The 573,171-nt window shown below is 40.1% G+C and overlaps 3 protein-coding genes, 1 long non-coding RNA gene and 1 pseudogene across 5 annotated transcripts; 3 read left to right on the forward strand and 2 right to left on the reverse strand.

Annotated features, from left to right (window-relative positions):
- Window positions 1-97,249: 97,249 nt before the first annotated feature.
- LOC142050775 (uncharacterized) lies at window positions 97,250-121,529 on the reverse strand. The gene is made up of 3 exons (XM_075079910.1): window positions 120,916-121,529; window positions 101,714-101,807; window positions 97,250-97,362 (listed from the first exon to the last, which is right to left on the reverse strand). The coding sequence occupies exons 1-2, from the start codon at window positions 121,527-121,529 to the stop codon at window positions 101,738-101,740; spliced, it is 684 nt and encodes a 227-aa protein (XP_074936011.1). The 3' UTR covers window positions 97,250-97,362; window positions 101,714-101,737.
- A 50-nt stretch (window positions 121,530-121,579) lies between these two features.
- Window positions 121,580-183,159, forward strand: SLC12A2 (solute carrier family 12 member 2). 2 transcript variants are annotated; one of them, XM_075079721.1, is made up of 27 exons: window positions 122,117-122,829; window positions 141,842-141,961; window positions 143,958-144,033; window positions 144,689-144,784; window positions 146,602-146,741; window positions 148,330-148,440; window positions 151,478-151,586; window positions 152,030-152,157; window positions 152,242-152,326; window positions 156,485-156,633; window positions 160,830-160,937; window positions 161,498-161,621; window positions 163,037-163,138; window positions 164,370-164,525; window positions 165,613-165,712; window positions 168,347-168,458; window positions 170,608-170,748; window positions 170,957-171,063; window positions 173,042-173,121; window positions 174,457-174,597; window positions 175,318-175,365; window positions 176,910-177,032; window positions 177,207-177,318; window positions 177,776-177,862; window positions 178,749-178,884; window positions 180,360-180,427; window positions 181,385-183,159. In XM_075079721.1, the coding sequence occupies exons 1-27, from the start codon at window positions 122,263-122,265 to the stop codon at window positions 181,518-181,520; spliced, it is 3,462 nt and encodes a 1,153-aa protein (XP_074935822.1). In that variant the 5' UTR covers window positions 122,117-122,262; the 3' UTR covers window positions 181,521-183,159. The 2 variants fall into 2 exon arrangements, with proteins under 2 accessions (XP_074935823.1, XP_074935822.1); XM_075079722.1 differs by lacking the exon at window positions 175,318-175,365 and having other exon boundaries at window positions 121,580-122,829.
- LOC142050705 (uncharacterized) lies at window positions 131,903-133,730 on the forward strand. The gene is made up of 3 exons (XR_012658103.1): window positions 131,903-131,970; window positions 133,108-133,154; window positions 133,645-133,730. It is a non-coding gene; the product is annotated as an uncharacterized LOC142050705 (long non-coding RNA).
- A 12,637-nt stretch (window positions 183,160-195,796) lies between the features above and the next one.
- Window positions 195,797-381,439, reverse strand: FBN2 (fibrillin 2). Its single transcript, XM_075078460.1, has 65 exons — window positions 380,627-381,439; window positions 379,656-379,738; window positions 375,914-376,012; window positions 375,252-375,347; window positions 372,772-372,867; window positions 338,454-338,651; window positions 324,666-324,791; window positions 313,645-313,770; window positions 311,480-311,632; window positions 310,472-310,705; window positions 309,495-309,632; window positions 300,357-300,476; window positions 299,675-299,800; window positions 299,055-299,177; window positions 297,866-297,988; window positions 290,709-290,861; window positions 289,736-289,789; window positions 284,816-284,941; window positions 282,551-282,676; window positions 275,808-275,927; window positions 270,616-270,753; window positions 269,325-269,375; window positions 268,711-268,836; window positions 265,454-265,681; window positions 262,910-263,035; window positions 260,408-260,536; window positions 258,127-258,252; window positions 257,297-257,422; window positions 256,362-256,484; window positions 256,119-256,244; window positions 252,169-252,294; window positions 251,004-251,126; window positions 249,423-249,545; window positions 247,762-247,887; window positions 244,922-245,044; window positions 244,413-244,535; window positions 233,156-233,317; window positions 232,016-232,084; window positions 231,257-231,382; window positions 229,983-230,108; window positions 229,315-229,467; window positions 224,612-224,680; window positions 223,952-224,077; window positions 223,010-223,135; window positions 222,461-222,586; window positions 220,491-220,607; window positions 218,408-218,536; window positions 217,975-218,094; window positions 215,012-215,137; window positions 214,621-214,773; window positions 214,017-214,082; window positions 213,607-213,732; window positions 213,381-213,500; window positions 212,083-212,205; window positions 211,521-211,652; window positions 210,014-210,139; window positions 207,443-207,649; window positions 206,634-206,759; window positions 205,899-206,021; window positions 205,635-205,751; window positions 204,834-204,962; window positions 203,081-203,200; window positions 201,039-201,270; window positions 200,192-200,351; window positions 195,797-197,757 (listed from the first exon to the last, which is right to left on the reverse strand). Exons 1-65 carry the CDS (start codon window positions 380,854-380,856, stop codon window positions 197,383-197,385), a joined length of 8,703 nt encoding a protein of 2,900 aa, XP_074934561.1. The 5' UTR covers window positions 380,857-381,439; the 3' UTR covers window positions 195,797-197,382.
- A 154,723-nt stretch (window positions 381,440-536,162) lies between these two features.
- LOC142050776 (long-chain fatty acid transport protein 6-like) lies at window positions 536,163-551,591 on the forward strand (annotated as a pseudogene).
- The last annotated feature ends 21,580 nt before the right edge of the window (window positions 551,592-573,171 follow it).

Genomic DNA, 573,171 nt, shown 5'->3' on the forward strand with positions numbered 1-573,171 from the left:
AGGGAGAGACTTTTCAACCAAGGTCTGTAGTGACAGGACAGGGGGCAATAGTTTTAAACTGAAAGTGATTAGATTTAGACTGAATGTAAGGAAGAAATTTTATATGATGAGAGTGGTAAGACAGTGGAACAAGTTGCCCAGAGAATTTGTGGATGCCCTATCATTGGATGTGCTCAATGTTAGGTTGTAGGGGCCTTTGAGCAACTTGATCTAGTGAAAGACGTCCCTGCCCATGGCAGAGGGGTTGGACTAGAAGATCTCTGAAGGTCCCTTCCAACCCAAACCGTTCTATAATTCTATGATTTTATTATTCTATCCCCTAGCAAGCTATGAAATTCTCATTTCAAATGTCTACTTATTATTATTATATTTTATACATAATCTTTGCATTTGTCTAGATTTAAGAAAATTAACTTTTACAGAATAAAGTTACTAATTAAACAGCAAATAATAGAAAATGATTGCATGTGTTCCTAGAAGATAATTCTGTAATATTTAATGCTGTAACTATTTAAAAAATTTCCATGTTGTCCTTCAGAAATGTGTCCTATGAGTATGATATACTAATTATTTCTGGGAAAAAGCTGTGAGGTCATAGATAGTATTTATATCCAGGCAGAATCCTGAAGCTTTAAAAACCCTAATATCTAAATCTTTAGTCTCACTGAAGAAATAAACTTCAGACACTGGCAACTGGTAAACTGGTAGGTAGGGTTCTTTAGATATGCTTTTAGCCAGATGTGTCTCTCTGCCCATGGGTCTGACATTGGTCTTGACTTGGAAACTGACTCTCTCTAGGACTGATACCCTTAACTGTGAGTCCTTGCTAGTCATGCTGATTTTTTTGCATTTACCAGATGGAGGGGAGTCAACTAAAGCTAGATGTGGCAGTCCTCCCCAGTGGCAATGGAAGAAGACCAGCTCCTGTCTTTCCTGGAAGCTAGAATTCTGTCTGAGCATAGTGAGACTCCCAAGTGCATAACTGGCTGTGAGTTTGCCCAAGAGAACTAGAGAAATATTCTAATTTTTCTATTAAGCTCTTTTAGGTTAGTGGAAGTTCTTGGGAACCTTACTTTCAAGGTACTCTTTTCAACAATAAAGGATAGAAATCTATCATATATCCTTTGAGCTTGCCATTTTCAGCTTTTTATCATATAGTGTTTGGTCATCCTCTTGCATTTGAAAGCAGTATGTTATTAAGATATGAGAAATCCCAATCTACCAAACCAGTGTTAGGATCACAATTTTGATGTTAACTTCAGAGAAGAGATTTGCTGGGTTGGACATGAATGTTTTACAACAGCCTTAGCCAGAACAGCTGACATCAGTTAATTTACACTGACAGGAGATTACGAATTTTAGACTATGAGTGAATTTCATTTTGTTTGCTCCTTAATCAGATTGTAGTAATTGGGGTCAACGGTACTGCTTCTTACAAGCTGTCAGCACAATTACCTAGCATTTGGTATTCTGAAGAGTGGGGTAACAGACATTGTTATGTATTTGTAGTACTGTGTAAGTAAAAAGAAACAGGTCTTAGAAGACTGTGATTGCAAATACATATGTCACACAGCACGTCTTACTCAAATCTGGTCTATTCCTTATGTGCTACTGTTTAGAAAACAAGCCTAACATTTCAAATAAACAATGTCTGCTGAACTAACGTTCCTGCTCTGTCTGTGCTGCAGAACACAGCAGCATTTGGCATGTAAGACAGAAAATGTTACAACAGTTTAACAGTTTAGAAAGGTTTGCTTTCCTTACTAACATGTAATCAAAATAACAAAAGCCACATCTGATGCCATGTTCATATGATTTTGCCAAGAAATCAGGTAAAACTTAGATCTACTAATTTACTACTGGTCTACTCAGTCAACTCAATAGGGTCTGACGATTTTCAGTGAAGGGCCTCTAACAAATAGCAGCTTAACCTCCCCTTCTGAAAATACTGGTAAATTGAAAGATAGTCTTAGCGGTCAATCAACTACAAACCTTCATTCAAAAATAATCAATCAAATCTTTCACAATACTAACTTTATAAAAGAAAAGAAAGAAAAATATGCAGTAGTGTGCTATCCTGTTTCCTGAAGGATGTCTGCCCTCTGAATTCTTGATCATGCAGCTACTTGGACAGCTGTCTGCTCCCCTTCTCCTCTTCTAGTAATGTTCCAGTTACAAAATGTGGGTGTCAAATCCCAGGGCTCCGTTATGTATCTTTCTGGATGGCAAAGGATCAAACAAGCTGCGCCTGACTCAGTGCTATGGACTGTCGTGTGTCCAGCCCAGGCAGCTGCTTCTTCCATGATTTTGGTCTTACAGAATGAATCCCAAGACTGCAATGTACTGGTGAAGCTAACTACTATTCCCCTTCATAGAGCAGTTAGTTTGCCCAAACCTTTACGCACTGTTTCAACAATATAATCTTCTCCATGGTATTACCTCTACTTTCTTTCTAAACAAAGGGCTGCAGCTATAACAGAACATGCAATTAAAATTAAACATTATCTATATTTGCTTCTTGATCCTTTCCATTGCAGCTCTCTCTCTCAACCAAGTGCCAAACAATTTTTTTCTGACTTTCCATCAGCCTAGAGTTTTCTGCTCCAAGATTTCTCATTTCTTTCAGACCTCAGGCCTTGCTTTTATCCTGCAGCCCTGAAAAACATGTTCAAGCATGATAGGACTGCCTTAGACTTCAAAAATCTTGAGGTCTTAATAGCAGTTTTTTAGGGTTGCCACGTTAAAAAATTAAGCAAAGTCTGAGAATTTTCTCAGGCACTAGCTCTGAACTGTCCATTGTGATATATTGCTGCAATGACCTCTGGTATAGTTGTGGCTCAAACCACCTAACTCTTAATAATTCCTGTTTGGGCTTCAGAAACTAGCAAGGGCTATGGATCATTCCAAATGAGTGTTTTGCTTGAATCCTCTGTGTTTTGAAGATGGAAGAATTTAACAGTATTTAGAAGCCTTCCCTTGTCAAATTGTTTTATCATCAGATAACGATCTTGACTACATTTAAGCTAACAGTATAGGTCAGCATTAATGTGATGGCCACAGAACCATAACTAAACAACCCAGTACCTCCTACAGTACACCAGGTAAAAGCAGTAAGAAACTAGGTAACATTCAAGAGAAGTTTGGCTTGGATACAGTAGCTGAGACCAAAAAACAATCTGCATAATTTTCTAAGTGACTAGCAAATAAATACACTTTGGGCTGAATAATTAATAACCTGGAGCATGAATCAGTGCCAAAGAGGATTTTTATGGAACAAGAATTCCACTGTTACAAGAGGCTGCATCCTTTTTTTAAACAACTCTGCAAAACTGTGAAGTCTGGGGGAAAAAGAGGCGGAAGTGTAAGCTGGCATTCTCCTGGAATCAGTGAGAGCATGTTCACCACTTATTTATTGTGATAAGGTAGAAGATAAAGGATAGCTACGTGCACTTAGATATTCAACTTGTATTCATTTTTAACATTTCATTAGGGCAGAATTTCTTCAACTGCTGCAGAAATGGAATTGCCATTAATCAAGCAGAGTCACCCTAAGCACTTTACAAGAAGTGATTTTTTTTTTTAAGTGCAATTAATTTGGTTGTTTATTTTCTTTTAAATCAACATTATAATTACATGATCATTATAAAATTATTCTTTATAATTATAAAAGCCTTTTTATGAATTACAGTGTGTGCATGTATGTGTACTGTTCTATAGTAGATGCATAGATGTCTGTATATTCTTTGTGTAAACTAGGTAATATATTATATAGGGATATCTGCTCAAAAAGGAAAGGAAAAAGTCTTTCAAGAGAACATATTTTTAAAAGAAAAAGCAAATAACCACTGGGTGCCACTGTTCTTCCTTGCCAGTTATCTGGTCTATCACTGCAGAATGATTTTAGCAGCAAAGGCAGGATCCAGAGCCCATTCAGTCAATGGCAAAGCTCACAAAGACTTCAACAGCACGTGATAAGAATCTAGAAGGACATGGCCCTTCAACAGAGATGTACCTGTTGCATAACTATTATAAAATATGGTAGTTGCTTGTGCAACAAAAATCTGTGGAATTTTATTCCACTGCTGTATATGGTTTTGAGAGTAGCAGCTTCTAAAAGATAAATTGGCAGCCATTTGGTATATTTAAAAAAAAGTCATGCACTGATCCTGAATTCCTGAGAAAGCAATATAAATCTTCTGCTCACTTCAGCAGAATGATGGGCAGACTCTTAGAAACCAGTGCTTCATATGTGTAGTGAAGGTATAGCATCTGCTCTCATCCAGAGAGATGTACATTTCAGAGCATCCACAAGAAGCTGTAATTCTGTTTTCTATTCCTTCCAAGCTTCATTATTTGCCATGCAATAACACTACCCTCCCCTACAAGGAGGATACACAGTGGCTGCAGTTTAGCGATGCTGGCATTATTCTTCTCTTGGCTTCATTCTCCAATGGTAATACTGTTGATTTATGAAAGACTCAGCGTACTTAGATAAGTTATTTCCTGGCTCTGTGCCTTCCCTTTCACTGTCTCCATAGAGCCCCAGGTCATGAAAGGGAAAGGGAGAGCATTGTCCTAAGTTTTTAAAATCAGGTTAATGCTAAATGCCTTTGGCATTGAGAGATCTTTTCTGGATCCATATGTTATACAATATTATCTAAGTGGTACAGCAAAGCTAGAGACACAGTGTTCAGAAGTACCTTAAATAACTAAGGAATGTAAGGTCAGACTTGAAAATATTTTTAGATGTCTAAGAATCTAAATAGTAGGATTTTTTAAATGCTTTAAAGTCAATGGGACGTAGATACTTCCAGAACTTCCTGGGTATTGGCATGTTCATCATTTGGGAATCCTGTGTCTAAAGGAATTATCTGTCCCAAGCCAGTTATATAAACATCTGCAACCGATGCAGGAAGGAGTCTTCACCTTAGAATGGGTTTATTGACAGAAGTCAATAAACTGAGAGGAAGATTGCTTAAATTCAGCTTTGGGCAACACTGATAAATATTCTCAGCTCTCAAAAGTGGGTGCCTCAACCCACTCAAGAATATCTGTTTATATAAAGCAAGGTATTATTCTTATAGGACAAGTGCTCTTATTGCTGGGCTACAATTCAGCACCTCACTGAATTTGCTGTAGTTTGCATACAAGGAATATTAATTGAAAAAGAGATCTTCTGTATTCTCGTCTGTCCTGTCGCTCTTGCTTACTGAGGTTTAGAGCCAACAGTCTGATGACATTGGATGTTTGGGAAGTTTTGCACATTCCTGCCAGAAATGCGGGGACACTAGAGTTAAAAGGCATCTGTAAGGTATTTAAAAGGTCTCAGTGGCATCGTAATGTTGGACATAGCTATTCCATTCCATTCCATTTTAAAAATCTAAGATACTCTTTGAACCTACCCTTTGGTATATAAAATATGATTTGGTCTTTCAAGGATTAGAGCCAAAAAATATTTTGGTGTATAACTCCTATTGAAATCTGTGTCTGGGGATTGTTTGGTGATTGGAGTCTATGTGTTTAATAAATTTTTGCAAAATGGTATGCACTTCAGCATTTTGGAAAATGCCTTCTATGTACTTGCTGCTGTCTTTCCCAGGGCAGAATATTTCCTGAGTACTGTCTACATGTCCGTGGTTTAGATAGGTTTGAATACAATTCAGACTTTATTCCTCTGTATTTCATTGCCTCCTTTTTGTTATTCTTCATTTATTCCATCACGAAATGTATAGGAGCCAGGTTAGTCCTTGTACTGTAACAGTAGCCGAAGGCTTAGCCGTATTAATTTCAAGTTAGCCTGGTACCACTTACAAGAGTCTTCATCTCTTCTATTGAATGGAATAATAGATGCAGTTATGTAAAACTGATTCATTTAAAATATGGAGAGAAAGCAGCAATTGTAAGGCAAAAAAGAAAGGATTGTTCTAGGTTTATAGAATGAAAAAACTCATAATAGGGCTCATGTAAATAAGTTTAAACCTTTTTATAGGCTGTTTATTTTGTAAGACTAAACTATACTAGTGAGAAGGGGACAAAAAAGATCAGTCTTTAGAACAGCAGAACAAAACTCCATATAAAAATTATACTTCACTTAAATTTTCCACGTTGCACAGGAACAAAGTGGATATTTTTGTAATTTTATCATGATAAATAACCTGTGATGTAATTTCAGATATTCAGATCATTCAGTTTATTTTTTTAAAATATAGATATTGTGCGTGGATTTTCATAAAACATTCCTTCGTTTAAGTGGGTAAATTTACTTTTAGCTAGCAATAGTTGTTTGGATGGTTTTTAATTAAAAAAAAAAAATCAGTGAATGATTTAATCTGAAGGGATATTTGTTGAGTATTAATGTATGCAAATATACAGCGTTTCCAGTTGGAGCCGGAGAGAACCACTTGTCTTCGCCTTGCAATCCTTGGTGTCACTTGAACTGCTCATGTGACAACATTCTAATATGAAAAGAGACAATAGGCATTGTTGGCCTCGCATATTAATAAATAAGAGCCACAGTGTGTGCAAACAAAGGCTGCTTCCTGGAACATTGTGTCACAAGATTCCCAGGGTCAGTCCTGATGGCTTTATTCTGATGAGAAGCTCTGTTGAAATCAATGAGCTTGATTCTGCCCACATTAATTTTATACCACTGTAGAGATTATTATTACATAGTCCCAAATTCTGATCTTAGTTTTGTTAGTGTAATTCAGATCAGAAATGACCTACTGATCTGAGAGTTATATCCAGCGTTACCCTTGGGCTCCCTGAAAAGGCTCATGTGAGCAGGGAAAATGGGCCCAGCTGCCATTGGGCATCTTTGCAGAGCTGTAATTAGATAGTAAAATCTGTGTGAGTCACTGTAGAAGTGGTGAGAGAAGAGCTCTTGAGGATTTTAAGCAAGTGTCCCATTTTTTCACTGAGCAGGGCATGAATGGAAAGAATAAGTACTACGTGATTTTGTCTGTGGGGCTTATAACCCCTGTGCTTTTTCTCTAAACTCAGACTTAAGTTACACTGAAGAAGAGTATTTTGCTTTCTTGACTGTGTGCTTTTCAGCGCCCTTCTTGCCAGATTTCTTTTTGGATTGCTAAGTAATAAAAGATAAAAGGCTATCGTATAAAAGACAGACAACAGAAGCGGACAATTCTCTTAGAAACAACAGGCGCTCTGAGGTTTGTACCGTGAAATGATACTTGTTACTTTCTAAACAGTTTCAATATTTATTTTCCAGATTGCTTAATACACACACATAAATGTTATTCCCCAAAAAGTATTGTTAAAAGAAAGGTCTTTGGTAGCATGCCTATTGCTGAGGAAAACCTACTATGTTAACCAGTTTTTGTTCATGTTGGGGGGCAGGACTAGACTATCTTTGAAGGTTCCTCCCAACCCAAACCAGTCTGATGTTGGTGTGTGTTTGTACAATGCTATACCAAAAACAGCTTTCTTAACGCCTCTGTACTATTCTCTTATCCATTACTCATTCATACAGCTTGGCTTCCTGTTACAGGGATATACAGACACACGATATACATTGGGGTATATACACCCCATAACTTCCTTACATTATTTGGGTATGAATCTAGTATAGAGTGCAGCATTGTCTCATGAGGTATTTCCCACTTAGAAGCAATTTGGTCAGAAAAGTAGATGGAGCCCTAGTCTTGATGGACAACCTGAGGATTAAAAAAAAGGGAATACCTCTTTGGGAGTACAGGAAGGAGGAAGCCTGGAATAAACCAAGTCATAGCCCTGAAATCCTTCTGGGGTTTTATACTCATAAAACTCTGTCAAATGTATAGTAAAGGTTATAACTAAAATACGTCATGCTGTTGTAGACAGCAGGTACTGAGTGGCCAGTACTTGTTAAATAATAGATATGCAGTCTGTTCACTCTTAATTAACATTAAAATTTGAGAATGTCCAGACAATCAAATTAAAAGTTTGGTTTTTGTTTTTGGTGGGTGGGTTTGTTGTTTGTGTTTTTTTTAAAATACATCACTAATAATTCACCACTAGTTGGTGCAAGAGAATAAAAAGGATAAGAAGAATGAGTTCTTACCAAGATTCTTATCTTCCTTCAGAATGACTAAATACCATGGGTTTTCATCACCTGCTTTGTCTCTGGCTTCTGTCTTTAATGGATCTGAGCAGACTGTTGAAGTTCCAAGAAATTTGGTTGCTCTTGAGAGCCTCAGAAAATACATCCAAGAAGATTTGTTTCCTTTTGGTCTTTGACCAGTGTCAAACAGCCAAGATTAAAGCTAAGAAAAGTAGCAATGGAATCATCCTTAACTCTGATTTAATCATGAATTTGGACCTGCCTGTGTATGCATCAGACTCCTGAAGACTTAACCAAGGCCCTGGTACAGGGTAACAGATACAATGCAGTAATATCTACATGTGCAAATAAATACAATTCGTTAAAGGTTATCAATATGCCCACTTACACATATATTATGAGTCCAATAACCATAGACCATGTTTATCTAGTTCTGCTTGTCTGCTGTGTCTTTTTCAACAAAAGACTATATCCTTGGAAAAGTTTCAGTTTATTGCTAATACAAATTAATACAAGCACAAAGAAAAGGAGGAAATTGCATATTCAGTAGTAACTTGAGAAGTGCCCTATTTATGAGTTGTTCAATTGATTTTTCCTCTGAGTTATGTTGACTTTTCTCTCTGTGTCAGTACAAAGAAGTTCAAGGTCAAGTCCACATTAATGTTTGAGTAGAATCACTCCTCTGTCCTCTTTCACTGATCTGAATTCATGACATAATTTTAGTTTTTAAGAAAATAAACATAACAATGGCAAATTTATCTCCACATTTCCACCAGACTATCTTTCCTGGACACCAGCAACTGTAGCCCTCTATTGCAGATCTCTCCAGATGACTATGGAATCTGTGCAAATATAGACCAACAAGATTTTTAGTTCAATGCTGAAAGCCTAATACATTGTGCCATATTCTTATCCTGCTGAACTAGCCCTGACTAGGGAGATTACTGAAAATACCTTGGAATAAATTGTGAATTGGCTCCAGAATACTTGATACAAACAAAGATTTATGCTTGGCTGTGGTGGTACCCTATTAAGGCCAGTGCCCATTTAGACTGTTTTTCCTCTATTTCTTTGTGAGTTCAGATCTATAAAAGCAATACGGTATTTCAGCTGGTGCATTTCTAAGGGATTATTGTACTTGACGGGTGGTTAAACATCATTTGATGCATGCAATGATTGCCCAAATATGCACTGCCTATTGTGTTTTAGTGTTTAAATAGAACACTGGATCTAATGAGGATAAGTTTGTTTGAAGTAAGGTACTCTTAGCAGCAGTGTTTATATGTGATAGTGCATAAACACTATTATTTCTGCAGAGCCAAAAGTGAAATTCCTTCTCTACAGCTAGTTCTGTCTGAACACGCGCTTAAGTTTTGTGTCATACCCAGCTAATCATAGGATCACACAATCATAATTATTAGTGACAGAGAAACCTATTAGGTAAGTCCCGTGGGGACCAGCACAGCATCACTGACACAGTAATCTCTCATAATAAATGTAGTCATACAGCTAATGTAAGTAATTGGAACTTTCTATCTCTATATCCAGTTAATTCTGCCTGAATGCAGGCTTAAGTTTTGTGTTATACCCAGATGATCAGAGAATTCCAAAATCAGAATTATTAGTGATAGAAAAACCTATTACGTAAGTCTCCCAGGGAGCAGCATGGCATCACTGACACAATAATCTCTCATGATAAATGCAGTTACACAGCTAATTTTAGTAACTGGAACTTTCTTCAAACAAATATGTTACTTCTGAGGCCATTTGTGTCTGATGTCACTGCAAGAGAATTGTTCTGCAGCACGACTTCTGCTTTGTTAGTGAGGAAGGAACACGAACACTGGTACAGCAGTGCTGTATTTGGAGCAGCATATTGGCTTAAAGAGAATGGCAAAGATACAACAAATCAGCTTTTGTTCTTGTTTTTCCAGGCAGGATGTTTGCCTCTGCTAAATAATTACATAACCGATGGCTTTGCTTAGTCTTAAATGTCATGCTTTCAGTGGTGTGAATGGTGCACACAGATACGCTTGTGCCTTCAACACACAATATAGTTTGTGTTTCTTTCTCTTTTCCTATGGATTTTCAGGGTTGGACAAATAAATTATTTCATCTCCCATCTGAATCTTTTCAGAGAGTTGTAAAGGCTGTATCTTCATTGGAAACTAATCATAGGTAAAATGACTGCCAGTTAGTCTGCCTGTAGCAATTCAACGTGCCCCATGTACACATTGGCTTGTCTTTGGGCTCAGTAGAACAAGCAGCTTATCTCAGGATTTCTAAAACAGTAAGTCATTGTATTATTCCACACATTTCTGCAGAAGACGATGGACTAGCCTGCCTGCCAAATCAAGAGATTAAAGAAACAAACGCTCTAGAGCAGAATGGCTCTGATCTCAACAGCCAAAGGTATCTGAACACCCACTGTGGAATGTCAGTTGCCCATGCCCCAGGTCAGTTTAGCTGGGAATCATACGAGCAATGGTGTCTTGCTTCTCTTAGTACAGGGGGTGACAATAGGTAGATACAGGAAGGCATATTACCTACCTAAACAGCTGTTTTCCTTCTCTTCTTGCTGAAACGTGCCTGGCTAGAGACAATCAAACAAAAGGCTAAAGCTGACGCTCAGGTTGTATTTTGACTGACTGAGTCTAGCCCCTGAAAATGTGGTGCGACCATGTTGTGTTAAGTGCTTACCATAGGTACCTGTTCTTCTCTAAACAACTGACAGGTGTTAAAACTTTTAGGCAGCAGTACTCTGTGCCTTTGTCAAAGGGTTATTATTAACAGAGCTGTATCTGCTTGGTCTTTCTGGTACCAAATACGGAAGTGAGCCCTGGATTACAAGGAGAGGCAAGGAAACTCCTTCTCTTCACTGGAGATGTGTGACAAATCTTTGAACGTGTCCATATTGACCAGACTGTCAGGAAAAGGCAGATCGGTATGGTGGCACCTGATCTCTCACTGTTACCCTTGGCCTTTTCATCACCTCTGCGCATTGCCAGCTGTTTTGCTTGATCCTATTACCAGTTCCTGCTACTCTGCCACACCACTTTACAGTTTAGAGTTTCTCTGTGAGAGATTAAAGCCCTTGTATTAGGCCAGTGCTGAACCTAGATTCTGATACACTCCTTTAGATGTGAAAAAACAGATTAATCACTTTTTTATTCAGGCTGAACTATGTGTTTTGTTTTACTTAAAACCAGACAGAAGAGTGCAAGCAGAGAAACCTTTTATTTAATATAATGTAAATAACATATACTGTAATAAAAAAGCCTTTTATTTTAAAATAATCCTGGTGGAGAAAGATATACAGAAGATCTTTTCTTGATTACACGGGTTTCTAGATCCTGATATTTGGGATTCCTGATGTGGACATCCACTTGAAGTGATTAAAAGCTTCATTATGCCTCTCAAAGGTATAACTCTAGGGCTAGAAGCTACTAACATTATTTCCACAATGATTCTCTGGCTTGTTCAGGCCCTAGCCAAAACACAGCCAATATTCAACTATCAAGGAATTAATTGAAACTGTGCCTTGCATGACAGCTTTTCATTAGATTGAAGCATTTTAATCTAAAATCTCTAGGAAATTAAAGCAGCAAGTGGGGAGCAGAAAGTGGGGAGGAAGACAAGAGGGGGAAGGGAAATCAACTATTTCTTGCTGTTTTCCTAAATTAGTCATAACACCTAAACTACATTGACCAACTCTACATTATTCTGTGTCCACAAATACCTGTTCTAACCAGGGGTTCAGCCAGTATTTTAAAATCATTTTATTAGTTACACTGCCAGCAGCATAGGTAGTTATTGGTGTAACTCAACCCTGGATGAGACTTTTGAACTCTGTATGGTTTAGCTGAGTCTTGTATTTGTCTCAAAAGTCATCTGCTCCTCCCCTGTGGTGTAACAACTCCCAGACTTGCCTGGAGCCTTCTCTTTATCTGATTTTGAAGACAGTACATATCACATTTTTATCTGCCAGCAAGTGAAGAAAATTATCCAAATTGGTTTATGACATAAAAGGGAACTTGATGCATAAATATTCTTCTTTGTTCGTTAATGATTTGGTCCTCTTCAGCACCTGAGGACATCTACAGCCTCATACCACTGTGCAGATCACAGGGGCTATAAATAATAAACAGCTTATCACATTAAGCTATAGTAACGTCTCCAAAATTAAAGGAAAGATGCAACTATGAGAAAGTATACTTTGTCTCTCATTTCTGAGCAACTTAATGTTTTATAGGCTAAGAAATGCAATCTTATTTTTTTATTACTTTCCAGGGCAATTTTTCCAATTATTCTTGGTTAAAAAACTTTTTGAACATAGATGACATTGATACGTTTGTCTTATTGTAGAACAAAGATTTATTTTAAGTTTAAGAAAACATGGAAATTTAATTCAAAATGGTGGCTGAGCTTTTGTGAATTAAAGCTTAATTCCAAGAGGCCAATACAATCTTTAAGTAATAAACTTTATTAAGTGTTGATAAAATCCTCTTACAACAAGAGGAGCTTAATTTTCTTAGCTTTTCAATAATGCTAAAACAACTTCTACTTGGTTTGTCTCACTAACAGAAAAGTCAAAATTCCTGTAGAAGTCCCCTCTAAAAGCTGTTTTTCCCAGGAAAATTATTTTGAAAAATAATAGGGGCAATTCAAAAATTAAATGGATTATTTTAACATAATGAGATGACACCAAACTGGGGTCACCAGTCAATATGCTCAAGGGTAGGGCTGCCACCTAGAGAGACCTAAACAAGCTGGAGGAATGGGTTGACAGGAGCCTCATTAAATTCAGCAAGAACAGATGCAGATTCCTGACCAAGGGCTGAATAAGCCCTTACAGTGATACAGGCTGGGGACTGCTAGGCTGGGGAGCTGCTTTGATTAAAAAGTCCCAGGGGTCTGGCCAAACAGCAAGCTGAGCATGAGCCAACAGTGTGCTCTGGCAGGTAAAAGGCCAGTTGTGTCCTGGGCTGCATGAACAAGAACATGGATAGTCAGTTAATGGAGGAGACTCCTTGTCTATTCAGCCCTTATCAGACCACATTGAGACACTGTGTTCCATATTGGGCCCCCAGTATGGGAAAGACATAAACAAACTGCAGCAAGTTTGGCAGAGGACCACTGAGATGGCTGGGGCTGGAGCACTAGTCCTGTGAATGGAGCATGAGGGATCAGGGCTGATTTAGCCTGGAGAAGAGCTGGCTTGGGGGGCACCTAACAGCAGCCTTTGGTGCCTGTGAGGGGCTAATGGGGAGATGGAGCTGGGAATTTCTTAGTGGGGTATGGTGGGAAGGCGAGGAACAAGAAAGGTCAAGACTGGCTGTAAGAATGTCCTTCCACTAGAAAGCCAGGCAAGCAGCGGCACAGGCTGGCCAGGTGGATTGTGCAAGCTCCCTCTCTCTTCAGAAGGTTTTATACCTCAGCTGCATGAAGCCCTGAGCAATGTGGTCTGACCATGGCTGTGAGTGGCACATTGGACCAGAGACCTCTGAAGCTCCCTCCCAACCTGAATTACCACATGGCCCTATGTTTATTTCTTAAACACATAAATATTCCTAAATAAACAAAATGTCTAAATATATTTTATCATTATATCTCTTATTTTTAAACATCTCATAAGCTTTGTACTAGAATATCCTAATTATAAGTCACATATGACCTAGTTTTCCATGTTGATTATGCTTAATATCTCAGTTCACTTATCTTGAATGATATATGAAAGTAGCTTGGCACTGGCAGTGCAGGCTAAGAAACCCAAGGTTGTGCTCTTGTTTCCTCTTCCCATCTCTCCTCTGATGTGAAGGTTTTATTAACTGCCTGACCTTCTGCTGTTAGTTAATATGCACCAAAATGGTTTTGATCGCAAGCCCCATGTAAAAGGAAAATTGCATTCACTGCAGCTCTTTCTGGTCCATCAGTCAAATCTGAGCCAAAGGAGCATGTTGCCTTTTCTGGCCCTGCTATGTTCAGTGACACTGGGCTGCCATTAATCAAACCGGGCTGTCAGAATAAACTTACAAACTTTGGAGAAAACCAGTCTTGCGCTGACAACAGCCTGACCACATGCCTTACTGGGAAGCTGTTAATGGACTATGGGGAACTGTTAATAAAAAGGTGAAGAATTTGAAGCAGGTACTGAGCAGTCGTGCAGGCAGTCACACCATCAGTAGTGAGCTCATCTGCCAAGCCTGAAACTCGCTAGTACAAACCAGTTTTCATTTAGTTTTAAGTTTTCATGAAAACATGACATCTCATTTCTGCATGCTGCTCAGGGGAGGAGGAAATTATTGCAATATCTATCTCACAGCAAAAACAGCGAGCAAAATTAGCTACACATCTCAGGACTAAAACTGCAACCCAAGAAAGATCCCAAAGGAGCAAATAACGCCTTGCAAATAGTGGAAATTTTTTAAAAAGCCGAATAAGCATGTGCAAGACCTCTCTCAAACTCCCGTCTCTGCCAGACAGTGCAGAGGGCTCCTCCCCCTGTCTGAGGGCACAGATGAGGTGTGAGGCCATGCATGGCTGTCCTGTGCAAAAGCTGCAGCTGGTGGCGACATGCTTGGGCCAGCTTACCCATGCCTGGGACACCAGATGAGGACCTGCTTGGTGAGAGGCTAGCAAGCCAGGGAGGTCTTGCAAATCTCAGGAAGATGCTCTGAAGGATTTGCCAGGCAGCTGATGCTGGAGGTGGCTGAAGTCACTGTAGCACTCACAGAGACAGACTTCTTAGTGTCAGATATGCCTTCCTTCCCACAGCTCTTTGCTGATCAGTGTTGTGGAGCCACCACCGCCTGCCATGGCAGTGGGGCCAGCAGGTGAGGCCTGGGGGTATTTGTCCCTGCTTGGTACCTTCCTCACCTCAGCATTGCTACTGCTCCTTTGATGCTGCAATTTCCATGAGAGTTACCAGCTGTGAAAGGCCATATCTGTTTTGTTTATTGCTGTTTATTGCATGCAGCCTGTTGTGTTCGTATCCAAGAGTGCAGCCTGGCAGCAGAGGAGGCCACAGGCTTGCCTCGTCCTTGCTGGGAAGGACAGGAGGATCCTGATGGAGTGGGGGACTGAGCCCTGCCCGGGGAACCTTCTGAAGTGTGGTGGCAGGTGTGGGGAGTAGTAGTGTGAGGAAATGACCAAAGGAGGAGTGACCCCTCAGGGAAAGCAAAGCTTGACAACCCCATGGGAAAGAGGAGGAAGCAGGTATGCAGCCAGGTACCTCAGAAAGGAGAGGAGATGGCCATGGGTGCCTGGCTGTGGTGGCACAGAATGTCCGGCAACCCAGCCAGTCCCTGAGAGCTGCTGGACTGGAGCCAGCTGGGAGAAAAGGACGTGACCTGGAAGGCACATTAAGAAAATCTGTTTACAGTCCCTTTAGTTCTGTTTCCTCTCCATTCAACAGCCTTTGTGGAGGTGGGGCTGCTCAGTCTACAGGTGAGATGGGGCACTCCAGCTTGAGGTCAGTCCCTGGCGCTCTCCTCCTCAGTGTGGCCTTGACTGCAAACAAACTTCCTCCCAGGTTATGAAAGTCTACAGGAAAAGCCCACGTCCTCTAACCAGTACTACATCCACCACCATCAGACACAGAGCAGGAGGTGTATCTCCAGCAGGTAATGTGTACAGCATGTTTTAATGTAAATAAAGAAGCCTGTATTTAGGAATTGTGTGGACAAATGGTGAGAATTTAAATGAATACCTAAGACCAAATTTACAAAGTTTCACACCTTTGTGTGAGGCGTATGAGTGAGGAGAAGCAGCCTGCTGGTTTCCAACAGCAGCATCTCTAGACCATAATCTGTACAGGGATGATACGAATAAAAATTAGCAAACACAAAGCCAAGCATAAGGTTAAACTTAAAAAGCAGCATATGGGAATCCTAAAAAGGGCAAAATTATAGTTGTTTACAGTTGTTTTGTTGAGGAGTGAATCCATAGAGAGCAGAGCACCAGAAATCAATCCTTCTGCAGCTGCACAAACCCTCAACCCTGCAGATGAGCAGAGGGATCTGTGCTTATACCTCAGCTGACAGCATGTTCCAAGAGATAATGGAGATCCACTTTTACAAACCACTAGTTCTACACAAAAACAATTGCTGCCATATTAAACTTCAAATAGATGCCCATTGACAGCCTGCGTAGGTGCAAGCAATTAGCATATTGTCTGCATGGTGTGAATTGCTCCTGCCACCTTCACACAAACTGTGTGTGAAGGAAAGCTTAATTGAAAATCAGGTTTTTATGGGATGCACAATAGAATTAGGGGTGGGGTGGCAGGAGTCAGCTCAAATGTTTAGCAGTTCAAATGAACCTTAATTTTTAATGAAGTTGTATGTGGGGAAAATGGGTGTCTATTTTGTTAGTTCTTTGTACAGAACAGCATCATTGTCAGTTTGGATTAATGGGAAGTTATTTCAATGGATTTTAAGAGATAAGTATCCTGAATGCAGTTCTCAAATTTTTTCGTTCATTTTAAAAATTGCTTTGCAGAGAATTAAAATATCGATTATATTTTTAGTCTGCCAGCTCTAATAAGACAGAGCTGTAAGACCAAGAGTCTCAAACAGTATTTGGAAATAGCTACCATTAAAGCAGAATCTTTGAAACAGTAATATATGCCAGAAACTAGGTACTTTCCAGGGTAGCTTAAAAGAATAAGATCCCAAGTTTTAAAAACCTCAAGAACTGTGAACAAATCTTATCTACGGTAACCAAAGTAAAATAAAGAGATTTGTGCCAAATCCTTTTTGCCTAAGCTACATGTAGTCATTTAAGGACAGTATTGCAAAAACTAAATATTTGCCTTCCTTGAAACTAGCTATGTGATATTTCCTGCAGAATATTTGCACAAAGAATCTAAAGATCCAGTATTAACTGGAAAATGGTCTGACATTAATCCAACCCATGCAGCTTTTTCACTCAGGAAAATTCTTTTAAAACTTTAAAGTAATATTTCATAGCTGCAGATGCAACTATTCACTCAAGTTCCAAGGAAGACTAAATTAAACACTAAAGAAAAAAAAAAGAAACCATGATTTTAAGAAAGGCCCACAACCTGGGAAAGATCAGCAGGCCACATTTGAGAACAGATTAATTTATCCTTAGTTAATTACCCCGTAAGGTTCAGCTGACCTGCCAGCACCACTAACAGTCAAGACATACCACAAGAGATTGTTCTGTCTGTTTGATAAACTCATTCACTGAACATGTTGATTTCTGGCTGTGCGTGTACAATAAAATCTAACCAGTCAATAGTGCTACTACTCATTTCATTCAGATCATTTTCTGCCTTTTTGCTATGTCTTATTATTTCCAACCTACTATTTGCATCATTCTTTCTAGTTTGAGGAGAAGTCTGGCAGTCAAGACCAGTATATTCTAGTTCTTGTTCTGCTGCCTATTATTTGTGTAGTTTTAGCAGCTCTGACTTCAATTTGCCCATCTGTAAAACTGGAATAGTATTTAAAAGTCTCTAAGGATCTTCTAAAATATAAAGTAGTTCTCACAGTGAAAATGGACATAAAACTATACCCATCAAAAATACACTGTGTTCATCTAATTGTAATGTGCCATGGCAAGCATACAGTTTAATTTTGATCTGAAATATGTATGGATATAAAAGTAATCATTCAGCAAGATGTCAGTACCTTTTCTGCCTTTTCCATATGTTAAAAGAACTGAGAATTTCATGGAAAGAATTTGAAGATCATGTAAGTTTCCTTTTTTTAATGAAAAATATTGAAGTCATTAAAGTTACTATAACTAGTGTGTTTTTGACATAACTATGAATAAATCACAGTCTTGCTAAAACTACTGCTTTCTGCCTGTTTTCATTGAAATCAACCAGTCATTACTGCTGACATTAACGAAAACCAAATCAGGCCCTTTATACTGAAAACTTAACAGTATGCTCAATCTTATTTGAAATATGGAGACCGCTTGCTTTGAATCATGGTACACAATTAAGTTTAACTGGGACATTTCCTAAATAAACAGTCCTTAGCTTCAAAGCAGCATAAAGCCTTTCCAGTTTCATTTCTGTTTTTGTTAAACAATAAGGTAAAGTTGAAAAACAATTTCTTTAAAGCCTGAGATAAAACATATCTTGCCACCTGCAGAATAGGAATGGGCAGTATACTTCTTTTTTCAGAAGTGTAATAAAACTAGAAAGCAAACATGCTTCTCACTGTGAGCGAACAATGAAGTACTGTTCATTAGATTACAGCAAAAAGGAAACTTTGGAGAACTGGCTTAATCAAGGCAGTTGGAGAGTCTGAGAAGAGGCATAGGAACATGACTACTATTAACTAATGACATTACTAGGACTAGACATACAAAAACCACATGCACATGAGAGACTGTTAGAGAGAGAGGTATGGTTGTTTACTACAGCAATCTTTGGCTGTAAAGGGGAGATGCAAAAATTTCCTCCACCACTTCCTCCTTTCTTGATTTTCTTTTTTTTTTAACAAAACTTTCTAATAGATAAGAATGTAGTATGACATGCAGTTGGAAGATATCTCAAGAGATATTATGTTATTGTCATTAAGTTTCTGGCCTATCGTCACCCCTTGGTTTTCAACAAATGCAAGTTTAGTATGTCATGAAGACATCTGATATTAAATCTGACAGTGCAAAGTCTTTCGAACATGACCTATTGGAAAACTATAATACCATAGGTTTCATAGATTATATGTTTCTCCAAAACTGGCATAAGAGTTGGGAAAATAACTGTGTATTCAACTGCCTGCATTCCCTGGAAAAAGATATTTAAAGACAACCAGCTAATTACTGTGAGGTGAAGTCTGCTCAGGCTACAGCAGTTTAAGCTTGGACGAATGCCAGAGAAATCAGTCTAATAACTTGAGAGTCATATGGTGTAGAAAAAAGCAGAATTTGGTACATGAAATCCTTTTTTTGCTTTTCTGCAAGGGCAATTATTTATAGTCCCATTTTCATCCAGTGATCCTGTGCACCAATATCACTTAGTAAATATCTTTCCTCCGAGGAACCCAGCATTGTCTCCAGAGCTGAAAACAAGAAGTGTACAGACGGAATAGCTAGGACTTTGTGTAATCTTATTTTCAAATATTCTGAGTTCTATGCATGGGTAGTTGGCAGTTCAGGAAGAAGAAAACCCACAAAAACCCTGGAAAACCAAACCCTGCCTTCCTTGCCTGTAAGTACAGCAAAATGCTCAGGAAGCAATGTGACTCTTCATAACTATGTTGAGTTTAAAAAAGAAATTACAAAAGCCAAGAAAGATACATCATATAGGATATAGAAGGAACTCCTTCCTCACCAGGCAGATCACCTAGAAGTACTGGAAATTTCAGAAAAAGGAGGATGATGTACAATAAAACAGTGACAAGGGTCATGCTAAGTGCTGTTGCTCCTTTTTCAGTCTGAAAACAACCTTAAGTTGCCATCTGAAAGTGCAAGCCCCTGAGTGTTGCAGGTATTTCTGAAACTATAGGCTGAGGCTTTTGGACTTCATGGCATCATAGCAATTTTGCAATGATTTTCATTGCTTGGTCTATGAGTGTTTTGCATATGTACTATTATCTTTGCTTTGTACAAAGAAAATATTACACCCAAACCTCGGTGACAGGAGGGTTTAGGTTGCCAAACTAGCAGGGCCAATGCCACCTTTAGAGGATAATGTCTCTAGTTATGTCCAAGCATATTCTCTCAACAAAAAAACAGTCTTGTGCACTTTCTCTTCCCTGCCAGCATTTCTATTGTTTGTCACTCTTTCCAAGTACAGTTGTTCTATAGTTTACACAGCCACATGACCTGCTTTCTTTTCAGCTTCCCCACTAACAAAATATACACCAGAAAAACACTAGATTTTTAAAATAGTCTTCATACAAATTTACTTCCCTTGAAATATTACTTATTCTCAAAATTTTAAATGCTCTGTAGCTGTTCTAGTGATATGGGCATATGTATACAACGTATTTTCCTGCTTTGGCAGCATTTGGTACATATGTGACTTAAAAGTAGTGAACTGGCCAAATCTTAACAGATGGATCCTCAATCAGACTGTCTTTGTGCTGTTTTTGACTTACTACACTATCTTCACACAATCATTAAGCAGTTTTATATGATAGGTTCCAAAGCACTAGCACTTCTTTCTTTTGTTCCATATCTTGTTGTAGTGGTTCATATGGGGAATAAAGAAAAAAATCTTTACTGTTGTTCGTTCCTGTCTTATCCTTATTTCTGTTTCCTGTCACACTCTTGAATCAGTGATCAAACACTTTCATCAGACAGTATTTAACATGGTGAATACTTGACATGGTCAAGTATTCCATCTCTTATACATAGTAGAATATCTGATTATAAATATATGGTTGTTAAGAATAATGTAGTTTTATGTTTTGACTTTTTAATCTATATAAATGTGAAAAAGTATGTTCTAAATTAAACTCCTTAATGTCAGAAAACTGAAACTGAAAGCAGTACAATTCTTTAACTGTTTATCTCCATGGACTATGGGGAATAAACATGATGAGTTAGAGATCTATATGCAGTTGCAGGGCTATGATCTTGTTGGGATCGTGGAGACATGGTGGCATGGCTCCCATGACTGGAGTATTGCAATGGAGAGATACAGGCTTTTTAGGAATGAGAGGAAGGTAAAAGGAAGGAGATTTGCCCTTTATGTAAGCGTACACCTGGAGTGTATAGAGCTCTGCCTAGGGATGGAAAAGAAGCTCATGGAGAGTTTATAAGTTAGAATTAAAGACATGCAAAGGTGACAGTGTAGTGGATGTCTGCTCTAGGCCACCCAGCTGGAAAGAACAATTGGATGAGGCCCTCTGCAGACAGGTAGAGCTAGCATGTGAATAGCATGTGAAGCTATTCTTCACATTCATGGGCCCTGGTTGTCATGGGGACTTCAACCACCATGATATCTGCTGGAGAGACAATAAATCAGGACATAAGCAAACCAGGAGGTTCCTGTAGCACACTGATGATAATTTTCTTTTCCAAGTGACTGAGGAACCATCAAGGAGAGGTGCTGTGCTGGACTTGATACTCACCAACAAGGAGGGGTTTGGTGGGGATGTGAAGATCAAAGGCAGCCTTGGCTGCAGTGACTGTGAGATGGTGGGCTTCAGGACTCAGAGAGGAGGGAGCGAGCAGGGCAAAAAGCAAGATCACAACTTTTGACTTCAGGAAAGCAGACTTTAGCCTCTTCAGAGATCTGCTTGGAAGAGTCCTGTGGGATAAGGGAAGAAAAACACAGTCCTGGGCAAGCAGCTCTAGGTGACCTTTCTGGAGCTGGGGGGCTGGAGAAGTAGACCTTCAGAGGACCCTTCTAATGTCATCAGTTCTGTGATTCTTAATGAATAAAATTCCTCAACTGTTTTTAACAAGCAGTTAAAAAATTCTCTGTATTACAGACTGTACCCTGACTGCTGCTTAATAGCAAAAGAATGACCATCAGAATTAGTATTTTTGTTTCGGGCCATAGTGCAAAGAGTGAAGCTGTAATAATGAGAATCTTCTCTCTGTACCCACCTACACTACAAATGGGTTTAGGTCACAAATGTCTCTGGTATCCAGAAACCCTGCATTCTTTTCAGAGGGACCTAAACTGCAAGCTGTGCTCAAGATGCACCCCATCCTCTAATTGGGACATAAAGATTCAAAGCAACAACCGTGGAACTTCGTGCAGCTACGGGCTGTATATGCAATTGAATGTTAAGTTCAGAGAGGCAGAGTAAATTTAGTCTAAAGCAAAATCCCCAAACTCCATCATGGATTGATGTTGGGGGCCTCAGCAACAACCCCTTTGAGTTACTGCTTGACTCCATTTGCACCAAATTTCTTGCTAACTTAGACATAGCAGAAATATCATTATGGCTAGTGTCTCTAGTGGTATGGTAATACCAGTCTTAAAAAACATACACCACAATTCTAACTGGGATTAAAAGTTACCGGTTTGGCTCAAATTATGGTAAGACTCTTTTGTGACAATTCAGAATAGATTGTGTGAAGTTCTTGCCTTTATGTTGCCGGAGGCTAGCGTTGGCTGTTTTGATATTTTCTTAAGAGTGAAATAGCATTGTTTCATAGAATTATGGGACAATAATAGCATTTAGTTAGCCTCTGGAACCATCGTCCATCCTGTTGACATTATCTTTTGGCTATCTATAATAGATTAAAAAAATCAAACAACAGGCTTATATAATGTCCACTTTATAATATTACTATCTTATTATTGACGTTCTCATCTGACCTTGTGTATGTAAGCAGCTACTTTATAGCTAGTCTAGACAGAGCTCTCAGATGAAGCTTTTATCAAATTCTCAGGGGCTATGTCTTCATTGTTGCATTAATTCAGCTGATCTGCCACTGAGCTTGGATATTTGTGGTCTGCCACATTGCAAAGCTGTATGGAAGTCACTGTATATTCAATGGTATTGTCATTACTCTGTTAGGAGAAAAAATGGCCACACTCTAATATATCATAGGTTCTTCTAGCCCAGTGTCCTATGTTCAGTAATCACAACTGGAGATATCTGGGAAAAGTATAACAGCATATTGTAGTCATACTTTTCCAATATTTCTCAGCTACCAGTAATAGCCAGTTCAGGTGTCATTCGTTCAGATGCACTATAAAATGTGGTACCTTTTCATTTAAAAGTCCTTGAGAGATATTTCCTGTCACTTTGTCTAATTTATTTCAGGCTAATCTTTTTTGGGGGGATGCACAAAATCCTGTGGCAATGAATTCCACAACTTAATTGCATGCTGTGTAAAAACCCCACCTACTTCTTTTTGACTAGAAGTACTTCATAATTGCATTTAATGCGGATTCACTCTCATATTAGGAAAGAGAGTAAATAATCATCCTCTATTTTCTTATTCTGTTTAATGCACGGCTTTATAGTCCTTAATTGTATCCCTCCTCAGTGATTTGTTTTCCAAGCTGAGGTACCTACACAGGAGAACTATTCCATATCTTTGGTCATTATTTTGCCTGCTTCCCCATAACCTTTGGTTCTACTATATCCTTATTAAATGGGTAACATCTTAAAATCATAAGAAATGCACACAATATTCGAACTGCGGGTATTGTAATACTGCATTAGATATGGTAAAACACTGAGATTTTCTGTTCTCTTCCCTGCTTTGTTTTTCTATTTCATCAAGAACTGACATAATGTTTTCACAGAACTGGATAAACTATCATAAACTTAAAATCCCAGTCCTGATTGCTATTACTCAACTTGCAGTCACACTCTGTACATATACATTTCAGGTTACTTTTCCCCTGTGCCTCACTTTGCTTTTATCTACACTGCATTTCCTCTGGTATTTTATTGCCCAGTCACCCTTTTCCTTCTTTACTTCCTTATAGCTTATTTTTACTCTCGTGGATAACTGTAGTTTAAAGAGAAAACTTTGTCATTTCAGTATTACTGGTTTTCTCAGATAATTTATTAACAATCATTAGGACATATTCCTTTTCTTCTTAGGAGTATGAACTACCTGTAACTCTTTACCAATTTATTTTGGGATATTTCTCTGTTGCCATGAGCCCTCAGCTGGGGAAGGTACTGGAAGCCTCTCAGTGCTGAACAATTTACACAGCAACATCATTGCTAATTGGGCACTACTAAACGTAGTGAAAGTTACACATGGCCCCAAACTGACATTTCTTCTTTGTTTAAATACTTGTAATGCCCCTGAATTCTAAAGGAAGATTTAAAAGAGTTGAAGCCTTATCTAGCCACCATAATCTGTCATACTATCAGTATGATGACTCTGGGAACCAGCTCTGCCTGTAAAAGACTGGCACACTTCAAACAGTCTCAAGCATTAAAGTGTTTGGTACAAAACACACTTTGAAGTTTAATCATGACCATAAACACTTATTGGTTTCCTTATGTCGTGGTTTAACCCCAGCCAGCAACTCAGCACCACGCAGCCGCTCACTCCCTCCCTCCCAGTGTGATGGGGGAGAGAATTAGAAGGGTAAAAGTGAGAAAACTCATGGGTTGAGATAAGGACACTTTCATAGGGAAAACAACAGCCACACACACAAGCAAAGCAGAACAAGGAATTCATTCACCGCTTCCCATGGGCAGGCAGGTGCTTAGCCATCTCCAGGAAAGCAGGGCTCCACCTTTTCTAACTGTTACTTGGGAAGACAAACATCATAACTCCAAATGTCCCCCCTTCCTTCTTCTTCCCCCAGCTTTATATGCCCAGCATATAAATACGCTATGCATATCTCTGGTATATCCCTTTGGTCAGTTGGGGTCAGCTGTCCCAGCCGTGTCCCCTCCCAACTCCTTGTGCACCCCCAGCCCACTCGCTGGTGCGGTGGTGTGAGAAGCAGAAAAGGCCTTCACTCTGTGTACCCACAGCTCAGCAATAATTAAAACATCCCTGTACGTCAAACTGTTTTCAGCACAATCCAAAACATAGCCCCATACTAGCTACTATGAAGAAAATCAGCTCTCTGCCAGCCGAAATCAGCACACCTTACTGTATGTGTGTTCAAAGATCATGTATTGTGTATACAGAGCTATGGCTCTGTATGAAATGACTGAGATGATTTTTTCCCCCTCATTTTTCTCTCATCTATATCCTGCAAAGATTTATTTCCTTAATAGGGTAGGTATACTGATTTATTTTTGACTGCCATCGCCTTTAAAAGGAGAAACCTACTTTGTCATCTACAAACCTTATGATTCTCAAAATGAAAAGCATAACAGGAGACTACAGTAGATGGGGAGGACAGGAAAATCAGGGAAGAAGTGGTCATTTTACAATAATTAGTTAAATACTTTAAAAAATTTTAATATTTTTAAGTAGCCCAAATAAATTTTAATCACATAAATAATAAATGTTTAGACCATTGAATAATTAAAGTTTTCTTTCAAATTCACATTGGACTAACACTGAAAATAATAATTTAAACCCACCACAAGAACTGCAAAAATCTGTTTTGTCTCATACACCCCTATGTAACCTCTTACAAATTAAAAGTCATTTGTGCTGTAGAATTACATTTTCAACTTGAACTAAGTATTCAAATTCTTTTTACAATTTATTCAGCTCTGGTGTGGTAAATGACTGGATAAAATCTAAAACATACAAGCAGAACAAAAATCCAAACTTGGTCAGCTTTTAATACACTTGAAGAGTAGAAAATGGATTACCTATTCACAGTACTATATGCTTGCTTATCTTTACAGGGGAGACCCAGTTCGGGGCTCAGATTTACAAGGTGGGAAGACAGGATGCTTACAGACTGGTAAGGAGTGTATATAGACTAGCACATGGGGCTAGAGAGAGGCTGAAGTTGCTTTGGTTTCAGCAACATACTGGTTTGCCCAGTCATATTATAACATTTACAAGGTAGGTCTTCACTTCTCTTACTTATATCTGGCAATCCCTAGGTAGAAAACTAGAAATACTTCAAACTTAGTCTTCCCTCCATCGAAAAGATGAAAGAATTTTCACACGGAATTTCACAGAATCAAAGTTGACTGAGTCCTGAAATGTTTGTAAGAGCATATCTTTGGAGCTGGTTCTGATCTTGTTAGTAAAAGATAGAGGAAACTCATTAAAATCAAATGTCAACTTCAGATACATGGCATTTAAAATCACAGCATATATTTTGGTGTCAAACAGTAGAATTTAGTTTCTCCATTCAAGGTGCCTAAATATGAAAATCTAGTTATTATTCTCCCCTGTGAATGCCTTATATCTTAGACTCTGCATTTTGATGATAATTTTGGTTTAAGTGTATAATTATGCATATCTGTAGTTATCATATTACCGTAATTGCAATAAAAGTCTAGCTAATAATTTTTTTTTAATATACAGGAAGTTAGAATTGGAAAACTGAATTCTTTTGTGAGTTTGTAATCAACAGTTACAATGTTTTACGTTAGCTAAAATATAAAGACTGAGGGCAAACTGACTGTATGACTGCACACCAGTTCAAAGTAACTAATTTTTGTTTTTGTTATATTCCATATTCTGAAGTTTCTTTTTCCGTACAGTTGTACACACACTCAACTGTTCTGCAATGTGCATCACTACGTGAATGAAATCATCAAACACTATAGGAATTTTAAACTAAACTCATTTGATGATAAGCCCAAGCCATCAAACACACTGGTATAATATGATGGTAGCCCACATTTTTTAAATTCAATCATATAGAAACTCCTAAATGAAAAGCATCAAAGTCTGGATGGCACAGCTTTTTAATATAAACTGTAGAGGTTGTCTCTGTTTTCCTCCTGAAAGGCAAGTAGCTACCTCCTTTCATTTCCATGGGGCATTCATCCAGCAGATAAATGAAAGTATGCCACTCTGAGATATAAAGGTAAGACATTTTTCACAGAATTTCTTACTTCAGAGAGAAAGAGATGTTCTGACTGAGAAGAATGACATTTTGATATGCTTGTAGATTGTACCTGCATGGTCTTCTGTCACATCTAAAATTCCTTTGAGGTCCTGAGGGCAAATTCCTTTTCTGTCTTACAAGGAAATGAACTTCACATTTTTCAGAGTGTTCAGTAAGGAGAACTGTAATAGGACTCCCAGAGTTGTGCAGGTCTGGAGCACAAATGACTGGATTTACATCAGAATGGTATCAAAAGTGTCTTCTGAAAAATCCCCCAAATGGGTTGTCTGTGTGGCTATTGCTGTCATCCTACACTGCAATGCATTTTTGGCTTAACTGCCGTTGTGTGCCACAGTACATTTTAGAAAAGGCAGGTCAAGAATATTACCCATAAAAGAGAAGAAAAGGAAAACACAGAATTTGAACTACTTTTTGCCAGAAGCACTGTAGAAGCTTATGCAGAGACAGAATAATATCAAACTGAAACAAAACATCTTTGTTTCAGCAAACTTCCGTATTAGCAAATACAACTTTTATCAGTGTCAAAAAGCCCCAAACTCCACTATTGCTGCTGCTCCATCTTTTCTACTCTGTCAGGTGGAATGCTTAGACTTCCAGAATCAGCTTTCAGAGAAACAAGTTTTCTTTGCATCCAGAAGTCTTTATCACTTTTCTACGTGACCTCTAGGGACCTGGATACTGTTTCAATGCTCTGTAAATAACAATTTGCTTTGCTTGCATTGAATTTATTAGCAATGCGTGTGAAAATTTATATGCTAGTATGATACAGATCTCAGGTTTTTAGCAACCTGCTTTTCTCCACCCCTCTTCTATGAAGGTTAAGTTTCTCTGCTGTGGTTCCTTACATTTCCTGCGGATTGGTGGGAAGGGAGGGGGCTTTTAGCCACTAATTCAAATACCAGTATGTGAAATCACTGCTATTCGTTTTAGTTTCAAAAATGAAAAAGTGCTTACAAATACATCCTTTTGTTTCCTTTAGCACATATATGTACAATAGATTCTAGATTTGTTTTCATACTGTACTGCTTTGCGTAAACAGTGTTTATGCCATGCCTTTGCTCTTTTTTAAAGGGTGTGGCTAGTACAAGTAACCCACTGCTGATCTTGTAACTTTACAGCGTGGACAAGGTTTTTAATACCAAATTCTGGAAGCCCTGATGGACACAATTGCCTTGCTCATTGATATCCAAAGGGGAAGACCCCAGAGACCCAGGAAACGGCCTGAAATTTTGGGCATTAATTTATAAACAGGATCCAGTGGCAGCCAAAGAAAACCTGCCCAGCAGGAAGTAAAAATTGTGCAGTGGACTACCTGGGAAAAAGGGTAATGTTTAGAACATAGGGCCATTGGAACTGTGCCAGTTAGCAGGATGGGTTTTGTATTATTTTGTGGGCCTTAGTATGAGTAGGGAGGGTGCTGAATACAGGCTTGTATGTAAAGATTGCAAATATAGGCTTTTCTTAGATAAAAACTAATTTAGGTTGGACCAGACACCCTGAAAAAAACTTTTTGTCCATGGATGAAGTCTGTAAATTTTGCTTCTCTAATTTAAGTAGGCAGTAGTAAGTGATCTTGGTTCTACATTTGTGTAGTACCATAGACTATTACTTCAATGTGCCACGATGTTAATAAGAATAAAGACCAATGTGGATATACAAACTGGGTTTTCAAACTGCTTTAGTTAGTGCCTGCTCTGATCAGGCTCATGTAGAAGGCTACAGTCAGAGCTGTTGCTTGAGTCTCAAAAGCTATGATTGATGGAAACAAAACTTGATATCCACTTCATGCTTTTGTTACTTCACTTTAAGCAAGTTTAGAACAAAATGAAAGCAAACAAACTACTCCCAAACACAGATCAGGTAAGGTAGGGAATGAATGCATCCTGCCATTGAATTTATATGTGTGGGATTATCCTTCCATCCCACCATTTTCTGTCATGTATTAAGCATCTATATTGTTACGAAAACCAAGAAAGGTACAAAGAAATATACTGGTATGTTTCTTGGCAAAAGATCCAGATAATTATCTTCCTTACTGAAAAGCTCTTCAATCTTTTTTTGGTCAAATTGCTTCAGCCTACAGTGTAGCTCTGTAGTTTTCTTACCATGTATTTGTTTTTATCATTAGGCCATGCTGGGAGACACCTAGGAATTCATTTTCTCTTAAATCATCTCTGCAAAGGGCTCTCATGCAGAACTAGCATGAACCTTATACTTGCTATTGCTTGATGAGGTTTGTAGGGTGGTCTATTGTGCAATTAACAAATCACTGTTTATTTCTGTTTCTTTGTGTATTTCTCCAGGCAAGTTACTCTTATTTATTTTTTTTTAAATTAATGGAGTCTTCTGATTTAATTAGTAGAGTGTTAATGCCACTGTCTTGCCAAAACAACAGTCATGTAGAAGTGCTCAGGAGATGATTTAATTAAACATGAAGGGCTATACATAATGAATACTTTTCTATTGGCACTGGTTGTTAAGTAAGTTATGAGACAAAGAGACATCTATAGCACACTAGGCCACTTTCTGTCTGGACTGATACTGTATGCAAATACTTTCAAAATGGATTAATCCTTGTTTGAATCCAAAATATACATGCTTCTAGTGGAAGGGAAGCCTATGTAACTGATCAGCATATTTTAAAAGATTTTACATGAATTGCTAAAATCCACTAGGATTTTTCTGGAGGTAAAGCATTGCCACTTTTACCTTGATGTAACTAGGGAATTTCAACATTATATCCAACACAATATCTGCAATAAATGTTGAACTGGCCTACCTATATTGTGTCAAAAGTTACAGCCTTACCTCCACAAGCTTTTTACAGAAGGTCGCTCATGTAGCAGCGTTCCTGGCATAAGAAGTGCCTCTTTGGGAGGAAAAGCAAAGTTTCAGCTTGTGGTAAGTTTATTGAAGAAAAAATTATAGAATATAACTTAGTGCTAGAATTTCTGATTTCAGGTTTTGGATGTGTAGTTGTGTCTCACACAGCCCTTTTTATGCTAGAGTTTGCTTAAGAAATTCTGTTTGTTTTCAGATGTGGAATTGTACCCCATGACTTGGTAAATATAAAGAGCTATGATGCTGTAACAAGGAAATTCCAGAGAGTCTGTTTTGGCTGTCAGGGTGTTGCCAAGCCATTTCTGTGTCCCTTGAAGATAGAGGCATGCTGTTGTAAAACACTCATATTACACATACTTGTAGCACTGCTGACATTTGATTTAAAGCAACACTTCTGTTCAAGTTTGGAGGGGCTGTGTAGCACACAGCTTTCCCCAGCCATCAGCCCTTTATCATTTGACACAGAGGATATTGCAAATGCCACTTAATCACTGCAATAAATATGCACCTGTCTACTAGTGGGTGCTTGAGGCACTGGACTATGAATATTTGAATGATTCAGAGTTACTCCAGGAAGCTACTACTTAGCAAATTTTGCATAGCTGTAAATTACACAAAAACCAAGCCTGAGTTATCAGATTATATAGTTTTCTCTAATGCATGTATGTCATTATGATGTCTGCAGCATATGGTGTAGATGTCCATGCTTTAGTTAGATATTTCTTTTATGATTCTTTTGCAAATACTAGTCAGCGAAGTTTTTTGCTTTGTTGAAGAGAGGGAAACTGTGGGAAGGCACTGACAATCTGTTGATCTGAATGATCTATCTTGCATCTTTACTGCACATTTGGCTGAGTTAAAGCATACAACTGTATTCTACAGCCAGTGAGACAAGTTAGCCCACTTTGCAATGCCACTTCACCTGTATATGAGGTTTTTATTTGTCAGTGAAAAGACAAAAGGGCAGGATCTCTGACAGTATCAACTGAATGAAAACATTATTCCCATAGCCTCTTTTTGGACAACAGATTAGAATGACTATCTTTCATTAACCAGCACCACAGCTGAGCAAACAGTGAATGAAATGAATAGTAGGAAATCTTTATCAAGCAACAGCTTTAATCACTGGTTCTGTCGGTGCAAGGAAGGAAGATGGTGGAAGAAAACAGCTGGCCACCTACAGCTGCCACAAATTTTGAAATAAATTTAATCTCTGTGCAGATATAGTGATGCCTGCACTATTAAGCCCACTTCTCTGGGACTGCATATACAATGTATATTGATTTATGTAAATGTGGGAACTCACCTATGGCAGGGGAAAGCACCACTTTGCAGTGAAAAGCTAGATGGGGAAAGTCTGCAGGATGGTGAAGTACTTGTGACCTTTACAGGTTCTTACTTTCGAAGAGCCCACTTGATCTTTTTTTATAACCAAAACAAAAAAAAAAAAAAAAAGAAAATAAATTAAGCAATGAAGCTAACCACAGTTAATTAGTAACAGTAAGTGTAGCTAAAAATATATTTATATGTATCACTAATCATAAGGGGATTCTGAGTTTTCAAAGCTAACTTTGTGGGTGCAGGTGATTATTCCATACTGTAGTAAGAAAAGTCAGAGTTAACATATCATTTAAGCGAGTTAATATACATAGTATGTGTGTGGGCAACTGCTTCCTGGAGGTAGCAAGGTTGATTTGCCGGATGATCCTATATCTCAGTTAGGTTCTTACAGTGTTGCTACAATATCTGACGTTCACTCTTTCTCCCTAAATCTGACTCCAGCATTGCTTTTTCTGTGAAATTTCTCCTTGGCGAATACTTAGGAGCACTGACAGAACGTCTGGAACAAATTAACAGAGGCCAGCCTAAACTGATCAAGTGGTATAATAGCACATGTGTAAAAAACCTGTCAGATTTCAGGAAAGAGCTTGGTCCAGTTGCCTTTGAAATCATGAATGCTCTTCTGCTGATTCAATGGGAGGTGATTTGCCACCAGGAAGAGACCATTAGCATTTTATTTTTTTTTAAATTTGCCCAATTATTGAATTATGGACGCTAGGACTCTTCTCCCTTTTATCCCCCCATTTTCTCTTAATTCTTCAACTTAGTTCTCCAAGTCCTATTGTATAATTATTACATACTGGATTTTTTTCTATTGTCCTTTTTTAGCATAAAGGACATAACTTTGGGGATTATTTACTTAAAAGTTTTTGGTTTCTATGCCCGTCAAACAAGGATTCAACAGTCTTTGACCATGATTTTGTATCACAGTTAAAAGTGTATGGGAGCCTGCATAGGGATTTTTAATAGTGTTATACTAAATACTACTTGTATTGAAATCTTCTATTGCAAGCAAAAATATGTCTATTTAATTTTTAAATATCTTTTTGTGTGTAGTTTAAGTACAGCACTGCTGTGACTTTTCCATTGTTGACTAAAGTGCGAGGTTAGCATTCTTGCTGTTTGAGACAATCATAACTTTTCCCTTTTTGTCACCATGACAAATAACCAACATCATCTTTACTCCAGCGAAGTGCTTATGCATTTATGTCATCTGAAGAATGCAGGTTCCATCAAATTAAACTATTTACATTCTTAAAGTGCTACACATGCTGAACAGCTTTAGCTGATTGTGCTGTAGTAATTACTTTTGATCTCCGCTAACTTAAAGGAAGAAGGAAAGTCTCTGTCCAAGCCTCTATCCCCCATCCATTCTAGAAAAGTATCCAATAAACTACCAGCACTCTTGCTTTTGAACCTATTTCTGTTTGCTGCTATTCTTCTGTTAAAACAAGTTCTTGTTGGGCTGAAGAAAGCAGGAATAAATCAGATCAAAGCCCTCCTTGTCTTGTGACATTAGACTTAAACTCTGCCACTGCCACAAATTATTACATGTTCTCGTCTGCAGCAGTGCCTACTCTATGCAAAAGGTTGTATTCAAACTTTCAGGAATAGTCACTATTACAGCAATCTGCAATAAAATTGTGACGGAAATGGGTACAATGGTAGTTTCTGTACCCTTCTGCTCAATTCACTGTAACACACCCTGAAAAAGACAGTCTTAAATTCAGAGACAGTAGTGCCTTTATGGAAGGTTTGGGTTAATTATTCTATACTTACATGCTTAAGGGGTTTGTTAAATAAGCTTAATAATGCTTTATGTTTTCCTACCCACCCAAGATGATAAGATGGTTCTTTGCCACAGTAGAACATTGCAATCTTCCCACTACTCTATATCATTCCGTACAGTAAGACCTATCACATCAAAACAAAGCCAAAGGATGTGACGGTTTTTAATTAGCCATGGTCTGGGTGTCACAGACAGGTTACCTTAGACGTGACTTTAGCACAGTAGTTCAGTCTGTATTTATCATTCTGATGAGGGACTAGACTTAAATTCTTTGAGCCTTAACAAATTTTAAAATGTAATGTAGATGGGAAAGGGTTACAAAGACAGTTGATATATAACCCTTCTGGTCCAAAAAATTTAATTGCTGTAAAAGAATTAGGTGAGGCTAGAAGAACTTGTTTGGCTGCAAAGTATCATCAACACTGCCTGACTTGTTACTTTCCATGCTGGACCCAGACAAGCAGAGGTAGATCAAATCTTTCATTAGAGCAGGAATGTACACAATTATGCAATAACCTTTGTCAGTGACCTGACCTTTTTAGGTTAGTTTCTCTCTTCAGCCAAAAAGGCACTAGATACTTTTAACCTATACATTAGTTTAGTTGTGCCATTGTATACTCACATAGGGTCTTCATTTCCTTTACCCTTTGGCTAATGAATGTGGTGTCCTAGCAACAGCCTGGGAGTATGAGGCAGTTTGAGCGAAAAAGGGAAACAGAAAAGCCCAACTCACAGTTTACCACGAACGGAAGACATTAATTTGTAGTAATTTCCTTTACTTCTTACAGCTACAAAAAATATATAAACAAAGCCTGAACCTTAGCAATAATTATAGATTAAAAGATATGTAAATTACTTCTGCCTCCGTGTCGTCCGTGTCGTGTCCCGTCGTCCGTCCCCCCCCCATCCGCCCCCCCGCCCCAACTCTTATCATTCACTGAATTATTCGGTAACACTTTTTTCAGCAAAACAGTTCAACGGTTCTTTGTTGTCTAAGCAAAACAGATTCAGCCCCTGAGTCCTAAACAAGTTGTAGGTACCTCATTCAGACTTGTCTTTCTATCTTAACAATTGGAGTTTTTGATGTGACAGCCCCTCTAACAGGGTTTTGGTTAACTTGTGCTAGATTCATGTCCCTCAAGTAGTACAAAGCATGCTACTCAAGTAATTATGAGGCTACTGATGAGATGCTAAATATTTCTTGGGAAGAAACACTAACCCCCTTATCAGCATGAGAGGATTTAAAAGTGAAACTTGCTCATGGTGCTACAGTCATGACCTGGAAAAAACTGACTTTCATGTTAGATGCTGTAAAATAACATCCAAAAGATTTTTCTAAGGTGGGAAAAGAGTATCCCGTGCTATCGGTAGATTGCTATCTGTAGGCTCTAACTGTGTTTAAATCATAGAAGGAAAGAAGAGCTAACTTGAATGTTAACATTATGGAGGCCTTGACTCTCATTCACTACCTTTTGGTACATGTATAATTCTATACCAAATTCAGTAGGAATTTTCCTATTTGTAAAGAGTTGTAGAAGTGGCCCAAATGTGTTATCATTGCAGCAGAGTAGACAAACTGTCAGAAACAGAAATATTAACTGTTCTAGTATTTGCAAAGCTGCATTGGGTATTTCCACACTAGATACTATCTGCTTTTGTACAGATCTTGCTATCAGTTACATTCCCACCCATTATTATTCTTTATTCCTACAACTTGTTTACATTGTCATTTAATCAGCTATTAGCTTTACTGCTGCTTAATGGCTATTTTGCTAGTGCTTAATGGTTGCACAAACAAATTGTGGTTTCTCCAAAAGTGTGTAGTTTCTCCACAATGAAACCTCCAAAGCTGATGCCAAGTTCAGTATGCTGCATGGTTCAGCCTTTGTTTTTCCTCCTTGTTCGCTCTCTCTCCTTACTCCTGCAGACAAAACAACTGTCCTAAGACTGCATTAAATTAACCTGCAAGGACTTCCTGTGGAAACAGCTTTTTGTATTAAGTCAGTAAAGTGGGAAAATGAGATAAATTTCTTGAGAAAACACATACTTATAAGTGCCACTGGCCAAAGAGACCTCTAACCCTTGCAACACAAATATCTTAGTCCATATTGTGTTCCGGCCTTAAGCAAGATGCCTGCTGAAGGGCCTTCCTGCATTGTTTAGGGAAGACTTTTGGTCTGAGTAGGTGGTCTGGCAAAGTACTCAAAGAATCCTCTAACATAGGCTGTGCTGAACTGGCAATAAGTTCCTGGGAAGGACATTTTGCAGACCAGTCCTTTCCAATTCAAGGTAAATAAGCAATTAGTTCAAGGTGAAGTAGCTCATTTTGCATAACGAGAGATGGTCATGCAGATGTCTTTCAGGTGATCAGAACTAAACCTGTTCTGCTTCATACACCTTGATTCAACCAGGTATGCATGTTGTGCTGGTTTTGGCTGGCATAGAGTTAATTTTCTTCACAGTAGCTAGTATGGGGCTAAGTTTTGGATTTGTGCTAAAAACAGTGTTGAAAATACAGAGGTGTTTTAGTTATTGTTCAACAATGCCAGACCTGACAAAGTCAGGTCATTTTCTGCTTTTCACCCCACCCCACCAGTGAGGAGGCTGGGGATGCACAGGAAGCTGGGAGGGGACACGGCTGGGACAGCTGACCCAAACCAACCAAAGGGATATTCCACACCATATGACATCATGCTCAGCAATAAAACCAGGGGGGAGGCTGGCGAGCGGGCCACTGCTTGGGGACTGGCTGGCCATCAGTTTGTTGGTAGTGAGCAACTGTTTTCATTTTCATCACTTGCCTTTCTTGGGTTTTTTCCTCTCTTTGGTTTTGTGGTTTTTTTTTCCTTCCCTCTTTTCCTTACAATTTATTATTGTTATTGTTCTTGCTTTTTTGATTATTAAACTGTTTTTATCTTAACCCAAGAGTTTTTTCTCATTTACCCTTCCAGTTCTCTCCCCCATCCCCCACCAGGATGGGAGAGTGAGTGAGGAGCTGTGTGGTGCTCTAGTTGGTGGCTGGGGTTAAACCATGATGCATGCTTAAGCATGGTCTCATTCATTTCAGGAGGTTATAAATCTAAAATCATACATGCACTAATCAAGAAAAAGCAATTCAGATTAATAAACTGCCAGTTTCAAGACTTGGCCATATTTAAGAAGTTAAAGGAACACACATATTTGTATAACTAGTCCTCTTTTGACAGTCTTACGCAGACCTGAACACATTGACAGATTTCTGGATTATGTGTCTTCCAAGCATAAGTGAAGATGGCTGTCATAGTGCCCCCAGAGCATGTATCATAGCTGCTGTGTTTTCACCTTATGGGATATCATGTGCTGTTTGGTTTTCATGCTGTAGGGGTGTTTTTGCTTCAGAAATACCATATTTTCCTTGTTTTTACTGATGAGCTGGAAAAGTAGCAATATTATAATGGCCTGAAACTGGAGCTGCGTATTTGCTGAGGATTCTCTCACAGACTTTTCCCCAGTACAGAGGTCTGTCCCAAGGCTAAGTATTGAGTTTTCTATGTGGGTGTGATGACAGAAAGAGGTTTCAAAGCACTGAATATGACTTGTCTAATCTAGGTCTTTCCAGCTAACTGTGCATTCTGCTAGTTCCTACTCCACTTAATAGCTGCTTGCCCTTGTAATGCTGCTACTCTGTTTTGTATTCTAAGGAAAGCTAACTTTTAGGTAGCTCTGAAGGCTCTAAACTGAGTCTTCAGTTCCGTTTACTGTTTCTACTGAAGTGAGGCCTGGCAGCTCCTGTCGTGCTTCAAATCTCAATAGTGCTGTACAGAAATATTTCTAAACAGATAGCTCTTTTGCTGTAATTACTGTAGTGAATGGCAGTTCCTCCAACAAGCTTCCAATTTCATATACACGAAATCAAAGTCATGACTTCATAACATTGTTGTGGAAGAGAAAATGAACAGACTCTTGCGCTTAGAAGGCAGCATGGGAAAGAATCTTTCAGAGTCTTTGTGTATCATCAAAAATTCAACTGTGACATAGGTATACCATTTTATTTTGATGTTTAAGCTGAACAGTGCATGCCTGTGAGAGAGAAAAAATTATCTTGTTTTAGTGAGATGAGCGTTTGCAGGGTGCATGTAAAATTACTGCTCTTTGTGTATTTAGTGTGTTGGGTAGTCAGTGGCCAAGACAGTGTTCCCATATATTTGTTTTCTTTATTGTTTTGTACAGTGTTGTGCCAGTAGTTATTCTGGAGGCTGACTGAGTCAGCAGGTGCCGCAAATACAAAGTAATGGTGGAGAAGAGAAGAAAGGGCTCAACAGTTGCCAGGCATGATGCTATCTTTTTACACTCCTTGGGACAGATTAAAAAGACATGATAACTTTTTTTCTGTTGCTTATGAGAGGATCTTTTGCTTTTGCTAGATATACCTTCAGAAGCCTCAGAAAAGATTTTTTTTTAAGTAGTAGAACATTGACTTTGGAAAGAAGCAAATGGGAGTATCTGTAAAAAATCTTTGAAATTTGGAGATATATTTATGTTTCCTGTTGTGCTGAATTCTCAGCTAATAAAAAATTATGAACATACAGTATACCCAAACATACTTTTGAATGAAATAGTGTAAGTAGTATACTGTGCTGCTCATTGTTATTACTTATTTTTGCTTACTGTAGTTACATTAGAATCTAAGCAAACTTATCAGATAACTTATGAGGACAAGACAAATAGAAAGCAGAGTACATGGTTTAGGTTTTTTGTTTTGTTTTTACCTGAAAACTCTAATAGCATTACTGTTGAGCTAAAATGGTACTATGATGTTATTACCTTTGTCATTTTAGATTAACAGCAGGCATTTTGAATTCAAGTTTATTTGAATAATTTCTTAATTACTCTAAAACACTTAAAAATTAACAAGGAAAAATGGAATCTGAACGGGCTGAAAAATTCCCATACATTTCCCATAAGTTCTACTTAAGATATTTAGCTACAATGTAAAACACAGCTGACTTTTCTAACATGTATTGCAATTCTCAATGACGAGGAAAACGTTTAATAAAGACATTTAATTGTTTTTAATGTGACAATTTTAACACACATGACTTCTCTGTTTGTTATACTGACCCTTTTATATACAGCTGTTATATACAGCTAACTCACCTAAACGCTCCACTAATTAATGCCCTATGTTAATCAGACATTAATTGAAATAGTTATTCTGAGTGATCTTTAGAATGTTAATAGCAACAGCTGTTCTTTCTTCATTTTTTTTTTCACAAAAATCCTGTAAGGACAATATACAAGTCTGGGGCTCTGGAATTCTTTATATTCTACCATCATTTTTCTAGTGCATCAGTAAACAATCCTGCTGTCACAGAAGCTACAATGAGTGAGGTAGAAGAGTAAACAAGACATACTTGGGAAATTTCTTGAATATGACGTGGACAAGTCCTACCAAAAAACTGTGAACCATTCTACAGGAATTGCCCATCATAGCAAACCTCTTTGAGTGTAAAAAGTACAAAAGAAGACAAAAATGACCTCACAGTAATTTTGTAGTTTGGAGAAAGAGGGAGCTCTTAGGTCTTTCGTATGCACACCTTCTATAAGTAGGCTCTTACTAACCCTGATGATCTGTTTTGATTTTGATTCACTACAGAACCCTCAATAAGGATTTGATGCCCCAGTTTCCAGTAAATTGCTTCTTCATTTGGGTGACAGTTTATATTTGGGTGAAACCTTATACAGCTGAAGAGCATCAAGATTTTAAATCAGACTTCAAAAAGAAGTTTTACATAATTTATTCCCATACTTTTTGAAAATGGACCAATCTGACTTTAAAATTTGTAGTACCCTAGACTCACTTTTAACAAATGAGGGGAAGCCTCCTTATTAGCTGTTGGTCATCACGCTAAGAATATAGGGATTGGGTTTTGGCTCATTTTCTTGATTTTCATTTTTGAAATGTCCTGGCCCATTGAGAATACTCCACAAAAACACTTAAGTTGTCAGAATCTGGCTTTGAATATTTGAGTATGTGGTAATTAGTTTTGAGGGTTTAGTCCACAAAGCAGGTAAGAGAAATAATGCTGTTCTTAACTGAGGATTAATTTTTTCAGCATGGTTCATACGATATGACAGGTTTTGATAGCCAAGTGGAAAAAGACTTTATTTTAAAAAAGAAGAAAAAATATATATAAAAAAACAACAACACTGTGTGTTTCTGTGAATGTCATTTAAGCTGATACGGGAAAAGATTCTACTGTACTTGTGTTGTTTGCTTTGGCTACTATTGCAGAAAATATTCCGGTGGTAAAATCAAAGGTTAAATGCAACTGGCAGGAAGTTATAAAGGTGAATTGCGTAAGATGTTGCTGAATAACAGGAGTTTACAACTCCAGCTATTGCTTCTGTTCAGAATGCTTTGATGTGTTGTACAATAGTATTATGTAAAAGATGGATTTTAGGGTTTTCAGATTGAGATGGTACGCATTTGCAGGAGTAAGTTTCATTTAGAAGTATAAATGAAGGTATTTCATCAGTTTGAACAATAGGGTATTGTATGCTGCTTTTTCTGGACTAGTGTTTCTTTTGAGTTCCTCATGTTAAAGCAGTTTGGGAGACAACAGAATGAACCTGTATATGGCTAGTACACCTTGTTGCAAAAGTAAAATAAAATAACTAAGCAAATTTATTGATGCTACTACATCTCTATAAAGTTAAATTTCTTTTTTTCTGACATAAAACATGTCACATTCAGAATTGTGGCCCAATATATGGAAGAGGAAAAGAACAGGGATAATCAGATCACTTGACTTTGGAAGAGGCTAAGGTATCAGACTGTAGCATAGCACTGCCATTTCAGGAATGGATCCTCACTGTATAGGTCACCTTTAACTACAATATAGTGTAGCACTGTTTTGTGACCTGGCTGCTCCATATAACTGCACCCAGAGTTAGTGGATCACTGATCAGGCCACATTGCATGTAGCTCTGTTGAGCTCACTTATTTCTGGAGATGACTGAGCTACCTGATGAGCAGTGGCAAGCTGAAAAACCACCTTTGTGAGTGTCATTCTCAGTGTGTGAGATCTATTAAGCTTGCATGACAAAGTAATTTTGAAAATAAATGACATCCAGAAGTCACACTGTTAGGTGGAATACTTTTCTACGTTATTAAATGCAAAATAATTTGTATTTTGTAATAAACCTTGTGAGATCTATGACAGTTATTTAACAGCTTAGAAGATTAGGGGAAGGTGTTCCACTGAAACTGGTAGAAGGAATTCTAATAAGCAAATTCAGCTAATTTACTAGTCATCTGTAAAAATAAATAAATAAATAATAAATCAATCAATCTCTTTGTACCAGTCACTATTAATAGTATGGATGTCATTTTAACTCTCTAATACTTTTTAGCATTTGGTTTAATTCTGGCTATCACAGGCAGCTTTTCTCTATTGTTTTTAACACCTTTTTAACACTAAGATTTCGCAGATCTTCCAGCAAAAGAGCGAGAGTACACTTCTTAGCATGAGAGATCACACTGAGGTACTATTGAGATTAATTCAATGTAACCATGCAGATATTACAGATATCTGACATTTTTCTTTCAACTTCTAGGCCCAATGGGTTTTCTGCTTAGAACAGAGATTAATATGGAAAATTAAAAAAAGAATTTAAAAGTTACAGAATTAATTGTAAATAGCTACAATAAAAGCTGTCAAGACACGGTTGTCTCACAAATGTTAGTTGATCATAACTTTAAATATCTGATGCACTCCTTTATACAAATTTCATGTGGGCTGAATGAAACTGAGATTCTTGTCAGTTCCAGTGATGATATTAGCATAGCTACACTGACAGGAATTTCAATTTCTTTCAGCAAGCTCATATTCCATAGAGGACTTTTCATTTAGAAATTACATACTGGACACAATTTCATTTAGAATACTGCATTTGTCTCCTGATAGGATTATCTCCTATTCATTTCTTTTAAAAAAATCAAAAACAACAGTTGTGAATTATTGTACAGAATTTCAACACATACATTACTGTATCAAAGCATGACTGGCTGGAGACTGAGTACTGAAAGAAGACCTGTAACACAAAGCACTTAGTAATTAAAGAAACATACAATGAACTAACTCTCAAGACTCAGTCATTGTTCATTTGTTTTCCAGCTTACATATTCTATATGTGTAATTCATTAAGCTAAATATGCTCAGCTTTGTTCAGAACTGGCTTTGTCAACAGTCACTAACTAAAAGAGTTGGTTAATAAGTATTTAGCATAAATAACTTGTCTTATGTAGCAATGTGTGGCATATGAAAATATAATTTAGCTAGTCAAAAAAACCTGGTACTTATCATACTATATATTTGTATACAAATAATACCTAAGCATTTTTATTGTATATTATAATTACAAAGTTTTGTTCTTTATTGTGTTTTATTCCATTATTCACCAAAAACCACCTTTTAGTTTTATGCAAAATAATAGCCCACTTTTTAAAGGTGAAGCTGTGAAACTACCCATTTGCTTCATTCAGCTCTCCAGGCAGTGTCAGGGAGAATAGCTTTCAAGCTGTTCATTAAATACTGTCTGCTTATTGCGAATTCTAATTTAGACCACAGCAACACAGAGAATTAGTTTTAGGCAGCACCTAGCAACATAATATTTAGAACCACTGACTAAATGCCTCCTATGTTTAGAGGAAGAGTGAAAAAAAAAAGAACTGTAAATGAATTTTAACTATGCAGTATTTGCACTACTTTCTACTTGATCCTTTTGATGAGCACAAGAGTTTGTTTTACTTACTATAAAAGGAGGTCTGATAGTCCTTTCATCACATAGCGATTCTGCATGGCTGTGTCCCTGTTTTTTACTACTTTACTTTATGTACTGTTAACCACAGAGAAGTAGTAATCATATTTTTGCATTTCAGATCATCCACCAGCTGGACATTCTGCAATTGAATCTCCTTGAACTTGTTGATTGCCACCAACTTTGGTTTGGTGTCTTTTTTAGTTTCTAGGTTGCTCCAGTGCATTACAAGACCTAAACAGAATTACTTCTTATGCAATCCTTTTCAAATCAGGAAATCTCATTTGTACTTACGTACTAACCCTGTTTCTTTGCAGCTAGGCTGTTATAGAGCAGCTTTCTAACAGAGGTTCTCAAACTTGACAGCATCAGGAGGATTCTCGTAGGAGCCCCACTGTTTCTGGGAGTGAAATAGCAGCTCTTTTCCCTAAAAAATAACATCCACCCCATTCATAGGATGATTTGGGGAAAATGTTGCAGAATTTTATTCTTCAGGCACCTATTTCTGTAAGATAGCCTACCAAAAATATGCACAGGGTTTGAGCTTGTTTTGGTGACTGGTAACAGAAAAGGATAATTCCAAATTATTCTGAATTTCAAAGGCTATAATTTAAATTGGGTGATGGCAGCTGCACAGAGACCTTGGTGTTTGACAAAAGAAAGCAGAATTCATAATTAACGTAGAGGTATTGGCTTGTAGAGAATTATTGCTTGTGTCTTGCTTGCCTGCTATCAGTGAGTCTGTTTGCAGTGACAAAAGATAAGGAATTGCCAGCCATCTAGGTCTGGGGCCTGAATCATCCCAAGTATAATACAAAATAGTTCAAGACAGAGGACCAGCCAGAGGACTCAGGAGCAGGGGAGGAAAAGGTTATGTAAATACAGGCCAAGGATAAAAGCCCCCAAATGAAATTTTAGAGGAAAATTAATCAGTATAAAAAGTAGGCACAGAACTGAAGGAAACAGAAGCAAAATTAAAAAGACCATTGAAGGAATCAGAAGAAGGGAAACCAGGAATTTGAATTTGGTGAGCAAAATGAGACATGTCCGGTCCTTGACTGGAATCCTGCATGCCTTTCCAGGTATAATATTTTCTGATAAATATCACCTGAGGCTGTCATACGTGTGATTTATGAAACAGCTAAGAATTCTATCATACCACCATAGTAAATTCAAATTTAACTGACAGCTAAGAATCACCTGCTTATTGTGTTTCTGCCCTTTATTTAAACTGTCTCAGTTTAAATATTTTAATTTTTACATATTATTTTTTATATACTATATCTAGTCCTGTTGATAGCTGATACAATTTTCCACAGTGGAATTCCCCTTCAATTCAAATGAAAAATATAGGACTTCCTATTTCCACCTATGGATTTCCTGATTATCTGGTGATTCCAGATGTACAAGTAAAACCAGAAACAGGGAGTGTTTTATTCTGGGCACAAATCCAGCGTGCTTTTCCAAATTTAGACTGTAACTTTTTGGCCTCTGCTCTGTTATGAATATAGCTGGGGCAGTAGTGGTAAAAGTCATCTGTGTTGCCTGTGTACATCATAACAGTGAGACTTAGATTCAGTGAGAGAATTCATGAAGGTTTTGCAGAACTTGCTTCTGATTTGTCAGAAGTGATGATGGCTTGAAAATTGTTCTTTGTTCATGAATAATAGTTTGGGTGAGTTGTTGTCAGTTAACTGTTCATTTGGGCAGATATGAAGTAGAGCACAATAGTGAAGAGATCATATATATGTCCATATTAAAACCATAGAATTGTATGCATCTGAATGAAATCCTGTAATTAAAGACTGTCTCAGTACACTTCCAAGCAGCAGGAAACATAACTTCTACATTCGCTAACCTATAGTGTTGAAATGAAATCCTTCTGCGGTAGTATTAATGTTATGAACTTTTTCCTATGAAATCTTATGTTGCTGAGAGCATTAAGGCCATCAAGTTTTTGTTGAATACATTTGTTGTTGATGTTTACTACTAGTCAATGTTATATATATGTCAAAAGTCCTTTCAGAAAGATTTGTATTGTTAGAATGCAGTATTTTGTTTTAAAGAATAAATTTCGTAGCTCAGAAGCCAGTTTTGCATTATTCAGAGCAACCAGTTTGCCTTCATATATGACAAATGCACATCTTTGACAAAAGGTGAAATGTCACTGAAAACTCTGAGTCCTTCTTCCTAAAAAAGAAGGAACAAAGGTCTATGGAATAAAAATTAGTAGTGTTACTCTCATGAATATAGAGGGATGAATGTGAGTTACAAAAAAAAGATTTAATAGCATTGCTCTTCTTACAAGATATTGCATCTGGCAGGCCCTGAAAGAGTACCGATTTTGTCCAAGGTTTTCTTCATTTCTGAAGATAAGTGTTATATCTCACCTGATGCCCTACAAACATGGACGTGCGTGCGTTTCTGCCTTGTCATTTTAGTGTTAATTTCATGTCTTGCTTTCTAAAAAAACTGCAATGTTCAAGAAAAGTGAGAATGTGGTTCCACTGGCACAACTCAAGCAGGAAACTGACCCCACTATTCTGTAGCTAAAGAAGCTAAAGACTCTGTGATGGAAAGCAAGCCCCTAGAGGTCAGTATAATCATAGTAACATTAGCACAGAGAAATCTAAGTTTAAGTAAAGTTAAGAATAAAATAAACCAGTTATAGAAAGGATCTTACACCTAGATTATGATGTAACCTTAAGTTACCCCTCTAAAGCCATGTTAATGTCACTAATTATTCTTGGTAGTACAAGCCATTATTGTACATCAGCACAAAATGTCAAAAGGTTACCAAAGTAGAACTGCAGCTCTGAGAGTTGGCCATCTTTGTAGCCAAGAGACAGGAATAGGATGAATTGATCAACTTGGAGGTGGAGTGCCTCCAAGGATAGGTTAGCTGGTGCAGTGAGCAATGAGGAGCATGCCAGTCCTTGTAAGGTAAGAAGGATGGTGTGAAGGGAGTCAGCAGTTGAGGTGAAAGCAAGCTGGCTATGGAGAAGGAAACTAACCAGAAAATAAGCTAAAAAGAAACTGTTCTTATCACAGTGACTTGTACGAGATGACAAAGTTTGCTAAACATAATGGTTCTGCTATCCATATTAAATAGTTGAAGCCTTCATATTAGTGACGGCTACAGAACAGACACTGTGTCTGTGTGTCTATGTATTGCAAACACTGTCTCAAAAGAAGCTTTCTCATGCACTAAATGGAAAGAGATCTCTTGGAAACTTTCATTCTGAAAGAGTAGAGCTGAATGCACTCCTAATATTCATAACAAATGCTATAGCAAGGGTAAAGTAAGCATTAGATGATCCATCTAGAACAAAAAATATATTTCATAGTATATGCTGAATTGTTCAGAAAATTTCACTAAATTTAAGTTATAAATTTAGTAAACATTCTACACTACATATGGTTGGGAAACTGTTTATGATATGGCTGTGCTCTAATCTTGCACATGTTGATGGAACCAAAGCCTGTAATACCTACATTCACTAATTATATTAAAACCCAGATGAATTCACCACCAACCAATTCACCATGACAGGAAACAGGAGTGACTTGGCAAATGTCACAGGGGCTGTATCTAATTATGCATCAGATGATTTGGACTTCTGGCTTTTACATGGTTCACTAAGGTTCCACAACATGGTTTTATTTGTCCCCATGGGAATGTGCTATAATTTGCCAGCCAAGAGAAGAAAACGTGGCATAAAGGTTCTGGATCTCCTGTTCATGTTTTGCAGACTATGTAAAATTCATGTTGAGCAGATTTTCCAAAATATATTTAAAATATTTAGTAGATGTGTCCTTTATTGACAAAGTGTAAAGCTAATTTTCTGTAGCAATGACTAAGTGACAGAATACACAGACACTTAGGGCTTGCTTCAATTGCCTCAGCAAAACTCTCTCGTGTCTTTTCAGAGAGTTTGTATTGGCCTGTCAGATATGATACCCCAAGAAAATAAGGAAAATTTATGCCTTTTTGGATCTGCATATGAATGCCATATGGGAAATCCTAGGGGCATCTCAAGTGTCACTAGATGCTTGTGTTTAGGCAACTAAATCAAACTTTCACTGTTCATATATTCCCTTAACACTGATGCTCAGTGGCAGGATATTAAATAATTCATTTTTATCCCTTTTGTTGATATGGACACAGTCTTACCTCATTACAGTAGTTCTTTGTGTTAACTGCATTGAGTTTTCAACACTACTTTTGAAAACAAGGAAAATTCCAGAACAAATTGTATAAGAGCTTAGATAACAATGGCTTCAAAAGGGAGCATTAATCAAGACCTAGCCCCTGGTGCCTGAATAACTTTCAAAAGGAGACAAACTGTTTGTTTTGGTTTTTGTTTTTTTTTTTTCTCAGCTCAGACTGTCCAAACTGAACTTAAGCCTGGGGCAAAATGAGCTTAAAAAAACAGTTGACACTGAGCTTAAAAAAAAAAAAGAAAGGAGGAAATAAAAGGGTCTGTGATACTCACAGTCAGAAAGAATAAGAAGACCCACACCAGATCTCATCCTAGCTTTACAGTGGTGTAATGACATCGACTTCTAGAGGATTGTGTTGATGCAGTTGTGAGCAGAACTGGTCTAGTGCATGATACTGGAAAAGCCACTAAATTTGCTTCAAAGATATTTTTTAAATATAGAATTCTAAAATAACCTAATGTCCATTGTTGGAAATATATTTGAAAGGAAATAATAGTATTTAGAAACTTGTTGACCTCTTTCCTATTTTTGTGACTGAACTAAGTAATCTTCTGTTTATGGCACGACAGTTGTTTCGACAGCACCTCAACATGATATCACTAAGAGAAGGTCAACAACTGAACTAAGGAATAAACAGCTAGAAAGGATGGAATAAAAATTTATTAGACTGAAATATTATTTAGTATGGGTAGAGTTACATTTCTGGAGAACATTTGTTATCAGCGAGACTGTAAAAAGGCATTAATGTTTCGATTAATTTCTGAATATCTACTTTTTACTATACAAACAGATGTTTGTTCTGAGTATTATATAAATCATTTGATGGAAAATGTTGTATATTGTTCTTTCTTACAAAAAGAGCTATAGGTGTCAGCAGGATTTCTGTATATTTATGTGGCAAAAAATAATGTGCTGTACCAGCATGCTATACAGAATAACTCAACAACAGACTAATTCACCTTTTTTTGCCACTTTCTGTATACCGACATTTATGCAGGGAATCAGTGATTATTATTTTAGATGCTCTACATGGGTTGCCTGGTAAAATGGAATGAAAGACAGACATAGATTAAAAATTTAAATTCTTCATTCAGTATTTGAGTTATCAAAGAGTCCAGAAAATCATTGTAAATATCTGCCATTAAATTGGTCCTATACATTATTAGGCAATATACTATAGGATACACTCTGAGAATTTATATACACAAAATAAAAATACATATGATATTTTGATAATGTAATACACACATTTAAAAAGAATCTCAAATTTTCCACTGATACTTATAAATCACAGAAAGAACACTCTCTCTACCAGAAACACAATCCCATTTTTTTTTCTGAGACTTAGCATTATATTGGTTTTGCCCTTCTTATTTTTCCTGATAACAATCATTGCATATAATAATTGTTAGATATATTTAATTATTATTGACCCATTCGATTAGGAGACTATTTAAAGGAAAGCATTCTACTACCATGGCAATGGAAAGTTATTCCAATGAACTGCAGATTTCAATTTGTGCATAGATCTACCTGGTAAAAGCAGAAGCCAACCTGCAACACAAGAAACTGTGCCCCAGGCAGCAGAGTCTGTGTCTCCATTATTTGGGTCCTGACTTTTCCCAGGTGATTTGCTCTTTACATAAAGCCCATCTTCTTAGCAAGTCTCTGCTTATAGCAATTTAGGTATGATCTGACTGCACAGATAGGGAGAAAAAGCAGGCAGACAACTTCTCTGTCATATCTGTTCATGGGTAGCCTACAAGGTAACAGCTGAGACACATTTGTAATTGTCTACTTTCACAACTAGCTTCAGAATGCACACTGTGGTTTTTTTTTACATAGTTACGTGAATAGTTTTTTCACATATGTAACCCTTGTAGATCCTTTCTCCTGTGTGTATCTCTCACTTTTTTTTTTTTAATTGTTTGGCAAGAGGTTTCCCCTCAAGAGAAGTAAATTGACTGAAAAGAGATCAACTGAAAACAAATGTATGAAAACTTTGTTTGTTGCTTGCCCCGTGAAGGTCAGTGACAATCATAGTTCCTGGAAGAGTAGATTCCCAGGCAAGCCATTGGGTGACATTTCTTCTGTGTGCTTCTTTCCCACAGTTTTAGGAGCTGATTGAAAGCTCATGGAATCACTGAGCAAATTGCGGTTATCTCCTCTGTGTCTTAGGTCAAGTCCTCCAAGTCTCGAAAGAAAACCACTTCTGGCTGGTACAGGTTATTTCATTAGAACAGTTGCGTCTCTTATGAACTGGGAGAGCGGTTTTATTGATTCATACTGCATGATCTGGCAAATATGCGACAGTGGCAACGCGCCAGGAGGATTTTCAAAAGCACCTGCTGCTCCTGCCACTTTTCATGAGCTCGTGACCTCAGCTGTGATGAGGAGACAGCTGAGTGCCTCCTGCTCTGTTCATCCCTACCATTTCTTCTGCCTTCATCCCAGCTTGTTCTTAGTTAGATAATGTAAAAACTATGAAGTCTTCATCATTTAGAATCTGCATTCATTGTGCCTTTCCTGTAATTTTTGCAGTACTGCTCTACCATCAGTAGAGCATTAGCCATATTGGGCAGGCTGTTATTTTTTTTCACTATTTGTCTGGCTCTACACTGTGGCAAATCTGACAGGAATAGTGTCAGTGATCTGCAGACACTTTTCTCTCCCTCTTCTCAGCACTGATGATGCTGCTTAGACAGAAACAGGAGAATTTCAGACAATCTCTAGTGGGGATTTTTCATGTCACTTTACTGTAGCCAAAGATACTGGAGGGAGAAAAAGGAAGAAATGAAAGCATGAGAATTTTCTGTTTACCCTCAAATACAAATATGTTTAATGCAAGTGCATATTCGTGTTCTTAGTTGGTGTGAACCACTTTTCCTTCTTTAGAGAGGAAAGATAGAACTCTCCCTTCAACACAAATAAAATGATTGGTTTGAATAACATCTATTTATTAATACTGCTATTTTAGCCAAAATGCTCTAAAACTATGAGGCAGGACAAAATTTCTAGGTAAGGTAGCAGCTTTTCTTAGACCAGCTAGACAGTTAGAAAAAGTAGTCAAGCACATAGGCACACAGGCCTTTCTCCAGATTTGAAAGTAGTGTCTTACTTGAGTTCTTTCCTGTATGCAGTATCCAAGAACTGCTTTTTGGCCACACTGATACAGTTCTTAAATTTTAGAATATTTATATTTCCCCTGTCTCTGCTGTTTAATTTCTATTTGATGCCTAGTGCTGGGGAGCTATACAGGTTTCCCCTCTGAAAGACAGACTTTATTATATTATATAGTCAAAATAACACCCAGAAGTGGCTTTATATCCACTTGAAGACGCTCGGTCCCATTTTTGTTTGCTGAATTTCTTCTTGGGACTTCTACAGAGTTGAATGGTGCTAGAAATGGCTTCCTCTTGGGTGCAGGGTGCTCTTTTAATAGGTTCAGGGAGAAAATTCTCAGTTCTTCATTTTTTAATGTATTATGTAGATATTTATCTGGACAGAAAATTCAGGGTTTTGGAGAGGACAGACTGTTTGGCTCAGAATGGTGGAATGTTTAGACAGACTAATAATATAGGCAAGCAGAATGTTTCTCTCAGTCCTGAACTAGACTGCTGGATGGTGCTGTGATTATGCTTTGTTTTATATGTTTTTTAAGGCAGAAGTGTTCTATGCTGGCTCAAAATCTCAAAATTAGTAGTTATGTTGTTACAATGACTGCTATCCACTCAGCTGCAGTTGAACTAGGAGAAAGAATAGGTGAGGGTGCATGACATACAAGATTCTTGACCTTGTTGTTCCTTACATTCTCTTATAGTAGGAGAAAGTTATATCTCAGCTTTTTTTTTTAAAGGAAAATTAATTGCTTGTTCTTGTTTTTCCAGTTTTTGTCGGAACTCTCCCAGAGGAAAAGCGAGGTTTGTATCAAACTCCATCTGCTCCAGCTGTGATAACTGTCCTGCAGACAGTCATGGCACAGAACAAGAGTTAGGGACTATGACCTTAGGGAATACATTTGAAGTGCTGCCAATTTAGCCAGTTGCCTCCTATTCTTGAATTAAGGTGCAATCTTGTCAATCAAGGAGCTGGATAGTATGGCAGCGCAGTAAAATGGGATCCAGAAAAGAAGTGTTACCATGGTAAGAAATTGATGAATCTACATTGGAGTATTTATTTTGCGTAAGGCAGCAATTCTTCTTGCTTACTTTATAGTGATTCTGTTACATAAGAACAGAGGGACTAATGTCAGCTTTTGAGTCATCTGACTTAGTTCTCTGAAACAGTAATTCTCAAGCCCTAAAGAAAGGTGAAAGCACTGAAATACAAGGTTTGGATATTGGTTCCCACCAGAGGGTGGGATGAGTAGTAGCGAAGAGAGCTCTTATCTTGAGTTAGAAAGACAGTTCTGAATGTTGAAGACAGAAGACAAAAGACTACTCCTTTCAAAAATTCATTTTCTTTGGGGGGGGGGGGGACAGGGACGGACGAGGGACACAAACCCAAAACCCCTATTCATATTTACAAGAGAAGTAATCTTTCCAAAATCCAGATGTCCACGTGTCTGTTACTCTAGGGTCTGGGAAAGTAAAGTCAGACTTTAAAATACTCCTTTTCAAGAACTCTAAAATTATTACAAAAGCCTTTTCTGTCTCTATTTTCTGATGCTGAAAAGGAACCAGAAACTAGCTGCTTCACAGAAGTCTGAAGTCTATAATTTGGGTAGGCATTGCAGGGATTTGGAGATTTACTTGACACATATTCAAAAATCTGAAAGCTAAGTTAGAAACTTGACAAAGATAGAAGCCTGTAAGATTTTCAGGATTTCCTACATTTAGCTGAAGCAGGAAAGAATTTTTTTCATGTCTGTTCCCATGTTTCCAAAGATAATAGGAAACAAATTTACCTTTTTCTACTTTGAGTTTTAAATTAGCTTCATCCTTTGAACTAGTTCTTGTTCAGGTTGGCTTTGATTTCAAAATAACTGTTATTCCTTTGCAAATTCAATTCAAATCTAGAAAATATTCTGATCAAAGTAGATATTTAATCAGAAAAAGGTTAATCTTCACTAGGTAGATTATACCAGCACCTAAAATGAGTTCTCTTTCATTGGGAAAAAGAAAGGAAAATAAAAATAAAAATAAATAAAATAAATAAATATATAAATAAATAAAAGAATAACAATTATGATTATGATGATGATGCCTATTTTTATTTGGTCTGTAATAAATTGTAATTGGAAAGAAAGAGGAAAGGGAGGAAAGGAGATAATGTGAGTATAAAATTGGCACAAAATGAAATTGATAGAAATTCTCAGTTCTTTATATCATCTAAGCAGGGAATAATGAATTTTTCTGCTAGGACATTCTAGATCTAGAATTGCCATGTGAAAATCTGAACATTTTCACTGATTTTAATGGAAGAACTGTATGGCTTTGGATGAAACTTAGGTGTCTGGGTATCTTCCCACTCACTTTGGTGAAGAAAAAATATACAGACGAACGTAGTTCCTTTAGGATAAACTAGATTGTAATTGAAGTAGGTGAAGTAGCACCTGTTTAAAATAATGTGGTTCTTGGCCTGTGAAGACCATACCAGATAATAAGGGGAAAGCTGATAGAATCATGCATATTTACCTTTGGTATCTGGTAAATGCCAAGAACAATTCACAAAAAAAAAAAAAACAAACAAAAAACCAACAACAAAACACCAAAAAACCCTATAAGATTAATAGAGTTAGTCAAGCCAAACAATTTTCTTTATTCCACAGAAAAATCCTGTTTCTTTTATAAAAGAAATAAGGTGATTATGAGAAAAATTATGTCCTAAATAGGTTGAAAGAACTGTATATTTAAGTTTCAGTGTCTCAGCACTAAGCCAGACAATGAAATAAACACGTGAATTCTGATGGGTTTTTTTTCAATGAAACAGGCATTTAACTAAAGAAGCCTCAGCATAAGCAATGGCCTAGAAAGAATTACAGCATGACTGCATAAGCAGTGTGAGTTTTAAACTTGTATTTGAGGATGGTAATTAAAAAACATGAACTCAGAAATCTTATATCCCAAGTCCTGGGCTCACTATAGGATACAGGACCAACTTAAAGGAAGCTGTGAAATGCAAACACTAGAGGTGGTTGTATTACCCATATTATAAGTTTTCACTTCGTATCTGAAATTCAGTACTTATTTTGAGTTGGCAAAAGCTATCAGTGATTAGCTGAACCAGTCACCAATTTTGAGACATCGACCATGGTGAGAAAGAGTTAAATGTGTTCTCCTGTCTGACAAAGACTGATGATGACTCACCCAATCCAAATATATGGGGGATATGAGTAAAGAGGTGAGAAGAAGAAACTCAGTATGGTTTGAGCAGGCCTGAGACAAGAACCCTAGGGGCATTTAGGTCTGGCAAATGTTAATTGGCTTTTTGAACAAAGACAAGCCCCAGGAAAGGCCAAAGTGTTGACTGTAAGACAGTCACTATGGACGTGACTTATGAAGACATGTACCTACTTGACATTAATTTTAGTTTCATTTAAACAGGTGCTTAAATATTTTCTTTAATAGTGGTAATTTCCTAAAGCAGGCACTTTGGTTCCTACACTTTAGGAACAGATGGGAAAGAAGGTAACAAGTACATTTTTGATGGATAACATTAGCTTATAAGAAAACAAATAGAAGACTTCCTCCTGAGACTGAGTGAAGGGCTTAAATAGCTATTTTATTAATATTTTCTCCAGGAGGCCTGGCTTGCATTTTTTTAAGGTTACCTTGGCCTTGAGAAACAATAACATTTGCTGGAGTTCTGACTGGGTTTGTGATGGAGCTCAGAAGCACTGAGGAAATCCGAGTTCTGACTAACTTGTCTCTACCCAACAGGCACAATGGTAATCAATGGAAAAATTTATAGAGCAAGGTGGAGTCTGGGTGAGTAGATGGCATGGGGACAGTCTGCCTATATCAAACAACATAACCAAACCATTGAAACAGCTCTTCAACCAAGCTTATGCATTAACATGCAAAAAGACTTTTCTTAAGAAAAACATCTTTCTGTTGAATACTTCTTTTAATTAGCTGGGCAAGCCTGATTAGTGATGCATGTGATAAAGAAATACTGCTTGCTGGTGTGAAACTAAACAGTTAATAAGGCCTTAGAAAATTTCTGTCTCCTGGACCTGTTGAATGAACTTGAAGGTACTGCAGATATATTGTACCTGAGGTGTGCAGCTCAAGGCTGGACATAGGAAAAATAACAGTCTTATTAGCAAAAATACTTATTCTTAGGGTAAATGTTCTCAAACCAGCAAAGATTTTTGTTTGTCTAAACACTCCTGGGAGCTGCTTTTTATATGAGAATGAAAAAAACAGATGGCAGCAGATGATAGTAAACAAACACAAATGCTCTCAAAACATAGCTGGAAATTATATTTTTCCATATTACGACTGAAAGTGTCCAAACAGCATTACTGCTGATACTAAAATGATGCCCTTGATAAAGGTGATAAGGTATTATTCTTTTTCTATCAAGCTTCATATTACCAAATTAAATTTTTAAACTAGTATGTTTATACACAATTATTCAGGAAAACAACATAAAAAGAAAATATTTACACTGATCAAAACAGCTAGACTATAAGTGGATATCACAGACAAACTCTAATTGTGGTTACAGACAAAGAGTTCAGGAAAAGCTCAGTTACAAAAGATGGTGATTGTACACTTTTTTCCTCCTTCTGAATTGTTGGAAATGGAGGAGTAGGGACCACTGACCTATCATTAAGGTCACTAAATAGCACTTACTTTCTTTCAGGAGGGTAGAGAAGGCTGCAAAAAAGCCAAACAGAAGTAGTTAAAATTAAATTTAAAAAATGTAAGGGAAACCTATTTCTTTATATACATAAAAAAATATTCTGTACCATGGTAATTAATAACGCATGAATCACTGATTCATAAAGCTTTGATATTTGAAAAAAAAAAGAATTATCTTATTTTGAAAAGTCAGATCCTGAAGTCTTTACTCAGTTTTCCCTAGAAATGAATATGCATTGATGCCTTGGCATGCCAAAGGCGTAAAAAGTGGTGGGAGGAAGGGGAACACGGAGAGGGAGAGGAGGGGAGAGAGGAGAGGAGAGGAGAGGAGAGGAGAGGAGAGGAGAGGAGAGGAGAGGAGAGGAGAGGAGAGGAGAGGAGAGGAGAGGAGAGGAGAGATGAGATTTGGGTGAAATTGCATAGGTCTGTAGCTGACCTGTCATAGAACAGCAAACCTCAATCACTTTGTGTGGCCCATAAAATTATCAAGTATAACGAAGAACAATTAAGTGAAACTACTTGTTAAGTGCTTTAAAATAACAGACAGAAGTCATTAGTCTTTGCTTTATTTTGGTGTGATTCCCCAAATTGGCACAAGAGGCTGAATGGAAAAACAATTGGTAATTTCTAAAAAATACTACCTTTCCCTAAAAAAAAAAAAAAAAAAAAAAAAAAGAAAGCAAGATAGGGAGGAAGTTTTAATCTCCAGTGATTTACAGAAAACATAATAGAGAGAAACACAAAAGCCTATGCCCTTGGATCTGGCTCTTGGTAAGTATGATATGAAGATTTTTTAAAAAAACAAACAAACACAAAAGCCACAACAATTTTTTTCCACTTCCTTAAACAGTGTTTATGAAGTCCTTTCATCTGTTACATGGACGCACCCTATTAGACTCCAACCTCCAACAACTCACCCTGTGAATTTATGAAATTTTATACTCTCAAAACACTCATCATATTTGGCCATGAGAGCTGCAAATGTTGTACCAGGTGCATGACACATGGTTAAGCTATCACATTTCATAGCTTAACTTTTGTATATATGAAAACCCTTTATCTTAGAAAGGAGAAGGTGATAAGATTAAATGTCCTTTGCAGAGGTCTAGGAAAGGAGTTTTTTCTAAGCTTATGTAGTATTCCAGGGCTTGGTCCTTATGGCCTTAGGTATTCAGAGAGTAATCCTTTCTCTTTGGTTTAACTATTTAACATAAAAGTTCTAGACAATAATTGAACAAAAGTACTTCATTCTTGTATTCCCTAGCAGTTATGCAAGGAACCATCAATTTCAGTGTTCACAGAAAAGATCTAAGGACATTATCACTAACATAGATCATTGACTGATCAATGACATGGTAGATACTGATGTAATTCGTAGCACACAATACTTGTTCACTAAATTACAGTAGTTCCTGGGGTATGTTGATGCAGATTTTTAGTGAAGTTACCTCAAGATATATTGTTTCAAAAGGTATTGACTTTAAAAGGAAAAGAGTATCTTGTTTCAGAGTAAAACAGTGTTATTGTTTCGGTTGTTCTTCCAGATGCCTGAAGCTTATTGTGGCATAGTTACTCTTGCCACAGGGATAGGCTGTCTATTCTGTGGACTACAGGCCTCTAGATTTTAATCTTTAAAGCAATGGAAACTATGTCTAGAATTTTACATTAGGAATGATTGTTCACATCAGTCAAACTCTTTCATTACAATGAACACTGTGTGACTGTGATTGCAAAAGGTACTTTTAAGGGCTTATTTCTAATTTGCTAAGCCATATGCCACCAAATATATGGTACATATATATATTTTAAATATACATATAAGTATATATATACCTAAACATACATATACATGCAAAGAATGCACTCACACAAGTATATAATTAATATATTGTATGTTGTATTTATATTATATATGATATATATATTCTAAAATTATACACACACACATATATAATATTTTCAAATGGAAGGGCCTAATCCTGTTGTCTTTATTTAAATAAAACTTGTTTTATTCTAAGTGCAAAAGGTTTTTTTCCCTGAGTGAAGACTGAAAAATTTCTGAGTTGCATGGATAAGTATTTGTTAAATAAGAATTGTTAAGAGCAAGATGCAACGCCTACAGCATCTATAATTCTAATATTCAATGGGTTTTTGAATCACTAAATGCAGCACATACAGGACCACCAATACAAACTGGCAGACTGGATTTTTGGAGGGTGTTTATTTCAGAAATTCTTATATAGTAAAAAAGTTTATAAATGGAACAGAAAGACTTTATGGAATAGATTGTTCAAAGTTGCGAAAATTAATGTTTCTTTGTCATTACTTCAACTTTACCCCCTTTCTGCAGAACCTTGACTAAGACTGACATGGATGAAGATTCAGTCTGCATGAAAATGCAGTCACTGTGCCACCTGAGAAACTTCCATAAAAATTTTAAGTGCTCTCCCCTCCTGGTACCTTGCTGGTAGCCTCTTAAGAATTGAACCCATTCACGAGCACAATCTCTCTCAATCCCAAGAAACGGCAGTCCTTTGTTTATTGTGGAGAATGATGCAACTGAATGAAGATTTTCCTATTCCAGGTTTATACAGGCTGAATACCTTATTCACTTTGTTCTTTAAAAATAATGCATTATTCATAACGATGGTTTCAAATCTGCTTTAATCTGCATTTACGTGATGAAGTATATGCAGCTGTGAACAGTCTTTCATACAGCTTCAAAATAATCCGGCATTGGGCAATAATTTACAGGGGTTTATTAACACAAGTTACAGGTGATTTTGAGCAACATAATCTCTGTTAAGAACTAGTCTGTTTATTACACAGTATTTTTTCCTTCTGTTGTTTTCTTCTTTCTTTGCACCAGGTGCAGTAAATTGAATAGAGAGTACTTGCATGTGCTATAAATAAAAAAAAAAAAACCCAACCACCCAACCCGCTTGTTTTTTCTATGATTGCCTTCTTCCCTAGCCAGTACAGCCATATTTAAACACATGTATGATCTAGTTACAATCTTCCACTTTGAGCTTTGCAGCATGGATTGTCTATGTTGCTTCTTCATGTCATGTTAGTGCAATGTGAGTAATCCATGACTGAACATTCTTGGTGTAACTATATGTTAGAATTCCAGGGGGTTTTGTTTGTTCTGTTTTTAAGCAGTGGTGGGAAGACTAAGCCAACATCCCATTAATTTAAAATATTCTTTGGTTCTGAAGAAATGAAAAAAACATCTGAGCTCCAGGGAGAATGCTATTAGATTTTTATTTAAAAAATACATGAATATATGCGGAAGACTACTAGTGATGAGTATATTATGGTATAATCAAAGGTTTTAATCTGAAGGAAGGGAAATCTTTTAAAAGCTAAAATCACTTAATAAGATAATGCTCTACCCTATTGAACATTATATTACTTGATAACTATCTAATTATAATAGTCTTTCCTCAGTTCTGAGTGCATATTAGAAATGATTAATTTTATGGCTTTATCCATGCATGAATGCATGGATATGCATGAAAAACACTTTAACCATTCATGATGTTCAGAAGACATTTTGAGGAAATATCTTAATTTCCCCTCTCTCCTCCTAACCTCTTGCCGAGACTGAACTTTTTGTGCTATGTTTCTAGTAAAAATAATGCTGTAAGATTTCCCTTGCCAAAAATGTAGAATAACACCCTTGTCTTCAGCATTTTAACTTCATCTCTATTGCTACTTTGAAAAGTGAACATTCTCATTTAATTGGACCAATACTTGCATGTATTGTATGCTCACTTTTTACCAGTAATGCTTTTTTTTCTTATGACTGGATGAAAATCTATAAATTTTCCATGGTTTCTCAGCAGAAAATTATTCAGGATATGTTTTTGAAAATTTCTGCTGCCTATGAAAACAGCCCAGTATCAAACTGGAAAAGTTCATGCTTGGCTAGTGTCTGAGTTGTAGCTTAGGAGACCATGCTGACTTTTCTGTGAGTCGGGCTTTCCAACCTGACTTCACTGTTCATGATGTCTGGTGACCTTGAGATGGCCAGAATCTGTTTCCCAAGAAGGAAGACTGCTGTGAAGATTCTTAGATGAAAGTCAAGTTGTCTTTAGGGAAAAAGTGAGAATGTTCAACCTCTGAAATACAAAGGCTATGGGGAACACCATAAGGTTTCCAAACTGAAAAATATTGCTTTGGATTTTTCCACCCCAAACTGGAGATTTTCACTGAGGAGAAAGTGTGAAGGAGAGAAGCACACCCTGCCCCACTGCCACCAAATAATCTCAGAGATAATACTATCACATTTTATTTCCAGCAGCAGTATGAAACCAGGGCAGTTTGGGAGAATGAGTGAGTGTCTCTTAATTTTGGTACATCACCTCCAGAACAGTCTGATCAGCTGCACTCCGCAACCATCAGTGTAAATGTTAGTCCCACATTGCCAACCCCTGTTCCACTACTTAGTCTATTTGAGAAGAGAGAAATTTACCTGTCCTCTCAAGGGTCAGAGTAAAGCATGAGCAGATGAAGGGTACTGGAGAGACAGCTACCAAACTTTTGATTCATAAACGAAGCCTATGTGAGATAGCTTAAAGAGGAATAATAAAAACAGAAATTCCAAGCCTATTTTTTCAGAGACTTTTCAAAGCAGAACTCAGTAGTGAATGCTACCAAGTAATATCCTCTGTTTCTGTGGCTAGGACTTAAAGATGACATCAAAGTTATATTAGATCTCTAAACTGTGTATAGAGATGTGCCTGGTTTGAACACTCATGTATGGTTTCTGCCCTTCTCATACCTCATAAATGCATATCAGGAAGAGCCAGAAACTCTGCCTTATGTTCCTTGAATTTTCTGCTTTGGGGATCTTCACAAGGGCTAGAGCGTATTTCAGTTCTGGGCTGGAGACGAATTGTTGTTTGGTTGTTCTATGGCTGAGTAAAGGAAACTATGGTACTATGTTTCGTTTCCTCTGACATGTTAACAGAGCCATTCAGTTAGCTATAGAGGGACTGGCCACATGGCATTCAGGCATGATGCAGCCTGCATTATGCTGTAAGCACACAAATAAAAGATCAGTTCTTGCCTGTGAGAGCTAGTTGCTCCAGATTGCTCATTCTTGATTAGTTTTGCTCTGCGCTGCTTTCACCATCAGCTGGATTTGTAATTCACATCAGCTGACTCAAACAAACATTACAGTTGTATTCCCCCCCACTCCACACCCGTGAAGTTGGAGTGAAAAAATCTGTTACTAGCACAGATCCAGATTACATCTAGGCATTCATGTTTAGAGCTTTATTGCCTTCTTCAGCATTTTAGACAGATTCATCACTATTGCTTTCTGATGGACCTGATATAGTCAATTTCCAACGTACAGAGTAGTGATTCCATTTGGAAGTACTACTGTATGACAAATAATTAGAGCAAGGCTTATATTTTTCAAGAGCCTGTTTTTGTCCAACTGAGTGTGTTTGCCTTTTTGTTTGGGTGTTGTGGTTTTTTTGTATTTTCAGCTGGAAAGTTTTCTCCCACAAAACGAGAGATAGAAGTTCTTGGTGAAGTACTACTTCTTCTGTGTGCAACAATTTTATCTGATCTTCTAACTTATGCTTCATGAGCAATAGTGAGTAAAGTATCACACTTCTTTACAGCTCTGTCTGGACCACAGTGATAATGATCTCTTCTTGTGAAGACATCTCTTGCAAGGCAGCCACTCTCCTTCACTGTGATATATGCCTTATGCTCCTCTCCAGCTACATCCACTGCATGATTAATAATATTTCATGCCTGGCCATAGATCCTACATTTTGGACAGATACCCTCCTTACCATCTTTCTTTGCTCTAACATACCTTGGATAGTACTAGCTAAAGTCTTAGTTTCTTTTTTTTACAATCTCTTGTGCTATTTACCGTAGAATCTGTTTATAAAATCCCACTCCCTTTTCCTTACTTTTTTACAAAAATTTGTCCAAGTGTTCTTTTTCTCTGTTTCATTCTTTATACAACCTGTCTGCTGGAGTTGGGGTCGGGAAGAGAATATGCTTGATTTGGTTTTGGAACTTGCTTCCATTTCCAGTCAGTCCTCTATGTTCCTTAAATAATATTTTCCCTTTTTTATCATTATATATCCCTGTTTCATACCATTCTTGATGGCCAAGCCAGTTTTCCTTTTCAGTGGCTTTTCTATCAACAAAACGAATACTCAGTGGAAGTCCAGTACATCCATTACCATAAAGCAGCAGATAGTTGCTACTGAGGGGTTAAAACCTGCCCATTTTCACTTTACATTCAGTGTTTTCACTAATGTTCTCATTCTCTGGGGTAAATGCCCAATGAAAATGTAAACTCTCATCTGATGTATGTTCACAGTTGTAAAAGAAGTTAGAAAAGTTTGAAACATGACATGTTATTGCAGAAGTAGAGAAGTCAGAAAAGAAGCATAAAGTTTTCATTTTTTTGTAGTATCTTTATTTTTGGAGAACTCAGGATTTCTGAACGTAACTGACAATACTGTGTCCTTGTCAGAGGTTTCTGGAGGTCAGTTAGCAACGCAGCACAGCAAATGACTGTCTGTGACTGTTCCTGACTCTGGTGCCTATCGACTTCAAAGAATAAAATATCAAGGTATGTAAATAAATCATAGGAGCCAAAGGTCTAGATTAAAAAAAAAAACACACCAAAAAAAAACCAAACCAAAAAAAAACCCACCTCAAAAAAACAAACCAAACAAACCACAAAACTAAAGTCTTTTGCTTATGAGTGACAGGGCCCTTTCACACTTCATCCTCCTGAATGCTTGGTTAAAAGAGCAGCTGGGCCTGAGAAGCATATCATGTACTTTCCTTCCCTTCCCTTGTTCTTTGTTAATGAAAATATTTGGATAAAGAAGGATCCTTGTTTCCCAACAGTTCATCCGCCTCTCCTGTTTATTCTCTACCTGGTGTCATAGTCCTCTGAGTTTTGGCAGTGTAATAATTTCCACAGCAGTCCTGCTGTGATGTCACAAACAGAGGATTAGGATTTCAGATTTTTAATAAGTAGAAAAAGAAAGATGGATACCTAAACAAAGACACTCTCTTCAAGCAAATATCCTTGGTAATGTACAACAAGGAAAGAAAAATAGGGGAAATCTCTAATACATAGGCAGAACTGTGTAGGAACAGTACAGCTTTTTCAAACTTTTCCACACGGTCCCAGATGGACTTCAGGAATGCCATTGCCTTTTGTCTTTATCCCCTGTTAGGAAGCTGGTTCTGTATTTTTTGGGCAGAAGAAAGCCCTTGGCAAAATTGCAGACTTGAATGAATTAGATTTTAATGACCTTTTTGTAATGCTAAATGGCATGATCCCAGCTTAAATATGGGGCTCGATTCTCAAAACAAATAGTGCAGAAAGAATCCCTCTCAGATGTAGGCAGAGCAAGGTGGGTGTGAGGTGGACTGGGGAGAGCGAGACAGTGCTGCTGCTCAGCATGTTTAGGGCTTGGGGCTGTGAAAACAACACCAGATGTGGTTCTAAGGAGGACATAATTTACAGTACTCTTTAAGGTTATTCTAACCTGCATTGTGGATCACGTTTTCCTAAAACAGATAGTTGGGTTAGACAAACTGCGTGGGTTAGTCAAGCACATAAATGAGCTTGTAAGGTTTTAATTAAAAGCACTATGAAGCCTGTGAAGCAATTAGAGTTTGAAACCATGAATACAAACCTCCAGGTGTAGCTTACATACCTCCAATGCAAGTTAAAAAAAATCACTAGGGGCCAGATTGTGCCATCCATATTCCCACAGGGTAGTTGTTTATTCTCCAAGTAATGCCTTTGAAACTGAGTGTGTTTAGAAAAGCAAAATCTGTTCTAAATAGCTACCGGCAACTGACCAGGTGGCAAATAAGAACCCTCTGCAAAATTACGTTTCCATATTTTTCTCATAACTGTGTTACAACTAAAATAAGGCTTTAAGTGAGGTGCATTTTAATTATTGCCAGAATAACATTTCAGTGTTAGCTATCCAAGTCATAGCATTTCACACAACTTCATAGCTAGGATGGTACAACTATAGCCCTTGGGAAATGTGCTTTTTTTCCCAACTGAAGTTGTAACTTGCCTGAGACAAAAACATACTGAAATAAAAAGCTAAACATGGGCCAGTTTTAAGACTTGCAAAAATAGTGTGCTGTTTTCCATGGCATGTGAACAATAACATGTTCCACTGCACTTCCACAGATACAATAGGAACAGAATTTTTAAGAAGTACACAGTTTAAAAAGACTGGTATTTTACATAGTAGATTTAATTTTCCAACAGTGATAATGTCTTATGTGAAAAAATTCTCACCAAAGCACTGATTGGCTTATTCCAGATGTACACCCGAGATGTTCTGAGACTGATTATTTTCTTACTTACATTGGAATAAAATAAATTTACCAAGTATCTGCTCTAAGGGGAAACCAGGTCCTTGGTACTCAGTACCTTGCTGTGTGTGTGCAGTCTCTTATACACATTCAGTAGTCAGAGTAGCTACAAGGTCAATATACTTCTGCTGCTCTCACTACCCTCCATAGTTCTAGTCAGTCTTGTATTAGAAACAAACTAGAAGCATGCTGTGTTGCAGTATGTTGCTGGATGCAAGAGCTTCCAGGAACTCCTTGTATTCTTCTGCATCACTGGGCCAAAGTTGTCTGCCTACCTGTATGGTTTCTTTCTTATTTCCATTTTAGAATACAAAATGTACACACTGGATAACCTATCTGCTGTTAAGGAAACAAGTCATAATTTTCTGAAAATAAAGCACAAAAATAAAAGGTAGCCCTTGAGTGGACTGGATAAACATTCTGCTACCATCTAGTTCAAGCAGGTTTTCAGGACTGCATTTGCATTTCATGTATATATTACATGGACAAATTAGTAATACTGTGATGTGTTAACTTATGCATGCCTGTAGCAAGTTATTTTGTAATTTGCCCATACAGTGGTTTTGTCTGCATACACAATCATTACAATTATATTTGCAAATTGAGGATGCATTCATGTACACATGTGGGGTAACTGTATACACAATTTTTTTACTATTTGGACTATAAATTTTTTTCAAGCGAACATTTATCTTATTCATTTATCCACCCAATTTGCATAAGTCTTCCTTCTGGGTGAGAGCTATTGTAGCCTGCAAATTACCTTGTTCTTATCTACACTAGAAAATATGTTGCTGGCATTTGTACAGTTCTATCTATATACCAAGTTGTATAACCTGGTAGTGTCAAAACACTCACACCTTCTCTTCATTACACTTTCTATTCCTGATGGTTAGAGTGCAAAGCCCTCCACAGCTGAGATATTCCCTCTAGCAGTTTAGCTACGGCAGCATAGTCTAATCAACCACACACTTCCACAGCTTTTGTAGTAGTTTTCTGGTTGACATCGAATTCTGTGTTACCGTAGGTGAATTTATAATGGTTACTATTACTAGTGCAAAGCTACCCTGTTTTTCCCTACTCCATGCTACTCATGATCCTGTTCATATACACAAAGACAGCCAGGGAAGAAAAAAAAGGGAGAATTTAATGCCACTGAGGGCATTTGGGAACTTTGGGGGGGTTTTGGGTGGGCTGTCATTTGGGTTTTTTCTTTTCTTCTTTTACGAAAAATTTATTTCCTTGTATAAGATGCTGTGCCAAAGGCAACAAGAGAAGGGTAAAAGTCATAGCTAAGGTGAATGATGGAGTCACATTATTTTCTCTGCTGTGTCAGAGTGGAAGAATCTGTTACTTGTAGATCCATTACATAGTGGCAAGTGGTGGTAGGTTGCAACTGCAGGTATGTGTCTGTTCCATATACGTAAGCAGTCTCACTACTTAATGTTTTCTGCTCAGGGAGCAGGAGCTGACCAAGTCAGGATGAAGCAAGGAGGGAGCACAAGCTCAGCAGAAAGGGAAAAGTTATTGAGGTATTTGTGTAGCAAGTAGATGACCGATGACACATCCCAGACTAGATGAAGCTAGAAAGGGACAAGAGGTGGGGAGTGTAAGAGGACAATGATGACGAGCGGGCATGGTATTGGAGTGGGGAGACTGAGGTTGCATGAAAAATGGATATGAGAAAAAAAATTAACGTATATGTCTTCCTGTGCACTTGTGTTAACTAGGGTGCTTTCAGGGCTTGCCGGGACTGAGCACCTCTCATGGCGTATAATCAAAGTATACTGTGGAAGCCCTGGTATAATAGCCCTTGATGTTCTTTAATTGAAGAAAATTTGGTAAAGGACTTGGGAATTATTTTTTCACAGTAACCAAGTTATCAAACAGCAGTAAGTACTTCAAAGTCCCCAGACTTTAAGAATCAGACTTGGGAAACAGGATATGGGATTTAGCATGCTGAGCAGGGAAAAACACTACATTTACTTAGCATGAAAAATACCAGGCAAGTAAATTTCTCATAGTGCCAAGAATCCCTAAGGATTTAAAACAGGGATAATCTTTCCACAGTAACATGTCTGCAGGTGCAGGTGGAAAGCAGGAGTCACAGAGCAGATTTTTATTAACTATGGACAATTCAAGAATATATGTTGCAGAAGTCAGAGGGGTTCCCATATGATTTTAGTGTAGTCCTGGTTTGGATTAGATTGGATAGCCTGCTACCATTAATTCCTATTTTAGCAGGATTCATTTAACTGTTTATTTCTGAAAGGTTAGACTTAAAATCACAGCTTACATCTCATGTGGGGCTAGGGTCCTACATTGAAAGAAAATAAGCTTAACTTACCTGTGTAGATGTGTATTGATATGTTGCGGATCGGTGTGCTATTGATGTTTGAACACAGAAAGCAGCTGCTGCAAGGTGAACTTCAAGCCTGAAGCTGCACAGGGCCATTATGGGCATCAGTGCTCCCCAGAGAGGAGATGCATACAGTTTCACCATCTTCCCTTTTCCTGTGGAAAGAGGGGACTGCCACAGAAACTACTCTGTCATTTCTGCTACTTTCTGTTGGTTCTTTATCTGAGCTTCAGAACAATATTGTTCAAAGAAAAAGGTAGGGTTTAGCTCAATGTAATTCCAAAAATTTGCTATGTATAGTCCCTCCCAAAAATCTTGAATATTGAGGATCTCCTTGCTCACACTGGACTTCATAGATTGCAGAGGACTTTTTTGAAGAGGGACATCTCCTTTTGAACCCTTGCCATAATATTTTCTCCTATGCATTACTGCTGCTGATTCCCAAAGTAGCTGTGTTCCAGTGGTCCTGTCTGCAAAATTTTAAAACTCCTTAGGATAAAATAGCTACAACAATATTAAAATACATCTATTTTAAAAAATCTGGAAAACCTACAGTATTTTAATGGTAACAGACCCATTAAACTGGACTTTGCCTGCATCTTCCACGGAGGAGGCAAACTGAGAAGTATGCAGGCAGGGTAATACAGAGAGCACAAGTCTTTTCTGGAAGGCAGAATGGAGTTACTACATTCAGCAAGGTTGGAGATTCTTTATTTTCTGACTGAAGAGTTAATCCTTGGATGACCAGAGGAGCTGGAATTAGGCTATGCAGTCCTATAACAGGCTATCTGACAGCTTGTTTTGAAACATTGTCTTGTCTTTTTTTAATTCACAAGCTTTAATGAGAAAAAACAAAACCAGAGTTAGCAGTATCTGAGAACACAGACATTAAAGGATCTGAAATAAGAGAATTTATCTGGCAAGGAGACAGTGATGCTGTGGGTTTCTGACATTGCTGTATTTTTCATTAGGCAGCTCCTCCTTCTCTCTCACCTTCATGAAGTCACATATTGTGACTCTCTTGGAAACACAGTCCCTGTTCTGTAATGGCTGGGTTGCTTTCATGTCTAGCTTCTCTTTCATTACCCTTCTCTTTTGTGAATTACTATTACTGGAACTTTGTTCTGAGCATTGTTGTATGGGGAAAAAAAGTATTTGGGTCTAAAGATCAGAAGAATGTGAAGCTTTATGGTGTCAGGTTTACCCTCTTTTAAGAGGAGAAACTTTATTTGAAATTAGATGACTGAGAGGTAATCAGGAGTCTTACATTTTTAGAACTTGCTGAGGTCCTTTCACAGACAGAAAGCTGGTTTCCAGGAGACACAACTGTTATTCTCAAGTTGTTATCATATGTATTGAACTAATCACCTAATTTATTGCATTTACCATAGGAAATAAATAGCTCTTCATTTGCAGCTTCAGGCTTTCCTGATAAACTATAGAACAATGCAGAACTACTGGGAGCTGCTGGATGAAACATTTTCATTGGTTTCAGTGGAAGTTTAATTGAGGCACTAAGGACAATCCCTGAAAAGTTCTTAGCATGAGTTCTCTCTGATTTTCTTTCAGTTTCAGAGTGTTTGCTGAATGTTCAGAACCTAAACTGATTTGGACTGTAACTCGTGGTCCTGGGCATAAGAAGAGTAGAATATATTATTGCCTCTGAGTTTGTAACATTATGTTTTGAGACATTTTTATAAAAGTGATGTCTCTCTATTTGTAGCCTGTTCTGGCAGGGGAGAGTCTTCAAGACAGTGTGCAGCATTTTTAAGCCTCTTGTAGCATCAGATTTAGAGCGAGCAACAGCTAGCAAAGAAACATGACTTTCTAAACATACATTAACTTCAATGAGGCCAAGATATTTAATGTATTTTAACATATCTAATATATCCAGTATGGCAATATTATCAAACCATTAAATGCTGTCATAACTTAACATTATACATGTTTTTCTTTAGTGTTTAATTTTAAAAGTTTGCTTTCAAAAATTAGCACTCTGCATACTTTGAGAGAGAACTGCATGAATCAGGACATTATATTTTAGCTTTCTAGGAGTTTGCTGCTATAGGAAGAAGTATGGCTATCAAAGCTTTGTCTCTGAAAGTTCAGTTTTATATTTTACTTCTTCTGGAAGCCATATCTGATTTTTTTTTTAGTAAATCAGGTAAAATTTTAGTCACCTTAGTGTATTTTCTATTAAAATCAAATATAAATAGAAATCTGAGAGCTAAATATTCTTATGAAATTATTTTCTGATATTTGCTTTAGTGCAGGCAATCTAATTTTTCAGCATTATGCTGAAGACTAAGAGAAAACAAATTGAAATTGTCTGTTTTCATTGATCAAGATGAAAGGAAAATCAAATCACATAAACATGAACAGTAGTTTTCTCTTAAAAAAGTCAAGCTATAGAAATAACTGTTCAATTTGTCATATACGTTTTCTTTTTAATTATTAATTGTGGAAGACATTATAGCTTTTTTAGGGCTTATGAAAAAGGTATTCTTCTGCAGACAGTCTTCTGAGCACACTTGTTAAAATTAAAGGATTAAAACATTGCTAAAATTGGTAAGTCTTTTACTGAGTAACCTTAGGAACTTCACTTGCACTTTCAATTAATTGTATTATTTTTACTATTATTTAATTCACTAACCAATCCAAATAATGTGAAGTACTGTGCAGTCACAGAGCTAAACATGGTTCTGGTCCCTCAGAACTTGCAGTTTTACAAAGATACGAATTCAAAAGGTAAGCCAAAATATTATGCATCAAGATCCAAATCTCACCCAGTTAGCTCAGGAGTAGTATTTAGTTTTGGAGGAATGAAGTCTGTTGGTACTGAGAACAGAGACATTGTGTTGTTTGCGGAGAGCACAAGGCAGTTTAGAGCCTCACAGAGGCTGTTGAAAGTCATTCCGCTATGCTCAGGCATTGCAGCTGATCTGAAATTTCTATCATTGGAACTTTGGCTAGTGGAGTAACGTACATAAGGTATAATGCTACTCTGTCAGATGCTGTGAGGGACACATTAAAGATACTAGAAAAGTTGGAGCTCAGAATTGTCTTGGGTTTTTTTTATTTGTGTGGTTGATAATCCTGTTATTTTAATATAATGATTCTTTAATTATTCCTCTGTATTATCACGCATTTGTGTAACTACAATAAAATGCAACTATGAAATGTGTAACATGTAAAAATTATTCAGATATATGCACTGATTTATAACCCACAACTGTCTTCACACAGAAGTTTAAAAAAAAATATTTAAAAAAGCCAAAAATCCTCATGCATGTTCAGTTATTTCTGTTTCCTGTAGAAATTTTTGTATGGAACTATTCAGACTGAGGGATTCTAAGGAATTGGATTGTTTTATAGGTAAACAAAACAAAATGTATTAAAAATTACATTTATTATTAGAATTTTAGAGTATTTTGTGAGTTGCTCTCATATTCAAATAGCATGGAGTTAAGGGGTTCATAATGTGACCGGCAGAAAAAACTTAATGCAAGAAATTTTGCACTATGGAAATGAGTAATTTCATCTAAAGGAACCAGCAGGAATACTAGACCTCCAAGGCTAGTCGCATTTTTAAGAGGTGAAGTGGGTATATCAGGAATTTACCTCAGAGTTGTCTGCATTAATGGAATTTTGAAAGTGTTCATTATAAATTTGATGTGCAGAGACTGCAGAGGTTAGGCATAAATTAATCTACAGAAATGCAAACGACCTCTGTGTGCACCCTAAGTTGCCTTACTGAGCAAGCTGTGATCGGGGACTGAACACCTGCTTAACACTGTCAGTGACCTAAATGAAACATTGCATATTGCTTTATCATCAACAACAGACATGCGAAAATTTTTCATGTACAGCTATATTGCTCTAGTATAATATACTGTAGGAAGTTACCTGCTTTTGAATCCAGTATATGCAGCAATAGCTACAGAAAAACTCCAATGTGGTTCCACTGCAAAAAGAAAAACGGGTAAAGCAGTGGAAGCAAGACTGCTTAAGTGTTTGGGTAGTAAGCATGTTAGTTTTTCCAGTTTTTGGCAGTATGCAAGGCAAGCTACTGAGAAATATAGAGCCCAGCAGTAGAGACTACATAGTCTCATGAATGAGAACTTGTTTTAAACGTTGGGCAGAAATATTTTTCATAGTGCTTAATCTGCAGCTTTCATTGCTGCAGATGTGTTACAAGGAAGAATTCCTCCCTTGTATTATTGCCATCTTCCTCTGAAGAATATCCAGGCCGATAGCATTAGAGAACTAATAACATTTCTACAATATCCATGAAGAACAAGATACCAAATCCACCACAGCATCAGGAAGACAATTCCTCATATTGCCCTTTAATTTGCACTCAACTCTTTTTGCTCATGTTAGAACAGTAATACCCTCATTGAAAAACTATTTCATATCTTGGGACTCCCAGATTTTTTTCAATTTGCATTAAAAAATGGGGAAATGGATCAGAGGTTATTAAACACCTTTAGCAGACAAAACCACTTTTCTGTACGTGACTGAAATATTTTCTCTCTTTTTCATACTAAATAGTACTTGTTTGTTAGTGAACATATTCAGATTTCTCTTAATAGGGAGAGTTATCCATATTAAAGAACAATATGGGATGTCAAAGACACTCAAGATGTAGGAAGACTTGAGGATACTGATAGATGAAAAATTGGACATGCACCAGCAAAGACAACTCGCAGCCCAGAAAGCCAACCATATCCTGGGCTGCGTCAAAAAAAAGCGTGGCCAACAGGCCAAGGAAGGTGATTCTGGCCCCCTACTCTGCTCTGGTGAGACCCCACCTGCAGTGCTGTGTCCAGCTCAGAGCCCTCAGCACAAGAAGAACATGGACCTGTTGGAGTGGTTCCAGAGGAGGGCCACAAAAATGATCAGAGGGCTGGAGCACCTCTCCTGTGACAACAGGCTGAGAGAGTGGGGGTTGTTCAGCCTGGAGAAAAGAAGGCTCTGGAGAAACCATGTTGCAGCCTCTTTCTATATAAAGCATGCCTATAAGAAAGATGGAGAAAGACTTTTTACGAAGGCCTGTAGCGACAGGACAAGGGATAACAGTTTTAAACTGAAAGAGGGTAGATTTAGACTAGACATAAGGAAGAAATTTTATATGATGAGAGTGGTAAGACAGTGGAACAAATTGCCCAGAGAAGTTGTGGATGCCCCATCACTACATATGTTCAGTGTTGAACTGGAGGGGCCTCTGAGCAACCTGATCTAGTGAAAGATGTCCCTGCCCATGGCGGGTGCTGGGGGCTTTGTCTAGATGATCTCTAAAGGTCCCTTCTAACTCAAGCCATTCAATAGTTCTATTCTATGGCAGTTGTCTGCTTCTCCATTCACAAGATTACAACCTGCTTCAGATATGGTTTCCTGTCTGTCCTCCCACAACTTTGACCTGAAAAGTGTCAGATGAGTTACTGCTGCTGAGTAACAATGTGATTGCCAGACTATGCTGCATAAAGGTGCTTTCCTTATTTAATCAATTGATTGTCTGAATAATGAGGAGGCTGAAACAGTCAAGTCTTTCCTGAGCAGCATCAAACAATATGACTGCTGAGTAAATTTTCAATGTAAAATATCACCTGAGGATTCCTTGCCTTTTATAACAAAACTGATCACAAATCTCAAAACAGAAGAAAATGCTTATTGACCTTTTTTCTTGACCTCAGAGAATGTTGAATTGCACAGTTGAAATAACACATAGATTTGGCTTTGTGTTTGAGATTGCACTGAAACATGGTATTACTCCAAACTTCTGCTTTTGCACTTGCTGCTTAGATGAGAAATGGCAGCAAAGAAGAAAATTTCTAGAAGAGTTTATAACTACTTATGTAAACAGGAAATGTTTGCCACATAGGAGCACTGGGATGTTTACCTTAAAGGTTGAGTGCATATGGTGGGAAAGACATAGACTTGCAACCTGGAGAAAGCCAGCTCCTTCTGGCAAGGCCTGGAGCTTTCTACGTGGAGACTTTATATTATTGATCTTTACTAATGGAAAATTTGTTGTACCATATACTGTGTGGTGAAATGTTCAGCACTTCTTATATGGTGCCCCCTTCAAATACTGTTAGGAAGAATATATAAACAGATATATTGCACAAGCAATGTGGATTTTATTAAGCTTGAGTTTCCCACTGAAGCTGATTTCAGGTGTAACTGTAGAGTTTTTTTTCAGTTGGTATTAACAAAACCAAAGCATTAGTGAACAACCTTGTTAAATGATAAACTGAATCTTGCCATGACTGAATTGTAGAGATACAGAAAATGTAGAAATAGAAGAAGAAAGTATCTGGTACACTGAGGAAAACTGTATTTCTGTAGCATATCCTTGAAAATATTGTCCCTTATTTCCAGATGACTATCCAGTAGCCTCTGAATTCAAAAAGCAGTAGTAACCTGGATTATGTTTTCTTGTCGTTGTGATTTCCTGATTTTAGCCTCCCCAGGCATTTGCATTTCTGCAATAGCTGAGTGAAAGCTGTGACTGGACCAAATGTATTAACAGTCTTGTGGATTGTCCAGTCCTGTTCTGGCTAACAAAAGTTGTAATTTCACATTTATTTGGGGGTATTCATAGGACACGTAAATGTAGCACTAAGTAGTTCCACCAGCTTCACAGCATTCTTGTATCCAGACACCAGCACAAGGCAGCTCTAAAGAGCCACAGAATCAGAACTGGTTCCTTCACTTTTCTTCAGGTCGGGAATAAAATAAAATTGTTTTAAGATAAGCAGGGAAGTACAAACTTTAGAAATCCCAAATCCCAAGCAATAAAACTCACAAAACTCTCTATGATAACCTAAGGGGCCATTTTCCAAGGTGACTCAGATGTTTCAGGGCAGGGGTCAGAAAACAAATTGTGTTACTCCCATTGGTTTAAGACTTTAAATCTCTTTTAAAATCTGACCTGTAGTCATGTGTACTGTACTTAGCTATCAGAACACTTGCAGGCATTAATTTTTTATCTAGACTTTTTCTGAAGTTCTTTAGGATATACAATTGCTGTGAATCCTGTACTTATCATATTTCCTATGCTTTCCTTCCTGCTGTCTTCCCCCTTTTGTGCTACATCATTTTCAGGAACTGGGGAAAGGGGTCATTTTCAACAGTATGGGAAAAAGTTGGATACTGAATTTGCAGATCTTAGCATTTGTCATTGCATAAGAAGCTAATAAATCATCAGATACTCAAACTCATTCTATGGTAAGCCCTAGAGATTCTTCAAGCTCTGTTCCAAATTCCTCTCTGTCAGTGTCATGATAGTTGTTAGCTGTGTGCAGTAGTGATACCAATCTGTCTTCACATACTTGGCATCAAAATATTCAGTGGTAAAAAATTCAGATAAAAGGGTATTAGAACTCTTCAGACACAGCTGGTGCAAGGTTAACTTCAGAAGTTTTCCAGCAGGAACCTACACTTGTCAGCAGCGGTCAAAACTCTAATCCATTTTTTCACATTTCTAAGAATATAAGTATCAAAATGACTAGAGGAAAAGGAAAATTCTCACTTATGCCAAGTGACGTTAAAATTGAACAGACCTTTTTTTAAAGTTTTTTTAAAGGAAAGCATGACAGAAGGTCTCTGCCGAGATCTCAGACCAGTCGGGGAGAGAGACACCAGGCTTGCTTTGATTCTGGTGTCATCTACTCAAGTTTCACTGCAGCATGAGAAGATAAAGCAACTGGAACAAACTTCAGAGTAAACTGAAAAGAAGATGCAGCAGCTGGTAGCAGATTTTAAGTCCAAGACTATTCTGGCTGCTAAAGTATCTTAAAAGTAGTTATCAAAAGTACCAAATGGCAATAACGTCAGGATAACTCTCACGGAAACTTCTAACAACTGGAACCTTCTTAACTGAAATTACTGAGTTTACAATGTGATGTCAAATCAGCTAATGTCCACACAGTTCCCAGAAGTAAAAGGTAGAATAGAATGTTTCCCAGCTATAAATAGAACTTCTTCCTGTTTACTTATATAATTTAGAAATAGAAACCCAACAAATTTCAATGCCAAATCAGAAAATGGAGCCTTAATGATAAGTTTAATCATATAATTAGCAAGGCACGAATAACCTTGGATGAGGGAGACACAGTATCAGTTAAACTGGAAAGAATGTGGCACTCACACTCATTAGAGAAAGCGCTAAAAAATAAACAGAAATACTAGAGTTCAAAGTTACTAAGCAACTGCATTTAAAGGCAGAAATGTCAAACTATGCATTTGTCTTTGGGAGTCCTTTATTGAGCTGACTGCAAAATCATTGCTAAGCAATAAATTAGCCTGGGAAGTTTCTTTAGGTATGTCTCAATTTTGTTGCTATTGCTTTTTATTTTTGTCTGGAACACAGTTCATTAGTTTATAACACTAAAAAAGACAATCTAGGCAAACTGGTGGGCTAACTCCAGTCAAGTGGGCAAATGCCCTAAGGATGTTAAGAGTACAAAACCACATGAGAAAGCACAAGACCCACACTTTCTCTTAAGTCTGTAGTTGACAAAAAAGGAAATGGAAATACCAATTAATGTTCCACCTTGCTCAGACAGCATGGTGGGAGTAATCCTTGGGGAGAGAAGATTTTTTAAAAGGGAAAGAGAAAATCCGATATATCTAGAACCACACTGTGTCTGACCCCTGTACAGAATGCCGATGAGCTGACCAACAGCCTTACAAATGTTATGGGTCGGTCAGAGTTGCAGTCTAAGCACTTTCCTTCTTCCTCAGATGCTTAAATCCCACAGGCTGGGCAGAGGTATGGTCCTGACCACAGTTCATCAGCAGCTTAAGGCAGAGGAAAGGGGGAGCATGTTACTCCTTGCAAAGCAAGGACTTTTTGTATATGTCAGTGGGTTTAGGGAAGACCTCTGATTCTTACACGATCTATTGTTTAGTGATGCTGTATAAAACACACTAAAATATAAAATCATATTCATACTCTGCAATCTGTAAGAATAGCTTGTATCTTCACAGATAGCAATCCTTTTTCACAACAGTTTAAATGTAGTCTTTGTGCTATAAAGACTCTGGATTATGCAGGGTCTCTCCTACAGACTCTACAATCTCTCCTACATTCCAAATGAAATATTTCACATCTATTAAAGTAAAATACTTATGTTGATTCAGTTTAGTCTTTCCAGACACATGATTTAATGATAATAACAATTATTCATGAGCTTTCTGAGAAGCCACAACTAAGCTTGGGATAGAAAATATGAATTCATAAACCATAATAAACAGCAAGATTTATAATCCTGCATAAGACAGTGAGTAATTTCCGTTAGTCACAGAACAAACACCCTGTAGTCATGTAAGAATTTAGTAAATTCACAGGAAAGTAAAAGCTATTACAGAGTCAGCAAGTCTCCTGGAGTGATAAAGCATTACTTTCAAAGCTGCTGTCATCAAGTTATACGCACATACTCATACTAATGAAAGGCTATAGCCTGCAACTTCATTTGATGGATCTTGTATTGATTTCACTGGGAGTCTTGAATAACTATTATCCAGAGTAAGTGAAATGTACAGAGCAAACAGATCTTTCCATTTCTACACTTTACAATGACAAGCAAGCATTAAGATTCTTATTTGGCAGATACAAAAGATTATGACTTGAGTAAGGTTACACAGGCAGACAGGCAGTTATGAAGATGGGGAAAGAGCCCCATTCTGACATGCTCTGAAAGCCCTGTCTTCCATGTTTCCCATCAGAAATTATCCCACTGTAGGAGAGTTGAGGAGTTGTTCAGACCAGCCTCTGCTTTTCGTGCAGCGCACCTATAAAAATACCAAAGTGCATTATTTTAAATTTTCAGAACTGGATTATTGCTAGTTATCACCTAGGGCCTGATGAAGCAAAGAGCCTAAGCACCATTGTTAAACCCTTTGACTTCAATGAGCTTTGAGTCAGTTGCTTTTTTGTATGCATACCCTTTATTGTAAGTGTTTTCTGATGCAAAACAGAGTCTAAGCCGGTTGAATTGCCTTCTTGCATACAAATTCTGTAGCTGTTTTTTCTTTATGGTTAGTTACCAAATCCAGAAGCATGGGACTTGTTCAATGTATCCAAAGCAGCATCATATCACACTGTTTATTAACTAACATCCCATGCACACAACGTAATATATCTGATAATATGATCCTGCAAGGAATTTGGTACCCTTAAACACCACTCCTCCTTTGGAGCTAAAGACATTGAAATCTCTTTGGAGCAGTTATGTGAAAGATACATCCTACTTAAAGAAATGCAAAGTGTTCATTCTGTTAAAGTCCTTCCTGTGATTTAGAAACAAAGTGTATGAGTCTGTGACTAGTTGCTTCTGCAATATAGTCTAGTGTAATATTTATTTAAGAAAACTTCAGCAGTGTAAGCTAAATGTTTAGTTAACAAATACAGGTAAAAATCCCACAAAATGAATCCCTCCATTTGTACAGCTCCTACAGAAAACACAAACTTCAAACAAGAATGATATTTAGAAAATATTTTTTAAAAGTATTCACAAGGAACTCAGCTTAAAAATCTTGCTGAGCACTTTTGCAGGTCTCCCACTACTTTATCTCATAGGCATAAACAGCTGAACAAATGGTATGAGATTTTCTCTATTTAGAATAAGCAATCATTCTGATTGCACTCTACTTTTCATCATTTTGTTCTTTTTTTATATCTCTTTGCCCCAGAAATATTTAGTGTGATACGAAATCATTCCATAAATGCAGACATGCTAATGACCAGTTTCAACGCTTGAAGAAAGAAAATCTCAAATGAAAACATTGCACAAACAGAAAAGGCTTTGGCAGTAGGTCTTAGCTACAGCAATGTAGCTGTTAATATATTTTTTTGGGGGAAAAAAAATGCTTTTCAGTAATACCTGCCTATGATTGGAATGTTTTTCACATTAATTTCATTCCAAGTTTTTCACAAGGCAGTAAGAGTGAGAGCGATAGTGAGGATGAAAGTGTTTTATCAGTGACCTGGGAAATAAAGTACTCATGAAAACTATTTATCTTGAATTAAACATAACAAAAAAAGAACCATTTCCTAAAGATGTAATGAAATAAAGGGCATGTAGAAGAGATATATGGGCGAGGCAGCTGAGACACACAAGCAAGTAAAAGAAATAGGGATAGTCTATGACTCCCAGAAACTTAGACGCTATTGACTGAGTTGAAAAATGAGCATTGTCATAAGTACTAAAGTTGTAAAACCAGTTGTCAAATATGTGTGAGGACTATGGAGAAAGTAAACGACCAAGCTTTTCCTAAGCCTTGAACAAAAATATTGTTCGTTTTTAAAGAATATGTCACTGAAAGGACATGTTTTTACATGGATTCAAATAACTTTGCACTTTACTATGTTTTGGTTCTTTCTAAAGAAAAGTATAACAAGTATAACCTATCAGTTGGGAGAAAACAGAACAAAAGCAACACAGGAAGGAAGAAGAGACCTAATAACTGCTTTGACGTGTGTAAAAGGAATTGGTTGTTTGCAAAATACCAGATTCCTATTGGTGGATTTCTTCTCACCACTGACGGTATGGGTTATTTTACTACATTATTTATTCATATTTATGTATTTATACTAAAGAAAATGGGGTATGATCCTAGGACTTTTGAAACTGATGCAAAGTTTACCATTTTTATTTTGTAATCACTGGAGCCATCTCAAGGAAGATAGAAGAGCGAATACTTGTATACATGTGTTATGGTAACAGTTACTGGAGGGAGGTTTATATGTCTTTTTGTGGTGGTGGTGGCGTGGAGTGGTTCAGTTTGCTGCACAGAGGACATGGGACTTCAGAAGGGGTTCTCATAAACCTGTCTAGAACAGGGAAGAGCCTTGAAGTCTTAATGGCCCTGACCAGCCTCCTCAGGCATCCAGCCTCCAGGCTCTGCATCCATTGGCCCAGGAGCTCCGTTTAAGCTCAGGCCCAGGTGTCCTGCTCCTTACCAGATTGGACTTGCCAGGTTGATGTTGCCTTGCAGTTGTCTGATGATTGCTAGATTCTTGGTGGTCCCTGTTGTCACTAGCTTGCCCTGCTCACCTTGCCCAGGTATAGCCAGACTGTCAGATCTCAAAGGAGGGAAATTTCAGCTTAGTCTAAGAAAAAGATACAGAAACTGAGGTGCTAGACAGAGAAGAAACTGCAAAGCAGCATTTTCAAAGGAGCATATTTTTTTCTTCAAATCTTGCCTATCATTAAAGCTCACTGAGAAGTCTGACACAAGAGCTAGCATCTTATTTCCACAGGCATGCTGGAAGTGATAAACAGCAATACCAGGACCTCTAATACACAGACCTCGGTGTGTCTGAAATACAGAAAAGCAGACCTTCATACCAATTGCAGGGACTTGCTTGACAGCTGGGAAGAAAAAGGGTCTTGAATACAGTCTCTCTCCCAGACCATTTCCAACTTGTTTCAGGGGCTTGCACAGGGGATGCAAGTGTTTGCAATAATTTTCTGTAAGTGTAGTCTCCTCACCAGTGTTGCACAAAAGTAGGCATCTCTTGTGGAACTGACAATGGAATAGCCAATGCAGTAGCTTACACTGCCCGTACTTTAGCCAGCTATATTGCTGTTTTTCCTTTAAGGCAGTTATCACCTAAGGATGTTACAGTTTTAAGTCACTGAAATAACTCAAGATGTGGATAGAAGCCTCAGGTAGACTTTCGAAAGCTGACATTTATCTTTAAATGAATTAGATGTGTAGAATGTTTTGCAAGTTCTGCATAGGCATGCAATCTTTAGATACACTAATACATTTAAAAAAACAGTACCTTGATAAATATCAATACAGGCTTTCAGGGACATCCTTCCAGTAAGTAATAAACCCTCCTTGTAGAAGAAAAATAATTTCTGCTGTTTCTTTTATTGCACATGCTTACTAATTTAAACAACAATTGGGTCATTTCAAGCTATAGAGCAGGGAAAAGAAAGAAGTTGGTATGAGTGTTACAACCTCCAGCAGATTATGTAGAAAAGTGTATGTTTCAGAGGAGGTTTAACATCTAAGTACTTAAGCATTGCTATCAAATACAAATGACTGAAATGTGTACACTACCATTTCTTCACATTAAAACAATATGCCAATATATGGAGAATATACAGAATGATATCTACGTTTTATTTTTTAACCCTTGCAAGAAGAAAAGCTCAGACTGACATTTTGGCACAGTATTTTTATATAACTGTAGGATGGAATCCTAACTAAATTAACAGCTCCCATCAAGTGAGAACTTTATTCCCACTTGTCGTCTTTGTGGGTCTGCAAAAATCTTGCAGTTCACAGGACATCTTGTCTCTCTGTAAGCTTCTCCCCTCATGAAGTTCAAAAAGTTATAGTTCTGCGATATTTTGTGTTTTAAACCTGCAAGTACTAATGGAATATTAACAGCACTTGGAATGAATGCTGTTTCCCAGTTTGACCCTAATACACTTGAAATTATTTTCACTCCAGTCACCAGTGTCACGCAGTTCAGTCACACACAGCAGTCAGTAAAGACACTCCCCTCTTGGCTACATGTCTTACAAGGCAATAGGTCCCTCTTCCATCTTTTCCTTCTTTGCCTAAAACATGGGAATTTCCATGCAGCTTCCATTCTCAAGAGACCACCCACCCCCAAGTGCTGACAACAGTTACTACATACTCACTGTGCATTTCCCAATAAGGAATGAAGCCAAATTTGTTGACCTTTCATTTAGCTTTCACAGTAGTTTTGTTCCACTGACAATGCATAGTCCTGCCTAACTAGGTTCTGCAAGACTGGCTGTAAAACCAGTTTTAAGGGCGAACATTTACAAGATGCATTGCTTACTCACTCATTAACCTCTCAAAGAGTCAGGATCCAGGAATTGAGTATTATAGCTATGAGTTTAAAAATAAACAATTGGGATTCTTAGCCTGCTCCCCCTACCCCCTCCCCTCTGCCCCCTGCTTTCACAGAAAGCATCCTGGTGGCATGGTGTGAAGCCAGCAGCTGCCACGCTGAATTCTGTATGTATTTCTGAGTGCTCTGTATTGAAAAGCAATAGGACAAGAAAAGGTTCACATAATCCAAGCAAAGCAGATGATCCACGAGAGGAGTGGCACAGAGGCAGGAACACGTACACTGGAGCTACTCACTTTGGAAAACGCTGAAAGGGACCCAGGCAGAGTCCATAAAAATCACCAGGGACAGCGAAAAGGCAAGCGGGCAATGACTGTTGATTACCTCTTCAAATACAAGAATTAGGAAGCATGTAACAAAACTATGGCCTGGCAGGTTCAGATAAAACAAGAGGGAGGTAGATTAGATAACTTCTTGCCACAGGAAGCGGGGAAGGATGACAAATTTCATGTGTTCAAAAAGTGACCATACAAACTTAATGGAAGAAAAATCCAGCAAGGGCTGTTAAATACACTGGAGGTAGGGTGCAGGCAGAACTTGGGTCCTTGCTTCTTGTTTGCAGCTTCCCCTCTTCACGGCTGGAGAACCACAGTTTGAGAGGCTACTGTGGAACTCAGTCGAATTAAACTTGGTACTTATTGTGACCCTACTAATTTATTCTGCCAAGAAGGTTAAGTGAGGAGCTTTACAATGAGCTAGGAGGAGGGCAGTGTGACAGAGCAACTCTAAGTAGAAAATTCTGCCTATTGCTGGTACTGACTTCTGCTGAGCACTTACATGGAGCCCTGGATCCAATGGAAAGAGGAAGGCCCCAAGAGCTGGATTAACTAGGGTGGCAGCTCCCAAAATAAGTAAGTCAGGTAGCTTACACAGTGAAGCCTTGAGCACTTTCCACACACACACATCAAACACTAGTGAGTGTAAAGCCACAGAGGAGACACACAGATTCCTTCTGAGCTTCCTTCAAAAGGTAAGGGGAGGTTTCTGAAACTGTGGTCAAGGTGACTAGAGACGGCCTAGGTATTTCAAGAACAACATGTGCATGCCAGCATCTGTGCTAGCCTGTGGGATATGCAGTATTGTTGACTCATTATATATTGACCTGAAAATTTTCTTGCCTGCAGATCAGTGCTTTGATTTTTTGGAGCAGATGTGAATCCTGCATTTAACATTATGTAACTCTCGTGCAACTCCTCAGTTGCACTCTTCCCATTTTTCAAATTTTCTTTGCCATCTATGAACATGGTAAACAAGCTGATCACATCTTGTTTGTACTTTTTGCATCCTCTGAGGATATGAGGAAAAATGCGCCAGCTAACTGACTTAGAAGAGTGAGGCGTTCACTTTACCTGCCGGGCAGAAAGTCAGAAAAGCCTCCTCTAACATTTTTGGCTTTGAAAGGGATTAATTATTTTTTCCATATTCCTCTAAGTAGACAGTAATAGCACTCCTCTTATACAGTTAATGAAAGGGGCACAAAGAAATTTACAGAAGTCAGACTAAGAACAGGTTCCAGACTTTTGACTTTGACTTGACAGCCCTGCTCAAACCAATAAGAAATGCTGAAAAACCTTCTCACATACAGATTATTCAGTTCCTTTGATAAATAACTACAAATACAAATACAAATATAAAAATAGAAACAGAAATAAATAAAAATATATATAGTAAAACTTCACCACCACTTATAGGTGCAGCTTTATTATTCCAGAACTAGCTGCAGGCGGAGATGCTAGAGCAGGCATATTCCCTATAGAACTGAAGCAAAATTCCTATTGTGTGATCGCAAATTATCTTGTGCCTCAGAGTAACCTCCTTTACTGTAGAACTCTTTTTTTCAGCCTTGCTTCATTGTTGAGACACCCAGTCATGGGAAACGGCAATTAAACCCCTCCTCCTAACACACTGTGGGAAGAGTCCTTTCAGTTGCTACCATGGCTACGAGATATAAGCCAAGGTCATTGCTTGTTATGATTGTAGCTGTGCTAAGCCTGTTTGTTTTTTTTTTTAAATTGACAGCTGTTGCATATCAGTGAAATTAAATCATGTTTGAGACAGATATAAATTGTAGGATTTTACTAGTTCAGGTAAGTCAAGCTGATATTTCTATCATCTCTGTTGCCCAATCTCTGATCTTCATTATCACCACACTTTAAACACAGAGTAACACCTCTAATTGTTCTGCACCATTAAAAAGGATATCAGAATGGGCAACTTCATATGGATAATTTGAAATAAACTGGTAGTTACAGAAGTGAGTGAAGTCTGCATTCCTATAAACTTTGCCATGTTTCAGAGATGCAATGACATTGCTGGCAATCTGTATTTGTGCTTTATTTAAGTCGTATTATCCTCTGAATTAATCAGCTTTATCAGCTTTATTCTGGGTGGATTTGGTATCAGTAATTCACAAGCAATTTCCAAAATAAGATCAACAAAAAGACATGGTGTTAAAAATAAGACATAGTGTTTTTAACTGTAAGGTTGATTTGGCTATTTTTGTTGACATTTATAATTTGAAGAAGCTACTTTTAAGTATCTGGACTGTAAGAAAATCTGTTGTGTATTTTATATGAGGCCACTGCCATAGATCTGGTTAAACTGTAGTTTAGGATGCAAAAAGCTGGTACAATGCTACCTTCTTGTTTTTCAGCCCCATTCAGGTAACAACAGGGGTAAACCTAACTTCTAGGGAAAATTAAAGCAGATCCAGCATTCCTTTACTGTATATGGACTGGGATTATTTCCTAAAGTAGCTCTCAAGTGTCTTAATGCTTATATTGGTTAACATTGCTGTGGCAGTCTAGCAAGGGTTTTGACACAGAGCAGAAGCCAAGGCAGTAAATGTGATATGGTGTGATTTTGTATAAGACACTAACTTATTTGGGGTAGTTTTTCCTAAATATAACACAGAGAACTAAAATATAAAAGGCAGAATATGGTAATATTTTGCATCTTATTTGCTTTCTATTTCTAAAAGCTGCTTTTCACTGTAACTTTCCAAAATACATAATGATAGTTCTGACAGGTATTTATGACAAAAAAGAACTTGTGTATTCCTCTGCAGAGAATTTTCCATAGTTCTTCATTCTCCTTTAAAAATACTTGGCATCTCTCGATCAAATATAAGTAGTCTCTAAACATCCATTCCCTTAACGAGAAATCATATATATGCACATATAATCAAAACTGTGCTTATCTTCCATTTCATACGGACAGTCATGTAACACATGTTCTTAAATGCATCCATGACCTTAGTTGAACCTCACAGTGCAGACTCTTATTTTCCATCATTTGCGTTCTGACAGTGTTGACAGTAAGCCAAGTGAGCAGAGAGAATCTCTATCCTGATATATACTGAAAGGCTCATTAAGCCCACCACTTTTCCAGGACTGAATTATTCAGTTTCAGAAAAGCATATGCAATAGTATACTTCAGAAAGAATCTCTAAATATTAATTATTTCTTTTCTCTCAAGCCCTAGCATATTGCATTATTTCTGAATGTAAACAGAATGAAGATTTCTTAGTAGGGAGAATACTGGATGACAAGTTCTTGGGTAAAATTATTTACAGGAAGATAGGAAATGAGTCAGTAATCTCAGGAAAAAATAGCTATCTTACAGGCATCTGAAAAAATGTCCAAAACTTTTTTTATCTTTTCTTTTTCCAGATGGAGAAAGGAAGGGGAAATGTATCAACAGAAGTTACAAATCACAAATTCCTAACTTCCTTCTTAGCTGCTTACCAGCTTTGTCTTAAACTGTAGTGCTAGGCACCAATGGGTAAAACAGGCTAAGGAGAGAAATTGTTTGGCTTTATTCTGTATATTAAAGACTCCTTGATGCAGACACTGAATAGAACTTGAATAAGTAATTTGCTCTGCTTCTGAAATTCTTTGGAAATATCAATAGCACTGCACAGAAAAGGTTTCTGAAAGCTGCTTCAGGAGCTTTTCATATGCTATGCAGAATGCATTTTCATATGCTAAGCAGAATAACAGAATAGTTGGTATGTAGTGACTGCAGTTTTACATGCTAGGAGGAATCCAAAAGGTTTGTGAAAAGAATATTTACTTATTTCTAGGTTTTATCTTGGCAAATAAAATGCAGAAAATAAGGACAGTTAAAAATGTACAAGCAAGTTTGAAGACTAGAAAAAAGACAACTTTATACTCTTCCGTTTGATCTAAGGAAGGTATCAGGACACACAGTCACTAAGTAACTTTGTTTAAACTTAGGTATTTCCAAGAAATGGCTTTCTAGTTGAGGGAGAGAAGATTTCAATAGCATCATCCAGTACATTCTTTTGGGATGACTTGCCATTCACATGTGGCAGTACATGAGATGGATGTCTTCCTGTGATCTCAACTCTCTCCCTCCTCTTGGTATCCAAGATATACTACAGAGTCTATGAGACTCTTGCTAAGATCAAGTGGGAAAAGTTGCTTTCTAGTCAGAAATTTCAGGTGGATGAAGGTCAGGGGAATACTGAGTATACCTCTGATGCATTTTAGTTTTGCTAAACAAGTGAGAGGGATGTGGTCTAGTGGTAGACTTGGCACTGTTAAGCTTACAGTTGGACTTGATAATCTCAAGGGTCTTTTTGACTTAAATGATTCTATGATTCTATGAACATGAACACAGAGAGAAAGGGCTTGTTCTTCTGGATAGCAAATTAGAGTGAAAAAAAAACACCCATATTTGTTCTTATGGGCAAGTTTTACTAGGATACTGGCAGTGGAGTTGTTACTGCCCTACAGAAAAGGTGGCCAGTTCCCATGTGTAGAGGAGCTTCCATGCTGCAGAGAGTAACTGCTTTTAAGGTCTTTTCCCAGACTTGAAAGATACAAGGGGCGTGGATCTTTTACAATTAAACTATTGCGATTCACTTTAAAAATCAGCCCTGTAACAGTAATTAGGTCCGGTCTGACATCTTTACCTCCATTTTATCAGGTCAGCTTATAGCTCTACAGACCACAAATCCATTCAATTAAATCAATTGGGGAGCATGTCTTTATCTTCATCCCAAGACAGCACCTACATCCACAGCTCTAAACCATTGTTCTCAACAAAGCAAGCTCTTTGAAAAGGTGATGATTCCTTGACCATTCTGTTATCAGGAGAAATGGAGGAAGACAGCCTGACTGTAAGTTAATTCACACAGATTGAGAATTGATTGAGATATATTTGGAAAAAGAAGTACATGCCAAACAAATCTCACTTATAGAGGCCTTTTACCCCAGAGTACCTGTGACTTTTTTTTAATTGTAATCCTCAGGCACTTTTGTTAGCAGTAAAAAAGCCAGCCCAAATGGCAGTCCAGGCTTTAAAGAACAATGCATGCCTATATACTAAGAAAGAGCATACACGTATGAGTAATGAAGTTTGGGTTTATTTTTTAACACAGGCCTGCTTAGGTTAAATTACTAAGATTATATTTGCAGCTGCTCTCCAAAAGCAGCATCAATAATTGATTTACTTGCATATTTAAATTCAGAGTTGCTCTTGCCTAACAATATGGATGAGCAAAGAGCTTCTAGAAAAACTCCAATGGAAGAAGGAGGTTTAGAGTATGTGGTAAAAGGGACCGGCCACTTGGGAGGAATATAGGAATGTTGTCAGGATATGCAGAGATGAAACAAGGAAGGCCAAGAACCACTTGGAACTAAATCTGGCAAGGGACGTCAAGGATAACAAGAAGGGCTTCTTCAAATACATCATTAGTAAAAGAAAGAATGCGGACACTGTGAGCCCTCTGCTGAATGAGGTGGGTGCCCTGGTGATGCAGGATACAGAGAAGGCAGAGTTACACAATGCCTTCTTTGCTTCTGTCTTTACTGCTAAGGCTGGCCCTCAGACACCTCAGCACCCAGAGGAGAGAGAAAATCTGAAGAAAGGAAGATTTCCCCTTGGCTGAGGAGGACTGGGTTAGAGATCATTTAGGCAAACTGGATCCTCACAAATCCATGGGCCCCAATGGATGCACCCATGAGTGCTGAGGGAGCTGGTGGATGCTCTCGCTAAGCCACTCTCCATCATTGCTGAAAGGTCATGGAGGACAGGAGAGGTGTATGAGGACCAGAATGTAGCCAATGTCACTCTAGTCTTCAAAAAGGGCAAGAGGGAGGACCCAGGAAAATATAGGCCAGTGAGCCTCAGCTCCATCCCTGGAAAGGTGATGGAGTTCATTCTGGAGGTCATTTCCAGACACGCAGAGGAAAAGAAGGTTATCAGAAGTAGTCAACATGGATTCACCATGCTTGACCAACCCCATAGACTTCTATGATGGCATGACTGGCTGGGTTGATGAAAGGAGAGCAGTGGATGTTGTTTACCTTGACTTCAGCAAAGCTTTTGACACTGTCTCCCATAACATCCTCATAGGTAGGCTTAGGAAGTGTGGGTTAGACAAACGGACAGTGAAGTGGACAGCAAAATGGCTGAATGGCAGAGCTCAGAGTGTCATGATCAACAGCACAGAGTCTGGTTGGAGGCCTGTAGTGTTCCCCAGGGGTCTGTGCTGGGCCCACTCCTGTTCAACATATTAATCAATAACCTGGATGAAGGGACAAGAGTGTACCCTCAGCAAGTTTGCTGATGACTGGGAGGAGTGGCTGATACACTGGAAGGCTGTGCTGCCCTTCAGCAACGAGACCTGGACAGGCTGGAGAGCTGGGCTGAGGGGAACCTCATGCAATTCAACAAGAGCAAGTGCAAGGTCCTGCACCTGGGGAGGAACAACCCCATGCACCAGTACAGGCTGGTGGCTGAACTGCTGGAAAGTGGCTCTGCTGAGAAGGCCCTGGGAGTGCTGGTGGACAACAAGCTGACCCTGAGCCAGCAGTGTGCCCTTGTGTCCTAGAAGGCCAACGGTACCCTGGGCTGCATTAAAAAGAGTGTGGCCAGCAGGTCAAGGGAGATTACCCTCCCCCTCTATGCTGCCTGAGTGAGACTACATCTGGAGTGCTGTGTCCCGTTCAGGGTTCCCCAGTTTATGAAGGACAGGGAACTACTGGACAGAGTCCAGTGGAGAGCTATGAAGATCAGGGGACTGGAGCACCTCCTGTATGAGAAAAGGCTGAGAGACCTGGGTTTGTTCGGCCTGGAGAAGAGAAGGCTGAAGGGGAATTTCATCAATACCTATAAAATATCTAAAGGGTGGGTGTCAGGCGGATAGGACTAGGCTCTTCTCAGTGGTGCCCAATGACAGGAGAAAGGGCAATGGGCACAAATTGGAACACAGCAAGTTCCACCTGGGTTTAAGGAGAAACTTCTTTACTGTGAGGGTGCCAGAGCAGTGGAACAGGCTGCCCAGGGAGGTTGTGGCGTCTCCTTCCCTGGAGACATTCAGAACCCACCTGGACGCGGTCCCATGCCCCCTGCTCTGGGTGTCCCTGCTCAAGCAGGGGGGTTGGATGAGAAGATCTCCAGATATTCCTTCTAATCCCTACCATTCTGTGATTCTGTCTGTGTAAATATGCCAACTCTGACTGTGACAGAATAATTATCTTCCATTGTGTGATGGTCCCAGATTGTGATTTAGCAAAACAAGCAGAAATTACCTACCTGAATCTCTGTACTCTTCTTAGCTTATTTCAGTCTTTCCAAAACTGCAGAAAAGTATTTTAGGTATGTAACCTACACTTTAGACAGTCTGTGCTCCCTTAGAAATACTATTCCTTGAAAATAAGTACTTAGAATATGTTTATATCAGAACAGCTCAAACTCTTCTTTTATAGTTCCCAGAATGGGTGATGATCACAAAAGGAATAGCCAGCCAATATAGTTATGCTGTCACTTGGTGTGAGCCCTCGTGCATTATTTACTACCCATCACTGAAATTATACTGTACAAATAAAAAGATTAATTTCCTTCTAGATTTTCCTCTAGTAGTCTCATGATTTTAGGACTTCTTTTAATGTCATTTAATCACCTACCAAGCTCCTGTGTCTATTTGCTCTTAAAAGTTTTTAATATGACTATTTAATCTTTGGGTACTTATTACCATTAATAACTTGTGTCTTGGTTGTTTATAAATGTTGCTTAAAAACATCCTGTGAAGTTAGTTGGTAGTTTTCCTAATTAAACTCAGAATTACTTCAGAACTGGCAGTTTTACAACGTTTAACAGGGAATATTTTTTTTACTGTTTAGCATGTAATAGATCATTGAAAATTAAAACTCTTGACTTCAACTGCAACAGTCCTTTCTCAAGTCTACTGCAAATCAAACCATATGTGTTTTAAGGTTAACTCCCAGAATGCAAGAAATGCATAGCATCTGGGAAAATGTGACTTGGCCAGCATTGCATATCATCTCATTATTCTAGGTGACATTCAAGTGCCTTGAATGTGAAACTGCAGATTTTTTCTGTGGAATTTTTTTGCTTGATTCGTTACCCACCTTCGGTTACCTGCAGTAAGTTATACAGCAAAACTTTAGACTTCTTTTAGCTTGAAAGACTAACACAAGTATATGATTGTGCTGATTTTGGCTGGGAGAGAGTTAATCTTCTTCACAGTGGCTACTTTGGGGCTATGTTTTGGATTTGTGCTGAAAACAGTGTTGATAATACAGGGATGTTTTAGTTACTGCTGAGCAGGGCTTACACAGAGTCAAGGCCTTTCTGCTTCTCATGCCACACCTACTCACTCCAGCGAGTAGGCTGGGGGTGCACAAGAAGTTGGGAGGGGACACAGCTGGGACAGCTGGCCCCACCTGACCCAAGGGATATTCCATATCATGTGACATCATGCCCAGCATATAAAACTGGGGGAAGAAGAAGGAAGGAGAGGACGTTTGGAGTGATGGCATTTGTCTTCCCAAGTAACCATCACATGTGGTGGAGCCCTGCTTTCCTGAACACCTGCCTGCTGATGGGAAGTAGTGAATGGATTCCTTGTTCTGCTTTGCTTGCGCACACAGCTTTTACCTTACTTATTAAACTGTCTTTTATCTCAACTCACAAATTTTCTCACTTTTACTCTTCTGATTCTCCCCCATCCCACCAGGAGGGAGGGAGTGAGTGGCTGCATGGGGCTTAGTTGCCGGCTGGGGTTAAACCATGACAATGATACTAGCAATGTAACGTACGCACTATGTATTCTGGTACGGATTTACTATTTGTTGAATAAACATTTCAGATGCTGGACTTTTTATCTTTGGATAAAATTTATCAATTATTTCTGCTATTAGGCTAGTTATTAATTATTGGAATGCATTTGAAAACTGACAATGCAATGACTGCCTATGGATTCCTAGTTAAGCATATTATTTTGATAATTGAGTTTGAATACACTTACTTAAGCTTGCACCTCTAATTCTGTGACATATGATTCCTAAATACTGAAAATGGTTTCATGTGCATTTGTATGTACATTTAATATATATCTGTATGCACATCTGGACAGAAATGCAATTGTATGGAACCAAAGTCCTGGTCTCTGAATTACCTGTTTAAGCCAAGTATTTAACAAATTATCCTCCTAAAATTAATGTCATGGATTAGCTGTGTTTTCAGCCATGTAGCTAAAACAACAGTAGGTCTCATTAATTAATTAATAAGAAGGAAAAGAAAGAAAAGAATCACCTTATCAACAAATACATTCAGGAGTTTAGTCGTAATAAGGTGTTCTTACCACCATGTGACCTTTCAGGACACAGGATTGAGCAAACTGGGTACAGCTTTCATTTTGAAGGTCAGGTGGTGTTGAAATTTCCCTTCCACAGAGAAGACAATTTATTTTACCCTCTGAATTCTCACCAGGCTGAAACCTGTCAGCCAAATACAGTACAAATCTCTGATTTTCAGGTCTCATTGGTCTAATATGTATGCCTTTTTAGCTGCCGATTGGTTAAAACCCACAGAGTTTTAGAATAATTTCTCTAAAGCTGTTTTGAAATTGGATAATTTCCATGTATAAACGTATTTCAGTCTTAATTGCTATAGGCACCAGGCTTCTCTTTCTGCCTTTGAATTGACAGCATGTTCTGTTTTACCAGTTTAACTTAAAAGCCAGAAAGCCATTTAAAACAGCCGATCATCCCAACAATCGTATACAGCTTAAAGACAGTGGTGAGCAGGGAGGGGGGAAGAGAGCTGTATTGTAATCTTAATGATATAAATAAGCGCTAGTACAGTTTCTTGATTCATCTTTGCTTATAGTAGGGTTTTTTTAACATTATGGCAGCATTTGAGGACTTCAAGCAGGACTGAGTTCTTATTCTGTTACGCATTGTGCAAATGTAGTAAGAAACAGTCTGCTCACTGGAAAACCTCTGGCCTAACCTGAGACAATAGTAGAACCATGAAGAGAAGATGAAAAATCATAGCAAAAATGTGATACCTAACTGTTATGAAGTCAGCTGTTGATTATTTTAACATGTTTATATACTTCTGGTTAGTTTAATTTTTATTTATTGCGCCTTTCTGTTGATGTACAATAACCATGTCTCTGTGGACTTTGTCAATATGATAAAACATACATAAGCCCAGACTGCATCATCTATATTACAGAGCTGTTACCAACCTTCTGTTGTAAGCAACGACTGCTAAAGAAACTAAGCTGTTTGACAGATAACTAATTAAAAGATGCTTATCCATGCTTGTTACAAGAAAGTCTGAAAACACTGAGGCCATGTTTAAAGCTTTTCTTAATAAGAGCTGTACTATATAAGCTCCATACATGTGTTAGCAGTTAAATCTTACATTACTGCAGGAGGTTGACTGGAGCATGACAGTTTCATTTCTCCAACAAGGCAAACAAGGCAAATTTCTGCAGCTGGTAAAAATTATTAAAAATAGAAGACGTGAAAATCCCCAAGGTTCTCTTTGGCCTTCCACCCATTTAAGGAGAAAGTAGGTCTGGCAACAAGAATTTTCATCAAAACAAAGACAACAAAATAAACAGAATCCATGATTCACAAGAGAAAGGTTTCATGCTTTATTGTGCTTTCATTTTCTCTCAGGACTACAAGGCACTGTGCTTCTGGAATTAAGATACTCTTGACTCAAAAGAGAAAACGTGATATTCTTCTTGACCCTGGCACAGGAAGTTATTAGAATGGTATTCGTTTTCAGTGACTAAGCAGTGGGTTAACCATGCCTCAGACTAGCAGAGCAAACAATCTGTTCTGGTTGAAACTGTTTGGCTTTACTCTGTAAATAACCAAGCACATTTTCAATACACAAGAATCTTGAATTGCATTAATTAATTCATGAGATATCAAAGTTGAAGAAAATGTGTCCTGCTGATTAAGTTCTTGGATGGGAATCAATGGCTTCATTGCCTGGACATATTAACTTTCTAAATATCATCACCATGGGTTTCATTACAGAGTACACAATAGATTGCACATGGCTGAGTGAGATATACCCAGGAAGCCAGTCACTTAGAATTAATATACAGTCCATGAATCAAGCTGTCCTGCTGGTATTCTGCAGAAAGGGAGAGAAGGACATACTTGAAGGCCCTGATTCACAGCTGACATTCAATCTGACCTCTCTTTCATGTTCCATGAAAGTAATATGACATGCTGGTTACTTTTCTGGTTTTAGAGTAAGTGCTACTGTGATAAATTGACAGGCAAGATGATCAAACCCAGGGGAGGAATTAAGGAGGTGTGGGTTTGGTAGTTTTAGGGAAATTGGATGGTTTGACAAAAACTCTTTTTCACTGACAAATGGGAGATATTTGAAACTTAACTAGAAATGAACTGTCAGATATATTTTTCCTTTTCTTTTCTTCTTTCTGTCTCATCCCATTATTCTTTTTCCCTCACTGAAGACAATGTAATGTAGTATTTAGAGCTTTTTTTTTCCTGTTTCCATTTTAATCTTTTTCAAAGTGAGGAAAGTTTGGTGAAAGGAAAACAGATTCCTTGTATTTTTTCATCCAATTTTCATCTTTTTATAGCTTGGGAGTTACCTATTCTGCCACACTCAGTTGCAAAAGAGAAAGTAAAAGGAGAAAACTTAATGTGCATTAAAATAATCATAGCTTTCTGGAATGAAAATCAGAAAATGTTTTTAAAAAATAAACTTATCTTTTTTTTTTTTTTTTAACCACTCCAGTTACAGGAGGTGTGGAGTTTCTAGAATATAACATAAGTATGAACTGTGCAAAACCTTAAGATGCTCAACTCAAACTAAATGTTGCCCTCAATTAGAAAGAGGAGGGCTCTTTGGTAATGTCCCTGAACATGGTGATAACACCGATAAGGGCGCCTGTCAAGTGGGCTGTTATTGTGGAGTTGCAGTGTGCCTGGGATGCTCCAAAGCTACAGCATGTTAGCATACCACACTCCCTTTTTTTGTTTTAATGAGTTCCTTGGGTTTGCTTTTCTTTTCCTCCCTCTTCGTATCAAAAACTTAATTGCCTCATGTTTTTATTCCCGTTTTCTGTGCTTTTCTTCTAAATTTTTGTTCTGTAAGGAGAAAAAAAAAGAAAGATCTTTCTGAAATGAAGATGAAACTGGTCAATAGTTACCATTCACAAAATATGCCTGACTCATTACACAAATCATCTATGTAGCGGCCACTGCCGTCCCACTTGATATAAACTCAGCAACAGAAATGCTATGTATTTTATTCTGGCAATGGCTTCAAATGACATTGCATCAGGAGCCTTCAGGCTCCTGAACTATTCTCCAGAATGTCCTCTCTTGGTGCAACAGTGGGTTAAAGTACAGGCTGCCTTGGAGCTGAGCAACAGCCTACCTCTGTCAGGTCTTCCTTCACCCCGTGGTGGGTACAGTATGCAGCAGACCCCAAGCAATAGCACTACTTAAAAATGTAATCATTGCAGGCAGATTCTTTCCCCAGACACTCTGAAAGTCTACTGTACATTTTTTTACTGTTTTTTGTATTGAGTAAAAATAAAAGCAAAGATAAAATTACGTGCTTCCTAAAGTATTTAAAACTCCTCTCCAAAGACTGCCATTTCTATAGCACCCTACACAGCTTTCCATTTCCAGAGTTAGAAACAGTTCTTTTATTTGACGTTATTTGGTAGCTTGAATGGACACATGGTTAAAAACATTTTTTCTCTAACGAATGGGGAGCTGGATTCCTGATGTTCAGAATATGCAGAGCGTTGAAAAGATAAATAGCACTGCTTGATTAACATCTTAATGAACTTACTGAAAAGGCCATCTCGTGTCTTAAATTCACATTCACATGTGCTGAACAGTTTTATGTTTCTTTTACATTCCTTTGAAGTCCTTAATGCAAAAGGCCATCAAGAATTTTTTTTTAATCTCAAATATTAAGAGCAGTTGCATGTCTGACTCAAGGCATGTTACTGACTGCTGATATATGGCATACCAGCGAGAAAACAAAGTACCAGGCCTTTATCATAAATGCCACCTGTTTTAGGAATTGTCAGTCACCAGCCCTTTGAACTTCTCATTTTGTTATAGACATGACATTGAGAAGGAGGAAAGGGAGCTGGGGAAGGACAGGAAGATTTCAAGGCAAAAGCTCCAGAAACTGCAATTTTCTTCCAGCCCAAGGAGTACATCAGAAAGCATCCCTGCCTGAAACAAAGCAGAGGGAGGAAGGGTGAGGCTGAATTTAGTGTTTTAAAGTCTATCTCAATTCCAAATGATTGTTTATTATACATCAGGCCTGAAACATAGTTATTTCTGCACCAGCACAGATGAGACTAATTTGTTTCAACATTTGCTTTGTAAAATAGTTCCTCAGTTTCATAGGTACATCCTTAGATGGACCATTTCCACAGTCCATTTAATCTGCGAGACTTATAACAACTATGAAAGAACCTAATTTTCAGTCTAAGCTGCTTTGTCGAGGACTGAGGGGGAAATGAGTATTTAACATAAATTTTCAAAAATTCTGTCCTTCCATTGTAATTTCAGGAACTGAATTCTAAGCTCCATAACTCCATCAGATTCACTGTTTAACAAAGTGATAGGAAGGCATTTAATTTTTCATGGCCATTGTTCAGACGGGGTAATTATCTGCAGCATGACATTAAACAAATAGCTCCTCTGTGATGTCAGTGTTTGTGTAGAAAGCTAGGAACATTTTATGGAAATTTTATCTCATAACACCAAGTTATGGATCCTGCAAATATTAATACCCTGGATTGACATTTTTGTTGACAGAACTTCCCATGGGTCAAGTCTGAGAGCCATAAGCAATGTTTTTACTTATTCTTGATTTTTTCTGGAGCAACTTAACTGGTGTACGTGGGTTGGAATACTTCTCAGATTTTTTTTGCCCCCTCATTCTAGTTATGTGGATGGAGAGGCATTTACTGAAGAGTTTTTTTACAAAAGGTCCTTATGATCTGAGAGCAAACTATGTCCCTTCAGAAAGCTCGGTGAACTGGGGCACTAGGATGCTGGGACAAGAAAGGGCATTGATTCAATTGCTTGCATTACTGTTGTCAATGTGCAAAGAAGCCTTCTGACTCAAGACTGTCATATCAGTAAGCTGTTTAATAAAATAAGAAGTAGTATCTTAAGGACACTTGTGCTGCTTAAGGGAAAGTAAGTGTTGTAAGACACATTGGAGACCTTAAAAAGCAGCATTGGCATGTTATGATTGTAATTCATATTTACGTCACTTCGGTTGTCACAGGCTCAGAAAAGCCAGACAAACTGAGTCATCCTGGATAATATCCAAAACCTCCCACATACAACCTGGAAAAAACTGTCCTTTATAAATACATATCTATATATATATATTTTAAATATCCTTCCCATTTTCTGGAGTTATTGTTTGATATCCTGTTGTCTTCATGTTGCAAGAGCCTAATTATGCATGGCAAACAATTTACTGTTTTCTACTGTTTTTGTACGAAGAGCTTAAAATCCTTAAAACAGGTAGGAGGCGCCTTCCTAATAATGTATACAGTACTGAGAAAACTAATACATTAATAGGAAATCACTACTATTCTGGTACATGGTGCATTACTCACATGTTTCTGTTCAGCTTCTGATATAAGCCCTAAGTGAATATGAATGAAATATTCTCAAAGTACTTAATACTTCCCAGATCTGCCACTGAACTATAACTGGACCTGCTTGGCAATTTCCCATCAGTAACTCCCTGTCATAAGTAGGGACAGTTACACAGAATCAGGCCAGCCTCTGAGGACCCTACAGATATTCAGCATAAACAACTTACAGCTGTAGCAGATGTTGAATCATACTGAAAAAGTATCAGTATTTTGGATCAAAGCTGGAGAACCCTATGCTCTGCTACCTCTTTACTGTTCTTGGAAAAGATCCTTTAGTCAATTTTTGTAGAATCAGGAATAGACGCCTTATTTGTGTGTTTCCCCTGTGCATACCATGGATGATAAACCCTTCACTTGAAATCACCTGGTAGTTAACTCATCTGTATAGTACCCAAGAGGGTGAGCTTTATAACTGTACGACTTATTGCTCCCTCATTGGTTACTACTGACTGCCATTCTAGCTTGTCATTAAAGGAATTTGAGTTGTTTAAATGTCATGATGTCTGGATTTGTTTTGTTGATAATCAGAAGGTATCGTGTGTTCAAATTAGGTATCGGGACCTTGGTAGAATTGTCACATCTAACCGTATCATCACTGTACCAATTTTCACATGTTGGTTCTGGTTCTGAAGTCTGAATAAAATGTGTTTTCATGATATCTAACAGACAATAGAGCCTCACAGCAGCTTATGAACTGCTGGATTCTTTTAAAAATTATGCTGGCAAATATTTAAGTGTGGAAAGTGCCCTTTTTAGAAACTTGTTTGCCCGCCTACTAGATTCTCATAATCTCTCTGTTAATTGCTGTATATTTATTGGAGTCTGACAGAAAGTTGCAAAACATGCCTCTGATGATTGCATACATTTGAACACATTTAGATAGCACTTGCCTTAAGCAATCCATGCTGTGAAAGCAATCTTTATGTAAAAGAGGTGAAAAAACCCTGTACACTAAAAAAAAGACAAGGTTCTGTCATCTTCAGAAACACACAGTCAGTCAAAGCCTAACGCCAAGCATACTAAAACAGTGGAAAAACCCCAAGCATTATCCGTCAGCATTCCAGTATCTTTCACAAATGGTTCTTGCAGCTTTGGACTCGTGCGACAAGAAGACACAAGGCATCAATCTTCTCCCTAACTGCAACAACAAAATCATATACCACTTGGAACATGTATTTTCTGTTTTATATGCATTATAAATGTTTCCTCATGCATAAAAATACTCTGAAATATTATGTGGGGCAGTGCTATGTCAGTGACAAACATTATTGGAATAGTATCATAATCGTACTGGTCTAAAGTGAGAAGTAAGGTATGTAAGGGTAGGTTTCTCTCTTATATTTTATTTAGCCAGCTGGAAAAAGATTTGCACAGACTGTTCTATCACCTAAACTGTTGACTTGATTGGCTTAACAGGTCATTTCCTTTTTTCTACAAGATCGTCAGTGTTCACATATCACCTTGCCATAATAATTAATATTGGCACCTGGTTCTCTCTTACTCTAACAGTAAAAGGCATGAAAGAGGTGCCAGTGATGCCAAGAAGAAAAGACAGAAGGGAAGGAGTATAACACAAATTATAATTTTCTGTAAAAGTGGGCGGAAGTCACTAATATGATTAAAATAAGACATTCCTTAACAAAAGAAAGTTCAGTGACCAATTTTTATTGTAAGTATTAACTATGACACTGGTGTGTCTCAAATGGAGCAATTCCAGTGCACAACAGATTCTGCTTGCAAAACCCAGTAAATAACAATATCAGCAAGTGTGTGACTGGCTACCCAGTAATTTGAACATGTGTGCCTTCTCTCTGCATGCTGGCACTGCCTCTTGCTCGAATTTAGTAATGCTGAAGATTAAAGCTGTCAGTTACATATAAGGGTTAAGAACTCCAAAAGGATTTATGATCTCTCTGCAGTCTCCAGGGATAATAACCAGACTGTTCCCTGCCAAAACACTCCTAAGCTGCCCTGCAGTGAGAAGCGTTACAGGAAAAGTACCAGTTAGGCAGGGGGAGGGGAAATAGCAACGGAATAGGTAAATGCAGCTGTCAGCATCTTACCTGCCGTGTCTATCTTCCATTCTTACTTCAGTGTACTTCCTCTTTTCTTTCAAGAAATTTATTGTAAAATTGACTTAAATTTAATGTCAGGTAGACTTAATTCAAGTTAGAGTGTATCAGTATATCTTTAGCTGCATATAGAAACTTCCTTAGAATAATGAACCTAAAGAACTTAGAAATAATGAACTGCTAAGAATAGTGAACTACTAATGAAGACTGTTCCTCCCTCAAGTTCTGTCATTCATTGCCAGGAATATAGCCTGAGCTAATATTCATAGTTTACAAGTCCACTGATGGCTGAGAGAATTTATTGTCACTCTAGTGCCCTCCTGGAGAATAGTGCTTATCGGGCTGTAATTAAAGAATACAGTCATTCAGTGCCTGAAAATCTGGGAATACAATTTGATTTCAGCTCCTATCCTTTAGGTATTAACTAAAGGAAAAGATTCTGGAATCATCACTGTCGAGTCTCTCATTGAAACATAATTGTATCGTCTGCCTTTCCCTCCGCCCCAGTAGCTTTTGCAAAAATTAACCAGTCAGCAGAGGTTTTCCAATCACTAATTTCTCAAAGGCTTTGCAAATAGGTTGTTGAAAGGACAGAAACCCCAGCTGAGGAAAAAACCCTGTGATCTGACTACCGATCTGCAGCTGAGACAAACCGCTTCTATGTCTGAAGCCTCCAGCTGAAAGAATATGCGTCTTTTTAAACATCAAAATCAAGCACCAACCATAGTTCATTCAGCCTATTGCTTGCTGAGCAGTTTGCTTTTCTACAGCTCCATTCAGACTGTGGCAAAGGTGAGGGTGATGATAAAGGTTTACAAGCACTTAAGCTAACCCATATGCTTATTTGTGTGATTCACATCATTTGGGTTAGCTCTTTAAAAACTGTCCAGTCAGCATTGAATCTGCTGCAGGAGAGTTTGTTCAGTAGGGGTCAACACAACCTTCAATGTGAAGGGGGTGTTGTTTTTCATTGCACAGCTCTTCCCCATTTGTGATGAAGAAGCAGTGTTTTGACAGTCCCAGAAAGAGAGGAAAACAAGCCAAAGGGGAGGGTTTCACTATCTGGTGCAGGGAAGGGCCATGACGACTTCACCTGAATAGCCTTTCCAAGCATGTCCTCACTTGTGTAGCAATTTATATCTTGTTTGCATAAGGTGTGTGAAGGAGATGCATCTTTCCTGTGAAATGGGAGCATTTCTGAACAGTTATGTAATAAAAGTATTAGTGTGTCTGTCTGCATGCATAACGCCAAGGGAAAAGGAAAATAGTGTCTGAAACTGGAGGAAACTGGAAAAAGCTTAAAATTCCCCTGTAACTCCAAATTAAATTTCTGTGCATCTTTGGTCTATACCATTCCATATTATAAAACATTGGCAATAGAAAATGCAGTCTGGTGCAAGTTATGCACAAAAAACCCGACTGTGTCTTTGAATAGGCTATGCAGCCCTGAGTACTGGTTAAAACTGGGTAAACAGGGAGAGAATTCAATACCTCTGTACACTAGATTGGCTCCAAAACACACCTTAGTGTATCTGTGAAGCAATTTTCTTATAATTTCACTGGGTGTTTCAAGCAAGTGAGCATCCATGTGTAACAATGCATAAATGGGGGAAAAACCCCTACCGCAGATTACCCAGAGATATGAGTTCTACCTGCACTTTGTGATTTGGCACCGTTTGGGTTAAAGTGGCTGTCCAAATGACTCATTGAACCTGGATCACTACCTTGGAAAAGAACTGTTCTGGAATGAAATTAATGAGTTGAAAGTACAACCTAGCAAGACCCAGGATGCCGATAGCGGTTCCAAGCAAATAGGTGGTTTCTTTATGGAACACATGTATTTTTGGATAGCACTAAGACAGTGCCATAAGGAACTGTGGGAGGATAGCAGATTACAAGCCAGGATCTCAGAGAAAGCCAGAGGCAGGAAACAAGCAGAAGAAGTCATGGGGAGTCTGTCTAGATCCAAAAGCTTCTTTGGAATGCCTCTGAAGTTAGCAACGGAGAAGATACGGAAGTAGACAAGCTAATATATTTTCAGATGATAAGATGCTTTTATTGTTATCCTCATTCCTTCCATGCCAGAGGTAATAGCTTCATAAATTTTACGACTGTTTTTGTCAGGAAATGAACTGAAGCAGTACTGCAGCATCCCCTTTTTTTTCTAGTTCCAGTGCTGAGCCCTGGTGTCACTCTTGTCACCCTTCAACACCTGAGTTGGCTCCTCTTCCAGGCAGTGCAGGATTTTTCAGGCTTGTCTGAATCCCTTTCCAGCATGGTTCCTCTTCCATGTGGGCCAGAAGTCCAAGGCAGATGGCTGATAGCAGCTGACTGCATTGTGTCTCTAACCACTGACAGAATATGCATAAAATTAAAACTAAGAATAAATATATGAAATATCATAAAGCAATCACAAAATTATGATCAATACAGTTCCTTCCAGCACTTCACTGCTAGACACTGAAATCAGGGTATTTATTAAAGAAAGCTGGAAAAGAATCTTAATAGTTCTTTTCTCAAGGGTAGTTTCAGGATTTGTTTTTTAGTTATCACTTTAGTTCATAGTCTCAAAATCAGGTGACAGTAATTTCCCTGTATTCCCTGCCAAATTCTTCTATGGTTTTCCTGTTCTGGAGTATGTAGCTTCTTGGGATTTCTTTCAACTGATTTTACCTGTTTGAAAGTTAGATGTCTTGTATAAATTCATCATCTAGGTGACTTAATGGCAGGCACTTCCCATCTATCTCAGATTTCTATCTTAAAGTCGTATGAATCATCCACCGGGGCTGCTTATCTCTCCCCATTAGTGTAGTGTGAGAATAGACAAGTAATTTAAACTTGATGTTTAAATTTAGATGGCTAAAGTTAGGGGTGCTAAATCCCACCACTAGAGACTTTAACAGCAGATTAAGTTACATTTCTCTCTCTTTTATTTCCAAATAAGAACAGTTTAGGAGTATTTCTAATTGATGATGCCATACACTTCTTGAAGATGATCCCAAAGCAATCAGATGTGAAACTAGTTTATAAATATTTGTTGCAAATAGAAAAAGCAACCCAATTTTTTTTTCCTGGAAGTTTTTAATGGCATTCATGGACAGAAGGGAAATTTATTACTGATTTGGGTCAATTTCTTGTAACAGAAATCGGCATTGTCTGGTAGATTGAATCTCTTAAAATATAGCACACCAGATTGCTGTGTTACAGGAGAGGCTATGTTTTCAAGCTGCAGTTACTAAATCTATAGTAGCCTAGTGTTTACGAAGTCTGTAGTTAAAGCTTTGGTTAGAACTCAGTTTTGCTGAAGTTAATTATGGGAGGGAGAACCTAATTTATAAACATACTATAATATTGTATTATCAGCAATTCAAATAAATCAGGCCGTAAGTGAACAGCTTTTGTGGCCTCTCAAAAAAACCATTGTGGCCAAACACTTAAAGGTATTTATCATTAATTACATTGTTGTCTAGAAGATGTTCAGAACACACTAACTGGCTCGACAATTTTTTTTTTTCTGGTCAATATTAGGACCACTCTGCCTATATTGGTAAGATTTAGAAAGGGGAATATAGTGATTTTTTAATCAAAGCTCTGTTTAACGGTAATGCTAAGTTTGAGCTGCATGCCATTTAATTTTTCTATGTTGAGTTCTGATATTCCTACTGAAGTGCACAGGAGCCTCAATTATCACAGGAAAATCAGTTCCCAGATATCTTTAATTGACTTTGCAGGATCAGGGGATGCTTTTGTAAGCTCTGATATGAATGATTATTTGAGGTTACCCTCAAAGACAACCACAAATCTAGGAACAAAGCCTACTTATTCTCAATCTGCTGTTTCAAATATTTTTTTCTGGTTTCTAGGATTAGCTTTCTACCACAAAATTGGAGCAATTATAATTACAAAATACCAACATCTTGTGCCTTAAATGCAGTATGTATTCAAGGGAGTCCTGGATGCATAGATGAAATTCCCAGAGACATCCACCAATCAGTGTGGTTTTGTTTACCTCCATGGTTCACACATTTTCTCTTCTTGTAAATCATTAACTGAAATAATTCATTTCTTACCAATAGTGAAAAAAGCAAACATTATTTGGTCATGACTTTGAATCATGACCTTGCACAGGCAACAAAGCAAAAGCTGAGGGCTACATAACTAAAACATGTACATAGACTCAAAGAAAAGAAATCTTCACGTCTCTTTGGAAAGTGGCTGGCAAAGAAAATGAATAAGAGCCGCAGCAGTGAGTTTGGCAGTATGGCCCTTCAGTCCGTCAAAATTCATGTGCTTGACACAGGTTTCCCCACTTTCTATAAAGCAAGAGCAAGGCTGATTCCTTGTGCTTAGCTGATCCAGATAGCGCAGCAATGTTTTCCTTCATGCAGTTGGAAGAACGCTACCATCACCTGATCCCTAAAAGTATACTTAGTGAGAAGCACTATAACATTTAGGAAATGTCTGTCTTTATGAGTTTTGATTGTTCGTATTACTTTGGAGCTATCTGTCATCTTGTTAAAATGTGACTTCATCTGAGAAACTTGCAACAAGTTACAGCCAAGTGTCAAAGAATGCAAACAGTAAGACAGAGAGTGTAGAAGTTTAATATTTACTTAGTGTTTTAAAATAGAACATCTATTCCAACATACATACGGTTTAGATGCCATGGAAAAAGCAGAGCACTTGTCTGAGAATCAGTGCACTATGCAGGTATTCTTACCCTGTAGGTTTCCCCCTTCTGCTTTTCAGCTTTAATGAGATTTCACAAGCAACTGTGTTTGCAGGTTAATTTACACATTGCCTTATACTTGTCAGAGTAATTTTTTTTGTCTGGAATGTTATTGAGAGGACAGATAACTGGAGAATGTGTGTAACATCAAACACTTGCACATTTGTATAAAGTTAGTTTCTTGTTTATGTTTCCCATGACTTAGAGAATTTGGAAATGGGCCCAAATCAATACAGTTAAATATATGCACTGTGTAAATATGGCCACGTCCCAAAGAGAAGCATTAAGTGAGGGCATTGGACACTAGATAGATATTTCCAGATGTTTTGAACATCAGTGCATCTTATAAAAAAGGAAGATAATTATATAGGTGGGCACTTTTATGGCCTGTTTTTTCAAAAATTAGAATACTAACAACTAGTAGGTTTCTAGATAATCTACTTGGGTGCAGGCTTATACTTTTGCTTTAGTCTTTTATTATTCAAAATCTTCGCCACAAATATTCAGTCACTGTTTCCGAAATCCATGCCTTTATGTTCCAGGCTGCAGTTCAAAATAAGGATAGGCCAAGCCTGCACCACAGACTTCAGGCAGTCCCGCAGGCACTAATGTTTCAACTAGGAGCTGAGGTCCACACTACTTAGGAGAGCTGGTTCTCAAAGGAATGGCCTTTCAGAAGATAAACTGAGCACAAGCTTGAAAAAAAAAGCTTAGGAGGGGAGCTTATTACTAATCTGATTCAGCCAGTTGATAGCCATGTCTCTTTCCCAAGATAATCAGCCTTCAATCCTTTTCGGGTGGTAGTAATCATTCAAGAAGCTTAGTTTTGACCTGCTAAACCCCCGTACCTATCATTTGCTCATGCTGGCTTCCTTCCATGTATTCCTTAAGTTGCAAGTGTTTTATGCATGAGTCCTTTGCTGTCTCTCACCTATTAGGGACCTGTCTTCTCTCATAATACTGTTAAGTAATAGTTATCAGGCATGTTGTAAAAGTGCCAATGACAAGGAAAGGCTGTCTAGGGCTCACATTGTTAATAGTTCAGCTGTGGCACCCCTAACAGTCTATCTCACATGGCCACATATGCTAGAATGAAAGCTCCTGGGTAGACCTAATACTCAGCTGTTCGGAGAACTAGGTTATCATGATACCCAGCTGCACAGCCAGCCACACCCAGTCCAGCCAACATCCAAACTAAATCCATTGGAAGCTCCTGCCCTCTGCCTTTAAGCTCCAAGAGATCTTTCCTTTTGGTCCCTCCATGTGTGTGCTGGGGTCCAATCTTTGTGAACATTTTGACAGATGGTTCATAGTATCAGGAAGATTGGCTTAAGAAATTGTACATTTTCATCCTAACAAAATAATGCACTTCAGGAGCCTTGGGACTTTTTGAAGTTGGGTTCTGCATAACGTTTTATCCCTGAAGAGGCACACAGTGGTTTCTAAATATGAAAAGGTGGAAAAACAAATGGTAGTGAACAGTCATCTGGGTAATTCTGAGGTTTTGTGCCTGATCAAGACAGGAATGAAACCTGAAATTGCTATCATAACTTGCATGTCAGCCTCTCTTCATCTTTATATTAATTGTGTTTGTTCCAGTAATGAATAAAGAGTAAACATGAACAGGGCCTCACTTATCATTGTACAAAGTTAAATATGTAGAAATGTATATTGTTGCTTTTTTTTCGTGCTTTATATCTGAAGTACATTTGGAGGCTCTCTGAGGTACATGAACTGCTTGCAGCCAGCCAGCCAGTAAGGTGAACCACCTTTCTGTGCTATGCAAAACTGCTATTCTGGTAACACTGCACCTCCAAAAACATTAGCCTGAAAGCAATTTACCAGTGTACAAACCTGCATATCCTCAAATAAGAAAGATCTTGTTAATATGGAAGTAAAATTATATGAGACAAACTCTAAATGACTAGAATCATTCTGTTCAACACAGGGCAGCATAATCCAAGTAAACTTACATTTTCAGAAGTCTCAGCCACCCCTTAGGTGATGTGATTCTCCAGATCCACCTTGTTCATATTAACACTTGATTGATCCTCTTGGGAAGGTTCACTGCAACAGGAATAAAAAACCCCACTCACTTCTGCTCAGGCAAATTTTTAGAATACTTGCTTCTACTTCTGCTTCAACCATTAGTTTGTAAGGCTGTCACAAGTATTTGGGTGGCCCTGTCCATATGCACGTAGTGACAATGGAGTCATGGTGCTTGAAAAACAAAGAGAGTTGCACAGGTACAGAAATGTTGACACTGGCAACTGGCTGGAAGGGAACCGTCCGCCCAACGGTGCAAGGCTCTAAGACCATTTTATTTTCAATATCACTACCAAAATATGAGTGTGGTTTCCAACTCCCCCGCTATTGGACATCTTCTGAATAGTTTAGTACCCTCAATATTACTACACATACAACTTCAAAAGATCTCAGCCTAAGGTACATTCTTTTGTCTCCTTCTGTAAATGTTTAATTACTGGCTCACAGCATAATGTCCAGTTGACACAAGAGTGCACACATCCTGGTGTCTACATTACCATTACCTTATAGTCACACAATATTTCATGAATGCTGTGTTAAAACACATTTAAACATTTTGTATCACAGGAAAATCACTGTGCAGCATATTGGGTATTTTCACAAAGACATGCAAAAATCCACACAATTATCACAATCTTTTAGTGTCTGATAATTAAAACGCAAATCAAAAATACTATAAATATACTGATATGCATAAGAAAAATATAAAAAAGCAAACTCTCAAAATTCAGTGATCCACTTTATAGAAATTGGACATACAGAAAAGATACTCCTGCATTATAAAATATAAAAATGCATGGAGTTATTCATACTGAGTTACCTTAGAAAACATAACTCTAAGCTCTCCTAAAATATATAGGATTTTATCAAGATATCTCAAGTAAATTTTTCATATTTGGATCATAGCAATACAGCAAATCTAAACCAATATTCAAAACACAGTGGAATGCATACAAAACCTTAACAATTCTACCTGACAGATATTTTTAAATGGTTTGTTTGGATGTCTAATAGCTTGTCCCTTTTTAATATTTTTAGTACAAAACAACTAAATGTAGCACTCCAGAAGTGAAAAGAAATGTGAAACCGCTTATCAGTTCATGAATATGTGGAAAAGATGGCACTGCCTCTGGCGATGTTATTATTAAAATCAGTGTTTCTGTAGAAAGCCACTTAGCCTCCTGTATAACAGAGTCCTTTAGCTTATGCCAACATTTTAGCACCAATTAATTCTATTCCTGCTCACCAAAACAACTATCACTTTTAAAAGAATTAAATATGTATAAAAATTATAAGTTTGACTGTTTTGCTCAAACTCAAATCAAACTCAACTCTTCTGACACAATTTTATGTCACCTGAATGGAAATTCCATAAATTAAACAGAAGCAGACTTCTTTCACTCTTTGGGTTTTAACTTTACTGATACAGCACTTAGTTTGATGTTGCTCTGCTGGAGTTAATCAGTTTTTCTATCAATTACTTACGAGGGTTAGATTTATATTTTAAATTAAAAAAGAATACAAATCATATTTCAGTCCAGAGTGAGTGCTACACTAAAGTACAGGTTTTGTCTGAAGCAGATTTCTATGCAGATGATAATGTTTTAACCTAATTTCCACCAAAACTTAAAAAGCAGCACATTTCAAATTCGAAGGAAAATCTTCTGTCTCCCAAAGTGCAAGTTATTGAAGTACTTCATAGCCCTAACAATAGCCTTCTGGCATTAATAAGCTAAAACGCAAATAACATCTGCTGGCTATTTGTTAATTCTGTTTTTTAATTGCTTATGGCTACACTAAAGGATATATTCCAGGCTCTGATTTCTATTAATAGATGCCTGCTTTGGAAAGCATAAAAATCCCTCTGTCCTATTCAGTGTCTTAATATCTAAGACAGCAAGTCCCCTTCTTCTTAATCATCTACTCTCAATAGTATACAACAAACTGCTGCTCTCCTGTAATATATGTGGAATATCCATGTGAATGCACAATGTGTAGTCCTCTAAGTTTTGTGAAACCTTTTGAGAGCACTCAAGAAATGTGGAAAATTAACTAATTTGAGACAGCAGTTGTATTTAATGCTTTCATAGACTTCAGTGTGCTGTAATCCTTCAGGAGTAGATTAGGTTCAGTTCAAAGGGATATTTATCATAGCTATCTAAATGTCTTGAGATTAGACTAGACTGTAAATAACATAAAGTGATATTTCTTACTAGGCATCTATTAATTTCTCTTTTGATGATTCAGAAACAGTTCAAATGCAATCAGAGTCCAAGCCAAAACCTGGAACTATGGAGCTATAACATTTACACAATGTTTTGATAATGACTATTGAATTTGAGAAAGTTCTGACAAAAGCTCAGGTCTGCTTTTGTTTTACCTCTTCCACTTTACCGAACTGACTGAATCAAAAAAAGGGCCATAGGTATGCAAGTTTTCTCCTCAGTTTTATGACCACTAAGAATATAGCAGCTAGTCCACATTACAGGAGCTCAAATATAATGTCCCACCACTGTTAAGTCCCCATCCCTTTCTACACCCACGTGGAGGAATAGAGACTATGAAGTACCTGCTTCCCTTTGAGTGCTTCAAATAGAAAATACAAGATAAATTTTGAAAAGTAAGATGATGTAAATGAGAGCAACAATGATTTAATCCTGAAAATGCTGTGGAATGATCTCTTCAGGAGATGGAATATTGCTGTGATAAAAATAGATATTTTAAAAAATTACAGTACTTATACATAAACTATTATAATTGTGGTGTAAGTAATACTGTTAAATAAATTGCTCTTTTTGTGTAACCAGGAGATAGCCTCCTAAGAAGTCTTATCCTGTTTTTCCAAAAATGTCCTTGAAAAGTATATACTCACTGCAGACACAAACATTTACATGTTGCAACTCGTGGTACAGATAAAAAAAATTCCATAAAAACATATTACGTTGGTATTGACAAGTTGGATAAGAATGTAAAGACCGATCCAGGAACATGTATCTACTACTTTTGGCATGGAATAAGCCCGACATTACACCTGCCCTGGCTAGGTGAAAGATTGTCTAGATATGAAAAGGCAGAACAAACACTAACAATGAAGCTTTCATGTGAGGAGCTGGAGAACTATGTGGTGTAAGGGTAGGGCAGATAGAAATGTCTACTCAAATGAACTCTCCAAGGGCAGAGCATCAAAGCTTGTTAAACACCAGAGGAGAAAGAGAGAGGCGGTAGGAAGTCTACCATTACAGGTTTTATTAGCAGATTAGACAGACGTATATCATGAATTGGTGCAGTTGATTTGTTTTACTCCAAAGCAACAATTACATACCTTCCCAAAATCTCTTTTCCTTCCTCCCCACCCTGCCCATTATTGTTCTCATGATCTTAGTCGACTGCATTTTTTTCTTTGTCAAATTTGCCTCTCTAGGTCATCTTCAGCTGTTGGAACTCAGGGCTATAATAACTCTACCGCTTCCTTTCAAGAGAGAAAAAGAATCAAGAAGAAAACCGGACACACTGAATCCAGAGGCAAACGTTTTATTCTGCAGGATCTGCAGATATTCCGGATATTCTGTAGAATCCTGTGTAATTCCCGTCAGCTCTCTTCTCACAAAACAGGGGACAAAAACTTGCCTGCTCCTATCCTTGCCTGACAGTCTGCAATCCCGAGTCTTGATGAGCACCGACATACCTCTTGGGTTTGTGTGCCAGCTACCTAATTTTACAAACTTTAAGAACTTAGCTGGCTTATCTGCTCTCCATAGTTAGTAGGAGTTAGGACCCTCTGGGGGGTGATCAGACCTTGGCTAGACCAACTGCCTTCTAGAAGTGCTCTCCCCCCCAATTTCAGGCTGACTCTGGGAAGACAAGGCACCTGAGCTGAATGGACTCATTCACTTCATGTGAATTGAGGCTTCTGTGCAGTAAAATAAACGAATTTCCTCAGAGAATGGGATTGCAAAACTAAAGGGCTCTTGGAGTTAACCTTTAACTTCAATGGCTAATCCACTGTTTTGTATACCAAGGATAGGCAAGTTCCTAGTGTTCCCATAAGAAGAGAAGAAGACGCTTTGGCACAGTCAGGATGCAGGATGTTGGCACTGGGAGGCAGTTCAGATGGGAGCTCTGGAAGAGGGTTTTCTGTTGCTTGTCTTCGGGCAATTCCCGCTCGGACTAGTCCTGCAATGCTGACTGCTCACAAGGACAAATGAGGAATAAAAGCAGTAAATTTATACACAGAGAATGGCTCTGTGCCTGCTAAAAGTTATGTTTATGCTGGTGGCTTTGGAAGCCTGGTGGTGGGGAGCAAAAGAAAGACCTCTTTTTTAGTGACTGTGGGGAGGGAGAGAGGGGAAGCAAAGGAAAAAAAGGAACAGCCTTGTCCTGGCAGGAAAAGAATGGGGAGAGGGACAGGAAAAAATTTTCCCTGCATCTTTTCCCAAGTCAGAACACCACTGAAGAAGTGTCTGTTTGATGTAGTTCTCTGAAGGTCGTTTGCACCCTGGAATATTTGGCAATAATTTGATGTACAAGGTAGTTACAACTTTACTTACCGGGCATGAAAAACCAAAATACAGCATTTCTTTTGTGGAATTAAGACTATAACAAAAGACTGAGGTCTAAATAGCCACACAGCTTATAACATTTTGGGCAACTATATATGTGTACATATGTAATTTTCTAATACTGTACTGCCAAAATCAAGGTAACTGTCAAAGTAATTCATGTTTGACTAAAGAATCCTTACTTTTCTGCATAATAAACAAATAATTGTGGTTTTTTTCAATTTGCATTTCTGGCAAAGTTTTAATGCAAAAGTGCTGAAGTTTTATCTGCCTTATTTATCCATAGTGCCTATGAATTACATTTCAATTAGTGTATTGTTATGGTGAACCTCTACGGCTATTTCTAAAAAATCACTATTTTGAAGAAATGCTAGTTCATATTTAGAAAATAAATCTTAGGAAAATAAAGCTGGCATGAAGATATCGACTTACGGGCCCACTAATCAGATTCAGAACAAGGCAGAAGTCTCCAAACCTGACAAGAATTTGAATAGAGTTTATAATATTTGGCAGAGAGGGCAGGACTAAAATAATCAGACAGATAATAAATTTTGACATTGGGTTTTGATTTTTTTAAAATAATAAATTAGGCAAGGATTTAAGTGTTGTTTAATTTTTATCAACTAGGGTTTTTTTATATTTTTAAAAAAAGGCAGCACAACGTAAACGTTAAGTTAGAACTGAAACAATCTCTCACTACAGCATAATGGAAAAATTAGCCAGCAGAATGTATGTTTTATCTTAGTACTGTGTTTTACGCAATATCTGCAGAATGACTTCACTAGTAAGAAATAGTTCTGAAATTTGACCCATGTCCAAGTCAGAATGCAGGTGAAGAAATCAAGAGTGCTTTCAGTTGTGTGTGTGAAATGTTTAATGTTCAATATGACATTAGCCAGATTAAAACCATGAATTTTGTTATATCTGGATAGTACAGAAAGAGGGACGGCAACAGCTGCAAAAATTAAAAAAGTATTATGTACTGTAGCTTTTTGTCCTGAATTTCTAAACTTTCTGCCTTTGGCCCTGACCTTTCCTTCCTGTGCAAACTGGATAAACAAAAAACAAAATTTGTACTGCAGAACTCTCAGTGAATCATGTTTGTATTTATAAGTCAGTTATCTTAAAGGAATCTTCATTCATCCACCAAAGGAACATTATTTATCAAAAGAGTATTTTTTTTCCAGAAATATAAGTACTATGTTATGCAAAGCATTCACAGCTAACACAACAGTTTTAATGTAAAGTTGCTTTCTAATTTCCTTGTCCTCAGTGGCAAAATCATTACATTATATAATGTTTTAAAGTCACCCTGGTTTCTCTTGAGAAAAGTCACCCCTTTTCTTTGGGAATAATTTTATATATTGAGGTTTTTTAATTACAAAAAAAAAAAGAAATATCATCAGAAATCTGCTTGAAGAGATGATGTGAATGCATGCAAAACGATTATGAAATATAAGTTGCAGTTTTTACAGAGCACTGCTAAGTACAAGTTTTCAGATAATCTTATTAGGGAAGGCCTTTCTAGTGTCTTCTATATATTTAATAATGCCTACACTTTAGTAGCAAGATACCATGGTAATCTTTCATAAAGTGACAAGACCATTTATTTGTATATGGTTGCCACATACTTGAGATGTCTACACTTGATCAACCTATTGACAGAGAATCAAGGAATGAGTGGAGTGACAAGCACTGCTTTCCAAATGCCATATTGAGTATCTAGCTATTTGATTTGGTAAAACAAGAAAACTCTCCTGCTGGAACATGAAAATTGGTACATTAATATTCTACCTAAATAGAAATAATTGTCAAATTAGCAAAGTAATGGTGGCATCTATGTCCTAACAGAAGTAGGATTTTTTTTTTATTATTTGTCTAATATTGTATTTCTGAGGTGAATATTCCCCTTCACACAAGACATGTGGTGTGTTATTACCTGGCTGTAATTAGAATTTAACATTTACCAAGAGTTTCCCCCAAGTAATATGCAGAATATTTCCTTATATTTAATACAAGAACGAGCACCAATGACTATGGGTGGACAGTTCTGTTGCACATGACAGTATATGTTCATCTGAGGTGCAGGTGTTGTAGACCAAATAGGAAAACCCTGTATGAATCTTAAAAGAATCTTTTATAGAGTTCACTGTCTGTGGCTCACAACTTGGCTCAGTTGCTAGAAAAACAAATCCAGGGATATTCAATGTAAGTGTCATTACTCAATTCTATTTGCAGTTTCTATTATATACATTTCCGTACAAAAAACGAGCAACTAAATAAATAACCTCAGTGAAAATATTTAAACATGTCTGGTGAGAGGTGAAATATTTCAATCCAGAACTGTAAACCTCTCCATCAGCTTCCATATTTTTTACCTTTTTTTCCCAAGTACCAAACTGCAAAATAATGTTTAATGAGGGATTTCTTTCAGCTGTCTACCTCTGTTTGGCATGGGTCTTAAACAAACTGCTCGACCTTAGTGGATCAGGACAAGTTTAATGCTAAATACACTCTTCCGTGCCTTGCTGAATAGCAAAGGAGATAAACACATGCTTACATAATTTGCTAAGCTGGGTGTCTCGCAAGGTATATAATATATTTCCATTTATTTCAATACAGTACAGATCATTAAGCAGTTTTTAAAATTCAGTGGCCTCAAGGAGTACTGAAAGCTATAATCTGGGATCCAATACCTTTCAGCCTGCTAAAACCCAAGCTGTATTACTGGACAAAGGCCAAGAGGAAAGACAGAAGCAAAACAAAGCAAGAAATATAAACCAGGATACTAACAATAGCTTTAGGAGAAACAATAAGATAGGGATTCAAAACTTCACTTGTAAATGAGACAAGACAGTGGCAGAACGGAGGCAATTCTTTTCCAAGGTTTGTCTTTGCTATGGGAGGTGGCTGGTCACACAAAGAAAAACCCTGTGAGGTCTGTCATTACAGGACCAACCGGGAGGACAAAAGTAATGAAGAATCAGTTTTCTTTTCCATTACAAAAGAAAAATATTCTTTTAAGAGATCATACCATGAAGAGATAGGAGGAAAAGCTACTGCTTACTGACAGAGTATAGAGATAACAAGAAATACTGGACAATGCAAAAGGACAAACTTAGACATTTTTGCATTTTGACATTCTAGTTGAGAAGGATAACCAGATCTCACAATTAGAGGATGTGCAGAGACAGCTGCAGGAAAGTATTTCTACTGCACTTCCTTCCAGCCCATTCTGAAAGATTAAGGAGTGCCTATGATATTAATTCCCCTTGACATAAATGGGTGATGACAATAGACTGCAATGTGTGGGGGTGATGCTTGCCATATGTTTTTTGACACAGTTGAAATAGCTATTTTTGAAACTGGATAAAACCAATTTTACACCATGACATGTGGGATAGAAATGAGCTATAGTTACAGCAGAAGTTCTCCCTCTTGGTCTAAATGAATGTTTTACAGGATGTTTTGAAAATACGAACCGGTTAACTGATCAAAGCAGGAGCAAGCCGGTATCTGTTTTGCTGGAGTTTTATGTACCTTTCATCAAGGGAGAAGAAAATCAAAAGAGTAGATTCTTTTTGAACATTCCTACCAGAATTTGCACCAGATTTTGCACCCCTAGTTTTGTTTTCCAGAATTTATAAAGGTACCTGATGACCACTGTTGCCACCAGCTGCCTCTGAATAAGGGTGTTTTCCTAGGAGTAAAAGCACTATATAATAAGAGATAATGCAAATATCATGTGGAAACATAGTCTCTAGCAGCGACTAGTGCCAAGAGCAAGCATGAGGAAATTCAGAGTGGCAATTTATACACTGATTTGGGGAGAAATTCTTTCTAATCTTTGTTAGAGTTCACTTCTACTTTGACAGAAACAGATTAAGATCTTTAAAATTTTCTTCTGCCTGAAAACTGCCGATGTTTTTATCGGTCATTTGAACAGCTAGTCCTTTCTTCCCACCTTCCTGAGTCTATGGCATCTGTGTCAACAAGGTAATTATGCGGTGTGTCATTACTTTTTAACTTAATTGATTGTCCCATTCTAGTAGAAAGGTAGACTGTAGTTCCCTATTTTCTCTCTTCCATTGCCTTCCAGCATTTTGCACACATCTACTAAGCCCATTTCTATTTGACCTCTCTAAAGAACCACAACCTTTTCAGTCTCTCATTTCCCTACTTCTAAGTACTTTTATTCCTATGAAATTGGAAACCTTTGTCTATTGATGTTTTTTTGATGCAGACTAATCAATCAGAACTGTCTGTATGACTTCAAATGGAGATAAGTGACAGATTAAATACTATTATAGCAATTTACTGTGGTTTTATCCCTTTTAAAACTGCTGCTGCACCACAATAAGGGTTTTTATTAAGCTAACATAATTTAGATTTTTTTTTTCTTTGAATCATTCATGTTTACTTAGAAGTACCATGTACATGCTATCTTTTCCAGTTAATTTTCATCAACACTAAATTTCCTCAGCTCTCCTGGGGACCATTCATTCAGGCCACCCTTAACTTATCCTAGGAAAAAAGTTCAAAAACATTTTTAATGCTAAGAAGAAAAATGTTTGGATTCTACCCTGTATAAAGACATGGGGCTACGTTTTTTTTATAAAACTTTGGTGTAATGATTTTCAGAGGTTAGCGATGAACTCTTTGAAAGGATGCAGGTGAGTCACTATCTAAGCATTTAAAGACTTCAAGAGCACATACAAAAATACCTCAAGAAAAAAAGAACACTTAACCACAATATCTAGCATTGTTCAGGAATACCATAAATTATACAGCAACTTATCCTGCCAACATATCTTAAAAAGCTACACAAAGGACCTACAACTAATATCTGTAATGCAATCTGTAGTTCTAAGATAAGTTCTAAGACTGAAAGCAAGAGAAAAACAAGTGCATTACTACAAACCTGTGTTTTTAGCTCCCACTACTTAAAAGATTATAATGGATTTGACTGCCTTTGGTATTAGTAATTTCCCCAATGAATCTGTGGGTGGAACAAAAATGTGGAAATGAAAACTGAGAGGGTATTGTATGTTAAAAATATCCGCCTCCACTCATACAGTAGATTTCATTTAAGCTATCATCTTTCCATGCCTCAGTTTTCCCGTTTGTAAAATGGTTCAAGTCAGAATATGCTTTTTTACCACTATTAAACTTCCTCTCCCACCTTAGTTCCCTTGTGTTCCCACATTCATTTAATCTTCTGAAGAAGGAGAGAATTATTAAAACTGTTTATAAGCAAGCTTAGTTGATTGCCCCAAAGGCTGTGCCCCTAGGTGCTATCACTGTGCAGCGAAGTCTGTACACATGCTGGGACACGGGTACCCTGTGCAGCCATCCTCAGCAATGTGGTAAAGGTCTATCTTCCTTGACTGGTCACCCAGGATCTTGCCCTCTGATGCCTACCAAACACCGTAAGCATCAAAACTGCACACCTTACCTCCCCAAGTATTTGCATATGAATTAATGTTAAATGGATAAGAAAGGATATTGGTGACATGCAATAGAAGTAGTATAATCTTCCTTTCCCATAACCTTGACTTCATGAACATGTAAGCTGTTTAAACTCATAAAACAACATGAAAAAATGTATAATGAGTGGATACATAATATTTTATGCTGCTGCTGGCATATGGGAGACAGTTAGTCATATCAGAGGAGGGTGTAAAGATTTCCATTCAAACAATTAGACTTTTCCCTCCAGTCTGAACTGCTCCAGTTTTAAGTAGTTATTTTACTCTACTTTGTCAAATGCCTTTATGGCACCTACCAGCAAGAGCCTGGAGCAAAATTCAGCTTAGATTTCTAACCACCCTAAATAGCATCCTAGAATTAATTAGTATCCATCTTCCTGGCTTAAATTCGGTAGTAGAAAGGAATGAAAAATTCTTGCATTGCAGGAACACGTAGCATACATGAATCTCTTTTGCAGTGCCTGCTCAGGTTCCCACTCTCATTAAAATGCATGTTAGAACTTCTGTTGATGAGTGGTAGATCTCAACTCTAGCTCAATTTCATTTAACTTCTATAAGGTTGGCATACAGGACTTGGCAAGTTTAAGTGCTGAGTGTTACACATAAGAAGTCCGCTGATTCCATATGAATATAATCCAAAGAAAGTACCATCGAGATATGACTGAGATCAAGTAACATCAGGCAGTAACCATGAAAAATTCCTTTAGAAACACTCAAGCTAGTAGTCACACTTCACAGGCAAATCATGACAGCTTGGAACATGAGAGGTAGTAAAATCATTTGAACAGCCATTGTCAAAAAACAGTAAAATAATTCTACACAAACCTGTCAGCACCACTTGGACTACAGAGATTGTGAATGCAAAATCTCATCCTGGTAATTTCTGTACTTTCCATTAGTTCTGGATTATTTTCCAGATATATCCAACAAACAATTGGATATTGTTTACCTTACCTTGGAACACTAGGATTTTCTTGTCTTCTGTTTTTTGAGAAAACTGTGTTATAAACAATCATCCATCTGTACAACGGTTGACCAATATTTAAATCATGTATTTGACTCATTTTTGATTTGATAAAATAAAAATCAAATAATTTCAGACCGAGGGGGGTTGCTGCTAAGGGCTGCGGGACATGTTGTGGGTGCAGGGGAAGAGCAGGCTGGGATCCCACAGGATTTATTATGGGATGTTTGGGGAAGAACCAAAGGTGGGAAAGGGGGTTTAGGTGATCCAAGGAGGACCAGGAGTAGGAAGGTGGGGGGCAAGGGGGCAAAATTGCCAGTGGCAGGTGAGTAGTTGGCTGGTGGGTAGACTTGTCAGCCATGCCCTGCGCCCAACCAATGCAGCCTGTCACGGCTGCTCATCACAGTCCTTCCTCACTCTGTCACTGATGGCACTGTGCGCATGCCTGTGTGTGCGCACGTGTGCGTGTGCGTGTGTGCATGCCTCTGTAGTGCAGTGGCTGGTGTGGGGCTGCAGCCTCAGGGGCTGTATGTCCTGATGCCAGCAACTGGCGATGCTGGCATCCAGGGGCAGCTGCTGGTCAGGCTGAGGGTCTGAGCCGGCTGCCAGAGGGACCCACCTCGTTCACTCATGGTGCATGTTGTCACTTGCGGACCTCCGTCCTGCTCTGCCGGACAGGGGCAGGATGAGGCCCTTGGTGCTGCCTGTGTTCGTGTGAGTGCTCTGGGTGTCTTTCTGATCGTGTGTCTGGACACATGTATAGGTACGTATGTGGTGCGTACGTGTGCTCTCTGTGTGTCTCCCTGCTGGGAACGCGTCTCCAGCCTTGCTGCCGATTGTACTCAGGGATGTGGAGCTGAGCAGCCTCGCCTCTCCCAGGCTCTTTGATCTGGCAGGATATTTTTGCTCACATAGTTTGTTTCCTGCACTTTTTTTTAACTTCTGTCACTTTACCAGTTGCTAAACAGTAAGTACAAACAGTGCTGGAATATTTCTTGGAAGAGTTAGACGGTTTCCCATAAGAAAAACTCAGAAAAAAACAACCCAACCTAAAATAATATATTGTAATTAGGCAGAACAAAACCTAAGAGTTTTCTAAACACTGAATAAAGTAGGCAAGGGGAAAAACACAAAAGCATGACTGCGGTATAAATGATTGGTAACTTCTACTCAATTTTGATGATGAGAGTTTATAGAACATGAAAGAAAAAAAAAAAGAAAATAATTTAATGGACTGACTCATAATACACAGAGAAGTAAAAGAAAAGGACTATAAATTAATTGCACAAGTAGAATGTGGTTAGGTGGCTTGAGCTTCTGGAAATATAGAAATATTGTCAGTGGGCACTGGTGGGCTGCTGGCCAACCCACTTCCTCAGGCTTCTTTATATAGTGGAGGTCTACTCCAAAGGACATCCATTTCAGAAGCTAATGAATGGGATACAAAGATGTGGAAGTAATTTTAGCTTCAAGTAACATGATTAAGTAACCAAACAAAATAATATCACTTTGAAAAGGAAAAATGAGAAACAGAAACCACTTAGATACACGCCTGAAGGGTAAAGCAGTTCCTCATCCACGTATTCTGGCTATTTCATGTTTATACATGGAGAACCATCTCCAGAAGTTTAATGTTTGAGCAGCTTCTTGCATGTAGTTCTAGACAGCAAAGAGATGACCTGAAGGAACAGAACCATGAAAAATTGACTTAATTCAAGCAGAGGAGTCACAAAGGAATATCCCAACAGGTGCCTAGCTCGCAGAGAAATTAAATAGGAGGATCACTGGTGAGAGAGACTGTGCAAGCTCTGTCCTGAGCTACTTGGCTGCAATCTGCATGCAAGGTTTGGAATCAAAATTTGTGCTCTGTGGTCTGGACTGAACAGTTACTGAGCGTTCAAGGCTATCTGCTTTACATTTCAGCAGTGCCTCAGTGCTATCCTGCAGCTTCATCTACTATAAAATTCTATAGAGACAGAGACATGTAGAAATGACTAAAACTAGAAACATAAACAAAAAAATTCATGAAGAGTATCATTTTCCTTTGAAGACACATTGGACTGCACAAAAAGCCTGTTTGTTTGTTTGTTTACATTTCCAGAATTGTTTCAATATGTTTATCTATGTTCTCAAGTTATTTTTGATGTAACTGCCTACAACCACAGCAGTTTAAGATAATAAACTCCATCCCCCCTTTGAATAATTTCTTCTTCCTAACACACGTACATAAGCACTGCATTTTTCAAATGCTGGGCAAAAAAGGAATGAGTCAGACGTTAAGTGCTCTGGATGATATGTGATAATTAAAGTCCATAATTATAAGGCCTTCACATTCAATCTCACTTTGCCACATGTAGACATGGTTTGGCAATGGTTTCTAGAGCCTGTGGGCTTCGCTGGTCTCAACTGGACTGGTAACAGGCACAGGATGATAGGCAGTCTCTTGGATAGTAAGACGACCAGAACTTTAAAGATAAACCAGCACCCTAAAACTAGACATGGAAACTCACAAACTCAGGGCAGGGAGCAGGTGCTAAATGTCCTTCTTCCAGCTACCAAAAGAGCACAGCATCTTGCAAAAATTTCCATTTCTGGAGGGACCTGAGATAGACCCTCCACCTCCCTCCTAAGTAAATACATTGCAAACAGAGTATTAAAAACTGAAGTTATCTGAAGCAGCTATCCAAAACCTATCTTACATAGCAGTCTTCAAATTGAGAATGTTAGAAATACTCAAATATTAGGAAAAAACTAGAGTCATTACAGAGGTACTCTTGTTACCACTAGGTCAATAAAACCAAGGCAGTATTGCATTAGGACAGTGGAATATTGAAGACACACATGGACACACCAAAAGCATGGTCAGAACAAGGCCCCTGAAACAGATTGTTCCAGCACCACATCTGACTGCCAGCAAAGGGGTTTCATTTCTGAGTGTCTTAATCACAGGATTTATCTGGCAGCCTTTCAGAAGTGTAGCAGCAATTACCTTTTTTTCTTGTAAGCTAGGAATAATATAACACAAATACAGTTAAGTTGCCACATGACAATATGGTTTTTGTTAGGGCTTCATCCAGATTTCTGGGAAAAGAACGACGCTGTTACTTAAACAGTGATTTGGATGGGCACCTGTAATAATTATAAAGGACAAAATAAACAGCACGGTAGTAGAATACAAATATTAACTGTGCCTCCATTTGTTACAGAACAGAAAGGAAAAAAGAAGGCAGGAAAAAATATAAAAGAAGAAACAAAGGAAAAGAAAGAAAAATCAGGCTGTGTGCTGACTGGCAAAATGCAACATGGGATCACGATGCAGAAACAATATTTTTGGATGCTAACAATGACTGTATCAAGGAACAACTAGGTAGGTGGTATACAAGAGGGGAAATAACCCTCATTATGGTTCAAGCAGTGCACACACAGGAGGTGTTCCAAAATTTTAGCACTGAAGAACTGCATTGCAACAGTGACTATAGCTTACCCTGCAGAAACAGAAAGTATGCAAAACCCCCAAATCCACCAGATCTATGCTCAACAGAAAAAAAAAAGTACACAATGAGGAAGCTGGTCAAAGACAAAGCTGGAGTGGAGACCAAAAGGAGTTAGGTTCTTACAGGCACTGATTACTGAAAAATATCATTTTGGAAGGTCAGAGCAAATTTATACCACCAATCAAGAATGACTTGAGAAAGGTTGAGAAGAAGCTGGCACAGCTAAACAGCAGGAATAAGGCAAGAGACTAAAAGAAAGAAGTAATCCTCTGAAAATCTTCTGTTGTGTCCAAATACATTAAACCCAAACCAAAACAGATCACAAGCATGAGATGACTGCCCGAATATAACATGCAGAAAAAAAATTTAAAATTAGTAACAAATCATCCCTTACATATGTCTGGAACAGGAAGCCTGCCAAGAGTCTAAGGCCAACGGATGACGAAGATATAAAAACAGCGCTCAGAGAAGATAAGGCCCTATCAGGCAGGCAAAATGAGTTCTTGTCATCTGCCTGCACTGTGGAAGAGGCAGGAGATGTTCCTCCGCTGGAACCCTTCTTTGCAAGGCATGAATAGGAGGGATCTGCCCGACCAGTAACAAGGCAACAGGTCCAAATAGCACTCAGGCCTAAGCTCTAGAGGAACTAAAGGACAGAACCGTAGTGTTTCATATTGAGTATCAAAATGAGCACTAGGGAGTATCTGATGAAGCTGGCAAATGGCAAGTGCAAGGTAGGAAAAGGAGGCACGTCCTCATACCATGCCTACACGTGGAAGTCCCTGCCACAGGACACTGGGGAAGCTGCGTAACATCAGGGGGAAAATAGACAAGTTCAGAGAAGAGATAGCCCCTCTGGCTTGCTTAGCCATACCCCAGCTGCAAAGTGTTGGAGGCTGGGCAAGCACTTGTAAGACCTGTGCTTTCCCTGTTCTTAGCCAGTCTTTCCTTGGTGGACACTGCTGCAGGCTGGTAACTGGACTAAACAAACCCTAAACAGAACAGCCATTCTGTTCTGTTCTTCCTACATGGAGGTTCGAATGGATATTAAACTCCTTGTACCAATGCTGACAGCCATCCTCACAGACCCTTCTGATGCCCTCCAGTGCCAAAAGGATACGTCTGGTGATGAAAGGTATCTTTGATATTGGTAAGCCATTGAGCCAACTGCATCTGATATTTTCTCCAGTAAGTGTGTGTATTATACATGCATAAATAAATATTAAACTAATGTTCCCAAGTTTTTAAAACTACCAAACCCAAAAGTGGAATTTTCAGTAGCACGTTTGCATCTTTGACAGGACACTGAAACCCTCCATAGCTCCGCCATCCATACTTTGTAACAAAAAACAATTTGATAACATCCTGCGGTTAATAATCTTAGCTAGAATTAGAGTAATGCATTGCTTACTTTTATTTAATGTGTTATGTTTTTGTTTTGTCCACTGAAGGCACATAGGCTCTACTGTGTTAATGTTTTCAGTAGTGGTATGTCAGAAATTATTTAATTAAGAGCTTAAAGTGAATATTCTTTTCTTTTTTTTGTCCTCAAAGTGTATTTTTCAGTATCAATGGAATTTTACTTGGCAGCTAATAGGAGTTTGTGTGCTTTTTATTCACCTCTACTGTTACAGATCCTCCTACCCTTCCCGTAGGCCACATGAAGACCCATGACCTTTATGAAGACTTGGTCTGTTCTCTCTTATTTTTGCCTATTCCCATACTGTGGTATTTCTTCACCTCCTTGATGCTTTTGGTTCTGAGAGGCCTGCATTTTCCTCATCCATCTTCTTATTCTCAGGTCCTCTATTTCCTTGTCTGTCATCAGGACTGTGGTAGCATTCTCAATTCTTTGCTTTCTTAAAAGCCAGTATTTAGCATTATCTCATGTTACGTTAGATGGATCCATGTCACAAATTTTATTTGCTATGAACTCTACGCCTTGTCTTTTTCTTTCATTTCCATAAGGTTCTCCTTCGTGAGGAATCATGTACCCCTACAGTCTTTCCATTAGGATGATGTACTTTTCTCTCTTAGGGCTTTGCTGTGCCCCATTTTCTTCCCATTAGCATACTCTTCCCACCCAGTTCCCTCTTGCTTCTTCTAAGAAAGAACCTATTTGTGAAGCCTGAAGTGGTCAATCTCCCACCTGTTTCGCTCATACTGGTGCTCTGGCCTCCCTCAGTATGAGTGAGGCCAACCTGATCACTGATTCTGGAGAGGCTGAGTCGTGGGACAGGTTCAGTGTTTGAGCGCTGCATTGCAATAATATAGACAGAGACAAAAGAGAAACCGGTATTGGATGGGCTGTGGGCCTCACAGCTGTAGACAATACACATCAAGCCATACATATAGAATGCTGTTTGATTTTAAATAGCTCATCATAACACAATCTCATCATCACCAACTGTAACATGAGAACACAGAATCACAGAATGGTTGGTGTTGGAAGCGATCATCTTGTCCAACTCCCCTGCTTGAGCAGGGACACCCAGAGCAGGGGGCATGGGACCACATCCAGGTGGGTTCTGAATGTCTCCAGGGAAGGAGATGCCACAACCTCTCTGGGCAGCCTGTTCCACTGCTCTGGCACCCTCACAGTAAAGAAGTTTCTCCTTATACCCAGGTGGAACTTGCTGTGTTCCAATTTGTGCCCAATGCCCTTTCTCCTGTCATTGGGCACCACTGAGAAGAGCCTAGTCCTATCCGCCTGACATCTACCCTTTAGATATTTTATAGGTATTAATGAAATTCCCCCTCAGCCTTCTCTTCTCCAGGCTGAACAAACCCAGGTCTCTCAGCCTTTCCTCATACAGGAGGTGCTCCAGTCCCCTGATCTTCTTCATAGCTCTCCACTGGACTTGCCCGAGTGGAGTGCCCCTGTCCTGCTTGAACTGGGGGGCCCAAAACTGCACACAGCACTCCAGATGTAGTCTCACTCAGGCAGCATAGAGGGGGAGGGTAATCTCCCTTGACCTGCTGGCCACACTCTTTTTAATGCAGCCCAGGGTACCGTTGGCCTTCTAGGACACAAGGGCACACTGCTGGCTCAGGGTCAGCTTGTCGTCCACCAGCACTCCCAGGGCCTTCTCAACAGAGCCGCTTTCCGGTATGTCAGCTCCCAGCCTGTACTGGTGCATGGGGTTGTTCCTCCCCAGGTGCAGGACCTTGCACTTGCTCTTGTTGAATTGCATGAGGTTCCCCTCAGCCCAGCTCTCCAGCCCGTCCAGGTCTCGTTGGAAAGAGATCTCACAAGCTGCCTCCCTCCTCTTTCCTGTTATTACTTATTTGTACAGGAAACTAACAGAAATAAACATTTCCAAATCTAAATTACTTCCACACACCTTACCATATGACATTCTATGCAGGTGTTGATCATGCAGTGTTTACATCTGCTTATGCAAAATGTAGTGTTGGATTTTCGCTGCGCACTATCTGCTGTTCTCATGCTGTTTGCCTTTAATTCTGATTCAAAATCCTTTAGTTTGACTTCTTCATCATCCCGTTTTCCAGCTCCTTGCTCCCTGACAAAAGCAAAAGTTTCACCATGGTTTAATCTCCAGTTCACTCACAGATTTCTGTTTGTTCTTTACACTCTGAAAATTTGCTGAATCCTGTCTGTTTTAGTCTGCTACTCTTCGGAGTTTTGGAGTCCACCAAGGAATTTCTCAAACAATTTTTAAGTGTATAATTTCTTTCTTGTTCTAGAACAGTGTTTGAACAGGAATGGATGAGTGTAACCATCTTTTCAATCTACTGAAGTGTCTTCAGCTCTCTTAAGTGTGTACACATCCCTTAAATCGAAGTACTTCTTCCTCTAAGTAACTGTTAAGAAAAAGCAAGCCTTGTTTCATAACTCCAGTCCTTTCCTGTTGGGTTATGCCACCAAATTTGTTGTTAATTTAAGTAGAGATGTGGCAAGTTAGAAAATGGATGTTGGCACTCTGAGTTTGCTAGACAGATGGGAAAAATATACATTTCCATTAGGAAAAAAAGATTTGGAACAAAGAAGTACCAAAATATTTTTGAAATGAAGGGGTGCCATCGCTTGAGAGGACTAACTTAAGTGAATGTTTGCTTGATGATTTTTAGCAACTAAATAAGGCAAAATTGTTTTGGCAACTGTTGCCCAACTCTCCTGCTACTCTCTGAGCTGCCACCTTCCAGCATAAAGACAAGAAAAATATATGGCAAAAAACTGTTGGGGGATCCCATTCCAGTTTCTTACTCTGGAAGCAGAATTATTTGACTTAGGCCTGAGGTTTCTTTCTCACAGCCTCACAGATAACCTCCATGCTTTAATGGATTATCCAGGCATGCTCCACTAAGAGAAGGGGAAGCAGAACGATGGTTAAAGAACTAACCGTGTATACCTTTGGAGAAAGAGTACAATTTAAGAAGAGGAAGGCCAAGAGTTGCAACACAGGACACACACACAAAAAAGGCCTCATTGGTGACATGAGGTCTATTATGTGATTTTTATGATTGCTGAGGTGTATTACTGATTTTTATGGCACACTCAGAAAATATCTGGAGGCTGGAAGAAAAAAAAGCACTCCAACGACCACCTGCTTTCGCTCTCCTCGCCTATTCCTCCTCCAAGGTACCGGTGGGCAGCCATACCTGCGCACGCCGCCACGCCGCGGCCGCGCGTTCCGGCGGGCACATACCGCATCCCTGCACTCCGTCACGCGGGCCGCGCACCCGGGCACGGTTAAGGAGCAGCTAGGCGGCGTACGACAAAGGCCACGCCGAGGCGTCTCGAAGCGGGGCTGGGGGCTTTGCAGGGCTGTGACCAGGCGAGAGGCCGGCGGGCGGGGCACAGCCGGCACCGGGGACGGTGGCCCCCAGGCCTGCCCCGGCCTCGGAGCCCCGCGACGGCGTGGCCGCCATCCCACAGGGCGCCCCCCCCAGCCGCAGAGCTCTGCGGGCAGCTGCGGGGGGGCGGGCGGGCGCCGACGACGGCGAGCGGCCGCTGTGGGTGCCGGCAGGCGAGCGCGGCGGGGCATTCCCGCCGCGCATGGCGGGGCCGGGGGGCGCGCGTACGTCCCTGCAGCCCGCGGAGCCGGCACGGCCCGCGCATCCCCGCCGCCGGCCCTCCTCTCGCGAGACGTGGCGGCCGCCGGCGGGCGCGAGGCTCTGAGAGACGAGGGAGCGGCGGGACGCCGCGGCCCCCCACCCGGCGCTGCACACCTCCCCCCCCATCTGCGCCTCCCCGCGGCGGATACGTCCGCCATAGTTCAGGCCGGGAGGAGCCGCCGCCTCCGCCGCCCTCCCCGCTAGCGCCTCCGGCGGGCCGCGGAGCTGCTCCCGCTGCCGGCCGGGAGCGGGTGGAGTTTGGGGAACGGGCGGCGGCGGCCGCCCCCCACATCTCGCCTCCGCCCGCGCGGGGAAGCTAGCGAGCGGGCAAGGCGAGGCAGCGACGAGTTGTTGCCTCCGCCGAGCGGGGATCAGGTGGAGCGGCCGGAGGGCGGGGGCGGGGAGGGGGAGGGTGCCGGGGTCCGTTTAGCTTCCCGGCTCGGCCGCCCCCGCGCGACGGCCGCGGGCCCCACGCCGCTCCCTTTTGCCGCAGCCCCGGTGGGCTCGCCCGGCGCGGCGCTCCTCCCCGCGCGGTGCTGTCAGAGCAGCGGGCCGCGCCTTCGCCTAGCGGGCGCGCTGCGGGGGGAGGCGAGCCTGGGCAGGAAGGCGGCGGGGGAGAGCGGCCGGTCGGGGCGAGGCGGCGGAGGGCGGTGCGGGGCGCCGCTCAGGGGGCGCGCGGAGGGTGGGGGTGGCCGCACCGGCGGCATCATCACCTGGCGCTGCGGCGAGTCGGGAGGGGGGGTGGGTGGGGCGGCGCCTGCAGTCGTCTGCGGCGCGCGGCAGCCGCGGGCGCTGGTTGGCGGTTTAAAGCAGCGGAGCCGCTGCCGCGAGGGGCGTTCAGAGCCGGCGGGGCCACCGCGGCGTGCAGAGCTCGGCTGGCGAGGGTCAGGCATGGAGGGCCCGCAGCAGGAGCAGGCGATGCAGCCGCCCGGCCCCGGGGCCGCCGGTGAGGAGCGGCGCTCGGAGGAGGGCAGGGATGCGGCGGGCGGCGGCGCGCTGGGCAGACCGCTGGGTCCCACGCCGAGCCAGAGCCGCTTCCAGGTGGACCTGGTGGCGGAGGGCGCCGGGCGCCCGGCCGGGGAGCCCCGTAAGGCCGTTGGGGAGGGTGGCGCGGCGGGGAAGGGCAACGAGGAAGCCAAGGGCAGGTTTCGAGTGAACTTCGTGGACCCGTCGGCCGGCGACGAGAGCCCCGGCGAGCCGGGGGGCGGCAGCTCGGAGGGCGGCAATGTCAGCTTCCAGAACGGCGGCGACACGGTGATGAGCGAGGGCAGCCTCCACTCGGGCGGACACCACCACTACTACTACGACACGCACACCAACACCTACTACTTGCGTACCTTCGGCCACAACACCATGGACGCTGTGCCCCGCATCGACCACTACCGCCACACGGCCGCCGACCTGGGCGAGAAGCTCATCCGGCCCAGCCTGGCCGAGCTGCACGATGAGTTGGACAAGGTAAGCGGGTGCCCCGGAGTCCCGCCGCCGCGGCCGGGCAGCCCCCGCGCCGGGCGGGGGTCGCCGCCGGCCCCCGCAGTCGTCCCCGTCCCCGCCTTCCCCCGCCCGGCGCTCTGCGGGAGCTGGGTGCTGCCTGCTGCTGCCGCTGCCGGCGGCGGTGGGAGGAAGAAGCTCCGAGCTCACTGAGCCTCGGGGAGGCGTAAACAGCGCGAATGCATCGGGTCGCTTGCGTCTGTCCTGTGTTTTCTTCCCTTGTTCCCCCTTTCATTGCGCACTGAGGTCGGTCCCCCCTTTCCTCCCCATATTTCCGGGCGGTTTTCCCCGTGATGAGGGGTACCTACAGCTGTTAAGTCTGTGGGGAGAATGTTTTCTCCATAACCGAAAGAAGAATCTGTTACAGACGCAGCGCTTTTCCCCTTCTGGTCCCTATCGCCTTCAGCAGAGAATTCGGGGTCTGCGAGAGTTATTAGTCAGGGAACAGGAATGCAAATGTTTGGAAGAGATGCTAAAAAAAACCAAAAAGGAGGATGCGCTCGCTTTTCGTAGCGACAAGATGTTTCTCCCACCCAGCTGAAAATGCATGCCTCTCCTTCCTGCGCACGCAGCGCCGAACCAAACCGCCTTCTGGTGTGATGCTGAAGGGCTGCACAGATGCAGCCGAGGCTCCTTCTTGAGGAGCCTTTTCAGCCGTGCTCAGTTGCCCTGCGTGGCAGGGCTGATCAAGGCTTCAAAAATTTTGAAGCTATACATGCCAGGCTTTTTCTCTTGGACTAGCCAGTACGTTATTGGAGATGAGTTACAGTGAAAGCCTATTTACATTGTAGGCTGTCTTTCTTAGAAGGTATGCTTTAGCTGAACCTGGAATTAATTTGATGTATTTTTTAGATCACGATTAAACTGTCGTGACTAAACTAAAAGTCAGATCAAACTACTGCAATGCCATTTGCTTGCAGTCTGAAAATTGCTTCTTGGTGTTTGTCTGTGCTCTAAGAAGTCAATGTTCTAGTAAGTTTTTCTGCTGGGTTTAGGGAAATAAAGGAACATGTGGGCCAGATACTAATGAAGTGGGGAATATTTTGATTCCAGAACTTCTTTTGTCCCACCTCTCGCTCCTTGTAGGTGGAGTTCTGTGAGAAAAATGTACATTCTTTCGAGGCTGGCCTGTTTCACACCATTATTGGGCACCTCAGTACGTCTGCACTGGTCTGTGGGGTTTTTTTGGGGGTGTGGTGATTCTTCAAGTGCGTTTTTTCAAAGTGACTCTTCATCTGTTCTGATCAAAGTAAGCGTTTGAGGTGCTATGGAGATACTTCCTTGCAACATCTAAGATTAGATAACAAAATAATTACTAACTGTAACAGCAAATTACTCTTGCCTTTCAGGTCCCCTCCTGATGGAGTTAAATGCTGTTCTGTAGTCTGATTCTAAGTTAGTATGGAATGGAAGTTGTCAATCTTGTGTATGTCTTGTGCATGGAGTTACATATGCTATAAACAAACCATGTAATATATGTGAAAACACCCTGATTTCCTCATATTCCCCCCTCCCCCTTTTTTAATCCTCGTTCATGATGGGATGACCAGTTTGTCAGATACTGTAAGCAGAACATTACTTGGATTTCTAAGCTTGGCAGATCGGGGTTTTTTGGTGGTTTTATTGCAGCAGCAGTCAAAAAAGCTCTTTATGACACCATTAAGAAATTTCAATGTGGAATCTAACTTGCTCTGGAACTATAGTTTCTAAAAGTGTTATTTCTTCATTTTCTTCACAAAGTGTGGCAAGAAATTTTCTTGGTAGGTTATGGCATAGAGGAGTTGTAGATGACCTAATTACAGAGTCATTATCAGAATTGTTTCATTGTGAGTGTTAACTAACTCAAATTATTAATTTTTCAAATGTAGTGAATTTGTTCTGCAGTGTGGATAGGTGTCTACATGAAGATTTTTTTTTAAAGCCATGTCCTGTCTGCTGTTGTTCCCTGTCCTTCCCCCCCACCAAAAAAAAAAAAAAGAGTGCAGCAGCAATATTCAATTTCAGTTACATTTGATAGTAAGTATTAATTTTAAAAACTGTCATGGTATAAACTTAACTTCTTAAGTTTAAGTTCTGTGTAGTAACTTGGGTGTTCTATCACGGGATGTTTTGATTTCCAAAGAAATTAATGTGTTAACACATATTTAGGCTTATGTGAAGAAGGGAAGCAATTATTTTTTCGCTTCAGAAATAGCAAAATAGTTTGCAAGATGAAGTTGAGAACACAAAAGCTTTTAATTACGGCATGCCATGCATACTAATAGCAATGGATACCTAACATTTTCCCCAATCTCTAGAGTATAAAATATACTACATCTGTAATTACTTACTTGATTTCTGGCCACAGAGTGCTGATAACTTTTAAATCGTGATGTTGCCATACTTCTATATGAAAGGTGTTCACAAAGCAATTGGGCTTTTTTTCACAGTGTTTCAGGGGGCTCATTGTCTCCATTCCCAAAGTGACTTTAGTTCCCACTGACTAACAGTAATGATCTCTAGTGTTGAATAATACTATGCCTTAAAGAAGATATTTCTTCACTGACTTTTAGGAACTTGAAAAAATAAGCTTGCTCTTTAGCCATGTTTTTTGAACTAACTTGTACAGTATGTATGTCAAAGACCTAGTAGGGCAGCTGGTAGAAACATCCTAGTACCATTACATAAAATTTGCACTACGTAAAGACCTATTGTTGTGCCTCTGTTTCTTGACCCATTGCGTCAAGGTTGGCCATTATTTTCTGTTAAGACTGATCCAAAAATGTGTTCACCAGCAGTGTGATTCACTGCTTTGAATGTTGCAATTTTGTCTTGTAGTTAAAGTTTGTGCTATTCTTTTTTCCTTTCAAAAGGTAAATAAATGTTGTGAGGCAGCATTACAGTAGTGTTGGTGCTAGTGCCAATTATAGAACAGATTTTTTTTTTCTCTCCTTAGTTTTATTTACAAGCTTCATATGTCTCACTCTTCTACTGATTCTGTTCTCACAGAAAAGCGCTGTTGGAGGAGGATGCACATACACGAACAGAAGGGGTACTTTTTGACAAGGGTTTGTCTTGCTGTCCTGGTATGACAGGTGTCTAACCACCTCAGGTTTCGTGTGGTCACTCCAGCAGTGGCTTTCCTAGTAGAAAAGAAAGGGATTGTTCTTGAAACTGTTGTGGAAGTACAGCTGGGTGATGCTGCAGTACTCTTGAAGTGGGTGACTAGCGTACTGCTGATCTTGGTCTATCATGTTAAGTTTCAAGTGAGGGGTCTTGTCTTCATATATGGTTAGCTGCATATAGTCAAGGTGATCAATCTGTAGGCTACCCAGTTAGCGTGCATTAATCTTATTCTGCTTATACAGAGGTGATATAGGGAATTTGGTGATGCTGTTACAGTTGTGGATCTCATAGATAAGGTGATGTTTTGCAGGAGCACTAGTCTCGAGATGAAAAGGTGAGAGGATGGTTATTAACAAAGTGGGAGGGAAATAGCATACCATGCTGGGTACGTTTTTGTTGCAGTGGTGATCTGCAACCACAGAAGGTTCCCCTTTTGAGGGGATCTGCCTTCAGACAGTAGGAAGATTAAAAGTGTCCTACCTTCTCTTAATTGTTTTTTTTTCCTGTCTTAAGCTTTCGGAATGCCTGTTTTGCCTAGGTCAGCTACACGTGTAAGTAAAGCTATAGCCTGTAGAAGACATTCCATCTGCCTTTGTATTCCTCAGTGTAAAAATTACTATGCCGTAATGTCATAGACCTTATGGTTCCGGAAGGTGAAGGCTTCTAAAGTATTCAGAATTGGACTGTGTCTTAGTAATCCACTACTATGCAATAATTCATAATTTTTTTGTATAGCATTGCTGTAATTGGGGACCTAATTTTTTTTTTGAAGAATAAACTTTACAGTACCTAAGTGACTGTGATTTGATCTGTCTTTTGTGCAGTCATTTACAGTTGTTGTAAGTAGGTGTTATGAGAACCAAGCCCTCTACTGGTGGCTTTGTTCTATTTCTTGTTCAGTACTCACTGAGGGTACCAGTTGGTTCCCTTGACAGGCTAGAAGGTAGTAATCTCAGAGGAAGACCTTTACACCACCGCCACCACCCCCAGCCCAAATTAAAAAAAAAAATCAAACAAAACAAAAAACCCAAAGGCATTTAAAAATGGAAGCATGCTGTGCTTTGTCCCACACAGAAAACCATGCACCTGTCCTCTGAATTTGGAGGCATAAATAAGGAAGAAGATACTACTGATAGTCTTGATGCAGAATTGAGTGTTTTTGTTTGTTTTAACTTAGGTTGGATGACTTTTTTTCTTAAACTATCTTTCTAGCTTTGATTTGTCTTTCGAACATTGCAGTTTTCTCTTATGTGATAAATTGTTTAACTTAAGCACAGTAAAAAGGCTGTGTATGGCACTGCTTTTTAACAAAGAATGTATTATCTCTTGAAAATGTTAAACGACTGCTGCACCTCCAACACTTGTTTATATATTTTTTTCAGTTCTTGGTTTGTGTCTGCCTAGCCTCTTAAGAAAACAGAGCTCAGCTAAAGATGCTTAACTGGCTAAAAGATGATTCTAGATGATTCTAGGCTATCAAGTTAGCTGACCATGTTATGTAAGGTCTATCTTTTAAAAACTGCATCCTTCCCTATCCCTCTGCCAAAAGGCTGAGACCCTCTTGCAGAAAGTCTTTATTGTACTACCTTGCTGAATCTTGCTTTCAATCAGTAGGTCTCTTAGTCCTTGAGACACTGCCATTTAATTCAGATAGCTTGTTTTCCTTCTTGCTCTGTTTTATATCTGTAAGCAGAACTTGAATTTTCTTACTGAACATCATTGTACTAAAATAAAACCAGAGAGACGTGCTTTTAACCTTTGTCTCTGTGCTCTTGGACATCCCAGAAGCCTCTAATCTGTAACTGTTCATGTTCATTGCTTTTGAAAAACAGTGAGCTCAATGCACCTGTCCTCAGATGAAGCTTTACTAGTGTCACGCTAAGTGGTGGTTTTATGCTTTTTTAAATCTGCGTGGAGAATCCTCACTTTGCTTATCCTGATACCCCACTTAATTACCACTGTCTTCATCAAGGGAAAAAAAAATTATGTACTGCTCTTTTTGCAGCAGTAAATCGTATTAGTCCTCCAGGGTTTGTATTTTATCCAGAACCATGTGTGTTTTGTAATTTTACATTGCTTGATGCTTGAATCTCTTTCATCTAGTCTTTGTGGTAAGTCCAAAATACCTATAGAATACTGAAGCCCTTGAACTCTCCTCAGCGTCTGCTAATAATGTTCTTGCTACTCTGTTTTTGTTCTGTTCCAGAGAAGCTGGAAATAACTGAGCACTGTTAACAGGTTATAGTTCAGCTGCTGCTGAACCGGGTAAACTTTTGTGCTCTCTTTTGTGATGATGTTTGTATTTTTGAGTTGGATCTGAGAACTGATCTGGCTTCCAGAAAGCAAACACCCCCTGCAACTGCAAAACCTTGCACTGGATGTTGTGAGTCAGTTCCCTGATCCAGTACACCAGTGGTCTCTGCAGTCTTTTGACTGTACGCTTGTACCAGTTTTGAGCATGCACCCCTAATATGTGTATATTTACTTATAAACATGTACTACTGTACGTGAAATAACCCCTTCCAGAACTCTTGTTGTACTTCATTAACATTACCAAAAAAATACTTTCTCGCCACGCTTCTAATGGACTGTCTTGTCTACCTGTTGGAGACCGCTGCAATGTACCATGAACTGCTTGAGTGCTCATATCAGAAGAAAAGGCATTGTGATTTGCTAGAAGACTACAACTAGGGAAGGAAGGAGTGCCTGTTTGGAGGAGCTTGGTTTTTTTAATAAACTAATCTCAGCTGATGTATTATCGGTATCAATGACTAGTTCAAGACCAGAACCTGAAAGAATAGCAGTAACTTCTCTCTAGCTGGGCAGCTTTTCTTTCAGCATAAGCTATTTCAGAACTGGTTAAAGAGGAAGGTACTGTGGAATTAATCTTGATCTTCAGATGAACTTTAGCCCTTTTGGTACTGTATTTGATTAGACCTTAGATGATTTTCAGTCTTGAAGAACATTCTTGCAGAGGAGGAGGTTGGTAAGATCAATTATCTTGGAGCAATTCAAATCAGCGTACTACAACATCTTCTGTTGCATCCTTCAGATTTTTTCCTAAAGCCCAATATAATATTCATACATAAGCAACCACAAACCCATTTTCCCCCCACCCCCCAGCTTCTGGGTATACCTAACAATCACAATATGGTCATTTGTTCACTACTAAGAATTTTTGGCTACTAAAGTACTGAAAGGCAAACAGTTCTTGCAGCTTGAGCACATGGAACATCTTTGATTTATTCCTACACTTAAGCATGCTGATTAGGCCTGACAAACTTACTGAAATTTCTTTTTATGTATAAAAACTAGGATACATTATCTGTGTATAGTAAACTTAACTGACCTAATGATGAGGTGATTAAAAAAAAGTAAAACATTCCTAAAATTAATAAGGAAGCTTATCTCTTGCATCTTCATCTTCATTTTGCTATGTAGCTTCCCTTCTTCAAATGAACTGCTATTTCAGATTTTTTTTTAATTCAAAGAAAATAGCAACACCTGTTTCACCTGTAAAGAAACTGATGCTAGGTTAAAGTTTCAACTTACTCTGACGGTTTACATGGTAGAGAGACTGCTAAGACTAATCTGAGTCATGCTGCTCTTGAACTGTAAGCAGTTTGGCTTGAATGTAGTGCTGTCCCAGTGCATGTAAGTGCTATGCTGCATGAATGTACCAGCACTGCTCAGTGCTGGCTCAGGGGCTGTGCCTGCAGTTGTGTCCACCACTTCATAAGCACAACATTAAAAATTCAGGCAGGACTTAATTGATTTTTAAGATTTTTGCAGTGGGCTGTTCGGCCTATTTTAAGACAATAGGTTAAATGTAATTTTTCATGAACTTGTTATACTTAGAACTAGACTTGTAATTAAAGTAGGAAGTTTTATTAAGGTCACTGCTGAATAGTGTGGTACACTTGCTCCCCATTCCTCACCTCTTGAATGGAAAGGGCATCATTCTGTTTTGCAGAAGCAAATGAAAACTGAAAGGTGTTAAGAGCAAGAATGCTTCAAATAATCCTTTTTTGGGGGGTAGAGTATAGAAGACAACTTGGGAATTTGCTCTGTTGAAAACAAGTTCTTGAGCAAGACTGAAATGGATTTTCTTTTGTACTTGTATATAGAATGTATTTCTTGGGCTATACTTGAATATGCAGAACTGCTATGGAAGAGGCTTGCTAGTAGGATTTAATTAAGCTCTTAAGCAATCAAATACTGCATCTGCTTCATTCTGGAGAACAAAGAAATTCTATGAAAGACTTAAAAGGTTTCTAATCATTAAATACATATCAGGATTATGTTTTTCAGATAATCAAGTGAAAGCTACCTGTGTTCAGAGCCTGGATCTGTTTTCCTGAGAAGTGTGATTTCTCTTTTCATTCCGATGGATATCAAGAGAAATATGATGGTCAATGCACGTTAATGAATAATTACTTTGACAACATTCACAGTACGAGGATTCTTCTGGAAAGGATCAAATACATTGGTGCAGTAGGGAAACTAGTAGTTTGGTTCTAGAGAGGGTGGGAAAGGAGTGATCCATCAAAGCCAGAACTGAGGTGTACTCTTGAGGTGTGAAGAGTATTTCTTCCTCTTAAGCTGGATGGATTGGTTGTCCCTACATTTGTGCAGGAATTCATGCCCCCTTTTTTGTGAATAGATGTTAATGGTGCAATTTCATGTTAAACAGCAGAAGTGGAGAGACTGGCAAAGGAATTTTGGTTTTTGTTTTTGTGGTTTTTCTTTTGTTTTTGTTTTTATGGTGGCAGACCATGTTGAGTATTCCTCAACAGGTTTGACAGGAAGGCCTGACTTTGCCTGAAATGTTTCTGGGAGTGCAGAACATAATCATTGCGGGTCTACCATGGGGTAGCCGCACTGCGTAGCTGCTGAGCAGAGGTCGTTTCTTGTTTGTCTCTGATTCTCATGATCAACTTGCCAAGAGTATACATATCATCCTGTGCTTATGGAGGGAATCAAGATGTGAAGATATAGAGACTTTTCTTTATCTTGATGCTTTTGCAAAATGTTGTTGTTCCTTAAGTAAAGTTTTTGTATGGAGGAAAAAATACTCTTCATATTCCAGATATGATACTGCTCTTGCACACCTGCAGATGTCAACAAGACTTTGCTGCCATGTCACATGCGAAAACTGCTGGAAAGGATTCCATCTTCTCATACCATACTAGCTTCAGGGTTTCAAATCTTAGCCTTTGTGTGGCTATGTAGACTTCATGGCTTTCCTCTGGAACTTTTCTTCTATAAATATGGCTAGTCCTTCTCTGTTACGTATGCAGAGATTTGAACCTGAACTTCAATGCTCATGTTAAAACAACTAGGTCAAATGGTGTTGACACTGTCACTGTTTCCAGAGGCACTGATTCATAACCTACCTTGAGAGAGACATTATTTTGATGTGACGCTTAGGAAAGCATTGAAACTTTTTTTGCTTATAAAGGGCTGAAAACTCAAAGTTTCTAGTGATGCAGAAAGAAAGTGATGCAGAGAGAAAGCAGGCAGAGGAAGGGATGAGATCACCCTTGGAATATTACACAATATTCTAATGCCTGGATTACTTAAGTGACATGACAAGTTAGTGGCTGTGGAATGCTGCTATGACAATCAAGTTTATCAAAATCCGTCAAGGACCAGATTCTGTCTATTTTTACCAATTAAAATACTCTTTAAGTGTGGGCAGTTTTGCTGTTGCTGCATTTCTGAATTGATTCCAGACCTTTTCCTTGAAGCAGAGGTCTACTAGATTGCAATGTGTATCCATCCTGTATTAGGAGGCGAGGATCATAATCACTTCCTTAAACAGAAAAGTATATAGCCTTTGTGTGTTTAGTAAGTTTAGAGATTAGTAAAAAAAAAAAAATTGTATGCATGTAGGTCCTTAAGTGGTGGCGAGCTTTATAAACACAGCTCCTATCTATCCTTTGTAGGTATACCACCTTGCAAGAACAATGATTTACTCCTAAGCTGAAATCAATTGCCTGAGTAAGTTTCTTCATTAACAGTCTTGTTAGCCTGGTTAATACATCTGACTGCTTGTAAGAGTTGGGAGGAAGAATGAATGATTCTCTGTCCCTTGAAAAAAATTGAAGTAAAAATGGATTTTAAAATCAGAAAAAACCCCCACATATACACACAGAAAAATATTGCTTAATGTTTCTCTGTTAAAAGCAGTATTGAGTTGCAAGACGCCGAAATACAAGCTGATGGCAGAGACATGTACCTGACTAATTCTTCAGTTGACATGTTAATTGTAACTATAAATTTCTTCTGTTTAAAATTGTTCCGCTGTAAATCAGAGTACAACAGACTTTAATTTCAGCTTAAGATAACATTAACATTCTGTGTTAGATGTAATCTCTTTTAAAATCTCTGGAAGTGGATGCCAAAAGCACTTGCTGCTATATTTTAAGTTTGTAATTGTAGAGAAGGTAATAGAACCAGAGCACTTATGTTTTGGTCTCTTGGCTGCAAACCTGAAAGGATTTCCTTTGATTGAGGCGAGTAACCAATGCTTGAAGCTGGTCACATTTAATTCCAAGGAATCCTGAGTTTTAAGAGTAGATCATGTTTTAGCTGGATAATTTATCTCGTGTTGCTGTTGGTAACTGCTGGGTGCCATTTGATGGGTTAGTAGGCTTTTTTAAGGCTGTGACTTTAAAGATACTCGAACCACAGTATAGTAGCAGCATTTTAACATGTACTTCAAACAAGGAGTGGGAATTATAAATTCTATGAGCAAATTTGCTAAAATTCATTTGTGATTTAAGACCAAGCAGTAAAGTACCTAATATGATTGCTGAATTTTCTGAACTGCCATCAACAGCTAGTCATTGCACAATGACTAGCAATGTTCCCTGAAAGTGTGTTGGTTTTGAGTTTGTTTTTTTTTAAAGAAAATGCTAATAAAGTGTTCAGGCAGACTGAGATGTTTTTAACATGTTTTCTGCTATGTTTTCTTTTGCATGTGCTACCTGACTGAGTTTTTCCCACTGGTAGCAATACTAATCACTCAAGCTTCCCAACTAACTCCTGAAAAACCTGAACACCTGAATCTGTTTTGGTCACTTAGCAAGTTTATTTTTAACAAATGAATTACCAGAAATTTGTAAACTATTCTAGGTGTCTGTGGAAGCTACTCTTTGTGACTAGCAATCTTTAAGTGAAAGGTAAGTGTGTTGGATTATCACCCTGTTTGAAGTACCAAAGATTCAGACTATTAGATCTGTTGGTAAGATGTAAATTAGCGATATAATTAAGATGTAGAAACTGATAACCTACTTCCAGTTTTAGAATTTGCATTTTTCACTGCTCTTTCATGAGAATAAAGGCTATTATAAACCAATGAGAGCTAGGCACACTAGTTCTTAGCTTGCATACTAGCTCATGATAACTCTTATCACTATCCCAGCAGAGGACTGGTAAGGAAGAACTAGAACTTCATGCAATATTTAAAGTTCAGGTGCACTACAGATTTTTCTTTTCTTGATTTACTCATTACAGAATTATTTTTCTGGTTTCATAATATTTTCAACTGTTACTGTGTAGCAAGGTGATAGTTTTCTGGAGGTATTTATGGTAGGCTAGAAAAAGTTCTTTCGAGGGTAGTGAGACAGGTAGACAGTGTATGTTTTTTTTCTTACTACTTTGCTTTCTTAGGCATTGAGTTCCAGTTGTGTTAATTTCCAGTTCCTAGGTCTAAGAAGATTCTTCTGCACCATTTGATGGTCTAAATAGCAAATTACGACCTTAAGAAGTAGCTGTTTCAGTCAGGTTTGGATATTTATATTTACTGTATAGTTCTGCGGTTTTAATGGGAGGGAGGCTTAACATAGGAGACTTAGGTAATTGTGGCATAAATAAAAGCAGTGAGGATATCTTAACAAAGCTTTAAGGTTAGCACTTCTGAAACAGATCAGTATAGAGAAGGCAATAGCCGTTTCTCAACAAAAGTATTGCTAGCATTACTAGTTTACAAAGTAGACTGTCCATGCCAGTACCGACTGTTGTTTGTGTTATGTAGAGTAAGTATTTTAAAAGTAATTACCTACATTACTTATTCCCTTTTAGAGCGGTTTATCGTCCTTACGAAAAACATTTGAAAACTGTCAGACCTGGTAGAGGTGTTTTTCAAACTTAAGATTGAAAAGTCACTGTGATTTGTTGTTAGTCTACAGAGCAAAGTTAACAACAGTATCTCAGCCATTTTAAACAGTGGTTGGTTGAAAAAATGGTTACAGTGGTTACAAGCAATAGTCGGCATCACCAAATCAAGTCAAAGACTGGTGAGAACTTATTTTTCCTCTTCATATTTACATACTGAAATACTTTGTATTCTCAGTCAGACAATCAAGTATGAGGCTTCCCTGTGTTTAACACCTTATCAAGAACTCTCTTGCGTCCCTGGACAACAATATGCTTAAAACCATTCCATGGAGATTTAGGCATTTTGGAAAGGAAACTCAGTGCTCTTGGTTTCTTTCACCACTGGTCAGATAAAAGCATTAAAACATAAAAACAGCTTATAAAAGACCCTTAGGCACAAACTGGGAATTTTATGACTGTAAACATTAGCATGCTGCAAAAGCTTGTTTAAAGAACAGATGTGTTTGATGGAGTTCAGCGTCCTATAGTCAATAGCTGGCTTATTCTTTAGTAGTGTAGTATCACACTTGCATATATTTGTACCAGTACAGACTCTGAAAAAGTTGTCAGCATTGCATCAGAGGTAAACACCTATGGCTGCAGGATTATTCTATGCATACAATATATCTAGCAGTTTTTAAACTTTTTTTTCAGGTCATTAGAAATGCACAGGTGAGGTGGGGGGAAGAATCCAAAAGTTCATTCCAGAAGGGAGAATGCAAGGCTTGCTCATCCAAGAACAGATCTGTAGTCTTTAAAAATCATGGGAAGTGTTAGCATCTTCTGGGGGAGAACATTTAGTAATTCTGCTGCTGTTTGATAACTTTATTTAATCTGTCATTTTTATTTTATCTACAGCCTGGCTAAAGTATGTTTGAAATAGAAAAGCAAAAACAGATGTTCATAAACTTTTCTTCCATGCATGTTTTGAGCTGTGCTAACTCTGAATGTCTTCTGTACTGTCAGGTTTTGAACTTGAGTAGCCATAACTTAACTGTGTGCAGCTAAAGACTTGGGCTATTTAGGAGGTATACTCTCTACAAGTAATGATTCCTCAACTCTTGAGACAGCTGGCATGCCAGCTGGATCAGTACATTTTGCTGGTTGCTTCTTTCCTTAAAAAGGAATTTTATTAAAAATGGCAATGACTATAAAGTTAACCTTTGGGAGAAGGAAACAAGAAATTTTCAGGTAAGGTGTAGTGAACAGCTGGGCAATAATGCCAGAAGACGGGTGCAAGTCTCTTGCCCATGTGAAGAACGGTTCCACTGTCTGTGTTGAAGAGGTGGCAGTCACCAACCTGCTCCTTCACCTGGACATTCACAAGTCCATGGGGTCGGATGGGATCCACCCGAGGATACTGAAGGAGCTGGCAGAGGATCTTGCCAAGCCACTGTCCACCATTTATCAGCAGTCCTGGTCAGCTGGGGAGGTCCTGGATGACTGGAAACTAGCAAATGTGACGCCCCTCTACAAGAAGGGTCAAAAGGAGGATCCAGGGAACTACAGGCCTGTCAGCCTAACCTCGGTGCTGGGAAAGGTCATGGAGCAGATCCTCTTGAATGCAATTATGCGGCACATGCGGGACACCCAGGGGATCGGGCTCAGCCAGCATGGGTTTATGAAAGGGAGGTCCTGCCTCACTAACCTGGTCTCCTTCTATGATAAGGTTACCTGCTTAGTGGATGAAGGGAAGGCTGTGGATATTGTCTACTTGGACTTTAGTAAGGCCTTTGACACTGTCTCCCACAGCATTCTCCTGGAGAAGCTCGCTGCTCACGACTTGGACAAGAGCACTCTGTGCTTCGTTAAAAACTGGCTGGACGGCCGAGCCCAGAGAGTGGTGGTGAATGGAGTCAAATCCAGTTGGCGGCCGGTCACGAGTGGTGTTCCCCAGGGCTCAGTGTTGGGGCCGGTCCTGTTCAATATCTGGATGAGGGGATTGAGTGCACCCTCAGTAAGTTTGCAGGTGACACCAAGCTGGGTGGAAGTGTCGATCTGCTGGAGGGCAGGAAGGCCCTGCAGAGGGACCTGGACAGGCTGGATCGTTGGGTTGGAGCCAACAGTATGAGATTCAACAAGGCCAAGTGCCGGGTCCTGCACTTGGGTCACAACAACCCCATGCAACGCTTCAGGCTTGGGGAGGAGTGGCTGGAGAGCTGCCTGGCGGAGAAGGACCTGGGGGTGTTGGTTGACAGCTGGATGAACATGAGCCAGCAGCGTGACCAGGCAGCCAAGAAGGCCAATGGCATCCTGGCATATATCAGGGATAGTGTGGCCAGCAGGAGCAGGGAGGTGATCGTGCCCCTGTACTCGGCACTGGTGAGGCTGCACGTCGAGTTCTGTGTTCAGTTTTGGGCCCCTCACTACAAGAGGGACGTCGAGGTGCTGGAGCGTGTCCAAAGAGCAACAAAGCTGGTGAAGGGTCTAGAGAACAAGTCTTCTGAGGAGCGGCTGAGGGAATTGGGGTTGTTTAGTCTGGAGGAGGCTGAGGGGAGACCTTTTCGCTCTCTACAACTACCTGAAAGGAGGTTGTAGCGAGGCTGGGGTCAGTCTCTTCTCCCTGGTAATAAGCAATAAGATGAGAGGAAATGGCCTCAAGCTGCACCAGGAGAAGTTTAGGCTGCACGTTAGAAAAACCTTCTCCACCAAAAGGGTTGTCAGGCATTGGAACAGGCTGCCCAGGGAGGTGGTTGGGTCTCCATCCCTGGAGGTATTTAAAGAGGGGTAGATGTGGTGCTTGAGGATATGGTTTAGTGGTGGACTTGGCAGTGACAGGTTAGCGGTTGGACTCGATCTTAAGGGTCTTTTCCAACCTTAACGATTCTGTGATTGCTACAAACATCTCTAACCACAAAGCTCCTAGCAGGTAAAAGCATGATCCCATTGCTGAGGCTTCAACTGTAGCTGGTGAGGATACAGACCCATTGCTGTAAAGAATTGCTCTGTCTGCACCTCTGTTGGTGAAAGACAGTTCTCAGGTGTCTTCCCTTATTTCCTGTACTCAGTAAGCATGTGAAATAATGAGAGCACAATGCTTAGTATCAGAATATGTAAGTACAAAGCAGTTTTAAATGTAAGCAGCTGTTCTTTTGATTAAATATGGTGGAATGCCATTTTTGTGTCCTTGCAGAAATTTGAACTTGAAAAGATGAGGCTTTTGATTTTCTTAAACATTTTGATAGTATTAGTTATCTAAACCAGCTTCACTACTGTATCCTATGAAGACAAAGAAAAGCTGCTCTTGTGAAGCCTTTCTAAGGAATTTGTGTGGGAAGCCCACACTATCTGGCACGTGCTAAACCTGTAACTGGTCAAACTTGAGAGATAGAAAAAAACAGTTAAATGCTCTAGTCTCAGTTGCTTCTTTGCCCTCTTCTCTTTGCACAAGAGTAATGGTAATAGGAAGGATTAGCTAAAGAAGTTACTAATGGCAACATGCCAAATCAGGCAAACCACAAATAAAGCAGTCTGCCTGCAGAAGAATCACATAGTCTTAGACACAAACTTGCTGGTTGTACTGTCCTTTACTTGGGGCTTCCATGTCATGATACTTGAAGAGAAGCAAGAGCAGAAGGGTTCATATGTGTTTATTCTGGTACCACCTCATACAGTTCAACGTAGCCTAAGTATGTTGCCTTTCAGATGGGATCTAGATGAATTCACCATAAATAAATTTGCTGCATGACACAAACCACTGTCTCAGTAAAACTAAGTATCAATTTTTACTGATGGGAAACTTCTCCATGCACCAGAATATGTGTGTGAAAAATCTCAGATATTTTCTGGCTAACAAGTCTTTTCTCATTACTAATCCACTTCTAATAAATGTGGAGGCTATTTGCAGTTGGCACAAATAACTTATTGTTATGATCCAGTACTGGAGATGAATTAGTAGATTATCTGTACTTTTCAGTGCAGTGTGATACAGCAATGGAAATTTCTGTGTAGGAACAGAAATTAACTGTTTCTTGGCTAAATTCTTATCAATGTATGGTAGAATTGTCAAGATGTAAATGTATCTTATTTTTCCTTCAACAGTGCAACACCATAACTCTGAGTAGTGCTCTTTGGACTGTTTAGTAAAAGACACTATTTTGATTAAAAATTTCTGTTAGAGCATTTCTGGTCTGAAATGCTAAAACCTCTTTTCTTTCCTCTTTTGTTACACCCCCTCCAAATCCACAGTGTGCTAGTGTTTTTTACTGTTTATGAAGATCTTATCGTACATGTATTGCTGTTCTAAAATAGTGCTAGTGCGCCTTTTTCCATTCAGTATGTGACTTGAGTAGAAGCATTGTTTCCTCTTGAGCACAAGCATGAAAAAGAGGTCTGCTTTATTTACAGCTGAGGCCACACTGGTGCTTTCTTAATCTCACATTAAAGGGCTGAACTTGGAGCCTTGTGTAGTGGAATTCTTTTGTGCCCACACTCTAATATCTGTTCTCACTGGTGCTTTATCGGGCACCCACTAGCACTGATAACCAGCAGTAACCTTTCAGTTATTATATTTTGCGTGTGCTTCAAAATATTTTCCTAAGAAATATTGCATGGTGTGGAGAGACAAGACATACAGAACAAAACTTCCTTGTGTTCATAGTGTACATATCTTGGAGCTGATCTGGTAACTGATAACTCAAAATATCAGTTGCAAGCCATTTTCTCCTTCCCAGAATACAACAGGCTGAGCTTTGGGCTTGTTTGAGCACTACAGTAAAATGCATAGCTATCACATAATGGTTGAAATTGGAAGTGACCTCTGGCTGGATGTCATCTTGTCAATGTGTGCAGGTTCTACCAGCTGTGGTCATATGCTGAATTATATAATTGTCCCTTACACTAGATATGAGGATATTCTCTACCTTCTTTTAAAACCTAAACTTCTATCTTGTTTTTTAAAAAACAGAAAAAAGCATTGTGACTCAGTATTACAGCATTAACTATTTTAGTTGCATATAATGTTTCAATATTTTAGGACATGAAGGTGCATTTATCTTCTAGCCCTTCTTTGATCTTCCATGACCAGTTTTTCAAAGAACAATTTTATTGTTACTATGTCATTCCTTTTTGTGATACTGGAAGATGTTATCAAATGTTGGTAGTTTTCTTGGCCAAAGCATAGAACCTGCTTAGCAAATATAAATGTGACTCCCTTTATGCAATGCTTTTAAATTGAGTTTGTTGCAAGATTAATGCAATGCTCTTCTGTGAGAAATAAGAATGGATTTTATGTGAAGGAATAATAATATACAGTTACACTGTTGCATGCTTGATTGGAGGTTTTGTTGTCATGGTTGTGAACATGTTAATTAATCTATCCTTTGTTTTAATGTATCTTTTTTCTTTTTTCCTCCCCACTTCTGAAGGTGGGTGGGGGAGAAGCAGAGAGAAACTTCTGGTAAGGGCTGCTAGGAGTGGCAGAATCTGATGAGGCAGACATTAATACCTAGAAAGAGGTTTGAGGTTTGTTCCTGCATTTCTAGGAAAGTCATCTGAAGGACGAGTACTCAAGGGTATCAGAGCAGGGCAGTATGTAGGCTCATTCTTTTCTGTCATGAGCTTCAGGTGTGTCTCAGTTGGGTGAGGACACTGACTAGAGGGCTTTCCATTTCCTCAATTCTGGTTTAGGCAGGTCAGCATAGGCTTGGCAGATGGGTGGCTTGTATCTCTATGTATTAAATTAAAACTAGTTAATTATTATTCTGTTTACTGACATAGAGATGATAGAGTTAACTATGTAAAATCTTGAATGTAGCAGCATAGTAATTCTCTTTTTTTGGTCTTCCTACCACTCTTAAATGGATCATGTGCCACTTCTTGCTTGATTTGGTTTAAGTTTGAGTGCCTGAGTGTCCGAATAGAAATAATCAGATAATAAATAGATTCATCTGGTTAAAGGCTGTGCAAATCTCCCAAGAAGTTACAGCCATTAGTTCTCTTCTACACAGAAGAGCTGCAGTTCAGGAAATGGGGTAATTACCAGTTATGTTTCTTTTTGTCCTCCGCTTCATGTGTATAACAAATTATATACATACACATACACACACATACATACAAAAAAAATATATATAAAACGTAGATATCTATCTTTGGGGTTTTTTAAAACCCTTCTGGAGACAAGAAAACTTATTATTTAGAAAGCTATCAGTTAAAGGTAATGATCTGCAAGTGATAATGATTCTGCCTTCTGGTTGAAGGCTTATGTCACAGAATCACAGGTTGGAAGGGACGTCAGAGATCACCTAGTCCAACCTTTCTGTCATACAGGGTCTCTAGATATGTTGCAGGTACACTGGTTTTTATGAGAATTTCATAATACAGAGTCAGTGAGAGAGTCACTGACATGAATCTGTGCTAATGAGCTTTGGATAAGATTGACATAATTTAGGTTTTTTTCGGTCTGTTTGTATGTTTACTGCTGATGGCAGGGATATGGATGACACCCTTCATAAGTGACCGTTCTATAAATATTTTCTCTGGACTCTGTGCTAATGGTATATTTGGAATTAATGTATTGTGAAGAGGAGGAATTTAATGAAGTATCTTACATTAAACTTCCTTACTGTGTCCCTTCAGCATGGAACATAATTCTTGAAAGTATAATTTGGGTCCAGTCTATTTTGTATCTTCTTTAGCAAATGGGAGTTTTGCCCCTTACTTCATTGTGGTTGAACTACTAATTGCTTAAATGTTTTCTAAGCCCTCTGGGATGCAGACTGCTTCACAAATACTGCTTGAGCTGGTTTGAATAGTACTCTCCGAACAGTATTCAGGGTCTTTCTAGTATATTCATTCTTTATACTTGTTGCCTTGGATAACTAACATACTTTGCTTAGAGTGGTTCCTGCAGATTTCTTACAGCAAGTGTAGGAAATATTTTAAATGTTTACATGTTTGCTGGCTTGGCAAAACAAAATGGCCTGTTAAAAAGCAAGCATGCAACAAATATGTATATGGACATGTGTAGTTTTAATATCTATCAAATGGTTAAGATTTCTGCATTGTAAGGCTGAGAGTTGAATTGCAAAGAAAAGCCACAAGTTGGTCTTTGTCTGAGGTTGATGTTTTCTGCATCTGTCATCCTTCCCTTTTAAACAGGGAAGAGTGTTTGGGAAGAGACTTCTCTTCCCTCCTTCGCCTTGAAATGCCACGCTCCCACCCTCCTTTCTAGCAGCATCACTTTACAATGAATAGAGAATAGTTTGCCAAGGAAGTGAATAATTTATTTCCTGAAAAATTCATTAAGTGACAGCTAAGTTTGAACTACAGGAGATGCTATAGCTGAGACCAGTAACTTGTGGTAAAACAGTATACACTTTCAGATTAAGAAATAAAACCTCCTGTGCTGTAGATGCCAATACATTTGAAATCTTGTAGCTCTTTTTCTAGAAGACCAGATGTTTGTTTCTTAGGGCTGTAGAACTGATTTGTAAAAATATTTATTCCTCTGACTGCTAACAGTTTGTTCTAACTGAAGCAGAATACCTGAGTCATCTGCGTGTGTTTGTTTTATATTCCTTGAAATCTGTGAGATGTGCCTCACACAAGGAACATAAAGGAAAAGCTTAAAGCTTCTTCCGTGTTATTCTTGAATTTTTCTTTTTGCACAAGTAGACGTGTTGTTTTTTTTTTTTACAATGTGAGCATCAAATGTCCTCTCTACTCTGTTAATCACATAAAAGATAAACTTTTTAAAAAAATTTTTCCCAAGGAGCCCTTTGAAGATGGCTATGCAAATGGTGAGGAAGGCACACCAGCTGGGGAAGCAGCTGCCACTTACACAGCTGACAGCAAAGGGGTGGTCAAGTTTGGCTGGATAAAAGGCGTATTGGTAAGTTTGATATATTGTACTTCAGTGTCTTACAGATATGATATTTCTAATAATCATTTTTTGAGAGGGATTGTGATAGTGCTGTATAAAGAAAAGATTATATGTATGGGAGATGTGAAAAATGCCATAATTTTAGGAAGGGTTGCTCTTACTTGTACAGAATTTTAAGGAAGTAAATTTTTCAGGGCTTCAAGTTTTAAAGGGATCATGATTTCTTAGCAGAGGTTTTACAGTTTTGAAGTTGCATAATTTCCAAGAAGGAAAAAGATTATGTAAGTATTCATATGTAGTAGAAAAAGTACATATGAATCTTAAGTGACAAAGAAAAATCCAAATGGAGTGAATACACTTAACGTGTGTTCATTGTGGGTCTCTGAAGTTTTGGACTGAAGTGTTAGAAAATTTGACTTTTATTTATTTATTTTTAGAGAAGCAAAAAAATACTGTGTTGAAGAGAGTACCTTCCTGTATATGGCAAAACTTGACCAGGATTAAGTATTTAAAGTCTGTTGAAATTCTTAAAAAAAAAAGCCATCTTCTCCTAAGCTGTGGAAGTCTTAATGGTAGATACAATGTAGTCATGGTGGAAAGAACTGATTCTGTCCTGATTTGGAGTAGTGAAAAATTAAGGGTGACATGGGGGATTTTTTTTACAAGTACATATTAATTTATTTTCAATATTGTGGCAAACAGAAGCCATAATTAATACATACTTTCCAAAGCTATAAGAATTTATAGTGGTGGCTGCAAATGCAATAGTTGGTTAAAACATGCTGAATTTGAGCATTCAGAATATCTGAATTTAGTTCAGCAAGTTTCCACTGTGTATTAGCAACTTCCTTAGAAGTCTTAAAGTAGCCATATTCTCTGCCTTGGGAGAAATAGAGTGCCCATGGTAGCTGTGAAACAGGTATTACAGATTTCTATTAATGTACCCCAATGAAGGAGAGAGCTGTTCATTTTAAAGCAGGTATGAAGCTGACTTTTAATTTCTCCAAACCCAGATTCTCTATTGGACTACTTTTATAAGGAACAATTCAAAGTATTAAAGAGTTAAGGGATAAATATTGCCGACCATTTTCCTCCAAAGTCAATATAAAAGTTTCAAGGAGGATTATCATCTCCCTTTCAGTGGTTTGAAAGTTGCAGTTAGTATTTCCTAGTAGGAATGAGCTGCTTGGGTGAATATTTCCAGCTCAGGTGATTTACGTTTTGCAAAAGACTTTTTAAATCTCTGAAAACTTTTTTACTTTTGTGGTTTGGAGCAGTCCTTGTCATCCTTCTAGTCCTAATGATGAGCTAAACTTTTTGTAGGATTGATATCGTATGCTTTAGGTAGAGAGACTTTGAGAGAGACTTAAGACCTGTTGTTAGTCTTCTGTCTAAATTCTGTACAGTGCAAACTCTATTTTATTAAGGAGTTTTATTTAGAGTTTAAAATACAAGGTTAAAAAAAAAATAAACATCCCCCATCCTGTTCATGTGCAGCTGTGTTGTACGGTACAGAAGTTCTAGGACTGGGAAGTGGTGGGGGTGGTTGTGTTTTTAAAAAAAACAAATTTAGTAGGGTATTACTTCACTGTATTTTTTGGGGAGAGATTTGTGGGAGACCTGAACTGGGGTTGTAGACGTCACAATCATTGTAGACCCCACAAGCTTATTTTTAGTCATGTATTCTGTGGTATGAATTTTGGATCCTAAAAGTTGGGATCTAAATTATTTTTATTGTTTGGTCAAGACATACTACAAGTGTCAGATATTCAACATATATATATATATATTTTGAAGGTAGTAACTTTTTAATCATGCTTAGGTTCCCTTTTTTTTAATCAAACCTAAACTTGTCTAATTAAAAAAAAACTCTTGTGAAATAATTTGAAAAGTGGCGAGGAAAGACTGCGAGATAACTTTGACAGCATTGAAAATTGAAACGACGAATTAGTGGAAATGACTGCACATGTAAAACCTAACATGTAAAATTTCTGTTTTATCACAGGTACGATGTATGTTAAATATTTGGGGTGTGATGCTCTTCATCAGACTATCATGGATTGTAGGACAAGCTGGGATAGGTACGTGTACTAATGCTATAATTTTATTTCATTGACTTTTAAATGTGGTCTAAAAAAGGTATTGATCCTGAGCTTACACTTTAAACAGGGGTAGAAAATTACCTTAATATTGCCTATTTTTAAGGTAGTTTATCCTTATCAAAACTTTAAGCAGTATGAAGTTACTTAGACTTCGTTTAGGTATAACGTTAGTAATATACAATTAACATTTGTAGGTCTTCAGGGAACTGTAGAGGTCAACTTTTGATCTCTTGTTATTTTGATCTCTGGCATGTTTCTGCACCCCCCTTGTGTTTTTTGTGCCCCCTCGTCTGTGTATAGACTGTGTAGTATGTAAACAATTTTCTTCAAAGGCTTAACTTAATATCAGACTGCAGAAAATCTCTCATCTGCAGAAGGCATGTCTTTCCTTGAAGCTCTAGGATACAGCTTTTACCCTGTTGATTAATGATAACATTTATCCAGTTTTGTTTCTATCCTGAAAACTTCTCTGTACAAAAGGGGAGTGAAGAGGCCTTTTGCTTGAATGTGCAGGACCACACACAGTAATTTGTGTTGTATTTGCACGACTAATTCTTTAAACCAAGTTAAGTTGAAGCTTTGTACGTGTTAATACTGTTGGACTTACACCCCCTTTCCCCTCTTCTTCCAAAAGGTCTGTCTGTCTTGGTTATTGGAATGGCCACTGTTGTGACAACGATTACAGGACTGTCTACTTCAGCAATAGCCACAAATGGGTTTGTAAGAGGAGGTAAACCTACTTTCATAATGATTTTAAAGCTTTCATCACTCTGAAGCATACATCTTAAGGATGAAACCTTTAATTTATTTTCAGGTTTTTCTAGCCTCAGGATAAAAACAGTATGGATAAGATGTAGGATAGAGTTAGTTTTCTGAGGAGCAGTCTTCCCTATGTTCTGTATTTGACTAACCAGTCATGTAGTTAATGAAAAGTCAATAATGAGCCTACTAATTTGACTTGACTAGTGGCTTGCTTTTCCACTGTGGAAGAAAAATTTTCTATTCCAAATATTAAGAATAGATAACATTTTTAAAGAAACATATCCAGGAATGAATAGAGTCTTAATACTCCTGTATCTGCACTGGTTGGTTAAGAACGTGCATGTGTGCTTGTATGTGTTCATGTCCTGAAATAAAACTTACTAATGAAAAAATACATCCTATAAAAGGATACACTATATCTATATGACTGTGTACAAAAGGACATGTTCTTGTTCTATTGTGGTATTGTTTTATACACAATCAAAAGTTTGGAGAATTTCTTTTATCTCCAGTGTTCCTGAGTGTGAGGTTTTCATTTTCGTTCATTGTTTATGTGGTGGTGTCAGCAATTCCTACAAAATAGTTTCATAAGTAGCTGGTGCCTTAGACATGCTCAAACTGCTTCATGACATTACAAGGCTGCTACTAGTAGAAAATGTGGTGGAATGAAAATAGAAGCTTATAAAATTCTCTTGATTAAGAACGAAGAGAAAAACCTTGCTATCACAAAGTAAACAGACTCAACAGGAGGGATCAGCTATGAATCTTATGTCAAGCTTAGTTTCTAAATGCCCTTTCTTTTTTTAAATTGCATTACATGTATCGGATTTTCCTGTTTGTAGGAGAGCCTTTTTTTAAATCACTCTTGCAAAATAATACATTAGAAAATTTGAAGTGCTTAATGGGAAGAACCATAGAATAAAATCACAGTTGTTCCTTTAAAAATCTTTCATTTATCTTCTGTTAATGTTCTTATTCGGAAAGTATGTCAAAGCTGGGTACCTACATAAGCTTTGCACAAGAACTGTATGCAGTGAAATCAAGGATTTCCTGTTACAGATCTTCAGTGTGCATTCAGTTACTTCAGGCTGGAGATGGTGGATTTTGCTTTGAGAAAGCTTAGCCTTAAATTGGAGGAGAGTGCCTTCGTTACGTTTTTAAAAATGCTCCTCTTCTCTAATGCTGTAGATACTCAGTTTTCCATTTGTCACTTGTAGGGTATGTATTTGCCAAGCTGAAAAATACAAATAATAGCTTATGAAAAATAGAGCAGCCATGTGATTGTTTTGAGTGTCCCATTGGAGGGCAGAAAATTCCCTTAACAGAGCTCTAAGAAACAGGTCATGGAGGTTTGGAATTTGAGTGGGTTTATTGCAGTCTACTTTCCTAGTTTCTTGATCTATAGCTAACGAAAATGTGTAATAGTAGAACTCTTCATAAATGCTATGAGTGGTTTGAAATAAAAAGCCCAGTAATACTGCTGCTTGTGTTTTACAATTAGTTTTTTAACCATAGAACTGGTTGCATAGCTGAATAATATGATGTGATGCATGAGTCGGGTGATTATTTCCAACTGGTGGCTTTTCTTAAAAACTTGAAATGTATGCCTGAAACTTCAGCATGCCTGTCCCTAAAATACTGAATTTTGGGTGATTTTCTAATACACCAGGGAATATGCAAGAATAAGTAGCATCTTGTTTGTATAAATTTTTAATTGCTGATGACTGTCTATTCTTAAGCTCTTTCACGTAGTGGGTTGTTTGTCTTTTCTTTTTCTCCTTTCAGGAGGAGCATATTACTTAATTTCCAGAAGTCTGGGGCCAGAGTTTGGTGGTGCCATAGGTCTGATTTTTGCATTTGCCAATGCTGTTGCAGTAGCAATGTATGTTGTTGGCTTTGCAGAGACAGTTGTGGAACTGCTCAAGGTATATGGATGATAGTTGTTATATTGATTATGCTGTCCTTTATGCAAGTTGAGCTGTCATTTAATCATAGAGTCATAGAATGGTTTGGGTTGGAAGGGACCTTTAAAGGTCATGTAGTCCAACCTCCCTGCAGTAAGCAGGGACATCTTCAACTAGATTAGGTTGCTTAGAGCCCCGTCCAACCTGGCCTTGAATGTTTCCAGGGATGGGGCATCTACCGCCTCTCTGGGCAACGTGTTTCAGTGCCTTACCACCCACATTATAAAAATTTTTTTCCTTATATCTCATCTATATCTACCTCTTTTAGTTTAAAATCATTACCTCTTGTCCTATGCCTGCAAGCCCTATTAAAAAGTCTGTCCCCATCTTTCTTAGCAGCTGCCTTTAATATTGAAAGGCTGCAGTAAGGTCTCTCGGGAGCCGCCTCTTCTCCAGGCTGAACAACCTGCACTCTCTCAGCCTGTTGTCACAGGAGAGGTGCTCCAGCCCTCTGATCATTTTTGTGGCCCTCCTCTGGACTTGCTCCAACAGGTCCATGTCCTTCTTGTGCTGAGGGCTCCAGAGCTGGACACAGCACTCCAGGTGGGGTCTCGCCAGAGCGGGGGGGCAGAATCACCTCTCTCGACCCGCTGGCCACACTTTTGATGCAGTCCAGGATATGGTTGGCCTTCTGGGCTGCAAGTGCACACTGTCAGCTCGTGTCCAGCTTTTCATCCACCAGCACCCCCAAGTCTTTCTCCACGGGTCTGCTCTCAATCCCTTCATGGCCCAGCTTGTATTGATACCGGGGATTGCCCTGACTAGTTCAAAGACATGGAATGAGGTACAAGGTTACTACAGCTATAGCAGTAAACTACTGCTGTAATTCAGTAGCTTTTTTGGTAAAAAAAAAAAAAGCTATCATTGGTGTCAAATGGAAACTTCCCACACTCTATCCCTGAAAAAAATAAAATGTGTAATTTGTGATAAAGTTGAAACTGTCTGTTGAGAAGAGTGGCAGTACAAATACATGACGCAGAATTCTAAGTTGTTAATGCTGAGATTCTTATTAATGAACTGTTTCTTGTAAAGATAGTAATTTATATTTTAAGCTCATTTTCAAAGGAGTTCTGTGTATTAAAAACAATTCCTTAAGTTAAACTCAACTAAGTTGTCTGTTGGATTTTTTGATTAAATATAATACTGAGAAGAACTCGTCTTCTAAGTTTTGTAGATGGGAAGAAGTTTGGAATACGTTAAAAGAATTAGGAGTAGTAGTGAACAAGTAAAATACATGTATAGGTGCAAGATGGTAGCAGTTGCCTTGCTGATTAATCTAATTGTCTGGCAACTGGAGGCAGGTTGTTCTCTCTGGGGATGGGCTATGAATGTGAATGATTATTTCTGTTTAGAAGATTCAGTGGTATAAAACAAGGCAAAAACCAAATTACTTTTGTCCATACAGGGAATTTAAAATGAGTAAATTTGTGATACAGAGGTTAACTCTATTAATAAATTACAGTCATCAATATGCTGTTCTGCAGTATGGAATATATAAGTCCTTGATAAAGTGTATGACTGTATTTTGTTTGTTTGTTTCTTTTGTTAGGAAAATGGAACATTGATGATTGATGAAATGAATGATATAAGAATCATAGGGGCTATTACAGTGGTTATATTGCTGGGTATTTCCGTTGCTGGAATGGAATGGGAAGCAAAAGTAAGAAACTATCCACATTTTCTTTTTTTTCTCTGCTTCATAAATTTTGATTCCATTTTCTACCTCCATGTTTGATTTATTTTTCATGTATTTAGTGTACTCAGTATTGCATGCATGGTATGTTGGAAGTCAGTCAGTGGGCAATCTTTACGCAATAGCTCTCTGTCTAGCACTAGCAGGTGCAGGTCTGGACAGCATTTCAGACCCTGGACCTCTTTGCTGCACTGGAAGCGTAAGCATCTATGAGAACCTAAACCCCAGGATAATCTACTGTTAATGGCATTGTCAAGTAGATTAATGGTATTACCCTCTTCTGGGCAACTACAGCACAAGAAGAAAAGGTAAGAGCATTAGCAGGGGCATTTCCCTCACTGGGAACTTCAGATGAGCTCTGTGGATGGAAAATACAGGGCTGGAGCTAAAGCCAGTCTAAAATTGTATAGTTTCTGCTAACTTAGAACCAGTGTTCTTACCATCCCTTCCACACTCTTCTGGTTTTGTTTTCACTTGGAAACAGCCAGATGTTGTGATGCAGTCATTAGGCCCAGCGTTGAGGAGGCCTGTGAACATCGATGATGATGATGAATGTGTAGGAGGGGGAGCCTACTTTCCTCATCTTCTTGTGGCTGAACAGTCTTAGGTCAACTCTGATTGTGGAGATAAACACATGCAGATCCTAGGATACCTTAATATAGAGGTTGCCTTATAAGGTTTCTGCTCTGCATTACTACGCAGTATAGCTTCCTCAGTGATTCCTGGACCTTGTAGGCTTTTTCTAAATATCTGTCCATATTGTGCTCAAAATTAACTGAGAAGAGCCTCACTTGGTCTCCCTTCCCATTCGATATTTGGTTCACAATAGCTGTTTTCTGCAGTGAGAGGCAGCTGAAGGAGCTGCTTCATGCAAGTGTTACAACAGTTTCTTACGCTCCTTCATCAGGAGGATGATGATCTTTGTCATCAAAATGAGAGGTTTTTTTCTTGTTGTTTCTGGCCCTAGAAATAGGGATTGTAGAAAAAGGAAATGGAGTGTATTTCTTCGATCTACCAAAGGGAGAAAAGAATCTACAGACATTGACTTTGGCATGTACTTTTAAATCAAACAGCACACTTCTGTAAAAATTATTTACCTTTTTCAGGTAGTCCTTCACCGTCCGTAACCTCAATTTGTAATGGTATCTTTATGCACCCAACTTTGAAGAATACTGTTCCCCTTAATCTCAACTGTTTAGTTTTTCCTTTGAATTAATTAGTTGTTGTTAACCCTCTAGCCACTGTCACTTAAAGTTGCAACAAATACGTGGCTTTTGCTGTGTAGTATAAGCAATTCTGTAGCAATAGCTTGCAGAGAAATACCCTTGTTGTTTAATGTTTCTATATCAGACTTGAATTGTGGTATCACTGCAGCATCCTTACTGAGAAATAGGCATCTTTCAAAAATCCTGTGCTCAGTGCAAAAATCAATGCTTGTTGGCTTGGTTTCTACATCGTGGAAGAAGGCAGGTAGGAGCGGTGCTAAGCAACTGAACCTGCCAAACAAGCACTCCATGTGGGTTAACATACAGGTTAGGATAATGAACACTAATACTTCCATCTTGATTGAAGTATCTATGATTTTTTCATGTCTTCCCTGTTTCTTAGAGAATGCCATGGAAAATGGGACATGGGGAGTCTATAATAGTGCCTTTGAAGTAGATCTAAAACCTAAGAGAGACTGGGATTCCAGGGAAGCCTGCTTAAAAAATGACTTTTCAGAGTCTGTGATCTCTTACCACTCAACTCCTTGCGTTGAAGTCTTAGTAGCCCATTCTTTGTCTGAGACTTTTGAATGTAAGGAAGATATTTGGAAAATGCTCTTAGCTTTAGGGAGAAGCCTAGGTTTGTTTCTGGATAAATCCACTGTGGGTGATTTCTCTGTGGTAGCTTCATGTTGAATACTCTGGGCTTATTGAAGAGTTCTGTAAGCACCCAGCTCCGTTCTCACATCTCTCACCTATTCTCTAGGCTTGGCAAAGCGGAGATCTAAATAATGATGCACAAACTAGTTTCTTCAGGTGGTCTTCTAACTTTGCTCTTGGCTGTCATACTCTGTTGCTGTACTACTCTGTTTTCTTGAGAGGATGCATGAACTGAAAACTTCATTTTGTAACAATCAGCAATGCCACAGTGCTATTGCATGTCTAGTTCTGATCCTAGGCCTGAAAAAAACTCAAACGTGAGTAACTTCCATAAGCCACTGGCATATGCCTTTATAAGGAATCAGAAAACACAAAAGATAACAGAGCAGTGTGTTTGCTTATTTAAATGTAAAACCTGAACCATCTCTTCAATGCCTAGGTTTATCTTTACTCACACTTTTGAGGTGTTGGATGGTTTGAAGCACTTCTTGTTCCAAGGGTTTATAATGATTTTATTTAAACAACAGTCTAGGTTGTAATGAAAACATTCTCAAGAAAAACAGAAATTATCAAGTGATTGTGGTACTCTGCAATTTAATTTCATAAATAAGGGTTGAGAACATGAGAATGTAACAAAATAATCTACCCTATTGCATAAAATAGCAAAAAAAAGCTGCTTGATTCTTGATGTAATACAATTCTTAGTAAAGTAAATATCACATATTAAAATATAAGGCAAAGTGTTATGATCATGGTTAATAAGGCAATGCTCCTAGCACGTTTGTGAATTTAGCTCTTTTGTGAGTTTCTTCAATTTCCTCATTCTACTCATTCCTTCTGGAAGGCTTATAGAGAAAATGCTTCTTTTAAGTCTTTTGTCTTTAAAAGTATAACTTTGAGAGGTATGGTGATAACAAATTCTCTTTTGAATGGATATTAAACTTACAAATTGTTCCTGTTTCTGTATTAAAAATCATGGTATGTGTTCTCTCCAGCTTGCCTATGTTTTTGTGGGAAACAAACTGAGAACTAGGCTGAATTTGGAATAAAGTAAATATTTACTTTTTAGAACATAACATTGAACCTTGAAACTGAAAAAGAGCAAGTTCTTCTCTCTTACTGCAATCATTATGTTTCAGGCACAGATAGTTTTACTGGTGATCCTCATAATTGCTATTGGAGACTTCGTCATAGGAACATTTATTCCTTTGGATAGCAAGAAGCCTAAAGGTTTCTTTGGTTATAAAGGTATGTTGGAAGAGTTAGTATTGTGAACAGTATCTTTGCAAAGAGGAGCCATGCTGTCATAATTAAGTCAGACATCTAAAATAGCTTATAGTCCTATTTAACTATAAAGATTTTTTCCCTGATTCTTTCAAGTTTCTGTAGTTTTGTTCCTTAAAGCTCGTGGGCCAAAACTTGGTCCTACCTGCTTAATATCGATTATATGAAATTTTAAAAAGCTGGATGATACTGCAAGTACTTTTTCTGGTTTTAAAGGCTATTTAAGTTTACTCTGACTTTTATTTTGAGTTGAAGTGATGATTTAGGACTTAAGTGTTCTGTGCTTAATTTTAAGGAGGTCATGCAGCTGTGACTTTCAGCTTTTTCATGGAGCTAATGATGTCTGGAACAGGCTAATACTGTAGCTTCTATATGAATATTGATAGACTTAAATCTTTTTTCTACAGCTGAAATATTTATGGAGAATTTTGGACCAGATTTCCGACATGAGGAAACTTTCTTTTCTGTATTTGCTATTTTCTTCCCTGCTGCAACTGGCATACTTGCTGGTGCAAACATCTCAGGTGATCTTGCGGTGAGTATTGTATTAGCAAATATTCACAAACACTGAGTGTACATTTATCTCTGTCATCACTGTCCAATGACATTTTTCTTTCAGGATCCTCAGTCAGCCATACCTAAAGGAACGCTGTTGGCCATCTTAATTACTACATTGGTTTACGTAGGAATTGCAGTATCTGTAGGTAAATATAGAATGTTTTTAACTTTATCCTTTCACATTCATTCTGAGGGTGTGTTTTGATGCCATTTATGTAATTCATTATGTAACGTCATTATGTAATTGACTTTCATGCATGGGAAAGTAATAGCCAGAGGTTTCTTATTTTTATTGTTGGAAGTTCAATTTTCAGCTGGTTTTATGATTTCCTAAAATGAGTGATATTTTTCTAAGACTGGTGACTGCTTCAGGCTAAAGATGACAAAAGACTTCATATGGATATTTCTTCATTTGTTGCAGTTACTTATGTTAAAAGATTTACAGTTTAGCAGTGGGATAATCCCTCAATTAGAAAAGTGCATTTTCAGAAAATACTCGCTGAATAAACACATGTATTGGTTTGCAGATGATGGTAGTCAGCTACTTACCTGAAGTGAATTGTGGGATGATCAAACAGCTCTTTGGTGAGGACGCAAGAGCAATAATTCCCCAGTAGAGGGAGGAGAGTGAGTAGTACCTTCATCTGGCCAGCCCACTTTCAGAACCGCCATCATGTTCAGAAACTTTGTCTGTAGTTTTATTTTCATGTGGGAAGACGAAGAGCAATAATAGACTGATCCAAGTCTTGTACACAAAACTCTCTTCCTGGTCTTTCCCACCCCACAGTAGTTTGAAATCCTCTGTAGAAGTTGCCTTGGGGTTTGCTGCTCTCTGTTATCGGTTTTGCTCTAGAGCACCAATAGTCAACCAGGTTTTTTCTCACCCATAAAATAATTTTATTCCAGTAACCTTTAGAACATGAGATTATAATTGTATCTTGCGTATTTCTTGCCTATGATTGAAAACGTTCTTATTCGTGTCACATAAATTAGTCTCTGACAGCAGTAATTGGTTTTCTTATATGAAAGACTTTGCCTTATCTTAGCTGTGCTGCCTTTTGAGTGCCATACTAATTTATAAGAGTACCATGGCTCTTACCAATAATGATACTTCCTTTCCAAAGATACCAGTCTTGCCAGTCTTCCTCTGTTGGCTACCATTGTCCTGTAGTTCTGCCAAATAGTTGCTCTGTAGTGATTGTGCTTTATGCAGCCTAACGACCTACACTTACTTTCTAGCTAGACTGACCACATAGGCCTCTTCTACCAAATTTGAATACTTTAGAACTTGAACCCATGAGAGCAAAATGCTCATTAATATTCATTTGTTAATGGAAAGCTTTGATCATCTTTCAAACATGAAAACCCTCATTTTTGATATTGCGAAAGGAACAGTTTGCAAGACCAACTGAACATTAAATTGTTCGATGCATCACAAATGTCCTGTCTTAGTTGCCTCCCATAATTTACACTTAGAATTCTGCTAGTTAGGAAATGTGCATGCTATTGCAGAAGTGAGAGATTGACATGAGTGAAATTTAGCTCTTTTTGTGGCATTGGATCAGGAATCAGACAAATACTTTTATTTCTTTCCCCACACACTACTCCCCACTGTAAGTTTCCAGAGTAGTGACAAGCAAGTCATGAAAACTTTGAAGGGGCTAGTAAATACCACTGAGTAGTTGTGTCTGAAGGGGAAAACGATTTAGCTCAGTATTGGTGTGCTCTGTAGTAAGAGAGTTAAGAAACTGAGTAGAGAAGGCTTAGAAGAGGAAAATTGCTAGTCCTACTGCTAGAATGAGGCAGCCTATTTTGAAAAGGTAACAGCTGTGAGGGGACAGCGTGCAGCTTCATGTTTTAGCAAGGGACTAATGCAGATTTGCAGGTGGCAGGATGAAGATTGCATAAGCAACTTTTATATCAAAAGCCTTGAAAGACATTTCAAAGAACAACATTTATTGCTTTAAAAACGGGAAGCTCTAACAAAAAACCCAAACTTAAGAGTAGGGTTAAGACTTGCTTTCTGTACATAGGGAAGTAAAACTGATTAATGAGAGCCTAACAGTAGCTGCTTGTAGCACTGGAGGAGTTAAATGCTCAAAACTGCAGTCTGAAGGACTCAGGGTACTATCTCTGGAATTCTTGCTGGTTGCATGTAGTTAGGAAATAACTGGATACAGACCATCTGCTAACCTCTTCAAGCTTACAGTATGGCAAAACTACTCTGACTTTGGCAGGAATGTGCTTATAAATGCCTGTGAAAAGGTGAAATCCTCTTCTTACAGTAAAGAAGACCTAGAGGTTCTTAGGGAGAATGTTGCTAGAACCTCATAAATAAAAAAAACTTTTCTGAATGAGGGTTAAATAAAATGTCAGGACTCTCACTTGTATCTTAAGTATTGTCTGCTGAGAATGGAGTGTGCTTCAGTTCTGCATTCTGTCATAGTAAGGCTCACATTAAGTTTGTTCATAGTGCCACTGTCCTGGCACCAAGTCTGACGATATTCAAGAAGCACTTGGACAACACCCTCACAGATATGATGTGAATTTTGGGGTTGTCCTGTGCAGGGACAGGAGTTGGACTTGTGGGATCCTTGTGAGTCCCTTCCAACTCAGGACATTCTATGAATCTGTGACTCTGGGAGTGAAAGACCTGCTAGCCAATTGGATCTAACTATGAGGAAGAAGAGGGCTGTGGTAGTGCAGTGTAGAAATTTAATGGGTTGTTCAGCATAATGGATGTGCCAGTGCAAACTATTACCAACCAAATATTACCTGCAAATAGTTCAATTTGTAAGTATATTGTCGCATGCATTATATACTGCTTGAACGGCTGGGGCAAATACTTCTGTAGTGGAAGAGAAGAAAGATTTTTTTTTTTAATACAGAGCTTTAAATCCCATTTAAAACAGAACAATAACAACAACAAACCCCAGCTCCTCCACATGCCCACAAGAAAAGCCTGACAGATGATCAATACGGGAAAGTTGTACTGAAATTTAAGCAACTGGACCTAATAAGTAACTGAAAAATACGAAAAGTAGAAGGATTAAGTAATGTCCACCTACCAGGATCAGGTGTTATTGTGGACTGTTAACCAAGTTCTGACAGCTCAGAAGCAATCTAAATGTATTTAGAAAATTATTTTCCTAGTGAAAGAGAGACAAATTACATAGATAACAGGGATTGTTATTGGAGAAACTTAAACTTAAGCTTGCAGCACATCTGTGCCCTCCTTATTTTGCAAGTAAGTAATTGAAGTCCTTATGTAGTCACATGGTTCTAGTCCCAGGACCTCCTTGTCATTCAAGTTCCTGAAAGACCAAATTACGGGAATTCTCTTGGCTACTGCTCTGTAGACTTCCCTCTTTTCTTACCCACTCCTTAGTTAATTCCTGTTCCTGGAAATATTTGCTGGTGTCCAAACAATTTGACTACCTCAACTATTAAACTGTAGAATGGTAAATAATGCTTGGTTTCCACTAGTTGTTGTCCTTCATGAGACAAAAAACCCTTTGAAGTAGAAGACTTGCAGGCTTTTTAGTACTTTTTAGTCTTTCTTAGTATTTACAGGCTGAAATGCTATGTCACTTCTTGATTGGTGAAATTACAAATAAACATAGATGGATTGAAGACAGCAGTTTAAGTGATAAACTTAATTATAAAACATGGTAAGAATGGGACTGTGTGGCTTTGTTTTTCATCAAGAAACCAACTTAAATTACCACAGTAACAAAAGAGGTGGCGCTTTTAAGCATTGGAAAATGGCTTGCAACAGGATTGCATGACAAACTACTTAATTTTTTTGAACGTCTGAGCTATATTGACTGGAAAAGAAATAACTGCAACACTATGCACACCTGTCTACATCCATCTATACATACACTATAAAAATGCATTCCTCTAGGAAGAATTACAAAAAGAAAAACTCATATCAAGTGATGGTGCATACTAACTTCAATTAAAGAACTATGTGGAAACTCATAATTCAGAGAAATAATATGTTGAGCTAAAATTGTGTTGTTAAGCTTTTGCAAGTCTACTGATACTGTTTTCCTCTGTGCCAAAACTTTCCTTTTCTTACTAGACTCAGATTTATTAAAAAAATGAAGATCATCTCAGGCAAGAGCAATTAGTTTGCTTGCTTCTATTTGTTCTACTGAAACATATTTAAAATGTAAATGCATATTTTAATGTTGCTTTGTGTGTATAGGCTTACTTAAAAAGGGAATTGAGCTTGACACATGTCTTGAAGTTCAGGTTCAGTCTGTTAATGCCTTTTTCTGTGATTGTGTCCACTCTAGGTTCCTGTGTTGTTCGAGATGCCACAGGGAGTTTTAATAACACCATTGTCACAGAGCTGACAAACTGCACTACTGCAGCTTGCAAATTAAACTATGATTTCTCATCCTGTCAGACAGGGTGTCAGTATGGGCTGATGAACAATTTCCAGGTATTTTCTTCTAAATCCGTTTATTGGTTTCTGTGTTTGTTCTTTTTTTGAATTGCATATTGAGAAAAATCATAGGCTAAAAATGCCTATCTCCATAAATACAAGGTTGATCTAGAATAATTAAGTGGTACACTCCAGCTAGTATTTAGAACAACAACTGTATTTAACTATGTTAACTTTTGGGTTTTATACAGAGGTGGTATAAATATTTACTCTTCTGAGTAAACTGCTTAGGTTAGGTGGTGGGACTGCGACTTGCTCTCTTTAGACATCTGAATGTCATCATTCAGTGATGTGGATAGAAGTAGTCATTGTTCAGTAGCGATACCTAGTCATCATAGGTAGCCTCTGTCAATAACTTGTTCCTGAATTTTTTACGTTTCTTTGAAAATATGCTGACTTTTTAAGAAGTCATATTTGGCACAGTATCCTCTTCAGTGGTAAGAATGTTGTGAATTTTCATAAAACCTGATGTTAGTCTATTTAAAAATCCTCTAGAAGTGAAGGGGTAATTCATAGTCTTCAGCTTATACTTCACAGGTAATTGGGATGTCCATGAACTGTTGGTAAGGGTTTGAAAGAAACCAAGGAAAATGTACTTATTGCTGATTGACTTAAAGTCATCTTGTGGTAGTCTGCCTTAAATTTTTCTAACAGGCATAGAAAAAGCTGGCTAGATTAAGCTGAAGTCTGCTAATGGAGAAGGTTTCTCACTTTGTGGGTTTTGATCACAAGTACTTGTGGTACATGTACTTCTTAGAGGTACTACTTACACGTTAGGCTCACAGCCTTACCTGTAAGTCAGGGGGGAAAACCTATTTTGTATGTGCTGAAATAATGTTGCAGTACAGACCATTCTACTTGAGTAAAATACATTTTTATAGTGGAATAATTTGAGTATCTGTCTGGTGTTAGTTTGTTCTGGTTTAGAAAAAGTCTGAATTTAGAAACACTTCAGAATTGCTCTTGCGGGAATAATTATTCTGCAAAATCTGTTGACTTTCCTCATTTGTTTAAGCTTGAAAGAACCCAGTATATCACCAAATGTGCATAGAACTGGTTTCTTCTGACTGTATCTTTTTTTCTCTTAAGTCAAAACTTTGGTAAGGTTGCTGACCATAAATGTTGCTTGTACTTCTAATAAGTTAGTCATTAATGTTCTAGTTTCTTACCATTTGGTCTAAAGAGTACTTCTATCTTCCACATTATTCTTGCTTCTCTCTGTGGAAAAACTTGTGGGTTCCAAATTGGAAAGTCACTTTCAAGGTCGGGCTGCACAGAGAATGCAGTCCCCCGTGTGCCCCACTTTTTGCTGGGGTTTGACAACTTCATCATGGAGCTTGCACAGCATCTATGGGCAACCTGCTGCAATGCTTAGCCACCTTCTCTATGTAATTTTGTTTTTCTAATATGCAGTTAGACTTTCCCTTGCTGTTTGTCTGTTCTCTCATCCTCACAACTTTTGCTGCGCATCTCTGAGAAGAGTCTGATTCTGTCTTTTCAGGTGTCAGAAGGAAATTGTTTTCTTGAGAGGCTGTCCACCTATAGATAAACTGTTGCCCATTTTCTAACTGAACTGCCCTCAACTTAGTAGCTCTGAATGGTAGCTGTAAGGAGAGCTTCTTTTTTTTTAAATATGGAAGTTGCAGTATGTGTGTGTGGGGAGGGCTCCAAGCTTGGATATCTCTCAAGCTCTTCATACAAACTTAATTTCTTCCTGTTGGTTAAATAACTGACAACAAATACTTGACAAACCTAAATTAATCCCTAGTGAGCAAAGATTGTTATATTTGTCTTACAGCTTGTAAGCATGCAGGTTCTGGGGTCAAAAGCGCCAGCTTACTTGCGCACACAGCCTGGTAACTTCATCACTTTGGTATACTTTGTGCTGCATTTAGTTCTTCTGGCAATGAACTGATTTGAAATTAGTGCTTTGGCAGCTCAAGTTCTGAATATGTTTGGGCAGTACATGGATGACTCGTAGTGTGATTTACCTGTGGAAAGTTTAGATGATGCTAAGAAACTTGAAATAAGAACAGCTGGTGAGACAGGCTTAGTCTCGAATAGGAAGACCATCTTTAGTTTCTGTTGTAGTCAATGCAAATGAATTACAGGTCCTCGCAGGCTTCAGACATTTCTCTGCTGAGTGTCAGTGACATTTCTGTGCCCAGGCTGTCACGTGGTAGAAGAGTAACATCAGAAACTTGTTTTGGGCTCTGTATCGTCAGCCTGGAACACCCCCAGAACAAGTTACAGCTTTGGGTAATTTAAAAGCAGAATTTGGTCAGCTTGGATGAAAGTTGAACATAGCATGAAACTCTATTCCAGAAACAGTGTAAAAGTTATGCTAAAACATTCTTCCTAAAAAGAAGGCAGCTGTTAAACATTTGAAAAAAGTTAGGGGAGGGGGGAGTTGAACAATGCTTCGTCCATATTCATTATAAAAATCTAAATTTAAAGAAGCTGCTACTTGTTTTTATGTGGGGTTTTTTTTCTGCTTCACAATGGCTGGAGCAAATAACTGGAACTGTAGTCAAAACATGATATTTCATTACCCCAAATGTTTGCCATTTAAGAAACTCTCTAAACAGTAAATGCCAAGCAAACATAATGAGCCTCTTATCAGCAGTAACTATATATCTGTCTCACCACAACGATTCTTATTAGATATTTGTCCTTCCAATTTTGTGTGTTCTTCCAAGAATGAAAATTCCAGTGCTATACCTAACTGCATATGTGGGCTCCTTGGTTTCGTTTTTATGAGGTTTGGAGTACTGGGGGGCGGGATGTTTAACACCATGGCATACTTGTTCTGCTGGAACTGGTTCCCTTTTTGTTCCCCTAGCTTAAAAGAAGCTTCCTAAAGTCTCTCACATTAGTAACCTAAGTTGTAACGTACTAGCTTTTAAAATGGACAAACATCTGTATATATATTACTCAGAGTTCTCTCAAATTTATGAAACAGATGTAATATTCCAAAATAGTGTAAATAAATGAAGGCAATGAACAGAACCTAGAAAGAGAATGTAAAATCTGAGTAGACTGTAAGAACTAAATTGCAAGAAGTTGATGCATTTGATGCCTGATTTGCTTCAGGAAATTCTCTTCTTCATTCATTACACGACTATGACAGCTACTTCACTCTCATCTTATGTGCCTGCAGTATTTAATTTCTGGTTTTAGGCAGGGCGTGCCTTGAACTGACCAATAAAACCTGATGTAGTATAGAGATTCAGTTGACTGAGAGACCCAGCAATCTTTGTCAGTCTGATCTGGAGAAAAACACTGAATTTTATCATTAGGTTCGCTCTAGGAATGTGAATAATACTTCATCAGTCACCTGTATATTGTTTCTGAGAGCATGTCCTACCTAGTAAGATTGCTGTGGACAGCTAGATTTTACATCTTCTGGTGACAGTAACTTGAAAGCTGGATGCTTCTGCATGATCTTCCTTGGAAGTAATCAGTAGAATGGTAGAAGAGAGTCTTGAAGCTATGTGGCAATTTGACAGAAACTGCTTTTGCTCTAATTTGGGACTTTTTTTTTTTACATATTATCAACATTGTTCTTTTATGCTTAGCTTACTAAGCATTTATCTTTTTAGTCACCCAGTCTACCAAGAACTGCTTGTTGTATTTCTCTCACTGGGGTTACAAAGATATTGTAGGTTGTGATCTTGGGGAGATGGGAAGCAAGTTTGTCCTGTCCTTGTGGTTTTGAATTGGAAACAAGCCTAACTTAAAATGATGGAAATGTTGAGAAAGACAGTCAGCTTTCCCAAGATGTTCCCCAATTTTAGTTGTTTTGTTACCTGGGCTTTCTGAGACCATGTTATTCAGCAGTAGGCTAGTCAAAATATGTAAGAAATTCCAATATATTTTTCTTCCATGACTTATTTTTAATCCTCTTATGAGCCCACGGAGACTTCTGCTGTTGATTGTTTTGACCTGAGAATTACATGGTTGGACTATATATCATGTGAAAAGCCACTTTCTCTTGTTCTGAAGTTAGGATCCATTTATATCCTCTGATTTGTATCTAGCTTATTCATTGATATGAATGTGTGATACTCAAACAGCTTTTAAGTGGAGGGTGCATAGTATTTTATTCTTCTCTTTGTGTAGTTAATGTTGCCATCCATTTGTATAGCATACTTGTTCATATTCTTCTAAAAAAATAATTATTTTCCTTACAGGTGATGAGCATGGTATCAGGATTTGCACCACTGATTTCTGCAGGTATTTTTTCGGCCACCCTGTCTTCTGCATTAGCATCTCTTGTGAGTGCACCTAAGATCTTCCAGGTAAGAATGGCAGCAAAACCATAATCTTTTAAAGAAAAATTTCAATTAACTTTGAATCAGAATTTTTGGAAGGGACTGTGACATACTGCCATCATGATTCATACCAGTTGACGTCAGTAGAATGATCTAATATTTACCTGTTGCTTTAGGATAGGAAAACAGTATGTTACTGTTACTAAACATAGTTAGACTATAATTTGTTCCAGATCTCATGTGTTCCTAGTTAGTTTAGAGATTGTGGTGTAACTAACATTACAGGGATCTACAAAATCCTTTAGATGTTTTTTGTTTTAAGTAACAGTGGAGCAAATGCAAAGATAATAGCTTAGTTCATTTCTCAAAGTAATCAGAGAAAGAGGTTAGTTAGAAATGACTGAAGGATAGAATACTGGAAATGCAAAATGTCAAGATGCAAAGAAAATTGAAAATGGAATTAGTACGTGGTGATTATAAACCACCTTCTTTCAGGAAGGTGCAGTGGATGACCACATTAGTAAGCATTAATAAGGATATATTTTGAACAAAATGCATGCTGAGTCTTGAATTTTATTTTTCCTTAGGCTTTGTGCAAGGACAACATCTATCCAGGATTTCAGATGTTTGCTAAAGGCTATGGGAAGAACAATGAACCACTGAGAGGATATCTTCTAACATTTTTAATTGCTCTTGGATTCATACTAATTGGTTAGTTTGAAATTATAATAAATCTCAATATCCTTTTGTCCTTTGTAAAGCATTCTGTTCCATATCATGACTTGATGAGAGTGTCCTAGAGGTCTAATGCACTGCTTTGTTCTAAGCCAGCATTCTAAATCTGTTTATTTTGAGGGTTACTTTTGCTTATCTTCTAGATATAACTCTGCCTAGAACTGCAATAAATCTGAATTGAACTCTAGCAATACTGAACTTTTCTTAACTGCAGGTATCTGTCTTTAGATACTACCCATCAATAAAAGTACATCTTTTGCTTGAGGTAGAAAGATGGTCTATCTTGCAAATATGAATGTTTTCCAGACTTTAATAATTGCAGACAGCTTCAGTAAATGGCAAATTTGCATGAACAATGCTTTTTAAAGTGTTTTTCTGTTAAGTTACAAACAGTAGAGATGAGTGCTCATGCTGCTTTTGCTAAAGGTAAAGATAGTCTAGACAGAAATACATGTAGATGACAAACTAATAGTACTACATCGATCTGTGACTCCTGTCCCAGTGCTTTTAAACTTATTTTCCCAGTTTGCTCTTCCATGCCTCCCGCAAGTCTGCTTAAGGCACAGGTATACCCATGATGTCCCTAGTGTAGCATGCTGACCGGAAGCTTGATTACAAATGAAAACTTGGAGCCTAACAAGGCACATTCCGCATTTTTATCACTTTTTTTTGTTGTTGTTGATGATGAGAGTACACATATAAATGTTTTGTACTATACTGCCTCAAGGAAGAGAGAGCATCAGGTTCTTCAATCTCTTTGATCTCTTTCACTAAGAGGGTGTACTCATCACTGTTGTGATGGTATTGCTCTGTGATAATGCACTATAGTGGTACCATTGATGCAACTTTTCATTTAAAATGCAGACAGATGAACAAGTTTGTCACATTGCTCACACTAACTTTGTCTGCTGTCTCCATTCACTACAGTGGATTGTCTCTTAAACTTATAGGTATCTTGTTCTTTGCTGTTTGAGAATTGAGCTAGAGACCTATTGCAGATATATTGATGCTCTGTCTACTGTTTGACATTCTTCAGAACCCAGTGTATTGGTGCACTGTTTGATCAAGCCATGGTGGGAAAGAAATTTTCTCAATTATTTTAAGAAAGTATGTAGTGTTTCAGAAGTGGCAGTCCTGGAGCACTTGGTAGGGTGGAAAAATGTTTATCTTTTTAAAACCAAAAGTTACACTTCCTGACTATTACGAGATAATTTAGTAAATAAGAGACTATAATCAACAGACAGAGCTATTATCTTAAGAAAGGACAAACTGCTGCTTCTTAGAGTGTATCAAAAGATAAGGTTGTTTGTAGCAGATTTTTTTACTCTGGAATCTACAAAGCCATTGGATGATATCTTTCATAACAGCCTACTCTGTTTTTGGTTTTACAGCTGAACTGAACGTCATTGCTCCAATTATTTCTAACTTCTTCTTGGCCTCATATGCCTTGATTAACTTCTCTGTATTCCATGCTTCTCTTGCAAAATCTCCAGGTAGGAACTACATTTCGGTGATGAGAGTTTAGCCTGCACTTTCTTTATGCATAAATACAATTTCAAAGGTATTAATATAAATTAATGTTTAGTTTAATTTAGTTACTCAATATCAATTTGTCAAAATGCATCTGTATTACAAGCATAATATGGTGTGTACTTGGGTCTTCTGAAATTTTGAGGACTGATTCAGTTAGAGCTTGGGAGCTACTAGTTTTGTCATCTTTACTGAGGGAACACAAGATAATTCAGTATTTCTCAGAAACTCTTGAAGAAAGTTTTCTTGCTAATTGAGTATCTGGTGTTCAGGAACGACCTTTTTGTCATCTTTGGGTTTCCCTGCTAATATGTTTCATCTTCCAGTCCAGAAGAAACTGGAATTGCAGGTGGCATTGCCACAGTTTTAGAGCCTTTGGTGTAGGAGGCTAGTTATATTATAGGAATAAGCCAAAACTCAGTACTTGCAGAACAGATGTATATCATACCCAGTCCACTGTGCATCTGTACTGAAATAATTGCCCCTGGAAGCTTCTTGAGTTGCTTGAGTTGATACCATTATTTTGCCAGATCATGTGCATAACTCTGTTAACAGAATAGTTCTATGTCTAATACACTTGCTAATTTTGGGTGTGTTTACTGAGGGTGTTCCTGTGTATTTACCTGATTTTGGATAAACTTGTGGCAAATAAGGATGTAAGATAGTGACAGTCCAGTATTTTGACATATTCAAGTTCTACGTGGATATATCTGTCCTTTTCCTTTTAATTTGGTGAAAATTTCTGGCCATGTGAAAATAGTAACACAGCTAGAAACAGTTAGTAGTATGTGACAGAGTGAGTCACAACCTGATGATTCATGTTATACTACCTTGGAAAGCAGAAATCAATTGTCAGGCAAGCTATTGCCAAAAGTTCCTGTAGCCTTGTTCAACAGACATACTGGCATAATCTTCAAGCTTCCCTTTTGAGATAAGCTCTTAGAGGGCAAAATTAGGAACATTTACATACCTATGTAAGAAAGATGCAAATTCATTCCGAAGGTGTTGAAAAACTGAAAGCGTAAGTGTGCCAAAGTCTTTATTTTGTACATTACTGAAACTGTCACACATTCACATGAAATGTGATGCAGAACACTAGGGAAGGAAAACAGGAATAGTGCCTGCCTTCTCTTGGAGTAGTAATTAAACTAATATCCCTTCTCTTTTCTATCTTCCAAATCATATTTTGACTAGGCTGGCGCCCTGCTTTCAAATACTACAATATGTGGATTTCTCTTGTTGGAGCTATTCTGTGCTGCATTGTGATGTTTGTCATTAATTGGTGGGCAGCACTTCTGACATATGTGATAGTCCTTGGACTCTACATTTATGTCACTTACAAGAAACCAGGTATGTATAGGGACTTTTGGTTGCAGTAGGGGGCAGAGAGATGTAGAAGAAGGGGAAAAAGTGATGGCCTTTAGGAAAATAAAGAAAGATAACTTGTTTCTGTTTGGCTGACTAGTTCAAACTTCTGTTTGAGGCTTTTTAGTTGTAATGAAATGTAATTGTGCTTGTATAGTCACTGCTGTTGTTCCCCCTCCTCCCAAATTATCAAGATGCATGCCTCGCACTTCGACATAAACATTTGAATGAACCTTCGAGGAAAAGGTGCGTATGGAAAGAGCTTGGGTTGCAGCAACAAAGGCATTAGGAAAGGATGTTATGTTTTGATAGGAAGTGAAAGAGGATGCTCCCTTACCTTTCCAAATTGAAAAGGGATTTAAGTGGTGGTTGTTTCTTCAGTAAACCATTCCTGTAGCTATGAGCAATTTCTAGACTTTCTTACTTCTTCTAATAGCACTGTATGATCGTAAGTGCAAGATGGAGAAGAACTGAACCAAAAAATGTTCCTGAAGTTGAAAATAAGGAAAACCCTATATCCTGGGCTACAAAGATTACAAAGTAACTGGATGATAAATTCATTGTAGCTATCAAAAGATGTATATGGGTCCAGAGAAGATACTGGGATCTCTCCTTTTATTTCCTTGTAAAAATAACAATCTAATAGGAGCTGCTCAATCTAGCAGTTTTTCACTGAAAGTGTTTGAGTTTGTTTAGGCAATGTTTTGAGATTACTTTTTCCTTTGCTGTGATATAAAATAACTAAGCATGGCATTTTTTCCTGAAGTGTTATTTTTCTGATTCTGAAGTTGTCACAATCTTTGAAATGCTGGGGGGAAAAACCTCAATTCTTTCTTCCTATAATTGTAAACTATCAAACTCTTAACTTGTTTGATAAAACTTCTACAGAAATGATATCTTTAAATAGAATTGCCCATTTAGCTGTACGGTTTGTTGACTAATACCATGTAGAATGTACCAAGATGTAGCTTAAATCTGTGTTTTCAGTTGGTATTCAATACTCATTTTGTGATAATGTAGTTTTAGAATGAACAGCATTAAAAAAAAATTGGAACTTTAAATATTCCAACAGATGTGAACTGGGGGTCTTCAACGCAAGCTTTGACTTACTTGAATGCACTACAGCATTCTATTCGTCTCTCAGGAGTGGAAGATCACGTGAAAAACTTTAGGTAACAGTTAATATTAAAGACATAGGAAATTACTTCTATGTATTCAGTAGGCTACTGTCACGATGTTTGCTATCATGATTTCCATTAAATGCCTGTTTGTCTCCTATGGTTTATAACAACTTTGAATTTCACCACCATGGACATCCTCTGGACATGTTTGCGTCAGCATTTTATTTCTGATTAAGAGAGCACTTTAGAAGCAAGTCTATGGATGATGCCTGCTTATTGTTAGATGCCTCATGGTTTGAACCGTGAATGGTGGATTGCATTCCTCTTTAAAACGGAACTGGAAGATATGCTCTAAACTGCTAATGAGCATTCAGGCCACATGCTAGGGATAAAACTGATCTAACCTAAAATCCCCAAGATGTGTATACTCTCGATGTTGTCCTCAACACCAGTTATTTCACGTTAGACATATTCTTTTGTTGCACTTCACTAATGGCAAATAGGCTACACAAATGTTTTCGACACAACTGAAGAAGAGAACTGATTTGTTGTCTGCCAGCATGGCTACCCGGGAAGGTCCTACTCAAGGAGGCAGTTTTCTATCTTACAGTATTTATGCTATTTTTCTGGAATAAGCTACTGTAGAAAAAAGATGCTTCAAAAAAATTTAACAAAGTGTTGACTTAAACTCATTTTGTTAAAGGAATGGAATCATAGATTGAACCTGACTTTACTATGCGGTCTGTCCAGTCGCCAACTCAACTGACTCACCATAGATCCAGCTGGAAAGATCCAACTTTGATGTTAAATCGGATTGCTCAGGGCCATATCCAGTCATGTTTTGAATATTTCCAAGGATGGAGGTTCTGTTGACCTGTCTCTTTTCAAATAGAGCAGTTACCTCCTACATGCTGCCTATGCCCAGCACAGGATTTGTAGTGTTAACACTTAGTCTAGCAAATCACTATCATCCTTTGCAGCTGTGAGAAGTGTATTATTCTGTTCTGCCCACTGTATTAGCAAGGGAATCTAGCTAATAAAATCTTCTCTTCTGTACATGGGAGACTTTGCATACTTACTGCATAATTAAGGAGTGAGTTCAGGAAGAGATTCTTGATACAGGTGCCATTCTCTGAGGTTAAGTCCAGAATGCAGAACCTGGGAGCAATACAGTTTTTCAAAGAAAAGATCTGTGGTATTTCCTGTCTGTTGAGAAAATACTCCAATTCTGACCCCTAGGCTCTCTTGGAAGTGACTAAATTTTCTTGAAGAAGGACAGGAGAGGTACTTACAATGTCTGTGTTGCAGACAGTTAAAATTAGATATCATGATAGGTACTAGCACAACCTCAAAGAATATGACAGTAAAACTAAATTACAAACATATTAATATGATGATTAATGGACTTCCCACTTCCAAACTGAAGAGTTGGCTGTTGTAGGTATAAACCACAAAACTTAAAGCTTAATTATGAAACAGCTCTTCTTTCTGCAGTCCTAACTCCTAATGTGACATTAAGATACCTGATTTATTTAACAGTAAAAAACAGTCTACATTCAGAAACTTGTTTGTTGCTTAGGTATCAAGAGGAGCAATTTTTAAACGTTCCCTAATGCAAATCTAATGGCTGACATTAAATAATTTACAATACCTAACTGTGATTAGCATTGCAACCTTTGTTCTGTCTGCTATGAACCTATTTTGGGATGCAGACTTCAATGCAGCAGCAAGCTTTACAGGAAAATTCTTACCAAGTGTAACTTTCTGCCTGTGCTGATGTAGTAAATGAATGCTCTGCTGATCAGTATGTATTTAGGATTACATTGGAAGTACTTCAGCTCCTTTTTTTGGGAAGCTAGTATATAGCTTTCTGAGTTTTAAACTTCTTTAATTGTTATCCTAAGGAGATACACATCTTAATGTAAACCAGTTTTAAGCAAAGTGAATTCAGGAGAACTAGTTCTGGCCTGATACTGGTTTCTAACCTATGGCAAAAAATGTTTTGAGTTCTAGAGATACATTCTAAACCAGAGCAGTTCAGTAGTTATTAATTTATTTATCACACAGATTTGCAGACACCACCAAATTGGGTGGGAGTGTTGGTCTGCTGGAGGGTAGGAAGGCTGTGCAGAGGGATCTGGACAGGTGGGATCGATGGACTGAGGTCGATTATATGAGGTTTAACTGGAAACGGCATCTTTTCAGATTGGTTAGAAAGTCGTCTGGAATAACTTGCCTGCAGATGTTTGGCTCTGCCTTCTGAATGATAGGAATTTAAATGAAGGATATGATTCCAGTTTTTTTTCTGATGGGCACAGAGGAATCTAAGTAAGCAAATGCAAAGAGATGTGACTTACAAATGGGGGAAGAAATTTGTCCCTTTGACCTAGTCTTGTCTAAAATCTGTTTCTGATTTTTGTAAATGTGTAAATGTTCAGATTTAGGGGGTTTACTATAGTTTGTAACCACTTAGTCATAGGTCTGCTGACAGTTGTGGAAAAATTGATCTTTACTTAATTTAATATCATCTTGTAAAAGTAGATGAGGTTACTACCTCTTTAGTGACAATTATGTTCTTATGGTCAGTATTCTGAAGAAACTTCTTTCTGTTAATAAAAAACCCCACAACTCCAGATGAAATTAATTCCAACCTTTTTTTTATTCCTCATCTGTTCACAACTCTAGACCTCAGTGTTTAGTTATGACAGGTCCTCCAAATGCACGTCCAGCTTTGCTTCACCTTGTCCATGCTTTCACCAAGAATGTGGGTTTGATGATCTGTGGCCACGTACATATGGTAAGTGTATTCAAAATTACCTTGTTGGGTTTTTTGGGTTTGGGGTTTTTTTGGTTGTTTGGCGTTTTTTTTAACCTATTTGCTTTTTGTTTGTGGCTCTTGTTCATGTAGGGGTATTTTGGTTTTTTGCTTTTGATTTTGGTTTTTTTTTGTTGTTCTTGTTTAATTAAAGCATTGTTAGACATTGAGAAGTGCAAAAAGATCTATGGGTAGAATCCACTCATTTATGGATCATCAGTATTCCAGTTAGGTAACTACAGGGGAAACTTTGCAAAATTAGTACATTTGAGCATTTGATGCTAAATGCTGAGGAAGCTTTGTTGGGAGTAAAGTGAATATTGGATTACAGCCCGAGCCTCTTTCTGTCTTTATGCCATACAGTCTCGTGTACTCTCTCATACTTTGGACAGAGCAGTTGGTCAAAATGATGCGCAGTATACAGCTAGATTTCCTCTCAGTGTTACTGTTTTAGGGAGATTGATTCCTGTGTAGATTCCTTACAAAGCCTGGCCTAAAATAAACCTTCCCGAGCAGTAAATTCAATATCAGTTTAGCCAATAGTTTAAAAATTGCTGTTAACCTTTCAGGTAGTGTTTTCATTCCTTCAGTTATCAGATTAATTTAATTGGCAGGTGAAACAGTAAAGTGAACAGGTATTTCCTTTCCTGTTCCCTTTCTACCCAGCCCCTAGTATTTCACTAACTTCCCATGGTTTTTGTCACAATATGGAGTGGGGGTGTTCTTTTGGGTTGGAGGGGAGTGAAGGCTGTTCTGCAAGGACATAATTTAAGCAGTTCTTAATTATTTTTTTTCTCACAGTAGTATCTTCTACGGCAGACTTGTAGAGGTTTTGGGGTGGGGGGAAGGAAGCAAGCTTGAAGTAACTGTTCACCAATATCATGCTTGTCATGAGTTCTCTTAACTGTCACACAAGGTGGCTGTCATACTATGATCTGTACCAACTTCAGCTAGCTACAGACTGTTGCATCTCTGATAAACATTGGTAAATATGTCTTAGCACACTGGGATTGTGTAGTTCAGCTTCATATTTTACGACCAAACTTCTGTCACATCACTAAGATCATTTAACCAAGTGTAACTTTCAATATGCAGACTGATTACCCTTAAATATGTTTAAATTTACCACACTTACTATGACTTGATTCTGATCTAATGAACAGATAAGAGCAAATCAAGTTTATGCAATCCACAGACCATATATTTTGCTAAGCAAATATTGTCCAGTTTTTTCTTCAGAAACATCAATTCTTTTAACTCCTGTCTATGCAAACTTAAAATCTGTGAGTGCAAAGGACAGAAATCAAGTAATACTAGAGAGGTGAGGTATAATGGATGGAATAACTGTCTTTCAAAAGTAGGACTGTACTGAAGAGAATAAGGTAGTGTGACCCTTCTTGTAGGGAAGCACTTCTGATTAGAGTCTAGGAGCATATCCTATCTCTATTTAAAACTGTTTTCCTACAAGGATGACATTACCTTATTCTTCACTGACTCTTGACTATTTGGTCAGAGTTTGTAACCTTTTGCAAAAACTGGGCTACTGTGTTCTTGATTATACTTCATCCTGTATTTTGCATTTTGATGTGTAGGAGGAACACCATGATTTGTCCTGATGGAAGTAATAAAAAGAAAGTATTCAAAGAGGAGATGACTTTGACTGCAGCATAAAACTGCTGAAGTGATACTACTGTGACAAAGGCATTCTGATTAGGATTAGGTACACACAGAGGCACACCTGTACAGCTTGAAACAAATATTCCCATACAGCCTAATATTAAGTCATCCTATATTTGTGTATGTTTCATTACAAAGCCTTTTCTTTTTAAAACTGCCATGCTTTGGAGGACAAGCTTGTACCACCTGCTGGGGACATGGGTTGTGCTCTGAAGGAACAAATTTGCTAAAGCTTGAGCAACCCTTTTCCTAAAAATGTCCACACTTTGGTGTTGATAATGCTTGGTATTTTGCAGTCCTGGGCTTTTTGATAACTGTGGAAGCATACCTTAAGGTTCTTCAAGTTTGAATTGGATTCTAGCAGTGAAATTTAAAAAAAAGGCAGGGGACTTTATTACTACTCATACCCATAATTCTTGTTCCCTCTCCTCTTTTTATTTTCTTATTTTGAAAGGGACCTCGGAGACAAGCCATGAAAGAACTGTCAAGTGATTTGGCTAAATATCAGCGATGGCTAATTAAAAACAAGATGAAGGCTTTCTATGCTCCAGTGCATGCAGAGGACTTAAGGGATGGAGGACAATACTTAATGCAGGTACACCTCTCTCCTAAATTTAGGTGTTTTTTTTAATGAAAGTGGTAAAGATGAACATTGGAAGTGGTTTTATATTTTGAAGTATTTTCATTTTGCAAAGTTACCTTAAAACTTCGAAAAATACTTTGTTTTCTGCTTTAAGAAAACAATAGAACCTTTAGTTGCTTTGATAATGTGGTTTTTAAAAAGTATTTTTCATTCTTCTCAGGCTGCCGGTCTGGGTAGAATGAGACCTAACACCCTTGTTGTTGGATTTAAGAAAAATTGGAGACAAGGTGACATGAGAGATGTTGAAACCTATATCAATTTATTCCAGTAAGTAGAAAATGGAGAGGTATAGCTTTACGTTCCATTTTAGTACATTTGGTAATAAGTCAAGATGATCTTAGTTGCATGAAGTCTCTTTGGGGTAGACTGTTTTCCATATTGCTGACCCAGCAGCCTTCGATACCTTGGGTTTTTTTTCAATTGAAATTAACAAGCAAGTCTTTATAGTTTAAACAGATTAGACTTCTATATAGTAACTCTTCCTGTTTCTGTGAAAGAGTTGTTGCAATGGTGTGAGGTTTAAAAGTTACCATCTTTAGAGCTGAAACTAGTGTCTTATGTGCCAGTCTGTGAGTTCTTTAAAGCATAGTTTCTATTGAAAGCAGGTGTTTTCCTACGCTTCCTCTGTACAGATTAAATGTAGTAGAGAATGAATCAACTCTTATGCTTAAATTCTATTTTCGTTAAACCTTTTTCTTATATACAAGAAATACTTTACTTACAAGATACACAGCATTGACATCCAAAGTAATACAGTAGCTGTAAAGGAGATGGTAAGGGAAATCCCAGTGTAATTTGACAGTACTGAAAGGCAGACCAGTTCTGGCTGAAAAAAATAATAGAATAACTTGTGCTATGAACATTTAAGAAAACCAAAACTTGCCTTTTGTGTTTATACAGAGGTTTTTTTGTTTTCTGTATGTGCTGCATAACCCAGTTCATTTGTGCTTTATGCTTCTCATTTACTATGCATTTGAAAGAAAGTGAGGAGGACACAGGCAGAGATTAGGAAAGGGAAAAAAATCATACCCTCCCACGCTCCTGGTTCCTTAAGAGAAAAGCAGGAGCACCAAATGCAGTGAAAAATTAGGAAAAAAAGGAAAAAACAAGAACCAAGCAACGTGTTTCCTTATCTATTTTGGAATGGCTTGTGCTAAAAGATCTGTCAAGGCCAGCAAGTCATGTGGCTCTCTGCATCCCAGAAGAGAAACCTCAGGAGGTAATAACTGTAGGTCAAGCATATTTCTGGAAAATCTCTGGAGAATTTAAATTTTCTGAAGCACACAGTAGAAACACATCTAATCTGTGGAGATTTAACAAGTTAAATAATGAATTTAAAATGTTCAGTAATGGACAAAACATTTTCTGCTTAACCTCAATTTTTCTCGCATTTATTATAGGATATATTGATACTGTGAACATTTCTAATCAAGTTTTCCCACTTATTTAGAAGTGTTTAATTAGTGAAATCTTGAGAAATTTCTTCCTGTGGAAATGACATAGGTGGGAGTTCTCCAATTTATGGTTGTTTGTAATGAGGGATTTATATTGAAAGGACTGATGATAAGTGCTAATGCAAACTGTATGATGTGGCTTAGGTAATGTTTTTCTGTCTTATGTCTTGGGGGGGATTTTTGTCCTTCATTTTACTCCACTTTTACTCAACCACTTACTCAGGCTTTTTGCTTGTTTCTATAATAATAAAGTTTTCCCTCTTTATTTTTCAAAGGAGTGAGTTCCTTCCTCATCAGATATAATGGGAATAGGCACGTTATTGCTAATTTATAGCTAATTTGATTCTAAATTACAACTTCATAGGTGGTTTTAATACCCAAATGTTTTGGAAGGATGTCAGAAATTTTTAGTTCTCAGATCAAGGAGATCTACTCAAAAGAAATCCCTTTATTGATGGGGGGGAGATAAAAATTTAGATTCCTCAGTGACATCATCTGTGCAGAACTTGACTAACCTGTTCATGTTGCTTTTACTTAATTGCTGTTTATATAGGGGAAGGAGAAGAGGGGATACATATCCTTTCTATGTGCCACTTTTCAGGATGTGGTGTTCAGTTCACTGATGCCGCTGACAGTTTGGAATTGTAACTGAAACCATAACACAGATTCATGATTTGGGAGTTTAAATGGCAGTGGTTAATTGCTGGAATTTGCTTAAAGAGGGTGTGTAAATTAGGTCCTTTGGGAAAGAAAAAGTTGTAAAATATTTTATTTTTGTTCCTTTTGTTTAGTGATGCCTTTGATGTTCAGTATGGTGTAGTTGTCATCCGCCTAAAGGAGGGCCTGGACATTTCTCACCTTCAGGGCCAAGGTAAGATTAATTTTGTTTCATCTGGTGAATAGCTGTTCTAATTCCCTTCTAATACTACTTTCTGAAAATATTAAATGAGGAGAAGTTATTAAAAAAGGCAACAAACCCAAACAAACTCTTCTAGAATAAAAATCGCTGAAATTAGCAAATCTGAAATGTAGAATAAGAATAACCCACGTTCAGCAACAGAACTTGATTCTCTGTGTGTTTCAGCTTTCTGTATTTGTAAGCTGTGTGTAGTTGCTGCCCAAGGATTTACTATTTTTCTGAAACAAATGAAAGAGGCTCCCAAATTGGTGTCACGTATTTGGGGCCCAAGTCTAGAAATCATGCAAATTGCAAGAAATGTTGCGGGTCTGGTGTGGGTTGCCAACCCTACCACACTGGTTTAGAGACCTCAGCATCAGTCTGTCTTGAGTTTGGAAAGTTCTTCTGTTTTCAGTGTAGAAGACTTCATTATGCTTTGTAGGTAGTGGTCAGAAGCTGAACGATATCATTTTAGTTAAATTTCAAGCAGAATAATGAAGGAAGCCTGTGAGCTTTGGCAGCAACTGCGAACTGAGTTGATAATGTCTAATTCATTTGTGGCTGACTCCCTACAATGTTGCTACAATGAGGAAGAGTGCTGTGACACAGCTCTTCGGGGGGCATCCCCCTGAAAGAGGGGAGGGTTTTTTCCTTCACTGGAAATACATGAATGTCTTAGGATTTGAAGAGAGGCAGAGAGCCTGTCACTGTGTGCAGGAGGGCAGAGGAGTATGAGAAACGGCAATGAGTGAACCTGCAGTGTGAAAACAACACTGCTGAGAAGACTAGAAAATGAAACACCGAGGTGTCGGAAGAGTCTTAGCATCCACTGGGGACTGTGAGTTTGCTTTAACTCTGACAGCTGCCAAGTAGCTCGACTGAAGCTGAACCTGGAAAAAAAACTTGGCTGAGACACATACTTGGTGTGGACCTTGTCTAAGACTCATCTTCCTCCTGGAATTAGAATGGAAATGGAAAATGTTTGCCCAAGTAATTTTTTTTACCTCCTGATTGTACTTCCTCAGTATTAGCTAGCTCTGTTTTATGTTTAGCCTGTGGTAATGCAATCAACACCCAAAATCTGGGAAGTAGCAGGAAATTACAGCTCTGCTCAAAGGAGGAGCCTCTTTGTACTCTGAAGCAGTTCATATAAGATTTTGTTGTTGTCTTCTGCCTTTCTTTTCCCCCTTCTCTTTGCCATAGAGTTGCAGTAGGATTGTGAAAAATCTCAGTATAGTCACATACTTCTATTGATACCTATTGGAAGAATTAAGTAGTTTAATAATGTGTTTCTTTGCTTTCTAAAAGAAGAGTTACTGTCATCCCAAGAAAAATCTCCATGTACCAAGGATGTCATAGTAAAAGTGGATTACAGCAAGAAGGCTGAGACAGACACTTCCATAGCTTTTGCTCCATCATCTAGTGAAAGAACTCCCACTCTACATAAAGGTAATTTGCTAGTTAGCAATGAAATTTGAGTTCTCACTCTTTCTCTCTCTCATTCCCTCTCCACTTCCTCCCTCCCCTTGCCAAGGAATTATTTAAGGGATTTTTGTGTCTGTGGAACAGAAGCATGTCATGCTTTTCTAGCTGTTTACGTCTAATCACTTAAGTACCTTGGTTTAGAGCTTACCAGTATGTAAAATAAATCTTTCACATCTAGTCCCTGAAATAAAACAGGTGGTAGACAGTGTCCTACAATGGTTTTTCTTTGTTAATGAGTTTGAAAGGTATTAAAAATTGCTTGAGAATCTTGCCACACATCTATATATTGTGTGATTTGAAGGCCACTAAATTGAAAGTTTTTTCACCTTAGACTAGAATATTATGTGTGTGTTAACAGACATAAATCATTCAGGAGAGTTTGACATGGCAATAATCAATTTCCTCTTCCTTTTGAAGTAAAAGCTTGGAGCGACCTGATACTTAAATGAGCAATGTGATTCTTTCTTTCTTCTTTTCTCTTTCCTGTTTGGTTTTTTTTTTTTGGTTAGAGTACAAATAAATCTCAGGATCTGGTAGACTGCATTTGTGTGCTTTTCTTTGTATGAAAATCCATTTCATTCTACATTTTTGCTTTCTTTTTTTATATATATACACTAGTAGTATTTTCGTTAACATCACACAGGAATTTAACCTTTTTATTTTGTATCTTTAAAAATCTTCCAGAGGAGGACGAGGATGGAAAGACTCCAACACAACCACTGTTGAAAAAAGGCAGGCATTTTCCACCTTTTTGTGTTAAATCATTCTTTTGCATTGTTAATTTCAGTTTTCCTTTTGTACTCCTTTCTACACATATGAGAGAGCAAAATATCAGCCATGCAATGTTAATTTGTTTCTTCATATCTGCTTTGGAATGTGCTTCGACTTTAGGGATTAGGCTATGGAAAAATGCAACTCTGTGGAAACTCGCAAAACAAGTTGCAACTGAGAAAGGGTTGTGCATGTGTCTAAAATATGAATGTTGGATTTATTTTTTTTTTTAACTTTTGTTCGTAACATGTGAAACGTATTCAGGAGCTTGCTTCGTTATCTGTGACTTGGGTATCTGTCTTGGCCCTTACTTGATTTAAGAGTAAAGGAAATATTTTCTACTGATACAGTGCTAGGGCTCTATCAGTCTATTCAGTAGATCTTCTAAAGCCATAGTTGTTGCTCTGTTATTTGGAATTGTTCAATAGCTTGCAAATTAAGGCATAATATAGGCATGCAGTGAGATTAACATCTGAAATAATGTGAAGTAGCCATTCAAATAAACAGCATTTTGAAAGATTAATTGAGCAGTTTTTACTTCCTGGTTTATTTCAGCCTTTTTCATTTAAGCAAATATTTTTGCCTTAACTAAGATTCATCTAACTTTTTTGACATTTTCTTCATAATTTCAACAGCTAGAAGCTGTTGTGTTTTAATGAAGAAAAGTGAGATTACATCTTGAAGCACAAGATGGCAGTTTGGAAGAAGTCCCAGTATGCAGTAAAGTAGTATATTAATGTAAATCAGTCACAGATGTACTCTAAACTTAAAAATTCCTAATAAAATAAGGAGTGAGATGAATATAAAATTCCTGGCTCATGTTCAAACTGAGGTTTTAATTAAGGGAAAGGGGTTGGGTTTTTCTGTAGTTTAAAAAAATATATTTACCTGTATAAATTTAATTGAAAATGCCATTGTTGCCTTGTTCTCAGCAAATCCAATAACTTCATTATGCAAAACAGTCTATATTGTGCTTCAGAGCCTTGCACATGCAAAACAATACTTGTTGCAAAAGATAGAATTCCAGTATGCAGAAATAGCTTTTATTTTCAGTACATGCTTAAAGAAAAATGCATTTAAGGAAAGAAGAAAATGACTTAGGACATGGTATTTTCTTGTAAATCAGTATCTACATATTTTTGGGGAAGTTTTGTCATATGCAAGAGGTAGCAACAGAGAATGACCTAATTGTCAGAACTATCTGTGCAAGGTTAGTTAAATTGTCCAGGCAAATGACTGTATAAAGATGTTACAGCTCCTTTATTTTCAGGTGTCTACTAAATGACTTTGAGACTTAAATCTTTAACTCTGGAGTTATGAGTTTGCAGACTCCCTAAATATAGCTCAGTTTATATCCATTAAATCAAAATTTGGAGTTGGATTGGGGGGGGGGGAGAAACAATTTTTATTTAGAGATATCACAGCATATTATGAAGATGCATTTGATGAATTTCAGGGTGATTAAGAAAAACACTTCAAAAATGAAATTTCATAATTTTTTCCAGATTCAAAGAGCTCATCTTCTCCTTTAAACTTGGCTGACCAAAGACTTCTTGATGCTAGTGCGCAGTTTCAGAAGAAACAAGGCAGAAACAATATTGATGTCTGGTGGCTCTTTGATGATGGAGGTAATATGCTTTATACTTTAAAAACAAATGTTGAAAAAAATTATTGAAGTGATTTTGAATTATTGTTAGTAGATATATTTCAGTAAGTTCATATATAGATTACAAATGTGTACTATTAAACTCTTCACACAAATGCTGTTTTCTGAATCATTCCAAATTCTGGTCAAAATGCAGGTTTGACACTGTTGATCCCATATCTTCTTACAACCAAGAAGAAGTGGAAAGACTGTAAGATCAGAGTGTTCATTGGTGGAAAAATAAACAGAATTGATCATGACAGAAGAGCGTAAGTTTACCTTCATAAATTTCATTTCAAACGCTAATACAGCATGTTACACGGTAAAGTACTTTCTTCTTCTTCAGGTGTAACCAGTTCATACCTATTTGTATTCTATTCCCTTTCTCCAAAAAAAGTTCAATTTCCTCCAGATTGTCTTGGATGAGATACCTCAAGTTAAATTAATTTTCCTGCAGCATTGTCTGACACTAACACTTTCAAACATTTTCTGAGGTTGTCTTTAAAGCAGAGCTCTTCTCCTAGTTTTACATTTTTAATTTTTTTTTTCTCTGATGCATGTTGTGATTTATAGCCATATGCCAGGTCAATTTGATTTTCTTTTTTCCTATCACATTTAAGTGGCTTTGTTTTTTTCTTAAACTAGTGTTTTTATTACCAAACACCTGTTTGCCCTGTGAAATATCAAAACTCTGATCATTCATAAAGGCTTGTTCTTCTGATACAGGATGGCTACTTTGCTCAGCAAATTTCGGATAGACTTCTCGGACATTATGGTTCTTGGGGATATTAATACTAAGCCAAAGAAAGAAAAGTAAGTATCAAAAAAACCCCAACTTGTTTGTTAGTTGAATTTTTTATGTCATTCCTGAATTTAGAGTTCTTCATCCTTTCCTACGTAACAGTTTTGACAGAGTAGTTCCTGTGACATCCAGTGTTCCATGAAAATGCAGGAAATAAATTAAGCAATAACCCCTACATCCAAGAACATAGAATTTTGTATTTTTTATATCTCTGGCCCTTAGACTATAGTATTAAATTCAGAAAAATACAGTTTAAAAAATGCAATTTGTCTGGAGCAATCTTCTTTAAAAAGAGAAATGCTCACTGTCCTGGTTTCAGCTGGGATAAATTTCTTCGTAGTAGCTAATATGGGGCTGCGTTTTGGAGTTTTGCTGGAAACAGTGGTGATAATGCAGAGATGTTTTAGTTGTTGCTAAGCAGGACTTACACTGGTCAAGGGCTTTTTCAGCTCCCCGTGCTCTGCCGGGTGCACAAGAATCTGGGAGGAGACACAGCCAGGACAGCTGACCCCAACTGACCTTAGTTTAATGCAACGAGGCTTGGCCTTCAAATAACCTGATGTATTTTTCCTTTTAAATTGCTTTCAGTTTACACAGGAATGATCATACATGTGATATTTCTGATTCTCAAGTTTAAATATTATTTGTAGGTGACTTGCAGTACAAATTTGTAATAGAATGTGTAAGATCTAAAAATATTATCCTCCTTTCCCTTCAAGCCTTCTTTAGTACATTGAAGCTGTAAAAGTATCTTTTGCATAGGTATGCATGTATCTGAATAACTTGACCTGTCATGAAAGTTAGGAAATACTGTTTTACAGCTTATATAGATGGTAAATGCTAATATCCGTTCTTTTATACCCTGTTTTAATATGGCTGTTCACTTAATCATTCCAGTATTGCAGCTTTTGAAGAAATGATAGAGCCCTTCCGACTTCATGAAGATGATAAAGAACAAGAAGTTGCAGATAAAATGAAGGAGGATGAACCATGGAGGATAACAGATAATGAACTTGAGCTTTACAAAACAAAGGTTCTGTATTCTCTAGTGTTAGGTTAAACATTGTTAAGCTTTGCTCCCATACTATATTTGTGGATGTGATATCAATGAGTTCATTTATGTTATTCTCTCTCTTCCATAGCTGTTCTTATAAATAGCTGACAGAAAGCAGCATCTAAAACCATTTAGATGGGTCACAAAAAAAGACAAATGTTTCTGCACTGGGGGGAAGGGGCACGCAAACTGCTTTCCTACAGTATTTTAACACCTAATTTATAATAATAGTTATATTCAGCTGTTCGACTTTTTTTTTGACCAAGTTAACATTTTTTACTTTGTTATTAAAAAACCCCACACCAAATCTAATTGTTAAGGGGCAATTAAAGGTTTGACATTATTCCCAAGCAGTTGTGCACTATAGAGATGCCAGAGGTATTCCTTCTGAAGTGGTTCTCTGGAGGAGACTCACGTAAAGTCCTATTAACAGGATGCAGATACAGACAAGTATCTAAATAAAGACTGGCTAAAGTTTCAGTGAGCTGAAGTTATTCAGGATGGTCCTAACTATATTCTGCCCTTACCTTCTTTTCTCTGTCTGGGTTTTTACAACCTCTGTGAGGATTTGCAGCAGGGAAAAATGGGAATGGTAGGTTATTCTGCATTGTAAGTGTTTAAAAAAAAAAAAAGACAGGAACCTGTTTAAGAGGTAAGTACAGAGTGACAGGCAGCTGCTGCTGAAATCTCTTAACTGCATATTACCAAGGGGGTGCGAGGGAGGTTTTATGAAGTACAGTTATTTTATAGTTAATGAGCTGCTTGGTGCCTTGTTGTTCTTCTTGTCTACCAATATGGCCAAAAACCATTTCAGTGAGATAACTGAAGTGATTTACTCTTGTCTGCTGATAGCTTAACTGGTTCTGCAGATACTATCCTGCAGGCCAACTGGACTTCAGCTCACCTGAGAACAACAGAACTCTAAGAAATGGTTAACTAAAAATGTTTGCTAGAAAGGTAGTTGACATAAAAAAGAACTGAAAATTACTGAGGAAGCTACCGTGGATGTTAAGACAGAATATATGGTAGTAAAAAAAGGGAGGCCTATTGTGGAGATAGGCTTACCAAAGGAAGATGGGGCTTCGCTTCTGTAAGACCTGCTCACTATAAGCTTACAGCATGTAGTAAAAACAACCTTGAAGAGACCATAAAGGCTTTTGCTCCCAGGGGCTATGAAGAATGGTATCATTATTAGAGGAACTATCTTAAACTTTAGCTTTCATAGTACTTGGCTTATTTGCACACTTTAAGCTTACTGCTTTCTTCTCTCCCAGCCTTGCAACCATAGATGTTTTGGAAAAGTGAGCATATTGCCAAACAGAGGTTGGAAGTACATTCTTTCTATAAATGACTCGTACCAATTGATCATAACTGTTTTTCAATTTTCTGGAATAAATAAACTTTTTGTAGTTTTACATAAAAGATTTTCCTAACAAGTTTCATTTTAATTACAGACTTATCGCCAGATTAGGCTAAATGAGTTGCTGAAAGAACATTCAAGTACAGCTAACGTAATTGTCATGTAAGTAAATGATTTGTACTCTTACCCTAATTGATACAGAACTGTAATTTGAATTATAAATATATGTAAATGCAGGTTAGGAAAAGCCTGTGTGTTGGCATTAAAGTCCAGAAATACTCAAGAGGTTTCAGTGCTGAATGCGTTTATTGGAAGTATGGAGCTACTGTACTGATGAACAAAAAACGGCCTGTGTAATTTTGTGCTTCTGGTACGCTGCTTTAGGTGATTACCGCCACATCTGTAGCATGGCTCAGGATTCTCACATTCCTTCCACTCCTGCATGCCAACTATTTCCCTCCCTTTCAGATCCTTCCTTTCAGTTCTTTTTCTAGGAAATCTCTCTAGATAGCTAGAGCATCGTCCTGCTGATGGACTTCCAGGAAATTACTTTTGGTGTAAACAAGCAGAATGCAGATGATAGGTTTCTTTGCTGTGTTTTTGTTTGGAGCCTGCTTCAGAGCAACAGTAGTACTTGTAGTACTACAAGTGAAGCTTGAATAGAGCAAATAGTTTATCGGGTTTGGTGGGTTTTGGTTTGGTTTTTTTTCCCCAAAAAAAGAAAAGAGTATGGCATGTTTTGGAAGGATTGTGAGAAGGAATATTAGACTGCACCAACTTGGCATGGTAAGGAAAAGCTGTATTTTAAAATCTTGAAGAGTGCTTCAAGAAACTGTCTTCAGCTGAGGAGAATTCTCCGTGAAGTCACCTGAATACAAAATGGTGGTAAGAAGCTAAAAGTGAGGGCTAAATACATGTAAAGGCCTGTGGTAGATCAAGATACAAACTCTAAACTCATTAACTGAATTCTGAGGGAAAAAAACCAAAAACTAAAAAGGTTAGGAAATTTGACTGAATATCTACCTCTTTGCAGAATCATATTGTCATAGTTAAATGATATAACTTGTACTCCACCAGGTTTTTCTAATTGTTCAATGCTTTTTTCCTTTTGAATTGTAGGAGTTTGCCAGTTGCACGAAAAGGTGCGGTTTCCAGTGCACTGTACATGGCCTGGTTAGAAGCTCTTTCTAAAGATCTGCCACCAATTCTCCTTGTTCGTGGGAATCACCAGAGTGTTCTTACCTTCTATTCCTAAGAGTACTGCACATGGGACAGCTACAATGAAATGGTACTTCAGTGCCCAGGAGAGAGCGACTGACATGGTCTATAGTTTGTTAACATCACAAAGGCAAAAAGTGACTCTTCTTTCACTATTTCACTGACTTGAAAGCACACAAGGAAAGTCACTGTATTTCTAAAGTTGTGACATCTTCAGTTTTATTCTATATTTTCTGTAATTTAATCTTGCTTAATGGGGGAGGATTCCTTATTAGACTGAAGAACAAGACAAGCTTTTAGTTTGCTATTTGAATAGCAGCAATAAAATGTTTTATTTTTGATCAATGAAAGGATTATAGATTTATAAAAGCCTTTTAGCCTTGAGGTGCCTTCTGAAATTAACCAAATCTCATCCATGCATCCTATTTTGTAAATTTATATAGAATGTCAAAATCTGCCTTCAACTAAGAGTTTAGATCAGACTTCCTTTAGTTTCTAGTCTCTTCTGTATTACAATAAAGATGAATGCTGCTTTTCAGTCTTCCATTGAGCTATTAGTTCTTAGTACTGTATGTTTTTTTATTGTCAGAAACTTTTTGGTTTTTTATTACTATATCTGTTAGATTTAAAGCTGAGAATTGGAGCAGGTCAGTTGAACTAAAACAAATTTCTGATGTTACTGTCAAGACTTCGTGCTACTAAATTTTGTAACAGTTAAAACAAAACTACCAGCAGAGAGGATCCTTTTATCAAATTTGATGACGTGTACTACATTGGCATTGGTCTGAGATACACAGCTAACATTAGCTACTTTGGCAAAGGATACTGGTCAGTCTTAGCTCTGTGTAGCTCTAATACGAAACCAAATTCATCTTACTGGCTGAGGCTTTTCATCTTACTACAAATCAGAGGAAAAGAAAAAGACCTGTCCTAGTTCTTGGTCTTTTACGTTTTGGTGTCACTTCTAACTTACTTTGAAACAAAACTCAACTTAAGGCTTGAATGGGGATAATAAAAGCAACGTGATGCTATCTAACAGAAAACAGTAAACACTATGTGGAATCTTGCTATCCAGTATGAAATATAAAAGCTACAGTTCTCTCGCATTTTTCAACAAATGGTTGAAAGGACCACTAGTTACTAGGGGAGATGTTTTTAGGTCAATTCATTCAGTTGTCAGAAAGTACATTTAGTCTTATTAAATAATACTCAGGTTTGATTGTCCAGCAATTTAGATCTACTCCATACATCCTACTTTATACATTTTCTATGTTCAATAAAGAAACTGCCAATCTTGTGTGCCCTTTCATTGTATATTTTGAAAACTTCATAATTTAGTCTACTATGAACACTTACACAAGAAATTTCACTTGAGCCTTTGTATAAAGGTTAGTAATGTGAACTGTTTTTTAAATTCCTAATATATTTTGGATAGAAAGGATTGCCTAAAAACATTTCACAAGCTTTTGATATTAGCATTGGACATGCTACTGATCGGTTTACCAGTGGTTGACTGACTTTCATTTAAGGATGCACAGAAAAGGTGTATTTTTATGCTAAGTACAAGATCAAATTGAAATGTAACTGTTCCTTTGGAGGACAAAGCATAATCATTGTGTGGCAAGGTGGAGCTCCAACTCATTGAGAATAAAGATAAAAATACTCTACACAGTGCAGTATACACTGTTGTCAAGTGCTTGGTAAACTGCAAAAATCTTGCTGTTTCTGTGACTTGGATTTGAGACTATTGAATCATTTCACTTTAAAAAAAATAACGAAAAAACAAGCATGCATGTTTTGCTGCTAAGTGTGAGATAACTGATGCCAGCATGAACCCAGCTTGTTACGATAAACATTTTAAGACAAGACAGTTTGCAGTAAAAGTGCTGTTTCCTTCCAGGTGAGCAGGTGAGAATCAAATTTGCCAACATATTTATTACACGTTTTAACGTGGTTTTTAGGGGATGTCACATTGTGAATATGGAATCATTGCCATGTTTCTTCTTGTTTTGTGGGTTACATTCTTTTGAACAGATGGACAGTAAGGCATGGACTTAGTGCTGCTATCTTAAAAAAATGTGCACAGGTACACTTATTTAAAAGGTTTTTGCCCATTCAGGAAATCATTGCTTGTGATCTGTAACACAGAAACCAAATGAAGTGTGTGTATACATGCATATATGTGTATAAAATTATATAAAATATATCTAAATATGCATATGGGGATAGTTAAGGTAATGTCTGTGAAATAACATAGGATGCTTTTCACATGCACTCTCAGAAGTCCACTAACGCTAGGCACAAGGTGAAGTTTCAACTTTATTTGCTACACTAAAATTTCAATAGTTAATGGCAACTGTTTGCAACAGATGCCAGTTAGTGGCAGTCACTCCAACTTCTGCTTTGATTTTGACACCAAATTTAGTTATGTTTCAATCATTATTAATTACTTGAAAAATGAAATCGCTTACACATGGCAATTCATACCTTCTATAGATTAGGTTTCTTTGTATGGGTTTAGACAGTAGTAGCTGGAGAAAATTATTTATTTGTTCACTTATATTTGTATTTAGGTTTCCTTTTACATACATTCTTTTTATATGCTTTTTCTGACATTACATATTTAAAAATAATGGAAAATAATTTAAAGATTTGAGCGTAAGTGGGTAATGGCCCACTTGGTTTGAAGATGTAAGATTTGATACTGTACTGTAACTGTCACACAGAAATGCTTTTCTAATGTTTTAAAGTAATTATTGCAGTTAATACTTTGTACCAGGGAGATGTCACTGCAATAAAAGGAAGTGAATTCAATACAACTGTCTTGTCTAACAATGCCTTTTTTTATTGGGGTGGGGGATAGGGAATAATGTTTATAGTTTAACAGATTAATGCTGAGAATATTTCCTGATATGTGAATATGCTTATTGCACACATCTGATACTTAGATTTATGGTGGAATTTGCATAGGACCATGAGTAGAACTTAGTCATTCATATGCCTGCTGTGAGGAGACAAGTGTTTTGTTCTCGGGTGGGAAATGTTTGCTGCTGCTCGGTTAGGAACAGCTGTGGTCGCATAAGAAAAATAAACCTTGTTTCGCTCTCTAAAATTTGTCACGACTTGCCAGACAATGCAGACCAATCCACAATACGTGGTATGTTTAAGCTGGAACATTAGCATCTGAAAACTTGTTTCTATTATGTATGCATTTTGTTTTGCCTCTGAGCACAGTGAAGAACTGTCTAACTCCTTTTTCTCCCCAAAACAGTAGCCCACTGGGACGTGAGAAAGTATGTTGGGAGAATAACTTGTAAGAGTCAGTAGCAAAGCCGCTTGAAGCAAACCAGGTTTGGCGTTAACTCCAGTAATGTACATTGCGCTAGAAACTAGTTGAAAAATCTTAAGAGCATAATGAAAAATAGCAAGTTGTTTTCTCCTATCAAATAATACTTAAACCACTGAAGAACTTCTTAACCTCATCAATTTTGCTGTTTTAAAGAGTAGCTGGGTGACTGAGAATTTTTATTTGAAAATTAGCCTCTGATAAATTCAGGCCTCTACATCCTTAATTTCCTAAATACGTGTTAAGTTTCTCCAAGCTTTTAAATTTAGGCCTTGAGGGTGAGGTTTGGATGTCAGCAGGAAGGGAATACTTGTTAAAAGTACAATTCTGGCTACTATGGTGTTGCGTCTAACCTGTTACCAGTATGTAAAGAGGCAGAGGAGAAGGTATGTAGCAGTTTTTCTAGATCCTGCTATCTGCTGGACAAGCGGTTGATCCAAATAATGAGACAGTACCATTAGCTGAGATCACTGGTAGTGCCTTCACATATGCTTTCAAAGCTGAAGAATGAAAATTGGATCAAGGTTGATGTCATCACTTGGCTACAGAGACAGTGAAGGTTCATGCTGCGTAATAACTTGTTTTGGTTTTATTTTGAAAGAGGAAAGCAGGACTCCCTTCCCCTTGGTGAACGTTCTTCATTAGTCTAGTTACACTTCTTGTATAACCATGGTGGGATCCTGTAAATCTTGCCTCTACACCTAAACCTGGTTTATGTTCAGTCTGAGTGGGAGCTAGGCCTCAGGTCTGTGACACTACACAGGCATTGAACGCCACGCACAACCAGAAGTTAGATGCGTGACCAGGCACAAGTCAAGCCCGTGCCGGCCGCTTACATCCGCGTTCCCGCTGCTGCCAGCACGCGTAGAATCGCGAGCAGTAAAAGGAACCCGAGAGCAGCCTCTTTGCCGGTCTCACCCGCGATCCGCTCACTCTCTCCAGAGCAGGCTGGCTTTGTAGCGCCAGGAGCCTGCCCGCCCCGCCTCCCGCCGGCCTCCCTTCCCTGCCTGCCCCGCCCGTGCCTGCGCGGGGGTGCCGCAGTGCCACCACGCCGCCGCCGCGGCCGTGGTTACCTGCGCGTCGCAATGTAACGGGGCGAGCGGAGCGGGAACCCTTCTGCGTCTAAACCGCCACGCTTCAGATTTAAGGATTTTTTTAAAAACATGTAACTTTTTAAACACCTGCTCGCCGAAGGGCCGCACCCGCCCCGCGCCCCTCAGAGCCCTGCCCTGCCCCCCCCAACCCGGGCCTCGCCGCTAGCACCGCCCCTCCCGGCAGCCCCGCGCTCCAGTTGGCTGCAGGCGTCTCCCCTCGTCCTCTAATTGGCTGTTGCCTTGCTTATCATCAGCCCGTCCTGTGGTGCAGTGCGGTGAGGTGTGCTTGCGCGGGGTGGCGCGCGCTGGGGATGTGTTCTTGCGACCCGCCAGTGAAATGCTGCAAAATGTGCCGCTAGGAGGGGCCTAATGCAGGGGCAGCAGGACGTGAGGGAAGAAGGGCCTCACAACTCTGCTCCCACCGTGTGGAGTCTGTGGGTAACTGGCCCTGGTGAGCTGTAGCCGAAACAAGTTCTAGTGCGAGGGTTTGGGTCCAGGTACCTCGTCTTCATAGCCCCGCGGTTCCCGTCCGCAGTAATAATTACAAAACCCAGCTAATAAAACATGATTTTTAGTGAAAGAAATAGGAAATACTCTCTCCGTAGAGTTTTCTAGGAATTCAAGCTGCGATAGTAACGCCAGGTGGCACTATGGGCCTTCAGCATTTCGGGTGGTGCTTGGAACTGGCGCTGTCAAACACTTCCTGCGCTGTTCCTTCGGTTTCATGGGCTAAACGACTGTGTGCTTTGAATAAACTTACGGTGTATCAAGCATGATAGTTTTCTTTTGCATTAAACTTTCCATAATTTTGGCTGTGGTTTGGAGAAAAGTTATGTTCTTTTTTCCTCCCTCCCTTTGTGGGAAACATGCTTAGGTTTTGTTCTAAAGGATGCAGGAATCTCCATGCAGATGCTGCCTGTTGACTTCAAACAGCCTTTTTACCACCAAGTAACCACCATTTCACAAAGTACTGGGTGATGCTTGCTTTTCTCAGCGTCTATTTCCAGCTCTGTTACTTTAAAGAACAGAAGGATAAACACTGCAGGCAGAGAGAGAAAAGAGACGTTAGAAAACAAAAGACCAACTTGTCCCACCTAGCTTCAGAGTGATCCAAAACATTTCAACAAGATATTTTTGCTTCATAAGTAACAAACAAGACAAACGTCCACCACCTTCTAAAAGTACAGAGATGATAAAAGCTTTACATCATCCCACAATATTCGTGTATTGGCTATTTAAAGTGTTGGAGGAAACTGAATAGTGTAGCACTAGGCATTTCCAAGCATATTAAACTTGAGAATAACTTTATCACTCTGTTGAAATATTTTACAACTAATAACTAAACCTTGGAACATCCCTTTGCAATTAAATCTGTCTCTTGAAAACAAATGGTAGAATGGAGTCACATGCAAAGGATTTCCACAGGGTCTGGCTGAAAATTCGAGAGCTGGGATTGCCTTGAAACATCCTCACTCTCAACCGTGTATGGTCACTCATTCTTTCAGTCCAAGGTGCCTGGCTGGTCTGGTTTAACCACAGTGTTGCAAATTACAGGGTCTTTTGAACAATCCCATTGTACTACTGTTAGTGATTACATGGATTAACATTTAGAACAGTATTTTAAAAAAGTATACATGAAGCACGGGAAGGGATGTACGTACAAAAGAGAATGCCAGATAATCCAATGTTAGCCTATGTGTTTTACAAACGTTTTGGTCAATTTAATGCAACTCATCTCTGATGACCAGTGGAGTTAAAGGGAAAAAAAAAACAACAGAGGTAAAGTGCAAAAATACAAGCGTAAGAGTTAAACATTGTTACTTGTAGTAAAACATAGTAGTTTAGGCACTGGTAACCTAGAAATCATAGCAGGTCAAAGCACAGTGCTGCCAAGAGGAGCTTGCACCTCAAAGGAAATGACATTTTATGGAGTCAACCAACAACAGCCATTCACAGTATTAACATATGAAATCAAGGCTAACCACAGAATAGTGTGGGCTTTCACATGGGATTTTGGCTAACCTCATATAGAATTTCATTTTACGTTTGATTGCACGGTTGAGGGTTGTTAATTTTAAGAATCTTTTTTTCTCATTAAAATCTTTCGGTATCCTTCAACTAGCAATATTATTTCAGACATGGTAGAATTTATTGGGAAAACTCACGCTTTGGCATATACCTACCAAACCTTACTAAGCACACTTTATCAATGATATTTTTATTTTAATTGTATTGCAGGGTTTGGGGGTTGCTGCTTTTTTGCTCTTGCCATGTTTATAAGCACCTAGACCAATGAGGCTTGATTTTCAGCTGGGACCTGGGAGTCGGCATGATGCAAATAATTCCAATGGGTTAAAAACCGAAAGATCGTATGATTACTTGTCAGCTCAGAGAACTAAGCATCTTCTCTAGCCAGAAAGCAGATCTGACTTTTTCCATCCTGTACAATTAGCCAACACTGAAACTCTTAGGTCATTCTAGAAAACTCATTCTGTCCAAGTGTTGTGGTTCAGCCCCAGTTGGCAACTAAACACCGCTTGCTCACTCCCCCCATCCCTTTGGGATGGGGGAGAGAGTCAGAAGAGCAAAAGCAAGAAAACTTATGGGTTGAGATAAGAACAGTTTAATAATTTTTTCTTGTGAGAAAACAAATTCAGCAGAGAGTTTTTCCTAGGTGGGTTTTGGGCAACTGCATCAAGAAGTTATCACCAAGACACTCAAGAAATCTCTTTAATTGCTTTCCCAGCCGTATTGCCTCTCCAACAGATACTGCTGTGTTTAAAATACCCTGTAAGTACCAGAGCCGGTGACCAGGTAGCTTCTTCCAGTTGCTTATTTCAAGTATGTTCTGTATCAGTCTGCCACTACAGTAGCTGTGAAATAATATGTTGAAACCAACTGGCAGACGATGAATGTCATAATGGAATTTTAGGAGGATGGGAATTTAAAGGAAACAATTAATTGGCCCATTCAGTTCACCCAAGGATGAAAGAAAGATAAAACATGGATTAGAGAGATTAGCGGGGTGCATGATTTGGGTGTGAGAGGAAAGCTGGGAGCTCAGAGGGTAAGGACACAGGCATAGACTGAGAGCATGCATCAGTCATGGAACAGAATTGGGGCAAATAGATAAGTGTCAAGAAGAGGAGGAAGGTCTTATCTTTGTCACTTGTTTTTCTCTCACGTTTCTGGAAATAAATTAAGGTCTTATGTGCAAAGGTAGGTTGACATAAAAAGGCATTGGAGATGTGTTATAGGATACCTGGAAGTGCAGATATGGGGTCTTACTCAAATGAGGGTGGATCTGAAGAAAAAACTTTGTAGTGGAGGTAATCAGCTTAACACTTTGTCTCTTGATATTTCCATTTTCTATCAGAGCTGATGTGTAGATTGTATGAATGCCCTTGGTGCATACTATTTTTTTAAAAAACACAGTGTACCATGGAAGTGCTTAGAGCATTTTGCTATTTTTTTCTCACTGTTTTTCATCTTTTTTTTTCCTTCATCATTAACCATTTAGTTATGGAATGCTTGATATTACTTGCATCGTTGAATATTTTGGATTTTGCCAGCTTATGTGGACCATATTCTGGACTCTGCTTCTTCTCACTTTTTAACAAATCTTGCTTTTGTCTTGGCCAATTTAGAATATTTGCTCTTGGTTGCTTTCATAAACAGCTTTCATCCTTTTGTGCTTCTTTGGTGTAGACTGCATTCTATGTCTGAATGCATAGGTCTTTCTTATGCTGCTACAGTAGCATGTGACATCTCTGTGTGTTTCATAGGATTGGTGGTGGGTGTACTGCTTTTGGAAGTGGGACTCCTGAATGTTATGGAGCAAAATATGGGAGAAGTCGTGACACTAGGAAATTTAGAGCCAATTTTTTAAAAAATTGATGGTTGAAAGTGAAAAATGAAGAAAATCAGAGTGGTTAATTAGGTAGCAACACCAAATAAAAGCAAAAATAAGAAGCTTTCCTAACAGCTGATGGTTATTTCACAGAAAAAAATTATATAGTATTAACTGATGCTGATTTAGTCTGAAGAGAGATAAAGGACTGAGAGAATTCTGAGTGATTCTTTCTCGTGATGAGAAGACATTTCTGTTATATTCATTTTGGAAAGTATTGTCTAAGCAATAGAGAAGGTAAATCTGGCACTGTGGCTGTAACATTTTTACATGTTCTGTGGATAAATAGATATGACACAATATTCTGTGGATGTCGGTCTTGAAGCTTCAGAAACATTAAAAAAAATACTGCTCTTCACAAAGGAGGGGTTTGGGTTGGTTTTGTTTTGGTGTTTTTTCTTTTAACCTTACCAAGTTATATACATATTTGAGGCGCATTTCATGTTCTCTTTTACCAGCTTTTTGTCTTGCAAGCAGCAATGTTTTGGTGGGTTTTTAATGTAACTTTACGGGAAAAAGAGCTTTTCAATTATTCGCATTTCTGGTGCTCAATTCAAGCATTGGTTACTGTGGTTTGTTTTTCTTGGCTTCTTCCTCTGGCCTGTGCTTTCCTTAAGAACACATGTCTTGATGAGGGGCAGCTTAGTTTTCCTTCCACTGAAAGAAGTTGGGGAACATATAGAAGCAGACAGGATGTCAAACACAAATATGCAAAAGCCAGTTCAGTCCATTTAGAAAGGAAAGGATAGAGAGGGAAGACGCTGAAGTGCCTTACAGCATCTTGGATTCACATCAGTAATGTGACTGAGTAATGGTATCATATTCTGTTCGGTGCTGCATAAAGCAAGTGTTCCTCCTCTTCTCAGGAAAGGAGGCTACACTGTGGAAATGGTGGATGTAACTCTCTCCGTTCAGAAGGCAAAAAGGCTCATCTGTAGTTGGCTCCATATTCCACAGACGTATTTTGTAGTGGGCACATTTATAAAATTTACATCTGTGTTCTCAACAGCTGAAAAATTACTTATAACTATCAAATTTCCTTTCAAACTGTCATCTTCTGCTTTCATCTTGGCTTTGAAACTGGATTCCAGGACAGCTACTGTTTAGCCAAAAAGCAGCTGTTTTGAGACTGAATGGATCTTATTATTCTGTGGGATACTTAGAAATAGTGTTTCTTTACATCATATGGTAAGCAGGCAAAGGAGTTTCAATCCATTTAGTTAACAGCATGTCTGGTATACTTTGCATTTTCTATGGAGCAACATTAATAGATAGGCTACATTAGGAGCTATCTCAGTGAAGCTCAGCTCTGATTTAAGAGTAACAGTGTAACAATACTTGATCAGTGTAACAATAGTACACATTGTAAGGATTTCACTGAGTTTGAGGCATAATGAAATCAAAGGCTTAAAATACTGCGCATTACGTGTCTTAGAATGCAATGGCTGATTCAGAAAAGGGCTTTTCTACAAAGTTCAGAGGCCTGTTGAAAAACACCTCGCCCTTTCCAGAGGTAGTGCTACGGTTGACTAAAATGTCGGGTGATATTAGTCTTACTGATCAAGAGTGAGAGACATAGAGCTGAGGTATCTTGGTAGTGAGTTTGTACTTAAAAATACTGTAGTTTTGGGTTTGATTTGTATTTTTTAAGCTCTGTGCACCGGTTGATTAATTTAGTGACAGGCATTTCAAGCTGAATCTTGATTCCTAACTATCAATTTTCAGTCTCTCAGCTTACAAACATCAGATCTTCTCAGGTTTTTATATTTCATTTTCGGTTTATGACTTAATACTGGAAGAGAAAAAAAACCCTTGTTTTACATCTAATTGAATTCAATTCTTTTAGATAAATCTCTTAGCAGTATCATACGTTATTAACTTTGTACATGGCTGGAAAGTAATTTGGAAAAATGTTCATTGATCCAGAAGTAGACAACTAGTGTCCATTTAAAAAATGTTTTTAAATGCTGTTTTTAAAAGTGTTTAAATGTTGTTTTTAAAACCTCTTTTAAAAACAAGTTGGATCAACTGTGTTATCCAGTTTGGTTTCTTCTAAATTGATCTGTGTCAAAGTGCATTATTCATAAGAAAACTAGTTTACTTGTGTTCGTAAACAATAGACATTTGATGAAATAATATACCTCTGGGACCAACAAAGGGAAGAAGCACATACACTTCCACATCATCCTTACACACTCACTTTTGAGCACTATTGCAGCTGTTTAACAAGAGAGAATATAGGATTTTTACTTGGGAAATGCTGACAGGGGCTTCAGTTATTGTGGTAGCAATGGTGCCATTATGACCTGTTCTCATTAACACTTGCATGAAGATAAAAGTTGATGCCAGGAGTGATGCATACCAGCCGGTAAATTCTAAAGTAATACCTTTTTTAACCCTCCCCTCCAAAGGTTTTATACTAGACGATAGGAGATGTGGGCCACAGGGTAGATTTTTTTTGTTCAGTTAATGTTGCGAAATGGACAAAAATATGATTGCAGTGTAAGGTGTTCAAATCATAGTGTTTAAAGTTATTGGCTAGATTTCAAGTTCACCTTTACATAAGGGCATGTGGTTCTTGTCATACTGCAAGTTCTATGGAAGCTGAGACTTTGTCTCACTGGTGTGCCTGCATGTTTTCTGAAGAAACAGAAACTTCGTGGCTCTTGTAGGCTTATTGAAAAATGCGAAAAGTTTAACTGAAACGAACTGAAAATATAACTGAGGATCATATGAACATGCTTTGTGACCATTTGAATTGCTGTAGCATTACACTTGGTTAGATTAGGAGGTGTGGCTATGAAGAAAGGACATGATGTGCTCAGAAATAATTATTGAATGCTTTCTTAGCCTCAGCAATGCTCCCTTGACTATTGAATTGGAGTCATGCTTGCGGAAGAAGGAAGAGCCCTAAAAAAGTCTGTACACGCTTTGATGCATACATGAAAAACAAATACTCTGGCATTTGAGGATAGAAAAGGAGGAATTCATTCTTTGATGGCCTTGGTAACATTGTGAGGTCGTAGTAAATGATGCTGAACTTTAGTGCTGGCATGCTGGGAAAGCAAATGCTCAGCTCAAGAGCTAAAGGGCCGAGTACTTGCAGTAAAGGTGGAAAGAACGAAAATACTGTCTTCAAAAGAAATTTTAGGTTAGAAATTATTTAGACATATATAGTCAAAATTATTATAATGAGCAAGTATCATAGACTTGCTAGGATAGCTAGAGGGCACTGGTAAAGTCCCCACTGCCTAGGCCTACCGTAGATGTTATCTTTACTCACTACAATTTTGCTTCAAGTTGCCAAGAGATTTTGTGCTGGCTTTGCCTGGAATAGAGTTAATTCTTGTCAGATTAGCTACTATGGGGCTATGTTTTGGATTTGTGCTGAAAACAATGTTGATAACACAGGGATGTTTTCGTTACTGCTGAGCAGTGCTTACACAGAGTCCAAGCTTTTTCTGCGTCTCCCCCCACCCCACCAGTGAGTAGGCTGGGGGTGCACAAGAAGCTGGGAGGCGACACTGCCAGGACAGCTGACCCAAACTGACATTCCATACCATATGGTGTAATGCTCAGCATGTAAAACTTGGGGAAAAGCGAGGAGGAGGTGGGCTTTGGAGTGATGGCGTTTGTCTTCCCAAGTAACCATTATGAGTGATGGAGCCCTGCTTTCCTGGAGATGGCTGAGCTCCTGCCTGCCCATGGGAAGCGGTGAATGAATTTTTTTGCTTTGCTTGTGCATGTGGCTTTTGTTCTACCTATGAAACTGTCTTTATCTCAACCCACGAGTTTTCTCACTTTTAGCCTTCCAGTTCTCTCCCCAGTTGCACTTGGGGCGGGGGGCGGTAAGCAAGCAGGTGTGTGGTGCTGAGTTGTCAGCTGGAGTTAAACCATGACAGATTTATACTGTAGCCTCTCTTAAATAGCAAGATAATTTTCATTTTACTGTTAGCAAGAGATTTTGGAGTTTTGTATCTTGCTGGAACACTGGTCTTTCTGTGCATGTGTGTTCAGCTTTCTGATTACATGTTTAGAAACTAAAAGGCTAGAGGGTATTAAAAGTGTATATTTTGGAGAAAGGAAGTGGCTCTGTTTTGGATTTCTTGCTTCGGCTTTTTTTGTTTTTTAATCCAAGATATTTTTTCATCTGGATTTGAAGCTGGGAGTGACTTCTTTCTGGGTATTGTGTATAACTGTCTTCTGCATTTTAAGATGGTCGAGGATAATGCTGCCTTTATAGTTAAGGTATAAGGTATTTTTTGTACCTTGCAGTTACTGTACTGTTAGTTAACACAGGTGTTATCTGATGATAGTTTCTTATTTAGAAAACAGGCTTTAAATCTACTAAGTGTTCATAGCACATACAAATAATCTCTGCCTACTGATAAAATCCTCCAGAATTTGTAGCCTCAGAGGAGTCATTATTAAGAGTGTTGCTACTATTTTCTCTCTTTCTTTTGAGTTGGCAGCAAAGGATAATGCTCTACTCGTTTCAGTCTGGTGGCTTTTCTTGCGATGTGTTTTCTGGAAAGCTCCCATTTTGGACAGAGAGTAGCCTTCTTGGAAATGCTATTAGACTTGTTAAGTCAGTGCCACACTGGATATATTTATCATCAGACTTCTAGAGGTCTTTTTAGTTCTGTAGACATCAGTAATTTTACCCAGAAGCAGCTTTGAATCATAATGAAACTTGCACAACCATATCTGAAAGTCACATCAAGTAAGTCAGTTTCCAGGCAATTTCATACTGTCTTATTTAAAATGATGCACTATTAAATTTCAGATAAATCTGAATACATACATAGGTTTCAAGGCACACCTAAGGTAAGTAACTCCCATCAAATAAATCGGTAATTATGAAAACAATTACAATGCCATAATTCCTGATTATTTTCTTTCTTGAGTGAAATTTAAGTGTATGATTAGTTTAAAAACTTGTATTTGTTTTATTACTTTATGAATATTTTAGGCAAGAGGAGAGGGACAGCAGGGTGGTGGGAGAGGTATGTTAGCCTGGACCTTTGAAAGTATGGGGAAGAGCAATTTTATGTTGACAGAAGTTCTCAAACACTAGGGAAACTCATTGTTATGGCATCCAGTAATCAGAACCTTAGATGTGCAACTTGGCTTTTAATGCAATTGACTTGTGAAGTGCCACTCCTCCAGAAGACCAGCAATAGAATATGTATGGCTAATTCTGCTGGTGCAGACAAGTCTTATATTGTACTCAGAAACTAAAGAGTGCATCTAAAACAAGCCCTTTGCATCTTAATTCAGTGCTTAACCCAATGTGTCCCATTTCCCTTTCTCTGGCTATTATTGAAGTGACAAAAATGTTCAGTCAGTATTGGCTATTACTTAAAAACAATCACCAGTTTAACTCTGAATGGAATAAAAAAAGAAAGTGTAGCTTATGTAATGAGGTCTTTGAGGAAACATTGCATACTTTAAGAAAAAACATTGTTTGTACTGTTGGATTTGTCCGTGTTCCTAATGAAGGGCATTCAAGGAAGGGACTGCCAGCAAGCAAAAGTACCTTCACTGACAGCCTTATCAGATTTTTGCTGTGCAGATAGGATGGAGGTTTTACACTTCAACTCTTAAATGTATGGTGATTTGTTTTTAGACCGGAATTATCAAACTTAAATTGTGATGGTCCTTCAGCCCTCCTTACAGGGATAAGCAAAACCTTCCACAAGGTCAGCCCACTCAAACCTAATATATGACAGATTTTGAGAGAGTTGACGCAGAGTTTTAACTTTGTAAGGATAGTTTAATTCCTGTGTTTCAGCTTTGTCATGATAGAGAAACTGAGTCAGCAAATGCTGTATAACCTTAAATGTCAGTGAAGAAGAGTTTGCATTATACCAGCTCCTTTTTCTGCTCTGAAATCCTTTAGATTTACAATTAGATGCTTTTTTTTTTTGTGTAAAGAGCACAGATATTTCAAAGAAAAAAACTAACCCAAAATAAGCTTTATTGCAAGAAAAGTGTCGTCTTATTGATACAGATCTTAAAACTTTTTTTTCTTACAAACATTTGGTTAAAAATGTACAAAGTTTCTTTTTCTTTTCAAAATCCCCAAACTCAATAAAAGAAAAGAAAAGAAAAATCACTGAGTATAACTTGATATAATCTTTGGTCAGCACTGATACGCGACTGAAACAGTCCTGGAGTCAGCATGTGCTTTGGCTATTTTCACATATGAGATTCTGTTACATGACTAGTTACAGGCACCAGCTGTCAAAATAAGCACCATTGAGACATACACTTAACACATAACGGTACAACATTTTAAAAAAAATTACTAAAGCAAACTAAATGTCAACTCATTTTACAAACATCTTTCTTACAAAATAAGCTATGATAAAATGAGGCGTACGGTGTATAACTACAGTATTAATGAAACTTCTAACAAATGGACTTCAAATACACATTTTCCTTGTCTGCGCTGCATAATTAGTTTGCACATATGGCAGTCCTGATACAGCTCTCAGTTTTTAGTAAATGCACCATTAATTCAAGCCAGCACCAAACAGTATGAAACATCACGCATTTCCTTCAGAGAGACATTTTCTTCAGCTGCCTACAGTAATGCAAGTTTGTAGAGCACCCTTTCTGAGAATGAGGTGTGGTTGCATGTGTGGTTCCTTGAGGTTATTGGAAGGAAGTACAGTACGGTTTGGTTCTGCAATTCTAATGGTATTAAAAGCAGTCAAGGTATTTTGCTACAGTGGTTGTGCCTCTTCTTCCATTATTTGACGCGGCTGATTCAGACTACACTCCTATTGAGCTGCTGTGAAATATGATCTCTGCAGAGACTGATACTGAAATTCTTGTCCTTTAAGCCTCCGTTTTTTTTTTTTTGAATGATCAAAAGTTTTGCAAGAGCACTTTAGAATATCCAGAAGGTGTACTACAGCGCTCTTTCAGCTCTGATAGATTTTAAAATTATTTATATACTATTTGGATGACTGGCCCAAATACAAAAGGAAACATCTTTCAAATCTATTTTTTCTTTTTAAGAAAGTACCTCTAAAATGTTATAGCTCAAATTTATAAATCTAAAGAAAAAAAGCAAGTTTCCCTTTTTGTTTACATAATTTGTCATTTTCTCCATATATTACTGCATTAAAAATAAATAAACTTCTATATTTTTTTTTTTAATTAGGAACTATAGCAAAATACCCAAAGTGTTACAGACTGCTAACAGGAAAAAAATAGCTCACATTTTTGTGCCATTTAGTGCCATATGATGACTTCTTGAACTTTAGCTTTTTAATATACTTTAAATCGAGGTTATATAAAAGATACAGTAACCATGATCGCCATTGTAATCAAAGTTTTGGTGGTGGCAGAGTTTAAGTTACCCTCCTGCAAGGGTGGTTCTGCAGTCTCGGCAGGATGGAAAGAAAGAGGTCTTCCCCTCTCCTTTCCTCCCCCAGATGTCAATGACTGTTCCAAAGCCTTTGAAAAGCAGATATGCTCAGGTGGGTAGATAGGTGAACAGAAGTGACTGAAGAACTGGACTCAGCCTGGAAGACGGCTAGTAGAGGTCTAGCCACAGCCTCATTCTGAGAGCTTCCCCGAGCTCTCCCAGGAGGTAGTTGTCCTCATTGCTGTCTTCCAGTTTCTTTAGCTCCTTTTTCTTATATAGAGGAATGCTAGTGATTTCCAGTGTGTGAGTTCCAGGCACTGACTTTTTCTTAACTGTGTGCAAATAACTCAGTCCATCCTTCTGATGGATTCGAAAGATGCCATCATCATTGCCACGTGAGATGATGTAGCGCACGTGGTTGGTAAGGGGCTCAATGGCTGGCATGAGTTCTAGGATGTGGTCCTTGTTGTCAAGCCTGGAAATGTTGACTCTCATCTTCAAAGGACTACCCATGTCTAGACTTTCCAAGCTAATCTGCTCAATCTGAAGTAAAGGAGGAGAGGTTGTTTAGAGCAGGAGAGAAACAAGATATTCACTTGCACTGAGAGAAGAATAATATGTGATTATTAATGGTTTCTGCAGTTGTCAAAATGTAGCTGTGAAAGAAGCTACTGTAAATCCTTTCTACCTGGGAGAACTGCTTGGTTCCATGTAACACACACTGTAAATCTTAAAGGCTTCTCACACCTAAGCCTGTGTGTGAGATAATTAGAGTTACAGCATCAGGTCTACAGAGGGGGCTCAAATTCCAGATTCTTTTCAGAATCTGTTTAACTTCATGCTTGAAAAATGTCCATGTTAAGAAGAGACCTACGTTTACTGCTGCAGTAAAGACTGTACGTGAGGCACACTCTTGCTCTTATGATCAAAGTGGGGAATATTACAGAAAAACATACCACAACACAGTATGGGAATTGCCTGAAACTTCTGGTAAAACTGTTTTAATGAATCCTGGCTTCTAAAAACAAGCAAGATCAGCATTTGGTGATGAGGAAGTACAGTGATTATACAGAAAACTGAAGTAAGGATAGAACTGCTGCATTGTTAGTTAGCCTTCTACAGAAAGGGCTAGTATGTCACGTTGTCCAATTACATCCTACTTGGACCCCTGAAAGGAGCATGGAAAAAAGGCCCCAGCATTGCTTTTCTGACAAATCAATCATGTTCTTTTTTAATTTGAGCTTCAGTATAGTTATGCTGCAGGTGTGAATCTGTCTGGAGGTGTTAGCTGTGAACGCACTTGACGGCAGGGGGTGAGAATGAGTGCATTCCTAGGAAAATCATCTAATAAGCAGCAGCTTTTGAAAGTGCTTCTAAAAATATATATATAGGCTGTAGTCTTCTTTAGGAGACCTGTTGCTAATTGAGGTACCTAGACTACCTCCTTTCATGCTTGTAAAGGATAGCAAAGGATTTCTTCCTCTGAGGGAATTCTAGTCACGTGAGTACATATGTGTACTAATATGTAATGTAATTAAAAACACAAGGTGAAAACAAGGAAATTTGTGGCTGGGAGCAAGTACTGTAGGGTTTTAAATACCCCACCCCATACTTGTCATAAGCGATAAGATTATTTCTTTTTACACATAGCTTTATGGATGTGAAACCTTTCACTTTTACTGCTCAGGTAGTTCTAGTACTAGAAACTGAAAAGGTTAATGCTATAAAAAACTCATAATAATGAGATATAACAATTAGGAACTAGATATTAAATAAACTGTGCAATAGAAAAAGTGCTTTTCAAAATATCCATGTATTTCTGTGGTGGCTGACCACAAAATTCAGACTGGAACAAGTCCAATGGGAGTGGCGGTGGGGAGGGAAGAGGGATGTTTGTGGGAAGTGTGGGTGGGTGTAGGGAAATCAAACATTATAAGTGCCAACAGTATATCCTTTATAGCAAAATTATAGGACTACTGTCTTCTATAGAAAGTTTGCTGATATAAAAACTAGCTTTGAAGGTATCAGGTATACTAAGGCTGGAGCTTCTGGATTGTTTTGTGTCCTTTCCCTTTTAGAAAGGAGACTTGTCTCCCTATTCTTTCAATGTAACTTGTGTGGCTAGCACACCTAACCATTTTAGTTGAGGGTTTGCATTTTGCCTGTTTGCATTACACAGCTCTTGTACTACTGAAGGAAAATCTGTGTGTGTCCCCATCTCTAATTTGAGTCAGTTTCCCATTACTACAGATTTCAAGAACAGAGCTAATGCTACAAGACGTCATCTTGTCATACACATAATGCAGATTACAGATACACAGGTATACTCTTCTAACTTTTGAAAAACAGCATCTAAAAGGTGTAAATAGTAAGGCTGTCCTTTTGTGAGTATCCCATAGCTTATTTTTATAAGGCCACAAGATGCAGTAAGAAAAAAATTAAGTTTTAAGTGGAATTCTCTAATACCCTCAGCAATTCTACAAATACTGGGCTTAAGCATATCAGCTAGGCCACAGACTCTAGGCCCTGACAGTAGTGAACAACCATGGAACAGACGCTTAGACTAAAATGATCTGCAAGAACATCTATTTAGCTATCCCAGACCATAAAATGCTGTCCAATCTCCTCCTGACAGCAGAAGAGACTGCAGACATGACCAGCTTCCTAACACTCTGTAATTATAGGAAAATTATTTTCCTGAATGTATTTTGAGGAACTAGACCACATCTTGCACTACAAAGGATTCTTTACAAGCTTTAAAAACTTAATCCGTTCATACTTGTTGATGTCTTTCTGATAGTCACATTGTTCCTGCCAAAAGAACTCAAGTGTGAAAACCACTGAGGCAGGGAAATAAGATTTTTGCCACTGAATGTGGCCTGTTAAAAAAATCCCTCCATTTAATGATAGTGGTCAGTATGATATCTCTGAAAATATCTCGAAGTACATTACAGTGCTTATTTATCCTGGTACGTACAGTGTCATTAGCACTTCTCTTCTTCCTGTTGTCTTTTTTGGAGTAGCCATTGATTTTGCACTCATAACACGCTTCAGGGGACAAAGCATTCTCTTCATCAGCATCTCTATCCAGTGGCAGATACTGGCCTTTGTTAAATCCCATCCCTGAGACACAGTGGCTGTTGAATAAAAACATCTGTTTTAGTTACCTCTTGTAGTTTTATGAACTGTCCTCTTAAATGGAAAGTGAGTGTATGTAATGTGTACCACAGCGTCTGTATCCCCTTCCTTTCCCTTCCCTCAGCAGGAGGTCTGTGCATTAATGTTCTTCGCACTAGTGTGGCATACTGAATGAAATACGTCCATTGGCTGAGGCCTGTAGGCTTTTCTAATTTTCATTTACAGGTTTTACAAAGAAACAGAACAAACCCAAGCTGTCCTGAACTTTGAGACTGAAGAATTTAGCTGTTGTCATGTACCAGAACAACGTCAATTTGTTTTTAATGTTCTGAGTTGATCAGTGTGGCTTAAAACCCGTAAATATCTCAGTACAGATGGTACCTATCCATATGCAGTAACAATTCTCATTGAGAAGGTTTGTGAAGGACTTCTTGTGCTGCTACTGGGGGAGGCAGCAGAACTCATTGTTTAATGTTCCTTACATACTGGATTTAACCTAAGTGTTATGCTGCATGTACAGATATGTCCTTTTTTCTAGCTGATGGATATTGTGTGCAAAGGGAGTAGAAAGGATGACTTAGTAGCCTGTCCTTCATTTGCACCTCAGTCTTCAGTCTGATTACGGTCCAGCCTTTTTATAGGCTTCTGAATGTGTCTTTGATGAATGACCGTGTGGAGATACTCACCCTTGTCCAACTCTGTAATACCCAGGTGGACAGCCACAAAGATATCCACCTTCAGTGTTGGAACAACCGTAATTACAGGGGTTCTTGGTAGAAGAACACTCATTCACATCATGGCATGCATTGGAGAATTGGTCATAAGAAAATCCAGATGGGCAGGCACACTTGTAACTTCCAAGTGTATTGTAGCAAGAAGCAGAGCCACATGTGTTAGGATTGGAGCATTCATTTTCATCTAGTAAGCAAACAAAAGTATATTGGTATCTTCTAATCTGATGATGTCAGGCAAGCATGGTATAGCTAACAGGTCAGAATTTCTGCAAGTCCTAGGGATCTGCTACATCCTTGACCTCATTACCCTATTGAGACTTGGTTTCTGAAGAAAAAGTACATTGGCAAAGGTCCCAAACACCTACAGGTCAGCTGTAAAGGTATTTTAGGAAACTGTTAACCTTATATTGATTCAATGCTCCCCCTTCCTTCAAGGAATGTCTCCTGTTTTGCCCAAGGGTCCTCCTTCCCCTGGCAGGGTGCACTCCTACCAAATATGGTCCACATAGGAGAAATGGGCTGGAACTCTAGTCATACTCCACCCATGATAATGTTCCTGGGCACCTAGTAATGGGGTGAGGTTAGCACATACTTATACTGGAAACCTGCAGGCTGTGAGGGGAGAGACAATCTAAATAGGCAACCAAAATGAAAGAGAAAAGGAAGTCTTGTCTTTATTGTCTTTACGTTGTGGGTGTTGAATTAAGATACAGAGAAAATTACTCCTCCAGTCAGTGTGACTGATTTGGTTCCAGGCTATTTTGTGAAAAATGAGTGAGAAAAATAGCTTGCAGTATGGAAGATCATGCTTTTGGAGGTTGGCACACGTTGCTTATTTTGTTTATCTTACCAAGATACTGTTTCCCTGTAGGTGTTTTCCTCTCCAATACCATTAGCTCATGCTTTACCATTTTTGCCTGCAGTTACTAGGAGATGCCTTCTTTTCAGGACTATTTATAATATTCAGAGACTGTAGCTGGTTTGGAGTTTTGTGGGAGTTGTTCCTTGTGTGTTCCTGTCACTCCGACCCCAGTCCTTTGCTTTCTTTGCTCTAGAGCAGTATTAAATAAGGAGTGATGATGGCAGTCAGGGCTTCAGAAAAACTGCCTGGTGTGCTACTTAATGTAAAATGTGTATAATAAACTAATATGTATGTCTAGGATCCGGACAGTAAGAGCAGCCTATAAGAAACGTATGGCAGTGCTCACAGCCATCCTCTGATTATGACACCATTGACAGAGAACCATGAAAGCAAACCTGAAACGTAAGTATGTTGTTATGGTGCCTTGTGAACAGTACAGGATGGGGTTGTGTATGGTGGGTGTTGGGTTTTATTAAAAAAAAAAATTCCCACATTTCATTTGGTATGGGAGGTGGCTTAGTTCTTGAAACCCAGAAAAGAAATGATGGGTTGAATGAGCTAAATCTACAATAAAACTGCTGAGCTGATTAATTTGTCCCAGTTCCCTGCCCAAAGAACTGTTACCCTTAAGACTGATTTTCGGAGTAGGAAACCCTTAATGGTTATGTGGATATTTTTCTCCCCATCCACTATAGATGGTATTCTGTAGTATTCTCAAATTGCTAATGATAGTGATTCTTACTGATAAAAGGTGGGAATTTTTTTTCTTTTTTTCCCCCCAATTTCACCTGCAGAGGTGTTTACATTGATGATTTCAGGAATTCAGTGAACATCTTTCCACCTTTCTCACACAGTGATTTTTCCCAGGAGAAGGGAGTCAGAATTTAGGCCTTACTAGGAAAACTCTTCGTCAAATAGAGTTTCAACAAGATGAGTGTGGTTTTTTGTTACCTTATTTCATTGATTTATGTTGAGAGTAGTAAGTGCATGGAAGGAGGGAGAGAGTGGAAAAAAATATTTCAGTCTGCATATCCTTTGTCCTGCCCATTCTTATCCTTACCTGGCAGTTGTCACTATAAACACTATGACACCTTTGCTGTTTAAACGTATTCTGTGCTGTTTGTTTCCTTACCAACACATTGATTCCACTGGTAATGCTGAATATATCCTTGTGGGCACCCACATCTGTATCCACCCAGGATATTTTGACAGCCATGCTGGCATCTATGGTTTCCATCACATTCATCCACATCTTTGCAATCGGGAGAGAAGTAGAACATGAAAGAACACAAAATTATACATGTTGCCAAATACATTACTCACTTTGATCATAATCATTGAAACACCAGTATTTATGACAAAATACTGCTCTAAGATGGATTCAGGTTGGTCTTTTGGAATGCCTGAAAGTCAATTAATGTAGTGTTCTATCTATCAATAATCTGCTTGGAGCTTTTGAGACTTTATGTTACTTAGATGTAAGGAAGAAACACTATACCTGGTAATCCCACACGATGTTGCTTGATGTAATGTTTAGAATCTGAATGGGGTTTTTATTTCAGTTTTCATACCACATATGGAGGACTAAACTTTCAGTTTCCTGGAACATACTGAATATTTGAATATGAGGAATGCATACTAAATTTGGATGTAAGTAAGTGATTACCTTTGCAATTAAAAAGAAAAAGCCATCTAAAAAGTCTCTGCGGTATGTGTAAATAAAGGAGAAAGCCACAAAGAAAACACAAAATGTAAAACCTCAGTAATCTGAAAAAGTGTCTGCTGTAAGAAATCAGTAGATTTTAAGCAGCCTCGTGTATCAGGTACCGTATGCGGTTCTAGCAGGGAATAAAAAATCATGCATGATATCACAGATTCTAAGTTATACACTAGTTGTTCATAGTTTGAAACAAATTTAAGCGAATTGTAACGTCCCACAGCCAGAGGTGCAGTAAACCATTGTACCAGGAACTGAAAGCTGTCATTTTATCAGTAATAACATACAGAGCAGTTCTGATGTGCTGGTTTTGTACGTATCTTGTGAATGCTTTGATATGTACAACTTAGTGTTTTGTTTTGTACGTACATGCTGGGTAAAGTACATGATAAAGAGGTATCTACGAGAACAAAGTAATCTGACAGAAGGTAATGCTTTCTAAAACTTCCAGCTGCATATATTCTGCATTGTTAGTCTAGAATAAGCTCTAAATATCAATTCATGTTTTAAATGCTGTATCAAGGAAGCTGACATTTTGAGTTGTCATAAATTTGTGCATGCATACCACTGCATTTCTAATTCTTAGCAGCCAGATGACCTAGTACTGCCTTTTAAACTCTTCTTTCCTCAATATTTGAGGCCCACTGAAGAGTCTGGAGCTCTCAGATAAAGATTTCCTGACTGGGGTTCCCTTTTGGGCCAATAGAGAGAGACGAAGCTCAACAATGTAATTCGTATTTTAACTGTAGTGAATTACCCTTCTGAATATGTATCTCTATGGTAGAAGACTTAAAGTATGGAATTTAGATTCTAAGATGGCCTCAGGTGGATGGTGACAATTAGCTGAAACAAAAATTGTAGAAAGATTCTCTTTAGCCGGTATGAAAATGAAAAAAGGCTTTTAGGTGCATAAACCTATGTGAAGTAGAAGCAGCAGCCTGGAAACAGTTGTTCAAGAGTTCAGCTAAAAAGTCACTTTTTATTCTAATTTGTGTAAAAATTACTCAGGCATACAATTATGCTTAAAATTACCCAAATATATTCCTATTTCTTTTTGGTATTTACTTTTACTACGTCTGGTGCTCTGTTTTATCTTTGACATCACAGGGTTCTCTAGACGCAGAAGTAAGGATGTGCACCGTAAAAAAATTTGACATTTGATAGTTACCTTCACAGTTTAATCCAGTAGAATCCAGAGAAAATCCCCTTTGACATTCACAGGTAAAACTTCCAGGGGTGTTTTGGCAAATTCCTTTTGATCCACAAAGCGATGGCTGAGAACCACATTCATTGTTATCTTAAAAATGCAGAGGACAGAGAAGGCGGTTGATATACCTTGTGGCATGATTTTAGACATGTTCATGTAACATTTCTTAAGAGGATGAAATCCACAGAGGTGCAACAGTTTATTTTGAAAATGTAGCATTTCATATTTGAATGTCAGATGACCTGATGACTCATGCAGAGCTCTGAGTAATTAATAAACTGGAAGTTCAAGCGGTAATTCAGTTATGAGTGTGAAAGGCCCAGGTATGTAATTACTGACAGTGGAAAAATGCTGCACTTCTGTATTAGATGAACTAAAATAGTTTTAGTTGGCAAGATTCATACATATGCTTAAGATCTAAAGACATCTGTATCTATTAAAGAAGAAAATGCAGTCTGTTTTTGTTTAACTACATTTTAAATGAGATTTTAATAGTTTACCCCTTTGTCTCCATGTGGTTATACTTAGAATATAATAACAAGTATTAAATATGTACAACTGTTTACTAAGCAAGAAAATACAAATGGCAGATAGATTGATTTTTCTTTAGCTATAATTGTTGCTTTTCAAAAGCTTGTTTTCTGGACTGCTGACATTATTGCTCTGTATTATTACTCTTTATAAAGAGCAAAAGAAATTAATAAGAATTGTGGATTTGTTCTTATAGAAAAACTGATGCAAGGAAAATAATGTTTTTCTTACCAATACAAGCTGTGTGATGTTGTGTAAAACCAGGTGGACATTTGCATGTGAAGCCTCCAAGGGTATTGACACAGAGAAACTGACAATTGTGTTGTTTGGTTTGACATTCATCAAGATCTGAAAGTAAGAGATGTCGTCTTAAGAAAAGTCAATGAAAAAGAGGTACATTTAGTCTAACTTGATAAAAATATCACACTTCAAAACTATTTCCTTTTAAGTCAAGGAGCAATAATATTAAAAGTTACTGTGTATAACTTTCTTTACCTTTACATGTCTTTCCATCTTCTTGGAGGATGTAGCCCCGAGGACATGAGCACTGATAGCTTCCTTCTGAGTTCTTGCAGATAAAATTGCATGGTTTAGGAGACTGGGAGCACTCATCAAGATCTAAAGAGAGAAACTGTTAAGTATCTGTTGTACTGATTTCTTGGTCTGTGTTTGAAGGGTGTTTTCTAAACAGTACTATATTTAAGAGAAAAATGTTTGTAGAAAAAAGTCCCCAATTTACATTTGTTCAGAGTTCCTATGTCTTTCTTTATGGATAAGTTGCTGTGGAGTTTCTATGGAGTTGCCGCTACGGTGACAAACTGAGTATCTTGAAAGAGTAATATGCTAGAGTGACAGTGGCATTAATATTTTCATCTAGGAACTAAGTATTTATTTTGGGGCATGCTATGATATACTTATATGTGTTAACCAACAGGAAGGTGGGAAAATGTAGACCATGAAGTAATCAACTGGTTTGTCAGCCAAAATAGTTATACAGCTGAAATGTATTTCAGTATTTCAGTGCTTATTCTACTGCAGGAATATTGCCAGTACAGCTTGCTTCTCAATTTCCCCAAATGAAATACAAAACCAGAAGTGCATTTTAGGAAAAGAAAGAGAAAAGACATAAAAGAGATAAAGAAACTCCTTTGATACAAAGGTTTACAGAGATCGAAACATCATTATGTACCAGTTAAAAAAATAACTGAGGATTAAGATGCTGAATCTTACCAATACAAGATGTGCCACTTATGTCAGTGGTATAGCCAATTTTGCAAAAGCATCGGAAGGAGCCCATAGTGTTAATACACTGTCCATTTCTACATAGGTTTGGCATGACTTTACATTCATCAATATCTGTACAGAAAATATTAAACATATTATCTTTGGATTTTAAATTTGACATTTTTCTTCTCTTCCATTTTTGCACAGCTCCTCTTCATCATGCTTCTGATAGGAACTTTACCCTTTCTTTCTCTTTAAAAATGGATTTGGATTCAAAGTCAAACATCCTTCAAACTTTCATTAGTGTTTTTTGCATCAAAACCTTCCTGCTGTTTCATTGGGTAATCAGGTTCCAGTTTTGCTAACTCAAAAAACAAAACCTACAGAATTGAATTTTCTTATGACCAGTTAGATGATGTAAAAAATTTTTCACAATTTAAAAATGTATGTTAGCTTCTGCTTCCTGTGTGGAAATAGCAACTGCAAAGCATTCAGTGAGACTTATTAGAACAACTGTTGTTGCCTTTGCCATGTATGCTACTTTTCAGCATACAAAAGCTTTGGGATCATTTCTAGCATTTAGTTGCTGGTTGGTACCTCCTATTTTAGATCCCAACCCTGAAAATTCTGCACATCTGTGAGTATTCTGGTTCCAGCTACTCTTTAAAGGTGTTTTTAATTTCTGGTCTCTCAGTGGCATTTGAAAAAAAACTCTGTTGTTTCGCAGGAAAGTCTTCAAAGGAACTTCTGCATTTTCTTAAATATGTGAGCATATTCTTTTCCCCTATTCTGCCTCTTTTTATCCCTGCAAATACCTCTTCCATCTGTAGTATAGCCTGGTCCATGTGGACAGAGTTTCTTATATTGGGTGGTTCCGGGAAGAGGACAGAGCTCACACTGGTTACCCCAGCCCCGGCCTCCATCACAGCAGCACTCAGATTTAGTGACAAGATTCCGGCTACTGGAAGCCATCTGACACATTGTCTGTAAAACTTCAGCAAAGCAAAATCCTTGACGATTATCTGTAAGGAAGAAGTAGAGAGATCACGAAAGAGTAGGAGATAAACATCTGATCCATTAAGCATTTGATGTATTATTCTGGCTCTTTCTCAACACATGCAAACCCTAGGAGATTATTAGCAACCAGTCTGTGAAGTCTGCTTTGACTTAGCCTTTCAGATTTGTTCTGCTTTTGTGTTCACTGCCATTCCAACTGTATTCCAGGCATCCCTAAACTTCAGTACCAGCCTGAGTTAGATATGAGTTTTACTTCTAGGAAAGCTGTGCCCTGGGGCATCTCCGGTGAGCTTGCTTGACAGTAAAACAGGCTGCTGGCCAAACTGAGCTTCCACTTAAGCTGCCTATATTTGGCTTGCATTTGAACAATTTACTTGGAGTAGCGTTAGAAGTTTGTTTTGTTTGTTTGTTTTACTGGCCAAAATAGCATGTCTGATCATCTGTAATTGTCCTGATGTGGTTTAAATGACAAAATCCTTAGCACTACGCAACTCAGTACTTCTTTACTGGCACTCCTAGTTTGTGTTGGGGGGGGAAAAAGGGTGTATATGGCCTTACTGTTGATCCCTTTCTAATTCTGTTTTCCTTAATTTTTAAACCTTCTGGTTAATACCTGTTACTCATGAAATAGGAGCAAAACTTCAGAGTCATTAAGGTCCTACAAGTTTCATTCAAACAGACAGCTGAGGAGAACGGAGATCCCAGCTTCCAGTGCTAATGGAAACTCTAAATTTTTCAGCGAGGTTGTCTTCTAAGTAGGCTATGTCACCTGTCTTATTTGTTAATTAAAATGGTGTCATTGTAAACTATGGTCTGACAAACGCTTATGTTTTTAAATTAAAGATTACAATTTTTTCCTCTTCAAGGTAAAAATTAAAATCCTTCAGATCCCTCAGAATGTGTAGATATATCAACACCCAGCTAACCTTCTCTTTTACAAGTATAAGGAGTAGAATCTATATATTTCTTACATGAGTCAGATAAAATGCAAACTTTGGCTTTAGGCAAAACTTACCTTGGGTGCCCGGAAACTTAACCTTTTACATCAAATAAAGCTGTCCTCACTGAAAGTCTCAGTTGTGTGAGACAGCATGATTGCTGTAGTAATTTGCAAGACTCAGCAGATTGTTGTTCTCCTGGATAGGTATGTTGTGCAGGTCTTTATGCACATTATGAGTTGAAGGACATATAACACTTCTTCCCCAGTTTCATATGTGGAATTTTAATGTAACAGACTATAAAGGTTTGCACGGTATATTTAAAATAATGTAACCTACGACTTAATCTTTGTGCTTTCATTCTGAAGATATACTTTATTTCTGCCAGACTAATTTTTCATTGTCATTTCTGACTCAGGAAGCCCTAAAGGAAAAGCAGCAATGAGCAAACTAACCCAAAGCATAGTTTTCAGAAAATAATAAGAAAATCATATATTAAGTATAAGAAAGCAATAATGACCTCCAAGAAGCATATTTCCTTGGCATTAATGACTGGCTGGGCTTAAGAGACTGTGGCATCTTCTTCCCATCTGGTCTTAATCCTTAGGAAATACCCTGCACTTCCAATGTTATTGCTTTGCCATGAAGTCAGCACACTACTGATGACAATTTACAGAGAGCTGGTTTTGTAGTACTTATATAAGATAATATACAAGTATTTTTGATGCAAGTATACTAATAAATATTCATACAGTTTCAGTATTGCAAAAGACACTGAAGTATATACACTTGAACACTGATCATGACAAAGTAAGGTTTTGCAGGTCTGTTTGATTTCTGAAAAGGGAACAATTAATTTTATAGTTCAAATGTCAAGTCTGAACATATTGAAAAGAAAATAGAGGCTGATGAACATAAAATCTTTCATCAGCCTTTAATGTGCAGGCCTGCCTCAAAACTTTTTAAGTTATCTTGCAGTTTTTTGGTGAAATCTTAGTATTTTGTATTCATGACCAGTGTCTGAATTAAAGGTACAGAAAATTCAGGTGTCTAGTTGCAGTACTGTAGTGCCTAGGATTGCATTCTGAATATGCAAACACTGCATCCCAGTTTGTGATATACCTAAGGTAGTTAAATTCTGCTTCTTCATTATAACTACCTGTATTTTGTCTAGATAGTGTTGCTCAGGACCATATTTATGTCCTTTGGAAATTAAGACACTTCTATGTAAGGTCCCTGATTGCTAGACTCAACTGACATTCTCAAGATGCTCCTCATTCCTATCATTATTTAATATAATTTTTTAATTAATAAGGATCATTATTTAATTTCGGTAGATATGAGAGCTGTTAGGTACTCAGAAGCATAATTTACATTCTACATCCTTTATACTTCAGTGTAAGATGAAATGTATATGAAAGAGGCATTTACCAAGACACTCGGTGCCTGACGGACTTGAGAGGAATCCTTCATTACATTCACATCGGTAGCTCCCAATAATGTTCATGCAACGACCATTTTCACAGATACCTGGCTTGGTGCGGCACTCATTTTCATCTTTACAAAAATATAACAGAAAAAATTTAAAATAGTTACAAGAAAATATATGAGATTCATAGAATGCATTCATTTTTCTGTGTAATATTTGCAAAATATTTGTAAGAAGTGGAAAATCAGCAACTGATTAAGCCTGGAAATTACTTTCCTAATAATGCTATTCCATTCCTTATGCACTGCATCCTAGGATGAAAGCTTTAATCCTTGTATGTTCTTTGCAACTTATAACAAGAAGCAGAAAACACTTGTAGCAGAGCAAGTTCTAGTCATAACTTTTACCTGGCAAGTAACATTTAAATAAAATTGGAATACATGCATGATTTGAGTAACAGATTTTCACTTTGTAATCATTAGGAGTCTCTGAATATGTTTGACCTCTTCTGCAATCAGTCACATTTCAGTCCGCACATCATCTCCCTGAAGCAGTTTACAATCTTAGTGTACTTTCTTCGATAGCTAATGGCACAGATACTGTAAGCAATTACACACCTTTGTACATGCTGAAAATAAAACCTCAGAAAAACCTAAAGTGATTTAAAGGCAGCACTACGTGGTAAAAAAGGCAAAATTATTATTAATACAGCTTATTTCCCCTGAAAAGAAATAATAAAGGCCTGTAAAGGGGAGTAGTCAGTCTCTTGCTGAAGGAACACTGTTTTAAAATACTTTCATTTAAACCATTCACTGAGATGGATGACGTTTGGGTTTGTTTTTTTTTTTCCCCTCTGAGCCACTGATAGCCTTAGCTACTTCTGTCCCCAGAGATCTTTGGAATGGTCTGGGGATTTTTTATATACCAGAAGAAAGTATAATTTGCCAAAAGGTAGCTATTGTTTCTCCCTCACCAATGGAGAAAATGATGGAGGAAAGTTTGCTTACTTACAGGACGGCGAACGATTTTGACCTACGGCAGTTTCCACATCTTTTGCTGTTCATGGTTTTATGTGTTGTTTCAGAATCTTAGATTTAATTCTTTAAGGAACTGCCACATTATTTATAAACAGTATTAATGCTAAAGGGAATGTAACTTTTTATTTATGACAATTTTGCCTCCTACTCATCAAACGAGGTCTCTTTTGTTTGGCAACCTAATTTTTTAAATCTAACAAATGTCTGAAAAACTTCCTGATTTTGTTGTACAACAAAAGAAACAAAGCCAGAGGTTTTCTTCTGAAATACTTATTAGTCATTTAGAACTACTTTCAGATAAGGCTTATACTTTGAAACGAAAAAGAGTTAAAGATGTTGGCATCGTTAGCTTTCTTAAGTGTTTTTTATGAATTGCTGTTTTCTAGTTTACTATATAAGTATACATAGAATTTTTCAATTTCTTTGCTTGTTTGTATTGCAGTAGATGTCTTCTTCCCCTTCTAAGCTTTACCTGTGCAGCCCTCTCCATCCGGTCTCCGGGTCATTCCAGGAGGACAAATGCACATGAAGGTACCAATCAAATTTTTGCACATCATGCCTCTTGACTCGCAGTCATGGAGACCTTCAGCACACTCATCTAGATCTGGAAAAAAGGTATGTATTTTGTGTTTGAACTTCCTTCCAGTAGCGTCAGTTACTGAAGACAACTAGCATCTTCTCAAGAAAAAGGACATACAGGCTTCCCTAACTAACAAGCACTGAAGAAAAACCTGAGAGCCAGGCTTAACTGCAGTTGTGTTAATCTTTGTGAGCTGTATCATCTTGTCATGTTAAAGATGAACTTCACCATTGTGACCTTCTTGGCTTTACTATGCCCATTAAGGGGCACACTTGATAACAAAAACACTAGATACTGATGTTACATGAGTTCTGAAAGAGTAAATCATCATCTGCTGGGCTGTTTGCTACATTCCACTGACAGGATGAACGCAAGATACACAGAAATATTTGGATTATGCTTTGGCCAGTAGAGGGTGATGGAAGTTGGGGAAAAGCTCATCATCAGTCATTACCTTTGCACATCTTTTGGTCTTCTCTTAGTTCATAGCCAACTGGACATGTGCATTCATAGAAGCCATAAGTGTTGATGCAACGAAAAGCACACAGCAAGGGATTCTGAGCGCACTCATTTATATCTGAAAAGAAAGGAACAAAATAATCATTCTCCACTACGTTTTGAAACAATCACCAAGAAGGTTTTCCTGTACCTGTGCTTCGCCTGTAAGTTAAAAGGATCTGAAACGCAATAATTCAAACGAGAAACATTTGATTTTGAGTAGCCAGAGAAAATTGAACAAAGCTCTGCTTAAAAATAACAGCATAATAAATATGGAACTATTTGAGCTTAGAATGACAAGCTGGGACAGGCCTATTTCATATCTTTATTATATGATCATTTTTTAATGTATTTTTGTGTGATGAGAGGTGTCAGCTTTTTTCCCAACTCAAAAAAAAAAAAAAGAATTCTTGCTTCAGAAAGCAAACTAATCATAATTAATAAAAAATTTATAGGAAACACCCTGATCAGCAACTGACGAAAACTAATAGGGGATTACTTTAAAACAGATGAAAAGAAATACTTCTCTAAGTAGTGAGAGTAGTGACATTCTGGATCTTGCTGCTACAAGAGGCTGTGGAGGCAGATAGTATCAACAGATTCAACACTGTACTGGACAGATTATTGGGCAACAGAACCCACTGTTACAACAGATACTGAACCCACTCTGCAAGGATGCATCCCCAGTTTACATCATATTTCCCCTATATCCTGAGCTCTTGTATTAGAGGAGTGAACTGCAGAAAGTTGTTAGTCATGCTTGTATGCTGAACTAGTGTTTGAACTGTGAGGGATGAAATAATGGACTAGATGGACCAGTGGTCTGGCTTCAGTTTATTAGGTTCAGTATAACTCACTTGTTACTATAACTGTGATGAGTGGGTCAGTTCATAAGTGCTCTGTCTCACTTACGAAAAATGCTCTGCAAATTCAGGCATTTTTGCCATGGCTAGCTATACCATTGAGGAGGATATTTTGGGGGCTCAACAGTATACAAACAATACAAACAATATACAAATATACAAATATACAAACAATAATGTAACATATCACAACATGTAGTTTGGGGAATCCTGTGATAAACTAAAAACATTGCTTACATCAATTCAGAACTACTTTTTCAATGACGTATTTCAAGCAGAGAAACTTTTTTCCCTCCTAGTTCTTATAGCACTGAAGGCCTGGTTAGCAAGTAATTCCAATACTGAGGACTACATAAAAATAAACTTAAAAAAAATAAAGCAGACAGGTTACCTTCACAATTCATCATTGGGCCTGGTTCAAATCCTTCATGACAGTTGCATTCAAAACTACCTATCGCGTTAGTGCATGTACCGTTTCCACATGGGTTGCCAACTGAACATTCATCAGTATCTGTATATAATGAATAAATGCAAACTGAAGAGAACTGGGACACATTTCAAATAGCATGTTAAATTCAATTGTTAAAGTTCTTATAATTTATGAAATATGGACACACCGATGCAATGTACTCCAGTGTAATCTAAGTTGTATCCCATGGGGCACTCACAGCGGAATGATCCATCAGTATTGATGCAGTGACCATTTGAGCAAATCCCTGGGCTTTCAAGGCATTCATTGACATCTAAAAAGCAGAAAAATATTAGCAACCACTTAGCCGATGCATTTCTGTATCAAATCTTAAAAACATATTTTAAAATAAACTAAGCGCCCTATTCTGTTTGTCTCTAGCCATGCAGTTTCAAAAGTAATCTTTTAACTTGTTTCATAGTGGTCCACATTTCTTAAAGGTCAGCCTCTTGTCATCTGGGGCTGTGGGGAGTAAGCCGTCACATTCTATACTATCCAAGTCTAGTTTTAAGTATAAATAATTTTTTTTTTTTAATTAGCAGGGAAAAGAATACTTACCTTCACGTGTATCATCAATTCCAGGAATAGTTCCATGACCATATGGACACAGGTCGTGAAAAGCAACTGTAGAGGTATGTTTTTTTAAAAAAAAAGAGTGAGTGAGAGAGACAACCACGACAGATGGTTAAAGCCATCCAAAAATCTTCTATATCACATTTTTCAAAACTGTTTAAATCATGGTCATTATGCTTTCTTGCCAGATGCAAAAGTAACAGGCACTGGAACTCGAGCTTCCGTGTGCCTGTGCTTGGTGCCTTCCCCTTTCTGCACTGGGACAAAACCAAGAAGTGAAAACTGTTGATTACTTCAGGGTTTCTTGGCAATGACCCATTTTGCTCTTCTATTTTGTCTAAAGCAGGCTAGATCTACGGATGGAGGCTACTATTTAATTTCTCTACAGAGTAAAACCAACAACTTTCTTTTTCTGTGGTTTCTTCTATTTGATTTTGTTCCTTTTGTTGACCTGAAAATGGTTCTAGAAAAGGCCATTAAGGTAGAGTGCCAAAAAGATCTCTCCTTCTGATGATCAAAAAGGTACAATAAAAATGTGCTTTTCCTTTTCTCCCACGTAAAAGGCTTTATTTTAAACCTTGATGTGTACCTTCTTCTTCCTTTGGGCAGAGCTCACAAGGATCACCCCATCCTTCTCCTGGCATTTTACTGCAGCAACACTTTGCCTTTGTGGTGTTGAAAGCCTTTGGCACTGAGCATTTCCCATTCTCAAAATTAGTGAAACAGAAGCTCTGGCGAGTATCTAAAAAAGAAAATACAGTTTATGTGGAGCTAGCACCTTCTACCTCGTTAGATGATGACTGTCTAGCCCTGAAAATAATAATGTTAGTCCTGTATTTTTCATACTATTTTGAAAGCCCTTTCCAACACACTTAAGGGCGTAGTTTGGAAGGGACCTGCAGAGGTCCCTTTTTACTCATTCTGCAGAGTATCTGTTACCTGTTACAATAAGTTATAATAATCCTTAATCATTAACTTACCAAAACATCTCCGTCCATTATCAGAGAGCACAAAACCTGTAGGACAGATGCACTGGAATCCTCCTGGAGTGTTTGTACAAGAGCCAAAGAGACAGATGTTGGGATCCTCATTACACTCATTAATATCTGTAAATTAAAGGATAAAAGGTTCACCGTGATCCTATTGGCTGTGAATTCCTTGGTTAAGAAAGACCATTTATTTATTTATTTAACTTGAGCAGAAAGTCATCCTCAAAAAAACCACCTAAGAATAAAGCAGTCTGAAGGTTCCACTAACTCTTTCAAATTAGAGCATTTCCCTGGCATGCGCTTTCCTCTCCAAATCACATTCTCTGTTCTTTGTTATATTTATAATATAAACATTAAATAAATGCTTTCAGACTGAATCAGAGGAGAAGGCAGATTTCTGATAAGAAAAACATTTTTCTGTAAACACAGAACACCCAAAGATGAATTCTTAGAAATACGTATGTTGGAGGTTCTTTGTAATTAAAGGTGGGCTTTTTTCATGCTGATTGACTGATGCTTGAACTGGAGCTATAGCTAGCTACTATTAGAGGGAGGTCTATGATTATATTAATATATTCAGATTTATATTTACCAGTCTTCCACAGCCACTCTTGATATGTTATTTAAATTTTTTCCAGTTCAGTTGCATAAAGAGTATATTGCTATGACTATTCACATATGAGATTTAATTTTTTTAGATATCTTTTTATAATTATAAAAAACTTAAACCAAAGAGTACTTAATATAAACACCAAGTGCCTGTAAAATTGTGCACCTCAAACGGTATCAGGCTGCGTATCCTGCATATATATAGACAAGAGAGTAAGAAAAGTAATGCATTAATAGGCCTTTAATTTTTAATAACTATTTTTTTAAACTATATTTTAATTTATTCTATCCTGGAAATACTGACAGAAGATATCAGCCTCCTTGCTAAAGTGATTTGTGAAGGTGTTATAATTTAACAAATTCTGAAGTGCATTTTAATAATCTTCAAAGCTATACCTGCAGTACAACCCCTCCTGAGCCTTCCAGTAAGGGATATTAAAAGAACCACCACAGAGACCTATGGCTGTATAAGCATACTACAATAATATCAATATTGATCTTAACCTAAGTGTAGGCAGAAATAGGTATTCTCAATGTAATCAAGCTTCATGGATGTTAAGTCGCAAATCTGTTGTGCCATTTTCCCTGATATTAGATTCTCTACTCTACTGAATCTTAGAAAACTGACCTCTATTTAGCGGCCAAGGAAACAAAGGAAATACATTAAATGGGTAGGTGAAAACTAAGAATTTTTCTGTAGCCCCCTTCTGCTTTGGTTTCTCCTGCATATAATCACCCTGAGCTCAAAAAAGTAATCTAGCCATTGCCAACCTTCACATTACAGACAGAAGTAATGAATTCTTTTAAAGCTGTTTGCATAATAACAATAGAAAATAATGGGCAATATACATTGCAAGAGCTGTCATGATATTAATCAAAATATTAGTACAATCACATGTGATTATCTAGGCATTTTCTAGGACTTTTAGCTGTAAATTTTCTGGAGATCCAGCAGAATGAAGAAAAAGAATGGAATTAGGTCCCTTTTACTGAGTTCAGGCAAAAATCTATTTGGCTGTCACTGATGCTGTGAAAAATACCAAGAGATTCTGCCAGGATACTAAAGTGTCCATAAAGAGTGATATTCCTGGTAAACCAAAAGCTTTCATTTTGAATTCATGATTTTACAACTGTATGTGATTTGAATTAATCTCCAACATGATTGCTAATATGGAAACGGCAGCTGCCAAAGGACAGCACGAAGTTGGCAGGCAAACTGAATACGGTGGCATGACACAAAAAGATGAGAGAACTCTGGGGCTTAGAATATACATCCTATTGTTTAAAACAAAAATTCAAAAAGATTCCTGTGATCCGGTTCCTGCATCCATACAGATTAGGTGGTGATAGGCCAAATCTTTACATCCTCAAAGGTGTTTTCTTCTGTCCTTACAGGGACAAGCTGCTCCTTTATTACTGGAAGTTATTTGGATGAATGTGTATCTGGGGTGTCCACACCAGCTAACTTCAGTCATTTAAGTTGAAAATCAGATTTCTTAATATAGTCACAGTGCTTACTTTGTCCTCTGACCATGCAGAAAGCTAAGGCTTCTAGGTTAGCTACCTAAAACTAGTTGTGTGCACCTTCCTTGCCAAGTGCCCCACAGAGTTAATTTAAATGCCCAGTAAATTCACAGTAGTCCTGTGCTTTGCTCTGCTGGAAAAGGGAGTTGTAATTTGGGTTTATTTCTCATTCTCTGCCACACCAAATCTTAATTCACTGTGTGACATACAGCTCCTAAAAGATATTAAAGGGTTTAAATTAAACTTCTATGAACAAACAAGAACATGCAAACTGATGAAAGGTCTGCTATACCCTCTTCCTCCTCCTGTGAATCTCAGCACTTGAGAGACATTATACAAAACATGAAATCAGAAAACAGTTGTTAGAAGAAACCAATTTAAGGAAGTGTTCCCATAAGCTCCACAATTTTATCAAGATTTTTAAACTTCATAGCCCTCGGAAACCAGAAGCTTATTTCATGCATGGATTGCCAATAATTACCTTTCTGTAGACCTATAAATCCAGTACACAATTGGTTTGTTTTATAAATTTTTTTAAAAAAAGTAAATGAAAGACAGAATACCATTTCTTTTAGTTTTGTTTTCATCAATGAAGAAGTTAATGTACAAAATATAGTACAATACATTACAAAATATCTTGCCTTCCATTTTTAAAATGTCTTCCTGAAGACTTTTGCTACTTACTTTTTCTCTGTCACCATGATTTTAGTTCGGGCAACATTCACAAACATTAGTGTGTACAACTACTTTGTACCAAATTAGAACCAGATACTTTTTCTAAGTTCTAAATTGTCCAGAGCAACAATTACAACTTGCCTTACCAATACAACTTTCACTTTTTACTTCGTATCCTGGTGGACAGATGCATCTGAATGATCCTTCCAAATTTTGACAGGTACCAGGAGAGCATGAACCGGGTAGCGCCACACACTCATTAGTATCTTTGAAAAGTAGATGGAATCAAGAAAGACTTAGAATCATGTAATTCATATGGTAACAAAAGAGGCTTTTTCAAGAAAATGACTGTAGGATTCTTTTCTAATTCTATTTTTCTAAGGCATTTAAATGCTTGAAGATCAATAACTATTCCAAAACCCAGTTACTTCTACTGTATTTTCATTAAAAGCCACTGTCTTTTTTTTTTTTTTTTAATATGCTTAGATACTCAGACTGTGGTGCTTCCATCTAGATGGGAGCTAATAGTTTATTTCAGTTCATCAGTGTTTTAACATCTCCATGTGGTATCATACATACCAATGCAATTCTTGCCATCTAGAGTAAGTTCATATCCTTCATTACATAAACATTTGAAGGAACTAATTTCATTGAAACACCGCCCGTTTCTGCACACCTGACCAAAGAAGGAACTGCACTCATCGATATCTGTTAAAAAAGCAAAATAAAACACACAAAATGAGAGTTGAGTCCCAGCATAGTATATACAATATACTATAGTAGTATAAACACATTCAAGTTGCAATCTGTATTTCTGTGGAAAAGGCAAATCTTGCAGCAACAAGGGAACAGCTGACAGCTAGTGGAAAGTAACTCTCACTCAAGTGCATTAAGGTATATGTTCTATTTAAACAACACTCTTTTTATAGGGTATTATAATTTTCAAACTTGCAGCATTACCTCAGCTACTGCATCTGGAGATACTCAATTACTGCCAAGTGACTGTATGGTACTAACTCCAGACACAGAACAGAAAATGTTACATGGAGTGTTCTGGATTTTATCTGGATTTATATGTGCTCAAGTTTCCTCCTACAGCCTGCCTTGTCATTTTCAAGTTTTGGAATATATTATTTGCTTTGCACAGGATGATTTTCTCCTTTGTAAACAATTCTGAAAGTGAGGTTTGAAAATGCTTTTTGGTTTGTAGAGTTACTTTAATAATGCAGACTTAAATGAGCACTGCGTAAGTCAAAATACAGATGAGAAAGTGTCAGAATAAATGAAAAGGAGATTGGATAAGCACCATGGTGTAAGAACAACATGCACTTACTTCACTGTTTTACAATACTTGAATTTGAATGATGAAGACTAACATCAATTTTACTGAAGAGGTTTTAGTCTTCTTCTGAACCATTAACTACCAGCTCCTGAAAAAGATGTACCTTCTGTTCAGCCAGGACAGCTATGCCTGTGTTAGTGGTTTATTCCATGGTGCATTTCCTCTGTGTTACAGTTCTGCAAGCAGAAATACCTCCACAAAGTATTCAAGGCTAAATTGCCTTTGAATGATGGGGACAGTTTGGAAGAAAGCCGTGAGGCTCTCCAAGCTGTCAAGAGGAGTGCTAACAAAAGGCCAAATCTCTGAGTCATCTCGGGCTCCGTAGCCTCCTCGAAGGCGCAGCCTGGAGCAGAGGCGTTGGATGCTCCTGGCAGTAGACTGGTAGCTATACTGCCAAGGGGAAGAACCTCCTTGGCAAACAGTGCCATTCTTTGGCAGCAGACTCTTCTTACTGGAACAAGCTTTTAATTTTCTCGTTCTTGGAAATGGAGAGGATTTAAAATACTTTTTTAAGATGTTTTAGTTCTCTTCTGAACCAGAAAGGAGCCAGTAGACTTTGTTGTGTCTTCCTTCTGTAGCAGGAAGGAATGTAAAGTCTTCCTCTCTTTTGGCTTGTGCTCTGCACAAGGGCGAATATCTCCAGAGACTTAAGAGCCTGTTCTTCAGCCCAGCAAGATTTTAGTTGCTTTATCACAAGCATCCAGGAATTTAAATTGTCCAAAACCATCAGATACTCTGGTGCCCTGTGCTTTAGGGAACAGGAAACAGCAATGCCTGTATAAGCTCTGTATAAGCAGAGTTCACCTTAGGAGAACAGATTTGGTAGGTTAGTTGTACTGGTTTTCTTATGGCTGGTTCTGCTTCCTCTTTCACACTATGTGAAAGTGGCAAGTAGTATGGTGAAATAAAGAAATTATTTTAAATTCATGAGGAAACACTGATGGTGTGATATAATATATGCTTATTGTGAGTGGTGCCTATGGACTGTACCAGTAGTCAAGGACATGTAGTGTAATTACCCAGAGAATCTAATGGAGGTGAGGGCTGCATTAAAATGTCAGTGAACTGTACGGTTGCTCCAGTGGTCCAGAGATTTAGGGATCACATTATCTAAAGATAACCAGTAAAAAATATGTTTAATTAGTTTAAAAAATGATAGTAAAGATTAACCTCTAGGGCTGTTAACAATATCAGTTACTGCACACGGTTAACTTTCTTAGCACCCTGACCTGTCTTCTGTTTGAGTTTTAACTATATTCCATCCTCCTTGCCATACCAAGCCAGCAGCAATGAAAATAAAGTTTGGATTAGATCACCTACCCATACAATCATTATTATGAGTTAATTCAAATCCGGGATAACACAGGCAGTTATATGATCCAACCGTGTTTTTACAAGTTCCATTTCCACATGGATGGCGTTCACATTCATCAACATCTGCAGACAGAAACAAAACCATATATGCAAACTGATTTTCCCAGGTATGTGTTACTGTGTTATCTGTGCACAGCGACAATATTCTAAACATCAGCCTCTCCTTTCAGCTGTCACATCTTCTATTTATACTACTGATTTTTACAGCTTCTGGGTGCACATAGGAAAATGTTACCTGACACATCTTTTATATGTGTTTTAAAATAAAAGATACTGTTACACGAAAAGATTAAAGGAAGTGCATGTGCAGTATCTCAAAGCATTCTTCTGTCTTTATTTTTCATACTAACATTTCTTAATTTCTTAATGTACACTAGTGATCAGAACTTATGTCAAAAGATTGAGCGTCACAGCCCTGGAACTATCCCATGTTTTATGTACGTATTTTACGCTTAAGCCCATGAAAACCTGTTAAAAACTCTCTAGAAAGGAGTTTTGTGTCATTGTTCACATGTCAGTCCACATATGTGAATGTATTATGACAAGACTACATCCAGAATTATAAAGACTGCTTAAAAACTCTCGGAAACAACATTTTTTAAGAGGCACTAAAATTCAGTGTTTTCTGCTGTGTGTTTCAGTAATTTCTGGAGTTTCATGGGGATCTGGAAGGTATTTAGATCTTATTCTCCTACTTCCTGAGGACTTTCTGAAACATTTTATTGATCTACAGACAGTTAATATTTTGTTGTCTGCATCATTTCCATAATCTGTCATTGTCTAGATTTGTGTTTCATACTACAAATTTTTTAGAATTTGTTTTAGAATTAGAATCATAGAATGGTATGGGTTGAAAGGGACCCTTAAAGGTCATCTAGTCCAACCCCCTGCAGTGAGCTAGATCAGGTTGCTCAGAGCCCCGTCCAACCTGACCTTGAATGTTTCCAGGGACGGGGTATCTGCCACCTCTCTGGGCACCCTGTACCAGTGTTTCACCACCCTCATTGTAAAAAATTGGTTCCTTATATCTAGTACAGGTCTACATTCTTTTAGTTTTTTAAGTTACTTATTAATTAATTAAGGTACTGTTTTGAGTAGCCAGGCTTTCAAAATTTTGCATTATTAACACAAGTCACTCCTCAGATGGTTTGACAAATGTTTAGTCCAAATATGAGAAGACTCAAGGCGTATAGGAATATGTAATACAATGTGAACAGGTTTTAAATGTCTGTTTAAAGTTGAAATGGGAACACACCTGTGTTATAGAAGACACTGAAATCCTCTATAGCTTAGAACAGACATTTAGATTATCATTATTTCAAAAATCAAAATAATTTTTGGGTATTTTCTCAAAGAGAACTGAATTCACATATGCATCACCTTTTCTTTTTAAAACCCTGTAGAACTGATTACTGAACACTAAAAGAACCAGAAAAACGCTCTTATTTTGCAATCTGCTTATTTCTTATATCATCTCTATCATGTAATAATTTTAATATAAAATATGTATAGATTTAAGTTACATTAAGTGTGGGATTCTGTTTTTTAAATGAAACATGACCTTAATAAATTACTAATTGAAAATTCTGTCTTTTTTTAATCTCCAAACTCTATCATTCTGTGATATCTCCTACAAACTTCTCTGTCAAATAAGCCACTCTGATGTATTTTTGTTAAAATGGGGTTAATATATTCTTCAGTAACATGGAGCTATCTCTGAGAATATTATGTTTTCCTCAAACTAATATTTCCATTCCAAGGACAACTTCACATACTTTAGTCTTTTAATGTCACTATAATGTCCTAAAAAATTTAGACTCATGTCTTTTCCCTTTTGAAAAAAAAAAACAAAAATAAAGAAACAACAACAAAAAAAAACCAAGCAAACCACACACAAAACCATTTTCTTTCCATACCCATGCACATAGTCTGGTCTTGGGATGCCTTAAAACCATTGTGACATATGCACTGGTAACTCCCTTGCATGTCCACACATAAACCGTGACTGCAAACATTAGGAATTTCCAGACATTCATTGCGATCTATAACAAAAATATAAAACAGATGGTACGCATTATTGACTTTTATTGTTCATTCATTTTACACAAACATGTTTTTACAATCTGTTCTTATTATTAAAACCAGACTCAAAATTATCCATAACTAAACCTGAATCATAACAAAACTTCCATTTTATAGGAACTTTTTCCCTATACACCTCAAGGTCAAAACTACTGTTAGGATTTGGTTGATACATCAAGAATGCTTTTTAAAAATTGTACTGTCTTCTCTTCCCTTCTAGAAAGAAACAGGGCTATAAAGTAAAAACTGTTACAAAAACCAGCAGAATACACAAGGTAACAGAAAATAAATTATGCTTTTACCCTTCGAGAGAATCCATACACATAGCACTGACAAAGTACAACCAGATTCAAACAGACGAGGAAAGTCAACTGATTTCTTACCAACACAGACACCACTGGGTGAAAGTTTAAAACCAGCAGCACATTCACAGCGGTAACTACCAGGACTGTTGATACAGTCTGCATTTCTCTGGCAGATATTGTCTCCATTGCCGCACTCGTCAATATCTGAAACACCAAGAGTGATGGTTCAGACATAAGAAACCATAAAATAGTTACTTCTGGCTAGAATTTAGACTGTATTGTCCATCTTATGCAAGACAATCTTTTGTCCTTGGCAAAGCATGAATACTTTGCCCTTCAGCCTCCTGTGCAATGAATGCAAATGAAAAACAAAATAAATACAATTTCATCCATAACACACTTTTTGGATGGAGGATCATGTGAATCTGACTTACTAAACATTGAAGTGGCTTTGCAAATTTAAATATCTGCCTAAAGAAATTAGTTTTTGTATTAACAAATGTTCCCTTTTGCCTTTGAACTGAATAGTAAGTGGCAGTTTGTTAGCTTTTTAAGGTGCACATGTCCGCACAAGACCCTTGAATACCAATGACAAAACTGTTGACTTCAGGAAACACAAAGTTTCACTATTATCTTCTGTTAATATCTCTACCTATAAAACTGTAGAACAGACACAAGATGGAAAAAAATCAAGGAAACTATTTTGTGGGAAGTATTAAGAACACAAATTAAATTTCCTCTCTAAAATGAAATAAAATTCAATAAAAGCATTTCATTTACTTCCTATTTAGGAGTCAGTAAATTGCTTGACACAAAACTATTACAAAATTTATTAAGTGCATGTGCATATGCGTTAAAGACAAACATGTCACAAACTGGTTTATAGACTTGAGCCCTACAAAAAAAGCTCACAGTTTCTCTCTCTTAGTTTTGAAAAACATGTGTATTAAGTGTTCCCCTCCCCTTTAAGATAAGCATGTTTATGAGGGCTAAGTAGAAAATAATGTAATTTCAAATCACCTTCACAGACCAAGAGCAGGTCATTGTAGCTGAATCCAGTGGGGCATTCACAGCGGAAGCTGCCAATCTGATTGATGCAAACACCATTTGCACAGATTCCTGGGATTTCCTTACATTCATCAATGTCTGAAAGTGAGATGAACTAGTCAAAGTACAGTACTTCAAGGCTTTACATACTGCTTGTATTCTCAGTTTCACTGTGCTTAAAACTGAGTTGAGAATTTCCTTTTTATCTACACAGAAATTGTATACAGGATATAAATCTAAAGATACACCCATTATGAAAGAAAATAAACTGTGTGAAGTCCAGGAAGTGATCAGAACAGAGTAATACTAAGTCTTAGACAAGATGCAGAGCTGTTACAAATATGCAGGTAAGTCCCACAACATTTTTTAAGCCAAACCAATACCTTATCAATTAAAACTCAAACCCATGAACTAGGATGGAGGCTGAGCAAAAGATCATAACAAAATGTAGAAATAAAAAATATAAATCAGAAATATTTTACACAAAAATTGGCCTCACAATTTATGTTACCATCGTAAACTCTACAATGAAATTAGAATTTTATTATACGAAATGTTCATTTTGGTACCATTATGCAGCTGCAACCACCTTAGCAAAACTATTTTTGGTTAAAATAATTTAGTGCAACTTACCAACAGCTTTTCCAGTATGAATATCAAAAGTGAAGCCAGGAATATTCCCGCATATGTTCTTGAATTCAGCTAGAGCAAAAGAGACACCAATGCATTTTTAGTGAGTATTTATTAAATCACCTGAGAATTACTTGTAGTCTTTTCAGCTTTTCAAGAGCTGATACAAGCCAATCTACTCAGAAGAGCCACTGCCTTCTGTACAAATTGTATTGAAAACTCAGATTGCCAAAAAATTAATGCAAACAAACACTAATTCACACTTCTCTCAAGTCTTTGCATACTTTTGCACATAATTAATGTCTTTTTTGAGAAAGCAGCACATCAGTTTCTGTTTTAAATAGAACTCCCTAACTTACCCTTTAAGATTTATTCTTTCTTCTAGACATCTGTAAAAAGAATCTACAGCAACAGTTTCAGATAGGAGAAATAAATGTAACTTACCAGTACCTTACCAGTACCAGTACCAGTACCAGCCTTCTTTGACAATACTATCTCTGTTCTTTTCTGCAGAGGTTACTACAGCTTAGTTCCACTAAGCTGAAGAGAAGAATGGACACTGTGCTTTATAAAAAGATGCTCCAGAAAAGAGCATGGCTTTAGTATGCTCATTTTATGTCCTCTTTTCCAGAGCATCTTGAGGATGGGAAATGCACAGTATAAAGAATAAAATCAGTGAACCCAGGTTTTCCAGGCAAGGTGTATGAAGTTGAGTGGATTTGCAAAATATAGAAAAAAAATTCTAACATAGAATCTATTAATTATTGCAGGTTGTAAGAAATAATTACTTATTTTTAAAAAATTATTTCTTATAAAGCATCTATGCTGGCATGAGATTTTACTGGTAAAACAGTGCTTTCCAGAAAAATATATTACACATTTACAGTACATAGCTAAATTTTGATCTAGGCAGAAATATGAAAAATGACAGGCCTACAACTGTAACTATGTCCAGTTTTTAAAATCCTGACTGCCAGTAGAACTGTGTACTGAAATCCCACTTCTTTGAGGTGAGCACAGTAATTCCAATGCGAAGACGCAAACAGTTTGAATACGTATCTTTCAGTATTAAGCTTCCAAACTATTGGTAAGGAAGAATTCCAAAGCATGCAGTAGATATTTGTATATTCGGGGCATTAAGACAAAGTAAAATATCCTTCTAAAGAATGTGGATAGAATTTACAAAAATGTCTGACTGACGTAAAATTCAAAGGGGTTCTGGAAGTGTAATATCTGGAGACTTCTGTGAGTGCTTGGTCCACTGTTCATGCTGTTGAGGACCTACAGGAAGCCCATTATCAATCCAGTGAGAGGAAACATACGGATTCTATCTTTAACTCACCTCTAAACCTGAAATGTAGACACACAATTAGGCATCTTTTCTAGCACAAGAAAAAGAGAAAGGGAACCCTTCTGTTTTCCTGTGACTAATGATCTTTAGTCTAAAGCGGTGATAGTGTATTTTTCTACTGGCTATAGTTTGAGTTTCTTGATTGTCTACATTTTAATGGCAGCTCTTCAGTAGCTTATAGCTTTGTAAAGTCTAACCACTGGGGTTATAACTTGAATAATTCTTGTCTCCCTTACACCAAACATTCTTACTTATTTCAGCAAATGTAGTTGATCATTGCTCACAATGAGATTTGACAAAATATTTTTCTCACATTCAAACATTCTTTGTCATTTCCTGCATAAGCCAAGTAGGATCCAGTACACCTGAACTTCAGCATTTTATTCTTTCTTCTGTCCTATTGTTTAATGACTGCTTAATGCCTACTGAGGTGGTACTTGCAGTACAGCATACTGGGCTACAGAGGTCCCTGCAACAGTGTTTTACCATCCAGCAATTTTCTGCTCTTTTATATTAACTGTTAGAAAACAGTTCTTTCGTGCAAGGAGCTTTATGCCATTTACTGCTGTCAGTATACCTGTGAAACATGCATACTAGATAAAAAGAGGGCCTTGTGTTCACAATCCTGTCTCCATGGGTGAAGATAACCTACTCCTGTGATAATGCCTAACACATCAGGTCTGGGAGGATGAAGAAGAGGCTCTGAGGGTTGCAGGCTTTCTTTCATTCTGTGTTATGCTACCTACATGTTCCATGCATTCCATTTAATAGAGTTTTTCCACTTTTTTTTCAGTTTGTACTGTGAGAAGACAAGCATATAATTAGGTAAGGACTGCATGATAATGCATTTCTGCAGTGTGCCAAATTATCCATACACAAACATGCCAGAGTTTTACTTTCTGAAAGCTTGACATTGCATCAATGACTTAAAAAATATTTCAAAACCCCATACACTTATCACTATATTATTTTTTTAGGACAAAAAAAATCTATCGCATAACAGGAAAAAAATTGTGAGGCCAAGCACTCCTGAAATGATCAAACCATGAAAGACTTCTGTAAATACTTGGTTACCTTTTAGCAGTGAAGCAGCTTTTTACAATTCTTTGTATGAAAAAACAAACAAACAAGAATGTATAGTAATGTCTGTATAGTAATGGTTATGATCCTTATAATGTGTAAAACCAAGCAATACAGTCTTTACTCCCTAAAGTCATCAGAGATTGATTAAGCATAAATGTATGAAAAGGAAGAAAAAAAAATGGCAATGCATTGGCATGTGAAGTTTATTTGGAGGAACAATATAATTCTCATCAGAGCAGAATAATGCTCTTAATGAGCTACTGGGTTCAGTCTAGCAAACTGGTTAAGGGCAGTGTATCATAACCCCTGTCTGTGATGTGTAGCCCCCACTCAGATTTCAGAATGACTGATTATACCACATAAGTGCAGCTATTCAGCCATTTACATTTGGTATTTTTGTTTGATCCCTCACGCAATATCTTTTTATGGTGAAAAAGGTTCAACTATGTCTCCAAATACAGTAAAGGCATTTAGAAGAGCTAACAAGGCAATACTGCAATATTTCAGGAAATATTTTAACCCCATAACTGCTTGCAGACTAAGTGGAGTTGTCTTAACAAATCTTTAGAAGCTGCAGAAGTTTTTGAGACTGTCATTCTTAACAATTTAAAAGGAGAATTCTTTCTTCCATCCAAGAATATTAATTGCATGAATCCCTGCTAGTACTTTGCTGTATTTTTCTCATCACGTTGTCATCATGATGACAATTTTATGGTACTGAGATAAATTACTATGGGAAAGAATTTTATGAGCTCTCTGTGATAGCAAACATGTATTTCCTCTCTCAAGCTTATTTCCGTCTCCCATTCCTGAATGCTAGGAACATTCCTTCATTCTCCCTCCTCCTCCTACTGAAGAAAGAAAAGGAAGAGACTGGTTTTTCTTTTCAGTCCCATTTTCCTCCTCCTTACTGCTTGGGCGGGGAAAGTCTTTCCTAAATTATCTGCTGTTTCCCTTATGTCACCAGGAGAAACCACTTGGAAGTAAAGTAATACATTCTTTACAGTAACATCACAAATGATGAGCACCAGAGGTATGGGTTTAATGGCAGTAAATTTGGGGCAAAGTCAATTGAACAATATAACATGTTTGTACTGAGTTGAGCTTTTGCAGGTGTTTTGTTCCAGGAAAGGAACCCCACAAAGACTAAATGAAATAGAACTGTACCTTATTATTTTCACCTCTCTTTACAGAAGTGAATTTTTACTTGCCTTTACAATGCCTTGCTTGTTAAGCTTTTGCAAGTTCATCACCTTCAACAGAGAATATGTAAAAGCAACTGAGAGGACCACGCTCAGATATGAGATACAAGTGAAAAATCTAGAAAGGCAATATGATCGGTAATGAAACCCAGTCTTTTTGTTCTGATAGATTAGGACTATCAAGATAAATGTAACCCCAACCATGCAGTAACTAAATTAGACTATCCTAAATTAATTTTCCTGGAAGACAGACCAGGCAGCAGGCACCTCTTGTCAACCAGTATCTTCAGCCTAAGTATTATTGCCTGATGACTGCTTTTCCAGAAATCTCAAAGTGACAGCTTTAGATATGGGAGTTTTGGAATCACACATTCAGAAAATTTGCTTATGCCTACTGCACTAGTCTGGTGGGCCTTACCTACAGAAGACACAGATTTTTGACATAAATATGAATAACTGAAAGTAATTCGATGTCCATACAAGACCTCTGAAAGCCTTTGTATTTGTTTGAAAGAATGAATAACATAACCACAGCATACTCATTTTATAAAGCCCCATCACAAAAAAAAAAAAGGTCTAAATAATTAGATCTACCTACAGATACCTGTCTTACAAACACCCCTTTAGCTACAGGGCTGACATACTCCTGCTGCTGATGGGAAGGTCAGTTTGTACTTTCCAGACCTTTTTATTCAACTCGGTGACACCTGACAGTAGTTTGTTCCCTTGCCCTTGCCTTCAGGGGCAGCTGAGAGGGAAAATACGCATGTTCTTCCAGATTTTTTTTTTTCATCTAGGGGAATGACTGGTGCCTTCAAACTGTCCAAGCTGTATCTTTCCACTCAATATTGAGTGACACTTCTTTCACTTAACAATATGGAAGAAATACCTATTCTTGTTTAGCACACCAAGACCTAATCCAGTCTTAATCCAGGCTGGCAGGGTCTTGTGGCTCTGCTTTGGGAGTACAGCAAAGGTTTTTTGGGCTGAAATGTTAAGCTTAGCTCATAGGTCAAAGGAGCAGATGAGCAAAAAAGGTACCAAAATGGGATGATTATTGTAGGATTTACCTGTTCCTGGAGTTGGACATGGTTCACAAGGTTTGTTCCAGGCTTTCCCAACATTGTATGTACAGCAACACATCCTTTTGGTCACATTGAAGGGCAATTCATTCTCACAGGAGGTTCCATTATAGCTTCTGTAGCAAAAGCTTTTCCTCATGTCTAGATGTGAGAAAAGAATCAGAAAGCAACTGACAAACTAATTTAAGTAAGTAAGTATCAACACCCTATGACCCTAGACAGTGGCTTATTAACTCTGGTTTTTGAATGCAACCCAATCATATGCATGGATGCATTTAGAAATAATTTAAGGATTGAAGTAATCTACAGTCTTTGTCTTAGATTTACCTGAAATTTTACATGTTTTCAGTTTTCACTCACAGACACAAAGGGGAAAAAAGAAAATTCCCAAGAAATCAGAAACACACTGTAGATGCTCATCAGATCCATTTGTGTAGTAAACCCAACCATTTGGAAATGACTAGTGAAAATAAAAAAAGATTTTAGAGTTCTGTTAAGGAATAAGAGCACTTGAACACTGCTCGTGAGTCACCGGGATCTCTTTCCTGGCTACATAACGTAACTGGCCTCATCTAAAAGGAAGTTTTAAGCAGAGAGTCTGGCCCTGAAACAGTCTGATATTCAGACAGTACTAGTAAAGATGACGTTTCGCATACCCATGCAGTTATGTCCTCCGTTCACCTGCATATATTCAGGTGGGCAAATGCAGGTGTAGTTCCCCAAAGTATTGTAGCAGGTGCCGGGACCACAGACACCAGGATGTGCAACACACTCATCAATATCTAGAGATCAAGAAAAAACACTACAATTAACAAGGGAAAAGAGGACCAAGTCCTAGCAAATGTTTCTGAGAAATATGACCATAAACCATGCTAAGATAACAAAAATGGTTCACATGAAGGCTAGCTTGGAAAGTACAGCTCAGATTGGGGTTAAGTAGCTATTGTAAGAGCTGCTGAAAAGTAATACTGTTAACCTCTATTAAGTCCAGCCAGTGAAGTGCAAGAGAACACCTTAAATAAATTCACAGTTGTTGAATTCACCACTGAAGCAGGAGCACCCTGTTCTCCATCAGCTCCACAAAAGACATTCACACCCTCTTCTCACAGGTATGTTGCTGTCACTTTTCAGTTCTGTTAGATTCAGTTCAGTGTCTTTTCAGTCTTCATTACTCCACTGAGAAATGACCTTTTCAATATTCTCTTTAGAAATAGGCAAGCTGAATAATCATAGTCTTGCTGCTCTACCAATGCATCTTCTTATTTAAGCTATTTGGGGTGTAAGCCTTTTTTGCTCATAGTTTTCATTTCAAACACAGTTTAGTCAGTTTTCTTCACATAGGTCTAGCAAAGCCGCAGGATTCACAGGCTCTCTTTTGAAAGGAGATTTTTTTGTCTCACAAAGTGTATGAAGAAGGGAAGCTGACTTAAAACACTCCAAACAAAGAGAAACCATGAAAGATTCTTTCAATTTTTGGGTCTATTTACAATTTGTCGTTCTAACAGTTAATGACAAATCTCAAACACAAAAGGAAGACCAATATTAACTTTACTTCACATTGTGGAAATTAAACTGCTGGTCTGAAATGCTGTGAAGAGGACACCTTTTCTCACTTAAAATACAGGGAGCCCAGTGAAACTAGGAGAAGACACAAGGTGTTGCAGTGAGAAGCCAGAAATAATGAAAAATCACTTTAGTTTACTGAATACACGTAGCTGACATCTCTCATGTAGAAATAAACATTAGTATACTCAAGTGTTGCCTTTCAAGTTTTATATTAATCATATCACTGGTGCCAAAGATAATGATTTTAGAGATTTTTAGGTAAGGGTGTGGGTACCATATCCACTTATGGATTTAAGGCTGAAAATGTCAGTGTTCTTCATAATAACTGCACTGTGATAGAGAAGGAGGTTTTAAGGGACTCAACCTTCACAAATTCTTGTCTCTTCACTGAGGTAGTAGCCTTTTGGACATTCACACTGGAAGCTGCCAAAAGTATTGATGCAATTTCCACCTTGGCAGAGACCTGGCAGTTCCTGACATTCATCAATGTCTGAAAACAGAGGAAAAAACCCACCATATTTTAATTCCAGAATGCAAAGGAACAAGACACTTTAAGTATTCCCCTGAAATTTTAGCTTTTACCTATCATGCGGATTTTTTTTTTTCCTTCTAAATTGTACTTCATGAAAGCATGGATGAGATGCTCATTCTCTTCCATTTACATAGCTCTTCAGGAGCATGTTTCAGCTTGACAAGCCCACGGAGTTCAACTTCCATTACTGTTTACAGGAATTTGGTATCTAATTCCTCATTTTTGCACACTCATTGGAACCGGAGTTTCTTCGTCCAATGAATATTTCACAAAACTTATACCTTCCACTGATAAGCTATAATTTTCATAAATTACTTATCCTTCAGGGGCCAATTTCAAAGGTCAATTCAAGTAGGGAGGCACAGAAAAGGTATGCATCAGCTTAATTCTTTTACTGAAATATTGTTGGACTTCAATATTCTTTTAAGGTATGCTTTTTCATCATGTTGGTCTCCAATTCATATTAGCAGAGGGTTTTGCTCTGCACTAAATTTAATGATTTCTGCAAAATATAGTTCCTGTATACATCTCTCCAAAGATGACACTTGTTTTTTTATTACCGCCCATGACAGACATTTATGATAAACTCACCTTCTAAAATAATGGTGATGGGATTTGGTCTGAATCCTTCTCCCCCTGGACAGAGAGTATTATATTCCGCTAAAGTAAAGGATAACAAGAGAGAGCATGTCAGTCATATGAAGACTAAAATGCTAACAACAGAACATGAAATTTCATTTGTGTTTTTAATGAGTCTTCTTCCCTACACTCATTGGTTTTCTACTCTTCTTGACCTAATCACAGTAAATAAAGGAAGTGCATTTGATTAGCAGAAAATCAAGGTAAGATTAAGTTTTCTGCTTAAAACATTACCATAACTTCAGATACTCTTGAGGCCAGCACAATGTTGTTTTCTCCATACTGTGCCTTTATAAAAGCACATATTTTGCATTTTGAATAGTACTTTAATATGAAATGTCAGTATACCAGATAAAGATTTGTGTTAAAATTGGAATTCACACTATTATGCCACTGTTAAGAGCAACATTTGACATTTCTGTTGCATTATTCATTCAAAGAACTTCAAAGCTCTACAATACTGATATGAATCATCGAGTAACAGTTCTGAAAGTACCCAAGAGTGACTTAGAAATAGTTACCCAAGAGTTACCAACACTCTCTTTAGAAAACCTCTGGATCTCTCCAAATTAAAGGTATGATTTGAGTTCTAAGCATTATTAAGTTCTTTATTTCCCTACCAACATAGAGTTGCTGAGTAAAAATTCCTAGTAGATGCATGCAATCCATTCCATTCTTAAGACACATAAGCATATCTGCAACCACCTTTTTTTTTTTTTTAATGGGAGAAAAGTAAAAGCAAAATAAAATGAACTATCCAGAACTACCCAAAGTACATGGGCCTGGTCCAGTGGGAAGTGACTTCTATAGTTACCACTGATTTATTACAGTAAGAATAGGCACCAGGTCCATCACAGAAGACTAAAGGTCAGGTCTTTGGATACTCAGGTCCACACCACTGCATCACCCCTCTGACAGCAGCAGGGAGATTTTCTTTTATATTGTGCAAGAACACTGTCTTACAAAGAAAATCAGTTTCTAAAATTATAAATGTATAGCCATATAGTAGAAGTTTTCAAATACTTTTTCCTTCCCTTGTTAGTGTCTTCTATAATAAGAGGGCAGGGGCAGAACAAGAGAACATTTCCTTACTGCTGTTTACAGGGGGGCATGTCTCACAGGGGTTTCCCCAAGCCTTTCCCAGCGAGCAGCAGCATGAGGAACGACTGACTCCAACCCCAATTTCAGTGTTGCAGGATAGGCTGCCATCCCCTCGTGGTCCATACTTCAGGTAGCAATTGCCAACACGGTTATCTACATATAAAGCACATATGACTAGAGCTGCACACAATGATCTGGACAAAGGAACAGCAGGCATTCATTTTAGCATTTCATACCTAGAAGCAGGAGTTCAGACAACATTGTGCTTTTGAAGTCATTGACAAGCTCAGAACACTCATGTACACTGACAGTTACTGATGTTGAGAGAGACAGCAGGGAAAATGGGTACCTTCAGCTTCCTAAGTACCCAGAGATGAGTTTAAAATGTTTGCATGTCTTCCAAAGTCACACCATACTCTAATGTAGCATATAGGCTATTCCCAGTCTTTCACTCCAAAAATATCAGAAACCTTGATGCAGTTTGCTGTTAGTATTTCTTCCCCATATTCTGACTGTGACTCATACATAACTCTTTCTTGTGGAGTTAGAAGAATTTACATAATTTTCTATGGAATCACAGAAAAAAGTCATGTCACTGTGTCGTGGTTTAGCGGCAGCTCAGCCCCACACAGTCGCTCGCTCACTCCCCCACCGGTAGATGGGGGAGAGAATCAGAAGGGTAACGCTCGTGGGTTGGGATAAGAACAGTTTAATAATGAAAATTAAAAGAAACAACAGTAGAAATGCAATGTGAAGGAGAACAACGAGAGGCGCAAAGCCCCGGGGGAGGGGGAAGGGAGGGGAGAGGGGGAACGAACCGCCGGAACAAACCGCACGCGCCGCAGCCGCTCGCCGCCCGCCGACCCGACGCCGCGCCGCCTGCGTGCTGCCACTGCCCCCCCTCAATATACTGGTCATGGTGTCACATGGTATGGAATGAACCTGCCATTGGCCAGTCGGGGTCAGCCGCCCCCACCATGGCCCTGCCCCTCCCAGCCCCCCCTGCCACGCCACGCGGCAGAGCGCGGGAAGCTGGAAAGGTAGCTGACCCCCACAGTGAGGAGAATTAACCCCTTCTCAGCCAAAACCAGCACATTCTCCACCCCTTATTCCATACCACTTACACCATGCCCAGGTCCCATATGATGCAATACAACCGTACCAACCACCACCCCTCCCCTTCCCATCCTTTAACATAATACACAGACATCATTCCCTTAGTTCATGGATCTTCCCTGTAAAATGTCCATTAAAATGTCCATTGAGTTCACGCAGTCCATGACTCTGGGCTCCATCTGTTGTATCAGTCTTTCCGGGTGGGAGAGATGGTGTGTGGCGTTGGGTTGCTGCATACCGAGTCAGTCATCGTTCCATCACTGCTGCACGGCTTGTTTCATAGTTGACCTTCCATGGGTTGGGAGGCTCGTACTCTGATATCATTGATACAACGCAGAGGTGACACACAATATTATATAGCAGTTCACATTGTGCCATTCAGTTCATTGACTGTTTTCACCCAAAATCAAATCCCCTTGAGGCACACATCGGATTTCTCCATCCTCCCGCATCACCCACCAAGTGCACCCAGGTCCTCGAGCAAAAACAATCCCACGAATGGGTTTGCCTTTGCCAGAGGCAGGAAGAACCCAGACTGTTTTGCCCAGCATACTTTTTGTGTGCACTACAGGGACTCTATCCCCTTCCACAGTATGTAGGATTTCTGACTGGGCAGGGCCAGCTCGGTTGGCAGATCCCCTCGTGTTGACTAACCACGTGGCTTTTGCTAAATGTGTATCCCAGTGCTTGAATGTCCCACCCCCCATTGCTCTCAGTGTGGTTTTTAACAGTCCATTGTACCTTTCAATTTTCCCAGAGGCTGGTGCGTGATAGGGGATGTGATACACCCACTCAATGCCGTGCTCTTTGGCCCAGGTGTCTATGAGGCTATTTCGGAAATGAGTCCCATTGTCTGACTCAATCCTCTCTGGGGTGCCATGTCGCCACAGGACTTGTTTCTCAAGACCCAGGATAGTGTTCCGGGCAGTGGCGTGGGGGACAGGATATGTTTCCAGCCAGCCAGTCGTTGTTTCTACCATTGTAAGCACATGGCGCTTGCCTTGGCGGGTCTGTGGGAGTGTGATATAGTCAATTTGCCAGGCCTCCCCATATTTATATTTCAGCCATCGTCCCCCATACCACAGAGGCTTTACCCGCTTCGCTTGCTTGATTGCAGCGCATGTGTCACATTCGTGGATAACCTGTGCAATAATACCCATGGTCAAGTCCACCCCTCGATCACGAGCCCACCTGTATGTTGCATCTCTCCCTTGATGGCCTGAGGTGTCATGGGCCCACCGAGCTAGAAATAGTTCACCCTTATGCTGCCAGTCCAGATCCACCTCAGCCACTTCAATCTTGGCAGCCCGATCTACCTGCTGGTTGTTTCGATGTTCTTCAGTGGCCCGACTCTTGGGGACGTGAGCATCCACATGCCGTACCTTTACAACCAGTTTCTCTACCCGGGCAGCAATATCTTGCCACAATGTGGCAGCCCAGATGGGTTTGCCTCTGCGCTGCCAGTTGCTTTGCTTCCATTGCTGCAGCCAGCCCCACAGGGCATTTGCCACCATCCAGGAGTCAGTATAGAGATAGAGCACTGGCCACTTTTCCCGTTCAGCGATGTCTAAGGCCAGCTGGATGGCCTTTACCTCTGCAAACTGGCTCGATTCACCTTCTCCTTCAGCAGTTTCTGCTACTTGTCGTGTAGGACTCCATACAGCAGCCTTCCATCTCCGGTGCTTTCCCACAAGGCGACAGGACCCATCAGTGAACAGGGCATATTGCTTCTCATCTGCTGGCAGTTTGTTATACAGTGGGGCTTCTTCAGCACGTGTCACCTCCTCCTCTGGTGATAATCCAAAATCTTTGCCTTCTGGCCAGTCCATAATCACTTCCAAGATTCCTGGGCGACTGGGGTTTCCTACTCGAGCCCGCTGGGTGATCAGTGCAACCCATTTACTCCACGTAGCATCAGTTGCATGGTGTGTAGAGGGGATGTTTCCTTTGAACATCCAGCCCAGCACTGGCAGTCGGGGTGCCAGGAGCAACTGTGCTTCAGTACCAACCACTTCTGAAGCAGCTCGAACCCCTTCATATGCTGCCAATATCTCTTTTTCAGTTGGAGTATAGCGGGCTTCAGACCCTCTGTATCCCCGACTCCAAAACCCTAGGGGTCGACCCCGGGTCTCCCCAGGTGCTTTCTGCCAGAGACTCCAGGTAGGGCCATTCTCCCCGGCTGCAGTGTAGAGCACATTTTTTACATCTTGTCCTGCCCGGACTGGCCCAAGAGCTACTGCATGGACTATTTCTCGTTTAATCTGTTCAAAGGCTTGTCGTTGCTCAGGGCCCCATTTGAAATCATTCTTTTTCCGGGTCACTTGATAGAGAGGGCTCACGATCAGACTGTAATTTGGAATATGCATTCTCCAAAAACCCACAACGCCCAAGAAAGCTTGTGTTTCCTTTTTGCTAGTTGGTGGAGACATGGCTGCTATTTTGTTGATCACATCCATTGGAATCTGACGACGACCGTCTTGCCATTTAATTCCTAAGAACTGGATTTCTCGTGCAGGTCCCTTCACCTTACTTTGTTTTATGGCAAAACCAGCTTTCAGAGGATTTGGACTATTTTCTCACCTTTCTCAAAAACTTCTTCTGCTGTGCTGCCCCACACAATGATGTCATCAATGTATTGAAGGTGTTCTGGAGCTTCTCCCTGTTCCAGTACAGTCTGAATCAGTCCATGGCAAATGGTAGGACTGTGTTTCCACCCCTGGGGCAGTCGATTCCAGGTGTACTGGACGCCCCTCCATGTGAAAGCAAACTGTGGCCTGCACTCTGCTGCCAGAGGGATTGAGAAGAATGCATTAGCAATATCAATTGTGGCATACCACTTGGCCGCCTTTGACTCCAGTTCGTATTGAAGTTCTAGCATGTCTGGCACAGCAGCACTCAACGGTGGAGTGACTTCATTCAGGCCACGATAGTCTACTGTTAGTCTCCACTCTCCATTAGACTTCCGGACTGGCCATATGGGACTGTTAAAGGGTGAGTGGGTCTTACTGATGACTCCTTGGCTCCTCAGTTGGTGAATGAGTTTATGGATGGGGATCAGAGAGTCTCTGTTGGTGCGATATTGCCGCCGGTGCACTGTTGTGGTGGCGATTGGCACCTGTTGTTCTTTGACCTTCAGCAACCCCACCACAGAAGGGTCCTTTGAGAGACCGGGCAAGGTAGACAGCTGTTCAGTTTCCTCCGTCTCCAAGGCAGCTACACCAAAAGCCCACTTGTAACCTTTTGGGTCCTTGAAATACCCTCTCCTGAGGTAGTCTATACCAAGGATGCACGGAGCCTCTGGGCCAGTCACAATGGGGTGCTTCTGCCACTCATTGCCAGTTAGGCTCACTTCGGCCTCCAATACAGTTAGCTCTTGGGATCCCCCTGTCACTCCAGCAATGCTGATGGGTTCTGCCCCTATATAGTTTGATGGCATTAAGGTGCACTGTGCGCCGGTGTCCACTAAAGCTTTATACTCCTGTGGGTCGGACGTGCCAGGCCATCGGATCCACACAGTCCAGTAAGCCCGGTTATCCCTTTCCTCCACCCGGCTGGAGGCAGGGCCCCTCTAGTCCTGATCATGGCAGTCACAACTCACTTCCTGTAAATGTGAATCAGGAGTCCCTCTATTACACTTAGAAATAAAATCTGCGCTTCTACTCCTCTGTCTGGGGACTTGCTCGCTGGAAACTGGAGCAGCAGCTTTCCTGGAAGAGCCTCCCTGAGTGACTGTTCTTCCTTGCAGTTCATGTACTCGTGCCTGTAGGGTCGAAGTAGGCTTGCCATCCCACCTCATCATGTCCTCTCCGTGGTCACGCAGGTAGAACCATAGGGTGGCCCGTGGTGTGTATCCCCTTCTTTGAGCCAAAGGACGCTTATTCCTAACAGCTGAGACACTGCTCTGTCGAGGTGGGGAGTAGGACAGATCTTCTTTGAGTTGCTGGACCTCTTGGGATAGTTTCTCCACAGCAGAGACAAGCGAGGAAGAGATATTTGTGTCATAATCCCGGAGCCTATCTATCACCTCTGCCACCGTTGGTGTCTCGTCATCTTTCCAGGACATCACTGCCAATGAGTTTGCATGCGAAGATGGTGCGCTCCGTACAAACTTCCGCCACATGGGTCGTGTGCACTCGGCTTCATCTGGATCTTTGGATGACCGTTGATCATCCAGGTCACCATAAATCACCTCAAACACAGCTAATTCCCTGAGATACTGGATGCCTTTCTCCATAGTTGTCCATTTTCCTGGGCGATATGTAACATCTTCTTTAAAGGGATACCTTTCCTTCACTCCAGACAGGAGTCGCCTCCAGAGGCTGAGGGCTTGTGGTTTTTTTCCAATTGCTTTGTCAACGCCCCCTTCCCCAGAAAGGGATCCCAATTGTTTGGCTTCTTTTCCCTCTAGTTCCAGGCTACTGGCCCCATTATCCCAGCATCGGAGCAGCCAGGTGGCAATGTGCTCACCTGAACGACGGCTATAATCTTTTCGCATATCTCGCAACTCGCTTAAGGACAGGGATCGGGTGGTCTCTATTTCATTTATTACTTCTCCCTCCTCTCCCCGCGATGGCCCTGGTTCTTCATCATCCCGTTCTAAACGGGTTGATGTCCGCTTCCAATATTTCGTCTTATGTATGGGGGCAACTGATACTGGTACGGGTTTATTTTCTGAGCTAGCTCCGGTACTTGTTGTGGGGGTTTGAGTGGCTGCAGTGCCTGTTGTCAGGGCTGGATTGTCTACAGTGCCAGTCACTTTGCATTTCAATCCAGAGACATTCTCTTCCCCCTGGGGGCACTGAATACTGTTGAGCAGGGCTCGGTATGCATGGGCCAGACCCCAGCACGTTGCAGTTATCTGTGTCTCTCTGGAGTTCCCAGCGTAACAACATACTTTCTCCAAATATTCTACTAGTTTTTTAGGATTCTGCACTTGCTCGGGGGTGAAACTCCAAAACACTGGGGGTGCCCACTGCCCTAGGTATTTGCCCATGCTATCCCACATGCCCTGCCACTCGTAACTATCAAGCCTCGGGGCAGATTTCTGGGTGATATTCTTAAGTTGCTTAGTCAAAACCAAAACAACATGCCCAAAAACTAACAATGACTGCACCTTAACCACCCAAGGATGTTCAAGATACAAAAACGTTGTTGTAACAAAGGCACAGACATCATAGAACAAAGTTGCAAAGGTATTATTCTGTATTTCCTCCATATAAAATCTCTCAGAGGAGGAGGTATAATTGCTAATTGCCTCAACAAGGTGGTATCCGAAGTACAGTAACGGTTTCAGCAAAAACCCCAAATACCAGGTAAAGCTGAAAACGAGTGTTTGTATAACAAATCTCGTAGGCAAAACATTACTAATCACAGCAGAACACAGCAGACTCAAACAACCAACACCGATTTTTAACACCCACTGCAAAAAGGACAACATGGTGCTGTGACCAGCAGCTGTTGTTATCTCCAACCCTCGTGCCCCACGTTGGGCGCCAAAAAGACTGTCGTGGTTTAGCGGCAGCTCAGCCCCACACAGTCGCTCGCTCACTCCCCCACCGGTAGATGGGGGAGAGAATCAGAAGGGTAACGCTCGTGGGTTGGGATAAGAACAGTTTAATAATGAAAATTAAAAGAAACAACAGTAGAAATGCAATGTGAAGGAGAACAACGAGAGGCGCAAAGCCCCGGGGGAGGGGGAAGGGAGGGGAGAGGGGGAACGAACCGCCGGAACAAACCGCACGCGCCGCAGCCGCTCGCCGCCCGCCGACCCGACGCCGCGCCGCCTGCGTGCTGCCACTGCCCCCCCTCAATATACTGGTCATGGTGTCACATGGTATGGAATGAACCTGCCATTGGCCAGTCGGGGTCAGCCGCCCCCACCATGGCCCTGCCCCTCCCAGCCCCCCCTGCCACGCCACGCGGCAGAGCGCGGGAAGCTGGAAAGGTAGCTGACCCCCACAGTGAGGAGAATTAACCCCTTCTCAGCCAAAACCAGCACACACTGCAAGAATTCTTCCACTGGCAAAGAAATTATCCAAAAATCCTTAATGTTGAAACAATCTAAATGCGCAGTAGGTTTGAGGAAAATAATTTTATTCGTTCACTCAAGCTGTAACTTAATAATTTAGACAACTACTGGCATCAGTAGAATGAGTGAGGAATCTAAGAGAAGTAAAACCATGAGTTTTCTTACTGCTGCACATATTGTCTCCTTGTATCTTTATAAATGGAAAGTAACTAACAGTGAGTCGTAAATACAAGGAATAAGAGGACAGTCAATTATGATAATATTTCTTATCATATCCAAATAAGATAAGCATTAGTTTCCTCAAGAGTACTGTTATAATTCTAAAGATCATTTCTATGAATTAACTTGCTATCAAAGGTTGCCTCTAAAGAAGCACAGCAACCCACTCAGAAAATTTTTTAATAAATTCATTGTATAAAGGCCACAGTATCTTTTTGCATTTTTACTATTTCTGTTAATGGTATGACTGAGAAGCTTATAAAGGAATTTTTGAATCATTTCCCATGTGTATATATTTTACCAAGAAATATCACATTTTTAATTCACTGCTTGCAGCAAGTGCCAGATGCTACAGCCTGAGCGATTTACATGGGGTAAAATGAACACAGTATAATAAATGTGGGCAATTCATACTGTCAAAATTTCAGAGTTGAACAAATGTTTTGATATGACATGGGTTTTTTAATTCCTGAAGTCTGGGATACGTCTATGAAAAAACATGAAGGCAACTTTCTGAATTGTTAGGAACTACTTGTTCTTAAGAACCTCAAGTTAGTTAAATATGTATAATATAAAACCACAACCTCACGTTAATTTTCATACTGGATATTTTTTGAAGGGTCTTAACACCAATCAAGAGAAAGCCTCCAAACTCTCCGAAGTATTTAAATTTATTACAATTTAAGCATTAATAGACATGTTTGGGTGAATTTTTCTGCAGTTTTAAGAGAATACTGTAGCAGAGATTGTGAAAAAGGAGGGTGTTCCTGGGTGCCACGTATTCTACAACAAATTTCAGTATCTCACCATAAATACACACTGTTGTAAAGCTAAAATACTTAGTTAAAAATTGAATGGCAGAGGCATATGCATTCTGTACCTCTGAGCCTCTGATGGAAAGATAAGAAACTTCTTTCTCTCCCTATAGGCAAGATTTACCTGAGATCACTGATGAGCATCTGTTAGAGTGGAAGTCCTTTTTCTTTTTTTTTTTTTTTTTTTTGAGACAATGTTAGAATGTTAGAAGACAGTAAAATGAACTGCCTTTTTAAAAGGGGACATCTTGTTGTTCTCTTGTGGACCTGAGCTGAAACAACCCAAACGTGATTATTCTGAGAATACCTATCTTCCCCTGTTCTCAGAAAAACTGCATTCTTCTCTCTGTTCATGATAGCATGAGACATCTGCCTTTTTAAAGGGAAGCCAAGAAGATATTTGGCTTCATTCATCTTGGGAGAAGTGAAAAACAATGACCATTCTGGAAGACGGCTTCAGCTCAAGACCTCAGGCCCATTAAGAACAATAGGAGACAACAGACTTTGGAATGAAGGCAGAGCCTGGAATTCTCTAGCAGATATCAATACCAAGTCCATCAGGAGTTTTAGGTTTCAGTTTACTCCTCACAAGAACTGTTTTGACACAGCACCATGTTCCTCTTTGCCAAGGATAATATTTCTGTTTCTTCTGAAAGGAACTGCAATTTAAATTCCTTCGCCTGTTTTGCTCAAGCGTGCAAGAGATTGTGCTATTGAAGAGAACCAGAAGATGCTGTCCTTTGACAAGAAGTTTCTGGAACATTTTTCAGCAAAACTTGTGCATTCCAGAAGCAAGAAACTTTCCTTTTAATTGGTGATGTCTCCTAGCCTCTGTAGGTTTTTTTTTTCCAAATGACTACAAGCTTGGAGTGAAAATTGGGTCATGATTTACTATGTGCCAGTGACACAAACATCATGGCAAGTGAAGTTGCAGTTTGAAATTGCAGTCCTGAGACTATGAAAGATCACAAGCAAACTGAACTTCATTTCTTCCCTCTTTGGACTGTGTAAACCAGTAAAATAGACATACCCTAAGCATCCCAGATCTAGAACCAGGACTAGTATAGCTACACCGGAATGGCAGCTCCCTCTGTTTCCACTTCCCATGCAAAATCCTTTAACCCTCTGGAAATATTATAAATGAGAACTGCTGGTGAAAGAAAAACAAAAGTCCAAAACATAACAATGCCTATAATTGTATAAAATAGTACAACTACTATGTTTTCAGTTGCACATGGTGCCCCTTTCTTCAAGGGCTTCTAAAAAAACAGGTGCTAAAGTGTCATTTCATTCATGGATTATTTCTACTGTGAGGACATTTCATGGGAAGCAGAGGCTTTGCTTGCCCCTGTCAAAAACAAAAGCTGATTGTTCATGGAGTGTTTTTTTTGCACTTTGTCATAGAATCAGGCTGTAGGGGGATGGGAAGCGTACACCTGAGGCTTGCAGCTCCTCCCACAGATATGTGGACTCCAGCTCTGTCACTGTCTGAAACGGAACTTGAAAAAAACCAAAACCCAATCGAAAAAACAGTGTTTGCTCAGGAGGCTAAGTCTGGGGAGTCTCTTCTCTGTACACTCAGTCATTGAGAAACTAAAAATGCTTCTTACACAAGGAAAAGGAAAAGAGTCTTTGCACCAGAGGGAGGGACAGCCCTGGTAGTATTTCCTCAGGACAGAAACAATAAAGGGTCAAAAATTTTTTCTACCACTTTATTATTCGACATTTTCCTTCAGAGAGGGAGGGCTTGCTCTCTCATTTGGGCCTCTAGAGTTGCTAGATCTGCCCTTGAGTAGGTTCCCTTCCACTGTGGAGGCTTCCTTGAGGAAACATGGTACCCCTGCCAAAAACGTCATTAGGACAGCTGATCCAAGAGTAGAGTACCAACTCAAACTCCCATTTTTTAGCGAAACAGAAGTCAGATAGCAGTAGTATAATTCATTCCCATAAGCTTCTTAAGAGATCACTTAAATTATTTGGTCATAATTCAGGGCTTGCAGGGCTCATCATACACAGCATTTGGTTGTAGGAAAGCATGAGGATCTCAGTAGTTACATGCTGCAGAAGGGGAGCCAAATGGGCAGGATTTCATTGCTTCAACTGAGTCTTCAGATGAGGCAAAGTTAAAAGTGTAAGTCAGACTGCAACTTCAGAAGAAAAGTATTACGGCAGGAATTGTCAGAAGAGTCTATGCGACACAGAAACACAGGTTTTCAATTTAATGGGACTAAATTACATAAATTCACCTTATCTTTAAAAATCTCAGCTTTAAGTTTTAGAATAAATTGGTCAAGACTGTGGACATCTAAAGGTCTCAAACAAGACTGATTTCTAGCATCCAGAGAAGTAACAGAGAATATTCATAGGCAGAAAATGGAGAAAAATGGAGAAGATAAGCGATAAAATTTTTTCTTGAGGAAATCTGCATTTCTTTAGAAATGGTGTGCTTAGAATATATTTATTTGCCACCACACTGTAGTATTATTGTAAACATTTAGAAAATGGATAGAGTTCTAACTAGTAATTTAAGAGAATTTGAGTCTTTCCAAGGTAATAAAATAAAAAGGCTATTTTCCAAATAAAAAGTTAGAAGGCTTTCTCAGGATCAAACACAAATCCTTATGACTGTACCTTAGCCCCTCGCTCAACCCTCCTCTTCCCCAAAACTTCCCTAGACTGCTAGTATATACTCTAATCACATGATAGCCCTATATCATGTAATGAGAGTGAAAAGTAACGAAAATTCACTTTAAGTCTGTGTAAGCCAGGGAGAATTATGTACACTACAGTGAAACATGTCTTTTACTTTGTTTCCAGCCAAATGGGTACCACAACCAGTTTTAATTCCAGTTTAGACTTAAGCTAAACACATAAATCAGTCCCAAGGCACATCTAGGATTTAAAAATTCAGTTTTTTACATAAGAAGTGTTGACTGTCAGAAGAATGGAAATGCAGATAATACATGTTTCAACAAAGTTTTAAAGGGTATATTTTCTACATTTCTAGATTTCACAGAATTTCTACAGTTCCGTGATTTCTAAAGTAATAATTCAGGTGGCTTTTACTTACCTACGCAACCCACTCCAGTTGGATTCAGCTGGAAGTCTGGAGGGCAATTACACTCATACCTTCCAGGAGTATTTACACAGAGACCATTAACACAATTAATGGGATCGGCACATTCATCAATATCTAAAACAGGAAGGTTACATTTATAAATCTGCTCACTGGACAGAAAAGAAGAATAATTCTACTCTTTAAAACAAAATGGGCAAGAAAATTTAAAACACCAGTGAATTTTAGCTGAAATTGAACAAAAGAACTACTAATAATTCATCAAACATTTAGGAACATCCTTTGTCCAGATACATATTTCAGAAGCCATTCTTTTTTACCATTCTTAAACCACTCCAAAGCATGTAATTCTATACATTAGTTGTTGATTGGGGAAAAATGCACTCTTGTTGTTGTAAGAGAATATAATGCCTGTTTTGTGAACTCATCTTTATATTAACTTGGTGCAATTAAAAAAAAAAAAAAATTAGGTCTTCACATATTTCTGAACGGAAGAGGTATACCTGTACAGTTTCCACCAGTTCGATCTAGTTCATAGCCATCATCACAGATACAATGAAACATTCCTGGTAGATTATTACAGGTACCAAATACACATATATTCTGGAAGGAGCATTCATCGATATCTGAAGGAATATATTAAGATCAGAAAGTTACATATCATTACCATATTAATATTACAGTAGTGTGTTGTATTACTAAAGGCAAGTGAAGACACATGTAACTGAAAAAAAAATTTAAAAAGCACACTGAGTAATTACTTCTGGTTTTGTGTAGAATGCTGTAGCTAGGGATTTGTGAGGCATTCTCCATTAAGCTGCTTGTTACTTATTCCTGTTTTACCTACTGTGAAGTGAAAATAGCAAAACTGTGTTCTCAGGACTCAAAATGAAAGCTAAGTCAAAGAGCCATTAAGTTCTTTTCAAAATGTGCACTGAACAGAATGAAGTGTAACAATATCCAAAGGTGTCAGTCATTTCCTCGCTCATTTCACAGTTTGGCTGGTCTGCAATGTTACTCACTAGTGTCAGGTAAGATTTTCAAAATACCATTATCAGGAAAAAAGTATACTAAGAAGAGAGGGAGTAGGCATCAACAGTTACATACACCTCCTTGGAGAAAGAATACAGAGAAAAGGAATATAGGAAGTAAGAATTATCTATGATCTTCTCAAGGCCACGTTAAACCAGTTATATAATAACTACATATAGATGAGCAAAAATGCATGTAAAGGACTGCTTATGTGCTCGTGTAAATTGAAGATGAAATAAAGCTGAAAGACACTGACAGAAAATTACATAACACTGTCAACTACAGTGCTAGAAAAGGAATTAAATATTAACAGCACAGACTGCAAAGTTATGGTTTTACAAACTACAAAGGACTTCTGAGTTGAAGGTAAGAAAGATAAGAGGGAAAAACACTTGCATGTACTGTCTGATAGCAAGACTTCTAAGTTGCCAAAATAAAGCAGCTGTGCAAATGGCTAATTTAACTCTAGCATGTACTAGTGAGCTATTTTTAGCAGAGACAGGGAAGTGGAAATCATTAATACTGTTTTACAATGCATAGCTAAATCTTCACTTGAAACCCTGTGTACAGTGTTCTGTTCAAGAGTAATGAACTAAAATCGGATGAGGTGTAAAAAAAGGGATTTCAGCATTATTAAAGCAATGAAATACCTATTTTGAACTCGGCTTGCTTGCCTAAGTCAAAGCTTGAGAACTGATACAATGCCTCTCTATAGGAATATATGAGTAACTTTTGAGGGGGGAGACAGAACAATTTTTAAGGGAAAATGAAACTGAAGATAAATGCCTAATATCCAACAATCCAGAGTAAATTTAAACTGGAAATTAAAATAAGGTTTCTAAGCACCTTGGAGTATAGCCATGGAATGACCTCCCAGCCAGGTCATGAACATAACTTGTGTTCAGATGAAGCTTTAGAGAGTTATGGAGAAGGCTGTATCATTGAGAAGCTATGTACTGACATCTCCAGGGATTTCTGAAGAAATTGGATGAGTTATTTGTACTACAATTATTGTACTAAATCCAGGCTTCGGATTTTGTCCCTTGATTATAGAAACCAGCCAAGGAGCCACCTTATCATAGGATGAATCAGTACATAAACTTTTTTAAAAAAAGGTAACTTCGGTATTCAGCACTCAGATCTTTTTCTCCAGCAACACCATTTAATCTATGTAATGCTTTCAGATCTCTGTTGGAGTCACAGTAATCACTTCAGTTTATTTTTCAAAGCATCATTGTGGACCAACTGAAAACCAAATGTTGGTGACCTGCTGTCCCAAGAATTAGAATCGTATTGTTTTTCAAAACATTCATTGGCTGATGTCTATTTGGGGATTTTTCTTAGAACATTGGCACGACTATAATATGACTAACTAACTGAGCTGCACTGAGAAATTCAGTACAGATGATTGACAATACTTGAAAACTATTATACAGATCTGACCAAAACAGTATCATAGCTAATTTTTCAGAAGATTCTGCAATTTTTCCACAGCTAGAGGTCTGATTCGTACTTGTACACCTGAGTGTTTGAACATGCCAAGTTATGGACTGAATTTTAGAGACTACAGTTTGGAATCTGTTTTTAACGTCTCATCAAGAATGTTAATCTCCTAAAATGTTATGAGTATTACACTGTTAAATATGAAATAAGTTAAAAAGCTTTGGAGTACCAGCTGAAGACTTTATCTAATGTACGGTTCTCTTACATCAAAGAAACCAAAAAAAGACGTAAGAACACAACAGGGAATAGAAGCTGAATTGGTCTAGAAAGATAAAAATTCCTTTTGCAGATCAGATGACCTGGTACAATATGAGTGAAAGGGTGATGATAAAAAAATCTCCAGTACGCATTTTAAGGAGTGTTACAAGCTGGTCAAATACAGCAGTGATTTGCCTACTTCAATTTTCCTGAAAACATTTATTTTAAAATGAGGTCACTTAGTGCAGTTTGTGTCTCCTATGTAAACACACTAAATAACACAGTGATGAACACAGGATTTTCCACACACTATTCACTAGTGACAGAAAGAAGATAAGTACTTAAAAAAAAAACCAAAAAACCAGAATTACTGAGCTAAACTCTGGAATTTTTGGACCAAGAACAGGAAAACTTCATAAAAAGATGAACGCTACCATCAATGCTGCAAAATTCACACTGCAAAATAATCCTTGCTTGAAGAAATTGCTTATATGTGAAGCATGTGCTGAATATTCTGTTTCCAGGTTGAGGTCCTTCCAGCCCCCTTGTTGTTTGCTTTATAGCAGCCAATCCAAACTCAGAAAATGAAGTTGAAGTACCAGTGGCTTACCTTGGCATGATTTGCTGTCTGCGGCAGGAGTGAATCCCATCTCACACTCGCAACGGTAGGCAGCAGGGACATTCAGACACTGTCCATTTTCACACAGATGAACGTTTTCTGCACACTCATCAACATCTGTGGGAGACAGAAAATGTCTTTGTAACTACATGTTTCCCTAGCAAAGTACAAATAATATTATCCTGATGTTCAAAATAATACTGTTGTTGAGTATTGTTGATATAAAACAAAACATTCACACCTGAAGATGAAGTAAAATGAAAGAATGCAGAAAAGCAAATATGTCATTTCCAAAATTATTCCTTTTACCCTGCCATGATTCCTTGCTCCTTGTTTTTCATTAAGAGATTTAATATTTTTTTCATAATGCAAGGTTTTCAGATTCAGTACTATTAGTTTTGACAAATAGGTTCAATACTTTGCTTACAAAATCAAAACACTGTCTCCTGGCATATATTGCTATGTTACTTTGACATAAAACGTATTCAAAAGGCACATTTTCTTAAGTGAATCACACCTAGAAAATTCTTTTCATATGCATTTTAGAAAATATTCTTTGAGGGTTATGAATATTACAACTACCGTTTGCACACTACCAGTGATTCTTCTAGTATGCCCCAAAAGCGATTTTTTTTCTATGAGCTACAAAAGAGCAGAATGACAAAGGAAGGCATTCACCATTGCAGTCATCATAAGGACTTATAATTTTCTCAGATATGCTTATGATTGTCCAGAAGAATTTTCAGTATACTTTCTTCACTTTATTAGTCAATCCCTAGTATCTCATCTGATTTTTAAAAAACAGAACATCTGAAACTGTGTTAATAATAGAGATGAAAGTTCTTGTTCATTAATCACAAACTTGAAACACATAAACTAATAATATTTGAAGAACCTTATTCTGAAATAAAAAACTTACAATACTAATCAGAAGACTGTCTTTTTAACCTGCAAATTAATTTTGATTTAAAATTAGCCAGTTAGCTAATAATGATGCATTCACATTAGTTTCTAGGAATTTTACTATCATTAGGATGTACCTCAATACTTGGCCATTAATGTTTAACGTATTTACACTTTATATAATCCTTTACACATCAGTTTATTTTGAATCACTTGCTGTGTGCTAAACAATGTTCATTCTTAATAGTGAGCATTTCCCATTTAAATTCAGAGATTGTGGGCAATATTTTTCAACTGGAATTTGTTTTTCTCCTTAAAAAGTCCTATGTTAATGATTAAATCCCGTTCAGCTAACATAGTGAGGGGAAAACAGGTGATGCTTTCCCTGCCAGAGATAGACCTGGCCTACAAGACAGGAACCACAAAGAGAGCTGGTGGTTTTGGTCTTGACAAAGACTGTGCAAGCAGCACATGCGCATTCAAAAAAATCTGCATGAAGAGTAGGAGGATGAGGATGAAGAAACAGGAACTTCAGCCAACGAACGGGCCCAGTGTGTTCAATGTGGCACACAAATAAAAAAAACAATCAGTTGCTTTTGTCTGCATTTCTTCAGCAGATGGGAAGAATCCTGATCTTAAAAGACATCTTTACATTTATTATCTTGCACTTCGGGCTTAGACCTAATTTGCAATGCTTCCATACAACAGAAACAATCAGTGACAAGTCAGCTTTCACAGAAACTTCTTACCAGAACAAGTAAATCCATCACCAGTGAATCCCTCCGCACAGGCACAGCGGTATGACCCTGGGGTGTTCACACACTGAGCGTTCACGCTGCACTGGTGGGTTCCGTTGGAGCATTCATCGAGATCTGCACATCAGGGGCAAGTGAGCACAAGCACTAACAGAGCAGTTAGCATGGTTGGCTTACAATTAACTGTGAAGCCAACAAGCACAACTGCAAAGATGATTTATGCCTCCATAAATATACAAAGTTCCCATCAGAAGATACGGGGTTAATCTATAGTGTTTTCATTTAATATTTCTTCCTTTAGATTAAAAGGCATGGGATTGGGTAAAATGTTTCTAAGCAACAGATGGAATTCAGCTGACTCGTTACTTGAACACTAATATCCTGTTAAAGAACCTGAATTCAAAATTACTTAAAAAAACACTAAGAAAATGAAAGAAATACAGTGAGGTGAAAATCTGCCATATATTTGGCGACTCTTCTCAAGTAATAGAAAAAGGTGAAAACAATGTAACCCTATGAACATTAAATCAAGCTTTCTTATTTACTTGGATGTCAACTTGGATGAAAAAATACAGAAAGAGAAAAAAGAAAATACTTTCCTTCCCCTCAAGGGCATGTTTGACGGGAATGGTCATAGGGGTCCCTGACACATGAGTCACACTAGCTACTGCTGTGGGGTAGCTGACAGCCCCTTCTCAAACAGACTCACTTCCAGCATCTTGGAAGAACACTCTATACCCAGGAGCTTTCTAACTATGAGGATGCTGCCTGAAAAACTTTTTAAAGTTTTCTCTTTCAAATGGGACTTTTTCATTACTCATATATTTTTAATTTAATTTAATTTTTCATTGCTCACATATTTTTAAATAAATGACAATAATAAAAACCAGAGGGCTTTCCCCTTTCCCTCAGAAAAAAAAGCTCTCAGGCTTAAAAAGCTTAAAAAACCTTGCCTGCAGTAAAATAGCATAACATGGTACTTTTTGTTTCATATGTTACACCAATAAATCCTAATTCTTAAATGAAGCTCCTCTTCCATAGATCCCAAACTGTTCTGAAAAAAAGGTAAATATTACAATCTTTTACACACCAAACTAAAAAATGATGGCAAGGGGACATGATGCTACTCTGGCAGCTCAGCAAAAGTAGAATCAAGATTCCCATACTTCAAGTCCAATCTGCTTTATATTAGGGCCTATAAACTAGATATACTACAGAACGTTTCAAAAAAAAAAATGGTATTAAGTGACAGCAATAATATCTTACTGGCAGGAAATCACATAACCAATTTTCATATCTTTTTTTGTTTTGCACATTCTAGCAGTTGTATGTAAACTTCGTAAAATACAGACAATTCACTAAAATGTTATACAACTAGGCTTCTGAGAAAAAAAACAGACTTTTTCTCAGAAAACCAAACTCCTGAAACATAAGAAACTTGCATACCCATCTCTGCACAGATTGCAGCATATAGAAGAATTATGCTTTGCTTCTAATGCAGAAATCATGCAGTCACATTACATGCTTTCATTAAAAAAAGAAAAAAGAGAAAAGCTTTATTTTATTTATACTTACCAATACATTTAATGCCGTTTCCAATCCATCCTTCTCTGCAACTACATTTAAAACTTCCTGGTATGTTGACACATGTGGCATGCATGTCACAGTTGTGAGCACCAATCTCGCACTCATCCACATCTACAAGCACAAAATAAACTATTAGTATTTACATCAGGAGCACCAGAATATTACAAATTATATTCCTTTACATGTTATTTATTTCCACTGTGCAGGTTTGCAGTTCTTTAAAAAACAAATGGTCAAGACTATACAGTAATTCAAGCAAGTTATTTTGTATTATACATTCATAAAAAATAGCAAAACCAGTATTTTCATTTTGTTCTTTGTTTGTAAACATGACAAAATTAGTCTGCCTTCCTGCAACTGCTTTTCAGTTTGAAGTTAAAGCTATTTTCCAGGCCTATTAAACAATCTTCATATGTCTAAAAATGGGATAAGGCCTTTGGGTGCACAAGCACATTTCAGTTATAAAAATGACTAGTCCAATATTTTAGTAATTATAGAACAAATTGTTAAAGGCCAAATTATAGGAGAAATTCTGTCAACTTTCCCAGAAGAATAATTTTGGATGAACTTAGCTTCCTGAAACAGTGGACCCAGCTTGCAGAAGGCAAGGTACTGCTTAACTATCACAGGAACTCAAAGAGTTTGAAATGGACTGATTCTTTAAAATTTGCTAGCATGGGTTGAAGGATAGCAAATATTTTCCCTTTTATGTCATCATTTTTTTCATTATTTTCTCTAACCTTTTTTCCTTTTTCTCCTTTTGTCGTTTCCTGCAGCTTTAGCTGACAGGTGACTTCACACTTTAAGTATGTATGCCAAATGAGTACTGATAAAATACTTCCAACGCAAATGCAGCTGTGGCCACCAAGGCTGTATTTCATACCACAGATATACCCCCAATCTATACTGACAAAATCTTTGCCCTTAAAATTACAGTTATGTAAGGGGCCTCTCGTATCATATTGATATTGATCAAGGAACGTACCTTTTCAAACTCTGGATACATACTGACAAACATAAAATACTTTTATATTTACTATTATGTACAGATACCAATTTCTCACTTGTGTGTGAACACTTGTGCATTTACTTTAACTGAAAACCAACCAAGATATGTGCACACCATGACATACATGCCAGAAATTTGCTTCACCTGTGCATCCAGTGGCTCCTTTCTTGACTGAATATCCTAGCTGACAGTGACAAATGAAGGAACCTTTAGTGTTTTCACACTCCCCAAACATACAGATGTTGGAATTCAAATCACATTCGTTCACATCTGTAAGTGCACATAAATTCATTAGTAGTTGAACATTACTGTCATTTCACAGCATACTTTCTCTGTCATTCAGGTGAGAATATCAGGAGGATGGTCCACCCCTACAACATGTGGCATTTATTAATCTTCATCATAATATATTTCAGCCATTCCATTCTGTATTCTTTTAATTCCCTAAAAACAAGTAAGGATGAATGTGTACTCCAAATACCACGGTTTTCTAATTTGTTTAGAATGCTAATTATGGGAGGACTATGAAGTTAGTTACTTCTTTCAAGAATCATTTTAAAGCATTTTTTAAAAACATGTTCTTGATCATAATAATGCTATAATTTTCTTCAAAAAAAGAATTTCTACAGTAAACTGATTAGTTTTCCTGTACTGATATTATCTACAGGTTTCAATTTGCACACTTTGATCACTATCTAAAACTGAATAATGATATATACAAGTGTGTTGATACTTCTGAATAGCATGTCAAAATTATGAAAAAAAATACGGTAAACAATCAGTTTTTAAATAAGAATTCAACTTAGGAAAGATAAGGTATCTTATGAAACAATGAAACTGATATAAGAACAAACTAGAACTGGGCACCTGTCAAGAAGGTAACTAACTGAGGAGTTTTATATGAGTCTTCTGAGTCATACTGCCATTAGGCCATATGTCCCAATAGCTTTTAAAAGACCTTGTCCAATATTTCCATTTGCCCCTTCAAATGGTATTAACTAACAGTATTATACTGTGACATTAGAGAGTCACTGTGCTGTGGGCAAAAAGGCATTTCTGGTATTCTGTAGTTGTCTTTTTGAGTAAAGTAAGATGCCAGATAATGCAGCCAAAGCAGAGGCCTGCATCACCTATAAATTAAAAGTGTATTAATTGGGATAAAATTAATACCAGCTTGCCTTAAACCCCAATATAAGCATGCTAAAACAGAGTGACTATCATCAGCATGTAGGTATTGTGTAGTACTGTGATAGCATAGCAAGACACAGTTTTGCATAAGGATGTGAGAAAAGAGACTGCCAAAAGGGCAAAGAAAGATGGGCATGTAGGTAGCTGCATGTAGGACACACCAAAGTCATAGAAGTTGCCATAAAAAGGACTATATAAGGACAAGGGACTGCAGATAGGCTGGAAAACCTCACAGGAACACCAGAAGAATGACTGGGAAGACAGGAAAACAAGATAAGTCACAAAAGGGCTAGAATGGACCCTCCTTTTTGTGAGAGGGGCAATAGCATAAAAACATAACCATGGAAAATTGGAGACGAAAGAAGACAGACCCACTTTAGTTGCAGCTTTTCTTCTAGACAAGTGCTCAAGCCCAATCACCTTGACCTTTGTGACTATGCAACACCAGCAGCTGGAAGCCAGTCAGTGCAAACTGTCTGTAACAGCTCTGTGGTATTGTATACTTGCATATAATTTAGAATGTGATTTTTAAAAACTAACAGTTTTGTATGTGCAGTGATAATGATCAATATTGTGTAAGAACTGACCATTGGTAAACGTGTTGTTATTAATTTAGTAAAATTTAGTTTTGCATTTTAAAACAGGGCCAATTCCAAATCTTCTAAATACTCTCATTACAGCAACCTTTATTTCCCTAGTATATTTAGTAGTCACAGTACGAGGCAAAGAAAAGCTGCCATGCTCTAAGTCTCCTCAGTTGCAGGAGCTGCAGACTTACCTCTGTAGTTCTGCTTGCTAAATCATCCCTGGAACATAGGACCTGACCTGCTTCTTCCAAAATCTCACTAGAAATGCCTGAACTATGAAGCATATTAAACAGGGAACTCTTAACACCACAAGGAAACTTCAGACTCCTCTTAGTAGCTCATGGCTATGAGTAGCTCTGGCACAGCCTTCCATTTAGGCTTCAGAGCATGCCTATGGATCACTGGCAGTTTTTTAGTACAGACCTATATCTGTGACTCTGCTATGCCATTAGAAAATGGATAGGTGTGAAATTATTTCCATTAATGATCCCAAGAGTGTATGTGTGTGTGTCAGGGTGAGTTGCTTGCTGGCAAGAAACAAAGTCCCTCTGATTGTGAAAGAAGCAGAGAGAAATTTCAAGACAGGAAGAAAAATCAAAAGTCTATCAAAGCTGAGGTTAAGTAGGAATGAAAGAAGAGGTCAATAACCATTGTCCTAATGGTGTTGCTGAAAGTCAGTTTGGGAGAGGGTAAAAAGCAGAGACATTAAGAGCATGCACTTGAGAAGAAATGCTTCCAAAAGTTAGAGCTCCCTCTGACACATACAAAGACACAAAGGCACCACAAAGGTAACATTCAAGGAGAAGTCAAGCTCCAGGTAGAGTGGGGAAAGACCTTGCATAAAGAGCAAGTGATAAGCCACAACCAGAACACTTTTCCCATAACCTTATGTAAAAAAAAAAAAAAAAAAAGTAGTCACAAGGAACACAGGGCATCAGGACCGTCGATGTGCTCTTGTGCCAGACACCCTTCCCAGACACCTCAACAATGTGACTGCTCAGCACTTCCTGCCTTGATGCAGACTGAAGATTCAACAGAGAGGTAAGTTTGCTACTGATGTCCCCCTGTTCTTCCCAATTTCAATGAGCACTGCATTTATGATGAAAACTTTCCATTAGGTAGAAAACCTCTCCTAGAGAATAATGTACCTGAATTGTGTTTTAGATTCTTATACTGCATGCTAAATCTTCAGTATAGGTTTTCAACTATAATGCAAGGCTTTAATATTATTCCAGAATTTACCTCATTTGAAAGCTAAATAGTTTGTAATTGAAGATCTGTTTAAAAACTTGTGGTTAAAACACAGTCATCTTATGAGTTACACCTATGTCAACTTTTTTGCTTTATTTAAACAGCTCCAATCTTAGACTACTTAAGTGGCAAAGATCATCTAATTTCACATACAGTGAAATAAATCCAAGATATTGCAAATACTTCTGCTGAAAAAAAAAATCAAGTGCTTTGTTGGAAGTAGTGTTAGGTCCAGTAAGGAACTGTAGTTACCCCAAAGGCTTTTTGACAAACTGGATAATGCTGTTAGCAAAGAAAGCAATTGCATACATGGCAGAGATTCACACTTCCTTACTGTAGGATTCTAACCTTGATATCAGACATTGTTTTCCTAAAGAAGAACATGTAAGAGCAGTTATGAATAAAATTAAAAAAGTATTATGATTTTACAGCTTCTAACATGGCTAACATGAAAAAATTGTAGAAAAAAATCTGTTCTGAACTTTCAAGTTGGTTGTGTAAACATGGAGTATGTGCAAAAAATGAAAACAAGAAACTGAAGTAACATAAAAGTGAAGGTGAAAAGAAAATCTTACTTTCAACTCTTAACTATGGAAGCAAGGAGACAAAACCAACTCAGGACAGCTTGCTCAGCATTATATATAATTAGTTTCTCCCCAGTGTGTGCTTGTGTAAAAGTGTGCACAACTGCAAAGTGAAGGTTTGTTTGATAGATGCATTCTGTAGTTGAGGGACTAAACTAAAACATTTACAAGAGACAGAATAAAATGCTGGGGCACTCAAATAATCTCTTCTCAATAGAGATGTTTCAGAGGAATTGTATCATTACAATTCAATCACTCCTGGTTTTGGAACTATTTGATTTGATTAATTTTTATGGACTTTTAAAATTTTTTTCTACCCTTCCTGTCATCTGTAGTGACAGGCAAGAAAGACCTACAGGTTATTTTTTTTTTTAATAATATACATAATTTCAATACCCACTTGCAAGGATTCAGCAGAACATCTTAAAACATTAGCTGCAGTATTTTTAGACTTGCATTAAATTTGGTGCATACAACTACTTACCAATACAAGTTTTCATGTCCATAGAAGCCATAAATCCATCATAACAGAGACAGCGATATTCCCCTGGAATATTAGTACATTGCCCACCATCACAGATATCTGGATTGTTTTCACATTCATCAATATCTGGGGGAAAAAAGCAGATAATAATTCTATCGCTCTGGTATGGATCAGCTAAAAGAATACCATGTTCATATTGGCTGAAAGATACAATGCTGGAACTTTTAAGCTATTAAAACCTACCTGCACATGTCCTGACATCCGGCATTAGAGCATAGCCATCACTGCAGCTACATTCATAGCTGCCTTCTGAGTTAGTGCAGTGGGTGTCACAGCCTCCATTCATTATCATACATTCATCAATATCTGGGGAAGCAACATTAGTAGGAGTAAGTCTACTTTTAGAAGGAAAAGAGGAAAAGTCATCTTGCCATTTTACTTAGCAGATGAAACAGTTTATGATATGATTTTGAATTTTTATTCTCACTCTACTGTCTCTGATTTAAGTTTTGTTCAGCTTTCTCTCCTTCAACTGCATTTTCATCTGTGTGAGCAAGTGGCTACTTTTAGCTGTTGCTTTTGTTCATATGTATTACTAAGGTTATAAAAAATGTGCAAAAGACAACACGTGGAAAGGAAATAAAGAGAAGCCCTGAGAAACCTAGGTTTCATTAAAGCTTGAAATGTAGCACAAATCTATATTTTAGAAAAAAAGTAAATATAACCAACAAATAAAAAGACTCTCAATACCTATGTTCTCCTTACCACTGTGATGACAACTACATAATTCAGTATTACAATAGTGAAGGATTTAAGAGATACGTACAATAAGGAGAAAAAGTGAAAGAGAAACTATCAATGCAAAGGGTGTTCTGGCTCAAGGAATCAAGCAGTATTTTCTGGTTGTTAGCTCAAGCCTTTGATTTTAATGGAGTAGTTATAAGAATATATTTTCTCAAAGTATTATGCAGAGTTCAGCACAGCAATAATCTTTTTATACCTTCTTTATATTTCTAAGGTAAAATATGGGACCACGGTAGTTCATGATATGTCTCATAGCAGAAGAGAAGATGGCCCTGCTCAATTTTGAGAGGAAGGTATGAAATTAAATAAAAACAAAGACATGAAACAATATACGCTGAACCACAAATACGTAGGTGAAGGTGTACAACACTTGCCTATGCAGCCTTGTCTGTCAGGAGTGGCCTGGTACCCAGAGTTACAGGAACACTGGTATGTTCCAACCATGTTCACACACTTGCCATTTCTGCAGAGAGTGTCACTTAATGAGCACTCATTTACATCTGGAAAAGAATCATTCATATCCATTACTTATTATTCAGAATGCAGAATCTAACTGCTCAAAGGCCAGAGAAAGAGGTGAGAAGTGATATATTTAAACTGGTGGCTTTCAGGCTTTTTCAATTTATTTCTTGTTCTTAACATGTTCCAGTTCAAGGTATGGAGCTCTGGATAGTACGGTTAAGCCAGCATCCGAAGGTTTATCTTCTTTGTTTCTGGTCTGTGAGCATGAACTGCACATTCTGCTGATTTAAACCAACTCTTGAAGCAACTATGCATCAAATACAGAATCCAAAGAGATAATATGCATTATGTTTTTTATATTCTTTTCACCATTTTGGTGAATTACGTGCAAAAAGGAGAGCTTCATTTCAATAAGGCATGATACTTTTTGTGATACTTTGTGCTTGTATGTATTTTACTTGAAAGTTGCCAACATGTGTGGTACGGTCCTTTTTGTTGCTAAATAATCCCTAAGAGGCCTGGTAAAATACTCTTCTCTGAATTCAACAGCATTAAGGGCACTGGAGATTTTTTTTACAGGATCTGTTACAAGGTTTTGATGTGAAGATACTCATATAAAGGAGAAGCATGAATTTGTGTAAGATATTCCTGAGATCCCATCCTGGCCAGAGACAAGTTTTCATAGAACAAATGACCAATCTTCTTAGAAAGCTGAAGACAATTATGTTGAGTTAAAACTCACCTATGCATTCCTCACGTGATAGTGACAGCTCATGTCCCAAAGGACAGTCACACTGAAAACTCCCTTCAGTGTTCACACATGTGCCACCCCTGCACAGCAGAGGGTTGCGTTCACATTCATCAATATCTGCAAAGAAACCACAGCAAACAAATATAAAATCATTATTAAGGGGCAACAAAGAGAAAAGAAATTCTCAGTGTCTATAAGTGACAAAACTGGGAGGTCAGAAATAAAACATTTGTTTCATTGAAGCAATGCTGCGCCTTTCCTCATACTGCACAAAAGGGCAAACAAAACTCTATACATTATTACCTCCAAAAATGGGTACTTTGCCCCTCAAGAAAACCAGAAACTCATCATTCAGAATTAAGTATTCTAGGAGACACAGGACACAAGAAAAGAGAGCAACCATTTGGATGTTTGCTGTTTAGAACTATGTATTAATGTGATGAAATTTTCAAAAAAGTGCTTTTTAATGCAACCTGATACCCATTTATGTATGCATGCAAATTGTTGTCTGTGGGTGCCATTAATGGGGATGTGTGTGTAAACTTTTAACTAAATGGCTATTCAGTTTGATAACTCCTGTGTACATTGTGTGGCTGGGAAATATACTTGCTACACCTTATAACGGAAAACTGAATATTTGACTCATAAACCTGATAAAAGCAGCTAACACTGTATATAGGATGAAGAGAAATATGACCAAAAGATGTTCACGGTGCAAGATGCATTCACACTTTCTGACTCCCAGGAAGCATTATAGCTACCTATCCTTGAAACTAGAGATTCTTATTCAGATAAGCAGACTACTGTTAACTTTCGTTAGCCTGAGAAATTAGCCAGGATATCACTGGGTTTTGCAGGTTATTCACGTTAGGGGACAAACTGCCTGATGACAGAATTCAACATTTCTTTTGCTATACTCTTGCTTGGATAGTCCTCACAGCTCCAGAATGTTTTCATTAAACATGATGCCCTTCCTTTCTTCATTTCTGCAAAAGGCCCTCAAGAAGTCATTTATTTTCTTACCTCCTCACTCTCTGCTTATTTATCTGACATCTCGTTTTCCTGCCTCCCGTCCTGCCCTGCAGATAACATATCTCCAACCACACAGTACTGATTCTCTCCATTTGTACTCTGTCTCTCATGAAGGGTATTCAGCTTCAAAGAAGTTTAGCTTCTTCATTATGTTCATCTGTGATTCAGGCAATGATTTTTTTGCTGTCTTTTGGAGTCTAAAAGCATCATAATTTGCAGGAAATCCAGTAAAGGTGACAGGAGGCCAGTACGTCCTCCTGGCACACAGGGGCATAGGCCCACTTATTTGAGTTCAATTATGAGCACAAAAGCTCCTGACAAAACTCAAACACAAAAAGGAAGTATAAAATAGGCAAAAGCAGGGGCAGGTGATGCAGGAGGAATGCAGAGGCACTGTCTGAGTGTGCAGGAATGTATTTAGGAGTGCCAAAGCCACCAGGAGTTGACACTAGCAAGGGATGTGAAGGGTGCAACAGCAGAGGCAAAAAGATGACGAGAAACGGGATAAGGGACAAAGGACATGGAAGACTTGTAAGTGCTGAGAGGGAGCTGGCCAATGTCCTTTTGAAGACATTCCTGACCATCCTTGGAATATCATGGAAATCAGGCAAGGAACTTTAGGGTGGGAGGAGAGGAAATGTCAATCCAATCTTCTGGAAGGGCAAGGAGGAAGACCCATTCCGCCTCAATCAAGGTGAAAAACGCACTTTTCGTTTTCATTATATATGTCATTATGTATTTAATGAAGTATTCCACAATACTAACTCAATATTTTTTAAGGTGGCTAGTAACTTCTGGTGTCTCTGTATCCATTCTTACAACTTTAGATGGATTAGAGAGATGTGATTTTTCAGAAAATGTTCTCAGAATTTCTGAAGTCCTAGAAGAATCAAGGAAAGGTGAATCACGCTACTTTTGAAACTCCAGTCTTCTATTCCGAACTTTAGCAAATGTTTGGATACCTCATTAGCCAATTTTAGACTACATGAACGAATAGTTGCTGCCATTCTAAAATATCTATACAGAAATGTGTAAAAGCAATTAGCAAAAAAGAACAAGCAAAGCTATATGTATAGTTCAGTTATCTGTCCTATAACCTGCGTATCTGTCACATTTGTTCAAGAAGTCACAATAATTACAGATATGAAGTGTTCAGTGGAGCAGAGCTAGTATAGGACAGAGTACAGTCAGGCTTTGTACAGTAAATGGACAGACTCCAGGTCATTATGGCAACACTTACCCATACAGTTCTTCATCATCATAAATCCACTTTCGTAACCATCAAAGCACTCACACTCAAAGCTTCCAGGAGTGTTGACACAAGTACCACTTCCACATAAGTCTGGGGAGATCCGGCACTCATCAATGTCTATTTTATAGTAATGGAGAGGTACAAAAATCAAACAGTTTAAGGTTATTCTGCTTTTCACAGAAGTGAACACTTGGTCATTATAAATTAAGTCTACAGAAATCATATGTAGTATATAAATCAACAGAGAAAACTGAAATTCATTTAATATTTAAAGGAATATCTGATTATGTGATACAGTTTGTGAAAGATTCATAATGCAAGGCCTTCAGAGCTCTCAACTACAGATTAAACTATGCAACAAGTAAGTTCCATTAAGTGTAATTTAAGGTTAGATTTCTAAGGATATTATTAACTGTCACAAATTCTGATAATAACAAATTGTTATTACAGGGTATCAAACTCGTGGTCACTCCATGACTACAGTGCCATTGATATTAAATTGCTTATTGTGAAGACATTTGTCCAGTAATAGCATTATAAGCTTACATATACCATTCCCAATAAGAATTAAAGTAGCTCCTTTGAAAGCTAGATTTACAGCTCACTGGTTATCTTATTAGTTAAGTTTGAATGAAACTTACTGTGGAAAACTATAGCAGGTTTGTAGAAGGTAAAAAGAGAAGAGAAGGAAGAGCTCTCTGTAAGACACACTAGTAGTGAGGCAGGAAACTAAAGAGGAATTTTTAATATGGATATGATCCAACAAAAAGGGACAGTGTTGAAGGAGAGGACTAGAAAGAACAGGATAGCCTGATTTTTGCTGTCTCCTCATATCTTTCTGGACTTCTCTCTTCCTTACTCTACTGGCCATCCAGTTTTTTTTTGGGTAAACTAGGGTTCAATGCCTTTGTTTCATGTTCTCCACTACACCCTCTACCTTCAGCTTCATTCATTACTGTGTCATTACTTTTTACATATTAAGAAACCATGAAGTCTTTACGGGGAATAAAAATAACAGAATATTGGAAACAATGAAAACATTAGTCCAAACAGGGTGTAGGATTGATTCTGTCATCCGAGCACTCCAGTAAGCAAGGAATCAGAGAAGAGCATCAACATGTTTGCAGCAAATTGGTAAGCTGGGCACTCAAGTGGTCGAGGAAAACTAGGCAAGTATAAGCTTTACTAAAGAAACTGCTAAAGATTTAAAACAGTTCTTTTTTTCACCACATGCAAGAGTCTCTTTTGCCTCTGTGTCACTCCCCGTGGCCAGGTTTCTGCTGGGTGAAGATAATTCAGTCCTCACATACAGATGTGTGGAGGTGTCAGATAGTAACCCATGTGGTGGGCCTCGGATGTTACAGAGTACCTGGGCTCCTGCAGGCTTTATAAAACATTTTGTTGCTAACTTAAAACAAAAAGTCTTCTGTTTAATAAAACCTGGTTCTCTACAGCTGCTCAGTGGAACATTTTCATCAGAACAAACTTTCAATGGAAAACAGAAGCAAAAAAAGCTTTTGTAGTGAGAAGTTTTCTGACCTATTCTTGTTAGTTTAGAAATAAAGTTAGTTAAATGGATTTCTCATCAGTGTAATCACTATAAAAACAAGGAAATCACCAGTTAAGGCAACATTAACATCCAGACCAACCTCAGTTAATGTGCCTTACCACCCACACTTCATATTACTCAGACTCACTCATAGATGCCTGTGTGGTATAACAAAACCTCCTTCACTTTCAGCACAGAACCACCCACAAAGCAGGCATCCAGGTTCTCATAACCAGAAAACTATCACACTTATCTTCTGTTTCAGTTTTTCCAGACAGTGAATAACAACATATTAAACTTTTAAATTAAATGCACGTCTCTTATTGAGTTAACATTGCCCTGATGTCAGAATTGCAGAGGTGCCTCTGTATGTATGTGTCTGGCTATCAAATCTAAATTAATTTGCAGTGAAGTCTCTAAGTTCACTTGGTAATACCATGACCAGAGAGTAAGGAACGTAAATAAAGTTAAACTGTGTGTTAAAATGTTGAATTTGGCTTTGCTGGTGATGCTTTTCAGGTTGTACTGATAGAGCATGATAGACCTGAGCATCTTTAACACTTTTAAATCTTAGGATTAAAAAAAATTCCTAATGTATGTGTACAAGAAAAATGCTACATTTATTAAAGAATCACTTTTTGAAAGGGAAACTTAAGGCAGTTGGCCATTCTGTCCAAAGATTAAGCTCTTAGAAACTGAAGTAAATGAATTACCTTAAGTTTCCAAATTACCAAGCTATGCAAAAGTGCAAGTTCCTTTAAAATGCCTCAGGAACATGGTAGAGTCCCCATCACTGGATGTTTCCAAGGTGGACAGGGTGCTAGATAATCTCATCTAGGCTCCCTTTCCCACAAAACCTTGAAGCAGATGGTCTTCTGAGGTCCCTTTCAACCTGAACGATTCTATAATTCTAGGAAAACTGGGGAAAATGCAAGACTTACCTGTACAGTTTCTTTCCTCCATATCTAAAGTAAACCCACTGTTACATCTACATTTGAAACTTCCAATTGTGTTTCTGCATTTACCATTCATGCACATACCAGGGAACACTTTACATTCATTGATATCTATAAAATAAAAACAAAAGAGCATTCTTACGCACAAATATACACAAAATGAATGGGAATTTCCTATTCCTTCTTTCCAATTGTATTGGGCATAAAAGGCGAGGTTTGAATTGCAGGGGACTGGAGGGATGTCCTCCTCTTCACAGGTTAGGAGAATGGAAAAATGAAATGGAGGAGTCAAGCAGGAGGGGACAGTGTTAGAGACGTCACTGGAGATGCACTCTTGGAAAGCAGAACTCCATGTCTGAGGGACTCCACCCCTGAAGGACCTATGTCAGGGCAGAGACACGCCTGAGGGATCGCAGCCTGTGAAGGATCCACACCAGGGCAGGGATGCCCCAGCGGGACTGCAGCTGTGGGAGGCCCACGGCAGGGCAGGGACATCCCTGAGGGACTGCGGCCCATGGAGTATGTATGCTGGGACAAAGAGACCTCTGAGGGATTGTGACCCACATGCAACCCCTGCTTGGGCACGGAGACCCCTGAGGAGCCATGACCAGCACACTGGGGCTGGGATATCCTGAAGGAGCCTAGGCTGTGGACAACCCATGCTGGAGCAGGTACACCCCTGAGGGCCTCTGTCCCATGGATGAGCCATGCCAGGGCACAGGAAATCAGTAAGAAGGAAGGAGCAACGAAAGAAAAGACTATGCAACATGGGGTGAAAAAGAGAACCCGTCAGTGTCTCCAAGGCCCATGCTGCCAACTGCCTCATCCATGGGACTAGGGGGGCTGGACACTAGCAAGGGTGGAGGAAAGATGCTGGGCTGAAGCTCAGCCTGGGGGTAGGGGAGAAAACATGTTTCCTTACCTGTTGAATTGTTTGTGCTTTCTTTGCCTTTCAATATCCAAATCAGTAACTAAAAGTTTATGTTATTCAGCAATATACCAAATTCAGTGAAATTCCAAGGCTTGAGACCCTTTTGCCAATGATGCCAATATGTGCATTGTGCTCTATTTTGCTTTCCAGTAAAATCAATATTCATGGTGTTCCTGAGACAGCTTGTAAAAGATGTTACTATTACCTTGTTGATCTTTTTTTTGTTTTTTTTTAATTAAACTGAGGTTGCCAGAGTGATATTGGACCTCAGTTTAGAAAAGGCTAATTTTCCTTTTGCAGAATATCAGATGAAATGTTTCACCTCTTCTAAATGTGTTTTGCTGGACAGCTGGATAACACAGGCTGTTAAAGGAGCTTGCATAGGACAAACAAAGGTTTTTCATGTGTTAGCCTCTCTCATATGCACACACTCCCAACAGCATTTACAACCTTGAATAAGCTTTTCTTACGCTCTGTGATATAATTTGCTTGATGAATGTCCTTAGCCAAGAATCATTTCTGATGAAGCCAACTTCTATCTCCATGTATTAGGGTGCATGGAAGAAAAGTGTGGTCCACATACAAAAGCAGAAACAAGAAGCAAAACCTTACAAAAATCTTGGTGTGGACAATATTTTATTATTATTAAATAATTAAATTATTATTTCTAATTAAATAAATTTTAACAAAAATTATATTATTGCTATTAAATTCCTTAATTATTTAATAAAACACCACTGAACAGTCAGACCTTTGTCTGAAAATAGTAACTCCTGAAAATCAGAGCTTATTTATGGTGAAGCAGAGGTCCAATCTGTTAAAGTTTCCTCAAGCAACTCAAATATTTCAAGACAAATGCTTCAGAATACATCCTTTTAAAAATAAATACAATACTGAAACACTCTGGGATCACCTCAGCTTCTGCACACAGAACTTTACAGATTTTCTTCTCAGATCTCAGTCACCTAAAATATCTCAGATCTGCTTTCCCATCATTTTTCCAGCCTCTTCAGTTTTGTTTTTCCTCTACAGGAGGTGAAGCTAGTGAGAACTGGACAAAAGCCTCTTCTTTCCTTCTTTTTCACTGCAGCTCCTCATTTTCTTTGCCCTCGTAATTTTAATGTAACAGATACACTTCCCTTTTAATCACTTATTAATTCTGCAAACTATAGAAAGCACCCACCCTTCTTCAGTCTCTCTTTCAGAGAACCCTGGCCAAGTTTTAGTAATACTTTGCATTTATGCCTTAACTCCCTGACTTTATGGAACTTCATCTCAGTTCACTCTCTGAAAATCACCACCTTAAAAAAGGTGCATAATTTCTGATATTCTTATCATTTAAAGCTTCAGTCCTGTCGTAGTAATTTCCTTTTAATCCATACCAAATCCAAACTTTGCAGCTTTTCCTTTTAGGCTCCTGTAACCCTTTTCAGCACCATGCAAACAGAGAGTTTCCCACCTGTAAGGACAGCTCTTTCAGGCAAACATCTTTATAATGTCTCTCATCTCAAGTACATAACAAGCATAGACACAAATTCTTAGAATATTCACTCAGATGTATCTATAATTAATTTTTAGATCCAAGAAGGAACCCTTACCTTTATAAAATGGCCTGCCAGTTAGAATATCTCCCCTGTTGGAAAAGCCAGGACCTCTGGGGCACAGAGCCTCATATTCCTTGGTGCCAGGCTTAGGACACTCCTCACAGTCGGAGCCCCAGGCAGCCCCCACAGCACAGCAGCAGGCATCCATACGAAACTTGCCAGGCACAGACTGAATGCACTCATCTTCATCCCATTTCAGGTAGCATTGCTCCATGCGAATATCTGCTCATTTTACAACAACAAATAGGCATTTTACCCTTTGCTAAAGTTTTCTGGTTTTTAGAAGCACCTGTTTCTGAGGCATGAGTACATGTGAGGCTCAGTTTCTGGGAGACTCCTGCAATTCCTGTGGAAGACTACACTTCTGCACAATGTTCAGCCATTTGAAGTTGCTAATATTGCACTATAGTTAAATTTCTGGATCTCTTTTGTACCACATAAAAGTACAAGCATTGCTTTTATTGGCTCCCAATACCAACATATACCATTACTCTGACATGACTGTGCTTTTTAGCTTTCTACATGTATGTGATAGGACAGAGGTGTGTATTTATTTACTGTATCAGGTATTCTCACTTACAAACTGACCTGCATTCATGGTAAGAAAAATCATTCCTACCTATGTTTATATGATTAAATTAATTTAATAATACAAGGAATACAGAAAAAAACCTACTTGGTGTTTACTTTAACACCAATTAGTAGAGGAAAACAATGTGGTTTCCGGAAAAAATTCTTATACTCAAGAGTCCCATTTGCAGAAAAGCAGGTCAACCAAAATATAGATCAACCAAGTGTGCAGGCAAAATCTGTACTTCCATACCTAACTGTCAGGAAAAGTACCACACACTGTACACAGGAAAAATCAGCACTGCTACATCTCACGTACAGTATAAAAAACACAATAAGCCATCTGAAAGCATCAGTACATTTCACACTTTCCAGCTATGTGTATTTTAGTAAAGAAAAATAGTTTAAAATTTTTGGAAAAAAATTTAGTATTTGTTAAAATATAAAATTGGTATAAAGATATGGGTTGTTAAGTCTCTACCTGCCAATTTTTACAACATAGGAGAACTATGCCCAAATTCCAAAAATCTTGCAAATAATACCAATAACAGAAAATGGAGAGTATCAGTTACAGCAGTGCTAGAGATGATGTCTGTAATACTACACAGAAATGTATTGGTAGCTTAATGCTCTCAAAGAAAAGAGTTATTTTCAGTGTGTAAGGAAGATCACAAGGACATACCGTGTCCAGTGAAATAACTTCTGGACATATTCTTAGAGCCTCCTGACATGACTGAAATGGACTAGAGGTCTAGCTGTATTTTCAGGATAAATATAATCATTAATGTTTCAAATGATATACTGGACTGGAAGCTAACAGAACTCTTAAATACTTAGTGCAAAAAGCTTTGGAGAAGATGCAAGATCTAAAGATAACACAGGTGAACTGCTGAACTGTTTTCCATACAAGCCCTTCAAAGTTATGCAGATTTATAACACAAATTTAGCCTAAACACATATGAATTTAAACAATTTAAAAGCAAGTATAAGAAATGGAAATTGTTCAAAGTATACTCATGGTTTCCTGTAAACTACTGCACATCAAGATCATATTTATTTTCATTTACAGAGATTCAACAAACATAGTGCTAATAAATATTTGTTTGCACTAAAATCACTGTAGTGGATCCTGAGGAAACAGCCATATTTCAGAAATACATGACATAATGCACAGTGCTTGTGTAGCATAGGAGAAGGCACTATCTTGTCATATAAAAGGTCATTTTTTAAATTAAAATGAGAAAAGGGAACGTGGCTTTGAGGGTAAAGGAATCCTGTGTCTTGCTTGAAAATGGCTTCTTTGTTCCAACTTTTCAATTGTATCTATCAACCACAACTGAATTTACACCTGTCCTTATCAAATTTTTCATGGAGAAATAATACAGGGTTGATGACTACAGATGCCAGTGACTGGCAACAGAATTATTATTTTTTGGGGGGCTTAGGGGGTGGAATATAAATTAAAACCTAACATGCAAAAATGCATATGATATGCACAAACACAACGGAGATGTGCATCCCAGCAGACTTGGTTTTGAATTTTTTCTTCTTTCTGAGACATTTATATGGATTGTACACATCTGCTTCACTCCAAAATTATTCTTACTTTAATATGTATCTCTAGAATTACACTCACGTTAAAAAAACCCACAACCTGGTAACTGTTTGTATCAGCTATTGGTAAGGCATACTGCAATTAAAGCAAAAGTGTTTCCTTAAATTTGAGTTTGCTTGAGGAAAGAGAACACTGCTGAAATAAAAGAAATAAAGGTTAGAGTAGGAAAATCCTTGACAAGAAGCAAGGACTGAATTTTTTTTTGTTCTGCTGCACTGTTTTCTTAAAAGAAATCGATATTGTCAGTAATCATATTTTTACAATCCTTGCAACTGGTAAGAAAAATGAACATGGATTCTATTCTATCCTTAAGAAAAATTAACACGGAATCCATCTATTCTAAATATCCAGTACCCTGACTTGAACTTTTTCATCTCTGACCATTGCTTTTTAACGATGCAGATTAATAACCCTAACTACACTTGCTACAGGATACTTCTGTTTTCCTGAACTTACACAGGGGTTCAGTATTTTTTATATCTGTAGTCTTTCCTAGAGAAACTTACGTCGTCACAGACATCATGTTTTGGAGGTAGAAGATACTAATCTGTACAACACAGATGACGTCTTTTTATCTACACTAATTTTTACTACTCTCAGACAGACCGATTTGCACCAACATATTCATGCTACACAGTAGTATCTGAGTTTCACAAAACTGCTAGACATCAATAGAGGAGAGCATCGTTCACGCTGCACTATAAGCTGCTGTCTGACCAACTGTCTGACTGCTTATCGATCTAGCTCCCAGTGAGTCAGGCATTTCTGTTCATGAGCAGGAGTCACAGTAAGGGCAGCACTCTAGCAAAACCTGTTGATTGCACTGTGGGGAAAAACAAGTCTTGACACAAACATTCATACTTCCCACCCAGGGGATTAACAGCTCTTCCCTGAACTGGCACAGGCATTTGATATCTAAGCAGGCATAAACTAAAATGTACACCTAACAATCTGCTTTCAGAGGAATTCAGAAACAAACCAGATATCCTTTTACACCGCTTTGAGAATAATTTTGGACAACCATTGGTCACAGCTAAAAAGCTGGCAGAGTTGAGTGTACTCTTACCTAAACACACTCGCCCTGTTCCATCCAGTGTCAGTCCTTCAGGGCACTCGCAGCGAAATGAGCCTCTGCTGTTAATGCACCGCCCGTTGGGACAAACCCCCGGGAAGACATCACACTCATTTACATCTGTTGGGAAAACAAAGAGTTGAGTTGTATGCTAACTCAAACGAGACAGCTACAGCTTTATTGAGAATTTAAACTGCACTAAAGAAAGTGAGAGGCTTTCATCCATATTGTATTATGGTCTGAACACTGCTCTGAACAAGCATCTGGCTCAGTCTCAAGGGACTCTTGCAAGATCTTCAAGTCATAGGGCACTAAGGCGACACATTCTCTTCTCTAAGACAAGATGATGGATATGGCTGAGAGAAAGGAAAAACTAAAGGGATTAGATGTATTTTGAAGGAGAAGTTTTATTCTCTTTGTATCATTTTGATATCCTCCAGCAAACAGTGTAACGTAACACTTCCCAACACTCAGTAACTGTTTGTGAAGGCATTCATTTTAGGTCAGTATGATTATGCGTGACAAAAACAACCAAATAATAAATCCCCTTTTATCCCATATCAAAGGAAAAAAAAAGTGATATATTGAGTAAGAAGCAAAAACTTTACCTTCACAGGTAACACCCTTCACTCTGGCAAATCCTCTTGAGCAAGCTGTGTCTGGAATCAAGCCAGAAAGATATATCACTGCTTTAGAATGACAGAAATATAGGAGTAAATAATTTAAAAATATATCTATCTTCAGAATTCTCTAATAATTTGACTGTAAAAGGTGGTGAGTGCTCTAGTCTCAATCAAGAAAAGTACTGACTCATACATATTACTTAAAATAAGTCAATAGTTGAGGAAATTAAATCTTAGACAATTACTTTCTCATGTGTTTTCCTTAATGGAGACCAGAATGCTCAGCATCTAATCACATCAATCTCTGCATTCAGATATAGCTGAAAGATAAATTTCCTGTAAACTTGCCTGAAGATTTAAAGCTTTAGTGATGCCAGTTATCACTAAAGGTTTTTTTTCCACTGCAGCTTACTAAAGGATCTAAGCAATGACATTATTTTAGGATATGCATGTAAAATGTAGCATGATGTGGTGATATGAAAGCTTGCTGAAATTTAACCGATCAGAGAATACGAAATCAGATGGCCAAGTGTACCCAGTCTGAGCTAATTAGCTCTCTAGATTGATTAGTTTTTGATTAGTTTTAGCAGTCTAATGTGACCATGCTGCTTCTTGGAGTCCAAAGTAGTATCTTTGCTTGATGATGCACTGCACAGTTAAGAGCTCTGCTGGATGTTGTTTGCACTATGCCTGTTAGATGGGATACATGTCCCCACAGTTTTTGTTCTAATTAAAAATGAAAGGCTAAAATGTCCTTACACTGGTTCAGCTGCAAGTGGCATTATTCAAACCTTATGGGGAGAATGCGGCACAGTATTTTTTCCACAAACTAGTGCATACAGTTGGAATCCCTGCTTCCAACTTCTAGATCTAGCCCTGTAATCTAATAGTAGTACTATTCTGCAATCAATAATTGTACATAAACTACATGTTTCAAAACAGCTGGAAGAAGTGTTAACAGTCCACAACATAAAAAGGCCTCAAGACTTTTACCAGATATTTCACTTTATTATTGTAGTTCTTACTTTCCTACCCCAATGCACAGTCCCTGTGGAGATGAAACATATGTAATTATTAAAAGATTTATCCACACGTTATTTCCCAGTAACTTCAAAGTTATTAGAATGATCTCTGGTGGTGGTGATTACAAGCAATGCTAAATAAGAAACTTAATTTCATGGGGTTTTTTGTGTTGTTTTCTATACAGAATATGATGATAATCTATCTAGTGGTACTTCCTCTCTTCCCTCAAAAGATGCAGGATATGAGAGCATACCTAATTCACATCGCTCACAAGGGCTACCCCAGGCTGCTCCTAAGGTAGCACAGCATTCAGATTTCAGTGTAGCACCATTGATGTTGACTTCACAGCGACTGTCTTGGATGTTAAGCCAGCAAGTCCCCTTCAGGCTATCTGCAGCAGAATAGAAAACAATACGGAATTGTCACAGCAAAAACAGCTGGCATGCCATGTTCATGCCACCAGTAGACAGAGTACCAAAGGAGCAGCGCAGGCTCTCTTTTAAAAGAAAACCTTCTATCAGAGTAATTTTTTACACATTTTAGTTTAGAAGTGGTGGAAAAGTATAGCACTACCATTAAAAGTGAGCAAGAGCACATACTTCAGGCATTTTATAGTCCAGGTCCCACAGCTAGCAGAGGTCTTGCATATACCACAGTGGGTTTATTTATGTGTTTAACCAGTGATTGATCAGTCTAAAATACATAAGTTAAAACAAATGCAGAGATCACAACCCAGGGCTCCCCCTTCCAGCTGACTGCTTGAACTATGGGGTTATGAAATCCAGGTGCTCTTGCCACTCTCTCACTTGGTGAACATTCAATGTTGTCAGGAAGGAAAAAAAGATAAAAATGTGGGGGATAGAAGTGTGCTATATGCTTTTAGGGGTCTGGTTCTGCTGGTGCATTATCTATGCTTTGAACGTGCCTGTTAGCTTATATTCCACTCTCTGCTCCTGAGGGCTCAGCCTCAGCACACCCAGCTCCTGAATCACAAATTGGATTCCCAGACTAGCCCAGGACAAACCCATTCCAGTAAGTGCCCAGCCACTTCAGGCAGTGCCTTCTGACTGCTGCCCAGGCTAGATAGCTACTGAGCAGTGGGGAGATTTTCAACCACAAGTGTTGTCTCTGCTGCCTGAAATCCTCTGAAATTCTTTTAGATACCCAGATCTTCAAGTCTTAAGATCTATGTTTTCAGTGCCCAAGGTATTTTTTAAACTATGAGTTAGATCATAAATCAGTTACATACATCAAAAGTGTACGTACAGCACCTTTGCTCAGTACCTTTACAATGGTAGACTCAAATGGTATGAAGTTTCTTGAAACAGACAACAGCCTTTGTTATCAGATAGCAAAAGCAGTCTGTAAAGACCTAACCCAGACTGGGAGGTCAGCCTGGGTAGAGTTTAAATGCATGTGCATTCTCAGAGTTCAAAGCGAAACAAGCGGCCCAGATGAATTTAATGAGATGACTACTGAAAGAGGAATAGGATTTGGCTTTAAGATTTATGTATATTATATATACCAAAAGCCAAACCATCTATTAGGTGCTGTTGATCAGTATTACTAATTCCTCATGTTTAGGAACAATGTGCTTAAGATGGAACAATTCCAGTGTATTTTTTTCAAACAACTTCAACTTTTCTACAAAATTGTCATGTTCTAAAATTATGTACACCTCAGAGAGCGTAACCCTTCTTTGCCTAAAGTAACAGGGAAAAAAAAGGCCCAGAAATGTGACTGGAATCAGCCCTAGAAACTGGGCAACATACTTCATTACCAGTTAAGTGTAAAATAGTTTTATTGTTTAGGTTAATGTTGGTCTCAAACATGTGGGGCAGAACACCACACTTAAACAAGTGCACAAACCAATGAGGGGTGTAGGAAAAGGCATCTTTTCCACTCCGGGATCAGCCTTTAGCTAACAGGCTTGGGTTAACCTAACAAGACCAAAGATGAAACCTGGACAGTCATTAGCTGGGTTGGATTTTACCAAGTCATGGGATGGGCATCATATGTCCCATATTCAGGGGCCAACAAGGGGAGAGGGGATATACATTCTTTAGCTGCTCTTTTATGCCACATCCAGCTTGCTGCTCATATGTTGATGTTTCTGCTTTATGTGATCAAAATGTAAATGCTTCCATTCCTTTATTCACTAGAAGTTTCTTGAGCTCCATATTATTTATTTTTAGTAGCCAACTTCACAGGACGGAAAAATCAAACTAATATCTCAAACGTGATTTAAACTATACAAATTAGCAGGTGACTTTCCTCACACCATCTGCATCTACGTAATCCTGCCAACGTTGGCTTGTCTTATCTCTTTCAGGCTCTGAGTTAATTTCCTTTATTTTACATAATCTCTCATGTCCAGACAAAATCTACAATGGGCAGTCACTGTGACTTTTGCTTTGGTGAAGAAGTTATTATCCAGCATCAAAGCATTCTTTCTGTTGCTTGCATGTCTTTGATTCTGACTTGAAGAAGAATATATGCATACTACAGGCAGATGGCAGCCTACTTATTGTGCACTGTATGAATTCCACAAATCTTGAATAAAACATGCATAAAAAGCATATATTGTGTATTTCAAAAAAGCACAAATGGCTGTATCCCCACTGTATGAGCAATTCCCAAAATAGCAGTGCAACACTTGTACCACCAACAGATGTATTTCAAAAACAATTCCTTTTTCCAGCCTCAATATTGCAACACTGTCAGTGTGCAAGCAAAATAAATGCAAAATATGTCAACATTTTTGCTGAATGCTTTTATTGTAACTGCTGAACTAACAACCCTCATTTGCTGGAGGTTTGAGCTTAAATTTGAGTGCAAATGTGACTTGAATTCTGACTGTAATTTGAGCAAGTCATTTTCTCTCTACCCAGGAAAGCTCACAGAAAGAAACAAATGGCTTACATGGCTATCCTCAATTTCTACAGGTAATATGAATGCAAATGGCTCAAGCAACCTCGTTCTTCACCCTTGAGGCTAAGCAGACTGAGCAAAGGAACCAGAGGAACTGAGAGACTGAAGTCTTCTGCCCACAAACTGAGTAAAAAACATGCATCAGACATACAGCTTCTCCATGTAAGATCAGTCTAGTTGCCATACATGATCTGAGCCCACCAGACAGTGCAAATCAGCAATAAGAGCAAGTAAGTAGCAACAAACACATTGGAGCAATAAATTGTGAAAATAAAATTAACAGTGATGTTATGTGAATCCTTTCTTATTCTAACATTGTTGCAATGTGCTTGTACATAAAAATTATGTGCCATTTTTAAGTTCAATAACTATAACCATCGTCATGAAAGAAAGAAAGAAAAACTGTTATAATATAGGACTGATTCTGGTTCTGACATGAGAGAAAATTTGAAATTAAAGAAAAACTAGAGAGGGGTCTGAATCTGACATTACCTTACTTTGATCATTCTTGTGAAGAATACAATACATTCCCAATCCACAACACTATTTTAGCCATACCTTTCTGTTTTTTGGCATACACTTTGCATATTTGATGCTACAGGAATGCTTTACAGGAGCAATCCGCTAAAAAATGAGGGCAAACACTTTCAATATACAAGTTTTTCACTGCAGTGGTAAAGGGAAAAACCAACTTGCTCTACTGTAGAGATTTTATATGGCATACATTTTGACAAGAGCATTTGCAAGTTTTTCACACAGTGAACTACCTGTAACTTCCAAACCCTTACGTACTTTTCAATAATCCAGTCTTCCCTCCTCTCATCACTACCAATTCCAATGGAAATTTTGCCAAGGTAGAAAAACATAAAACGCTGCTCTAACAGTATAGATCTGTATGTCTTGCATTAGCTGTACTTCTGACCGTTCTGTCCTAACATATTTTCACCTGTACTACAGAAAACTCTTCCTGAGATGATTTTCGTCAATGTGAAAAATTAATGATTAGGCTCACAGTATATAGGTGGCTACTATTAACTTCTTATCTGACTGCAAGATATTTTTTTTGTTTGTTTACATTTATGTTACTTATCACTAATATTCAGGCCAAATGGGACCTCAGGCTGTAAACATTCCAGCGGAAAACATTTGCAAAGTAAATCCAGAACATTGTTGTAATTAGGCCCCTAGTGAACTTGAACTTTGGATGTGAGAATACAGCAGGATTGCAATACTAAAAAGCATAGGTTACTGTGGTCAAATCAAGAAATTAGCACAATATAACAAAGAAAAAAACCAATACTAAACTTTACTGGCCAGTGATGCTACAAGGAAATGTAAAAAAAAAATCTTAGGCACAGAAGTAACATTCACTTAAAAACATATTAAGGCACAAACAGACTCCATCATTAAATGGAAACTTGAGTTTTTGCATTTAATTTCCTATCTTAAAATCTTGGCAAGGCAAGAAAGTTGAACCAACAACCCCAGACAAATCCATCTTAAAATAAAAGGAACATTTAAAATTAGCATCATCCAGTTATTATTAATACTCCAATCCAATTTATTCCACATATCCTACGATGACTTTAATTATGTTACACAAATAAGATGAAACAATGACAGTCTGTGATCACCTAAGAAGTACAGATGTCTCAAATCCTTTTTCTTGGAAAGGCAAGAAAAAAAAACATTAATGAATGATTTCCAAAGATAATGCTGGTGACATCTTGCAGACAACTGTTGGTGCTAGCTCCAGTAAAATCTGTGGAGTACTCTGCTTTTTTTCAATGTAACAGAATCCTCAAAGGATGCTAACATTATTCCTTTTTAGATACATATATATTTTTTTTGTGTGTGTATATATATATGTAAACCCAAGACAATACTCATGTGTCTGCTCCAGGGGCAGGGATCTTGACAAACTCAGATCTGTCTTACCTTTACCAGCTTCCTGCAAAAGAGGTATAGTATGAGATTGTGCTATAATGCAAAAGCCATTAACATTCCCATATAGATAGGAAAGTCACTCTACAGTTCATGAAGAATATCCTGAACCCTAGAAGCCATGTGCTTTCCTATCACTATTTGAGTAGATGTTCCTCCAGTTTTACTTGCTTTCTTGTCTCAGATTTAAAAGTGGCTGAAGAACAGAGCGGGCATTTTTGCTTTACCAGTTCTCAACTTCCAAACTAATTACTTATAGCTTTACTCATATCCTCATATTCTCATTCTCGCAAAGGACAAGACTCCTACTAATAAGATGACATCCCCACTCTCTCCACCCAGTCAATACCTGCAATTCACCACCATACTTTGGACATCCTTATGAATTACATTTCTCTCAGTCTGTTCCTGCTCCCATGGAAGCAATCAAATTACTACTGGTTTGTCTGGTCTTACCAACACAACTAGACATATTGTCTGCTATCATTCTTTTCTTCCTTAATTAATTAATATGATCATTGTTTTTCAAGTTAGTAAGAAAAAGGGAAAATAACAGGAGGAAATACCCACCAATACATATCAGTCCTGTAGAGTCCAACTTGCTGCCCGGTGAACATTCACAACTGAAAAATCCAAGATTGTTCCTGCAGGCACCATTGACACACGGGCTGCTTTCACATTCATTTATATCTATAATCCAGAAACAAAAGACATTGCTAGAACTATGGAAAATATTACACAATATAAATGATGCTGTGGACCATGATTTGCCAAGACTGCCTGGTATATTTGCCACCCTCCTCCTCCCAGCATGATATTCAAAAGACAGGGACAGGCAGATAGCGTGTATGTGCATGTGTATAGGAGCAAATATTTTGAAAGTGTTAATTAAATGGCTCTTTTCTACAAAGTAATTTCCAACAACTTGGACTATGCAGTTTTCCAGCATCAATTATAACTGTCCTGTGAGAAAACAAAACTGTTTTTTCATACAATGTAATACATTCCCAGCCACAACATGCAGTGCACAAACAAAAGCCTTATTGTTTCTGTCATTTATGGCTCCATGAGGCTTTGGAAGAATTAAGAAAACCCTGTCAGAAGCAAAATATTACAATGCTGGCTGCGATTCTCTAGTTCTGGAAAGTGTTCAAGAAATAGGAGTTGAAACTGGAATACTGTAAATGGTACTTCTCTCTAGCCCTTAACTCCTCCTATTTATTATCCCTGTGAGTTTTTTAACTCTGTTCACATTTAAGAATAGGACCCCTGCAGACAGTATTATTTGCTGATTTTTTTTTAAAGTGAAATCAGTTTTAACATTAAAACAATACTAGCATATTCTTTTGAAGAACTACAACTGCAGATGCATATCCACCTTTTTGTCCTGAATTCAATCAATTTCATTTTTTGATCTGGGTCCTGAATCAAGTAATGCATTCTAATCCAACCAGACAGTTCCTTCGGTGGACCAGAAATAAAACTGTTTACCACTTGCTTATGATTGCTACTAGGGCTAGAGGAATAATGTCATATCCATAAACTAAACCATCCTGATTTAAATTAATTATAAATTAATGCAAGATCTAGTTAAGCACTGGACACATTAATAGCAACAACAGATAATTTTCAAGACAAACTAAAATATCTTCCTTATTTTTTAGAAGTCATGAAAAAGGTAACATTTGCTGTTTGATATGTTTTGATGCATCAAGCCTTCATTTTGCTAGACATGTATTCTTTCATGATCTTCTGTGATCACAGGAAGGAATGTGTGTTTAAAATACTCACCAGATTATGTATATAAAATTAAAAAAAGAAGAAAGGAAAAACAGAGATGGAAAATGCCCCAAAATCGGTAAACTTAGAAAACTCTCTTCATGCCAAAAGCAAGCACTTACTTTAAAAGCCAAATTCGTAGTCCCTTTACTTAATGGAATTTCCTACAAAAAGGAAATAGCACTTGTCCTTGAATGCCAGCAAGTTTTTGAATAGCAACAGAGCTTTACGTTTGTGAAGTCTCTGCAGTGGGTCAGAGGGATCTTTGATCAGTCTCTGCATTTCTGTCTTTGCTTTTATGCAGGTATGATTCTCTGTCCAGTCAGCTGCAAGTGTTAGTCCCTGCTTTTAGCTAAGATGCAACTTCAAAGAAGTTCCTATGAGGGAGTAGGCATGATCTGTGGCACAGAAACTTTGGGGCTTTTGGACACTAAAAATAGTCTCCACTGAGTACATGCAAAATGAGCCTTAGAACTTAGCCACATCTGAGCACATTTTCAGAGTAAAGAGGCAGCATCCTGACACAAAAACTACTCAAGAAACTTCAAGCTGCAACAGCACAGAGGAGCAACAGCGTTTTAAAGAAAATATCACAAGGATTGCATATTTCTAAATAAACAAGTCAACATTTTCTTGGAAATTAATAAAAAGTTTTGTCTGAACTTTTTAAAGGCAAAATTAAAATCTAGTCCGTCTCAAACACCCAGTGAAGAAAATTAAAGATAAAGTGCTTGAAGTCTGCTGAAGATATTTATAGCTGAAATCAGGTGATTTTCATCTGTCACATGGTTTTAACAGCTGGCAGCTCAACCACACACAAGTCTGCACATACACAATGAATGTGCAAGACAAAACACTGTAATAAGCGGATAGTTCCCACTATCCAAAACATCACTTCAATCATATTCAGAATATTAAAAAAAAAAACCAAAATACTTCACATTTATAGATGAAATATCAGGTTATCATGCCTATCTTTAATTCTCCCTGATAGTCAGCAGGTAAGGTTTACAATCAATTTTCTTCTAGGAAAACGCGTCTTGTATTTTGGGTTTTCAGAGTTAACAAGAAACCCAAACATAACAAAAAATAGTTGAGGGCCACACCTGGAAGTCAGTGTCTCCCAAATGGTGAGTAAGCAGAGATGGAAGGGCAAAGCATCTGAAGTTCAACACCTTATGAAGAGTGAAGCAGCTCTCTTGATTTCATGGGCCATGTCCTTCATTTGCTGCCCAAAGACAGTGAAAGGAGAGAAAAAGACTCAAACTGAACATATGGATGAGCAAAAATGGGGAAAACCAGAAAGATGAGATGCCATTGTCAGAGCCGAATACTTTCTAGACTGGGATAACTGCCTATCCGTTTCAAGCTGAAGGCAGACAATCTAGTCTAAATCCTCACTGAAGTTTTCATCAAACAGGTTCCTTGGCAAAATGGCTGACTCAGTCTGCCAGGTTGCTCCCATCCATAGGGGACATTCCCCTTTCACCCTTCCTCCTCCTTTTTCTTCCCATTTCCCTCTACAGAGCAGAAAGAGGGAGAGCAGCTTTCACTGAGGATTAGGGTACACATATCTGGAGGTGGTAACTTCTGTTTGTTCCTAACATGATCTTGTGACTACGACCTAGTCCTCTAAACCCTAAAAAATGGGTTTGTTACTTTCTGCATTTGACATGATTCAGTACTATGCTAAGAAAACAAACAAAAAAAAAGAAACAAAACCCCTAAAACAAACAAAAAACAAACCCAATGCTTTTGGGTAGAAGAAGGTTTATTATAAAAGGCATTTATAAAAAGGCATTGACTACTCCCCAAAACCACCATTCTAGGAAAAAACCAAAGGATGAATGCACTTCGGCATTAGTGCTCTGCAGAATCAGGTGAAGTAGTATTATATGCACCATGTAAACAAATTCCAAAAATTGTTTCCGTACACCTTCTTATATTAAATGGTAATTTTAAGAAGAGTGACCAAGAAACTGAATTGATTTTAATACTGTTTTATATTTCAAAATAAAAGCCACTATAAATGAAAATATCAGGGGTTTTTTTTGAAAAAAAAAAAAAACAAAACATTTTTGTCTTAAGTGAAGTGAGTGAACATTGTAAATGTCAGAGAAACAAAAATTGAAACAGTCCACTGTACATTCCTGGAAATGAACTTCAAAGCACATCTGGTTTACGTTTAACTAGTTATGTCACTGGAAACACAATCTAAGCCACAGAGCTTGTTGTAAAAATCTCAACTTTCACAGACTCTGGAGCCTCAAACAACTCCCCTACTCCCCACAACAAACTGATAAAAAATTTCAGTTGAACTATAAATTAAAACAGTGAAGGGTTTTGTAGTTTCTTCACAGTTACTGATGAGAGTTACATTAATTAAAAATATACTAGTGAGTAATAAGCATCAGAGCATTTTCTGAGCACAGCACAAAGCTTCTGGCTACAGAAATTTCTTACAACTAGTGAACTTGTAACTCCAAACTGAATTATGTAGTGTTTCTTTGAAAACAGAATTTGGACAGAAAGAAATTAATTTATTCCTCTATTGCCAACCCATTCAACATTAGAAAAAATATAACACATTTAATAGGTTTTATAGACACTTTTATGCCAAACCTCTCTTTATCAGCTTTTTTAACTGACGAGCCAAATTTAAACATCAGTCTAAACGATTCAAAACCAAAATGACAGATCCTTCATGACCTATGTAAGAAATCTAAGGTAGAAAACAATACTGAAAGAAGCTGAAAATCCTTCAGATTCTGCTGTACACACAATAAAAATGAGAAATATATTAAGGTGGTTATACTAAACTGTGTTCAGAAAGGAAATATTCTTACAAATCTGGAGTTTTAGTTAATGGTCAGTTGTTCCTTGGTTGTTTGGCTTTTGCTTTTTTTTCCCCAAATGAGAAAATAGGAATCCTTTTTTCTTCCATTAACAAAAAGTTTTATTAAATATTACTGCAGCATTCATGCCCAATCACAACCTCATTTCTCAGAGTTCAGCAGATGTACATAGTTATTCTCTGATGATGACAAAACATTCTCCTTTTCAGTAACAAGCTAAATCTGATGACCACCTTGAAAGGGAGACGAGACAGGGACAGGACTATCATCTTTTAGAATCTTTTGGAATAGCAGATAATACTCTTTTATTAGTCTTTGCAGGAGGCAAACATGTAAACGTGTACAGATGCATGTTCTTTTATGAGTATCTAAAAAAGGTTAAAGAAAACAAGACTAAATGCATCAATTAAAATCTCACCAAACAGAAACTCAAACAGCCTTATTTAATGAGCTTGAATGATCACCTCAGTAATTATTTTTTCACAATATAACAGATTTTAATTTACATAACAACCTGCTTAAATAAGGTGTGCTCAGGTGAGCTCCAGTTGTGAAATACCTCAATTCCTGTATTACTAGATGACTGTCAGAGGCACTATAATGTGTCAGTTTGAATTAATCATACTGGTTCTTTATTCATGTTTTCAGAATTGATTCATAAACTGATAATTTGAAGAATACACCTAATTCCCTTAGACAAAACCTAAAAGTGGTCATGTAAATTATATTTTATCTTAGCTGTAACTTTTTTTTTTTTTGATACTACTGTTTTGTAGTCAGTATCAGCTGGCAATAGTATCTAAAGAAGTCACCGTCTCCTCAGGAACTATTAATTCAAATGAACTAGGAAATTAATTTCCACTCCAGAATAACTTCTCCACTTATACCCCCTTCACAAAAAACCTAAGGTAAGGGACTCCCAGATTTGGTTCACTATATCATGATCCCCAAACTTCTAGCACAAGAAAAAACACACTGCAATGATGATAAGGATGTCCAGAAGACAGAAAAGATCACTTTTTTCCTAAGGCTGCGGTTGCTCAGTGCAACTATGAAACCACTTCGTCGTTGTTGTTGTCAAATACTTATTCTGAGCCTTATATTAATATACATATTATAATATTATAATATATAAAATTAAATTTATATTCGTATTACTACTATTACTACCATTAAAAAACAAACTTACATTTTATATTTGAAAATCTAGATACATTTTATTTCAATAATTTTGGCTAGGTTGTTTGCATTCTCACATCTCATTCATCTAGCTTTTGGCCACTGTTACGCTCTGAAGCTGATGCTTGTTTCACCCTTGTGATGCACATCTCCCTGTTCCAGTTTTTCTGTCTAGGAGGTTTCTTAAGAAACATGCCCATTAAGGGCATATGGTATTCACAGCTAGAAATGTTTCAGTGCATGGAAACTAAACATAGACAGACCCTGAAGATTAAATTTCACCTGAACATTGTGGATAGCTACAAGGCATTGAGACAACTTAGCAGAGAGAGCACTATAAATCCGTAGGGGTATGATATAAGAAAAGCCCTAATCTGAACAAGTGCTACTAATTTGTAACATACAGGGAGAGAAGAAATTTCAACTCTTAAAAGTGACCTCTGAAACACACATGTACTAAAATATAAAGGACCATCATTTATTTTGAACAGAAGGGGTGAAGAGGTGAATGATTTGATACTGCCAGAATTTAAACAATTTCATGATATGTTTTGAATGTAAACACATGTTCACTTTCCAAACAGTTGGAGACATTCAAAACACTATTGCCCCCCCCAACGTTGCTTGCTTCCACTTCTCTGCTGAAAACTGGCAAAGAGCATATGAGTGCTCCTCACCTGCTTCAGCACAAAGTTAGCCTGTTCAGCATCTGCTGCTAAGGAGATGGTTTAAGTTAACCTGACTGATCTGACACAGCACGAATGGTTTACAGACTGCTTGTACTTTCCTTTCTATATGTTTGTTTAGCTGTATGGCAGTAACTTCTGTCTGATTAGTAATAACAAGCAGCTGAGGACAATAATGTCTTCCACTGCTTCAGACAAATCTGGACAATGACACTGGTTCACATAATATGTATTCTATAACAAAAGATTATAGCTTCCCCATCACTCACTCAAATGCAAGACTTCGCATTAGTTTCTGCAATGTAACATTTTCATTGATCTGTGTTTATTACTAATATAAGGAAGCAATTTTGATTATGGTGTAAAAATAAAGGACGATTTTAGTATCGCTAGGCAGTAATATCCAGATTCAAACATCACATAAAGGATCACAAATACCAGAATTTCATCTAGATTTAACTATCACCACAGATTGAAGGGAAAGAAGAAAGAGGAGACTCTGTGATCAAAATAGATGACTTCCGCTAAATGACAGACTAGATGTCCCTGCTATATGGTCAAAGGCAAGCATATATTCCCCTTTATTCCAGCTTAAAAATGTATTACCTGATTACTTTGAAAGAAATTAAATGGCAAGACCCAACACACTTAAAAATACCATAGAGAAATTACATGAGGAATGCAATGACCTATGCAATATCTTATATCTGTCTTCTCCCATGGTATTTTGTCACCAGTCTGAATCTTTTGTGATCATTTAGCTCTGATGTTATATAATAAGTAATAAAATTATCACAACTTGCAGATTTTTCACCTTCACATGTGTCTGTCTCAGTGCTGAACACATAACCCTTTGGACAAGTACAGCTGTAGCTTCCAGGGGTGTTTCGACAGAGCCCATTATCACACAGCAGCCCGTTCACTGAGCATTCATCAATGTCTGCAAAAAAGATGAGTTTGACATATCAATGAGTGCAAATGCCATGAGATGTCTTCACCTCCACAAGTAGCCCCTGCTGCTTTCTACAGCAACAATTAGGTTGCTGGATATGCAACCGTGACTGAGCAAAGAAAAAATGCCAATTGTTAGTTTTACAAGTCTAATTAATTTTCAGATTACCAAAGATTCTGTTCTGATTTTAAAGTTTTTCATTGGCAGGCTCTAAAATCAGTTCATGGTTAGTCTTAAAATAATAATTAAGTTTTCCTAAAATGACCTTGGGATCTTTGTCAATTATAGGACTACATCACCATGACAGTGTCTCCTATATTTTGATTGCTTGATTTCCCAAATTTAACACTACAACTGAAATCTTAAATAAACTAGATTTTTTTAGAGTGTAAGTTTAGAAATAAAGAAGAAAAACAACAATGCAATATAATTACAATCTGGAGGCTTTTAGTTTCCTAACTACTTTAGATTTTGAAAACTGTGCTTACAAGTACCATTAGGATTCAGACAATAAAGTCTAAATTTCGCCAGACAATGAATCCGAGATTTAAGTTTGGCAGCTGTATAGAAGGTCTTCTAAACTAACCTGTCCTTAATCTAACCTCATCTCATTTTAACTAATTAAAGGAGGATGGATTTGGAATTTGATGTTTTCAAGAGCAATAGACTTTCATTTTGAGCTTGTTGTCATACAATCCTTTAATCCAAATTAGCTGTGTTATGAACATATTATTTCCTTAGAATCTCACAAAATAACTTCAGGTTTGGACTGTAATCTATTGTCATATGAACCTTAAAAACACCGAACAATACAGCTCATACTCTAAAACGCCTAAAACTGACAAAACTTCTGTCTGCATTCTGAACATTTTTATTTCCTGGCAATTTATAAACTGTATCATTAATTGAAACATTTCAACCCTTCATTTGAATGTTCATAATTAAATACCTTTGTACAAAAATTCTCCTATCTAAGAACAGATGTATCCTCACAATCAGTATGCTGTCTTGTTATTTAAATAATTAAACAGACATATACCTATACCAGCACTTACAAAATCCCGTGTGTAACTAGATAAATAAAATCTCTTGCCATAAAATCCATTTGGAAGAGGAATATTATGTGAAGTATTTTAAAAAAAAACGATTGACAGTTTCTGCAGCAGTGCCTTTCCTGCCAAAAGGTCATGTTTAGGCCCTTTAGAAAGTAACCAGCTGTAAAATTCCTTAAGCCAAGCAGATGAAAAAAAACAGTTTTATTGCTTAGTGTTTGCTTTGTATCACTAGGTAGGAATGTTTGGTATTAAAATTATACCACAGTTATATAGTCGAGGTTTCCCCTACCAAAATTGGTGGGGTTTTGTTGACCACAAATACCAGTGACAGGTCAAGTAAACCTTAAACTGTAGAGAGGAAAAATTTCCCAACATAAACACATCAGATGGTAGGGCAATACTGAACACTTTCTAATGCTTTCAGGTAGATTTCCAGTAGCCTCAAATACAAACAAACTTCAGTTTTCTGTTTAAAATTACAGGACTATAACAGGACTATGAGTGATACTATTATACAATGTGCCTATGTTATAACCCATTTTTTGCATGTAAGAGTTCCCAAAAGAAAAAAAACCTGAATTTCATGTATCACGATGAATAATGAAATTAATTAGAGAGTGAAACATAATACATAGGTATCTCCTGTTGGGTATTCCTAAACACTTGTGGAAGATACATATAGATACTGCAACAACAGTCTGGTATAATTCTAAACCAAACAACAAATGACAATTAAAAGTAACTGAAGTGAATCATTCCTGTATACTGGTGACCTGAAACTCTGAAGAATTAAAGAATAGCTGTTCCACTCGAGCCCACTGTTCAGACATGACTTGTGGAATCCTAATGGCTTATATTCCCAAACAGTAATACCTCCCCCCAAATAATAAAAATACACAAGTATGAGTATTAGCTGTGCAGTGACTGAGAAAGCAGCTTCATTTAGATATTTTTTGCATTTTAATTGTAGCTTTAAGAAGTAGATGTCTTGCAACCTAAATTCTGTCAATTCAAATTAGCATCAATATAGTGATGAATTATTCAACAATAATAAAAAAATTGAGGAACTTACCCACACAATTCCTTCCAGAATGATCCGGCTCATAGCCACTATTACAGTTACAACGATAGCTGCCACGTAAGTTTTCACAAATTCCATTGGAGCAAATATCAGGATCCAATGCACACTCATTAATATCTGTATTAACACAACACAGAAGACAACCAGACACTCTAATATATGAAAATCCTGATCCTGTGATAGATGTGGACAACATCTGACTCACTGGATGTTGGGGCTGTTATTCAGAGAAAGGGTGTAACAAAAATGCAGCCAAAAGGCTGAAAGAAATTATTATTCCCCTCTATTTGGCACTCATGAGGCCAAACATGGAATACTGTGCCAAGTTTTGGACCACTTCATAAGGTTCACATGGGCCCACCCCTCAAGCCTGTCAAGGTCCCTCTGGATGGTATCTCTTGCCTCTAGTGAATCAATTGCACCACTCAGCTTGGCATCACCTGCAAACTTGCAGAAGGTGCACTCAATTCCACTAGCTGTGTCATTGATGAAGACATTAAACAGTACTGGTCCCAGTATGGACCCTTGAGGGCCACCACTTGTCACTGGTCTCCTCTTGGACATTGAGTCATTGACCGTTAACCCTTCACACATGACAATCCAGCTAATTCCTTATCTAACAGTCCATCCATCAAACCCATCTGCCTCCAATTTAGTGGAAAGTGAAAAATGTTTTAGGGGACAGTATCAAAAGCCTTACAGAAGTTAAAGTAGAAGATATCAGTAGCTCTTCCCTTTTCCACTGGTGCAGTCACTCCATTGTACAAGGCCACCAGATTAGTCAGGCATGATTTGCCCTTGGTGAAGCCATGTTGGCTGTCTAATCCCTGTCTTCCATATGTTTCAACATATCTTCTAGGAGGATCTGTTCCATGATTTTATTGTGCACTGAGGTGAGGCTGACTGGTTGGTAGTTCCCGGGGTCCTCCTTTTTACCCTTTTTTAAAAAATGGGTGTGATATTCTCTTTTCTGTACTCACTGGAGATTTCGCCTGACTGCCATTTTTCAAATATGATGGGAAGTGGCTTAGCAACTACATCTGCCAGTTCCCTTGGATGCATCTTGTCAGGACCCATGGACTTGTGTACGTTCAGGCTCCTCACCTGGTATTGTACCAGATCTTCTCTTATGATGGGAGGGACTTTGTTCCCCCAGTCCCTGCCTTGATGTTCAGAGACTTGAGAGATGTGGGAAGGGTGATTACCAGTGCAAACTCAAAAAAATTGTCTAGTACCTCAGCCTTCTCCATGTCAGTTGTCACTAGTTCTCCTGTCTTATCATGTTTGTTTGTGTCTGTGTACATTTTCTTGTAATCTTCATTTTCTGACCAATGTACCTGTAAAAGCCAGTTGTATTCTTTGCATTCCTTGCCAAATTCAGCTCCAGCTGTGCCCTAGCTTTCCTGATCCCACCCCTACATCTAGGTAGTGTCTCTGTATTCTTCCCAGGATACATGTCCTCAGTGCCACTGCCTGTGCATTTCCTCCTTACATTTTAGTTTGTCCTTACTCAGCCATGCTGGTCTCCTGCCTTCCTTGCCTGATTTCTTTTATGTGGGAATCAAGAGCTCTTGCAATCTAAGGAAAATGCCCTTAAAGAGCCGCCAGCTCTGTTCTGCTCCTTTATCCCTAAGGGTAGTTTCCCCGGGGTTGCCATCAAATAATTCCTTAAACAACTGAGTTTGCTCTCCTAACATTCAGGGTCCTGGCTTTAGTCTTCACCTGGCCCGTATCCCTCAAGATCATGAGTTCCACCAGGGCATGATCGCTGCAGCCCAGGCTGCCATCAGTCTTGACCTCACTAATTAGTTTATCTGTGTTGGTAAGCAACAGGTTGAGTAATGCTTCTCCTCTGGTTAGGCTATCACCTGGATTAAGGAATTACCCTCAGTACACTCCAAAAGTCTCCTGGACTACATACAGTTTGCTGTGCTGCTTTTCCAGCAGTTGTCAGGGTGATTGAAGTCCCCTGATCAGTCCCAGGATCAGTGCCTGATGTATGAGAAGAGGCTGAGGGACATGGACTTGTTTAGCCAGCAAGAGGGAAGATGAGGCGGACATCTAATAGCAGTTCTCTGATCTTAATAGATGGTTACAGAGAAGACGGAGCCAGACTCTTCTTTGAGGTACACAGTGACTGGGCAGGAGACAGCAGTTACAGGTTACAACCGGGGAAATTTTAACTGAACACCAGGAAAACAATTCTTTCCCATCAGAGTGGTTAAGCACAAGACCAAGCTGCCCAGAGAGGCTATGGGAAATCCATCCCTGGAGATTTTCCAAACTTCACGGGGTAAGGCCTTGGGAAACCTGATTCAGCTTTGAAGTTCCCCCTGCTATGAGCAGCAGATTAGGCTGGATGACCTCCAGGTATCCTTTCTAACCTAAATCAATAGGGAACTATGTATTTGTAAGAATATCTTGATGCAAAATATCTAGCCTGTGCACTCAGTGCCTGTGGTTTAAGGATCTAGGTAAGGAGTTATAAATTATTAGGTGACACAAATACTTTTCCTAATACAGCACTAATGCATAGGTCAATACCACAGCATATTCGGTCTCATAGAAATTATAGCACTTGTTGGAAATTTAAGATTTTTCTCAGGTCAACAGAATAGGATGATGAATGAGCCGTATTCCTTGAATTTACAGTCCCATATAGAATTTCTGCTGTAGTTGGAAAATTCCAAAATATTCGTATGAACTATAAGAACAGGAACAGGCTAGTTTTAATATTTTTTGCCTCTGAGGAAAGTTATTTCTTCCCATACGGTAAGCCCATTACTTCAAATAGTTCCCTTTCCAAACCCTGGAAAGAACAGTAGGGGTGCTGGCCCAGCTGTGACTTCATAAAAAGCTTGTTTTATACTTGTACTGCTCAACTTTTCATAAAGGACATTTCCTTTTTAATCATAGCACAGTTCAGATCATTAATTACATATACTCAGATATGCAGTTGAAAAAATCATGCTATCCCTGGATTAAACTCAATGCTATGAGACATCTGAAAATTTCAGAAGAAAGTATGAATTAGCGTAGTATTTCTGCTTTACATTTTCTTTTGAGTAGAAAGGTTTCTGTAGTTTACTAAAATTGTTTGCATGTTGGGGACAAGCTACACAATTTCATGACTGTCTCTCTCTCCTTATCAAATTAACGATTTCAGAAGGTCCAGCTCTTCCTGTTACTTTTTACATCAAACCAGACTGCAAAATCTCTGTCCTCACCTATGACCAGATCTCTCTCACATGAAGACATGAAGGTTTTGCACTTTTTAATCACAAGCTGTATGACAGGAACAGGGATTTAGTGATGGACTGCAGTTTAATTAACAAGCTATGTATCAACTAAAAATCAAATAAAATCTCTATGACAAGAGCTTCACTGATAAAGTGTATTCCCTCTCACTCTTGATAATGAGAATGCATGAAGAACACAACAGAATTTTGATTAGGGACTGAATGTGAGATGGATCAGTGTTCCTCTCCTTTGGGAAATGGAACTGGCAAACAAAGTCCCTTGGTATAAGCAGTGGTAGGAGTAGCAGCAAGAAAATTGTCTGCAAGGTCGCTGCACAAGATGTACAGAAAATACCAGGGTTTTCTTTAGAAACCTAAACAAAGAGGGATTTTAGATGAGACACTAACCCCCGATGGATTACAGTCTTTATCATGCAGTTGGCAGAGATCACAACTGGGTTTATGCTTGTAGTGGGAAATTGTATTTTCAGTATATCCAAAAGAACATATAACCTCCCTACCCGACTACATGCAAATTCTCATGGTAGAATGCTGTTTGTACAACAATATGATAGTATACTGCCATTATTCCTCCACGAGGTTTAGAGTGTCTTCAAATGGGCCTTGTATGATTCACTGAAAAGAAAACTGAGAGGATTTACAACCTCTATGGATTTCAAATTACTTGTAAGATTGGCAACATGTTAAGCAATGAGCTCACAGAGAAAAAAACCCTATGCATATACAATTAAGAGTACTGAACAGAAACAGAATTTCTTTTAGTATAGTACTATTTTTAAGTTTTGTAGGCTGTTACTAAGTATAATGATCAGAAGCTCTCATTCTAGTCCTGCTGAACTGAATAGGAGCTTTAATGCTGACAAGAATAAAAGCTATATAAATTAAATGCCTGGAAATATTAAATGTACAGTACCTGCTTTAATTTGGCTGCAACTTTATTAACTCATCAGGGAACTATCTAGCAATAAATCATAATACTGTGTTCCACCATTCCTTCTTCATATTTGGCAGCTGCAGCATGCATTGCTCCTACTTCAGGCCTGGCTCAGCTATTATTTTTAAAATCACTCTCTCTGTAATGCTAGAAAAAGGAGCTGGAGCTTTACAGTTCCCAGTACTAAATGCAAGTGCTCACTTTCAGGACTTTTTTCAGGAGGATCTTTTTTAGTGAGCTTGCTTCCAACTCTTAACTCACCAGAGGAATGATCCCTCCATGGAAACAGTCCATGTAGTGAACACTGGAGTGTTACTGGAGCGTTACTCCAGTGATCTGGAGTAAAAAACTGCTCTATTACTATCCCAGCTGACTGAAAATGGACTGCAAATGCAAGTGGCTCCTGTCATTACCCAAATGAGGGAGAACTGCTTTATGCCTGTTCTAAAAAAAACCATAAATTATAGGTCAATATTTACAACGGATTACTTTTTTTTTCTTGTCAGGGTCAGGTAAAATTCAATGTTGTAGAGAATTAATTCTGGCCTTTTCTTTAGACAACATTTAATTACTGTGCTTTGGTAATGGAAATATTAAACCCAACATATTAATCTTGAGGCAAAAAACTCTACCCTAGTATGTTAAAGAAAAATATAATTCTGACATATATTTTTTTTAGCCTTGAATCATATACATTAAAGAAAATGTGCAACATACCTCGCCCGTCCACAGTAATACCTATTCCACTGCTACACAGACCATGGAATTCAGCTACTCAGTTGAAGCAGGAGATGTGGAAAAAAGAAAATGTTATTTCCAGTGTTTTACCTTCTCTAATCCTAAACCAAATCCACCTGATCTTTTTTCAAAATAATTTTTCTACAGTGTGACTAATAAAATGCCAATGTTCAAATGAAATAACAGTTCATAGATAATATAGCTAAATATCTCAGGTAGCATTCCACCCTGTACTTTCACATATACACAGAAATTAAATTTGATAACAAGAATTAAACAATCAAGCAATTTCATTATAGACTCATATTCATTATAGACACATATAGTACAGTCTCCTTAAGCTACTTCTTTCAGCCCTAATGCCAGTTTTATTTCATTTCTTCTAAATAGTTTCCTGCTACCTCAGAAAATTACACCAAATGGAAATACTGTCCCAGATACATCATCTCAGTTCTACATTCAAGAGATTTTTGTTTTAATCAATCTCCAGGTTAATTGGAGAACAGGTTCTTATAAAATTAAACACAGATTTCATAAATTAATATGGGCTGCTCTTTTAAACTGGATTGATTTAATTAGGAAATTTACAGATTCATTGGAGAACTCTGCTCATTATCTTTAAAATATTATTACTTATAGCCAACACTTCATTGAGGGACACTACTGCATCCAAGGCATACTCGTGTCCTTCATCTTGAATTTTGTCACAGTCTGGCCAGCTCTGGAACCAGGATCACCTCAAACGTTAAAATGCATAAAACCACAAATACTCAACATAAAATACTAGAAAGCTTTTCTTTAAAGGAGAAGCCATTTCCAGAATCAGTGCACAATTCCAATAAGTACCCTATTCACTTCTCCTTAAGGCATGAAATAAATTAACAACCTGATCTGAAAAAGATTTTTTTAAGTCTGTACATTCACTGTAGTAATCAAAGAAATGCAAAACTACCTGAGTTTTTAGCAGGGCAGGGGTGACATGGCTCTCCAAAACCATAGTCAGGACTGGCACAGCAACATTCAGACTTTGTCACAGCACCAGGGAAAGGACGGACACATACTCCTTTTTTGATGCCTCCATAGCATGTGCTACGCATATGAGTATCTAAGAAAGGGCAAGCAAAGAAATGATTTATTTCCTTAGGTTGAGAGTGAAATGTACGCATATTATCCGAATGAGCTAAAAAATTATATTTTTTTCAACAAAATGGTTACATTGGTTACAACTACATTGCTCTGCTACAATAATCCTGATGGCATCAAGGCCAATTCTCAAAATGGTTAGCTCCCAGAGCTCTCTCTGTACCAGGTTTGCATGGCAAGGTTTTGGTAGCTGGGGGGGTGGGGCAGGCTACAAGGGTGGCTTCTGTGAGAAGCTCCAAGAGACACCTGCCACTGGCCAAGGCCAAGCCCATCAGCGATGGCAGTAGTGCCTCTCTGATAACATATTTAAGAAGATGGAACAAAAAAACGCTGTGCAATTGCAGCCAGAGAGAGGAGTGAGAATATGTGAGAGGAACAGCCCTGTAGACATGGAGGTCAGTGAAGAAGGAGGGGGAAGAGGTGCTCCAGGTTCCAGAGCAGAGATTCCCCTGCAGCCTATGGTGAACACCATGGCGAGGCAGGCTGTCCCCCTACAGCCCATTGAAGTCAATGGTGGAGCAGATATCCATCTGCAGCCTGTGGAGGGCCCCACGCCAGAGCAAGTGGGTGTTCCTGAAGGACACTGTGACCCCATGGGAAGACCACACTGGAGCAGGCTCCTGGCAGGACCTGTGGACCCATGGAGAGAAGAACCCATGCTGGAGCAGGTTTGCTGGCAAGATCTGTGACCACGCTGGAGCAGCCTATTCCTGAAGGACTGCACCCTGTGGAAGGGACCCGCGCTGGAGCAGTTAATGAAGAACTGTAGCCCATGGGAAGGACCCACATCAGAGAAGTTCGTGGAGGACTGTCTCCCATGAGAGAGACCCCACGCTGGAGCAGGGGATGAGTGTGAGGAGTCCTCCCTGAGGAGGAAGGAGTGGCAGAAACAACGTGATATGAACTGACCGCAACCCCCTTTCCCCATCCCTCTGTGCTGCTATGGGGGAACAGTTAGAGAAAACTGGGAGTAAAGTTAAGCCCAGGAGGAAGGGAGGGGTGGGGTGGAAGGTGTTTGAAGATTTGGTTTTATTTCTCATTACCTTACTCTGATTTGATTGTTAATACATTAAGCTAATTTCCCCAGGTCATCTGTTTTGCCCATGATGGTAATTGGTGAGCGATCTCTCCCTGACCTTTTCTCGACCTGTGACCCTTTTGTTTTATTTTCTCTTCCCTACCCAGCTGAGGAGGGGGAGCAATAGACCAGCTTTGGTGGGCACCTAGCATCCAGCCAGGGTCCACCCACAACAACTCTAAAACCACCTTAACTAGCATATTGTGGGTAAATTTAAAAGCATTCCATAGGATGCAGCAAAGGTGACCCACACACCAGAGCAGCTTTGTAAATCTGTCCACACATATCTCAATAAGAAACACAGAATGGCTTGAATCAGCATGTGGTGACTAATTTTTGTCTTTGAGAAGCACTAGAACCTTAACCTGGACATGCAGATCTCTTACTTACTTCCAGAATGGTTACTCATGTAGGATAACTCACCAGCAGCCCACGGCTGGTAATATGGGATGCTACCTATTTCCAAATGGAGGAGCATACCCTCCTACTGTATTTACAAATTCTGAACAGAAATCAAATTTCAGCACATTTTTCAGACAAGCATTTATGTGACATGGCTATCTTAAGAGGTTTATACATAAACTGGCAGCAGTGCTGGATTAGAGCTAGGATATCAAAGAGTTCCCAGTACCTAGATAGCAACAGTGATTTAGCAATTCTCACACACAATTAGGTAGTGGGGAAAGCACCACTAGTGCCTCAAGTATAAGAAATTTCTGGAGGTTTGTGATTGAAAAGCCACAATGGAAATTACAGTACCATCCCTGGGAAGAAAGCTAGAAATGATGGCCAGGCCAACCACCACTTATTACACAAAAAAAACAGGTAACACCTGGAAGGTCTCCCACCTCAAAAATCATTCTATAAAAGACAGCAGAAAAATTACACAGCACAGCCACAGAGCTGTAGGACTCGGCATGTGCATACTGACAGCCTTGCAGCTGATTTAGTCAATTTGACGCACGTGAGTGGTAAGCTCTAGTAAGATGCATTTTCCATGGCAGCCCTTCATCCCTACCTTTGCAGGTATAACCATCTGCTATACTTACCTGAGAAGTATGAGAATGTCTCTTAGACTGCATTTTTTGTTTGTTTGTTGTTGTTGTTGTTTTATTTTTTTTGGTCATTCCAGGGTTAGATGCCTTTTGCATATTTGCTTATAGGGCAATACTACAGATCTTCTAACAAGCATGTTAGGACAGTCCACCTAAGGGTGTGGCTGAGAACTGCAGAATACAGGTGGAATAAACAGCCTTTACCTTTGACTCCTATACTTCTACAGACTCTTGTTGGAGCTACAGAAATATTCTTTGTTTCAGGCATCTTTATGGACCAGGCCACAACATGGCTTTAATTTATGCTCCTTGTCAATCTCCCAGTAAAACTACCATACATTGCAGCCTGGACATGAGCCTGGGTGCACTCAGAATCTGAGAAGGGTCTGAGGGAATCCTGACAGTTACCTACTTAAAAGATGATCCTGAAACAAAAAAGAAAAGTTGCATGAAAATTCTTACAGTGGATGTTGAATATCCTATGCCAATCTGAATAAGAACTGGCAATTCCTTCTGTGTTCTGCCTGCTCTTTGAGTGTTGTAAGCTGGCTCCTATAAAACAGGATTGCCTGTACATAAATGTTTTCTCTTGCTTTTGGTATCCCATGGAACAGATAGTTCTGGAGCACAGTTAAACGTGGCCCAGATTTCAGGGCTTATTCCTTGCCAAGAGTCTAGGTGAAACCAGTACAATTTGCTTGCACCTGACAGCAGGAAAAGATTATTATGCTTGATATCAATCAAAAATTTTTGCACACAAAATGTCTGTTCATGTACACTGCAAAATAATTAGTTGCATCACATTCTTTCCCTCCACCTCTAACAGATTGAGATGCCACTTTGCCATGCTCTGCCACAACTAAAGGGGTTTTTTTATTGCCCTGTCACAGAAGGGAAGGCTTCTTTCTAGTTATGTGTGTGGGAGAGAATGGAGAAGCAATTCAAGGGAAGGAAATGGCACTGGAGGAAACTGCAGGGAAAGAAAAGATTGGAAGGTGTGAAGGAAATACTCTGTAGGAAGCTCTTCAAAGATGTGAAGTGTGGGAAGCAGCTGGAGGAAGCTACAGATGTACTGAGTAACTGTTCTGCATAAGAAGAGAGCAAGGGCTTTTCCACATAAGAAAATGTTTTTCTAGAAGAAGCACAGGGAATCTAGAGAGGATTGCCTCACTAGTTACAGGAGAACAGTCTTATCTACACACTCAGTAATTCACAAAGCCTGTGCAGGGTGAAGAACCAAGCTGACTCCCCCAGAACCAAAACAGCGATCATATGACAGGAAGAATTTAGTCCCTGGGCTGTGCTTCCCATGCTGATAGCAAGGATGAGAAAGACAGGTACTGCTTTGTCCGTGGCTTAATTGCTGTTGGCACCTCACCAAGCTCAAGTTCCCCATGTCATGACAGTTCTGAGCATGCACCTCACTGGTGAACCTGCGCTGCTCCCCGTGTATAGTTTGACCAGCCTTTGGCTACTAATTTCAGAACACTGGAGAACTTATTTTACAACCTGGATCAGAGTTTAGCATTGGTGGTGATGTAACTGTTCATGAGGAAACTCCACTGTTTCCCAGAGAATAGCATTTCTATACTTTTAAATTTTGTAGTGTAGCACTTCAATATCCGCAGATGTTATCACCACTATACTTCTGGTCAAGGCTGGGTGGACCAGTGGTTGACCTATGCTCAGTGAAATTCACTGCATCCATCCAGGTGCCCTAGAAGCTGGAACGTGCAATGCTCATGATACAATGCACTTGAGGTACAGTTCTGCAAAATAACTAGGGTCAATTAAAACATAGCTGTTTTGTCCTGGATGGCTATAGCTTTGGGCAGGGACGTGAACTGCAGACTGAATTATAATTAAAAGTGTCCCAGCAGAGAACAAACAACATTGGACAAAGCTGTAGCCATAGCTCAGTACAAGTTCGGAGGTGATACACACTCACACAGAGTGCCAGCTGAGGTATGTGAGCATGGAGCTGCAGTTAGAGGTATAGCCAAACCTGAAAGGCCTGCAAGTACTACTTTGGCTCTGAGCATTTATCTAACTGTTCCTTTCCCAAGCATTTTTCCCCTTTGCTGTATTTTTTTCCCAAACTTGTATAACATTTTGTGATTGACTCTCCCATACTTATTAATAAGAAATTAAAAAAAGCAATTTATTCTATGAACAGTCCCATCAGAATCAATGGCACTATTCAGAACTAAAATACAGCTTGAAGTAAGAGTGACAGAATTGGACCATAGGCTCTTTGATTTTATATTTTTGCTAATTGCCTAGCACATTTGTGGGAATACTGTTAAAAGAAAACCCCATGTAACTTTCAGACTACAAATACTCTTCTAGCAGCCAGAATGTCTGAAAAGTATTATTTATCTCATGTACGGGACAAAATAGCCAGACAGAGAATTCCTGTAGTTAACATACCATGTATATGTATATATATTTACACACATATATACACACATAAAATTCTGAACAGCAGATTGCCTCAGAAATTCTATTCTAAAGGTCATGTATGAGGATATATTTGTTACACAATATTTGAAATTCCCTATGTTACTTTATGCCTGGAATAATTACAATATCTTTTAAAAACAAATTTTCCAAATAAATCATTATTCGGCCTTATTAATTTTATCATGTTAAGGATCGTTCCTGACAATAATTTAAGCATTTATGGTAAACCTTAAACCTATGTGACATGTGGAGCTGAACATTTTCAAATAAAAAAAGTGTTCACAGATGATGGCCAACTTGTGAAGCCTTTAGCTGCTAGAACTGTGATAGCATTAGGTAAATGAAAGCACAGAAAATTGAGTACTGCATTGACTTTTTGCAGCTGTATCAGTGACAAGGGTAAAGATGAGGCCAACTTGGACAACAAAAAAGGTACTGAACAGCTTGTACTCAATCTGGTTTTGCAGCTGTGCCACTAGTAAAATTCCTATATTAAAAACAGTATACCAAGCCTTTTCTCATTGTTTTATCTTTTCATTGCTTTTCTCCAAACACTTAATAAATCAGCAGAAAACAACTTGGCTACTACATAGGAGAGAACAAACCTTGCTTTTGTTGATTCAATCTTTAGTACAGTTTTGCTTACTAAAAAATCTCATTTATTTAAAACAGCAAATATTTGGGTTCTAACTGAGAGACTGAGAAGGTGTTTTGGCTTTTTATTAGCCTATTTTTCAAGCCATTCTGAGTTTCTAGCATGCATTTTTTTAAACTGGAATGGCAACACAAAGAGCCAGTTTGCATGGGCATTTGATAGGAATGCTTACACTAGATTTTATTTTCAAGAATGATGAAATTCTGCACAATTCAAAATTTTATTTTAAACGAATTGATAATAGCAACACAAGGATTCAGTATCTCACATCCCTTTGGTTCAAGATAACCTCCAAACATTGTGACCAAGTCTGTCTTTCTTTTATCTGGACACATGCAGGTAAGTCACAGGCAGATAAGACATATAGTCATTCGTTAGCAAGAACAGTAATAGCACTGACTGATATATATAACTACTGCAAAGGTAAGCCAATGGTTTCCTCTCTGCCCTTACTGCTTCATGAACCTGGCAATCATCATGATATAACCAGCTAGCCTGATCTAATAACAGCTCCAATGTCAGTCCAGTAACCAGCAGCATCTAGCACACAAGGCCATGTACTAAAAGTGAAGCTACTGTGTTATGACGCTGACAGAGGTGCGCTTTTCACTCAAGGAGGCCCCATTCCAGCTGTATTTGCCTGCTGAAGCTTCATGTCATCCCTATCCACTAACTGAGTCTGGGTCACCAATATGCCTGATGATAGATATATTCATGAGCTAGGAGAGAAAAAACTTAGGGGATACAGAACTGATGTTCTGATATGCAGAAGATAGTATCTCCTGTGGATTAAATTGGTTTAAGGAACTTTGCAGTATCACAGTCCCTAGTGCCACTCTCAGAAATTTTTGTAAAATGTATATTCCTCTCCAGCCTCTTCATCAGCAATCAACAGAAAACAAGGGGCTGAATACTTCTTGCCCTCCACCCTTTTTTATTCTTCATCAGGTTGAAATGCTCCATTTTTCTCTGGTGAGCTCCCTGAAACTATGATAGAGCTGCTGGTGGAGTTGGGTGAAGAATCTCTAGCTGTCAACCAGCAATATTTGAGAGGATAAGAGGGTTTAGTTCAGATTATATGACAAAAATCTATACTGATCAGCAGACTAGAAAACCAGAAAGAGATGCCAGGAAGAGTAAATACTCTACATTTAATTTATAGGAATAACAAGGAAACAAGACGTGGTGCTACTCTGATTCCACAGAGGAATTTAAGCTTCATGTCTTTTAACACTAGGTTTATGGGATAGCATAATGCAAGATTTTCTAATATTCTTAACAATTATATTTAAGTTCGCAGAAACAAGTCTATTTAGTTTTCGCTAGTTCTCCTGCTAGAGCTTTTTCTTTTTTAACACTATGCTATAAGGAGAACAAAATATTTTCAGATTAGGGAAAAAAATGAAAAAGGGAATGCCAAAATATCAGTGTCACAACCAAGACATGTCCCTGTTTTAGTGATTTGGAGTGGGTGTTGCACAATTGAATATAAATATGAATATACATAAATACATATATACACACATGCACACAGAGGAACACAAACACACAACAGAACAAAAGACAAATACTCCAGATTTATCTTTGAACAGATCCTCTGTGGTTTGATGTCAAGATTATCTAGAAGGATGTCATCTGATGCATTTAATCTGACAACCTGATAATTCCACTTGCTTTTCAATGACAACAAAAACAAAAAAACCAGCGACACTTACCTACACACACACGACCATCAACTCCCACAGCCAAGCCAGGTGGACACTCACACCGAAACGATCCTTCAGTATTTATGCAATGACCATTCATGCAAATTCCTGATGTCTGACATTCATCGATATCTATCAGGAGGCAACAAAATTCAGCCATCTATTAATTGTCTTTAAGCAAGATTACAGTTAATATTTTTAGAACATTACCAAATGACCTTACGACAGCAGATGAATCATATACATAACCTTGTTCTGTTTCTAATAAAAATCCTACCTTGGAATTACACAAATGATCAAAATTCCAGCTGCAAATTAAAAAAAAATAAAAACACCCCAGAAAAACTGTAGGATTAGAGGCACTTCAGATTCTACATTAAGCAAAATTAATGATAACTTTTCCCCTTTGTCCATGCCATGATACTGTAACTTTGCTTTAAAGTCTGGTTAAGGAAGCACTAATCACAGAATATCCATATCCATATGATGGTAAATTTTACTTTCAAAGAACTTTCCAGTGGTCATCAATTTCTATCAAGTCAACAGCCCAGCTGCAGGTACATTAAGAAAACCACAATTAATAGAAATGGTTCAACTTCAAATCAGAAAACTAACAATTTAGATGATTTTGCAGTTACTAGAAATGGCTCAAGCCCAAACCTACTTCTACTGGCAGCAACAGGTATCTTCCATTATTTTACTTAAACTGAAGCTAAATCAGACTCTATTCTCAAAATGTTTGATAGAAGTATTCAATGACCTCACTTTAAAAAGTTTGTGATGCTATGTGGCAAATGCGATGTCTTAAGTGTTATGCAGTATGAATTGCCAGAATAATCATGTGGAAAACATACTTGTATGTGTTCATCAATGTAAAATCTTTTAAATTTCCCATATGACTTTACAACTTCACAAAGGGCCTGCATACTTTGCTGCATCTATAGTGCTCCAAGACTTTTCAAAACCTGATTTGTCATCTGTTGTAGCTTTCACAATACTGCTAAATAATTCAGTTATTTCTTTCTCCAAGTTAAGGACCTATTTCTATTCTAGACAGCTTAAGAAATCTAATGAGTTAGTAAGGTATTAGTATATTAAATCCATGTGATGAGATTGCCATTCTTGCATGAATGAATGGACCAGAAAAGCTGTTTTCAATCAAGACTGCCTTAATGCATTACCCCTCGGTTCTACATACCAGAACAGTAACGCCCATTTGGAGCCAGGACAAATCCTGGTTTGCAGATGCATTTAAAACTCCCATCTTCGTTTATGCACATCCCGTTTAAACACATGTTTGTAGTCGTACATTCATCGTGGTCTGCAAAATATTGCAAAGAAAACTGCTTATATTTCCTCACCTTCCAGAAGATGACACAGTAAAAAGTGATCAGGACTGATGTGACATTCCTTCACCTGAAGATTAAATTTTACTCATAACTCTGATGAAGTATCTGAAGAGTTGTCACTCTAAAGACAAAGCAGCAATTATTTTTTCCCATTGTGATCAGTTACTTTGCATGTTTCAGCAGACTTGCTATGAAGTTTTAGGGGAAAATGTTATCCCTGGCACTGGGACTCTTAAGGAGTTCAAAAACTTAAGGACTCTTAACGAGCTTCAAAACCAAAAATTACCTCTGGTTTTGTTTTAAATCATGCATTTCCATACAATAACTATGTGAACGCAGGAGCTATAAGTTCAGCTCACATTGTACCTTATTTCAAAAAAGGTAATCCTTAATGATACTTAATTGTGGTATGAAGTACAATTTCTAGGCTCACCAAGCTAATGTCTACCCCATTATTTAGATTTCTTACCCACACAATTTTTTCCATCTGCAGTCAGTTCAAACCCAGCATTGCAAATACACTGGAAACTTCCATCAGTGTTTACACACCGGCCATTTTTACAGAGAACACCATTCTGGATGCACTCATCTATATCTAAGGAAAAAAAAATTACACAGAGAATTACTGTAAGATAAAAATGTATATGGTATACGGTGACAATTATTGCTTTGAAAAACACTGGCATGTTACTTAGAAAAAAATTTACAAAGATGGTTAAGAATTTATTCTAACTGCATCAGGGTAGGAAAAATATTTTACAGACTTGTACAATAAATGCTACAATGCTACATTTTGTTATGCTCAGCAATTACTTTATAAATACTTTTTAAAACCTACTCACACATTCATCTGTGAATACATACATAAATATATACCTGTTGTACTAATAGTATATTTCCTGATTTTTTTGTAGAGCTCCTGGCTGGGGAATTCCTGGCCAAGTGACAGATATTCCAGAATAATGGATAAATGTTAAAAGATAACAACAGAACAAACTGAACGGTAGCCCAGAACCAGAGTTCCAATTAATATAACAACTGTTGGGATTTACTGAAATCACGTTGCTAACTCTTTTTTGAACTCCAGTGGAATCTGACAAAAGGGGTCAGAACATCTGCAATGTCAGTAGACGTGAAGCAAATTTTCTTACCGATGCAAGCTTGCTTAGTAGGAGTTCTCTGGAAACCTGTGTGGCACTTGCAGTAATAGGAACCAGGTGTGTTGACACAGTCTCCATTAGAGCATGGGTTTGAAGTGCATTCATCAACATCTGTTGGCAGCACAGAGGAACATTAGTGACTTCACAATGTACACAATTTTTTCAGGTCTAGAAGTTTCTAAGTGAAAAAGACAGTAACTAACAGTCAAATGCTAAATACTAAAATTTTACTTGGTGCAAAATCATTACTTTCCTAAGAACACAGAGCTGGTTCTTAGTCCAGCTAGGCAGACATTTTTAAGAAGTGAAATACTACTACACCATGTATGTGCATCTTGAAAGACAAAAGAAAAAAGTATGTGTGAGGACTTTGAAACATGGGATCTGACAGTTGCCTAGTGACAGTGAACAACACTTTATTCAACATAGTTTCATTTAACTGAATGACCATTCTTTCTTCTTTGGTTTAAAACCAATACAAATCAAAATTGGCATTTTAAAATCAGAGCAAATCATGGCATCCAAAACCACCCCATTATATCACAGGTTTATTGTAGAAATGTGAGGAGCAGCCACACACCAGCAGGAGGGATTCTTAATGAGACCGCAGTCTGTGCACCACCATCTCAATTATTTATGCTCCATTGCATCCTCAACCCCCGACTTTGCATTTGAGTAATTCCAGACTTAATCTACCCCTCCTCTATAATGTACTTTGCTCTCCTTTCCAAAGGTTTTTGGTATCTGGGTGCAATCAAACACATTTTAACCACCTTAAATCTTAGGTAACTGCTCAGAAATAACTCCCATTTGACAAAAGGATCTCAAAACTTTAACTCCTTTCAAGAACCCTTCCCCGGTTTGATCCCCAGCGGTTACCAATAAGTCAGCTGTGTCTTTGGCCTGAGACAGCTATACTGAGCTCTAAATTAACACTGATTGCTCCTCACCATTATGCTCCTCTGAGCCTTCCCAGATCTTTGCCCTCTGTGATCCAGGGAGTGAAGTGAGTGCATCTGCCTGTTCTGGCAGGTAGGACTGCTGGCTTAGTCTCTCCTGCAGCTACATGAGGATGACCTGAGCAGCTGCTACAGCTAAATTTGCAGGTTACAAACTGAATGGATTCCTTGATGAAATCCCCCTTTCTTCATCAATGACCTTTGCTCATTTGACTTTTCTCCCTCCAGCTATGCTGTCCATTTCACTTATAGGTCTGAAATTACTCACCTCTTAATTTAGGTGGGCTTTAACACCACAAAGCCAATGCTGATTTGTGGTGGTTTTTGGTATATGGTTGTAAGCTGCCACAGGAAGCTGGGGCTAAGTAAAACCACTGCTGATCAGTTCTTAGTAATGATTATTTTCCCATGCATTTTTCAGTGTACACTACCAGTGACATCAGGAAAAACCCAGAGTAATTTTACTGATCATCTGTACTCACCCTTTATCAGGTCTAGTTCTAAAACTTAGTTCATTACACCTTGGAAATAACAGGATGTACTAAGAAATTAAACTTATAGGAACATTTATGTGTTAAATAAATGTGTACTTTTAGAAGGTGTTGTGCCATCAATTACTTGATTCTAAAAAATGGCAAAAGGTTAGTTTTGTTCTAATTTAAGTATAAACAACACTATACTTTTCACAGGATTTGCTGTGTTAATGCCTACACAGTTAAAACCAATAGCATCATCACACATATCAAAGAGATCTGGGTTTACCCAAATCACTGATTTAATGAGCTGGTTTATGGCACTCTTGGTGCTTAGAAATAATTAGACCATTTTGGGTAAACAGTTAAATGAATAAAGGCAAAGCAAATGGAAGAATCAAATACCTCCTCTTACGCATATTTAGCTCATTCACATTTGCATAGCAGCTGATAGCACCACTCCAGTAAAACCACAAGAATGAAGCAGGATAAAGAAAAGAGAAATTCAGAGTGTTAAATACAATGAAGAAAACGGTAACTCTATCTTTATACTGCAGTAGATTTCTGTGTAATTATAGTAGTTCCCTGCTCTCCTGCATCTATACAGTGGGGATGCTCTTTCTCGTGAGTGTTAAATGGGTATTTTTTCCTCAGTGCTCAGCTGATATGGGGTGGGGGTGTCAAGGAGGATCACACATAATTCCTTCAGAACAAAGTCCTCAGCTACTAACAAAATGTCAAATGCTAGATCCCATTTTCACATGAATGTTTTGTCAAAGGTCTTAATTCAAATTACTTTATTGTGCATTTATCTTGCTTTAGTATAGGGGAGGACAGGGGGAGCTTATAAATACTAGATATGGTACTCATCTATGTTGTTTAGTTTTCCTACAGAGAATGACATTTATGACTGACTGTATTATAAACATCAACTTGCTTCATCTGTTAAAGAAAATATGTTCATGCTAGAAATGGATCTCACTATAAATTGATTTATAAATTGTACAGCAGGAATGCAGCCTTCCTCTGTGAAATAGCTGACTTAAGCTTAGAAAATCCTTCCAAAGCCATATGTATCAGATGATTTCCATATAAAATATGCATCTTAAGATGCTCTTATTTTTATAAGCTCTTGATAAAGAGGGAAATGGTAAATATATGTTCATATAAAGGAGTTGTTGGCTTTGAGTTTGCATTGCAAGCATGCATATTCCAGCAGTATAAACAGGAAACATCTGAGACAGAGATACTTAACCCATTTATTCTGTCTTCCAGCACACCCCTCTTCAGTGTCAAATATTTCTCTTTCACCACTTGCATCACACTTATCTCCACTTTTCAGTGTTTCATCTGTAACACTTGTCAGAATTTCACTAGACACAGTATGGAACTTCCAAAACCCCCTTAAGACTTACTGTGATGAGTCTAAGATATATTACAAAATTTAAAATAGGGAGATCTGTATTCGCAAAACAACTAAAATTCAACACAGCACAGCTACAGGATTGCTGCCACTTTCAATGTCTCTACAGTTTTATCCAGAGGTTTTATAAACGGAATGAAATAAAGGAATGTAGTAATATTACAGCTTCTATCAGTCTGGGTAAAGGGACAGACCTTTCAGTGTCAGATCACTTAGGCAGTTATGGTCCTCGATCCATCAGCCGTGTTTGATCATGACAGTGGCATAACAGAAGTTTAGGTCAGAGGGCAGTATGTAACACCATTATTCTTTGATTTGGCATGATAAAATTTTGAAATAAGACTTTTCTTTAACTCTATGCATAAATACCTAGTGATTTCTGCCTTCTTAATTTATTGCCTGGGGAGTAGGCAGCCAGAGGGATAGAGCAGCATGGAAGCAGTGTTCATTTATGTACCATTAACCTTACCCCATGCAGTGAAATGTAACTGTTCCCAATGCTCCAAGACTGTTATTTCAGTAATGAGAAGAGTATCTAAGTTGGATTCATGCAAGCCTTTAATTTCATTTAATATGTATTAGTATACACAGAAATTCCATGCAGCTAAGTTCCCGCCTACAATTTCCAAGACAACTTTCTGTGTGATTTATAGCAACTACCATTCGCAAATCACCGATTCAGTTCAGCACTTAAGATACTCTGGCTACTTGTTTATAATACAATTAGAAAATAAGAGTGAAATAAAGCCGTGTTGTGCATCAGTTTGACTCAGTTTTAAGACTACTGTTTCATGCTGAAGCGTGCATTACCAAGCCTAGACCAAGTTCCCCAAGTGAATACTCCTTTTCCCTGTGTCAACAGGGAACAGGTCAACATTTTTTTTTTAATAGAAGCATAGAATCATAGAATTGTTAAGGTTGGAAAAGACCCTTAAGATCCTCGAGTCCAACCACTAACCTATCACTGCCAAGTCCACCACTAAATCATATCCTCAAGCACCACATCTACCCTTCTTTTAAATACCTCCAGGGATGGAGACTCCACCACCTCCCTGAGCAGCCTGTTCCAATGCCTGACAACTCTTTCGGTGGAGAAGTTTTTCCTAATGTCCAGCCTAAATTTCCCCTGGCGCACCTTGAGGCCATTTCCTCTTGTCCTATTGCTTGTTACTAGGGAGAAGAGACCGACCCCCGCCTTGCTACAACCTCCTTTCAGGTAGTTGTAGAGAGCGAAAAGGTCTCCCCTCGGCCTCCTCTTCTCCAGACTAAACAACCCCAATTCCCTCAGCCGCTCCTCAGAAGACTTGTTCTCCAGACCCTTCACCAGCTTTGTTGCCCTTCTCTGGACACGCTCCAGCACCTCGATGTCCTTCTTGTAGTGAGGGGCCCAAAACTGAACACATTATTCAAGGCACAACCTCATGAGTGCCGAGTACAGGGGCACTGTCACCTCCATGCTCCTGCTGGCCACACTAATCCTGATACCCGCCAGGATGCTGCTGGCCTTCTTGGCCACCTGGGCACACTGCCGGCTCATGTTCATCCAGCTGTCAACCAGCACCCCCAGGTCCTTCTCCTCCAGGCAGCTCTCCAGCCACTCCTCCCCAAGCCTGTAGCGTTGCATGGGGTTGTTGTGACCCAAGTGCAGGACCCGGCCCTTGGCCGTGTTGAATCTCATACCGTTGGCTCTGTCCCAACGATCCAGCCTGTCCAGGTCCCTCTGTAGAACCTTCCTGCCCTCCAGCAGATTGACACTTCCACCCAGCTTGGTGTCACCTGCAAACTTACTGAGGGTGCACTCAATCCCCTCATCCAGATCATCAATGAAGATATTGAACAGGACTGGCCCCAACACGGAGCCCTGGGGAACACCACTCATGACCGGCCGCCAGCTGGATTTGACTCCATTCACCACCACTCTCTGGGCTCGGCCGTCCAGCCAGTTTTTAACGAAGCACAGAGTGCTCTTGTCCAAGTCGTGAGCAGCGAGCTTCTCCAGGAGAATGCTGTGGGAGACAGTGTCAAAGGCCTTACTAAAGTCCAAGTAGACAATGTCCGCAGCCTTCCTCTCATCCACTAAGTGGGTCACCTTATCATAGAAGGAGACCAGGTTAGTGAGGCAGGACCTCCCTTTCATAAACCCATGCTGGCTGAGCCCGATCCGCTGGGTGTCCCGCATGTGCCGCATAATGGCATTCAAGAGGATCTGCTCCATGACCTTTCCCAGCACCAAGGTCAGGCTGACAGGCCTGTAGTTCCCGGGGTCCTCCTTCTGACCCTTCTTGTAGAGGGGCGTCACATGCACTAGTTTCCAGTCATCTGGGACCTCCCCGGTCGACCAGGACTGCTGATAAACGGTGGACAGTGGCTTGGCGAGCTCCTCTGCCAGCTCCCTCAGTATCCTTGGGTGGATCCCATCCAACCCCATGGACTTGTGAACACCCAGGTGAAGGAGCAGGTCGATGACTGCCACCTCATGAACAACTGGGACTTCCTTCCGTGTACTATCTCAATTTCCCAGCAGAGGGGCCTGACAACCCCGAGGATGACCAGTCTGACTATTAAAGACTGAGGCAAAGAAAGCATTAAGTACCTCAGCCTTCTCCTCATCTTTTGTGGCAAGGTTACCTTCTGCATCCAGCAAAGGAGGGAGATTCTCCCTGGCCCTCCTTTTGTCACTGATGCATTTATAAAAACACTTTTTGTTAGCTTTAACGGTGGCGGCCAGTTTAAGTTCCAGCTGGGCCTTTGCCTTCCTAAACTTTTCCCTGCATAACCTCACAACATCCTTGTAGTCCTCCCGAGTCACCTGCCCCTTCTTCCAAAGATGGTGAGCTCTCCTTTTTTTCTTGAGTTCCAGTCAAAGCTCCCTATTCAGCCAAGCCAGTCTTCTCCCTTACCTGCAGCTATCAATATAGTGTCACAATTTTCAGGCCCTTTAACCTCAAACTGAAAATCAGATTGAAATTCACTATTATCACAAGCCTGGAGTGGAAACTGAACAGCAAGGCTGGTGGCCTACAGGGTGACCCCACAGAAGAGAAAGGGACAGAATGCCAGCGAGCTGTTAAGAACACATTCTAGCCTTCTGTCAATCAACTTCAGCACCCAGACATGTAAACCTGATTGGCCTTTTAAACCACAGATGGTTGTCCTACTTAATTTTTTCATGCACGATTTCTTCAATGAGAATTGAAAAATAAAAAAGTTTAAAATAAATTCATATAGCTTTGTTTGCTGCAACCTAACTAATAAAGGGGCACCAAGACTGAGCAAATGGAGCGTTTCACAATAGGCTCAACAACAGAGTTTAAATCCTCGTCTCAACTAATCCCAAAAACCACTCTCAGATGAAATTAGTACACTAATACCTGGTTATTTAGATTGGAAAACCAAAAAGGAGCCAAAGGCACAATTTCTATCGTGGCAGTTGTTACTGAAACTGGTGTTCACTAAAAGCAGCAGTCTAAAAGGTTACCTAAGTTCATGTGAGGCCTTTGGTTTATCTATTTGCCTGAAATTTCCTAGCATTATTAAGTCCTAGTATTTAATCTGGAGTTACCTCTTATTTAGGGGTTAACTTCACCACCTGCATCAATAGTTGCTTTGGTTTGACTTTATTTTCCACGGTTCATTTTTTCCTAGACTCTTAACTTATATATGCCACATTATCAATATATGCATTTGATCAATAAGCAAATGCTTGTAATAGTATCAAACCATACTAATTTTTACCTTTTTTGCCATTTATTTCCCATGCCTCACAAATAAAAAAAAAGGGCTTTGTGAGTTTAATAGCATTTAAATCTCATATGCCACAGTGAACTGCTACTTAATCACAGGCCACCTTTATGCTATCTGATGATATGAAGCACGAAGTAGCTCAGATTTGTCTTAAGATGAAATTATTTTAGGGACATGTGACACTTTCCCTTTCCATGGTATACAGGCTTATTTTTTATAGCTATGTGCTCTTTCAGTATATTTCTTCATGCAGAATAATTCTTTATAAGCATGAGCAAGCATTTATTATAATCATGCTCTACCACTATGTTATTTATTACTGCTTTTTAATTATTCGAACACAGGATGGTTGCATCAAAAATTACTGTTTAGAAAGGCCTTCCACTTTTTTCAGTTGCTAGCTTTGTAACAACCATATATTCAGATTTTTATCATTACTCATCTTTATTTCTTCATTTGAACCTAGAAAGCAAAAATAATAAAAATGTAATAAATATATTGTGTTATCAAATAGATAACAAACATCTGTGTGCTTGAGATGGTATTTTCAACTTTCCCACCCAAGTAACAAAGAACATGAATACAAGCTGTGAACTAGATCTCATCAAGAAACATTAGTTCAATATGTCAGCTTTCAGAAGATGCTCAGCACATTTCAAGACAGTTTGTCAGAAATCAAGATCCACCATTGTCAAAAATATTGACTTCAATGATGTAAAATTTAGTGCTGGTAACCAAAGTGCCAGGGCTTTCCATACACTGTAAAGAAAGAATAGCCACGCAAGACAGATTTATAGTAGCACTCCCACTCCCCACTTACAATGCACTTATAGCTCCTGAGGCCCAAGGATGCAGTAAGAGACCAAGCGTCTTAATTTTCCCAGCCAGAGATCACAGGTACAAAAAACTCTCACCCAAACAAACACAAAAAAAAAGCTGGGGTTGCTATATCATAGAGGACAACTTAGGAGAGGAACTCTAACAGTCCTCAAGTACAGAAAAATGCAAAGGCAAATGTACTAAACTGCTTTCCTTATATACTGCGGACAAGAAAAGTAATTATAAGCTGCAATTTTTTGCAAAATAGTGTTTAAATTAGATTAGACATTCTGAAAACTTTCTGGAAGTTTGGAGCGCTGGAACTGCTGTGGAAGTGGTGGAATGTCCATCAAGCGACTTTTCTTAAAGAGAGGGCATACAAACAATTTTCAGGAATGATGTAGCTATAACTGACCTCCCTGGTGCAAGAGAATGGCCTGGCTAAGGGGACTTGCAAACTTTCAGGTGCAGTATATCAAGTCAGTTTGAAAAAGAAAACCAGAGATGTTAAACGTGGTAAGAAACAGGGACATCAAAGGAAAAGTACTATTAAACAGTTGTTGCATTTCACTTTTCCAGAAGGCAGGGTGCCAAGCCAGGCAGGTCCTGACACGGAGTTTGCAATTCAGAGGGAGGTAGAAGAATTTGCAACTCAGACATGCAGTGTTTCTAGCTCAACTTCTGGTTGATACCCATTCTGATGAATGTATGTCAAAATTTGCCTGTACTATTCTCACTTAGATACCATGAACTGCATTGTCTTGGATTAAAAGACCTTTTAAGGTTTCATGTAGCTGCAATTTTCTGTGGTCCTTCTTTTCTATATTTTCCTGCAATCCACAGGCATGCTGGAAATTGATTCTAAAAGCACAGTTTCAGTGAAAAAAGCCTATCACTAACAAGCCCCTGTATAATATTTTTGATTCACAGATCTCAAATCTCTTTATAAAGAATCAGTAAGCAAATGTTCAATCAGAAATATAGCCAGACCTTTCTATTCAGGATCCCATATGTTTACTAAGCTGTATCCTGCATATAGGATTCTGTTCCACACAGATGCCCTACAGGAAACCACAAATTTTGTATTTTCCCCGAAATACCTGCTAAGCCTTTGACACTGCAAGAGTACACAGTAACTTAATAAAGAGTCCACAGTAACTTAATAGGAGTGCAGAATCCCAAATTCAGCTCTTGCTATAAAAAATTATCATTCAATATTTTAATATGAAATGCAAATATAACCAAAAGTTAATTAATGCATTTTAACATGTTTTTGTATCGTTCAAACTGTCATTCATCCTTACAAGTAGGTAAAGCATAAATTCTACCCTTTGTTATCTTGACCATAACTCAACACTAACACCTGTAGCAAAAATGGAGCTATGTGAGCATAACAAAAGAGAATACGGAACAGAACTTACTTTACCGAATGTGAAGACAAAAACGTTAAATACCCATCAGTACAGGAAAACTTAATACCAATATTTGCAGTTAAAAATTTTTTTTAAGGAAACAGGTACCTCTCATGAAGATTTTAAATTAGTCTAATGAAGCAATATCATGGTCTTTGCATGCTCTTTCACAGGAGCAGTATCATTAAAATCAATTTATATATGGGGAAAAATAACATTTTTTTTTTTTAACCAGATTTAATGCAGAAAAATATTAGCATTTTAAAAGTAAAAAATGGATTTTAGAAATGTGTGCTTACCAATACAATCCCCGTTTGCATCCTGCTTATATCCCATGTTGCACTCACATCGATAACTGGAAAGGGTTGGTATACAACGTCCATTTAAACAAAGGTTGGGATGGTGCTTACAGATGTCTATTGTCTGATTGAGTATTGCTAATAAAAAAAAATAATGAGACAAATATTCAGATTTTCAAATAGAAGTAAATATGACGATTATACTTGGCTTCAGAAAGTATGTTGTCAGGTGCCTAAATACATACATCAAAGCCAGTATTTCTTCCAAGCACTATCTGTTGACATGACAGTAAACTAACAAAGACAAGTAGCTCTCAGAAACAAAAACCACATTAGACAGTCTTAATTATGATCTATGTATATAGCCTGATGAGATTGTCAGTGGCCTCATGAATAAACCACAATTTGGCTGAAAGTTAAAGCAGCCTGTTCCTATATGTTTACTATTTTTGGTTGACCTGTCTTAGTAATACTTTTTGCATTTTATTAACTTCATGGTTTTGATCCTAGAGATGAGCTTACACATGTTACAAGCAACTTTACAAAAATGAGACTTTCATCTGAATATTATTCATCTTGGGCTTTCAGTCAAGGCAGTGTTCCTGCGGAATTGCTGAATTTTACATTTGGAAGAACAAGTAAAGAGAACAGTTTATTTTAAGCCCTGGTGGTTTTCTGAAAACATGTAGAAATTTGCAGTTTTATTAGTGTTGACCAAGACAGATCAGCAGGGAGAGCAAAAGCTCAAGGACTCTATAACTGAAGGAAAAAATCTCTACATCTGAACTCTTGTTAAAAATGGGCTCCTGAACTTCCTAATGTATCAACTGAGGTTTCTTAAATGTGCTTGAATACAAAGACGTTTTTATGTCTTTAAACATGATATCATTTCCAGAATAAAAACTAAGCAGAAAAAAAAAGTAAAAATAGAAGGAATAAAAAAAGAGAGAAACAGGCACAACAATACAAGTACTTACTTAGCCCTGTAATTATTGGGCCACTTCCAGTGGGACTTTGACCACCTGTCCCTACCCCTGCTCCACCTACACCTGGGGAGAAACCATTGCTTCCAGGGATGGGAATGAATCCTGCTCCTCCTGGGCCATAGCCATGGCCATTGCCACCAGGAAGGAACCCGTTTCCTCCTGTCCCACCACCTCTGGAACCACCTCCAGCAGGAGTGCCATCCACACAAAGTCTGCGGTGTTCATCTATTAAACAGGAAAATACAGAGAAGCGAAAGTAAATCAAGCCTTCGGAGTCAGCTTATAAGGAAGATACAGATCTTTGTACGCTACAAAATCCAGAACACCGACGTCTCATTTCTTTCATGTTACGTGTTCTCTCTCCCACTCCTAATCTCAGACAGATCCCACGATTGTGACAGGTGTTATTTAAGGAAGGACACTAGAAATAATAAAAGGAAATACTGCAGTTTACAACTATTTGTGGAAACCTTTTTGTTGATATGTTGCCAGCAGCACTGTAACTCCCTGGCCACTCAGAGATCTTGATACAGATAAACCAAAAATACATTTCACTAGGGATGTGGACTATTCTTCCATGAGCAGAGTTAAAAGCATAAATGAAATACTGACGCATTTCTAGTTCAAAGTAACCCAAAATTTAACGGGTTTAATTTAAAGCTGTTCCTTTAAATCAAAATGAACTATGGACCCTCAGAGTCATTTCCTCTTTGAGCTTGACCACAAAATCTTTCCCATTTGCCAAGAACTGTTTCCAAAGTCAACAAAACGACGTTAAAAAAACTAGTCCCAAACAATCATGGACCAGAAAAAAAAAATGTTTCACAGATGGAAACGTCAGTATTAAAAACACAAGAATGAATAATAAAGTAATTCCTGACTTTCTTTTTCCCCTTAGCCTACATTTTAAAGTAGTTTAAAATATGCAAGTGACCTCCATCTCAACTAGAATGGACAGCAAGAAGAGGAAAATAAACCAACCAACAACAAGCCACTCACCAGACCCTCTGACAGGACACATCTCTGGAACAGACCCGATGGCCCAGCACCGGCCAGACTCACAGCAGCACTGCCTTTTGGTGAACCTACCGGGAAGCTCCTGTGCACAGCGGCCATTCACTATGTTGGAGAAACATGTACTTGCCCTTTGATCTGGAAGTTAATTTAAAAAGAAAACCAAAAATGGTAACATTCTCTCAGAATTACTTTCCCTTATTTAATTAATCTAAAGACTAAATTGTATAAAAAGTTCTATTACAAAAAAAAAAAAAACAAACCCACCACCAAACCCCAAAACAAACCCAAAAATAATCCCAAACACACCCAATAATATATCTGAGGTGATAAGCACCAATGTATTCCATATTTGGTTTACTGCAGGATCACATATTTGCAGTGACACTAGTCTTACATTAATCCAACACGCTCAGGCTAACAGGAAATATGGATGATACAAAAGATAGAAAGCAATACAAATAGAAACTAGATACAAATACATAAAAAGCCTACTATGGCCAAAACAGACATTTCATGTAACAACTGCAACATCTAATGAATTTGTCCTTGGTGTAGATGTATACAACTGAAGAAATGCTATCCAGTCTGCTCTGCTCAGTAGACTGAATGTACAACAGTATTTTTAGTAGTGCCATGTATAAACTCCTCTATATAAATACATCAGTGTTTATTATATTTTAGTTCCTTCATGGGCATATCCTAGATCTTTTTTTGTCATGCTCCTGACTATGGGAAAAGCTTAATGAATTTGGAAAGATATGGTACTAATTACAATAACTGAGCACATCCTGGTATTTTGGTTAAAAGCAAATTTTTATCTTAAACTGGGAAGAACAAAATAATTTGTATTCATAAGGATTACATTCTTCACTTTTCTCCTAAGTAAACTTCGTATATTTCTAGAATATACAAATTATACTCCAATACTACAAACACTTGAGAACACAAGAACTTTCAGACACATGTTCATTTAATGGAAGGAGACACTGTGACATAAGGCCTGCCTTAGCAGACCAGGGCATGGGATTAGTGTGCAATTGATGTTGGGAACTGACTTCAGAAACCAGATTATAAACCACACCAAAATCCATAGAAATTTTTATCATGTTGGAAATCACAGGTTCTCAATATTCCTGAGGCTAGCCACAACATATTTGAAGTTTGGCACTCCTCAGATAAACCTGGATAACAAAAACTGGCACGTTGTGCAAAAAATTATCCATGTGAAATCACTTGTAGGTCTTGTGTTGCTACTGGCTTACATAATTTATCTGTAATTCAGAAATCCCTTCAGAATTCCCATCCCTTTCCCAGCATGAGAACAAAGTGGTTTTAGATGTCTGAAATAAGAAGAACCACATGAGATCTATAAAAGGCACTTATTATTATCAACTGTTAATGTTTTTTACACATGGTATGCAGTGTTTTTAGTTAATTTACCTAAATGGTTTTTACCATATATTCGACACATGCAGCTATATAAAAGAATTTACCACATGTGAAAATAAGCATACATCTTTTTTTATCATATAGAATCAGGTTTTAAATAAATTGTCCTGTAAAAGCTGCAATCTACTGAAATTTAATGTTTGGTTTGTTTTATTATCTGTTCCAGCCAAATCAGTGGCACCTCAGTATATACCACTTAATGCCTTCTGAGTTTATATATCTGCCTTACATTCGTCTCTAAAGGTTAAATTTACCTATGTGAGATGGAATTTGAAATACCAAGTAAGGATAACTGTGTGCTCCTTTAGAAGCAAAGTGAGCTTAGCTTTTGATTTCATCACAGGCAGGTTAAGAAACAAATATAATTAACATTTCCTATGCTTACCTAGACAACAGAGAGATATTGATTGCTTTTCTTCTAAGCTCCAGATCTCATGCAGGAGCTCTCAGGCTACAATACAGTTGACACAGAGGTATCTACAATCTACATCAAAATGGTTGCAGTGGCAATCATCATCAGAGGAGGACATTATGAATTTTAGGTAGCTGGATCGGAGATACTAGTGAGTTAGCACATAATGAGGTCCTGGGGTGGGGCAGGAATGCTAGATGGTTGGGACAGAAGTTCCTCTGCTGCTGTGTATAAATTGCCTTAATAACCCTGAGAGCTCTAAAAGCCTACAGGGTGGAATACCTACCAATACAGCGGGAGCCATCCGTGGATGAAACAAAACCCCGTGGGCAGATGCAGATATAACTTCCCATGGTGTTAGAGCATTCACCACCTTCACAGATTCCTGGGATGATGCTGCATTCATCAATGTCTACCCAAAAGGAAAGGACATAAAATAATTAGCAGAGCAGAGCACTGGAACATATTGTATTAAACAGAGGGAAATAGAGCTTTTCTGAAATGAAGTTGCTATTCAGCTCAGATTGAATAACTTATTACTGGTGTTTGCATACTGCAAATAATTTTGTTTGCCATTTAATGGAGGCTTTCCTTATACATTCAAGGGCTGTACTGCTTCAAGGCACAGAGTACGTGAGAGCAGTCTGGAATTTCCTCCAGATGACATATACTGAGTGCCATCTCTAGGAAGCACACAACAGCTACAATGCAATACCAAAACACACATCCTGCTTTTGAGCTGAAGGAAGGAGGATGCTACAGCAGCCAAGCATGACAGCTCTGGGCTTCTTTAACACAGAAATATTGCTCATCAGATCTGAGTGCTTTCTGGCCTTCTAATACTCCAACTGTAAGCAATAATCTATGCCAATCTCTTCAAATGCAACCAAATGTTGCATTTTTACTTTTTTTCTAGATATTTTTAATCCATTCAGATGTTTCTGCTAACTAAAAGCAGTGGTCTCATCTGAAAACTGAAACATTTTTGTATGTAAATACACATAAAGTGAGATGTCATAAAGCTGATGAACGAGCTGCTGTATGGAATAAGGGGATGCTAGGACACTTGGCACCAGGACTGAGAGCACCATGTGCTGCCCCAGCACAAACTGGAAGCAAAATGAGGAGCTGAGGCAATGAGAAGCAATGGGAGGAAGCAGTCTGACTGTATTGTTAGAGATGTGAAGCACAGCAGAGCAAACTGGAATGGAAGAAATACAAGTGGGAAGAACAGCATGAAGAATAAAGACTATGTTATGACCATTCAAACAAATGAGCCATTTTAAGTAACCACTTCATTCTACAACTGTGACAACCTTTAGACATATTCATATAATTTTGCTTTTAAGTGACCTTTGTACATCAGCTTTTCAAGTGGCTTTCGGTGAACGTGAACTGTGGCCTGGGTTTAATATGGGAGGCATTCTGAGAAAACAGGGGAAAACATGAGCCAACTTTCTAACTACCTTGAGATGAGTTATGTTTACCAGTTGGAATGATATGATACCACAAGTTTTGCATAATTTGATAGTAAAGGTAGTCATTAGTACAAGAATTTGGCTTAACTTGTTTGTAAAAATCTGGGATGCAGTATTAATTTGAATTAGCTTTCATACTGTGAAACAAAAATCAAAACAAAAAAATCAGACTGTTGAACCCAGACTGTCTCATGTCAAATAATGCAGGAGAAGCATCAGAGAAAGTGTATGACAGAGATTATCTTGTGATGACACTGTGAAGGTCTTCACAATCCTTGTGAGAAAGCCTTGTGACCCCTTAGACCATTCCTTGCACTTTTACACAGACCTATCATTTCCTTGGACCTGTCATTCTAGAAATTCTCTTGAGATGACTGACTACTTGAGAAGTAAACTTTAGCAGGTGTTACTTCTTTGGAGGCTTTTATGTGAGGCATACCTTGTTCCCTGCCTTGCTACACTCTCCACACTGAAAATTCAAAGAAAAGGAAGAGTGCCAAGAAGACCTGGTATGCACGGGGACTGTATTAAAAAGGTAACTCCCCACTGTGGGAAGGTCTACATATGAAGAACTCCCTTTAGATATGAATCTACAGAGGACGTTCAAGTACTGAAAGGAACATTAAATTCTGCCACAAGGTCACTAAGAACATGAAAACTGTTCTTTGTAAAGTGAAAATATGAGTTTAATAATCCCTTTCCCCTGGCATGCCATTTGGAGTATCATTGTAGAAAAGACAATTTATCTTACAGGTAATGTCTTCAAACTTCCTAACTAGTCCATACATATAAGTATCCTGTGGCCTTTGTTGTTTCTTTTGCACTATGAAGCAGAATCAGAGGAAGTGAAAGTTTTTTCTTTTTAATTAGGTTACTTAAGCATTTCCAAGGATGCAAAAAGTTTAAATTTTATGTTAAAATAGTTATGAAATGATGACAACTGTTCTCCACATTTTAGACTTCTGGTCAAGTATGTACAAAAGAAAGTGTCATTTTTGCTAAATCAAAACACTTCTAAGAAATAATGCTTTCACTTAAGGCTTCATAGTTACCCACTGCAGAGATTCCAGAATTCCAAATTATTATATAAATCACAACCAAATAATTGCCCAGGAAATATCTGAAATCTTGCATTAGTTTATTACATTAAAGACAGTATCAATAATGTGATGAACTGCTTACCATCTGATTTAATCCAATGAAATGAAACCACGTGCATAAATCAAAACAGAACCAGAACTGGCTGCATGCTTTCCTGAGATCTTTCATGCAGTACAGGTCTTTCACAAACCATAAGTCTTTTAAACATTAATACTGTCCTCTGTATACACACACAGCCTGTAACATCATGTCAGAAAGACGGGTAAGAAAATTGGACAAAATGAGGACTCTACAAGAGCTTACTTTTTCTGGAAGGTGACACCTTCCCAATGGCAGAGTCACTAGACGCTCAAGCACTGCTTGATGCTCAAGAAAAATGGATCTATAAAAATCTGACTACTAAAACCAACAGGCATTTGAAAATAGAAAGTTTCCCCTTTATTTTCACCCCGTTTGGCACAGGTACCTGCTACTTCAAAGGCAGTAATCTTAATTACAAGAACACAACAACTGATCTTCTACCATAAGAAACCAAATTCCAAACAAGTTGGCCATACAGTACAGAGTCCATTGAGGTAATGAGTAGGTGGAGTTTGTATCGCTGGTAAGTGGAAGACATAGGAAGGAAGTAGTTAGCCACTTCAGCAAAGCTGCAGGACGTACACCATCCTTCTCACCTGGCTACATGCATAGGAGTTTAACACTGACTAGAGCTCTTGTCCAAAAATGACAGGTTGCTGGGAAGGGAGGAAGTACCCTCCTGAAATCCAGGCAGCAACCAGAGTGGGAGGAAGATTCCACAATCTTCTCCATGTGGAGGAAAAACACTTTTTGTTTTCTTTTTAACCAACTAACACAGAGAACCCTTGTGGAAGAATAATTTCCTAACTTACTGGAGCAGTACCAAGTCAGTGGATTTTTTGTTTCATTAGTTTTTGAGCTAAATCTTTGTCTCTCCTTCCCCTACCTGGTTCTTGCATGTGGAATTCTTTCAACAAGATCTCCGTTACTGGAAATTCAGAGACTTTGCCTCAGGAAGAGCTATTTTTATGATGGCTGATTGGAAAAGTTACTCAATTTCCTCCCTTCCCCCCTCCAAATATATAAATTAATGGTCTCAGGGAAAATGCTCCAAAGATAGTAAGAGGAGATGCTGTCCTAAGGGTGAAAAAGACTGGTGGCGTGAATGGCTGCAGTTCCAACATTGCACACAAGATGAGAAAGACAGTCTCAATGTGAAAACCAATTTAAATGTGTGCATAAACTTTGCAGGTGTGAGTATTTACAGGTGAGCTTCTGCCAAAAAAACACAGCCTGGCTACCTGTCATCCAGAATTCATGACTTTTACTGCTACAGTAAGCAGGATTTTATGAATATCTGAATTAGAAGTACTAGAAAGGGGCTCTCAACTGCTGAACTCTGAAAAGGGTTCCCTGAAAATAGTTTTAGCCTATAGTAATACCTGGTGGTATCAAATCTGAAAAACATACAGTGTAATGAAATTAAACATTAAAGCAGGAAAACTAGAAATAGAACTGTTTCTTTTAAAAGGTTCTTTGCATTTTGGTGCCACATTTAAAAAAAAAAAGGAGTTAGCCTGTGTCATATAGTCCTAGCCCTTTTATGTCAATAGTACAACAACACACCTTTTTGGAAGAGCATCAGAGGCATCCTACCTCCTTGAGTACCTTTGACTGTAAAGGGTGTAATAATTAACTACATTTAGTGAAGGAGCATGATGTATTTTCAATTTGAGAAGAGTAAGTTGAACACATTTATCAGACCATTGAAGTACTAATAAGTAGTAGTCTACCTCTTATGTAAACCAGCAAGCACAACTGAAACTTATTTCTCAGTTTATTTATATACAATCCATCTCTGAACAACCCATATTTCCACTAATTCTGAAACATAACATCCTAAAAAATGAACAGAATTTCACTCCTAAAAAGACAATGAAAACTCAATATATCGAATATCACAACTTTCAGGCCAAAAAAGAGAAGGGTTTGGGGTTTTCTTTTGTTTACTTAAGACATCACATTCCAGATATCTGGAATTTGGTACAACCCCTGTAATGGCCTTTTCCAGTTTTTTTCAGCTCTGTACACATTCCTTGAATCCGTCCATGACTTGCCCAGTAGTGGAAGGAGTTGTCCTGACTACTATGGAAAGTCTATAAACCAGGAATATAGAAAAGCTTGTAAATAAAATCAGTAACATTGAACACTGAACTGGATTTAAAGGTCATATTTTCTCAGATAGCCTAATTTACCTAGTTACATTTCTACACATGAGGGCATACACACACAGTTACACATACAAGTTGTTCTCACTTGCTTTGGAAATCCTTTAAACCCTCTTTACTGATATACAATTGCATTAATTTCTGAAAGGTCTGTGTCAGTAAACTGTAATCTGAGGCTCGAAAGCTAAACATATGCCTTTTACTAATTTTTTTAAAAAAGAAACACAACAATATAATGCAAGCAAATAGCCTAGTAAAGCAATATTTATTGCTTAGCATAGTTCTAGCAAAATCCATTATGGCACAAAAAGCACAAAATTAACATTCCTACTTATTTCAACAATAGCTATTGTTTCCAGGAGGAACAACAGGGAAAAACAACCCTAACCCACAAAATTCATCTGGATTATTAAGGGCAAAGAATATAGCAGGGGATCTCAAATCCCTCCTCCTTAAGCAGAAGACTTGCTATTAAATAAAGAAGGTCTGAATAGTTAGTGTAAGATTCCAGCCTCTGCCTCTGAACACTGGAGCCTTGCCTGGTTACTGACTCCAAATTGGACTTGTCCTTCATAGCCAGCAAGTAATATTTGATCTGGTTTTCCATACTTAAAGAAGGGAAAAGAGTGAGCAGAATACTCCATACTACACCACTTCTACATAATGTTTTAAATGTAAGAACTTCATTAAAACAGCACAGTTTTTATTAAATAATTTCTCTGTACATAAATTCTAACTCATAGGAAGCCAATTCTTTATATCCTCCCCAATGGCCCAATCCATATATAAAAATGATGTAACTTCATTCAAATGGCCAGTCCCACTAACTGAAAGTGTAATTGTTTGAAGGACTGGCTGTAGTTTTATCCTATAAATCTCACACTGAGAGATTATGAACTCTCAAAATCTTTATTTAAAAAAAATAGCCTGAATAAAACTACAGCTTGCTTTCATTCTCTGCTCCATTCTTGGAATAATGCAAGCATAGTATTATGATGGCATCATTTTGGCATTACCAGTTTGGCTGTGAAGCATGAGGAAATGGACAAGTAACAGTTTCATTATGGTTTTTTTCCCAGAAAAAATGGTGCAAACTGGGCATTGCGGGTTGTTATCTTCACAATTCCCTGTGGAGAATTATGTGACTAGGGAAGTTATTGGGGAAACTGTGTACTAATTAGTACCTACCTTCTACCACAGACAAAAGTGGCAGGGGCTTAGAGGAAACAAAGCCAGAGCATATGACCTGTTCTGTAGTAGGCTGCCAACAATGCTGGAACTGAAACTCCATTGATTACTGAACTATGAAATAATAGCAAATATTTCAGACTGCAGATGATTTTCACTTCTGTTATGCACAGCCCCACAAGCATCAGAGATTTTTAAGTGGTATGTGTTAAAAATACATTCGCTTTTTCCTGTGGATACTATCAGGGAGAACTGTTGAATAACATTTTTAACAATTAAAGCAGAGCTTTAGACAGGTTAAAGAAGTAGAATGTGAAGAATGACTCAATTATCTCTGGGGTGCCATGTCACCACAGGACTTGTTTCTCAAGACCCAGGATAGTGTTCCGGGCAGTGGCGTGTGGGACTGAGTATGTTTCCAGCCAGCCAGTCGTTGTTTCCACCATTGTTAAGCATATGGCGCTTGCCTTGGTGGGTTTGTGGGAGTGTGATATAGTCAATTTGCCAGGCCTCCCCATATTTATAGTTCAACCATTGTCCCCCATACCATACAGGCTTTACCCGCTTCGCTTGCTTGATTGCAGCGCACATTTCATATGCATGGATAACCTGCGCAATAGCGTCCATGGTCAAGTCCACCCCTCAATCACGAGCCCATGTGTATGTTGCATCTCTTCCTCGATGGACTGAGGTATCATGGGCCCACCGAGCTAGAAATAGTTCGCCCTTATGTTGCCAGTCCAGATCCACCTCAGCCACTTCAATCTTAGTAGCCTCATCCACCTGCTGGTTGCATTGATGTTCTTCAGTGGCCCGACTCTTGGGTATGTGAGCATCTACATGACATACTTTTACAACCAGATCTTCTACCAAGGCAGCAATACCTAGCCACAGTGCAGAAACCCAGATGGGTTTGCCTCTGCACTGCCAGTTGCTCTGCTTCCATTGCTGCAACTACCTCCACAGAGCATTTGCTACCATCCATGAGTCACTTTTCCCATCCAGTGATGTCTAAGGCCAGCTGGATGGCCTTTACCTCTGCAAACTGGCTCAATTCACCTTCTCCTTCAGCAGTTTCTGCGACTGTCGTGTAGGACTCCATTCAGCAGCCCTCCATCTCTCGTTCTTCCCCACAAGACGACAGGACCCATCAGTGAACAGGGCATATTGCTTCTCATTTTCTGGCAGTTTGTTATACAGTGGGGCCTCTTCAGCATGTGTCATCTCCTCCTCTGGTGATATTCCAAAGTCTTTGCCTTTTGGCCTGTCCATGATCACTTCCAAGATTCCTGGGTGACTGCGGTTTCCTACTCGAGCCCACTGGGTGATCACTGCAACCCATTTACTCCATGTAGCATTAGTTGCATGGTGTGTAGAGGGGACCTTCCCTTTGAACATCCAGCCCAGCACCAGCAGTCGGGGTGCCAGGAGCAACTGTGCCTCAGTACCAACCACTTCTGAAGCAGCTCGAACCCCTTCATATCCTGCCAATATCTCTTTTTCAGTTGGAGTATAGCGGGCTTCAACCCTCTGTATCCCCGACTCCAAAACCCTAGGGGTCGACCTCGAGCCTCCCCTGGTGCTGTCTGCCAGAGGATCCAGGTAGGGACATTCTCCCCAGCTGCAGTGTAGAGCACATTCTTTACATCTTGTCCTGCCCGGACTGGTCCAAGGGCTACTGCATGAACTATTTCTCGTTTAATCTGTTCAAAGGCTTGTCGTTGCCCAGGGCCCCATTTGAAATCATTCTTCTTCTAGGTCACTTGATAGAGAGGGCTTACGATCAGACTGTAATTTGGAATATGCATTCTCCAAAAACCCACAACACCTAAAAAACCTTGTGGGTTTTTTTTTGCTAGTTGGTGGAGACATGGCTGCTATTTTGTTGATCACATCCATTGGAACCAGATGGCGTCCATCTTGCTATTTTATTTCTAAGAACTGGATCTCCTGTGTAGTTCCCTTGACTTTATTTTAGTTTACAGCAAATCCAGCTTTCAGAAGGATTTGGACTCTTTTCTTCCCTTTCTCAAAAACAAGTGGGTCTTACTGATGACTCCTTGGCTCTCCAGTCGGTGAATGAGCTCATGGATGGGAATCGGGGAGTCTCAGCTGGTGCGATATTGCCGCCAGTGCACTGTTGTGGTTGCAGTTGGCACCTGTTGTTCTTTGACCTTCAGCAACCCCACAACAGAAGGGTCCTTCAAGAGACCAGGCAAGGTAGAGAACTGTTTAATTCCCTCTGCCTCCAAGGCAGCTATACCAAAAACCCACCTGTACCCTTCTGGGTCTTTGAAATACCCTCTCCTGAGGTAGCCTGTGCCAAGGATGCACGGAGCCTCTGGGCCAGTCACAATGTGGTGCTTTTGCCACTCATTTCTGGTTAGGCTCATGTTGGCCTCCAATACAGTTAGCTCTTGGGATCTCTCTGTTGCTTCAGCAATATAGATGGGTCTGCCCCTATATAGCTTGATGGCATTAAGGTGCACTGTGCGCCGGTGTCCACTAAAGCTTTATACTCCTGTGAGTCAGATGTGCCAGGCCATCGGATCCACACAGCCCAGTAAATGTGTTTGTCCCTTTCCTCCACTTGGCTGGAGGCAGGGCCCCTCTAGTCTGGTTGTAGTATTCTTGTACTTCTTGTAAATGTGAACCAAAAGTCCCTCTGTAAGACCAGAAATAAAACCAGCACTTCTACTCCTCTGTCTGAGGACCTGCTCACTGGAAACTGGAGCAGCAATTTTCCTGGAAGAATCCCCCCGAGTGATTGTCCTTCCTTGCAACTCATGTACCCATGCTTCTAGGGCTGAGGTAGATTTTCCATCCCACTTCCTCCTGTCCCCTCCATGGTCACACAGGTAAAACCACAGAGTGGCCCACAGTGTGTATCCTTTCTCTTGAGCAAAGGGACACTTACTCCTAATGGCTAGCTTACTAGCAGTAGCTAGAAAGATACTGGTCCATACAGGTGGGGAGTAGGACATACCCTTTTTGAGCGGCTGAACCTTCTGGGACACTTTCCTCAAAGCTGAGACAAGGGAGGAAGAGATATTTGCTTTGTAATCCTGGAGTCTGATAGCCACATCCCCCACCATTGGTGCTTCTTCATCTTTCCAGGCCAGTACCTCCAATGAGTTTGCATGCGACAATGGTGAGCTTCACACAAACTTTCACCACATGGGTCATGTGCACCAGACTTCATCTGGATCTTTGGGGGACTATTCATTGTCCAGGTCACTATAAATCACCTCAAGCATGGCTAATTCCCTCAGCTGCTGGACACCTTTCTCTATGGTGGTCTATTTTCCTGACCCAGAGTCCCAGAGCCCACCATCAGTGTTGAAGACTGAGGCAATGAAACCATTAAATGTCTCTGCCTTGTCTATCTCCCTGTTTGTGAGGTGACCATTCTCATCAAGCAACAGGCCAATGTTATTTCTGGCTTGCCTTTTGCCATTAATGTATTTTAAAAAGCCCTTCTTATTGTCCCTCACAGTACTGGACAGCTTTAACTATAATTGAGCTTTGGCAACATGTTATTTCCTCACTGCAGTGGCAAACAGCATCCCTGTAGTCCTCCCATGTGGCCTGACCTTGCTTGCACTGGCCATATACTTTCTTCTTTCTTCTTCTTTCTAGAAAATCCCTGTTCAGCCAAACCAGCCTTCTGCCTCATCTGCCTGACTTCCTACTCTTTGGAATTGCCTGCTCCCGCATTCTTAGGAGGTGGTACTTAAACTTAAAGCTTACACTTGGTGCCTTCTGGTTTCTCCCTCGATCCTGCAGAAGGCTGTGGAGATGGTGCCATACCGTTCCATTGCGTTACAACGCTTCTACTGTTCTGTCTTCAAGGTGTGGAGAAATTCTTTTTCCCAGTGTCTCAGCAAGGCTCCTGGTGTTCCCTTCTAAAATGGCTCAAATGGACCTGCTCTCCCTGTGAATGTGATTGCTCCCTGCAGAGCCCTAAACCTCTGTGCATATGCTGGGTACCTATCAGCACACTCTTGCATACAGTTAGGTAGGTAGACATGTGCACATGCAAGACACATACACAAGCTGCTTCTACTTCTCCTCAACAGTGGTAGGAAAAGCTCTGTTTCTATGGTTGCAGGTCTATTTCTTGCAAACTATTTCTTGGAAGGTTTCAACAAGATATAGCAAGATTTCCCCTAGAAAAACTCATGACAAGAATGTCATTGTGTGCTGAGCAGAAATTGGAACTAGTCAACATTAAAAAAACAGAAAAGGGTGGAGGACAGGACCACAGAAAAATACCTTTGGATTTTTTTTTTTTACTTTTTGAGATTACTTGCCACAACACCATATGCAACATTTTCACTTATAAAATGTTATTTTCAAACTGATTGTATTACTCAATTTTCCTGTGAATTCTCAACTGTAGGCAAAACTAAGGAAAACTCTGAAATAACTTCCAAAACTGGCTACAAACCATGTATTTGTTTGTAACTGAAGACTGAGTATAATGTAATTTGGTAACATACTTAAATTGCAGCCTAACCACAAGCCAAAGCCTTTATCAAGCAGTCCTCTTATCTGTGTAACTTTAATGTGAAGGTACCCATTGGTTGGGATGAAGTTTGAGAGTTCTGATTTCTTTTGAAGGCCTGGCAACTTTACTCAAATCAGTGAAGTCTTCATCAAACCCACAAAAGCTCAACAATATTCTACCACTTTAAACTATACAGAAATGCTGCTCTTAATTATATCAACATGTTTACCGAATAAACATGATCTATGTTTATTAAACTACGCTTATTAAATGTCTATTTGATTTTTCATCTAAAAAAGGACATTTCCTATGTATTTTTCACTTTCCCAGGCTCTTCAACACAAAATGCACCTAGCAGCAATTTCTTACATCCATTACCAAAACTGCCACATTTGCTTTTCACGCTGCAGTCAGTAGGCTGAAAAACCTATCTGTACTAGAATATTTTGGACATTTTTGAGAAAACAAACAAAATCCTAATAACTCAGTTATATGGTGCTCACAGATGCACTCTTTATCAATACTTCTAAATTCTGAAACACGATGAACATCACCTTTATCCACACAAGTCAGACAGGAAAAAACATCTAATGCAAAATATGAAGAGCAAAGTAAAAACAGATGATGCTGTGAAGAAGAAACAGAAAGCACAGTACAAGGATGTTAGGTGTGTTCAGATGAGACACTGCAACTATTCAGAATCTTTTCTTCTATTACTAAAGCACTCTAATGCCTTACACTTAACGACTTTTTAGGTATGTTCTCTGACAACATCACTCACCATCACATTTTTGAGTTGCCTCATTCTGTTTGTGGCCAGCAGGACACTTGCACTCGTAGGAACCTACTGTATTCATGCAGTTTCCTCCTTGACAGACTCCAGGAATAGCCTGGCATTCATCAACATCTACAAAGAGAAAAAAGTATTACTTGACATAAGGTACAAAATTTCATCATGGCTTTTGCTGATACAGAGAGCTCTGAAATTATTCTTTAAAATAACCACAGGAAACCCCAGCACATTTCTCCACTTCAGCATCAATATAAGGTATGGCAATAACAGCAGTCACATGACCCAGACCTCCATGTGTGTTATATTCAATCCCATATAATTTAATATAATTGGAATGGGATATTCCATATCCCATACACTCAGATTGTCCCTTATATGTGGCCATTACAAAACACAGAGTCTTATTTTGAAAGGATCTCTACCTGTACACACGGGCTACCATCCTGTCCATCTTAATTAGATATGATAATTCTTGCAAGATATACTTCCTGGACAGAAGTCAAACTACTCAAGTCAATAGAAAACAGGTGCTATTCAGCCAGTATAAGTTGTATGGCAAATGACCTGCATAACTTCATTTACTGAAGTAATAAGTAGGACTAGAATTTCATAGATTTCTTTAGGCTGGACTGTCAACGTTAAATATTTGCTTTCAGAAAATTTATTGCCATTTTCACTCTATATCTTACTTTCAGTAACTTCCTGTTGTATCTTATGTGCTATTTCCAGTTCAAATTATGTTGGGATTTTTGTTCCCCACTCTCATTTGTTTACACATAAAACATCCTGTATTTCTGTAGGTTTTTATACAAAACTATCACATGACTCAATATGTAAGTCTGAAGAGGCAGTTAAAATAATACCAAGGATCATAGAAGCCTTTATGAAATAACCAGTGCTAAACAGACTGAAATTCTTTGTACACAAGGAGGAGCGTAGGCTCCAGACTAGTGCATACATGTTATACATATACGTATTTTATGTGGGTATTTAGCTTTTCAGTAGCTCTTTTTAGAAGTTCAGTTAATCTATAGTTATCAGAGAGTTTAGAATTAAGCAACCTTACTAATTCCTTCACAACAGAATTTTACATGCATGCAAATGTTCATAGAAGAGAGAAGGCTTGGAAGTTTTCTCCCAAAACCTGAAGAAACGCTTCTCTGAGATTTCAGGTAATATTTCTAGTAAAACAGTTTTCCCTTTCACACAAGAGGCAAAAACCAACTGATTTTTTTACTTCTCCACACCGTGAAATAAATGAAAGTGTCCTTTGTAGGTTTTAGAAAAGGGAGCCACATGGCTTCCTGTGAGTTTCTTCTGTGCAGAGTTCAATTTCATACTATTTTCTCTTCTGGGATTACAATTAAGCATGGAACTCAATTATAGCATTAAAGCAATACACTGCCTATTTTTAAAAAAACAATTTTATTTCACTTCTTTCTCCATTATGACTAAAACACCTATTCAAGATTACTATATTTTTAAAGCATTTAGCAAAAATATTTTTCATCTATTTTTCTCCAGATTTTCATTAGCACTAAATGAACAAAGAATTTTAACCATTACCCTATTTTCCATCTTCATACAGTTTTCCTTTTAGCTTGCATGCATTATTAAATGAAGCACCTGGTAAACTTTATTTAAGATGCAGAAGAAAGCACCTCTTTCCTCTTCACATTTTCTTTCTCTCTACCTTTTCCCTTTACAACCAGCTCTTTGCCACTACGAACAGCAAGATACAGATGGAGTAAGGCAAACATATTAATAGTAACATACAGTACTCCTTTTCAGGAGGGTGTTCATTATCTCAAAGCCCTTCACAAGATACTGAAATGCCACCTGAGTTTGTGGATTATAGTATTTCTTCAGTTTTTGTTACTCCTGGTGTTTGTGCTATAGATAAAACCCACAATTATGCCTTATCCATTCACCCACTTTTTCATTTAAGGATGTATAATTGCTCATAGTCAAGGACAAAGGCAATTTTTTAAATACTTTCTTTAACGGCTGGACTTGATGTTAAGTATATTTGCTGGAGAAGTTTGCATTTAGTACCTGAATCTGTCATGATTTAGTCAACATGGTCCCTTGTCCAAATGCAACAGTTTATAAATGGATTAAGGACTTTAACAGAGGCATAAACTTCCTGCAAGCATTTTTCTTCTAAATAACTAGTGCTTAGTGCCCTCTAGTTTACCTGGAAAGCAAACTTTAAGGAATTTGGATGTGATTTAGTAACACTTAGATAGAAGATGAGTTCCATCATTTATTCACACCCAGCCCTCCCAGTAGCTCCCTTCTGAGTAAAATTAATATGGTGTTTGTCTTTTGACCCTTGGGCCTCAAAATGCACTCATCACACCCAGTATGCCTGTGCCTTGTGTCATTTATTAATCCTTCTTTAAATTAAGCCAACTGTGTCAGCAGATCGGTGGTTAAAAATAACCACTGCATATCTTTGACAGTTGTGTAAGTCAGAGATGTCAAGTAATAGTAAATTAATGGCAGTAGCAACAGGAAAATAACACTTTCTAGAAACAGGAAAGGTATCACTGAAGCCTTGAAGTGAACAAAATTGTAAGATCTACTGATTCAATTGATTTATTTAAATTCTAATCCTAGGGTTTTAAAAGGACAAATAAATATCAAGCTCTGCTGAAGTCTGAAAAGCCAATCCCAATTATGCAACACAGTGCAGTGCTTGTCCAGTGAAGAAAGCACAGTTTCACCATGAAAGACGAGATCCTGCAAATCTTTGAATCGCATGCGCTACCTTGTTTTTCTGTGCTAATATCAATCTTTATTTGTGATGGCATATATGTTCACTATTCTACATCACATTTAAATGTAAATGCAGTAAGTATATTCAACTTCAATACCAGCTTAAAAACATAGATACACACTACAAGTCTGATGCTTTTTTTTGGTCAATATCACCTTTTGATGAAAACCCAAGTTTGTTTTAATATCTTTAGTGTTTTGGAACTGAAAAAAGTCAGAAAGGACAAAGCATTTTCTTAAAAGGGAATATTTTAGGAATTCTTAAATGCCATTTTAAGATACAAGAATTTTTTCTGACAATACAACATATCTGTAATGAAGCACATTTTCATTCACCTTTTTTATACCTCTGACAGTCAGACTAAGCCACACAGGAGTTTTAGCATTATTAATTATCCATTTACTCATGCTTTTAAACCCAACCACATTAACACAATAATCTTTTTGCCATAAACAGAAAATTAGATAAATAACTCTTTAGACACAGTTCTGTATTCAGACTTTCAATATGCTACAGATTAGGTAGAATGTTTCCATGTGTTTATAGGCTTGACAGTATCTGGCAAGTGAAAAAAGGTTCTTCACTTTTGCAGCATTTTCTCTGCAAAATGCCTGTAGGATTTGCAGAGCTAACTTTAAACATGTACCTTTGAAAACACAGCCAAATTCAGCTTCCCTTTCTGATAAGTGGGCTGTTTCTCAAAGAACTCTGAAGAACCAAAAAACTCTGGAAAAATAAGTCCTCTCAGATTTTATACAAAAATTTTGGAGTGTGAACTTTTTCTTTACAATGGTAGTAATAACAATTACCCAAATACACATTTTCTCTTGAATTTTACCTATAATATGTACAGGGCATTTCTTTGCAATGAATTTGGCATGTGGGAACTAAAAAGTAAACTGGTCCTCAATACAATGGAAAACTGTTGGTTATTCCTCTCCATCCCAGGTAGCAGAAATACTACAAATACATACAACAGAAATAATACTAAGGTTTCTTTTTCCTGTTTTAATACTGATTTTCATGACAGCAGGATGGGATCATAGATGACACTGTTAATACTGTCAGTAAACCAGACACATTAATTCCAAACACTAGATTATCTAAAAATTATCATCTGTCACTTTTCATTGTGAATTTGAACTTCCACCTGTCTTCTCTCTTTTCTCCAGTCCATGTCAGTGCCTTTAATATTCAGTACAGTATAATCCAACTATAGAACAGATTTTTTGGGATATTATCTCCTGTAATGGCTATATATACTTAACAATGTCAGCGATGGTAGCAGGATGAACCACCTTTGTATTTTCAAAAGCTATTCAGCCAGGATTATTTTTCTCTCCTTAGAGCAAAAAATTAACTGTCTGAAGGGAAAGGGTGTAGCTGAGAAACAGACTGTTGAGGAATGCAGGGAGGAACTGAGAAAACGTCCAATGCAGGATTTCTGCCATTATGCTATTCCTAAGGCCATGTAGCAATGGCAATAAAGTACTTTCAAGTGGAACATTTAAGTTGCTGCTGCCTGAATTCTTGGGAGGAGGGATGTCTGAACAGCTACAATTCCTGGTTAAGCAATGACTGAATAGAACCTTTTTTTTTTTTTTTTTTTGGGGGGGGCAGCACAATGAGGCGACACCAAAACAAAACCAAACAATTTGAATTTTGATTGGGTTTCTCTACTTTTTTAAAAGCTGCTCATGGTAACAATAAAATAACAATACTACCATCATGTTCCATGCAAACACATTACTCAGAGAACATAATTTATCTTGAAAAGGTGCTAAGAGCCATTTAAGATACACTAAGACTGCAACATGCATATCCTGTGAGGAGTAGAAGCAACTTCATACTCTACTTCAATCTTGGCACATTCTGACATCTAACACATACTGAAATTATGACCTATTTTGCAAGTTCTACTGATTTCAGCTTGTTCATATCAACTACCAAACTAGGATATCTGCTGATGTAAGAGTTCACTTCAAAAATGTCAAGCATTCAAAATGTGGACTGAGTGACTCTGGTCTAGTCAATATGTGACAAAGATACTGTTCTACTGAATACCAAGGGGTTTTGTGTTCTTTTAATAAAAGTCTCTGTAAATCTGATGTCATCAGCAGAAAGAAGATCATTAACAAGCATTAGCCAGATCCCTGTATTTGTTTCTAAAACCCTCAGAGTAAATATTTAATGCTAGTCTCATCTGACCTTTGTATTTCATGAAAGGAAGCCTCCTCAGATAGGAGTTGCCACACTTGGAGAACTGTTTTCTGAATTGCTAATACTCCTCTATTGTTAAAATTTTTGTAGCCCCCCACCCCAAGCTCCAGCTTGAGCCCTTTATTTTCTTCTTCGCGGTTTACCTCCGTGCAGTCATACCTGCTACCATTATTGCATTTTCTGTCTGTACACAATTCGCAAACTTACCACCCTTTAGTCCTACTATTTGGATTAAAGTATCTATTCATCTTTCTTCGCCAGGATGAGTTTGGCACAGAAATTTTAGGAACTGATTATATTTCCTTGCAGTATTGCAGAGTAGTAGCAAGCACTTCAATCACAATTTGCCCGTACAGCATACCCCTTGGCTCCCTCCTAGAGTTTCTACTTTGACTGTTGGAGGGGTTTTTTTGACCCCCTGTGAACAACACTGCTCTGTGTTAGCTAGAACTACATTTTTTTCCTAAAATTTTCTTATCTAGCTGCAGCAAAATCTTGCAGCTTATTTCTACGGACCATGTACCCTAGTACGGAGTTTGGAAAGGTAAGCAATGTCTCCCCAGTGTCAAATGCTATGTCCAGTTCCTTCCTCCAGTAGAGTGGCCTGAGAATTCAGGACAGAGTAGACAACATGCTGTCAACCTTCAGGCTCCACAAAACTTAGGTCAGGAAGAATTATCAGTACTCAGAACTTAAAAGGGACTGTCTCAACTGTTGGAAGTAAAGGCAATGATTTTGTGGAAGAAAGAAATTCTTCATCTCTCCTTTTCCACACAGAAAATATAACTTTACTTCATCTGTTTGTGCCTTATCATCATCTGGTAACACCGCATGCTAACTCCTGCTGACATAACACAATCAAATCATCCTATATTGTAATAATATGCCAAAAATGTAGCAAAAATGATGGCTGTTTAAACTTTATTCATTCATCCATCACACAAAGTAGACTACCACATTGTTTCTATGCTTCCCAGTGGAATTCAGCAATTATGTTAACTGCATAACTTAAAAATATTTGCCACACAGAATAAGCTGGCAGAGAAAGAAAACACAGTATTGTGGGCATGGGTGCTAAAGAGCTCTACTGATCTCTCACAAAATTTAAATGAAGCCCCAGAAGCTACGCCAGGATCAGTTTGGCAGAGTAGTTTTAGGAATTCTTTATATCTGGCCAACATCTTCGTCATACAAAGGAGTTTGACTTGGAGATTATAACTAACACGCATGCCTTCAGTACGCTGTTTCTGTTTATGACATTGTTATGAAAAGAATGTCTAAAACATGCTAATAACTTCAAGATGAACATTAAAACATAAGCTGTTATACACAGACAGGGGCCTATTTCTGACCTATAAGGAAAAGCGCAATCAAGTATTTCTCCTTAGTATAATTTGGATGCTTTAAGCAGTGTAAGCACAGAAGAACAGGAAAGCAAATATTTGAAATGAAATAACACGAAGGGATTTAGTGTTGCTTAAAACTAATCTAACTATTTTAAATAAAATAGATACCTTTGCTAAGATAATGCTGTGAGGAGCTTCACAGAAGCAAATCTGAGCTAATAGCTTCGCTTGTAGTTTCAGGTCAATCATACCACTGTGTGAATGAAAACTGAAGGAAAGATGTTTCATCAAGTTCTAATTTCTAAGAATTAAAAATCTTACAATATCTTGATTTTATCTCAATTTTTCAACTCATGTTCATAAAGAACTCTTACCAAGAACTCTTATGGAATAGACCTGAAGTAGAAATCCAGCCAAACAACAGACTTTGTTAGATTTGTGCAATTTTAAGCCACTGAACTCTGATGCAGTGTAGGAGAAAGCAGGACTAAGAATAATGCTGCAATATGTGGGGCCACAGAGAAGACTAAAGGAGAAGGAATACGGAAAAAGAAGTGAGAAAAGGTGGACATTACACAGCCCCTTTTGAAGCAGTAAAAGAGTAACTTTCCTGAGATCTTTTATAACATGAGCAAGAGAAGCTGCCTGAATCAGGATGTATTTCACAGAATCACAGACTGTTTGAGGCTGGAAAGGACCACTGGAGGTCATCTGGTCCAACCACCCTGCTCTAGCAGGGACACCTAGAACAGGTTGCTGAGGACCATGTCCAGACAACTTTTGAATGTCTCCAGGGATGGAGACTCCACAACCTCTGTAGGCAACCTGTGACAGTGCTTGGCCACCCTCACAGTAAGAAAATGTTTCTTGACGTTGAGGAGGATTTTCCTGTGTTTCAGTTTGTGCCCGTTGCACAAACGTGCGCAAATGTGTCCTTAGAAAGAGCACGACTTAGAAAAAGCTAGGCCTTGTGCTCTTTGCATCTTCCCATCAGGTACTTATATATACTGATGAGATTCCCCTGAGCCTTCTCTTCATGCTGAAGAGTCCCAGCTCACTCAGCCTTTCCTCAGAGGAGAGATGCTCCAGTATCTTCACCATCTTCATGGCCCTTCACTAGACTCTCTCCAGTGGCTCCATCTCTCTCTTGATCTTGGGAGCCCAGAACTCAACACAGCACTCCCAAGTGTGGCCTCACCAGTGCTGAAGAGAGGGGAAGGATCACTGCCCTCGATATGCTGGCAATACCTTTTCTGTCACAGCCCAGGACATCATTAGTTTGCTGCAGGGGCACATTGCTGGCTCATGTTCAACTTGGTGTCCACCAGGACACCCAAGTCCTTTTCTGCAATGTTTCTTTCAAAATCATCAGCACCTAGCACCAGTGGCACATGGGGCTGTCCTTCCCCAGACACAGGGCTTTGCACTTCTCCATGTTGAACTTCGTGAGGCTCCCATCAGCCCAATTCTCCAGCCTGCCAAGGTCATCCTGAATGGCAACATGACCCTCTGCATATCAGCCACTCCTCCAATCTTGGTGTCATCTGCAAACCTGCTGAGGGTACAGTCTGCCCCACCATCCAGCTCATCAATGAAGATGCTAAACAGGTCTGTACCCAGTATTGACCCCTGGGGTACAGTGCTAGTCACTGGTCCTCCAACTAGACTTTGAGCTGCTGATGACCACCCTCTAGGCCCAGCCATGCAGCCAGCTTTCAACGCACCTTATTGTCTGCTCATGCAGCCTGTACATCAAAAGTTTTTGGGAGACAGTGTCAAAGCCCCTTTTCTGAATTACCTGACAGACATTCTTGCTAACACATACATGCACACAAGCAAACACTGCTTTTGCATGCTTTTTGTTATTTTGTGAATTAGTAATTAAAGCAGAAATTTCTCCAGCACTACAGGGAATCACCTATATAAAAATTTAGAGCAGATCATTCTAGTCAACTTTATCACTTTGCTAAGAAGGCTCTTAATTCTGCCATAGAGATTTTCTTAGGCATGTAATGCCTGCAGTGCCTGGCTGTGCTGTTCCACACAGATTTTGGAAGCCGTAAGTTGCAGATATACAGGGACAGAACAGTAAGTAAACACTTTGTGAAAATGGGAAACAAAACAAAACAAAAAGATCTGTCATCCACAATTATTTGAATTTCTGTTTATCCCCAGACTGAGTGGGGGTTGATTGATCAAAAGGGATATTGCTCTCTTGGTTAATTTATTTCATTATACAGATCATAATCTGAACTCAAAGAACTGTGCTGATTTACAGCATCTGATTTCAGCCCGAAATACTAACCTTACTCTACACTGGTACAAGATGTAACGCTGTGCTTTGCTCAGGGTCCAGCCCTTCCTCCCGCAGGGCTTGGGCCAACCAGGCAGCAGCGCAGCAGCACTGCTGGGCAGTGAGCACCATCACTGTGAGGAAGGGTCCAGGAATCCCTCTGCAAGAGCCTGATTCAAGTGCTTCTGAGGAAGAGCGGGCCCATGCCGTGGTGGTCTGACTTCACTGGGGACCCCAGGTAAGGATACTTTCCTGGGGAACTGAGTGATACCTATTCAGTAGATTATAAGGAATTTTGGACTGGAAGCAGAATAGTCCCCAGTTGCAGGGTGGTGTAATTGCTATCCACCTAAAAAATGCCTTCTTGTAATACCCCTCACCTTGTACCTCAGGCTCAGAACCTTATTCCATCAAGGAGTAGACAGTGGCAGAGGGCCAGACAGCAACACAAAATTGCACAGTGAGCAGGGTCTGATGATAACAGGGTAGAGGTTTATTTGGGGAGGCATGGGATTCTACCACCCCAGCCCCGGTTTGACAATGCTTGGGTCTGAGACCACCGGTCTGAGTGGAACCAGGTGAAAAGATACACAGACCTGGCACAGGTAAAATTTAAAGATGAAAATGGTAAAGGCATTATCTGCAAAATGTTAGATGCATGCTATCATATCAATTGTAATGAAAAGAAGCAATGGGAATACAAAAAGAGATAACTGCTTGCCCACATTGAAAGGTTACAAAAGAAGGCACAAAGGCAAGAGATGCAGCTCATGATGCAAGGTCTAATTTTACAGTAACAGAGAAAATAAAAAGATCAGAAGATAAAGCAGTACAGCTTGTCAGTGCTAACTTGGAGAAACAGGGCGGGACCATGGACATCCTTAAAGTGTGGGCCCTAACATGAGATCCCAAGCACTGGAATGGGGACATTTGGGATGACCCTGATGAGGAGCCAGGTGATTAGCCAGACAATGGCGATGTTATCAAGGAGTCTTCCCCATTATTGAACATGAGATAATTGGGGGGACAGACGGGACACCTGCCTGAGGTGTAAAGGCCACTGCATTTCTCCCACTTGATCTGGCCAAGTTACACAGGGATTTTGGAACACAACCTGACAAGTCTGCAATCAAGTGGGTCAAATGAGTTCATGAGATGGGAGATGACCGAATAGTTTTCAATCAAGATGAAGCTCAGGAGGGAGGCTGTGGTCCTGGTGTCTTTCTCAGCGCAGGTTCAGGGGCACTATGTTCTCTGACCGCCCCTATTGCATGGGGAGTATCCCTAAACTGGAACAAGGAGAACAAGTGCATATTTGGGCTTGCTGTACTCAGGAATTGGCTAATGGATGACTGCAGTTCATTGTTGAACAGTTTGTTGATCAGAGGGGACAAAATAATGACAGGGAGCTTCAGACTCACCATTGTATCTGATCCCGAACCTTGATAAATTAGGACCAATCACACAAAGGCTGAGAGCCAGCCTTAAATTAATCTTAATTAGTACCATCCACGCAATGCAAAATGGGCAAAACAACTGGGGCTGGACCATAAACCAACTAACACAGGAGGCTAGAATGATAGGATGTGATGACGTCACCTGACCAAACCCACAAAAGAGGCCAGAACCCTCCAAAAAAGTCCTGCAGGACCTCGGGTTAAATCCTCAAGTGGGACAAGAGATGAGAAAGACCTCGGAACTGGGCTGTGGAGGGAAGGTTTAGACCTAGGTTTGCCACTAGAATTAATGCATTAGAAACCCACTAGCAGTTTTAGGGACTGTGGTCCAAGCTGTCTGCAAAGCCTGCTCGCATGGCAAGGTTGCAGACTGCCTGTCTGCCAACACGTTTTTTAAAGATTCCAGAGAGGCTCTGGATGACGTTAGGCATGCTACCACCCCGCTGAGAGAAAACTAGTAGCACCCATGCCCTGTCTGGTGTCCCAGGCATGGCACCTTAAACCTTGGTGTCCAGTGGGACACCAAGGGATGTCCACACATCATTATAATCCTGGGCCCTAATAGATGTTTGGTTGATATTGGAGCCCAAATTTCTTGTTTTCTCTCTGCCTTAATGGCAACCATGGGTACCTTTCTCTGTGCATGCGTTCACATTCAAGGAGTGGGCAGCCAACCTCTCAGTGTGCCCACTGCCTGGGTGGTGTTGCACCTTCCTGATGAACAGACATTGCCCAGTTACAGTTGCTTTTGTTCCCGACCTAAAACAGGCCCTATAGCTCCACAAGCCTGACTGGGGAAGCAACTTGTGGACAGCCCTGGCTAAAACTAATTTCCACTGGGGCACATGTGGTCAACCGATTGGCAAGGCTTCTCCTTCCGGACTGCCCTTGCTGAACCTGTCAACTGCCCCAGGAGTGCCCTGAGACCTGCAGACTGGGCAAGCAGTATCTTTTAACCACCCCAACAAGGTGCTTAAACAAGGCCTCCTTTTCAGCATGCATAATAACATGTGGATCATTCAGATTCCTGACAGAAAGACTCCAAAAATTCCCCACACACAAGTGAATCCAGGGGTAGCTATCCGCCCTTTCCCCATTGAGACCATTTTCTTTTCTGTTCTACAGGAAAGTCATGGATCAAGTCAAGACTCAGCATAATTTGGTTCAGTTGTATGGTACACAGTGCTTGTATCCCCCTGAAGCCCAGTTGCCAGCACAACAGGAATACATGGTGTTAATTAACTTACTGTAGGGAGTGGAGACGTTTGCCCCTGGTGACTGCGTCAGTACGGGTTCGTGTACGTTTTCTGAATTTTTCGTGCAGCTGTTGGCATGCAGCACCATAACTCTAAAGCAAAGGCAGCAAATGACACTATCACCAGCTGCGGGCTAGACCAGGCTCTACTCTGGAAGGGCTTGGCACAGGATTGTTGGTGGTAGCATGTGGCCAACCAGTTGCATTTTGAGTGGCACTGCAGGCACCTGAACCATGCCAACATGAAGTGGCTTAGCATCTTTCTCCTGACAGCCATTAGCACATCACAAAAGACAGATGCTTGCACTCAAGGAGGGCTTAAAAGTAATGTAGTCTTGCAAATGGTAATGAATTTTGCATGAGTTGTGGGCAATAACAGTGATTCATTTTCTGCCTGTGTCGCCACTCCAACATCAGCTGAGAGATCGCCTTTACACCTTTATGGTTCAGGCGTTGACATCTCAGAATTAATAGCAAACATTTCCAAAACAGCAGTTCCCCTTAATACCACTGAAGGTGTCCAGGTGTGTTGTATACCTCAAGCTTCAGGTCCGATGCGCTTGAGCCTAAATGACAGGGAAAACTGCCTGGAAGGGATAGATGGCTGTACCACCACCAACGCCACCCATAGCTGGGACTGGGATTGGACAACCCCAGGCAGTGGATTTAATTTAACTCACTTTGACACATCAAAGCCTAACATCTCTGTTTCCTATACAATGCAAGACTGTGATATGACAGACCCAGACAAAACATGCAATGGTACTCTCTGGGACACTGGTTCCATTTAGAAGCAGTAAAACAGCAACTCCCATGCTCATTTCAAATTCCTTGGTTTCAAATACGAGATGTTTCCTGGTACATCTACTTAGGAGGAAAACAAAATCGAAATAATGGGCCACGCAGTGAATTACTGTAAGGTCCGAGAGTTTAAACTCATTGACCCATCTCAAGAGAAGCGGGCCCTCTGGTCTCACACTATAAATCAAGCTTTATTCATGTGGGAAAATAATACTTCCATGCTGACATGGATGCCCCTGAGTATGGTATGGCTGTGTAGTGATGAATATGCCTAGCCCAACTTTAATTGGTGGAAAAAGGACACCTGGGAGAATACCTATCAGCCAGCTGCCTTCACCCTAGTGCCATTCTATTCTGCCCTAGGAAATGGATGCCCCATATGTTGCACCCCTTAACTGGGCATAACTATCGGGCAAAGCAAGAAACACTTAATGGGGAAGAAATGAGTGTGGGTCAACAGCGGAAATCTATGACAGGATGGGTGGTTGACTGGTTTACTCCAGACAGCAACATTAAGACTAACATTATCATCAGAGATACCCTCATCCAACTGGAATGTCTGGCCAACAGCACCAGAACATCCTTCATGTTTGTCAACACACAATTGCAAGCCACCGCCAAGATGACACTACAAAACAGACTGGTGCTAGACACCCTCTTGCTCAAACAAGGTGGAGTGTGCACAGTCTTCAATGCAACAACAGACTCCTATATCTTGGACTCTGAACCTTATTCCTTCAAGGGGTAGATAGGCGGCATAGGCCATGCCTGCTGCACCTACTTGGATTCCTATGCTTCTTGGGAAGTTTCTAAGACAAAACAGCCTGCAAACTGACCACGCGCGCCAGCCTGGAACAGAAAAGTAATACATTCTCCTTCGGGAGTTCTAGTACTCTCTGTTATTGCATTCTTTTTGCAGTTTGTTCTAAAATTTAGCCAAGCAGTTACAGCAGAACAGATATATGTCTTCCAGGATAGGTGGACTGCAGTAACAACAGAAAGGAGGAGCAGCGAGTCTCTTAACATCATGGAAAGAGATATTGCATAAGGCAAGAAGGCTTTCCCATTTCCCAAACACAGAGGACTGCAGTCCTTCCTTTATCTTGCATTGTCTAGCCCTGTACAAATAATCCAGACAGAGAATCCAGAAGGTTCACTATGTGCTTTATCCTAATGATGGGCTCTATGATGGGATCTAAAAAAAGCCTCTTTAATAACTCCCAACCACTTCCAAAAGAAAATAACTCAGTAGCAAGAAACATTGACTTTTTAAGTAGAATGAATGAAGTCTATATTAGTTAAGGTCTACAGCAACACAAGCCAGATGCCTGATTGGTGCCCTACTGCAGTATCTGGTGGCTGTGCCAACAGACATTCTGACCTTTTCATGCTCTGTATTTATGGCTCCTTGATTGGCATTCATTTTTCCCAGGCACTTGAGTTTCATTCTATATGTACACTAGCTCAAATCTGGAAGCACCAAAGCATATCCAAATTTTTTCAAAAGTAAGACACAGAACGCACACATGGAAAACGCGGATTTTGTTTTAAGTGGCCACAAGGTTTTCATGACGCATAACAGCAACACAACAGTCATGCACAATTTAAACCAGAAGGCTTACCTTGACATGCTCCAGTGCGAATATTAGGGATGAAGCCACGACGGCATGGCTGAGGCTGAGCAGGGCACGTTTCACAGGGATGACCCCATGCACGCCCAATGGTTGCGCAACAGAGGGTTTTTGTGCAAACAATTCCTGTTAGCTGGCCCTGACACAGCTGGCTGTTAACTTGTGTGAAACACGGGCCTGTTCTGTAATCTGGAAGAAAGGAAAAGAAAGATCACTGTATTATACAAGACAGTGTACTAGAAACTATAGAAGGAAACAATTTTTAATCCAGTAGATACATATATTAAGAAAATTCCAAGAGGACCTAGAAATTTAAGTTATGTTACTGCTTACAGTAGTAACATGACATCTTCCATTGAAGGTAATGATTTGTACAAGGTTATCTTACCTTTCAATTTATTTCTTTCTGACAGATGCAAGTAGTGCAAGGCAGCTGGACCCAAAACTGATCTGTGCATTGATAATGTAACCAGTAAAATCCATAAATGAAAGAGTTTTACAAACAAACAAGCAACCAACCAAAGGAGCGGATCAGATTAAGCAAACAAGGACTGGGAACTGGTTTTCTTGTTCCTGAGTTACTTCATGGCGATTGACGGGAGGGAGCTACAGACCACAGCAGCCACACATTTGTTCTCTCCATATTGATCAAGGTCTGTGCCAGTGACCGTCACAGAATCAACATTCCTGCTGGGATGCTTACCACAAAATAGTGCTACCAACAGAGGACTAATTGATAAACCACTGTTTATTTTCAGAGGAATAACATGAGATAGAACAACCTATTCATGCTATGTCGAGTACGCTGAGTATATACAAACTATATGAAAATATACTTCTAGTCAAATTTCTGTAAACAGTTAACTCATTAAGGTTCAACCTGTATAAAGAAAAAGATTTCTTGACCTTATGAGGCAACACAAACTGGGAACAACAATTAACTGAATTTTTCTAGGAACAAATGCGAAACAGATGGTTCCTCTAAGCCAGATTTCATATCCTTACAGAAACTTTAAGAGGGGGAGGAAAAAGAGAAAATGCAAAGCTCCACTCAGACTCAGTCATGTGAAAGAAGGCGTAACAGTGGGGTTATGGCTGTTCTCCCTGCTATCCTGTCCTATTTCCCTTTTTTTCCCTCTGAAAATAGACTCCTATACTGATGTGTGGGTCACACACTTCCGCACGCTATCATTAGTGTGCAATTTGTCTCACAACAAAGCTACAAATGGCACAATCAATGCTTTCCAGAATTTGATTCTTCCCCCCTGAAGAACAAAAATAAGAGCTTTGACACGTTTGGAAAGGGAGAAAATGGTCTTCCCAGTGAGACCTCATATTAAGTTTTCTTCACACTAAGAGACAAGGCTCTTAAAGTAAAAGCTAGCTCAAATGGAAATACATGTTCTGCTTCCTATCTTTGATAAGGTTCATTCAGGTATCAGTTTGGGAGAGACTTTTGCACAGTCATTTATATACATTGGCAGTTAATTTAAATAAAGTTAAGCAAGCACATAAGTATCCACAACAAAAATGCCTTAACAATAAAATGACTGTTCTTAAAGATCTTAAATACTTGGTACGGACTGTGGATTTTAGTCTTTATTTTGACTAGAAAATAATCTTCAGAGTTATACCTTTGAGCTTCCTCCTTGTCCATCAAGCCACAAAGATAGTACTTTAATATAATATGTACATTATAAAAAGAAAATCATATCCATTAGAAAAAGGTTTCAGTGATCTTTCATCCAACATACTGGAACATAAGCAGCTTTACAGTGGTCTCAGTTTAATCACATCCAAGGCCCTTGCCAAATCAGAGACAGCTGTATTTTTAACATACAGATCCTGATGACTGATAGCAGAAGACAGTGATTTCATCAAACTATAGCCTCATATGAGAATAAGAAATATTTGAAACACAAACTCCAACTATCAAAGATTTAACTTCTAGTAACTCACTGTAATCTTGTCTGGATATTAGTTAAGGGGTAAGGGTAAGGGTAAGGAAAAGACTCCGCCACAGATTATGACTGTATACTTCTTTCATATAAAGTTTACTCAGCTGTCACAAAAATTGAGGGGAATACGTGATAGACTGCATTTAACCCGCAAATCATCAGCAATGGTCAGTCTGCTATCACAAGGAAAACAGAACTGCTCAGAATTTAACAACTGAAAAAAATGGAATTAAATCTTGAGTCCAGTGAAAACAAATGGGAATTTGGGTATTGAATTCAATTATAACACTATTTCATTCTTGGAAAACAGCATTGTGCTCTTTAGCAAATATCTGTGATATAATCTATTGCCTAATATTATCTGTAAAAGCATTCTCGTCACAAAGTGAAAGTAATGAGCTTCATATGCATACAAAAAACTTTTACTGCTGCTCAAGAAGCAGACTCCCATTCTAATGTCAACTAAGTTATACACACTGATAATATGATAGTAATACTAAGAAGAGTCCACTCATTTAATTTGCTTGTTAATGACTACAGTACAAATAATAGGTGGATTCTGGGAAAGTCTAAGGTCTACACTATGTATTGAGCACTGATTGTTTGACTGTAGCCTGCACATTGGCCCAAGTGATGACTGCAATCAGATCAATGAAGATTAACGCTTTCCTGAAAATTAAGACTGATTTTAGACTTTTCATGAATGAGATTCTCAAAAACATAAAGCTCAAAAAGACAAACGGATGTATGTGGGTAAACCTGAAAAGACCTTTTATGAGTCACTAGCAACACTGAGAGTCCCATTATAAAATATAATCACAGTCAGAAGAAAACATGATTTCCAGTAGCAAAAGGGAGCATGATCTTTGGATCCCCACAGATCTGTATGGGAATACCAAACCCTGTCCTACTTTTGAAGTTGTATTCTGCATCCACCCAGGTAGGCATGGATCTGTTCCTGCAGGGCTACTCAGTGTGCAATTCCTCTGCAATATTAAGCATGATGGCTGGTCATGCATTCCTTACTCCATGCACTCAAATGGAGGCCAGTTCTCCACGGGGGAATTGCCCCTAGATTTAAATCAAATAATGATTTAGTGTGCATCTCTAAAATCTCCAAAGCTTGCATTTACCAGCACTGATAATCTTGACATCCTAGCTCACTTCGGAACTCCTATTCAGAAAACAGGTAGTTCTGTTGGACAGTATTGTATTTTTATGGCATGTGTTCTCCAAGGTACACTTTTTTATAAGACTGATCTTTGGATGCATGAAGCAATTACAGTAGGAGTAGAAATACAAATTATGAATTTTTCTGTTTAATGGTTGGTGATCTATAGGAATATTCAGGCCAAAGATCGTCCATGTTAAGAAGTTTAGAATTCAATCCGACAAGATTAAACTTGGAACTTAAACCTGAGTTGTGAAATTATTTGAATTCCATTACCTTCCCATAAGACATAAGTTGATTATGTGTATCAACCCCTGTCAACCCTAGCAATGAAAAGTTCAGTTTAGAGGGTGTGTTTGAAAGAAAGATTAGGGAATATAACCAGACTATAAAGAGTGTGTAAGAGAATATAAATGAGCTAGATACAAGAAGAAGTGATACAAATACACCTACCGCTTAATATATCATATTAAGTAGGAAACATGTACTCTGGAAACCTGTATATATGTGCCTACCCGTGCCTTGATAAACAGAGAACACATAAATAATAATGTTCAGGTTCTATAACCAAGTAACTTTCATCAGTATAAAGTGATCTAAAAATCTGACTACTGCAAATGAAACAGTAGAACAACAAACTGAACTATTGTTAAACTTTCAGGTAGATCTACAAATAAGAATAAATTCAACCCAAAATGCTGAGATCCTGAATTATGCTTCAGAATAATGACATATAAGCAACAGATCCTGAGGTCCTAAGAGAATGTGCAGCTTATATAACCTTGGGCTACAGAAGCAGAAACCTAGCAGCAGACAATTTCTAGACAGCAACAGGGAGGTAACCTGCTATCTGCACCTGGCAAGGGTGGTCCTTTGCATAGCTATGGCAACTGCATTTCAAACAGGATGCTGGGAACAGGAAGAATGATGCAAAAAGTCAAAAGAATTATTTAAGATTTCAGAAACATGTTTTATAGTAATATTAATATTTTAAAATCATAGTGTAATTAAAAATATTATTCACAGCAAATGCTTCTGTTTTAAAAATCTTTATCCATTCAGTTTACCCAAAGTTAAAGAATCTGAGCAGTGGCTGGTCTTCTATCCTAAGAGGAAAACATATGATTTTACAATATGAAGTGAAGGCAGGCATGTTTGGGCTCATAGTAAGGTACTGCTGTTTACATAAAGGCCGATAGTCACATAGTATATTTTTACTTATAGGAAGCAAACATACTAAAACTAGATGCCATTCTGAAGATACTTTGTAGTTTCAAATGAAGCTGCGGATTTGATTCAGAAATTACCATGTGAGATTCTATGGTCTGCTTTATACAGTCAGACTATATTATTTTAATGGTTCATCTGACCTTAAAAACCCTGAGTTTATGAATCAATCATCTTTTCCATATTGGTTTTCTTGTCTTATTGTTAGGTGTTTCTTCATTTGCTCCTTTGCAGCATTGCTGCCGGAATAATTTTGCCAGAAAGAACATATGTTATAAATCATTATTTGCTTAGAAAGGGTAACTGCTTTGGTGAAAGAAAGTGATTTTCAGCACATACGTGTTATACATTTTTTTTAACCTCAGAAAATTATATTCAATATGCATCATGACTTGAAGAATGACAATCTTTATCCACAATTCAAATTGTTAATACAATTAAATTTAATAAAAAGTACTTTTTCTTGGCATCAACATAAAACCCCCCTGGAAATACCACACTGGACTTCTAAATTTAAAGATATTATGGCATTTCTATTCCTTTATAGAAGTATGCATTCTGTATTCACAAATGGGACTGACCAACTATCACAGTTCCTGGGATATTTTTCATTAATTCCCTTCCAAAAAAATTGTAAGTCTATTCTAATTCTACCTGTAATTTAAAAAGACTATTTGACAGGGAGCCTGCCACAAAAATTAGAAAATTAAGAATTCTAGTGTTGGGTATGGTCCAACATCCACCTATTCTGTGTTTGTTCCTGTACCTCTGGCCAAAACCAGATGATTCAGATGAAGGTGTAAAAAACCTGCTGTAAGTAGACATGGGATAATCTGTCTGCCACATTAAGTTTCCTCTTGGTGTCTAACACCCACTAGCTCAAAACCTGAAACTAAATGTTTAACATCCCAACTACCAGTTGTTGTCATTCAGGACAAAATTTTAAAATAGTTTGGTACACACATAAGGATCCAATTTCTATCCAAATTTTGTCACAGTCTTAGCCACCACAGTTTCATACTGTGTTAACTAACTACTCCTGCCCATGAAAATTTTACCTTTTCAGGTACCTAAAAGGAGAAAAATTGAGACATAAAGAAAGAGTAAAGTAAAAAGGCACCTAAACATGTTGGAAAGTCCATTGCAAGTTATCTGGAAGAATATGAACACTTACAGTTTCTTTTGATGGGAAAGCACAGACTGAAATTTTAACTGAAGGCTCCCAATACCAAAACGTTGTTTCTGTGTAAAGCCCAACAGTACTATTCATGGTGCAGTGGCAGTTTCCTGCACCTACATAAAGCCTATGTAAAACCTCTGGAAGGGTGAAAGGACAAAGACTGCAGCGCTGGAGCAGCATATTATAAAAAATCCACTATTTCATGTCTGAGAATGCTCGAAAGATTAGCAGGAACTGTGAAATCTCTTCCATCATTTTTATTTAAACAAAACTCCACAGAACCATAACTAAATAAGGAAGCAATGTGTCTGGAAGTAAATATTTTTACCTATAAGCTATTTGGAATATTGATACTTCTATTACTAAAAATACAATACTGAAAACATTAAGCATGTTGATCAGTATGAATCACATGAGGAGTGAGCAAAGGAGAAGGTCTGATATATGCCCTCCCACCCCCGTCAATTAAAGAAGAAAATGTAATACTTGATAAATCTATTTAATTTCCTTACAAAGCAAATTTGCCTTTCATAAGGACTTTTTACAGAACCTCTATCCCGTAAGTACGATTTAGCGTATATTAATGAAAGAATGAAAAAATAAGTCATTTTAACTTCCACCACCTCACTTGCAGGCTCAGGTATAGTAAACAGATTTTTATCAATGATACCTCAAAAATCCATTTCATACATCAGCATTATTAGATAAACAACCTGAATGCTGGAAAGAAGTACCTGCTGTTAGGTTTATCAGGAACCTTATTACCTTCCACAAAAAAAAATTACCACAATGGGTAAATGTCCGAGAGACTGGACTCTATGTCAGGGAACCTTCAGAGTGGAGAGATTAAGTCTATATTGGCAAAGATCTGAAGTTAAATTCACCTTGCTAGAAGATGCTCCAACAGGAAACATGCTGGAGAAGCAATTGTCTTTATTACACCTCTGCTAGGATGCTGTTGCAAATTTCTCCAGAATTTCCACTAACACTCAGAGGTCTCCAGAATCATGAAACTTTATTTTTGCTGCTTGTTGCAGCACCTGCTCCTTGACTACTAATGAGATTTTTCAGAGAAGCTCTACCTGAATTTTCCCCTTTGCAATGTGAAATCTAATTGTTTTGATAATTAAAAGCATAACTGACCGCCACTTTCCTGCAATGGGAAGTCCTACAATGTGTGACTCCTATAACACCAGCAGGATTAGAAGAGCAAGGCATATCCCCTTCTCCCACTGATTCTGCATAAATGACAGCATTGCCCAGACCTTGTGTTTCCAAAAAATGGGAGATCAGGGCTTTCCTTGATTAACTTTTCATCTGTGTATGAAAGGGTTGGTAATACTCATAGTTGTACTTGAGTTCAGACCACAAATTTGAAATGTATGCATATGCAAATATTATTCTTCTTGTTCAGCTCCAACATCTGCAGATCATAAGTCACAGTATGCAAAAAGATATTTAAACATTATAAAGGTACATATGTTTGTTTTATTAAAGATTATCTAAAATTGTTTTTCCTTCAATATTTTAATAATCCTAATATGGAAAATTGTTCTTTTTGTAGTAATGCTTAGCTGCCAACACTGAAAGTTCACCATAAGGGAGGTTTCAGATGTAACAAGAAGTTAGATGAATTGTACTGATTCAGGCTTGATATAAATAAAAAGCATTTTTTTCAAAGGTGACATCCAACAAGTTACGGAAAAAAGATTGTTGGCTGAAAATGAGAGCTAGTCTCTTGGAAAATGAAATAGACTTGGCAAAGCTATTAATTTCTCTTGGAAAAAAATATTCTATGGGCAGTACAGCTATTTAGACTAGGAAGTTAACATAAACCAAAACCTGAAGACTAAAGTCTGAGCTTCCTTTCCGCAACTTTTTTTTTTAAAAAGAAAACTTGTGTGTCAATTCCTTAAGTATTTAATACAATTAAGTTTATGATTAATGTAAAGAATGAACACCAAAGTCCTTTAAACATTTTAAATTGTGTATAACTCAAAGTTGAGACATATCCTCAGGAAGTTCTTTAGTCGTTGTCTGAAGCAGTGATTTTTTTCAAATTTATTTTGATATCTAATAGTGAAGAGCAGTTTAGTTGGAAAAGGTTTTGAACATTTATGTTAAATATATCATGAAGGCTTGAACATTTTTGTACAGCTGACAGCTTTCATTTTCAGTTGAAATTTTACTACTGTTCTGCTGGTCCCGCATGACCATTTCTGACCAGCTCCTGCGATGCAATACTTTCCATCGTACAAACTCCTGTGATTGATTAGGCAACTTAATATACACAAAGCAATTAAAAAGGGAGTGGAGGGCAGCTCAAAATGAAAGAATGAAAAAAAAAAAGCATGTTTAATGCAGCAGTCCATGTGAGCTTTGTAGCTTTTAGCAAAATTCCAGTTTCCACCAGTACTGCTGTCATGTCCATTCTAAGCACATTCTCATTTTCCTTTTGCTGGAACAGCAAAAGCAGCTCTTTTCCGAAAAAAACATTCCAGGGTTTGCACACCCATTTTATATAATTGATATTATGTCAGTTTTAAGCAGATAAACTATCTGCAGATCTTAAAAATCTTTTTAATTAAAAATAATTCCTTCTTACACACCTAAGCATATCAGAAAGGATAGCAAAGTACCAGATAATCAACAATATTTATGAAATAAAATGCAATTTTCTGCAATCAATCTGAACATTGAAGAAAATGCTTCTAATATTTTAAGACACAAAACATTTTGAAAAAAATACACACAAAAAGCTAACAAAGTGAAACATGGAAATACTTTGCTTTTGTCATTTATGGAATTTAGCTGCTTTCAGAATCACAGTATTTTCATACACATACAAACTTCTTGGAAGAAACCACTGCCATGTGCAACTGCAGTATCATACACTAACCACTACAACATTTCAAGTGTAGAATAAAAGCTACAAAATAAATACACCTCAATATTGGTTCCAGCAAGGTCTCCAGTCTTTTTTTGGAGCTTCTTGTAAATGTATATATTTCCTTATGCTTCCACAAGCCCTGCTACTATATAAAGATTGCATCCAAGCTTGGATATTGGACTCTAACGAAATACCTCTATGGCAAATACTTAACACACAAGCTAACAGACAATGAAATGTTAATCATCAGTTATTACAAGAAGTTACAGGCTGAATTACCCCTGTGCAAAGTGTACATGGAGATAAGAAATCACAAGAACAACTTTTTTTGCAAGATTCAGCAGTTCATGCCTATATTCCTAATATTAGCTTCTTACATCTTTATTTTGCTGAGATGTCTACAGAATTCAAAGCAGTGAAGTAACTCTGTCTATCATACTGCCTACTGCTTTCTCCTCTTACGTTTCTCCTCCGAGTTAGAAGACTTCTCAACATACTGGCATTCTGGTCCACAGCTAGGTTCCCTCATTACTACAGCACAACAAATAACACCCATCCCCAAAGCCCCAGGCCCCAAACCAAAAAACTTTAATGGAAGGGAAGCCAGAGATTTTTCTGCTCCACCGTGCAGTGAAGGGTAAGACTAAGTCCACCAAATACCAGAAGACCAGAGTGAAGCCAAGGCCATTTAAATCCTCTCTGGATGAGCACACTGTACTACCAACAAAGCTTTGGAGGTGGAACAGGGGAGTGCAGAGGGATTTTCTGTTAAAGCCTGGCAGCTGGATGTTTGATTTTCAATGACAGAAAGGATTCCTTCTTGCGTCTGTTGAAACTCCATACCCTGCACAAAACCTTGTATTCAGATTTCATTGACAAGAGAGGCCCGTATGATGAAAAGAAAAAGTTATTACTCATTAAAACTTGGACTCTGGAAAGCCAGACAAATGCACATTATATTATTTTATTCCTTTATATCCCATCAATTAAGGAGTCAGTAACTTGCTATATGTCTGCGAAGAAAATACGCTACTTTTCTGGACCATAATATGAAAACTTCAGTTCCATCTTCCACAGATTTTTGGTTCCCCACCCGAGGAAATCAGTGCTATTTGGTTCAATGTCAAAGGAACAGAATCCTGTGTCAGCAAAGACGAAATTTAAAGATTCAGGTCTGCAGATGTGATAAACTTTTAAAAGTATTGAAGAATCGTGTAAAGAGCACAGTGTAGACTCCTCCACCCCACCCTCACCCCCCAGGTCTGGAGTTTAGTGTCATTACTCATGCCAGAAACCAATCCCACTAATGAAAGTGAGGCATTTTATACTAGTTAAGACTACCCACATGGAGAAGGGTTTGCAGAGCAGGTCCACAGCGAATACTTAATTATTCTCAGAAGCTCTGATCTCACCGTGGTATGTTGGGACATATTTCAGTTAGCTGAGTGTAAAAGAGCAGTCAGGGCAACTTAAAGGTACAAATGTATAGTTTTCTGTAGATGCAAAATTTAAAAGCAGCTAAACATTAACTTAATTTTTGTTGTAGGTGGAGAAGTGGTCTAATGGGTTTTTTTTTAACCCTTTGGCAATCTGTATACTACTTTGTGAGCTCAAAAATAAGAAGGAAGACATAAAAGGAGATGATATCTAGATGTTAGCCCCCAGCTGGCCACAACCCAGACTCAGAACAAAGTTCGATGACTCTGCTGAAGTTAGGTAAAAGTGAATGACTGCAATGGTGGAGTCTCTCCCATTAACTATATTCCTCTTAATAGTAATTTTAGAAAGGCCTTCAGAATACACCCATATTAACAGAGAGGAGGGAAAATATTTCATAACCAATTCCTGTGTAAATTAAGAAAAACATGCAAAAAGCCTCAGCAGATCAGAAACGCAATTAAAACCATGGACACGCAGCTGAATGCAGTGTTGTTAATTGTTAATATAAGTAGGAAAAACAACTGTTTCATACAGTGCTCTTAGGAAAAAAAAAATACATTAGCTTGCAAGAAACTTTTCCCCAGATGACTGTCTAGACTACCCCGATACTTTGTTTGAGCTGATAATAACTAAAAACCCAGCCAGTTACTATTTACTAGAGTTCTAGTTCATAGTTCCCCCTTCTTGAGATCTCTGGCTTTTGTTCAGCAAAACAAAAGAGCTTTAGACATTTACCTCTTTGGCTTATACAATACTTTCAGTGGGATACTATAAAGCTGAGTATCTTTTAACAATAAAAATATAGGACAGAAGTTAATTCAGAGGATTCATCTCTTCTTTCAATAAAGAAACAATTTACTGCTGTTTCTTATATACCAAGCTATTATGCAGAGGTGGAATAATCCAGCTTGCTTTTGACACTCCAGTATTTTGCAAGCCTGTACACAATGTGCTCTTGACTGGTTTCAGCAAACTCTATCCCTAATAATCCCTGGATTACTCTTTTCCTTATAATTTTATTAGAGTAACTATAGCTTTTAAGATATTGCATAACTAATGCATATCAAGACAGATATGGTTGAAAATTTAAAGCATATAAAATTTAAAGAATTTTAAACCTTCATATTTAATCCATTTTAAATTGAAAAAATAGTTTAAAATCACACATTTTCTTTGATACATAATTGCCATGCCAGACTTCACTGTCAAAATCATTAAAACTTTAATTCTGAAGTCCGATATGTTTTTCACCAGCTACATGAGGCTTAATTTTTGACTGTTTCAAGCTGAGTAACAGAAACATCTTCTAGCCTTTCTCTTTCAGTTTCCATTTTTAGTTTAGAGACCAGTTCAGTCCTAGGCATTTAGGTAGCAAAACCAGAAGATCTATATTTAAATGCAAGCAGTGGTCCTAAACTTGAATTCTGTTCTTAATCAAAACTCCCAGTAGCTTCTCTGGGACTTCTGCCAGACTTAGGAGTGTAGGACTGAACCCAAAAAGTCTATTTTCATTGGCTTCAGCTGCTCCCTGGGAATCTGCAGAGACAGAAGACTCTCATCTCTCTGTCAGCAGAAGAGAGAGTGATGACTGCAGCATGCTATCAGCCTTGTGAAGGGAACTCCATGAGGGGGAAGGCTGTACACAGGGCAAGACAATGAAGTCATGGCAAAGAAGGAAGGACATACACACTACCTATTTCACCCTCACCAGGAATAAGCGGGAAAGAAACTCAGAAGTCTATACTCCCAATCACTAGATCTGCCAACTGCTCAGAGCACCTGCATTTCGTAAAATCTGATTCATCAGGGAGCTGGTAGAAGAACAGACATAGTGAAAAACATCAGGGATATGTTGCAAAAATAGAGAAAGAATGTTAGTTCTGAATACCTGGCATCTGTCTAACACCCGACCATAGAGCCACACAGAGTTTTGTGTCCTTCACATTTATCCTCCTAGCTCAGCATTTAGACAGTTTTATTAAACTCCTTTTTCATTAATCAAAACAAACATAAGGTTGACAGTGAATGCCTATGCCCTTTAAGGGAAAAGTATACAAAGAAACAAACTTTCCCATTTCTTGTTTTTCAGATTCAAGTTTCCACGAGAAGAACTGTTCAGGTGTTACTGAACAATAATCTATACTTTTCCTCTTCAACTTCTCACTCAACCATTGACTCCCAGTACAATATTACAAAAGAAGACACAATGAAATATCCAAAGCCCTCTTTTCCCTCTCTTTCAGCTCTGATGTGGTACCTCTGTGTACACAGAACATGCATACACCCACCCAAGGTAAAGTAGCAAGTCAACAATTGTGGTGTATGATGACCCTCTTCGTGGGCTTTGCAGGAGTAACTTTGATCATTCTATGTGACAGCAGTGACATAAAATATGTAATTATTTATATAACAGTATGAAGAAATATAAACAAATATACATTTGTATTATTTATATTAAAAATCTACTAAAAACCCTCTTCATATATATGTGTGTGTAAACATATATAGTTACACATACACAACATTGTCAACAGTACAGAAAGTTAGCCTATCTTTACTATGCTTACTTGAACACTCCTGTGTGAGAATTTGGGAATAATAGTGCATAACTGTATATATGAAAAATTTGGGAATAATTACATAGCTATCAAAACTACAACCACTGAAAACACCCAGAGCAATGGCATATCTAATGCTACCAATACACCCCACAAGCTTGAACAGTTTAATAACAGAATTCTTTTTAAGACTGACAATACATAAAAATGTTTTTTAATTTACATTTTCTATTTCTATTCTAAAGGATAATTTTTTAAACACTAGGCTGACAACAAACAGTGCAGATTACTGGAAACAATACTGGGGCAGGGGGAGAAAAGAGAGGGAGCTAGAAGGGGGGACCTCTAAAGCCTATTCAAAGTATGAAGTAAGTTGGAATTATAGTTGCCTGTGTACTAATAATAAAGGCCTATGTCTGCTTTTTTCTTTTGATTTTTTTCTCATCTATGACCCTTTCTGCTATGAAGCAATTTCAGCCTAAGAACTCATCAATGTAGCATGGTTCAAACCTTCATGTCATTCTTTTAAATATTACAAACAATTTTGACTGCAAAGTATCAATTAAGTCCTTACTTAGAGCTAAAAAATTCAAGGGACAAGCACTAATCCTTCACACCACTTTAATTATTATGAGATTTCCAACTCTTCTTGTTTCCAGCTTCTAAAAGTGAATTAGCACTGCTGATGAGGATGGGTTGGCTCCTTGACTGTTTTGACCAGAAAAGTATCTTGTAAGAATTTGTACTACTACAGCTTTCATAGTTTAGATACATAGTTTTACCTAAAATGTATACAGAAAGGTAAGCTCTTTTATTAGATAAAGCTGAAACAGCTGAAGAAAAATGGAAAAGTAATTGGTATCTGTGTCCCCTTACTACATCTGAAAAGACTCAGGGTTTGTCTGTTTTGTTTAATTATGTAAACCAGACTAGTGAGAGGTCCCTTTCCCTTCAGACCTTCCTTCAGAAAGCATCTCCGTAAGTATGTTTAATCCATGTCTGTATGTCACTGTATTTTCAGATGTTACTAGAAACTAACACAGAAGCAAACGCACATCCCATGCACTATGATATGTTTGCCATCACAGAAACATGGTGGGATGACTCGCACAACTGGAGCACTGCAATGGATGGCTACAAGCTCTTTAGAAGGGACAGACAAGGAAGGAGAGGTGGAGGGGTAGCCTTGTATGTTAGAGAGTGTTTTGACTGTCTGGATCTCAACGATGGTAATGATAAGGTTGAGTGTTTATGGGTAAGGTCAATAAAGGAAACATCCTGGTGGGAGTCTCTTATAGACCACCCAAGCGGAATGAGGAGACAGATGAAGTACTCAACAAGCATTTGGCTGAAGTCTCACAATCTCTACCCCTAGTTCTCATGGGAGACTCAACTTACCAGATATCTGCTGGAAATACAACACAGCAAGAGAGACAGCAGTCCTGGAGGTTCCTGGAGTGTGTGGGAGATAACTTCTGACGCAGCTGGTAAGCGAGCCAACCAGGGGACGTGCCCCACTGGACCTGCTCTTTACGAACAGGGAAGGCCTGATGGGTGATGTGGTGGTTGGAGGCTGTCTTGGGCTCAGTGACCATGACATGATAGAGTTCCCGATTCTTGGAGAAGTCAGGAAGAGGATCAGCAAAACCGCTACCCTGAACTTTGGAAGGGCAGACTTTGGATTGTTAAGGAGTCTGGTTAAAAGAGTCCCTTGGGAGGCAGTCCTGAAGGGCAAAGGAGTCCAGGAAGGCTGGATGTTACTAAAGAAGGAAGGCTCAAAGGCACAGGAGCAGGCTGTCCCCATGTGCCGTAAGTCAAGCAGCTGGGGGAGAAGACCGGCTTGGCTGAGTAGTGAGCTTCGGCTGGAACTCTGCAGGGAAAAGATTAGGAAGGCAAAGGCCCAGCTGGAACTTAAACTGGCCACCACCGTTAAAGATAACAAAAAATGTTTTTATAAATACATCAGTGACAAAAGGAGGGCCGGGGAGAATCTCCCTCCTTTGCTGGATGCAGAAGGTAACCTTGCCACAAAAGATGAGGAGAAGGCTGAGGTACTTAATGCTTTCTTTGCCTCAGTCTTTAATAGTCAGACTGGTCATCCTCGGGGTTGTCAGGCCCCTCTGCTGGGAAATTGAGATAGTACGCGGAAGGAAGTCCCAGTTGTTCACGAGGTGGCAGTCATCGACCTGCTCCTTCACCTGGATGTTCACAAGTCCATGGGGTTGGATGGGATCCACCTGAGGATACTGAAGGAGCTGGCAGAGGAGCTCGCCAAGCCACTGTCCACCGTTTATCAGCAGTCCTGGTCAACCGGGGAGGTCCCAGATGACTGGAAACTAGTGCATGTGATGCCCCTCTACAAGAAGGGTCAGAAGGAGGACCCCGGGAACTACAGGCCTGTCAGCCTGACCTCGGTGCCGGGAAAGGTCATGGAGCAGATCCTCTTGAATGCCATTATGCAGCACATGCGGGACACCCAGCGGATCGGGCTCAGCCAGCATGGGTTTATGAAAGGGAGGTCCTGCCTCACTAACCTGGTCTCCTTCTATGATAAGGTGACCCACTTAGTGGATGAGAGGAAGGCTGCGGACATTGTCTACTTGGACTTTGACACTGTCTCCCACAGGATTCTCCTGGAGAAGCTCGCTGCTCACGGCTTGGACAAGAGCACTCTGTGCTTCGTTAAAAACTGGCTGGACGGCCGAGCCCAGAGAGTGGTGGTGAATGGGAGTCAAATCCAGTTGGCGGCCGGTCATGAGTGGTGTTCCCCAGGGCTCAGTGTTGGGGCCAGTCCTGTTCAATATCTTCATTGATGATCTGGATGAGGGGATTGAGTAAGTTTGCAGGTGACACCAAGCTGGGTGGAAGTGTCAATCTGCTGGAGGGCAGGAAGGTTCTACAGAGGGACCTGGACAGGCTGGATCGTTGGGACAGAGCCAACGGTATGAGATTCAACACGGCCAAGTGCCGGGTCCTGCACTTGGGTCACAACAACCCCATGCAACGCTACAGGCTTGGGGAGGAGTGGCTGGAGAGCTGCCTGGCGGAGAAGGACCTGGGGGTGTTGGTTGACAGCAGGCTGAACATGAGCTGGGAGTGTGCTCAGGCAACCAAGAAGGCCAATGGCATCCTGGCGGGTATCAGGATTAGTGTGGCCAGCAGGAGCATGGAGGTGACAGTGCCCCTGTACTCGGCACTCATGAGGTTGCGCCTTGAATAATGTGTTCAGTTTTGGGCCCCTCACTAAAAGAAGGACATCGAGGTGCTGGAGCGTGTCCAGAGAAGGGCAACAAAGCTGGTGAAGGGTCTGGAGAACAAGTCTTCTGAGGAGCGGCTGAGGAAATTGGGGTTGTTTAGTCTGGAGAAGAGGAGGCCGAGGGGAGACCTTTTCGCTCTCTACAACTACCTGAAAGGAGGTTGTAGCAAGGCGGGGGTCGGTCTCTTCTCCCTAGTAACAAGCAATAGGACAAGAGGAAATGGCCTCAAGGTGCGCCAGGGGAAGTTTAGGCTGGACATTAGGAAAAACTTCTCCACCAAAAGGGTTGTCAGGCATTGGAACAGGCTGCCCAGGGAGGTGGTGGAGTCTCCATCCCTGGAGGTATTTAACAGAAGGGTAGATGTGGTGCTTGAGGATATGATTTAGTGGTGGACTTGGCAGTGACAGGTTAGCAGTTGGACTCGATGATCTTAAGGGTCTTTTCCAACCTTAACAATTCTATGATTCTATGATTCTAAGGGCTTTTCCTTTCCTCCTTGGGAGGCCTTAGTTAACCTGACTGAAGTTAATAGAAATCTTTCTACTGGATTTTAATAAAGCTGGATTTGTTACAAGTTTCTGTGTTAGGTTTCTTCTACTTCTTTTACAGGCAGTCCCCACTCCTTCCTCTCCTAACCCATTCTACGTATTTTCCTACATTTGTTTTTTCTTCTTAAAGTGTAAAGTGTGAGGAGAGGCAGAGCAAAAAACATTTCATAGCTGTATTTTTCAAGCACCCACAAAATCTTAACACATAAAGCATTAAAAAATTTTGCTTGTTATGGTATTATATTTGAGAAATAGGCATGTATCACAGGTTGCTATGTTCTTGGTTCAGTTCATTATAATTTTGAACCTTATGTGTTTGATTCAGACAATAAGCAGGGTAACTTCAGGCAGAGGAGTGGCAATAAAGACAGAAGGCAATGGTAAAAACGTAACACTATGAAGCAATAGAATTACACCTTTAGAGTGTAATGGCATTAATAAAATGGAAATTTACTGAAATGCAATTACACCAGAAGAAAACTACTCCACTACTTTAAATGCTACTGTCTCAGAAAATGAAACAAAAGAAAGGTCTTTGGTTGCACAGGTTTTCACTGATCTTCCACTTCACTTTCTGTGAAGATCTGTAGTTTAAATATCTTTTATTGTTTTATATTGTAAGATAATCATCAAATTACAATTTTTCATTATCTACAATACGCTAATAGAAATAAAGTTATATTATTCTCTAGGCAGAAAAGGACAAAGAACCCCAGTTACTCCTAGTGCCACACTCAAACTGTGTTTTTAATACTTTGTCAAGAGGACATAAAAAGATAGCTTTACTCTGCTCATGATGCTGGCTGATCTGTGAGCAACCTGATGTCTCACAAAATTAAAACAGCATTAATCATCTTCCCTATATTGGTTTATGAGTGAGAATGATTGCTCCAGCAACTGTCAGAAATCACAGACATCACTTACTAAAGCCCCTTCTTCTGCCTCAGTCTAAGTCTTTTCTATGGGCAAGATGTAGGGTTATACAGGAGCAACATCAGTCACTTTACAGTAATAAAACCATAATTACAGCTTGCCATGAAAATTCTTCCTCTGGCAGGATCCTGATGGCCCTGGGGCTCTGCAGTGGTACGAAGTGGCACAGCTCAGTCTGCATTTACAAGCAAATAAAAAGGTCTGAAAAGGGGACTGAAAACAGAAGCATTAATTCCCATCCTACAAAATCAGAAGAGTGAAAATTTTATGCAATTATGCTGAAATTAAATTTTTGTCAATAAATAACTTTGCATTAGACACCTTAACTCTAACATGGAGAGGGAACCTCTTTTCACATACGTACCTAAATTGTCACATTTGCATACAGCAGTCAAATAACCAAAGGAATACCTTACCTAATGAACACAAGATTAGATTCTAAATTGTACCATCTGAGACTTAATTTTGTGACACCAATCTCCAACTTTCAATCAGCCAGGGATTTTTAAAAAAATGTTTCTCAGGAAAGAAAACATCTTACAGTTTCAAATTATATAATTTCTAAACTGGAAAATGTCTCTTTCATTGTTACATTTTATTATTTTCAGATGTTTTTGGTTTAGCTGGGAGGCCTTGCTTAAACTTTCCATTTACTGCAGATATTGCGGATTAAGCTTGCATTCTACAAATATTCAGAAGCAAGGAAAGTTTTTGGGCATCAGTCTGCTAAGTGTGAGGTAGGTCCATGATGTGGCTGGTCATACGTCTAGAAAAGTCACATTACAGTATGATCCACCAGTTAAAATAGTTGAAATGGGGTCAAAAATTAACAAGGATTCTCCCTTTATATTTTTCCTGTCATTTATACTACAAGGCACAAGGGCTGAAAAGATCTGAAAATACTCTATCTAGCACAGAAACCAAGTTTTAAGCTTTAGACACAATCAGGAGACACAGCACAAGGTCTTGAAGCAGACGAAAAGCAATATTTTAGCTCACATGCAAAGGTCATTTACTGTCAGTCCCAACAAGAAAACTGCAGATTCAGAGTAACTCAGCGTCAGGGGCTGAGGAATTATACATCCACCCTGGAAATACACACCTGCACTGAAAGTATGGGAAGGATAACAGAAGCATCCTACTGTGTCTCACCCCAACATGAGAGGATAATTAAGGAGGAAAGGCAGAGCAGAAAGGAAAAAGCAGGCTACAGGGCTGGATACCATGATGGTAGGGAGATGCATCTTTGTAGGCATGCAAGGAATTGTTTCCCCAAAGCCAGAGATTTACTGCTATACAGAAAGACAACAGAAATGTTCCTGCATAAGAAAAAGTGTAACCTGACAGTTTTAAGGTGTGGAGAGAAGGTCTGGACATCAGCTATAAACATATTTTTCCTTGATGAGTTTCACTTATTGAAAACACAATGAACTGGAGGTACTTCGCAAGCCTGTTAGTTATATTACAGCCTGATTTGCCAGAAGCACCTGGAGCTCCTAATAAAGTCAGTAAGGGAAATGTTCATCACCTTTGAAAAATCAGGACACTTAATCTTATTTGATTCTTGCAGGCTAAGAATCAGTATAATGCAAGACAGATGTATAATAGCTTTTCTTGGTAGGCAATGTTAGCTACTGTAATGCTGTACTCACATGAAAATGGTATTACACACCTGCCTCCCAAGAGGGAGAAATCAAGCAAAGAAGAGACTATACGTGGTCATCAGACTGCAAAATTTTCTATCCCTCCTCAGACCTGACTAAGAATAGATGACCACGTTTATTAAGCCACGGACTGGAATGAGGACATCTTTTGTCATCATCCATTTGTTTAGGACACACAATGTATGCCATACCATATTGAAAATCAGCTCAGAGCTCACATAAAATACAAAGCTGTGCACATACGGGAAAAGCCTGCATTATGTGTTAAGCTGCACAGGCAAAATAAAATCCTCAGAAAATGTTTTCTTGAGTCCGAAGATAACGACGTATCCACAGTAGTGATTTGCCCAATAACCTACCGCATACATAGTCAACACTTAATTTTTTGAAAAATAAATTTCATACCCAAATGGCAAAACGCACGAAGACGCTAAAAAGAAAAGCATGATTGTCGCAGTACCACAAACCCACGTGCTGAGGTGAGCATCCTTAATGGGGCACATGGAGCAGCTGAGGATTCCAGAGAAGAGCAGGCAGACCTGTGCCACTATGCTTCTAGTAATACTTCCTTTATAAGGATTATTATTACCTCCTTTTTCTTCCACTTTATATTTAAGATGAGTAAGAACTGATCTCAGTGATATCCCTTCTGCTTTTTCTGAAATTTATCCAAAATACTTGTTGTACAGCTTTTAACACCTCAGCAAGTTTAGCAGCGTGTCAAGATTTCCAGCCAATACCTTACTACAGCTTTTTCAAATGTGCTGATAGTGTTACAGTGTGTATAGCTCCACTGCTGTGAACCAACAGTGTGTTGAAACTTGGCTGTAAACTGACCTTAAGCACTAGTGTCTTTATTTTCTGTGAGGCTCAACAAAATGCTTTTTGTCAAGCCCTGCCTGTTGCAGATTTTACCATTTTACTGTTTACCCATGCTGCTTTTATCCTATTCAATTTCATTCCTGACTGTTTTCCTTCCACTGTTTTCAACAGCTTATTGTTTCACAAGGAATATTTCAACCTCTACTTTTTTGTTATTTCCATTGACTTTTCCTTTGCTGTTCTTTTGGGCTTTTCATGCTGTGAACACTTTGCATACCACTGGCTATTAGCTGACTAATTTAAGGTAGCGATGAAATAATGAAAGATCTTCTCTGCAAAGAGTCATAGAAAAAAAAAGGTCCACCACAACCTTTTACAAAACAGTGTTCCTAAGGACATATTTGCCTGAAAACATCATCGTTTTCTTCTAGCTTTGCTAGACCATGAAAAGCTATAACTATACTAGAAACATATTTAATATTGATCCAATAACATTTAATCTAAATATCAATTACAATTAAATTACATTTTATTGTTATCGACTCAGTTAATACTAATAAATTAAGCCTCTTTAGATTTCTGCTAGCACTTTGCTTTCCATTGTATGGAAAGATAGATATGTCATCGATGTCTATCTACCATTTACAAAATTTCAAGCCTTTAACTAAGAAACTTGAGCAAAGAATATCTTCCCTTCCTAGCATTTAGAACACCCGGAAAATCCAGACCACTAGAACCTTCATTGTCTTTTTGGAAGGAATTACTAAGCAAACCAGACTGAGCATGCAACTTCTAAAGGAGGTAAAAACAGTGTCCTCTCAAAGGACTCATGGCAAATACCTTTCTTGTCAAACATTCTTTTTCATAATTTTGATAAACTATTTGTCAGTTACGTGCTTTGTGCAACATTTTTTGTTCTGGCCATGTTCTTGCTTCTTCCCAAACAACAAACACAATGCAGTTAATTCTTCTGAGACCGTTTTTCAAATTATGATAATTCCTGTGACTATATGAATTATTAAATAAATCCCTTCAAATAATTTTAATCTTAGCATGCATACACCCACTGATTTGTTGTTGTTATGCTATGCAATCGGTTATATGGTATTATTCCTGTTTTACAGGTTGAATGACTCAAACTTTTTGAAAAGGGAAAAAAAGAGGAAATGCAACCCTCCAGGTTAAAAAATTATGTTCTTTAAACAACAGCTGTCATTTGCAAACACACAAAAACCATGTCACAGCAGCCTCAATGAGTGTATATGATGAACAACATGGAATCAAAATCTGTTTTTACTCTAAGGAAAATATACGTTTATTTCTGTTGAAACAACTCTATGGAATTATTTATACATTTCCTATATTGATTTAAGGCCACACTGGCATTAAAGCCACACATGAAAAGGGTGACAAACATTTGCTCAGGGCAAACAGCATTGCACCATTTTGGTATGCCAAAAGAACAAGAAGGCTTATGATGCTTCAAAGCAGTTATTCATCAATATCTAATGCCATAGATGAAATGCGTTAGCACCATTCTAGACAGGTCATAGAACAATCAACGAGTTATCTAAGTTGAACAATTATGATAAATGTTCACAAAATCATTTAGGAAGTGTCCTGGGTATGGCAAAACTCAGTAGGGGTTCCGGAAGTTAGATGAAGGACAAAAGGCCCGACGTTGCCTCACATAGCCTTGAAAACTTGTAAAAATGTGTAGAATGCCATTATTTCACTACTGTCAGAAAAGCAGCTTTTCTTACTGTTTTCTCACCTGTTTTTATAAGAGAACTCTGATGAACTGCCATGTGGTAAAAACTGGAATGACAAAGCTCACACACACACATCCCCTTCAATGATTCATTTTGCATATAAATGTAAGAAAATCATGCACACAACACTATCAGATTTGTAGTTACAACACAATCTGAAACTGCGAACACAGGACAAACAATCCAGGACATCAATCCTTAACATAGAATCATACAAAACTGTTGTACCGAACTTCAGTGAGATCTGTCGTATAGTGATGGCATTATGACTTATTTTCAGTTTGCTGAACCGATAATTAGATTTTTAAGTTGATTAATGTGAATTTCAAAAATTAATGTGAATGTCAAGTAAAATTGAATTCTGGGAAATTCTTATCCACTCCTTTACTTTCTTAAATAAAATATCTACTATAAATCTATATTGTTTGAGAAACTTTTTGGGAGATATAATGGGCCTGGCTGGGATGGAGTTAATTTTCTTCACAGCAGCTGGTAGAAGTGCTGTGTTTTGGATTTGTAACTAAAACAGTGTGGAGAACACATCGATGTTTTGGTCATGGCTGAGCAGTGCTCACACAGTGTCCAGGTTGTCTTTATCCTTTTCCCACTTTGCTCTCCCCAGTGAGTAGGCTGGGGGTGGTCAAGAGGCCAGGAGTGGACCCAAGCTGACCAGAGGGATATTCCATACCATATGACTTCATGCTCTGCAAGAAAAGCTGGGGGAAAGGAGGAGGAATAGGGGATGCTTGTGGTTATGCCATTTGTCTTTCCAAGTAACTGTTACACATGCTGAGACCCTGCTTTCCAGAAAATGGCTTAACAGCTCCCTGCTGATGGAAAGTAGTCAATATTTTGAGTCAATATCCTTATTTTGCTTTGCTTGCATGCACCACCGTGCTTCACCTATCGAACTCTCTCTTGACCCATGAGTTTTTAGCTTTTGCCCTTTAGTTTCCCTCCCCCGCTCCACTGCATGGGAGTGAGCAAGTAGCTGCATGGGGGCTTACCTGCGATGATGCGGGGTCAACTCACCACTAGATCCGTTTGGTTTGCTTTACTGCAACTTTGGATTGACAGCCTCCATCCAGTTCCCATATTTACAATAGTTGGTTTTTGTGGATGCTGTCAGCATGCAGGTCAATGAATAAGGGTGGGAGACAAAACTACTTTTTGATTCACCCAATCAAGACTTGAAAATCTTTACAAAACTTAGATTGGAAAACAGTGAAAATCTTGTTCTTGCGTTTTCATGCTGAATTCTAAGGACAAGTAAAAGCTTCCAATTTAAAGACTTCTTTTCAAAACTTGGTATTAATGATAATAAAATATATCCTATAGAAGAACTGGAGGAAGTGGAGCAGACCTAAGAAGACTATTTGTTTCTGTAAAAAGAATCCATGACTGCAGTTTAAAAACCAGACAATGAACATAAGCCAATGAAGCAGATTAAGACAGAGGGTAAAAAGATGTAGACCCCACAGAGCCAGAACATGACTTTATTACCAAATTAACAGAGATTTGTGTAACTTTCACATTAACAAAAAAAGCAAGAAATTGCTGAATTTCCATAGTTTCCATTTCTAAACCTGTCCCCACACTAATTTGAATTTAAAAAACATCCAGAGTCAAGAAGTATGCCATAAGCCTCCTTTTTTAAAACAGCTAGGTTTTGCCTGATGTAGGAATACTGATAAGTATAGCACTGTGGAAGAATCAATGTGGCTTTTGTGAAAGAAAAATCAAATCCTATATACCTAGTGTAGTTCCTTAATGAATCAACACACCTACTTAGGTGGAAGCAGATGCAGTCTAGTGGGATACCCGAAGGACCTCAACCATAGCCTCTTCAAGAAAACAAGGCACGAAGTAAGAGGGAATTTCCTTACATGGTTAGGAAGAAAGAAAAAGGAAATGGGAAGTACGTGACTATTTTTCACACTGGAAGGTATGCTGGGACTTACCCCAATTCAGGTATTCCTAAGTGATCACAGGAGTGAGGAAAGGGACAAACAAAGCTGGTCACAAGCACCACGGAAAAATAAATGATAAGCTGTTAAAAATTATTACAATGCCACGTGCTCAGAAAAGCCCTGAGCTACAAAATTATCTGACCCTGGGAAAACACTTGGGGAAATGCCACTTCTCTTGTTCAGATGGCTACTGGCAGCAACAGGATCCTAGACTAAACTGCCCCTTCAGTCTGATTTTGTACAGCTCTCCCCAACACAGTGGCTTCCTCTCCAGGAATTTTCAAGAGTTTCTTTTCATTCATCTAATGTTCTTGGATAATATAAGGCTCTATACACCATGAAAAGTGTTTCAAATTACACCTCAGCAGGATCTCGTTATGGGTAGAGTTTTTCAAGGTTTTTTTCATTTTTTTCAAGTTTTACACAAGTACTTACAAGCAATACAGAAATCCAACAAAATTTCAAACATTTGTAGCCATTATAGAAATAAACAACTTTCAAGGTTCCTGAATTCTCCAGAGGATCTCTCAAGTATCCTCTAACACAGTATCTGTAAATTTATCAGTGCATCTATTTGTCTAATTTGTCCTAATACATTCTACAGTCACAAAGGCAAAGAACTTTTTCTTCATTTTTACAGAACTTCAGAACAGGGATCTTTAATTTTAGTTATTTCTGCTTTTTTTCTAATTTTAAAATTTGCCTACAATGCCTATATTGGCACTTGCTGAATTTGACAAAAGCTTTGCTAGTCACTTGAATATTTCAGGGGGCCATGCACTTTCTTTGTTAAAGACAATCCCTGTTAACAAGAGTCTCAATTTTATTGTGATCTCCAGTTTATCTAGACATTCTGCAAATATCTCCAGATTTTTTCCTGGATATATTACAAATTAATTATTTTAATAAAATTAATAATTTTCCTAATTTTTTCTGAAGAAATTACTTTTTTCTTCTAAAACTCTAAAAAAGCCATCATGGGTTTGCTCAGCTCCTGGAGTCTCACCCCACAATTAATTAAAAAAAAAGTTTTATTCTAATCCATCTGGTAGAGTAAAATTTTCACTGAGGAAAAAAAACAAAGAGATAAGACTAGGCAGAATTTTCCAAAGGCATCATCCTCCCTCTCTTATGCAACATATTTCCCACTCATGATTTTGATTCATTGCTCTACAGTATCAGACCCTTGTTTTACTTTTCAGTGATCAATCTCTAGATGCAGAACATAACCCAGTCTAAGTCCTCACACATAAGAAACCAATATTTTATGCTTTCCTGGACTTGTTCCTCCTGCAGGTAATAGTAAACACTAGCTTTCAAATATAGATTTTAAAAATATATATATGGAGAAGGTGTATCTATTTGCTAGAGTATAACTTTAACAAGTCCTCTGGTTCATTCTTTCACTCCATAGCTTAGAGCAGTGTAGCTACAGTGCTTCCCTTTTAAACACTGACTTAAAGCAAAGAAGCTTTTCCTGTGTCTGAGTTGCAAGAGAGCTCCATTTCACTCTGGCGAAAAATTCTCAAGTTCTTGGAAGAGGTTATTCAAACCTATATTTTCATCTTCTTTTAGTAGACCTAGTTTAAAGGCATAAAATTTCTGCTTTGTATTTCTAACACAAAGTGTAATAAACCCATATCTACAACACCTTAGTACTTACCTGGCATATGCGTGAACTAACTGAGAAGTATTAAAGGTCTCAAGTGCTTCAAAACCAGCCACAGTAAAAAGTTACAAGGCTGCTTCATTGAAGGATTTTTACCTTCCCCCCCTCCAACCCTGTTTCTTACTGTTCATGGATAGCAACATAGCATCATTCAAATTTCAGGCCTTTTTTCTTTTTTTCTTTCTTTCCTCTCCAGATTCAGCTCTGGAGGAACTTGTAACACCTCAAGATAGTTTCTATGAGCTTCTGGAATTGTGAGGTGGGCAGGGGCTACTGCTGATAAATTATGCTGTGCAGAAGTTACTCAGAACTAAGGATGCCCATTGCTATCTGCTCCCTGAAAGGTTGGCTTTCTCCGCAAAAGGAAAGGAAGGAACCCATTCCCCAGTCACATCACATCCTTTTAAAAGATATGGTTCCCTACTACTGCTGGCTTCCCATAAAGGGCCATATTCAGTTTAAGCATCCTTCCCTCTTCTCTCCTGTAGTAACAGGCCACAGGAATTCTCCAGACCAGAGATTATCTTTATTCAGTTGATTCGTACAATGGCGCTTTGATCCCTGACATAGACTTCAGCTGTTACTGAAATGATTGTGCTGCCATTGCATTTGTGAGCTGTAGGTTCAAATTCACCAAGTCTGCTACCATGATAATTTCTGTCCAAGACAGCATAACCAGCTTTGGTCTTCTTTGTTCAGGGACAACATGTACTACACTCATTGTGAGAATTATTCAAGTAACTTACAAGTATATGCTGTGTATTACTAGCATTCTAGCATAAAGTGACTTTGTTTGCTGTGCCCACTGCTAGACACTTATCTAACAGGCTATGATAATGCAACCAGAGGAAAAGGGAGCAAGCAGGAAGGAATACTAATCATCATATCCTGAAGTGCCCAAAGAAAGGACATGAGGGAAGCAAGGGAAAGACACTGACTCGAATTACACAACTTTCTCATTCATTACTGCCAATAGCATGTTCAGCATTATCCATGTCTTTTTTTAAAACTGCAGAATATTAAATTTCTTGCACAGCAAGAAGAGAGAAATTTGCCAATACCTGCTAACAACAAATGAAAACAGACAGCGTAGACATGTTTGGGGGGGGTAAATGCTTTAAATAGATATTGTCAGCTTGTGAAAGGTAACGGAAGGAAAGTCTGAAAACCTTATATTGGAGATCAAAATCGATGGCAAAACCAGGTAATATAGTGCCAGAGTCCAGTAATCTTAGTAGGTAATGATATCTAAGAGCATGAAAGCAGCTTTCTGTATCTGCCCTTCAGAACTACTGTAATCCATCAAGATTAATGTATGCAAATATCTACAGGTCTGAACCTGTAGAGGAAAAGGAGTTATCTGAACAGGGACTGCACTTAACTGTATGTATTATAAACATCTGATGACACCTCTAGTCACAAACAAACCATGAAAATAATTAGCAGGTTCTTCTAACACAGATAATCTGACCTATTTTCCTGAACCAGGTACTTACCTGTCAGGTAAAGTTTACCTTTTATTGCTGCAGGTATTTGCAGTTGTTATATCTTACTGTCTCCAAAAGACATTAGAGGTGTGCTTTATTTTAAACTGAAGTTTTTTTAAAAAATACCACCACCACTATAGCATTTTGCTTATAAACAAATGTGTGCTATGTGTGGAAAAAGCTGAGAGACACTTTTTTTAACAGAAAATTGAGAAAATTAAGTAGGAAAGCATGGTGAAAATTGCAAATTTTGGCAAGATTCACAGTTTCATAGAATCATAGACTCATTTAGGTTGGAAAAGACCTTTAAGTTCATTGAGTCCAATCATTAACATAGCACTGCCAAAGCCACCACTAAACTATATCCCTAAGCACCACGTCTACATGTCTTCCACACACTTACAGGGATGGCATCTTAATCAGTTCCCTGGGAAGCCTGTTCCAGGGGTGTTCCAATTTCGTAGAGTTTTAAACTACCACTTATTTTTAGTTAAATTAATTAAATTGATTTTGGTCAAACTAGACTTCAAGCTGATGATGTAACTCTTGTGTTTACCCCAATGGTGACAAACACCCCCTGTGAACTAGACCATGTAGTTGGATTATGCTACAGTGAGATAATAGTTTTTTTCTTCACTCAGCAGGCCCTGAATGACTCCTTTATGACCTTGTAGAACATATCTCAAGACCATATGCTCCACCTCCAAATGGCTAAAAGCAGACTGAAAATGAATTAAACTGATGTTTAGCAGGTAAGTATTCCACTTACTGTGCACTAAAATAAAAAAAGACACAGTACACATGGCCCTTTAGCAAGAAGAAAAGAATAATGCTGGCTGATATTTGAAAACAGAATTTAGTAATTATTTTTTATTTGATCTTATTGCTTTCCTTTTTTTCCTGCCCTCTCCTAAAATGCCCTGCATTTTCATTTATACTGACTCCTAGAGCACACAAAATTCTAAAAATTCAACAGTCTTATGCCACCTTAGTAAAACAGGCAGGATGACCCCCTTAGTTAAAACCTCAGTCTGAAACTCAGGATATTTGGTTGATTGCTAAGTGTGCTGAAGCTTCCCTGCTCAGCCTTCAACAAGTAACAACCTCATGTACCCCAGCCTGTCTTGGGGGCAGGGAAGAGAGTAATAATACTTCCTTTGTCTGCTCTTCAGAGCAGGGACCCACTTACGTATACACACACACATCCTATCCCACATAAAGAACCTCTATTTCATTTCAGGCTAATAGTAGCCACTATAAAGCAAAAACCAGCAAAACTAAAAGGTTACATTCCCACAAGTCCTACAAAAAGAGAAGAGCTCATTGATCAAAAGAGCGTTTTTGATGTTAAGCACCTGAACAAAGTTTACAATCATTGGGGAACTGCGAAAATAAACCAAGCAACTGGAAAAAAAGTACAGGTTCTTTTATAACCGCTCATGCAGCAGGACGCCACGGCTGGCAGACAGGAAACCTCTTGAACATAACCTGCCATAGCCTCCATGGCAAGAAGTTCTGCCGACTATGAGATTACAGGGCTAAAACCAAATATGCAAGATCTGAATACAACACCAAAAGGTTTTCACTTCTTCTCATGGTACTGCTGACATTAACAGATATGGAAAAGTTGTGCAAAGTTAAAAGATCTTTTGAATACCTGTCAGAGGAAAAAGAAGTTTCTTAAAGAATTTAATTCCCTCCTTGCTTCATTTACACCTGATCACTATCAGCTTAAGCACACACAAGCATCTTCAGCAGCACTATAGACTAAATGAGTTGTATGTTTTATTATAGAAATATATTTGAGATGTATTGAGTATTATAAAATTGTGTCAGTTCGCTATATAAGCTTAATTTTATTCATATGTATTATCCCAAAATATCTTTAAAACTTTTAAGTACCCATCAGTTTCTTCAGTACAGCTCCACTTCAGTTGTTTTCTTTGCTCTTTTCTTCTTTTGCCTCAGTTACTATACACTATTAACACTTTCACTGAGCAAGCTTTTTGCTTCCTTCCACGCCTTTCTCTGTGCTGTTGATTAGCTTCTTCAACTTCTTCCCAGCTTGAAAAAACCTTTCTTTTCTTTCTCCCGTTTTTCTTCTATTGTCCTTAGACACAGGATCATCACTGATTGTTTTCCCATAGAGTAAGAAAAATTTTTTGTTTTCCTGATCTCAAATATAGTGTTAGATATATGCTCTCCTACCCCACAAAATGAACCTCTGTTTCAGTTACATCCCCTGCCTCAAACCTTTTTCACTATCTTCTGTAACATCCTGCTCTCCAGCCGCCAAGGACACTTCACTTCCTCTGTTGCTGTCCCACCTAGGACTCTTCAATTGCATGGGCCAAGTTCTTGTAGGCATTGCAGAACTGGCATAAAAAATTGCTGCCTTGCACAGAGGAGGGTTTCTACAGACTACCTGGCTGCATCTATGCACAGCCTTCCCTATCAACCCAGTAAGAACCCATAGGGAGGCAACTGCCCCCATCACTGATTTACTGCCTCTGTCATGAGGCACCAGCTTTCAACTCCTTTGACAGACAGAAACTGCAAAATTCAGACAGTCAGAGAAAGCGTCCCAACACTTGTACTGGGAACACCAGATGCAACAAACACATTAAGACAATAGCAGCAATTTTCCTGAGAGCAACCCAAAAGCTACGCCCTTTCAGAAGTTCTTATGCTACATTTAACTATTATATTTATTCATTTTAGCTTTTTTCTCACTTGCCTAAGATTGATAGCTTTATCTCAAATCCCCTCCCTTCTTCAGAAGGATATTCTTCCCAGGCTATGCATTTCTACTCAGTCCAAACACTTTCACTTCCCATTATAAGACACTTTTATGGAGTAATCAAGTACTGTTCTTTCTCCTTTCACATGGGATGAAGGCAAACTTAGATCACTGAGAGGATTCTCCTTCCCCACTGCTTCTTCCTCCCTTTAATCTATGATAAAGAAGGAAGAAAACATCACTGTTTTTCCACAGCTTCATACCTCTACAGATCATCAATTAAAAAATGGACAGGTCATGTGCAGTAATACAAATACCATTTGCTCAGTCTCAAGAGACCAAAGAAACTGGTCATACTAGAAAAAAAACGCTTGTAGGTGTACAACTGAGGATGAGGCCTCTTAATCAACCTGTTGGGTTTTTTTTCCCCCAATTAATTTTCACTGGTAAAAATTCAACAGCAAAATTTAAACATCTATTTTTTCTTAAATAAAAAAAAGAACAAAAACCCACAAAACAAACCAGACAAAATCAAATGCTTGAGCCTTGTGTGTATACAAATCAAAGACAAGAAGCCAACCAGAAGAACAGACTTTGATAGGAAATATAAAGGGTCATTGTATGTAGCAGAAAGAGAAAAGCACAAGCTCCCAAACAGGTTCTGCTTTCTTGTTAACCCAGCAGCAAGTCTCAAGTTAAATACTGTAATCATGCCAGTCATTAGTAACTGCTCAGCCTCCTGTCTCCAGCCCGGAAATTAGTCTGCTCGGAGCCCAGATAGCTGAACAAGGAGTCACGTTTTATCATATAACTGAGGCTGGGAGGCCAATCTGAAGGAAAGCTACATATGTTCTATATTAGGAAGAAAATACCTGATTTAGAAGAACTTAATCTACAGAACAATAAAAAGTATGCATTTAAAACACAACGATGTAAAAAAATAACAAAACAAAACCTCTTATAACTCTGATGTGATTAAGTTCACGTAACTTTAAACTATAAAAATTTTAGTTAGAGAGTTATGAACTGTTGCTAAACTCAGTTTAAAATTAAACTACAGTGGCATTTCTTACTGTAAAATATCACAGGCAACTATTGCAACCAACAAATGAAGAAACCATTGCCTTCTGCATTTTGTTGGAAAGCAGAAACTTATTAGGTTAAAAGTGTAAACTGCAAATTACTATTGAACATAATAGACATTTAAGGTATCTTTTACAGCTTTTTCATGTACTCCAGCTGACGTAAAGAATAAAATATTAACATTTACGGTTACTAGATTGGAGATTTTTTAATAGTCATTACCGAGATATACTACAGGAGTCCCCTTTCTTTTACTGAATAATAGTACAATAAATTAATAGATTCTTTTTTTTTTTGAATATGAGAAAGTCTAGGCAACACCTAGATAAGAGCTAGGTGAAATTTTACTTAGCCCTGTCCACTGTTGTAAAAATATATTATATTAGATATTCAAATTATATAAGCCATTATTTATATTAAATACATGGTATATTTTTGTGACAGTGACAGAAGCAAATTTGGCTTACTACCTCCAACTTCAACTAAGGAAATGTAAACTTTTAGTTATAACAACTCAGTTTCCAAATAACCATGTAATGTAACTTAAATCTCATATAACCAATAGCATTCTACACATAGAATTGAAAGTCTAAGACTTTCAAGGACAACTAAGAAATATGGATGCCAAAACACTGGTGTTTAATTCCTTTACGTGGCTTCAATTCTGCAGTTTAAAGTTTCACAATGAATAGTAAAAAAAGCAAACTTCAATGCTTTCATCAGCACAAAAGTTAAGTTACAATACCCATATGTTCTAAAATCTTTTAAACAAGTCAACCTATTCAAAATATGAGCCTCGTTATTAAAAAATCTGAGCCATCATCACAGCTGGAGTCTGTTATATATATTAACATGATTCCACAGTCCTGAATCTAATCAGAGAATAGAGGCAAATCTCAACCAGGAACAACTGCTTCTATCTGGGACAAAGAGCAAGCTTACCAAGTTGTCTGGCAATAAATAAAAGAAATATCTGAATGCAATCAATTAAAGGAGAAAGAAATGAATTTGCAATATTACAATTCTATCATGTTATAGTTCAGCTATAACTAACATCCATCCTGGATACATAGCTTAGACTGTTGAATTTGGACAAATATAAGCTCCATCTGAATGAAGGCTCAAACTATAGAGCAACTTAACATTGTCCCATCCCTTGAAAATCCATCCTAAACTGACAGACTTGGTAGTCTCTTATTTTAGCTAGAAGGCAGGTGTGCATTCTACAAAGACATATTTCTGAAAATGGATGTAAATATTAACAGTTTTTAACAGAATGGTTCCTACTTCCCCACTAATCAAAATACAAAAGATTTGAGTCCTTGCGCTTGGTTCATAAGAAGCAGCTACAGAGAATGGGCTGGATGTAACATGCAACAGCAAAACCCTAAACCAACAGCAATGAATAGAAGTCTGTAAATCTGGTTTTAAGAATGAAAGTGACAAGCCATTAGAGACAAAGAAACAAATTCATGCTTTACATTTCTCTGTTGCTTGTGACATCTAGTGGGTATACAAAACAGCCTGGAATAGCAAATAGAGACTCCTGCTTTTTCAGTGTTTGGTTTAGTTCCTTCATCTACACGGAAATTATTTCCATTTCACAGTCAACAAATGTAAAAAAACGGTACAATATATTTTCACAATTTATATATAGCTTTGAGCACTTCAGAGCTGAATTTGAAGCAGAGAATTACGCAGGATTGCCTTCAGAAGCCCTTTCTAAACACATCAATGACAAGAAGGTGTTTGGGTGCAGCCAGCATGGATTTACGAAGGGCAAATGTCATCACTGCTTTCAACCCTGAGGTCACTGGTGCCTAGGACAAGGAGAGGGCAGTGGACGTTGCTTGATTTGAGCAAGGATTTTGAGACAGGCTCCCATAGAGAGACTGTATGGGTGAGATAAAGGCTAAATAAGTGAACAATAGGATAAGGTGAGTGGAGAATTGGCTGGACTGCTGGCTCAAAGTTGTGATTAAAGTCCAGCTAGAGGCCAGGAAACTACTACAGTCCTTCAGGGATGAGTACTGGGACAACTAACAGTTTAATGTCTTCATTAACAACCTGGGTGATGGTACAACAGCACACACTCAGCATGACTGTGTATGACACCAAATCTGGGGCACCAGTCAATAGGCGGGAGGGCAGGGCTGCTACTCAGAGTGATCCACACAGCTTAGAAAAAAAAAAAAAAGGGTGGACATTTATGTCATGAAGTTCAACAAAAGCAAAGGAAGTCTTAAATCTGAGATGGAATAACCTGATGGAACAACATAGGCTGGAGGCTAACTGCCTGCAAAGCAGCTCCGAGAAAAGGATTATGGGGGTCCTAGTAGACAACAACCTGAAGAGGAAGCAGCAGCGTACGCAGCAGAGAGGGCTGGCTGCATGGTTAGTATCAGAATGAGTGTGGCATCCAAGCCAGGTCCTTCACCTCCATTTGGCACTTACAGGACTGCATCAGAGTATTGTGTCCAGTTTTGGACTCCCAATACAAGAAAGAAACGGATATACTGGAGAAAGTCCAAGGGAGGGCTCCATCCTTGAAGGTTTTTAAAACATGACTGGACATGGACCTGAGCAGGCTGATCCAACTAGACCTGCTTTGAGCAGGTATTTAGACCAGATGGCCTGTGGAGTTCCCTTCTGATTTAAATTATTTTATCAATCTAAGAAGTCTGCTTCTCCCCAGACTGGGTGTCTCATCCACTACTAATGTGAATTAAGAATGTGACTTTCTATTTTCTATTAATGCAAATGATCCCAGCACCCTTTTTAGTACTGACAACCTTTTGAATATTTTAAAGGAATAAGGTAACAATCTGTACTAGTATTCAGCATTTCACACTATGGTTGCTCAGTTCTTCAGTACCCTTTTTTATGAGAACCTCTATTTGAAAACACCGACTTGGAGAAAGACAAAAATTAATATGCCTGCTAATTTCTTCAGCATCATCTTTGGTTATTCTTGAAAACTTTATGCTAAAGGATGCACAGCATTATTGTTTTGATAAGCAATCCTCACAATATCCACTTATTAAAAATCCACTCTAAGTAGACAGTAATTCGGGTTACACTTGTCAGTTTGATGCACACAGAATACATTCTACAATTACATCTGATGTTGAGCAGTTCTCCATTACTGTATCTCCAGAGTCTTGGTTTCAAAATAATGCTCTAATTTGTTAAAAAGCAAGAAGTATAGATTTCTGAGAATGGAAAAATGTGGTTTATTCTAAATCACTATATATGGACTTAGTGCCTTAATTATTTGTCTGCTAATTGCACAGTGTAATGCTAAAGATGTTTTGTCATCATTAAAACTGACTTTGACAGGATGTCTAAGCTCATAAAAGACGACTGAGGGATTTCTCCATAAAATTTTAAAATTAAATCCTAGTTTACTCCCCAATTCATGAAAGCACTATAAGTTACACCATGTACAAGATGTTGTCTTGAATAACAGTGGTTTTAGGAACTGATCTCAGTATTACAGTAGCCGGTTATTTTTTCGCTCCATCTTTGACTTTCTCCTAAGGATAGAACTAACCAGAGGAAATAAATGCCCAAGTTCCTCTTATGAAAGAGTTGTTATACAGAAAAGCAATTAGTTACACAGTTCTAACACCATTGGCCATTTTGCTGTAATGTTATTTCATGTAGCTGAGAGCAAAAGATAGGTCATCTTTTAAGTCTTGTATGAACAAAATAAGCAGCCTAAATCAGCTTCAATTTCTATGAGTTGTGACAGGTTTGTACTCGCCAACTGAAATGTGGCTACCAGTCTAAAAAGGAATACATTTTCTAAAATTACAAATACGAAATCGTTTACTGGAAGCTTACCGGCTCAGCCAGAAAATACACAGCATAAAATATGTACATACTGTATTGTTGAATAGAACTGGTCATAATTTCCTTCCTTGTTCAGTTATTTTACCTCTTTCACATTGAGGGCCAGTAAATCCGTAGACACATGCACAGCGATTAGGTCCAATACACCGTCCTCCATTCTGGCAGCCATTTTCACAGACAGCTTTAATAACAAAAAAAGTTTTAAATTTTATAGATATTTCAAAGATTACCATATGCAGTATTCAAAAATACATTTTCTCCTCTTAACTGCTCTGCCTTTTTGCACCTGAAGATAAAACTGATCTCCTTTCTACCCATCATCACCAACAATGATTGTTCAAGTCAGATTCCATTAGCACCTGTTTAATGCTAATTGCAAGCAGCTGTTTAATCAATCATATTCAGCACAGATTCTTAGCAGATGTTCAACTTAAGTATATTTTGAAACAGTTGTGCAGATCTAGTCACTAATCATAAGAACTTATATCCATCAACAAAGTTAGCAGATAAAAACTCCACTATTCTGAGGTTTTTTCAACACAGGAAATTGTGCTACTGAGCCACAACAGCAACAAGCCTTTCAAGAAGGGAGGTTTAGGGAGTCCAAGAGATGGATAATTCAGCTCTCAGAGTTGATACTGCGGGGAGAAGTGACTGTCAGAGCAAGGGAAAAGAATTACCAACTCACCTCATCTTAAGTACCTTCCAAAACTGTGTTTCCTAAAAGATCCCAACAAGAAATAAAATGATTTGGGGGGGCTATAAATCTACTGTATATATATAGATGGAGAAGGTACGTCACAGTTGTGGGACTTCAGAGCACCCAACTCATGCTATTTTCAGTGGTGTGAATTAAGGACAAAGCCTCCTGCCAAAGCACTGAAATCTTTTTAGTTTGAAAGCAAGGCAGTTCTTCAGCAAGGTTGAAAAATACCATTAAAAGAGTGCTTTAAGTAACTAATTCTGTCTATTTTCAGGCTCATTGCTTCCAGGCATATAGCCTTATTCGGAATTAGCCCACATTCCAAATTAAATTATTTCACCTTAAAGGACAGCCCCACCGTTCTTAAGTGGCTCTGAACAACAGCAATGAGATTTTGGTCTAGAAGTCTCTTGGCTGCCTTTCCAGGCAGGCTCTCCCAGTTTGAAGGTGGCATTTGGAATATATTTGAGTATCCAGTGCAAAAGAACCTCAGCAATCTAGAGAAGGTGAATATTCCAGATTAGGAAAATTGTTCACGTACTCCTTATATCACTATGGGTAACATAAAAAATACTGTTATGTGGAAATGTGATAAAGCCTTGCTTCTTATCAAGAAGTACAAAACTTAATTACTTTTTATGGAGAATGCATATCTTAAGCATAAAATGAAGACACTTCTCCGCATGTGTTATATTAGTGAATTAATGGACAATGACACTTTAGTGAGACAATTAGCTTCACAAGATTTAAGACACAATTACATTTTAGTGAAAATAAATAAAGACATATTTACTTTTTTCATTCATTCATTCCCTACTGTGACTAGAAGACAAATATTCAACCTTACTTGAAATTTTAACTATCCTATACATTCAGACCAATCTCCACAGTGTGTTCAGATCTTCTGGACTGTTTTAGAGCCACTGCTTGAAAATTCAGTCCCCTTTTCAGAGGAAATATGCCCTGTCCAAGAGCATTCAGATGTTGACCCAATACTTCAAAATTAGCAGGAAAGGGGCAGCAACTCTTAAAAGTATGACTGTGACTAGGAACACATTTTACGATTACAACTATTACCTAAAATTTTAGAGAATTCAGATACAAACAAAGCAAGAACAAGACTGCTCTCCAGCATCTGCAAAAGTGACTAAGACAAAAGGGCGTTCTTCCACACCACTCAGTCTAACTGTTCTTTGCATAGCTGCCTTCTGTTTGTCTCTTGTTGCTTCAGACTACCTTCAGAAATTAATTTCTCAGCTAATTAGTAGCCAACTGGCCTCAGAATACACTCTGAGTCTTTCTTCATCCCTGCAGCCTTTAGGGATTTTTGTTGTTTGCTAAATTTGTATAGCTTGTAAACACAATACTGTGACAGGTAGAGCTGTGCAAATAATTGATTTTCTAGCCTGTCTGCTAAACCAAAAAGGTATCCAAAAGCTTGAACTGTATTTAACTGTTTTCCTTAGTCCAGTAGAAAACAGAAAAAATCATGCTTTAACCTAGCAGTTAGGCTGTTCTTCTGAGACGGAGAAACTTCATCAAAGAGAATGAAAAATTAGTGATCATCTGGTAAAAAGAAGAGTGGGATGTATACCGCTATTGCTCCCAAAGGATTTTCCAAAACTATTTGCTAATTTCAATCCCTAATTTGAAGTTTAGGGAATACAAATGCACTTCATGCACAAACTGACCTTCAGCTGAACACTATACTCAAAACAGCACTAAATTCCTCACGGACTTTTATTATATTTCAGCTTATTAGCTTCTTTATCTTCCTACTCTACCTAAAGTAAGAAAACTAACTTGCAGGACTCAGGTGGATTCCTTTTTAGCTTTCTAGATGCAACAGAGCAGTTACTTACGCTGCCCACAGTAAGTTCCAACGTAGCCCTTCTGGCACTGGCACCGGTCGTCCGTGCATGTGCCGCCGTTCAAGCACCTGATGCCGCACTGTTGTACTGCAGCGGAGTGCAGGCAGGGAGATACCAGTGTTAGGAAAAATACCACATTGGGAAGCAAATGTGGATAAAAACAGAGACATCTGAAAGCAGATACGAGCTTTGTACAATATATGCTATGTATTTAAGTGCACACTCATGTTTTTTTGTAACCAAAGGTGTCCAAGCTGTATCTATTAGCAATTATTTTTAAACCAACCATGAAGAGGTTTTTTTAGAGTTTTCCATGACTATATTTAGCAACTTAGAACTTCTAATTACCTTGGAGGCTGTACAATCTCTCTTTTTTAAGAAAACGGACTTGATTAAAATGTTAATACCACGCACATTTATAGTTAAACTTGATTATCTCTTAATTTTTTTTCAACTTGTCACACAGAGTAAACACACACAGTATATAAAACTTTATCTAAAACTAGAGCCATAGCAAAGTGCAAGTTACATGCATGCATGCAGTAATTATGTTATTTTTAGTGAATTTGCACAGCTGTTATTTTTAAGTTGACACTCAAAGAGAATTACTTAAAATTAAATCTCTAATGAAAATAAATATAGTAAGTCCTTACTAGATTTTGATCCACAAGTAGGTGATATTTGTCCACTTGCGCAAGTACACATGTTCGGACGGGAACAAAATCCATCACCACAGCTATTTCTACAAATTGCTGAGGAACAACACAATTAAAAAGACAGTGATTAACAGTAAACTTAGTCTTAAGCTACAGGGAAGAAAGCTAAAAGTACGTGAACAGATTATTAAAAAAAAAACCACAACACTTGAACGCTCAGTTCATTTGGACAGTTAATATATATGGAAAAGTAATGGTAAGTTAAATGAAACAATATGAATTTTGGTATAATCAGTATCTCTGGCAAATTTTAAGACAAACAATCAAATATGGCACATTCAAACACTGGTCTGACCACTGAAACCAGGTAATTAACTCCTTCCCTAATTAGAAATACCAGCTTATTACACAAGTAATGTAAAACTATTAAAATTATAGATTTTCGACCACAAGACTGGTAGAAAACTCTATGAAGAATCCAAGACTTGAATAAATATAAGCAATATAGATCAAAAATGCCAATTTATGGTATGGCTTCTCTCTTAAAATTGCTATTTTAGAGGCATTTTAGGGTCTCTTTTTTCTAAGATTATTCTTCCTTTACACAGAGTTGTTTTGTGGGAAGTCAATGCCCAAACGCTGGGCTTCGCAGATTTTGTGTAGTCTTCCTAAATATGGTTTTCTGTACTCAAGTTAGAAACCAACTTTCTAAAAATCTCAGGGAATCCTGTCCACACCAAATTACATGTACATAATGTGCATGGCATTGTGCTGTTCCCTGATGCATCAAAATCATGCCTTCCCTTCTCACTCACCAGCCAAGGGAGCTCCATTGCACAAAGGAACAACAGACCCAGAAAAGAATTAAAAGCTAAATCCAGATCCTAGATGAGATCCAAATGAATACATCTAAATAATCTGGTGGATTAGCCAATGCACCGAAAGACCGTCTGAAACATTAAGAGCCAGGATGGCACAGGAGGACCTCAAAAAACATATATTGCACAAGACAAAGCTTGCAAAGAAAAAAAAAAAGCAAGAATCACAGTTTCTTTGTAAATAACTCTGGGGTTTTGAGATAATCAAATAATCTGGAAGATGCATCTCCAGTGAAGGACTATAAGAGGAACACATACCTCCAGCAGATAATTTGCCAAGAATACACTGACTACCTAAAGAAACTCTGTATATACATTAAAGAAAAAACAAACAAAAAGAACACCAAAACACCTGGCCATATACATAAAAAAAAGAAAGAGGAGATAAGACCGTTCCCAGAATGTTTGCGCTCCAGTTCTAATTTAGAAAAACATGCATAAATGAGATACAACTCCCATAAGGAAGCAGATTGTTTTCTTACCCCATCATAAAATTCAAATATGACCCCTGAAAAATTTACATGCTCCCTTTTGCCCTTTCTCCACCAAATCAGAAGCTCTGTATTGATGCCAAACATGACCAAACCAGACCAGATTTTGTAAACCCACGTCCTCCTTGATAAAAGTCACATTTTATTTATGAGAGAGGGGTAGACAATACCACATTACTGGTCCACTGACACCACTCTTTGGGCATCAAAAAGATGCCATGTGGATCATCTACATTTATTGTTAAATTCCTATACAACTATCCTGTAAATGTGAAGACACGAGAGATGAAAGAACTTGTGGGATTTGGCTATTCAGTTGAATTAGAGACCACTGTCCAATACAACATACTTTTTCCATTATCAGACGTAAAGGTAAGAAACGGGACTTGGATTTAGAGCACTTGACAAACGCAGGAACAGGTCTGTTTTCCTTATATCACTGTTCACTTCATCTTTATAGAATGCAGCTCAATCTCCTCATTAAGCGAGGTCTACATTTAGACCATTTTGCCAGTTTATGATCTGCTAGGGAATAATTTTTTACCAACTGGAAGTCCTATAGCTGAAAGCATATTCTAAACATGCTTTCATCAGTACAGTTTATTTTAAAGAAAAAGTAAACTCAACCAGACCTTTACTTTTTAGATAAAAGATCACTTTTAATCATAAATACGTCAGAGACCACCAACAACCATCATCACCTTATCAACTGAAAACACTGCAAGGTCAGAACAGTTTCCTGTTGACCTACCACTAGCTCATAGATCTGTCTTCATGAAATAATACTTTAAAATCACCAGTGACAATCTGCACTAATTATAATCAACACACCTCCAATAAGAAGTCTGCTAGCTTGTCCACCATCCCCTACAGAAGGCTTTCTCCAGCTGAACAGCTCTAGCTAGAGGGACCATCATCTCAACAAATGTTTAATGTGAGCATAGAAATCTCTGCTCTTAAACCTTCACATGAAATACAAATCACAGCCAATCTTTCAGATGGTCTAGCAAAATCATTCACCCTTCAAAAATGTTAGAGAGCTGCAGTTAGGCTCCAGTAAGTAAACAGGAGCTAGAAGTCCTTCATGAACATAAATTAACAGTAATGCGAAGATTATTCTGGATATGAAGAGACCTGAGATGGATGTCTTTAAGAGGCATTGAGAGTCACAATTTAAGCATTAAAAAATCTCCAGTTTACATTTAACTAAGCCAGTATTGTAAGAGAGGATAAATGTGAACTGAACATTTTGAGGAGCATCTCTTAATTCCGCAGTGGTATTGATATCAACATCTTCCCCTGAACGACAGGTAGCCTTTGCTAGGAAATGCTAGGTCACCTGAGATGAAAATCAGTGATGCATGGCACAGTTTTAACAAATATTAGCAAAGCCAATCTATTTATGTAAAAGGAATAGATGTGAACACGCTGATCGTCCTGAATCATAAGGCAACAGTCCAAAAGTTTGGCAGATCTTAAGGCTTACCACCCATTCCTTCCTAGTTTAGTCATGGATGCCTGCAGTTTCTTAGATGGAGCATTATGAAGACCTTTATTCCTTATGTAAAGGGCAATATATTCTTTAACCTGAATTCTGAAGCTGACCATAATTATTAACAAAAGAGATGGTTACAGGCTAGGATGAGTGGGAACAGACTCACATTAAAATTTAAGGACTGTAAGAAGCATGTGCCTAATATCAGCTTTTATCTAACAAACAGAAAATTCAACTTAATTCTCTATATCCTTTCTAGGTAGGCAACGTTGCCTAACAGAGTTCTGAGCAGATTTTCCCCCCCTTTTTTTTTTTCCTCTTTGCCAAGCCATGTCAACAGCCACATCTGTCAGCACAGTACCTATTATGACCAGGCAGTAATCCGAGTCTACAGGCTTTATAGCTATTAAAACACAACTAAAAATGACAGGCAAGAGAAAAAGCACCCCAGATGTAAAAAAGTTTTCCATTTGATTGTAATTCCAAGCCTAGCAGAGAAGTTTCACAAAACTTCAGATCTGATTTGCTTTACATCAAGACCTTTTGGCTTTTCTCTTCTGTTACTACAGTTGATTATTTATGGAAGACTTTTTTCCTTTTTCCTTCATTGTCATGTCTTCTTTTTAAAAAGCTAAGTGGAGACATGCATCTTACAAACACACCAGAGAAAATCCAACAATTTGCCAACCTTTTGATTATGAGAAACATGGACCCGTAAACCCATATTTTTTCTCTTTTTCTTCTTTTTAAAAATAAGACAAAAGACAGAACTGAATCTATTTTCTCATACTGAATGGAGCAGTAACTCACAGAAGAATATTTATTTATTTTTATTATTACCCCAGGGCAGTAGAAACTTGAAGTCAGACACTTACGAACAATGCACTGATTTCCTCCAGGGAGCGTTTTCCATCCAGGGCAACAGTAGGAATGGAATCTAGAGCCACACACATTTGGTCTGTCACACAGAAAAACAAACAGATGTATATACAAAAATATAAATCATTGTAAATAGAATCCAACGTTTTATGTACACACAAGGGATGAAACCAGCCGCGTGAAACAAAAAAAGCATAGAGCAAATGTGTCTACAAAAATCCTCCCCAAAGCAACAAAATCTTCCTCCACTATTTTACTTTGCATTAGTTCAACTAGTTAATATAAAGAGGAGAGGCAGAGTAGGCAACAGCAGGCCTCCACATTCATCCCTGGTGGAACTATTGAGGATATGCAAGGGATAAGTTTGGCTCTACATTCATACAGTCTCAGAAGTCTTGCTATAAAAATCGGGTTCACGCTGCCATCTGACACAAGACAGAAGGGTTGACTGGTCATAAAGATCAATAAACTAACTCAAATCACCAAGAACTCCCCAAAACACTAGGAAAAACAGATTTTGCATAGTTTCTCAGTAGAAGCCGAAGTAAAGCAAACGTCCAAGTGTCTCAATATTGCAACAGGCTTGAATAAAAAGCCCCGTGTGGTACATCTGTTAGCTGTAACGCAGCCCCACACAATGTCTGCTTTTAATATAATCGCACTAATTAAAAGACCGTATTTCATAGCCGAGGACAAAATACCAAGTTCAATTAGCCACAATCCCTTAGTCATACAGAGGGGCGGGAAGGTAAGGTGTACCCAAAGCGAAAAGGAAGCCCCCTGCTCGGGGTTGGGGGGCAGGCGGGGCTGGCTGCGGGGAGGCGGGGGCGTGGGGGTGAGGGGTGGGGGGGGGTTCGGGGCGGAGAGCGGTCTGCGGGGCCCCGGCCGGGGCCGGGGGGCGGCGGGGAAGAGGCTGCTTCAGGGCCGCGGAAAGCGGAGGCTCGATGGCGGGCGCCGGCGTCCCTACCCGCGGAGCACGTCCTGCTGTCCTCGCCGGCGGACCCGGGCGGCGGCGGCGGCGCTGCCGGCCCCGTCCTCCCGGTACACGGCGGCGGGGTGGGTGCCGCCGCCCGCTGCTCTTCCCGCAGGGCGAACCGGCGGCGGCTTTTGTTGCCCGGCTGCTCCCGGCGCCCAGAGCGCCAGGCAGCCCAGCCACAGCAGGCAGCGCTGCGCCCAGAGCCACCGCCGTCTCCCCATCCTGCGGCTGCCCCGGTGGGAAGCGGCGGCGGGGGCGGGCGAGGAGCCGGGGGGAGGTGTGCCTGTCCCGCACCGCCGTCCGCGGGGCTCGGCTCCGCTCCTCCGCGGGAGAAGGCTTCAGCCGCAGAAACTCTTTCTTCTCTCCTCCCCAGCCCGCCCTGCCACCGCAGCAGTCAGCGGGACACGGTGATACCAACAGCGGGGTCCACGTTGCATCCCCCCCTCCTCTCTCTCCAAAGAGGGGGGCAAAAGTAAAAAAAAAAAAAAAAAAAAAAGAAAGGTGAATTGGTTGGGCTTTTCTTTTCCTCCTCCAAAAAAAGGAAATCCAACAGAATCACGTCGAATTTCCCTAAAAAAACCCAAAAAAAAACCAAAAAACAAGATGATAATTAACAGCAACCACGTCCCAAGAAATGTGCCGAGATGGACTGAGAGGAGAGCAAAATCCCCTGCCAAGCACAAGGGGCGGTTTTACAGCTGGCTGGCGGTGCGGGAGAGGCCAGGAGGCGGGGCCGGGGCCGGGGCCGGGGCCGGTGCCTCCCGGCCGGTGCTGCGGCCGCCCCGGGGGGAGGGCGGCAGCGGCTCCGCGGGCGCGGGGCGCGGGGCGCTGCGGGATGCGGCTGGCGCTGCCGGCGCCGCGGGGCCGAGCCGGAGGGAGCGGAGCGGGTGTCGGGACGGGGGGGGGGGCGGCGGGGGCGGGGGCTGGGGGGGAGGGGGCGGCTGCCGGAGAGCAGGGGGCGGAGGGGAGCGCGGAGCACATGGAGGGGGGAGCGGTGCAAGTAGAGGTGGCCCAAGAGGGTATTCTGCGCTTTCCCTCGGCGCCCCCTTCCCTCCCAAATCTCTGGGAAATGTGCCATGAAATGTATATGGTCCCGCCTTTGCGGGGAGACTTATGAGTAAAACCCCTTCGTGCAAAAAACGCTTGGGGTTCAAAAGAAGGGTCCCTGTTGAAGCTGCAGGGTGAGGGTGATGGCGAGGGAGGGGCCTCTCACCTGGCCTGGCAGGGGCGGGGGGCAGGCGTGGGAGGGGGCCGGGACACCCGCGCCCGCCCACCCTGCGAGTGGGCGCGGGGCCGGGCTGGGGTCCGGCCGGGGATGCCAGCCAGGGGCGTGTGACGCCGGAGCTCATTGGCGGCCTGTCTCGCTTTAGCCTCGTGTCTTGGTCGTTTCGCCAGCAGGTTGACTAATTTCTTCAAAACGCTTGAAAGAAACACCAAGAGTTAGGAGGCTTTGAACTGTGATATTTTGCAGTTTCCTTCAAAAGTCATTTTTGTAAGTTCACACCTTAACGTTTTACTTGCTGTTTTCCTCTTGCTGTTTCTCTCTACGTAAGCGTCTTTAAATGAATAAAAAAAAAAAAAAAAAAGAAAGAAAAGAGAAAAGAAAAAAGAAAGAACCAAACCCCAGCTTGGCTAATTTCATACTTTTTAGGGCCAAAACCATGCATTTACCTAGGTATGCTGACTAATTAGCCACCCGTAAAAAGCAAACAAAAGCAACAAACACATGTCTCTGCTGAAAGTCCCCAAGTGCTCCCTGTGGGTCAATCTGATAACAACAGGGCAGTCTGGTTGTGTCATCTGAGAAGATTTATCACTTTGAATTATAGCTGTACAGTCGAGCACCCTACCATACTAACCATGGCACACTGTGGCAACCAGGAAGCTTTTCTTGGTCTTTAAAAAAAACCAAACAACAACAAAACCCACCAAAAAAACCAAATCAAACAAACAAACAAAAAAAGCCACGCAGCAGATTCTTTCAGCTCCAAGTGTATATTGTCTGTCCCTTCTAATTCGGGAAGCAGAAGCAGGACCCGTGTTTTGTTATCTGAAACAAAAACCACTAGCTAAGAGGTCATGAAGCCCGTCCCTTATTCAAGTCACTGCCCTACTTTGACAGTCCAGTGGCTCTAATAGAGCTCCATTTTCAGATCTATATTCTGACTGATCAGAAGCTAATTTTGTTTAAATTTGGAGGATTAGCAAAAGTAGTTTTGCACAGGAGGATCTGAATCTTCAAAGGTAAAATCTTGAAAAATTAAGGGAAATATTTAATGAAGGAACTATTTAATGAAGATGACTGGGTAGAAGAGTTCAGGAACCTCATGAGTGTAGGTGAGGTTTGGAATTTCTTCATAACAGAAGCTGTTAAACCTGTCATGAATGAGATGTGCCTAAGAAAGGCAGGGAGAGAGAAGGCTTCCAAGCCTGTTTGGGTGAATAACTATCTTAAGAAAAATGCGAAGAATAAGCAGACAGGCTACAAAGAATAAAAAGGAAAGAACAGACCTGAGATAAGCTTAGGGCCTTGGATATCAGGAAGCACAGAGATAAAGAAGTAATTCCCAGAAGTTAAATGGAGCTACATCTTGAAAAGGACAACACAAGAAAATCTAAAGGGAAAAAAAAAAAGATCGGTGAAACAAGCAACCCAAAAAATGAACCAGCTGCACAGCAGGGGTGGCTAGAAATTAGGGGGGAAAGGTTACGGTTCAAAGCCGAGATATATATACTTTTTGTTGAGGTTTTTGTTTGGGTTTTGTTTGTTTGTTTGTTTTTTACTTTGAAACTGTAGATATTGAGCACAAAAGCAAATGGTCAGCAGCTACCAGGGATCTGTGAGTGATCTCTAAGACTTAGAGACCCGACTGCACTCAAACAAGAAGAGGACTAGGTAACACCTTTCTAGGATTTTGAAAGGAACTAGCACACAAAGCTACAAAACATTCAATAGCAAGGGATCTTAATTCTGATAAGATTGCCATATAAATGGTCCATGTAAATATGCATACAATTAAGTACTTACCAACAAAGCTGTCTACAGTAGAAAGGGAAGCATTAATACTTTTTATGGGTACAAGACAGTGATCAGACATGATATAAAATATTATGTTCTGATCACTCATGTTAGAAAAAGGTGAGTTAAAATTGGAATAGCTGCACATAAAAGCCACTAGGGTGGTCAAGGGAAGAAAACCACTGCTAAAGGGTTTGGGTTCTTTAGCTAACAGCAGTTTTCTTAAAAAAAAAAAAGTGAAGGGAAATAGTAGAAGAAAAAAGAAGTATAATGTGACGATATTCAAATTAGTGCTACAATTAGAAGAGTTTAGATTAGTTTTATTTAGATTTAATTTTAAATAAGGTAAGACAGGAATAGGGCTCTGCATTAGAAAAAGTAAATCTAGAATTACTTTTGGGATGAAAGTACATTTCTTTAGGAAAGGTGGTGTAGGCTGTGTCTCTCAACTCTTAAAAAGCTCTTGAATTCAATGATTCCAGAGGTTCTCTCGATCCTATTTGCTAGCTGTTGTAAAATAGAATAGCTTCTTTCACAGAGGATGACAACATGTGACTGATGTAGAAGGATGAATGATGTCTCCTTTGCTGTAGCTGAGCTTCTGCTTCAAGTCTGACCAATTCTGATAAAAATAGTTGAAACTGTTACATATAGTGGATGTTCAGAAAATATGTAAGTGTACATTTACATACAGAAAATATTCCCAGAGAAAAACTCATAATGCAGATTCTTTTTGAATCCACGCTTTTCCCACGTGGTTGACATTTTAACTCCGAAACAAGGGTGGGAGTTATTTTTAAGTAAAGGCACTCCTACTGTTTTGGCATTTGGAAACAAAGTAAAAATGTGGGTTATCACTTTGCTAAAGCAATATCCAATTAAAGTAGACTTCTTGGATGTAAATATTTTATTTTAATCCTAAAAATGATGTCTCTCAATGGCCACATTTGACTGTCAGTTGAAAACATTCTCAGCTATTCATTACCCTGAATCATTAAAAGCACCCAATGGTGGATGCCTGGATCAGTACAGGTATTAAAAGTACAAATGACAAGAGAATGACAGGATTAAAAAAAAGCAATTTTTTTCTTCTCAGTACTGCTATCCAAACTGCTGTCATGTTATCTTCCTTCTGTAGCATTAAGAGGAGTTGAATTTGCTGTTGTAGGCTGGTTCTGTCCTACAGGTTTTCTCTTAAAGTTAATGAAAGAGACTGAAGCCAGTATTTGTCCCACCTGTTTGCCCAAAGCCATTGATTGAAAGTGTAAGTTAGATAAATTACAACACTGACTTGATATAAACAAATATACTTGTCTTAAAGGGTTTTTTTCAGTAGGATAAACCTTTTGTTTGTTTCAGATTTTTGTGTTTTGTTTTGTTTTGTTTCATGGCTGAGACACTACAGTAAAAATTATTTAAATAAAAATTACAGACGTGTGAACTTGTGCTCCTGTACATTTCAGGAGCATGGCCCTTTTCCTTGTTAAGTGCCAGACACCAGTTTTAGGACCTTAGCATATGGTGTGGTACAGAGTTACCAGCTCACAGATCTAAGCACTTGGATACATACAGGTACTGGATGCAGTTTGCTGGTCCTTCCACATGGTTATACTGGTAGCAAGGGATGTACCCGAGCGCCTGGCCATACCAAATATAATAGGTTTTGGGCATCATGAGCAATACCTCCTGCTTCCTCCACAGTAAAAGTGTTTGATTAATTGTTTCCAGAGGTCTGGTTTTATTCTAGATAAAAAGGGGTTCAAATGATAAAAAATGGTTGGAAGAGACCAGAATAAACTAAAAAAAAAATTCTTATTACTACCACTATTTTGGACCATTCCAACATAAACATTTTTTAATATGTGGCAGAGCACACTGAGAAATAGGAAAACACTGGAAAATGTTAAATTGTGAGGTTATAAACATGTTGATTGGAATGCCTGTGAAGTACGGTTTGAAATTTCCTCTTTTTGATCCACTTCTAATAAAGCAAATTACAAAATACCTATTGATCCCTAATAGACAGTAGGCTCCCATTTACTAAATCCTCTGGAAAACAGGCTGGAGTGGTACTCATATTCTATAAGAGCTAAGACATCTGAGTGAACTCCTATAGGTATGCTGATGACTTGCAAGCATCACTCCTTCCTTCGATCAGCCTAACATGTCATTCTGTCTTTCTGACATCTCCCTGTGAATGTTTCCTTGTTGTGTTAAAATAAGCAGTGTAAAAATTGGGGGTTTTGACTTCTCCTCTTAAGCCAGTCCTCCTCTTCAGAAAAAAAAAAAGCCAACCAACCCCAAACAACACAAATCTCATAAACTTTCTGTTGCTTTGTTTTGTAACTTCCATGCCATCCATTGCTATGGCCTCTCTCTCCCCAGATGTGCACATTCAAGACGTAATGCCTACCCAGATAAAAAACTGATTCCATGGGTCTAATTTTACACCTTATTGCTGCCTCCTCATTTTTAGCCTTACCTTACATAAACCTGTCTGACATTACTGCTGATATCTCTAATAACTACTGGTATCTCTAATTACAGAAGCTCTGTCTCTTTGACTCTTTTGACCTGTTCCCTCTTCCCCACTGGATCTAATGCATGCTCCCTATGCTCACCTTTTCAGTCAGGGCTAAACCTTCATTTGGTGTCTTTCTCCAGTGTCTTGACTACAGAAACATTTAAAAAGTATTTCTGGGAAAAGCCTTGGAAAGCCATCTGATTAATCCTCTCTGCTCTAAAGCACAAAAACACCCAACTACAAGCTATATGCTACCATTTAACCTGTGCCTCAAGGGCAGGAATACTGCAGGGCTGTAGGTGATCTCCTACAGGTGCCATTAATTTACCACTAAAAAGTTTTCCAAACATCCAATAGGTATCTTGCTTTCTGCATTTAAAGCACCTTCCATCACTTCAGTTGCTACTTCTAGTTAAGCCTGAAGACTGTAGTTGTGTCCTCTTTTTTCCCCCCCTCCCCCTCCCCTCTTCTTTTGTCTGAGTAAGCCAAAGCTTGTCTTTATTCAGGCCACCTAGATCTTCGGTGTTTTCTGTAACCTTGCTTTGTTCTACTGGGGTGGCCAACTTCTTCAGGTGAGGTGCTCAAGATGATTCTTTAGCTGAGATTGTGCTTAAGCTGATTGGAAGATGGAGTAGTTCATTTATCTTATAGCATAAAATCAATAACATTTTATAAACTATGGGTTGCTGGTATTTTTCAGAACAGTACTGATGTTATTACTTACTTGCTTTTACAGTGTTCTGTAATATTCCAGACTCCTTCTACAAGAATGCTACATAAACAGTGAAAACACTTGCATTTCAATTTATTGATTTGTGTACTATTTTTTAACCTTTTCTTTTTTCTCTTTGCCATTTATCTAATGTATCAGACCATTTTGAATTCTAAACCTCTCCTTCAGTGTAATTATGCTCCCTCTCGGTTGGCATTAATCTGCAAGTAGAATAAATTTTCTATAGTTTTCTCCTTTGAAAAAAGTATTGGAAAGTAGGGGGTCTAAGGTTGTCTGAAACTGACATGTAGTACTTGCTTCCTCCTTGACAATAAGCTAATGATAACTCATTTAATATGTTTTTTAACTAATTATGTATTCATGGTGTAATTTAATCTAGACTGATTTCTGGTTTGCTCAGAAGAATGTTAACTGAGACTGTTTCAAAGGCATTACTAAACTCAGGTAGACAAAAATCTATATTCTGTTTATCTGCCCTGTTATCTGCTGTGTCTTGCTTGCTTTTTGAAAAGTCGCTCTTGGTTATCTTTGGTGTTCTTGTTTTCATTGGGAAAGTTGAATTACTTCTCTTTCAGCATTATTTCAAGCCAGGGAATTTGATAAGTTGGCCTAACTTCCTTTTTCCTATCTTTAAACATATGCACTGCTTTGGTATATGCCCATAATTTGGTAGCAACAAATAAAAACTAGTAAGTAGAAAAAGAAAAACTAATGTATTCCAACAATAAATTTACTTTCAGTAAAAAAGAAATAAGTAAATAGTTATAATCTCTTACTTATCTGTGCTCATCTGTAAAATCTCAATGCATACAAAGAATATTATAAGCATTTAAGAAGAAATTCTGGTTCATATTTTTGACTAATTCACTCATAGTTGCTCTACAGTTAGGACCTCAAAATTTGTCCATCATAAAGTCTCTTAAATATATAACTTATAGATCAATCATCCTGCAGAGCTGCATGTTTATAATTGACATCACTGCTAAAATAATTCAGAATTTTATAAAAGTAATGCCTTTACTGCAGATGAAAAAAAAATAGACATTAGCTGAGGTATATTGAAAAGAAGAAATTAAACCATTAAGTGGGGCTTATAAAATAAAAACAGGAAGATAAGTAAGACATAGAACAATTTGAAAGAAGCATACGAGCCATCACAGTACTGTAACACATCATAAATCTTCCATGCAATTAAAAAAAACAACTTTCAGTGCTACAAAACTTGAGCTACAAAAAGATGACCTAGTTTTAAATGTCTGATTGTTGAGAAAACTAGTCATAACTTTAAGGCAGCAGCTATTTTACTTTTATGATGCATACAAGAATGTAAACAAGGCAGAGTATCTTAGTGCAACCTTCCAGGACTATTTTGCCTGTAAAACCTCATATTATTTGAGGATTTGGGATTTTTTTTTTAGCATGGGAGAGGTAGGTCGCACCATGCTGCACTGATTTTTCTTTTTCTAAGTGAGAGAAAAGGGAAGTGAAATATTTCTAATTTAAACATCTCAGCTACCAGAAAGGAAATCCTACTTTTAGCTCTAGAATCTGTTATTAGAGAGAAGGAGTTGAAGGAGGAAAAAACCAAAAAGTAAGCACTTTTTTCTTCCTAGATGCAGAAAAGGTTACCCAGATTTTATGTGCAAGAATTAGCAATGGAAATAAGATCTGTATATATGCCTTAAATGATAAAGGAGGTTGAAGCCATCCCTTCGCAAAGCTCAACCACCTCAGTGGATATTTTAAAATGAGTCAAGTTAAGTAAAATTTAAAACACAACAAAGATACTTGGATATTATGTTCTGTCTACTCAAAAAAAGCCTATAGCTGCTGCAGTACTCCCAGATTCCAGGAAGACACCTATAGTTATAATTATTTTGATTTGTTTTCATTCTAGAAACTCTACCCTGGAGAGTCTGTAGGTGGAGTACATAAAAGGGCTCAGTTATTCAAGAGAAGTTTAATCTGGCATTAAACCCTGGATGATATGTGGTTTTAATTATTTAAATACATTAATAATTTTACAGCTGTATGATTTAAAATAGTTGTTCTCTTACAGGTCCCTTTAAACATTATTTTCTGACTCGGCTTCTCTTTAACAACGTCTTTAAAAAGAGAGTATCCTAAGTCTCACTGAGGTCACATGTTCAAATGTACATTCCTCTAACTATTTAGCTATCTGAAAGCATACATAATATTTATTATGCAGCATGTTAACATCTCCACAGCTGCTTTGAGCAGTGAGACAGCTTTCTTTGTTTAAACCGGTCGTGAATTTCTAGAAGTTGCTGCTACAATCACGTAGGTGTTGCACCACCAGTTAGGAATCTGAAAAACTGGAAATTATGTTTAACACTATCTGTTTCATGTTTCAATGCTTCTGCATGCCCCTATGATGAGCTCTGAGAGTATTTAGGAGTTGTAGCCAAGTTTCAGTTCACCTGAGTTCCACCAGTCAGGTAAATAATCTTAGAGGTCTTTTCCACCCTTAATTATTCTATGTATCTAAAGGGTGCAATTTTGTACTGACTGCTACTCTGGCTGTCACAGCTTAAAGCCTATGTTCCCTCTTTTTATTAAATATCACTTCACTGTGGAATCAAAAAGTAAAGCAATCTTGACAGCAGTCCCAAGAACTAAAAAAAATTTTAAGAAGAAATTTATAAACAACAATGTTCAGTTATGTTTGTCTTCCTCTCTGATGGATGCAAGACCATTGTTTATTTTGCATACAATAAGTAAACTTTATTTTTACCAGATTCAAATAGGTGTATGGAATATAAATACAGGTAGACTTTGATTTGTTGCATGCTATAAGACACATGCAAATGTTAAGTTACTAAATTACTATTATGGCAGTTTCTTAATATAGGCATGTACTTATAAAAGGAAAGCTGGTAGGTTTCACTCCACTGCAAACTGAAACAGATGGGTGCCAAACTTATGTAAGGTTCAAATCTTCATAACCTTGGTAAATAAAACTCTGATCATTATTTAGGAGATTTAAAAAAGGTCAATGCTCAAAACACATACAGAAATAAATATCTATTATATATTCTATTATAATAAGTCCAATATAGAATATTATATGTAAATATATATTATCATTATGGAATGCTTCAAAAATCTGTGATGGTTCTAACTCTACTAAGATTTAATTGTTCTTATCTCAGCAGCACTATGTTGGCATACTGTAGTTATGGCATGTTATATCCAGCATGCCCTTTGTATGGACTAATGGAAGGAAAAAGAATAGGTTATACATCAATGCAAATTCCGTAAGAAAACTGAGAGTCAGCAGCAATATTTATAATGTGGCTTTCCAAAAATAAGGATTTTTCTGAGTATACCGATCGTCTCAAATCCAGCTGTAGTGCCTACAAATACAGGTATGTGGTTTGGTATATAGCCTGCTACATACAGCCTCTTAAAAAGATATCTAAAGATGCAAGGGCTTAAAAATACTATTAAACTGTCTGCTTCTATTTTTATTTCCTTAAAAATATAATTTTAATATTTTTAAATATTAGACCCTAAGGTACAATCAGTCCTGATGTTTTTATTAGGTAAAACAAATCTGGACTCAAGATTACAGGCTCTAGGTTTGCAGTCACATGAATCTCAATGTATTAGGGAGAGAAGCCATGCTAATTCCATACAGATGTGCTGTTGCATTCCTGTAAATTTTCAGACTGAAAAGGAAATGCTAGTTACACCCCTTTCCCCTTCAGCCTACAGTAGAACATTTCACAGATTACATATGTGTTTTGCATTCAGAGAAAAATAGTCATAGATATCTTTGACCAGATACTCAGTTTTTAACTTGCTATTGATATCGTAAAATAAAAAACCTGTGTTTGTAAGTTCAAGCATCATATCTATGATATATTTTTTTAACAGTCTAGGAAACGTAGCCTTTGGTCCTCAGATTATTTTCAACATGCACACACAAAAATATGAACAGTTTTAATCTCTTTGATGTTCTCCTTTGCTTAGGAAGAAAGCATATTTATATTTTTATGTATTTGCAAATATACAAATATTTTATATATAAAATGTAAGTATTTGTTAAAGCACTTGGTATCAACTTCCCAGTTGGAGCTAAGAAAACCAAACAAAAATGTGATAATACTTACCTGAACCTAGAAAGTACTTTGCACAGAATAAGAGCAAAGACTTGTAAGACTACCATGATAGAGCTTTTTAGACCAGCAGCTAAAACCAAGCCACGTTCCCAACTGCTTTCTGTTGGCACAGACCTTAGAGGCTTTCAGTACTGGAAAATATATGTGATTGTGACATAGAAAGCATCCAGTGTCCATCTTCCCAGCCTGAGAAAATTCATAGACCCAGCCAGAGATAGGAATGACTAGAATAATATAGAAGGACAGAGTATGCTGTTTTGGGTGAACCTGTTTTAAACTTTTCAAACTGAAGTCACCTTTGCGTATCACAGTCCAGTTTTGAAAGAAGGTACATTTCAACATGGTTGCTTTTTTCAAGTCATTCATCCTTCTATGTTGTGTACAGGGTCTCACCAGTGATGGCTACACTTCAACTGCTAATATAATTCCAGATTAACAAAAGTCTGTTGCCAAACAGAAATGGTATTTAACAGCCAAACAGAAATGGTATTTAACAGCCAAACAGAAATGGTATTTAACAGCCAAACAGAAATGGTATTTAACAGCCAAACAGAAATGGTATTTAACAGCCAAACAGAAATGGTATTTAACAGCCAAACAGAAATGGTCTTTAACAGCCAAACAAAATCCATACTTGAAACCATGAGGAGTCTTTAGGCCACTTAGAATGTGGTTGGGGTCAGGATATCTACTCACACAGCGGATCCCTTTGTTATGGTGTAATGCAATGAGTTATAAAATACCTTTTTACTATGTTGTAGTTCAGTTATCTTTATTGAAACAATGCTGTTGTGGAAGTGTGTTCTAGAATCTTCTTTTTAGTCAGGTAATGGCAAAGGCAGAAGGAACACAACCTCTATGTGACATTCTTGAAGTTCAACTTACAAAAGATCTTTTTTTCTCTCTAATCTGTTGATTGATATTTGTTTATCAAGTTACTTGAGTTGATTGTCCTTCAAGATAATCTTAATTGCAAAACAATGCTTCTACTATTTACAATTTTTACCAGTTTTTATATTATTATAGTGACATCTAGGGGCTTTATTAATGGATCAGGACTGTGTTTTACAAGTGTGGGATAAACATGTGAGTTCGTTTCTTGATAGCGAAGTATTTTGATCAATATAAAAGAAGCAGGAATTATCTAGGAGAGACTGTTCAGAAGAAATGTTGGTAAGCTTGACAGTTTGGATTCATTATGCATGTGGCATAGCTATTTAATAAAAAGAGAGATATAAGGCGTGGAAGAGATATTTTTACAGATACCTCCAGGATTTACTTTTCCAAAGAGCAATCACTTTTTTATTTACTTATCAATCACCTAACAATTACCTGAATATTTTAGAGGAAGGCCACTTGATTTACTGAGGAAGGCAAAGTCCCTTTAGCTTGGCAAGATTTTCCGAAGGATTAGAGGGATGCTGCTGGTCAACTGCTGGATGAATCCAGAGCCATATTCCAACTGTGACAGAGAAACAGCTTTATCAGATTTCTCTTAGGAAATACAAATCTATTCCTGTTCAGACCCTGTTTTTATATGATGCATCTTTCACTCCATCTGTTCTCCTCATACTTTGTACTAAACTATTTTGGTGGTTGTATTCTTTTATCAGGTTGATGTTTAATGCATTTAAATCTGCAGCTATATCAGATAAAAATTACTAAGGCAAAGTAAAAACATTAACTACAAAATATCTAAAGGATGAATTAAATAGTCCAAAGGACATAAACATCAACTCATGAGTAGTTTAAATAAGCACATTTTAACTTGCATTATCGCCGCAAAGGGGATTGTACACTATATCCTGGAACATTTTCCACTCCACATTTGTAACATTCTTTGAGTTAATTACACGTATAATCAAACTTTTAGGCTTATTCAATACCCTATTCTCTTTTAAAAATTGAATTAAGCAGTACTATAATACTAGGACTCCTCTGTGTCTCAGCTTTTCATTTGCTACGTTGCTTAAATTTTAAGACATGCCTTGCGAAACCTCAGTAGGGCTGTTTAAGCAGTGCTGTAATCTCCCTACAGTTGCCACAATTTTGTATGTAGGCTCACACAGAAATTGTTTTAGATGATTACCTCCCACAGCCTTTCTGATTTGTGTTCTCCCAAGTACAATTCTCATCCTTCCGCACAGTCTAGATGCGTTGTATCTAGAGGTTATGCAGCATCTGATCATGGGAAATCCAGGCTGTTACCTGATCAGCTATGAAAGTATCAGTACCAGTCCTTAATCTTTGCAGGACTTAATTTTCTTGGTGATATCCCAGAAGGTCCTAGACAGCTTGCTTTCAGCCTCGGTGGCAGGGTTTAACTGACTACTCTTGAAGCAGTTGTTGATTACCTTGGCTGAAAATGGGGGTGTGAGGGTGAGGAGGGAGTCATCTTTTCAGAGTGGGAAGCTGCCTGTTGAATGGCCTTAGTGAAGTCTAATCTCCTGAAGGGGATTATTTATTGGCCAGCTGGGATTTTAGCAGATGTTTTCATACCAGATGCAAATTGCTTGCATTTATTTTGCATTTATTTTAAGTGACTTTGTGTTATTTTGCTTACTATTTTGTATGCCAGTCTTATTTCTCCTGTAGCTTCCAAAACCTCTTCACAGTAATCTAATTTTCCAGGATTACTGCCACCAGTCTACATTCTTCTTTCTTAGTATCTTTAACAACCTTGGATAAAGCCCATCTGGACCTCAGGATTTATTGGTTTTGAGTCATTGCAACCTATTTATCACTTCTGTCTTACTGACCTTGAAATCATCCAAGATAGTGAGTGCACAGCCAGTTCAGATGAGATTTCATTACTGCATTCTGTCTCCAGTAACTGAATTCAGAAACTATGAATAACTGTCCTGAATATATAAACTTCAGTAGAGAAATATGCATACACAGTGGAGAATCCCACATATTCAGTTTTACATAAGGCATTTAAGTGGGTGTGGGAGGAGACATCTTCCTGAGCAGTAATTTCCAGTAGCAATAGGTTACTTCTTACATTAAACATATGTAAGTTTTTAACATCTTAGGTCTATTTAGGTGTTAAAAATGCTTATAGTTTGTCTTGTCAGCTGCTTTAGAGAGATAGCCCTTCATTACCTCGGTAATTTCTGCCTTCCAGGAGGCTAGAATACGTATTTAGTCAAAATCTTAGCTGACTGAGCCTCAAGAAAAACAGAGTCAAAAGAAGAGAGACTGAACTTTTGTAAGCAGTTGAGTGGCAACTGGGAATGCTGCATTATGGTGTGAGCTGGGATGGTGCTGAGCACCTTCATTTCCTGTGCCAGAGCTACACTCCACAGCTGAGCTGTGGATTGCACTGGTGGGTGCAATCTCATGTTATGGTTGGGCTATAAAGTTACAAGTTTAACAGCTTCAAGATGTAAAAACTATTTCTGTAAGAGGGAACTTCAAATTCGGTGTAGACTATGAAAGTATTTGTACCGCATATTACCACATAGTTACATGCTATCAATTTACAGTATCACCTAATTTTTAACTGTGATTGTAAGGGGTCAAGATGACAGATCTGGAGACTGTAGTCCTTTATTAAGCCCTTGCAGTGGTAAAACTCAACTCAGGTTTCTGTATGCTAGCCTGCTTTCATGACCCTCTTGACCTAGAGGGTCCAGTTCTGGTAGTGAGAAAGTAACTCAGTTCTCAAAAAGCAGAGAAGTAACAATGGTAACAAGTAGCCACAAAAGCAGGGTTGGTGGAGATCAAGTCATCAGCTCCATTCTTCTGCCGTTATAGAATTGCACCTTACTGTTTTCTACTTCGAAGTTTGGTTTTCATGTCTGGATTTTTTTGGTATTTCACCTGAGACTGCAGACATTAGTGTGTATGAAAGCCAGATCTAGTGGTAGCATTCTGTGTGCCATGAACAGTGGACAAGAACAGGTTACACCAGGGGAAAAAACTGTGGTCTAACGGCCCCAGCAGGCAAAAGTGTGTTAGGCGCTGTATGGCACAAATGTAATGGCTACATGTGATGCAGGATAATGTCCTGTCCCCCGCCTCCTGCCCAGAGCTTTGAGACAGATGGTACTACTGGCTTCGGTTATCTGAGTTCTGCTAACTGTAATCAAAATTCACACTGTATCCAGTCCACAATCAACTTCAAATCCTCTTAAAGGATCTTATGTGCTGACTTCAGCCTACTAAGGTGTACAGCATTCAGTATTTTGTGGGAAAAGAACTGGCACACAGTTATGGCAAGATTGCAGATAGGTAAATTCAATGTTTAAGACAGCATTACTAGAGTATTCATAATGGTTATTGAAAGCTTGCTCTTCCTGTAAGAAGCATTAGTATCTGGAAAGAGTAAACCCCCAAAACACCCTTTGCTTATAACAGCCATTAAGAGGACAGATCTCTCCAGCACAGTTCATTAGCTCTACTTGCAAGACAGGCAGCGATGGAGAGTGATACAATTACCATTTTTTATTCTGACTGAAAAACTTATGCCACTAGTATCACAGTAGTTTCTTTTATCCCTCCTAATGATGTGAGAGATCACAACGTTAATGTTTTAAGGGATATAGTGTAATGAAAACACAAAGTAAGGTGCCCTCTGCTGCGAAGAACTACAGAAATGTGTCTCTCTTTTGAGCAGAAGAAAACCCAGCTCAGAAATGTAAATAAGTTCTGTCTTTCTGGGTGGGGGTGCAGAAATAAGGAGGAAGAGTAGTTTGAAGTCCATTTATGGAAAAGCTTTACAAGGAAGCACTTATTCAACAGAGTCACCAAATCTATCAGATTTATTTAAAGAATTATTTTCTGTCACATTCTGATTATCTGTTCTGGGACATGGAGCATTTTGCATCTTAATCCTGTAAATGGGCAATCTTATTTGGTTACATTACTATAATGACCTACTTAAAATAATACACTTGTCATTGGACCCTTTAAAAGGTAGGATTTCACTATTTTACATTCAATATTTACAAAATACAGGCTTGAAAATGTAGAATTGTAGTTAAATACTTTCTGTTAGTGAACTTCCATAAGAACAATACATCATGCTTGGAATAGCCTGTTTGCTTTTGCTCTAGCTAGGGCATTGTCTCATTGCCAAATGGATGCAAAGGGGAAAAAAAGGCTAGAAACCCAGATAATCTAGATTATCGAGAACCCAGAGAAAGGAGAATGAAAATAAATTAATGAAGGAAAACCAAACAAAAGAATAAGTCAAATAAATTATTAATGAAACAGATTAACAGAATGTGAAAACACAAATACAAATATGAAATACAGAAATGTAAAAACTTGCAAAAAATGTCAGTGAAAAAACAATATATATATTTAAGAAAAGAATAGAAAATAATTGGCAAGAAATTTATAGTGTGTTGCTCAAGGAATAGCTATTGGAAAAATAACAGGTTTTATGTCAATGTTTTTGTTATTTGTAATGTAATTCTTAATTTTCTGTCATGTTCCTTCACTCATTGCTTATTTTACACTAGTTACGTATGACTCCCTTTATTGGAAGTTTGCTACTTTTATGTCCTCTCTTTGATAATTAGAGGAAACTTGGTTTACTAGACATGGGAGAAGATGGGAGACAAGTGAGTTTTGTGGTCATCTTAAAATATTAAGTTCAAAAAATGGTCCTCAATGGCAGGGTTCGAAGAGTTGCAGTAAATGGGGCTACCTTTGGCTGGTGGCTGGTTGCCAGTGCTGTTCCTCTGGGCTCAATTCCAGGGCCAGTTCTGTTCAATATTTTTATTAATAATCTGGAGGCAGGAGTTGAATGCACAGTTAAGTTTGCTGATACTAAACTGGCAGTTGCTGTTGACTCTCTTGAGAGACAAGGCCTTGCAGAGGGATGTAGATACATTGGATCATTGGGCATTTGTCCATGGCATGAAATTTAACAAGAACAAATGATGGCTTCTGCACCTTGGATGGAGGAACAATGGACACAAGTACAAACTGGGAGAGCAGTGGCTGGAGTAAAGCCCTGCAGAAAGGGATCTGGGGGTGCTGGTTGACATTAAGCTCAATATGAGCCCACAGTGTGCCCAGGCAGTCAAGAGGGCAAACTGCACCTGGGGTGCATCAAATACAGCATAACAAACTGGTCAACAGAGGTGATTATCCTGCTGTACTCAGTGTTGGGGCTGCCTCCCCTGCTTCTTGAGGAGGTGGAGTGGAGAGGCAGCTGCTGATCTCCCTGGTATCCAGTGGTAGGATGCATGGAAATGGTTCAAAGCTGCATCAGGGGAGGTTCAGACTTGATGTTAGGCTCTGTTGTTACTGAGGAATGGACTGAGATGTCTCCAAGCAATGGACTCTGGTGTCCCTGAGTGACAGGTTGTAACCAGGCATCCCTCACTGCTTATATTCAGGTGCTGACTCTCACCCAGCTGGCTCATGCCTGTGCTCTAGCTGAGCGAGTTCATTGTTAAGGAAGGCCTTGGTGATGGTGTCATGCTTGGGGGTTGTTCAATGCAGTTCTTCGTGCCCAACCCAGAGCCCTTGAAGGACTTTCCCTGGCCCTGCCAGCTTCAGGCAACCAGGGCACGCAGGAGGTGCACTTGCGGCAGCAGAGGTGAGCTGCGAGGGATGGGACACCTCACCCCGTGGAGCTGGGAGGGTTTCCTTCTGGAGGGACCTGGGCATTGCTGCCACCCCTCCATGCCGCAGACAATGACCTAGGCCTCTCCTCCTTTTCTAGCACGACACCCACTGCTGCAGTGCCAGCGAGAGCCTGAGCTCACCATAGTTTGTTGACAGCATGGCTACAGAGTCAGATGATTGCTGCCCTATCTGCCTGGACATCTGGGATGATTGTGCCTATGTGATGCCATGCCTCCACCGGTTCTGCTACTCGTGCATCCTGCGGTGGATTGAGAACAAGCTGCAGTGCCCCCTCTGCAAGAGGGAGGTCATCTCCATCTTACACTCGGTGCAGGCAGATGATGACTTTGAGGAGAATTTCATTGCACCAGATGCAGAACAAGATTTTGGAGAAGGTCCTGACCAAGCAGATGTCTATGTCCCTGAAGCGATGGAACAACAGCCTGTGGAGCTTGTTGATCTGGGTGGCATTGAGCCTGGCACCTGGGCATCCCTTTTCCAGGACCACCCAGCTCTTCTCCAATCCCTTCTGCCTTGGGTGCGTCAGGAGCTGGGAGGGATCTTTGCGAACCAGAGAGCACGGGCAGTTGTAACAGAGAGTCTTCTCATGCCCCTCCTGCTCATCTTTGGGCTGGATGAAGGACTACTCATCCAACTGCTGTCGGCCTGCCTCCAAAACCACACAGTGACATTTGTACACCAGTTTGTTGACATGGTCGTGCAACGGTGCAGCAGGGAGGCTCGCCATCTGCTGGGCCTGGAGGATGGCCATGCTGCTGAGGAGCAGGGGGGCAGCACAGAGGCTACCCCTGACCCCACTACCACCTAAGGAGAAACTCCCACGCCTGGCCCAGCTCCCTCTGACAGCCCTGAAGGAACCAATGCAGATGACCTCCCCAGCACCTCAGACCCTGCCCTTTGTGGGGCTTCCAGCAGCCCTCCCTCTGCCCCCATTCCCATCCCCAATGACCAGGAAGAGCTCCAGCAGAAGCCTGAGGAGGCTGTGGCACATTCGTCTGCTCCCAGCTGTGGTAGGGACTACTCCCCTGGGAGGCCATGGTGACCCCTGAAGAGGAAGGCCAGCAGCCTTAACATGTCTTCTCAAGCTAAGAAGAGGCCACCCTACCTTCAGTACTAGAATGTTATAGGTGCTGCTGAAACCAGGGCTGGGCCAGCACCTGGGGCGTATGTCAGTCCTCAAGGGTTCTGGGTCCTCTGACAATTGTCTGGCACAAAAAGAAAATAAAGGCCTGAAATTTGCATTAAAAGTCTGTGTTATTACTAGTGCAGGTGATATTGCTGTCTTCACCTGTGCTGCTTTCTCCCTCTTTTCCTGGCACTATGCATATCCTTTTCATGGGTGGTCAAACGCTGCAACAGACTTCCTAGAGAGGTGGTCCATTTCCCATGCCTGTCAGTGTTTCCGAGGCAGTTGGACAACACCTATTAACCTGGTCAGCTGTGGACTCATTAGGCAGTTGGACTAGATGATCAGTGTAGGTCCTTTCCAAATGGAACTATTCTAGTCTCTTCTCTAGGCAGTGTGCTCTTCTCTAGGGGGCTCTATTTCCTTCCTGTACATGGCAGTGCTGTGAGAAGAGAACCAGAAATACTGTATAGGCAGAGCAGAGACTAGCCAACTCTGCTATGATACACTCCTGGTACCTACTCTTGACTAATTACCTTAAGTCCTTTTATCCTCTCTATTAATGCATTTAATATCCAAGAAGAAATTGGGAGAAATACATGTTTTAAAAGGGTACTAGCAAATAAAAGGAGGATATTTTGCAAGAGGTAAAGTTGCTTTCCTGGGTTCGGTGTGCCTTCACACCACTCCCAAAATAGGCCTTATAAGTTTCAGCAGTTAGGCAGCTGACATCTTAATGCATTCTAATTTATAGTTATTAATAAAATAGGCTCTCAGTTAAGATTGTTGATGGCTGAATAAGTCAAAGGTATTTGTAGATGACAGAAGATGAAAAAAAAAGACTTCTCAATATTCGGTGTGAAACAAGTATCAGAAAATGTAAAGAACGCATCTTGCTGTATATCACTGATGTGTTTAGGTGAATCCATATATAAGCAAGCTATTACCTCCCTAGACAGCATTTTGGTCAACTCCTTAATTCTGCCACTTATTTTCCAGAAATACATTTATTCAAACTGTCTTTGTGGTTTTTAAAATTAATTTGACATTATAATTCCCACTATAATAAGGAATCCTTTCTGTCCCTGTGTCACAAGATATTTTTAACTAATATTTGCCCTGGGTTAGACCTCAAAGATTCTTTTACTGAGCAGATGCCCATTTGGTAAATGTCTGTTCTGGTTACCCAGTTTGGACTCAAAATACTCCAGACCCTTGACTGTATAATGAAATTTATTCTCAGTCCACTGCTTTTTGAATAACAAGCAATGCATTTTTCACTGATACCTCACAAGAATTCAAAAGGACCCAATTTTCACCATCTAGGGTTTTTATACAAATTACTTTTTAACGTCATTTTTTAACATCATCTACAAGATCTTATTTCCCTCTTTTTTTTTTTAACAAAGTACTTTCATTCTAAAAATTTTAATAAATATCCTGCAGGTAGTGACAAGTGGGATCAATTTGAAAATACAGTTTCAAGGTTTTTTTTCTGAGTACCCACTCAGAAGGGTACAACATCATAGGAGTAATTGAAACATGGTGGGACAACTCAAATGACTGGGGGATCGCAATGGATGGTCACAGGCTCTTTTGTAAGGACAGGTAGGGAGAAGAGGTAGAGGAGTTGCACTCTACATTAAGGAAAACCTTGAATGTATCAAAGTCAACTATAGTGATTGTGACTGCTCTATCGAATGCCTCTGGGTTAAAGTCAAAGGGGTCATCTCTAAGCAGGACCTCACAGTTGGCATCTGCCTCTGACCTCCTAACTGGGATGACAGTACCGATGAAGTGATGCTGGGGGCATTAAAGCAAGATTCTGGGTAACAGAACCTGGTCCTTATGGGTGACTCCAACTACCCAGACATCTGCTGGAAGAACAATATGGCAGCTCACTTGTCATCCACCAAGTTCCTGGAATGTACAGAGTACTGTTTCCTGATACAAATGTGAGATGTGCCAACCGGGAATGAGGCGCTGCTGGACTTGCTATTCACAAACCAAGAAAACCTGCTTTGTAATATCTCTCTTAGTGCTAGCCTTGGCTGCAGTGATCACAATAGCATGGAGTTTGGGATCCTGCTGAGCATGCTGAAGGTCAGTACTAAGACAAAGGTTCTAGATTTTAGAAGAGCAAACTTCAGTTCACTCAGGGCTCAGTTGGGAGGGATTTGATGGGAGGCTTCCACAGAACACAAAGGAGCTAGTGAGTGCTGGGAGTTCTTTAAGAACTCTCTATTGGAAGCACAAAGCCAACATATTCCCTACAAAGGAAAGGGAAATAAGGGGAGCAAGAGGCCCCCATGGCTCAAGTGTGACCTCCTGGGTCTACTCAAATCCAAAAAGGAAGCATACCAGAGATGGAGAAGTGGAGGATTATCCATCGAGAGCTGCAAGAGCATTGCCAGAAAGTGCAGAGATGCAGTTAGAAAAGCAAAAGCACAACTAAAATTGAAACTGACTGTAGATGTCAAAAATAACATGAAAGGTTTCTTCAGGTATGTCAACCACAACCAGAAAAAGAAGGAAAACATAGGCCCACTGTTAAACAGAAAAGGAGAGTCAATCACCAATGATGCAGAAAAGGCAGAGGTCCTCAACACCTTCTTCACCTCTGTCTTTACCAACACTGTTGGGTCCCAGGCTTTGGGAATGAAATTGCCAATTGATCCGAACACCGACCCATCATCAGTGAAGGAAGAGTTAGTATATGAACTACTACAGGAGCTTGACCCCTACAAATCAATGGGCCCTGACACCATCCTCCCAAGGGTGTTGAGAGAGCTTGTTGACATCATTGCGAGGCCACTCTCCATAATCTTCAAGAAGTGGAGAATGAGGGGTGTCCCAGAGGACTGGAGAAAGCCAAATGTTACCCCTATGTACAAGAAGGGCTCAAGGGAAGATCCGGGTAACTATAGACTCATTAGCCTTACTTCAATCCCTAGGAAAAATATGGAACGAATCCTCCTGAGGGCCATCACAAGTCAATTGAAGCACGTGATTGGGAAAAGCCAACATGGCTTCACTAAAGGCAGATCGTGCTTGGCAAACCTGGTAGCCTTCTATGACAAAGTGACTTGCCTGATTGACATGGGGCGGGCGGTGGATGTTGTCTACCTGGACCTCTCCAAGGCCTTTGATACGGTCCCCCATAGCCTTCTCCTGGAGAAATTAATGCGTTATGGCCTAGACAAGTGACCTGTACAGTGGGAGGGGAACTGGCTGACAGGCCCCACTCAAAGGGTGGTGGTAAATAGCTCTTTCTCAAACTGGCAACCTGTCACTAGTGGAGTCCCCCAGGGATTGATATTGGGCCCAATGTCATTCAATGTCTTTATAAGTGATCTGGATAACAGCATCAAGTGTAGCCTGATGAAGTTTGCTGATGACACCAAGTTGAGTGGGGAAGTAGACACTCCAGAAGGGAGAGCTGCTTTGCAGGGAGATCTGGATAGGCTGGAAGAGTGGGCCAGCAAGAACCTTATGAAGTCCAACAAGAAGTGTAAGATCATGCACCTGGGAAAACATAATCTGGGAGTTGAGCACAGACTGGGATCCACCTGGCTGGAGAGCAGCTCTGTAGAAAGGGACCTTGGGGTCCTGGTGGACAGAAAGCTCAACATGAGCGAACAGTGCACTGCTGCGGCCAAGAAGGCCAACAGGATGCTGGGTTGCATCAAAAAGGGCATCACCAGCAGAGATAAAGAAGTCATCATCCCACCCTGCTCAGCGCTTGTCAGGCCACAACTGGAGTACTGTGTGCAGTTCTGGTCCCCGCTCTACAAAAAGGATGTGGACAGACTGGAAGGGGTCCAGAGAAGGGCCACCAAGATGATCAACGGAGTGGGAAGCTGCCATATGAGGATAGGCTGGGAGAAGTGGGTTTGTTCAGCCTTGAGAAAAGGAGGCTTAGAGGGGATCTCATCACCACGTGCCAGTACTTAAGGGGTAGTTACAAAGAAGATGGAGGTTCCCTTTTTACAAGGAGTCCCATGGAGAGGACAAGGGGGAATGGACACAAGTTGCTCTTGGGGAGATTCCAATTGGACATAACAAGAAAATTTTTCACACTGAGGACAGTCAACCATTGGAATAATCCCCCCAGGGAAGTGGTTGGCTTGGCCACACTGGACACTTTCAAGATTCGTCTGGACAGGCTGCTGGGCCATCTTGTCTAGACTGTGCTCTTCCTAGAAAGGTTGGACTAGATAATCCCTGAGGTCCCTTCCAACATGTGATTCTGTGATTCATTAGCTTGAAACGAATCTTCAGGTATTTTCAAAACCTGAACAATATCTTTTCTTTTAAGTAAGAAGCAGTTTCAGCGGAGAGACTGGAACTTCCTCATAGCTTTATGGAAGACAGCCTATGAGGAAGAGGTTCAAGACCATCCCTGAGACATCCAATGGGAAAGCTAAGAGGTAGGGTAGAAGACAGAGTTATGCAATCAGGAGTAGATTCATAGGCCACTAGATTAATACGATGAAAAAATACAACTCATATGATACTGAAACAACTGAGCTTAGGAATTTGCCAATCACCTGTTTAGAAGAAGCAATGAAAATGCATGCAGTTATCAATATGGATTACATTCCCAATGGCTAGATTAAGATATATTGCGCATATAAAGTTTGCAAATTTATTTAACCGTCAGCTACTGACTTCAGCATGTGTCCAGGAATTTTCCGTGAAACTCCTCTTTCACTTCAAGAAGAGGAGCTTAGAAGACTATGAGAGATTCTGGGGAGAAATAATTTGTTAGTTCATTTGTTGCAAACTGAAAACTTGGTTTCTGTCTTCTGGCAGAAAACAAAAACTCAACTGGTAAAAGGGTGTTATAAGCTAGTAAGTAGCGGAATACCATTTCTTCCTCCCATCTCCAAATACATTCATCTAGATCTCAAATGATAAAAAAATAAGATATTTATTCCAAGTTCTCTGTGCTTTTATTGTAAATCAACATGACAATGTCTTCCAGTTTTTTCTTTTCCTTTGGTTTCAACAAACAAGAAAACTAAAAAAACAATAGAGGGACACACAAACCCACATTTTCCCCCCATGGGTAAAAAGTCTGAAAATTTGACATGATTAAAAGAAATTAATGGATGTATTGTGCAATGTATCTGTTGCTCTTGCTGATGACATTGAAATCAGCATTTTAAATAGTCAAAAGTCAGTGACATTCGATACTTTTCACCATGATCACATAGAGTTAACACATGGGAATTCACCGATGGATATTGAGAAATACACTGAATAAGGGCAACTGGAACTTCTGGAATGGGGGTGATGCACACTGGGGAGCAGATACTCAAGTCAGTTGTGCAACTCATTACTGATCTCTCATATAAGGCCTAGTTTGGCAACTTCACAGTTACATTAGACTGGTATAAATAGTAGGACAAAAGGAAACAGATCATCAATAAAAGCTAACCAGAATCCACCAATAACTTGACCATGCCACCTTCCCTAGTTTTTCTTGTGCTGTCCTTTAAGCCTCACATGTACAAGTGTCAGCTAAGCCCCATTCCACACTATGAGTGTTTCTGTTGTGTACCAAACACTTGTCTCTAAGAAATAGGAATATGGCTAGAAGAGTGTCCTGTGAACTTATGGTGGCGTATCTGGCCACTTTTGCATTTGGTAATTAAATTTTTATTAAAAAAGAAAACTAAAGTTTTCCCCTGCATTTCATCTCACTTGTACTTTGTCATACCTTTGTAGTCATGTGAATAAATTGTGCTCCCTACAGCTACTTGGCAGAATACTTCCTGAGCACAACAGACCAACCAACAAGAGATATTGTCCTGATAAGGCAGACACAGTACGAGACTGAATATTTTTTTGACAAGAATTATTAGCATTTTGTCCTGAGCATTATATGAGAATTCTCGAGCAGGAAAGCATGTATCCCAAAGAACAAGCGACAGCAATTCCTGAACCTGCAGCTGAGAGAACTATGAAAGTCAAGCAAGGAAAAAACTCCCTTCTGCTAGACAAATCAAAGTCTGGTTCACCAGGAACATGGACTGAAAGATGCGTCTGGAAATCACGCTTCATTTAATGCCACTAAGCAAAGCTCCTTAAGAATGCATTCCCCATTCCAGTTCATGTTTAGTCCCTGCTACTTCTTCACCCCTGGTTACATGCTGTTTGGTCTGAATCTTCCAGTGAAAAGAGCTTGTGTGCATGTGAAAAGCAAAAATTATGTTGCTACATATTACCAAAGAGATATTTTTCCACTGACTTCGTCTCTAATTGTTGAAGTGAATTTTCTGAGCTGATTCAATGTTACTGGGGGGAGAAATACATCACTTTCATGGAGAATTTTGAGTTTTTTTCTTTAATCTAAAAGGAAATAATTCAGACAAAGCTTTATAGTATAGTATTTCTTTACTGCAAGTACACCTTGTTTGTTTTCATTTGCTTATTTTGGAGCATATTCTATCTATCCATTCTGTAGCTACGGATTGTGTGGGTGCAGAACATAAGCTGTTTTCCTAATCTGCCACAGGACAGGTGGAATTATACACTTTAGCTTAAGCACAAATTTATAAATGATAGTTTTGAATAGAAATGGACTGTTGGAGAAACTCAAAGAAGCAATGTAGCTCTTGCTGTGGATCTAAAATAGGCTTGCACATTGCTTCAACCATAAAAACTGCATGTATGGCATTACCTAAATTGTAGCTGGAAGAAGATTTTAGATTTTATCAGTAAAGATTTTTGTACTGATTAAATTATGCAGTTCAGAAAGTGGACTCCAGGTCTCATATGGGAAGGACTAAAGCCTAATATAAAAAAATCTCTCTAGATTGGTCTAGAACTGTGATTCCCATATTTTATCTGTAAAGCCATGGTACTAGTTTGTTGCTGCCCTACAGGACTATTCTGAGCACTAAAATGCCTAGATTTTCATTACATTTCATTGACTTTACTTGCACTGTAAAGTTGGACAGTGATGCATGAAAAATATTGAGGTTTAAGAATAATGTTGGTGCAAAGTATTTGGGAGTCATTGGTCCAAAAATTAATTTTCCCAGTTATGTGAAGTTCAAGTACCTTTGGCTGTTAAATCTGAAAAATGACTGTGTAGCTAATACTGAAACATTTTGAGTCTGAACTGAAACCTGTTGTGGTTTAACCCCAGCCAGCTTCTCAGCCCCACACAGCCGCTCAATCACTCCCCCCCAGTGGGATGGGGGAGAGAATCGGAAGAGTAAAAGTGAGGAAAGTCCTGGGTTAAGATAAAGGCAGTTTATCAGGTAAAACAAAGCTGCGCACACAAGCAAATCAAAAGAAGGAATTCATTCACTACTTCCCACTGGCAGGCAGGTGTTCAGCCATCTCCAGGAAAGCAGGGCTCCATCACGTATAATGGTTACTTGGGAAGACAAACACCACCATTCTGAGTGTCCCCTCCTTCCTTGTTCTTCCCCCAGCTTTATATGCTGAGCATGACATCATACGGTATGGAATATCCCTTGGGTCAGTTGGGGTCAGCTGTCCTGGCCATGTCCCACCCCAGCTTCTTGTGCACCCTCCGCCCACTCGCTGGTGAGGCAGCATGAGAAACAGAAAAGGCCTCTGTAAGCACTCCTCAGCAATAACTAAAACATGGCTGCTTATCAACATTGTTTTCAGCACAAATCCAACACATAGCCCCAAACTAGCTACATGAAGAAAACCAGTACAGACAATCTGTGCCATATAGGAAGCATACTGTTTGGAATTTAGGGACTAGTTATTGGTGATCATTACTGTAGCTGACTTATACAAAATCATTGGATTCACTTAAGTCTTCAAGTTCTTTACTCTCTAAAACTTTGCTTTAATGCATAGGTAAATAAACCATGAGGAAACCACTTGTCTGTTTCCAACAGAGAAACCTACACACACACAGGTGTTCAACAGGTTAGTCTTTACCTGCGAGGAGGCACTTCTTTTTGATATTTGCTAGTTCTATGCACAATAACAGACTATAGAATACTTGCACAGCTCATGTTTGTATCATGTTATCTGTAGATGATTTTGCCAAAAGTTTTAAGTGAAAACTCTTTCTGAAACAAATGCAGTCATTCACATGGATACCATAGACCAAAGTAATTTCACATCTTTAACCACTCTGGATATATAATTTTAAGAGGCAGCTATCAAATGGTGACCACATACAGACTCTTGTATCAAGAAAATTCTCTTCTGTATGCTTAATATTAGTGTGCTGTATTTTACCAACAGTACTGTACTAAAGCGTGACATGTGCATTTACATAGGAGTAAGACCTCCAAAAATTCCAGTTCTTAGCGAATAGTGACAAAGCTGGTAAGAAGAGTATTCTTGCTTTCTTGTCCTACAGAAAGTGTTATTGATATTTACAGATTATACCCATATTTTTTCTTAATGCACCTTCAAACAGTTCAGCAGAGTTTAAGATACCAAATTTTATTTACCTGTATATAGTGCAATGATAGTTCTGTAATGTTTTTATCCCTCTGTACTAAATGAACAGGAAAGCTGACACTACAAAAGGCCCTGGCTATAACGTATCATATGTGGGAGATACAACGCCACATCTACCCACAGAACTCTTAACCAATAGGAAAACAGAGACAATAAATGAGGGAACTACAACCTTCCTTTAGAAGATAACATTCAGTATTTCTAAATCAAGGTATGTGCATTCAGATTACTATTATTTTAATAGAAAGTCTCAATGTTTTCAATAATAATAAAATATCTTCAAAGAATTTTAAGTTTTCATACTTATTTTTTGGAAGGAAAAGTTTTGAATGAAAATACAGTACTATTCCTTGGATGCATCTATAATTTGGAAAGATTGATCACTCAAAACATGTTAATATTTCAAAACCAACAGTTCCTCACAATATATCTATTTAGCTTGAAAAATATATTATTTAAAATATTTAAATTTTTCCTAGGTATTGAAGATGTATGAAATTGTGTTTGAAATCAGCATTTCAGAGATTAAATTAAAACAGGAGATCTGCTGGAGGCCTAAATTTCAGATCCTAAAGTCCAGCAAATGAAGTGAATATCCATTATTGATAGAACAAACACAGGCAAATCTTTTGCTTCTGACAAATCCACCTGTCTTCTTTCAAACTGATACCAATTTTTGTTTGTATATGTGAAATGGAGGTTCGAGATTTTTAAGAGAGAACAGTTTATAATGTATTTCCCCTCATATCACCATAACTTAAGTAAAGCATGGGGAACTGGGGAACTGATATAAAAGAAAAATAGTCAGTCCCATCTGATCTTTGTTTAGGGTCTGTCCTGTCCATTGCAGGTGACAAGGACTCTGCCCTCATCAGGCAATAATCAACTTTACCCTTACTTGCTTTACTGGCAGTCCCTACTCTATTCTAACTGCAAGACCCACCCTTTTTCTTGCTCATAACTGGAATGAAAGACATCTCATTGACGTTTTTCCCTTTCCTTTGGGCCAGGTGCTGGCACACCGACACAAGCTGACCTGTAGTCATATGAACAGTCATAATGATTCCAACAGCATTACTCCTGGAGTACACCAATAGTTAGCATGAAGAAAAGTGGCAAGATGTGAACCTTTCTAGGTAGCACCAGCCACTGCTCTGTGACCTCAACTATGCATCCCCCTCCTGCCCATTCCCCACCCAAATGTGCCTTTTAGTGCCCATATAAACCTTAAACATGGACAAGTCTACACAGCTTCTAGTTCCTCCCGAATTGCTGATCCAGAACTAGAGAAGTGTGAATTTGGTTTCCCTGCTCTTCTGCCAGGGCAATGGTTTTTCAGAGCTTGTTGCACGGTTATCACAGTTAAGTCTTTCACAATCAGCACTTTATTGGCCAAAGAAACAGTGTCTTAAAGCAGTGTCAGCAGTACACTGCCTTCAGATATCCTTAGTGACTTCTGCCGAAGTACCAAGTATGCCAATAGCTACTAAATACAGCTGCATAGTGACCTCAGAGCTGAAGTCTAGACATAAAACTAAGAAACATCTTTAAAGAAGTTCTTTTAACATCATCCAAACCAACACAGTTTAGTTGGTTACAAAACACTTCAAGCCAAAATCTCACATTATGCAACTTTGCCCAAAACAGGTGCTTCAGTAATAGAGATATTCAAAGATATTTTTTTTCTTTCCTTACATTGAGTGAAGCCAGTTTTCCGTCTACGCCGTCTAAGTGATGCCTAGATTCCTATGAGTATATTAGCCAACAAAGAAAAGCAAAGCAATTATATGAATGAATGTTTCTGTAAAGCCTTTAATTCTGGCAAATAAAGTCGCTGAATTTCCCAAGTGATTTCAACATGCCATAAAAATCAGGATCTCCTTAAACACAAGGGTGACTGGTGGATGTGGTGAGCATCTCCATAAGCATGGGGTGATTTGTGAATGTGGTATCCCCTTCATGCACAGCTCCCCCCACTCCCACCTTCCTTTTTTTACCCCAGTTTGAGACTGGCACGAGCACTACTTTTGAATGAAGCAGACATTCCTTAGGATGTACTGCCAAAAATAATGGAAAGCTTGATACAATGGAATGGTATAAAATGGTACCTGAAATGCGTAGAAAACCATAAAACTTAATGTTGCGCAGCTCTCATAGTCAGTGCCAACTATTGCAGCTGCGAAGACGTACTTGAGGAATCTGAGAATTTTTTTCCTTTTCTGTGGAGTCCCACAGACATCTGTCTTTAGGAAACTTTGTTTATAGTATCAACAGTTACAGCCTATGAAATGAGCCAGATAAAGGCTTCTGTACATTCACAGAGGAATGAAAAAGATGACAAAGTGCTCCTAACAAATTCCCTCGCAAGAATTAATTGTGGAATGAAGCACAGCATCTTAAATGTTCTTCGGTAACTCTTCCAAATATAATTTGTAACGCTGACATGTTGCTAGCCTCGATACTGCACAGCAGAAAGCAGAAGAGAGCTACAATCCACGCTGTGTAACAGGGGCCTGAAACGCCACACTGTGGGTGCAGTCTCAAAGAGTTTCCTAAACACCTTTAGGCAGACCCTGCTAAAGCTGCACAACATGCTGCTTGTGAAGAACAGAGACACACTCAATCTGTCTATAGCGTTCCTTCCTCCTGGCCTCACCATCAAAGTCAGACAAGAAGCCACAGATCAGCTGGACCATGAACTTCAGAGACCAACTATCCCCTGTTCCTGTAATCAGAATTATTTGCATACTGACTTGGAAATAGTCCTGTAACTGATCTAACACAGAGTCAGAAAATGTGATGGAATGACAGGTTTCCTCCATGCTGCTGTTTCCCTGGGGGATAAAAGCTGGAGGGCTTCTCTCAAAATTTCTGGGCCAGGTGATTAAACAGGAGGATTGTGCTGAACGCTGCTGAATAGTAGTAATAGGCTCACCTTTTCCTCACCTTTTATTGCAGTTTTATTTTAGTAGTCCCAGGACATAGAAATTAGATCTTCACAATCTTACAAATAACATCTGAAGATAATAAATTAAATATTTATAATTCCTCTGAAGCTTATGCTGTAATTAAGGTAGGCTGGCTGTGCCTATGATACTGTGGATCAACTGAACACTATCATCAGAAATTCAGTGTAGTAGAAACAAGATTGCAGAAAAGCTTTGTAATACTTTTGACTCTCTTATCTGAAACTTCAGATTCTGGTTCAGACCTGCAAAGAGTTTCAACAAGTCTTATCTGTTACTGAAACTGCAAAGTGTGTACTACTCCTCCTCAAACAAATAATGGATAATCAGGACCAGATGTGAAAAGAAAAGATGTATTTGGGGAAAACAGATGAGAAAGAAAGCATGCAATCAACTATCTGAATGTACTGGGGACAGACACCTTCTCCCTATCACAAAATAATGTCACACAGTGGTCTCTGCATCCTAAATTAATTTTGGAAATACAGTAAATTAATGAAAGATTCCTTTTGCATCTTTTCTCCTACTGTAATAGTGTTTGTGTGCAACTTATAATATTTAGCTCAAATAGAGGAGTAATCAGCAGTGAATTTTTATATACTCAGGACAAGGAAAAACGCAAAGCAGATTTATAAGAAACTGAGAAATTCACACTATCCTCCCCCTGGCAATAAGCCAGGTTTCCAACATGAAGGATATACATACTATATTAAATTGCTCTTTCAAGAGGTGGTGAACAATTTCACAAATTGAATTTACTGGTACATAGCTCTAAAACAAAAACTTGCTATCTTTGTAATAATGCCTTCAATTATAATGAGGGAAATAGTTCATGAACTCAAAGTAACCTCATCAATTTCTTGAATACTGTAGTCTGGAAATTTAGTAACTCCTCAGGTTTGGTCATACCAAATATCACTTCTGAGAAATGATCTGCATTCCCAGTAGTATTTGAAGCCTTACGAGGCTGCTTCCTTCTGCAAATATAAAGTTAAGAAATAATTTACATTGTATATGAATTATGTTTTCTAAGAAAAGTCTTGTTAACTTTTTAAACTCTCTGGAAAACTAAATTCAGTTCCAATAATGTTATTTGGCATGAAGCATTTATCTTTATTATTACTTTCTAAGAAGTTATAGCTGTTTATCCGTAAGAGCAATCTGCAAAATTTGCATGTTTTTGAAATAACTTAGATGTGCTTTGACTGCTGACATCTTTGTATAAATATACTATCAAACTTGCTTGATAGTGATATTGTGCTAAAGTTAACTTTTTTAAATTACTGAATAAAGAGAAGACGTAATATATGCGTGCATATATATATATGTGTGTGTATATCTAGGAAATATTTATGTACCCTTTCCACCTTTCCAGTCAACTTGTTTTGCAAAACTACCCAGGTAATTTTGCATATGAAATGGCATGGCTGTTGCCATGATATTGTAGCCTACTTTAAACAGACAGGTTTCCATCGCTTACAGACCTGAGAAAATAGCATCTGTAACTTTAAAGGGGTGTTTACAGGTACACTGAACATTAACCTAGAGTAATACTGTGCTACATGACATTTACATGCAAATCTCAAGCCTGGGGTAGGGTGAGATAAGCTGATATCCAGGCACACAGCATACTCTTTCTATCTCTGAGAAGATAATTGAATTCCAAGGGACAAAGTGACGACTACTTATTGACAGTTTTCCACGGTTCAAAACAAGTCAAAAGAAACAGACAATCAATATCTGCACACTGTAGTGACATTATGCCACCCACTTTTGGCACATACAGGACTGCCATAGCTTGCTCCTTTTTGTAGTAAAGGCAGTCCGTATTTCAGCTACACAGCCTAGGCCCAGACATACTTTTTAACTGCCCTCTCAGAGACCCGTACTCTTAAAACCATGATTAGCACAAGTTTAGAACATAGTATGGCCAGATTTTGAAAACGTATTGCCTTTTTTGCGTATCCTAAAATAAAATAAATTAAAGGATCTGTTGCTTTGATGCATTTGCAGGAATGCTATGAGGTATACACGAGTTACTGCACAGCTGTCACCTGCAGTCTTACATGAAACCATTTGATAATTTTTCTATGTAGCCGTTTTTCCTATTTTGTGCCCACTAAACCATCTCCAGGGTGATAGATAACAAGCTTCTAAACTCATAAATATCTTAAACAGTTGTCATTTAAAACAGAAAACATGGTACAAACGTTTCATGTCTCACAGCTTTTCAGAGCCAGAACACGAAACTTCGCATTGTTAGAAAGAGAAGATTGCCAGGTCCCTTTCAGACACATATGTAGTTAATTCTAAACATAGATGGCTATTGCTAGATATCAAGTAACTCATTCATAAAAGGAGCAAATTATTCAGCATTTCTTTAAAAGAGGTCTTATGCTTTTCTGTAAGCTTGCAGTCATGGCAACTAAGACACTTTCCTTTAGTAAGTGGAAGAAAGAAAGGAAAAATACCAGTATATTTAATGAACTACATAGAATATTCCCGAACTAGTGTATTTCATACAAAATTCATCCACAAAGACCTTCATAACAGGGTATGATTCTTTGCTTGTAAATTAGGCAACCACTTTAACCACAATCCAGTAAACGTGTCATGTGTTTCTCCATTTCCCTCAGAGTCACAAATGATGGGAATATAGAAGCTTTTCACTGCACCAACTGTGATGGTTGCCTAATCTTATGTGGTCACATCAGATGAGCACCCCCAAAATTTTTGGGCTACATTAATCTCTTGAGGTGACATTTCACGGAAAACTGTGAAAAACTTGTTGCAAAACAAGTATGGTTATTTTTAATATTTCTTTTGTAGAAAGCTAAATTCCTTAATATCATAAAGGTCATCTTAATGTACCACTGAAGCCACCACATAGAGTATGATTTATTATATTGCATCTCAACTGTTAGGCTCTGACTCTGATCTGAACCACAGGGTACTCCTGAAATGCCATGCCTTTCATCCATATTATCCAAGCTGATTTAACTCAGAATAGCAGACCTAATAAACTCTGTGAGAATCAACTTGCTGGGCCAGTAAATACAGCAGAGATACTGGGGTGTAATGGTTGAGGTTCAGACACTTTGTCTCATTTTCAAAATGATACATCAGTTTGCTTGTTCAAAAGACAGACCTAAGGAAACAGGCAGTACTGGGAAGCAGCACAGCTGGCTTCAAATCTGGTTTCTTTTTTTATTTTAATGTAAAAATTGCTGGCACAAAATCCTTCATACAACAATTTCAGCCATAACATAAGAGAAAACATCTCTGGCAGAATGGATAAATGTCATAATAAGTGATTTACTTTTTTATTTTCCTCTTTGACAAGGTGTTTGCTATTGCTTTTAGCAGGACAGCTATAGCAAGCCATAGAAACTTTGCTTTACTGCATAAAAAATAGTTATAGAATGTATAAGAAGATTTTTTTTTCTTTAAAATTATTGCTTAATATTTCAGCTGAAGGGAGTGCATCTCTTCACCTCAATAACAGAGGAATTAATCTTTTATCCTTAAATCTTGCTGGGTCAGCTACATGTTTCTGTTTTAGTAATATGCTTCTGGACTGCAATTTTTCCTTTTTTATAGAGCAAACACTTGTTAACGCAGCTTCCCTGAAAAACAAACAAATGATCAAAAAACCTCCTCCAAACCAAAAAACAAATGATCAAGCATCTAGTAACTGGATTCCTTTATATTAATAACAAAAAGGATCTAATAAAATTCAGCTACTCTTACCTTTAATTTCACAAACAGGAATGGCAAAATGACCAGACATCAAGCAGCCTCATTGATAATACAGAAACAAATCATATTAATTTTCACATACACAAGAGAGAATACAAAAGCCTTATTTCTTGATTTATATACTGTGGTCACCATGAGGAAAAAAACGATACTGCATTCTGGATTAGAGCCTTGTATGGTTTAAATCAAGGACAGTGTAGAGATTGTTCTTTCTTGTGCCAGCCAACTGCATTAAGATCAGAACAGGTACTCGTTCAGAAATAGTTGCCAACAAGCCCTTCCACCCTGGAAAGTGTTTTCCCTGCAGAGCAAGACAGTGGTTTGCTAAACTTTTGATGCTACAATAAAGCTCTCAAAGACTTCAGGCCGATGTTGAAGATATGCATTATGCTAGTATTGTATTTATTGAAAGAAATTGTAATTATAATTATAAAACCCCCAGAAAATTACATAAATAGTTTTGCTATACAATTTATTTGTTATTATTATATTTATGACTTAAAAAAAAATAATTTTTAATAGTATCTACCAGCACAGCAGGGCATAAAGTCAATGAAACTGATCTGCTTGCGCAGTTTTGCTATCCAAATCCCCTCACGCTGTGGCAAAGCCTGAGGTAAAGACTCCACACACACTTAGTTGGAGCCATTCTGCAAGAGAAACAGAGGAGGGAAGGAAGACTCAAAGCCTCAGGCAGACATTGCTGCCCACCTCTGGGCTTGCTGCATAGCCAGAGGTTGGCATGTTTCACAGGAGAGGCAAATACCTGCCTGATACCATAATGTGGAGTGCTCTCCTCTTCCTCCTACCGTGAATGGCCTTGCAGCTCATCTTTCTGCCACCTCATTATAGCATGGAAGGGAGCTATGGCTGATGTTCAGTACATATTTCCAAGTTCCAGCTTGTGGTTTTCGAATACATTCAGCTGCAAGTAATGCCACAACACCCATTTTTTCCTGCTGAGCAGCTTTCTAAAATTGACATTTGTCATAAACCCAACCATTTTCAGCTTGTATAACTGAATTTTATTAAATTACAATGCATTGGTATGATACACAGGTACATCTTAGTGGTGATGGTGATTTTTTTTTCCATGAATGTATCATAATCCTTAGCAAATTCTTGCTAGCCGTGATATTTACCACTGTAAATGCTGGAAGTAGCTGATGTTAATGTACAAGGTAGGGTGCACTTAGAAGAAAACCTTCTGTTTGTTCACAATGTGATAACACTAATTAAATGTTAAGTCATTACACAATATCTGATGACCTGTTAAAATCTGGAAAAAAGAAAAGATCAAAGAGAATTAACGTCCAATAAAGTAAGCATTGCTACACCAGTTTGTCTGTCAAAACAATGAATTTCCTCACTTGTAACAATGAAGGACTATTTATTTAGTTGCCTCTCCTTTCTAGTATTTCTTCTTCCAACAAGCTGTATTTCTGGTTTACAAGTTCATTAGACCCTCTGGAAACTACAGCACCCAGTTTGCTGTATGTCTACGTCATAGTAACAAAACACCGAGCCTGACTCTTTCTCAAGGAGTCTTTATAACCTGTGCTAAAACTTCATTAAGTTGTCTTAACCTGTGCTAACCTGTCATAACCTGTGCTAAAACTTCATTGAAGATTTTGTCTTCCCCAGGGTTTCCTGCTACACATTCTAATGCAATAAAATAGTGATAATATTATATCACTAACTATTTTTTATTACAGAAAAATATATAACAGGATCTCTCACAAGAAATGAGTAATAAAACGTAATTTATCCTTATAAAACTTAAAATTACAAGTGTTCCTTCATTCTCAAGTGGCATAGTAAAATTCCATACTGCACTAGACATTCAGAAATTCTGAACCTCTAACTACTTCAATTTATAACCTAGCAATTTGCTTTTCCCTCCAAGGGCAAAATTGCATTTTGTGTAGCACGGTGCAGAGACCAAGGCATTTCTGGCTTGGGTGACTGTGCACACAGTGAAGTATGGAATCATGCAAACGAAACTCACACCATGGAAGTGTGCAGTGATGCAATTAAACCTCACCTCAGGTTCAATTAAACCTTGAACAGACTTATTTAGCTCCGGTTCCAGGATGGAATCACTAAAATGCGATTATGGCTAAAAATGTAATGTCAGGCCACAAAATCAGCTTAGCCACACCCCCCTGAGTTCTAAAAATATTATTTACAGACATAAAAAATACCGATTTCTGATTTTGGTGGTACTCCCTTCCTATTTGGAAGCAATTTTCCTTTCCTTATCTTTTCGACTGACCATGTCTGATGCATTTACACTGTTTCTGACTCAGTTAACTGTTTTAAGAACTGTGGTAAAAATCGTAAGATCATTGTTGCTAATGTTTTATATATTATACCACTATATTTGTATCTCTTCAAAAAAACTTCTTAAAGCTACCTCTCTGCTATGAAGCTAACAGGCTACCAATATCTGGTCATTTTTCATTCAGCTGCCTAGCAGAATTATTTTTTCATATTAACTACTAAATGAGAAGTATTCTTTCCCAACTCTGTGCTGTAGTTTCCATTCCAAAGCCTGCCTTGTAAAGCCGAGCATCATAGCTGTGTAGATGAACAAGAGATCCTAATGCTGCAGAGAGACTGAGCACAGTGAATTTAAGCAGACTTACTCTTTACAGCATTGCTCTGGGAATTCTGTTACTCCAGCATCATGGGAACACAGGCTGAGTTTGGATTAAGCTACTTTAGGGTGGAGATTAGCAGGTGGTCACATAATTGATTTTGACCTGTTATTCTAGAATAGGAAGGAAAAAGATAACGAGAGGGGTCATCTGTGCATTGGAAAAAGTATTGTAATTGCCAGAAAGAGGATCCTGTAGTCTTTCAAGCTTGACAGGTTACCAGTTAAAGTGTCTTCCAGTAGACTCCACAATCTTCCAGTGCAAGGGTATTTGGAATGAGGAATACCAGAAGCAGTAACTGAACAACTGGTCAAGGTCATTGAAGATTTTGTCTGTATTGAATCTATGTGAAGGGCCAGAGAGGGTACAGAACCAGCCAAAGAATTATCCAAAACCACAACTATTTGGCCTTATCCAAAAACCACAACTATTTGGTACAACCAGCACAAACTTCAATATTAAATATTAAAATGTTAGCAGAATGTCTTGGTTTTGCTGAAAACAAACAGTAATTTGGCAGAAGTGAATAAATAAATGTTTCACTGCACTTAGCCTGTCTTTGTGAGCAAGTTGATTCTGGCATTCAAGTTACTCAAACAGCTCCATGATAAGAATTGGTAGAGCTGGCAATTTGCATTTCAAAAGATTTTACCATAGGACTACTGCTTTCAAAATGTCTCTTTCTCACCCCCAAAGCACTTCCTTAAAATCTCCATTATGCTATTTCGAGGAACAAAAAATTTTACTGATTTTGTTAAGGGAATTTCTTGATTGAACTTACCTAGCTACAGAAATTATCTGAAAATTTTTATCAAATACATATGTCTACTAAGTATATTCAAAATTTATGAAAGACATATGTTTGTATATATCCATATATATTTTAAACGCACATGGTGAAAAAGACAAAAAGCTGCTTTATGTATATACAAAGCTCAGCTCAGCTCAGCCTTAGGTCAACAGCCATGACTGATTCCTGCCTAAAATCCTGTGTGTGTTGGTTTACTTTCCCATATTCTCCTAAAGTTAATATAAAACTGGAAAAGTAGGATACAATACAGTATCATTTAAAAATTGAACTCATAGTGATAAAAATCAGGCCAAAAAAATCTAATACAAAATTAAATTGCCTAGTTGACACATACTATGGCAGACATACTGCACCACACAGCACTATCTGTTCCTTCTAGTATTTCACAACCAACAAATACCATCACTAATAGTTCTAGAAATCTTTATTCCCTTAGGTAAAATATTCCAGGATTGAATAAATAAACATGGAAGTAATAAACTAAGTAAATCTGGAATTGAAATTTGTTATATATACATAAACTAATAACAGTGAGAATATTCAGTATCATTTGTAAAAAATGAAAAAAAACCAACACAAAAAACTAAACAAAAAATTAATCGTAGTTTGCTTTCTTCCTACCAAGAAAATGTTGGAGTCATTTTTCAAAACATATCGCAACATTGCAATAAAATGTGCAAGCCTAGGCTCTAATTCTCCAATATACTCCAGACTGAGTCTCACTTGCTTTTTGGAAACTTTGTCTTACTACAGAAATCTGAAGAAATATAATTTATTTTATGACCATCATAAAAAAAAACAGTAAATGAATGAGCCTGATAAAACAAATAGGCTGTGGTAACACTAGTAGTGACTGAGTTTGGATACACATCTGTTTATAACTTTGGCACACAATTTGTTGTTGATATGTAAGGTATGTACACTAAGGACTGTCATACTATAATAGATTAAAGCAGACAAACATGAATGACACTGAAAGAAACTTCAGGAAATTTTGTAAAGCTGCATTAAGACTTTTTATATTATTTTACTTTGTTGGTTTGTGGAATGTGTCTTATTTATTATTTTCTGAAAAACAATAAGGGGTTATAAACTGGGACAGTGGGGGAGGATTAATGGCAGAGGGGGGGAGAAGGGTCTGGACCTGTGATTACCGTCCATAGCCTACTTACAACAGTAACTGAAACCAGTAACTCACCTTACACATAACAAAATATATCATGTGTCCCTATGGGATCTAAAACATCTACCTAATAATGTACAAAATACTAGCTTATCCTCTAAGGAGCTTCAGATAATGAGGATTTTCATGTGTATTGTTAGTGATTATAATGTACCATAACTGGTACATTTACAAACTTTACCTACATTTTGTGTTGACATTTCAAACTAGCCATCAAATCCAGTTGTAAGCATAAAAACCTTTTGTGAAAGCTATCAGAATGTGATTTTGTACCCCACAATTGTCACTCACTCTCATGTACACTGTTTTTTAGTGCTGGCTTTTCTGACATTTTCTGTTTATAGCATGCAGGTGTTTTGCTTATATAGACATAAGTAAAATTAATTTATGGCTACCAATATGTGCAGAGGCTTATCCACAATGTCTTTAGTCATGTTCATCTCATGTTTTATTGACCTACTTCTGTTTTACTTCTCAGCATACCTGTTGAGAAATCCAATTACTTTTATGAACAGAAAAATTCTTCAGTTGGAAAAATCTCCACATCAATTTTTTTGCCAGGTGTTTTGACAATATGTGAGAGTAATATATGGTCATAATGGCACACAAACACCATGCCTGTTAGTATAAGCCATAGTAACCAACTGTAGTGACTAACCATCTCCAAAGCTTGTTACTATGTGAGAAAGCTCATTGTATGGAGCTTTGAAGATACTGTTATGATCCTGATAAAACCCTCGCTGAAGCCTTACCTATGTTTACTTCAGGAAAGGCAGGCAGAAGATGCCACAAGTCTGCCAGAATAATTAGTTCACAGTTAATTTGACAGCGTTATTTCCAGAAGATCCTGAACTGATGATTTCTTAAAAGAACACACAATATTTCACACTCATCTGATTATAGCAGTCAAAATGTTAAAAGATTTAAATTAAAATAAGGAACAAAATTTCGGGGGTGACAACTCATGGCAATATGGGTGTTATTTTGCTACAGCATTCCTAGAAAGCATCTTATACTAGTCAACAGAAATATAAATCTTACAGGTTGTATTAGTGGTGCACAATCTCACCTACATGGAGCACACAGGTAGTAAATAAACTACACATATGAAAAGTGGATAAACCTAATTTATTTGCATTTACTCTTAAATACACAACCAGATAAAAGCATATGTGGATGTCATTATCTCATGGTTCATTACCTTTTGCACCTTAAACTGCTTCTCACTATTCTCTGAGTGAAAGCAGGGCTTTGGAGAGGCTGGGAGTGGCGATGGACAAGACATACATGACCTCCTTCCACCAGATGTATACTACTCACGGAGACACACAATTGCCATCAATATTCCCAAATATGTAAGTATGTTAGCACTATTCTACACATACAGTCATTTCTATTTCAGTGTTAAATGTGCATAAAATTTAATACACTTGCTTCCTACTTAGCATTTAATATTGGTCAGTAGACTGACGTTAAAAGATCTTGCTGGTTAATATCAAGAATATGTTTGGTAATGTGGTGAGAGATGTCCTCTAACTGACATGGTCTCTATCCGTCCGCTATGGCTGCAGTACCTCATCTGCTTCAGTGTTACAGTGAGGGTGCTTGGAAAGAGCTGAAAATGCAGTGGGCATTGCAGTCATGAATAGTTGGCTATTCATCCACTTTCATTGGTCTCAAACAGGGTATTTACACCTAAAAGGAATTTCATACGGTTTGTTTCTTCTTTTATTGAGATACATCACCTAGTCTGCACTACCTCCAGAATTTAGACCACTTGGAATATGAGCAGTTTGAAAAGGGAGGAAATATTTAATACTGTGTAGGGTCACCAATTCTTAACATTTATTCAGAACTTAATTTTCTTGAAGGTAGGATTATATACTAGCCTGTGAGAAATAGAGCACGAAAAATTCTATCTGCAAAATTAAAACCATACTTCTTAAAGATTTGGTTTTACTAAGGGTACTTTGGTTTAGATTAAAATGATAGGTATCATCCTAGTTTGTCTCTGGAAGTCCTGATTGGAGTTTATCAGTGTTTGCTTGAATTAAAAATGCCAACATGACTCATGCTTTTCTCCTAGCAGAAAATGTGAACTATCATTAACAAAACAGTTGCTAAGAACCTCTACTTAGCACTCTTCAGTAATAAATTCTAAAAGTGAAACTCTTCATTATTTTGCAGACTAAAGCAGAGGTTTCAAAAATCTCAGGCTACTTCTATATAATAAAAAATAACTTGGTTTTTTTAAAGTGCAAGCTCCACTTTAAATCCACGGACAAATTCAATGTTAAAAGAGTATAAATTCACCTTAAGGAATGACATTTTTAAAAATCACTGTTCCTACATTTATATTAATGAAATTCAGAACCACTTAGTGCTATTGTCAGAAAAAGGAAAGAATAAGGACCTCTGGAAACCAAAGAGCAGCTTGCAGACTTGTTCTTGGAGGAGTGTGGAGATCTATCTTCTGTCCTTTTTCCATTCCTGAAAGCTCCTTTTTAAGACTACAACACCATTTATTGTGCCATAAAGGGTGCAGTGTAACATGTAAAATTTGGGATGAACTATATAATGTTTTTGTGATAGATTTTCGTATCATCAAAATCAGGATTTTCAGTGTTTGGTGTTCTCAAGTAAGAGGTTCTCAATAAGATGTGCACAGAATGTGATTTCATAGTCCATAAATTCAATAAAATAGCATTGTTTATGACTAAATAGCATATAAACATTCCTGAGAATTTTGTATGTAGCCCGCAGTGCAATAACTGAGCAAGAAATGGTGTTGGGTAGACTGTATGTAACAGTGGCATATTGTAGTCAGCTAACATGAAAATCATTCATATGGAAATCATAGAATCATAGAATGGTTATGGTTGGAAGGGACCTTTAGAGGTCACCTAGTCCAACTCCCCTGCAGCGAGCAGGGACAACTTCAACTAGATCAGGTTGCTCAGAGCCCCGTCCAACCTGACCTTGAATGTTTCTAGGGATGGGACCTCCACAACCCCAATGGGCAACCTGTTTCAGTGCTTCACCACCCTCAGTGTAAAAAAAATTTTTTTTCTTATACGCAGCCTAAATCTACCCTCATTTAGTTTAAAACCATTACCCCTTGTCCTGTCACAATAAGCCTTGATGAAGAGATTGTCCCCATCCTTCCTATAGTCCCCCTTTAAGTACTGGAAGGCTGCAATAAGGTCTCCCAAGCTATCTCTTCTCCAGGCAGAACAACCTCAACTCTCTCAGCCTGTCCTCATAGGAGAAGTGCTCCAGCCCTCAGACCATTTTTGTGGCCCTCCTCTGGACCCGCTCCAACAGGTCCATGTTCTTCTTGTGTTGAAGGCTCCAGAGTTGGATGCAGCACTGCAGGTGGGGTCTCACCAGAAGGGAGTAGAGGGGCAGAATCACCTCCCTTGACCTGCTGGCCATGCTTCTTTTGATGCAGCCCAGGATATGGTTGGCTTTCTGGACTGCAAGCACACATTGTTGGCTCATGGCCAGCTTTTCATCCATCAGTACCCCCAAGCCCTTCTCTATGGGTCTGCTCTCATTCCCTTCATCCCTCAGCCTGTGTTGGTACCGGGAGTTGCCCCGACGCAGGTGCAGGACCTTACATTTGGCCTTGTTGAACCTTGTGACGTTCTCACAGGCCCACCTCTCCAGCTTGTCTAGGTCTCTTTGGGTGACATCCCATTCTTCTGGTGTGTCAACTGCACTGCTCAGCTTGGTCTCATCTGCAAACTTGCTGAGGGTGCACTCAATCCCACTGTCTATGTCACTGATGAAAATATTAAATAGTACTGGTCCCAGTACAGACCCTTGGGGGACAACACTTGTCACTGGTCTCCATCTGGACATTGAGCCATTGACCACTACCCTCTGGATGTGACCATCCAGCCAGTTCCTTATCCACTGAACAGTCCACCCATCAAATCCATATCTTCCCAGTTTAGAGAGAAGGATGCTGTGGGGGACCAGTTCAAAGGCTTTACAGAAGTCCAGACAGATGACATCCATATCTCTTCCCTTGTCTACTGATGTGGTCACTCCATCATAGAAGGTCACTAGGTTGGTCAAGCAGGACTTGCCCTTGGTGAAGACATGCTGGCTGCCTTGAATGACCTCCCTGTCCTCCATGTGCTATAGCATAGCTTCTAGGAGGATCTGTTCCATGATCTTCCCAGGCACAGAAGTGAGGCTGACAGGTCAGTAGTTCCCCAGGTCCTCCTTTCTACCCTTTTAAAGATGGGCACAATATTTCCCTTCTTCCAGTCCTCAGGGATTTCACCTGACTGCCACACTTTTCAAATATCATGGAAAGTAGCTTGTCAACTACATCAGTCAATTCCATCAGGACTCTGGGATGCATCTCGTCAGATCCCATAGACTTGTGTATATCCAGGTTCCTCAGGCAGCCATGAACCTGATCTTCCTTTACAGTGGGAGGGTCTTTATCCCCCTGGTCTCCTCCTGCAGTCCATCAGCTTGGGAGGGGTGGGGAGAAAGATTACCAGTGAAGACTGAGGCAAAAAAGTTGTTGAGTAGCTCAGCCTTCTCCTCAACTGTTGATACTAGACCACTATTTTTGTTCATCGGGGGGGGTGATTGGGGAGGGTGTATGCTTTCTTTAAATTTCCTTTTTCTGGTTGATGTACCTGTAGAAGCCCTTCTTGTTATTCTTTGCATCCCTTGCCAAATTCAGATCCAGCTGCACCTTAACCCTCCTGACCCCATCCCTACACAACCAAGCAGCATCCCTATATGTCCCTATAAAATGAGCAATCAAGTCTACAATTAGCAGTTTGCAACTGTTACATTGCTCTACTAGTTCTCTAGAGACTGTATTAAAAGCAAAATAATGTGGGAAACTTTGGGTTTTATTTTATTTCTAAGTCTTGTGTACAAATCATCATTTTCTGGCTTGAATACTTTCAAATAGTTGGAATTTTAACAATAGTTTTCAGAGCATCCAGACTGTGAACATTATACCCTTAGGGTTTCAATTCTGACTCTAAAATTGCATAAGGCTGTATGTTCTAACAACCATAATTCTCTCCTTCTTTCCTGCTTATAGAATTTACCACTTGCTTTTGCAGGAAAACGATACAGAACAGTTAAGTCAAACTAAATTGGAGCTATTATTAAGTTCAGTGGGAAACAGGACTTCATCAAAAGTAGCACTCACTTCAAATGGTATTTTACATTATTTTCTTCTATGCTGACATCACCAATGTATATCTTATAGTAAGTGTGGGAGTACCTGTCTATATAAGAAAATCAGTGCTGGCCCAGTGCATCCACTTCTGTATTAACTTCTCCATCAAGTTTTATATAGTGCAATAAAGCAAAGCCACAAAAGTAAAGCTCACAAAGGAGATGAATGCCACAGTGATTTACAAACATTTCTGTCGGTCTGCTAACAGCTGTAGCATTTTACATGGCCCTTGTTGCCAAACTACTTCCTGTAGAAGTGCTCTACTCTGAAATACTGAATGCCACAGAAGACCCAGTTTGATTCTCTGCTATGCTTCAGAAGACTGAACTCACATAGTACAGAGTGATTAGAATGGTCACTGAGGACGAAGAGATTATTTTAGACCCAATTCAGTCATTTACAAGTATCCAAGGAATGTTACTGCCACACAGCTAGTTACTGTCATAAGGGTAAGAAACAACTAATGGAATGTAAAACCTAAAAAGAGAACTCTCCTGCCCCAAATTCTGCTTAATATTCTTTTTATAATTCTTGATTAATAAAAAATAATTGTTTTGAAGAATCCTGCATTCTGGTATTTCTTCCCAAACTCTTGCTGTAATAATATACATACTGCCAAACATAAAAAGGGTGGCAAGGTGAGGTGTTATACAAGCAAAAAATAAATTGTAACTTAATAAGTAAGGGTTAGCAACAGGGACAACCCCGGAGGTTTTTTTTTTGGTGTTTGTTTGCTTTTTAAATAATAGGTGTTTTGGAAGTACACTCCCAGAAAACTCTTCTCTCATTTGTCCAAGGAGATTCAAGCAATGTGTTACAGTGGATTTTTTTTTTTTTTACCAGTAGAAAATTGTTCCTTGTGCCTATTCTAAACCTTTAAAATTTAAGCCCATTTCTTTTTCTTTCTAGCTTGGCCGGGAGAATGATTATCTCTCCTTTTTATTGCAGCCTTTTATGTACTCAGAGATATATCTGCCACCTTTTTCTCCTGACGCAAGGAAAATATTTTAATGTGACTGTTTACAATCATAATTAATGTAATGAAATAATTCCCTTGCTAACCTTTCATTCCACCTGGTTGTTCTACTCCAGGGGTTGCATTATACTCAGGATAGACAGTAAACACACCACTTCTTCCATATCCTGGGTTAGAAAACAAGACTATAGTTCATATATAAGTGTCAACCTCTGGAAACAATATAACAACTCAAAAAATGAGGTGGTGTGTTTTCTTTCTAAATCAAAATCTGAAATTTACAAGTTGTTCAAACATAACAGTGTAGCTGCTACACCGTTGTGTATACATAGCTTTTTTATGAGTTGACTGTAGAGGCAATTCAGCTGCAGATATGGGAAAAACCACCTTACATTTTCCTAACATTTTTATTCTTAGTAATTGCTCTCTATGACATTACAGCTACACAATAAAACCAAAAATAGCTAACAGTCATTTCTTTCTCTACTCATAAAATGGTGACACCAGTTTTGGTGAATATGATCTTTCATTCTTTTTATTGATGTTTTATGCAGTTGTGTAGAAATCAGGGTTAATTTACAAAACACCCTTCACCAGCTCTTGCTGCTAATTAAAGAGATTGCCGATGTCAATGGATGCATATCGGACTTTTTAAACAAAGAAAACTGTGTTGTTGCTCCATAGATAATCCCTACAATTAGATAACACTTCTATACTACTTATTCTGCTCTAGGGTGCTTGACATTCCAATGGGAATAGGGCAATGATGCATACCAGTCAGCTTTCCTATTACCTTTTCAGTGTTGCTTTTCAGGTAAAGCCAAGCTCTCTTTAAAATATAAACTGGAGTAATTTTAAAAGCTTCACTGGAGATACTCCGAATATATACAGCTGTGACAAAGAACAGTTTAATACCTGACATTTTTAGTAGTTTGAAGCATCATTAAGTTAGTTCCAAATGGTCATGAACTCGTGCAAATGCTGCTCTGCAGTTAAGAAGAATACACTAGATTGCTTACTTAGACACTTAGCTAATGACAAGATTATGGAAAACAAAAACACCACTGTATTCAGCATTTGTATGTTTTCTAGGTCCGATATTCTGATCTCTTGCACTCTCTTCTTGCCTCAAGTTCTTTGATTTTAATTGTTGATTCTGTAATTGAAACAGAGATAAACCCACTCTGGCAGACAAACAGACCCTCTAAAGAAACAAAATATTTCTTGCCTAATCTAAGGAAAACTTGCCTTACCTTCATTATAACAGTGTGATGCTGGTAAAGTTCTCTGAATAAATAAGCTAAGAAAGGTGGATGAATTGGGCAATGCCTTCTATTAGGCAAGACAACCTATACAACCCCAGACAATGCAGTTCACCACTTAGCTACAGTCCCTTTTTTGTTGAAAAGGGACAGAAGAACAGCTCTGTTTATTTGGGAAACCACAGCCAAAAAGGGAAAACAAAATAAACAAAAAACCCTTTCTTGCTTCTGTGTGAGGGAAGAGGCTGAATTCTCATCTAATCTGGAGATTATATCAATACTGACTTCAATGGGGATACTTTGATCATCAACTACAGCAGAATCTATTTTTGAAAATAGTCTTCTCACATTCCACTCAAATCAGTGACACCCCACCCGCTCTCCATTTTAAACCTAAGGTTTTTTTGTGTGACTTTGTAGCACTGACACTTCTGTTGTTTTTGTTGACACGTGATGACAGGTTTTATTTTATGGTAATGTCAGACAAAAACATACAGAGACATATAAAAGATTTAAAATAAATATGGTTTGGGATCATGAGCAAAAGATAGTGATACTAGTTCATATTGCTTCCATCTATAATACCTTATACCTTAGCAGTCCTTTAATATGTTAAGACTTTCATAGAAAGCAAAACCTAGAAGGCTTGGGTGCATTGTTTGTGTGAAGGAGTAAGGAAGCCCTACATATCCTACAGCTCCTTCACCAGTAAAAAATGTATGGTGTGGGTTTTTTTAAGAGTTATTTTTAGAGAAAGTTGACTGGTTGCTCATCAAGTCCACAGTTCAGGTGATCACCTCTCATTTTACTCTTTTGTCTCACAAGAAAGAAGATTCTTAATGCTGATTCAAAGAAGCTTAGATAACAAATGCTTAGACACAATCATTTCCAGTTATGAAGAAAGCAACATTTTTAATCCAGGCTGACAGATGTCTAAAAAGCTAAAGCTGACAGCATGAACACTCTTACTGTGCCTAATAATACGAGTACACTGAATTGTGTGCCTGACATAAACTCATAGCTGTATTAGTCTTTAAATATTTTGCTTATCAAAACTTTACATTGCTCCCTGATTCTGTTTTTTCACTTGAAAGGAAGCAACTGAAAGAAGTTCATTAGCAGCTATATAAATAGGAAATGTTCACTTTATTGCAGAGTGAGTGAGGAGTCCTTGTAAGGTACCACTTAGAAACATATGGCTCTTCGTGACAGGCCTTAAGGACTTTAGGGGGGACGGGAAGAAAAAAGCAGTTTATTTTGGAAGCCTACCAGAGTTCCCCAGCGTTTTTTGTCCAGGCTTAGTGGTCTGTAGGTAGAAAAAGATTCCAGTCTTTGCAGAGGTTAACCATGCTGCACTTCTCACATGGTTTGGACTGCAGAGAATACAGAAAGCAGATTTGAGACCTTGTAAGAAAAATGACTGTCTCATAGAGTTAAAGGAAAAGCTGAATAAATGTTTTATAGCAGAAACCTGAGTGGAAAGCAGCTCTCTGGTAAGAAGTGTAGCATTTACATTTAAAAGTCTCTTATATTTATACAAACATCCCTCCACAAAGAGAGATTTGCCTCATAGTTTACACAGGAGATACTGGTGAAAAAATGAAGGATTCGACCGATCTCAGAAGCTCTATTACTACATAGCCAAAAGAGGAATGGCCCATTACCTGTTTGACTGTTTTCTGTAAACTCTGTGAGTGTACTGGAATATTACAGTACTATACATGTGTGTGTGAAGTCATTAGTGAAAAACAAACAACGATCAAATTTTGAGAGTTTGTCGCCATCAGCTGCAACTATTAGCTTTCAGAGACAGTAGGCTGTCAAAAAAAGTGATGGAGAAAAGAAAATATTAGCTTCCAGCTACTAATGGAGATTCCATTGTACATAATGAGATAAAATACTCCATAGGAAAATGATTGTTTGATGGAAAAGTGTTACACAACTTTTCTTATTATATTTCCTCACTTGCAAATGAGTTTCAGAAAACAGGTAACATTTTATTTAGCCACTCTTGAATGCAGAGAACATCAAGATGCTTGAAGAGAACTTAAAACACTTTCCATATTTTTCTATTTTAGATTTCTCATTCAGGTATGACAAAGGTGGCACTTCAAAAGGGGTTTTGCCACTCTCCTTTAGAAGAACCTGTATTTAATTTCAGTAGTCTTATATAAATCTCTTGTTATATGTGGTCAAGCTTGACATGATTTATTCTTCAGTTAAAGAAATAGTTTAATAAAATGGCTTTGCAGAACAAACTATGGCAGAAGAAGAAAATAAACTTTGATTTTTATAGGTAGAGGTACCTGAATTTGACAAAAAAAAGAGATGTGATGTCAAGTATTTGAGAACTAACTCACCTTATTTTTCAAGTTTAGCTACTTTCTAATAAGAAAAGGAGAGTGAGCAGTTAATATTTCAGCAAGAGCTGAGATTTAATAGTATAGTGGTTTTCCTGCACATGCTTTAAAATAGAAGGTAATCCCACCATCTTGAGAAGGTGGTTAATGTAACTATACATTCACTATAGAAGCCTAAAAATGTTTTCTTATCTGGAAAGCCAGGTAGGCTTGGCATAGGGAAGATATAAGGAACTGAAGAACTTAAAGTATTCCCTAGGAAAAGCTCAACCAAACTTGCATTGCTACTGGCACACCACACTAAGCAAGGCACTTCTTATTGGTAGTCAACCCATTCAGAGAAATGAGCATGAGACTTTGGTGGCTTACTACAGGTCCAGCCTCTCACACAGTTGTAGCTATGGACAAAAAGTTAGAGCTGAAGAAATGAATTGCCCATACAGGAAGCAACAGCAGTGTAAGATACACAGATTCCAACCAGTCACAAAATACAGGACTGTAGACCAATGTCTCATAAAAGCAAATGGGTTACTCACGGCTAGTTTGAGCTTTGTTGAAATGTATTTTCTCTTCCCTTTCTACTCTCCCTGTACACCACATAGTACATATATCCAAAGTTGGTGAATCTTACCATTACCTGAAACATATAATAGGCAAAAACCTCAAATAAAACAGCAGTGTAGTTTAAGTTTAAAAAGCCCACACAACAAACTGTACCTACCCATAGTCTTGCATGCCATGTTAATCACTATATGGTGCAGAAGGAAGGTAAAAGTTGCTCACTGGAGAAAAGTCATCTTTCCTGTCCTAAACGACTTTTTTTGTCCATTTAGAAATCAAATACTGTTTATCTCGTATTTGTTTTATGGTTTGATCATGTTCAATTCTCCTTCATATATCTCTAAAATGAGAAACTGAAAATAAACTGATTTCAGGGCACGGTCAATGAATCTAGTAAGGTGCCTCAGGTTGTATGAATGAAAATTCCGATCCTTTCCGAGGAATTAAAGAAGGTATTGAAAAGTACAAGTACTGATATTATTCAAGCGAAGCCCTGACATCTCAGTATAATTAAGGCAACCATGTATTTTCTGCTTTTCCCAATCTATATGTTTAATTTAGATTTGTTAAAGTTCTTTCTATTAGGGCAAATGAGAGCTAATGTGATATTTCACCAAATTTTATAGTGAACCTTTTTGTTTATGAGTTGAGGTTTCAGGAAGCAGTTACGCTTATCGTCCTAAATGGAATTATTTCTTCCAGAAATAAAAAATCTGAGAGCACACATATGTTGAGCTGTGCCACAGAAAAATCTGACAACTACACAGAAGTCAACATCCTAGCTTTCTAGAAACACTTTAGGTAAGAACATTGACTAGAGAAACTGCTAAGGCTGATATCCCATCTGTAACCTTCATTGTCAGTAAAACATCAGTCAGTTTGTGTAGTGATGGTGAATCCTGTGGCCTTCTGGGCTCCTCTCTAAACTTAGACATCAATTAACTTACGTATCTGAATTATAAAATTTTTGAGTTTTTGCCTCCATTAAATTTTTGTGGGCTCTTCTCTGTTAAGACCGGCTTATGTGTAGTTTCTTAGGCTGGGCTTGTTAAAATGTAGTGTAGCTGTACTACCGCTAAAATTAACCTTTCTTTATGGCACCCCTCTTTAGAAAAATCAGTACGTCATTGTGTTACACAGCTCCAGAGGAGATGGAAACCCTGATATCCTTGAGCCAGTGTGAAGGTTTGGATCAGGTTTGATGAAGCTTTCTCTGTTTTCACAATGTTTCAAAATAATCTGTTGGTGTAATTGCTGCCCTTATTTTCCTTGCTTGGGTTACCAGACTTTTTTTAAATATACAACTGTGCATTATATATGTTACAATTAAATTTTACAGAGGGGAAGAAAAAGAAAGAGTGTTTTTACAAGACTGTAGAGGTTGCAAGAATGGGAGAGATTCCAACAGGTTAGCTTTTTAGCTTGCAGTCAATTTTCCTACATGGAAAGTGTGGAAAGGATATAAGTGAATGTATTAAATTTAGATTTGTTTCTCAAAATTATTGCCATCATGGGAAGGTCATGATTAAATGTCTGATAAAATTCTCAAAATTTAGAAACCTTGTTTTGAATTTTACTTCAAAGGGAGTTTAATGATGGGCAGTGGACTAAAAGACGGTATACATTTATTCATTAATCAGATGTTAAAATTTTGATGTGTTCCACTATGAACATACCTGGACATGCATCAGAAAGTGATAATTTTTAATTATTGTTTACCTAAGCACAGTTGATATGTAGCAGATAGTAACCTCAAAAGTCACCTCATTGAAAAAGCTTTCAATTCAGCATTTGGCTGTTACTTCTAGGTATATACGAAGTTGATTGAGAGATGTTGATATATCAATGATCAAAAAATTGATACAATGAAATTGAACTACTTAAACATCTTTAAAAATGAATTCTTACAGATTGTTTTATTTAAATAGATATCACTGATCTGTAGCTTTATCAAGATTCCCTTTTTACAAGGAGTCACAAGGAGAGGACAAGGGGGAATGGACACAAGTTGCTCTTGGGGAGATTCCGATTGGACACAAGAAGAAAATTTTTCACACTGAGGACAGTCAACCATTGAAATAATCTCCCCAGGGAAGTGGTTGACTCGGCCACATTGGACACTTTCAAGATTCATCTGGACAGGCTGCTGGGCCATCTTGTCTAGACTGTGCTCTTCCTAGAAAGGTGGGACTAGATAACCCCTGAGGTCCCTTCCAACCTGTGATTCTGTGTGATTCTGTGATACTACAGCCTATTTTTCCAACCCCTGCCACCACAAGGGTGTGCAAGTAACATCTACGGTATGAAGAGAGCAGGCAGTCAACCCATGCAGTCCCCATAGAGATCTCAAGCACTATGGAGAACGTTTTGCTGAAAACTCCACTAGATTAATTTTTACCCATGTGAATAAACGCTCTGACGAATACTATCTTAACTTATTTTAAAAGGGGTTTTGCACTCAGAGCTGCTTTAACAACTTGACATGCAGAACTGATAACTCACTATATTACGGTGCAGGACAGATTATCCTTTGAAAATTATGCATAGCTACTACTTTCTTAGTAACATAGCAAGAAGATGGCCAGGTGGTGCATCAACAAGTCAATTACTGAGTGCATCCCATGCTGGGGAAGATCAGAACAGAAGATATGGATAGACTTAGAGAAACTGTAAGCTATAGCAGTAGGATAAGAATATGATAATCCTCTGAAAGATCTTGAATGGTGTAAACAATTACCTGCAGAAACTGCATAGCAAAATTCATTGAAAAGGGAACTTAATCTAAACACCAAGCAATGTTTCCTGAGAAATCTACTAGTGGAATAGTTTATTAAGGGAAACTCTTTTGCTTGAGTCATTTAGAACTAGACTGGAGCAAAGACTGACATGGTAGTGGAAAAGATGATCTAACTCCTGTGATTCTGTGATTATTTTAACTGGAAAGGTTTTGTTTTTGTTTTGTTAGGGCACCTTTTCCTTCATGGTGAGGCCTTAAAAACCACGTACAGCTGTTGTCTGACTTTCTCCTGTCTGGCACTCTGTGTAACTTAAATAACACTTAATATATGGCGCTTGGAACATGCAGTGTTGGAGTAGCTGTTCTGCTTTTTTCAGCCACCACAACTCTACAAGCAATACTGTGCTCCAACTTTAGACCCGGGCAAATAAGAAAAGAAACTGTACCTGTTTGCCCCTTCATGTTAGCCCCACTTCAAAATACTGACTAAAAATAAGTTGTGTTAATACATTTGGTATCTCAGGGTGGGAGTGAATTAAGGTTTAGGGGTGGGTTTTTAACACTGGCCTCCTTTTAGTGCCAGCCATCTGCTTCACATTGGCTTTCAAGAAGACCACTGTATTACTCTTATATTAATAGTCAAACGTAAATTAATTTAGTGGGATGGATTTTGAGAAGTACCCAGTAAAAGTTATCCTAACTTCAAGAGCAAGAGAGTGAAGCCAATGCTGGGTGCTTTTGAAAGTTCTAGCCAGCAAGTTTTGTAAATGTAGAACAATGTACAAGTACTACAGCTGTATTGTTGCTGTGTAGTGGGAAAACATGTAATTATATGCCAATTTAATCCTATGCATGTGTTTTTGTTGAATTCTTTGGAGTTGATGCACTATGGTTTGTCATGCCAAAGGTTGAAAAGCACTATTAAATGCGCTACTTACTGCTATGTTCCTTTGATTTCAGCTACAGTGATGTTAATGTTTTCAGGAGCAGGGCCTTGCTTTGGACAGTTAGCAAAGAGTAAGTACTATATACTCTGGTAGAGCAACAGCTTATTTTTCTGTTACACCTATTCTCCATGCCCAGCACTCTATTATCCTAAATGCTCCTTCATTCTCTTGCGACTCCCCAGTGCTGAAACTTGTCATTATGCTGGATAGGTATTTGAATAAAAAGAATCAAAGACGTCAAGGTTGTGTTTATCCTCACATATGAAGGCAGCACACCATAAAGCAAGTAGGTTTATCTTTTCTCAACATAGTTACTATAACTGCTTTTGAAATCAAATCAACACATTCACAAAATGAAAGCTACTAGGAAATCAAAGGGGAAAACAAAGATAATGTCTTGAGAACTTAAATCTTAACTTGTGAAAAAAGGTATGAAGTATTAACTAAGCAGCAAATGTGGGAGAAGTCTGTAAATAGCTGAAGTGTGTGAATATCAAGAATACCATGGAATTGCTAGTGCCAAATATAAGGACATACCTATAAGTTACAGGATGCAATTGAAAGGGGAAGGTGTAGACTGAACTTCAGAAAGAGACCCACTAGCCAGGAAGATGGACAGCAAACCTAAATAAGTCCTTTTATTTTCTAACTTGAAGGATTTAAATAGGTAGATTTTCTATAGCGCTTGCTCCGATTTAGGGAGGATAAGCTGGCTGTGACTCAACTACATACGTAAATAATAGTTTTGCTCTAGAAAGAAAATAACATACTTTGCAATTTATTAGATTTGCAGTTTTGTATTGGACATACTATAAGTAAAACTTTACATTAAAAACTTGTTCCAGCTACATAACTGGTACATTTTATTCTTTCATTACTGTGTGTGCTTTTCATTTGTGCTTTACAATTTTTGAAGCCTTTCCATGTTTCGCATGGACTGTGGGATAAAAGCGGAGATCATCTGTTCCATGCTTAGAACAAGAGATTTGAATTAATTGTGAAAGCTCTGTTTGCTAACACTTTTATGAGATTTCAAAATTACATTAATAAACACACAGAGATTGTCTGAGTTTCTCCTCAGAGGACAATTATCAGAAAGTGGAATAACACCATCACTAGTGCCAAAACAAAAATGAACTTTAGTTAAAAAAGGATGATACACTGTTAAACCTGACCTTTACTGCATACCCCAGAACTGCAACAGACATTTTTGGGATTATTCAGATCTACCTGAAGTGCACTGTTCTGTTGCGACAAGCACTGCATTTAGGTAACCTTCACCAACATATGTAGAAAGCATATGTTACATATTTTTCTGACAAAGATCCCACTTTCTTCACTCTATAAGTGCATGGAGTTGTTTTCTGTTGTTTCCTGACACTCTCTAGAAGTCTGTGGGATCTGCCAAAGGTAACTAAGAACAAGTTATTACTAGTAGGCTTAAACTCATCTGGAAAAATGCAGGGATTTAGAGTCTGAGAAAGGCTGAAAGCAAATCCTGAATGAACAAGATCTGATGGAGAGGTGATAGGAGTTCAAGAGAAGAAGAAATCATCTTTCATTACCAGATTATCCTCTCCATCATTGTTTATTTAACTAATAACCTATTACTAGTACTAATGGTTAACTGGTAAATTAAATGAAAATTGCTAGCTGCTGCTGAATTTCTAAAGGATTCTCATATCAGGCTTGCAGGCCTAACAGCTACCATAAATGAGGCATAATAGTGAAGAGCTAATATATATGATATGTTTGTTATATAACCATTTTGTTTTTATAAAAATTACTTAAAATAGTAGATGGTTTCATTATTTAGGAGCTTCCCAGAATACATTAAGAAAAGCAAAATAGTCATACAAGACCTGTTTTGCCTCGTATTATTTAACACAATTTAAATTAATGTCATTAAATCAGAAGAGTTAAGATATATCTATTTTTCTCATTAAGGAGAAAGAAAAGGATACAATGATCTTTCACAATTTGTGTAGTCTCCCATTATTTTTCAGACAGCTGCAAGAAACATTTCTGGGAGAATTCACTTGAGAAGTGATGCCACGTTTGCCAGTGGCATTCAATTTTTCATTTAAGCAATTATTTCATGCTAAGAAAAAAATAAAACCAATCCATCCCTGTGAACAGAGCTAATATCCTTTTACATTGTGCATTAAAAAAAAATTGTTTTGGCAGTTCTTTTGATCACGAGGTACAGACAACATTGGCTCATGTCTGTGATGGATGCAAAGCTATGCAAGCCACCAGTTATCCCTTTGTATTATGACCCCCAATAGCTTAACAGTTTTAGTCTTCAACAGTCTGTCAACTAAGCCAAACTTTCCAGTGGTTCTACGATGCAGCAAGCCAAATATACACTGAGGCACATGAAGGGACCACACACACTATTTTAACTTGTGAGATAAATTGGACTTGACAATTGCTTCATTTTTCATCTTAGAACACGACAATCTGAATTATTGGAGCTATTATTTTAAAATCAGTAAAGTACATAAATAGTATTGCAGTATACTAAGTGTGAGGTAAAGTGCAATTATTTCATATCCCCACGACTAGAGAACATACTCCAAATATATTTTTGAAACTCCTAAACAAGGAGAACTACAGAGATTTAAAATAATTCCTGCTTTATCTTCTTTTATTCTCTGGCTGTCAAATTCTAATCTGCTAACAATCAAGTTCCATAATATCGCCCTGTAATCACTTAGGAAAATTTAAAATTGTGACTGACCATGAGTGCAGCTGCACAGAGGTGTTAACATCCTTTTTGTTATCATTTACATTTATTTAGGTTCAGATATACATGGTCTTATTCTCCATCAGATCCAGATGTACTTACATTCTCCTGAAGGCAGAGGACAAGTCATCTATTACATACAGAAATTGTAGAACACAGGTAATTTTTTTTTTTGACTGCTTAAGTTGTCACCAAAGCATATGGGAAGATAATTTTCAAATTAAAAGCAAAATCCTTTAACTAACACCTTCTCCATAATAACCTGTCAAAGCACTTTGTAGTAAGACATGCCATGGCCGACTCCATTGTTAAAACACCTAAACATGTTCAGCAACATATAAAAAGCATTAAGACTCTAAAAATATGTCTATCTATGTGCACTACACTATGTTACTTTAATAAGGTACAGTGGCATTAAAAAGCACATATAGAGCCTATTAAGAATAAATAGGATAGAAAATATGTCTCTCATTCATACTGCTACCATGCAATGTTTGGATCCAAACAGCCTAGTAACCTGGCAGAGCAAAAATCAAAAGCATTAAAACTAGAGCCAGTTCTTGCCTGCAAACCTCTTGCTGCTGCTGTGATCAGTTCCTAGATCCTATAAAGAACAGCCCTTACTCTTAATCTTAGTGTTTCTGAGTGTTATTCATTACAAATCTAAAATAGCAGGTGGATTCTGAAAAATGACAGGTTGCTATGATCAAAACATTTACCTGCTTTTTATAGTATGAAACAAAGCTTCAAACTTTCAAGTTATTGAAAATATAATTGCCGTGGCAAACTGGAATGTAGATATATCAACTCTATCCTTGTAAAAGTTGATTAAAATACTCTTGGTGTATTTCAGCTGTTTTAAGTATTGGACTACCTGTTTAATGAAAGTATATCCAGGATAGAGACATTTAAATAGTTTTACAATGATACCACAGACCAAGAACATGTTTTCACTGCTAGGCATTTTCTGGGAGCATGTGTGGAGAATAGATATTTGCCAGGACTATCTGGAAGAACACAAAAAAATACAGCACTAAAGACAGACTATTACTGTCACTGAGAAGCAGACTATTTTTTATTCCTGGAAAGGTGTCTGAGAAGTTGATGAAGAAGCAAATCTAATACCACATGGCTTCTGCCAGCAGACAAGATTGCTCATGATAGCTTCAGCTTTGTAAGATCACTAAAACAGACTGGCTGTAGCTATTACTTTCTTTCCTCTGCCTTTAACCAAGATGAAAACACTATACTTTTCCTCTTTCATTTAAAATAGCTTTATTTCTTTCTTGCAGTGTTATTTGTGCCCAAGTTATATTCATCAGATTAATATATAGAGCTTTCTAAGCAATTTGAAAGTTGTTTTTCTATATGCAGGTCATTTGAAAATCACCCTCTGATATTCTGTTCCCACTCTTCAAATACGCTCTCAATTTTTTATTTTTTGTATGTAAATCACAACTTATTATAGCCATATCATACAAGAAAAATATTTGGTGTCACTGTGGTATTCTATTTTTTTGTAAGTATCTCACTTCAATCTATTTTAATTTATCTTTTGATCCTTCATACAGTAGTTTTTAAGGAAAATTACTGGACTGTTACAGAGCTCTAACACTAACCTGCAGCAAATAATCAGTTTCTGGATTTTCCTCATAGGTCAGCACCACCTTTCACATCTTGCCTAAAATGCTCTATTTGCCTGTTGGCCTGAGAAAAGTAAATAAAGTAGGTCTGTATTAAATATTTTGTCCATTCAGAAATTCTCCAGATTGCATGAATGTGAGTTGATGTCTGTGGTCAGGGACTAAATCTCTCAGGCTTTCTTCAGGACTGAAAAGAATTAACAAGAATTTGTTTAGTCTTGTAGAAGTATTCTGGGAAATAAAAATTACTTTGGGCTTTTTGCTGAGGTAATCAGTTCTACTGAAATGTTCTCAGTCCTATTTGTAAAACAATCTCCTGAACTTGTACATAAATTAATTTTATAAATAACCACTACTGTGTTTTGATGTATATTCTAGAAGTGACACTGTGTGCTGCTCTAAGCTTGAAAGCCCACCCCCAGATATGAATGGAGATACGAGTGATTACTTACATGTGCATCAAGGCCAACAGCATCCTGGCTTGTATCAGGAATAGTGTGGCGAGCAGGAGTAGGGAAGAGATCGTGCCCCTGTACTCGGCACTCATGCGGTTGCGCCTTGAATAATGTGTTCAGTTTTGGGCCCCTCATTACAAGAAGGACATTGAGGTGCTGGAGTGTGTCCAGAGAAGGGCAACAAAGCTGGTGAAGGGTCTGGAGAGCAGGTCTTATGAGGAGCAGCTGAGTGAACTAGTGCTGTTTAGCCTGTAGAAAAGGAGGCTGAGGGAGACCTTCTCGCTCTCTACAACTACCTGAAAGGAGGTTGTAGTGTCGTGGGTGTTGGTCTCTTCTCCCAGGTCACTAGTGATAGAACAAGAGGAAACGGCTTCAAGCTGCATCAGGGGAGGTTTAGATTGGATATTAGGAAAAATTTATGAACTGAAAGAGTGGTCAGGCATTGGAACAGGCTGCCCAGGTAGGTGGTGGAGTCTCCATCCCTGAAGGTATTTAAAAGATGTGTATACATGGCACTTCAGGGCATGGTTTAGGAGACATGGTGGTGTTGGGTTGACAGTTGGACTTGATGATCCTAGAGGTCTTTTCCAACCTTAATGATTCTATGATTCTATGATTTATGTGTGTGATAAGCCAGGCAGGCTTGTGGCTTTACAGGAACAATAAAACACTGTGTGCCATCTCAGTCATACATTCTGAAGTCAATGAAAGCCACAGACTATAGGTGAACAACTTTTGCTTTTTCCAAATAGTTTTCCAACAAATCAGATTCACATTTCATGTAAGGATGTATTCAACAAGATGGGGTACATTGACACTGTCTTGTTACAGTTGTACTCATTTCAGTATCACCCCCCAGACAGGTGTTATACTTAAAAATGTACCTGAAACATGCTTCCCTACTATGTTTTCCTGTCTCTTATGGTGCTTAACATTTATAGGTGACAGTGCATACATCAGTACTCAATACTGCCTGCCTGTATCTTTTTGGTTAATAGCAGTGATACCTGTGAAGAATATATTACAATAGGTTAAAACCTTGGAACTATTTAATTTTCCTAGATGAACAGAGCATTTTGTTTCTGATGATAAAAAATGTTTACATTGGTGCTACAGAGCTGTTGACACAAAAATACATTTTCAACTAATCTTCGTGGGGCTGCAAATACTACATCAAGTTCACACTGAGGTTTTTCTGTAGTTCTGACTGCAAAAGAGAGTAGGAAAGCCAGAGACTGCATTCTTAATAAAACACTTTGTAATGTTTCAGAACAAAAGGGGAGTCTGTGTTCACAAAAACTCAAGCTTATTGAAGCAATAAAATAGCTAAAAATAAGCTTTATGCAAACACCAAATTCATCCCCAGGAAATGGTCAGATTTCATGGACTACTTTTCTGAGTGTCTGGTATAACTATTTCTCTGAGATTACATGGACCCTATCATTTTATTTTCTTTTTGTTAAATTTGAACTCACATAAGAATTACCAATCACTAACTACAGTGATTAGTCCTTGTATATCCCTCATATATGACAGAAAGTTAATCTAATCCTTCATGGGATGTAATGCAATCCTCATATAATGCTGAAGTCTAAGTTTGCCAACATTTTATTTCTGAAAAACTCCAAACTCTTCCATTTTTTTCAGTAGAGGATAGTTGTCATCGTTGTTGCTTGATAACAAGGATCCGTAAATGTAACACACATGATAACATCAACTGGAGTTGATGTTTCTTACAGATGCAACACAGGAGCTGTAACTCATTAAAGAAGATTAAAATTGTGCCTCTAAGTCATCATTATGCCTCTGTGATCCTGGATGTTTCAGTAGCTGACCTAGTTTTCCATAGTTTAGTAAAATGTGATGGATCATTAACATTGCAACAGCCTTCTTAAACCACTCTATGGATATCATAGCTACCTGGAATTTCTACAGTGCTATGTAATTGTGCAGCTTCTGTTCCTCGCCAATCTGAAAAAAATATAGACTGTAATTTGGATTAGTCCAGGATGGTTTCCCAGTTCATCTGGTACAGCCACTTCTATAGGGGGGACCTCAGCAGATGCTGTTGAATATCATCAGTTACTCTTTCATTTGGTCTTTTGGATACATTTTCAGTTTCTGATAGCTGACTATATTTTCTGACTCATAGCTTGTTACGGCGTCTAACCCAAGGATTGCATGTCTGTTTCTAAGTGTTGAGCAGGACCGAGTAAAGAGAAAGTATGCATACCCTAAGCCAGATTTGTCCACAGACAATACCAGGTGGAAGCCGCCATCTTTTGGTCAGTGTTGGAGGCAGGATACCAGTCTCAGCTCAAACACAGGAACCTTCCTTAGCCTGAACAAGTACAACCATTCCTATCTTTTTAAGAGCTCATCACATAATGGAATAATCTTTAATGCATATATAGGTAAAAAATTTAATGGAAGTCAAATCCCTTTTAATGGCACGAGACAGGCATTTGGAATGCTATCTGAATGCTGCAGGTTGTCAGGTATGCCTTTTTATCCCAACTAATTTCCATGTGAATGACTTGGGATAACTGAGAAGCTAGATTTATAATGTCCTATAATAAACGGTCAGAACAGTTTCAGCAGAACTGAAAATAAAATTCTTGGATGCAGATAAAAAGTCATGCTCCTCCTGTACATTAGGCAAAATATGTGCACCCTCACTTTGACTTCTCAGGAAAATCTTCCATTTTCTAAAAGAAATAAATGGACTATGGCAGAGTGTTCCCTACTGCTCGTGCTGTGGCTCACACAGCTCTCCTGTTTTCATTCTGCTTCTCTGCTGTGAAAGCCAGCACATGTGTGGCCACTCCTAGGGTGTGCTTGGCAAGCATTAGAGCACAGACGCCAAGCTCCGGAATGTGTTTTTTCCAGCATCGATATATGGGACTGTAGCTGTCTTCCTGGCTGGATTTCTTCATGCTGCTGGCTGGCTCCACATTTGGCTGCCAAAATTACTGAAGGAGTTGCCAGCAGGACTGGTGTGAGGATTAGTCTGGTTTAGCTGTCCTAGCCTTCAGGATGCCGTGATCTTTCAATTTCCCTTTCACAAAGGAAAAAAAATAAAACATTTTTTTTATGTTTAAGAACAAGATTCTAGAAGCATTTTTTTTTTTTGGAGATCCTTTTTCAAGTGACTTTTGTGGTGAAGGAACAAGAAGTGGCATGTCTATTTGAACTGTTAGAACACACACAGCAAATAAACCCCTGTACAAATTCTGCCCATACTTTTTGAGCAGGACACAGATTTATCAAGTTCCTTCCTTGACTTGCTCATAGCTAAATGTGAGAACCATATTGCTTTCCGCATTTCTTCAAGACTGGGTATCTTGACTATTTTTAAGTTGGCAACAGGCAAAACAACTTATTTACGTCTCTAAAACAGCATGTAAGGACAAGTTACATTGTTCAGTTTATGACTGAAACAAGAATCCCGAGAAGAATACAAAAGAATACTGAGACAGGGACTTCTATTTGTTTCTTGAACAAACGTACCAATCCAAACTTCTTCCTGAATGTTTTATATCTATCAAATAATGGTGATAGGGAAAGAATATAAAGATCTGCCTGAGCTGCCAGGTCAATATCACAACCGAAAAGCAGGTTGAAGGTATTGTAAGATATCAAAGTGACACCTATTGCCTTGCATCTTAGCTGTATGACAGGTGTGTGATTGAAGTACATCCTGAAAATGAGCTGGTAGACAGCACTCCCCCACTACATTTTGGAGGTCTGAAAGGCACTGTAGCTTATTGAGGCAAAATCCATGATAATATTCCTTTGGGGATAATGCAGTCCTGCAGTACCCAAAATCAGGGCTATGCTTACAAGCCACAAGAAAATCCATCATGTTTTCACTCCAGTATCTCTAGTTTCCAACTAAAAAGTATCTGTGGTACTAATTTCCATGAGAATATCTGTTGCTGTGCATAGGCATGGGCTGCAGAAGTGAATACCCTTGGCTCTCTCTTTGTGCTTTGAAAGGTTCTCGTGCATTTGGTGGCCTCAGTCCTTCCTGGAGCACTGCCTGGGGTGGTGTTACTCCATTCCCAATGTGAAACAGACTGTAATTTGCATGGACTGTTCCTCAATCTTTTTCAGAGACAAAAAGTTGGGAAATATTTCCATCAGTGAAATGCCTGGAAGAGGAAGGGGAAACAGATTAAGAAGCCCAAATGCTCAAAAAATTAAGAACAGGGAAAAAGATGGAGAAAATAGAAAAAACTGTCACCAGGACTGGATCAGAGAGGGGTCTGTTTAGGGACAACATTTAAACCTTGTGGTCTTATGTGCAAATCACACCACAGAACCTGTACTTTTCAGGGCCTGTACTTTGGGCCCCATAAGACAGCTCTGGAATGATGTACTACTTGACAAGTGTTAGAGGGAAATGTAAATATCCAGTGTTTTTCCAGAGGCAATGGCAAGGAAAGAACAGTGAAAAGTACAAAAAACCTACCCTACAATTAACTTCATCCATTTGTTACTAAGATAAAAAATTGTTCCTAGGAGACAGGAAGGATCAAGTGGAATAAACATTTTATAAAGGTCTTTTTATTTTTCTATTTTCTTTTTCTTTTCTGGAGAAGATAGGAAAAATAACTGAACCTTTTATTGATCTAAAGGGTTTAAAATAAGGAGCTGAACTTAAAAAAATCGGAGGGGGGGCAGTACTTTGGGATAGGAGAGGCATACAATAATGGATTAAGGCAATGCAAGAAACTTCAGAGTTGTGAATACAGAGGTGACATTTTAGTTTATAGGGTATTCATTGTCATGTCTGTGTCTGGGGGCATGAAAAGTGGGTGTGTACTTTTGGGTAAACATCAAAAGTCTGTGAAGTTCTTCTGGATGGTTCCAAAAGTGGCTTATCCAAACCAGTCTGGTTTGGAGGGGATAGCTCTCCTTGCAGTTCATTTCTGTTTCTTGTTGTGGTCAAAAACAGGAAGCAGAGAGGCAAAAAGAAAAAAAGAAGAAGATTACCAAATGTTTTAACAGCCTAAGAAATTTTGGGTTGATTTGCCTTTTGAGGTAAAGGTTCAACTCAGTTGTTTCTCCAAGTTAGTCTGTTAAACCAACTAACATAAACATACTGAGTATCTAAATAGTGATGGGGTGTCTGCCTGGCAGATTACCTGGTATTGCTGCACCTATTTTTGGTCCAGAATGCTGGAAGCTAAGGCAATGCTAGCAAAGGGTCACTGTAGCAATTCTGCTAATCAGATATATTTGACATCTTTTCAGTAATTAGAGTAAATTTTGAAGAAACTTATTTAGGACAAACGTCAAAAAAATGCCAGCCAGCTGCAGGCTTAGACTGTTACTCTACAAGGTGAGAGGACACACAGGTACAGCTTTGAGCATATTCTTCCCTTCTGTCCTAGGAATAAGGGAAGTTTAAAGATGTAAAGGAAATTCCTCCATATATATGTATATACTAAGAAGCATGTAAGACAGAACAAACATGTCTAAGTCTTTCCCATTAGAGCCTAATAGGACAACTTTTTCCTGTTGTGAATTATCTAAGAAATACACAAAATATTTTTTCAGTAGAACCCACCAGCTGATTAACTGATGCAGGACTTCTCAGTCCTGGCAAAAAAACTGACAGAGTTTAAGTTTGGAATTTTTTGCTACAACTCTAGTGAACAGGCAAATGCATTTCAATTTGCTTGTGCAATCTTAATGAATACAATGAGTATTTTGGAAACAATAATTTGACATGCATGTTGCAATGTGCCCATTTGTTGCTGGGGTTTGCGCATTCTGGGCTTTCTTCAGGGAACTCTAGGACTTGTGGTTAAATTTAGTAGCTCTCTAGACTTCTTTTCTGATAATACATAATTCAACCTTTTTAAACGAGCCTGTGACATTTTGAAATTCTGTGGTAGTAATGTTGCTGAGTATGGCAGTCCTCACTGTTATTAAAATGAATTAATGTATTTCAGATTCATTGGCAACCATACAGACAAGCATCTTCAGATGAGTAAGAGGAATGGCAGACAGCCACTTGGTTTATTGCTGTGGTGCTACAACAGTTCTGTTTAAAAAGCAGGAGCTAAGAACTAGCCGATTAGGCAGTTTACATTAAGTGTCCTCAGGCTGCTTAATTTCTTTAAATGTGATACTGGTGGGATACATTATGAGGATGACCAACAGTGATGTCAGAACTTCAAAGTAAGCAAAGCTTCTGTGGCAAAGGAAGGAATGAACTGTATGCTGTCCATTTTAACGAAAAAGTTATGCAAGTGACCGGTTCATATCTTACCTTAAATCAACAGAGGCTCTTGTGGGATGAAAACATGAGCAAATTAACAATGAGTAACAACCATGACAAAACAAAACATTGAGAGCTGGGCTAAGAATACCAAGAGACATTGAGAAAGCAATGGCAATTGCTTTCTTAGTAAATGGCAATTATTAGCCTAACTCCAAAACGACTGGCAAAGTCTATCCTCCCCATTCCTGAGGCTAGGAAGAAATGAAATCTCAAGACAAAGGTGGCAAGAGGAGGCTGAGGGCTGTCAGTGCCCTCCCAAAGAGGGAGGTGTAAGAGTGGCATGCTTAAGAAACACACCAAAACTACTGTAAGCCTAGAAATGGGTGGAGAGCTTGTGAACAAAACAGAAGTGTGGTACCGCAGGAGAAGCTACAGTGCATAATGACAGAGATTTGTCTGTGGCTGTTTCTTAGCACATGCTAACAGCTGGACTGCAGTGCAAAATCTATTCCCCGCTGTGACCTTATTGGCTAGTCAGGTGTGGGCAGGAACACTAGTTTTTGGTGGATTTCTGCTGCACAGACATCCTCAGAAATCCAATCCCTGATCTCAACAGTGTTTACTACCTGTGCACAAATCACCCTGGAGTTGTATCCTGCATACTGCAGTATAAGAAGTGGTGACAGCAAGAACAGTGTTTGGCTGACATTCTTCTTTGCCACTGTTGAGTATCAAAGGCTGAAAACCATCTCTGAGGACAGACATGAGCAGAGGGTTGGGAGGAAAAGGAGGTTTTCAGCATGACCTTTTATGCTCTAGAGTCAATTCTGAGCCCAGCAGGAAAGAAAGAGGATTGAGGCACCTTGGGCAAAGGAAATACACTTAGTCCTTCACATAGTCATAGCCACCATAGGTGGCATCAACCAGAAATAAAATAGCTGGTGTTTCCCAACAATACAGTCCTGTTTGAACCATTCAGAGGCCTAGGCTAGGGCTGTGATACTTGACTCCAAACTGACTGCAAAAATTTTATTAAAAGGGCTGTATGGAATTGATGTAGAGTGCACTGCAGGAGAGAGGTGAAGCTGATGGTGGTAAAAGGAGCAACATACACTACAAATTAAAGGAACTGGCTGAGGTGGAAAAGAACAACTCAGAGAGTGAGGGAAAAAGGATGGTGAGGTTTTACAATACTGAATCCCAGTTGAGTTTTACCTTTGCTTTACTTTTACTTTTCCTTAAACTTGCTTTAACTTAAAAGTATTTAAACATTGCATAATTACCGTACAGTGGCCCAAGTAATCTGTGAGTTTGTGATTCTGTAATATGCCAATAAATATTACATCTTTACACCCCTGAGTTGTGGATCAGATGGGATACATTCTCAATAAGCATCCAGACAGTTTCTATTTAAGGGAAATGTAACCATTTAATTCTTTTCATAAGAGAGCCACTGTGTGTTTTTAGTACTCAGCATTCAGAGGATATGTTCTAGGCCAAGTCAGAAATCTTAAATCCAAATGCTATCTCTGCTATGAAGTGGTGGGGTTTAGTTTTAATTTTTTTCTTTTTTTGTGGGGTGGTTTGGGGGATTTTTTGGTAGTTCACACAGAAATTTCTATATATGAGAGAGTACTTTACATTGTAATTGTTTTCTAAACTACAGTCACACAATGCAAAAACAGTGTTAATGAAATACTGAAGGAGAAAAAGGTAGGTATTTCTCAAGACATTTTCTACTTCTAGAATTCTACAAATAAACCTGGACTATTATGCTTGGGTCTCTTTTTCTTTCTGGAGATTTCCCACAGTTAGAAAAAGGAGTCCTGCAGAATAATTCAGGTTAATTTATACCTACACAATAATGGATTCTTTGGCCCTCTTTTTACTTTTGTTTGTAAATGGAACAGTGAATTTTCAGAAACTTAGATATTAACTGGTTCTTCAGGCAGTCAGATGATCTGGGAAAATATAGACTAAGGTAATATATTCATAATGAAAAGCTGAAAAAAGGACACTGAGCTCATGTCTTCATTTTCACAGCTTATACAGAAGGAATAAGTTTCTATTCTTTCTTCCTTTTCAAACCAGGAGGCAAACTCGGCTCCAGAGTGCTAGAATCTTTTCAGTTCACAACTGTCGAATTAGAGCAAGGCAGGAAATCACATGCTCTTCAAAATAGTAAAGATTTGGGTAGAGAAAATGGTCTTCATTTGCTACTAGATGTCTCTGAAAAAAGCTAAATGGCTGTTTTGTGTGACCTCGATGGGAATTGAGCCAAAATCAAAGTGTTTCTTCAATAGCTTCGGAGCATGAAGTCCAGCCTATTTCCTAGTGTGTGTGTCTATGCAATGGACTTCATCTTACAACATTGCCCATGACATCATCATGCAGATAAAACCAAAGACAGACAGATAAAATGAATTTTGCTTATAATCTATAAGAATTATAGATTATAAGAATTATATAGAATTATATAGAATTATATAGAATATATATAGAATATATAGAATTATATAGAATTATATAGAATATAAGAATTATAAGAATTTCAAGTCATAATAAAAAATGGAGATTATAATAAGTAAATCTACAGTCTACAAGGAATGTAAGGCTTAGAGATTACAGATAATAAATATTGATTTTTGCACATGATTTGTTCACCTGAGGTTATGCTGTCTTTTGTTTTTTTGGATTGGTTTGGGATTTTGTCCCCAAAACAGACAGCTGAAAACAGATGGCTGACTGAGAGAAATGAGAATTATCTTGTCTTCCCATTTTCATATCTACAATAGCCAGCAGCAAAAAAAAAAAAAAAGAGAGAGAGAGAAAAAGATGCCAAATGTGTGTCCTACATGCTGCTGTGGAGAAAACTTTGCAATGAATGTTGACATTTTGGCATTCATGACATTGTTCTGACTGGGGTCTAAGTGGTGGAATGTCAACATTCTTAACTTCCTCCTAGTAAAGTATTTGCTATAAAGTATAAATAAAGACTATAGACTTTTTCTTCACATTAGTTTGCCAAAACATCTGGATTTCTGTTTATATTGGTTGGCAGCACATGCTTATCCTTCAAAGCAACCTGCTTTTATTTTCTATTTTCTAATGGAACCTCTCAAACATACAATGATTTTCAGTGCTGGTTTTGGCTGAGAAGGGGTTAATTCTCCTCACTGTGGGGGGTCGGGGACCTTTCTAGCTTCCCCCGGCTCTGCCACGTGGGGGGGGGGCTGGGAGTGGCGGGGCCATGGCGGGGGCGGCTGACCCCGACTGGCCAATGGCACGTTCATTCCATACCATGTGACCCCATGACCAGTATATTAAGGGGGGCAGTTGCGGCTTGGAAAGCCGTGGCGTTGGGTCGGTGGGCGATGAGTGGCTGTGTCACGTGCAGTTTGTTTCGGTGGTTCATCCCCCCCACTCCCCCCCGAGTTTTTTGCCTCTTCTTCTTTTCCTTTCCATTGCATTGTTGTTGTTTTTTCTTTTTTTTAATTTTAATCATTAAACTGTTCCTATCTCAACCCACAAGCGTCATCCTTCTGATTCTGTCCCCCATCCACTGGTGGGGGAGTGAGCGAGTGACTATGTGGGGCTGAGCTGCTGGCTAAACCATGACATTTTCTAAGACAATATTTTTTTACTATGGGAATAATCTTAAATATAAAGTGAAAAAATGCTAGAATAAGGCCCAGCTGAAACTGTAGGATGCTGATGTGAAAGCAGGTGAAATATGGAATGGTATGGCACATACAATAAATGTTTACATTGCTGTCTATGGACAAAGAACCTTTTGGCTGCAACTGCTAGACTTAGTAAATAAGAGCAGGTATCTACTTCCTTTTTATCTACAGCCAATATTAGTTCTCTAACCTAGATTGACTGATGGGGAAAACACACACAAATATCTCACACAATTCACTAATGACACCACGTCTCCAGATCTCACAAGACCTTGGTAGCAGTTTTCAAACAACACCTCCTTTTTTACCCAATTAACAGTGCACTGAAACAGCAGTAAGATTTCCCATAAAACAATAATTTCATAATAGATAATCACAACACCACAAACTACCAAGCTACCACCAGCAGATAAAAGGCTACCTCACTGCGAGGTTCAAATGAAACCCAAACAAAGGAATGTTCAATATGAGATCACTGTATCATGTATTACTGCATTCCAACCTTGCTAAATATCTTGAGTTTGGAGCCATTATATGTACATTGGACTAGAATGATTTAGCCTGACATGCACTAGAAAGAACAAGCATAAACCACATTTTCCAGTGCACTGATATTCACCTACCACTTTGATAAACTATATCACATGAAACAGTATACAAAGCAACCTCACTAAGCTACTGTAAATAATGTAATGAAAGGAAAGAGCCACGTTTCTGGACTACTAATTTAGGCTGAATAAGATATGACCAAGGCATTCAAGGTTTTAAGCTACAAGGGCTTTCTTAAACAATTTTTATCTGTGTTATATTTTAATGTGTCTTGCCACATCTAGTAAAATAGTGAATAAAAGTAATTATTTGCAATTTATATTATACCAAATCAAGGTCACTCAAAATGGAAACTCTAAAAAAGGGATTTGGTTGCAGAGAATCAAAACTAACTTTTAACAGAAGACTTAGTTTAGCAAATACTCTGAAAGAGTGAAGTGTTTTAGAGAGAGAAAGTAAAACAAAAAGAAAGATAAGAACTCTTTTACCTGACAGTAAACTTGCGTATAGTCACATGGAAGCTCTGCCCAGCTCAAAAAAGTAATTGATTAATGTATGAACCTCCCTCTAACCTGAAAGACAGGATAGAAATACCTGGAAGAAAGGCCTGGAGTCTGTTTCTGTGAGTTATATTTAATGTCTTTTCTACTTGACAGTGTGGTACAATTTTGCTGTTAGGAAGAGCAGTGACTCTGCTGAAGAAAATCAAGTCTTTCACTACCTTCATTTTTAACAAATATATTTTGAGAGTACAATAAATTATTAAAATAACACGACAGAAATTAATATCTGGTTTTAAATATTATAGCATGTACTGAAATGCATGCACTTAAAAGATGCTATAAATGCAACTCTCTTGTTGTTTCATTTAGTGGTATTTCTACCTAATACTTGAATTTGAGACACAAAGAAGCCATCTAACCTTGGTTCGCACTAAACATGTTCATAAGTGCTCAGAACTATGTATTATATTTGAGTTTATAGTTAATCACAGCAGTAGAATTTTTGCTTCCCAGGAAATTATGATAAAGTGTAAGATTTTTTAGTGTCTGTGTAGCTCCAGATATTAGGACAGACAAATGCAGAAGAGAAGACATATCTGCATTATCCACAGAAGAATGTGGAAGCCATAATCTACTGCTTTACACAGATTTGTATACCTCCATTTAAGAAAATGCTCGTAATTTAGGCATAATTACAGCATCTTATGCCAGTTTATTCTTTATTGTACAGTAAAGAAAGCTTTCTCACCTTTCTTGGCAAAACTAAGTTTTGTCTCAGGCAGTTGCTGCTCTCTGTCATGCAGTTTGACCCAGATGTATGCTTCAGACTGAAACCATACATAGAGAAAAACCCTTACCTAAAGCAAGTCTTTGGCTGTCAGAAGCTGTGGTGCTCTGACTTCAGACCACCAAGGTGTTACTGAATGTGTAACTTTTTATCATATGAGGTTTACTTCATCAGGTATTGATTAATTTTAACATTAAAAAGGATAAATTTTACAATTTCTTTATTCTTCTATTGCAAAAAGCAAATCCTAGCACTTGTTTCGTTTTTAATTTTATCTTCTAAGATGTGTTTTCAAGAAGCAAAAAAGCAAAAAAGATTGTTGCAACTAAATCTGTAGAGTGACAATTATGTTTCAGTGATTTAAGAGCTTTCAGCTGAAATCCCTACACCTGATGTGCATTTACATAGCAGGTAGCATGATTGAAAATCACTACCAGAAAGGGTCTTCCAAACCTTGCAATATTAAAAGTAATAATAAAAATGCAGTCAAAAATAATTTAGAAAAGCTAAAATTTTCTCAGTGATTTTCAGCCTTACACCAAGGTATATCTGCCTCCAGAATTATCTTAGTGTAAAGCTATCAATATGTTTCTGCTTACTCTTCTTTTGTGACTTCATTATAGCTTAAGTGAGCCAAATATTTCTCCTTCATGGCTAGGATTTATTGGCAAATAAGGATAAACAGCCCTGTAATGGTAGGAGAAGAAAGTGGTTACTGACTTTTTGTAAAAACTTGGACCCTCATAACAAATCCATGCAATATTCAAACCAAACCATTAAAACCAATGCTGTAATTCCTATTTGAAATAAAATTTATTGAGAAGAAAAATATGCTATGTGATAGGTCTCATTTTTATAGAGAGTACCATTATTGGCTAATGCATCTACTGACTACAAATAGTCATCTGGCTGCAGTCTTTTTTCTTTTCCATTCCCAAGATACTTTTCATGACATTTTAATGTTCCTAATGTACATGTATATACATTTTTGTATAAAAATTAGTAATGTGCTGGTGGGGTCTGTTAGTCTGTCTGTTTATTTTATATGTGTATATTTATATGAGAAATATTTTATTTATTAAACTTCTTGTCAATGAAAAATTAACTTCCCAGTACATTTTTATACAGTAAATCTTATATTATTGTTATAGTTAGAAAAGTGACTGTAAAAATGTTTCTGTTTATGAGCGTACCAGTTCCTGTGTGTCTTCAAGTCACTGCGAAGCTATAGTAATGGCTCTGAAGTTAAAGAAAATATTTTGCAGACTTTACTCTGCAGACACAAGCATCTATCTTCCAGCTTCCTAAAATGCCTTAGCTTGAAATAATTCCATCTTAGCATAAACCTATATTTCAATTTATTAGCATTGCTGTAGTAATCAATAAAATATTCTTCAGATTTTGGTCATCGTGATTTAAAGACAGTGAGATTCATTACATCTGTTAACGATGTAGCAATGGAATAGGCCCTAGAATTGCAAAGAGGTTACAAGCTTATTTCTTTTCCTATGAAATAGTCAACATGGCATGTAGGAGATAGAAAGACAGTACAACACATGCAGAGAGACTTTTCCCATTTGCAGACCTTGATTTGAGGGAAAGAAATTGATAAAGAATTAAAAATAAATTAGGCAAACCTCAGGCTTACACAAAGAGAAAAATGAGAGCTGATGGACCCTCACTGAGTGCCAAAGATGGAAAATCTCACTGCTACCCACAAGTGAATGACAGCTGATTGTTGACCTGGCTCCTCCTCAGGTATAAAGTTCCCAAGAAGTGGAACCTGAAGACAATTTTTTTTCTCACATAAATATCTTTTCATACCATAGCAGATAACCAGGACACCTACCTAAGTTAAATTTTTAGTTACTTATAACGAGGCATCTATTGCAGGTAAGGGTTACATTTTTGCAATTTATTATTGTGGGTTTTGCGTTGTCTTTGTTACTGTTCCCTCTGAGCTTCTTAAGAACGCCACGGATTTTTTTTTTTTCTTGCTTAATTCTTGTCTTGGTTTTTGCATATTGGCTTGTTTCTTTTAGTAACTACCATTACATAACTGTTGGACATCATAAGCAAGAACTCTTAATACAGTCTATATTTGAAAGTGTGCTAGCACAGGGCCTGCAAAGTTTGGAAAATTATCACAAAGCACAAGTGATATTTTTTAATGTACAGATATAGAGATGTACATATAAAAAGATATATGTGCAGCTCTTTTACCCATGGTGCGTTAAAATACTGTGTCAGAAATTACAGCTGAACACCTTTTAACTGTTGCTAAGCATCCCACCTTTTTTGGACTCATCTGCTGAAGGACAGTTACGGTCCGTGATTTGGTCAGGTCAATGACTCTCCTGGAGACAACAGTGTAGGCTGAAATAAAATAACAGTCTCTGTACCTTGCTGTGCTTTTTGTAGCTCTACCTTGCTGTCTGTCTGTTTCTTGTCTTGGTGCTCGAGGTGGAACAATTTTCTTAGATTTGTCTGAATATAGCTTCCTGTTTGTAGAGCAGAGATACAAAATACTGGAAAAAATCAACAGTGGCAAAATTAGAAGTGGGTGACAGCACTTGTGAACTGCACACTCTGCAGAACCAAAAAAAAAAAAAAAAAAAAAAAGAAAAGAAAAAGCCAGTGGGGAGAACTGCTCTTTTGATGAAAGGAAAATTTAATGGCTTACTGACTTGCTCCAGAGACACAACATTCTTCTCTACTAAAAAGATGTGAACCCAAGCCCAAAGAATGCTGCAGAAAAATGAGGAAACAGAGACATGGAAGTGCACACAGGATTTATTTTAAATTAGACACTTCTTTTTTTTTGGTAGCAGTGAATAACTTGTTATACAGTTCTATACAAAATCTCCATTATTTCGCATTCTTCACTTGTGCTCCTAAATGCCCACAATATTGGCTACAATACTGTCATGCTGAAAAGTGCTGCTTACGCTAAGAAAAAGCATAGGGGTAAGCAGTGATCTTACAGGTCAGAGCAAGCTGGTGCCACTTCTGTGATAAGGCAAAAGACAGTCTGTACTCCAAATACGTGGGAGAAGTGCTTCAGCACATTTAGAGCAAGTCCACATGATCTTTGCAGACCAACCAAGTCTCTGCCTATGCTTCAACTCAGCTGGATGCCAGCCAGCTCTCAACTGGAAACTGCTGTGAGTACAGTGCTGTGCCCAAGTTAATAAGTCTTGCTGAGAGACTGACTTCAAGCTCAGAGCTGGATCACAACTGGCAGGCAGAGCCATTTTAATTCTGTCTGCAAAAGCCTGAGCAGACATAGATTTAGGGTAAAGGAAACTGAGATTATATAAAGTCTACGGATTAGGATTTTGCACAGCATAGCTCCCTAGTGGGAGCTCCAAGAAAGGGAACATTACCCAGGCTGGCATAAATTCTTTAAAGCGTGCTAAGAACAAGACAGATTTGTAAAATAGTTGGGATAACTGAACTGGGACATCTCTAATTGGGTGCGTTCTACAGATTGATCAATCACAACTATTTCTTGCAACATCTTTCCCACTTAGGATAGACCTAAAATAGATACAACAACATATATTTTAGATGAAACCCAGAGCCCTACATACAGTCTTTATTATCCATATGTTTGTGTGTGCATATGGTGGCTTTTCTGTTTAAATGGTTTGTTAGCTAAACCATGAACATTTATTACAATAACATATTTTGATATAAACTACAATAAAATAACAAAAGTATTGTCAAAACCCATATATTTTATTTCAATATGTTTTAACACTTTTAAAATCACTTATTAAAACTAAAACCTACTTGAAAACTAATTGCAGTCATGGAAAGATGGCTGATTGTTACCATGTCCCATATAAAATTTTGTACCTGATAATGAAGAGTCATACCTGCTTTGACTTTTCTTTTCACTACATCATTTTGTTTAAGACTATATGTAAAAAAAGATTTTTTTCTCAGCATAGCTCATACAGAAATATGTAGCTGTCTTACAAAATATGCCTTTTCATCACCAAGCACTTCACTTGTGAAGCATGTTCATCATGCTTGATAAACATAAAATTTCAGAATTTACCATGCTGTCCACTTTCTTATAAACAACTACACTGATATTGAAATGGCATATTAATATACCTTTTTAACGGAGGAATCTAGTTGTTTACTAAAAGGTCCATCTTGCTTTGAGGAAATAACACAAGTGCTATTGAATGCCAGAACAGAAACTATGAAGTGATGATGGGAACAATAAAGTTCCTTGAGGTCTGGAAAGGGTGAAGAAAAATCCTTTTGAACTTGACTGTAGTGCTGGGAATAAAAGGTGAAACCCAACTTCACATGCAGACCACAGTATTGAGCCAAGACATCGGATAAAGAAAAACGCAAAACTGTGTGGATTCAAAGTCTGTAGGAATTGTGTGGCTAAGATGCATCTACACGTGGGTGTTTTTTATTTGTTTTTAATTTCTGCAATTTCTTGCTGAAGTAGCAACAGATTTTATTTTCAAAATAATAAACAGAAACATCTATTTTGAAGTTATATTGTTTTAGCCAAGAATAAGTAAAGCGTAGACAATATGGCTCATTCCAAACAGACCAGGTTAAAAAAACATCACTATAGCTAAAACTGTTATCAGAATGTGAAAAAAAATGGCTATTCAAGAAAATGTTCAAAAAAGTTGAGTGATACAACTCAGGAGTTTTAAGATCAGAGTCAACCCTGTGTTGATCAAAGTGGTAGTTTCTTCAACTTAGTTTAACGACTCAACAACAATGTCATAAATTTAGCAGCTTTTCTCAGGAGTGTTTACAGCTAGTAAGTGTTGAAGCTCTCAGGAAAGTTTGGAACATTGTATTTTACAATTAGGCCTGTACAAGGCTGGGTTTTTTTTGTCTTTAATGATTCAAAGACTCAATTTTACCATGAAGTAAAAGAAACCTAAGTTCTGGGTTGAACAAAGTTGAGGTGGATTGAAAACTGACTGAAGGGCCAGTTGCAGAGGGTGGTGATCAGTGGCATAAGGTCAAGTTGGGAGCCAGTAACTAGTGGTGAACCCCAGGCATCTATACCAGGTCCAGTCCTGTTCAAAGTCATTAATGATCTGGAAAAGAGCCTCAACTCAGTCACCAATATAGGAACCTGTAAAAATTTTTGATTCGAGAGTCTGACAAGTTATACAGATAGTACTGGAATAAAGCAAGTTCTGTAGCCCATGAACACTGAGATGTAAAAAAATGCATGAATGCCATTGTATACTCCTCTCCTAGGGTCCATACTGTCTTTGGAGCTGCAAATCTTCTCCAGGCACACTTCCCGCTCCTCCCCCCCCCCCCCCCCCCCCAAGTGGTACGCTTCCCTGAAAAGCAGGGACTCCAGTGAGTTGGCTTTTTGTAGCAAAACATGTTTTGCTAAAAGGTTCCTTGTCTGATGTTGTAAGTAGGGCACAACTTCACTCTTGGCACTGTTTAGCTATTAAGCTATTGAAACTCTGGACTGATTTCCATCAAAGTGGAAAGCAGAGCAGAGGTCCAAAGAAAATCAGTGGCTTTCCCTAAGAAAGAGGATGTCATGGCATTCTACCTGCTGACTAGTTAATTGGCACATGGTTGACTCTGCCCAGCCACAACATGTCTAGTGCAACTGTTGGGGAACAAGGTACGGACTAATGTCAGGTAAATGTGGGAGGGGTGGGGTTAATGTGAAAGAACAGCATCAGGTCCAGGGACACGATCACAGGAAAGCAGATTCCTGTGCTTTCAGGATATCGCCTACTTTACTTCTGACTGGTACCTTTTACAAAGAAGCCTGAGCCATTATGGCATATGTAAAAATAGTCCTGACTCAGTAGAGCACTGGTGAAGACACTTTCTCCAAACGTGAGAGAACCATCTCCAAAAACATAATTTCTGCAGTACATCTTGTTCAATCTCATTCTATGTTCAGAACAGCAAACACATGCCTCCCTCAAAAATGAGCTGTGCATTAGTAGTATATGCCTAGGTCTACCATCCCTGGTCAACCCTATAACAGGGTTTACAGTGAAGTCGTTATTTCTATTTCCTACAAATGCACCTTGGTTTTTTTTGGTTTGTTGTTGTGGTTTTTTTTTTTTAAATGTAGATTTAGAGAATAGTACAGTAATATGGATCAGAAGGGGCATTTGGAGATCCAATTGCCCACATGCATCAGGGTCAACTTAGAAAAAGTTGCTCAGAGTGTTGTCCAGGTGAGTCTTGAATGTCTCCAAGGATGGATATTCTACATCTCTGAGCCACTTGTTCCAGCATTTGTGATAGAATGGGGGAAATCCCGATGTCTATATATCAATTTAGTCATATTTGCATATGGTTTCTTGAATAAAACGGAGGAAAAATATTTTTTTCAGATAGCAAAATCAAAATTTGCAGTAGAAAATAAACATATCTTCCTTTGCTCAGGGTCAAATAGTCCAACTCATTGGCACATGACACTTTTTAGATGACTAACTGAAATACTTTCAAGAAGTTGGGTGTGTATCTTAATCAGCAAACACATTCCAAGTTTTACTGACCAATGCAAAGCTTTAAAAGGCATGAAACTTCATGACAAGTTGCTAGCCAATAACTCTTAGGAGATATGATGAAATATTTGTAGGAGTGAAGATGCTTTCATTTCTGCTTGTTCTTGTGCCTTCAGGCCCTGCCTGGAGGGATGTACTGCTGGAATACTGGACTTTCACACCATGACGAACAAGACCATCAAAAATATTTTTTACACTGGTTACAGACAGGTGGAGAATTCAAAGTAAGTTCCAGTCAAGTGTCTTTGTATAATGATTAAGGATAAGACAAGTCCCAGCAATTAAATCAGGAAATCTAAAAATCTCATTTTTCAGCTTTTAAGAAGTGGAGCACAGAATTGAGCTTTCTTGCAGGAATTCTCTTTGTATTAAGCAAAATCTAAACCACTAGATTTATGTCCATAAACCATGTCTCCATTCCATGACTGTCCTGACAAAAACACAAGGAATCATCATCTTTTACTACTCTTGTTCATGCTGTGGGAGTTAAAACCCTCAGGAGCATCAGGGACAGAGAAATTTTTGTGACTTAGTGATTTACAAAAGTTGCTAGTCACAGAATGGAAGTTACATGCCATATACCTACATCTTCCAGAGAGGTTGTGCTTCAGTAAATAATTGCTGGAATTAGCTAATTCCATGCTAACTTCCACGCTACCCATCAAGGGAAGTTCTTTTCTACTTATCCTCATGACCAAGCTGGTAACTTCATGATTCAAAGCGTATTAGTCCTGATAATGTATAATACAACATAGAATAAGACTATGTTTGAAGCCTAGTGAAGTGTCTGTTGACATCAGGAAAGTCTTTTCACCAGCTTTAAGTCAACTGCCAAATTGTCAAATCAGATTCTCTGCAAAATTTTGTTTTGGTAACAACTTTCACTTGAGAAATAAATATTTTGTGTCTGGGAGTCTCAAACCAATTGTAATGTGTTTCTTTGGCCTGGAAGTTCCTGTTTCCACTTCCTGAAGTAACTAGATTACCTAGGATATACCCAAATCCTCTGTGAGTAAGCCCTGAGAAAAAACCGAGTTAACTTTGATCCTGATGTCATACCTCTAGTCCTCAGAAATCTATTTTCTCATTACTCCTCTAAGCATTTAAAAAAAATGCACTAAACAAAGCATTTAAGCATATGCCTCTTAAGGATGGCATATCATGTCAAAGGCACTTGAATTCATATTTAGCTCTGTTGAACAAGGATCAGGAATGCAATGTGGCATTAGGGATGTATAGTTCTTCTTTGGCTGGCTGTCAGCAGTGGGACACATTTCAGAGGCAGAGACAGGATGACCTTCCTGTCCCACAGTCAATGGCTGACCTTCTAAAGCTAGTGGGGGTACGGCCAAAACCCTTGACTCATCTCAGAGTACTAATCTTTGTTGTAATATATACTGTTGCAGGCGTGTCTTTCATGAAGTGCTGCTAGTCATGCCAGGAGTAGCCACTGGTTTTTTGTTTGAAAGCAAACAAAATATTTGGATAAAACTTACAGGAAATTGAAATATGAGTTCAGTTCACCCATCAGAAGTTTTAATTTCTGCTGGGTAGGTGGGTTGGTTATTTTCCTCCCTGGCTTGTCTAAAGATCTTAAAAACGTAAAGAACAAGTGCTGACTCTTGGAGTCAGGCATAGTTCCTTGTGCTGTTGATGGAAATATGCAGTAAATGTTGACCTTAAAATAATACTTCCAACCCTTCATAACAGAAATACTACCGTAATCCATTGCAACACCAGACCAAATATCATGCCAAGCAAGTAACTACTGTAACTACATTAGCATACTGTTTGGTGCAGTAAAGAAGCTTCAGGTATGGAAACTATTACGGAAAGCTTCTTTTGTCTCTCTTACTGAAAAATAAGTGCATAGCACTTGACCTTTTCACCAGAGCGCAACATTTTGTCATTCTGCACAGTCTCACTGAATATGGCACACAGCTGTAAGCACAGGAACCAGAACTGCCATGTTATTCCCTTCATAGGCTTCCTGTTCCCATGTGTCATGACACTTCTTGTCAGGCATTGAAATGCAAGCGGTTTCTTAGTCCCTTAAGGCAGCCAGTGCACTTAACAGAAAGACTGGATATACTTTCAAGTCAGGAACTTTCGCGTACACTTCAACTAGTCACTGAGCTGCCTTGCAGGGTCAATCAGAGCCCGCAGAAATATGACAAAGTAACCCCTGGCTGTGAAGGTAGTGACAGGGAGCAGCTTCGTTTGCCCGTGATCCTGACACTAATCCACAGGGGTGGATATGGTGCCATGGGGTGCTCCACTGATAGCAGCAACGTCAAGACCTGCTCTTCTGCAGAGTGCAGGCCTGACAGTGCAAAGACACCACCACCAAGTCTATGTGTTAATATTAAGGAAAACTAAGGAAAGCCAGGTGGCTTTGGACTGCATGAATTTTACGCATTTTTTCCAGGAGGTTGTTCCTTCTCTTTTTGGGTTCTGAATTTCGTGCTGAAATTTAAGGTTAGAGGAACAAGAATTGAGACAGAATGTAACTGAGGATCAAAAGGTGAGGCTATTTTTGTGACCATTACCTCTCTGATTTTTCAGAAACTCCAGGTTACTCCAGTGACAAAAAAATGCCCCCAGCCTGGACAGCACTTTCAAGCCTCCTTAGACAAAAGGTGAGTATGTGTGAGTCCCAAGGCTGTAATATACCCTTGAAGTTTTATCCCCATAGAATTTAAATCTGACGCATTTACTACACCCTTAGAGGAAAAGAAATCAAAATACTGTCAGAATTCTTTGCTGTACTCAAATCCAACTTGTTTACAAGTTTAACTGTCCAACCTCTCATTATTTTCCTAGCTGTATTTATTTATGAAAAGGTATTTAGGATTCCCTGCCTGTGAGACACTGTGAGTAAACTACCTCTTAGAGAAGCTATCCTTTTCACCATGTTTTCTTTTGATGGTCTTTTGATATCCTGTCTTGTAGGACTGTAAATAAAAACTCACAAGTTTTTTGGTAAAGGGGTTCAGGAGAATAAGTGCTACCCTACATATCAACCTCACATTCATTTGCAGCTCCAATTCCAGAAAAAAAAAATGTTCCCGTGAATGCAAACACAGAAGCCCTGAACAGAATAACGTAAGGCTCAGTTTGTCACTAGCTAGTATTTGGAGGGGATGTATGAATATACAAATCAAGATTTCTCAGAAAATTGCCTGCCTTGTGAGATAGGTGATAAAGGTACAATGAGGAGACAAAAGAAAGTCAGTGTAAAATTGAGTTTCAAAATAAGAATCTGTTGAAATCCATTGTAATATGAATCTGAACGTGAAATATATATATTAGGAAAGGCTGAAGGAAAAAGTCTTACTAGTATTGCAAAGTTATGTCCAGAGCCTGCATGCTAAGATTAGGGGAAACCCTAATGTTTTCCCATGGAACTAATAAGTTATAAAAGTTGTCATTCTGCATGAGAATAACTATGTGATCTTTCAAAGTTTTCCATTTAAAACTGAAAGCAATATTTCTCTGGTAAAAAGAGTCAGGTCTGGAGAAATTTCTTCCTCTTGCTTTCACATCCCAAATCAAAAAGAAGAAAGTCAAAGCTCTTTCAAAATAGGCCAAACTTGAGGTTTTCTTCCTATCAAAGAAAATGTCCCATCAGGGCAGCAAGGACTCAGTTTTCAGTCCTTCCTCACTCAGAATTGGACAACTCAGCAGAATCTGTAGATGGCGTACTGGCATTGTGTGAGTTTGTGGCAGCTGGTGTTAACCAGAAGTCTCAGCTTTGGATCAGCCTGAGGCTAAGAAGAAACTCCTTCCAAAGGAAATTTCCTTGATCCTGCTGTGTTCTTGTAAAAGAAGTTGTGCTGTATAAATAAAAAATTTTCACCAAAATGTTTCTAAACAATCCCAGTCAGTTTTCACCTCTATTCAGCTTCAATATTCAGGTTTATGAACTGTAGCATCCTGCAATTAGTAGACATCAAGAGTGCAGTACTGCAGCAGAAAGCAAAGCAGAGCTGCTAAAGAATCGATGCAAAGAGAACCCCCCAGACTCTCTCAATACATTGTACAGACCATTCATTTTCACAGTAGGGGTCAGTTTTCAGGGGTTCTCTGTCTAGTCATTATTTTCACAATATGTCTGTCACTCAGCTGACAGGATTCTTCCATAGTGAATGCCTGTTGTGGTTTGTGTGTTGTACATGGTTCTTGGAACAGAAGTGTACCATATTACTAGAGCAACACGAGGACTGAAACCTCAGCTTTAATTTCACTTCTTAAAAGTAGGAATAGGCTTGTAAGAAAACAATCTGATTTATGACAAGCGAACAGTAAGGAAGTGGAACCAAAATCTGGTGACTTATGGCTTCTTTATGGGGTTGGCCCTGCTTTGATCAGGGAGCTGGACTGGGTAGATGACCTAAAGCCTAAAATATTTTATGATTCTATGGCAAAGTTCCAACTATGAATAATTACATTGCCCTGTTAGCATGTAACTGCAGGTTTCCTGGTGTGCAGTAGCAGCCTTAGAAAATAAGCTTTGCTCAGTAAAATGCTTAAGGAGTTGCTGAAGTGCCAGCAAAATCAAAGGAGAAACATTTGCTGAGGGCAATGATAAGGGGAATTTTTACATTAAGTAAATCAGAAACCTAGGGCTTTGACTTAAATCTATCCTGTTCCCTTTGTTAAACCTGAACTCTGGGCATAAACCCCCAATGAATCCCACCCAGAGGTCTAAAATATGAGCACAGAAATCTCACCTCAAGCCTGAACATGGTGTGCAATAGTCCAAATTAGGTCAAGATTACACAATTTAAAGCAACTTAGATTTAAACTGCTGCTGAAAAGGGTTGACATACCAGTCTCCTTCCTTCACTCTTCCGTGCACCACAGCTGATCCTGCTGATCTTCTAGAATCAGGTTAATAATTTCTTTTTTAGTGCTTCATTTTTTTCATTTTTGAAAATGAGGTTAATTTTCTGCCTGATGTTTTATCTTATTTAGCTCAGCACATGGTACCATGAACAACTAATACAAGGAAAATGGAAGCAACAGAAAGGAGTCCCCAAGTCAAAAAGGAAACAGGACTCTTACTAATAGTTCAGATTTATCTACTGCCTGAGTAGTCACAGCTCCAGGCTCATGTCTTCCATGCACCCTTCCTCCACCATTTTGTGCTACTCTTTCAGGAACATCCGCAAGACAATAACTCTTCTACCTCATCCTATTCACCTTTTCCTTCACAGGTCACCAAAATATGTTTAGGAATAAAATAATAATAAAAAACCCACAACACCCTAGAGTTTTAGTTTCTGTGTTAGGAAGCAACTGAAAAATAGCAATAACAGGGCTTCTAAATGAGAGTGAGAATTAGTAAGTACTAACAAAGCCTGGATTAAAGTTATTACTTTTCCTGTCTCCTACCCTGACAAGGCTGGCTACATAACTTGCTGATCCTGTGAACTTCACGCCCTGTCTGCTAGGATAGGAATTAGCTGAAGAGCAGGTGGATGGAAGAGTGATAAAGAAATTGTACGTAGTTTGGCCAACATACCTACAGTCTCCTGGAAAAGCCTTTCTTTTGTCCTGGTACAATAAAAATCACAAGCAGAGGTAAAACATGTTCATTCTTCATAAAAATCAGTCTCCAAAACTGCCTAGCCTGTCTCAAATACTACAGACCTTACTTTGTCCTTCCTCCTTTCCCAAACACTGTCAAGCACAACTTCATAGCCTGCACAGAAGCAGCCAGCAGCCCTCTGAGGGAAAAGGAGAGAAGTTGGACAACAGACCAGGTGCAGTGTTTAGCAGTGTCTGGGAAGTGCTGGTTGGGAGACCTGGAGGCTACTGCATGGGCAGCATCCACCTCTGCAGCTGCCACAGCCTCAGAGATGTCAGGAGTTGCAGCATTTACTCTGTGGGCTGGATGTGAAAGGCATGGTCAGAGCAGGCAGAGCAGGGGAGAGGGATAGGGTCCTGTTTACTTTCCTGCATCTTTTCCACTCCCTTTATTATTTCTTCCCTGAACTTTGGTGACAAGATAGGGTCAGGTGAGTGGCCTGTTCCCCTTCCTCTGCCCAAGAACTGGGTATTTCCTTGGTCCAGGTGTACAGTAACTGCTCACAGCTCCCTACAAAGACCACTGCAGGATGGGGTGGCCTCACCTGTGCCTCAAACCATCATCTTTGACAAAAAAATAAAACCACCAAACAGTGTTCTCCTCCAGAAGCCATCCCAGCCTCTACAGCAGCTTGAAACAGTGATCAAGCATTTCATACTCTGCCCTAGCAAGATTGTACTGCATCAGACTACACATCCACAAGTGCTGTTACTGAGTTTACAGTAGTGGTGATTGAACTGTCTGCTGGGTAAACCCAGACTGTGGTACATATCTTGCCAAGCACATGTGAAAGCAGTGCAGAAAGAGCATTCATGTACTGACTGTCACACAATTTCCGAGATGGCTATACAAAACACTTAAAAAGTAAAACTGTACTTTTCAACAGTCAATTCACAACAACTTTCCTTTCATAATGAAAATACCAGTAGATCAGAAACAATCATAGTTAGGGCCTTGTTCACATAGGCCTGATGACAGATCATGGAAGTCAAAGGGCATTTGGCCTTGAAGTCCTTCATACAAGTCTTTGTCTGATGGTCTTATTCTGAGCTCTTGTTTGCTGCTGAACCCAAAGATGCAGCCACATGACTAAACCACATGAAGTCACTTAACTTTCTTTGCTACTGCTAAAATATATTGAGGTATTTGTTCATTTTCTTCCATCAGACAAATATAAGAGTCACTGCACTGAGGCTGTGGACCATAGGCTTAAAAACCATCATTCCTATATTTGGCTGTTAGGACTCGACTGAGGCTCAATGTTACTTTTGTATCATAATAAGGGATTACTTAATAGTGCTATAAGCCTAAGGCATAGGATCAGAATAGATTCAAAACATCCAAGCCCTTTTTTCAAAGGAATATGTGATTATTTATTGAGAACATTAGGTCATTTTATAACCAATGGCCCTATTGTTTATCCTATGTAGTTCATCAGGACAACTGTATGCTATTTTTTTCTCTAATTATTAAGATGGCTGTTTAATATGCAAAACAAGTCAATTATTTTTGATAAAGTCCTCTGTTTCGATAGCGTTGCAGGAATATGAAGTTGCATTTCTCAGATTTGCACACAAAAAGCTGGGTACTAAAAATATACTTTTAAAATAACGAATGACAGTCATTTGAATTTACAACATTAGACTTCTATGATCAGATAAATCAGATCTAGGAGAAACAATGATCATAACTGAGCAGAAAATATTTCCCCTCTCCCTCAAAAGTTTACATCTCTGTATCCTCCTGATAGTGACAATAAAGGTAGCAGGAAGAAAAAATACATCTAAAAAACTGAATATAATGTTTCTTTTTTCCACATATATACTACACCTGAAATGTTGTTAGTGTTCTGAAGACTGATTTGAAGTATTCTCCCTGTAAGTGATGGTACTACTTTGCAGACTTCTTCACACTAAATAAAAATGTGACTCTAAATGGTGATTTAAAGGGATTATATTTATTATAAAACAATTTTGTTCAGTTGTGTTAATCTATGATGCCTGCATTTATACCCGTGTTTGAAATACATGTAACTCAGTCAGACAGTAAATACCTTTTGATACTGAAATAAAGAAAGGGAAAAGCTGGGTGACTAGGAGAGTGGGGCTGTGCCTTTATTTCAACTCGAGGAAGCCAAGCTCTGTGGTTTAGGTAGAACAGGGGACTTTAAATATATACCAATAATATGACAGCTGAAAACCATTTCAGTGGAAATCTTAAGAAAACTAAAGCAGTTGTAGATCTCTAAGCAAACTTAAAATTATACAAGCAGGGGAAGCACATGAAAGCAGACTTCAGTGATATTTTTCATTGTAATCATGCCCAACATAACAAGGATCAATAATCTTGTTATTCAAAGCTTGCTTTTCCAAAGCTGAGGCACTCATCCAACCAGTGAGTGACAGTTCAGAGATGGGATACTCTCAGTTTCTGTTTTATTACTCTTCTGTTTTGCACACTATGAATAGGGATTAGCAATGAGCCCCGAACTGCAACCCCAAGCTACTAGCCATCAGGCTTTGGGCATTACTCTGGGAGAATGCAAGTCATTTGTCTGGACACCCTCAGTGCCAAAGAGATCCAAATTTGGGGCTTCCAGAGAACTGCTCTGGGGAAAAAAAGCAGCATTTGCATACCTTTGATTGACCTGGATCAGAGAGGTAAATATTGTTAGGGGAAAGGGTATCATGACACTTAGAGCTGGTGGGAGAACTTAGAGAAGCTCCTATTTTAAAGCAAAAATTATTAAGTGGGACAAAGAATTATGGTTAAAAACTTTGAATCCCCCAGTAAAAAGATATTTGCATTTTCAGTACAGCAGGATATTTTGGGAGAAAAAACTTTCATGAAGGACCCGATTTCCTTTTCTTTTTTACATCTGTGTCACACGGAATATCTGCCCAGCTACAGCTTATGTCTAGTTTAATGTACCTGAACATCTACTACTTCATGATTGTCCCACTCAGGAAGTAATAGTAAGAAAAGAGTGGAGCAGAGCAATCAAGTTTTACCAAATCAAACTCATTTCCCTCACCACTTCCCTTCCCTACTCTCTCTGTTCCCTGATAACAGCAAATAATTTTATATTCTCACATCTGCTGTTCAGGACATTATAACCTATTGGAAGTTTGGGTGTAGATAATTTAAAAGTAGAAATTAGAGATTATGATGAAGAACAGATATTCCCAGTCCATAAATTCTTGAGGATTCTTTGTATTCCCCTTTTAAATATGTACTTATGTGCCGCTTTTCCCAGACATGGTGATAGAACTGTGTTGCAGACCCTACCTCAGGGAAAAAACACTCTCTCTTGGGCTGGGGAGAGCAGGACAGGCAGGAGGAAAGTCTGAATAGAAGCTTTGTTTCTCCAGCACAATCCTTATGACAAGAAGTCACGAACGCTACAACTTTGCTCTGTAGTTTTCCCAGGGACAAGCTGTTTTGCCCACTGGCCTCTCCAGTTTTCCTTTTTATCGCGTGAGACAGACTGTATGTATGACTGGCTTGTTTCCACTAAGGGCTATGTCCCTCTCTGAAGAAAGGGCAAAGCAGAGCCCTCTGCAAAGACAACACATCATCTTTCCTTCTTCTGTTTGGAGGCAATAGAGCCTTTTCAGGGCAAGCACCACACTTCAAAATGTGGCAGACAGAAAGCCACAGTTCTGGAAACCTGCAGGTCACACACCACTGTCAAAAGGAACCAGGAGTGTATTGGCTAGGGCACACAGATAAAGATAAAATTAAGTCTCTTGGGCCAGAGTCAACTGCTCAGTGTTCACTACAGCGCCATGGCCTGACTACAAATGTACAAGCAAGGGACTCTTCTATGGACAGAGTGGACATGGAAGAGTGAGCTGGAAACAGCTTTTGTTTCTGTTCTGACTTCTCGCTTGGACTTTTCTTTATTCATGAAGTAAACTGTAAGTCATACCTCATCTCCATTTAAAGGGCATTTGGTCTTTTGGGTGAGTGATCTTCTCACTATGGGAGAAGATAGAGACATATCCATCTCAAAGCTGCAGCCATCCTGAGGTCCACCATAGCATTTTTCTAACAACTGAATTCAGTTTCTTCAGGTACCCAGAGCAGAAAAGGAACTGATATCAAGCTCCTTACAGAACTTCATCAGGTCTGCTGCTGGCTTGATTAGGAAAATTATGATGCAAACATTGATAGACTTCTTTTTTTGCCTTGATTTTCTAAAACTTGGTTTTCTCATCTAGATTAAAACAATGTTATTTACTACTTACACAGAATTCAAAGCACTCTAGAATGGAGGAAAAATAGGATTTGATATTTCATCATCTATAACTCAATAAAATTTTACTACCCAGGCTTGGCTAAAGGGATTTTAAAATGCTCACCTTCAAATGTAAATTTTGGTTATTACCCTGCTAGCTGAACTCATACTCACAGATTTTAAAGTGTTCTTTGTCATTAAACTCCACTGCACAGTCACAAGCTAGAGCTTGCATTGTGAACAAGACTTTTCTCCATGTTCTGCTATTTCTGTTTGTCTGTCATGGATATATCTGATTAAATGTTAAATAATTCATGGATAGTGCTTGTGTTCTATTTCTTGAGCCCTTATGTTAGATACGTTTCATGTTTGGATTTACTTGTAGCCCGGAGAAAAAAGGAATGCGTGCACTTCAGAGTTATTGTCTGTTTTCCATACTCAAAAATGTGTATTAGCAGTTTTATTTATTAAATATTTGTAAAAAGAGGAATTGAATGATTCTCCATTTTTTACTTTCTCAGTTGCAAGAATCACAAAAATCTTTGGTATGTTGCTTTTTGGAAGAGCATCTTTCCACTTTATGAGCTCTGTGCTAAACTATTCCTTTAGTCCAGAAGAAAAGGACAGATTATATTAATACTGAGCTGACAATGTGCAGATACTTCTCTGCTCTTTTCTTAATCCAACAAACAATCAGCACCTGAGTGCCACTAACAGCCACACGGAAACTAGCTAAGTCAGCGCTTTGTAAAGGTCAAAACGTTCCAGTAGCTCAAATCCAAGCTGAGGTTTTCAGTACTGTATACAGGGGTTTCATTTTCAAACACAGCCATTCAGAGAGATAAATATCTCTGGACAAACTAGCAGGGACTAATTCCTAGCACCCTGATCTGGCCATCCCTGCTGCCTGTCAGAGCAGCTGGAGAAGCGGTGGGGTGCATCCGCTCCTCAGGGAAGCATCTCTTTTTCCTGTAAAGTGGCTGGGGTGTTCAAACAGCATGACTGCATTTTCAGCTGCTCCGTGCACAACAGCTCCTATTCCAGGTCCCAAGAGCCACCCCAGACTGGGGTGTGTGGCACAGATCAGCCTCTTCACAGTAGTTGCCAAGTCTGTACCGGGACATCTGAACTAGACAGACAGTTTTGGAAAATGCTGAGCACCTTTCTGGTCATGCTGGCATCACCAAGCATTCTTCTACCATCCCCAGTGGGGAAAGGGCTGAGGAACCGAAGAAGCTGAAGCTGTAGGAACTGAAGATTTTGACAGTTCAGCACACCCAGGGCAATCTTATCACTGCTGTCTCTTTTTTATGTTTTTAGTTCACACTGTCTAAGAAGAAACCCCCTCTTTAAACGAAGACATTTAAGAATTGCCCTATGAGCTTAAATAGTTCCCCCAATAATACCTTCTGGTATATTACTTGAAGTGGAGCATTTACACCACTGGCAACAGCTATTAATTACTCACTTGACCAGTGGTGGTGCACCGAGGAATGGGAGCCACCATTGACTCATTGTGTTTGGCTTCATTCAAACCTGACTGCAATTACAGTGCCTGCCCCAATGGCTGTACAGGCCAAATCACGAGGCTTTTCCCACTGATTTCAGCGGTCTTTGCAGCAGATCCTCGGGGTTCTTTTCTGATAAAATAGGATCTTTTCAGTGCAGGGTAAGTTTCTGATTAACCAGAATGACTGGAGAGACTAACAGGACTATGGGTTCAATTCATCTGAACATTAGAAACCCACCATGCAGTTCAAAAAAGTGTGTATCTGCACACTTTTGATCATTGATTTGTATACATTTATATACAAATGAAGCACAAAATTTTGAAGGCTGTAGCAAAGTTTCTTACAAAAATATTCTGGAAAAGTTTCAATTGAAGGAAAAATACATTTCAAAATGCAATGCAGAAATACCAATTAAAAGCATACTTGTGAATGTTTAATTCATTAAAATAGATTAATTAGATACACAAAAAATGTCAACACTACTTCTGTTCAACAAACTAGTATTTTTTGTTTTTCCCTAAGACAGTCATCCAGCTGGAGTGATAGAGCTGTAACAAGGATGCCTCTAGAGTCATTCTTGCTCCTCTAGGCCAGAAAGCTAACTACCCAAGTGCTCCGACTCTTTGAGTAACCCAGGAAAGCACTTCAAATGACCTTCTCTGGATTTTGAAGGAATCCTTCTGCTGCAAGCTACAGCCCTCTAACTGTGTGGGGAATCGGTGGATATTCATAGCTGTGTCAGCATTGTAGCCAAAGCAGAGGCCTGTGTCACCTACAAGTTATAAATGTGCTAATCAGGATAAAATTAATAGTAGCTTGCCTTGAACCTAATATACGTGTAGTAAAATGATATAAAAATAGCACATAAGTTTTTTGTAGTACAGTGAGCCAAGCACAGTTTTAAATACGGATATGAGTCATGTGATTATCCAAAAGGCAAAGGTGGGTGAAACTGCATATAGGAGGCATGCAAGTAACAAAAGTGGTGAAAGAAATGGCAAGATAAGCATGAGGGCATGCAAAGAGGCAGGGCATCCTCCCATATACAGAAGGATGATGAGTGTCAAGACAAGAGAAATCAAAAGAAGCAACACAACAAGCAGGAAGGGTACCCCCTGTTGTTTTTGGAAGGAGGGGAGAATACTGTTAAAACTGGCATGAGCAAGGAGAACCTGAGAAGACAGAAAACAAGTAGTTTGGTTCTGATTTTTCTCAATAAGGATCCTCTCCTGTCTGCTCACCATGACCTCAGGACAAGGAACCACCAGGCACTATATGGCATTAGTTCCACGGTGCTGTATACCCACAGCTAATTTAGAATATGATTGTGTAAGACTAATTTATATAGAATATTATTGTATCAGACTTTTGTATAAGTACAGGTATTGAGTAATACTGTGTAAAAACTGCCCAAGTGTGTCATTAATGAGAGAATTCAATGCATTTTAAAACTGATAAGGTTTGCCAGTCTTCTAAACATAGCCATCAAATCAATCCCTAATTCTCTTAGATACATAAATACATACAGATTATATAGATTTAGGTATACATACGGATGTAGGTATATGTGTAGGTGTAGTTGTAGGCGCAGGCATAGGCCTAGGCAGAGAAATACATATGTACACATGTACACATATAGTCTGTAGCAACAGTATGCATAGGAACAAGTGTTTTAGGGCAGGTGTAGGATCTCCCAGGAAATAAACAAAGTCTCTATTTACTTACAGAAAAATAAGAAAATTCTGAATTTAAGCCAGACAGGGAACATGATTAGTAATTTGTTTTGTATGGAAAACTACTGCTTAATTACAAAATCTACTTCAAAGTCATGATGCTTTTCAGTTGATTTGGTTTGATTCTTTCATACCAGGGCTTTGAAGCTACTTTACAGAAAGAGAAACAGCTACTGATTTAAAGAACAAGAAATATTCTTGCTCTTTAATAAATATAACATGTTTTTATTCCTACTGCTGAGACCAAACTGGCACTGATATTTTGCTTAGCAAAAAATTAAAGCACAAAGAGCTGTGTGAAATGGAGAGGATTATCAAGGTCTAAAGAAAAGAGAAATGCAAAAATAAGGACAGAGTTTCTCTCCCTTCTGGAAAATGAGGAAAATGACAAGTGGAATATGAAGCAGAGTTTGTGGCAGTGCCCTTAGCTGAAGTGTTTGAAGAAACATTGTATAGGAAAACCAAAGCTGGTAAAGGGGAGAAGCAAACATCTGCCAATGGCCATATCCAGAAAAGGACACTTCCCCTCCAAGGACATCAGTTCTCCCTGTGGCCAGGAGGCCCAGCACCAGGGCTAACCCCTCTGCACTGGGTATAAGCACAAAGGAATGGTCTTGATATGTACCCAGAAGATATGCAAGAAAAAAGATGGAGCTGTGGCATAAGGCCTAAGACACTGAAAGTCTCCTGTGAGTCCCCAGTCCAACACAGTTTCTCCACTGTGTCCATAGTTTTTGTTATTTGAAGCAGCTGATTATGGCTTCATTTTTGTTTACTAAGTCCTCACAAACTCAGCTTGAATCATTAACTTTACTCCCCATTTACTGAGGTCTACTGGAGTAGAACTTGTCCATATGTACCTTAGGCTTCCTGCAGATTTAAAACAAAACAAACAAAAAAATCCACGTGATAAAGAAATTTTAAGCAGCAGCCAGTGATCAAGAGGATATGATTAATTTAATTAAAATATTTGGGTTGCAGCTAAAGTCAACCTGCAGTAATGCAACTGCATCATCCCTGCCTGTGGCTGGAAACAAAATCAATTTTAAAGTTTGTTTAAATTAAAAGCTAACTCCAGCAGTACCCTCTGTACTCCTCCATCTTCATGCTATTCTTAGTTTCTAGCCTCCCATCCTCCATTCTTTTGCTTTCTGGGATTTGATACCCTCTAGCATCCTACACTAAAATCTACCTCTGACTTAGGAACCCTCTTCTACCAGTCAGCTGCCTGAGGAAATCCTAATTTTCTTCCCAGTCTGTCTCCTCCAGCTTTTATCAAGCAATCCAGTCCCCAAGGCTCCCTTTTCCTCCACCAAGTACCTCTGCCCCTTCTAAAGTTGCACAGGGAACAAAACTCCCTTCTGCCACAAGCCCTGTCCCCTTTGGCACTGTCTCCTAAATGCAGGCTCCAGACCTGAATCCAAAGATTTTCAGTATGTCTTTTTCATAGACACTTACAGACAGGCATAGAAAGCATGTAATTCAACAGACATTTTTGTAATATCGTCCTTAGACAGTTTGAAATTAAACCAATTGGAGCTTGACTTGCCATTCAAATGAGCTATTGAGGAATTGTCTTCTTTCACTGCCATGGATCAGTACAAAGGTATGTACGCCACCAAGCTAAGAGTGAAGGTCATGAGCCTCTTAGACCAACTCAATCTCATGAGAAGAGTTTCAACACAAGCTATATGCATCACAGTCTCATTTTCATCTACAAAGTTAAATGAGTGCGTTATGCGGCTTGCTTTCCTAAAAGACATAAGTTTAACTTCCTTGTGTATATGTAATTAAGCATTTTTTAAAGTCAAGATGCAATATAATGGGTCAGCTTCTTCAGCTGATAATGAAATATTCACAAGGTCAAAAGTGACTAGACCCTGGCCCTTCTGTCTACATAAAAAAAACTTCTGATACTTATCTGGCTCACAAAAGCACGAGGGAAACAATAGCTTGAATTGGGAAAAATATAAATTGCCTATCACACACACATTTTAACAGAGAAATACATTAACCACGGGAACTACTAGGTGGAGTAAGCATGGAGAATATTCCATCCCTGATGGTTTAAAAAATAAGAGCTTTTTTTTTTTTTAGGTAATGTTCTCAGTTCCAGTGCATGTTATTGGACTACTTGCCACAGGAGTCACTCACTGAATTTCTGAGGTCTTTTTTGCACAGGAAGCCAGACTTGCTGGTCACATTGTCTCCTTCTGTCCCTAAAACCTGTGAATCCACTAAGTCCATGGAACAACAACAGTTTATGTCCAACTCATAATGCGAATTTAAAGGAGACAATCCTCTAACGGTGCTGCTCCCTATTAGCCACAACAGTCATTGTAGCATGTTCACCATACAGTAGGTAACAAACACAAACTCAGCTGCTCAGGTCACTGCAGAGGGAGGTTAGTCAAATGATACCTTTAAAAAGGACTGGCTCAGAAAATAGTATATGCTATTCTAAAACGCAGAAGCGGAAACATTAGAAAGAGGTTGGATCCTGAGAGAAGGAGCAAGAATTTTTTAAGCAGAAGATACACTTGGGAAAGAAAAGGGTATGTTATTGTTCTCCTCAAATTTGGTGTCAGAAGCGTGTTGTGGTTCAGCCTCAGTTGGCAACTAAACACCACGCAGCCGCTCGCTCACTTCCCCCACCCGTGAGGGATGGGGAAGACAATTGGAAGAGCAAAAGAAATTGTGGGTTGATATAAGCACAGTTTAATAATGGCAATAAAATAATGATTATAATAATAATGATTATGATAATAATTACAATAATGATAATACAATAAAATGGAAAAGAAAAAAAACAGAAACACAAACCATCCAACTGCTCACCACCCTCCAACCGATGCTGCCCATCCCCAAGCCGCGATTGCTTCCCTCCTCCCCCATCCAGCCCTTCCCAGTTAACATACTGGGCATGACGTTACATGATATGGAATATGCCTTTGGCCAGTTTGAATCTGCTGTCTTAGCTGTGCCGCCTCCCCTCCCAGCTTCTTGTGCACCCGGCAGAGCATGGGAAGCTAGAAAAATCCGTGACTAGTACAAGCGCTACCCAGCAACAACCAAAACATCAGTGTGTTAACTCAACATTGTTTTCATGCCAAGTTCGAAGCACAGCACTATGCCAGCTGCAGTGAAGAAAATTAACTCTATCCCAGTTAAAACCATGACAAGTGTCAGAAGAGCACATGACACGACGATGGGGCAAACTCCTTGCAAAGGTCCTCCAGCACATCACAGCATGGTGTATGGAAGAGGCGGGACACCACACTTCAGGATGTTTTCTCCTCCTCTCTATTATGAACAGGGCTACACTTGAGCATTAACAGATCAAGAACATCTCAGTCCTGAAAAGAGGTGAAGTTTCACATGCTTTCTTTATAATTTTAAAAGAGGGAATTATGAGGAATTTTGGGCCAAATCCTTTAATGAAAGGAGACATTTCTTGATTCACAGCTTTTTTCTTTTGCATTACCCTATAGTGTCACTGTAAGCTGATGCCTTTGTAGCAGACCTCTCCTTACCGCAGGGCTGAATTCAACAGGTGCTTCATTTTTCCCAGTTATGTTCCAGTCCTTGGCCACGGGTAGATCAAGACCTCCAGATGAGAGGTATCAAAGAGCCGTCAGAACAACAAAGTTGAAGGATGCAACTCAAACACACAGCTGTTGAAGAAAAAGCATAAGCTACAAGTTTACAGAGCAAAGCACTCCATAATTCTCTGTCCGTATATATGATCCCCTCCAATACCTTCACCCTTGTTACAGCTTTACCTCACCTGTTTTCACTAGTGCTGCACCCACATGCTGCTGCTCTACAGAGCAAAACAAATTCATTCCAGACCAGGTGTGAGCACACAAACTAATTTCCTTTAGTTTAGTCATGCAACAAAACTGAGAACTTATGTCAGCCTTCTGCTTTCTTGCCAGCTGCATGAGACAAGCATTAAAAGAACACACCTTAAAAGAGCAGCTTTGCAACAAGTGTCAGTGACATTTTTAAAAGGTTACTACAGGCTCCAGGGACAGACTTGCCATATTTCTGCACTTTACTTTTGCTCTTAATAGTTCCATTATCAGCCAGTTTCACCTTGGTTATGTTACTAGGACTAGTAAAGGATCACAGTGTCACTCAGGAGAATAAAGCTGGGAAGAGGTTGAAGGCATGTAATTTGCAAGCAGTGGGACAAAGTTACCAGTGTTTCATGTCAGTTAAGAGTTGATTGATTTCAAAGGGCATTCTGCCCAGGTAAGAACTGTGGGCCTATGCTCAGTGTATTCTACCCCATTTGATTTCTTTCAAGGAGGGAAAAATAAAAGCACTGTGAGTTTTGATTATAAATAGCAAGATGTTCGTCAGTCATGACAAAGCCCACGACTACATATTAAGAGAGGTCAATACCTTCTCTGCAGCAGTGTAATATATCTCTCTGCATCTGGCAGCAGTCCCCATGTGCAGGCACAATTCCTGAACCCAGTTTGAACTACACATGACAACATATTTAGCACAGCAAGGAAGACACCCCTATATTCTTTCACACTGGAGCTCCCCAAACTGCATGCTGCTTTTTTGAAACAAAAAAAAAGAAGAATGGTGTTTGAATAAACCATCTTTTCTCCAGATTCTACAGTATGATAACGTAACATAAATTCAGAAGGCCCTGCAATAAAATACCATGCAACTGCAGTGCAATTTTTCACCTATATTTGCTGAATACAAAGCCCTACAAACAAAAATAACATTCAGAGATGTATTGCTGCAGAGGTACTTGATTTTTGTGACATGTCTTTAGCATTACTCAAGTCCAGGCATTGTACATAAAAGGAACCTGCTGTAAAGGAGATTTACTGTTCCTGACTTCAACGAGTTTTGAATGACAAACTGGAGTATAGTTAAATGCAAATAACTCTCAGAACAAGTAATCTCAAGCTGCAAAGTAAAAGCTGCAAGCCTCTGGATTGCACAACATAATTCTGTTACTGGCTTCGCTTAAACTCATTGTGCCACCTGATGTTCTCACAACTACCTTGTGTCTCCTTTCCTCCTAGCAGGAAAAGACTTCCCTTGCTTAGGGACAGCTCAAGAGAACCAGACCTTTTCTTTGTAAGCACTCTGACACAAACACATGCAATATCAAAACATTATTGTACTCCTCCTGATTTTTGGCTGTGTGACAGCTCTGCACATAAAACCCTGTCCTGTGCACACTGTCTGTAAGTAAGAGAGAGGAAACACATGCGTTGCTTCTTGCCCAAGCTTTTGGAAGGTCCTAGCCTTGTAACTGTGCACATCTTGTGATGGACTCAGAGCAAACGTCTTCCCAAAGCGATTTTACACATAATTACTAAATCATTCAACTGAATCAGGAAAATTTCACTTATCTATTACCAAGGTGATAAATGGGGATTTTAATGTTGTGCATTATAATATTTGGGCATAGGATCATCAAAAGATGCCCTCAATTTGTGAAGTATTTATGAGGTATCTACCATTACTTACTGGAAATGCTTTCATTTATAGGTTGTTATAAAACCCAGCTGCCTAATGAGCTTCAATGACAACTCTTCTGTTACAGACACTGCTGCTGTAGGCCCTTCTCTGCAGGTCTCAGCTGTAGGGTTTCCAGTCTGTTATTTCATCTCTTCTCCTGGTGGGAAGTTAGGGCTAAATTCTGACCCTAATTCAATACACCTTCTCATGAATCTGAGCTGTGTCAACTATGGTGCTGAGGTTAACTAGGGAAACAGCTAGTATAATGTAATATATAAAAAGGGGACTATCTTCTGCTGCAAGGTATTCAAACATTGTCACATCCCAAATCTCAGGGAAGACAGGAATGAAGGGGACTCACTTGGGCCACCAGTTTCAGTCTTTTAAATCAGTAGTGCTGCAGAAGCTCTCACAGAACATCCTCTACAAAATATGCTGTATTGATGGCTGACAACAAAGTTAAGATTGTGGAGGGTTAACCATGGTGAAGGGCCCAGCTCTCACCCATGCCCTCCTCAGCAGGTCAGGGAGAGGAAATGGAATGGGAAAGCTCGTGGGTCAAGGTAACGTCAGGGAGGTTGCTTACCAACCACTGTTGTGGGTGAGACAGACTCCACTTGGGAAAAATTAATATAATTTACGGCCAAATAAAATAGATTTGGGCGGTGAGGAACCAAGGCAGACACTAAAGCAGTACCTTTCCTCCTCACCCTGCCAGGCCCAGCACCCCTCTTCTCCCCAGACTCCTCTGGCCACACTGAGCACCGCGGGGGAATGGGGGTCGGGCAGCACTTACCAGTTTCTCTCAGCTGCTCCATCCCTCTCACACCTTCCCCTGTTCCAGCACAGGCCACAGAGGATACCCCCTGGAGCACGACCACAGCAGGACACACCCCTGGAGCAGGGGTTTCAGCAAGCGGTGGTGCAGCTCTTGAGCAGGCCTGGCTGCTGGAGCCACTGCCCTGCTAAAGGCCTCAGGGTTATTCACATGAAAACCTGCACTATTGTCATGACCAAGAGCAAAGTGCCTGTGCTTTTACACTTAGAAAAATTCTAGGCAGAGTGAAACAAGTTCAGCGAAGGGCAATGAAGATGTCTAAGGCATGGGAGCATCTCCAGTATGACGACAAACTGGGAGAGCAGGGCCCTTTTAGCCTGGAAAAGGAGAGCTCAGGGGATCTTACCAATAAGTACCTGATGGGGATAGTAACGATGACAGAGCCAGACTCTTCTCATGGCGCCCAGCAAAAGGACCAGAGGCCATGGGCACAAACTGAAGTACTGTCCTCCAGCTAGGCCCCATTGACATCAAGCTACAGTTCTGTCTCCTCTGTTTTTTTTTCTTGCCAGAATTTTCTTAGGAAATAAATAACAAGCACTACAAAACCCCTACAGCAGCAATAGCCCCCTTCAAGTGGAAGGCAGCCTAAGTAAAACTTGGAACTAAACAATCAGATCAAAACTTTAATCCAGAGAGAATTTGAGAAGCGTGCAATATTAATTATTTATTTTTAAATTGCAATGGGAAAAATAAGGTTTTGGGGATTGTGCTGGGGAGACACTGTAACATAATTTTTTTATCAAAGGAGAGCACATTATTCTCTTTGTATAATCTCATGCAAAATAACTGCAGAGCACTTAGGCTTGGCACCCCCCTGTCACATAAGCCCACAGTTTTGCAGCTGCTCATTGAGTTTACAAGAAAACAAATGCAAAGTTTTCAGTCGTTAAGCATAGTCATTAAGAAGGCTATCTTGTCAGGTTTTGAAAGCTGAGGTAGTATCCTCAGCTCTTCTGCTCTTCTCCTGGGCACACAGTAGCCACTGGAAACAGCTGAAGAGGCACAGATGATTGTTTGTTGCTATCAGCATGTTTATATTAGTTTATTTTAAAATCTACCCTGTGATTATGCAAAGGTTTTGAAAGGACAAGGCCAATTCAGGACAGCAGAGGCTATCTGTGCTAGTATAAATGCTTATTTGTTATTAGTAGATGACATTTTATCTTTGGAAGAGCAATTACACCAAACGGCGAGTTGATCTGAAGCCTTGTTTAGATGAGTGCACTGCAAACCCCGATCTCTGAGTTATCTGCTTCCACTCCTAATCCATGGGCAGAAATAAGACTTCTTTGATACGATTCCAGTGACTTCAGATATCTGTTTTAATACATTTTGACCTGATGCACAGACACCCACAGAGAGTTTAGGTCATTAAAGGACAGAAAACTTCAGTCATTAATGTTATTTGAGGTTGTATCCACCATGAACAATCATGCAAAAATGACCATGGTTTTATCGCAGCCCTCATGTATTTTGATGTCCTTCTGAAAGCTCAAGACTAGGAGGCTATGGTCAGTACAGATGACAATCAGCTTTCACTTAAACTAATGAGTTCGATTTTGTTCTGCCCCCCCCCCCCCTTACGGAAATAAGCTTGAAAATGACTGTAAGACATTTAGGAAATAGATATGCCAAATGGTACATTTTGCATGCAATGGGAATTTAGACTCATGACTTATGAATGCTTAGGCTCGATATTATTAAATACAGAGCACAACTAAACTTCTAGTAAAGGTGAATTTCTGGGGGAAAAAAAAGTGTGAAGCTGCTTTTCTCCCTAAATTTTGTCAGTTTCTAGGAGGTTTTACCTAAGTACTGACTCATAAGATTATTTTAATTCTCTCTTTCTCTTTCCTTCATTATGGAGATACTGATTTTTACTCAGGTACAAAAAGACTTCTATCTACAGAAAAGTAAAACAAAGAAAAGTTTTTCCTTAAAAACTAAATTGGTGATGGATGAAAATATATTTCTTGAATTTCTTGGTTTCAATGGATGTATCTGGCAGGAGACTAAATAAAAAAATTCTTGGAGGAAAAAAAAAGTGTTACCTGATCTCCTGCGTGCACAAGTATGTTCCAGGAAATCTGTCTGTGACAGTCTCTGCAATGACCAATGTTTGTTCTGTACAGCAGAGATGGAGGACATCCATCCTTCTCCCCTTTCTCTGTTTGCGTTGGCCCAATGTCCTGTCCTGGTGTTGGCTATAGCCCAAATGTGCAGTATGAGTTGGAATGGCCTATTACAAGGAATTCAGGCAATTTAAAGATTTGCAACCAATGGAAGAGAAAAGATGAGCCTGAAAAAATTACTGACTGAAGTATGAAGTGTTTTGAGCTTTGTATGTACTGCTGGGGAGATTCCACTTACTTAACTTTCCATAAAATTTTACACTTATTGTCATAAGCAGGATGGCTTCATAGCTGTTGGATTCACAGTCCTTCTGAAAAGTGGCTGCTTCCAAAGAATTACCTGTGCACTCTGGCATGAGCTCATCCACATGGAGGAGAGGAGTGTGTTGACTTTCCTGTACAGACATTGTTATGTTAGTCTAATCAAGATGAGGCTATCTCTCCATCATGACATTAGTGAAATGAAGGCAGTAGCTAAACCACAGGCAAGACCTTACTTTTATGTTATTAGTACTAAATATGTGAAAATGCAAGTTCTCATGGAGAAAATAGCACTTTCAAAGCACTCTGCTGAATTTTTTTTTCTTTGCTAAAGCTTATTTTATTAAAATAATGATGCTACAATTAGAAGCATAATTATCGAACTAAGCTGTTTTTCTATAGGAAAAATAACACAATTTAAAGGATTAAAGTTGGGAACGATTACACTATCATGAGGCAGCCACGCTCAGGCTTTCTTTGTCAAACCATCCCAGCTTTCGTGTTAAATTCAACAGAATCAGTGGCATCAATTAAAATAGGACTGTGCCAAAATACATGAAGAAGAGCTACCCAGACTGAAACTGGAAGATATGGAGAACACAGACAAAGGCCTTTATGCGTCGAAGAAATATGTAATACCACAGTGTCCACTAGTGGAATCTGCCTCCAGAGTATCTGCGAGGTGGCTGTGGTGCAAGCTTGTATGGGGAAAACTATCTTGCCAGATCAGACCCCAACATACCTTTTCTAGAAACCTGTTTCTAACAGAGGCCAAGGAGCTCTGCCTCAGGGGAAGGTGGAGTTCCCTCTCTCCTTCCTCCTGCCCCAAAATCTTCAACAACTGTGGAAAAGAAGTCTTATCCTTACACATGGTGGAAGGTGGCATAGACTTTACAGAAATAGGAAATACTAGCCTACTGAAAGGGGTGATTAAGGGTTTTTTTCAAACCTCTGGTCATTTTACATTCCTCATAAAATTATCTCATCGTCTTTTGAAGTATTTGCTGCAGTTAAATCTGGGGTCAATGAGACCTACCACCTGATTGTGGATAGTGCTAAGAATTTCCCTCTTACATTACGATTAACATTTAATTTTATTTTCACATTTTTATGTTTTTCTTTCCAGTTTTTATTCAGTTTCTTTTTCTTCCTAACTTCATTTTTAAAGCTTTCCTGAAGGTTTATTTTACGTATAATTCAGGCATACATATTGCAGAGGTAAATTTCTTCTCATGAACAGTCTATTCATGTAGTAATGTATTTGGTATTCTAATTATTCAGAGGCACTTTGGTAAAGAAGATAATCAATGCCACAAAGTGGCCCAACAGAAAAGAAGAGCTAAATCATGTAATTAAATAGCTTACTACTAATGGCAGAACATATTATGGGGGAAATACATTTTCTAGCTCTGTGTGCACTGAGTTGAATCTGAATGGACTCTGAATTCAATAAAAGCAGCTGACTTAAAGTAGAAGTCTCCAACATCATCTCCTTGATTGTATGACAAAATGATGCCTGTGTTGGCTTGCCTATCCATTCAATATATGTACTCAGAAGTATAAAGATCAAGAATAAACTCGCCTTTCACATTTCTGTTGTGTTTTCTTTTGTATGTTTCCACTGTGCATGAAAAACCACCTGTCCTCAGGGAAGGAAAAGGGCAAAACCAGAATGCAATTCTGTCCTCAACATGGTGTCAGATGAAATGCCAGGAGACCAAGTATTGGTTTTTAATACTCTTCCTCTCTGGTTCCAGGAGAGCTGCCACAAGACGTGCCCAAGCACCAATGATTTAAGGTGGAAGCCCACACCTTGCAGAGAAATGTATGCTTCCCAGCAACTGAAGGATTAAGAAGGAATGAGAATGGAGTCCCTAACTCCTCTGGGAACAGACTGTAAGACCAGTTCCTATGACAACAGTACTTCAGGGGAGTTTTGGTGAATCAAGGAGAAAAAATAATTAAGAAGGCTTGGGTAACATTTCCTCTCAGCTCATAACGCCATCACAGCCAACATGAACTCAAATCTTCCCTTCTGTGTATCACCTTTGCTGACCTGCTCTTCCTTCATGCAGTCTGAGGCATTCCTTTGATTTTGGCAGGAACACATTACTTCTTAGAAAATTTTTCCTTAGATTACATGGTATGGGGGGAATAAGAGTGGTCACTGAAATGATGTGGTACTTGTTTGGCCTCTTCTTTGTTTGACTACTTGTTTTCCTTGGTTTTGTTGTTTTCAGTCCATGTTGCAAAACCAGTCATAAGTATCCCATCAAATTAGAGATTGGCTTCGGTAATATAATGTATTCAAGAGTCTTTTTTCTATATGCTACTTAATGACATCCCTTAACAGCAAACTGCTCCTGCCCCTCCTCCAAATCCTGTGTTAAAAAAAGAAGATCCAAGCAAAACCGTAAGTAATACTCTCATTTAATTTTTTAGGTCATGTTGCACAACTGGTGTTTAGGCAAAGTCTGTGACGGCTGCACAGGGGAATTCTGGGCAGTCCAGCCCAACACCTCTACTGCAAACTGTATCAACAAATCTCAGCAATGTTGCACAGTTCAAACCAAGGAGGGGAGCGAGATTTGTATTTCAACATCAAATCGGTTTCGCCCATCCACATGCATGCTGTCATAGCCACCTATTTGCAAGCAGCTAAACGTCTATTTGCACCTAGTCTGGACGGAATTACGAGAGGTGACAAGAGACACAGCCCTTGGAGGCCTCTTCGCATCTCCCTGATTGTCCCTGCCTGTGGGTCCTGAGAAGCTGCACGTAGATGTGATCTTGATGAAGTTCCAGTGTGAGTGCCATCAACACCTGCCATTCTCACAGCCCGATTTCTGCCAGCCCTGAGGCTTCCACGCGCACATGTTGCCCTTCACACTTGGTCACGCCAATAACCAGACCACCGAACCACTCCTACTCCGAGGGGACTGATGAGGTCTCTTCTCCGGCCACTGGCTCAGGGCAGGGTCATCAGTGATTATAGACCTGGATGCTCTGGGTTGCGGCCACTCAGGCCTTGAGGGCTGACTCCAGGCTCAGGGATCCACCTCCTCTCTGGGCAACCCACTCCACTGCTTCATGGTCCTCACGGGGATTTTGGCCTTGATTCCTTCTCTCCAGCTGGAACCTCTCCAGTTTCAGGAGATGCCACCATCTCTCACCCTCCCACCAGGCCATGCTGGGAAGGGCCTGTCCCCATCCCCTTCATGCCTTCCCATAGGCACCAGGGTGTGCTGTGAGGTGCCCCGCCACCTTCTCTGCTCCCTGCCAAAGTTTTAGCCCCAGCCCCACCGACCCTCCTTGCCTCCCCTGAGCCCCTCTGCTTTGTCAGCCTGTCTCTGGGACCCCAAAGAGGACGTAGTGCCTGGATGAGGCCTGATGGGTGCTGAGCAGAGGGGATCGTCCTTGTGCCCTCTGGCTAGGGGAGAAAGAGAGGAGAAAACCCACCAGGGCAAGCCAAGTGATGCCTGTGACCCGCCGTGGGAGGAAGCAGGGGAGCCCAGAGGGCTGGCCAGCAGGGGTGGGCTGTGGGCAGAGCCTGTGGGACCTTGTCCTGCAGCCTGCCAGGGAGGCACAAGGTGTTACCAAGTGAACCCCCTTGGTGCATGTGCCTGCAGACGCCTGCTATGCCTAGGGCAACCAGACAGGGCACTGGGGAGACACAGCCCAGGCCTTGGCAGCTGGCGTAACACACCGATGCCGAGCGCAAGACAAGAGATGGGGGGATGGAGTGGGCAGTGGTGTTGCTTAACCCCAGACACGTCTGCTAGGGCAGCAGCGCTGCCGGGCTGAGCACCATGGGCCAGGGTGGCCCTTCCTGACGCCCCCAAGCACTGGACAGCAACATTCCGAGTTCTGATGTTACTGGGTGATGGGCTGTGACATCACCTAGCGATGGACTGTGCCCAGGTGTCCCTCGCTGCTTCTACCCGGGCGCCGAGTCGCACACAGGTGGCTGGTGCCCACACTCCAGCTGAGCAGTTCGCAAGGCTGGAGTGCTGAGTGAGGCCTCGGTGCTGGTGTCTGCATTGGGGAGTTGTTCCTTGCAGCTCTCTGTGGCTGACCCCAGAGCCCTCAGAGGATTGTTCCCGGCCCTGCCAGGTTCAGGCAGCCAGGGCACGCAGGAGGTGCGCTCGTGGCAGCAAGGTGAGCTGGGAGGGACGGGACACCTCACCGTGGGGAGCTGGGAAGGTTTCCTTCTGGGGGGACCCGGGCATTTCTTCGACCCCTTCCCACGCTAGCCAGTGACCCTGGCCTCTCTTCCTTTTCTAGCGTGACACCTGCTGCTGCAGAGCCAGCGAGAGGGAGCGTTGACCATCCCCAGCTCCCTAGAGCCCACCGCAGCACGTGGAGGGCATGGCCACGGAGCGAGGCGACCGCTGTCCAGTATGCCTGGACAGCTGGGATGATGCTGCTTACGTGATGCCGTGCCTCCACCAGTTCTGCTACCCGTGCATCGTGCGGTGGGCTGAGAGCAAGCCCGAGTGCCCCCTCTGCAAGAGGAGAGTGCAGTCCATCGTGCACTCGGTGCGGGCAGATGACGACTTCAAAGAGCTGGTCGTCACTGCAGCTGGGTTGGCGTCAGCGTCGGCTGGCACCCGCCAGGCAGGAGGAGCGCCCAGAGACCCACCCACCCACAGTCCCCCCCGGCCTGCAACACCCCGGCCGCTGGCGGCGGACTCGGCGCCCAGGGCTCCAGTGGGTGGCCTCCAGCCCGACGCCTGGGCGTCCATCTTTGACGACCACCCAGCTCTCCTCCAGCGCTTTCTGCCCTGGCTGCAACGGCAGCTGAGGCTGATGTTCTCGGAGGAGCCATCAACCGCAGCCGTCATGGAGGACCTCATCCTCTATGTGCTGGGCCTCTTTGGCCTGGACGAAGAGGTCCTCGTCCGCCTGCTGCAGGAGAGCCTCCAGAACCGCACGGCGACATTTGTGCGGCAGCTCATCAATGTCGCTGTGCAGCGCTGCAGCAGGGAGGCTCAGCGGCTGCTGGGCCTCGAGGACAGCCGCGCTGCTGGGGAGCGGGAGGGCAGCCCTGCAGCAGCCCCTCGTCCCGCTGCCTCCCCTAGCGGGTCTCCTGCCCCTGGCCGAGACCCCTCCACCAGCCCTCCGCGAGACCACCAGGAGGAGCGCCCCAGCACCTCAGCCGCTGCTCTTCATGGGGGTCGCAGCAGCCCCCTTGATGCCCCCATTTCCACCCACGGGGAGCAGGAGGAGCGGCAGGAGGATCAGGGGGAGGCTGTGGCAGGTCCCTCCACTCCCATCCAGGGCAGGGACTGCACCCCTGGGAGGCCACGGCGACCCCCAAAGAGGAGGGCCCAGGGCAGCTCCCAGGACTCCTCCCAGCCCTCCAAGAGGCCGCCCCGCCGGCAGCGCTAGAACCATGCTGAGGGCTGTCAAAACCAGGGCCGGGACACCAGCTGAAGGCACGTCATTCTGCCCTGCAGGTCCAGGTGGGCCTCTCTGCTCTGGGTCTCAAGGCAGATGTTTCGAGCCACCAGGTCTCCAGGGTCAGCCAGTGCCCCACCATCCATCACCCCAGGCCGGGCCTCCTCTTCGCCGCACTCTCTGTCCCAACCTCACGGGGCTCTGCTCTCCTACAAGCCCACACTAACGGCTCCAGCCACGCTACCACGATGCCCAAGTTCTCCTCTGGTGCAGAGTCACGACTTGGTGCTGCTCTCTGCATCACCCCACGTCCTGCGCTGGCTGGAACAGCAGCTGGGACTGATGTTCTTGGAGGAGTCATCAACAGCAGCCATCACGGAGGACCTCATTCTCTGTGTCCTGGGAGTCCTTGGGCTGGACAAAGAGCTCCTGGTTCTCCTGCAGCTGGACACACTCAGGAATCATGCAGCAAACTTTGTGCAGCAGCTTATCAAGGTCGCCGTGCAACGCTGCAGCAGGGAGAGCCACCGCCTGCTGGGTCTTGAAAACAGCCGTGCTTCCGTGGAGTGGGAGGGCACCCTGCAGCTGCCCCTTGTCCTGCTGCACCCCTAGAGGGTCTCCTGCCCCTGGCCCAGACACCTCCACCAGTCCCCTGCAAGACCACCAGGGGGAGAATCCCAGCGCCTCACCCGCTGCTCTTCGTGAGGGTCACAGCAGCTCCTTCATTGCCCCTGTTCCCACCCACGGGGAGCAGGAGGAGCAGCAGCAGGATCAGGGGGAGGCTTTGGCAGATCCCTCCACTGCCAGCGGGGGCAGACTCTGCACACCGGGGAGGCCACGGCGACCCCGAAAGAAGAACGCCCAGGCCAGCTCCCAGGACTACTCTCACCCCTCCAAGAGGGCACCCCGCCACCTGCGCTAGAACGAGGTCCCACGAGCTGCCAAAACCAGGGCAGGGCCAGCACCTGGGGCACGTGACGGACAGCAGGTCAGGCCTGCATCTCAGCTGATGGGGCTGGGGCAGATGTTTCCAGACGGGGGGGCTGCAGGGCCAGCCCGTGTCCCACCACCCATCACCACTGACCTGGCCTCCTCATTACCTCAACCACTGCCCTCCACTTCCAGAGGCTCTACTCTCCTACAGTCCTGCACTGATGGCTGCAGCCTCGCTGCTGCAGCGCCCAACTCCCTCCTCCTGTTGAGTGGAGTCACAACTTGGTGCTGTTCCCTGCATCACCCCAGGGGCCTAGCTTGCCAAGGCTGGAGCCACAAGAAGTTCAGCAAGGGGAGGCGTGAAGTACTGCATATTAGGAGGGACAACCCCAGGCACCAGCCCCACATCTGCCCCTCACCCTGCTCCCTCCCATAGGGGGTCTCCTGTCCACAGCCCATACCACTCCACCAGCCCTCTGCAAGATCACCAGGAGGAAAGCCACAGCACCTCAGCCACTGTTCTTCATTGGGTTCCTAGCAGCCACCATGATGTCCCTGTTCCCATGCACGGAGAGCAGGAGTGAGAAGAGGATATGGGGGAGGCTGTGGCAGCTCCCTCCACTCCCTGACAGGACAGAGAGCACACCGCTGCAAGGCCACGCTGGCCCCAAAAAAGAAGCGCCCATGGGATCTCCCAGGTCTCCTCCCAGAGTGCGGGAGAGTCCAGCAAATGGCCATGAAGACTATATAAGACACTGGAGCATCTCTCCTCTGAGGAAAGGCTGAGCGAGCTGTGGCTGCTTAGCCCTGCGAAGAGCATGCTCAGAGGGGACCTGATCCACCTATAAAAAGGCCCAAAGGGAGGCTGCAAGGAGGTGGAGACAGGCTCGGCTCTTTCCGCTGGTGTCCAGTGAGAGGAGAAGGGATACTGAAGAGCAGGAGCCACAAGAAGTTCAGCAAGGGGAGGCGTGAAGCCCTGCACCTTTGGAGGGACAACCCCAGGCACCAGCACATGCGCCGGCTGCACCACTGGGAAGCAGATTTGCAGAAAAAGCCTGGGAGGTCCCGGTAGGCACCAAGTCAACTGTGAGCCAACAGTGTGCCCTTGCCACAAGGAGCACTGACGGTGGTGTCCTGGGCTGCATGAGGAGCAGTTCTGGCAGCAGTGCGTGGAAGGTGATCTCCTCTAGCGCAGAGTCACGACTTGGTGCTGCTCTCTGCATCACCCCACGTCCTGCGCTTTCTGGAAGACGAGCTGGGACTGATGCTCCTGTGGGAGTCTTCAACGTCAGCCATGTTGGAGGACCTCATTCTCTGCGTCCCGGGACTGCTTAGGTGGGACAAAGAGGTCCTTTGCCGCATGCTGCAGGAGAGCCTCCATATTTGCGTGGCAACATTCGTGTCACAGCTCATCAATGTCCCCGTGCACCGTTGCAGCAGGGAAGCTCACCTAGCGCTTGGTCTTGAAAATGGCTGTGCTGCTGAGGAGTGCAAGGGCAGCCCCACATCTGCCCCTCGTTCTGCTGCCTCCCATAGGTGGTCTCCCGCCCCGGGCCCAGATCCCTCCACCAGCCCTCTGCGAGACCAGCAGCAGCAGCATCCCAGCACCTCAGCTGCTGCTTTTTGTGGAGATCCCAGCAGCCCCCTCGATGCCCCAGTTCCCACCTACAGGGAGCAGGAGTGGCAGGAGGAGTGGGGGGAGGCCATTGCAGGTCCCTCTACTCTTACACGGGGCAGAGACAGCTTCCTGCAAGGCCATGGTGACCCCTGAGGAGGAGGGTCCAGGGAGCTCCCAGGACTCCTCTCAGCAATTCAAGTGGTCATGCTGCCGGCAGTGCTAGAACGAGGCCCCAGGAGCTGCCAAAACAAGGGCCAGGCCAGCAGCTGAAGGCACGTGCCAGCGTGCAGGTCCAGGTCTGCCCAAGAAAATCAAGTGCCCAAAGGCAAGTGCTGCCCAGCTCCAGGCCTACCTCTCTGCAGATGCTCCCGGGGCAGATGTTTCCAGCCTGGCGGTCTCCAGGGCCACGCGTACCTCAACGCCCATCACCCCAGGCCTGGCCTCAACCTCACTGCACCCTCTGCCTTCCCTCCTGGGCCTCTGCTCTCCTACAAGCCCACACTAACGGCTCCAGCCATGCTACCACGATGCCCAAGTTCTCCTCTGGTGCAGAGTCACGACTTGGTGCTGCTCTCTGCATCACCCCACGTCCTGCGCTGGCTGGAACAGCAGCTGGGACTGATGTTCTTGGAGGAGTCATCAACAGCAGCCATCACGGAGGACCTCATTCTCTGCGTCCTGGGAGTCCTTGGGCTGGACAAAGAGCTCCTGGTTCTCCTGCAGCTGGACACACTCAGGAATCATGCAGCAAACTTTGTGCAGCAGCTTATCAAGGTCGCCGTGCAACGCTGCAGCAGGGAGAGCCACCGCCTGCTGGGTCTTGAAAACAGCCGTGCTTCCGTGGAGTGGGAGGGCACCCTGCAGCTGCCCCTTGTCCTGCTGCACCCCTAGAGGGTCTCCTGCCCCTGGCCCAGACACCTCCACCAGTCCCCTGCAAGACCACCAGGGGGAGAATCCCAGCGCCTCACCCGCTGCTCTTCGCGAGGGTAACAGCAGCTCCTTCATTGCCCCTGTTCCCACCCACGGGGAGCAGGAGGAGCAGCAGCAGGATCAGGGGGAGGCTTTGGCAGATCCCTCCACTGCCAGCGGGGGCAGACTCTGCACACCGGGGAGGCCACGGCGACCCCGAAAGAGGAACGCCCAGGCCAGCTCCCAGGACTACTCTCACCCCTCCAAGAGGGAACCCCGCCACCTGCGCTAGAACGAGGTCCCACGAGCTGCCAAAACCAGGGCAGGGCCAGCACCTGGGGCACGTGACGGACAGCAGGTCAGGCCTGCATCTCAGCTGATGGGGCTGGGGCAGATGTTTCCAGACGGGGGGGCTGCAGGGCCAGCCCGTGTCCCACCACCCATCACCACTGACCTGGCCTCCTCATTACCTCAACCACTGCCCTCCACTTCCAGAGGCTCTACTCTCCTACAGTCCTGCACTGATGGCTGCAGCCTCGCTGCTGCAGCGCCCAACTCCCTCCTCCTGTTGAGTGGAGTCACAACTTGGTGCTGCTCCCTGCATCACCCCAGGGGCCTAGCTTGCCAAGGCTGGAGCCACAAGAAGTTCAGCAAGGGGAGGCGTGAAGCCCTGCACCTTTGGAGGGACAACCCCAGGCACCAGCACATGCGCCGGCTGCACCACTGGGAAGCAGATTTGCAGAAAAAGCCTGGGAGGTCCCGGTAGGCACCAAGTCAACTGTGAGCCAACAGTGTGCCCTTGCCACAAGGAGCACTGACGGTGGTGTCCTGGGCTGCATGAGGAGCAGTTCTGACAGCAGTGTATGGAAGGCGATCCTTCCCCTCTCCCAGGCACTGGTGATACTGCCCCTCAAACACTTGGTTTGATTCTTGGCTCCCCAGTACAAGAGTTGCACATACTGGAGAGAGTTCAGCAGAGGGCCAGGAAGAGCATGAAGGCACCGGAGCATCTCTCCTCTGAGGAAAGTCTGAATGGGCTGGCTCTGCTCAGCCGCGTAAGCAGTGCCATGAGGCCATGACTCCACCTCTTCTGTTACCCGTGCATCCAGTGGTGGGCTGAGAGCAAGCCCCAGTTGCCCCTCTGCAAGAGTAGAGTGCAATCCATCGTGCACTTGGTGCAGGCTGACAATGACCTCGGAGTGGTTGTCATCAGAGCAGCTGAATTGACATCAGCCTTGGCTGGCACCCGCCAGGCAGGAGGAGCACCCAGACAGCCAGCCACCCAGCCACAGTCATCCCCGGCCTGTAACGCCCCGGCTGCTGGTGGTGGACTCAGTGCTCGGGGCTCCAGTGGGTGGCCTCCAGCCCAACGCCTGGGCGTCTCTCTTTGGTGACCACCCAGATCTCCTCCAACGCTTCCTACGCTGCCTGCAACTGCAGCTGGGACTGATCTTTGCAGAGGATCCCTCAATGGCAGCTGTGTTGGAGTACCTCATCCACTGCATCCTGGCAGTGCTTGGGCTGAACAAAGATCTCCTGGTTCACCTGCAGATGGACAAACTCAGGAATCCTGCGGCAACGTTCATGTGACACCTCTTCAATTTCGCCATGCAACGTTGCAGCAGAGAAGCTCACTGAGTGCTGGGTCTTGAAAATGGCCGTGCTGCCGAGGAGCACGAGAGTAGCGCCGTAGCTGCCCGTCATCCTGCTGCCTCCAAAAGGAGTCTCCTGTCCACAGCCCAGACCCCTCCATCAGCCCTCTGCAAGACCACCAGCAGAAGGGTCCCAGTACCTCAGCCGCTGCTCTTCATGGGAGTCAAAGCAACCCCTTGATGCCCCTATTCCCATCCACGGGGAGCAGGAGGAGTGGCAGGAGGACTGCGGGGAGGCTGTGGCAGCTCCCTCCATTCCCTGACAGGGCAGAGACTACACCACTGCGGAGCCACATCCACCCCAAAAGAGGAGGGCCCATGGGATCTCCCAGGACTCCTCCCAGACTGTGGGAGAGTCCAGCAAATGGCCATGAAGATGATTAAGACACTGGAGCATCTCCCCTCTGAGGAAAGGCTGAGCGAGCTGTGGCTGCTTAGCCTGGTGAAGAGCAGGCTCAGAGGGGACCTGATCCACGTCTAAAAAGGTCCAAAGGGAGGCTGCAGGAAGATGGAGACAGGCTTGGCTCTTTCCGCTGGTGTCCAGTGAGAGGAGAAGGAATACTGAAGAGCAGTCTGGACATGATCCTGGATAAGCAGCTCTAGCTGTCTCTGCCGGAGCAGGCAGCCTTGACGAGCGATATCCTGAGATTCCTTCCAGCCTCCACCTTCTGGTTATTCTGTGAAATTATTTGGGTTGCATCAAGAATCTATCCTAAGAGCTTGATTTTGGTTCTATAAAGTAACTAAGGGAAGCTGCTGGAAAGCAGCGGCGCTGAGAAGGACCTGTGGGTGCTGGTGGAGAGCAAGCTGACCCTGAGCCAGCAGTGTGCCCTTGTGTCCTAGAAGGCCAATGGTATGGTGGGCTGCATTAAAAGGAGTGTGGCCAGCAGGTGGAGGGAGGTTGTCCTCCCCCTCTACTCTGCCCGAGTGAGGCCACATCTGGAGTACTGCATCCAGTTCTGGGCTCCCCAGCACAAGAAGGACAGGGAACTACTGGAGAGAGTCCAGTGGAGAGCTACGAAGAAGGTCAGGGGACTTGAGCATCTCCCTTATGAGGAAAGCCTGCGGACCTGGGTTTGTTCAGCCTGGAGAAGAGAAGACTGACGGGGGGATCTCGTCAATGCTCATAGATATCTAAAGGGTGGGTGTCAGGAGGTTGGGCCTGGACTCTTTCCGGAGGTGCCCAACAACAGGACAAGGGGCAACGGGCACAAACTGGAGCACCGCCAGTTCCACCTGGGTATGAGGACAAACCTCTTTACTGTGAGGCTGCCCAGAGAGGTTGTGGAGCCTCCTTCTCTGCAAATATTGAAAGCCCGTCTGGGTGCGTTCCTGTGCTCCCTGCTCTGCGTGTACCTGCTCAAGCAGGGGGCTTGGACGAGGTGATCGCTTCCAAGCCCTACCATTCCATGGTTCTGTGATTCTGTGGAGGGGGAGTGGCACAGTTCTGCTCTGCTTACACTTATTATCCATCCCCAGGACACCTACCAGGGTGTATGGTGTAGGTGCGCTTTCTGCTACTAAGGAAATGGACTGAAATCTAGGACTGCTAGGAAAGGCCCTAACCATTATGCTGCAGGATAAATATTTCCTCTCTCTTCTGCTGATCTTGTAATCTTGATTTCAGCTGAAACTGTTCAGTCTGCTTGACGTTACTTTGTGAGTACTTCCCAGTGTTGTCCTTGCCTCCAGGGATAAAAAAAAAACAACCCCTTTAAAACAAAACTATTTGCAAGGGAACAACGACAACAAAACCACACACCTCCACTTCCATTATTAGAAAGAGTAACATGTCACGGCCAGTTGTATGAGCTGGTAAGAATGCTTCTGGTACAGACAATGTTCATTTTTCCGCTATGTAACGTTGGCGGTATCCTCCTGGAAAGAAGGTTTCTCATATACCTCCTCCCGTCCAAAAAGTGTTTACGTTCAGGGGTTCACTTAGGGATGCAAAGGCCGGGGTTCAAAACAAATTGTGCAGTTATGACTGCATATATCACTTAATTCTAATCCCCTCAATACTTGTGCTGAGTCAGGTAAATTGCATCACATAGTGATGCCCTGCTGCTTCGGCACTCTGGATAGACTGTGGGGCTTAGAACACCTCGGTGCCTTTTGCCAACCAGCACAATACTGCCATACGTACCTGGAGTACTCTCTCCAAGGCAATTTGGTAGCGCGTCTCACTCTAGGAGGCCAGACCATGTGGGCAGGCTCTGTGGTCGATTCTAAATGTTCCAGGCTATGCCTGGCACCCATTCTTGGTGGCGTTCATTTCTCAGCATTCTTGTGTTCTATATTCTATTCACCAGAGTGACTCGGTGCAAGAAGCAGTTGACCTACATTCATGCTCAGCAGATCTATATTCTGACAACATTAGTCAGCGCTTTACTCTTACTTTGTCAGACTTAATTTGTAATGTGGCTTCCAGGAATGGGTGACTACACATTTTCGTATGGATTCCTTTTGATAACTGCCTGGCAGGCATGCAACTGAGCACATATGAAGAGGTACATGTAAATGTATGCGCGTGAAAATGTGCCATATAGAACATTCACTTTTTTAGCATCAAGGCTGTGAACCTCAATGTTAATTGTGATGCCTCTGTAACTGTGGAATACTTATTCGTTCAACTTGCTTTCCCCAAACCCTGTAAATATTTTCACTTTAATTAGTGCAGCAATTTTCTCTACCGGAGTTATTAAAAAGATAAAGATAAAAGAAAGAAACACTGAATACGGAACTTCTCTTGCTAGTCCTTGGAAAAGGCTCTGCAACTTTAAAAAGGAACAAGTACCACCCAGAACCTGGAAATAGGTACCACAGAAATTCATTACTTCACGCGCTTCCTGCCTGATTTTTCTTCATCAGTGAGAATCAGAATGACTGTCAGGATACCCTTCCCTTCTACAGGCCGGCGCTGCGATCAGCTGCTTTCTGCAGTCGTCTTACATCTCTCCACCTAGGTTCAAATAAGCTTCGCTCCCACGAATACAGATCCATCGTGGGTATGCATGTTTCCAGTTTATGGCTGAAAACGGCACTAAGAACACTTCAAAGGTTAGCAGAAGTATCCGTCCAAGCAAATAGGTTTCTTGCAGTGACAAGTAAACTCCGGGCATGCGGCCTGATGTAAGAATGACTATGGCAATGACAAAAAACCCCGAACAAAATCCCACTCCTTCAGCCTGACACCCAAAGTGCTGCTTTTGGAAACTGCTCCCTCTCCCCACAAGCAGACGTATGCGCGTGACTAACCGAACCCTCGAGCCGGCGGAGCTCCAAATGGGCACAGGACTGCACACCTATTTTCAGAGATGCGTGCGCACAAGAGGATGCATTAGTTTGGGGTCCAGGGTGAGACGCCGTTTTCCCACGCAGGGTAATTCTAACTGTAGGCACATCGGAAGAGGCAGTTCCAGGCTGTTACAGTATTTTGCATTCTCCCATACCTACCTTTGCTGAAGGAAACTCCTTTACTTGCAAAAACCCAGGAGGTCATCAGCCGTGAGGTGAGGCTCTTGACAGCCCTAAAAATGGAAGGTTTCTGAATTCTGTTTCTCTGCAATTGCATAAAATCATGCCGCTTCAGGCACCGTTAACCGCACATAGCAAGCGCTCCTGTAAAATTCCCCCCAGGACCCAGCGTAGCAAAAATCCTCCAGGATATTATCGTTTTGAACTTGAGGTGCTGTAGTTGAAGTTACTTTTTTTAATTAGCTTAAGGAAAAATGTGTCCGTTACGTTGTAGACGTGCTTATATCCTGCTCTGGAAGCTAAACAGTAGGCAGAGCTGAAAAGCAAGCCCTCTTCAGAGAAAGTTCTGAGGGCCCCACAAGCTGTACCGCTCACTTTTAGGCGTACCAAAAGTTGGGAAGCTCTTTCTCAAGATCAGTGAAATGCTGCCCTCTTCTGACTGAATTTGTTCTGGGAGTAGCTGCTCTGGCAATGAAAGAAACGAGACCTGAAAAAAGAATGAACAGACTAAAGATTGTGGCTTGGCAACTGGATGAACCTTCTACAGCGGTGGTTCCGTGGGGAACCTCCGTAACTTCCGAGTGGCAAATACAGTGGCCCACATCAAAGCAAGAGGTGTGGGTCGCCTGATAAGAGCAACTTGCCGTGCATGTGTCTGTTTTAGGACAAGAGTGTAATGAAAAGGAAGGTGGCGTGAAATACAGCCAGCAGATGGATGATTTAAAGTGAACAGGAGGTGGTTCTCGTGTAATTAAGCAGCAGAACTCCTGGCTGCCCGCTCTTGTGCATCCTCAGCGCTTCAGACCTTCAAACCCAAGGCACCCTAGCCCCCCAAAATAGAGCACGTTGGAGAGCTATCAGACATAAAGAGATGTTCAGGAAGTCTCTGAGCTGCAAGCTGCTGGGTGAGTGCGCTGCAAAAAATACCACCGTTTGCCTGCCTTTGCCTTATGCCATTTCCTAGGCAGCCTTTCCTGGCAACTGTCACTGACTCGTGTCTGGTATCTTCGGTGCTCAGCTTAGTGAAGGACTCCTTCTTTAACTACAAAAATGGCTTGCACACTAGACACTAGGTGAGGCATTTTGCAGACCTACAGGCAGGAAAAGGTTCAAAACTAAAGTGCGGTCACACAGGCATTTGTACACGCTGAACCATTTGTCTGGTTGGTTTGACCGTTTTTACGACAGCTTACGATGACGGAGAATTTCACGCCAGACTGACGCGCAGCATCGTCCCAGCTGCAAATCACCACACGCTCTGAAAATGTGATCGCTTTACAGGCCTGTCACAGAAAAGACTGGCACAGAGGATCTTAACCTTCACGGGGCGTCTGCGCACCTCACGGCCTAGGAAGTAGCTTTACCCTTTCACAAAATGAGGCCCAACCCTTCTCGCGAGGCCTGCACCTTCTGCTGCGCAGGCGGGAAGTGCTCTTGCTCAGTCTTTCCTTTTTTTGACCTATCGGGAGTTCTGTGGAGGGAACCGAAGATGCGATTCCTTACGCTCCCATCCTGGTAAAACCCACAACTCCATTCAGCTTTGGCATGCGTCGAGCAAAACAGAAATCACCCCAAAGGGAAACTGCGGCTTCCTCTCCACCATGGGGGACTGGCATGGATGCCGCTTCCATTTGGACACAATTTTACGTGTGCAGGACTGCTTTAAGACCTCGTAATTTCTTCAAATGCATCGTAAAATACTTGTGGTAAAGAACATTTTAAAATGCACTTTGTGAACAACACAGACCTTTTTGTACTGAAATATTTTATTTGCATTTCTTTAATTACGGCTGAATTGTAAAAATACATTTACATCATAAAATATGAAATGGTACCAATTGCGTCACATTTTAATACCCGTCAAATTCAGTGCATTTTTGTGCAGAATGTACAAAACAAGATGATCTGCTGTTAGAGTACCTATTTCTTAATTGTACTTTTTCAATGTAGGTGCATGCAAAAGTCTTCACACCAGGCGGGTGGGTGGGGGGGCAGGGGGGGAGGAAAGGAAGATTTTTGGCACGTAACATTGTGAGCTACATGCTACATTCTGTCCTGAGGTACCCTGTTGTGAGTGGGAGCAGAATCCACATCACAGGATTTTTAGAGTAGACTTGGTATAAAAGCTCACTTGCAAAGGAGCCAGCCTACGTGGCATGGTTTGGACCACTTAGAGTCACTGCTACGCTCATTTATTAATACGACCTACGAGGAAGAACTATCGCCTGGCACTTAGCTACCTATTTCTTCACTGAGCGAGCGCTTCAGAAGGCCTTGCGTCACGTTAGAGTGCTCAGCCGCAAAACCGTGGCAAAGATGTTGTGTGGCCAAATGTTGTTGGCGTAAAAAAAGACATTAATCAGTTCAGTTCTGCTTCTGTAGCTTGCTGTCAGCTACAATGCTGATAGTCTACACTGGAATATTGGGGCGTTGAATTGTGGAACGTACAGGCACAATCCATGTGGATGTCTAAAATATTCCACAAAGTGTTCCAGCACTGGCTGCCAGGGGAGGTGGGAAGAAGCGAGTGTCGCTGTTTCCCAAGGCCATTCCTGAAATAAATGCCACGCAATGTAACCGGATGTCGTCTTCTTTAAGGACATGCCAGCCTCCTTACCTTTTGTTTTTCACCTTCAGAACTTTGGAGCTTCTGACCACTACTGGATACTTTAAGAACCTCAGAGGCCAAAATTCACCCTCACCAGACTTTCATGGGGCCCAGAGAAGCTGCTGGCACATGCGGTGCCTTGTGGCACCTCCCCTGACACCACAGAGGAACAGTAGTAAAATCCAATGCGTGGTCTCTCGGCATTTCATCTGATGCCCAACACCTCTGCTGCAAACTGTATCAACAAATCTCAGCAATGTTGCACAGTTCAAACCAAGGAGGGGAGCGAGATTTGTATTTCAACATCAAATCGGTTTCGCCCATCCACATGCATGCTGTCATAGCCACCTATTTGCAAGCAGCTAAACGTCTATTTGCACCTAGTCTGGACGGAATTACGAGAGGTGACAAGAGACACAGCCCTTGGAGGCCTCTTCGCATCTCCCTGATTGTCCCTGCCTGTGGGTCCTGAGAAGCTGCACGTAGATGTGATCTTGATGAAGTTCCAGTGTGAGTGCCATCAACACCTGCCATTCTCACAGCCCGATTTCTGCCAGCCCTGAGGCTTCCACGCGCACATGTTGCCCTTCACACTTGGTCACGCCAATAACCAGACCACCGAACCACTCCTACTCCGAGGGGACTGATGAGGTCTCTTCTCCGGCCACTGGCTCAGGGCAGGGTCATCAGTGATTATAGACCTGGATGCTCTGGGTTGCGGCCACTCAGGCCTTGAGGGCTGACTCCAGGCTCAGGGATCCACCTCCTCTCTGGGCAACCCACTCCACTGCTTCATGGTCCTCACGGGGATTTTGGCCTTGATTCCTTCTCTCCAGCTGGAACCTCTCCAGTTTCAGGAGATGCCACCATCTCTCACCCTCCCACCAGGCCATGCTGGGAAGGGCCTGTCCCCATCCCCTTCATGCCTTCCCATAGGCACCAGGGTGTGCTGTGAGGTGCCCCGCCACCTTCTCTGCTCCCTGCCAAAGTTTTAGCCCCAGCCCCACCGACCCTCCTTGCCTCCCCTGAGCCCCTCTGCTTTGTCAGCCTGTCTCTGGGACCCCAAAGAGGACGTAGTGCCTGGATGAGGCCTGATGGGTGCTGAGCAGAGGGGATCGTCCTTGTGCCCTCTGGCTAGGGGAGAAAGAGAGGAGAAAACCCACCAGGGCAAGCCAAGTGATGCCTGTGACCCGCCGTGGGAGGAAGCAGGGGAGCCCAGAGGGCTGGCCAGCAGGGGTGGGCTGTGGGCAGAGCCTGTGGGACCTTGTCCTGCAGCCTGCCAGGGAGGCACAAGGTGTTACCAAGTGAACCCCCTTGGTGCATGTGCCTGCAGACGCCTGCTATGCCTAGGGCAACCAGACAGGGCACTGGGGAGACACAGCCCAGGCCTTGGCAGCTGGCGTAACACACCGATGCCGAGCGCAAGACAAGAGATGGGGGGATGGAGTGGGCAGTGGTGTTGCTTAACCCCAGACACGTCTGCTAGGGCAGCAGCGCTGCCGGGCTGAGCACCATGGGCCAGGGTGGCCCTTCCTGACGCCCCCAAGCACTGGACAGCAACATTCCGAGTTCTGATGTTACTGGGTGATGGGCTGTGACATCACCTAGCGATGGACTGTGCCCAGGTGTCCCTCGCTGCTTCTACCCGGGCGCCGAGTCGCACACAGGTGGCTGGTGCCCACACTCCAGCTGAGCAGTTCGCAAGGCTGGAGTGCTGAGTGAGGCCTCGGTGCTGGTGTCTGCATTGGGGAGTTGTTCCTTGCAGCTCTCTGTGGCTGACCCCAGAGCCCTCAGAGGATTGTTCCCGGCCCTGCCAGGTTCAGGCAGCCAGGGCACGCAGGAGGTGCGCTCGTGGCAGCAAGGTGAGCTGGGAGGGACGGGACACCTCACCGTGGGGAGCTGGGAAGGTTTCCTTCTGGGGGGACCCGGGCATTTCTTCGACCCCTTCCCACGCTAGCCAGTGACCCTGGCCTCTCTTCCTTTTCTAGCGTGACACCTGCTGCTGCAGAGCCAGCGAGAGGGAGCGTTGACCATCCCCAGCTCCCTAGAGCCCACCGCAGCACGTGGAGGGCATGGCCACGGAGCGAGGCGACCGCTGTCCAGTATGCCTGGACAGCTGGGATGATGCTGCTTACGTGATGCCGTGCCTCCACCAGTTCTGCTACCCGTGCATCGTGCGGTGGGCTGAGAGCAAGCCCGAGTGCCCCCTCTGCAAGAGGAGAGTGCAGTCCATCGTGCACTCGGTGCGGGCAGATGACGACTTCAAAGAGCTGGTCGTCACTGCAGCTGGGTTGGCGTCAGCGTCGGCTGGCACCCGCCAGGCAGGAGGAGCGCCCAGAGACCCACCCACCCACAGTCCCCCCCGGCCTGCAACACCCCGGCCGCTGGCGGCGGACTCGGCGCCCAGGGCTCCAGTGGGTGGCCTCCAGCCCGACGCCTGGGCGTCCATCTTTGACGACCACCCAGCTCTCCTCCAGCGCTTTCTGCCCTGGCTGCAACGGCAGCTGAGGCTGATGTTCTCGGAGGAGCCATCAACCGCAGCCGTCATGGAGGACCTCATCCTCTGTGTGCTGGGCCTCTTTGGCCTGGACGAAGAGGTCCTCGTCCGCCTGCTGCAGGAGAGCCTCCAGAACCGCACGGCGACATTTGTGCGGCAGCTCATCAATGTCGCTGTGCAGCGCTGCAGCAGGGAGGCTCAGCGGCTGCTGGGCCTCGAGGACGGCCGCGCTGCTGGGGAGCGGGAGGGCAGCCCTGCAGCAGCCCCTCGTCCCGCTGCCTCCCCTAGCGGGTCTCCTGCCCCTGGCCGAGACCCCTCCACCAGCCCTCCGCGAGACCACCAGGAGGAGCGCCCCAGCACCTCAGCCGCTGCTCTTCATGGGGGTCGCAGCAGCCCCCTTGATGCCCCCATTTCCACCCACGGGGAGCAGGAGGAGCGGCAGGAGGATCAGGGGGAGGCTGTGGCAGGTCCCTCCACTCCCATCCAGGGCAGGGACTGCACCCCTGGGAGGCCACGGCGACCCCCAAAGAGGAGGGCCCAGGGCAGCTCCCAGGACTCCTCCCAGCCCTCCAAGAGGCCGCCCCGCCGGCAGCGCTAGAACCATGCTGAGGGCTGTCAAAACCAGGGCCGGGACACCAGCTGAAGGCACGTCATTCTGCCCTGCAGGTCCAGGTGGGCCTCTCTGCTCTGGGTCTCAAGGCAGATGTTTCGAGCCACCAGGTCTCCAGGGTCAGCCAGTGCCCCACCATCCATCACCCCAGGCCGGGCCTCCTCTTCGCCGTACTCTCTGTCCCAACCTCACGGGGCTCTGCTCTCCTACAAGCCCACACTAACGGCTCCAGCCATGCTACCACGATGCCCAAGTTCTCCTCTGGTGCAGAGTCACGACTTGGTGCTGCTCTCTGCATCACCCCACGTCCTGCGCTGGCTGGAACAGCAGCTGGGACTGATGTTCTTGGAGGAGTCATCAACAGCAGCCATCACGGAGGACCTCATTCTCTGTGTCCTGGGAGTCCTTGGGCTGGACAAAGAGCTCCTGGTTCTCCTGCAGCTGGACACACTCAGGAATCATGCAGCAAACTTTGTGCAGCAGCTTATCAAGGTCGCCGTGCAACGCTGCAGCAGGGAGAGCCACCGCCTGCTGGGTCTTGAAAACAGCCGTGCTTCCGTGGAGTGGGAGGGCACCCTGCAGCTGCCCCTTGTCCTGCTGCACCCCTAGAGGGTCTCCTGCCCCTGGCCCAGACACCTCCACCAGTCCCCTGCAAGACCACCAGGGGGAGAATCCCAGCGCCTCACCCGCTGCTCTTCGTGAGGGTCACAGCAGCTCCTTCATTGCCCCTGTTCCCACCCACGGGGAGCAGGAGGAGCAGCAGCAGGATCAGGGGGAGGCTTTGGCAGATCCCTCCACTGCCAGCGGGGGCAGACTCTGCACACCAGGGAGGCCACGGCGACCCCGAAAGAGGAACGCCCAGGCCAGCTCCCAGGACTACTCTCACCCCTCCAAGAGGGCACCCCGCCACCTGCGCTAGAACGAGGTCCCACGAGCTGCCAAAACCAGGGCAGGGCCAGCACCTGGGGCACGTGACGGACAGCAGGTCAGGCCTGCATCTCAGCTGATGGGGCTGGGGCAGATGTTTCCAGACGGGGGGGCTGCAGGGCCAGCCCGTGTCCCACCACCCATCACCACTGACCTGGCCTCCTCATTACCTCAACCACTGCCCTCCACTTCCAGAGGCTCTACTCTCCTACAGTCCTGCACTGATGGCTGCAGCCTCGCTGCTGCAGCGCCCAACTCCCTCCTCCTGTTGAGTGGAGTCACAACTTGGTGCTGTTCCCTGCATCACCCCAGGGGCCTAGCTTGCCAAGGCTGGAGCCACAAGAAGTTCAGCAAGGGGAGGCGTGAAGTACTGCATATTAGGAGGGACAACCCCAGGCACCAGCCCCACATCTGCCCCTCACCCTGCTCCCTCCCATAGGGGGTCTCCTGTCCACAGCCCAGACCACTCCACCAGCCCTCTGCAAGATCACCAGGAGGAAAGCCACAGCACCTCAGCCACTGTTCTTCATTGGGTTCCTAGCAGCCACCATGATGTCCCTGTTCCCATGCACGGAGAGCAGGAGTGAGAAGAGGATATGGGGGAGGCTGTGGCAGCTCCCTCCACTCCCTGACAGGACAGAGAGCACACCGCTGCAAGGCCACGCTGGCCCCAAAAAAGAAGCGCCCATGGGATCTCCCAGGTCTCCTCCCAGAGTGCGGGAGAGTCCAGCAAATGGCCATGAAGACTATATAAGACACTGGAGCATCTCTCCTCTGAGGAAAGGCTGAGCGAGCTGCGGCTGCTTAGCCCTGCGAAGAGCATGCTCAGAGGGGACCTGATCCACCTATAAAAAGGCCCAAAGGGAGGCTGCAAGGAGGTGGAGACAGGCTCGGCTCTTTCCGCTGGTGTCCAGTGAGAGGAGAAGGGATACTGAAGAGCAGGAGCCACAAGAAGTTCAGCAAGGGGAGGCGTGAAGCCCTGCACCTTTGGAGGGACAACCCCAGGCACCAGCACATGCGCCGGCTGCACCACTGGGAAGCAGATTTGCAGAAAAAGCCTGGGAGGTCCCGGTAGGCACCAAGTCAACTGTGAGCCAACAGTGTGCCCTTGCCACAAGGAGCACTGACGGTGGTGTCCTGGGCTGCATGAGGAGCTGTTCTGACAGCAGTGCATGGAAGGCGATCCTTCCCCTCTCCCAGGCACTGGTGATGCTGCCCCTCAAACACTTGGTTTGATTCTTGGCTCCCCAGTACAAGAGAGAGTTGCACATACTGGAGAGAGTTCAGCAGAGGGCCAGGAAGAGCATGAAGGCACCGGAGCATCTCTCCTCTGAGGAAAGTCTGAATGGGCTGGCTCTGCTCAGCCTCGTAAGCAGTGCCATGAGGCCATGACTCCACCTCTTCTGTTACCCGTGCATCCAGTGGTGGGCTGAGAGCAAGCCCCAGTTGCCCCTCTGCAAGAGTAGAGTGCAATCCATCGTGTACTTGGTGCAGGCTGACAATGACCTCAGAGTGGTTGTCATCAGAGCAGCTGAATTGACATCAGCCTTGGCTGGCACCCGCCAGGCAGGAGGAGCACCCAGACAGCCAGCCACCCAGCCACAGTCATCCCCGGCCTGTAACGCCCCGGCTGCTGGTGGTGGACTCAGTGCTCGGGGCTCCAGTGGGTGGCCTCCAGCCCAACGCCTGGGCGTCTCTCTTTGGTGACCACCCAGATCTCCTCCAACGCTTCCTACACTGCCTGCAACTGCAACTGGGAATGAACTTCACAGAAGAGCCTTCAATGGCAGCTGTGTGGGGCACCTCATCCACTGCGTCCTGGCACTCCTTGGGCTGGATGTAGAGGTCCTCGTCCGCCTGTTGCAGGACACACTCAGGAATCCTGCGGAGAATATCGTCTGGAAGCTCTTCAATGTCGCCGTGAAAGGACGGAGCGGGGAAGCTCACTGAGTGCTGGGTCTTGAAAATGGCCGTGCTGCCGAGGAGGACGAGGGCAGCCCCACAGCTGCCCCTCGTACAGCTGCCACCAAAGGGGGTCTCCTGTCCTCAGCCCAGACACCTCCACGAGCCCTCTGCAAGACCACCAGCAGGACCGTCACCACATCTCAGATGCTGCTCTTCATGAGAGTCCCAGCGGACCCCTTGATTCCCCTGTTCCCACCTACAGGGAGCGGGAGGAGTGGCAGGAGGACTGGGGGGAGGCTGTGGCATGTCCCTCCACTCCCACCTGTGGTAGGGAATGCACCACTGTAAGGCCAGAGTGGCCTGGAAAGAGAAGGGCCCAGAGGGGCACCGAAGGCAACCCTTAGCCCTCCAAGAGGCTATCCCACCGGCAGCACTAGAACGAGGCCTCAGGAACTGCCAAAAGAGACCAGGCCAGCAGTTGCGGCCTGTGCCGGCCTGCAAGTCCAGATCTGCCCAAGCAGATCAAGTGCCCAAAGGCAAGCGCGGCCCACATCCAGGCCTGCCTCTCTGCAGCTGGTCCCAGAGTAGCTGTTTTGAGCCACGAGGTCTCCAGGGCCAGCCCATGCCTCACCGCCCATCACCCCAGGCCTGGCCTCCTCACCACAACCTCCTTGCCCACATCCCAGGGCTCTCTTCTCATACAATCCTGCACTGATGGCTGCAGCCTCGCTACTGCAGTGCCCAACTCCCTCCTCCTGTTGAGTGGAGTCACAACTTGGTGCTGCTCCCTGCATCACCCCAGGGGCCTAGCTTGCCAAGGCAGGAGCCACAAGAAGTTCAGCAAGGGGAGGCGTGAAGCCCTGCACCTTTGGAGGGACAACCCCAGGCACCAGCACATGCGCCGGCTGCACCACTGGGAAGCAGATTTGCAGAAAAAGCCTGGGAGGTCCCGGTAGGCACCAAGTCAACTGTGAGCCAACAGTGTGCCCTTGCCACAAGGAGCACTGACGGTGGTGTCCTGGGCTGCATGAGGAGCAGTTCTGACAGCAGTGCATGGAAGGCGATCCTTCCCCTTTCCCAGGCACTGGTGATACTGCCCCGCAAACACTTGGTTTGATTCTTGGCTCCCCAGTACAAGAGAGAGTTGCACATACTGGAGAGAGTTCAGCAGAGGGCCAGGAAGAGCACAAAGGCACCGGAGCATCTCTCCTCTGAGGAAAGTCTGAATGGGCTGGCTCTGCTCAGCCGCGTAAGCAGTGCCATGAGGCCATGACTCCACCTCTTCTGTTACCCGTGCATCCAGTGGTGGGCTGAGAGCAAGCCCCAGTTGCCCCTCTGCAAGAGCAGAGTGCAATCCATCGTGCACTTGGTGCGGGCTGACAATGACCTCAGAGTGGTTGTCATCAGAGCAGCTGATTGACATCAGCCTTGGCTGGCACCCGCCAGGCAGGAGGAGCACCCAGACAGCCAGCCACCCAGCCACAGTCATCCCCGGCCTGTAACGCCCCAGCCGCTGGTGGTGGACTCAGTGCTCGGGGCTCCAGCGGGTGGCCTCCAGCCCAACGCCTGGGCGTCTCTCTTTGGTGACCACCCAGATCTCCTCCAACGCTTCCTACGCTGCCTGCAACTGCAGCTGGGACTGATCTTTGCAGAGGATCCCTCAATGGCAGCTGTGTTGGAGTACCTCATCCACTGCATCCTGGCAGTGCTTGGGCTGAACAAAGATCTCCTGGTTCACCTGCAGATGGACAAACTCAGGAATCCTGCGGCAACGTTCATGTGACACCTCTTCAATTTCGCCATGCAACGTTGCAGCAGAGAAGCTCACTGAGTGCTGGGTCTTGAAAATGGCCGTGCTGCTGAGGAGCACGAGAGTAGCGCCGTAGCTGCCCGTCATCCTGCTGCCTCCAAAAGGAGTCTCCTGTCCACAGCCCAGACCCCTCCATCAGCCCTCTGCAAGACCACCAGCAGAAGGGTCCCAGTACCTCAGCCGCTGCTCTTCATGGGAGTCAAAGCAACCCCTTGATGCCCCTATTCCCATCCACGGGGAGCAGGAGGAGTGGCAGGAGGACTGCGGGGAGGCTGTGGCAGCTCCCTCCATTCCCTGACAGGGCAGAGACTACACCACTGCGGAGCCACATCCACCCCAAAAGAGGAGGGCCCATGGGATCTCCCAGGACTCCTCCCAGACTGTGGGAGAGTCCAGCAAATGGCCATGAAGATGATTAAGACACTGGAGCATCTCCCCTCTGAGGAAAGGCTGAGCGAGCTGTGGCTGCTTAGCCTGGTGAAGAGCAGGCTCAGAGGGGACCTGATCCACGTCTAAAAAGGTCCAAAGGGAGGCTGCAGGAAGATGGAGACAGGCTTGGCTCTTTCCGCTGGTGTCCAGTGAGAGGAGAAGGAATACTGAAGAGCAGTCTGGACATGATCCTGGATAAGCAGCTCTAGCTGTCTCTGCCGGAGCAGGCAGCCTTGACGAGCGATATCCTGAGATTCCTTCCAGCCTCCACCTTCTGGTTATTCTGTGAAATTATTTGGGTTGCATCAAGAATCTATCCTAAGAGCTTGATTTTGGTTCTATAAAGTAACTAAGGGAAGCTGCTGGAAAGCAGCGGCGCTGAGAAGGACCTGTGGGTGCTGGTGGAGAGCAAGCTGACCCTGAGCCAGCAGTGTGCCCTTGTGTCCTAGAAGGCCAACGGTATGGTGGGCTGCATTAAAAGGAGTGTGGCCAGCAGGTGGAGGGAGGTTGTCCTCCCCCTCTACTCTGCCCGAGTGAGGCCACATCTGGAGTACTGCATCCAGTTCTGGGCTCCCCAGCACAAGAAGGACAGGGAACTACTGGAGAGAGTCCAGTGGAGAGCTACGAAGAAGGTCAGGGGACTTGAGCATCTCCCTTATGAGGAAAGCCTGCGGACCTGGGTTTGTTCAGCCTGGAGAACAGAAGACTGACGGGGGGATCTCGTCAATGCTCATAGATATCTAAAGGGTGGGTGTCAGGAGGTTGGGCCTGGACTCTTTCCGGAGGTGCCCAACAACAGGACAAGGGGCAACGGGCACAAACTGGAGCACCGCCAGTTCCACCTGGGTATGAGGACAAACCTCTTTACTGTGAGGCTGCCCAGAGAGGTTGTGGAGCCTCCTTCTCTGCAAATATTGAAAGCCCGTCTGGGTGCGTTCCTGTGCTCCCTGCTCTGCGTGTACCTGCTCAAGCAGGGGGCTTGGACGAGGTGATCGCTTCCAAGCCCTACCATTCCATGGTTCTGTGATTCTGTGGAGGGGGAGTGGCACAGTTCTGCTCTGCTTACACTTATTATCCATCCCCAGGACACCTACCAGGGTGTATGGTGTAGGTGCGCTTTCTGCTACTAAGGAAATGGACTGAAATCTAGGACTGCTAGGAAAGGCCCTAACCATTATGCTGCAGGATAAATATTTCCTCTCTCTTCTGCTGATCTTGTAATCTTGATTTCAGCTGAAACTGTTCAGTCTGCTTGACGTTACTTTGTGAGTACTTCCCAGTGTTGTCCTTGCCTCCAGGGATAAAAAAAAAAACAACCCCTTTAAAACAAAACTATTTGCAAGGGAACAACGACAACAAAACCACACACCTCCACTTCCATTATTAGAAAGAGTAACATGTCACGGCCAGTTGTATGAGCTGGTAAGAATGCTTCTGGTACAGACAATGTTCATTTTTCCGCTATGTAACGTTGGCGGTATCCTCCTGGAAAGAAGGTTTCTCATATACCTCCTCCCGTCCAAAAAGTGTTTACGTTCAGGGGTTCACTTAGGGATGCAAAGGCCGGGATTCAAAACAAATTGTGCAGTTATGACTGCATATATCACTTAATTCTAATCCCCTCAATACTTGTGCTGAGTCAGGTAAATTGCATCACATAGTGATGCCCTGCTGCTTCGGCACTCTGGATAGACTGTGGGGCTTAGAACACCTCGGTGCCTTTTGCCAACCAGCACAATACTGCCATACGTACCTGGAGTACTCTCTCCAAGGCAATTTGGTAGCGCGTCTCACTCTAGGAGGCCAGACCATGTGGGCAGGCTCTGTGGTCGATTCTAAATGTTCCAGGCTATGCCTGGCACCCATTCTTGGTGGCGTTCATTTCTCAGCATTCTTGTGTTCTATATTCTATGCACCAGAGTGACTCGGTGCAAGAAGCAGTTGACCTACATTCATGCTCAGCAGATCTATATTCTGACAACATTAGTCAGCGCTTTACTCTTACTTTGTCAGACTTAATTTGTAATGTGGCTTCCAGGAATGGGTGACTACACATTTTCGTATGGATTCCTTTTGATAACTGCCTGGCAGGCATGCAACTGAGCACATATGAAGAGGTACATGTAAATGTATGCGCGTGAAAATGTGCCATATAGAACATTCACTTTTTTAGCATCAAGGCTGTGAACCTCAATGTTAATTGTGATGCCTCTGTAACTGTGGAATACTTATTCGTTCAACTTGCTTTCCCCAAACCCTGTAAATATTTTCACTTTAATTAGTGCAGCAATTTTCTCTACCGGAGTTATTAAAAAGATAAAGATAAAAGAAAGAAACACTGAATACGGAACTTCTCTTGCTAGTCCTTGGAAAAGGCTCTGCAACTTTAAAAAGGAACAAGTACCACCCAGAACCTGGAAATAGGTACCACAGAAATTCATTACTTCACGCGCTTCCTGCCTGATTTTTCTTCATCAGTGAGAATCAGAATGACTGTCAGGATACCCTTCCCTTCTACAGGCCGGCGCTGCGATCAGCTGCTTTCTGCAGTCGTCTTACATCTCTCCACCTAGGTTCAAATAAGCTTCGCTCCCACGAATACAGATCCATCGTGGGTATGCATGTTTCCAGTTTATGGCTGAAAACGGCACTAAGAACACTTCAAAGGTTAGCAGAAGTATCCGTCCAAGCAAATAGGTTTCTTGCAGTGACAAGTAAACTCCGGGCATGCGGCCTGATGTAAGAATGACTATGGCAATGACAAAAAACCCCGAACAAAATCCCACTCCTTCAGCCTGACACCCAAAGTGCTGCTTTTGGAAACTGCTCCCTCTCCCCACAAGCAGACGTATGCGCGTGACTAACCGAACCCTCGAGCCGGCGGAGCTCCAAATGGGCACAGGACTGCACACCTATTTTCAGAGATGCGTGCGCACAAGAGGATGCATTAGTTTGGGGTCCAGGGTGAGACGCCGTTTTCCCACGCAGGGTAATTCTAACTGTAGGCACATCGGAAGAGGCAGTTCCAGGCTGTTACAGTATTTTGCATTCTCCCATACCTACCTTTGCTGAAGGAAACTCCTTTACTTGCAAAAACCCAGGAGGTCATCAGCCGTGAGGTGAGGCTCTTGACAGCCCTAAAAATGGAAGGTTTCTGAATTCTGTTTCTCTGCAATTGCATAAAATCATGCCGCTTCAGGCACCGTTAACCGCACATAGCAAGCGCTCCTGTAAAATTCCCCCCAGGACCCAGCGTAGCAAAAATCCTCCAGGATATTATCGTTTTGAACTTGAGGTGCTGTAGTTGAAGTTACTTTTTTTAATTAGCTTAAGGAAAAATGTGTCCGTTACGTTGTAGACGTGCTTATATCCTGCTCTGGAAGCTAAACAGTAGGCAGAGCTGAAAAGCAAGCCCTCTTCAGAGAAAGTTCTGAGGGCCCCACAAGCTGTACCGCTCACTTTTAGGCGTACCAAAAGTTGGGAAGCTCTTTCTCAAGATCAGTGAAATGCTGCCCTCTTCTGACTGAATTTGTTCTGGGAGTAGCTGCTCTGGCAATGAAAGAAACGAGACCTGAAAAAAGAATGAACAGACTAAAGATTGTGGCTTGGCAACTGGATGAACCTTCTACAGCGGTGGTTCCGTGGGGAACCTCCGTAACTTCCGAGTGGCAAATACAGTGGCCCACATCAAAGCAAGAGGTGTGGGTCGCCTGATAAGAGCAACTTGCCGTGCATGTGTCTGTTTTAGGACAAGAGTGTAATGAAAAGGAAGGTGGCGTGAAATACAGCCAGCAGATGGATGATTTAAAGTGAACAGGAGGTGGTTCTCGTGTAATTAAGCAGCAGAACTCCTGGCTGCCCGCTCTTGTGCATCCTCAGCGCTTCAGACCTTCAAACCCAAGGCACCCTAGCCCCCCAAAATAGAGCACGTTGGAGAGCTATCAGACATAAAGAGATGTTCAGGAAGTCTCTGAGCTGCAAGCTGCTGGGTGAGTGCGCTGCAAAAAATACCACCGTTTGCCTGCCTTTGCCTTATGCCATTTCCTAGGCAGCCTTTCCTGGCAACTGTCACTGACTCGTGTCTGGTATCTTCGGTGCTCAGCTTAGTGAAGGACTCCTTCTTTAACTACAAAAATGGCTTGCACACTAGACACTAGGTGAGGCATTTTGCAGACCTACAGGCAGGAAAAGGTTCAAAACTAAAGTGCGGTCACACAGGCATTTGTACACGCTGAACCATTTGTCTGGTTGGTTTGACCGTTTTTACGACAGCTTACGATGACGGAGAATTTCACGCCAGACTGACGCGCAGCATCGTCCCAGCTGCAAATCACCACACGCTCTGAAAATGTGATCGCTTTACAGACCTGTCACAGAAAAGACTGGCACAGAGGATCTTAACCTTCACGGGGCGTCTGCGCACCTCACGGCCTAGGAAGTAGCTTTACCCTTTCACAAAATGAGGCCCAACCCTTCTCGCGAGGCCTGCACCTTCTGCTGCGCAGGCGGGAAGTGCTCTTGCTCAGTCTTTCCTTTTTTTGACCTATCGGGAGTTCTGTGGAGGGAACCGAAGATGCGATTCCTTACGCTCCCATCCTGGTAAAACCCACAACTCCATTCAGCTTTGGCATGCGTCGAGCAAAACAGAAATCACCCCAAAGGGAAACTGCGGCTTCCTCTCCACCATGGGGGACTGGCATGGATGCCGCTTCCATTTGGACACAATTTTACGTGTGCAGGACTGCTTTAAGACCTCGTAATTTCTTCAAATGCATCGTAAAATACTTGTGGTAAAGAACATTTTAAAATGCACTTTGTGAACAACACAGACCTTTTTGTACTGAAATATTTTATTTGCATTTCTTTAATTACGGCTGAATTGTAAAAATACATTTACATCATAAAATATGAAATGGTACCAATTGCGTCACATTTTAATACCCGTCAAATTCAGTGCATTTTTGTGCAGAATGTACAAAACAAGATGATCTGCTGTTAGAGTACCTATTTCTTAATTGTACTTTTTCAATGTAGGTGCATGCAAAAGTCTTCACACCAGGCGGGTGGGGGGGGGGGCAGGGGGGGAGGAAAGGAAGATTTTTGGCACGTAACATTGTGAGCTACATGCTACATTCTGTCCTGAGGTACCCTGTTGTGAGTGGGAGCAGAATCCGCATCACAGGATTTTTAGAGTAGACTTGGTATAAAAGCTCACTTGCAAAGGAGCCAGCCTACGTGGCATGGTTTGGACCACTTAGAGTCACTGCTACGCTCATTTATTAATACGACCTACGAGGAAGAACTATCGCCTGGCACTTAGCTACCTATTTCTTCACTGAGCGAGCGCTTCAGAAGGCCTTGCGTCACGTTAGAGTGCTCAGCCGCAAAACCGTGGCAAAGATGTTGTGTGGCCAAATGTTGTTGGCGTAAAAAAAGACATTAATCAGTTCAGTTCTGCTTCTGTAGCTTGCTGTCAGCTACAATGCTGATAGTCTACACTGGAATATTGGGGCGTTGAATTGTGGAACGTACAGGCACAATCCATGTGGATGTCTAAAATATTCCACAAAGTGTTCCAGCACTGGCTGCCAGGGGAGGTGGGAAGAAGCGAGTGTCGCTGTTTCCCAAGGCCATTCCTGAAATAAATGCCACGCAATGTAACCGGATGTCGTCTTCTTTAAGGACATGCCAGCCTCCTTACCTTTTGTTTTTCACCTTCAGAACTTTGGAGCTTCTGACCACTACTGGATACTTTAAGAACCTCAGAGGCCAAAATTCACCCTCACCAGACTTTCATGGGGCCCAGAGAAGCTGCTGGCACATGCGGTGCCTTGTGGCACCTCCCCTGACACCACAGAGGAACAGTAGTAAAATCCAATGCGTGGTCTCTCGGCATTTCATCTGATGCCCAACACCTCTGCTGCAAACTGTATCAACAAATCTCAGCAATGTTGCACAGTTCAAACCAAGGAGGGGAGCGAGATTTGTATTTCAACATCAAATCGGTTTCGCCCATCCACATGCATGCTGTCATAGCCACCTATTTGCAAGCAGCTAAACGTCTATTTGCACCTAGTCTGGACGGAATTACGAGAGGTGACAAGAGACACAGCCCTTGGAGGCCTCTTCGCATCTCCCTGATTGTCCCTGCCTGTGGGTCCTGAGAAGCTGCACGTAGATGTGATCTTGATGAAGTTCCAGTGTGAGTGCCATCAACACCTGCCATTCTCACAGCCCGATTTCTGCCAGCCCTGAGGCTTCCACGCGCACATGTTGCCCTTCACACTTGGTCACGCCAATAACCAGACCACCGAACCACTCCTACTCCGAGGGGACTGATGAGGTCTCTTCTCCGGCCACTGGCTCAGGGCAGGGTCATCAGTGATTATAGACCTGGATGCTCTGGGTTGCGGCCACTCAGGCCTTGAGGGCTGACTCCAGGCTCAGGGATCCACCTCCTCTCTGGGCAACCCACTCCACTGCTTCATGGTCCTCACGGGGATTTTGGCCTTGATTCCTTCTCTCCAGCTGGAACCTCTCCAGTTTCAGGAGATGCCACCATCTCTCACCCTCCCACCAGGCCATGCTGGGAAGGGCCTGTCCCCATCCCCTTCATGCCTTCCCATAGGCACCGGGGTGTGCTGTGAGGTGCCCCGCCGCCTTCTCTGCTCCCTGCCAAAGTTTTAGCCCCAGCCCCACCGACCCTCCTTGCCTCCCCTGAGCCCCTCTGCTTTGTCAGCCTGTCTCTGGGACCCCAAAGAGGACGTAGTGCCTGGATGAGGCCTGATGGGTGCTGAGCAGAGGGGATCGTCCTTGTGCCCTCTGGCTAGGGGAGAAAGAGAGGAGAAAACCCACCAGGGCAAGCCAAGTGATGCCTGTGACCCGCCGTGGGAGGAAGCAGGGGAGCCCAGAGGGCTGGCCAGCAGGGGTGGGCTGTGGGCAGAGCCTGTGGGACCTTGTCCTGCAGCCTGCCAGGGAGGCACAAGGTGTTACCAAGTGAACCCCCTTGGTGCATGTGCCTGCAGACGCCTGCTATGCCTAGGGCAACCAGACAGGGCACTGGGGAGACACAGCCCAGGCCTTGGCAGCTGGCGTAACACACCGATGCCGAGCGCAAGACAAGAGATGGGGGGATGGAGTGGGCAGTGGTGTTGCTTAACCCCAGACACGTCTGCTAGGGCAGCAGCGCTGCCGGGCTGAGCACCATGGGCCAGGGTGGCCCTTCCTGACGCCCCCAAGCACTGGACAGCAACATTCCGAGTTCTGATGTTACTGGGTGATGGGCTGTGACATCACCTAGCGATGGACTGTGCCCAGGTGTCCCTCGCTGCTTCTACCCGGGCGCCGAGTCGCACACAGGTGGCTGGTGCCCACACTCCAGCTGAGCAGTTCGCAAGGCTGGAGTGCTGAGTGAGGCCTCGGTGCTGGTGTCTGCATTGGGGAGTTGTTCCTTGCAGCTCTCTGTGGCTGACCCCAGAGCCCTCAGAGGATTGTTCCCGGCCCTGCCAGGTTCAGGCAGCCAGGGCACGCAGGAGGTGCGCTCGTGGCAGCAAGGTGAGCTGGGAGGGACGGGACACCTCACCGTGGGGAGCTGGGAAGGTTTCCTTCTGGAGGGACCCGGGCATTTCTTCGATCCCTTCCCACGCTAGCCAGTGACCCTGGCCTCTCTTCCTTTTCTAGCGTGACACCTGCTGCTGCAGAGCCAGCGAGAGGGAGCGTTGACCATCCCCAGCTCCCTAGAGCCCACCGCAGCACGTGGAGGGCATGGCCACGGAGCGAGGCGACCGCTGTCCAGTATGCCTGGACAGCTGGGATGATGCTGCTTACGTGATGCCGTGCCTCCACCAGTTCTGCTACCCGTGCATCGTGCGGTGGGCTGAGAGCAAGCCCGAGTGCCCCCTCTGCAAGAGGAGAGTGCAGTCCATCGTGCACTCGGTGCGGGCAGATGACGACTTCAAAGAGCTGGTCGTCACTGCAGCTGGGTTGGCGTCAGCGACGGCTGGCACCCGCCAGGCAGGAGGAGCGCCCAGAGACCCACCCACCCACAGTCCCCCCCGGCCTGCAACACCCCGGCCGCTGGCGGCGGACTCGGCGCCCAGGGCTCCAGTGGGTGGCCTCCAGCCCGACGCCTGGGCGTCCATCTTTGACGACCACCCAGCTCTCCTCCAGCGCTTTCTGCCCTGGCTGCAACGGCAGCTGAGGCTGATGTTCTCGGAGGAGCCATCAACCGCAGCCGTCATGGAGGACCTCATCCTCTATGTGCTGGGCCTCTTTGGCCTGGACGAAGAGGTCCTCGTCCGCCTGCTGCAGGAGAGCCTCCAGAACCGCACGGCGACATTTGTGCGGCAGCTCATCAATGTCGCTGTGCAGCGCTGCAGCAGGGAGGCTCAGCGGCTGCTGGGCCTCGAGGACGGCCGCGCTGCTGGGGAGCGGGAGGGCAGCCCTGCAGCAGCCCCTCGTCCCGCTGCCTCCCCTAGCGGGTCTCCTGCCCCTGGCCGAGACCCCTCCACCAGCCCTCCGCGAGACCACCAGGAGGAGCGCCCCAGCACCTCAGCCGCTGCTCTTCATGGGGGTCGCAGCAGCCCCCTTGATGCCCCCATTTCCACCCACGGGGAGCAGGAGGAGCGGCAGGAGGATCAGGGGGAGGCTGTGGCAGGTCCCTCCACTCCCATCCAGGGCAGGGACTGCACCCCTGGGAGGCCACGGCGACCCCCAAAGAGGAGGGCCCAGGGCAGCTCCCAGGACTCCTCCCAGCCCTCCAAGAGGCCGCCCCGCCGGCAGCGCTAGAACCATGCTGAGGGCTGTCAAAACCAGGGCCGGGACACCAGCTGAAGGCACGTCATTCTGCCCAGCAGGTCCAGGTGGGCCTCTCTGCTCTGGGTCTCAAGGCAGATGTTTCGAGCCACCAGGTCTCCAGGGTCAGCCAGTGCCCCACCATCCATCACCCCAGGCCGGGCCTCCTCTTCGCCGTACTCTCTGTCCCAACCTCACGGGGCTCTGCTCTCCTACAAGCCCACACTAACGGCTCCAGCCACGCTACCACGATGCCCAAGTTCTCCTCTGGTGCAGAGTCACGACTTGGTGCTGCTCTCTGCATCACCCCACGTCCTGCGCTGGCTGGAACAGCAGCTGGGACTGATGTTCTTGGAGGAGTCATCAACAGCAGCCATCACGGAGGACCTCATTCTCTGTGTCCTGGGAGTCCTTGGGCTGGACAAAGAGCTCCTGGTTCTCCTGCAGCTGGACACACTCAGGAATCATGCAGCAAACTTTGTGCAGCAGCTTATCAAGGTCGCCGTGCAACGCTGCAGCAGGGAGAGCCACCGCCTGCTGGGTCTTGAAAACAGCCGTGCTTCCGTGGAGTGGGAGGGCACCCTGCAGCTGCCCCTTGTCCTGCTGCACCCCTAGAGGGTCTCCTGCCCCTGGCCCAGACACCTCCACCAGTCCCCTGCAAGACCACCAGGGGGAGAATCCCAGCGCCTCACCCGCTGCTCTTCGTGAGGGTCACAGCAGCTCCTTCATTGCCCCTGTTCCCACCCACGGGGAGCAGGAGGAGCAGCAGCAGGATCAGGGGGAGGCTTTGGCAGATCCCTCCACTGCCAGCGGGGGCAGACTCTGCACACCGGGGAGGCCACGGCGACCCCGAAAGAGGAACGCCCAGGCCAGCTCCCAGGACTACTCTCACCCCTCCAAGAGGGCACCCCGCCACCTGCGCTAGAACGAGGTCCCACGAGCTGCCAAAACCAGGGCAGGGCCAGCACCTGGGGCACGTGACGGACAGCAGGTCAGGCCTGCATCTCAGCTGATGGGGCTGGGGCAGATGTTTCCAGACGGGGGGGCTGCAGGGCCAGCCCGTGTCCCACCACCCATCACCACTGACCTGGCCTCCTCATTACCTCAACCACTGCCCTCCACTTCCAGAGGCTCTACTCTCCTACAGTCCTGCACTGATGGCTGCAGCCTCGCTGCTGCAGCGCCCAACTCCCTCCTCCTGTTGAGTGGAGTCACAACTTGGTGCTGTTCCCTGCATCACCCCAGGGGCCTAGCTTGCCAAGGCTGGAGCCACAAGAAGTTCAGCAAGGGGAGGCGTGAAGTACTGCATATTAGGAGGGACAACCCCAGGCACCAGCCCCACATCTGCCCCTCACCCTGCTCCCTCCCATAGGGGGTCTCCTGTCCACAGCCCAGACCACTCCACCAGCCCTCTGCAAGATCACCAGGAGGAAAGCCACAGCACCTCAGCCACTGTTCTTCATTGGGTTCCTAGCAGCCACCATGATGTCCCTGTTCCCATGCACGGAGAGCAGGAGTGAGAAGAGGATATGGGGGAGGCTGTGGCAGCTCCCTCCACTCCCTGACAGGACAGAGAGCACACCGCTGCAAGGCCACGCTGGCCCCAAAAAAGAAGCGCCCATGGGATCTCCCAGGTCTCCTCCCAGAGTGCGGGAGAGTCCAGCAAATGGCCATGAAGACTATATAAGACACTGGAGCATCTCTCCTCTGAGGAAAGGCTGAGCGAGCTGCGGCTGCTTAGCCCTGCGAAGAGCATGCTCAGAGGGGACCTGATCCACCTATAAAAAGGCCCAAAGGGAGGCTGCAAGGAGGTGGAGACAGGCTCGGCTCTTTCCGCTGGTGTCCAGTGAGAGGAGAAGGGATACTGAAGAGCAGGAGCCACAAGAAGTTCAGCAAGGGGAGGCGTGAAGCCCTGCACCTTTGGAGGGACAACCCCAGGCACCAGCACATGCGCCGGCTGCACCACTGGGAAGCAGATTTGCAGAAAAAGCCTGGGAGGTCCCGGTAGGCACCAAGTCAACTGTGAGCCAACAGTGTGCCCTTGCCACAAGGAGCACTGACGGTGGTGTCCTGGGCTGCATGAGGAGCTGTTCTGACAGCAGTGCATGGAAGGCGATCCTTCCCCTCTCCCAGGCACTGGTGATGCTGCCCCTCAAACACTTGGTTTGATTCTTGGCTCCCCAGTACAAGAGAGAGTTGCACATACTGGAGAGAGTTCAGCAGAGGGCCAGGAAGAGCATGAAGGCACCGGAGCATCTCTCCTCTGAGGAAAGTCTGAATGGGCTGGCTCTGCTCAGCCTCGTAAGCAGTGCCATGAGGCCATGACTCCACCTCTTCTGTTACCCGTGCATCCAGTGGTGGGCTGAGAGCAAGCCCCAGTTGCCCCTCTGCAAGAGTAGAGTGCAATCCATCGTGTACTTGGTGCAGGCTGACAATGACCTCAGAGTGGTTGTCATCAGAGCAGCTGAATTGACATCAGCCTTGGCTGGCACCCGCCAGGCAGGAGGAGCACCCAGACAGCCAGCCACCCAGCCACAGTCATCCCCGGCCTGTAACGCCCCGGCTGCTGGTGGTGGACTCAGTGCTCGGGGCTCCAGTGGGTGGCCTCCAGCCCAACGCCTGGGCGTCTCTCTTTGGTGACCACCCAGATCTCCTCCAACGCTTCCTACGCTGCCTGCAACTGCAACTGGGAATGAACTTCACAGAAGAGCCTTCAATGGCAGCTGTGTGGGGCACCTCATCCACTGCGTCCTGGCACTCCTTGGGCTGGATGTAGAGGTCCTCGTCCGCCTGTTGCAGGACACACTCAGGAATCCTGCGGAGAATATCGTCTGGAAGCTCTTCAATGTCGCCGTGAAAGGACGGAGCGGGGAAGCTCACTGAGTGCTGGGTCTTGAAAATGGCCGTGCTGCCGAGGAGGACGAGGGCAGCCCCACAGCTGCCCCTCGTACAGCTGCCACCAAAGGGGGTCTCCTGTCCTCAGCCCAGACACCTCCACGAGCCCTCTGCAAGACCACCAGCAGGACCGTCACCACATCTCAGATGCTGCTCTTCATGAGAGTCCCAGCGGACCCCTTGATTCCCCTGTTCCCACCTACAGGGAGCGGGAGGAGTGGCAGGAGGACTGGGGGGAGGCTGTGGCATGTCCCTCCACTCCCACCTGTGGTAGGGAATGCACCACTGTAAGGCCAGAGTGGCCTGGAAAGAGAAGGGCCCAGAGGGGCACCGAAGGCAACCCTTAGCCCTCCAAGAGGCTATCCCACCGGCAGCACTAGAACGAGGCCTCAGGAACTGCCAAAAGAGACCAGGCCAGCAGTTGCGGCCTGTGCCGGCCTGCAAGTCCAGATCTGCCCAAGCAGATCAAGTGCCCAAAGGCAAGCGCGGCCCACATCCAGGCCTGCCTCTCTGCAGCTGGTCCCAGAGTAGCTGTTTTGAGCCACGAGGTCTCCAGGGCCAGCCCACGCCTCACCGCCCATCACCCCAGGCCTGGCCTCCTCCTCACCACAACCTCCTTGCCCACATCCCAGGGCTCTCTTCTCATACAATCCTGCACTGATGGCTGCAGCCTCGCTACTGCAGTGCCCAACTCCCTCCTCCTGTTGAGTGGAGTCACAACTTGGTGCTGCTCCCTGCATCACCCCAGGGGCCTAGCTTGCCAAGGCAGGAGCCACAAGAAGTTCAGCAAGGGGAGGCGTGAAGCCCTGCACCTTTGGAGGGACAACCCCAGGCACCAGCACATGCGCCGGCTGCACCACTGGGAAGCAGATTTGCAGAAAAAGCCTGGGAGGTCCCGGTAGGCACCAAGTCAACTGTGAGCCAACAGTGTGCCCTTGCCACAAGGAGCACTGACGGTGGTGTCCTGGGCTGCATGAGGAGCAGTTCTGACAGCAGTGCATGGAAGGCGATCCTTCCCCTTTCCCAGGCACTGGTGATACTGCCCCGCAAACACTTGGTTTGATTCTTGGCTCCCCAGTACAAGAGAGAGTTGCACATACTGGAGAGAGTTCAGCAGAGGGCCAGGAAGAGCACAAAGGCACCGGAGCATCTCTCCTCTGAGGAAAGTCTGAATGGGCTGGCTCTGCTCAGCCTCGTAAGCAGTGCCATGAGGCCATGACTCCACCTCTTCTGTTACCCGTGCATCCAGTGGTGGGCTGAGAGCAAGCCCCAGTTGCCCCTCTGCAAGAGCAGAGTGCAATCCATCGTGCACTTGGTGCGGGCTGACAATGACCTCAGAGTGGTTGTCATCAGAGCAGCTGATTGACATCAGCCTTGGCTGGCACCCGCCAGGCAGGAGGAGCACCCAGACAGCCAGCCACCCAGCCACAGTCATCCCCGGCCTGTAACGCCCCAGCCGCTGGTGGTGGACTCAGTGCTCGGGGCTCCAGCGGGTGGCCTCCAGCCCAACGCCTGGGCGTCTCTCTTTGGTGACCACCCAGATCTCCTCCAACGCTTCCTACGCTGCCTGCAACTGCAGCTGGGACTGATCTTTGCAGAGGATCCCTCAATGGCAGCTGTGTTGGAGTACCTCATCCACTGCATCCTGGCAGTGCTTGGGCTGAACAAAGATCTCCTGGTTCACCTGCAGATGGACAAACTCAGGAATCCTGCGGCAACGTTCATGTGACACCTCTTCAATTTCGCCATGCAACGTTGCAGCAGAGAAGCTCACTGAGTGCTGGGTCTTGAAAATGGCCGTGCTGCTGAGGAGCACGAGAGTAGCGCCGTAGCTGCCCGTCATCCTGCTGCCTCCAAAAGGAGTCTCCTGTCCACAGCCCAGACCCCTCCATCAGCCCTCTGCAAGACCACCAGCAGAAGGGTCCCAGTACCTCAGCCGCTGCTCTTCATGGGAGTCAAAGCAACCCCTTGATGCCCCTATTCCCATCCACGGGGAGCAGGAGGAGTGGCAGGAGGACTGCGGGGAGGCTGTGGCAGCTCCCTCCATTCCCTGACAGGGCAGAGACTACACCACTGCGGAGCCACATCCACCCCAAAAGAGGAGGGCCCATGGGATCTCCCAGGACTCCTCCCAGACTGTGGGAGAGTCCAGCAAATGGCCATGAAGATGATTAAGACACTGGAGCATCTCCCCTCTGAGGAAAGGCTGAGCGAGCTGTGGCTGCTTAGCCTGGTGAAGAGCAGGCTCAGAGGGGACCTGATCCACGTCTAAAAAGGTCCAAAGGGAGGCTGCAGGAAGATGGAGACAGGCTTGGCTCTTTCCGCTGGTGTCCAGTGAGAGGAGAAGGAATACTGAAGAGCAGTCTGGACATGATCCTGGATAAGCAGCTCTAGCTGTCTCTGCCGGAGCAGGCAGCCTTGACGAGCGATATCCTGAGATTCCTTCCAGCCTCCACCTTCTGGTTATTCTGTGAAATTATTTGGGTTGCATCAAGAATCTATCCTAAGAGCTTGATTTTGGTTCTATAAAGTAACTAAGGGAAGCTGCTGGAAAGCAGCGGCGCTGAGAAGGACCTGTGGGTGCTGGTGGAGAGCAAGCTGACCCTGAGCCAGCAGTGTGCCCTTGTGTCCTAGAAGGCCAACGGTATGGTGGGCTGCATTAAAAGGAGTGTGGCCAGCAGGTGGAGGGAGGTTGTCCTCCCCCTCTACTCTGCCCGAGTGAGGCCACATCTGGAGTACTGCATCCAGTTCTGGGCTCCCCAGCACAAGAAGGACAGGGAACTACTGGAGAGAGTCCAGTGGAGAGCTACGAAGAAGGTCAGGGGACTTGAGCATCTCCCTTATGAGGAAAGCCTGCGGACCTGGGTTTGTTCAGCCTGGAGAACAGAAGACTGACGGGGGGATCTCGTCAATGCTCATAGATATCTAAAGGGTGGGTGTCAGGAGGTTGGGCCTGGACTCTTTCCGGAGGTGCCCAACAACAGGACAAGGGGCAACGGGCACAAACTGGAGCACCGCCAGTTCCACCTGGGTATGAGGACAAACCTCTTTACTGTGAGGCTGCCCAGAGAGGTTGTGGAGCCTCCTTCTCTGCAAATATTGAAAGCCCGTCTGGGTGCGTTCCTGTGCTCCCTGCTCTGCGTGTACCTGCTCAAGCAGGGGGCTTGGACGAGGTGATCGCTTCCAAGCCCTACCATTCCATGGTTCTGTGATTCTGTGGAGGGGGAGTGGCACAGTTCTGCTCTGCTTACACTTATTATCCATCCCCAGGACACCTACCAGGGTGTATGGTGTAGGTGCGCTTTCTGCTACTAAGGAAATGGACTGAAATCTAGGACTGCTAGGAAAGGCCCTAACCATTATGCTGCAGGATAAATATTTCCTCTCTCTTCTGCTGATCTTGTAATCTTGATTTCAGCTGAAACTGTTCAGTCTGCTTGACGTTACTTTGTGAGTACTTCCCAGTGTTGTCCTTGCCTCCAGGGATAAAAAAAAAAACAACCCCTTTAAAACAAAACTATTTGCAAGGGAACAACGACAACAAAACCACACACCTCCACTTCCATTATTAGAAAGAGTAACATGTCACGGCCAGTTGTATGAGCTGGTAAGAATGCTTCTGGTACAGACAATGTTCATTTTTCCGCTATGTAACGTTGGCGGTATCCTCCTGGAAAGAAGGTTTCTCATATACCTCCTCCCGTCCAAAAAGTGTTTACGTTCAGGGGTTCACTTAGGGATGCAAAGGCCGGGATTCAAAACAAATTGTGCAGTTATGACTGCATATATCACTTAATTCTAATCCCCTCAATACTTGTGCTGAGTCAGGTAAATTGCATCACATAGTGATGCCCTGCTGCTTCGGCACTCTGGATAGACTGTGGGGCTTAGAACACCTCGGTGCCTTTTGCCAACCAGCACAATACTGCCATACGTACCTGGAGTACTCTCTCCAAGGCAATTTGGTAGCGCGTCTCACTCTAGGAGGCCAGACCATGTGGGCAGGCTCTGTGGTCGATTCTAAATGTTCCAGGCTATGCCTGGCACCCATTCTTGGTGGCGTTCATTTCTCAGCATTCTTGTGTTCTATATTCTATGCACCAGAGTGACTCGGTGCAAGAAGCAGTTGACCTACATTCATGCTCAGCAGATCTATATTCTGACAACATTAGTCAGCGCTTTACTCTTACTTTGTCAGACTTAATTTGTAATGTGGCTTCCAGGAATGGGTGACTACACATTTTCGTATGGATTCCTTTTGATAACTGCCTGGCAGGCATGCAACTGAGCACATATGAAGAGGTACATGTAAATGTATGCGCGTGAAAATGTGCCATATAGAACATTCACTTTTTTAGCATCAAGGCTGTGAACCTCAATGTTAATTGTGATGCCTCTGTAACTGTGGAATACTTATTCGTTCAACTTGCTTTCCCCAAACCCTGTAAATATTTTCACTTTAATTAGTGCAGCAATTTTCTCTACCGGAGTTATTAAAAAGATAAAGATAAAAGAAAGAAACACTGAATACGGAACTTCTCTTGCTAGTCCTTGGAAAAGGCTCTGCAACTTTAAAAAGGAACAAGTACCACCCAGAACCTGGAAATAGGTACCACAGAAATTCATTACTTCACGCGCTTCCTGCCTGATTTTTCTTCATCAGTGAGAATCAGAATGACTGTCAGGATACCCTTCCCTTCTACAGGCCGGCGCTGCGATCAGCTGCTTTCTGCAGTCGTCTTACATCTCTCCACCTAGGTTCAAATAAGCTTCGCTCCCACGAATACAGATCCATCGTGGGTATGCATGTTTCCAGTTTATGGCTGAAAACGGCACTAAGAACACTTCAAAGGTTAGCAGAAGTATCCGTCCAAGCAAATAGGTTTCTTGCAGTGACAAGTAAACTCCGGGCATGCGGCCTGATGTAAGAATGACTATGGCAATGACAAAAAACCCCGAACAAAATCCCACTCCTTCAGCCTGACACCCAAAGTGCTGCTTTTGGAAACTGCTCCCTCTCCCCACAAGCAGACGTATGCGCGTGACTAACCGAACCCTCGAGCCGGCGGAGCTCCAAATGGGCACAGGACTGCACACCTATTTTCAGAGATGCGTGCGCACAAGAGGATGCATTAGTTTGGGGTCCAGGGTGAGACGCCGTTTTCCCACGCAGGGTAATTCTAACTGTAGGCACATCGGAAGAGGCAGTTCCAGGCTGTTACAGTATTTTGCATTCTCCCATACCTACCTTTGCTGAAGGAAACTCCTTTACTTGCAAAAACCCAGGAGGTCATCAGCCGTGAGGTGAGGCTCTTGACAGCCCTAAAAATGGAAGGTTTCTGAATTCTGTTTCTCTGCAATTGCATAAAATCATGCCGCTTCAGGCACCGTTAACCGCACATAGCAAGCGCTCCTGTAAAATTCCCCCCAGGACCCAGCGTAGCAAAAATCCTCCAGGATATTATCGTTTTGAACTTGAGGTGCTGTAGTTGAAGTTACTTTTTTTAATTAGCTTAAGGAAAAATGTGTCCGTTACGTTGTAGACGTGCTTATATCCTGCTCTGGAAGCTAAACAGTAGGCAGAGCTGAAAAGCAAGCCCTCTTCAGAGAAAGTTCTGAGGGCCCCACAAGCTGTACCGCTCACTTTTAGGCGTACCAAAAGTTGGGAAGCTCTTTCTCAAGATCAGTGAAATGCTGCCCTCTTCTGACTGAATTTGTTCTGGGAGTAGCTGCTCTGGCAATGAAAGAAACGAGACCTGAAAAAAGAATGAACAGACTAAAGATTGTGGCTTGGCAACTGGATGAACCTTCTACAGCGGTGGTTCCGTGGGGAACCTCCGTAACTTCCGAGTGGCAAATACAGTGGCCCACATCAAAGCAAGAGGTGTGGGTCGCCTGATAAGAGCAACTTGCCGTGCATGTGTCTGTTTTAGGACAAGAGTGTAATGAAAAGGAAGGTGGCGTGAAATACAGCCAGCAGATGGATGATTTAAAGTGAACAGGAGGTGGTTCTCGTGTAATTAAGCAGCAGAACTCCTGGCTGCCCGCTCTTGTGCATCCTCAGCGCTTCAGACCTTCAAACCCAAGGCACCCTAGCCCCCCAAAATAGAGCACGTTGGAGAGCTATCAGACATAAAGAGATGTTCAGGAAGTCTCTGAGCTGCAAGCTGCTGGGTGAGTGCGCTGCAAAAAATACCACCGTTTGCCTGCCTTTGCCTTATGCCATTTCCTAGGCAGCCTTTCCTGGCAACTGTCACTGACTCGTGTCTGGTATCTTCGGTGCTCAGCTTAGTGAAGGACTCCTTCTTTAACTACAAAAATGGCTTGCACACTAGACACTAGGTGAGGCATTTTGCAGACCTACAGGCAGGAAAAGGTTCAAAACTAAAGTGCGGTCACACAGGCATTTGTACACGCTGAACCATTTGTCTGGTTGGTTTGACCGTTTTTACGACAGCTTACGATGACGGAGAATTTCACGCCAGACTGACGCGCAGCATCGTCCCAGCTGCAAATCACCACACGCTCTGAAAATGTGATCGCTTTACAGACCTGTCACAGAAAAGACTGGCACAGAGGATCTTAACCTTCACGGGGCGTCTGCGCACCTCACGGCCTAGGAAGTAGCTTTACCCTTTCACAAAATGAGGCCCAACCCTTCTCGCGAGGCCTGCACCTTCTGCTGCGCAGGCGGGAAGTGCTCTTGCTCAGTCTTTCCTTTTTTTGACCTATCGGGAGTTCTGTGGAGGGAACCGAAGATGCGATTCCTTACGCTCCCATCCTGGTAAAACCCACAACTCCATTCAGCTTTGGCATGCGTCGAGCAAAACAGAAATCACCCCAAAGGGAAACTGCGGCTTCCTCTCCACCATGGGGGACTGGCATGGATGCCGCTTCCATTTGGACACAATTTTACGTGTGCAGGACTGCTTTAAGACCTCGTAATTTCTTCAAATGCATCGTAAAATACTTGTGGTAAAGAACATTTTAAAATGCACTTTGTGAACAACACAGACCTTTTTGTACTGAAATATTTTATTTGCATTTCTTTAATTACGGCTGAATTGTAAAAATACATTTACATCATAAAATATGAAATGGTACCAATTGCGTCACATTTTAATACCCGTCAAATTCAGTGCATTTTTGTGCAGAATGTACAAAACAAGATGATCTGCTGTTAGAGTACCTATTTCTTAATTGTACTTTTTCAATGTAGGTGCATGCAAAAGTCTTCACACCAGGCGGGTGGGGGGGGGGGGCAGGGGGGGAGGAAAGGAAGATTTTTGGCACGTAACATTGTGAGCTACATGCTACATTCTGTCCTGAGGTACCCTGTTGTGAGTGGGAGCAGAATCCACATCACAGGATTTTTAGAGTAGACTTGGTATAAAAGCTCACTTGCAAAGGAGCCAGCCTACGTGGCATGGTTTGGACCACTTAGAGTCACTGCTACGCTCATTTATTAATACGACCTACGAGGAAGAACTATCGCCTGGCACTTAGCTACCTATTTCTTCACTGAGCGAGCGCTTCAGAAGGCCTTGCGTCACGTTAGAGTGCTCAGCCGCAAAACCGTGGCAAAGATGTTGTGTGGCCAAATGTTGTTGGCGTAAAAAAAGACATTAATCAGTTCAGTTCTGCTTCTGTAGCTTGCTGTCAGCTACAATGCTGATAGTCTACACTGGAATATTGGGGCGTTGAATTGTGGAACGTACAGGCACAATCCATGTGGATGTCTAAAATATTCCACAAAGTGTTCCAGCACTGGCTGCCAGGGGAGGTGGGAAGAAGCGAGTGTCGCTGTTTCCCAAGGCCATTCCTGAAATAAATGCCACGCAATGTAACCGGATGTCGTCTTCTTTAAGGACATGCCAGCCTCCTTACCTTTTGTTTTTCACCTTCAGAACTTTGGAGCTTCTGACCACTACTGGATACTTTAAGAACCTCAGAGGCCAAAATTCACCCTCACCAGACTTTCATGGGGCCCAGAGAAGCTGCTGGCACATGCGGTGCCTTGTGGCACCTCCCCTGACACCACAGAGGAACAGTAGTAAAATCCAATGCGTGGTCTCTCGGCATTTCATCTGATGCCCAACACCTCTGCTGCAAACTGTATCAACAAATCTCAGCAATGTTGCACAGTTCAAACCAAGGAGGGGAGCGAGATTTGTATTTCAACATCAAATCGGTTTCGCCCATCCACATGCATGCTGTCATAGCCACCTATTTGCAAGCAGCTAAACGTCTATTTGCACCTAGTCTGGACGGAATTACGAGAGGTGACAAGAGACACAGCCCTTGGAGGCCTCTTCGCATCTCCCTGATTGTCCCTGCCTGTGGGTCCTGAGAAGCTGCACGTAGATGTGATCTTGATGAAGTTCCAGTGTGAGTGCCATCAACACCTGCCATTCTCACAGCCCGATTTCTGCCAGCCCTGAGGCTTCCACGCGCACATGTTGCCCTTCACACTTGGTCACGCCAATAACCAGACCATCGAACCACTCCTACTCCGAGGGGACTGATGAGGTCTCTTCTCCGGCCACTGGCTCAGGGCAGGGTCATCAGTGATTATAGACCTGGATGCTCTGGGTTGCGGCCACTCAGGCCTTGAGGGCTGACTCCAGGCTCAGGGATCCACCTCCTCTCTGGGCAACCCACTCCACTGCTTCATGGTCCTCACGGGGATTTTGGCCTTGATTCCTTCTCTCCAGCTGGAACCTCTCCAGTTTCAGGAGATGCCACCATCTCTCACCCTCCCACCAGGCCATGCTGGGAAGGGCCTGTCCCCATCCCCTTCATGCCTTCCCATAGGCACCGGGGTGTGCTGTGAGGTGCCCCGCCGCCTTCTCTGCTCCCTGCCAAAGTTTTAGCCCCAGCCCCACCGACCCTCCTTGCCTCCCCTGAGCCCCTCTGCTTTGTCAGCCTGTCTCTGGGACCCCAAAGAGGACGTAGTGTGTGGATGAGGCCTGATGGGTGCTGAGCAGAGGGGATCGTCCTTGTGCCCTCTGGCTAGGGGAGAAAGAGAGGAGAAAACCCACCAGGGCAAGCCAAGTGATGCCTGTGACCCGCCGTGGGAGGAAGCAGGGGAGCCCAGAGGGCTGGCCAGCAGGGGTGGGCTGTGGGCAGAGCCTGTGGGACCTTGTCCTGCAGCCTGCCAGGGAGGCACAAGGTGTTACCAAGTGAACCCCCTTGGTGCATGTGCCTGCAGACGCCTGCTATGCCTAGGGCAACCAGACAGGGCACTGGGGAGACACAGCCCAGGCCTTGGCAGCTGGCGTAACACACCGATGCCGAGCGCAAGACAAGAGATGGGGGGATGGAGTGGGCAGTGGTGTTGCTTAACCCCAGACACGTCTGCTAGGGCAGCAGCGCTGCCGGGCTGAGCACCATGGGCCAGGGTGGCCCTTCCTGACGCCCCCAAGCACTGGACAGCAACATTCCGAGTTCTGATGTTACTGGGTGATGGGCTGTGACATCACCTAGCGATGGACTGTGCCCAGGTGTCCCTCGCTGCTTCTACCCGGGCGCCGAGTCGCACACAGGTGGCTGGTGCCCACACTCCAGCTGAGCAGTTCGCAAGGCTGGAGTGCTGAGTGAGGCCTCGGTGCTGGTGTCTGCATTGGGGAGTTGTTCCTTGCAGCTCTCTGTGGCTGACCCCAGAGCCCTCAGAGGATTGTTCCCGGCCCTGCCAGGTTCAGGCAGCCAGGGCACGCAGGAGGTGCGCTCGTGGCAGCAAGGTGAGCTGGGAGGGACGGGACACCTCACCGTGGGGAGCTGGGAAGGTTTCCTTCTGGAGGGACCCGGGCATTTCTTCGACCCCTTCCCACGCTAGCCAGTGACCCTGGCCTCTCTTCCTTTTCTAGCGTGACACCTGCTGCTGCAGAGCCAGCAAGAGGGAGCGTTGACCATCCCCAGCTCCCTAGAGCCCACCGCAGCACGTGGAGGGCATGGCCACGGAGCGAGGCGACCGCTGTCCAGTATGCCTGGACAGCTGGGATGATGCTGCTTACGTGATGCCGTGCCTCCACCAGTTCTGCTACCCGTGCATCGTGCGGTGGGCTGAGAGCAAGCCCGAGTGCCCCCTCTGCAAGAGGAGAGTGCAGTCCATCGTGCACTCGGTGCGGGCAGATGACGACTTCAAAGAGCTGGTCGTCACTGCAGCTGGGTTGGCGTCAGCGTCGGCTGGCACCCGCCAGGCAGGAGGAGCGCCCAGAGACCCACCCACCCACAGTCCCCCCCGGCCTGCAACACCCCGGCCGCTGGCGGCGGACTCGGCGCCCAGGGCTCCAGTGGGTGGCCTCCAGCCCGACGCCTGGGCGTCCATCTTTGACGACCACCCAGCTCTCCTCCAGCGCTTTCTGCCCTGGCTGCAACGGCAGCTGAGGCTGATATTCTCGGAGGAGCCATCAACCGCAGCCGTCATGGAGGACCTCATCCTCTATGTGCTGGGCCTCTTTGGCCTGGACGAAGAGGTCCTCGTCCGCCTGCTGCAGGAGAGCCTCCAGAACCGCACGGCGACATTTGTGCGGCAGCTCATCAATGTCGCTGTGCAGCGCTGCAGCAGGGAGGCTCAGCGGCTGCTGGGCCTCGAGGACGGCCGCGCTGCTGGGGAGCGGGAGGGCAGCCCTGCAGCAGCCCCTCGTCCCGCTGCCTCCCCTAGCGGGTCTCCTGCCCCTGGCCGAGACCCCTCCACCAGCCCTCCGCGAGACCACCAGGAGGAGCGCCCCAGCACCTCAGCCGCTGCTCTTCATGGGGGTCGCAGCAGCCCCCTTGATGCCCCCATTTCCACCCACGGGGAGCAGGAGGAGCGGCAGGAGGATCAGGGGGAGGCTGTGGCAGGTCCCTCCACTCCCATCCAGGGCAGGGACTGCACCCCTGGGAGGCCACGGCGACCCCCAAAGAGGAGGGCCCAGGGCAGCTCCCAGGACTCCTCCCAGCCCTCCAAGAGGCCGCCCCGCCGGCAGCGCTAGAACCATGCTGAGGGCTGTCAAAACCAGGGCCGGGACACCAGCTGAAGGCACGTCATTCTGCCCTGCAGGTCCAGGTGGGCCTCTCTGCTCTGGGTCTCAAGGCAGATGTTTCGAGCCACCAGGTCTCCAGGGTCAGCCAGTGCCCCACCATCCATCACCCCAGGCCGGGCCTCCTCTTCGCCGCACTCTCTGTCCCAACCTCACGGGGCTCTGCTCTCCTACAAGCCCACACTAACGGCTCCAGCCACGCTACCACGATGCCCAAGTTCTCCTCTGGTGCAGAGTCACGACTTGGTGCTGCTCTCTGCATCACCCCACGTCCTGCGCTGGCTGGAACAGCAGCTGGGACTGATGTTCTTGGAGGAGTCATCAACAGCAGCCATCACGGAGGACCTCATTCTCTGTGTCCTGGGAGTCCTTGGGCTGGACAAAGAGCTCCTGGTTCTCCTGCAGCTGGACACACTCAGGAATCATGCAGCAAACTTTGTGCAGCAGCTTATCAAGGTCGCCGTGCAACGCTGCAGCAGGGAGAGCCACCGCCTGCTGGGTCTTGAAAACAGCCGTGCTTCCGTGGAGTGGGAGGGCACCCTGCAGCTGCCCCTTGTCCTGCTGCACCCCTAGAGGGTCTCCTGCCCCTGGCCCAGACACCTCCACCAGTCCCCTGCAAGACCACCAGGGGGAGAATCCCAGCGCCTCACCCGCTGCTCTTCGTGAGGGTCACAGCAGCTCCTTCATTGCCCCTGTTCCCACCCACGGGGAGCAGGAGGAGCAGCAGCAGGATCAGGGGGAGGCTTTGGCAGATCCCTCCACTGCCAGCGGGGGCAGACTCTGCACACCGGGGAGGCCACGGCGACCCCGAAAGAAGAACGCCCAGGCCAGCTCCCAGGACTACTCTCACCCCTCCAAGAGGGCACCCCGCCACCTGCGCTAGAACGAGGTCCCACGAGCTGCCAAAACCAGGGCAGGGCCAGCACCTGGGGCACGTGACGGACAGCAGGTCAGGCCTGCATCTCAGCTGATGGGGCTGGGGCAGATGTTTCCAGACGGGGGGGCTGCAGGGCCAGCCCGTGTCCCACCACCCATCACCACTGACCTGGCCTCCTCATTACCTCAACCACTGCCCTCCACTTCCAGAGGCTCTACTCTCCTACAGTCCTGCACTGATGGCTGCAGCCTCGCTGCTGCAGCGCCCAACTCCCTCCTCCTGTTGAGTGGAGTCACAACTTGGTGCTGCTCCCTGCATCACCCCAGGGGCCTAGCTTGCCAAGGCTGGAGCCACAAGAAGTTCAGCAAGGGGAGGCGTGAAGTACTGCATATTAGGAGGGACAACCCCAGGCACCAGCCCCACATCTGCCCCTCACCCTGCTCCCTCCCATAGGGGGTCTCCTGTCCACAGCCCAGACCACTCCACCAGCCCTCTGCAAGATCACCAGGAGGAAAGCCACAGCACCTCAGCCACTGTTCTTCATTGGGTTCCTAGCAGCCACCATGATGTCCCTGTTCCCATGCACGGAGAGCAGGAGTGAGAAGAGGATATGGGGGAGGCTGTGGCAGCTCCCTCCACTCCCTGACAGGACAGAGAGTACACCGCTGCAAGGCCACGCTGGCCCCAAAAAAGAAGCGCCCATGGGATCTCCCAGGTCTCCTCCCAGAGTGCGGGAGAGTCCAGCAAATGGCCATGAAGACTATATAAGACACTGGAGCATCTCTCCTCGGAGGAAAGGCTGAGCGAGCTGCGGCTGCTTAGCCCTGCGAAGAGCATGCTCAGAGGGGACCTGATCCACCTATAAAAAGGCCCAAAGGGAGGCTGCAAGGAGGTGGAGACAGGCTCGGCTCTTTCCGCTGGTGTCCAGTGAGAGGAGAAGGGATACTGAAGAGCAGGAGCCACAAGAAGTTCAGCAAGGGGAGGCGTGAAGCCCTGCACCTTTGGAGGGACAACCCCAGGCACCAGCACATGCGCCGACTGCACCACTGGGAAGCAGATTTGCAGAAAAAGCCTGGGAGGTCCCGGTAGGCACCAAGTCAACTGTGAGCCAACAGTGTGCCCTTGCCACAAGGAGCACTGACGGTGGTGTCCTGGGCTGCATGAGGAGCTGTTCTGACAGCAGTGCATGGAAGGCGATCCTTCCCCTCTCCCAGGCACTGGTGATGCTGCCCCTCAAACACTTGGTTTGATTCTTGGCTCCCCAGTACAAGAGAGAGTTGCACATACTGGAGAGAGTTCAGCAGAGGGCCAGGAAGAGCATGAAGGCACCGGAGCATCTCTCCTCTGAGGAAAGTCTGAATGGGCTGGCTCTGCTCAGCCTCGTAAGCAGTGCCATGAGGCCATGACTCCACCTCTTCTGTTACCCGTGCATCCAGTGGTGGGCTGAGAGCAAGCCCCAGTTGCCCCTCTGCAAGAGTAGAGTGCAATCCATCGTGTACTTGGTGCAGGCTGACAATGACCTCAGAGTGGTTGTCATCAGAGCAGCTGAATTGACATCAGCCTTGGCTGGCACCCGCCAGGCAGGAGGAGCACCCAGACAGCCAGCCACCCAGCCACAGTCATCCCCGGCCTGTAACGCCCCGGCTGCTGGTGGTGGACTCAGTGCTCGGGGCTCCAGTGGGTGGCCTCCAGCCCAACGCCTGGGCGTCTCTCTTTGGTGACCACCCAGATCTCCTCCAACGCTTCCTACGCTGCCTGCAACTGCAACTGGGAATGAACTTCACAGAAGAGCCTTCAATGGCAGCTGTGTGGGGCACCTCATCCACTGCGTCCTGGCACTCCTTGGGCTGGATGTAGAGGTCCTCGTCCGCCTGTTGCAGGACACACTCAGGAATCCTGCGGAGAATATCGTCTGGAAGCTCTTCAATGTCGCCGTGAAAGGACGGAGCGGGGAAGCTCACTGAGTGCTGGGTCTTGAAAATGGCCGTGCTGCCGAGGAGGACGAGGGCAGCCCCACAGCTGCCCCTCGTACAGCTGCCACCAAAGGGGGTCTCCTGTCCTCAGCCCAGACACCTCCACGAGCCCTCTGCAAGACCACCAGCAGGACCGTCACCACATCTCAGATGCTGCTCTTCATGAGAGTCCCAGCGGACCCCTTGATTCCCCTGTTCCCACCTACAGGGAGCGGGAGGAGTGGCAGGAGGACTGGGGGGAGGCTGTGGCATGTCCCTCCACTCCCACCTGTGGTAGGGAATGCACCACTGTAAGGCCAGAGTGGCCTGGAAAGAGAAGGGCCCAGAGGGGCACCGAAGGCAACCCTTAGCCCTCCAAGAGGCTATCCCACCGGCAGCACTAGAACGAGGCCTCAGGAACTGCCAAAAGAGACCAGGCCAGCAGTTGCGGCCTGTGCCGGCCTGCAAGTCCAGATCTGCCCAAGCAGATCAAGTGCCCAAAGGCAAGCGCGGCCCACATCCAGGCCTGCCTCTCTGCAGCTGGTCCCAGAGTAGCTGTTTTGAGCCACGAGGTCTCCAGGGCCAGCCCACGCCTCACCGCCCATCACCCCAGGCCTGGCCTCCTCCTCACCACAACCTCCTTGCCCACATCCCAGGGCTCTCTTCTCATACAATCCTGCACTGATGGCTGCAGCCTCGCTACTGCAGTGCCCAACTCCCTCCTCCTGTTGAGTGGAGTCACAACTTGGTGCTGCTCCCTGCATCACCCCAGGGGCCTAGCTTGCCAAGGCAGGAGCCACAAGAAGTTCAGCAAGGGGAGGCGTGAAGCCCTGCACCTTTGGAGGGACAACCCCAGGCACCAGCACATGCGCCGGCTGCACCACTGGGAAGCAGATTTGCAGAAAAAGCCTGGGAGGTCCCGGTAGGCACCAAGTCAACTGTGAGCCAACAGTGTGCCCTTGCCACAAGGAGCACTGACGGTGGTGTCCTGGGCTGCATGAGGAGCAGTTCTGGCAGCAGTGCGTGGAAGGTGATCTCCTCTAGCGCAGAGTCACTACTTGGTGCTGCTCTCTGCATCACCCCACGTCCTGCGCTTTCTGGAAGACCAGCTGGGACTGATGCTCCTGTGGGAGTCTTCTACGTCAGCCATGTTGGAGGACCTCATTCTCTGCGTCCCGGGACTGCTTAGGCGGGACAAAGAGGTCCTTTGCCGCATGCTGCAGGAGAGCCTCCATATTTGCGTGGCCACATTCGTGTCACAGCTCATCAATGTCCCCGTGCACCGTTGCAGCAGGGAAGCTCACCTAGCGCTTGGTCTTGAAAATGGCTGTGCTGCTGAGGAGTGCAAGGGCAGCCCCACATCTGCCCCTCGTTCTGCTGCCTCCCATAGGTGGTCTCCCGCCCCGGGCCCAGATCCCTCCACCAGCCCTCCGTGAGACCAGCAGCAGCAGCATCCCAGCACCTCAGCTGCTGCTTTTTGTGGAGATCCCAGCAGCCCCCTCGATGCCCCAGTTCCCACCTACAGGGAGCAGGAGTGGCAGGAGGAGTGGGGGGAGGCCGTTGCAGGTCCCTCTACTCTTACACGGGGCAGAGACAGCTTCCTGCAAGGCCATGGTGACTCCTGAGGAGGAGGGTCCAGGGAGCTCCCAAGACTCCTCTCAGCAATTCAAGTGGTCATGCTGCCGGCAGTGCTAGAACGAGGCCCCAGGAGCTGCCAAAACAAGGGCCAGGCCAGCAGCTGAAGGCACGTGCCAGCGTGCAGGTCCAGGTCTGCCCAAGAAAATCAAGTGCCCAAAGGCAAGTGCTGCCCAGCTCCAGGCCTACCTCTCTGCAGATGCTCCCGGGGCAGATGTTTCCAGCCTGGGGGTCTCCAAGGCTGCTACTGACGCACCGCCCATCACCCCAGACTTGGCCTCCTCCTCACCACACCCTGGGGCTCTGATCTCCTACAAGCCGACACTGATGTCTCTTAGCCACACTACTGCAGTGCATAAATTCTCCTCCTATGGTAAGTCACAAGTTGGTGCTGCTCTCTGCATCACCCCACATCCTGCGCTGGCTGGAACAGCAGCTGGGACTGATGTTCTTGGAGGAGTCATCAACAGCAGCCATCATAGAAGACCTACAAGACCACCAGGAAGAGCGCCCCAGCACCTCAGCCAGTGATTTTCTGAGAGTCTCAGCAGCCCCCTCCATGCCCCTGTTGTCACCCACACGGGACAGGAGGAGCAGCAGAAGGATGGTCGGGAGTTGTGGCACGTCTTTCCACACCCAGCCCAGGTACGGACTGCATCACTGAGAGCCACGGCCACTCCTGCTCTTTCCAGCAGTGTCCATTGAGAGGAGGATCCGTACTGAAGAGCAGTCTCAACATCAGTCTGGGTAAGCAGTTCTAGCTGTCTCTGCTGCAGCAGGTGGCCTTTACAAGATGACATCCAGAAATGCCTTCCAACCTCAACCTTTTTTTCATTCTGTGAAAGTATTTGAGTTGTGTCAAGAATCTATTACAATTACCTAACTTTTTCTATAAAGGAAATAAAGTAGTACAATTCTGCTCTGCTGACACTTATTAGCCATCCCCATCCCCACCTACCAGGATATGTGGTGGAGGTGCAGTTCCTTCTAGTAAGTAAATGTACTGAGATCTAGGACTGCTAGGAAAGGCCCATAACCAATATGCTATAGGATAAATAATTTCTCTTCTGCTGCTCTGTAATTTTTATTTCAGCTGAAACTGTTCAGTGTTTTTGCCCTTAGTTTGTGAGTACTTCCCAGTGTTGTCCTTGCCTTCAAGGATAAAAAAACCCCATCACCTTTAAAAGAAATTATTCACAAGTAAAGAACTACAGTAAAATAATACATCTCTAGTTCCATTATTAGAAATACAGCATACCTTTCTTCTGCCTGACCATCACTCCTAGCCTCTTGATTCATGTTCTTGCTCTCTATCAGGTCATTCATGTTTTCAGACAATCTGCTCCATAGTCATGTTCTCTCCTTTACAGCATATTTTGTCTTTTCCTTGAGCCAGGATGATAGTCCAATCCTTCCATAAAGTGCCAGCGTACCATTCAACCAGCCCAGAATTTTGTCTTTCAAATAGAGTAAATAAAGAATTTAGTATGTGAATTTAAGGGTCTGTAAGCTTAAATAATATATTTTAATCACATTAAATAAGGTAACCTATTAAATATTCTATTAAATCTATTAAAATGTAACCTCAGCAAGTTCACTGTTGATACCAAGCTGGGAGGAGTGGCTGGTACACCAGAAGGCTGTGCTGCCATCCAGAGAGACCTGGACAGGCTGGAGAGCTGGGCTGAGGGGAACCTCATGGAAGTCAACAAGAGCAAGTGCAAGGTCCCGCACCTGGGGAGGAACAACCCCATGCACCAGTACAGGCTGGGGGCTGACATACTGGAAAGCAGCTCTGCTGAGAAGGACCTGGGAGTGCTGATGGACAGCAAGCTGACTCTGAGCCAGCAATGTGCCCTTGTGGCCAAGAAGGCCAATGGTATCCTGGGCTGCATTAAAAGGATTGAATGCAGATCGAGGGAGGTTATCCTCCCCCTCTACTCCCCCCTAGTGAGACCACATTTGGAGTGCTGTGTCCAATTTTGGGGCCCCAGTTTAAGAAGGATGTGGAACTCTTTGAGCAAGTAAAGTGGAGAGCTACCAAGATGATTAGGGGACTGGAGCATCTCCCTTATGAGAATCAGGCTGCAGGAGTTAGCAAAAGCAGGGCCAAGCCAGCAGCTCTGAACTGTTTAGCCTAGTGAAGAGAAGGCTCAGAGGGGATCAGATCAATGTAGGCTGAGAGACTTGGGTTTGTTCAGCCAGGAGAAGAGAAGACTGAGGGGGGATTTCATCAATACCTATAAATATCTAAATTGTGGGTGTCAGGATGATGGGACTAGGCTCTTTTCAGTGGTGCCCAGTGACAGGCCAAGGGGCAACGGGCACAAGTTGGAACACAGCCAGTTCCACCTCAATATGAGAAAAAACTTCATTACTGTGAGGGTACCAGAGCAGTGGAACAGGCTGCCCTGGGAGGCTGTGGAGTCTCCTTCCCTGGAGACATTCAAAACCCGCTGGGACGTGGTCCTGTGCCCCCTGCTCTGGGTGTCCCTGCTCAAGCAGGGGGGTTGGACGAGGTGATCTCCAGAGGTCCCTTCCAACACCTACCATTCTGTGATTCTGTGATACTCAGTAAAATAAATTGTATGAAAAAAGTAATTGCCTACAGATCTTCTAAAACCTGAATACCCTAATTATGCCTCAGAACACATTCATGGAAATATAGAAGACATTTCTTATAAAAAATTGAAAAGTACACAAAGAGGAATGCAGCCAACCCATGTGTGTTTAGCAACCTTTTCAAAAGCTATTCGGCTTGTAATGCTGAGTTTCCGAAATTAAAGACTTGGTCCATATGTTTTAAATTTTACCCAACAGTGTATATGCCTTCCTGTATTCATTTCATCTTACCTACTTTTTCAGTCAATTAGGCCGCTAGTGACATATATTACAGTGTCCTTTTTCAGCATTTACATTCTATAACAAGAAGGTCCTCTGAGGTTAGAATGACTGAGCTTAAAAAATGTGTAAATCAGAAAATATTATTCAACCTAATAAGGCTTTTGTACCCGTTGCAGAGAATATAGGACAATGTGAGATAAATGATATAGAAATGTTTGCTGTATATTGAATGTATTGTATTTAGGAGTATACAGAAGCATCACTAAGCTTCTTCTATTACACAGAAACAGGTATTTCAACAGATCAGTCCTTTCCCTTGGTATAACTCCATGTCTGGCTGCTTATGGTCCTTTTAAGGATATACATCCAACAGAGCATAACTGACTTACCTTTTAACAATTAAGTTTCAATACAGTCAGCAAACACACTGTGTCCCAAGATACAATATCCGATTCCATTTCACCCACAGGCTTGAAGATAGATAAAAAGCTGAGGAACTACAGAACAGGAGATCTAGGTCATCCAGGAGACAGAAAGTTTTTAGCTCTATGTCCAGGCATGCAGTCCCCAGTGAAACACTACAGGTGTGGAACTTCAAGAGAACATCTGCTTGGATAAAATGAACATATTCAGATCACCCATGCAGCCTTCCTATGAATGATACACAGAGGCAGAAAGGATCTTACTGAATATAGGACATTAATCAAAATATAAAATCAAAAAGTTGGTAAGAAAATTTTTGTTTACTTATCATGCAGAAGCTGGAAAAAAGTGGTTATAAACTTAGCTGAATTATAATGTCTGCATTTCTTTTACAGGTAATTTCTTATTATTTACCCAAAACAATGTCCACTATACGTATCTGAAGTCAAATTAGATTCATTCCTTTATTTGTTCGCATTACACTTTTCTGAAGTTGTCTTCTCTGTGTCTCTGCCTCAGTCAGGTAAACACGCTAATCTCTTTCTATTAATTAAACAGTATGGTGAGCTTCAGAACTGAACTTTTGCTGCCTATTGATTAGACTGCTTTTAGAAAAGGTAACATGTCATTTTAATGAAAAAGCTGGCAGGTGACTTGGAAAACAGTGAATGTTTGGCTTCACTGTATTTGGAAACCTTTCCTGTTTGTCATTATTCACATGGTTGCCTAAATACTGAAAAATATTTAATTGTACATTTCTATATCACTGACTACTTTCTTAGTCTCTTGTGTTTTACTTCAAGCTCAAGCTCTAAATACCAAGAGATACTTAAGAGTCTCAGTTTTCCTTAAAAGGGGATGTTTTCAATTGTTGTGATTGCAGAGGAAAAGCTGAAAAGAAACAAAGAGGAACAAAACAGAGAGAGTAAGTAAACAAGATGCAACTTTTTCCCACTTTCTGACTCTATAGCACAAAACCCCAAACCGACAAACCACAACCAGTGAGTTTGGTGACCAATTTTCTTGAATTCAGTTGCAGTTTTGTATTTCCAAATTTCAAAGCAGAGGCTATGTTGCAACTGTTCAAATCACTACAGCTATTAAAAGGCTGTTAAAAGGCTATCTTGAAAACAGATTTTTTCCACAGCAGAAATTTGGGCAACTAGATGGATCACTATTTAAAGTTTGTATGAGAGATACTTAGTCTTCTATATACTTCTAGGGTCTTTGTAATATTAACTATAAGGGCAATTACATAAAGGCTATGCATTTCATGTATCTCAGAGACGTCTCAGATGCCTCAGAGAACTAGGATATGAACTTTACATCAGGGCCAACACACAGGGCTGTTTACACTCCCCTGGGACTGGAGATCATTTCTGTATAGTCTTACCTGCTCTTTAACTGACTGAAGGCTTCTTGTGGTCCTTCTCTCCCCAGATCATCCCCTGCCTCCCAGAGCTACTCTGCATGTTCCCACAAAGCTGTGGACATGTAGGAGCTCTGAGTCTGAGGTGGAAAATCCATTGTTTTGTTTTCCCTTTTTCTAAGAGCAAACCAGACCAAAGACCCCAGACCAGAGCCAGGCAAAGGGAAAGGGAGTTCAGACTGAGAAGAGCTAGCAGTCAGTTTTCATTAGAACAATAATTTTTGGCACAGAATTACTCTCGTCAGATAACAAATGAAGACTGAGGACTGGAAATACCAGATTACCCATTAATTAAAAAAAAGGCTGAAGGAATTACTCAGTTATTTCAAGCTAATTGCTTAAATGCCCTTTCCAAGACTTCAGGGAAAATATCCCAGAGCATACTGACTCATTGGAATTAGTAAGTTTATTTCTGACCATGCAGAGATACAAATCTGGATACACATGCAGAAAAATTCCACTGTGAACCTTGGTGAAGAGAACGCAAAGAAGAGATAACACAGTCACATTTTAAGTGCTTATCTCTTACTTTGACAGAGGGCCTTCACGAAAATAACCCCAAACCAAACCATGCCAAAATTTGACAGCATTGTAAGAATTGTAAGAATATTGTAAGAATACCAAGGTTTTGCTTAGACTGCAAACTAAGCATGCATTTGATAGGATCAGGAACAACTGAGTTGTTTGCATTTACAGCTAAATTCTAAGTTATTCATCACAGTGTGTGAATAATTATTTTTCCCAGTGTCTTGAGTTTGTCTAGATATGAGAAAATATTTCACTGTCCTGAGCAGCTCCTTACTTTGGAGTGTGGATTAAACTCCTGTGCATTTACCTTTTTATGAATGTTTGGAGAATCCTAAAGTCCAGTAATCAAAAGCAAGCTAGGTGGTACTGCCAGGAAACTGCAGCCAAAAGCAGGTATCAGGCTTGCCATTCCAGGGTTAGGGCAGGTCCTGGCAGTATGGCTTCTGGTCTGCAGCTGACTGTATAACTGTAGTCTCACTCAGAGGTGCATACTTTTTCTTCACAGTTACTCTTTCCTAATATTTACTCCTTTTCTCCTCCATCTATATATTCTATATGTTTCCTTTCATTTCCTTTGCTTAACTTATATTTAATTTTTCTGCCCCATGAACAGTATTTTGCTCGAACAATTCTAAAACAAGGGACTGGTGGGCCTTCCCATGCACATTCAGCTGTGAAAAGGGTGAACCTAATTTAATCCTGAAACAGCACTGAAGACTAAAATTGTTTCAGATGATGGTCTTAAATTCTATTGGACTGAAAAAACAACTCAGGAAGCAAAAAAGAAAATATTTGGTGCTTCTTACAGATGCATGACACTTATCATACTTCCATAATATAGATATGACACTGCATGATTTAACTGTTTACTTCCATCTATTTTATGATTTGCTATGGTACAATAAAAAATCTAGACAAAATTTTGACTCCAAGTTAAAAAAAACCAAAAAGCATCAAATTGTTTCCTGAGTTTATACCTTCTTTTATTTGTTCTTTTGATACTTTTTGTATTTCTAAATTTCCATCCTGTATTTGACTGTCAAGGTATTTTTCATTCTTCTGTCACCCTGGCCACATCCTTTACTCTGAATGAACTCCTCTGTCCTTATAAGCTGCCACTTTCTTTTTTGTATTGTTCTGAGCCTTTATATTCTAGTAAATCCCTATATGATATTTTAAAAAGTTCTCAAATTAATTAGTGGAATTGTAGTTAGCTTATTAACCTCCAGTCTCTGTCTTAAAACTCATTATTAATTATACTAATGTATTCTATTTTATATCTCTGAAATAGCTAATCTATTATTTACCCCCCCAGCATGCTATGCATGTGGCTTTGGACAATTGCTGGAGGAGTAGTGGTGCTGTGTGTCTCTCTGAAGATCTTTTTCCCATACTTTGGGGAAGATCTGATCTACTTCTTGAGGTGGAAGAGGTTAAAAGCAATGGTAAAGAAATGGGCAAGTAATGGAAGTCTCCCCATAATTGACCTTTTCATGCAGAGAGTGGGAAAGATTCCCCACAAGTCATGTCTCATCTATGAAGGGAAGGTGCACACCTATCAGGATGTAGACAGGAAGAGTAACAGGGTAGCACAGGTCTTCCTACGCTATGGGAATCTGAAAAAAAGCGACACTGTGGCCCTGGTGATGGGTAATGGACCTGATGTCATCCATGTCTGGTATGGGCTGGCCAAACTGGGCTGTGTGGTGGCTTTTCTCAACTTCAATGTCCACTTTGATCTCTCCTGCACTGCATTAATACATGTGCAGCAAAAGCACTAGTGACAGGAGAAGGTAAGTTCTGTATTGTGTTTGACTTACTACTGACTTTCTACTGCTTTGTGCTTTTTATCAAAAATAGAAAATCAGAGACATTAAAGGCTGCAAGCACTTCATATATACATACGCAAATGCTGGCTATATGAGAGGGGAGAGAAAGTTGTTCATACTTCAAGTGTAAAAGCACAAAAAATAGGTAGAATTAATTAGTATAATAAAATGCTTAAATCTGAAACTCTCCAAGTACTGGACAACTTTCCAGCAGAAACAACCATGCGTCAGCAAGTGAACCGCTGGGGAGATACTTCTGCATCATCTCATTTCCATGACTATTTATTGGCTTATGTAGATGCAACTCCACTGACTACAGGAAGACTCAGATTGGCTTTGTTAGTGGTCATTTCCTTCAAATTCAAAAGGTCAATATTTTCACATACAAATTTATGGTTACTTTAGAACTACTTTAAAGTAGTGGTCCCAAGGTACCACTGCTTGAAGCAAAGAGTACAGCATGTTGAGCTACAGTTTTGGCCTTCTTACCGGCACACTGTGTAATAATGGGCAATTTATTTAACCTTCCTACTCCTCTTTTCCCATCTTTAATACAGGTTGGCAATTCTTCCATAGTTCCATATGAACCCATAAGGGCTCATTAGTTGGTATGTGTACCAAGCTTTAAAAAAAGTGTTATAACATACCGATTAAATTAAATTGTATATATTAGCGTCACCAAGTAAGATCAGGGGGGTTTACCTATTACAGTTAAAGCCATGTGAGAAGTATAGGGAAATTAAACATTTTTTTTTATTTTTTCTTTCTTCACTGTCCAAAAGGTGGGTTTGCCCAGCTGCAGGCTGTGGTAGGCTCACTGTACACAGTGGTAGGATAGAGAATTCCAATGCAGGTAATCAGGTCTGTAGTTGTAATTATTTTAATAATAAGCATATAATGTTTTTTAACTTGGTAGATTGTTTGGAATCAATAGAGAAAGAATTTATTTTTCATCTCTTGGAAAATAATGTTGCTGTGTGGCTGATGAGCACCAGTTCTCCTTTCCAGCATGTTCACACTATGCCAGCCAAACTAGACAAGGTGCCAGATCACCCTGTTCCATCTCACCTTAAAGTTATCACTAACAGAAGAAACACAGCTATGTATATCTTCACATCGGGAAATACAGGTGAGGATGTGTACTAACAAAGTGCAACTGCAGCTCTCTGAAAATTAAGGTGGTATAAATTTAGCAACAAGACAGGCACACAAAAAGAACTTGAATTTTTAAGATAAAACAGGGAGGAATTCATTTAGTTAAAAGCATAGTACGCTTTAAAGCATTTTTGCCTTGGCATAACAAAGATGTAATTCCACTTAGTGAACTTTCATATAGATATTCCATAGATGAACTTTATTTCTAAAATATAAGGCCAATAAAGTCAGTCTCTAACAGCTGCTTAGATTCCACAGTGACAGAATTTTACAGGTCTATACTAAAAAGAAATATGGCCAGCACAAGTTCTTGGGCCTTGGGAGAAAACTTTTCCTCTGAGACTGGTCTGAAAGAAAGGGAAATCCTTCCTCTAGTCAAGCCATACAACTTCGTAAAAGTTGTTCCTATTGGAAATAGCACCAGAGTGGCACAGTGGCTCTTCAGAACCTTTCCCATTCTCATTTTGTGATGAGGAATCACTGTGTGCAGTCGGCCTGCACTCACGTGTGAAGGGTATGGACTTTCTCCCCAGACAAAGCAGATGAGAGGATTAAAAACCTCACAGGCAAAAAGACTGAAGAGGTTGAGAGACTAAGGAGATAGGAGGTAAAGACTGAAGGACAGGACAAGAAAAGACTCAGAAGAAAAGACAATTCTCTCTGTACGTTCCAAACAATTTTGTTTACAGCAAAATTATTAGTGCAAGCCGTATAATTATGTGCTCTTGTCCCTTTGGCAGGTTTCCCAAAAGCTGCTATCATCACTTATCTAAGAGTTCTATCTGCTTGCTCAGCATTTGCTCAGTGTGGTGCAGTTTCTCAGGATATTATGCATCTCACTCTTCCCTTGTACACATCAGTGCTTCTCTTCTTGGCATTGGTGGATGCACTGAATTAGGTAATATTTGCCTTCTAGTGAATTTTCATTAATCTGAGAATGCTTAACATTTTATTATTTGGTGAGTAACCTGAATATCGTGTCTACCAATAGACTTTTGTGATTTTCTCATTTTTATCACCTTCTCCAATCTGCAAACAATATCTAAGATATATGTAGTTTTTGAAGCTTAGAATATACACCAGTTGTTGCATATATCCAACATAACATGACTTGAGGACTGTGCATTGCTAATACCACTACGTATGCTCTGCAGGTTTAATCTGAAATCATATTTGTATCCTACACCAAAAGTCTAAAGAGCATTTACATAGGTATCTAAGAAATCAAGCTTCATTTTCAGTGTCAGAAGCTACAAATGCATTGTGGAACTTTTAATTAACCTTTAGAACAAGGCCAACCGAATGTCTTTTGGAGCTTTTTGAGTCACATATTTAAGACCTACAGAATTTGTTTCATTATATTAAAGTGAAGAAAAGAAAGAACGACAGAGCCTCCCCTTTTGATTCTGATAATGGGAGTTATTTATAAAGGGCTAGCAATCAGATATTTTTTCAGATATGTCCTTCTTTCCTGTCCTCAGAGTCTTGCCCAGATGCTGGGTTTTGGTGTGGTAAGTATATATCTGGACTGTTTTAAAAGCCATTTCAGTGCTTTGTTCTTCAGCAACAGCATAGGCAGGCATGCTGGGCTACAGCAACTGAAAACAAGACTGCTGCTGCCTAACAGAAACATGAAAGGGATGGGAAATGTAGGGTGTAAAAAGGTTAGAAGCTGTAATTTCTCCTGGAACAGAAAAAGTAGGGTAACAGCTTTGTGAGTGAGGCTGAAGAGCTCTGAGAGGGCTTCAGGTCTTGCATGAGACAGAACCTGAGTCTGGAAGGAACTGGCAAGATAGGAGCAAGTGGACTAGAAGGGATTCAGAACTTGGAAGGCACTGGGAAGCTTTATGTGGGACAAACAAGATTCAGGCAAAAAGGAATTTTGGAAAGGATAGAAATAGAGAAATTTATAAATTCTTGGCTGACAACACTTAGAAAAACTGTGAAAAAGGGATGGGGTGGCAGACGTAAGAGGTGTAGGATGAGGTGGCTTTTGGAATGGAAAGCTTTGAAGGAACTTCAGGGCTACAGAAACAAAAAATTGAGGATGATGAGTTGACAAGAAACAGGAAAAGGGGAGTGAGACAGAAACAATAGACACTGAGCCCATTTCCCTTCACCACTTCTTACACAAATAGAGAAGCTGAGAGCTACCTTCTCCCCCATTCCAAGCTCTCTTTTTTCGGAGTTACACCAGTACCATCTTGACAGAAACAAAATAGTTAGGCTTTGACCTGTTCCTAATAACTGGAGATTACCAAAAGGTTTGCTTCTACTGCTTCTGCTACTCTAAGTTTTTAGTTATTACCCAGAAAAAGAAGTAAGGCTCCATTGCACTAGTCACATTTAACAGAAATCTTACAATCTATTTAAATAGCTGAATTTATCATTAGTTGAATTAAGAGAATGAGAACTTTTTTAACAATAGTGGTAGAAGATAAGACAAATTTTAAAGGTTATTTTCTTGTCTGTTTTCATCACCTAGGAGTAACTTGTGTTTTGAAGAAGAAATTTTCTGCAAGCCAGTTTTGGAATGACTGTAGAAAATATAATGTTACAGTGTTTTTGTACATAGCAGACCTCTGTGGTAACTCTGTAACCAGCCCAGTGTAAGTTCTTGCTTTCAAATGCAGCTTTGAGTATAGCAAATCTAGATTTTTATAAGTCATATAGATTTACCTATTCCTCAACTGTATAGTATTTTAATGTTTGGTCTTTTTTTTCCAGTGTATACAAAATCTGGGTCTTGAGTTCCTTGTAGTTCTATGACAGCAATCAAGCTGATATCAGGAAATGTAGTGGTTACACAGAAACAAGCCTGGCAGGATGGGACAGCTATGCCCAGACACTAACATAAATTCCTCTGTAAAGTCGATTTTGTTAGCTTTTCATCTGAGTGATAGGCAAGTGGCAGGTCAGTAAGGAAAAGGTATAAGCCATAAAAGCCTTATTGGACTCAATGATCACATGAGAGTATGAACCAGATTAAATTATTAATCACCTGCACTACACTGTTCCAAAGTAGCTGCTTAGGAGAAGGCTACTCTCTTCAGTATTTAATGGCTGATAATTAATTTTGGTACGGCTTTGAAACTGCTGAATGAGTTTTTGTTCATTTAAATTTCTTTCTGAAGAGGTGTTCCAAAGGCACGTTTTGTTCCAAGGCTGTGTGTATGATGATAAACTTACCTGTGTAAAGCCATAGTACTAAATCATGACCAGATTTAGGACAAAACTAAGATGTCACCGAACAGAGCAGCAGCAGAAAAGCAAGTCTGAAAATATTATTATATTTCAAGGCTTGTTTCTTGATGATGGTGGAAAGAGTGGTTATTTTTCTTAGAAAAATTACTATTAGAAAGTTACTGAAGGGAGGTGACAAGAAGTATTCCTACTTACCACAGAAAACATCATGTACAAGCACAAGGTTCAAATGATCTCAAACTGCATTGGTCAGACATTAGTGCAAGAACTAGTGACAAGGGGACATCTGAGAGAATCCACCAGCTGGTATAAACAGAAACTTATTATTGTGTGGTCCGGATGTAGGAGAGGGGTCAAAGACAAAAAGGTATTAGAGGGAACAAGCCAGGAAAGCTGTTGGCCAGAGCTCAAGTCTGCACAACCATTATGTCAGTAGCCCATGGATTAAAAAGTCAAAGGAATAATCAGCTAGGCCAAACTAGTTGCAAAGGTCTCTCCTGCAGGAAAAGGCCAGAAGAACTTTCATTACTTGGCTCAATAACAACAGTTTAACAGAGATGTTGATATTTAACTGGCAACTAGTAAGAAGAGGGAAAAACAGAAAGAGGCCTAGCTGAGCTGAGGAAGCTGAGGATGCCAACAGAAGCGGGTCAGGGTAAACACAGAGTCCTGTCAAGATCAGGTATGTTAACCAAGTATAATACATAAAACCTTTAGTGTACCACTAAAGGTTTTTCCACAGTGAAAGAAACCTGTGCAGGTTAATAAGGCTCCCAGCTACATTTCACCTAGACTCGTCATGCTGTGGCTTGCCAGCGCACAGGAGTCCTGGAGTTGCCCAGGACTAGGGCTACCTAGATGAGGGACCTGTTGGAGTATGGTCTAGGTCATATCCAGGATGTCTGTCCTTACATCCTTTTACAGAGCATGCCTAGGTCTCATATTGAAATTGAGAAACAACATGTTTTGGGAACTAGGAGGCACTCCTGGGTTTCTTGACGTAGAAAGAGACTCTAGACACAACTCCCTGACTAAATATGTCTACAGGAAGCTTACCCAGCATCCGTGACCTACTGGAATTAAATTTTAAACACAGTACCCAACAAAAGGTAACAAACAGAACAATGTATGTCAAGGAATGTTTCTAAAGAGACCCATATAACTTTTAAAATAAAGATATTTTTAAATCAAGGTAATGCAGGGAAGTCCTGCAGACCATTATACCATGGATGAAACCAGGTAAGCATAACAGTTTCTCCTATGCTTAAAATCTCTGAAGCTCCTGAGATTTACTCTTAAGTCACAGAGTCTCACCAGCTATTTTGAAAAAAAAAAAAAAAAAAAAAATCCATTATTTCATCCTGAAGACAAAGTGCTGAAGAAGGGACAATACTAGGAATGAAGTAACTCTCCCAGTCACCCTTCCAACTGGTTCATAATTGGGTTTGATCACATACATGTGATCAAACCATGCTATGCCTTCAGGTTTGCCATTACAACTGCAAAAGAAAACAAACCTCAGTAACCATAAGCAGGGACGTTTCCATTCCTGTTTTTAACAAGTGGAGATCAGTTGGTATTACCGCTGATCCTATTGTGGCAAATAATTTATCTGCCATAAAATGCAATTCTGGATCAAATTAAATTGTCTGTTAATTCAGAGTTCACAAAACAATTTTATGTTAATATTTTCAAAGGTGAAAAAGTTGAAATACTGATTCTGCTAAAATATTTCAGTGTAATTCTTAGGCAGTGTTCCATTCTGAAATGACCTTAAAATTATTTGGAAATCAGATATATTTTTACTTTTTTTTAAAGTTTAACGTATCACTGTAATGGAAACAAAATGCATTTATTTGGTTTGAAGAAACCATTCCTATGGGCCTGAAATAATTTTATTTTCTGCTGTCGTTCAGCCATGGCAGTAACTTAATCACTCAGTCCCAACTATATCTCCAGAAAAAGTGGGTTTTTTTCCATAGGCAGGGTCTTGACTATAGTTCTATATATAGGGTGCTGAGCAACCTGCCCAATGCAGAAAACATATACGTAAGTAAGCATTTGAGTAGTTCCCACAGTAACAACATAACTGACATGTAACAATGACATGTTAACAACTACATTTTGACTGCAGATTTGATTACCATCTTTTCTGAATTTGGATTTAAGATTAAAAACTGCATCTAATCATATGAGATACGGTAAGAAGCTTTAAGTCATTCTGCTACTTTTTCAGGCAACATGGCAGATGTGCAAAATTTACTACCAAATATCATTACATGTAGAACTGACCATAGCATGTCACAAGTGTTTTGTAAGACATGATTTTATTTGTGCAGGAAAATTACTTTCTTTGGCTTAGAAAGGAGTTTCCATTCTATGGGAAATGGCACTTACTAAAACCTATTTATTCACATTTTCAAGATAAAATAATTCTTTTAAACTTTGTAATATATGTCTCAGTTATAGAGTTCATAAGTGAAATACAAAGATCTACAGAAATAGTTTTCACCTTACGGAAATCCTTCAACCTCAGACCAACAAGAATTCTTATGATTTTCTGTTTGAGTTTTGCAAAACGAATACCCTTCTGTGAAATATTGTAGTCGAATTCACCATTTATAAAGAAAAATTATTTTATTAGAAAATATCAGATCAACTCTAGCTATTTAGACCCAATTTTTCTCAGCTGCAGAATGTTTCTTTTTGGCTGTTTACAGAAAGAAGAGGACAGAGTTCACAAAGTGCGCATTGCTCTAGGAAATGGTATTAGACCTGCTGTCTGGAAAGAATTTATGATTAGGTTTGACCCAATTAAAATATTTTAATTCTGTGGATCCACAGAAGGAAATCGTAGCTTCTTGAACTGTACTAATAAAATAGGAGCTGTGGGCCATGCTGGCATCTTCTCAAAGGTAAATGTAAGCAAATAAATCAGCCAACCAATTAATCAGACAACCATAAAAAAAAAAAAAAAAACCCACACCAAAAAAAAACACACCAAACCAAACTATGAAAGGCAGAAATTCTAAAGAGCAGGAAAGTGTACAAAGAAGAACTTTCTTATTCAAGTCTAGATGAGGCAAAATTTGGTCATGGAAACAGAAACCTTATTCTTAGCCCCTTACTTGACTCTTTTCGCTGTACGTATACTGTGAAGCTAGAATAAATATACGGAACAAGTCCACAGAAGCTGAAACTACTGCTTCATGTATTTGACTTTTTCCCCAGCATATAAATAAACCCTGACTGTACAGAAGTGCCTATCCACAGGACTGATTAAAGATGTCTTTTGTTGAAGATTACTTATAATCCTGAAAACCTACAGATATTAAGTGATGAGGCAGAAATTAGTTTTGATTTGATTTTTGGTACGAATTAGGATGTATGTTCTGGAGTAAACTTACACAAATTTACTCTTTGACTGTATCTTCACTCATTAAAACCAGTGTCACATTTTCTTTTCTGAAACAAGATAAGCAAAAAAAAAAAATTTAAAATTCTCAGATCTCAAGATATCTGAACTATAAACTTTATATATATGACAACTGTTGAAACTCTCATTGGAGATACACATCTTCTACCCATAAAAATGACTTGACAGTTTCAAATGCTCTTCCTATTTGTGTACATTCTTTGTGAATCATGAACATTATACTACAATAAAATACTGTTCAAATGATACTAAAGATTGAGATCAGTAAACATCAAAACCAGATTAATAATTTCCAAATTATTTCTGCTTTTAATCTGAGATGCCAAAAATGCCTTCCTGTGGCCATATTAACATCTTGACAATGCTTTTGAACTTCTAGAAATCTTAACTGTGTGGACAGGGTATGAAGGCATGAAAGCCTAAATCAAACCACTGAGCTGTAAGTTTCCACTTGGATCTGGCTGGATCAATTTTTCAGTTGTCTGTACATTTAATTTGGATATTTTGTCAGGGAAAATTCTTGATTTGCATTGCAGTAATGTTAAGCCTCTACTTAGAAACGGATGGTAGTTTTAGAGCAAAATTGACAATTTGATCAAAAGCACTGTTTCACTTCACTTTATATAAATTATCTGAATCTGACCATACTCCAAAACCACGGATTTATTTTTACCAATACAGGAGATGAACACTTCATCTGTACATACTTAGTGTTGCTTACCATTATATGAAAATTTTCTGACAATACCTCCTCAGAATACTTGTCAGTATATTTCAGGCTGTTCCCAATATTCCATAGTCCATAGGGTACTACCCATTAATTTAAAGCAATTTTTATCAGAACAATTGGAAAGTGAGTAAGACAGTGTGGTTTTAAGTATGCATGCACACTTTTATCTTTCTATATAGTTCCTACATTCTTTTGAGTTGTTGAAATATGATGTCTGGAAACAAGAACCTGTGAAAGATGAAAACAGATGGTGTCAGAAAGCACCCATAGATAAGGAAAAAAATATTAGTTATCTATTAACTAACACATATCTCCATTTCGGTTATGATATTTTGGGGCAGGGGTTAACTCTGTGTTCTGTGAGAAACAGGTTCCTGTCATACACTTATAACTTAAAAATGACAGAGGAAAAATATATTATCGATAGATCCAAACAGGGGTCTGCTACCAATATACCAAATAACATATCCATATATTTATAATATACCAAATAATCCAAAAATACAATAATATAAGAACATAATCAATATTCTCGGCTCAGAATGTTTTTATTCTCACCTGCAAAACCTTGTTCATATTCCTGCACAGATTTCTTGGTGTTTTTTTTTCCAAATAAAGTGGACATAGTAATACCCAGATATGCTGTGTTCTCAGGCCAGATGTTTAAAGATGCTTTCTAATTTCCAAATTTAAAGTTCTGAGGAACAATAGTACCATTTCAAAATCTGGAAAATATTTTTCATATTTTTATATTTAGTGAACAAAACAGATTTCACTATCTAGTACCTAGAGTTGCACAGAATCACCAAACTCCTACTTAGAATGGAATACTCCTACTCAAAGAGCTGAAGCTCCCAGGCTGAAAATAGGATGGCCTCACAGCTAAGAATATCTTTGAGAAAAATCTTGAAAACTGACTCGCACAAAAGACGTAGCACTGTGTTTTACTGAAGTCACAATAAATATCTATGTGTCTCTGTATACACGTATGAATCCATGTGTAGCAAAGTTAACAGTTCTGGGAACATTGTATCTGACATCGCTAGTTTTAATATGGACATTTAACTATCACTGAAGCTTTTCAGAAGAGACAGAAGCAAAATTATGTTCCCTCTTCCAATCACCTGTTTCTGTTGTTCAGAAAATAGTTATAGAAATGTAGCAATGAGTAGAACAGATGTAGTTTTCCAAAATACTTTTACTACAATACTTCATGTTCTAAATAGCTCACTGCAAATATGTTTTTTTGCATTCCCTTTTCATGGCCTGCAGGCAAACCTGGTCTTCCAGTTGTCCAAGTTACTCAGGATGCCCCATTTTCTGGATATGCTGGAAATAATAAAGCCTCAGAGAAGAAACTCCTGCACAATGTGTTTGTGAAAGCAGATGTGTATTTTAACACAGGAGACCTCCTAGTGATGGATGAGAATGGCTTCCTCTACTTTACTGACCGGGTGGGAGAGACTTTCAGGTATAGTGCAGAGTTAACAGTATATCCAGTGCGTTTGGAAAAAATCATACATATGCAGGACTGGATGACACAGGTCAGACTTGAACATGATGAATATCAGTTTTGTTTTAACAGAAACATTAAGGATCTCAATCAACCACCGAAATTCACACCAATACAGTATAATTTTTCAAATTTGAGTCAAATGGCACTTCTGTTTCTTTTAAGTTTGGAGTCTCAAAATGAGATGGCACTAGATCAGAAAAGGTTTTATCTACCTACACTCCTCAGTGAAGAAAAATTGTAGTCCACAGTAAAAGTAGTGCTCCATCACATATAGCCATGTATAGAATAAAAATCTGTTAGCTAGTATCTATATTATTTTTAAAAATATTTTCAACAGGTAGAAAGGAGAAAATGTTGCAACTGTAGAAGTTGCAGAGATCATTGATATGATGGATTTTGTCCAAGAAGTTAATGTTTACGGTGTAAGCATAAAAAGTAAGATATTCCCTACAGTTTGAGAACATAAAACAAAAATAGTAATTTCCTGCTCTGTCCTTTCTGTTCTTGCAACAGAATGTATAGCTTTATGTAAGAAAATAAATGCTATCAACTCAGCAGTTTAGGCTTTCCTACAGTGCTTTGAAATTTGTTTCAATAAAATGCTCTGTTTAATAAACATGACATGCTGAAATTTTGTAATGAATGGCAGAAACATCAGGATGAATTAAAACTCATAACACAGATGTGAGAAGAACAAAGTTATAAACTATGGAAGACTTAGGCTATAGGCTTTCAGCTGAAAAATGGTAGAACGGGGCGTATTAAAAGATGACATGTCTGAAAACACCTGTCACTATCTTTTAAGTACAGTCCTAGTCCGTATTTTTTCATAATTGGAATGTTCTCCATCACATATGGTGCTTCATAAAAATATACAATGCCATGCTGATAAACTGTAGGCAACTAAATTACAAGATGAGGGGGAAAAGTGCTCAGAAGATACATCCATTAATTAATAGGTTGAGGACAGCAAACTTTCCTGTGGTGCTCAATAGCTGTTCTATGTTTCCTTCAGACGAAAGCAGTCTAGTCTTAAAAAGTCTAGTATTAAAAGAAACCAGTTACATGAAGAAGAAGCTATCAAAAGACAAACTACTACTTAGCACTAAGAGATGGGGGACATAATGGATTCAAAGAAAGAGGATATATGAAAACAAAATTAACAAAAGGCCGTAATCTGAATGGTTGATCAGCAGGTGGCTGTCAAATGCCAATATGTTATTTTGTGAGAGATGGCATCATCAAGTGCATGCAAATAAAACTATAACATAACTTGGAAAGCATATCTCATTTTCATCTACAGTTGGGTCTGACAAGAAGTCCTTGAAGGGCTACTGCTATCTCTCTCTATGCACATCAAAACAAAACCTCACAAGCTTAAGAATCACATTCATTACCAGTCTTAAAATGAAGCAAGGTAGGAAGAAAACTTAGCAGTCAGCTGCCAGCCATACAAAATTCCTAATAAAAAGAGGTTGGTGACATTTTTTAAATTGAATAAAAACACCTAAAGTAACTTTCCAATATAAAGTATCATGTATTTTATACTCAATGATGTCTGAGACGACAGAGCAGATATTTCACAATACCAAAATATTTGCTCTGAACAATACTAAATCCCTCCAAATGTAATACAAGACTCACATATGCTCTCACTTGTCGTAATATATTTCATTTTTTTTAGACTATTAAGGAAGAACAGGGATGGCAGCTATTGTGCTTAAACCTGGCCAATCCTTTAACGGAGAAAGACTTTATAAGTATGTTGTGGACTTGCTTCCAAGTTATGTCCAACCACGCTTTGTGAGAATCATGGTAAGACGATCAGTTGCCTCCTACCTCTATTTGTCTTCTGTCTGACCTGAAAATTGGTCTCCACAATCATGGAATGCAGAAGTAATTTACAAACAGTTTCAAGAATTGAAACACAGAAGGTAATACTAGTCTGAATTACTGTTGCTATTATTATATGAAGTTAAGCCAATATTTATGAATTAAACTTACATTTTGCTTTTATAATCTATTCATACCTTAAAATCCTAGATGTGGTTAATAACTTGGCAACACTGGATTTTGTTTCAAAGCTCTTCATCTTTAACTAGTGTGTTCTTCTAGCAAATGGAAGACTAAGAAGATGCACATGGGTAATATTACACAAAACAGTGTCCTCTTATAAAAGGATGACATGATCTGTTTAAAACCTTTTCCGAATGCGATTGTTCTTGAAGTGATTATTATTCACTGTTACTGACAATGCATCAAAGAAATATCTAGTTCTTTGCAATAGATAGTAAAATAAATACTTTACAGTGAGATCGCATAATCTGAGAACTAAAATGTGCCCACATGCTTTAAAGGCAGAAGTGGGATATAATTATTTTTAAATGTGAGCCTTAAAAGCTCAAGGATGACACCCCTTGTGTACTCCCCACAGGATGATCTTCTCCAGCAGGAGAGGAGAACATGAACTGCAAAGAGCAGGAAAGGGCCTCACATTAGATCTTCTGGAATTTTGTAGCAGACACCTTTCTGCTGTTAGAGGATGCTGAGAAGCATTTGCTGGTTTTGCATTTCCCTAAATACAAATTGTCTGAAAGGCACAAATCTGATTGAGAACAAGATGGGAATGTAACAGAATGAGTGAGACTGGAGAAGAAGAGGAGAAAAAGAATGTATACATTTAGAGAGAAGTGTAATTTTTAAGAGTTTAAAGAATTGAGGAAAGCTGTTTTTTCACTAACAGGTTACTGTACTAAGTAAATGTATCTTCAAATGCAGCTAACATAGGTCATACTATCTACGGTGCTTCAGGACAGCAGCGCCCTCTTCTGGGAAAGATCTTTGGAACAGACTTGTCTTTATGGTTCCATTAAGATGGAGAAAATCACTACAGAGCTTTGTGGTCTATATATGTGGAGCTGATTAAACCTGTCTGCTTTTATGTGTTCTCTGACTAAAACTTTTTTAGTTAATTGAAGGAAGCTTACTACCAAAGATAGTATCAATACTAATTAATGAACATTTATGTATTTGTAAACTTTTATTAAAGAAGATAAAACCAATTTTATAAAAAAATCAAAATTATAAAAAATGTGTTGTTACTTTAAAAAACTTCTTAGGGGAGGATAATAGGATGAATGCTGAACTCACCATTTTGTGAGTGGACAAGAAGTGCAGTCCCTTCTGAAAAAAAAGATGTGTCTTGAGAAAAAGTTCATCTTAATCAAGAGTGACAAATAAAAATATTAAATTCTCACTCAAAATTGGACTTAAGATAAAATCAGTCCTGCAAATTTTTCAGCAGTCCGTATGCAGGCTCTTTCTAATATGACTTGCAACCATGGTTGACTGATTTTGTGAAAACCAGGCAGATAGCGAGTTGCTTTTCTCAACCTCTCTGACTTGAGTCTAGAAGTGCAGAAGCCAAGGGACAATGATGCAAAGAACCAGCGTAATCTAAGGCTCTGAGACAGTAGTTTTTTTCACTTGACTTTTGCTAACTTTATCTCTTGTTTGCAGAAAGACATTACGAAGAGGTTTCTAAAAGCATCCAGGGAGTGATTTCAGTTTTGCATTATTTGTGCTCTGTTTTGTTTTGGGGTTTTTCGGGGTTTTTTTTTTGGCTTTCGTTCTGTTTGTTTGGGGTTTTTTTGGTCAAAACTCATATTTCCAAGTAGAAAAACATGACTTTATTAAAATAGCATTGATATCATTTAAACAGAAAATCTCAGCAATCCATATTCATAATACACATTTAAAATATTTAATACTTATATTTATTAACTTTTTGTTCTTATTATTACAACTTTTTAAATAATTACTAAGACAAATCCATGCTAGCTATTCAATTTGAAGCAATCCTGCTTGGTAATGATTGAACATTATTACCATCTGGCAGATATTCAGTGTATGTGTGAAATGATTTGGTGGTCTAAATGTGGTTCCTATTGTAAGTGCTGCCAAAAGAGAGAATGAACTGGCAAATATATTAGCAGTCTCAGCTCAGAAGTCAAAGACTAAATGATCTGGGAGTTGTGGAAATGGAATAGTAGTGTGAAGAGGAAATCAGGCATGTTACGGATCAAGACAGAAAAACAAGTAACTGACAAGTGTCCTGTTTCAGCAGAACTAGAAGAAAATGTCAGCTACATCAAAAACACTGTACAAGTAATAACAGTGCTTGAGAACAGTGTGTTTTAGATGTCTTCCTTAATGTAAGCCACATTTTAAATGAGACTATTTTATATATTTTATATACGTACACTGACTACTGTGTGCAGACCAACTTGTTCATGAATTGGCATTTGAATAACTGCTGTACAGCAACTGCTTACACAAAAAAAATACATGAAGGCATTTAACATATTTGTATTTAATGTCTTAAATAAAGTATAGTGGTTGGGAATCAGAGGAAAGCCAGCACCATAAAATCAGCCAGCTCTCAGCAGAACATCACCAAGTGTCCCATAATCTACAGATTTTGTGATCAGTTGCCCTACAGAAAGATAAAGAAAATGCTTACTTTGAAACAGAAACTTGCAAGCTTGCATGTAGCTTTTATAGACAAATTGATAAGAAATAAAATCTGCACTTAGATTTAGATTTCACTGCACCTATGACTCAGATCATTCTGTCTAACTGAAGACGTGCTGTAGTAAAATTGTATGATCCATTATATTCATTAATTGCATCATATTTTCACTGATATAGACTGAAATTGAATATTGCACTTTACTTGAATAATTTCTTTTTTAGAATGTTATGCAAATTACTGCAATGTTCAAGCATCAGCAAATGCATCTGGTGAATGAAGGATTTAATCCAGAAATTACATCTGATCCTCTGTATTTCATGCATGAACCTGCATATTCCTATATTCTTTGACAAGAGAGATATACAAGAACATGGTTTCCAGTGAAATATGCTTATAAAGCATATGAACAAAATTACTCTACATTACAGAAAGTAAATTTCAAATATACTCCTGCAATTATTTCAACAAAAGCCAGTATGCAGTATTTGTCCTAGAAACTAAGATAATAAAATTAGTCTTACTGTGACAGAATTAGTCTCTTCATAAGACAGAGCCACAATAGTTAGGGGTGTTGTGTAAGCTGCACTGCATCTGCTCATATTATTTCCAAGGCTCACAAATACAAATTTTTATTTTACATTTCTCACTAAATCAAATTATTTTTGTCTAAGCCACCAGTATCTTAGCTTCATTGAATATTTTACTCCTTTATAACATAATACTGACTCTGCTTTTAGAAGGCATAAATGATTAGATGAAAAATGTCATGCGCATTAATAAAATACAAACCAGGCAGTCAGAAACATAAGAAAAATACTGCACAAGCACTGCATGTAGACTTCAGTTCAATGTTTGTTAATTATGCCATGTAATATTTAATTGCAATATTTTATGTGTGCTTAATTTCATATTTTTATGGAAAATAAATATTCAATGTCAAAATACAATTGTAGTATTTAATGGCCATTATTTTTAACAACTTACACCAGAACTAACACAGACTAAACTATTTGCAAAAATTCATCCCTGCTGGCACATGACCTCTTCCTTTACTTACTAATTGTCATATTCCTGAAATAGAGTTCTAATGAAAACAGAACAGAAATTACTGTAATTTCCGGCTTTTGCTGGAAGTGAACACTTAGAACCTGTTAAAAGGTGCTATAAAGTTTTCTAGGCAGAAGCAGATCAGAAGATGTAGTATAGCCCACCTGTTGGATGTACTTCCCTTGACTATACATATCTGATTACATTTAAAAATCAAATAGGTACACATTTATAAAACCTCTCTACTGCATATTTCCCTGAATTCACATGATCTTTTGCCTGAATGAATAAAATGGCTATTGTATTAAGCTAATTATTGCCCCATTTGGAACCCATTTTACAGGCTTGTATGGTTAGCTTTTTGCCAAATACAAGACTTATTTTTTCTTGGTTTTAAGCTTGTGCTGAGCTTGTGTAAACTTGTGTGCTGAAAGTTAATTACTACCACTGCTCTGCTAATACTGCTACTACTGCCACAATGCATTGAAATTTGATAACTGACAAAAATGCTACTGATCTATTGTAGAAGCACAGAACAGAAGCTGGCTGCACCCCACAAAAGCTTCTTATCTAACATAAGAAACAGTCTGACTAATCAACTCTGTTATGAACATAAAGGCCTGTAACTCTTGATGATGTAGTGTATCTTTCAAGATCCATCATGGTGCCTCTGCCATTTCAAGTTACAAGAAGTGTGTGTGACAACACTTAACACAGCCACTGAAATGGGCTGCTTGAGATCTAGAAGCTGGTAAATAAAACAAGTGTAAAGGACTGGACAGCATACTAAATGCAGCATACTACATATATCTGTGGCACACTGATAAGTTCCATGAGACACAAGGTTTCTGAGCTTGGAGAGAGATAAGCAGAGATCCATCAGAAAAGCAGTTTCCTTAGTTATTACTCTTAAGAATTGGCCATGTGTGGACTAGGAAGAATAGTGAGCACAATATACGTTTGAGGAAGGCCCAAGGAATTCCAATGGTCTGAACCCAACATCTGACCATAGATCACCCAAAAATGTCCTTTGACTGAGGCAATGGACTTCTTATGGCTTGCTAACAGCTCTCAATTTCTGGGCATTCTAGTGCCAAGGAAGAAGGGATCAGTTACTCATGACTTCTGATTATAGTAGTTCCTCCAACTTCTACTGTGGCCTTCTAACACACGAAACAATAGGGCTCATCTGGAGCTCATCTTATAAGTTGACACCTTATTTCCAAAACATCAACAATTTTCAGATCATGACATGGTATTGAGACAGCTCTGAACTGCCTACTGTAAACAAAATATTTGTATTTTTCCTACCCTCTAAAGTTTTATATCAATACACACACATGCAACCCCTAAACATGTATACCATTAAGCTTTTTGAGGACTATCCCTATATAACTGCTGATACCAATACACTCAAGTCTGCAACATTCAGAGAGCTCCCAAAAGCTCAGGCAAAAGTATGGTCACCTACCTGACTTTATTTTTATTATGGAGACATACTACACAACACTGTCTGTCTGTTTTTCCTCCTTTCTCCCTCACCTTTTTACTCCCTACATTCAACTCCTTCCCAACATTCATTCTTCAGAAGAAGTTAAAATAAAGAGCACAAGACAATTATTCTGTCCCTGGCTGCACAATTACAAGTCTGTAGCTTATTCACTTGCACATATGCTAACCAGAAAAAAATTACATAATAGAACATCCGTAAGCGCAAAATATAACTGGAAGTATTCATACAATATATCAAAAAAAAGTTTCACAGACAGACACTTGAAGCGCTATAACTTACTCATTTGTACCCTGATTTTAAAAGAACAATAATATTTATTACATTATTCAGATAAACTTGCTATCTTCATTTACTAATCTCAAGAAAAATACCTCAAGGTCTACAGGTGACAGTAATTTTTAGAAAGTAGGCATCATTTTGTGTTTATGAAGCTATAGAAAAAGCTTCTAATATAACACACTTTTGTAGATATAATAATGCACTTAAATGATAAATACTGCACCTATAGCATACTGCTTTCAATAAACTATGCTGTGCATTAAATCAAGTGAAACAAATTGCCAGCGTAATAATTTTATATTTATTATAAATCGTATTTAGCTGTAATATTAGAAGGTTTTGGCTTAATTTTCTACACATTGTAATCAAGAATATGATTATTATATGATATTATATGCGATATGATATTATACAAATTTTTGTAAAATATATTTTTAATGTGTCTTCTCTAATGAAATAAAGAAAATCTCTCCAGTAACTGAGAATGATAATGTAAACAGATAAAGGCATAATACTTAATACTTGGTGATACTTAGAAAGGTTAGATGTCATATGACACCAAAGCATGCTAGTGGAAGTATAAAATCTACAGGGACAAAGTCTTTACCAAGCATTATAAAAGACATAAGCTGCTATCAAGTCCCTACATTCAGATTACCATATAACCTTAAAAGGAGCGCATCAGTTGTAACGTCTCCACAGCAAAGAATCTTTTTATTCTGCTTTGAGAGACTTTCTGAGGGTCATAGAACCATAGAACCCTTCAAAACAGCCTTTTGTTTCATAAACAAATCTTTCATATGCCACTAAGCCACAGATCATTTATAATCTTTTATAATAATTTGCTGTAAAGCAACTAAAAGGTATTTAATTTAAAAAGCTAAACGACCTAATCTACAAAAGAAATTACTACAACAGTATTAAGGAATCACAAAACCCGTTTGAAAGCTTGTTTTAGCAGGCATGTAGACACTACATGTAATTATATACTATGCAGGTGAAGAGTTGACTATGAGTGCTATCAGTATATTCGGTCACTTCAGGCACCACAAGATGGTAGCATTTCTGAACATTACTGGTACTTACTTTCTTCTCTAGTGTTTCAACGCACAGAATTTTACAAACAGCAGTAGTCCGATCTTTAATCACAGAATGGCTGAGGTTGGAAGGGACCTCCAGTGGTCTTCTGGTCCAACCCCTCTACTCCAGCAGAGACACCCAGAGCCAGCTACCCAGACGTCTTCTGAATATCTCTGAGGAGGGAGACTCCACACCTGTCTGGGCAACCTGCACTGGTGCTCATTGACCCTCACAGTAAAAAACTTTTTCCTGACGTTAAAACTTTTTCCTGATGTTCAGGAGAAACCTCCTGTGTTTCAGACTGTGCCCACTGCCTCTTGTCCTGTCACTTGGCACCACTGGAATAGCCTGGCTCCACTGTCTTTACACCCTGCCTTTGGGTATTTCTACACAGTGATGAGATCCCCCCTTGAGCCTTTCTTCTCCAGGCTAAACAGTCCCAGCTCACTCAACCTTTCTTCAAATGAGAGATGCTCCAGTCCTGTAATGATCTTCATGTTATACTGAACACTCTCCAGTATTTCCATGTCTCCTTGTACTGCACAGCCCAGAGCTGGCTGCAGTACTCTAGGCCTCACCAGTGCTGAGGGGAAGATCACCTCCCTTGATCTGCTGGCAACACTCCTCCTAATGCAGACCAGGACACTGTTTGTTTTTAAAACTGCTTTACCGCAATTATTTTCTAATAATAAGCATAATATTAGAGAGCTCCGAGAAGCTCAGGCAAAAGTATGCTCATCCATCTAGCTTTGGTTTTACTATGGAGATACATTACAGAACACTGCCTGCCTGCCACTTCCTACTTTCTTCCTCACCCTTTTACTCTCTACATTCAATTCCTTCCCACACTCATTCCTGAGAAAAAGTTAAAATAGAGAACAAAACAATTCTATCCCTGGCTGCACAATTAAAAGTTAGTAGCTTGCACATATTTACAGGCAGCAAATTATGTCCCACCTTACCCCGTCTAAGTGTTTATCCATAATGTTTTCTAAAAGCCCTAGAAAAGAAATTACACCTCTTTTGTTTACAGTTGAGTTCAAAATTGTAATTTAATCTGTGGTTTAGGGAACAAAAGATATACTAGTAAATTTCTGTCCATCAATGGTGGAGCTACCAGTGCAAATGGACTGCAAAACAGTCTTGATAAACTGGGAAAGCAATAAGATGGAAAACATGTGAAGAACTAAATGCAAGAAGGAATGAATTGTACCTACACAAAATGAAAATAACTAATCAGCAACTTTGTGAAGAGGAGGGTTTATTGGTTAGAGTGGTCAAAGGAAAGGACATGTCTCCCAAAGTAGACACAAGGCTGTTCATTCTCCAGCACGCCATGTAAAGCAAGGTCCAACCACAAAACCATTGAGGTTATTCTGGGTACGCAGCACGGTGGCCAAGATAATTTGACCTGCAAGAAAGCTTGCTCCTTCTGCAAGGCTAACATGGTTACATTGCTTCCAGAAGAGCTCAGAGCACAGGGAGAAGAATTCAGCTATGTTTGCATTCATCCATGAAGATACAACCCAAAATGCTAAAAGGTGATTTTAATGACCTTTAGCAGTAATTGCAAGTATCACCCACCTGATGAAGCATGCAAGCTGCCTCTGAAATTGCCCCTCTTTTCCTACTAACAATAAAGCTTTTAAACCTGGGTGCTCTGAGTTGCACCTAAATTAGATGTCCATAGAACCGTGAATTAGAAGTCCTCTTTAGAAGGACTTCATTTTCACATGGGTCTTCCTTCATTCTCTCCTAGCCCTGCAAAGCCAGAGTATGAGCATACACCATCATGAGCAGCAGCACAGTAGGTAGCTCTGGCTGAAGAGCTCTCAGTGCCTGAACACCGAACCAAACACTATTTTTAAGGTGAGAGAGCAAGGCAGCTGGGTATTATGACACATTTTCACACACTAATAGGAACTGGCAGACTGCTGAGGAGGCTGTGAAATACATCTTGTTGGAAGCTTTTAAAAAAAATTTAGCTCAGGTGTGCCCTAAGCTTCTGGCCAGGATATTTCCAATAGCTTGTTATTGACTTACCTGAGAACATCATACTGTGACTCAAAAAAGCAGCCATCCGGTCATGAAGGGCATTCACAGGCTATCACGTATCTTCATATGGGCACAAGGATTCATTGCATATGCTGTTCTCGTGAGCTGTATCTGTTGGTGAGATAAATATCAAAACTACTTTATCTGCAGTTGATTTTCTTTTAAAGTGAAGATGTACTAGATGACTTCTTGGGTCCCCTCCCTGCCCTATGCTTTGCAATTTTTATTCAAAAACAGGATTTTTATCTCAGAACTAAAAGTAATCTCCTCTGTATGCATCAATAAGGTCTAGGTGACCTGCCAAAACTCAATCTGTAAGGTTATTATGGTAAGAATAGAAACAGACGGCAGAGTCAGGTATTTTTCCATACACTTTCATCTGCTTCACAGTTCAAAGCCTTTAGTCATCTCTTCCCGTGTTAACCTTTCTTTCATGTTTTTTGTTTCTCCTTGGGTACTTTCCATGATCATATCAGACTTCAGCATCTTGTCTGGTTTGTTGCATTGTTTCTTTCTTTTATCAGCAAACACCCAGTTCAAAACTGTATCAGTAACATCTCCTCATTTGTTACTTCAAATTCCTGTATGGATGACTTTGCTTTCATTTTGGAGGAAGACATCCATACAATTTTGAAAAAGATATGACCTAAGAAACTTACTTTCATAAAACAATTCCTCTAGGGACTGTACAACAACCTTAAACAAATAGCAACTGTTGAAACTCAGCGTTTAAAGCAGAGTCAAACCACCATTAAAAAAACTTAAATTAAAAATTTAAATTTTTATTTTAAATACTATAATAGGAATTTTTAGTACAGAAAAGCTTTTGAATATGTAATTTGTTAACCTATGTCATAGACAGGTGTGAAACAACAGTGATCTATAGAATAAGAAGACCCTTAAAGAAATTGAGGAACTGCATATTTCATATGCAAATCAAAACATTTCTGGCAATAGGAAAAAAGTCCCACAAAAGACAAAAATTCCTTAAGACATTAACAATTTCACAAGAATAAATAGATAGGGTACTAACTTCTTCATTCAAAACCTGGAATCCTTTTAACTCCAAGGGTACCAGGACTTTTATTTGCTGATAATGCTGAAATCAATTATCAAAAAAAGTTCAGAAGAAAATGTGTTTATAAATTAATATATGTGCTACAGCTGTATCTACGCAGATGTGTACATACACACTACAAGTGATCAAGTTTGTACAGGCTTGATGCTGCCTTGTGTTAAGCTTATGTATCAGTGAAAAGGATAGAAAGAGATACATATGATTTGTAAGTAAGCAAACTATTTGGCAAAGACATGCCTCGTTTTAATCAAGATTTATAGTTTTGAGATTTAGAGCTTGTTATTGTCACTGGTCATTTTTTCCAATACAACACTCAAGTGCTGATCAGATTCTGCAGTCTGTTCCACACAGCAGCTGAATGCATTTCCTATCATCAAGGCTCCTGCCCATGTCAGGGTCATGCACATAACAGTCCTACAGCCTCCAGAGAATGCATATATCTGGACTGATGTGCAGCACCACAAAATCATCATTCTGTTGTTCCTGTATGTGATTAAACCATCCCTGCCTATGAATAAATCTGGTTTTTTGAGTCGAAAAGCAAGTTAAATATTCAAAATATTCCCTGAAAGACCAACTCAAGGAGATAAGACATAAGGGAGGGAAGGCATTAAAAAGAAAAACCAACCCTCCCACTGCCTCTTTTGGAAGAAAGAAAAGTAGAAGTTTTTTAATATCCAGCCACAAATCTTTGGAGTCTTGACAGTTAAGAAGCACAAGAACCTGGAAACTGCATACATCCATAAACCTGGGAGGTTTTTACCTGTGCAGATATTAGGCAGTGCAGGAGCTCCAGGTAAACAAACTGCCAGGAAGCAGGCTAACATTATTAAAAGTTCAGGGCAACTGAAGTGTTGCATGGCATTCTAATTCACATTCTGCACGCTGATTTTAAAATACCACAATGGTTTTACATGGCATTGTTAATTTTATCTGGCATTGCTAGTGTTCTCTTAGGCTTAAAGGCACTTGTTTGCCTGTTTTCTTTGATACTACTAGATTAACTATAAAATGTTTACACGTGTCAAACAAGTGCAATATCTTACAACATATTCTAGAAATCAGGTTTTTAATTAAAAGAAGACTTACAGAAATCAAATGAGAGAACTCTGAAACTGTTTGTGTATTACACAAAATACCCTGCATTAAGTCAACAGCAACACAAATACAGATCCTTTTACAAGCTTAAAAGAAAACATAAATCTCATTAGGAGAAAAATATATTTATATCGAGAAGAAAAACCTAAATTGTTCCTTTGCATCTTGTTCAAAAACGTGTAACTGCTGTTTTGAAATATATAAATAAGGCACATATTACCACATGCATGATTAAATTTTGACAGTCAACATCAAGGCAAAGTCACAGCTGATGAAAATATGCTAATATCCTTCATACACAGCAGAGAGGAATAGGCGTGAGCAAATTTCAAAGTATTCTGAGCTGTTGACGAGTCCTCATGCAATAAAGCAACATGAAGGCCAGGGTCTGGTACCTAAACATAATGAAATTGGACAAAAGAAAGAAATAAAAGTTCTAAGATGAGGGATCAACTTTCCTTAATTGCAGGAAAGATAGGACATATTCTATCCCAAATGGACAGAAAGGAAAATCTTTCAAAATAAATTGTTTGATATTGCTTTATTTTACTATGATTTCTATTTAAGAATCATATTTATACTCTCTTCAGAGGTCCTACAGATAAACCAATATTCTGAGAGGCCTCAAGTCAAGAATTATAAGGGAAGGAGCTTACAAAAGACTGTGAGTTTTTAACTCTCCCATGTTTCTTGGGATCTGGATTGAAATAACATATCTCTCTTTTATAATACAAGTATTTGCTTGAATTTTATCATATTCAATATAACTCACCAAAGATCTCTTTCAAAAGCCTTGAAGGAATGTATCTAAATTAAATTATGTTGGCATGCTGTACTGTAAATAACTACGTATACAGTAATCTTTAAACTAGATGACCCTGGAATTGGGAGCAATGAGTGAAGCAAAGTGTTTATGAAGTAATTAATAGCCTTTTTAGTAACAGAAACCTGAAAACATTTTTTACTACAGAGGTATATTGACATATGCATTTATCCTTCACAGAGGAATTATAAAATTTCCCCAGAACAGCGACTTTCTGAAAGTAACACTGGTGCTAAATTAAGAAATTATTCCAAAATAACTAAATTAATTTCAATTTTTCACTTGACCATTAGCATAATAACAATTGACAAATGAAGCCCATGTAGTAACAGGTATTGGTACTGTCAAACAGCTTTTCTACATGTACAGCAATATTTAGCAATTTTAACTGACAATACTTTTAAAAAATTGCTATGTTCTGTGTTGAAAAACAGATTAAAAGTAACAGAACTCTTGACTGTGAAACCCTTAAATGAGAAGTCCATTAAATGGTTGTTCTTTCACTTAGATTATATTTAGCAATACCTCTCATACAATTTTTCTTATCTGTTTTTGAAACTTCAAGGAGATGGTTCTTGAATTTTCACTAAAAATCAACTATAGCAGCCTTTCTCAAAATACTTCACTAACCATTAATTTCTGAATATGGCATCTGAAAGCATGCAAGTTAAGTAATCTTGTTATTAAATAAACACAAATAAATATGGAGTAACCAAATCCTGAGTACACCCAACACTCCTTCAGAAAAGGATTTTTCGCAACTTCGAGATGGAACCTTTATCACTTCGCAAGGTAAGAGCCCCAAGTGAGTAATAAGGCTCTAAAATCTTTCAGAAAAACTGGTATGAACAAAGATTGTATTTCTGAAATACTTAGGTATAGTAAAGACTTCTGACCTTTACCTTCAGAAAAACAATCAGTACTGAACATCAGAATACCTAACAGGTCTCACAACACATAACTATGGCATGTTGTTCCCTCCTTACCATGACTGCAATTCCTCAACCTCTGACAATGATATACCCAACCTTTGGAAGGCAATGTAGTGCTGAGGAGCAGGGAACACAAAGGGCACAAAGATAAGGAGTGCAGCATGTCATTGCCTTTCTATCCTTCTTACTGCCCCTTCCCCATGTCCATCTTCATCCTTTCTTGCCCCCATTGTCAGAGGAAGTCTAAGGCAGAAAAAACCCAACCCTTGCTGTTTTACTGGGGTGAGAGATCTTCACCAAGCTCCTTGAAGAAGACAGTGCATGAGAGAAGAGACTTCCCTTGCCTTGCTTTGCCTGAGCCTGTGCTGTCTAAGCAGACTGCTGCAGTCACTGCTATCAAAAATATGAAACTCTTCTGCGGTCTGTGTTTTTTGTTCCTCCAGCTAGGCAACTCTCTGCTTTGCTTATTCTACAAGCTAATCAGGCACAAAATTTCCTGCCTTGGCATCCTGTAGCAATTGCAAAAGCAACTTTTAAGTTCATTTCCCCAAGCTGTTATTTTTCAGGTATCATGGTTTACAGACAGATGGAAAAGTAGGGAGACATACTAACCACAAATTACTCCAGTCAGACCATGTTGTCTGGTCATCTTTGTACATCTTTGCACGGTCAGCTGACCTTCTGAAAACTTCCAGAATTCCTTTTGCTTTCAGTCATAAATGGAGCTGGCTATCTCATATTAAAGCAATTTTCAGTGCTGTTGACGCAGTAGCACCTGAGTGGACAGTGTGCTAGCCGAGAAAATACAAAATGTAATTACCTCAGCATGTATTAGTACTTCACCAGGCACTAACACTCATGCTGTAACGCTGTTGAGACAGGACTATGAAGCCGCTATTAGCCAATAGGCCACTTATTAAGTGGTTAATGGACTAGTGTATAATACAAGTTTCTAATGTTAATTACAGTAAGTGCTTTAAAAAAAAAAAATTGGCCACGACACGCAGACATATCCTTGAAAATTACTTTTTCAACACCCTGGCATGAAAGCTACATTTTGCAACAAGATCATTCATATAGATATAAAAAGTTATTAAACTGCATCCAGCTGAAGTTTTTGGCAAGAAAATTCCTTTCAGAAACAAAAACATAGTTATTTGCTCACATAATGCTGATTTTGTCAGTGTCTAAACTTGCCTTATTGTTACCACTTTCTTTTTTCTTTTATTACCAGGCTAGCATTTGAAGATACCTACATATTTGCCTCCTCATTTTTAAGATAACCACTTAATAACATAGACACACCCCAGGCAGTTAGAAACTAAGAAAACGGCCAATTTGTCTGAAATGTTCGTGGCTTCAGCTTAGAAACACCATAAAATGACACGTACAAAAAATATTTTCTGTGCATGTAGTACTGACTATATCAAACAACTGCAAAGTTAATGACATAATAATATCTGATTGAGTCACCTTATTGTTCCTCATTAACTTCATGAGGTTTATCAGTCAAGGTGGTTGACTATGACAGATCTCATCTACATTTCATATGACAGGTTACCTGGATGAACATAAAGGATTTTTTTTTTTTCAGAACACTTTTCAGGAAACTGCTAACAACATGAGGCTCCAGCTGGAGTTAGAGTGCATTGCACCTTCTGAGAACGAGGGAGAATCAAGTCCCAGACAGTGCCACATAGGCAAGTGTCACTAATTGGCCTTAGTAGCCCTGACCAACAGTCACCTGGGATCTCCTCCCCCCTACACAAAGGCTCCATTTAAGCTCAGGCCTCAGCAGCCACTCTTGACTGAATTATGTTGTCCTGTCCTGTGGATGGACCTTGCTGTGTCTTGTCTCTAGTCCTACTACTGACCCCATCTCCTGCCTGGATTCCCTGGATGGACCCTGGACCAGATTCAACTCCATGCCTCGCCTGTAACTGCTGACAGCCCCTATGCTGAAGTACCCCAGACCATGGTGTGTTCAGGTGCAGCAGGACTGCCCTCCAGTCAGGGAGGGTACTACTGCCTGTGTTGTGGGCACCCTCAGCACCTCTTTTGTACCCCAGCTTGTTGAGTAGCCCTGCTGTTGCTGCTTGGTGAGACTGACTGTGAAATGGGGTTACAGTTAATATGAAGTGGGAGTTTTAGGTCACCTCTCAGAGTAAGCTGCCTTGTGAAGGGGGAAAGGAGAATACCAGGAAAAAAGAGGAGTGAAAAGGACACGTTAAACATAGCTTCAAGCAAGCCTGAAATCCCTGTGTGCCAGAAACTGTTATTAGCTGTGAAAAAAACACACCAACTCAATACAGGAGACTTAATACAAGAATAATTTGCTTTACAATCGCATTTAGCAGTATCTAGGTAGAAGACACTTGACGAATGAACCTCTTGCACCACAAAATGACTGTGGTTTCAGGATTCAGAGGAAATGGCCCAAACATGTGCAGAGAAGTACAAGTACCTGTAACTTTCAAGCACTTAAAATTCTTTTCTCCCTCACCCATTTCTTGGGCTTTCAAAAGAGTTGTTTTCCCTCTTCATTTCTGTGCAACAGGAAAAGAGTATGTGAGGAGAAACCTAAGAAAATAAGCAAAAGTTTTTGGTACTGAATTTAAAGAAATCAGTATTTTAGCATATAGCCCAGCTATACCAGATGACAAAGTATTTCTGAAAGTGGTGATTCATATAGAAAACACTATTTTTTAAAACAGGGACAGATTCAGAAATGGGAGTACAAGTACTGGGAAGTGCTGCTAACAAGAAGAGGCCACAGTAACTAACTGTTATATCAGCTAACGTTGATACTATTATCTTCAGAGTCATCTGTTAAGATTTCTATTCAACCAAAGTAAAAAACAATGAAAGCACAAATAAGGGACAGTCGTTCTCTGGCATACTGTTTAACTCTGTCATGGAAACATGAAAGCTCAGAAAACAGAGGCAAGTTGAAAACTATCTTAGGCACGCCTGAAGGCACAGAAGGAAAACACCCTGCAATAATCCTTTGTACGATGATTCCAGCAGCCCTTTCACCTGGAAATGCAACAGGATAATAAAAAGACTGAATAATTCCAACTGGCAGCTATTCAAAACACCCTGATTAAAAATATGGGGGGTGGTGGTGGTGGTGGTGGTATTTTCTTCTAAATTAACTTTGGTCTCTCTAGCACATACCCACAAAGCAGAAGCAAATAGAATGGAAATGCTAGGCATCTAGCTCAGAGCCTGTTTGTCCTATTTACTCATTGTTGCAGTTTTGCATAAGATCTTCATGCCTCAGATGTGCTCCGCACTGTTTTGACACAGGCCAACATGCCAGAAAACTTCCCTAGAGATCCTGCAGACTTTCTGCTAGAACCGTATGTTATCCTATTCCAAGCCCTGAGAGGATCACACAGAACTGTTTTTATCATTTGACATCTCTTAAATTGGGCTACTATGCTCTGCATTAGTAGTCTAGAACAACAATTATAATAACCAAAAATGAAGGCATGGAATGCCCGTATGTTAGGCACTTTCAAATCACCCATAACTTAAGTTAAACGAGTGGTCAATAAAATACCTGTTTAAAGGATGTGAAAATGACAGCACTTCGTACTAAGAAGTCTGTTTCATTCTCCATCAGTTAATGTCCTGTCTGTGTTTTCCCCATGCTTTAAATACTTAGTCTTCTTGCATACCTGACACCTGAGACTGCACCAGAATATCCTTTCTAAAGGATATATATTCATATTCAAATCTTCATCTGACTCTTATTTAAGAGGTGCTTTTGATCTTTCTCTACAAATGATTAGCTATCCTCAAGAGTCAAGTAAGGTAAGCGTCCATTCGATAGGTCAGTTTCATTTCCCATACTTGCTTAGCAAGCCAGGATCTGTGTAAGGAGTAAAATCAAGGCTATCAGAGTAAAATGTGAAACTCTTCCATAATATTATTATATTTCATCTCAAATGGCAACTAAAATTAATAAATAAAAAAGGTGGGGTTATATATGCAGATTGCTACCAGTTCTTAATTCAGATCACTTCTGGATGACAGTGAGTCTGAACCCCAATTCTATCTTTGCTGGAGTGAGTAAATCTGAATATTTCAATCTGCTTCTCTGAGAGGTTACAGCTAAATTTTTCTGAAGTACTAATACATTGGCATAATAGGTAGGCAAATGGCTCCTAGTATAAACAGAGTTTCATGAATTCAGGCAAAACTACAGATTTACTGATAGAGCTTATTCAAAGCAAATTAACAGACAACAGTAAAGCGCTTTTTTTTTTTTTTTATGGTCTCCTACATTAGAGTAAATCTCTCTGTTAATAAAATTATATCTACCGGAGATGTTATTTCTCTACCTCCTTGAAAGGTTGACATATCTGTAGTGTTGACATCCTGTAATAAATTGAGACAAGATGCTTCATGTAATGTATTTTAATGTCCTCACAGAACTACAGAATAAAGACGCATTCCAAAACATAAAAAGATTTTTCATTTCCTATGGATTTGAGTCCTAAACACTTTCCAACGACCAAAAACTTCCATAACGTCCTGTCCCTGCCACCACAACTTTAGTCTTTACCTCCTCAGGTCCCTGCAGAAACTCTACTATGACTACGCCACTCGTTCCCCAAATCCCGATGTGACATTATCAGTCAAGAGTTAGTTTTGCACAGCTGTTTCAGTGCTATGACTTGCAGACTGGCCACTCAATCATCCATTCACAGTTTGCTTACTACTTGTCTAGTTCTAGATTTAAGATTTTAGACTTTGCTAGACATAGGTTTCACAGATAAACTGTGTATTACAGCATTCTCTGACAATCTGAAAAGCTAGATGTCTGTTTATAAGACATAGACACTCTTTTCTTCTAGGAATTTCTATTTCACCTTTTTCTGCTGTAAAATTCAAAACTTTTATTCCAGAAGAAAAGTCACTACTTTAAAATTAATAAAAACTTGAAATAAATAGCTGACACTTCAAAATTTATGCTATTATTTTCCCTGGGGAAAAAAAAACCTTTGTACATATAAAATACCTTATTTAAAACAACTTTCCCCCCCCAAAAAAAATTGAAGTATTTAACTGTGTTGATGCTTATGCTACTAAAATAGCACAAGTTAATTCCCTTAGGCTAGGCATATTAGCCAGGTTCAGAGTCAATGCAAATATACATGCAGCACTATTTTATGTTATCTGGATATTAAAAGGCATCATGTATCAAAATGATAATATCAGAACTACATGGTTTTTACAGTATAGAAGCATTTATTTTCTTGCTACATTGAGATGATACAGGGGAATGTTTTATTTTTATCTAATCACATTTTTCAAAATGAAATTTTTCTTCCCTCTGAGTTTCACCAGAAGAAAATTAAACTCCTTTATATTTCGTTATTGGGTCATACCATACTCTCAGGTATCAAATGTTTTCTGTTGAAGGGAAATTGAGCAGAATAATTACAGCGTACTAAATAATTCAGGGCTCAGTGGTTTGAATGTGGTATGAATTTATGAGTTCTATGTAACGTCAAGAGTAAAATAGATTCCAGCTCATGACACACAACAAGAAGCTGATTAATGGCTAAATTTCTTGCTATACTTTTGGGGTTTTATTTACTTAAAAATAAATATCACTACATTCAAAATACAAGAGTTTTTAGTGTTGTTTTAGAGTTAACCATAATTAACAGTTAGCCTTAATTAAGGTTTCTTCACAATACGAATTTACCACTTCCAAGTATGTGTTATGTTAGCAATTTTAATCTCATAATAACATACAATTTCTCCCAGACAACGATTGCTTTATTCAATCCACACACGGCAGCTTGTATTTACTTACCAACGGTTCAGTAGTTTGTGTTACACTCATTGACTCATGCATGCAGAAAAGTTTATCTTCACTGCTGGTATTAACTAGTCAACATGAAATAAAATTACTAATTTCTTTGTGAGTCTTGAGCCTTTCAAATCCTATGCTATTTACTTTTAAAACATTAATAAATGTGAATACATCTCCATTGGATAAAAATCTGAAAGTGTAGAGATCAAAAATACTTCAGGTGATTTTAGCTCTCCTAACTTGAGGGGCTAGACCAGCTACCTAAACTGAGGCATGTAAGTGCCACTTGGGACACAACTATGACTCAGAAGCTTAGCACCTTCCACCTAAGCACCTAAAGGTCAGGCATTTATTGCCAAGGAATCTAGAATAGCACTAGATCCCTAATCATGGGCGATTGATTCAAGCCCAAGGTATAGACAATGCCTGTGTATAAGCCGCATTCTTACACTGCTGTTACAGTTAACTTGAGCCCTTATCCCAAAGTAGACATCAGTACTTGGTCAGATGAGTGACTCTAAATTCTATTAGTCACACTCAGACTTATTTGGTAGAATCTCCCTTATAATCAATTCTTGCATGTAGACACCCATCTACCTCATAGATACCTATGAGCTGAATCCAACTTAGAAAATTTAGTCAAACATATCTGATAATTTTTAAGGGCTCAATTTTTCACCATTCCACTTAGCCTAGCACACAAAGCACGGTTCCTCATGCCTCAATCTATAGTTGTCTGAGTAACGACCAAATCAAGAGTCTGAGAGGTTAGGCTTAAGACCTTAGGTCAAGGTTAGGCATATAGCTTGACTAAATCACCCAATCTGGGGAGGGCGTAAGTGATTAATACAGTATCACACAGGAACTCTGACACAGACAGGGATCAAATCCAATTCCAGCATTGCTTCACCTGAATTCTGTGACTTGTTCATTGTCTGATGAAATTTCTTGCCTCAGCTTATCCATTTTTATAACAAATGAGAAAATTACTGAAAAACAACTCATACGCTACAGAAATTTCCTTTCTCCCTTGGGGAGGATGACAAGAAGTAAATTAATGTTAACTTTACAAAGAAACTGGGATAATGAGTACAGAGGATTTATATAATTTCTGTGCACAGCTGAGAGGAACAGGTGATATCCCACAGAAAATGGAATTTTTCCACTAAGTAATAACAATGGACAAGTGAGTTTTACAGAACAGAATTGGGTGGACAGAGGAGGCAACTGAGAGATAGTAAAGCATGTTTTATGACTCTATCCTTGAAGAAGACCTGAGAGACTGATAAAAGGGAACATCCTGCCTCAGAAGAGGCCAAAAGATGAGTGATAAAGTATGAAGTCAAGGAGGACAGCTAATCGGGATGTTTATGCATGTTGATAAGAACTAAAACTAAGTGTCCTTTATCATCATAATACTATCCTCATCCTAATACTAAAAATCACGCCCATAGGTCAGAAAGCCCCCTACTCAAATAAGACGCTCGCTCTCTGAGCACGCGTGGCAAATTTAAAGACAGCTGTACCTTTAAGATGGAGAAAGAAACTAACCAATTATTAGCTGAGGCATGTGAATATTAACTGTTACTGACACATTAAACTGCATAAATGCCTTGTAGTTTCTTGGTGTGGGGTGCTAGCTTTGTGGAATTACCATCTAGCACCCATCTTTGTGCAAACATGAAATGAGTAAAATACCTCAGCTCTGGGTATAGTTTGGTGTTTTGCAGACCGGGCTAACAAACCCGCTTTCAGGAAAACACAAGGACAATTCAGATATCACAAAACCACAATTTTCCTTTGAAACTAAGTATTTCATAGTATCAGACTCTTCATGTTAGGATCTTACACATCATTTCTGTGCTTTGGGATTAGTAGCACTGATAACATCTAAAGCACAAAATGATTCCTCTCTGTTCTCATGACTAATGTCTTTGGTGATGTGCTCGTCATTAGTCACTTTAGTAAGTGCAATCTCCTGCTCACTTTCCTGTCTGATTTTCAGCTCACAGCCCAGTGTATTTAAAATACATCTCTCTCATCCACAGGCCATTCTGTATTTATCTTCCTTTTGTGCTCTATCAATTACCTATCACCAACTGTTCTTCCTTTCACTTTCATCAGGACACTGGGAGCTTTTCACAGATCTGACTCTTCAGTTCTTCCTGTTCTCATTTCTTGTCACGTCTGCACTACCTGGCAGAATGTCTCCCCTTCTGCTTTCTTTCTGCCTTCTTCAAAGTAATCCTTGTGAACAAGAGTATCTTTCAACCTCCCTCTATCTTCTTTCAAATCAACATGTAAGTATGTATCTTTCTTAAAGCTCAGTCTTTCACTTTTTTATGCACATTTATGTAGTTAACAATGTCCAGCTTTAGTCAACCAAGTAACTGTACAGTGTTTTTATTAAATTACTACAAGAACAGGTTAGTGTAGCATTTAATTTACTTATTATTCATTTAAAAAAAAGAAAACATTAAAGCACTGGTCCATTACTTTACCTTCACCTAAGAAAAGCAAGCTAAAATTCTATCTCCTCACAGAAAGCCTTTCTGGAAGAAGTGATGATCACCAGCTGAAAAACGAAATACTTCCATCCTCCTCTAACTGTACGCCTATATAGGATACAAAATATACAGATAACTCCACTGCACCTTACAAGAAAGGGACACTACCATAACAATATTTAATTTGTTTGAATTTGCTTCCAATGGATGCCCAGACTGCACTCATACGACGAAGTGTGTCTGTGTATTCTTAATCTAATCAGGCCCCAATCTTAGTGGAAAACCAGAAAATAGCAGTACCATAGCCAGCTGAGAACACAGTTCTTCCAGCGTCTGTTCTCCTCCATTCCTTTGGGGCAAAGCCAAATGAGTTAGCCTAGATCAAAAAATTTATGATAAATACTGGTCAAAACTACAGAGTTTTGAGCTAAACTGCTTGTCTCTGCAGCTGGAGCTGACAAGGACCACTCATGATTTAACACAGTTTAACTACGCAATGACCTAAAGGAGAGATGTCCCAGTCGTAAAGAGCATTCTTAGTACTGAAAAGCAGCGCAAGAAGCTATTGCCTGACACTTCTCAATGGGTTTGTTGCTGCCTCAGCCCACCTTTTGTCCTGATGCTCTTATTCAATCCTCCGTGCATGTGAGAGCACATGAAAGACGGTTCATATGATTCCCAGGGTTTCAAGGCAAGAGCTAAAAGGTTTTTTCAAATGACATGAAATGAGCATGAAGCTGAGCTGTGCCTTGAGTCAAATAACCAGAAGTAAACTTCCATTATTCCTTGTGTTCCTCAGTTTAAGGGCAGGAAAAAAAAAAAACAACCCAGAATAAACGGAACTTTTCCTGTTAAGATTAGTGGGGGACTGGTACAAAATCTACCTTCAAAAGCTCTGGCCGAATCAAATCTTTTCTCTAAGCAAAAAAAATATTAATTCTCTGACCGCATGATGTAGAACATATGCCAAAAAGCCTGAGAAATCGATGATCTATTGTTTCCATTATTATCCTTCTGTAGTAATTTTTTCAAGCTTTGAGGAAAGCAGTATGCACTGTGATGTCAAGTGATTTACAAGTTTTTGAGTTTGTAGAACAGAAATCTGTACTGCATTTACTGTGGAGGAAAAAGCATCCTTGTAATAACACAATAATTTAAGGAATCTATTTGCAGCATTTGAATTACATATCTTTATTAGGTTCCTTGTTTTCCCACCACCTACTGTGTAACAGGAAAGCAATGACATGTGTGATATGCTGCAACCTTTTTGTCATCCTCTTCTGGTGAGAGGGCAGGTTTGTCCCTTAATAAGTCATTTGTGCTGTGGTTTAATCAGTGCAGGCTTCCTGGGCTTGCCAGAAACTATACATTCCGCAATGTGACTGCCCAGAAACCATGTTCTTCATTACAGATGATCCTTTCAGCTCTTTTGCAGCTGTTGCTTCCTCACCCATAAACATTTCCATTCACACTTCATTGATATTAATTTTCTTGCATTTGTCACAAGGCTCTAAAAGAAGCTAAGGAGATCCTTAGACATAAAGAGGAAGACTTGGGCGGAAGAGGGGAAAAAGCTGACAGGAGTCTCTTGCTGAGCTGACCGGGGTTGGCTAAGAAACCCACCAAAGTTAGACAAAGCAAGCTTTGCAGGAAAAATGCCATGGTTCAAAATAAGTTCTAAGTTTTCTAAGGAGGAGTGTGGACATATATAGGCCATTTGTTTAAGGTATGACCATAACTGTCACGTGTATTTCCAATATTATAATATTATAAGATTTTAAATTGCCATATGTAAACTGCCTCTGCCATAGAAAGAAAAGCTGTAGAGTACAGGATGGTTTACAGGCTGAAATAGTGACTGATAGTCAGAGCAGGAGAGAAAAGAAAAGAAGGGGAAAAAAGGAATAAAAAGAAGCTCTAGAGTAGTAGCAAAGGAGAATGGCTGGGGGTTTAGCAGGACAGGTGACAGGGCCAAAGGGCTATATGCAGGCTGGATAAATGGGATACCAGATAAATGTTTTAGAAAAGCAAAGGTGTGTCAGGGCAGTTACGCCCTGAGTGTGGAAGCATGAGTAGTGGCTGGAGGACCTGCAGAGCAAAAATTGTGAGACACTGTCTGGATGTAGTAAGGGAGGATTCTAGAAAGAACTGAGTGATGAGTTGCTTTTACTGTTCAGGCTTTACTACTCTGTTAAGAGTTTCAACTAACACTTGTGCTAGACAGGCTGAAGAAGAAGGTTAGCATATCCTTTCAGATACGGGATTCCTACCACGCTATTCATAAAATTCAAGATGAGTCTGGAAGAAGTATCCTTTGGTATATAAATTTCTTCTCTGTCCAGAGAAGAAAGACATCGCTCACTGACTCCATAGCACACAAATGACCCAGCAGGCTGGCTTGGTATCTGAAGAAGACAATGGGAAAAAGGGTTACACTGTCAGGTTTCAGATCTCACAATCAAAACATACCATTTTGGGGAGGAAAAAAGATTTTAATTAAGATTCATCTATCCAATTGGATGGATGAAAAGTACCGTCCTTCAGAGATTGCACTAACACTCTGGAGTACTAGTACATGAGGCAAACAATAGGCTGGGGTGTGGAACAGGACAAGAGGCTAGATTATTCTGGTGTGATGTTGGCAACAGGCAGACAGAGGAGTTCATATTGTAAACTACCAGTACTTACAGTCCTACAGCTTTAGAAAATAGAGAATTATTCAAAAGCACATTCATATCCAGTAAAAAAAAATGCATTTACTATAGGCTACAGTTTTAAGATAAGTAAGTACCTTCTGTTGTATTTGTCACGATGCACTAGAGTCATGAATTCAAACTGTCTGTGGCCAGCACGAGGGCAGAAAACATGTCACTCGTAAAATGACCTCAGCGTCTCAGGGTCCACGTAACCCAGCTGCACTAAAACACATGAACACCATGTTATGCGTCTCACCGAGGGACACGGCAGTGAGTGCCCTTGGATTGCAGGAAGCCATCAGCGCTTGGTGTGACAGACCTCAGCAACAGCAGGATCAGCACCATGCCCAGGTGTGGCTGCTTCTTGCCTGCCGTGTCCGTTCAGCACGAAGAGGACATTCACACAGTACACCGACCCATGGCCCTGGCCCAGTCCCCAGTTTCCAGGTGGACTGAACTGCTCCTGAAGGTATTTCCCAGACTTGGGCTGGTTGCAACGCTGGTCTCCTCCGTCTAAAACCGTTCCTGAGGCCCAGGTGGTGTGTGAGCACGGGCGGCGGGCTAGCCTGCGACCCTGTGGTGGCCTCGATGCCTCAGGGGGAGGCGGGCATCAGCGGCCTGATCAGTGCCCACCCCCCCCCGATGCCTCAGCGCCGGGCCGAGCCTCAGGCACCGGTAACTGACGTCCCGGGGCCGAACCGCCACAAGTAAGGAGGGAGCGGCACGGCGGGGAGCCCCTGCCCACCCGGGCGCGCCCCACCGCCCTCCCAGGGACCTGGGCCCCGGCCCTGGCTCTGCCACCGCCCGCCACGGCGAGGGCCACCCCTGGGCGAGGCTTCCTGCGCTCGGCCGCCTTACCCAGGATCCAACCTCCCGGGGTCCCGCCGCTGGGGGTGGGGTGAGGCAGCGGATCGTGCCTTATGCAACCGGCTCGGGGAGCAGCAGCCGGGTGCTGTCCTTGAGTCCCGCGAGGCGGTGGGGGGGAGCTC

Source organism: Phalacrocorax aristotelis, chromosome Z (assembly GCF_949628215.1).
Source record: "Phalacrocorax aristotelis chromosome Z, bGulAri2.1, whole genome shotgun sequence".
In the NCBI taxonomy this organism is placed as follows: domain Eukaryota; kingdom Metazoa; phylum Chordata; class Aves; order Suliformes; family Phalacrocoracidae; genus Phalacrocorax; species Phalacrocorax aristotelis.

Bases quoted from the DNA above. Each gene is read 5' to 3' on its own strand.
- LOC142050775 (XM_075079910.1), bottom strand. From the start codon at position 121,529: ATGGCGGACGTATCCGCCGCGGGGAGGCGCAGATGGGGGGGGAGGTGT. The intron at 101,808-120,915 runs GTATGGCTGCCC...TTCCTGTTGCAG, and splicing joins CGGCGTGGCGGCGTGCGCAG to TGAACCTTCCCAAGAGGATC.
- SLC12A2 (XM_075079721.1), top strand. From the start codon at position 122,263: ATGGAGGGCCCGCAGCAGGAGCAGGCGATGCAGCCGCCCGGCCCCGGG. The intron at 170,749-170,956 runs GTACACCTCTCT...CATTCTTCTCAG, and splicing joins GAGGACAATACTTAATGCAG to GCTGCCGGTCTGGGTAGAAT. The intron at 180,428-181,384 runs GTAAGTAAATGA...TTTGAATTGTAG, and splicing joins ACAGCTAACGTAATTGTCAT to GAGTTTGCCAGTTGCACGAA.
- FBN2 (XM_075078460.1), bottom strand. From the start codon at position 380,856: ATGGGGAGACGGCGGTGGCTCTGGGCGCAGCGCTGCCTGCTGTGGCTG. The intron at 215,138-217,974 runs GTAAGGCAAGTT...TTTAATTTACAG, and splicing joins AAAAAGTGAAAGTTGTATTG to ATATTAATGAGTGTAATGAG. The intron at 214,774-215,011 runs GTAAGTTAATGA...TTTCTTTTTTAG, and splicing joins TAATGGACGGAGATGTTTTG to ATACTCGCCAGAGCTTCTGT.